The sequence below is a fragment of the Sorex araneus genome, chromosome 1 (assembly GCF_027595985.1).
Source record: "Sorex araneus isolate mSorAra2 chromosome 1, mSorAra2.pri, whole genome shotgun sequence".
Classification (NCBI taxonomy): Eukaryota; Metazoa; Chordata; class Mammalia; order Eulipotyphla; family Soricidae; genus Sorex; species Sorex araneus.
In genome coordinates this window covers 144,505,465-144,991,964 of record NC_073302.1, presented here as the reverse complement: position 1 = coordinate 144,991,964, position 486,500 = coordinate 144,505,465, and the positions used below count along the sequence as shown (strand labels likewise).

General features: G+C 38.7%; 3 protein-coding genes and 1 pseudogene across 5 annotated transcripts; 1 reads left to right on the top strand and 3 right to left on the bottom strand.

Annotated features, from left to right (window-relative positions):
• Window positions 1-126,347: 126,347 nt before the first annotated feature.
• On the bottom strand, window positions 126,348-361,764 carry CWC27 (CWC27 spliceosome associated cyclophilin). Its single transcript, XM_055144032.1, has 14 exons — window positions 361,460-361,764; window positions 348,652-348,748; window positions 339,994-340,106; window positions 337,234-337,377; window positions 335,002-335,100; window positions 333,425-333,528; window positions 330,808-330,877; window positions 317,818-317,897; window positions 316,648-316,681; window positions 312,244-312,401; window positions 236,995-237,098; window positions 165,737-165,846; window positions 161,901-162,004; window positions 126,348-126,778 (listed from the first exon to the last, which is right to left on the bottom strand). The coding sequence occupies exons 1-14, from the start codon at window positions 361,499-361,501 to the stop codon at window positions 126,616-126,618; spliced, it is 1,422 nt and encodes a 473-aa protein (XP_055000007.1). The 5' UTR covers window positions 361,502-361,764; the 3' UTR covers window positions 126,348-126,615.
• On the bottom strand, window positions 335,305-335,457 carry LOC129401072 (U1 spliceosomal RNA; annotated as a pseudogene).
• Window positions 361,765-361,856: 92 nt separating the features above from the next.
• On the top strand, window positions 361,857-382,547 carry SREK1IP1 (SREK1 interacting protein 1). Of its 2 annotated transcripts, none has more exons than XM_055144043.1 (5): window positions 361,857-362,032; window positions 367,175-367,222; window positions 374,483-374,626; window positions 377,311-377,383; window positions 379,998-382,547. In XM_055144043.1, the coding sequence occupies exons 1-5, from the start codon at window positions 361,858-361,860 to the stop codon at window positions 380,185-380,187; spliced, it is 630 nt and encodes a 209-aa protein (XP_055000018.1). In that variant the 5' UTR covers window position 361,857; the 3' UTR covers window positions 380,188-382,547. The 2 variants fall into 2 exon arrangements, with proteins under 2 accessions (XP_055000018.1, XP_004608533.1); XM_004608476.2 differs by having other exon boundaries at window positions 361,929-362,147.
• Window positions 382,548-385,512: 2,965 nt separating this feature from the next.
• On the bottom strand, window positions 385,513-412,218 carry SHISAL2B (shisa like 2B). 2 transcript variants are annotated; one of them, XM_055119297.1, is made up of 4 exons: window positions 411,927-412,218; window positions 405,593-405,750; window positions 397,472-397,567; window positions 385,516-385,773 (listed from the first exon to the last, which is right to left on the bottom strand). In XM_055119297.1, exons 1-3 carry the CDS (start codon window positions 412,115-412,117, stop codon window positions 397,482-397,484), a joined length of 435 nt encoding a protein of 144 aa, XP_054975272.1. In that variant the 5' UTR covers window positions 412,118-412,218; the 3' UTR covers window positions 385,516-385,773; window positions 397,472-397,481. The 2 variants fall into 2 exon arrangements, with proteins under 2 accessions (XP_054975280.1, XP_054975272.1); XM_055119305.1 differs by lacking the exon at window positions 397,472-397,567 and having other exon boundaries at window positions 385,513-385,773.
• Between the last annotated feature and the right edge of the window lie 74,282 nt (window positions 412,219-486,500).

Sequence of the window (486,500 nt, the reverse complement as noted above, 5' to 3'; positions counted from 1 at the left end):
AATGCCTTCTCATAGCCCATCCTACTGATGAGCTTGTAGGGAAACACAGATATAACCACCACAAATATAGCTTTGCCAAAAGGTTAAATTTGTGGGTAGGACTTCAGGAACAGTAAGTGCACAAAGACAGCTTGAGGTTACCTTTGAAATAAGATGTTTACATAATAAATATCTCCCTGAAGGCCCTTTCTGAGAAAGCCTTAATCTATTTATCTCTCTTTAAAAGAAGTGGGAAACTAAATCTATGTTTGTTTGCTTTAAGAGCTTTCTTTCACAACCTCCCTAACTTGCTATTCCCTTCTTCACAATATCCTCTGCTCTAGCTAAGCTTATTTAAAAATGCCTTTTGGGGAAAAGTGGGTGAGTCATTAAGTTTTTCTGGGTTTCTCCAATGTATATAGGTGCATGTTTATTAATAAATACTTTTTTTTTAACTTTTTGGGTCACACCTGGCAACGCACAGGGGTTATTCCTGGCTCATGCACTCAGGAATTACTCCTGGCGGTGCTCGGGGAACCATAATGGGATGCTGGGAATAGAACCCGGCTTGGCCTGAAAATAAAACAGCTGGAGCTTAGCTGTTTAGGTCTTTTCTTTTCTGATCAAACACCAAGAATATACAGTGTACAAGGTCCTCAGGATATCCAAAAAATTAAGAGGATTTTTTTGTTCTTTTTGGGTCACACCTGGAAATGCACAGGGGTTACTCCTGGCTCTGCACTCAGGAATTACCCCTGGTGGTGCTCAGGGGACCATATGAGATGCTGGGAATCAAACCCGGTTTGGCCGTGTGCAAGGCAAACACTCTACCTGCTGTGCTATCGCTCCAGCCCCTCTTTTTTTTTTTCTTATCACTATGTCAGACACTTGTTTATTTGTCCAGCTTCTGATAAAGCCAGAGGGGTACAGATGACTTCCTTTACCAACATGTTTGAGGCCAACTTTCTTTCTCATGAACTGATATTAAATCATGCCATCTCTCTCTTGCACTTACTTTTAATATAACTTCTATCCTTACTCACCCTCAATTTCTACTTGATGCTTCCAGTTCTGGCTATTTCCTGATTCTGATATTTTTTGTATTTTTTATATTTTGTATTTTTTATCCTACTTAATTTTAGGTTATTTTCAAATGTGAGAAATATGTCTTATATTTTATCAATATCATTCATAATAATATTGGGTAAGATTTGGACAATGAAAGAGATTTGTGGCATGCATTTCGTCCATCCTTCAGACAGAAACTAATTGACACAATGAACTTACTGGACCCTCTCCCTATCCATTTTCTTCAGTGACTAATTTGCCTTTTGTTTGTTTTTGGTTTGGAGGACACACCCTTCTGTCCTTAGGCTCTCTGCTCAGAGACTACTCATGGCAAGGTTCAGGGTACATCGATGGGGTGCCAGGGATTTAACTTGGAAAGGCCATGTGCAAGGCAAGCCTCTTCCTGCCATACTGTCTCTCCAGCACTGATTATTTTGTTTTTTTGCTATTAAATGCTTTAAGGGAACTAATAAGAGCTTTATGTTGCACTTTTGTTGTACCCTTGCAAACCAACATGTAATTCAGACCCAACAACAGAATTGACCAGAGAAGTCTAAAAATAAAATATGCTGTTTGAGTGTGTGAGTCTGATACAGTCAACATTTATACTCTTAGTTTTTCTGTGAAAGAGTCTAGTGTGTATAGCCATGTTTCTCCCATAGTCTAAATCTTAAACTGTTCCGATCTACAGTCTGAGATGGAATTTATCATGCAGCACAGTTATTTGAAAAAGCCTTTATAATAAATACCTGTAAAGGAAGTAGGGGTGTGGAAAAAGCAGCAGAAATGGGAAGAGCAAGAAGTTGGGCTGCAAATCCGGTCATTTGTATCCTAACACTCCACTCCACTAATCCCACAGGACGTTCTGGAGTTAAAATGGCCTGTTAGAGTTCTCAACATTAGGCAGAAATGACCAAATTCTTATGATAGTCTTCTGTCAATAACTGAATGTGGGCTTTACCCCACCTTTTAACCTCACACCATTCCTCAGCTTGGTGGAAGTATTGAAGACAAAAGCCCACATTCCTGGTATAGATGCCCAAGGCCAAAGGAAATAAAACTGGACATATTCACAAAGATTTGTGGTTATTTGTTTTTACTTATCTGGGGGTTCCCTGAAGGACTAGTTCAAAGGGCTCCTTTATTTCATCTAACCTGTACCTCTCCCTACATAGGAGGCATTAGTTACAAACATCAAAAGGCAAATCTATTAACCATGATCACTCAGGACAAGAGAGAACAGTTGGGGAAACTGATAAACAAACCAAAAAGCTTGGGAAAGAAAGCTAATAAAGAGGTGCTAGAGGGAAGAAGAATTTTTTTAAAAAAAAAAACTCTTATTTTCTTGGATATCCCTAGGACCTTATACATTGTATATTCTTGGTGAATGATCAGAAAAGAAAAGGCCTAAACAGCTGAACTCCAACTGTTTGATTTTCAGGCTTTGCTTAAGCAGGTGGTGAAGACTAAAGCAGACTTGTTTAAAAAAAAAAGAAAATACTAGTGGGTTGAAGAGATGGTACCGCAGGTAGAGTGCTTGCCTTGGAGGAGGTTGACCAGGATTTGATACCCCTAGGGCCCCATCTGGTCACCTGAGCCCCAGGAGGATACCTGAGCACAGAGCTAGTGGTAAGCTCTGAGCACTGCCTGTGGCCACAAAACAAGAAATAAAATTGATAGGAGTATTTTTTTTCTGTTCCAAATATTTAAGGAAATCTCTGTCAAATCACTGGTACTAGTAAGCTCAAGAACAAAATTTTAGTGAACACTAATAATAATGAATGTTGACATTTTAAATTGCTTTAAAAATAAATAACAAAAATCAATAGCAAACCCTAGGGATGAGGGAGAACCAGTTTCCAAAGTTCCCATATTAGAAGCCTTAAGAGGTCCAGTTTTCAACAGAAAATGTTGGAAATAAAGAGAAAAAAAGGATAAAAACTTTACTTGAGCAAACCATGTGTAGTTCTTATAGACAAAACTGTAATCAACTCTTTTCAGTATGGTCAACGAGACTTAGAGAAAAGCGTTATAAAAGTTAAGGTAAAGAATAAGAAAAATGCTTGCTCAAGTAGAAAATATCAATTAAAAACTAGAAACTAGAGACTGGAGAGACAGAGGTTAACAGAGGGTAAAGGGCATGCTTTACATTTAGCTGAATTCAGTTCAATCTCTGGCACCACATCGTCCCCCAAGCATCAACAGGTATAATCCTAGAAGTCCTGAAACATTGTCGGATATAGATCTGACGGCCTGTGAGCACAGCAGGGCTGACCTGTAATCCTCACACCACAAAATCAGAGAGCCTATGTAGTTAGACTATTGAATTGCCAGCCTGATCAGGCCAAGAATTGCTGACCATTTAGCATCTAAGCACCATTTAGAAGGCCCATTCCAAAAAAGAGCTGGAAATAACAAAAAGGAAGCAGAAATCTTGACATCCGAATGCAAAAGAACTAGGGCTGGAGAGGAAGTACAGCAGGTAGAATGTTTGCCTTGAATGTGGCCAGCTCAGGTTCCATCCCTGGCACCAAACACGATCCCTGAAGCACTGCCAGCAGTGATCCATGAGTACAGAGCCAAGAATAAGTTCTGAGCAACATTTGGTGTGGCCCCCAAACCAAAAAATCTAAAAAGTATAAGAGCTAAAACAAAATTGTCTAGGGAAGTTTTACTTCAGAATTTAGCAGGAAGCAGAATGAGCCAGTGAACTTGAAAAGAGATCATTTGAGATCACCTTCCTGAGGAGCAGAAAAAAAAGAGAAGATGGAAAATGAAGAGACTGAAAGATCCTTGGGACACCACCAAGAATTCCATCACAAAAAAGCAAAATAAAATAAGACAAAAGAATAAATATTTGAAAATAAAGTGACTAAAAATGCCATGAAAAATACAAACCCATGCACTAATAAGGTTTATGAAAGACAAAAGAATGAAGTTAAAGAATCTAGGCACAATGTAATTAAACTTTTGAAGGACAAAAGAGCTAGAAAGAAATGATTTATCATGTAGCCTGGACTCCATAAGTTGAACAATTTAATTCTTTCTTCTAGAAACAATGGGGGAGCAAAGGGGTATCTGGAAAACATACTCAAAATACTGAAAGGTAAAAGATTTCTAATTAAGAATTCTATAGCTAGCAATAGAAATGAGGGTCAGGAGGACTGACCCATGGTTGGAAGCTTGTCACAGTGAGTAAAGAGGGAAAGGGCAGTTAAGAAAGAAGGGATCTACAACAATGATAGAAATGATCACTCTTACAAGAATTGAGTGCTAAAAGTAGGTAAAGGGATATACATGTTAACCTTATAGTACCCGTACTGCAAACCGTAATGACTAAAAGGAGAGAGAGAAAGAGAGAAAGAGAGAGAGAGAGATGAGAGAGAGATGAGGGGTGGGGGGTGGAAGGAGAGAAACTGGAGACATTGGCAGTGGGAAATGTACACTAGTGAAGGGATGGATATTGGAACATTGTATGACTGAAACCTAATCATGGACAATTTTGCACCTGTTTATCTTATGGCAATTTAATTAAAATAATTCTGGAGTATCAAAACTCTTTCAAAATTAAGAAGAGAGACCACAGAGATAACTCAATAGAGTATGTTCTTTGCATGCAGGAAGCCTGGGTTTGATCCACAGCACTGTATGGTCCTCCAAGCACCAATCCAGGAGTAGCTCCAGATAACTGCCAGGTGTGGCAACCTTCCCTCCACCCCACCCCTCCCAACTTTAGGAGAAAGTAATACTTCTCCAGATAAATAAATATTAAGGTAATTCATTTTACTATGGGCATACCAATTTTATATGACATGTAAAAGGGAATCCTTAAGTTGAAATAAAAAGACACCAGAGAGTAACTTAAGTCTACATAAGAAAATCAAGAATTCTAGTAAAGCTATTACATTGTAATAAAACCAAAAATTACTGTTCTTTTGGTTTATCTTTTATTTCCTATATGATCTAATAGGTAGCACAATTCTCCAATTTCTTTTTTAAAAATCAAGAATTCTAGTAAAGCTATTACATTGTAATAAAACCAAAAATTACTGTTCTTTTGGTTTATCTTTTATTTCCTATATGATCTAATAGGTAGCACAATTCTCCAATTTCTTTTTTAAAAATTTTTATGAAGTTGTACACAATAATTTATTACATTCAATATTTCAACACCAATCCCACCACCATTACACCTTCCCATGACCATTATTTCTAATTTTCCCAAGCACCACCTAAGCCTGCCCCAATTAGCAGGCCCTAAATAATTTATTTTATATTGCTTTTTATGAATAACCCACTAAAAATGATAAAAAAATTTTCTTAGAAGAAAGTGTGTGAAGATTGTTGTAACTCACCCTGGAGCCATCAAGCCCTCCTATAAGAGATTATTAACATGTTGTTACAGGTTGAGCCTTGTGTGCTAATGTATATATATATATATATGTACTTATACATATGTACACACACACATATATATGTGTGTATATATATATATATATATATATATATCAAGATCAATTACCTTATACTTTACCCCATCCAATGTGGTGTGCTACTCCTGGTACATTAGTGATGTAGAGTATGAGATGTTGCCCCAGGAAATCTAAAATTTTAAATAGGGTGATACAGCTGGACTTAAATTTTTAACTAGATGGTAACTTTGAGGTCCAGAGGCATCTCTGCAACTTGTTTATCTCTTTTGAAATTTATTTGTGAATCTCTTTATCATGGCCATTAATGAGCTTACATGGCACCAGAGGGAGTTTGTGGGATTTGAACCCGGGTTGGCTGCGTGCAAGGCAAACGCCTTACCCACTGTACTATTGCTCCAGCTCCCCTTCTTCCCACTTTCTTAATGTCAAAAATTATATTCCTATACTTTATTATCCACCAACATATATTTTTAATTATCCTAGGTTCATAAGATATTCACGTCATATTCAGTATATAAAAATAAGTCAATGTGGGACTGGAGCAATAGCACAGCGGGTAGGGCGTTTGCCTTGCACGCGACCGACCCGGGTTCTAATCCCAGCATCCCATATGGTCCCCTGAGCACCGCCAGGAGTAATTCCTGAGTGAAGAGCCAGGAGTAACCCCTGTGCATCGCCGGGTGTGACCCAAAAACAAAACAAAAAAAATAAAAATAAAAATAAAATCCCACTACCAGAGCTCAAGGGATCTCTTAAAAAAAAAAAAGTCAATGTAATATGCCTTATCAATAGAATAAAGAAGTCAGAAGATCATCTCAATTGATTCAGAAAAATGATATAAGAAAACCCCGCACCCTTTTACAATAAAGGCGAAAATTAAAAAAAATTAAATGGTACTTCCTAAACAGATAAAGATCTCATATGAAAAACCATCAGTCAACATAATTTTCCCATAAGATTGGGAAACATAAATCATAAAATATTATAAAATATTACTGAATGAAGGTCTTCTTTTTTTTTCTTAGTTTATTTTTTTTACTAGTGGATCACCATGAGGGTAGTTACAGATTTACACATTTTTGTGTTTGTGTTTCCATCATACAATGTTCGAGAACCCATCCCTCCACCGGTGCCCATTCTCTACCACCAATGAACCCAGTATCCCTCCTACCCCCCAATCCCATCCCCCCAACCCCGCCTCTGTGGCAGGGCATTCCCTTTTGTTTTCTCTCTCCTTTTGTGTGTTTTGGTTTGCAATAGGGTTATTGAGTGGCCATCGTGTTCAATCTATAGTCTGCTTTCAGCACACATCTCCCTTGCCGAGAGGGTCCTCCCACCACATTTTACTTGGTGTTTCCTTCTCTCTTTGAGCTGTCTTTCTCCCCAGTATGTGAATCCAGCTTCCACACCATGGAGCAATCCTCCTGGTACTTATTTCTACTATTCTTGGGTGTTAGTCTCCTATTCTGTTATTTTATATTCCACAGATGAGCGCAATGTTTCTATGTCTGTCTCTCTCTTTCTGACTCATTTCACTTAGTATGATACTTTCCATGTTGATCAATTACATGCAAAGTTCATGACTTCATCTTTTCTAACAGCTGCATAGTATTCCATTATATAGATATACCAAAGTTTCTTTATGTCATCTGTTCTTGGGCACTTGTTTTTTTCCATATTGTGGCTATTGTAAACAGTGCTGCGATGAACATATAAGTGCAGATGTCATTTCGACTATACTTTTTTGCTTCTCCAGGATATATTCCCAGAAGTGGTATTGCTGGGTCAAATGGGAGCTCAATTTCTAATTTTTTGAGAATCGTCCATATTGTTTTCCAAAAGGGCTGAACCAGTTGGCATTCCACCAGCAGTGTAGAAGGGTCCCTTTCTCCCCACATCCACGCCAACATTGGTTGCTTTTGTTCTTTTGGATGTGTGCTAGTCTCTGTGGTGTGAGGTGATATCTCATAGTTGTTTTGATCTGCATCTCCCTGATGATTAGTGATGAAGAGCATTTTTTTCATGTGCCTTTTGGTCATTCGTATCTCTTCCTTGAGAAAGTTTCTGTTCATTACTTCGCCCCATTTTCTGATGGGGTTGACCAGATGTCTTCTTTAGTAACTTATATTTAACATTGTACTGGAAGATGTAGTCACTCCAATTTTGAAGAAAAAGTTAAAATAAAAATGAAAAATACCCAAATTAGAAAGGAAATAGTAAAACTATCTCTACTCACAGGTAAATTCATGAGGTATATTCAAATGTTAAAGGATACACACACATCAAACAAAAACTATTAGAGCTAATATATTCAGAAAAGATCATGATAAAAGATGATAATACAAAAAAATAAGCTATTTACATTTTTTCATTTCTGTTGCTGGAGACATAGTACAGCAGATAAGGTGCTTGCCTTACATGCAAGCCAACTTGGGTTCCATCCCCAGCATTCCATATGGTTCCCTGAGCACTTCCAGGAGTAATTCCTGATTGCAGAGCTAGGAGTGAGTCCTGAGCACAGCCTTGTTTGCTCCTGCCCCCCAAAAGAGAAAAACAGAAAAGAGACTCTTTGCATTTTATATAATATCAATTATTTAAGAATTTTAAAACTCTTTGAAAAAAATCTCACAAAAAGTAAAATATTTATTAATAAGTAAATTTTAGTAAAAGGTATCATGCTCACTGAAAACTGAAAAAAAAATCTTGAGACATTAAAGCTATAAATAAATAAGGGCTGGAGAGATGGAGAGTACAGGAGGTACTAGCACACTGCTACCTGGATTGAATCCTGGCACCTAATATGTACCCCCAGACCTGACCATGAGTGATCTCTGACAGCCAACTGTAAGGCCTGAGCACTGCCAGGTGTGATCCAAAAACAAAACCTCCCCCCGCCCCCTGCCACACAAAACCCCACAAAAAAACTAAAATCAAGGGGTTAAAGAAAGGACATCCCACACTGGTAAATTGGAAAATTTGACATTGTTAAGATGCTGGTACTTTTTTTTCTTTTTTTTTTTTTAGCTATTTTTGAAGTGAGGGGGGTCATAGCCGGCAATGCTCAGGGGTTATTCCTGGCTCTGCTCTCAGGAATCACTCCTGGCGCTGCTTAGGGGACCATCCGGGATGCCAGGGTTTGATCCCAGGTTGGCCGTGTGCAAAGCAAACCCCCTCCCTGCTGTACTATCACTTCCACCCTGCCAGTACTTTCTAAATCAATCCACATATTTAATGTAACAACCTACCAACATTCCTATTGCTTTTTTAGCAGAGTTGGGTGAGCTGATCCTAAAATTCATACAGAATTTCAAGGAATCCTAAATATCTAAAACAATTCGGGGGGAGGGGGGTATGCAAAGTTGAAGAAATCAGTTTCTAATTCCAAACTGTGGTAGAAAGCTACAGTGAGCAAAGCAGTGTAGCCTGGAATTAGTATAGATGATGCACAAATCAATTCAATCGCACAGCAGAGCCTGGCAAGCTACCTGTGGCGTATTCGATATGCCCAAAACAGTAACAAGTCTCACAATGGAGATGTTACTGGTGCCCGCTAGCGCCAATCGATGAACAATGGGACAACAGTGCTATGGACAGTGCACAAATCAATGCAACAGAAATGGTAGCTAAGCAATGAATCCAAGTTCCTACAGTCAATTTGAGATAAGTACAAATAGAAATTTAACGGGGGCAAGATAAGTTCATTACCAAACTGTTAGGAGACAACTGAATAGATAATATCCATTATGTAGTTGATATTAGTTTACACTACATGCAAAATTAACTGAAAAATGTTCTAAAATATTAAAACTGTAAAACTTGTTTGTTTTGAGGGCTACACTCAGTGGTACTTTTCTTTGGAATTTTTCTCAGAGAAGCTTTGCAAACATTCCATCTGTTGAACTAGCTCTCTCCACCCACTAATCCCCACTTATTTCTATAAAAACGTTAGGAATAACATCTATGGATGTCTTCTTGGTTTTGGATTTGGCCGTTCAATTATAGATATCAAACTCAAAACATAAGTAACAAAGGAAAACAGAAATTTAACTTCATCAAAATGAAAATATATTGAATACCAATGGCTTTATAAAAATTGCAAAAAGACAGCATATGGAATGAGAGACATTTTACAAATAATATAATTGATAAGAGCCTAGTATCCAGGCTATTAAAAAAGATCCTACAACTCAACAACAAAAAACGAATAATCAATTAGAAGAAATATAAATAATACCATTTCTGTAGAAAACAGTTTAATATTTCCAAAGAACAAAAGAATTTAAACATAAAATTACTAAAGGGCTCAGTCTTACTCCTACTTATACATATCACTGTGTTACTGTATCACTGTCATCTCGTTGATCATCGACTTGCTCGAGCGGGTGCCAGTAACTTCTACATTCTTTCTAGCCCTGAGATTTTAGCAGCCTCTCTTTACTCATCCTTCCCAACCGTGCTGCATTGGAGGCTCTTTCAGGGTCAGGGGAATAAGACCCATCATTGTTACTGTATTTGGCATATCAGATACACCATGAAGAGCTTGCCAGGTTCTGCCGTGTGGGCAGGATGCTCTTGATACCTTGCTGCTGGGTTCTCTGAGCGGGAGAACTAGGTTATAATAGCGTTGTTCCAGGAGCATTGTTTTATAGTTTCTGGATCTTGGCCATTGATGGGATTACTGAGACACATCAATATTTGGCTTTAAGAATTTGAAAGCATATCAGAGCCTCAGCAGCCGAAAACCTCCGGAATCCAGCCACAGCCATACTTATACATAAGTAAAAATAATTTAAGAACAAATATTCAAGGAAAAACTTGTGTGTGCATATTCACGTAGCATTATTCATAACATACAACAGGTAGAACTAACTCAAATCTATCAGCAAATAGGCAATTGAACAAAATGTAGTACATACATACAACGCAATAGAATTCAGCTATAAAGAAGAATAAAGTGCTGATATATACTACATCTATAGAACCTGAAAAATGTTGGGCTAAAATATAAAAGCTAGACACAAATTTCACAGCGGTTGGGCGTTCACCTTTCACGCGGCCGACCTGAGTTCGATTCCTCCACCCCTCTTGGAGAGCCCGGCAAGCTACCGAGAGTATTGAGCCCGAGCAGCAGAGCCTGGCAAGCTACCCGTGCGTATTGGATATGACAAAAACAGTAACAATAAGTCTCTCAATGAGAGACGTTACTGGTGCCCGCTCGAGCAAATCGATGAGCAGCGGGATGACAGTGACAGTGACTATTATTCTTTACTGGGGATAGGAAGCATGCCCAGTGGTGCTCAGGGCTTACTCGTAGCTCTGAGTTCAGGGATCACTCCTGGCAGTGCTCAGAGAACCATATACAGTATTGAGATTCAGGTATTGATCTAGTGCCAAGCATCTTGAGCCCTGTACTACCTCTCCATTCACAGTGATTACTGCTCTATCTCTTCATTCTTTTATTATTCCATTTATATTTTATTTTATTATTCTATTTATTCCATTTATGTCGGAGCCTGGCAAGCTACCCATGGTAATCGATATGCAAAAAAATAGTAAAAATAATGGGTCTCATTCCCCTGCCCCTAAAAGAGCCTCCAACACATTGGGAAAGGCAAGTAAGGAGAGGTTGCTAAAATCTCAGCTGGGATAAGGGAGTCATTACTGGCACCTGCTCAAGTAAATCAGTGAACAACGGGATGACACTGATACAGTGATATATATGAAAAGTCTTGAGGTGACAGATACTTAGCAACAGAAATCAGATGCATGATTCTTAGAGTTAAGGGGAGGTAAAAGAAAAGGTGAATTCTTAATACATACAGAGTTCATTTTGGGAATGATGAAAATGTTCTGGAATTAGATAGTGGTGAACCTTACATAGTATTGTGGGTATTCTAAAAATCACTGAATATATTGCTTGCAATTATTTAAATGACAACATGGGGAGCGGGGATAGGGAACAACAACAAAAACCCAAAGGCCAAATTTGAAAGGAAAGTGAAAAGCAAAGAATAAAAGACTGGATGACAATTTTATCCTCAACATAAGTCATGATGTATTACTAAAGTGGCTTCGTAAAATTAAAGCAAATACTGCTGCAAAATGAAATGAGATTTGGCTACACAGATATGGAAAGTATATATTCTCAAATTTCCTTCTTTTTTTTTTTGGCTTTTTGGGTCAAACCTGGTGAGGCTCTGGGGCTACTCCTGGCTCTGCACTCAGGAATTACTCCTGTTGGTTATGGGATGCCAAGGAGCAAATCTGGGTCAGCTATGTGCAAGGCAAGTGCCCTACCTACTGTACTATAGCTCTGGCCTCTGTATTCTCAAATTTCTCGAAACTATTTAATTTTATTTAATTGTGCTAGTTTCAGTAAGAAACATTTGTTATATATCAAACACTAATTAAATTCAATTTAAATAATAGATGATTCCAGCTGCCTAAAGTTTTATCTCCTCACGTTGCTACATAAAAATATAGTATTTTTCACATAAGTGACAATATAAGAATATAAATCATTTGTATTATTGGGGTTCAAATAAAGACACAGTAATGCACTTGAGCTCTGAAGAGCCTGTTATGGGGCCAGAGTGATGGTATAGAGGGTAGGGAGCTTGCCTTGCATGTGGCCAACTGGGGTTCAGTCCCCACTGTTCCCATACACTCAATCCCCAGCACTCTGTGTGGTCTTCCAAACCTGCCAGGAGTGAGGCCTGAGTGCTCCTGGGTGTAGCCCCCAAACAAAAACCTATTGGTTGACTTTTGGTCCTCCTGAGAAAAGGTCAAAAAAGTATTTTGATTTTGTGGAATGTCCATACTACATATTGATCTAGGAAACTAAGCCCCATGCAATTTGTTTCTCAGTAGTCTTCTTCTTCTTACTCTTTTTTTCTTTTTAAAAAAAGAGCCACCATGAGATACACAGTTACAAAGCTGTCTGTGATCAGGTTTCATACAGTGTTTCAACATCTATCCTTCCACCAATGTACAATGCCCACCACCAGTGCCCCTAGACCCCATTTCCAACCACCTTCCCAGCCGGCCTGTATATATAGCTGGAACATTTTTTCTTTCTTTCTCTCTCTGACAGGAATTCTCTCTCTCCCTCTCTCTCTTCCCTCTTCCCTCTCTCTCTCTCTTTCTCCCCCCCCCCCGCCATTTTTTGGTGGCTGGACTAGTATAGCCAGTAGGGCATTTGCCTTGCACGAGGCTGACCCAGGTTAGATTACTCCACCCCTCTCGAAGAGCCCGGCAAGCTACCAAGAATATCTCCCCTGCATGGCAGAGTCTGGCAAACTACCCGTGGCGTAATCAATATGCCAAAAACCGAAACAACAAGTCTCACAATGGAGATGTTACTGATGCCCGATCGAGCAAATCGATGAGCAATGGGATGACAGTGATACAGTAATAGTTTTGCAATACAGATACTGAGAGGTTATCATGCTTGTTCCTTTACCTAATTTCAATATTCAGTTCTTATCCAGAGTGATCAATTCCAACTCTCATTGCCATAGTGGTTCCTTCTCTATCCCAACTGCCTTCTCCCCTAGCACCTGGCCAGGTCCTAACCATGGACCAACCCTCCTGACCCATGTTTCTACTGTCCTTGGATATTAATCTCATACTATGTTTTTTATGGCCCACAAATGTCGATTCTTCTTCTTTTATAATCTCGGGTTTCACACCATTCCTAAGAGGAAAGCAGTAACAACAACAACAACAACAAACGAAGAGAAAGTTTGCTTCTGTCACAGGTTTGGCCATATGCAGAGATCAAAGAACTACAAAGCAGCTCAAATAATGAAAAGCCTTGGACGCTGCTTTTAATTTAAGCTTTCATAGTATAGATAGAAAGACCACTAAATAATGATAATAGTGATGAAGAAAGTAAAACATGCAGATGCAATAAATAGAGGTTCAAAAAGGCACCTGATGTAATGAATTTGAGCACAGAACTCTGAGCCATGTTACCTAGGTTTGAATGCTGATACTGGAAATATACTCACTATGATGATCTGAGCAAGTCACTTAACATCTCTTTGCCTCAATTCCTAATTATTTTCTTAGGAATAATAATCCATATTGAATAATCATTAGTAGCAGAGATATTAGTTTATAGTATATATGGATATATTATTATCATTGTCATTATCATGACACAGATTGGCCCCTCTGGGAAGACAATGGAAGAATTCTCTAAGCAAGTAAAGAGGTTCTGATCAACTTCCCGGATCTTGACTGTCTTAAGTTGACTTTGGTAACATGGGAAAAAGAATGCAGTTCCCAATAAACAGAGGGACTTACATATGCAAAAGATACAGAGACATGAAATATAATAACAAGTATCACAACCACCACTTGAGTAATCAGAGTGATACAAGTCCAGAGAGACAGAAGTTGATGGAAGGAGAGTCAACTAAAGTTAGACCATTAATGAAACTCCATCCTAAGCACATGATTAAAGGACATTAAGGTGCAACACTTCGTCTTTTTTTATGAAGATACCCCTGGCTGCAATTTGAAGATAAGTTCAAATAAATGATGCTATTAATCAAAACAAACCAACACAACCAGCCATGAAGCTACTACTTTTTTAGAGAACAGTTGGCCTAGAGGTAGAGAATAATAAAGATAATTGGTGAGTTTCTAGATAATACTACTTTCTGGAGGTGGTTTGATGTGGACTTTCTCTCAGGGTCTTACACACTCGTGGGGAAAGACGAGGTATTTAACAAGTAATTATTAAAAATTGTGATGAAAGGGACCGGAGAGATAGTACAGCAAACAGGGCTTGCATTCAAGTGACCTAACTTCAATCCCCTGCCCCACAAGCCCACCAGAAGTATCCCTGAGTGCGGAGACAGGGGTAAACCCTGAGCAGAGCCAAGTGTTGTCAGAAAACAACCAACCAAGAGAAAAAGCAACAACAACAAAACCATGATGAGAGTGTTTTGATCAAGGATAGAAAATACTAATCCAGTTTCAGTTCAGAAAAAGTCTTCTTGACAAAGTAATTTTTACACTTTATCTTTTCAGAATGAGCTGCACTTTGTTGGCTAAGAGTAGTCAGGTCTTTTGTATATAGAATACTCCTCTATACAAAGAGTCAGAGGTAAGAGGAAAAGAGAGAGAGAGAGAGCACTGCATATAGGGTGCACTGATTGCAAGAGACAAGACAAGGGAAGTAAGCAGGAGCAAGGGAATGCAGGACTTGGTAAGCTTTGGTGAGAAATTCATACTTTTAAGTGAGGAGTGTCTTGATAAAGCTTGAGTTTTAGAAAAAGTCTTGCTGCATGGGGTAATGGTGTAGAAGGGAGTGAGGTTATTTCCAAATATCAGAAGGCTTTCAGGGGCCTGGATGAGACTGATGGTGATATGTACAGAATGAGGAGAGAGATGACGGGTTTGATTTATTATACTAATCAGAGCTCTTTCAAAGATACAGAAATGACCTCAAAGAAGCTATGTTAATAGTAGGATGATTTTGGGCTCAATAACGAAATCATGGAGGGGGGGGGAGCAAGAGAGTTGCTTTCTCTGCAACAGCTAGACGGGGGGATATTTCATCTGCCATCTCCTTCCATATTTGATCTCAGTTCTACTTTGAGTTAGTTGTCCTTAAGCTTAGTAGGGTACATGACTTGTGGGTGTCTCTGAAATCATGTTTTTCTAGATCCTGACTAAAGAAGGATACCTGTCTCCAATTAAAGATGTATTTGGAACGTAAGGCCTCAGGAAAAGCTATAACAGGTCAAGTTTGGATTATATATTTACACCTAAACTCATCTCTTTGTTCAAAGGAAAAGGTCTTTGATCCCTAAAGAATATTTTCATGCCAGTAGTCAAGGAAGTAAGGTTAATTACCCTATAAGCAAAAGGGAGGTGTGGGTAGAGACAAAAGCACTATAGAATTAGTGGAATTTGGTGATTGGTTTATTCATTAGCTGATTATGGAGGAACACCAGGACTGAATTAAGGATAACCTTTAGATTTTTAGGTGAAGTTTTTAGAAGTATGTTGGGTTATTGTCTTATGATACAGGAGTAAAAGGAGGTGTGAAGGAGAATACAAATAGTTCAGATTTAGAAATCCAATTTGAGATTGTGTCTGATGCTCATTAGAAACAATTAAACTGGGCAGAGATTTGGGAATCTTTAACACTGGTCCCATCCTTGCAGTCTCTAAACTGGATGGCATATTCCAGAAAGAATGTAGCATTGTAGCACTGTAGTCCCGTTGTTCATCGATTTGCTGGAGCAAGCACCAGTAACATCTCCATTGTGAGACTTGTTGTTACTGTTTTTGGCATATTGAGTACGCCACGGGTAGCTTGCCAGGCTCTTCCATGTGGGCGGGATGCTCTCGGTAGCTTGCCAGGGTCTCCGAGAGGGAAGGAGGAATTGAACTCAGGTCTGCTACATGCAAGGCAAACGCCCTACCCGCTGTGCTATTGCTCCAGCTGTGTTCACAATTAGACTGTGAACTACATGAAGACTGGGGAGTTTATCTTTTCTCTTACACTTTGCCACCTTTTTAATCCTTCCATTACCAGTTATTCTAACCATAATTCACACATGAATAGAATTCTCTTCTGGTTTGCTCTCCCTATAGATTCTTCTTTAAGTTCCTCCTCCAGCATGTCTAAGGCATGCTTAAAGAAGGATCTGTAGGGAGAGCAAACCAGAAGAGAATCCTATTCATGTGCAAATTATGGTTAGAAGAACTGGTAATGGAAGGATCAAAAAGGTGGCAAAGTGGAAGAGAAAAGATAAACTCCCCAGTCTTCATGTTGTTCACAGTTGAATATAATAACACAGCAACAAAGCAGCTAGCATGTGACTAGTGCCAAAATGAGTTCTTTGTAGAGATAGGATTAAACTAGTCAGAGGAAACAAGATTTAAGTAGATCATTACAAAACAACAACAACAAAAAAAATGGAAGGGGTGAGGGTTGAAGATTTGAATAGTTGGACAATGAGGGAATTCTAAGTTGGAGAATTTCATGATATTCATGAAGGATCATTTAGGAGACATGCGTGTATTGAAGATTGTTGTGAGATCACTTTATGAGCATGAGTGTGGGCCAGATGGAGAGGAGTTTGAATGCCAAACTAAGACATCTGATAATCAACTTTGGTTGGAGAGAGCCTTTCAAGGTCTTAAACTCTCCCTTAAAGAAACTGACCTCCGTTATTACTTTGCCCCCTTTTATAGCATCCCTGTTGGGTCAGTCCCATTCTAAAAACTTGTTTCGCTCCTTTCTTGTGTCTCTCTTTGTTGACCATGTTTTAAAGAACATTAAGTCTGACTCTGACACTTCTTGAGTATCAGCATTGATCTGGGACTATTCAGAAGCTTTTTCCAACAGGTAGTTAAGTTTTCTTTTCTTCCATCCTATTACTTCCAGTTACATCCCACAGGGACCATGTGAAACAATTCCGTGTTCTCCCTGTGTTTATGTTCTGAAGATGCTTATAGAGTTTCCACATTCCCTCTGCTTTGAGCCCAGCCAAGGTATACATGTTTAATTCTTTTAATCTCTCCCCGTAAGTCACTCCCTCTGGCCCCTTAATCATCCTAATTGCTCTCCTCTGAATGGCGGCCAACTCGGTATGCACATCTTCCTTGTGAGGCCTTCAGGAACATTGTCTTCCACGTGTGGTCTCTCTAGGCCCATATATTACCTCCCAGTTTCATCATCTGATGGCTGGACATGTGGGGCTGGCCCTCTCCTGCTCTCCCCACCTCCCCACAGTGTACCCTGGCCTTACTAAATTCCTTATCTCACCAGGTTATCTCCCATTTCCAGGTGGCCCCACTGCAAAGCCGGGAACCTGTGCTCACCATATGTTCTCCCTCTCCCAAATCCCATCCCAGGAGGTCTCTGACTGGGGAAGGTGGACTGGGAGCAGGCCGAGTATCTGTGGAAAATTGCAGCTAAGCTTGCATAAGTAAACCTTGGAAGAGGCGAGGCTGAGGAGTGCCCAGAATTAAAGGATGCTGCGGCCTCCATGAGCTGCTCGCTGGCCCGCTGGCCGGCAGAGCTGTGAGCGCTGAGAAGGCGCAACTTGGAGGCTGCTTCTCTGTTTCCAATTATCCTTTTTATCTCTGCTCTGGCCTTTTTCCTTACCTAAGTGTTTTCATAGCTCTCAGCCATGATTGTTTAGCTTTGTGAGGATAAACGTGAAACCAAACAAATTATAAATATCCTGTTTCAAGATGTGTTATCAGTCTGTGAATAGAAACCCCCAGAAGCTTGGGTCTTTTGAAAGCACGTCTCTTTTTTCCCCCCCTTTTCTTTTCTTTTTTGAAGCTTTTTGGGAGGAGGTTGGGGGTGGGGAGGAACTCTCCTCTGCCACTCCAAGGAGTGGTGGCAGAGGTTAAACTGCCTTTGAGAAAGCCAAATGTTTGGATTTCAGCGAAGGTTGACTTGGAAACCCACCTGAGGCTTCCGCAGGCGTCTCGGGAGGAAATAAAACCCGAGATGGATGTTCTCGCTGCGGGAGAAGACGGGAACGCACGTCTGTGTCGGGGGTCCGAGGGTCCGGACATTGTCCCAGAGCTTTCTAGCGTTCGGGGATGGGCGGGGGGGGGGGGCCTGCAAGTGTGTGCTTTTATTATCAGCAGGCTTTTGTTTTTTTTGGGGGGGATCCCACACCCCGCTGTGCTCAGAGCTGACCCCAGGCCCTGAGCTCAGAGATCACTCCTGGACAGGCTCTGGGGACCTTAGATCAAGCGAGTCCAGGCCCCACAGTGAGCACCCTCATCCCTCGGGCCACCACACACCCGCACGCACGGGTCCGCTGCAAATCCGAATTCGGTTTTGTCCACTGCTGCATACCTCTGGGTGAATCGCTCCCGGACCGACCCATCTACGCAGGAGCACCACCACTACAGTGGAGTTTTTTGTTATTGGGGTGGAGGGCTGGGGAAGAGAGAATCAGGGGGCAGAGGAAGGCAGTGGGGGGCCCTAGGAGAGAGGCCAACACTCATGCCTCCTCCTCCCGCCGGCTCCATCCCACCTGAATCCTTCCCAATGTGGGTCTGTGCTCTGGGTCCCCGCCTCCTCCAGAGTCCTCTAGGATGCTCTAGAAAAGGTGTCCTGACAGCCACATTTTCAATGTTTCGCCTCCATTCTTTCGGGTGGGCTAGCCTCCAAGTCTGGGTTATTCACTCAGCAGAGAGGCTGCAGATAAAACCTAGGCAGTTCAGTTCCATTTGAATATCAGGATAAACAGGGAATAATTTTTAGTTAAGTTTGTTCCCACACAAGAGTTCCCCTTTACGTTTATTTTGCTAAACCTGGCAATCCTAATTCAGACTGTAGTTAAGAGTCTTCTAATTGGATTCCTTGTGCAGAGGGCGGCTCTGGAAGGCAGGAAGGGGCTCCTGTCTCTGGGAAGGCCAGCCTCTCCTTTTGTCTGTGGAATTTCAGCATTAGGCCAAACCCTCAGGTATTTTGCTAAGGAGCAGTGCAGGGGACGGTGGAAATAAAGGGGGCATTTAGGTCACCTAAACCAGCCTTTTGAATTTCCAGCCTGAGAAAATGTGACTGTTAAGTGTCAGGTTCTCATTTATTGGAGGCAATTTGCAAGATGTGCTGTGAGCATAGGAGTTAAATAGTAATCGCCTTCTGTAAGCAGCAACTCGGACGGGGTTTACATTTGGGATTAATAGTAAACTCCACAGGCCTTACGGACAGAGGAATGTAGTTGCCCAAATAAACAATATTTTCAGTCAGGACTCAGGACCCATCGTCAGAGCTTGCAGCCTCTTCCGAGCAAGGAGCATTTCCCAACTCTGAAGTAATTTGTAATGTGCTGGGGAAACATCTCAAAAAAAATGGATATCTTAGATACCATAAAAGGGAAAACAATTCTCTCTTTTGAAGTAATAAATACCATTTGTAGCAGAATTCCTTCAGTTTGCATTTCTCAATTATTTCCTGGTCATGCAAGGCATAAATGGCTAAGTGTTGCCCACTGCCTAGTTAGGAAGCATCTCCAGGAACCATGTGGGTCGGGGTTGACTGTTCTCTAAATGTTACACATTCTTCTTGGGATATAAAATGAAGAAGACTCACTTAGTGGTTAAGTATGCCTGGTGGGCTGTCTATTCAGGCACAGAGTGGAAGACCTTCACAATCCTGTTACATGTTCTCACTGTGGCCACTTGTTCCTTCCCCACCACAATATGTAGAATGAAGAAATGTCAACATTTCCTGAGCAATACCAATTTTCCAGTTAACTTCTTTCCTCTTCTTCCCACCTAAACTTCCACATCACAAGTTGGATTTCTGTGAGAGACAAAGCCTCACAAAACCAAAGAGTGTGTTTGGACTAGAGACACGAATAAGCTGAGAAGCACAGAAAACATGTTGCACTGGGAGGTCTCAGACAGTTCCAGGAGAAGTCTCTGGAAAAGGTACTGACTCTTGTGAACTCCCAAAGTGCTGCCCACTCTGCCCACTGGTCTCTGGGTGTCTGGAGCTGTGATGGGTCCTGCCAGGAATTTGTTCCGAACCCCCCCCCCACCCCTACACACATACTTCCAGGTAAAATGTGTGCAACTCCTGCAAAAGATACAGTGACCAGAATACAAAGACAATCTATGGAATGGGAAAGGATATTTACACAATACCCATCAGATAAGGGGTTGATATCAAGGGTATATAAAGCACTGGTTGAACTTTACAAGAAGAAAACATCCAACCCCATCAAAAAATGGGGCGAAGAAATGAACAGAAACTTTACCAAGGAAGAGATACGAATGGCCAAAAGACACATGAAAAAGTGCTCTACATCACTAATCATCAGGGAGATGCAGATCAAAACAACCATGAGATACCACCTCACACCACAAAGACTGGCACACATCCAAAAGAACAAAAGCAACCGCTGTTGAAGAGGATGTGGGGAGAAAGGGACCCTTCTACACTGCTGGTGGGAATGCTGAATGGTTCAGCCCTTTTGGAAAACAATATGGACGATTCTCAAAAAATTAGAAATTGAGCTCCCATTTACCCATCAATCCCACTGCTGGGAATATATCCTGGAGAAGCAAAAAAGTATAGTCGAAATGACATCTGCACTTATATGTTCATCGCAGCACTATTTACAATAACCAGAATCTGGAAAAAAACTGAGTGCCCTAGAACAGATGACTGGTTGAAGAAACTTTGGTACATCTATACAATGTAATACTATGCAGCTGTTAGAAAAAATGAGGTCATGAACTTTGCATATAAGTGGATGAACATGGAAAGCATCATGCTAAGTGAAATGAGTCAGAAAGAGAGAGACAGACATAGAAAGATTGCACTCATCTGTGGAATATAGAATAACAGAGTAGGAGACTAACACCCAAGAATAGTAGAAATAAGTACCAGGAGGTTGACTCCATGGCTTGGAAGCTGGCCTCACGTTCTGGGGAGAGGGCAACTCAGAGAGAGAAGGGAACACCAAGTACAATGTGGTTGGAGGTCACGTGGGGGAAGGGTGATATGTGCTGAATGTAGACTAAAGACTAAACACAATGGCCACTCAACACCTTTATTGCAAACCACAACACCTAATTAGAGAGAGAGAACAAAAGGGAATACCCTGCCACAGTGGCAGGGTGGGGTGGGGGGAGATGGGATTGGGGTGGTGGGAGGGAAGCTGGGTTTATTTGTGGTGAGGAATGGGCACTGGTGAAGGGATGGGTTCTCAAACTTTGTATGAGGGAAACATGAGCACGAAAATGTATAAATCTGTAACTGTAGCCTCACTGTGACTCACTAATTAAAAAAATAAATAAATATAAAAAATAAAATTAAATTAAATGTGTACAACTCTGGAGGAACCTGCTTCCCAGGGCCACTGAATGCAAATGTCTCACACTCTTGTGTGTCTTGTGTGCTAAGGCTTGAGAAAACCAAAAACTTGGATTCCTTTTCACTTCATTCCTTCAACAAATATTTGTTTATTTCCTCTTGTGTCCACCTCACTCTTCAGCAAGCTGTTAAGGCTAGCAAGCTGTGGATAAAATGTGGGGCTTTGAATATGCTGGGGAGTGATGAGTGGTCAGGCATGGCAAGAACGAACAGACATGCAGGAGTTTAGCAACAGTGAAGCTGCTGTTTTCTCAGCCGCTTGCCCAGTGCTTGGTACAAAGCAGATGCTAGAAAATATTTGTTGAATCTTATTTGCAGATGGGCTGGAGCGATAGCACAGCCAGTAGGGCATTTGCCTTGCATGCAGCCCACTTGGGTTCGATTCCTCCGCCCCTCTCAGAGAGTCCGGCAAGCTACCAAGAGTATCCCACCCACGAGGCAGAGCCTGGCAAGCTACCTGTAGTGTATTTGATATGCCAAAAACAGTAACAACATGTTTCACAGTGGAGATGTTACTGGTGCCCACTCAAGCAAATCAATGACAGTGATTTGCAATGGGATGACAGTGATACAGTGACAGTGATATTTGTAGATGAAATAATTAGGATGTGTGTGTTTTTAATCATCCCTAACCTAGTTTCATCTTTTTATCTTACTATATACATTTTATGAATACTAGTTTAGCAGTGTTTCATACTGAACAATGCTTTCTTTCCCCCTTTGTTAAGAAACCTGGTAGTATGTCACATTCATTGTTAGGATCTTGGATTTTGCTACGTCCTTGGACAGGGACATTGTAGGAGATTGCAAGTATGTCCTGCACCAGGGACAGGTCTGGCTTTACTTAAGAAATTAATCATGTGAGTCTCTTTGTTAAGATGCTCTATGTCACTGAAATCCAGCATGTCCTGTTTGGTGTCGTTATGAAAAGTAGAGTAAAGCAGTTACCTGGAAAATTGGTCTTTCTCTGAAACCATGCTAATTAACACAATGGCACTCTAGATTATTTGGGTTTGCTGAAAGAATAAAGGGGGGATGAATCACTTCAGTCTTTCTCTTGTTATCTGTTATTTTGAGTCACACCTGGGTCACATACTAAGGGGTTGCTCACAGCACCCACAGGTGCTCTGGCTCCCTCTTGATGGTGCTCAGTAAACCACATGTTGTCAGGAATCAAAGCCAGAACTCCTTCACAAAGCATGTGCTCCAGTCCATTGAGCTATTTGACAAGCAAGAATGTATCCAAGGGACACGTTATCAGGTTCCCATGATTGGCTGCCCACCCTACATGAAGTTCTATGAGAAAATTTGCTCAGGTGTTTCCATAAGAGACAGTGCTGACTAATTAATTAATTTAAATCTCTCTCTCTTCTCTCTCTCTCTCTCTCTCTCTCTCTCTCTCTCTCTCTCTCTACCTATCTCAGATATTTATTGACTTTAGAACATCAGAACATTCCACAATGCTAGTTGTGATGGTTGATGGAAAGGAAAATGAAGGGTCCATGTGCCTATCGGGAGCTTATAATATAGTGGATGTTTCATGGCTAACACATGCAAAACCATCAAGTATCATTTTAAGACAAGGAGTGGAGAGAAGGCATAGGCCTTAGTAGTTGGAGGCCATTGAAAAGGGGAAGAGGGACTTAAGCTGATAAGGATAATAATAATACACCAGACTTTGTGATCAATGGACCAAATAGTTTCCCAACCCGTGAAGCAGCTTTGTGATTGTATTGTTGTTTCCACTACTTTTTACAAGAAGCAACAGCCTGATTAATGTTACATAACTTGCCCCAGGTCATTCAGCAAGTGAATGGCAGACTGAGATGAAAACCTTTGTGCAGAGGGGAAGAAGGGTGAGTGAAAATGGGAGTTAGATGGGAAAAAACATTTCCTCTCCACCCCACCCCCTCAGCCCCTTTTATTTAAAGTGTGTATAATAATTCCTACATTTCAGGTTGTTAGGCGGAATAAATGACTTTCCAGCACTGCCTGGTGCTCAGTGGGAAATCAGACGACATTAGGGAAAAGGGGAGGCCAGAACAGATATTGCATAGAGGGGACTATGACATGACTAATGGGAGCAGTGGGAAATAAATTTGGAAAGGAAAGGTGATTCAGTTAATAGAGGACCTTTACATCTAAAAGGGAGGGTAGGTTTGATGCAGCATTGGATACTTGAACAAAAGCGATTGTTCTTTTTTGATTTTAAAAGTAGCACCTACTTTCAAATATTTGGGGGAGGGAATATAAGTATTATGACATATATAAAATAGTTTTAGCACCTAAAGTTAATTTTTTAGTTTCTTTGTATTACCTAACATTGATCGAAATTTTAGAAAATGTTATTAAACAGAAAGTTATGATCTCAACTTTGTGAAATGGTATTTATATATACATTATGTTTACTTAGTTTTTGTTATTGTATAATAAGCTCGAGGTTTTTTACTATTTGAACATTTCTCTTATCATTGAATGATATTAGAAAAATGATATAAAAATTAGTAGTCTTTTACTACTAGTAAAGTAAAAGTAAAATATTTAAGATTTTATTATTAACTACTTTGCTTCTAGTCTTTTGCTATTAGAGCTTGTGCTGTGGTGAATCTCCTGATCTAAAACTTGAATTTCATTAAAAAATAATTTAGAATTCTTAGCATTAGAAATAGTAAATAAAAGAATGTAAGTGTTTTTAATGTTCTTTATTTGTATTGCCAAGTGGCTTTCCAAAAAGTTTAAATTTAAACTCCTATCAAAGTGAGCTTTTTAAAATCAAACCCTGTCCCATAATAAGTTGGTTTCTTCTCTCTCTCTTTCTCTTCTTCTTCTTCTCTCTGTCTGTTTCTCTCTCTCTCTTCTTCTCTCTGTCTCTGTTTCTCTCTCTCTCTTCTGGGTTGATTTTGGTCAATACCTAGTAGTGCTCAGGGCTTACTCCTGGTGCTTCATTCAGGGATCACTCCTAGCAAGGTTTGGGGAATGATTTGGTGTGCTCTGGATTGAACCTTGGTCAGCTACATGCAAGGCAAGCACCCTACCCACTTGTACTCCGGCCCAAGTTGGTTTCTTTCAACTTTGCTAATTTCACATAAAAGTAGTATCTTGTCTTGCTTTTATTTCTTATTAATTATAAGGAACTTTCCCCACCTAGTTTATTATTACTTTGTATTGTATATAAGTTTTCTTTGCTTTCTTGACCATTATCTAGAATAAGACTTTTCAAGAGAGACCTAATATAAACCATGCATGTACTTTTATTTATTTATTTTTGGGTTTTGGAGTCATACATGGTGGTGCTAAGGGATTTTCCCGACTCTCTGCTTAGATTTTACTCTGGTCATGCTTGGGGAACCATATGTGGTGCCAGGGATTGAATCCAGGATCACTACATATAAGGCAAGTGCCCTTCCTACTCTACTCTCTCCAGCCCATGCATGTCACTTAAAATTTTACTAGTAAGAACATTAAACAAGTAAAACAATACTAGTAAAATAGGTCACTTGTATCACTTGTCATCCTGTTGTTCATTGACTTGTTCTATCTTCACTCCCATTCCTTCCTATTCCAGTCATCACATGATGTTCTTGAGGTTGTCACTGAAGAGTTTCGGTGAAATGGTATTGCCCTGCCGAACCCCTCTCATTACATCGATGATCACTTCTTTGTAGAATGGTGATATCCTGGTGGTGAATCTGTAATACAGCTCACAGAGGATCCTGATGTACTGAGTTTGAACTCCCTGTTTGGCTAAGGTTTCGATGAGCACTTCAGTCTCAATAGAATTGAAGGTTTTTAAATTGATGAATGTTAGAGCAGTATCTTGTACTCTTGTGAAACCTCAATGAGCTTGGTTACCATGTGGATGTGGTTAATTGTGCTGAATCCTTTTCGGAATCTAGCTTGCTTGCATGGTTGTCCTCCATCTAGTGTTCTGCCTATTCTATTCAGGATGACTCGAGTGAACAACTTGTAGATGACAGACAACAGGCAGATTGGGTAATAGTTGCCGATGTCGTGGATGTCTCCCTTCTTGTACAACAGAACGGTCCTGCTGGTTTTCCATTGGGACAGAACCTTGCATATGGACAGGTAGAGTGTGAAGAGCCGAGCCAGTGCATTGATGAGTACTGGCGGCAGATTCTTCAGGTGTTCAGGTCTGACCTTCTCTGACTGGATGCTGTACGCTTCTTTATCAATGAAATGGCGTGTCAGATTTCAGAAGGGAGAATGCTGGGAATGACATATCCATCCTGCGGAATTTGGTATGTGGGCAGGTAGATGTGGTTATCAAAGAGATCCGAGTAGAAGTCATGGATAACCATTTCCATTGCCCTTCTGGAAAATGTGATAAATCCATCAGGACGTCGGAGAGCAGTCATCTTGGTCTTATAGCTGGTGAAGGACAGGCGGGTGTTGCCAATACTTTTCCCAGCTTCTGCCACATTGGCCAACACTGCTGCTCTTCTATCTTTGAGGTCTTCCTTTATTGCTTCTTTGCACAACTTTTTGAGCTCAGACGTTAGCTTTTGATTGCCTGAGGCTCGCACCAGACCACGTTGGTGAATGAGCTTGAGAATTTCCAGACTGGCGACGTTTTATGTCTTTCTTTCAGCATTCCTCACACAATCATGGAGGTGCTGAACCAGTTGATCATATTCCTCGTTGATGTTGTCAATGATAGCATCTTCCCATATTGCTGCAATCGTGCCAAAAAGCTCCCAGTTGGTGGTCGTTCTGGGAGTTCTCTTCTTAAACTTTGCAGCCCTTTCTCCCCGCTCTGTGATGTAGAATTCCACATGAAGGAGACGGTGGTCTGATCCCATTTGGAATTTTGGGACAACAGCGACGTCAGTCAGGCAAAACTGTTGATTGAATATGATGTGGTCAATTTCATTGTGGAACTGTCCACAGGAGACTCCCATGTCCAACATTTAGATTTGGCCTTCTGGAACTGCGAGTTACCATGGGTGGTCTTGGTCTACATGATGAACTCAGACAGTGTCTAACCCTGTTCATTCCATTGTAGGCCATGGGTCCCAATGTGGAGTTCTTCAGGTGACCTTCTAGGGACTACCTTGGCATTAAAATCACCAACAATGACCTTGTAGAAGGTATGGCCTTCTTTATAGAACTTCTCCAGCTCTGTGTAGAACTTTTCAATTTCTTTGTCCTAGTTGGATTTTGGTGCGTAGATGACGAAAATAGACTGCTCGCAATGAACCACGTCTATTCAAACTTAATTTTCTGATTTGGGTTGTTAGGCATTTGAACAAATCAATGCTCATGGCCAAGTTCGTGTTGACAAGGACACCAACACCACTGATGCCTCCATTTTCACATGTTATGAGGAGCAGTTCTTCTCCAGTGTCAAAAACGGCATGATGTGTTCAATGTCTTTTTGTCTCAGTCAATCCAATGACGTCATACTTGATCTTCCATGCTTGCACCATCAGGTCCTCTATGCCAGCCTAAGTGCAATAAAAGTACAAATAGTCATTTTAGTCCTTCTTCGTTTGGCAGCCTAGTTCGGCCCTGAGATTTTATCAGCCTCTCCCTGTTTGTCCTTCTTAACTCTGCCATATTGGGGGCTCTTCCAGTCAGAGGAATGAGGCCCATTGTTATTACTGTTTTTTGGCATATTGAGTATGTTACGGGTAGCTTGCCAGGCTCTGCTGTGTGGGTGGAATACTTTCTGTAGCTTGCCGGGCTCTCCGAGAGGGATGGAGCCTTTAAGGGAGGCCTCTAATCATCATTATATGTGTTCCAATGGTTTACACCATATTTGAACCCCATCAAATATGGTGCAGTAATGATAGAAAATTGGTAGGAAGTGTTTATGATGTGTTGCATGGCCACTTTGTGGCCTCGCAGTCTAAAAAGTGGCCTGAAGCATGGCAGCAGTTGGGTAGTGGAGGTAGTCCAATGAGGAATTTATCTGGCGCCGGCAGGGTGGGTCTTATGGGTGTGACCTTTGGGTCTCTGGAGATTGGTGGAAGCAGGCAGAGGATCTCTGTTCCTGGGTCCCGTTGAGTCTAGAGTCCAGTCCAAGGTCACAAAGTTCCATATTACCTGGTTCTATGGGACTTCACTCATATGTGAGGCTTGGCTTGAGCATCTGGAAAGTCACAATTAATAAAATTATTTAAAATAAAACTTAATAATGGGGCTGGAGAGATAGCACAGCGGGTAGGGCGTTTGCCTTGCACGCGGCCGACCCAGGTTCAAATCCCAGCATCCCATATGGTGGGATGAGCACAGCCAGGGGTAATTCCTGAGTGAAAAGCCAGGAGTAACCCCTATGCATCGCCAGGTGTGACCCAAAAAGCAAAAAAAAAATAAAAATAAAAAATAAAACTTAATAATATACTTTATTTAACCTAATATGACAAAAACATGATCATTTTACCACTGGAACTAGTCACAGTTTAGGTGCTCTTGTGGCTACTAGCAACCACTGAAGATTTAGAACATTTCCACCACTACAGAAAGTGCAATTGGATAGCAATTCCATAGAATGATAGTATCTGATATTTATTTATATCATATATAAAATATGAAAATATAAAATATGCCTCTATAGAAAATAGGGATGTTAGCCTTTTGCTTTTCATATATGTCATAACATTTTTCTAGTGTAAGATTTGCTTTTTAATTTTGTTCTTTTGAGTAACATATTTTAAAACTATAGAGACAAATCCATCAGTACTTACCTTTTGGGGGGTGGGGATAGGGCTACATCCAGCAATGCTCAGAGGTTATTCCCTGCTCTGGACTCAGGAACTACTTCTGGAGGTTCTTAGGGAACCATATGGGATGCCAGGGATCAAACCTGGATCATCCACATGCAAGGCAAACACCTTACCCACTGTACTCTCGCTCCGGCACCCATTCTTTACCTTTTAAAAATACATATATATTTTTATTTAGACACCAAGATTTACCCAGTTATTCAGAGTTGAATTTTAGGCATACAGTTTTCAAACACCCATCCCATCACCAGTGGTTCTGATATTTTTAATTATTTGTTTATTGGGTTTGGGTGATACCCAGCAGTGTTTAGGATTTACCCCTGGCTCTGTATTCAGGATCAGTCCTGGGAGTGCTCAGGGGATTATGCAGATGTAGTATGGGGGATTGAATTTAGGTCAGCTGCATATGAGTCAAATGCCCTAACTGCTATGCTATTGCTGGCCCTTCTGCTCTTAGTTTTAGATTTATCTATTCCCATATTAATTAAATTTTCACTTATCTTTTCCCCTAGATTTTTAAAAAAGGTTTAGTTCTAAGACACTTAGTTTATTGATTGCGTGATTTGGAGTCACATTCAGTGGTGTTTAGGGACAACTCCAACTGTGGCAGTTGGAGATCACTCCTGGTAGTTCCTGGGAACTGTGGAGTTCCAGGAATGGAACCTGAGGCCCCTGCATGCTTAACATGTGCCCCAACTCTGTGAGCACTGGCCCTTGTTGCACTTATTTTTAAAGTCGACTTGAACTATAAGTAAGATGATTTTAGTTGTATGTCTCTTGATTGATCTTGTAGTGTTTAGTATCCTCTTATGTATTTTGATACTGATTTTCATGCTTAATCGTTTATGATTGCTGATATTTGTAAAGAACTGCTGAGGTTTCTCCTTGCTTCAAATGTTTGAAATGTTGTTTGAAACTAATATTGTTGCCCCTAACTTGAATGTCTGTATTTGTCTGAGAAATCCTTGCCTGATCTTCAATTTCTTGCCTTTTTTGTTGTTGTTGTTGGTTTGGAGGCAATGTTCAGTGGCTGTTCTTGGCACTGTGCTCAGGAATTGCTCTTGGCAATGTTTGGGGGATCATGTCATAGAGGAATGGAACCTGGCCCTTCTGTATGCAAAGCATGTACTCAGCCCACTAAGTCATTTCACTGGCCCTGCCCTGCGATTTTTGTTTTGCATGTGGCCATTTTTACAGCTCATTTAATATCTATTAAATTGGTTTGCTTATTATTATTGATCCTTTAAATAAGTTTCTTCAATTATTAGTTTTTATTTTTGTTTCATCACTCAGACTGCTAAATTATTCCTTCAAGAAATTATTTTTGAACATACACACGAATCTCGGAACAGAGCAGATCGCTGCAGAGATGCATCAGGACTTTGCAATAGGCCACTTTCGCCAGGCCACTCCAGATGGGAGCAAGTGCTGTCCCTCCGCCTGCCCCTTAGGAATCCCGGTGGCCTCCATCTTCTAGAACCCAAAAAGTCCAGATAGGCGGGAGCAGAAGCAGCAAATGCCAGGCCTCCTGAGGCAGGGGAGGAGCCAGTCCTTCTCCTTGCCCCCACCCTGATGGGACCCTGAGATTGACGGCCACAAATGACTCCTGCTTGGCTACTTATTAAGCTCCTACACAGCCATGATCCAGAGACACAGACACAAATCTTGGAACCGAGCAGTTCACTGCAGAGATTTCTGCAAACCCTAATTATTAAAATTTTAGAATTTCTAGAGCACATGGCCACAAGAGTGGCCATGTAACATTATATGCTATTCATAACAAGCAATATAAAACAAATTGTCTAGCTTTGCCTTTTCGGCAGATTTGAGGGATGGTGGGACTGGTGTCGAAATATTGAATGTAATCATAGTAGAGAGAGAGTCTTGTAGAAATTGTCAACCACACAGGTAGAGGAAGGGTTGGAATAAGGGGGATACTGGGGATTTTGGTAGTGGAAAATGTGCACTGGTGAAGGGATGGGTGACTGATCATTGTATGATCGAAATTCAAACATGAAAGCTTTGTAACTGTATCTCACAGTGAATCAATAAAAAAGAAAAAAAGAAATTATTTTCAAGTAGTTTTTTAAATTGTGAGCTCAATAAATATTTCATGAATTAGGGACCAGAGTGACATTACAGTGAGTAGAACACTTTACTTGCACACGGCTGACCCAGGTGTGATCCCTGACATCCCACATGGTCTCCCAAGTACCACAAGGAGTAATTCCTGAGTGCAGAGCCAGGAGTAACCCCTGAATATCTCCTGAGATGTCCACAAAACCAAAATCAGAACAAAATTCTGAATTAAAGGAATAGAAGAACTAATGGTATTAAGCATAGATCATTTTGTATTACTGACATTCCTGAATCAAAATTTAATGGGAAATTTTAGGAGAAATGAAAGTTCACGTCAAAATACTATTAACATGACTGAATTATCTTTTAGTAGATAGCAGCACAGTATTAGATACAGCTCTCTCTGTATCTTGCTGTGGCACTTTGAGTTATTGGGGGTATGGTGTTCACAGCCATTTTTCTCATTTTTCTAAATTTCCCATCTGTTATAATCTAGGAGTGACATCCTAAAAAATATATAAAAGCAAAATCACTTTTAATAAATGATGGGGGCTCTATGTACTACTCAAAAAAGCGGTACCCTCCCATTGTTCCATGATAATACCCAATTTTCTAAAGTATAGACCTGAATTTCTGACAGGAAACAGGAAGTGGGAAAGAAATAACCATCTCTTTCCCTTGTTTCAGAATTTGGCTTGCTCTATTTTAGGTAGCAAAAACATATCATCATTTACAGTATTTCTCAAATCAGTTCCAAAAATTTTGTAATTACCAGAATTTCCTCATATTTAGAAATAGATTGATGGTCAATGGTGCTTTTTAACTTTTCTGTTTATGGATATATTAGCTCATGTAAGAGGTTATATTTATATTTGTTAATCAAACAACACATGTTTTCCTCTATGCTAATAATTCTTGACCTGGAGTTGAGATCATGAAAGCTATGTTTTAGGAGGATGCCTGTCTTTACAGAAGACATTTTGGAAGAGTCTGAGCTTGGAGCTATGTAGACGAGTTAGGAGGCTATAGAAAGCATGAGGCAATACAATTTTTGATAAGTTTGGGACACTAGGAATGGAAAGGAAAGGGTATGTCCACACACTAATCTTCTCAAAAGAAACATTGGATCTGAGCAGAAAAAAACAAACAAACAAAACCCAGACACAGCAGATGACAAGAGAGAAAATGGTTGGCTTTATGTTTTTGTTGTTGTTCTGGTGGATTGAAAGAATAATACTGCCTCTATAAATAAATGAGGGCTGGAAATCTGACTTACAAGAAAGCATTATTTTACTTTGGGATAGTCTGACTTTGAGGGGAAAAACAATCTAATTTGGGAGACACGAATACTAGTTTATTTATTATCCATTCAATCTCCCTTCCACATTGTCTTCTATCATAACAGCTAAAAAACTAATTCAAACCTATTTCTTTCAGTCTGCTTGAGAGATAGATTGTGTGTGACTTATATCCCACCATTCATAGTACCTTGTATGATTTGATTGCAAAATTGAGAAACAGGTTTGTAAAATAGACAAGATTTAAACTAGGATTAGTAATAATGTGTTGAGAGAGATGGAGTAGTAGAATATTGTTATCTAAAGAGAAGGAAAAACCTGTTAAATGTGTGGAGAGTGTGTTGTGTTAAAGAGATACTTTGAAAAGCATGATAAGAGGCAATTATAAATTACACAGAGCAGGATAGCAAGAAATTTAAGGACCATATTGCTTTGATTTTTAAATCTTTATACACTGGAACCTGAAGATAAACTAGGTTAAACCAGAGACAAAAATGATTAAACAGAGAAGGATATATGTTCAATGGGTTGAGCACATGATTTGGAAGGAGATTGAGTAGATCCCAGGCCCCACATGGTGCACAAAGCACCACTGGAGTAACATTTGAGCACAGAATCAGGAGTAGCCCCTACCAGTTCCAAACACCCTCTCCACTCCACTGCCTCCTTTACTCACCTTCCTCTCCCCCAACAACACAGTTAGACAACAAAAAACAATCTGCTATATAAAAGATGATGAAGAACTGACTTAGATGGTTCCAAACAGTACTGGTATATTGAATAAAATGGAAGCGATTAAGTAATTTAAAGTATTTGGGAAAGATAGCAGGTTCAGAACCAAGTGCAGAGTTGGAAGATTGGGGAAGATGGCAGACCAGGTGGCTGGCTGGAGGACAGGTGTTAGGATGCTGTTTGATAGGGAATCTTGCATATACACACTATCTGTGTGACTGAGATGTTTGGATTGGGTGTGGAGAGTCTGAATAGCTGGCAACAAAGATTGGAGAGATGCAAAAATCTCCCAGGGCTTTGGAATTCAAATCTGGATTCTATTTGCCAGCTTTGTGATCTGGAGAAAGTTAGTTAGCCTCTTCTTTCACATATGAACGATAGGTAGTAAAAAACAGATGCTGACACCATTGGGTAAGGTAAATTTTGGAAATAACAGTCTAGGCAGAGGTGAATGAAGAGTTGGGTTTCAGGTGGCATTCAACAGAATATAAAAGAAAGGATATCAAAGGTCTAACAGGAACACAAAAGACTGAAGAGAAATCTGAGTCCCACACTTTATCTGATAATAGTCAACTTGCACAAGAGGGAGAGAATCCATGAGATCTCTGGGGATATGTTATTTTTTTCTCAGAGATCTCGAGATATCTATGATTCTTAGGAAGCATATATTCTTAGAGTCATCTCTAGATCCTATTTCTTGCCTTGACTGCACTAGTGATTTTGTGACTTGACTCTCTCCCTACTATCTTCTTTGCTCTGATGCTCACATTAATATATCCTTTCTCTAGAGTTAAGAATGAAGGCAGTAAGATAATGGTAGAGTTGTTTATTATAGCCAATAGCAAAGCAGACACTATAAAAAAAGAATGTGGAATAACACCTAAGGATAGAAGAGATAAAGGCCAGGAGGATTGCCCCACTTCTTGGAAGCTGATCTCATGTGCTGGGGGAAAAGGGCAGGTGGGATGGAGAAGAGACTACTAAGTAAATGATAGTTGGCTGGATTGATCAGGATGGTAGAGGCATGCTGAAAGTAGACTATGGACCAAACATGATGGCTGATTAGTGCTTATATTGCAAAGTATAACACCCAAAAGGAGAGAGAGAGTAAGAGGGAATGTGTCTGCCACAGACACAGAGGGTGGGAAGGGGTGGGGATGGTGGGAAGGATACTAGAAACATTGGTGGTGGAGAATGGGCACTAGTAGAGGGATGGGTACTAGAACATTGTTTGATTGAAATGTAATCACTAAAGTTTGTAAGTCTGTAACAGTATCCCATGGTGATTCATTAAAATAAAAAAATTTTAAAAAAAAAGAATGTGAAGATCCTTCACTGCAGCCAATCATGCTGCCATGATTGGGGGATTCTCACTAGCCACTTAGTGTTCAAGATCAGTCTAGCTATTTTCAGAGGATTGGCATAATGAAACAAATCCATTAACCAGTGTTTATTTATTCTTTGCTGTTCTATAAGAAAAGATGAAATCTTGACTTCTGCTACAATTTGGAATAGAGCTAGAGCACATCACATTAAATAATATAAATTAGAGGGAGGACAGATGCTGCATAAGCTCATTCCTATTTGGAACATAAAGAAACAAAGCAAGAAAAGAGACATTGCTCAGTGAAAAAAGCCCTTGCACTCTGACAACAGGGCTGAGGTTTCCAAGTGTGTGATGAAGTGGTGTGGGGAGGCAAGAACGAGTGAACTAGGAGGGACCTAGGGACAGTTGTGGAGAGTCATGGGCACTTTGGTAGTGGTAGAGAAGTAACTTTGTACTATAAAAGCATAAATATTAACACCACTGTAGATACGTGATCCCAATAATAACAAATAAAGTTAGATTTTACAAATAATTTACTAATAGTTATAAATTCATAAAAGTGGCACAATTACAAAGCAAAAAGAGAAAAAGAAAAGTGTATTCAAATTACTAGTGAGCTATATAGAATTTTTTTTCTTTATTGAATCATAGTGAGATACACAGTTCAAAGTTGTCCATTATTGGGTTTCAATCATATAATGTTCCACCCTGCCCCTTCACCAGTGTACATTTCCCACCACCAATGTCCCTAGTTTCTGTCCTACTAACTCCCAACCACCTGCTATAAAAGATACTTTAAACTCTTGAAAATATTTCCAGGATCATGTGGTCATTTCCTCACATTCTCCCTCTTCCTCTTTCTTTGTCTCTGTATATAATTATTATTTTTCCTGCTTTATGTTTGGGCCACACATGGCAGTACTCAGGGCTTACTTATGGATATGTGCTTAGGCATCACTTAGAGAATACTCAGGGAATCATATGTAGTGCTGGGGACTGAACCAGGATTGGCTGCATCCAAGACAAGTATATTACATCTCTAGTCTCATAGTATTTTACTTTTAAAGATCTTGGGCCACCTCTGGTGGTGCTCAGGGAATTATATACTGCTACAGATTGAATCAAGGTCAGCTTCAGGCAAAACACATACCTTAAACCTGTACTTTCTCTTTAGCTCCATCTTGACCTTCTCACCCACCCTACATTACCCATACAAGCAGTTCGTATTCTTCCTGTTGTCACTCTTCACTTTCCCAGGAGTGCCCTTCCTTTTCTTTTCCAGGAACACTCCCTCTTTATCCTTCAAGACCTGAAAAAAATATCTGGAGGAAATGTTTCTGATACCTCTTGGCATTAGTTGCTCTCTCATGCAACTCATAATACTTCATCATCTGTAAGGATCATTTTAGGTTGGGATGGTTCTTCCATCTGTCTTCCACACTAGATTCTATTTGCCAAGGTGGCAAAGTCTAGTGAAGATGGGAAAGTCTAGACAATGTGGCAAAATCTAGTCTTATCTATCTTAGGATCCTGGACTACTCAAATAGTGCCCAGTGCCTGGCAGTCACTTAGAACTGACATTTTATTTGGGAGTCTCTCTCTCTCTAGTCTGACAGGCTGAAAGAAAGTTTAGCCCCTGATCCCCATCAGGATTAGAGTCGGAGTTGGGCTGGCCTCACTCCGTGAAGAAATCTTGCAGAGAAATTCATGTGCCTGTGACAAAAAGAGATTAACTGCATGTCCTCTGCTTTGTAGACCACAAGGCAGTGACAGGACGATCATACACGGAGAACCAGAGTCCCCAAACAGGAACTTTATAAGTGGAATGAGGACAAAGTTGAACTAGCCTGATGTTTTGCCTCTCGGCCATTTGACTTATCAAATCCTATCATCAACAAAAAATCCCCCAGCAAACCCAGAAATTCTGTTAGAACTTATTGTAGCGTTTTTCATCACTCTAGACTGTGACGTAAGGTTAGCTATTCCCTTTCTTTATGAAAATATATAATCTCAAACTTGTAACTGGTGGAACAGCTCTCTCAGAATAGAATCTGCCAGGCAGTTCCTGGGTTTGAAATCTCATTTTCATTATCTAATAAACTCTTGTCTAACTTTCATTGAGCCCTTTTTGTTCAGTCAACCAGGATTACCCTGGAGAGGCTGGTGCCCTCATGGTGACGAATAGGATAACTTCAGAAATTTTAGAAAGAGCAATTTACTGGCTAAAGAAGAAAATCAAACTGCTTTGCCCTTTGTGCCCGTTTCTTTGAATAATCACTCCATGTCCCCCACACTATAATAATTCTCTTACATTTAGTTGTAAAATTATAGAAAGTTTCAATCGGTTGGAAACCCAGATGCCGTCTAATACAATTCACTGGTCAGACAGATCTGGAAACAGTCCACGCCAAACCTTCCCTTTTCCAGACTCAGCAATACAGTTTTTCAACTTTCTCCATATTCTGGTTCTTGATTCATTTTCTTTGGATCCCAACTTGTCTGCATTCCTCCTAGGTTGTTGGAGTAAGTTGCTCATTTACGAAGGTGTAAAATGTGTTTTAGTCCCTAACATGAATGCCTGCAATCCATAGATAATTTATGTTTTGAAATGGCTTAGACATTCAAATCTTCTTCTTGGCCAAGTCTTTTCCCAGGCACTATATGAGGAAGAACAAAATGGGCAGATTTAAATCCTAACTTCATTCATTTGCCCAGACTCTGGTGGAAGTATGATGGGGCAGCCAACTGCCAAAGGCAAGAGGTCAGAGGAAGAGCAGTAACCAGGACACTCAAGTTCTGAGTAAACAAAACTGGAGTGGCCTCTGGGTCCATTCTTATTCCAGATTGGAACCTGCCTGGTTTCTATAACTTCTTAGTGCTGTGCCACCAATGACAGGTGTCAAAGAAGAGATAGGTATTTTTGTGGCAACCCCAAACTCGATGAATTTGTAGGAGAGAATGATTTGTGTGGAGCTGTGAAGTAAGTAGCTTGGGGGAGAATATGGAGAAAATTTGTCTTTGGCAAAATGCTGAGCCACTGAAGTATCTTCAGGGCACTGCGTGCAACATGGAAAAAATTAAACTTTCTCCTGTTGCATCCAGCTGACTGCATGGTCACTTTGAGAACAACAAAGTGGTTGTTTTTCTTGAAGAAGTGTGTAGAAGAAAATTTAGTGAAAGGAAGTTACCACCTAGGCTCCTGAAGAGCCTGCCCAAGATCTAAGATAGATTATTGCCTCTCTTGAGGGAAAGTCTGGACCTCTCTCTGAATTTAAATGTTTACTGCCAGTGAAAGATGGGGGTGGGAGATGGAATGGAAAATCTTCCTACATCCAGTAGCCTAGGGATGGGCAGACATACCTATCTATGTTCCATCTTTTGGCAAGTAAATGCAACCTCAACTCATCTGTCTATTTATACTTTATACAAAATTCCTAACTCCAAGGGATGAAAATTGTCAGACTCCAAAATTCAAATCTAGAGAAGTTAGTTTCCTGATTGTTTACAAAGCCTGTCCATCAAATGGAGCTGTTGTTAACTAGCTCTGGCATCCCTAATTCATTTTGCATATTCAAATGGTTGCTATGAAAAGCTAGGTTTGAAATAACAAATGCACAGACAGCACCATTAAGCAGAGTGCAGGCATCACGTATTTTTCCTTGGGTTGCTTCTGTTACCAATCAAACTTGCAGATGTGAGACTAGAGCGTTTCTGACAGTAAGTCCCACAAAAAGATGCTGTTCATTTATTTTGGCAGTGGGCTGTACTATTCTAAGAAGCAGCTGTGCGTGGCAGAGCCCAGCATTATAACTCAAAATCTGTCCTTTCTTAACACTTGCAGGACATTGGGTTATGGCATTTAAGGAGGAGATGGAACAGATAGGCTGCTTTGAGAAATAGCAGTTACCACGCTATGACTTGTAAAATCCCTTATGTTTAGCACAATGTTTTCAGTTATTAAATGAACATAATTTAAAGGGCAATTTACTTTTCATCATTTGTATTGTTGTATATTCCTACCATCTTGGTCAGTTTTATTTCTTTGTTGACAATTTTCAACTTGCGGAGTTCAGTAGTAGTTTGCGGGTATATTTAAATCTCAAGTCAAGAGGTTTACACTGCTATTTTGGAAGTTAGGGTGGGAATTTATCAAGTTATTTGAAGTTCTACAAAGGCCTTGTTTAAATAGAATGTTCTGAACATGAAGCCAGTTAGCAGTACGATAACTTAGAAATGAGCCTTTGCTTCTCACTCTGTACTTTTTAAGATACTACAATTGCAGTTCACACTGTGAGGACTCTGAAATATTCAGGTCAGTACTTCTGCTTACGGTCTGGGAGTTCATGGCTTGTTCTGCTGAGGATGACTTTGTCTGGACTCACATGACAAAAAAAAATCATACACTTCAATGATAGACATAGTTTTTTCCTTTCGGCTGTTAGCAGGGTGCCCACAAGAAACTGGCAGCTGACTGGGTGATAAGCTGAACTGGTGGGAGCTGAGAAAGGAAGAAGATAACAAGTTATTGCATGAAGTAGGTTTTTCTCTTTCTCTGCAGCATGAAAAATACATGGTGTGGAGCCTAAGTGATAATACAGGGGGTAAGGCGCTTTGCCTTCTACACAGACAACTCTGGCACCCTATATAGTCCCCCAAGCCCAGTACGAGTGATCCCTGAGCACAGAACAGGAGTAAGCCCTGAGCACTGCAAAGTGTGGTTCCCATACAAAGAAATGTATGCTCTCTGTGTGTGTGTGTGTTTGTGTATGTTTCTTCCAGAAGTCATCAAGGAAATATCCAACTATCTTTATGTCAACCTTTTTTTTCAGTCAGTGTCTCTGAAAGAAAATACTGCCTGCATCCAGGGCTATATATACTAACATTTATTACTGTCTCTACCTATGCTAGTGTCTTTTAAATCTAATTCCTTCCATGTAAGTACATAGTTGTGTCTGCATCTTGTGATGTTGAAATAGCAATTTGGGTTTGACATTGAGATCCATCCAGGTTTTCTTTTCTTTTTTATTTTTCCTTCTAATCTTAGTATCCTTCCCTCCCTTCCTCCCTCCCTCCCTCCCTCCCTTCCTCCCTCCCTCCCTCTCTCTCTCCCTCAATCCCTCCCTCCTTCCCGTCTTCCCTCCCTCCCTCCCTCCTTCCCGTCTTCCCTCCCTCCCTCCCTCCCTCTCTCTCTCTCTCTCTCTTTTTCTCTCTCTTTCCCCCCTCCCACCCCCAAACCTCCCCCCTCCCACTCTGGTTTAGACCAGACACTCAAAAAAAAAGAATCTGTACCTTGAACAGACTGGGCATTGTTCCATGCAAGCCATGCTCATGAGTCAGAAAGCAAACACCAGACCCTTGTATTGATCCTATGATGTGTGTTATTAATGTAACACCTGACGTGTGTGAACTGGCCAAAAGTTGTTCCCTCAAGAGTTGCTATGCAGGGCGCTGTTAGGTTTGGATGTTGGGGAAGCCAAAGCTGTGCCATCCCAGAGGCAGGCCCTTCCTTTCTGTATCTCCATGGGGATCCTGTTCCTTTACTAGTGCTCATGACTTTATTGCAGTCAGTGGGAGACAAGAGGCCATTTGCTTCCTGCACATCGATCACTATAAACCTGAAAGCTCAGGGTGTTCATCAGGAGACAGGCCACACAAGCTTCACTCCTGAATTCTTGGAGAAAATTCAAGTCAGAGAGCTGCAAAAGTCCAATTAACCAGACTCTCTAGCAGAAAAAGTTGTGAAGGAAAGCCTAATGTTTTCAAATGACTAGGAAAGATAGATTGCCTATCTGCTCTCACCTATGACAGCATTTCTAAACCTGGAAGCCATATCACAAGGGTATTCCTAGGACCCACAGGTAAAAATTGTATAAATGGGGTCCAGAGCACCAGACTCAGGGACCAACCAGGAGAGGGAATGGGACACAGGAAAGAAACAGGTCAGAAACGGTGTGCAGTTGGAAAAAGTCTGAGAAAAACTATTCTGTGGCATACTGGGCTTGTTTTAAGTCAGAACTTGGTAAATTATGACCTTTGAATCTCATCTTGCCTCATCCAATAATTTTAAGTTTGTCCATCTGAACATTTAACATAATGGTGATTTTTACTATTGGAAAGCATTGTTTAAAATAACAAAAACTAAGAGTATTGCTTGCTGGCTTAGGACCCACAATATATTTGCTACCTGGCTTTTTGCAGAAAAAAATTTGTCTAAGCTGTAAGGTTACACTGATGGGGATTTTAGCATTTTAATCTTTTGGATAACTTTTCTTTCTCTCTCTAAGTCCAACTACACATCCACTCATCTCAGGAGAAAACTTTGCTCTGACTCAAGGGACACTAGGAGAGCCATGTGTTTTTACATCACATTTCAGCAGGCCTACCACAGTTCAGGGCTGTATTCAGTACCTAACTGAATAGAGAATCAAGGATTTATAAAAAGTCAGCTTGAACACAGATTAGAACATGGATTCTAACTTACAACCCTATTACAGGGTTTCCAGAGCAGACCGACCTCTCAATGAACACAGAACTTTATCAGATCCTTTGAGCCATTTGATACTTAGGTATTTTTCTTCCAATACCCTTCTTTAAGAGCTGGCCCATTTCCAAGGCTTAGGGAAGATAAGAGTTTAAATTAATTCCTACAGTTTCTGGTTAGATAGAGATTGCCTTTCAGTTCAGGTTCTTCCTCTTTGTTCTTTGATGTGAATCCCGGGAGAGTCATGAGTGTTTCTCCTGCTGCTTTGTCTGAATGTTAAATGAGTTTTGTTGCTCTGCTTTCATATCCTACGTTTATGTCTGGGATTGGAGATTGAGAAGGGGGCATCCGTATTCTTTCTCTTTGGTAATTTTTTTCATTATGACTGAACATATATCCCAAGATTAATGTGTTCTCTTTGAGGCTAGGTATCCCCAACAGAAGAATACTGAGGGCTTAGGGACAGATAATTGGTTCGATGGTAGAAGCACGTGCTTTGTATGCAGGAAGCCCATGATCTTGGAAACCATATGATCTTCTGAATTTCCAGTGGTTAAGTTGGAGCAACCCAGCATAGAACCAGAAGTTGCCCAGAGCCAAAATAAACAAAACCCAAATGAAATTCCAGGGTTCAATAAGCTCCAGGGTTGGTATACCAGACTCTCCTTTCCCCAATTCTTCTTCATATTTACTGATACCATAGCTCATGCCCTTTTCATCTTCCATTAAAATCAGTATGGTAGCTTCTTTGTCTAAAGGTCTAAGCCCAAAGACCAACTCAGGTTGTTCTACTCTTCCAGGGAGCTCAAAATATGACCATGATTGGAACCCTTCTGGTTTCTTAGAGTAAAAATTCAACTGTGCTGCAGCATTTTGAGAGCTGCTCACCTTTTCAACGATCTACCTACTTCCTTACTGCACTTTCCATTTGCACCTGTACTTCAGCTGTGGTTGGAAGATATGTAGCTCCAGAAGCAAATATTCCACACACTATCCTTTATTGAGGTTGGTTCAGCTGCCTGAAATACCCCATTTTTCTCTTTTCTCAGTTAACTCAACTAATACCTAATTATCTTTTTAATTATTTTAAAGGGTCATGTTAAGGATTGACTTAGAGCAGTGTTCTACAAAAAAAATGTTGAAGTTCCAAATCCTTTTACCTGTGACTATGACCTCATTTGGAAATAAAGTTTTTATAAATTATCAAGGTAAGGTGAGATTATTAGGGTAGGTACTAAACAAAAAAGACTGAGCCCCTTATAACAAGAAAAATCTAGACACAGAGAGACATGTACAGAGACGAAAGAAGACCATGTAAAGACATAGGAAGATTTTCTCTTCAAACCAAGGGATGAAACCAATTCTCCTTTACACACAGGCCACCTCAGGAAACAACTCTGCTGATGCCTTGATCTTGCACATCTAGACTTCATAACTGTGAGAAAGAATTTCTACTCTTTAAGTCATGCAGTTGGTAATTTGTTATGACAACACTAGACAACTAATACATGTCACCTGGAATGTAGAGCCTTTCTTTTTATTTACTTAAATTTTAATGTTTCCATTGAATCACGATGAGATACATAGTGACAAAGCTGTTCACGATCAGGTTTCAGTCATTTAATGATCCAACACCCATCCCTCCACCAGTGGCCTTTTCCCACCATCAATGACTAGTTTCCCTCCTACCACCCCCTCCCTCATTCTGCCTTTATGACTCTGTGGCCTCTCTCTCTCTCTCCCTCTCCCTCTTCTTCTCTCTCTCTCTCTCTCTCTCTCTCTCTCCCACCCGCCCCTTGGTTTCTGGACACTATGGTCTGCAACACAGATACTAAGAGGTTATGGTGTTTGTTCCTTTACCTAATTTCAGCACACAATTCCTATCCAGGGTGTTCATTTCCAACTATCTCTGTCATGATGGTCCTTTCTCTATTCCAGTTGCCTTCTTGAGACACAATACAGCAACTAACGAGGCTTGCTTGTACCCCAGTTTATTTCAGGTATAGTTCATAGTCCCATTGGCTATTACTCAATAAAGTGATGTTTCCAAAATAAGAATATACATCTAAATAACTTGATGATTCTTTTAAAGTGCAGATTTTGGTTCAGAGGGCCTGTGTTGAATTTCTAACCAAGTCCAGATGAGGATGATGCTACCAGTCCACAGGCTAAATTGAGTGCCAAGAATTACAGGCACTTTGTTTACTACCTGTCCATTGAGCTCCAATGTGACAGTGGCTGCATTTTGAATACTCAGTGTTTTGATATAGCATTGGAAACATGACATGAACATAATAAATGTTGATTGAATACGGGTGGGTAAATAGATGGATACATGCTATTAGTATCATACTTTGTATTGAGGTGTTTATGAACATTACCAACATATGGTGGGCAAACAATAATTGCACTGCTAATTGTCGACTAGCTTTCTCACCTTTCCATATTTTAAATCATTTCAATCTCCTTTTGCAGAAGGAAAAAAGCTGCAGTTATTCAGTTGAGATAAAACATTCTGTAATGCCACACCGATGATTGGGAGATGTATTGCTAATTTCTCAACTTCACTTAACTTTTTAATAGCAGCTGGAAAAATTTTTCTTGATCTTTCCTCCACTTTATCTTTATATAAGTAATTTCCTGGAAGTTGGCCACTGAGAACAAGTAGACAAGGATAGGACTGTACATGATCAGAGCAGGAATCTGCTTCTATATACCTTAAAGAGCTCACTATATACTTTAAAGGGCTCACTATATACTTTAAAGGTAGTCCTATCCCTAGTTACACATAAAAATTGAGGTATAAAGTAGTATGAAGTAGAATACTTCAAGGTATAAAGTAGTTTTCCTACAGTTATTAAACTAATGAGTGGCTGAACCAGATGTCAAAGAGATTTTACTTCAAAGTCTCTGCCTTCTTCATTTCAAAAGAGAGAGCTCATTGTCTAATTGGTCATTCTAAATTGCATATCTAAATTGCCTTTTCTGATTTAAGAAGAAAACTGAAAGCTGTAGTAGATATTATTACCCAAAACTCTAGTTAATTACTGAGCTCTTCTCCTAGGAAATTCTGATTTGGTTAATCATAGAGAGCCTCAGTTGTTTTTTTTTTTTCTGGCACGTTTAAGAAACATAATTTTTAATATAAGCACAGCTCCCAGACAACAATAATGTTTTTCTTTCATTTTTAGAGCTATCCTTTGATAGTTTTGTTTTGTTTCAGCCAGACCCAGCAGCTCTCAGGGTTGTCTCCTGGCTCTGCACTCAGGAATCACTCCTGAAGGTACTTGGGGGACCATATGGAAAGCCAAGGACTGAACATGGATTGACAGTGTGAAAGGAAACCTTTCCCACTGTATGATCACCCCAGCAACTATCTTTTAATAATTTTGTATATAATAATCCTGACATAGAATATATTTTTGTCTCATTAGATAAGTTATAAATTTTTCCTTGATGCCTTATAACCACTGTTAAATATTGTCAGCCTGGTATTATGCTAAAATTCACTGATGTGGTCAGCTCTTAATGCAAAATAATGATCTGTGTATCCCTACATGAAAGGTGTCATGCACTAACTTTTGAAAAAATATGTCTGCTTTTTAGAATCTTTCCTATTTCTTGCTTAACCTAAAGATTATTGGTTATTCTTCTTCACTGTTGTCAATGAATCTGCTTTTATTGAACGCCACTTTATTTCCAATTTTTTGTTTTGTTTTTTTTGGGGGGTCACACCTGGTGATGCTCAGGGCTTATTTCTGACTCTACTCAGGAATTACTCCTGGCTGGACTGTGATGGGGATGGGTGGGAAGTCGGGGAGTTGGAGCAGGTGGGAAAAGTGGTGCTAGTGATCAAACCTAGGTGGTTACATGCAAGGAAAGCAACCTGCTCTAGCCCCCCTTGTTTCTAATTTTAAATTCACCTTATTCAACTTTCAAAGGTAGGAAAAACTGATATAGGCCAGGGAGATAGCTCCATGGTTGGGAGCTCATGCTTTGCATGTAGGCCTGACTCCACGGGGAACAATCCCAGCCCTCAGTCAACTGTGTTGCCAAAGCTCATCTCCCCACCCCCCAAAAAAACAAAAACAAAAACAGAAAAAAGAAAACATGAAAGAAAAAACTTTTACATGCTTCTGGAAAGTGCAAAGTGCAAGTGAGAAAAAGTTGAGTTAAACACCTAGGAGGTCTCCTTTTGAGTTAACATGTAAGATTCACCATGCTTAAATAATTATTTTTGGTTACCCAAAGGTTTCTTCATTTCTATATTTCATGATTTTGAATTTTATATTTTGAATTTAAGATCCCATGGAAAATGATATAGAAATAATTTTTTGTTATGACGTTCTTAAACAAATTGACTTCAGATTCTATGGTCTACAAACAACTAATTATAGTAAAACCTCAACTGACCTGGAATAACCCAAAAAGAGAAGATACTCTGGATTAAGTTTTGTTCTAATCTTACATTAATTATTTTTTAAAAGTTATGTGGGGTTTTGCTTTTAAGATTAAAAAGTGACTCAACCAGACTGCTATGAAAATAGTCCCCAAACTTCCTGGAAGATGTTTTCTACAGGATGAGTATCAATTTGCTTTCAAACATATGACTGAACACTATTGTATTAAACAATTTAATACTATAATCTAATATAATCTTCAAACATTTTTTCAACTTCCTTTTCTGTTTTCCATGCTATAGTTTTCTTTTTCAATTTTTTATTAGTGAATCACTATGAGGTACAGTTACAAACTTATGAACTTTTGTGTCTGCATTTCAGTCATACAGTGATAGTTCACCCAACCCTCCACCAGTGCTCATTCTCCACCAATGTTCCCAGTATCCCTCCTACCACCCCCACCTCATCCCCCACCACCCCACCCTGCCTCTGCAGCAGGGCATTCCCTTTTGTTCTCTCTCCTTTTGGGTTTTGTAGTTTGCAAGAGGTATGGAGTGGCCATCATGTTCGGTCCATAGTCTAACTTCAGTTTGAATCTTCCAACACAAACAGGTCCTCCCGACATCTTCTACTTGGTGTTCCCTTCTCTATCTCAGCTGCCTTTCCTCCCAGCATGTGAGGCCAGTTTCCAAGCTGTGGGGTAGACCTCCTGATCCTTATCTCTACTACTTTTGGGTGTTAGTCTCTCACTCTGTTACTTTATATTCCACAGATGAGTGCGATCTTTCTATGTCTCTCTTTCTGACTCATTTCACTTAACATACTTTCCATGTTGATCCACTTATATGCAAATTTCATGACTTCATCTTTTCTAACAGCTGCATAGTATTCCATTGTGTAGATGCACCAAAATTTCTTTAACCAATCATCTGTTTTTGGACACTCCAGTTTTTTCCAGATTGTGGCTATTGTGAACAGCGCAGCAATGAACATACAAATGCAGATGGCATTTCTACTATACCTTTTTGCCTCTCTGGGATATATTCCTAGGAGTGGTATTGCTGCGTCAAATTGGAGCTCAATTTCTAATATCTTGAGAATAGTCCATATTGTTTTCCAAAAGGGTTAAACTAGTCGGCATTCCCACCAGCAGTGAAGGAGAGTCCCTTTTTCCCCACATCCGCGCCAACACCAGTTGCTTTTTTTCTTTTGGATGTGGGCCAGTCTCTGTGGTGTGAAATGATATCTCATTGCTGTTTTAATCTGCATTTCCCTGATGATTAGTGATGTGTAGCATTTTCTCATGTGTCTTTTAGCCATTCGTATTTCTTCTTTGAGAACATTTCTATTGATTTTCACCCTCATTTTCTGATGGGGTTGGATGTTTTCTTCTTGTAGAGTTCAACCAGTGCTTTGTATATCCTTGATATCAGCCCCTTATCGGATAGTATTGGGTGAATATTCTTTCCCATTCTGTAGACTGTCTTTGTATTTTGGTCACTGTTTCTTTTGAGGTGCAGAAGCTTCTTAGTTTAAGGTAGTCCCATTTGTTTAACTCTGTTTTCACTTGCTTGGCCAGTGGCGTGTCATCTTTGAAAACACCCTGAGCTTCAATGTCGTGGAGGGTTTTGCTAACTTTGTCTTCTATGTATCTTATGGATTCTGGTCTGTGTTGAGATCTTTAATCCACTTTGAACTGACTTCTGTGCGTGGTATTAGGTAGAGAACTGAGCCCATTGTTTTGCATGTAGCTGTCCAGTTTTGCCAGCACCATTGGTTGAAGAGGCTTTCCTTGCTCCAATTCACATTTCTTGCTCCTTTATCAAAGATTAGATGATCATATATTTGATGGTGTGTATCAGGATATTCCACTCTGTTCCATTGGTCTGTGGCTCTGCCTTTGTTCCAGTACCATGCTGTTTTAATTATTACCACTTTGTAGAAGAGATTGAGGTTGCGGAGGGTGATTCTTCCCATCTTCTTTTTCCCAGAAATTGCTTTAGCTATTCGTGGGGGCTTATTGTTCCATATGAATTTCAGAAGTGTTTGGTCCATTTCTTTGAAGAATTTCATGGGTATCCCTATAGGGATCGCACTGAATGTGTACAATGCTTTGGGGAGTATTGCCATTTTGACAATGTTAATTCTCCCAATCCATGAGCAGGAAATATCTTTCCATTTCTTCGTGTCCTCTTTAATTTATTAAAGTAGCATTTTGTAGTTTTCTTTGTACAAGTCCTTTACATCCTTAGTTAAGCTGATTCCCAGGTACTTGATTTTCTGAGGTACGATTGTGAACAGGATTCCTTTTTTTCATGTCACTTTCTTCTCTCTCATTATTTGTGTATAAAAAAGCCATGGACTTTCGGGTATTGATTTTATAGCCTGCAACTTTACTATACAAGTCTATTGTTTCTGGAGTTTCTTGGAAGAGGTTTTAGTGTTCTCTAAGTATAGTATCATATCATCTGTGAATAGTGAGAGCTTGATTTCTTCCTTTCCTACCTGAATGCCCTTAATATCTTTTTCTTGCCAAACCAGTACTGCAAGTACTTCCAGTACTATATTGAACAGAAGTGGTGAGAGTGGGCATCCTTGTCTCATCCCTGATCTTAGAGGGAAGGCTTTTAGTTTTTCCCCATTGAGGATGATGCTTGCTGTAGGCTTGTAGTAGATGGCTTTGACTATATTGAGGAAAGTCCTTTCTATACCCATTTTGGTAAGAGTTTTCATCATAAACAGGTGCTGGATCTTGTCAAATGCTTTCTCTGCATCTATTGATATGATCATATGATTTTTATCTTTTTTTTATTGATATGACGGATTATGTTGATTGATTTCTGAATGTTAAACCATCCTTGCATCCCTGGGATGAATTCCACTTGGTTGTGTATGATCTTTTTGATGAGTTGTTGGATTTTATTTGCTAATATTTTGTTGAGAATCTTCGCATCCATGTTCATCAGGGATATTGGCCTGTAGTTTTCTTTTTTTTGTGGTGTCTATGTTTGCTTTTGGTATTAGAGAGATATGAGCCACATAGAAACTATTTGGGAGAGTTTCTGTTTCTTCAATTTCCTTGAAAATCCTGAGGAGAACTGGCAATAGATCCTCTTTTAATGTTTGGAAGAATTCACTAGTGAATCCATCTTGACCTGGGCTTTTGTTTTTAGGAAGACTTTTGATTACAGTTTCAAATTCCTTGATATTAATAGGACTGCTCAGGTATTCCAGGTCTTCTTGATTCAGCCTTGAAAGATTATAGGAATCCAAGAATTTATCCATTTCTTGTAGGTTCTCTTGTTTCGTAGCATACAGACTTTTAAAGTAGTGTCTGATGGTCTTTTGTATTTCCATGGTTTCTGTTGTGATATCCCCCTTTTCATTTCTGATTCAGTTTATTAGGGTTTTCTCTCTCTTTATTCGTGAGTCTTGCTAGTGGTTAATCAATCTTGTTTATTTTCTTGAAAAATCAACCCTTGGTTTCATTGATCTTTTAGATTGTCTTTTGGGTTTCCATGTCGGTGATTTCTGTTCTAAGTTTTATTATCTCTTTCTTTCTGCCTGCTTTGGGCTCCTTTTGTTGGTCCTTTTCTAAAATCTTGAGCTGTGAAGTCAAGTTATTTATGTGGGGCCTTTCTTCCTTCCTGAGAAAGGCTTGCAAGACTATAAATTTTCCCCTTAACACAGCTTTAGCTGCATCCCACAGGTTCTGGTAGCTCATGTCTTCATTCTCATTTGTTTCCAGGTACCTTTTGATTTCTTCCTTGATTTTCTTCCTGAGCCACTCATTGTTCAACATTGAGTTGTTTAATTTCCAGGCGTTTGATTTGGTTTTCTGCATCTGTTTTTTTTTTTATCTTTTTAAATTTTTTATTGAATTACCATGTGGAAAGTTACAAAGCTTTCAGGCTCAAGTCTCAGTTACACAATGCTCAAACACCTATCCCTTCACCAGTACACATATTCCACCACCAAGAACCACAGTAAACCTCCCCCCCACCCCCAGCCCCTCACCCCGCCTGTGTAGCTGATAAATTTCACTTTACTTTCTCTTTACTTTGATTACATTCAATATTTCAACAAAAAACTCACTATTGTTGTTTGGAGTTTACCCCCACAATGTCAGACCTGCTGGAAAGGAAGCATTTGATAATTTGTTTTCCATTGCTGAGAATGAAGATATATGAGGTCATGTGGCCACAATAGCAGCCACGAGGATTTGGATTTCTGTATTTTAGTATTTTAGAAACTGAGTCCAGAGAAATTTCTGCCAGAAGTTGCATCATTGCTAGCTCATACCTCTCTGCTACATTATATTCCACATATGAGTGCAATCTTTCTATGGCTGTCTCTTTCTTTCTGACTCATTTCACTCAACATGATACTTTCCATGTTGATCCACTTATATGCAAATTTTATGCCTTCATGCTTTCTAACAGCTGCATAGTATTCCATTGTGTAGATGTACCAAAGTTTCTTTAACCAGTCATCTGTTTTGGGGCACTCCGTTTTTTTCCAGATTGTGGCTATTGTAAACAGTGCTGCAATGAACATAGAAATGCAAATGTCATTTCTACTGTACCTTTTTGCCTCTCCGGGATATATTCCCAGGAGTGGTATTGCTGGGTCAAATGGGAACTCAATTTCTAATATTTTGAGAATAGTCCATATTATTTTTCAAAAGGGCTGAACAAGTCGGCATTCCCACCAGCAGTGAAGAAGAGTCTCTTTCTCCTCACATCTGTGCTAACATCGGTTGCTTTTGTTTTTTTGGATTGGGCCAGTCTCTGTGGTGTGAGATGGTATCTCATAGTTGTTTTGATCTGCATCTCCCTGATGATTAGTGATGAGGAGCATTTTCTCATGTGCCTCTCAGCCATTCAAATTTCTTCTTTGGGGAAGTTTCTGTTCATTTCATCACCCCATTTTTTGATCAGGTTGGCAGTTTTCTTCTTCTGGATCCCTATAAAGACACCCTTGACATTCTTCAAAGAAATGGAGCAAGCACTCCTGAAATTCATATGGAACAGTTAGCACCCATGAATAGCTAAATCAATTCTTGGGAAAAAGAAAATGGGAGGAATCAACCTCCCCAACTTCAAACTCTACTGCAAAGCAGTAGTAATGAAAACAGCATGGTACTGGAACAAAGGCAGAGCTGCAGACCAATGGAACAGGGTTGAATATTCTGACACACCACCCCAAATATATGATCATCTAATCTTTGATAAGGGAGCAAGAAATGTGAAGTGGAGCAAGGAAAGCGTGTTTAACAAATTGTGGTAGTTTTCTGCATCTGTACATGATTAACTTCTATTTTCAGTGCATCATGGTCAGGAAAGATAGCTGATACAATGTCTATCTTCCTCATTCTGTTGAGGTATGTGTTGTGTTCCAGCACATGGCCTATTCTAGAAAATGCTCCATGTGCACTGGAAAAGAATGCATATTCTTGTGGGGGGGGATATAAAGTCCTGTATAGATCTATTAGCTCTCTCTTCTATTTCTTCCTTCAACGTAAGTATTTCCTTGCTGAGCTTTAATCTTCTTAATATATCCAGCAGTGATAGGGTGGTGGGTAGGGTGGTGTTGAAGTCTTCAACTACTATTGTGTTGCTCACAATGTCTTTCTTATGGTCTGTTAGCAGTTGTTGTAGGTATTTAGCTGATCCCTCATAGGTGCGTATACATTTAGGAGTGTGATTTCTTCCTGCTGTACATATCCCTTGATTAATAAAAAATGGCCTTGACTGTCCCTTCTAATCTTTTTCAACCTGAAATCTATGTTGTCCAATACAAGTAAGGCTACCCTAGCTTTTTTAAAAAATTTATTTATTTGTTAATTAGTGAGTCACAGTGAGGGTACAGTTCCAGATTTACACATTTTCGTGCTTGTTTTTCCCTCATGCAATGTCTAAGAGCCCATCCCTCCACCAGTGTCCATTCTCCACCACCAATGAACCCAGTATCCCTCCCACCCCACCAGTTCCATCCTCCACAACCCACCCTGCCTCTGTGTCGGGGCATTCCAATTTGATATCTCTCTTTCCTTTTGGGTGTTGTGGTTTGAAATAGGGGTATTGAGTGGTCATCCTGTTCAGTCTCTAGTCTACTTTCAGCACGCATCTCCCTTCCCGCGCAGGATCTCCAATCACATATTACTTGGTGTTCCCCTATCTGGGATGACTTTCCCCCAGTGTGTGAGGCCAGCTTCCAAGCTATGGAGCCAACCTCCTGGTATTATATACTACTATTCTTGGGTATTAGTCTCCTACTCTGTTGTTCTATACCCTAGCTTTATTGAGGGAGTTGTTTGCTTGCAGGATTGTTTTCCATTCTTTGACTTTGAGTCTGTGTTTGTTCTGACTGTTCAGATATGTTTCTTGTATGCAGCAGAATGTAGGGTTCAGTCTCTGAATCCATTTTGCCACTCTGTGTCTCTTAATTGGTGAATTTAGACCATTGACATTGAGAGAGATTATTGTTATGGGGTTTTGTGCCATCTTTCTGTAAGGGTTTGTTGTGCTTATAGGGGTTTTTCTTGTCTTACAATAGCCCCTTTAGTCCTTCTTTTAGGTTTGGTTTTAAGTGTATGAAGTTCCTGAGTTGTTGTCTTTCCATAAAATAGTGTACTGTTCCTTCAAGTTTGAGTGAAAGTTTAGCTGGATAGAGTATTCTTGGTGAAGCATTCATTTCATTGAGTTTTTTCTCTATATCCCCCCCCCCTACATTGCCTTCAGGCTTGGAGGGTTTCCTCTGATAGGTCTGCTGTGAATCTAAGGGGCACTCCTTTGTGTGTGATTTCCTTCTTTGACCTTGCTGCTTGCAGTATTGTGTCTCTATCCATGATGTCCATCATTCTAACTATGATATGTCTTAACTATGATATGTCTTGGAGTTTTTTTTTAGGGTCTCTTTTAGCTGGCACCCTTTGGGCTCCTTGAATCTGGATGCCTGCATTCTCCAGTTGTGGGAACTTTTCAGCAATAATTTCTTTGACTGTGGCTTTTTCATTGGTGTTGCTTCCCTGTCCTTCTGGTACTCCGATGATTCTAATGTTGTTCCTCTCAAAATCATCCCCTAGGACTCTAGAGCTATTTTGAGGTCTCTTCCCATTGTTTGTTGTTGCCTGTAGGCTTCCTGCAGCTCATCTTCCAGCTCACTAATTCTGTCTTCCACTGTAGCCATTCTATTGTTGAGGGTACCCATTGAGTTTTTTAATTTCATCTACCGAAATCCTTTATTCATGACACTTTGTAGCTTTTTTATTTCTGCTCTCATTTTTTCCTGCTTCCTGTATTTTCTCGGCTGTCCGTTCCATTGTTTCTTTCATGTCCCCCTTTAACTTAATGGATACCTGTTCCATTGTTTCTTTGAGTTCATCGAACATCTTCAGCATTTCATCTCTGAATTCTTTATCAGAGAGCTCAAGTTTGTGGAAAATGGTTATTGAGGCTTCTGGACTCCTTTCATCTTCCTCTCCTTGTGGTGGGGATTTGCGCTATTTCTTCATGTTGTTGTGGTGATATGGAAGAGTGACCTTCCAGTTCACTATCCCTGTTCCCTGCTGTTGCAAGAGAGGATTCTGGACGGGGTCAGTTGATGATGGTCATCTTTTAATTTTCCCCTTCTAGAACATGTCCTTCCTCTCAGATGTTCCTCTCTTCCTTACGTGAGGCCTCCAGTGATGCTTTTGGAGAATGTGTTATTTTATATTGGGCTTGTACTGCTGCTTGTATTCATTGGTATTTTGGTGAAATTAGAATAGACTAGTGGCCTATTGGCCTACTGTGTTTGGGATAGCTAGGAAGTTACTCATGGACTTAGGTAATGAAGACTGAGATGTAACAACAGATTTCCATGTTTGAGGAAAATAATTGTGGCTGTGTGAGCAGCCTCTGGCTCCAAAAGAGGCCATGCCCACTTCAGCTCAGGCCACGCTCCTGCAACACGTCCCTGCTGTGCTGTATCTGGGTCCAAGATGCTGGCTGGGACATGGGAAGGGTGGGCGGGGGGAGGTCACACACCTGGGCCAGAAGAGAAAATGGCTGTGGTGCTGGGGAATGGTATGCCAATGGCCAGGGTGGCAGTTATTCTCCTGAAAGGTAACTTTTAAATATCACTTGTCACTTGTAGCACTTGTCATCCAATGGGTGACAACTTTGATTTGCTTGAGTGGGCGCCAGCAATGTCTCCGTTTGTCCCTGTCGCCTGCTAGTGTAGCCCAATGATATCTGCTTGCTATAGGAACAGCAAGAGCCTCAAATTGTTCATTCAGGGTTTTGACAAAGAAGTCTGACCATCTCGTTGGTGGGCGGTCATGTGTTCCATTTGCTCTCAATGGAACAAACATCTCCGAATGCAACAGCTATGTGTACCTGGGTTGAGAACTCAACATGAGGAACAACTTGGTACCAGAACTAACTATGCAGGAGGAAGAGAGCAGCGTGGAACACCTTCAAGAGTGTCGAAGAAGTGGTTAAGAGGATGAAGAAACTCCAGTTCCAGGCACATCTTTTCGACTCCACCGTTCTTCTGCACTAACATATGCCTCAGAGACCTGGGCCCTATGCAAACAGGATGAGAACAATATTCGGGTATCCCCAAGAGGAATCGAAAGAGCCATGCTAGGAATATCACATTTCACTCAAGTAAGAGAATGAATCTGGAGTTCTGACCTCCATCGACGATCAAGAATCAGGGACTCTGTCTTGTTTGCCAAGGCGTCAAAAATCAGATGGGCCGGACATGTAATGCGATTCAGAGACAACTGCTGGACTATGTTACCGACTGGACTCCACGGGAACTTTTAAATAGAAAAAGATAAACTCTAATCCCTACCAGGTTGAATTCTCTCAAAATCCTAACTAGTAGGTCGAGCCTTTCTGTCTACTTTTGAAGAGTCATGTCATTTGATGTTCTTACAATTTGTTTCCCCTGTACTTTTGGGAAGTACTCAGCACTTATTTTATTTAAATTTCCTTATCAAATTATACATTGCAGCTACCCATTTTGAAAAATGGTGAAAACAAAGGGGAAACAAGCAAAGATGACAGCTAATTGGGGAAAAAAGAAATGCGCTGTGTGTGAGGCAGTTGGGAGGCCTGAGGATAGGCCCAGCCCTAATGGATTGGAATGCCTGGCTGAGGAAGGAATGAAGCTCCAAGCCTGCAGGCAGCTGTCTCCTAGTTACTTACAGACAAATGAACTTCACGTTCATCTGAAAAAGCGGCATTTGAAAAGTCAGTATGATTTATCTAAGAAGAAATCAGTACCAGAAAATTAGTTCTTTTAAATACACAAATGGAAGGGTTATTTTCTAGACCAGGCCTTTCTTTTTAAATAGCTTTGAGTAAAGAGATTCCCTAGAAACTTGAAGTCCACTCACCTCAGAAAATACAAATGTGAGTTCTAACAGGATTTCCTGGTTGAACAGACGATTGCTATAATAATATAATTGTAGTCTAGCAAGGAAACCAGGCTTTAAATGTCTTCTTTCCTTACCTTTTGTTTCTTTGCATTTATTGAACAGGTATTTCTTGTCTGGTTTCAAAAGTTTTTATGATAAATGAATCGCATATATATTGGCATTGAAGAAGCAAAATTTTCAGTTTAAATAAATTTACAGCTTACCAATCACAACCATGTAAAATAATTTTGAATATAAAAGCCTTGGTTTCTATTGTTTAGCTGGAGAGAGTAAGGGCCATTCTGGGGCAGTAATAGAACTATAAAAAAAAATAAAGTAAGGACATTTTTATAAAATGTTTGTTCATAAAATTTAAATGAATTTTTATAGAAGTACAATAAATTAGGCACAAATTAAATACTTAAATTTCAGTTGTTTTTAAACACAATTTTACCAACATTCTTTTTTCTTTTTCTTTTTCCTTTTTTTTTTAAACGTAGGAAAAGTGCTATTTCCACACTGTACATCAAAGAACTGGAAAGTCTCTATCAATAATCATCTTTAAGGTTATGCTCATATATATCAAAAGACTTTAACTATCTGTCCCATAATCAGTCTTCTTTTCAAGCTCAAAAAGATCTCATCTGTCCCCTAAGTGAGGGAAAGAAAACAGATGGTAGAAAGTGTTCTATCAAAAATCCAAATTTTATTTTCATTCCCCTAAAATCTCTTCACTTTTTCTTTCTAAATTGGAAAATCTGGGGAGAGGGCAGGGAAAGAGAAAGATGATGCAGATGAGTTTCCCCACAGCTTTTCACAAGTCAGTGAAGGTTTTTTCCCAATTAGAAAGGATTTTTGAGGAAAAAATGCTTTTGGATAGAAGGGAAGTTGGGTCACAGGTTCTCTTTCAGGCTCTGTGCTCAGAAATGACCACTGGAGATACTCAGGGGAATATATGTGATGTTGGGATTTGAATGAGGGTTGCAAATCACATGTAAGGCAAGTAAGTAGCTTTCTTAGTGTACTACCTTTCTGGCTGCAAAATTCTTCCTTTAGGGAAGAAGAGGCACATTCAGTGGTGCTCAGGACTTACTCCTGGCTCTGTACTCAGGAATCACTCCTGTTGGGTTCGAGGGACCATGTAGGATATTAGGGGTTCCGAACCAGGTCAGCCATGTGCAAGGTAAATACCTTGAACACTGTCCTGTTGATACGGCCCCAAGACGCTCATGTTCTAAACAATTATCTTTTGACCTATATCCTGTATGAAGCTCATTTTGGTAATTTGCATCAGATTACCAAGATCTTAGTTGTGTTCTAAACTCTCAAAAACAGCCAGACATTTTCCAAATCTATAGATTTGAGCACACATTTTCATTAAGAAAAGATATAGAAAAAAATCTAGCATAAACACAAAGTCCATTTGCAAATTAACAGTGAAGATAGTAAGTATGTCAGAGATCAGAATTGCTTTGCTTCTAAAACCCAATTCTGGGGCTGGAGCAAGAACACAGTGGGTAGGGCATTTGCCTTGCACGAGGCCGACCCGGGTTTGATTCCTTCGTTTCTCTTGGAGAGCCCGGCAAGCTACTAAAAGTATCCCGCCCTCACGGCAGAGTCTGGCAAGCTACACATGGTATATTCGATATGCCAAAAACAGTAACAACATGTCTCACAATGGAGACGTTACTGGTGCCCGCTTGAGCAAATCGATGAACAACAGGGACAACATTGCTACAGCATAATTACCACACCCTGTATTTTAAGTAATGCTGGCACATCATGAAAAGAGCTTCATATAATGATTGTGCTCCACTTTTTTTGCCAAAAATCCCCAAAACTTTGGTGTAAATTTTCAGTGATTACGCAGCAAAATATGATAAATTCATTGAAGTTACCAATTATTTTCCAACCATTTCAAGAATAAAACAGTCTAGATATTCTAAACAATCCCTCAGTCTTGTGTTAATTATAAGAAATAAACTTTAAGTGTTTTTTTTTTTTTAGTTAGATATTAGGATACCCTGATTTTCATAGTTATTTAGCTTGGTTTAGGCATACAGTGTTTCAGCACCAATCCCATCACCAGGGGTATTTCCCTCCACCAACGTTCCCAGGTATCTTACCACCCAACTTTAAGTGGTTTTTTTAACCTATATAAGGTGTTTGACTTCAAGACATAACAGACACTTTTTTCTTAACTTTGTAAGACTTGAAATTCAGGATCCTGTTTGTGTGTTGGGAGGTGTGTGTGTGTGTGTGTGTGGAGGGGGGTAGGGCACACATTACTTTTAAGTAAATGCTGTGGTATTTAAGCAATTTTGTTTTCTAAGTAATTTGGGCAGAAGAGATAGTACACAGGTATGATGCTTGCCTTGTAAGCCGTTGACTATGATTGATCCTTATGTCCCTAAGCACCTCTAGGGGTCACTCCTGAGCGCAGAGCCAGGAATAAACCCCAAGTACTGCTGGGTATGGTCCAAAGCCCTAAAACAAAACAAAGCAAAATAACAAAAATAGATGTTATTCTTTATCTTAATCTTAATTTACTTCTCAAAATTGTGGCCATAGGTGAGAAACTCATAGTCTCCATGTTTAAAAGATCATCTTCCTAATTGTTCAGGTGACACCTTCGGAAGACCCAGAGATATCATCTTACACCACAGAGACTGGCACACACACAAAACAACCAGTGATAGCATGGATGCAGAAAGAAGGACTCTCATTCATTGTTCATGGGAATGCTGGCTGGTCCAGGATTTTTTGGAAAACAATATAAAAATTTCTCACAAAACTAGAAATTGAACTTCCATATGACCCAGCAATACCACTTCTGGGAATATAGCCTGGGGGTGCAAAAAAACACAGTAGAAATAACATCTGCCCTTGTATGTTCATTGCAACACTGTTCATAATAGCCAGGATCTGGAAACAACCCATGTGCCAGAGAACAGACTATTGGTTAAAGAAACTATGGCACATCTACACAATGGAATACTATACAATTGTTAGAAAAAAGATTAAGTCATGAAATTTGCTTATAAATGGATGGACGTGGAGAGTATCATGCTAAGTTAAAAGAGTCAGAAAGAGAGGGGCAGGTATAGAATGACTGTACTCATTGTGGAATATAAAATAACATAGCATAAGACTAACACTCAAGGACAGTAGAGACAAAGGCCAGGAGAATTCTCCCTGGTTGGAAGCCTGACTCATATGCTGGGAGAGAAAGCAGTTGGGATAAAGAAGGAACTACTAAGTCAATGATGGTTGGAAGGATCGCTCAGGATGGGAGATGTGTGCAGAAGTAAATAAAGGACCAAACATGATGGCCTCTCAATATCTGTATATCATAATGCCCCAAAGTAGAGAGAGAATAAGAAGGAAAGTGTCTGTCATAGAGGCATGGGGTGGGGTGGGGGTGGTGGGAGGAACATTTGGGACATTGGTGGTGGAAAATGTATACTGGTGGAGGATGGGTGTTTGATTCTTGTATGGCTGAAATTCAATCATGAAAACTTTGTAACTGTATCTCACGGTGAAAGAAAGAAAGAAAGAAAGAAAGAAAGAAAGAAAGAAAGAAAGAAAGAAAGAAAGAAAGAAAGAAAGAAAGAAAGAAAGAAAGAAAGAAAGAAAGAAAGAAAGAAAGAAAGAAAGAAAGAAAGAAAGAAAGAAAGAAAGAAAGAGAGAAAGAAAGAAAGAGGGAGAGAGAAAGAGAAGAAAAGAAAGAAAGAGAGAAGGAAAGAAAGAAAGAGAGAAAGAAAGAAAGAAAGAAAGAAAGAAAGAAAGAAAGAAAGAAAGAAAGAAAGAAAGAAAGAAAGAAAGAGAGAGAAAGAAAGAAAGAGGGAGAGAGAAAGAGAAGAAAAGAAAGAAAGAGAGAAGGAAAGAAAGAAAGAGAGAAAGAAAGAAAGAAAGAAAGAAAGAAAGAAAGAAAGAAAGAAAGAAAGAAAGAAAGAAAGAAAGAAAGAAAGAAAGAAAGAAAGAAAGAAAGAAAGAAAGAAAGAAAGAAAGAGGGAGAGAGAGAAAGAAAGAAAGTGGAGAGTGGTTAAGGCACTTGCCTTGCACATAATCCCTGGCACCAGTATGGTCCCCTAAGCACTGTCAAGAGAGATCCCTGAGCACAAAGAAGTAAACCCTGAGTATAGCCAGATATGGCCCAAATCAAACCCCCACCCTTATCCCCACCCCGAATACCCTCCAGCGGAAAAAAAAAAGAAAACCCTAAGGGTTTTTCCTCAAGAAAAGCTGCCTCACTCAGAGAAGGGAACACCAAGTAAAATGTGGTCGGAGGTCATGCGGGGGAAGGGTGATGCGTGCCGAATATAGACTAGAGATGAACACAATGGCCACTCAACACCTTTATTGCAAACCACAACACCTAATCAGAGAGAAAGATCAAAAGGGAATACCCTGCCATAGTGGCAGTGTGGGGTGGGGGGAGACAGGACTGGGGAGGGCGGGAGAGATGCTCGGTTTACTGGTGGTAGAGAATGGGCACTGGTTAAGGGATGGGTTCTTGAACTTTGTATGGGGGAAACATGAGCACAAAAATGTATAAATCTGTAACTGTACCCTCACGGTGATTTACTAATTAAAAATAAATAATTTATTAAAAAAAAAAAAAGAAAAGCTGCTTCAGTGCATCCTAACGGCCTCAGTGCTTGCCTCATCAGTAGATCAAGAAAGACTTCATTTGCTGCTGAAGAGGACAGACTCTTTTTCTTCCGTACTCAAGTAATACACTCATGTGAACCGATTGATTTTGTCCATCTGAATAAGGTATTGTATTAGCGTTTGGGGGTAAGGAAAAGCATCCAAAAATTCCCTGCCCTTCTGGAAAACACATCTCAACTGGGTCTGTTATCTTCTCTTTATGCAGAGGGAGGTAAAGAGATTATTTGTCCTTTCAACTGCATCTCTATGTTGTTGAGCTGACTTCCCTTCCAGTCTTTTTCATGGAAAGTGAGAATTTATATTTCCTTGCTTTTGTTTCCTGACTGTTTAAAAGATTTTTATCTTCTTGCTCCAAGTTAAATCTCAGAAGCTAGGATTTCCTTTCTTTATTAACACATTCCCCTAAGCATTTTTTTTAGCTTTTCCTTGAGTTTTGTTCACACTCCATTTCACTCTCACTTCTCTTCTCACTCTCTTCTCACATATACAGTAAAAAAGCATCACTTTTCAGCTCTGTTTTTGTCTTTGTCTACTTCCTTAAAATGGCAAACTATCTCTTTCTTCTGTTTTTCTTTCACTATTATTTAATTGACCTAAAGTGTTCAATATCTACCAAAGTGTTCCTATCTTTCTTGTATATGTTTCTCAAAGCACCACTTATCAGAACTTTCACCCATCTCAAATTAGTAGTACCTATTGCTGTTCACTTAGTGTCATTTGTCCTTTGTGGTATACACTTAACTCTGCTTAGAGGAAATAGAATATATACCAGAGAAGACAAAAGAGTGAACATCATAATTTTCTGGGCTCCCACCCACCTAGTCATTAGTATACAAGCACCCAATTCAGCAAACATTTAAGTTTATAACTTTAGTTCACCAGTTTATGTGTGTGTAATATATATTAATTTTTATACTAGCAAAAAGAGTTGGCAAATTTTATAGAAGACAGAAATACCATTACAAGTTAAATTTAATTTGAATGAAGCATTATGATGGAAACTAGATTTATATTTTCCAAGTTGCAGTTGTTAGCTTATGTATTTTATTAATCAATATTTAATATAAATTATAAGCCAATGAAACTGAAATAGTATTTTAGAATTTGCTATATGCAAATTTGGTTTGTATTGAGTTGATTCCATTGCTATTTAAAAAGTTTTCTGTTAAATAGTACTTTTTTGCCTTTAAAATTTAAAAATATGATTTATTTTTATTTGTCATTATTGTATCACTAGTTTACAATACTGAACAATGTGGGGGTGGGGGTCATAATTTAACACTTCTATATTATAGCATCATTGCATGCAGCCATCAAAATTCAAATATCAACACACTGTCATTAAGTGATAGTCTAAAAAAGACATTTATAAAGATAACATTGATTTGACTTAGACTTATCACAAGATAAAAAGGGGAGGGCACAAATAAAGAAAAAAAAGGGGGAGGGAGGGACCCTGGGGACATTGGTGGTGGGAAATGTACATTAGTGAAGGGACAAGTGTTGGAACATGATATCACTGAAACCAAATCATGAACAACTTTGGAACTCTGTATTTCAATATGATTCAATTAAAAGTAATAAAATAAAATAAAAATTAATCTTAAAATATATAAAGATATCATGAAGATACTAGATATCATCTAGCCCTACTAGATGATACAATTTTAGTTGGTAATGAAAAAGATGATCTCTAACAATTTCTTATAAGAAAGAAATCAAACTAAATTATCAGCACTTTTCACACTGTACCTTCTTAGAGAATCAGCACCAGCAAGAGAAAGATACGTTGCTCTAATATGGGTAGAATACTACCTGTGACTCCTGATACACACCAAAAAGAGAAGTTAAAAATAGCTGACTAAGAGGACAGAATTTTAATTTTGTGTGTGTGTGCTAGGATGGGGCAATTAGGGCCAGAACTAGTGGTGCTCAGGGTTTACTCCTGGTTCTGTGCTCAGGGAACGTATCTGTCAGTGCGCCAGGAACCATACGTAATGCCAGGGATCACATGCAAGGCAAGAGCCTTAACCACTCTACTATCTCTCTGGTCCCTGAGAGGCTGAGATTTTAAAAGTGTTGCGAGGGTTTATCTGTCTTCCTTTGTCCCATATAATGTCCAGCTTGTTATCGTAAGCTATATATTCCTTTACAAAAGAGTATAAAAGAGGATTTTTAGAGCAGTGAAACTACTCTGTGGGAAACAATAATAAATAGATACGTGTGATTGCATAGTTATACATACCCATAGCATGCATAATCTCGAGTAAACCCTAGAATAATTATGCACTTGGAGTAGACTTTGCTAATGTGGATTCATCAGTTATAACAGATGATTTCTTCTAATGGGGGATGTGGGTGATAGAGGAAGCTATGCATGACTGAGAACAGATGGTAGATAGGAAATGTGTACATTTCCTTAATTTTGCTGTGAACCAAAATAAGGAGGAAGGGAGGGAGGGAGGAAGGGAGGGAGGGAGGGAGGAGGGAGGGAGGGAGGGAGGAAGGAAGGAAGGAAGGAAGGAAGGAAGGAAGGAAGGAAGGAAGGAAGGAAGGAAGGAAGGAAGGAAGGAAGGAAGGAAGGAAGGAAGGAAGGAAGGAAGGAAGGAAGTGAGGAAGGGAGGGAAGGAGGAAGGGAGGGAGGGAGAGAGAGAGGGAGGGAGGAAGGAAGGGAGGGAAGAAGGGAGGGAGGAAGGAAGGAAGGGAGGAAAAAAGGAGGGAAAGAAAGAGGGAAGGAAGGAAGAAGGAAGGAAGGAAGGAAGGAAGGAAGGAAGGAAGGAAGGAAGGAAGGAAGGAAGGAAGGAAGGAAGGAAGGAAGGAAGGAAGGAAGAGTGCAGAGACCTCGCCTGTTTCCTCTTTCCAGGCATTTCAGCCTGGTTTTTCAAATGCTTTGGAGTAACAGACACAAGTTCATAAGTGGCATCATAGAAGTGTCCATTAATGGGGCTGGAGTGATAGCACAGCGGGTAGGGCGTTTGCCTTGCACTCGGCCGACCCGGGTTCGATTCCCAGCATCCCATATGGTCCCCTGAGCACCACCAGGGGTAATTCCTGAGTGCAAAAGCCAGAAGTAACCCCTGTGCATCGCCAGGTGTGACCCAAAAAGCAAAAAAAAAAAAAAAAAAAAAAGAAGTGTCCATTAATGTGACTATAGAATTTATCAACTATAAGGCGTCTTTTACAGTTTGAGGGACATAAAATCTGCTTGTGTATATGGAATTAATCCTGCAAAACAGACGGTGTGGTTATCTAATATTTTACTATTTATTGGCATTTTTAGTCTATGCAAGTAATGTAACAATTCTCCTGCAATGTACTCCATATTTCTTTTCTACAGTTGCAGTCCTAAATGTAAGCAATTTTGTGTCATGTGATTTGTTCTTAATGCCTTATGTCATAAACATCTTTTTACAATGCAAATTTTCAAAATAATTTATTATTTATCTCAGTATTCCAAAGGTGGGTTGTTCCCACTGGAAGATGACACTTCTGGGTACCACCTTTGTACAATTATTTGTCCACATCAGTTTTAATTTTTCAGTATCACACTTGGAAGAACAAGTAAACACTTGTTCTTCCAAGTGTGGTCTGCAGACCACTAGAGCACGGATGTCACCTGGGAGCTTGTAAGAAGCGTAAGCCCCACCCCAAACCCACTGAATGTGTCTTTTAATTAGATATTCAACATTAAAATGTAAGAAGTACTGAGTTAGTCTGCTCACAAATAACATGACTGTGAACATCTTTATGCACATATATTGCCCTTGTTTATGACTTGTTTCATTGTCTTCTGTTCCCAGAAGTGAAACTATTAATCTAAAAGTCTTGCAGCTGCTTGTCAGATTGCAGGATGATCCTTTAAGAGCCAGAATGATGGGTATAACTGGTGTATGCCCTCTGTCCGCTGATAGATTATGAGTGACCTACTGAGGCACCTAGTGTTAAAAATTCTACAACTTAAAGAGGAAGCCTCATGTTCCCATCTGTAGGCTGAGCCCCAGAGGAAAATAACTTTCTGTTCCATCTCCCTGCCCCATAGACTCACAGAGCTTCTCGGAATGCCCATCAGATTGCAAGGCTGACAACTCCTAAATATTCCAGATACAGGCCAGAAACCTCCTTACATTTCATGTCTAGGGAATTCATTCCTGACTTTCTCTGAGTCATGAAGAAAAGAAATGCTTCTTTCGGGGCCTTTGGGTTCACCTTCCAAGCCACAGTAATTCTAGCTTTGTTCTGGCATCCCCAATGGCTCCCTGAGTCTCCTTTCCTCCCCAGGAGTTGCAGACAGTTTCCTTCAAAGATAATCTCAGCCCCTTGGGGGCCTGCAGTCCCATGCCTATGCCCTTCTTTTTGGGTTCCAACATGTAATCCAGACGGTTCTGTGCTCAGTGCTCACTTCCTGTGTGTTTGCTCTTCTATTCTCGCATCTCCAGGTGACCTCTGGGTTGCTGTTTTCCTTGGGACAATGTCACAGTCTGAGGCCTATGATATGCTTTCCTGATAGTGATATTGTCCAGATCCTCAGTTTGTTTCTTAGCGTTCTTAAGCCTGCCCGTCAAAACTGCCACACATCAGGACTGCTTATCTACGTGGCTGTCTGGGACTGAGTCTGGCAACTTCATCCTGCTGGTTTCATCTTCATTTAAGGATGATCATAAAGGGGTTTCTGGATTTGTCTTAAGATTACTGGGATAGCGATATCCATACCGAAAGTCTTGACGGGATCAGTAACATGCCTTTGCTATTTCTTCTGAAGAAAATTCTCTCAATTAAATTGCTCTCCCTTTTCCATCCATGACAGAGCTTCTAATCTCACAGAGAAATGAAAACATACGTCCCTTGCTCTACTCTTCTTTCAGAGATTCAACCTGTGAGTTCCACTTTATGTTTCTGTAGTCATCTTTTAGTTCAAGCATGGAACCATAATAGCCATTTTTTTAATGAAGTGTGGTGTTGGAATACCGATGCCCTCCTCCGTGTGTGTGTGTGTGTGTGTGTGTGTGTGTGTGAGAGAGAGAGAGAGAGAGAGAGAGAGAGAAAGAGAGAGAGAGGAGAGAGAATCTAATGGACCTTAACTACAGTTTCACCTATAGTTCATTTTGCTTTGAGATAGACCAAGTGGAGCTTGTTCCCAGACGATATCCATCACTGCCTTCCCATATGCACAAGTCATTCTCTCACTGGGCTGCAGAATTTGTGCTTCACTTTTCTGAGTCTCCAGTGATATGTGGATGCTTTGAGGGAGATTACAAAAGTGAGGGTAGGTCAGAATAATGCTCAGAGCTTCTGTGTGACTCACTGGGGAAAATCCAACTATGATAAGAGCTCTGATTATTCCCAGACTACCTTTTGTGAGGAAGCCCAATGCCGTCTCCTGGGGAAGCCGCAATGACAGAGAGAAGCAATAAAGCCACAGTCATGCCAGCCCACAAGCCAGTCATGTGAGTCAAGAAATCTTCCCAAAACTCCATTCTCTGCCACCATACAGCTAAAACACTATGATGTATTCTAAAAGGAAAGCATCTAGCTAAGCCCTAAACACTCTTCTTCCCTCAAAACCATAAAAAGCAATATTAAGTTGTAAATCAGTAAATTTGGGGAGCAGCTTATTATGCAGCAATAGATAATTGCAACACCAAGCTTCTATTTTTTGGTCAGTAAACTTCTTATATCTAAGAGAGTGAAACAATTGCATCTGTAATTATGCCACAGGTTCTGAAGTTTGCTTCAATTGTAATTAAAAGCTATGGTGCTATGATATCTTGTGTGTGTGTGGGGGGGGGGGGTGATGTGGTTCAGTGATAGAACTTAAGCTTTATAACTCCAGGGCCCTGGGTTGGATCCTGGGCAGACACACACACAATACACACACACATATGCATCATAAATCACCCTGGAAAGAGCAAAGTGTTATGGCTACTTTAATTTGCTATCCAACTGTGGCTTGGATGTGTTATTCTCCAGAGCTGAGTGATGAAGGACATCAATTCAGTGCCAATGGACTTTGTACTAGGGCTTTATTCTTGGAAGTCTGACATATTGTTAATATTAACTACAGTATGAAAAAAGGCAATAGCCATAGAAAATGAGAGGAAGTGGCCTAATATAGAAACCACCTAATCTAGCCACCTATATATTTTTTTCAGATTAGATAAACAGAGGTAAGGTGTCTTGCCCAGATCATGGAGCTGGTTGGTATCAATGCCAGAACAAAAATTCCAGTCTACTGACCCAGGAGTAGCTCCTTCCACCCGACCACTCCGCTCTGGGAGGATAAAGAAACACAGAGGAAATCAGCATGCAATCTGGTTTTCTCTTTCTTGTGTAGGGCCTATCTGCTATTGATCTGTACAATAATCCTACATGATTATTGTGAGGGTTCAAGGAGATGGCTTATGTAAATGCTCTGGCACTTACTGTGCACTCAGTAAATGCTAAGTATCATCTTCAAGAGCCTACTAAAGCAAATTCTTTGGATAACCATCTCCAGGGCCTTTAAATCAAAAGAATTTTCCCCACAAACAATGCCCTAGGTATGAGACATTCATCACGGGGGAGGACTGGAGCAGGGAATCCAGCATCTATTCGAGTTCTAACCAGACAAGTAGACATTTAAATGACCTGTGAGAAAAGAAAGGAGCGGGATGTGGCTAATTAGCAGGGGTGCATGGAATAACTCAGCATGCTGCAAAGGGAAACAGCAGGCTGAGTCAGCTCTGCACACCAGAAAGAGCGGGGAGCAGGCCTGGGTGTCTGGAGTTCTTTCCGTCAACTTTTTATAAAAATAAGTACCTCTAGCTGTCTGTCTGTCTGCTGAGGAGACGATCCATCACCCGGTCTGTGAAAGTCGCTTTCCTTGGGCCCGTCTTCCCAGACTTGTGTTGTGGTTATTTGTCTCACTGTGGTTATCCCCATGTCTGCGTCTCTGTCTCCCTTGTAGATGTGGGCCGTGTGTGTAAAAGTCTTTATGTGGAGTCTGGGAATGGTTTTTAATACATTCAGAGCAATAAGCCAGAACCTCCACCTTTAATACCTGCTTCTGCCATTTCTCATCAATGGGACTGCGAGCACATGTGGGGAGCAGCCGCCCGTGACGGTCTGGGGCCTCACCGCTCGAGGAGAAGCAGATGGGAAGAAAAGGAGCTATTGTGTGCACACCTGTCCAACCGACGGGGCTGCAGGAAAGGTGTTTTAGTGCCCCTGAGGAATGTGCACCGGGCCCAGGTTGTAGACACAGGAACAAGGGATGTCCCAGCGTAACTGTCAGGAGAGGTTTGAGAGCGGCAGGGACGATCCTATCACCAGTGTTCTGTTCGCTGCGTGATAAGGTAAAGTTATTGTTTCGCAGCTGTTGGCAGATGCCTTTGGAGTTAGGTGGAAGGGTTCAAATTCCAATTCGGCTGCTGCTTGGCTTTATGATTTGTGGTAAGCTCTTTAACTTCTCTGAGTTACAATTTCCTCACCCCCCCAAAATGGGAATAATCATAATGCCTGCCTTACAGGCAGGTTGTAAAGAAGATTACACGGCAAGAATGAAAGAGCAGTCTACTGCTGCCCCGGAGTAGGGCAGAGGCTCCATCCCTAGCAGCTATTATGTTGATAGTGATGTTCAAAATAATGGTCAAAGGTCCTAAAGAATGAATAAAGCTAGCTTACTGATTCAGACTAAATCTCTAGTGCAATATGTCATTGAGTCTCTCTGCACCTACTACCATGAGGATCATTTTGTCTTATCCATTCTGTCCACATTTGGTGACCCTTAAGTCTTACGTCTAGCTGGACTCTCTCTTCTCAGCAATATTGAGCTGTCTAGCTCTAGAAGATGTGAGGAACCACAGCATTTTTGTCTGGGGGTTAGGTTTGGTCTGAATCTGTTTATAACACATATTCAGGGTAAAAAAAAATTATTTTTGATGGGAAATTGTTTGAGCTCCTGTTCAAAAGGACACATCTGCTACTATTATTTGCACTTTAAAAATGTTGTGTGACAGCTAATTAGAGAGAGAAAACAGAAGGGAATGCCTTGCCACAGTGGCAGGGTGGGGTGGGGGGGAGATGGGATTGGGGAGGGTGGGAGGGACACTGGGTTTACGGGTGGTGGAGAATGGGCACTGGTGAAGGGATGGGTTCCCAAACTTTGTATGAGGGAAGTATAAGCACAAAAGTGTATAAATCTGTAACTGTACCCTCACGGTGATTCTCTAATTAAAAATAAATAAATTAAAAAAAATGTTGTGTGCATAAAAAGTAAAAAGAAACCTCTAACCCTGTATGTTTTGCTCATATTTTTATAACAATAGTGAATCACGTTTCTAGACTCATCTAACAATGAGAGAAGAGAAACAAGCATGCATCCAGGACTTGTTATATCCCAGACACATTGTGGCCCTCCCTGCTTGAGAATCACTTGCCCCTCTACAGAGAAGTCCAGGACTCTGACTGAGAGGTTAACTTTTTGATCAAAACTCTGCTGGCCATAAATGGAGGTCAGTGTTCAAATATGAATATAACTGATTCCCAAACTCTTGCTCCATCGAGTTCTCTTTCTTACTGGACTTAGCTTTGTTGCTGTGACTTTAGTGAGAGTAAACCCTCTTCCTCAGAGTTCTCCAAAGCTATTGAGATCTTTTGCTCTTATCCCTGCTGTCATCTTTGGAGTGGCTCTGCTACTTCCACTCTGGGACCAGATGATAGAAACTCTCATGCTTATGTCAGTTATTTCAAGATGCTAAGTGTGAAACTTTTAATCTGGCCACATCTGGAAACAGTTATCCAGATGTTATAAACCACTTTGGCCAGCAATTGCCAGACTGCCGTCCAGGTGATGAGTCTGGTACCCTCTTCTCCCTCCATATGTGGAAGACGTTCAGAAGAGAACTGGGAAATGTATAACTACTATGAGACAGTCTTCCCTGGAAGGAGAAAGGGTGGGGGGCATGTTACATACCTCTAAAACTGGGAGTGTCCTGACAACTCTGAAGAATCTGTGCGCTGAAAAATAAGTAGCTCCATTTTTCTCATGACCCCTCATGCTTTAAAATATGGACTGAGGAGTGGTTTGAGCAGCTGCAGCGTAAAAGCTATAAGTGAAAGGCTAAAGGTCCCTAACAGATTGAGTTTAGGCCTTTGTTTATCAGGTTTTTTCCCTCCCCAAACTTTCTCGGAGAAATCTTTTGACTCCCAGAGCTGCCCCAGGAAAAAACTGGAATCACAGAGTTAACTGCTACGCAGAGTCTCTGCTATGTGGCCATATGTTGATGCACTAGAGTCACCATCCTCAAATGAAAAGGCTAATAGCTTGTTACAAGACAAAAATGACATAGTAACCAAGTTCTAATAAAACTCTCTGATTTGTTCCATAACTCAGGGCCTTTTGGTTTTCATTCTGAGTTCTTTGCTATTATTGTTAAATTAAGCCTGTCTACTAATAAGGAAGCAATATGACACTAGGAAAATAAGCTAAAAAGCATAGTCATGCGAGTTTTAGGTAAACGCTACTCTATTGGTTTGTACCTACAGGACCTGGGATGGGTTAGCTTAATCCTTCAAAACTTTAGTTTTCTCCCCTTAAAAATGGGAACACGTGGACAACACAGTAATTGACATGGTTTTTGTGGAGTTCTGAGGAGATGCCTGTTGAACACTGTGCTCACTGTCAATGCCCTTACTGTGGTGATGACCGCTGATGACCATTTGTTCTAAGAAAATTTCATGTGTTTCTTTTTGCTGAAAGGCAAAGGACAGGTGTTGGGAGTTTTACTCCTGTTGAAACTCAAACAATTGGTTAGTGGCTAGGGCCAGAGAAGGAAAAGGCTGCTGGAGGAAGGGCTGAGATCCAGCTGATGAGATTTACACTTACAAACTCAACTTGTCATCTGGCCCAAACAGCTTGATTCAAAATGAGCCTCTCCACAGGAATTTCGCACATGCAAATGAGGATTTTGGTGGTGCTTGTAAAATAATCTCTAGTTTAGTCTGAACAGCTCCAATACTGCAGAGCCAAAATCCTTAAGATTTTGGGTCAAATTGACTGCACAGTTTGAGCCCCAGGAGCCACTGTGGCTACAGACTTCAACCTTCTAGCCCTGGAGCCTTGCTGTAGAGAGAGGAATCCTGTGGTCCTTTCAGAGCGGAGGGGCCAGGCAACACTTGGCCTTAGGAAGTAAAAGCGAGTTTGCATTAGTTCCCACTATTTAATAACACATTGAAACAAAAATGTTAATTAAGCCTTTATAAATAAGAATTCTATACAAATATCAGATCATTATGTTGTATACACAAAGCTAATGTAACATTATTTGCCGAGTCACTGTCACTGTCACTGTCCTCCCGTTGTTCATCGATTTGCTCGAGCGGGCACCAGTAATGTCTCCATTATGAGACTTGATATTACTGTTTTTGGCATATCGAATACGCTATGGGTAGCTTGCCAGACTCTGCCATGGGAACAAGGTACTCTCAGTAGCTTGCCGGCCTCTCCGAGAGGGATGAAGCAATCAAACCCAAGTCGGCCGCGTGCAAGGCAAATGCCCTACCCTCTGTGCTATCGCTCCAGCCAAGTATGCATCAATAATTGGTTTTAACAAATTAAAAAAAAATTAAAGAGAGAAAATCCTCAGCTCATAAAACCAGTAGAACTCCTTTAAAGTATAACCACCTATCTTTTAAAAAGTTTTTTGATTCTTTTTTCAAGAGACTGAAATAGCTAAGCTCTTAGAGGTATTCAAGTATAGCTATGATTTGTTTTATCCAGTATAAAGTAAATATATCCAGTATCCATTTAATAATCCACATCTGGATTATTTTAGGCCTAGGTAAAGATCCGTTAGCATCAAACAAAATAGAACTATATCCTTAAATTTTATTTTTGACAAAATTTCCACCTCAAAGCAAATGATGTTTATAGAGTATGAAACTGAGAAAACTCATTCAAATTCTGACTTTCTAAGTGATTCTTTTGTATTTACTTCTTTCTTTCTACCCCAAATGTGAGCCCATTCTAAGGTTCTGTTCTTGCTCCTCCTTGATAATTCTCCCAACCACAAAGATCTTAGTCACCCTGATTGCTTTACATCTACCTCTGCTCAAGTACCATCTGATTAGTAAAGCTAAGAAAAGGAGGTTGAGGATGAATGATCCCTGCTTCAAATGACTTGAGCTTGAGGAACCCACAGAATGTTCAAATAGGAAGGTCCAGCCATTGCACGCGGAGACACATAATCAAAAAATTTTATTTCACTTTTCCTTGCCTATACTCATACATTGAAAAAACTCCCATTTTAATAAATCATCGGCCATATATATTTTCCAGAGAGGCTGATGAAGCAGGACTATTTTTCTAATTTCTTTTTTCTTTAGCCTGCAGGCTCTCCCCATTTCATGCTTCTGTTTATCCAAGTTTTATTTACAATATTCTAATAAATCTCTATGCTGTAGAACCATGTGGACATGAAGGTGCAGGAGTTACCCATGAGTGCTATAATGTTAGGAGCCATATGGCAATGCTTTACTGTCAAGGACATGGGATCTCACTTTGAGACTGAAGCCAGGCTTCTCCCTCTTCCTCATAGAGGTGATTGTTCTGGAGGACCAGATAGAATCTTGACCAGTACTGTTCAATTCACTAAGTGACATTTTACCCCTATTTTCGCTTGGATGGTGACAGGTGGGAAGAAAATTTTTTCTACAATAAAATAAAGACTATTTGCTTTCCAAATGTCCTAACGTGGTATCTACCTATAATACAAATGAAGTCCTACCAGTATTACTTCGACTCTTTTCAAAGTCTACCCAGACCACGTGTGGGAGTTTTCAGGACTGACTTACCTGGCTTAATACTTTTATATTCTTCTGGACAAATTTTCGGTATATGGCATTTGATTACCTCCCATTTTCTTAGTGTACTGTGAACGTTCTCCTCTGAAGAAATTTGGGTAACTTTCTTTTTTTTCATTTTCTTTTTTTAAATTGTATTTTTGGTAATTAATAATGCTTGAAATTGAATCATAGTGAGTTACACAGTTACAAAGTTGTTCATGATTTGGTTTCAGTAATATAATGTTCCAACATCTGGGGTTGGGGGTGGAAGGGAAACTGGGGACATTTGTGGTTGGAAAAGTACACTGGTGAAGGGACAAGTGTTGAACTGTCTTTACGAACCAAGGTTTACAAAGTTGTTTATAATACAGTTGTTATTTGCAGTCAATGTTCCAGTTTCAAACCTGTTACCAAAGTGACCTGCCCTCCACCATTGTCCCCATTTCCCCAACCACCTACCTAGCTATCCCCCTTAGTAGGCACAAAATAATTTATTTTATATTGCATGTTACAACTAAACGTTTAATACAACTATCAAAAAGTAGTTCAGTAAAAGAAAATTTGTGAAGATTGTTCTATCCCACCATGATGTTTCTAAGTCCTTGACTGAGGGTTTTGAGCCTTCTGTGTCATTGCTTTTGTTGATTGAGATTAGTTGGCTGCTATGTTACTTTCCAATAGAATTTGGTGTGCTCCTACTGGGATGTATTGTGGAATTTGGAGGTGCTGCACGCTCCAGAAACTCCGGAATCTGTCAAACTGGGCCAGAGATGAATGAGTTTATATGGCGGAGGATGTGGCATGTGCGTGTGGCTGCTTGGAATTCTGAAATTACAGGGAGTGGTAAGGAGAGGTTGCCCACTCAGAAGACCCCAGAGTTCTCAGCCTGAAAATCAAAGTACTTGCAATTTTCCTTGGTTTGGTGTCTCTGCAGAGATTAGTCATGAAGCAGTGGAGTTTGTTCCGCTGGCATGACAACAACTCTGTGTGGTGTGGGTGCAGATGCCAGGGCTTCAGCAAGGTGGGGACTCTGCCTGTGCCCCTCCAGAGGGCACCTCAGAATTTTAAGCCAGAAGACTGATGTACCCATGATTTTTAGCAACTTGGTTTGTCTCTCTATTGAGATTTAGTCATGAATCTGTTGAACTGGGCTGATGGACGAATTCACATGGTGGCAAATTTGTGTAATTTTCTCTATCACAATTTTGTTCGCTGTTTTGGTGCCACACCTGGCAGTGCTCAAGGCTTATTCCTGGCTCTCTGCTCAGGGATCACTCATTGGTGGTGCATAAGAGACCATTCATTGTACTAAGATAGAACCAGGGACTACTGAATGCAAGACAAGTATCTTACTTCTAAGCTATCATTTGGTCTCTACAATTTTTGTTTGCTTTTTTTGAGGACCACACTCAGCAGTGCTCAGGGCTTAGTTCTAGCCCTGCACTCAATGATAAATTCTGGAGAGCCTAATGGGGCTATGTGGGACACAGATGATCAAATACATGTTGGTTGTATGCAAGACAAGAGCCTTACTTTCTATACTATCTCTTTGGTCCCCAACCGATTTATCTAATTTTTTTATTTATAACATAACATGGGATTTTATTTATTTATTTATTTAACCAGTGCTATATATATGTATATACATATATATGTACACATATATATGTATATATATATACATTCTCTGCATTTAGAAATCATTCTTGATAGGTTTGGGGGACCATATGGGGTGCTGGGGATTGAACTCAGGTCAACTGCTTGCAAGGCAAATGCCTTACCCGATGTACTATTGCTCTAGCCCTAACCAATCCTCTATTGCTGTGTTGCTGTGTGTTTATTACCAATCATAAATAATTCTGTGCTCAATGTATTGCATATACATCTTTACACACATCTCTATTGTCACAAAATAATTACTGAGCATGAAACAAATAGTTAGGTATTTATTTAGTATATAATACTAAATATTTGTCCAGTGGAGGCAGTGGAAATTCTTTCTTCTTCTAGCGAGAGCTCTTAAAAACAAAAATAACACCAACAGCCTTAAAAAAATACTTCAAGAGACAAGAACCCATATAAATATATCAGTTCAAAGGAACAATTTTGAGTGTTGAAGACACATCATAATCTAACATTTTGATATCCTAATATTTAAATCCAATATTATATTTTTATGTAGGAGTGTTATAGTTTAAAAAACAAAAATTTATCAATTATTTACAAGTGACATTTATCAAAAGTAAGTCATGCAAATCTGGATAGATATTTTATACTTTATTAGAAGCCTAGGCATCTGAAGTTTGTTTATTGTCCACTAGAAACATTTTATAATTTAAATGGTCCACAAGGGATTAAGTAGAATGTATGACTTTTATTCTTTACTAGATTTTAAGAGAAAAGAGTTGTCACCACTATATTTTTGACCAAATGTCTTATTAAGGACACCACCAAGAATGGGACTTGGAAGCAAGGGTAACCCAGACACCCCTGGCAGCTCCATCATTCTAAACTTTAATAACTCATTGGCAACAGGATGAAGTCGTTTCTGTTCCAGACTTTGCCTCCTGGTATCTAGACTTTTATAGGTGTTTTGACTGAGGTGTAGAGGAGGCATTTTTTTGGCCGCTGATTTCTATTCCAGATTGTGGGATGTGAATAATTTGGTAAATTAACATCAACAGGGTTAGACTGTTCTTTGTTACCAAAGGCCCCCAGGCTGCCTGTTCCACTGGATGGGCACATTAATTTGCAACCACATGAGGATGGCTGCTGGGCAAATATACCCAAGTTAAATTTCCTTTTGCAGGTTTTCCCCTTATTTTGGATATTCAGGTAGCTACTGGAGTCTGAGACAGCTCTCTCTGTGCATTCATAATTCTGCCTAAGCCAAGGGTTTCCAAAACTAATATCAGGGAGGAAAGATCCAAACCTTAGTGCTTATGTGGCTTTTTTTTCCGCAGGACCAGTTTTTGGCTATGTTTCCAGTGATCAGTCTGTACCCTTAGTTATATACTAAATACATAAACTGTGTGTGCTACAAACGATGTTTTTCTAGCCTGTCCATATAGCCTATTAAACCAGAGTTGGCAGTTTTCCATCCCCTAGGAGAAGCATTTGGCATAAATAATATTGTCATTTGGGAAGGCTAGACAAGGTTTGAAGAAGTGACCTTGTATAAATATTGTCTGAGGTATGACTGAGGCTAAATTATATGACAGGGAGCTAGTATAGTCTGAGCTCTGGGTTCTCCTGCTAATGAAGTTGCTTCTTGTAGTAATGGAACTATTTGAATTAAAAATGTAATCAAATACATCAGAAGCTATTAAAAACATAGAAACGGGGCTATTTATTAGTCCTCACAGTCCAAATGATGGCAAAATGATGCAGAAATTTCTTTGTCATTCAAATGGCTTTGTCTCCTTAAGATGCAAGAAGTGCTAGAAAAGATCTTGTTTTGGTCTTTGCCACATAACTGCTCTGTCACCCTTCAACTTTACCCCACCCTATGGTTGAATATTCCAGGCATCTATTAATCTATCCCCTTTTCGTATTTTGGCTGACCACTCAGCACTGAGTACTGTGTTGTTGAGCTGTAGGGGTAACTTGGTGTCTCCCATGCACAATATCATCTTCCCCATAAACTGTTACTTTCCATTCTCTCAACACTCATTTTAACATTTCATTTTCTCTTTCTTGTCCTTTGTTACTCTTCGGGCATCCTCATCATTTAAACCTTATTCCTTTCCCATTTACTTCCTTCTGTAAATTGATTCACTAACTTTGCCTTTCAAAAGCATAACTTTCACTGGAGTGATTGTATAGCAGGTAAGGTATTCCATATGGTCTCCCTAGCACCACCAGGAGCAATCCCTGGGTACAGAGCTAGAAGTAACCCCTGAGCACCATTGGGTGTGGCCCCAAAACAAAACAGACTAAAAAAAGCATGAGTTTCTGCTCATAAATTTATCCATTCAATCCACAAATATTTATATGTGCTAGCTGTGTATCAAATATTTGCTCCTTGTTCTAATAAAATTCACAGTGTAATGGAGGAGACAAATATTTGACAAATAATCCCATAATTATACATTAATATCCACCTTCAGTAGGAAAAAAGCAAGATGCTTTATGATGCAAAAAATGATCTCATCTGTCCGGATGAACCAGGGAGGACTTTTTTAGGCAATGATGATTAAGTTGTAGCATACGTATTGGTCTAGAGTAGGCTAAGGTGGGGGCGGGGGAGTGGAAACAGAATGCGTTGGGTGGAGTGGGTGGAGTGTTTTCTCAAAAAAGAGTGAGTCGCAGGCCACAAGAGTGGAAAGTACAGTGTCCTCTGAGGAGTGGAGATGAGACACAGAAAGGGACTGAGCATGAAAAGGGAGGGCCACACTAGGAATGTTATGTTATAGGCTATTTTAAGAATTGTGGTTTAGGGGTTGGGTATGTGGCTCAGTGGTAGGGCACTAGGCTTTCATGTGTGAGGCCTTGGATTTGATTCCTGCTACCACATGGTACTCCAAGCACTATTGGGAGCAACCCCTGAGCACTGAGCTATAAGTAGACACTGAATACAACCCCAAAAAACCCAAAAATAAAAAATGACTTAGGTCCAAAAGTGGAAATAAACAAGGCAAAAAAGGGCCAAAGCATATATGGTATTTGCCTTCTACAGGTTCAAGCCCTGACACTCCGTATGATCCCTTGAGTCCCACCAGGAGTGATTCCTGAGCAGAGCCAGAAGTAATTCCTGACCATGACCAGATGTTCCCTCTCCCCCGAAGAAAAGCAAATAAACAAAGCAGAGCAGGACAAAAACAAACAAAAAAACCCCTCCGAGTCAGAGAACATGTTGTTAGCAGAGGAAAGGGTTGGAAAGGGTTGAGGGGTGGGTAAAACCGACCAATGGTGGTGAATGCACAAAGAATTTTTAGTGGTGGTCACAATGTATATAGATGTTGAAGTTGATATATTATACAAAGTTGAAGTTCATATAATATATGAAGATGTTGAATGGACAGCTGAAACATAAAATGCTACAGACACATTAATATAAAAATTTTAATCATGGTTTTTATCTTCCAGCAGTGGACTGACATTAAAGGACTGCTGACATTTAAAAAAAAATTTTAGTATGTCTTTAATAAGGCACAATAATTTGCAATGTTATTCATAACACAACTTCAGACCTCCAATACTTCAATGCCAGTACACCTCTGTAAACTTCCCTCCACCAGTGTCCCCAGCTTTACCGCATCCTTAGCCTGCTTCCTTCCTACGCACATTCTGAAGTTTAGGTTTGTGGTTTGGGCTTGCAGGGCTGTGGGCTCTGTGTTTGTTTGTTTATTTATTTATTTAATTTTAAAAATTAATTTTTTAAATAGGGAATCACCTGAGGTACACTTACATACTTACACACTTTCATGTTTGCGTTTCAGTCATACAATGATTGAGTACCCATCCCTCCACCAGTGCCCATTCTCCACCACCAATGATCCCAGTTTCCCTCCCACCACCCCATCCCATCTCCCCCAGCACGCCTCTGTGGCAGGGCATTCCCTTGTGTTCTCTCTTTCCTTTGGGGTGTTGTGGTTCGCAATAGAGGTGTTGAGTGGCCATTGTGTTCGGCCTATAGTCTACTTTTGGCACGTATCATCCAACCCCAGCGGGTCCTCCAAACACCCTTTACTTGGTGTTCCCTTCTTTATCTGAGCTTTTCCCCCAGCATGTGAAGCTGGCTTCGAAGTGATAGGGCAAATCTCCTGGTCCTTATCTCTACTATTCTTGGGTGTTAGTCTCCTATTCTGTTACTTTATATTCCAAAGATGAGTGCAATCTTTCTATGTCTATCCCTCTCTGACTCATTTCACTGAGCATGATACTCTACATGTTAATCCACTTACATGCAAATGTCATGACTTCATCTTTTCTAACAGCTGCATAGTATTTCATTGTATAGATGTACCAAAGTTTCTTTAGCCAGTTGTCTATTCTTGGCACTTAAGACTTTTCCAGATTCCGGCTATTATAAACAGTGCAGCAATGAACATACGGGTTCAGATGTCATTTCTACTATACTTTTTTGCCTTTCCAGAATATATTCCCAGAAGTGGTATTGCTGGGTCAAATGAGAGCTCAATTTCTAGTTTGAAAAATACTCGTTTTTGAGAATTGCCCATACTGTTTTTAAAAAGGACTGAACTAGTTAACATTCCCACCAGCAGTGAAGGAGAGTCCCTTTCTCCCGACATCCGAGCCAACACCAGTTGCTTTTGTTCTTTTGGATGTGGACCAGTCTCTGTGGTGTGAAATGATATCTCATTGTTGTTTTGATCTGCATCTCCCTGATAATTAGTGATGAAGAGCATTTTTTCATGTGCCTTTTGGCCATTCGGATGACCAAAACTTTCTTCTCTACGTAAGTTTCTGCTCATTTTATTGCCCCATTTTCTGGTGGGGTTGGATGTTTTCTTCTTGTAGAGTTCAACCAGTGCTTGTATAACCTTGACATCAACCCCTTATCAGATAGGTATTGGGTGAGTATACTTCCCCATTCTGTAGACTATCTTTGTATTTTGGTCACTGTTTCTTTTGAGGTGCAGAAGCTTCTTAGTTTAAGATAGTCCTATTTGTTTATCTGTGTTTCCACTTGCTTGGCCAGTGGTGTGTCATCTTTGAAGATACCTTTAGCTTTAATGTCATGGAGGGTTTTGCCAACTTTATTTTCAATGTACCTTATGGATTCTGGTCTGATGCTGAGGTCTTTAATCCATTTTGATCTGACTTTTGTGCATGGTGTTACGTAGAGGTCTAAGCGCATTTTTTGCATGTAGCCATCCAGTTTTGCCAGCACCATTTGTAAAAGAGGTTTTCCTTGCCTCCCATCTTCTCCCCAAGAATTGTTTTAGCTATTCATGGGGGTTTGTTGTTCCATATGAATTTCAGGAGTGTTTGATCCACTTTAAAGAGCATTTTTTGCAGACTATAATTTCATTGGATTTTCTTTAAAAAAAATACTGCTGAGAGATATAGTACAGTAGGTAAGGCACTTGCATCACATGCTACTGTCCTCCGGCATCCCATAAGATCGATCCCCTGTATACTGCCAGGAATGATTCTTGAGTGCAAAACCAGAAGTAACCCCTTAACATTGCAGGGTGTGAAATCAAACAAACACACAAAAAATAAACAAACAAAACAGCTGTTGAGAGCAAAGAGTGCTGGGAATATAAATCTGCAGGACACGCATGCCCCATATGTCTGAGGCCCTGGGCTTGCTCTCTGGTAAACAGCCCTAGTCCTGAACAAAGTAAGGAGAATCAAGTGGGAGTTAACTAAAGTGATAAGGAAGTAGATATGGTGAGCCCAGATGTTAATGGTAGAGATGAGAAATAGACTTGTTTGAGCATTTAAATGGTGGTGGTATGGATAGAAACCACAGCATTTGATGATGGACATGAGAGAAAGGGAATGTCCTGGATGAGTGTTAGCTTCCAATTTGAGCAACTGCATTGGTTTAGATGACATTTGCTGAGTGGGATATTACTGAAAAAAAGAGGACTGAGAGTATGAGCAATAGCTTGAAGCAGGAACAGACTTGATGGTTTTCAAAGAACAGTAAGCATGGAAAGCAACTGAAGATAAATCCGCAGAGGTGTTATTAGGGCAGGTGGCAGACTAGAATATTCCAAGGTGTTATAAGACACTAGAAATGGATTTTAAGTGAGTGAAATGGGAAACTATTAGAGGGTTTTGAGCAGAATAATTATATGATATGACTTACATTTTTGAAGATTTCTATGACTGGTCTTTAAAGAAAAGACTCCAGGGATACAAGAGCCATGCCACTAACATCAGTAGCAATTATAATAATCCAGGTAAAATGTAATGATGGTGACTTTGGTCAGGTAACTGAGAAGGTGGTATAAGATGATTCAGCCCTAAATAGATTCTAAACAGAAAACTAGCAGTGTTTTCTAATGAATTTGATCTAGTGAGAAGGAGGAGACATAATGGATAAACCAAAAATTTTCACTTCAACTTTTAGAAATACTGGCTGCTAGTCATTAAGCTGTAGAAGAAATAAATTTGAGAGTTTGGTTTGAATATTTTCGTTAAGATTCTTTTTGTATATCCAATGGAAAGATGAAATAGGCTCTTGAACATGTAGGCTTAAGTTCCCAGGACAGATGCAGAATAAAAATATCAATTTTGGTATATTTGAGGTCTTAGAAGATGATACTCAAACACATGAGAATGGATACACTTACTAAAGTAATAAGGATAATTAGAGAAGTTTCTTTAGTATATAAACTAAATGTAAAGAAGATAATTCTAATCAGTAATTAAAAGTTGACCTCATAAGAAAAAAATTTTAACATCATACTCCACTGATATGTGCTGAAAGAAGCATAGTATTTTTGCATAGCCTCAGTCTAATCATGAAGCCTCAGTCTAATCATGAGAAAATTTTGGGCAAAATCATATGCAGACACATTCTACAAAATAGTTGACCAGTTCTCTTCACAAGTGTCAAAATTGTGAAAGACAAGGAATGACAAAGCTAGGGAATTGAAACAAAAAAGTCAGGTAAATACAGTGTGGATGGGGCTGGAGAGATAGCACAGCGGGTAGGGCTTTTGCCTTGCATGCGGCCGACCCGGGTTCAAATCCCAGCATCCCACATGGTCCCCTGAGCACGGCCAGGGGTAATTCCTGAGTGCAGAGCCAGGACTAACCCCTATGCATCGCCAGGTGTGACCCAAAAAGCAAAAAAAAAAAAAAAATACAGTGTGGATGACCAAAAAGGAAATATCAGTGGGAAAATAGTTGCAATGCAAATAAATACTGCTGCTTAGTTAACAGTACTGTACCAATGTGGCTTTCCTGGATTTGATCATTGTGCTTAGGTTTTATATTAGATGTTCATGATTTCCCCTAAGCACCATCAGAAGAGATCTCTGAGCACAGAGCCAGCACTAAGCTCTCAACACAACCAAGTGCGGCCTAATCCCCGCCCCCAGAAAAGAATTTGCTCATGGTAGCTAGTTTAAGAAAATGGAGGATATTTGTTTTATTTTGCAACTCATGTGTATTTCAAAATTATTCCAAACCAAAAAAGTTAAAGAAAAATTGATTTAACTTTTAGGTATGTACCATTCAAAGATGGGCTGGAGTGATAGCACAGTGGGTTGGGCATTTGCCTTGCACACCGCTGACCTAGGTTCTATTCCCCCATCCCTCTTGGAGAGCCTGGCAAGCTACCGAGAATATCTCGCCCGCACAGCAGAGCCTGGCAAGCTACCCATGGCGTATTCGATATGCCAAAAACAGTAACAACAAGTCTCACAATGGAGACGTTACTGGTGCCCACTTGAGCAAATTGATGGGCAACAGGATGACAGTGATACAGTGATACCATTCAAAGACAACTCATCTATTATCTTTCTACTTCAATATACGAATGTAAGCAGAACCACCTGATGGGGTCTTTAGACTGTAAGAGAATTACTTTGAACTTCCTTCGAAGAGCTAGTAAAGAATTAGTCAAGGATCTTGGAGGAAGAAAGGAAACCAGATGTGTTTTAGAGAAAAAGAGACAAGAAAATAGAATAAATACTGGGTTTAGCCCCACTTCAGGCAAACACCCAGTTACTCTCAATAATTCATCTTGTTCTCCAAACAGAATTGACCATGAGTTAGTCCATGACTCAGAAGGGTGTTAGCACATTGTAACGTCTGGCTGGGAAGATTGCTTAAATCCCAAAAGATTATCCTTGAGGAGCCCTGCAGCGTCCTGCTTTCTCCTGACACTCAGACAGAGCAGGCAGAACCAGAGAGGGATTTTAAACTTGTAAGTCTGAAAGGTAAATTGTGTGTGAACCTTATAGCTGATGCTCCCTGTCCACGATGAGTTCAAAACAAAGAGTACAGCTGGCTAACCCAGCAGTGTGCAGGGAAATGAGCCACCAGCAAAGAGAGGACAGACTCCTCCTATACTCTCCTTCTCATCTGGCTCTGCAGGGGGAGTGGATGTGGTGGTGATTCGGGGGAGGGGCATGTGAGTACTTCACATCAAAGGTCGCCAGGGTGTTGTAGGCCAGTGGAAGATGGTGACTGGAAAGGGCTAATTATAGCATGATATAATAAATAATAGGCTGGGGGAAAGGGAAGAGTGCCTGGAAACTAGGCATTAAAAAAAGAAGCTATGCCCTTTATTGTCCTTGCTGATCTCTGGGAAATGGCTTCATCATTAAAAGATTCCCTGGAGGCTAGAGAATGATCATTTCCTGCCCTCTCAGTGCCTCACCAACCTACCTCAGTGACAAGCCTGTGCCAGAGGTTAGCTATTTTCTCAGCAACTCTGAAATATGCAATCCAATACCTACCACTCAACACTTACAAAATACCATTATTAATGGTAGTTGTCAATTTCTGAGTGCTCCCAACCTGCTTGGCTCTTTACATAATTGCTTGTAATCTTTTTAACAAGACTACATAGTAGTTATTATTTTATAGGGGATCTTCCAGTTGAGGAAAGAAAAGCTTCACTTATCTGAGGTCACACAAAAGGTGAGGGACAGGGGTTGGGTTTGAATCCAGATGGTCTGGCATCTCTCAAAGTTCTACAAAACCTGAAGCCTCTCTAGCATAAAATGAGCTCATGGTTTCGATAGTTAGTCATTTTCCTGGGAGAATATCCACAAAGTGGATAGCACTGACCATCACCTCTGGTGGTCCACTTGACAGACACATGGCAATATGCAGGATTTTAGGAAATTTCACTGGGTATGTGAAATCATTAGTTCATGACTCATTGGGGTGAATTCATGGAAGGATCCCTGTGGCACAGCTATAGACTGTTTATAGTAACACAGATGTCTATGAAGAGTGAATAGAAAGGACACAAGGATTCATGACCAGCACGCCTGAGTTCCTGTTGCTAAAAACTCAAGACTGTTGGGCTGCAGTTACATTTCTTAGTTTTATCAAATCGCAAAGGCAGAAAGAATTAATCATACTGAATACATGACTACTACAAGCGAAGTCCAGGGTGCTACTGGTATTTTGCCATTTTTTTTTATTTTTGCTTTCTGGATCACACCTGGAGATGCACAGGGGTTACTCCTGGCTCTGCACTCAGGATTTACTCCTGGTGGTGCATGGAAACCATGTGGGATGCTGGGAATCAAACCTGGAACAGCCGCCTGCAAGGCAAACACCCTATCTGCTGTGCTATTGCTCCAGCCCCCCCCCCCCACTTTGCCATTTTTCTAGTATAAACTAGAAGAAAATTCTTCCACACAGAAAGAACAGGATGACTTGCCTATATCGACTTGGTTATGGGGTGAAAGATAAAATATCTCCCACTTAGGTTATGTCATTGTAACTGAGCACTCAAAGGAATTATCATGCTACAGCTATGTGGTAAAAAACTTCTGCATGAAGGATTCAGTTTAAAGTCATTACAAAGAGAATGTGCTTGAGCACCATAAACTAAAGAGTAAGACCATTGGCAATCAAGTGTCCACTAGTAAAGAAGGGTCATACTGGGTAAGCACCATGGCTGACTGTGCCAACAACACGACCTGTTGTGAGACACCACATCCCTACCAGTGAGCACCACTGTTAAAATGTGCAAGCACCACAACCATGTATGTGCATGACCCTGATTATTGCAACATCATCAGAGGGAATGGTCCAGGGGATAGCAGTAAAAAATGAATAGATGTTTGGGAAATACATTATCAAAGGAATATGGTGCATATGTAAGAAAAGATGCAATATCACAGTTCACTATAATGTGGAGGGAACTGGGGCATCGTGTTAAGTAATATAGTGAGGAGAAAGACAGATGCCAAACGATCTCAGTCATCTGTGGAATAGAGAGAGATAAAACAAGAAAACAGACAATATCAAATGATGACAAATCCTTGGTTTCGGATTTCAAAACTGATTAATGAAACAGGGGGACAAGTGGAGGAAAGAAAATAGGATCAAAGGTGACATAGAACAGTGGTCACAGGCCCTTAGATGGTGGGGAGGTACAGATCCTGTAGATCAGTACTACCAACTTAACACTACTACAACTATATTACAAAAGTATAATAAATGTTTGAGTAATTAAAAAATACCACTCTTTGAAAATTGAAACTCAATGGATGAACTAAATAAGACATTAGAGGATAAAATTAGTGAACTGGAAGACAGAACTGAAGAAATTACCCATAAAACAGCCAGAAAGAGAGTTGGAAAATACAAGAAATCACAGTGAAGAGTTGACCTGACTTACCCCTCAGCTACCTCTCTACATCCTGTGGGGACACGGCATTTTGGATTCACATAACAGCATAATTTTAAAAACTGAATTTTCTGGTATATCAATTACATCTTAATATAAATGTTATAAAACAATCAGAAAGAACAGATTACTTTCCCAGGGCCAACAGTTACAAAGTCAGTACCTTACATGTATGAGACTCTGGGTTTGAGCCCCAACACACAGTACACACACACACACACACACAAACACACACACACAACAGATAAATGGAAAAGAAAAGGGGTAAAAACTGAAAAGAAAGGGAAAACATTTATTTAGCCGGAAAATGGTACCTACAAATTTTTCTACAGAAAGCATCCTGATTTATAAAGACACACAAAAATATATTTAAGACTCAGAAAAGTAAAAAGAGGCTCATTCAGCATTTATTACTTTACTGAAAATCCCAGTTAATGCAGTGGTACAAGATTAGAAAGGATTAGGGGCTGGAGTGATAGCACAGCGGGTAGGGCGTTTGCCTTGCACGCGGCCGACCCGGGTTCAAATCCCAGCATCCCATATGGTCCCCTGAGCACCGCCAGGGGTAATTCCTGAGTGCATGAGCCAGGAATGACCCCTGTGCATTGCTGGGTGTGACCCAAAAAGCAAAAAAAAAAGATTAGAAAGGATTAGAAAGAAAGGTAAGTAACATTATTTGCATACCCAGTGCTTGAAATTTTAGTTAAAAGAAATGCTTTGAAAATGCAAAAGAATCTATGGATTGAGGATTAGTAAGTGAGCTTTGAAGAAGAATTGAATACACCACCAATAGATGACCTATCAATCATCTTCAATATAACATCAACATTCAGTCCAAAAAATGCATTTAAAAGTCATTTGTGGAATCACCAGCACAGAAGTAGGAACACATATTAGTGCAGTTTGAAGAAAATGATAGAACTTCTTGAAAAAGACTAAAGAAGATTCAAATGAATGAAGCCATCTGACAGATTTTTCAACAGGAAACTGGTAGTTTAAGTATAATTTTAAAAATTCAGATGTTCTTTCTGTCACAAGAGAAGAGGAAGCAATGTAATTGGAGAGAGGTCCACAGAAGCTTCTGAGACACTTGATTGTGGTGTTTCTTATTCTGGACAGTGGCTACATATTTTATTCTCATCATTTAAATTCTACAGATAATGTTTACTCATTTTTATATGTGAGGTGTTTGCCAGGGAAATGAAAACACTGCTTTATGATTATGACAAAGATTGAGTGACTTAAGATATATAAAGTGCCAGGCAGTTAAGAAGCGTTCAGTATTATTATGTATTTCTATGTTTGAAAAATAGAATACATTATCTTCCTTGAAGCCTATACAGAGATAGAACAGCAAAAGAGAGAGGGTTGTGGACAGCAAGACAGTGTCCTGTGGGCCCCAAGTAAGGATACAGAGACTCCAACATCAGCTGGAGCTCATCCAGTCCTGGAGGAATCCGCCAAGCGAAGCAGGCAGACACATTCCAGAGAATGGCATGTTTACAACCTCTTGGCCCGACACCACTACCATAAAAGCAGCCAGCCCAAACCCCTTTCTTCTTATCTGCAAATGAGCCCCAGGACGTTATACCCTTCCTGGGAGAAAACATGGTGTGCTTTCTAAGGGAAAATGACCAGCATTTATCAGGACTGCTCTCTGCCACCAGTCCTACAGAGGTTTAGCAGGGAATGGGTGTGATCCCCAGACAATGGTTGTCCACTTCACTCCTGCCCTTGCATGAACGGTCTCCAGCACACTGGCCAGAGGTCAGGTCTCACTGAGGACCCTCAAGGTCTTCTAACTGACCTTAACTGAATATCTGTTAACTGCTAGATGCTTCGCTAGACATAAGGTCTTCTGGGTTAATAGGTTAAAGCAGGTCCTCTTTCAAAGGAGATCAAAGTCCTAATCCCCAGAGCCTGGGAATATGACCCTATTTAGAAGTAGGTTCTTGGCAGATGATCACGTTGAGATGATTAGGGTGATCCTCATCCAAAGTGACTCTCTCCTTATAAAGGATAATTTGGACAGAGACCAACTGAGAACATCATGTGAGGATTAGGGTTCTCAGTTACAAGCTGAGGAAGGAGCTGCAGCTAGAAGAGAAACCTGCAACCAATCCTCTCTCAGTGGCCCCCAAGGGCTCACAGGTCTGCTCAAATCTGCAGTGCAGACTTTCCACCTCCAGAACCATGAGACCATATTTCAGCCCTATTAAGTCACCAAGAGACTAGGACAAACGGGAAGGCTTAGGAGGGGCTCTCAAGGAGATGTCATCTCCAAGGGAGAAAACGGTTGTGCAGAATGAACTACACAAAAGAATATAAAATTGAAGAAAGTGTGTGGCTCTAAAGACTAGAGGGTAATTCTTTCTGTAGCACACAATGCACTGCTTCGCACTTCACTTTTAATACCACATACTCTTTTAATTGTTCACATAGGCCTGTAGGGTCAATTGATTAAAGTATCAGCTTTGTAATAAAATAAATACAAGTTCAAAAGATGACACTGTGCTGTTCACAATAACAGGGATGGTCCTAGAGAGTATCAGGCTTAGTGAAATAAACCAGATGGAGAAAGACAAACACCATATGATTTCACTCATATGTGGTATACAGAGAAAACAAACAGATGAACTGCATAAAATAAAAATAAACGTTTGGACTATAAGACCATTTCGTGGTTACCAGAATGGGAAGGGGGGAGTGGTAAAAGACCGAGTTTAATTCCCGTTACTAAATAATTCCCTAGTTTCTCTGATCTCAGAGAGATCCCAAGCATCAAGCCATGAGTAACCCCTGAGTTACTTATTCACCTGCCCTACACTTTATCTCAAGCTCTTAGCAAACACAGGGATTATTTTTTAGAATGAAAAGTAATAACAAGGATTATTTTTTAGAATGAAAAGTAATCAGTCTTGAAGTTTTTTAATCCTAAATTATCCCTGCCCTCCAATGTAGTATGTAGCATGTTTGTTCATTTTGGCTTTAGTATTCCTAGGTGCAGCTCCCATTGGGCCTCAGCTCCTACAGGATCCAGAATCCTGATAGCCAAAGGTTAGTGAGGACTTCATCACAGGCATCATTCTGGGGCTTTGTGTTCCTACAGTCATAACAACCAGAAACAACAAGCTGAAAATGTTATTTCTGTTACAACCCACCTTTGACATGTTTTACCAATTAGGATACTGAAGTGCAGGGAGATTTCATAATTAACTAAGATTACACATTTCTATTTTGATGTTAAAAGCTGGGATTCCTAGGGCAGTGATATTAACCACTTCTCAACAGCCTCCTAAGAAGACACAAAATAGGACAATTCTTGCCCTACAGTAGTTTAAGTCCTAAATCATGTAATGCTCATAAAATATATGGTCAACCTACAAACTTAAGATTTATAATGCAAGATGTCTTCATTTTCTGCTTTTCCTATTTTCTACATTTTACTTATGGTGGGCTCATCACAGATCACCTGGGAAAATACTGGTGCCAGAGAGGAAAGCTCAAGATTCTTTCCATAACTTACCTGTGACAGGAAGCTTCCCCCAGGCTGTAGGGGGGATTTGAGAAGAGATTAGTGGGGAATTAGAGGGTAATGACTAAATACTGACTTTGCGATGGTGACTTCCAAATTAATAAGTATTGCTCTAACCTTTAAATTTTGATGCTAAGTAGGAGTTTTCAGCTTATGTCCAAAGCAAAATACTTGGTTTCCACCACTGCCCAAAACAGTTCTCACCCGCTTTATTAAATCTTACCTGTGGTCATCTAGTTCATTCACCCAAAGCACTTGCGTCATTCTAGATATCTCTTTTCCTGAAATGCAGGACAACTCTGTGACACTTTATACTGGTTGTATCTTCTAATGAGACCTGCATAGAGTCACTCCTCAACACCCTGCACTTTAGATGGTGCTTCCTCAACATCACCTTTAGTCTAAACCAGTGGTTCTCAACATCACCCCACTGTTTACTTTTCGCTACCACTTCTCTGTCTTCTAAACTTCTCATTTCTCTCTGTGGTCTCTAGTTTCATACCCTTTCCTCCCTGAATATCCTGAGGATCCACAAAGGACCATCTGACACTGGCTGAGAAGTTTTAGGTTAAAATCATCATCATATCCTGCCTGGATGACTGCATTATTTCCCTCTACTCCAGTTTCTTCTACACTAGCCACTCCCAAAGACTCCACTCCATAAGGGAGCTGGGACCTTTAAAGGCATAAGTGACATCATTTTTCTCCCCTCAGACCCGCCAATGGCTTCTCATCTAATTTAGACTGAAAAATTTTAAAGGATTTCATCACAGTAAACAGAGCAAATATTGTCACTGAGTCCCTGACCACCTCTCTAATTTTGTCTCCTTTTGCTTATTCACTTGGGTCACGTTGGACTTCTTGCTCTTCCTTTAACACCCTAAGCTTATTTTCCCTTTGCAATTGCTATTTCTTCTGCTAAGATGGTCTCTAGACTATTGTAGATCTCACTCTACTCAAATGTCATTTCAAGAAAAGACATGGCTATCTTCCTTTTCAAAATAAATCTTCTAAAAACACTCACTGTTGGCATGGATGCAGGGAAAACAGGAACCTCATTCACTGCTGGTGGGAATGTTGACTAGTCCAGCCTTTTTGGAAAACAATATAGACATGATTAGGAATTGAGCTTCCATATAGCCACATGATCCACAATTTCACTCTTTAAAATATGCCCCAAGCTAGGGGTGTGGGGGGGTTTGGGGTGTGAGGGGGCGGGGTGGAGCTATACTGGGATTCTTGGTGGTGGAATATGAGCACTGGTGAAGGGATGGGTATTCGAGCATTGTATAACTGAGATTTAAACCTGAAAACTTTGTAACTTTGTAACTTTCCACAATAAAAAATTAAAAAAAAATAAAGCAAAGCCAATGCTGACTCACAGTTAATGAGAAAAAATAAATAAATAAATAAATAAAATAAAATATGCCCCAAGGCTCCCAAAACACAACCCAGAAAAAACCATTTGTACCCCTTTGTTGATTACAGCACTATTCACAATAGTCAAAACCCGGAAATAACCCAAGTGCCCAAGAACAGACTACTGGACAAAGAAAGTATAGTATATATGCACAACAGAATACTACTCAGCTATAAAAAAATACAAAGTCATGAAATTTGCTGCTACAAGTGGGTGATCTCGAGACTCTGTGCTGAGAGTGAAGTTAGTCATAAGGAGAGGGACAGAAACTTGCCAGGGGTTCTGGAAGAGGAGGAGAGTGCTAATGAGTGGTAGTGATATGTGCAATACTTTATGAATAACAGTATTATTAACCACGATGCCTAAAGGAAAAACAAAGTTATTGCCACAGAGGCAGGAAGGGGATAGGTAGGGAATTGGGTACATTGGTGGAGGGAAGTGAACACTGGTATAGTGTTGGAACATTGTATACCTGAAACAAAATTATGAATAACCTTGTAATTCAAGGTGACTCAATAAAAAAAAAGATAAAAAACAACCAGAAACCAATAAATAACTGTTCTAATACCATCTGTCCTTTTCACTGTCTTTATTCTGCTGTTTTTTGGTGTAGCTTCTATCACTCAAGAAATCATATTTTATATTTACTTGTTTACTTATTTCTGGTTTATTACATTTGTATAAATATTTGGGAGCAGGGATCCTGTTTTTTTACACTTGTTTCCCCAGTGCCCAGGCATTGAAGGTACTTAATTAATCTCTGAATGCATATATTCTAGCAAATTCAAAATCCTTACTTAAACTTCCTTGTTGATGTTGAGGATCATATTTCTCATTGGCTGTGGCCCACTGTTGCCACAGCTGCCACAGCTTCACCAACATTAGCCAACACTAGCTTCTATGTTCTAAGTCTTTCCACCTCACTGGCTCAGTTCTAGTCTTCCTATTTTGTGGTCTTAACAAATGTGGTCATCTCCAATATAACCCCCCTGCCTTTTTCCTCACTGTCACACAATATTAGAGAGCTCTGAATCTAAAAGATAATCTTACCATGTCATGCCCTCACTTACTGTAGCACTATAGCACTGTCATCCCGTTGTTCATCGATTTGCTTGAGTAGGCACCAGTAACATCTCCATTGTGAGATTTGTTGTTACTGTTTTTGGCATGTTAAATATGCCACGGGTAGCTTGTCAGGCTCTGCCATGTGGGTAGGATACTCGCAGTAGCTTTCCAGGCTCTCCTAGACGGATGGAGGAATCGAACCCAGGTTGGCCACTTGTGAGGCAAATGCCCTACCTGCTGTGCTAGTGCTCCAGTCCCCCTTACTAGCACTGATTTAAAAAAAAAATTAAGGACAAGTCCCTCAAAAGTGCTTCTCGCTAATGAAGTCCAAACTTCTTATACTGGCATAGAGACTGTTTAAGAGTGTTTTTAGCCCTTGCCCATTCTTCATTTGTTTTTGTTTGGGGGTCCTATCCAGCTATGCTTGGGGCTATCCTGGTTTCATGCTTGGTGGTCATACCAAAGGTGTTCAGGGGACTTCTCAATGTTAAGGATTTTACGCAGGCCATCTTCCCATTCTCCTGACCTGTCTTCCCACAGTCCATTCCTTGCTCTAGATCCTGTGCTTCAGCTGCACCAAAATATGTCCTTTCCTAAACATTGATCTCTCTAACTTCTATTTCTTTGTTCCTACCCAATCTGTGAAGTGGCCCTTCCCACCCATTCCAGCACTGACAATCTGCTGGAACTCATCTTTCCAAATTCTTGGTAAGCATCATCACGTCGCTGCCTCAGTCCCAATCCCTCATTCAGGTCAAAACACTTCCAACTTTTTTTTCTCCTGACACCTACCTGTACTATTAATCTTTATTATGTTATAGTTGTTGGCTTCCACCATGGTCTCCAGGACAAGAAGAGCTTGACTGTCTGCTTCTTGAATGCAAGGGCCATTGCCTTACCTATTTAAAAAAATACTCTAATACATTGTGTACCTTTTAACACACAAAATAAACTTCGGTTAGATGAGCAAGATTTCTGCTGTCACTGCTACTGATTATGATCTCCATCAATAGGCCCTTCACTAGGGGTGAGGCACTGTACAAAAAATATATATACATATGTATATATGTTATTAAAACATAATAAGTGTTATTGGGTGAAGAGGAATGATTATGTCATTTCACAAATGATAAAAATGAGCCTTAGTAGGGATATGTCGCTTTCCTAGGACCACGTATCTAAAAGCCATCTAGAAATCTACACTTATATCAATTATTTTTTTATTGATGTAACATTGCAGTAATGACCTTATAATTTCAGGTATGCATAATTGGAAATCATCCAGTACTATGCTACATTTGTTCATCCACTAATAGTCCCAATCTCATATTTGTCTTCTATGTCCAAGTTTAGTCACTTGTTATTAATAATCCTTGTTATTACTTTTCGTTCTAAAAAATAATCCCTGTGTTTGCTAAGAGCTTGAGATAAAGTGTAGGGCAGGTGAATAAGTAACTCAGGGGTTACTCATGGCTTGATGCTTGGGATCTCTCTGAGATCAGAGGCACTAGGGAATTATTTAGTAATGGGAATTAAACTTGGTCTTTTGCATGCAATGTGTGTGCTCCTTTGCACTGTCTTCAGCCCCCTAGACTTCTTTTGATCCCACATTCTTCCCTGAGATGCCTACACTTATCCCAGGTGGCAGATGATATGCTTGCTTTGTGTGCATCTGGGATCCTTCTACCTGTCCATGTCTCCTATCCAGAGATGTCTCTGATTTAAAAAATCTATTGACTTGAAAAATAGCCTATCCTATTTCCTGATTTTTTGTTTTAATAAAAGCCACACTCAGAAGACCATAAGGATGAATCCATCATCTTTCCTTTTAGGCAAAATTTGATTTGAGCAGAAGCCACTATTAAGGGGCATCAGAGGTAGGTGATGGGCATTTAGAGAGCAAATGGCAGAGACACGCTCAACAGCGAAGTCAGATATAGATAGTCCATTTTCCTTGAACCCTCGGTGAAATTGTTCTAGAAGTTGGTCGGTTTCTTGTTATTTTCTTTTTTTTTTTCTAGAGGAGTTTACTCTAAACTCTGGAAAGTAAGAGATGAAGTTTATGCACCCAGTGGCTGTTATTGTTCTTGCATGTGGCATTGGACGTTAGTGTCTTGAGAGAATTGTTTTGATGTTTAGATATAGAGACAAGTACACTAAAGCTGCCTGGCAGTGGTCTTTGAATATAGTTCTGTTGTTCTGAGGTAGGCACTACATCCCTGCACTTGCTTCAGAAACTCCAGATCAGTGGATTCAGTTTATGTAATGAAAACAAAATAGAACCTTACCAGGTGCTGAGTGGACAGGACATCAGTCTATTCTCTACCACTTCCTTGAGGGATGGTGAGGAAATGGAGCTTTTCTCAAGAATTTAATGGAGGGGGATGGCGCAGTTCTCACAGGAAGAAATTTGGATATTTCCTCTAGTTCTTTGTAGATAAGAAAGCAGCAACAAGCAGCTCATGTCGAGGAGCAGGAGATAGTGGTGAAGCACAAACCTCTCGTATGTGAGACATCAAATTTGATACCCAGCACACATAGCCCCCAAAGTCCTGCCAAGGGTATAGCACCAAACCTCAGGCCCATGCTTCCTGGTCTAAGGATGATCCTTATATTATAAAAGGCCCATGTCCTCAGTCTAATGATGAGTCTACAAGAGTGTTAAATAAATGCATAATTCCTGGTTGGATCCTTAATTGATAGAAAGTTAAAACTGTCAGCGATACTCATTCTGGGAAACTCAGAGAAGGGAACACCAAGTAAAATGGGGTCGGAGGTCATGCGAGGGAGGGGTGACGCGTGCCGAACGTAGACTAGAGACTGAACGCAATGGCCTCTCAACACCTTTAATGCAAACCACAACACCTAATCAGAGAGAGAGAACGAAAGGGAATACCCTGCCATAGTGACAGTTTGGGTGGGGGGAGACGGGACTGGGGAGGGTGGGAGGGACGCTGGGTTTACTGGTGGTGGAGAATGGGCACTGGTGAAGGGATGGGTTCTCGAATTTTGTATGGGGGAAACATGAGCACAAAAATGTATAAATCTGTAACTGTACCTTCACGGTGATTCACTAATTAAAAATTAAAAATAAAAAAATGAAAAAAATACTGTCAGTGATATTTCCAGACAATTCTGGAAAGTTGTGAAGCATTGTACTTTAATTATATCTGTGAACCAGCAGCAGTATCAAGTGGAACTATGTTGGAAATGCAGTTGGTGTCCACCCAAAATGGTTAATATGCACACAAAAGGTCAATTGTAGACTATCTTATTGTACCAGTGTTACATTAATTCTGTGTGTGATAGAATTGTGGGAGAATGTGGAGTGTGTGTTCATGAGGGTGAGTGCATAATTGAGGGAGAATGTGTAGTGTATTCATGAGCATGAGTGCATACATGAGTCTATGCCGGTGCATACACATGTGTGCATTCACATGTGTGCACATACCTTCCAAATGGAGGAATTCAGGATATGTCAATACTGAAGGTGTCTCGAAGCTGAGGTGTTCTTCAGCCCGTGTGTGACTCTTCAAAGAAACTGACCCCAACCTCTTGTGTAGAGCTATGAGTTGTTCTACTGGAGCCATGAGGGTCTTCTAGGTGAGTTGGGTCAGGCATGCAGATGCATACTTCTCCAAGAAGAGAAATACCACCTGGGTCAGAACAACTCCCAAGGGAAGAAGCTTTAGAGTCCCAACATACCATAATGGGTTTTAATTCCATTATGAGACAGAAAGTCAATAATGTCCCCTAACTCAATGGTGGTTTTCTTTCCATTTGTTGAAAGACACAGTTTAAAAACTCTTTCTTCAAATGTTATAATTCTTTTTAGTCTTCCCTAGACCTTTAATGAGGCCAACACCCCCCTACAACTTTGTGCGTTGGTGACAGCAGAGAAGTGGGGCATTCCCTGTATTCCCAGCCTGGAGGTCTTTCCAGAGGTAACAGCATTGCTCCAAGCTGGCGGAGGTTCCAGGCTGAATTTTCCAGAAATAAAATTGAGTAGATGCCAGGTTCTGGGTCTCATTTAAGTGCCTCTGTCTCCTCAGAAGATCTGAGTTCTGTATTCAGGATTACTAACTCTAAGGTTTTGTTTCTAATTGCCAAATCATAAGATAAACATAAGAGGAAGCGTTAGGAATGAAACTCCCCCAAGTCCCATATTTCTGTAGCTAAAATGGATATTGGTTCATGCCGGAGAGTTCATCTCAAATCAAGACCGGCACAAACCAAAAGGCTTGAGAAATTACCCCTTCTCCTCCCACTCTTGTTTCCAAATTCCATTCAGGTTTGGAACTTATTTGAACAATTATCATTTTGAAGCACGAAAAGGTGGAAGAATCCAGCCTCTTTCTGTTAACAGTAGACAAAGATAAGCATCTCTCTACAAAGGTACAAGATTATGTTACCCTTCTGGAATCCTGGTAGCCAATTCAAGTTGTTTTTGAAGCACAATGCTACCCATGAGGCCTAAACCAAAAGAACCAGACATTCCAGATTGACTCAAATAATTCCATTTTTTAAATGTAATGTTCTGGCACCTCTGTGATTTCCATATTTGTTCCAGTTTTCATCACACCCTGTGATATTGAATGGCAAGATCAAGAACAAAAATGATTCTTTGAGTAACTCAACTTGTCTTCCTATCTTGTGGCCAGCAGGTATAGGACAAAGTTTATCAGGAACAAATTTTTCATTAAAAAGTTTACTTTTTCTCTTTCAACAAATATAAAGAGGGAAAATTATTTTGTGTTTTATTGTGGGGAAGGAGTCTCAGAAAAAAGGAAAGAAATTCTCAATGAAAAATATGGATCTTTTATGAAGTTCTTTTTGTTTGTAAGATTTAAGATTTACTAAAAGTCAAACTAAAATCATTCCCCTTCTCACTGTCTTATCCACGCATTCAATAGGGGGAAAGATATTAGCAATCGTTGAACCATGTGATTCTCAAGTACACAATAACTTGGCTTTGAAGACAGTGTTTCTAGAAACCTTAAAGTAGGTACATTAAAATCTTTTCATTTGGGGAGGGGAGACAATTTTAAAACACTCACAGCTTGGAGCTGGGATATGCAATCTATAGTGCATGTAGCATAGCTGTGTTCTCTCTCACACCGAAGAACAAGAGTTTACAATCAAACTGCATGCAGCTTTCCTGTGCTCACAGCTAGCCTCATCTGTGTAGGCCAGACTTGATCCGTTTTTGGTACTCTGTGTGATAATTACTGCTTGCCAAACATGCTTGTCTGAATTATTCCATAAAACACACTTGATAAATGGACTTATCAAGACCACTAGGTCTTGAAGAACTTAAATTAGTCCCAGATGACTCTTTTCGGTTAAAAAATAAATTTAAATAAAATGTGAATGTAAATATATTTTTGGTTCTGAGCTCTGTTTCAACTTCTGAAACACATTCTGGCATTAAGTGCTACATCTATTTTTGACATTTAGGACTGTTGTGTATGTTGGAAACAAACAAGATCTCAGGTGGCAGTATCTATTTTTATATTTATTACTTTTTTGTGTTTGCTGGAAACAAGTTCTTGTTTTTCTATCAGCAAAATAAAATAATAACAGCTGCTTCATAAGGAACTTAGAATGATTAAATAAGTTCCTAGACATAAAATAAGTTTGTAGACTTATTACAGTACCAGAAACATAACAAAGGCTCACTAATATTATAGCTTAGTTCCTTTAATTTTGAAAAGTGGTTTAAATATATTAATTGCATTCGATTTTTAATTAACATAACAAATTAGTTAATTTTAGTGGCGATTCAAAGTTAAATTTTTGTGCTTTGGTTAAGTTTTAAAACTTAAGGCTCTTCCTGTTATACATTTTGTGGGATGGTCAGACTCTTTGGTGCTCAAGAGCTACCCTAATTTGGTGCTCAAGGGATTGTGTAGTGTGGGATTGAACCTGGGGCTCCAGCATGCAAAGCATTTGTTCCAGCCCTTCAAGCCATCTTCCTGGATCTGATCTGCTTTCAGTACTTCTTGCTTCTCCATTCCCACTACACACACCACTGTGTTGATAACACTGGTTTGTCTTTGTTCTTCCCACAGAGAACTTAGGTTTATTGAGTTACTCCCACAGCAGTGCCCCTGATGCATACCCAATTCCATCAGGCACTAATAATCCTATATTGCTTTTCTCTTTCCTTTATGTCCTTTGCATGGTTTAGTAATGGCCTTTTTGTATTGACACAGGAAGACAGTTGATGCTATGCTTTTGTAGCATGGGAGTTAATTGACTCTGAAATAATCTTTACTCCTGGGCATCTTTCATATACCTGACTTAAGCTTCAGTTGTCTTTACTTCCTAACACTCCCAGAGCATCCCAGAGAGGGACAAGGATGGACCCAGGGTAATCTGTAAGATATACTGGCATTGAAAATGGACAAGTTAAGTGACATAAGAAGCATAATAAATTAAGAGCTCAGTCATGGAACACACTCTGTCATGACCCAAAGATGAAGTAACTGAATAAGGACCCTGTTGGGTTTAGGAAAGCCTAACCTGGCTTGAAGACTATAGTCTGGGATATATATAAGATGTCCCCAGGAAGAGCCAACCTTTAAGCTTAATATATTTCTGACTGTGTTTATACAAAATGACTAGAAATATTAGTAAGAGGTAAATTTACTGTGATTGTTTAAATGGATTACTAGCTGAGGAAAGGGGAAAGCAGTATGTCTTAGATGGGATTCCACCTTTGAGCCAATCTCCTAGTAATCTAAAGTAATCCTAGTAACCTCCGATGAGATTTTTTTCCTTGAGTTAATCTCCTAGAAGAGCTTTTCCCTGAGGGAGGGGCTCTACACCTGTTTGTTGTTATGACAATGTTTGACCCCACCTATGTGTACACCCATTCTTCATGATTTCTATATAACTATGCTGTAAGGAGGGAGAGAGGAAGAGAAATACGATGCTGTAATAGGGAAGAAAATAATGACACTGTAAAGGGGGGGAGATCTAATTATGCTAGAGAAGAAATAACTATGCTGTAAGAGAGAAGTAAGGAGAATAAAGAAGGATAAGGATGAGAATTAAATAAACGGTCACTGACTACTAACCAACCCAGGGCCCAGTTTCCCTATTTCCCTGTCCTTGGTCCTTTTCAGTGGACTGGCCAGGGGAAAGATTCTTGGCCACCAAACTCTTGCATCCTGCACACCCACATTTTTTTGACTCACACCACTGCTCATGCTCCTAATTCTCCAGTCTGACAAAACAATGACCATTTTGCTAGTCTTTGCATTTGTTGTGTGGGACAGTGCCAGGGATTGAACTCATGGCCTCAGACTTGCAGGGCAGGTGCTCCACCACTGAACCATATCCCTGACCCATAATGAACATCTTTAACATACTGTAGCTGACTTGTAACTATAAACTCCATGAAGCTATACTCCCAATTTACTCATTCTGTAATATGTAGAAAGTCTTGTCAATTATTTCTTTATGTACATACTTACAAGTGAACCCTTAAACAGTCTTTTTTCCTAGTCTTTTCAAATTGGTTTTAACTGAGGTATCATAGTTTACAATAGTATTGAAATTATTTTATGTTTTCATTGCTGCTGCACTAATTCCTCCACCAGTGTCAAGATCCATTTGCCAGAGTCCCTTGATTCCTTTCCCCATTTCCCTCCAGTAGCCTCCAGAGTTTCCAGTTCTATTGGTGGAGTTTCCAGTTCTATCAGTATTTGCTTCCATTGGGAATTGTCTAGTTCCTTGCTTAGTTTCTCTGCATGTCAGTGAAGTCATCCTGTATTTTTCATTTGCTTTCTGACTCACTTCACTTAGATGACACCCTCCAACAAATCCAAGTTGCAGCAAACTGCAAAGTTTCATCTTGTCTCATAACTGAGTAATATTTCATTGTGTGTGTGTATGATGTTTTTCTTATCCACTCACTGTTGGGAGGTACATAGATTGTTTATAGATTTTGATTATTTTAAATAAAACCATGTTCTTTCAAATTAGTTTTTTTGTGTGTTCTTAGAATTAATATCCAGGAATGGGTTTGCTGGGCCACATGGAAGTTCTAGTCACAGATTTCGAGAAGTCTCCAAATCATTTCCCCAAATAGGCTGTTTCTAGAGAACAGTCTCACCAACAGGTGAATGAGAGTTCTTTTTTCTCCATATCCTTCACTTGTATCACTTGTCACTTGTCATCCTGTTCATCTTCAATTTGCTCAAGCGGGCGCCAGTAACATCTCCATTCATACCTCTCACGTGCTAGTGTAGCCCAATGGCATCTACTCGCTTCAGGAACACGAAGAGCCTCAAACCATTTGTTCAGGGTTTTGATGAAGAAGTCTGACAATCTCATAGGTGGGTGGCCACACAGTCTTTTGACATCCCGTGGAATCCAGTCGGTAATAGCTCTAGTCCAGCAGTTGTCTCTAAATCACATTATGTGTCCAGCCATCTGATTTTTGACACCTTGGCAAATGAGACAGTGCCCCTGATTCTTGATCATCAATGGAGGTCGGAACTCCAGATTCCTTCTCTCACTTGAGTGAAACGTAACACTACAAGCATAGCTCTTTCTAGTCCTCTTTGGGATACCCAAATAGCATTCTCATCCTGTTTTTGTAGGGCCAGGTCTCTGAGGCCTATGTTAGTGCAGGAAGAATGTTGGAGTCAAAAAGATGTGTATGGATCCAGAGGTTCTTTGACACCCTTGAAGGCGTTTCATGATGCTCTCTTCCTCCTGCATAGTTCAGGTGCCAGGTCGTTTGTCATGTTGAGTTCTCGACCTAGGTACACATAACTGCTGCATTTGGAGATGTTCGTTCTGTTGAGAGCAAATGGAATATCAGGAACTAGTCTGTATATCATGAACACTGTCTTGGTGAGATTCAGCTGCAGTCTGACATTTCCGCACTCACAATCAAAGTCGGCCAGCATTCATGCCACTTGGCAGATATTTGGTGTTATGAGAATGATGTCATCAGCGAAGCGGAGGTGGTGTAGTTGCCGACTGTCTATCTTCACTCCCATTCCTTCCCATTCTAGTCATCGCATGATGTTCTCAAGAGTGGAACTGAAGTTTTTCAGTGAAATGGAATCACCCTGCTGAACCCCTCTCTTTACGTCGATGATCACTTCCTTGTAGAATGGTGAGATCCTGGTAGTGAATCTACCCGGTAGTGTTAATACATCTAGCAGAGGATTCTGATGTACTGTTTGAATGTCCTGTTTGACTAAGGTTTCAATGACCACTTCAGTCTCAACAGAACCAAAGCAAAGGCCTTCTTTCAATCGATGAACGTTAGACAGAGCGGCATCTTGAACTCTTGCAAAACCTTAATGAGTTTGGTCACCGTGTGGATATGGTCAATTGTCCTGAATCCTTTTCAGAACCCAGACTGCTTGCATGGTTGTCATTCATCTAATGTTCTGCCAATCCTATTCAGAATGACTCGAGTGAATAACTTGTAGATGATGGACAACAGGCAAATTGGGCAAAAGTTGCCGATGTAGTGAATGTCTCCCTTCTTGTACAACAGGACGGTCCTGCTGGTTTTCCACTGGGATGGAACCTTACATTCAGAAAGGTAGCATATGAAGAGCCAAGCCAGTGTATTGAGAGTACTGGCGGCAGATTCTTCAGATGTTCAGGTCTGACCTTGTCTGGACCGGGTGCTGTACGCATCTTTACCGATGAAATGGCATATCAAATTTCAGAAGGGAGAATGCTGGGAATGACATATCCATCTGCGGAATTTGGTATGTGGTCAGGTGGATGTGGTTATTGAAGAGATACGATTAGAAGTTGTGGATAACCTTTTCCATTGCCCTCTGGAAGATGTGCTAGATCCATCAATATGTCGGAGGGCAGTCATCTTGGTCTTATAACTGGCGAAGCACAGGCGAGCGTTGTGAATATTTATCCCGGCTCTGCCGCATCGGCCAACACTGCTGCTCTTCTCTCTTTGAGGTCTTCCTTTATTGCTTCTCTGAACAGCTTTGTGAGCTCTGATGTTACCTTGTGATTGCCTGAGGCTTGCGCCAGACCACGTTGGCGAATGAGCTTGAGAGTTTCTGAAGACAGGTGACTTTTTGTGGCTTTCTCTCTCTCTGCATTCTTCGTACAATCATGGAGGTGCTGAACTAGTCAATCGTATTCCTCGTTGATGTTGTCAATGATGGCATCTTCCCATATTGCTGCAGTAGTGCCACTGAGTTCCCAGTTGGTGGTCGTTCTAGGAGTTCTCTTCTTCAACTTTAAAGCCCTTTCTCCCCGCTTCATGAAGTAGAATTTCGCACAAAGGAGACATTGGTCTGATCCCATTTGGAATTTTGGGACAACAGTGACATCAGTCAGGCATATGTCACAGCTTGTCTAGACATATCCAGACATATCCCTATCAGCACTTTTTATTCTCAGATATTTTGACACAAACCATTCTCACTGGTATCAACTAACATTCATTGTCACTTGTTTTGGATTTTCTTGAAAATAAATAATGAAAATCACCTTCCATATGTGTGTGGCCATCTTTTTATTTATTTGTTTATTTATTTATTTATTTATTTGCTTTTTGGGTCACACCTGGCTCTGTACAGGGGTTAGTCCTGGCTCTGCACTCAGGAATTACCCCTGGCCGTGCTCAGGGGACCATATGGGATGCTGGGATTCGAACCCGGGTCAGCCGCGTGCAAGGCAAACGCCCTACCCGCTGTGCTATCGCTCCAGCCCCCCATCTTTTTATTTTCTTTGAGGAAATGTCTATTCCTGTATCTGTAGGATATTATTGGTTTGTACTTTCTCCCTGGCTGCAGGGAGCTTAGGTTTATTGGGTTATACCCATCGCAGTGCTCCTGAGGCACTCCTATCCCTCTGTGTTTATTTTTAACCTCTTCTCTGTACTCTGCTTCTCCAACTGATTAATCACCTATTTCCCCTAAGCAGTACCTGTGACTTGTAAAGTCAAATTCCCCAGAAATCTCTGGATTTGTATATGTAAGTAAAATATTGCTTTTCTCTTTCCCTTATGTCCTTTGCATAGTTTACTTCAGAGCAATGTCCTTTTTGTGTAGATAAAGGAAGACTGTCACTGTCACTGTCATCCTGTTGCTCATCGATTTGCTCAAGCGGGCACCAGTAACGTCTCCATTGCAAGACTTGTTGTTATTGTTTTTAGCATATCAAATACGCCACAGGTAGCTTGCCAGGCTCTGCCGTGCAGGCGAGATACTCTCAGTAGCTTGCAGGGCTCTCTGAGAGGGGCCGAGGAATCAAACCCGGGTTTGCCACATGCAAGGCAAACACCTTACCCGCTGTGCTATTGCTCCAGCGGTAGCTTCCTTTATTCATAGATAAAGGAAGACAGTTAATGCTATGCTTTGTAACTTGGGAGTTAATTGACTTTGAATAATATTCAATCCTGGCCATCTGTTTACCTGACTTAAGCCTCAGTTGCCCTTAATTCCTAGCACCCCAAACCCGACAAAACTCAGCAGAAGTTGTGAGCTACCCTGATATCAAAAAGGGCCAGGTCAAGCACCATCATACTAAACTATAAGTTAAGAGCACAGTCATGGACAAATTCTGTCATGATCCAAAGAGAAACAACTGGACAAGGACACTGCTTAGGATTAGGAAGGGCTCATCTGGCCTGAGCACTACAGTCTGGGATCTATAGTGAGATGTTCCCGGGAGAGTCACCCTATAAAGATTAATATATCTTTTACTGTGTGCATACAAAATGACTAGAAAGATTATTAAGTAAGTCTAAGATGATTGTTTATGGACTAAGGAAAGGAGAAGTATGTCCTCAGATAAAAACATGCCCTTGAGCCCATCTCCTAGCAAGAGATCTTTGTCTTAGAAGAGCTCCCTTTCATCACCACCCCCAGCACCCCCCCATCCCCACCCCGACAAGGAAGGGCTTTACATATGTTGATTATGCTACCTCACCTAGATATAGTTGCTACCCCCAATGCTTGGAGGTTGAGCACTAGAGTAAAGCAGTGGGATGGAGCATGGAGAAATGAGCACGGGGGGCGGCAGGAGGACATGGGAATGAGGCGCAGTATGAGACTGGAACAGGTGTGTAGGGAGAATGGAATAAAGGGCAACTGATCACCAACCAGCCTGGTGGCCCTCTTCCCTCCTTCATGTGTCTGTTGGCGGTGGCTGCAGGCCGGGGTTGGGGAAATGGCTAATGGCCACAGAATGCAAGTGGTGGGAGAGAGACCACACCACCTTCATTTATTTATTTTGTGATTACACATACTTCCTTCCTGTTTCTTGAAAAAGTTACTTGAATCCGGGGTGGGGGGGGGAGGGTTGTTTTTTAGTGTTTTTTTGTTTTTTAGCCACTGTGAAATTGCTTATGAACATTCATGTTTGCATTTCAGTCGTACAGTGATCATTTACATCCCTCCACCAGTACCCATTCCCCTGCACCAATGTTCCCAGTATCCCTCCCACCGCCCCCACCCCAATCCCCCCCACCCCACCCCTGCCCCTGTGACAGGCATTACCTTTTGTTCTCTCTCCTTTTGGGTGTTGTAGTTTGCAATAGAGGTATTGAGTGGCCATCATGTTCATCTATAGTCTACTTTCGGCACGCATTTTTCAACCTGAATGGGTCGTCCCAACATCTTCTACTTGGTGTTCCCTTCTCTATCTGAGCTGCCTTTTCCTCCAGCATGTGAGGCCAGTTTCCAAGCTATATTGTTTGAACACAATCCCTTCATCAGTATCCACTTTCCTCCACCAATAACCCCCATTTGCCTCCCACCCGCCAGTCTGCTTTTATGAGAGGTGCTTTACAGTGTGTGTGTATATCACTGTCACTTTCATCCCGTTGCTCATCGATTTGTTCGAGTGGGCATCAGTAACGTCTCTCATTGACAAACTTATTGCTACTGTTTTTGGCATATCCAATACGCATGGGTAGTTTGCCAGGCTCTGCCGTGCGGGCTTGATACTCTTGGTAGCTTGCCAGGCTCCCCGAGAGGGGCGGAGGAATCGAACTCGGGTCCGCTGCGTGTAAGGCAAATGCCCACCCTCTGTGCTATCGCTCCAGCCATGTTAAATAATAATAATAATAAAATAAAATGATAGTTATAAACAAAAAGTAAACCTAATCTACCTAAAAGGTAATTGTGAAAAATTACACAGGCACTCGGGAGGGTGCGATTATGTGTGTGTGTTGTGTTCTGTTGTTCGAGGGCTCTCGGGGCGGTTCTCTCTCACTTGTAGCTCGAGTTCGGTGCTCTAGAGCTGCTGTGTATGGACCAAATCAGGATAGCTCCTCCTTGTGCTCTGCTCCTGTGTGTGCCGCTGTACTCTCTTCTGTCTGTCTCTCTGTCTCTGCCTCTGTAGTCTCTCCTCTGCTCTCTTCCGACCTCTCTCTGTCTCTGCTTCTGTTTCTTCTCTCTTGCTTCTGTGTCTTCTCTGCTGCTTCTGTCTTGCCTCTGTCTTTCTCCTTCACCTCTGTGTCTTCTCCTTGCTGTGTCTTCTTCTTTCTGTGTCCTGCTGCCTCTGTCTCTATCCTGCTGCCTCTTCTGTCTGTGTGTATATATATATGTATATATATATATATGTATGTGTTTACGTGTATATACATACATATATTTTTCATTGTGGTTTACAGTTGTAAACTCTTGCAAATAGAGTTTAATAAGTAATACTTTACATCTTTCAGCTCAACCTCCTCCTCCTGGTTGAACACTACCCTCCATCATAGGTGTTGCCCCCTCCTTATCTAATCCCCCTTCCACTCCCCTGTCAAGTGATGTGTTTCTTACTGAATATGTTCTCGTGTTCTGTGTTTTCATTGTCTTTGGGTATTTTAAAATTTTTTTATTCCACCATTATGTTTCTTTATGTTCCACATATGAGAAAGATCAAGTTTTTGTTGTTGTTGTGGCTGTGTTTTGTGAGTGCTTTAGATACCTTTGTTATTAGCCCTTTGATGTGTAATATGCAGGAACTTTCTCCCAATCAGTGCTGTGTCTTCTTACTTTAGGTAGCATTTCATTTGCAGCATAGAAGCTGGCTGGAGCAATAGCACAGCAGGTAGGACATTTGCCTCGCACATGGCCAACCTGGGTTCAATTCCTCCATCTCTCTCAGAGAGCCCGGCAAGCTACTGAGAGTATCCTGCCTGCACAGCAGAGCCTGGCAAGCTACCCATGGTGTATTTGATAGGCCAAAACCAGTAACAACAAGTCTCACAATGGAGACGTTACTGGTGCCCTCTCGAGCAAATTGATGAACAACAGGACAACAGTGCTACGACAGTAGTCCCATTTGCTTACCTATGCTTTTGTTTTCTTTGCCAGCAAGTTCAAGTCATTGAAGACTTTTCTGAAGCTAAGATCTACCTATGTTTTCCTCAATTTATTTTATAGATCCAGGTCTGATATTGAGTCTTTAATTCATTTTGATTAGCCATTATATATGGTGTGAGATAGCGTCTAATTTCAAATTACTTTTAAATTGAGGCTCTCCAGTTTTCTTAGCACCATTTGTAAAACAGTATTTTTGAATGTACAATCAATTGCCTCCATAGTTTTAACTGCTTATATCAACAGAAACTCTCAGTTTATTGTATAAGTAAACTTTTTTGTTGCAGTAGGAGATATAAACAGAAAAATATGTGATCATGAACAAAAAGTTCACTGAATCTTTACAAAGTTGAACTCACACATGTACCACTCAGATCTTTCAAAAGAATATTTTCTGTCCTTAGAAGTCTTCCTGTCACATTCCTTCCAGTAATCAGTGCTTTCCATTTTTAACTTATTATTTTCATTTTCACTGTAACAATGAGACACTATGTCATGGTTTATGATCATGATGTGATCTACATTTATACTGTTATCATATCTGTGCAAAGTGACTTGAATATATCCATTAAAAATTTAGTACTTGATTAAAGGAAGTTCAATGAAGTAATTTTTCCAATAGTCAAAGAATGTCCATTGTTTTTATAGTTTATATAGTTTCTGCATAAAAGTCTAGCTTATGGCTGGGTATACCCTGAGCTGAAGGATAATTCTAGTCTGACATCAGTCAAGTCAGTATAGGAAGTATGATAAACCATTTTGGTCTATTTCCTTAGGAACATGTGGAACGAAATTAAATGTGCCAAATGGAAATACATAAAAACCACTGGGGCAATAAATGTTATTTTTAAAGCTTCTAAGAAGCTATCACAAATAACTGGGAGGAGAGTGGAAAGAATTCAAAGCACAGGTGACCTTTTAACAGGCAGAACACAGAGGGTCAGCAGGTGCCTGGGCAATGTCATGACTTGGAGAACGCCTTTCAGTCAGGCTGGAAGGACTGACCTCACAATTCATGATGAGAACGAGCTGCTTCCCCATAATCCTAGGTGAGCTGAAGAGCAAAAGGGAGAACATCGTCTAGGCCTGGGAGGAGTAAGACTTCCTAGGAACTGAAAAAGAGATGGCGTGGAGATATGGGAGCTGGTGGTATACTGGTGGCCAGACCTCAGTCTCCTCATTTTTAAAGCAAACATTCCCTGTGAGACACCATGGTGTCCAATCTTCTAGGTGGATAACATCGAGGCAAGGCAAGTAGTTGACAACTCAGAGGATTTTATGTAGAAGACTAAGGCAGGCAGATAGAAAGGCCCCTTCTGGATTCAGAGGGAACAGAAATCCCCAAGGCCTGTCTCTTCCCTTCTGAAATTATACCCCAGCTTCACTAGAGTTCTCAGATGGGTCAAAAAAATTGACAGCTACTTGGGCTGGAGTGATAGCACAGTGGGTAGGGCGTTTGCCTTGCATGCAGCTGACCTGGGTTCGATTCCCAGCATCTCATATGGTCCCCTGAGCACCGCCAGGAGTAATTCCTGAGTCCATGAGCCAGGAGTAACCCCTGTGCATTGGCGGGTGTGACCCAAAAGCAAACAAAAAAAATTGACAGTTACTTTGCAAGTATGTGGCAGTGACACACATTGGTTGCTTTTGTGGTATCCTTCAAACTGAGAGAATGTTACCCGTTGATCAGTCAAGCTTTCCTCACAGATAACCGTGAGGCTGCCTGGCTAGAACAAGAGTGTGAGCTGCACTTTATCTCATAAAGGGGAGGCTAGGCTGCCCCAAACCAAATCTCCAGGCAGATGCCAAGATCTGGTGGCTGTTCCTACTTACCCCTCAGCCACTACCCCCAAGCCCTGTGGGACCTACAGTATCTTGCATTCACTCAATCAGTAGGGAAGTATGTCCTTTGCTAACCAGACAAGGAACCAAACTAACAAACAACCAAGTGACAAAGATATCCCAGATATCAGGGTTTTTGTTTTGTTTTGTTTTGTGCTATTTTGGTCACATCCAACTCTCTTCAGGACTTACTCCTAGCTCTGTGCTCAGGGATCACTCCTAGAGGTAAAGTGTGGAAACCATATGTGGTGCCAGGATTGGCTGCATGTAAAGCAAACACATTACTCTTTTCCTCTCTCTGGTGCTCCCAGATACCAAAGTTTTCACACACACATCACACAGTCTCACGGCTGGAGTAGGAGCTTTCCAGAGCACCAATATTGCAAGGCAGAAGATGCACTAAGTGGATCACACTGCCCTAGTCTTCCTTCTCTTGGGTTTCTCTGAGTTGTTGGGTATTTTTTTAAAAAAAAAAGTATTTGTGAAAAAAATACTAAATCATTTTTTTCTCTATATGATATATTGGAGCTTGTGACCAACAGTAGTGAAACAGAATGTCTGACACCAGTGTTCTAGAACTCATCTTCCACAATCTTCCCAGAAAGATTTTTCCTTTGGTTACCAACTTCCTCTCCTCCCTCGTGGCCCCTTTGCACCTAAGTGGCAGGCACAGTCTCTGTTACCACCTGCCTGCTTCTCCATGCCCCACCCCTCACAGACACACAGGCTCATTAGTCAATGCAGAAAGGATCCCCCCAGTTTCAGGTCTCTCTCTCCCTCTCACTCTGAACATCTGCGGGGAGAAAATCTTCACTGGGGCTTGTGTGCTCCACTAACCACCACCCCAGCTCACACGTGGCCGAGGGAGCAGAGAGAACATACTGGTCAACGGAGTGAATGCTGAAAAAAGTCTAGATGCCACACATATAAAGAATAGTCAACTGTTTGGTTCATTCACTAAGGAAATGATGAACTTGAAGGCGATGTTTGCCCAAAGCGCATAAAATGTACCTTGTACAAATTAAGTTAAAAGAAGTATCACTGTCATCCCATTGTCATCGATTTGCTTGAGTGGACACCAGCAACATCTCCATTCATCCCTGTTGTGTGCTAGTGTAGCCCAATGGCATATTGGGAGCTCTTTCAGGATGAGGGGAATGAGGACCATTGTTGTTACTGTTTTTGGCATATCGAGTACGCCACAGGTAGCTTTCCAGGCTTTGCCGAAGTTAAAGAGGTACAACACAGAATTATACATATATTGATGAAATGCCTCTGAGCCATACTGAAAAAAGTCTAATGGTCCTTTTTGTAAAAGAATAGTACAGTGATTGGAGCGAAATATGACAGCTAGGTTCAATCCCCTGTATCCCACATGGTCGCCTAAGACTATCAGGAGTTCTTTCTTTTCTTTTCTTTCTTTCTTTCTTTCTTTCTTTCTTTCTTTCTTTCTTTCTTTCTTTCTTTCTTTCTTTCTTTCTTTCTTTCTTTCTTTCTTTCTTTCTTTCTTTCTTTCCTTCTTTTGTTAATGTTTTTTAATTGAGACACCATGAGAACAGTTACAGGGCTTTCAGGATCAAGTCTCAGTCATACATGACCCATCCCTTCATCAGTGCACATGATCCACCACCAAGAACCCCAGACACCCTCCCTCCCTCTCCTCCTCTGCCTGTGTGGCAGATAATTTTCAATTAACTCTCTCATTGCTATGATAACATTCAATTTTTGACCGAAAACTCACTATCATTATTTGGAGTTTTTCCCCCCCACAGTCAGACCTGTCAGAATGGCATCATTAGGTCGTATGTTTTCTATTGTTGATAACAATGAGCATATGATATTGCATGGCTGTGAAATTGGCCGCCCAGTTTTGGGAATCTGGTATTAAGATCAGAGGTATTTCTCTCAGTGGCCGCTGCATTCCGAGATTGGTTTGTGTGCCTCTGGGATCATGGCTGTTCAGGAGCAGGGGAACTGTGCGTGGGAAGCCACTGGGGTCTCATTAGGGCAGGAAGCAGGGCCAGTTCTGCCCCCCCTCCCATTGCGAGATTCCCCATGCATCCCATCATTGCAAGCTCCTACCTTTCTGTCCAGTTGGCACTAAATGGTGGTGGTAGCCATGCTGCCGAGAGGGGAAAAGGATGAGGACAAAACCCCTTTCCCTCCCGGGGCTGCACGGGACTGTAGTTAAGTTCAAAGTCCATGAGTGTAGCTGCCGGCAGCCTCTGGGTTTCTGTGCCTCTGGTATAAGGGCTGCTCAGCGGTGGCGGAGCCATTCCTGAGTGTTTTCTTTGGACGTCAGGAAAGGTCTTACACGGCCCCCCGGTTTGGAGCGATATCCCAGTCCCACAAACTGGAGCCGTGTTAGTAGAAGTTCAGTGTCGCCGGGACTCCATCTGGAGAAGGCGGGGACTCTGCACCTTCTCTGTCTGGTGCCCCAGTATTGTTGGCCCGGTCTGAGGTCCGGAGCATTCTCCGGCTTGTGGTGCCACCACCTGGGTTCTTGCTGCTGAGTACTGCGGCAAAATGGCGCCTAGGACGGGTTGAGGGCGTGACTTCCGGCAACAGGGGCGGGCTGAAGACTAGGCTGGAGCCACTCCGTTATCAGGAGTGATTTCTAAGTGTAGATCCAGAAGTAATTCTAGAGCACCAGTGGGTGTGGCCTCCAAACAGAGCAAACAAAAGGACAAAAAGGCAAGGCATCAAGAAGTAGGAGACTGAGTCCCAGGGCAAAGTTTGAGTGATTACTTTCTTCTTTTTTTCCCACCTTTTAAATGAGCATGTTTTGTCACTGTGAAAAAATGGGAAAGAAAACGTTGAGACTTTGCATTTAACCAGTGAGCAAAAGCAATGAAGGACTGAGGTTCTACAGCCTGGTGACCAGAGCTGTGGAGCCCTTGAGCAGTGGAAGCCTGGTGGGTGGTGGGTTGACTGAGGCTGTATGACAGCCACAGATTCCACGGGCGGTCAGGGGTGGGGCTTGGGGTGTCCAGGGCCCATGACCCCTCACTTATGCTGACGCTTTCAGAGAGAAGCCTGTTTTGTCTCTCTCTGAGCAGGAGTACATCACTGTCACTGTCACTGTCATCCTGTTGTTCATCAATTTGCTCAAGTGGGCGCCAATAATGTCTTCATACATCCCTGTCATGTACTACTGTAGCCTGATGGCAAATTGGGGGCTCTTTCAGGATCAGGAGAATGAGGACTGTTGTTACTGTTTTTGGCATATCGAGTATGCCACGGGTAGCTTGCCAGGCTCTGCCATGTGGGCGGGATACTCTTGGTAGATTGCTGGGCTCATCAAGAGGGACAGAGGATTTGGGGGCGGCCTCTAATCACCCTTACAGGTGTTCCCAGTCTACCAAATGTAACCTTTTGGTCGACTCACATGTTGTAACGATCTGCACACTGACAAACACGCACCTGCCTGCATCTCTCGGCAGCACCTGGGACATTTGCAGCCTCAGGTTGATCTCCTTGAGGTTGATGGAGTGTGCCCAGAGGTTGTTGAGCAGCTGGTAGAGCAGGACACTATTGCCTTGGGTCTGTGCCAGGTTGAACACCTGCACCGAGTCCCAGGACACCCAGTGGTTGGCTGACAGCACCCCTCAGTGGACGAGCCACTGCTGCCACAGCTCTATATCCTACCGCACAGCAACTCGGCCCAGCCGGGGCAGGCAGCGACGCTGCAGCCGCCACTGCGATTTCTCCATATCCCACCAATGCCATTATGTCTGAATCTTGCAAAACAGCTGGGATGTCCATCAGGAATCACACGTAGAGTTCCTGCAGGGATCACGCATAGAGGGGGGCAGGTGAGAGCCCTCCCCATCCCAAGGGACCCAGCCCTGGCAGCTGACCTTTACAACCCAACCACCACCACACTCCAGGCCGCTTTCCACACACTCGGGCAGAGCCTCACTCATGAGTGAAGTCCCACGGAACCCAGTTAATGCAGAACTTTGTGACCTTGGACTCTGGGCTCAATGCGACTGGGAGCAGAGATCCTCTGCCTGATTTCCCCAGTCTCCGGCAGCCCAGGGGTCACACCCAAAGCCACCTCCTACTGGTACCAGATAATCTCCTCATTGACCACCATACAGAATTCACGGCTGCTTCTCCCGGAGGGGAGCATAAACTGAGGCCCCCATAACTATACCACCGGACTCTGTGCCATGCTGTTTTCACTCTGGGTGCCGCAGAGGGGGCAGGTGAGAGCCTCCTATACCCAGCTCACCATCTCACCTTAGATAGCGCGTGGCTCCCGCAGGCCAGGCATGGAACTCTACGGTGATCCTTGCAGGAGTGACATCACTCCCAAGAAACCCAGAAAGTTCTTATTGGTCATGTCAGGACAAATCCCTGAAATGAACACCCTACAGGTGAGTGTAGGGTGGCCCAGAGAGGTCTCCACAGTCACCCCTCCACGTCCCGCAGATATACCGTAGGTCCCCTGCATGGTCTCCGGGAAGCCCAGGCGGTGCATGCACAGGAGCCTGCGGGCTGCTCCCGGGCACCCAGCCATCGCTCCCTATCGCCTGTTGGCTCCGCAGTGTCCCACAGTGTCCGCTCCCGGGGTACCCAGCTCCTCAACATGCCCATCACTGTAGTGGCTGGAAAACAGCTTGGCTGAGATCCAGTACCAGAATCAAAAAGGGTCCATTAGAACCTGGCCCTTACCTGGAAGACACTGGAGAGAAGGGCCAAGAAGCTTCTTGGATTTTTAAAGCAAACATTTTAATAACTTTCGGTTTTAATGAGATCTATATTTCAGTCTCTTGATTTAGTCCCTTGATTCATTTTATTTAATTTGTTTATTTTATTTATTAATTTTTTTATCATTTCACCCCTTCGTGAGCACAGTGCAATCTGTTGCTCTGGGGATTTGTCGGGAGGCTGTCAGCTGCTGGAGGTAAGTGCTCCCAGAGTCTCTGCAAGAACCACATCAGGAGAGACAGAAAGGCCACCCAGCTGTGGCACCCAGGGGGCTGCCAGTCCTGAGGAGGCCTTCTGCGAGTTGAGGAACCTTGCGTGTGGCCAATGTTTCTCTGAGAAATCCTCCCCCTGGAACCACCAGCAAGGAACTCTGGAGTGAACAGGTGGAGATTTTGGAGGGAGGCTAGAGGGTAGGAAAGGTTACCTGGCAGTGTCTCCCCAAATAGGTCCATTTTCTGAATGACTTTGCCAAGTCTCCAAGGAATATGGGTAAGGGTAAGACATTGGGTTTAAGCTAGTCAAGCAGGAGGAAAACTTGAGCCTGTTAAGAGAGAAGTTATGGACTGTGCTCAGAGAAATTGCCAGATAGAATGACCAGGAACACAGAGGCCCAGGGTCCTGCTGCAGGAGAGGGTGTAGGCTAGGACAGAGAATGGGGAGAGCTATGAAGTCGGAGGCAAATCTCGGGCCAGGTAAGCAGAGCTGGCACCCCACAAAGAGCCCTACAGATATGAATTGTCCCGCTGATCTGTTTTAATCACATTAAGGCTTGTCAGTCCTTACTCCTTTCTTCCTTTTTTATTCCCTCTTACAAAACAAAGGACTCGCTGGGGTTGCTTTATGAACTTCACCAGCACACTCAGGCCTGCATCGCGTTAGGGTGCCTTGGCAGGGAAAGGGGCCTTTTATCTGCTTTTGATCACGGTTGGAGTCTCAGGCCTTTAAATCTTTTGAACTCACATCCATTGTTCCACAGTCGCTGCTACTGATTCTACAACCCCCGTGCTCTCTTGATTATATTTCTTTGGCTCAAATATGGCCTTTTCTGTCTTTAGGGCCCAAGGGAGTAGGGAGGAGGGTTCCTAAGCTATAATCAGCAGCTTGAGTCCCTATGACCTCTTTGGAGCTTGTGGTAACTAGGAATCAACAACTCCAGTATAAGGAAAAATAGTAGCAGGTTTATATAGCTCAGGAAAAAGTGACCTAGTTCCAAGACAAAAAGTGACAGATGGTACCTGCTAAAATCAGAGCTTCTTAAGTTGGGGTTGTCATCAGAATTACCCAGGAAATGGGAAAATAGACATTTCCAGGGTGGGGAGCAGGACAAACATCTGAGTTTCTCAAAGCTCTTGGGTGATTTTTTTTTTTTTTTTTTTTTTGCTTTTTGGGTCACACCTGGCGATGCACAGGGGTTACTCCTGGCTCTGCACTCAGGAATCACCCCTGGCCGTGCTCAGGGGACCATATGGGATGCTGGGATTCGAACCCGGGTCGGCCACGTGCAAGGCAAACGCCCTACCCGCTGTGCTATCGCTCCAGCCCCTCTTGGGTGATTTTGACATCAGCCAAGGCAGGTATCCCTGAGTTATGCCTTGGATTAAAGCAATCAGGGCAGTCCTCAGCCTTGGCATCACAGAATATCTAGGGGTGGCACGGATAATTTGATCTTAGGGGGTTTTGGATATACATTGGGCTCAGTTCTCCAAATCTAGAATTCTCCAAACCTATTACTGGGTATGACCCAGAACCTTGTCATTGAGAACTGCAGCATCGACTCACCTGGCTAGATTAAAGTTGACAAGAGCCTGGAACTCAGTGTCAGAAAAGGGTTCTAAATTAGGTAAGCTTTGGCTGAACAAAGCAATAATAATATCAGTGATAAGTATTATTAAAACCATCATAGGGGCTGGAGCAATAGCACAATGGGTAGGGCGTTTGCCTTGCACGCAGCCAACCCGGGTTCGAATCCCAGCATCCCATATGGTCCCTCGAGCACCGCCAGGAGTAATTCCTGAGTGCATGAGCCAGGAGTGACCCCTGTGCATCACTGGCTGTGACCCAAAAACCAAAAAAAAAAACAAACAACCCATGATAATGTGGTTAGTGTTTTCTTTAGCACAGTATTAGACACTTTACTGGTGTAAGTCAATTTAATCTTTATGAGAATTATTTGAGATAAACTCTGTCCAGTTTACAGATGAGGACAGCAAAACTGAGAACGTTTAGGTGAATCATCTAAGGATTTCTAGTTAGTTGGTAGCAGAGACTGAACTTGAAGTGTTTGACTCCAGAGTGCAAGAAGCACATTGATGTCAAAATCCCCATGTCATAGGCCATTCAGTTCTAGACCTTGAACGGAATTGAAGACAAGTTGGAGTGGGGCTGAGAGAAAAAATAACTGTGAATGCTAAAAAACGCAAAGAGCATTTTTTGAAAACTCATTTGACCTATTAGAGTGGTGGCTTCAGTTTGGTGATTTGTAGTTTGAGGACTTAGTAGATTCATAACATTGTAATATTGGCTTGAGGAGAAGAAAGAGGCATATTAAACTAAGTCAGCAGACCTGGGGGATGATTAGGTTCTAAATCTTATTTTAATAAATAATTATTCATACTTTCCCAGAAATATTTCAAAGGAAACCAGTGCAATTTTGTTAGTATAGCCATTACTTTTTTTTTAGCAGTCTCCAAAGCACTCACCCATTTGGTTTACAAATGATATTGATGATGACTTGGAAATCAAGTCATCCTTGTACCAGGGACATGAGTGTCCAGTGAGGGAAGAGTGAAGAAAATGACAAAGTACTCTTTGGAGGTTGATGATAGAAATTTACATATGAAAATAATCACACCTTGGGGATCTTGTAGGGTCTGTAAGCACTACTTATTACTCACCAGTTGTAAGATGTCCCAGCATTAATCCATCTTGGCAGTGGGTAGGACATTACCAAACGACTCCACTGCCTGCTGGCTTCTTCCAAACTGTTGGCTGGAAAAGTAAACAAGTGAATGTTCACTCAGCAAGATGACATGGTGGCCTCTGTAAAATCTGTCTTAGAGAGGTCCTGCAGGTAAGTAAACCAGGATATGAAAATTTGGTTTTCTGTTGATCGCATTCCAACAATTTCTGAAACATCTAAGTGATACCTTGGATGTGGTTTCCCTTAAGGTTTAAGCAGACTTATGCCAGTCCAATGAAGTTATCTTCTAGCCTTACAGTACTTTGAGGTGGCTATGAGAGGTCAAACTTGGCCCCTGTCATGTTGACTTTGAGAAAGGGAAGAATGTTTGGCTCTTGTAGGTGCTTTAATATTTTTAGGTCAATGTTTACTTCAAATTCCAACTTGTTAAAATGATTAGAAAAATGGGTACTTGTAGGAAAATAAAGAAAAAAAGAAAAACAAAGGAAAAATGGCATTCAGATGCTAGATAACCTCTGTGTACCACAATTTTGAAATAACTGCTTCATGCACACGTGTGTGTGTGTGTATGTGTTTGAGTGTGTGTATTAGAGAGACAGAGAGAGAGACAGAGAGAGACACACAGAGGGAGAGGTACTATTCTAGCAGATTATTGAAACTTGTTAGTACAGAGGGAGAGCTTTATTTCAGTAATCAGAAGCTGGACAAGAACTATATCAGAATGTCATTCAGAATCATGGCCATCCCCTAGTCTAGAAGGTCACGAAGACTTCATTCTTAAATCTAGGACTACTGCCAGTCTATGGAGAGACTAATGACTCACATAGCTCATAGGGCTGGGAAAAATGTTGTTGTTGTTGTTTTTAAATTTTGCTGAGTGATCACTGACTTGTAGGCTTGGTAAAGAACCATCTGCTCTTGGGGCTGGAGTGATAGTACAGTGGGTAGGGTGTTTGCCTTGCATGTGGCCAACCCGGGTTGATTCCCAGCATCCCATATGGTCCCCTGAGCACCACCAGGAATAATTCCTTAGTGCAGAGCCAGGAGTAACCACTGTACATTGCTGGGTGTGACCCCCCCCAAAAAAAGAACCATTGGCTCTGGAATGTTGTAGAGGGCAGGAACCAGAGACAGAGGGCTCTAGATGTAGTAGCAAAAGCTCTCTGGTTAGAATCTGAATTTCCAGTACTTTTCCACAAATAAGCCATGGTCTCTGTAGGTGAGATAGAGCATTTTTTTTTAAATCAAGTAACAGGTTTTTATCACTAAATCTGTAGGTCCATGCTGCAAGTTTTACAGGAAGATGTGAATCTGATGGACTGTTTGCTGGGGAAAACCGTGATGTGGCACAGGCTAAGTGGCATGGAAAAGTCAACTCTAAATGCTTCGGCCCCTATATTGGTTTGATCTCTGGGAGATCTCACTGAATTTTTCATAAGCAGTTTAAGGACTGATCCCACAACAGGAGAAAAGGGAGAACTGTTAAAGCAAAAGCAGAAAGAGAATCTGGCTTGAGAGCAGGAGAAGAGAATTCTAAGAAGGTAGATTTGGGTTTGGTAGAAAGAATATCTTGAATGATCTTTGAGAGTCCAGTTCTATAGAGTTTTAAAAGGATTCTAAGAAATGTTTTGGCTGGCTAGCAAATAAAGGAGGTTGACAGCACAGGGGATAAAGGAAGTTGTCATGTCCAGCTGTGCCATTTACTGAGCATTCCACAAGGCACCATAATCTAAGAGGACGTGATTAACATCAAAGCACGTCCATTTGATTGTTGTGACAAAAACATTTCAAGTTTTTTATGAAGATGCTTTAAAAATGCCTTGTTTAAACAAAATAGCATACATACAATTTTCTGACAAAAGTGTGTTGGGGAATGGGTACCATTTTTTAATGGACATAGAGGTACTACATATATTAGCAAGAACACTGAGTGCGTGTGTAGTTACAGTACTCAAAAGCCATTCCAAGTTGTAGATGATAACAAAACAGTAGAATCAATGCAATACTCTAAAGAAGAACCTGGTTTTTCACCCTTATCCTTGTCAATATTATGGTTAAAATGGAAGCATTAAAGATTAGTATTTTTATGTGGGGGAATAAGAAAGAAAGGATTGGGAATGAATAGTTCTGTGTTATAACTTGTATCTTGAAAGCTAGTAATTTGAATGTTCTGAAAATAACTAAATTGGTTTATTTTTTCATTCCTATCTTGTCCTAATTCCCTCGCACTAGGGTGTGAAACCATTTCTAGTAGTTTCGAATATTTGAAAATGGCAAGAGACTACTTACTTAGGAAATGATACTGCTAAAGTCAAACCAACTTGATTCACATGAAATCCTGATGTGTTTCAAAAGCAAGTTGAAAGCACAATAAGAGTAAATTTGAGGTGGTGGAAAACATAAACTGGTGAAGGAATGGTTATTAGAATATTGTATAACTTAAATCCAATCATGAACAACTTTGTAATTGTGTATCTCACGGTGATCTAATAAAAAAAGAGTAAATTTGTTAACACCTTTATTGCAAACCACAACACCTAATCAGAAAGAGAGAACAAAAGGGAATACCCTGCCATAGTGGCAGTGTGGGGTGGGGGGAGACAGGACTGGGGAGCGGGGGGAGGGATGTTGGGTTTACTGGTGGTGGAGAATGGGCACTGGTGAAGGGAAGGGTTATCAAACTTTGCAAGGGAGAAACATGAGCACAAAAATGTATAAATCTGTAACTGTACCCTCACATTGACTCACTAATTAAAAATAAACTATTAAATTTTAAAAAAAGAGTAAATTTGAATTTCTATTATGACACCTTAAATAAGGAAGGGCAGCTAATAAAATTATTCAGTTTCTTGTCTATATATTTGGGAAAGTTTAAGAGAATGAGTTAAAAAAAATTCAGTCATCTTTCTTGTAGATATTATTGCTGCTCCCCTCCCCCCAAAATAGGAGGTGCCTGAGACTATATAAAAAACAAACACTCTAATCTTGATGGTGTGATAGGGACAGACATTTCTCTGATAATTTTTTGAATAACTAGTTTGCTATCAACTATCTTTGGGGTATTTCTTAGAAAATGATGGCTGTGGGAAGGTTATGTTTAAACACCTGGATAAATCACCCACTGTTCCTTTGAAACCAACTGTTTTTTAAAATTTTTTTCCCCTATTCGATAGGTAGGTGACTCACTTAGCCTTGGAGCACCAGAAGGCTCACGAAGATCATTAATTATATTTCTCAATCATGTAAACACTGTTCAGGAAGGACAGTGGTGGGAGGTCTGTGAATTGAGGACCTGTCTTAATTTTCTTTGGGGCTTCCCAGTTTGATTGCCAGAGTGTACTTCATGCAACATCTGTGAAAAATTCTGCATAACAAAGAACACAGTAAATTCACCTAAGCAACTTCTTCATAAGAATTAATGAAGAATATGATCCTTAGGTAAGAAAACAGTCAAATCAGTCTTACCATTTTACATTCATGTATCCAATACGTATTTTTTATTCTCTAATCTTTTTACTTCAGGACAACATCTAAATGTGATTCTCAGAAAGCAGTAGTCAGAATTAGAAGCACTTGATTAAAAATAAAACCACAGATTCTTGGAGTCCCATTGCAGGTCAGTGTACTTGTCTGCAGTCACGTCATGTCTTTCTGCTTGGGAAACATATATTTTTTTAACTGTTAAAATCAAGGTTTTCCTCAATATTTTTTAAAAATCAAGGGATAAAGATTTAAAATATTTAAAATAGTATTAGCACTGTCATTGCGCTGTCACTGTCATCCCGTTGTTCATCGATTTGCTTGAGCGGGCATCAGTAACATCTCCATTGTGAGACTTGTTACTGTTTTTGCATGTCAAATACGCCATGTGGTAGCTCGCCTGGCTCTGCCATACTCTCAGTAGCTTGCCAGGTTCTCCAAGAGGGACAGAGGAATCAAACCCAGGTCGGCCTCATGCAAGTCAAACACCCTACCTGCTGTGCTATGGCTCCAAAATAGTATTAACTTTATTCATTTTTAACTTAATTTGTTACAGTTAAGGTAATGGTGTTGATGTTTATGATCTTGGAATACACAATTACCTCACCTCACCACCACCAACAGGGTGCCCAAGTTGCCTCTCAACCCCCAGACTGCTTTTGTGTGTCTTATCCGCCCACTTCCCCAACCAATTCTGATGATCTCAGTTTGTACTCCAGTACCCAAAGTTTGTTATCAATTGATATTTATCTGTTCCCTTGTTTTGTTTGGGAAACTGATTTCAATATTTTCTTATCCCCACTATCAGGGTAATTTTGAAACACATGAAAACATTTATGGTCTCACATTAATACATTTATAACCTCACAGGTGTTGGTGGGGAGACCAAAAGGGAAGAAAGAATTTTGCCTTGGAAAATTAAGGTGCTTTCTCTGTTGAACAAGAAAGTTGTTTGAGAAAACTGGGGTGCATTTATAAAGGTCATGCAACTAATTGTGTGGGTTGATAAGCCTGGGGTGGAAAATATTTGGCACTGTGTATTTGCAAAACCATGAATTGCATGGATATTGAAAATATTTATCCATAAACAGGAGCACATTATCATACAACAATCATAGTTTAAATCCTAATAAATTGGAATTTGTAACTATAAAAATAAACTTGATCCTTATCAAATAATATGGTTGGAATTCAAAGAGTCCTGCAAAGTACCTACACCAGAAATTGAATATTTTTGTTAGATTTAAGAATTTAAATATATATAAATTTTTGGATTTGGCAATTGTTTTGCCTGTTGACAGATTTTATAATGTAGATTTATGAAGTAATACACGTACAATGTAATCATTTTAAATCTAATTTTATCTGACTTATTCATACTGATGTCCCATTGAATTTCTAGTCTATGCCACAGAAAATCAAATATCATTAAAATATTGTCTTAGATAGGACAGCCTGAATCTAGGGTTCTCGATCCTTTCTTGAAATTAGACTTGAAGGGAAGTCAATTGGTGTGGCTCTAAAATGATAGGGGAACCTCGTAGGAAAGCCATGTTTGTGGTCTCCAACTTCCCTCTGCCTGTGGCCTCTGGATGGGAGGTTGAGGGAGGGGTCTCCAGGGGATTCCCTGTTGGTTTACTACTGTGGGGAGGCTGACGGCAGCTGTTTTCCCAGGCCTCCCTCCACACTTCCAGCCTTGGGGTGATGTGTGGCTCCCCTCCCTATCTGGTCCATCATGACTTCCTGTTCTTTCACTGTAATGTCTTTCAGATCCGCTCCTTCCTGCTGTTTTCCCAAGCCTGTTTCTGGTCTGGGCTCTGATTACCTCACACACACCTGCACTCTCCAGCATCCTCTTTCCTGTCTACAACTTTTCCTCTCTCCATCTTCCCCACTTAATACAGTTGTTAGCATTCTCTTCTAGCATTGTTCTTCTCCTCCAGCAGCTCCCAATAGCATCAAATCCGGCTCAGGTTCTCTGCTCCAAAGCCGCCTCTCATTGCCCAGGCCATTATCTCCTTTACAGCTGGACGTCACTCTAGCCAAGCAAATGTCCTGACACCATGTCTATACAATGCTACAACATCTGGTTAATCCAGTCAACTCTGTCAAATCTTCAGTTAATCATCGGGATGTTTTGTCTACAAGACGCCAAACATCTGGATTGACTGAAGAAATTCACTGCATTGATGGAGGATGCTTTTTTAAAAAAAATTGCTTTGACCAGATGTTTTGGCACCATGTAGACATATTGCTGTCCCTGACATTTGTCTTAAGAGCTTGTGCAGACAACGTTTTTCCCCACCTGGAACATGATCTGTATCCTTGATGCCATGTTCTCCCTTCATTCCAAATTATGACCAAAATTTCCTCTGCCAGGAAGCAGTTCTGGATTAATCTGACTAAACTTAATCTCTTGCTTCAGTTCTAATATTCATTTAGTTGATATATGAATGTATTTATCTATATCTATATGTATATAATTTTATTCAACTGAAATCACATCATTATATTTCTATTTGGGGGTGTTGTCATCATTCTGCACTTCACTATATATTAAACTACCTAGGAAAATGTACAGTGTATCATAAAACAATCTGGCTTGTATAGTGGAATTAAGGATAGAAATTCAGGAAATCAGTCTGTGTTGAATCCTAGCTCCTCTATCACCTGGACAACTTAGTTAACTTTCCTAAGCTTCAAACTTTTTCTTCTCATTTGTAAAATGCAGAAAATGGAGTCTACTTTAGGGAGTTATTTGTAAGAGATAATACAGATAAAATGCTTGGGGTGTCTGGCATAAAGTAAATATCAATTAAATGTCAGTCCTGATCCATTCTTTCTTTTTACTCTGATAGCTGCACAAGGCGGCTATTGATCCCATATGCGTGAATATAAAACAGATAAAAAGAGGTTCTATGATTTTTCTGTTAAATCAGTTACAGGTATTAAGCTTTTAGTTCTACTTTCTCCACATTTCACGTTGACACTCAGTTCCTTCAAGTCCCAGAAATTAGAATACTGCTTTCTGAAAAGAGGAGCTACTCAAGGAAGCAATCTAGTTAGAAATGTGTTTTCTTCCAGACTGATGGTTCTCCCAGTCATTCCCAGACGTCTGTGGACCTATGCCCAAAGGGTCTTTTGTAGAAATAAGAAAAAAAGAACCATATAGTAATGTCTTCCAAAAGCTAAACTTATTTTACCATTAGAGTTGCCTTTGGTGGTAGTATCCTTCCTCATTTTATTATTATTATTTTTTTTTGAGTGGAGGCATACCCTCAGGACTCTAGGCTTATTCTTGCCTCTGCACTCATGGATCATTCATGGCAGAGCTTGTGGGGCCATGTGGGTTTCAGGGATCCAATCCAGGTTGGCCATGTGCAAGGCAAGCACCCTGCCTGCTGTTCTTTAGCTGCAGCTCTGGGCCCTTCCTTCATTTTTAGTGTGCAAATACCCTAAGTTTAAGAAATAATGGAACAGGGAGGAAAATGAGACAGGCAGTTAGAGACTGGGGGCGGGGGGAGGAGGTGGAGATTGGTGATTATCTAGAGCTTTCTAGGCCACTGTAAGGAGCTGGGTTTACTTGAAATGAAATGGGAAGCCATTGAAGAGGTTTGAGCAGAGAAATGCAACAATGTGACTAAGGTTTTAAAAAGTTCCTCTGGGCTGTTATGCTAATAATAATAGTTTATAGAAAAACAAGGGTGGAAGAAGGGAAACTAGTTATGGCATTATTTAATAATCCATATGAAAGCCAATGATACTCTTGGCCAGGATGGTAGCAATCGGAGAGGGTAAATAATGGTCAAATCCTCAATATACTCAAAAGGTAGAGCCAATAGAATATAATGACAGACTGCATGGAGAGTATGACATAAAGACAGGAATCTAAACTATCTGGCCTGAGCAATGGAAAGATGGCATCATAAGTAACAGAGATGAGGAACAGGAAGACAAAGGCCCACTGGAGGCAGAGCTCGGAAATGCAGGTGAGAGCCGAATTTTGGACCTGTCATGGTCAATGGGATATGAAATCCACATGAGGGACACTATGAAACTTCATTCTGCAAGGAAGCATGGACTAACAAAATATGTAGAACTTTTCTAAATTAAAAATAACTTTTGAATTCTTTTGTTGTTTGGGAGATTATACCCATTTTTAATCAGTTCATTCACTCACACCAACAATGTAGCATAGTGTAACTTTGAAACAAAAATATCATCACATTTGTCTTGCACTAAATTCCAAAAAATTGCAAATAACAGCTTATAAACATTACTTTCCAAAAGGAAAATTGCAAATTCTAAATTTACTCATAACTCTTGAGAACCACAGACTAGGTACCTTATACACTTATGTCCTTCACCTTAAATATAGTTTTTAAATCATTTTAGTATTATAACAATCCTAAACCATAACACTGTAGCACTGTTGTCTTGTTCATTGATTTGCTCGAGCGGGCACCAGCAATGTCTCCATTGTGAGACTTGTTAACTGTTTTTTGGCATATTGACTATGCCCTGGGTAGCTTGCCGGGCTCTGCCGTCTGGGTGGGCCATTGGTAGCTTGCCGGGCTCTCTGAGAGGGATGGAGGAATCAAACCTGGGTTGGCCACGTGCAAGGTAAACACCCTACCCACTGTGCTATAGATCCAGTCCATCCTAAACCATATTGAAGTTTAAAAAAAAAAAGTTTTTTGCTCTAAAAATATCCTAATTATTTTTTTAAAGTGTGAGAATTTGAGCAGCAATATTATATTTTCCATCATGGGAATGAGGAATTACTTTTTTTTCTATGTGGGGCGCATCCTGCGATGCACAGAGGTTACTCCTGGCTCTGAACTCAGGAATTACTCCTGGCAGTGCTCAGGGGAACATATGGGATACTTGGAATTGAACATGGGTTGACCGCACACAAGGCCCTACCTTCTGTCCCATCGCTTCAGCCCCCGAAAATTTCTTTTCTTACAGACCAAGAACATCATTTTTTTTAAAAAACAGTGCCAAGAAGCCTTCAGGTATCTTTGCTTATTAAGAAACTTGAGTTGATATCATGATCTAACCTTAAAGGTGTATTTTATAGCATACATGGAAGAGAAAGACCAGAACCCCATTGGTATTTCATCTAGAAGGTTAGTCTTCTCTTTTCTCCAGGTAGGATTCTCTACCCCTACCTCCATATACTACTTTTTAAAAGAAACATCAAATAATATACTTGTACATTTGTACATTGTCACTTTTAGGGGATAATTTAAAGAACTGGGATTTTATTTCCTTTCCTTTCCTTTTTTTTTTTTTTAACCAGTGAGATTTGGTTGCTTCTTGAATTGGACATTTGACTGACTGAGGCAAAAAAAAAAATAGATAAGCTGTTAAAAACAAGATTGCTGGTGCCATGGTAAAATTGAAAAATAAGTAGTAAGTTGAAGCAAACAAACAATACACAAGAGGGAAAAGTATATGTAAGCCAAATGGCTTTGCAAAACTCCATCCACAGAAAGTTTAAAGATCAAACTAGTCATAAAAACATAAGGTTGCTAGAACATAGACTGCAATCCAACCATGTGGAATAGCACATAAAATTGTGCATGACTGTGATCTTTGCAGGTTAAAAACATTGGTGAGTTTTCTCTTGAAACCTCTGCTCCCCCTTGGATGTGCATCTTGCTGGCTTGTCTGTGTCTCTCATTTTTTTCCCACTTTGGAGAAGCCCATGTTCTCTCTTGAACATGCATTTCTTCTCCCCTCAGGTCTAAGTAAATTTTTTTCAAGAAACACTATCTTGCGTCGCTTAAAAGCTTTTGCGAGTTCTCTTCTAGTTAGCTAGTGAAAGAGCATTTAAGATTTTAGCTAGCAGTGAAACAGAATGGGAGAAATAACCAATCTGCAAATGCTCCCTCCCTCCCTTCCCTTTCCCCCTCCCTCCCTCCCTCCCTCCTTCCTTCTTTCCTCCTTACCTCTCCCTTCTTCCCTTCCTTCCTCATTTTATGAAGCTTGAGATCTTTGACAAAAATACTAGTATATGGCTTGACCAAAGGATACTCTGGGGAATTAATGAGTATTATTTCTATAAGCCTGGGCTTTCTAATGCCCATCCAAGGAAGATTTGGTGTTTTATTATTTATCTTGAATTAAAATTACATCACACCATTATTTAAAAGGGTTCCCCCTAAACTATGGTTCCTGTTTTACTTCTCTTCATAAAGAGCTAAAAGAAGAAAGGTGATAAAGCATCCATGGGGCAGGGAACCTCCTGCTTTCTAGTAAGCAGAAGTGGTAGCACCTGATAAACTCTATATTCACTGGGACAGAGTCAATACCATATGGAAACAGACTCCCACCCTCACTTTTTTTTTTTTTGTGAATGACAGTGTTAAAGAATTAACCCTCTTAACTTCTCTACACCACGTACATACAAATTGCTTATACTGATACAACCCTCAATGGTAACTCACTTCACACCTCCATTTTCTTTCTTGTTATCACCAAGATTAAACAGCATGTTTGGGTAATATTCTGCATTTATCTAACCTTGTCCATACAGGCCACTCTGATACAACAGAACAGGTTTATGTACCTCACACGTCAGATCCTATCAAGAAACTTGGTAGTGACAGTTTGATAAGGACACCACAGTTTATTGACCTCGTTCTAAAAACAACAGCAGCAAACCACTCATCTCCTCACACTTTTTAAGGACCTTGTTCTATGGTGTCTCCATTTTTAGATGCATTATTGTGTGGCCCAAGCACAGAGAGCTGGGGATCTAGACATTTTTCATTTTCACATTACACAATTAGAGAAGATCTAAAAGAAAAGAGGGTTGACTTGTCAGAAAATTTAAAAATTGAGCTGCTCTTCTCTTTGCTGCCTCTAAAGAAAAGGCTTCTGTGTCAGATAATGAACAAAAATACTAACAGACTTAACCGTGCCAGGATAACACCCCCGGCACAGCATAGAAATAGAGACCCAAATAAATAAAATCATAATGATCTATAAAGGCAAATTTCCTGGTCTTTTCATTCTTTGTTTTTGAACTGATTTTTTTTGAAATTCATATAGCCCAAATAGTTCTGTGTGACACTTCCAAAGACTTTACTATAAGCAAATTTAATACATCTAATACATAATTCAGCTCTGTTCTTAAGCTCTTAAAACTGTTATTGCTATTAAGTTCAAAGTGAATTTTATTGCTATGGCAAATAATATTCTGATAAGATTCTAATCTCTGTGGAATTTCAGATCTTTCACTTCTTGTTATTAAAGTAGAATCAGGAGTATTCAACCAACTGGAAGTTTCAACTTAGTAATTTTGTTGTCTTTTAAAGCCTACACATATTATTCTTCTGGACTGTATCCTGGAGGTAAGTGAATCCCTCTGTTCTTGAGATAATATTACAATGATAAAGATGGGCACATTTGAGGAATAGTGGTAGAGAAAGACAGGGTACTAGAGACACAGACTGACCCGGTGGTAATACATTTTGTAATAAAAAACTGTGAGTATGGAAAAAAATTTTCATTTTGTGGGTTTCTGTTATATATCCAATATTATAACTTTGTAGGAAGGGGAAGAGAGGCCATACTTCCAACGCTGTTTCATTTTTTTTGTTGGCTTTCTGTCTGATCACTCTGCTCTTGAGGGGCTGACACTTCTCTCAGACACCTCTATCATATCCCTTACCTCCTTGAAATTTTCTCCTATTTCCTGAAGCAAAAAGGGTTTGGGTTGGTATTGAATGCCTTCATGTTTTCTCATCTCAGGGTTTAGATATGATCATAAGGAAAAAATGATGAAATATATCAAGCATGCCAAAATGTGTAGAGAATAGTAAGAACTGCAAACCCACCATTCACGTTATGAAATAAAACACTGTAAGCACAAATGAATTCATGTGTTTACATATATTTTCTCTCCTCAGAAGTAATCATTATTTTTGTATTTTATTCTTTTCACATTATTATCAAGATCTGCACTGCACTGCTCTGTCGTCCTGTTGTTCATCAACTTGCTCAAGCGGGTACCAGTAACGTCTCCATTGTGAGACTTGTTACTGTTTTTGGCACATCAAATACACCACGGGTAGCTTGCCAGGCTCTGCCGTGAGGGCACGATACTCTTGATAGCTTGCCGGGCACTATGCACTACTTGTTTTAAAAAATTTTTACCACTATATTTTAGGTTATGCCAACAATTTATTCTTTTGTGTCACATCTGGTGATTATTAGGACTTACTCCTGCCTCTGCACTTAGGAGCCACTTTTTGTGGTACTCACAGAACCATATGTGATGCCAGCGATGGAACCTGGGTTGGCGCATGCAAAACAAGTGACTTACCTGGTATACAACCTCTCCGGCCCCTACTCTGTCTTGTTGAATGATTCAATGCTCTTTAGTACGGATCTTGTTAATCAATCTGTGAAAAAATTTCTAGGGTACTGCCACAGAATTAACATTTTTTGAACATCTTGAACCTCACAAAATACTGCCAGTCTCTAAATACTGAATCACTAACAATGGAGATCTTTTGAACAAGTTCCTTGGGTCCAAAGTTTCAGATTCAGTAGCCTGAAATTAGGTTGATGGTAGTTGATAGTAGGACAAAGTCTGTATTTCCAATGTGTTCCCAGAAATTCTGCTTCCCCTGTAACGCAGTATCTGGGACTACATTTTGTGACCAGTGTTCCAGAGTCTAGCTTTTTAGACTGTGGTTCACTACTGCATATGGGCGGTGTAACTGAATTTGGGGGTCATAAAAATTTGCAACAATAAAGTTTCTGAATGTGCAACAATCAAAAATTAATTCAAAATCAAGTGCATAATGCAGTAGAGGTGTTTTTGACAGCATTTGCCCTTGCTTCTTGGATTCTTACACAGAAAGGGGTCGGGAGTGGAAAAACTTTAAGAAGCTGCTTCTTAAGCAGTGGCTTTCAACCTTTTTCCATCTGCAACCCTGAACGGATCCAAGAGCTGTCAGCTAAAAAATTACAGTGTTAAGTGGTGATAACTTTTTTACAGATTGGCAGGAAATTTCTGCAGACCTGCCCACGGACCAGTGATTGAAAACTATCACTCTAGAGAAAGTATTGGATTATACTTCAGAAGTGAGTAATGTACTGAAAAGTTGTAGCTGGTAAAGTTTTATTAGGAAACTGAATATTAGGCTGGGGATATAATTTTAACTTTCAGAATCTATAAAAAAACATATAGTAAACAATCAGTATGAGTGAATGTCATCGGAACTATCTTAATGAATTCTACTGCTGGAATAGAACATGGAAGGTACTTACTCCTGCCACTGGTATGCTGAGAAGGGCAGAGGGTGGCAGGTGGCATGGGGCAGGTCAGGTTGTGTACAATGTGCGTGGCAGGGGCTGCTGCCCATGTCCATCAAACCCAGAAGGTTTTTTTTTTTTTTTGCTTTTTGGGTCACACCCGGCAATGCACAGGGGTTACTCCTGGCTCTGCACTCAGGAATCACCCCTGGCGGTGCTCAGGGGACCATATGGGATGCTGGGAATCGAACCCGGGTCGGCCGCGTGCAAGGCAAACGCCCTACCCGCTGTGCTATCACTCCAGTCCAAACCCAGAAGTTGTTTAAGGGATGAGGTTATTCATTGTAACTTATATGGCTACTTTTAGACATTCATATGTAAAACAAAAACCAATCTTTGTACTATGTAACCGAAAAATATACTCCAAAGTTAGTACAACGGTAGGTAAGAGAATGACAAGAAGTTTTTCTCAAATATTCTGTGAGAATTCCCAACTATGTTACATCTACACAATGAAATACTATAAATGGATGGACATGGAGAGTATCATGCTGAGTGAAATGAGTCAGGAGAGGGACAGACAAAGAATGACTGCACTCATCTGTGGGATAAGAAACAAAAACAACCATAGTATGAGACTAATACCCAAGGGCAAGAGCCAGGAAGAATTGTCCACGGTTGGATGCTTGCCACAGTGCTGGTGGGGCAGGGCACTTGGAATAGATAAGGGACCATGATGACAAAGACAGTTGGAACTGCATGCTGAAAATAGGTAAAGGAACAACTACAATAATCTCTCAGTATCAGTATCTGTATTGAAAACCATAATGCCCCAAAGATTGGGGGGGGCAGAGAGAGAGAGACAGACAGAGATAAAGAGAGACAGAAGGAAAGTGCCTGCCAAAGAGACAGGCTAGAGGAGGGGTGGTAGGAGGGAAACTGAGGACATTGGTGGTGGGAAATGTACACTGGTGGAGGGATGGGAGTGGGAACACTGTATAACTGAAATCCAACCATGAACATCTCTGTAACTGTGTATCTCACTGTGATTCAGTTAAAAAAAAAATCCTGAAAATGAAGCCATCACATATTCAGGAATTAGCCAAATCACACCACAAAGAAGCTGACAGTCTATACATGGTTAACGTGTAAACTGGAAAGAAAGTTATTTTATTTCAGTTTAGCAATATAAAAGGTCAACAGGGGATAAAAGCATATATCAATAACCAAAAGTATCTGCTTATGTCTTTCCACAATTTACATAATAGTTTTTCAAAACCAGACAACAGGTTCAAAATACTTCTTTTCACACCCTTGAGTGATGTTATAGGGAACAATGGCTGTTATGGGGCCATTTAACACAGGAACATTACCAGCTAGATCTGGTTATCATTACTCTCATTTTTATTTTCTTTCCTTTTTCTCTCTCATCAGCTTTTTGCTTTCTTCCCTTCTTCTTTTGTTCACTGGATTCCGAGGATCATAGATTTCAAACGTGTCAGAGTCTTGCATGCTTGCATCTTTCACTTTTCTGCTTTTATCCTCAAACTGGAGCACATGTGACATCCTAAAGTGAGAGAGAGAAAGACTCAATGCTTTGGGCACAAGAACCAAAAGAAGAAATTCTACACCGCACTATCCTTGTCATGTAGAACCACCAAGGGGACAGACAGCAATGTTCATTGTTTCCTGGTGCACCACACAGAAAAAAACTTCTCAGAAAACAATTGGATTGAAAATTATGTCGAGCTTGTTCTGCTGGTTTGTGCTTCTTGCAATGAATCTCTACCTCAGTCTTCACTTGAGCTTCCTTCCTTTAGGGGAGGTTAGACGAGTTCTACTGAGAACGGTTCCTTGAACTACAGTAAGAGAACATTCTGCCAACATCCTCGACAGAGTATACTTACCCGCTTCTGACTATAAACCATTCCTAGTCTGATTTTTTGCCCTTAGTGATTAGATAGGTCAAGAGAGAGAATGTGTTAAGAAGATCTAAAACGATATTCATATGGTGTTATGACTTCCTTTTTTGGGGAAATGCTGTGTTTAAAGTAACCCCCCTCCCCCCCATTACAAAAGAAAAATGAGTCTGTGGCAGAGTGCCAAGGCCTAATTTCTTTCTTTTACCGTTGGTTATAACAAATCTAACTATCCTGCTTTCCTACTTTATCAAATGCTTACTGGTCTTAAGGTATCAGCATGTGCTTGAATCTTAAGTGGTCATAAGTTGGCTATCCTTAGTAGCAGGGAAATATGTAAGTGATTAGTTCTGCCCCCATTAGGAGGTGTCAGGAATAAAGAGGGAAGTCAGAAGACCATATTTCAGTGTAGCTGAATGAATTTGGAATGAGAGAAGTTCAGTTATTAGATATAAACAAACTAAGAAAAATTTTCCCACTAGTTACTTAAACAACTTTTAAAACAGGAGTACTTAGGGCTTTTCTTTTATCAAAGGAGATAGGGCTAAATTCCCTAAAGGATTAACACTCCACATATGCCAGCTGAGACTTTCAGATGAAAACCAAATATTACATTAATTTCTTTTCCCCTACATCAGCAGAGGTCCCCCACACACTTCCCTCCCCTTTTCTTCTGACAGTATAAATATTAAGTGAAGTTTACTCATTTGATAAACTTCTTTGGATATACTCAGATTTTAAAGAATCTTGAAAGGATTTGGGGAGAGGAATAAAATGTTACAGTATTAGTGATAGTACAATAAATATAAGCTACTATTGATTAGGGCTGTTGGTTGAGCCTTTTCAACTGAATAAGCCAAGTTACCTGTCAATTTATAAGTGTCAGAACCCAGAAAAGCTTATTGGAATATAATAATTATGATATTATTACACAGATAGCCTAGAATCTAATTTACTGAGATAAATCCCTCCCGCATTTTATACTTTATTATTGATAAGCTATTTGCATCATTTTATATCTGATTCCAATGGGCTTTTTATACTTTCACTGCTTTCCAAAATATCCTTATTCTGGGGCCAAAGAGCTAACAGAGTAAGAAGGGCATCTGGCTTGCATTCAGCAACCTGGGTTCAATTCCTGGCACCAAATATGGTCCCCCAAGCCATACCAGGAGTGATTCTTGCTCATAGAACAGGAATAAGCCCTGAGCACTACCAAGTGTGGCCCCTACCTCCCCCACACCCAAAATCCCCCCAAACACCCTTTTTTAGAGAATGTATCATAGACTCATTGCTTATTTAGATGGATTCCTGAGTGGTTTTCTTGTACTTTTCAATTTCCTATAGTTAGCATCTAAGAATAAAACAATCTCCAACTCCTAGAATAAGGTTAACTGTTATGCAGCCCATAAGAACAATTTGAAACACAATCAGATATAATCCATCAATAATGACTTCCCTAATCCTAAAACACCAGTGACAATTCACTTCAGTAACTGCACCTCTGAAAGCCAATTCATCAGTGACAGCCTCATGCATTTGAAAGTCAATCAGTGGAAGACACACTCCAGCGAACATGCTTCTGAAAATCAGCCAATCACTGAGTTTCGCCTGAATAATGGTGCTTCTCAGGATGCTATTAACCCCTAAACAATCCTTGACCCTAAACTATATAGGATTTGCAACCTGTTTTGCGCACTTAAGCACGCGTCAAGCCTTTTGCTTCAGCTACTGAGGGGTGGCCATTCTCTTGACAAATTCTATAAACTGTGCAATGTACCCCAGAAAAGCACACTCTTTTGAAAGTGTGTGGCACTTCCAATGTTTAGCAGAGTGGTTAGACTGCAAAGTTACTTTACTATACGTGATGGTTAAGCCCAGACCTTACTCAACATTTCAGATGTACTTAATATCATTCCAAATAAACTCTTGTGTTCATTCTTTAATCTAAACTAAGGAAATAGACCTTAAATTTTTCAGTTAAATATTCTTATGCTGTTATCAAAAATTAAAACCGTAATGTCTTATTTTATTAATACCCTACCATACACTTCTATTTAAAATAATGTCCTATTTTCTGGCTCCAAACAAAAATGGCTTATCTGTAATATCCATAGCTATCAGAAACTGTCCATGTTTAAAAAAAAATGCCTCTACCAGAAATTAAGAACATGAAACAATACCTTCCTCCTTTTTATGCCAAGAGAAAATTTTGCAACTATTGGATTTAGTTGGCTCTGATATAAGAACTGAAATCTAGACATGTGAAAAACAGCACAAAGTCCACAAAAAGAAACAGATTTTCCTACAAATTTGAAAAAACAGAAAGCCATAAATTAAAGTAGCTGCCTTTTTCAACTGTTTGTTTCATAGAGCACTGCACTAAACAAGTCCAACATTTTGATTAATAACAAACTTAAACCCAGAGGAAAGAAGGGGCTATCAGCTTACAAACTACTTCAGCCTTAATATCATAATACTTAGCATGGCTGGTTACTCAGCAATAATATTTAATCTTTAATAGAAATAAAAGCATAATCAAAATGCTTTACCCATTTATCTTTCAACATGCTTTGGTCACTTCATTTAAAAAAGCAAAACAAAACAGTTATTATGATTTTCAGCATAATAAACTCCTGACCTGTGTGCCTCCATAAATCACAGACTCAAGAACTGAAATCATGCCCAAATTTTATAGTCTCCTGTGAGAATACACATGCAGACGGTATAATACACACTTAATTCAAGTACACAGGGGCCTGGTAGATTACAATTGTGTATGTCCCAATAACTCAGAATTATCTGCTCTTGTGGCTGGTAATGAAACTGTCCCAACCAGAGCAGTGAATTTTTTGGAATTAGTTACACACTGATCATTTACATATGAAAACCTCTGAACTTGTTCATTTGAAGACAAATAAAAAAATTCAGTTGTGCCTAACAAGAAGTATTGCAGAAGCTCTGATTCTGAATTAAAAACTTTGATTTCTAATGTTACCAAAATATAAGGGTTTACCATTTTCACAGAGATTGTGTTTGACAAGCAAGTTTTTGTGTGTGCGGACTGTGTGGATATATCAACGAAAGCAAAAAAAATGGTTGTTTTCTTTGTTTTGTTTTGTTTTTAACGGCCTATATCTTGACTGACATCACTCATTTGATAACCAGGTTTTTCAGTATTCTGACATAGTAACTTTACAGATTGGGATAGGAAAGTAATTAATACTAGTGGGGAACACAAGAAACTCAGATTCAGACATATAGTAAGTTGCTACATTCCCAAAGAATTCCAAAATCAATTCATTTCTGACAAATGCTTTTGAATTATTTGTACTTACATAATGTAACAGTATCTTACATTATTTCCATTGGGAATTTTATAAATTTTTCTTTCCCACTTCCAAATTTCTCTAATAGATATTCATTACTCAACCCTTAGACTATTGTAGGTGTAAAAATCTTATCTATTACTATATGTAATAATCTTACATATTTTGTTCATTGCTGCCCTACTCTAAAATACTTCAGTCAGACCCTTAAAACCCTTTAACAACAGGAAGTTCCTGTCTTACCAATGTTATTTTGTTTCTTTCAGCAGCTCCCATCATTTTGTAATTATCTGTTTACTCCACTGTGAATAGCCTGTCAGTTATTGTGTTCACCATTCTCTACCCAGAGTCAAGCTGAGTGTGATTTGTACCAGCAATCAAAGCCTTGAGACCCCTTGTGCCTGTCTGGCTTGCTGATTGGTGGTAGTTGGTTTCTAACCTCACACTTTCGAGTGCAGGGACTGGTTTTAATTTTTATTGTTAACTTCTAAAGTGTCTAACCGCTTCTGCAGACAGTCATGCTCAGCACATCTACTGTGCTGAGGATGGCTCTTTTGTGCCCTGGTCTCTGTGACAGCTAGACAGCAGTAGTAGGGCTTGTGTTCTCTTCTGTTTCCTGTGGTACCTTATGTGGAACCAAACAGAATTCTTTTGGAGGGTGGGGAGTACTTCCCAGTGGTGCTCAGGACATAATCCTAGTTCTGTGCTCAGGGATCATTTCTGGTAGGGCTTGGGGGTCAGCCTAGTGCAAAGCAAGCAGCCTACTGCATTAGCTCTTAGTCCTTAGGTAGGATTTTAATTTTATTTAACAAGTTTTAAACTTTATTTTACAAACCAAGCTCCTGGAAGAGAGTGACACAGAGTCTCTTGCCCCCTCGCCTGGCTGTCTTCACCGAGGCCCCTTGGTGGGGGTGGATTGAGTTTCCCTCCCTGTCCCGAGCAGAGCCCTTGCAGCCGAAGACCTCCAGAACCCAGCCACAGCCATGCTCAAGGCCCCTCTCCACACATTCGGATGAGCCTCATGCATGAAGGAACTGGCAGAGGAACCCAGGTGTGTGGGACCTGGGGCTGAGATCTCCAAGCCTGCTCGGATCGGGACTGGGCCTCCTCCACCTAGATCCCCCATTTTCCAGGAGCTAGGCAGTCACACCCAGAAACTGCCCCCCATGCTGTGTAATCCCATCAATGGCCAACATCCAGAGACTATAAAACCAAGCTCCCAGGAGCTTGGGACATCTTATAGCCTAGTTCTCCCTCTTGGAGAACATGGCAAGCTACAGAGAGTTTCCTGCCCACATGGGAGAGCCTGGTAAACTCCCCATGGCGTATTCATATGCCAAAACCAGTAACAATGATGGGTCTCATTCCCTTGACCCTGAAAGAGCCTCCAATGAGGCACCATTGGGAAGGACGAGTAAAGAGAGACTTCTGAAGTCTCAGGGCCAGGACGAATGGAGATGTTACTGAGACCATCTGAGAAAATCAATGATCAATGGGATGCTGCTGCTGCTGCTAAGTTTACAAATTGGTTCATAATACAGTTTTTTCAAGGTTCCAATACCAATCCCACCACCAGTGTGACCTTTCTTCCACCAATGTCACCAGTTTCCCATCTACTCCCTCCCCTCCCCCCCAAGCTTGTTCCCTTAGCAGGCACAAAATGATTTACTTCCTGGGGTTGGGGAGATAGCCCAGCAGTCAGGGATAGCACACAGAAGGGGTTCTGGGATTCCTGAACACTGCTTGGGAGGAAATTACTGTCCAATAATTGCAAAGAAAGCATCATTTCTCCTAGCTTAACTCTAGAGCCCGGCATCAAACAGGCTGCAGGGATAATTAAATCATCTGGATAGTTAAAAAAGCAAGCAAGCAAGCAAACTCTCACTTCTCTAATAGCACAGATTTCATTGTATAGGATAGAACCTTAGCATCGATAATTTACATTTTTTTCTCTCAGTGGTTTTTAAATACAGCCAAAGTTAAGACAATAAGACGAAAGTTTAGGAACCTTTATACTTTCAGACTGATCTTGTATCAGTCTTTTGTTCTTGCTTCTTTGGAGATTAAGAACAGCTGGTTCTTAATGATGAACTACTGGCATATTTGAAGCATCAGCAGCCTCTAAGCCTATTATTTGAATTTAATAATTTCAAGTTTTTAACCCATGGGGTATGTGTGTGTGTGTGTGTGTGTGTGTGTGTGTGTGTGTGTGTGTATGCATGTGCACATGTGCATGTGTGCGTGTATGCACTTATGTATGTAGGAATGGTTTGGGCCACACCTGACTGTTCTTAGGACTTACTCCTGGCTCTATATTCAGAGATAATTCTTGGCAGTGTTCAGGGGATACCATATGGTCCGGGAATAGAAACAGAATGCGTACAAAGGAAAGGACCCGGGTCTGTCTCTTCCAGTTTACTCCTGGCTTTGTGTTCAGTAATCACTCGGTACTGGGGATAGATCCAGGGTCCATTTCTTAAATATTGAGGCCAGGGCAAGGAACTAGATTTAGTTATTGGTTGAACAAACATCTGAGGGCCTTTTATGTGCATGACCCACACCTCTGACACTGTGCACAAAGCTGCTCTTCTTTGGTGTATAGTCTGTTAAGGAAACAAAGACAGAGATGTGGGAATAAGTGGCTACTTTGGAACTTGCAAAACAACAGTAAGAAGAGCACTCACTGAGGCCTACAAAAAGCTTTCATGTGCTGTCTGGTATTATCTTCACAATAACTGTATGGGTAGGTAGGAGAGAGGTTATTTTCATTCCCATCTCACAGGCAATCCACAAAATTCATGGTCAAACTTGGGCTGTTAAGAGTTTGAACAGGTATTATCTTAAATTATGTCCACAGATAAAAACTTTCATCTTGTGAAATTCAACTTCAGGAATAAATCAAAAGTTAACTGAGGGCTAAGTCTATAAACATAATTAAAACAAATCAGATTGGATAGTGCACAGATTTGGAGCACACACTTAAAAAAAATAAACAAAGCCATTCTAAAAAGGTAAGAATGATTATTTGTGTGGCTTTCAGCCAAGCTGACCTTTATTGCACTTATGAAAGAGGAGTTTCATAAATGTCTTGAGCAATGTAGGACTCCTCGGGAAAGGCATCCCCTTTTTTAGGTAGACACTTGTTTGGAGGGGTGCGATGGTAGGGGAGGGAGTTTATTGTCATTATAACTTTGTGTGCCCTTATAAGCTCTAGTCATTGCTCCTTGCAATTAGTCTCAGTTTCCCTCTAACTCACTAAAGTGAGGGTGCTAGGTATGGATACTTCAGCTAGCGGAACAAGATGGGCAGAGGCAAGGGTCGCAGGCCTGACCCCGAAGGTGAGGCTTTCTGGTAATCTCTTGAACATCAGATCACTAAGGTCTGAGTTGTGGTTACTGATGATAGCTTGGTATTTTCCTCTACACATGTTTTTTAAAAATGCAAATACACCCACAAAAACTCTACTGTTGTAAATCCTTCTGAGGCTCCCTGTTGCAAACACAATGAAAACCCAAACCCACCGAGTGGGACTCTGTGGTCTGGCTTTTACTGAACCTTTCCAGGCTCCTGCTAGGTCACCTTCCCTGTCAAATTTCATACTTTACTCCCTCCCCAAAAGTCACATCTTATGCTTTAGATATCCTGAAGTGCGATTTTCTAAAGAAAACTTTGTGTTTCAAGCCTCTGTACTGCCTATCTACACACCAATTCCTTCTGCTGCTCCTGTTGGCGCAGAGTCAACCCCTCTGAGAACTAGTCCTGGATTATTTTCCCGGTCTGTGCACACTTGTCCAGTAGGATTAAGGCTCTCTTCTGGTCTCCCAGAGAATCCAATGCATCACTCTGATTTAATCTCCTACTGGACTGCAGATGCTCTTTAAAAGAGGTTTGCTGAGAATGGTGGCTTATTCTTATACCTGCACTGACCACCAATGTGAATAATTACTGAATAAATGCATTTTTCTGGGTAGTCAGTCACTTCTAAAATCTGATAGATTTTTGTTCACTGCTTCCCTTGATAAATTAAGTATATAATTCTAAATTACTAAGCAATTATGAACACTTGTTTTCCAAGTAAATAACTATCCTTTTAAACCTCACAATTCTGGAGAAGAGGCTAACACACAAAAATTAAAACAAGCATTTCACAACTACTTTTATGCCATCAAACTCCAAGACACTTTTTCCAAATGGTCCAGTTAAGCTGGCCAATTAATTGATATTTATCTTTTGTATGCTAGATCTACTGAGATAGGAAGTGAGAAAATGCATATTATTGCCCTGTAAGCTCTACTAGCGGTCTTGCTTCAGAGACCCATAAATGAATCTCAAAAAAGATCAAAAGCCACAGTTAAGCTTGGACCCACACATTGCTGAACAGACCAGGGTAAACCGGAGGGCGGTGGATTGGCCTGTGCCTGCAAAAGCAGAGCCCTGGGCAGATACTTGCTTCCACTATTCAAAATCGCTGCCATACACTTGGCCTGACTCCACTGTTCAGGATGCACTTCACCAAGATACAATCGGCTGAAAATTTTGGTATGTGGGTTTTGTGACTGAAATCTCCAGGCTTTCTCGGGGTCAGGATGGGCTACCTACCCCAACCTTCCCGTACTTCCGGAAGCCTCAGCAGTCATATCACACTCCAAAGCTGCCACCCAATTGAAAAGCCACTCCAGCCTTACCATCCTGATAAAAATACCGAATGCCCTGAACAAACACCATGACTCTTAGCACCTGTACTGCAAATCATAATTTATAAAAGGAAAAGGAAAGAGAGAGAGTTGCAAGAAGGAAAGTGCCTCACAGTGGGAGACTGGGGGTAGGGGTGGAGGGTTGGTGGTGGGAGGTGTGCACTTGTGGAGGGATGCGTGCTGGATCATTGTATGACTGAAACCCAATTATGAACAGCTTTGTAATGGTCTATCTCACGGATATCCAATTTAAATTTTTTTTTAAAAAAGTAATGTGCAGTTCATGCCCAGGTCAATCAGCTTAATCAATGACTGAATAAATAGCAGTATTCCTACACTAAAATAAAAAGAGAAAGAAAATGCATATATTGTCCTCAGAAGGCTTTCTATCTGGGTAAAATGAGGTTTGAACATTATCCTACAAAAGTGCTGTCCAAACATTTGGGTTAAAGGGTCTGGCGTTTTTTTGTTGTTGTTGTTTGTTTTTTGGTGAATCTGTCATTCACATAATTTGTCTTCATGTTGGCAGGGCTGATGACTTCTTATTTCTGTTAAGTTGAGATTCTTAGGAAACTCATTAAAAAAAACTCCTGGTTATTGTTTAAGCTTGTCATTTTACAGCACTATGGATCAGAAAATTAAATAATCTGACTTAATTTTCTTGTGTATGTGTGTGTGTGGGTGGGGTCTTGAAAGCCGACTTGTATTTGAGAAGCAAAATGGCCTTTTTGTTTGTCTGTAAAGAAAAATTTCAGCAAGACAAAATAATTTTCAAGTCTGCACACAATTGATTCTTTAAAAAGGCCACACCTTGTCACAAACTTTTGTTTATGTCATCTTTTGGGAATGTTATACCACCTTCTTGCTACTATTCTATATCTCTTGCTTTTCCAAAGTTCTGATTGGTTCTCATTTTCTTTGAAAATCTTCCTGGGCTTTTCCAGCCCTTAGAACTGCTATTACTTTAGAATTTATAAAACACTTTCTATAGAAACACTCGTGGAATAAAATGAGAAGAATTGGATTTTATAGCAATTTAACCATTAACTGCGACTATAGAAAGTCACACTATTTCTCATCTCTGGAGAGGATGATAATAATCTGCACCCCATTCACTACACATAAGTAGAATGAGGTTCGAACATCATTCTACAAAAAGGACTGTCCTAACATTATCATTTCAACTTCCTTTGCACTTGTGCATATATTGCACAAAAATTGTAGGGGTCTGATGGGTATGCACCACATGTGGTCCCGAAGCCTTGCCAGAAGTGATCCCTGAGTGTAGAGCCAGGAGTAAGCCCTGAGCACCACTGGGTATGGCACAAAAATAAAATAAAAATCAAACCAAATCAACTATGCCCTTTCTATAGTTGATCATAGTTCATTTAAAGGGCAGAAAATGTTCACAAAATCAAAGAATCATATACATTTTATTTTACTTTAAAACAATTTTGAGAAGCAAAAAGAAAAAAAAATAGAAAAATGACCTGTAATACCATGGATCATTCAAAACCACTGTAAACTAAAATGGACATCACTTTCTGTACTTTTCTTATGCAGGCATTCTTACACATACATGTATAGATGAGTATTAATGCTATATGCACATGTCTACAGGTATTTCTTGTTTTTGTTTTTGGACAATATCTGGCAGAGCTCAGGGTTTACTCCTGGTGGTGCTTGGGATATCACATGGGGTCCTGGGGATTGAATCTGGGTCAGCCCCATGCAAGGCAAGTACCCTACTTGCTAAACTACCACTTCAGTTCCTTATATGTACTTTTTAAAGAAACACAAAGCATATACTTTCCATACTCAACTATAGCATAATCATCTCACATAAATAACTGAAGTTTCATTATTATATTCACTGTCTAGTATTTGATCCTATATATCATTTATAATAGGTACTACACTGTAGGCATGCTGTAGGCATTCTTAAGCTTATTTAAATGTCCATTTTTAGAAACAATGTTGTAACTAATATCCATTTGAATATTTTGATTTTCTTACTTATAGGGAATACATACCTTCCCACCCTGTCCCACCTACTCAGCATTTTCCTTATTGTGGTATACTTTTTTCCTTTCAAAAACAACCTTTTATATATAATTTTCTTTTCAGAAATGACCTTTATACACTCTCTTTCTATATTGTGAGAGTGGGATGATATCCCGCTTGTCGCAGCAAGAGGACATATGGTACAGGACTTTTCAGGAAAAAGTCAGAATCGAACCACTGACCCATCAAGTAGTTGGATCAGTTCCCGGGCATTTGACTTGAGCAAGGCCTCACAGATTTGGCTCAAGAACTTCTATCAAGAACTACTAGTTATAATGGAATGCAAGGCTAGAGGTTTAAGAAGTCATGTTTGCCACCTTCTGGGGAAAATTTATATATGGTTAAGAGCAACTAAGAGGAAAATGGCACCAGCAGACACAAGAAAAGATTCTGGACAAAGGTTATTCTTTCTGATTCAGTTATTCACTAGCTCTAGTATTAAATCTTCCCATGATAATACAGTTCCCATTTGTTTATATAACCTTTCAGAAAGGATCTACCATTCACGCTCTAACCATTCTGCAAAAAAGATTATGTAAACATCTATTTACATTTTCTTCTACATCTTTTGTACTTTTCCCACTTATTAATCTTTTATCAATCTAGAAACTTCTCTTATAGTATACTTTGCTAAATTTCTAATTGAATTATTTCCTCCAAATGGTTTCCTAAGTTGTCCCAACTTGATTTCTTTTTCTTTCTTTTTTTTTTTTTTTTTGCTTTTTGGGTCACACCTGGCAACACACAGGGGTTACTCCTGGCTCTGCACTCAGGAATTACCCCTGGCCGTGCTCAGGGGACCATATGGGATGCTGGGATTTGAACCCGGGTCGGCCGCGTGCAAGGCAAACGCCCTACCCGCTGTGCTATCTCTCCAGCCCCCCAACTTGATTTCTTGAATAATCTATCTTCACGATAGATTATTATTTATAAAAAAACTTAAAATTTTACGAAAATTTAATTTTAGGACCTTTTTCTCCATCATCATGAACTAAACATTAAACTTAAAAAGTTTCCTTTTCAAAAATGTTCAATCCTTAGACTTAAGTGAAGAGGGAAAGGGTGTAAGTATGTTGGAGGAACAGCAGAGGGTCATTTTAGTGTAGGGACAGCACTGGAACTTTTGATGCTGGGTGCAGCAAGTCATACATACATACAGAGTTGTTAAACATATTCCTTAAATCCTATAATATTGTAAATCCTATAATATTGTAAAGTATGATCAATAAAAGAGGAAGTATGAAGTTAAAAAGGATTAAACAGTACATATGAAAAAAGAAGCATAAACATTTTTTTCAATATGAAGTAGATAGTAGAGAGCACAGTAATTCACAAGCCGGGAAAGATAGACAAAACACAAATGAGTTCAGAGATCAAAGTATGTTTGTGAGAAAAAGTCCAGGAAAAGAAGGTCACTCATTACTCATGTCAAGCAGAGCACGGTGGCAAAGGACAGAGATGACTGTGAGAAACAGAAGACCCTAAAGAAGAGAAAGATCTAGAGAAGGAAAAGTAAGACAAAAAATTCAGAATAGGAAACAGACCTAAGGAAAGAAGGAGGAAAAAAAAAAAAGACAGGAATAGCCAAAACTCAGAAAACTTAAAACCAAGTAGAAAAACAGGTACAAAATTTAAAAAACAGTTAAATAAAAAGGAACAAAACGGGGTTCCTAGAAAGACAGAAAAGCAGATAAACTAAGCAAAGAGGAAGATAGACACCAGCCCTCGCAAAAGAAAATGAAGATTAAAACCCAGTGGATTTCTTTTTACTGTTTATCATTAACATTAAAAAAACCTCTTCTTTTTCTGAACTTTGAATAAATGTTTATACTGTTCTCTTAGTTTGGAATTTTACAAAACCTACTCAAACATATCTTTCATTTCATTTAATTATAAAGGGAAAAAAGTCTTCACTGAATATTGTTGGAAGAAACTGCGAAAGATGTAATTTTTAGAATGCCTCTAGCTACATAAAAATGTAACTTCTCATTTTTCTTGCTCATTTAACATGCTTCACACTCAACAGATACAGGTGGAAAGGTTTAAGAGCTCTTCAGAATAAATCTATAGTATGTGTTCTTACACCTGCCCTGGGGTTTAACCAGTAGCTCAGCCAATTATATTTAATCAATGGCCAGCGAAGTAAGAAAACAAAATATAGAAGATAAAGTTCCCAATCAAAAATGCCTGGTAAGCAGTTGTATACGTTGGCTGTCTTTCTGAAAACTTAAACATGAACAAAATGACATATCCATAATAAAGCAAAAAGTTATTTAAGGCAGGACCAGAGGCATGACTCAAAAGGCTGAAACACCTGCTTTGCTTGTGGAGGTCTTGATTTGATCTGAGCATGGCACAGTCCTCTGAGTGATACCCAGCCCTCTGCAGGGTGTGGCCCCTGTGCAAGTGGGAAGCTTTAAACAAAAGCAAAGACAGCAAAAACATTATTATTATTTTGCTTTTTCTGGCCACACCCGGCAATGCTCAGGCTCTGCATTCAGGAGTTACTCCTGGCAGTGCTTGGGAGACCACATGGGATGCTGGGGATTGATGAACAGGGCTGAGAATGAAAAAAATTACTTCTCAAGACAGTGCTCAGACAAGGTCCCTTTTATAATGAAGCATGTTGGTGCTGAGTGAAGTTAGTCAGAGGGAGAGTGACCAACACTGAGTGATCTCTCACATGCGGGATATAAAGAAACATAATGGGGGGATAATGAATACCCAAAGACAACGGAAACAAAACATGAGAACTGGTATTCAGTAGGAAACATGCCACTTGAGGGGGCAACACCTATGGTGGAGGGAAGGGTTCAACTGGGAGGAGGACGTCATGCTGAAAGGTGGTAAAGTGTAATGTATAAAAGCCTATTGGCAACAGTACTGAAAACCACAGTGTAAAACTTACTAAAAAAAATAAAGTATCTCTCATAGGAGTAGACTTGTGAACAGGAGGCAAATAGGGGTAGGATGGCATTGGGTAGAGGGAAGTGGACCCTGGTAAAGGGATAGGTGTTGAAATGTATGCCTGAAACCCAGTCATGAATAACTTTGTAGTATCACAGTGAGTAAATTAAAAAAAAATGAAGAAAAAAATAATGAAGCACGTTGGTCTTCTGCAGCAACATTTATAGTCCTACATGAATGAACACTCACCAGGGAACCTATAACGATTCCTTTTTCATTTTAACTTTAAAACTGGCTAAAAGAGAGGAATAAAATAAAAACAATCATATTCGACTGAACTTACATTTTAGCCTCTCTAAAGTGATTAATATTCTTTTGCTTTATATTTAAATTGTATTTACAATGGATGCTTCTTCATATGTGGTGCCAACCCATTTTATTATTATTATATTTTTATGTATGATTTCTAGGGAAAGAAACCAATATTTCGTCAATGCTGCAAAACTGTTGCCCATCAATTAAATCTCAAATCTGTTTTATCTAAGAATGTTAAGAATCATGCTAAACCTGTATTACCACTATAATTTGTTACAGCTAAGATTATAAAATATTGTCAAACATTGGATAAATGACAGAAATGCCAGTCATCAACTTTAAAGATCTACTGACAGAAGTCAAATAGAGAAAATAATAAATAAAAATTTCAATGTCAACATCTAAATGAGTACAAAACATTCACTGCAAAATGTCTGTTTCGGACACCCCACTGCATCCTTTAAAAACAGCATCTCACTTAATCCACAGAAGCCTGATATCACACCTTCCTGATATCCAGTGATATCAGTGGATATCAGGAAGGTGTGATATCTTTCCCAGTTAATAAACCGGATATAAAAGGTTATAATTTGTCCACATAGCTAGCAAGTTTCTAAACTAGGATTTTTTTCTAGGTCTGACTCCCAGTGGATCGATAGCATAGCGAGTAGGGCGTTTGCCTTGCACATGGCCGACCTGGGTTTGATTTCTCTGTCCCTCTGGAAGAGCCTGGCAAGCCACCCAGTGTATCCTGCCCGAACAGCAGAGCCTGGCAAGCTACCTGTGGTGTATTCAATATGCCAAAAATAGTGACAACAAGTCTCACAATGGAGACCTTACTGGTGCCTGCTTGAACAAATCGATGAAAGAGAGGACAGTGCTACTACTGATATTTTTATTAAAAAATTACAGGTAAGGGGCTGGAGCGATAGCACAGCGGGTAGGGCGTTTGTCTTGCACGCGGCCAACCCGGGTTCGATTCCCAGCATCCCATATGGTCCCCTGAGCACAGCCAGGGGTAATTCCTGAGTGCAGAGCCAGGAATAACCCCTGTGCATCGCCGGGTGTGACCCAAAAAGAAAAAAAAATACAGGTAAATGTGGTACAATCTTCTTGAGTTAAATAAACTTTTAAATAATTTTTTGAATTTAAACTCTTCACATACTGTAGAATTAGAGAACTAGAAATGTGACATTAATATTTTCTTTCATTTTTTTTCGGAATAGAGAGTGTGTGTGGCGGGGCACCCAGCAGTGTTCAGGGTTTACTCCTGGCTCTGTGCTCAGGAATTGCTCCTAGCAGCCGGAGGGAACCAAATGGGGTGCCTGGGATCGAACCTAGGTCAGTGGGAAGAGATCTAACCACTGTAAAATCTCTCTGCCCCCAATATTTCGAATTATTTAAAGAGGATGGCTAACTTTTTTTTTTCTTTAAATAAAAAGGTTTACTGGAGAATACTGGAAATAGATGGTACTCAATTGGGGAAGGAACTTAGTATAGTCAAGTTTGGGGCTAGCCAACATTTCACTAAGAATTAATAAAGTCTAAAAGTCACATGTGTGTCTTTATTACTAGTCAAATAATAGCAACACTGCTTTATTAGAAAATATGGACAATATAAAGATTAGATGGTTAGAGAAATTACTGTAATACAAATCCACAAACAAGATATATTGTTTTACAAAAAAAAAGTAGACTCAAACCATGACTGGCTATTTTTCAGATCTAGTTCTTCACAGCTATGAGATCTTAATTAAGAAGCCTAGTAATTCTGTATATCAGGTTTACCATATAATTTGGGTGTTAAGAACACTCTCTAGATTGTAAGTTTAAAAAGGCTGGACTGAGGCTGGAGAGATGGTACAGCATGTAGGGTGCTTGCCTTGCAAACAGTTGGGTTCAATTCCCAGCATCCCTTAGGGTCCCCCAGCACCACCAGGAGTAATTCCTCAGTGCACAGCCAGGAGTAACCCTTATGTAGCTCCGGGTGTGCCCCCAAACGAAAACAAACAAAAAAGACTGGTACCTAAGAAATGTGTAGTAAAAGCCACTTGATAAATATTTAATAAAAGCTTGTTTTCTTAGTGTAACTTTGATTTCTACTAGAAAACAGCTCAAACCCAAAATTTTACTTATTATAATCAACTGAATTACCTGCACACAAAGAACAGAACGTTATTATTACATTTAACTAGATCTTAATACCAGAGAAGGAATATTAATAACTTAAAATGATAGAAAATACATTATTACTGTATGTCACTGGAGGATTCTATAGCTTGCATTTATATGTGGTCATCCTATAACATCAAACATTCATGTTCTGGGGATTCATATCATGTGAGATGAATGCTGTGACTTTGTTAGTAATCTTTTATATTTTTCTTTAGAACCGAGGAAAAGAAAAAAAAATCTAATCAAATTTCCCATAAAAACATTTATATACACTACACCAGAAAATGGCAATAAAACATCCTAGATTTTGTTCTTTTTTATTCCTCATGCCACTTATTTTCCACATGTGATCTTTTCCGTTACTTTGAAGGTGGGAGACTTGTCTAAAGACTGATTATTTCCTTTTTGGCACAAGTGCCTCAATTCAGGTAGTGGCCACCTGTTAAATAATGGGGCCTTTTTTGTTCATTCCATGGTCAATTGTCTGAGCCTTTTCCAGGTGTAGTTAGCTAAAAAAAAGTAAGAATGTAGCACATTATACAGTTGCTTAGACTTTTAAAGTAAAAAATATGTGTTAAACAATAAAGGCCTAACTTGCCTTACCTGATATCAAATAAGTATTATATTGCTACAATAGTTTAGCAATGAGCTTCTGGCAGAGGAATAGACAAAAAAAATCCATGTAAACTTCTAAAGCAGACCCCCAAATATACATAAGTCCTTGCTCTATGAGAAAGGACATGATTAATATCAGTGGAGGAAACAGGAATATTCAATTATGATGATTAGCAATAGAGAACAAAAAAGTTGCAACATTAACCTAAAGTAAGACATCAAATCAATTCCAGGTGTATTGGAGGTGTAAGTTGAAAATAAAAATGAGGGCCCAGGAGATGGGTCAGGGGCTTAAGGAGCCTGCCTTATGTGAGGCTGCTCTTTGCTGTCTGGGCCTCTATGCTGCAGTGTGCTCGCCAGTGCAGCACAACCAGAGGTGTGTGGGCACCACAACTAAGATGTTTGATGCCCCAGTGAGCACTGGAGTTAGGTGCGCAAGCAGCACAACCAGATGTGTGACTCTTGGCAAGCACTACCACCAAGTATGTGAGCATCACAGACAAACATATGTGGCCCCTGGTCAGAGCAACAACAGCAACAAAGAGAAGAGGAAAATAAATATAAAACTTAGAAATGAAAGAGATGGGGCCGGAGTAATAGTGCAGTGGGTAGGGATTTGCCTTGCACATAGCAATCAGGGTTCAATCCCCAGCACTCCTACATGGTACCCCGAGTCCTGTCAGAGTGATCCATAAGTGCAGAGCCAGAAGTAAGCCCAGAGCACAGCTGGATGTGGCCCGAAAACAAAACAAAAAAATAAAAAACAAACAGGAGAGAAAAGTCAAATGAAGTATTCAGTGACCTAAAGAATGACGTCAGTATAACACATGAAGGAAAAGATTTACAGATTTGGCATTGCAAATTCAATACTCCATATTAAAAACAAGCAAAAATCTCCACAAACCAAACCATAAGGCAAAAGCTGATAATGGAGATTTCCAAACAAAAACAAATATTTTAATAATATTTTAATATTTTAAAGTGTTCAAAAATTAACAAGAGATGGGAAATACATTAGACTATGCCTAACAAGTAAAACAATGATAAAATATAAATGGTCAGTTAAAAATTTAAAAAGTTCAATTTTATCAGTAAATAAGGAAATACTAATGAATAAAAGTAGAAACTGGAAAAGATGAATATCTGTATCTGTTACCTATGATGTACTACAAACCCCTAAATGTAACATCCATAGGCAGGCACAAATCAACAACTCTCCATATTTCTAATATAAGTATAAATGATTCAATTTTGGAATGGATCATCCTCCTTTGCTGAAAAAGGGGGGTGAGAGCACTTTAGGGGGGTAGTAAATGTTCTACAATCTTGCTTGCTCTGTGCTGTTCACAGTGCATATACTATTTCCAAACTCTTCAGCATGACCAAATATTCTCTTATATGTAAGTCATACCTCAGTTATTAAAATGGGAGAGGAGAGCATACTGAATCAGAGGCTTTACTTCTTTCAGTTGAAGAAATAACAATGGAGTGACAAGACACTGAACTACTGGATTATTCACCGATGAAAGATTTATTAAGGAAAACTAAAATAGAAATTAGAAATTTTTTTCCTATTCTTGGAAAAAAACACATTTATATTCATATCTGTATAAGAGACAAAAGCATTAATGAGTATCTGTGGAATATGAAATTACTACTTTTTCTTTCCTGTCCCTTTTCACATTGGGTATTATTAACACAAACTTGGCTATCTGAAAAATCAATATGGTGATATATATCAAATTTTATCTAATAACTCTGAAAGTGACACGGTGTTTAAAAATCTTTAAAGAAACCTAAGTTATGCACCAACCATGTGTCTTCTTTAACTATATTTCTCTTAAGATTTTGCTACTTGGGTTTTTCTATTTAGATTAAAACATTATTTAAAACTTTCAAATATGACTAAAGTATCAGAATGCTTCTTGATAATTCCTGATTGCCAAGTGCAAAATGGCAACTTTCATTTTGTTCATAGTTCGTAGATCTCTTGGATTGTGAAATAGCTTTTTAAAACTATTTATGCTAAGCCCAATGACCTTTGCCCCATAAATTTTCTTTTCTAAGAAATAAACTTATGCCTACATTGCATTTCTTTGTCCAAAATGCTGTCATCTTAAAACAAACAAACATACAAATGAAAAAAAAAAAGAAGGGGGGAGATTAAGGTTCTGGAAAGTCAAATTTAAGATGGTATATCACCAGTGCAGAAAGATTAAGTCATCTACTCCTCATTTCCCCACGAATGCAAAATTTGTATTAGATAAACTTTGCAAGCCTCAGCATTTTATAATCTGGATTCAACTAAAGAACCTGCTTTACAACACTTTTATCCTTTCCTCCACAGATTTAAAAATAGAACCATCAAGCATTACTAGCAATTTAAAGAACATAGCTACATTCCTTCTAGGTCACAGATAATATAACTGAAGTAAATCAACTTGTGCCTTTTTGTTTTATATTTTTTTGAGGTTGTAACATTAAGAGGGCTGTACACGTACCACTATACAAATTTAATATAAAATATTTAGCTTGTAATGTTCAGTTTGGGTACCAATGTTGTACCCCCTCCCTCTTATGTACCTAATACTTTGTGAGTATTTCCTGAGTTAGGCACTGTTGACTGTTTTACGTGAATTATATCATTTGACTCTAATGATAACTCACAGGTAGGTATTATTATCCCATGTTCAGAAATTGAGGCTTGCAAAGGTTACTCAGTGGTCACTATCAGAGCAGGGACTGAACCCAGGGCATCTGATTTAATAGCTTCCCATATAATTAGGTGGTAATTCAATATGCATGATTATAGAGTAGGCTTTGGTCTCAGAGCTCCTGGTGGAAAAAGAATGGATTTACAGGAAGCTTCCATGAACAGCCTTTGGTGGTACTTTGTAATACCAAAGAAATGGTTCATCTCTTTAAAGAAACATAAAAGTATTCCAAAGAAGTGGATAAGTGATACACACTGTAGGTAGATCCAGAAAATATGTATTATTTAGAATCAAAGATCTCAGAAAGTTAACTTGAATTTCCGGTCCTTTAACCTACTGATTCTTATTTCACATTGAAAACTATTAGTAGAGGCTGATATTTTGGGTGCAGCCTGGATTATGTGTGATTCACCAATTCTTACTCTGTGATCTTCGGCAAATAACTAACTTTCTTTGAGTTGCAGTTTCCTCATTTATAGGATGGGAAAAATACCAATTATCTGATGGAGCCAGGAGAAACAAATTCATTATAACTTGTCCCTACCCTACGAGTCAAAGGAAGATCTTATGAGGGTTTATATGAAGAAAGCTAAGGTAAAGATCTAATTAAGGTAGTAACCCCTGAGCACCACTGGGTGTAGCCCAAAAACAAGAACAAGAAAGAAAAGAAAGGAAAAGAAACATTGAAATTTTACGCTACTCTGCAGATAGACCAAAACAAAGAAGTCCATAAAAAATAGAAACGATCTACAAGCAAAAACGTAAATCTACATACAGACTTTTACATCTTTCACAAAAATTAACTCAATGTGGGCTATAGAACTAAATGTGAAATGCAAAAGTATACAACTCCTAGAAGAAGTAATAGGAGAAAACCTAGATAATGGATATAGTGATGATGTTCCAGACACAACACCATGAAAAAAATATGGATAAGCTAGATTTCATTAAAATGAAAAATTTCTACTCTGAAACACATCAAGAGAATGAGAAGACATGCCACAAACTGGGAGAAAACACTTGAAAGAGACTTATTCAAAAGTCTTGATTCACATAAAGAGACCCACATTTCACCACCATTGCCATGTAAACACATCTATAGGCAATGCCCCAGAGACTCATAATAGTATCTTGAAAGAGCTCAACCAACTGCTAAAATTTTTCACATAAACCCGTCCCCAGCTGCAACCTCCAGGACAACCTCGGTAGTGGGGGAGGGCCAAATCCCAGCACTGCCGAAGCCCCCCAGCTGCACTCACATCTCAACCACTGCTGCCATGCCAACGGCTGGACTCTACTGTCTCACCAATATGTGAGCTCCACAAAGATGCCAAAACTGCCAACAATTTCAGGTACACTGGATTTTACTTTTGACTAAAACTCCAAGCCTTCCCAGAGTGGGCGACCTCTCCCCATCCTCTCCCATCCACTATACCGCTGGAAGTCCTGGCAGCCACATCCACATTCCATCACCTTTGCCATATATGTACACAGCCCAGTTAAATATTCTGGAGTTTTTGAACACCTCCAAACTTTACAATACGAACAAGCCAGTAGGAGCACAACAGACAGATTGGATGGGAATGTAACGTAGAAGCCAACTAAGCTTGATTAACAAAAACATTAATAGAGAAGGTTCAACTAGCACCAATAGCTTAGCAAACCCTCAGACAGGATCCCATGGTGAGATATAAAAATTTTCACAGATTTTCTTTTACATACGTATTTTTTTTTTATAATTCCATTAGCCATTTGGTGGTAACAAGTAATATAAAATAAATTATTTGGAGCTTGCTTCAGGGCAGGCTTGAGGGGTGGTTGAGAAAATGGAGACAATGGTGGAGGAAAGGTTACAGTTGAGCAGGATTGGGGTTGGAATACTGAATGACTGTAACAAATGCAACACAAACAACTTTGTAAACCACAGTGTTTAAGTAAAGTGGAAAAAACATATAAAGAACTCTTAAACTTGATGGTAAAAAAGTGAACAATTTTGTCTGATTTTTAAAAATGAGCAAAACTCTAGCATACAAAATAGATGTATAGATGGAAAATAGCATGTGGAAAGATAATGAACAACATGGGTCATTAGAGAATTGCAAATTAAAACAAGATACCATTCCACACCAAGAGTGGTTCAAATTCCAAGGTCACAAAATCCCAATTCTACATCGAATGCTGGAAGGAATAGGGAGTATTAGGAACTGTCATTGATTGGAATGTGAAGTGATAGTTACTCTGGAAGACAGTCTGGCAATTTCTCATACAATTAAAAATACTATTACCATATTATCTACATATTCACAGAAAAACCTGCATGTTGATGTTTGTGGAGGCTTTATTCATAAATGCTAAACCTTGTAAGCATCCAAGATTTCCTGTAGTAGGTATATAAAGAAACTGGTACATCCAGACAAAGGTATATTAATAAGTTTTATAGAAATGAACTATTAAGATGACATGCGTGCATATTACTAAATGAAAGAAGGCAATGTGAAAAAGGCCATATACTGTATGCTTTAACTATATGACATTCTGGAAATGGCAAAATTACAGAATTAATAAAAACAGGCTGTCATTTTTTTTTGGGGAGAGGGAGGGTAGATGAAAAGCAGATAGTGGCCGTGTGACCTTATATCTCTTCACAACAAGTCTGATTCTAGTGGGGAACTCCTAACAATAATAGTGAGGTTTTTGTTGAAATATTCAATGTAACCAAAGTAAAGAGAAAGTAAAGTGAAATTTATCAGTTTTGGGGGGGGGGCGGGATGGGAGGTATACTGGGTTTTTGGTGTTTTAATTTTGTTTTGCTGGTGGAATATGGGCACTGGTGAAGGGATGGTTGTTTCAGCATTGTATAACTGAGACTTAAACCTGAAAGCATTGTAATTTTCCACATGGTGATTCAATAAAATAAAAAAATTATAAAAAGAAGAAAGAAAAGCAGAGTATAAAGATTCATGGGGGGGTGAAGTTACTCTTTGTGTTCTATGTTGGATATAAACATTGCACATTTGTTCAAATCCATAGACTGTGAACCTTAATGTAAACAAAAGTGAACCTAACTTCAACACTTCATGGCCCCTCCTAAGCACAGCTGAGTGATCCCTAAGCATCAGGATGTTGCTCCACAACCAACCAACCAACCAACCAACCAACCAACCAACCAACCAACCAACCAAACAACCCAAAACAGCACTAAGGCACTGAAAAAAAGCCTGAAATCAAGCCCCATAAATGTCCGATTGAAACTTGCAGTGAATGATCATTCTTCTTAGTATTTTAAAAAAAGATTTACAAATGCATAATGAAATAATCCAGTATACTAGGAATCAGGTAGCACTGTAGCACTGTCATCCCATTGTTCATCAATTTGCTCGAATGGGCACCAGTAACGTCTCCATTGTGAGACTTGTTGTCACTGTTTGGCATATTGAATATGCCACGGGTTGCTTGCCAGGCTCTGCTGTGTGGGCGGGATACCCTGCTAGTTTGCCGGGCTCTCTGAGAGGATGGAGGAATCAAACCCGGGTCGACTGCATGCAAGGCAAATGCTCTACTGCTGTGCTATCGCTCCAGTCCATGAATTAGGAAAAATAAAAAAATCTCAATTTATATAGAAAAGACAATCAATAGAGACTAATATTGAGATCACACAGGCAATGGGATTATCTGTCAAAGACTTCAAAAACAATTATTGTAAAACTGCTATGAGAAATAGGGGCTAATGCCCTTAAAGTAAAAGAGTAAAAGATAATTATGTACACAAATGAGTATGTTTTAGGAATAAAAAATATCAATACAAAAAAATACACTTGGGGAGATGACAGAGGAACAGAAATAGTGAACTTGAAGGAAGACCAAGTTAAGATAAAAACTGTGGTAGACAGAGTAACAGGACAAGGAATGGAAGGAGTCACTGTGGCAAACTCTTTGGCCCGGGATTACAGATATGAGAATGACAGGAAAGGAAGAGAATCAGGGTGGAAAGAAAGAGGAGGCAGACTGGTGGTAACACAGGGGCACTAATGAGAAGCCTTGGCATTTCTGAGGTACAGAGGTGAGGTAACTATATACATGAGAACTTTAAGAGCCAACGCTATTATAAACAAGTATCCCAAATTATAAGGATGAAAAATAAAAGAGCTTGCTAGGGCCTTTTTATTAAAAACAAAACAAAACAAAAAGAGGCTGCTAGTGGGTGGGAAGAAGCCTGGATCATGAGTGGTAGGACACTGACACAGACTTTAGATTAGGGGTTGGAACACTGTATATACCTAAATAAAAATATAAATGATGGGCTGGAGCAATATACAGTGGGTAGGAAGCTTGCCTTGAATGCGACCTATCTGGGTTGTATTCCCAGTATCCTATACAGTCCTCCTAGCCCCGCCCAGAGTGATGTCTGAGCCCAGAGCCAGGAATAAGATCTGAGCACTTCTGGGTTTGGACCCAAACCACTATAAGTATGTGTATATATATATATACAATTCAAGATTCAACATTGAATTTAATATTCAAATTCATGGCAAAAATTATAATACAATGTGAATAGAGAAGAGAGATTGAAAAAAATTAACGAAGCCTTTGGGTCTACAGTAGATATAAAAGGTCGAAAACTCATGTGACTAGCAACCTAAAAACCTAAAAAGAGTTGAAGGCAATATAACTGAAGAAATAATGACCAAAACTATTAAAACTTTGCTATAAAATACAAACCTTTATATTCAGGAAGCTCAATCACTCCAAACAAACCCAAATACTCCACAGTAATATATCAATATCATACTTCCAAAAACTTTAAGACTAAAAACTGAAGCAACTGGAGAAAAATCTAGTGGAAAACTGTTTTTTGGTTGTTTTTTTTTTGCATGCCAGGGATGATACGCAGCGGTCACACAACTTTTCAACTGCTGAGCTATACCTCAGCCCTGGAATAACACTTTTAAAGTGCTCTAAAGAGTGGAATAATTTAACAGATCTGACATGCTGTTAAAATGCCAATAAGGAATGCGGGTAAAATAATCATAATCCAGGGTTGAAGCGCTAGTGCAGCAGTAGGGTGTCTGCCTTGCACACAGATGACCAGGGTTCTATCCTTGGCATCCCATATAGTCTCCTGAGCTCTGCCAGGAGTGATCCCTGAGTGCAGAGCCAGAACTAAGCTCTGAGAACTGCTGTGTGTGGCTCCAAAACAAAAGAAAACAACAACAACAAAATAACATTCTTAGGTAAAGGAAAACTAATCATCTATTGCTAGCAGAGCTGCTCTAAAAGAGTTGCATATGAAATTTCTTAGAAATGATAGCAGGAGGAGAATGATTAGAAATGAAGAATGTAACAGAAATGACAATATTTATATAAATATTTTCCTGTTAAGATGTTTCAAATGATTTTCAGCTGTAAGCAAAATTATAACATTATCTGATGAGATCTTCAATGCATATACAGGTAATACATAAGACAGCTAGAACATAAAAAGAAGAGGTTAAAAAAATGACCTAAATGGTGTAACAATTTTATATTCCACTTGAACTCTAATTAAATGAATTAAAAAATTAACTCAAAATAAAAGGATTGTCATGGGAGGGTAAGAATTACACCATACATTCCTGCAATTCATAACTAAAGCAATCCTTGAAGAAAAAAAGATAGGAGGCATAACATTCCCCCAAATCAAACTGTACTACAAAACGATAGTAATTAAAACAGCATAGTATTAAAATAAAGACAGATCCTCAGATGAATGGACTAGAGTTGAATATTTTGAGACAGATACTCACGTATATGATCAGTAAATTGCTGACAAAGGAGCAAAAAGTACGAAGAAGGAATGCATCATCAACAAATGGTGCTGGGAAAACTGGTCAGCTCCATGCAAAAATGTAACTCAGAACTCTAATGACACACACAAGAGTCAAATCAAAATGAATTAAAGGCCTTGATATTTGACCTGAATTCATAAAATACATAGAGGAAAATATAGGCAGAACTCTCCATGACACTGAAGTAAGGGCATCTTCAAGGATAAAACACTACTGACCAAACAGGCGAAGCAAAGATAAACAAATGAAACTACACTAAACTAAGAAGCTTTTGCACCTCAAAGGCAACAATGACTAGCATACAAAGACAGCCCACAGAATGGAAGAAATTATTTACCCAATACTCATCTGATAAGGGGTTAATATCCAAGATATAAAAGGCATTGATAGAAAAAAATCCAACCCCATCAAAAAATAGGGAAGAAGAGATGAACAGAATATTCCTCAAAGAAGAAATACAAATGTCCAAAAGACACATGAAAAAATGCTCTACATCACTAATCATCAGGGAGATGCATATCAAAATAACAATGAGATATTATCTCATACTAGAGAGACTGGCACATATCTAAAAGAACAGGAACACCCAATGCTGGCCAGGATGCAGGAAGAAAGGGACTGTCATTCACTGCTGGCGGGACTACTGATCCAGCTTTTTGGAAAACAATATGGACAGTCCTCAAAAAACTAGAAATTGTGCTTCCATACAACCCAGCAATGCTGCTCTTGGGACTATACCCTGGAGGTCCAAAATCACAATGCAGAAAAGTCATCTGCACTCCTATGTTCACTGCAGTACAAATAACAATCATCAGAATCTGGAAACAACCCAAGTGCCTGAGAACATGGATGGATAAAGAAACTATGGTACATCTACACAATGAAATACTACGCAGTTGTTAAGAAAAACGAACTCATAAAATTTGTTTATATATGGATGGACACGGGTAGTATCATGCTGAGTGAAATATGTCTGAAAAAAAGGGACAGATACAGAATGATCACAGTCATTTTTGGAATATAAAAACAGTACAAGAAAAATAACCAAAAACAGTAGAAACGACAGCCAGAAAGTCTGGTCCATGGCAGGAAGCTTGCCCTAGGGGTGGGGTGGAATGCAGTTAGGACAGAAAAGGAACCACTATGACAATGATAGTTTATAATGATCACTCTGGACAAGAACTGAGTGCTGAAAGGAGGTAAAGTGATATATATGATAACCTTTCAGCAGCTGTATTGCAAACCACTGTACCTAAAAGGAGGGGAGGGAGGTGGAAAGATAGAAGAAAGGTATCTACCACAGAGGAAGGCTGTGGGAGGGAAACTGGGAACATTAGTGATGGGAGATGCACACTGGTGCAGAGATGAGTATTAGAACATTGTATGACTGAAACCCAATCACAAGCAACTTTGTAAATATGTATCTCACGGTGATTTAATAAAATTAAAAAAATGAATTGCATTATAGAAAGCCTTTATTAATTATGTTAGGTACATTTAATTCTGGAAACACTTCTTTGGCATTCCATGAGAACAAGGATACCTAGAATACAGCTTCCCAGAATTAGGTCATAATGTCTTAGAAATAAAGACAATGAAGACATAATGTCAGAGATGTTTTAGTCCAACAATTCTCGTAGTGTGGCATATAACTCTGTACATCTACAATGCCAAAGTAATTCTTGTATGATTATGTTGCATTTTTCATTTTTAATCCCTCATGTCTACACAGGAACTTTTCAGTGACTACTTGTGTGGAATCAGAGCACAGAGAAAGCAGATGCAGACATGAGTTCTAATTTTCCTTCCAAGAATATCCTGCCCGCACAGCAGAGCCTGGCAAGCCTCCCATGACGTATTGGATATGCCAAAAACAGTAACAAAAAGTCTCACAATGGAGATGTTACTGGTGCCTGCTCAAGCAAATTGATGAACAGTCGGACAACAGTGCTACAGATACCAGAAATGTGAAAGGTTGGGCTGAATTTCTATAACTTCCCCAGGCTGAACCAAAAAGATCTGGAATACCTGAATAAACTTATCACTTTCAAGGAAATTGAAAGGGTAATCAAAAGTCTTCCCCAAAACAAAAGCCCAGATCCAGATGGATTCACTAGTGAATTCTTCCAAATCTTTAGAGAACCTATTGTCTGTCCTTATCAAGGTTTTCCAGGAAATTGAAGAAATAGAAACACTCCCAAACAGTTTCTATGAGGTACCCATCCTGATACCAAAAGCAGAGACACTACAGAAAACAAAAATTACAGGTTGATGTCCCTAATGAACACAGATATAAAGATTATCACCAAAATATTAGCAAATAGAATCCAACAATTCATCCAAAATATCATACATACACCACAATCAAGTAGGATTTATCCCAGGGATGCAAGGATAGTTTAACATTTGCAAGTCAACCAACATAATTCATCATATGAATAAAAGAAAAGATAAAAACCATATGATCATATCAATAGATGCAGAGAAAGCATTTGACAAGATCAAGTACCCATTTATGATGAAAACTCTCAGCAAAATGGAAATTGAAGGAATTTTCCTCAATAGAGCCAAGGCCATTTATCACAAGCCCACGGCAAGCATTATTCTCAATGGGAAAAACTAAAAGCCTTTCCTCTAAGATCAGGGACAAGCAAGGAAGCTCACCTCGCCCCGTTTATTCAATATAGTACTGGAAATACTTGCCATAGCAGTTAGGGAAGAAAAAGATATTAAGGGCATTCAGACAGAAAAGTTGAAGAAGTCAAGCTCTCACTATTTGCAGATGATATGATACTATACATAGAGAACCCTAAAGCCTTTACTTTACCCCACTTCAAACTGTACTACAAAGTGGTAGTAATTAAATAAGCATGGTATTGGAATAAAGACAGACCTGCAGACCAATAGAATAGGTTGAATATCCTGACACACACTATCAAATATATGATCATTTAATTTTTGATAAGGGAACAAAAAATATGAAGTGGAGCAAGGAAAACTTCTTTAACAAGTGGTGCTGACAAAACTGGACAGCTACATGCAAAAAAAAAAGGGGGGTCTCAGACCTATATCTAACACCATTCACAAAAGTCAGATCAGAATGAATTAAAGACCTCAACACCAGACCAGAATTTCCTAAGATACGTGGAAGAAAAGATAGGCAAAACCCTCCATGATATTGAAGCTAAAGATATCTTTAAAGATGAAATGCCACTGACCAAGCAAGTGGAAGCAAAAATTTAAAAAAATGAGACTACAAACTGATCAAAATACAGAGAGAGCCCACGGAATGGGAAAAATTATTTACCCGATACCAATTAGATAATGGGTTAATATCCAGGATATATAAGACATTAGTATTACTGTACAAGAAAAAAACCCTCAAACCCCATCAAAAAATGGGGAGAAGAAATGAATAGAAACTTCCTCAAAAAAAGAAATACAAATGGCCAAACATGAAAAAATGCTCTACATCACTAGTCATCAGGGAGATACAAAAAATAAAAAAAGAGAGAGATCATCTCACACCACAGAGACTGACACAAATCAAAAAGAACAAGAACAACCAGTGCTGTCATGGATTCAGGAAGAAAGGGATTCTCCTTCATTGTTGGTAGGAATGCCGACTAATCTAGCCTTTCGGAAAAATGATATGGGCATTCCTTAAAAAAAAAAAAAAAAAAAACAGAAATTGAGTTTTCATATGATTCAGCAATACAACCTCTAGTATTATATTCTGGGGGTGCAAAAAAGCACAGTATAAAATACATCTGTATCTGTATGTTCATTGCAGCACTGTTCACAATAGCCAGAATCTGGAACAACCCAACTGTCCGAGAATGACTGGTTAAAGAAACCGCGGTACATCTACACAATGGAATACTATGCAGCTGTTAGAAAAGATGAAGTCAGAAAATTTGCTTATAAGTGGATGGGCATGGAGAGTATCATGCTAAGTGAAATGACTCATAAAGTGAGGGACAGACATAGAATGACTGCACTCATTTGTGGAATATAAAATAACAGTATGAGACAAACACCCAAGAACAGTAGAGCCAGGGGTAGGAAGATTGCTCCCTGGTTGGAAGCCTGCCTTGTGCTGGGAGAGAAGGCAGCTTGCATAAAGAAGGGATCAATGATGGTTGGAGGGATCGCTCAGGATGGAAGATGGGTGCTGAAAGTAGATAAGGACCAAACTTGATGGCCTCTCGGTATCTGTATTTCAAACCATAATGCTCAAGTCTCACAATGGAGATGTTACTGGTGCCCACTCAAGTAATTTGATGAGCAATGGGATGACAGTGATACAGTGAATGCCCAAAAGTAGAGAGAGAGTAAGAGGGAAATTGTCTTCCATAGAGGCAGAGGAAGGGGTGGGATGGGGGGAAGGGATACTGGGGACATTGGCGGTGGAAAATGTGCACTGGTGAAGGTATGGGTGTTCGATTATTGTACGACTGAAACACAAACATGAAAACTTAGTAACTGTATCTCACGGTGATTCAATAAAACAAACAAAAAAACAAAACAACAACAAATGGGACTACTTTAAACTAAGAAGCTTCTGCACCTCAAAAGAAACAGTGACCAAGATACAAAGACAGCATGGAATACTGAATGTGAAAGATTATTCATGATACCCTTCTGATAAAGCGTTAATATCAAAGATATACAAGGTACTGGTTAAACTCTAAAAGAAAATAACATCCAAACCAAGTTTATCAGAAAATGGGATGATGAAATGAGCACAAACTTTCTCAAAGGAGAAATTCGAGTGGCCAAAAAGCACAGGAAAAAATGCTCTATATCACTAATCATCAGGGAGATGCAGATCAAAACAACAATGAGATACCACCTCACACCACAGAGACAGTCACACACCCAAAAGAACAAAAGCAACCAGTGCTGGTACAGATGTGGGGAGAAAGGGATTCTCCTTCATTGTTAGTGGCAATGCTGTCTGATCCAGTCTTTCTGAAAAACAAAATGGATATTCATCAAAAAAATAGAAATTGAGCTTCCATTTGACCCAGCAATACCACTTATGGAAATATACCCCACGGGACCAAAAAACACACAGCAGAAACACCATCTGCAAGCACCCTTATGTTCACTGCAGCACTATCCACCATTGCCAGAATCTGGAAACAACCTGAGTGCCTGAGAACAGATGAATGGCTAAAGAAACTATGGCACATCTACACAATGGAATACTACACAGTTGTTAGGAAAAATGAAGCCATAAAATTTGCCTATAAGTGGATGGTCATGTAGAGTACCATGCTGAGTGAAATAAGTCAGAAGGACAGATATAGAATGACTGCATTCATTGGTGGAATATATATCTATATATGTATATATATATGTACATACATATATACATATATATGTATATGTATATACATGTACATACATACATATATATATATATATATGTATACTAATGTCCATGGCCAGGGAAAATAGGGGCCAGGAATCAACCACAAGTGTCTGTGGGATGGAGGGTAGTAAGATGAGAAGGAAACAGTCTGACAATAATTAGACATGATCATGTTGGACAAGAACTGAGTGCTAAAAGTAGGTAAAGGGGTATTTCTGATAACCTTTCAGTATCTGTATTGCAAACCATAATGCCCAAAAGGAAGAGAGAGAGACAGAGACAGAGAGACAAACAGAGAGACAGAGACAGACAGAGAAAGAAGAAAAATGCCTGCTGTAAAGGTGGGGTGGGGGATGGGAGTGGCAGGCTGATGGGAAACTGGGGACACTGGTGTGGGAAATGCACACTGGTGGAAGGATGGGTGTTGGAACACTGTATGACTGAAAGCTAATTAAGAATAGCTTTGTAAGGGTCTATCTCACAGTGATTCAATAAAAAAAATTGAAAAACAAACAAACAAAGAGCTACTCTAGTATCAACCACCCACTTCAAAATCATGTAAGCTCATCAGTGTTATGGTATGTGATATTAAATTTTCTTGTTGAAGCTTTAAAAAAATGCTATATGGATGAAATTAAAACTATAAAAAATTTCAACTATATATGACAAGGGAAGAGTGCGGATTACATTTTGCTGAGGGGAAAAAAGTTATAAAATTGTAATATATGATTTCAGTTTGCTTAAATATGCATAGAAATATTTGGGAGGGTATATACATACAGAAAAAAATGTTTACTGTTGAGTTTGGTGTCAAAGGTTATTTTTATCTACTTTTTTGAGAGGTCTCTACTTATTTTTCTATAGTGAAGCCTTTTCATATATAATAATTAAAATATTTAATTGGGACAGTCACACAGTTATTATTGTTTTTGCAATTTTTATAACACTGAATGTAAAGTGGTAGAGGGGAGGGAGAGGGAAAGAGAAGGAGGCAGGTAGACCTTTAAGAAATGTAATACTTTATCATGTATAATACAAAGCTTTAAATTAATCTTAGATTTTACAACCTGGGAAGAATTTTCAAGGGAACATATTAGTGAACAGTTACTGTTCACAAAGTCATAGTCTACTCTTTTAGATCTAACTTTTCTGCTGTCCTTGGAATGCTGATTGTGTTGTGTAAGAACAGGTGGTTTTCTTTCTTATAAGTCTTTCCACTGTTGTCAGACTCAGCTTTCAAGTTTTTTGGGAGCTAACCAAGATTTATCTAACCAAACTCAAAATGGCATATGGACTTCATCTACATGGTCGCATGAATCTTCTAGTTGACGACTCCTGTCTGCCATGTATCTAATTGACTTTATAAAATCCATGCCTGAAGTATTCTATAGCTATAAGAGTGTGATGTTGTGACACAAAGGAATGTGATGACAAAGAGCCTACTTTATCTGCTACACTGTAATATGGTGCCCATCACTGCCACCAAATATTGGCGGTATACATCTCAACAAAGGAAGAATCTTAATAATTTTGGGTGAAAGTTTTTTTTGTCATACATTTCAGCTTAGATCCACTAGTAACACTTCTTTAAATATCACGTTAGACAGTGAAATCTGGGAATAATTATCAAACACCATATACAGTGTTTACAATAGAATCATATTTCTTTCTCTCTGCCCCTACCACTTTTTTTTTTTTTGCATAAAAAGGAGAATGCTGCTGAATGGTACCCAAATGTCTGTTGTATACCATGCCAATACAGCAGCCCAGCCAAAAATGCAAATAGAACAGTTTGCCAAGTAAAAGAAAACATAACAAATTGGTAATGGTTTCTATCTTGACAGAAAATGAAAATGATCCCTCAATGTGTGGTCACTCATGCGGACACATAAAAATGTCTTAGACGCAATCATTTTACCTCAGATAACAGACCCTGACAGAGCAGTACAACACTGGCTGACTTTCACTTCTTAGAAAAGCAGCAACCATGACCTACAAAATAGTCTGGGAACCATGTAATTTATGCATAACACACATGCACATGCCATGCACTCATAATATTTGTTGTAAGTCATTCTGAATACAAGACTTCTTTTCTGGATGGGGTATACTTTATGAGAAAGGATCTCAATTACCAGTGACTTGATAAAGCTGGACCGGTTAATTTATGAACAAAAATGATATTGCTTATTAGATTATAAACTTTAACAGCTATATTGCAACCAAAAGAGAACATGTAAATACCCCACATATACTACATGATTCTGTATAGTACCTTGGTTTCTTAAGGTAGTTTATTAGGTATCAGGGAAGACAAAAAAAGGAAAAAAAAGAGTAGAATCCTAGTGCACAGCTCTGCCTTTCTGTTTAGGGAACTGCAATTAAAGTAGAAATCAAATCCCTGAAACCTGAAATGGTTCTTTTATTTCCCTTTCACTGAACTACTTATTTCTGTTCCCCAGATGGAGAACTGGTCAATATCACTGATCAGTCACTCTCCCTGCCACCACCCTCTACAATATTCTGGCACAGTTTTTTCATTTAATTGTTTTATTTTGGGGGGCTCATACCTGGCTAACTCTGGGCTCTGAGCTCAGGGATCACTCCTGAAGGGGCACAGGGAGACCATCTGGGGTGCCAGGTATTAAACCCAAGAAAGGCACACACCATCCCATTCTACTATCTCTCCAGTTCCCAGATTTGTTTAATTTTTTAAAATCATGGTGTTAGAACACTGTACTGCAAAGTCACATCAAAATGCAACACCACCATATAATTGATATCTGATGCTAATAAGGAATTCAGAATGAACGGCTAGTAAAACAAGGTGTTAGGAAGAACCCTGAAAACTTAAAAGGTTTTGCCAAGTTGAAAGTAAATTTGAATCCTATGGGTTATGAGATTCAAATGATACTTTTGGGTTTGAATTCATTGTGACTTTCCTGCTCAATAAAAAAGGAATTAAATGGCTTATAAAAAGCTAAAAAAAACCTTATTGGGCATCAATCTGCTCTTACAAAACACCATCTTGATGGGTTAAGTGTAAATGAATCAGAAACACATGGATCATATTTCCTTAAAAAATGTATATGAATTCAAAAATAAGGGGAAGAGGATTTGGCAAAAAAATTTTTTTTCTGTGGTGGCTGGACCCCAAACATTTGAAAGATATTTTGAGTTATTTAAGGAATCCAAAATAAAATGAAACCTGTCTGGTCATATAAAAACAGAAAGTTCTTCTGTACAATGTGCATTTACCTCTCTGTGCCAATCAACACTCACTGAGATTCTCACCTTTGGCATAGCATCAGGGGAGGAGCCTTCAAGAAATTTTGAATTTAGGTGTCAACAAACATCCCTAAATTACAGATATCTATTAAAAGAGACCTAAGGTTTAAATAAATGGCATTATAATGCAGATCATACAGAAAATCATGAGAAGCAAGCATGCTCTTCCAGAGTGTTAAGGTAGGCAAGGTTCATTCCATTCAAATCATTAACTTCTGAGGCTGCTGATTCAAGTTATATATGGTTGCAGAGTCTCACTTGCAACAAGTTATGTATGGTTGCAGAGTCTCACTTGCTTAAACAGTTCCCTAATAAGTGGTTTTATTTATTCATTTCTTTTTATGTCTTTTTTTTTTTTTTTTGCTTTTTGGGTCACACCCAGCAATGCTCAGGGGTTACTCCTGGCTTTGCACTCAGGAATTACTCTTGGCAGTGCTTGGGGGACCATATGGGATGCCGGGGATTGAACCCAGGTCGGCCGCGTGCAAGGCAAACACCCTACCCGCTGTGCTATCGCTTCAGCCCCTCTTTTTATTTCTTTTTAAAAACTATGTCCCGGTTATCTTTCCTCCACCCGCTAGATTTGTGAGGGCTCAACAAAATCTTGCTGACTGGTTTCCTGGAGGACAGGAGTGTTGAACAGTTTTGAAATAGGGAAGAGAGGCTGTTTGGCAGAAAGGAGTGAGGCTATGATTCTAGGCTGGGGTAATAGCACATGGGAGAGTTCAGAGGCTCCAGGGGTGAGTCATGTGTGGGGGGTGACCCTCCTGTTTGCTTGCATCTATGTGTCTGAGCCAGAGTGTGGTGGGAGGTGAAGGCAGTACGGGGAGGTGTAATATGCCGCATATGAAGTCAACTTTAGGACAGAAAAGTATGATAAGGAAATGCACACTTCTTCTTTCTCCCCCTTTACCATTATAGGATAAAACGCTAAGCACAGGGCATGCACAAGTTATTGCTTCCTTTATTTTTTATCAGTGTTCAAAAGTTGAAAAATATCCAAAGATAAAAATATGTTAACTATGAATGTATTAAAAGAAACCCAAGATCATAAATTTGAAGAGGTACTTAGTAGGAGTATGAAATGGATTACTCAATTCTAAAATGTTTGCAGGGAAGTGTTAAAAACTAATGATTTAGAATCTTTTATGGCAGTTTAGTGTGAATCTTATCTTTTCCACAATATTAGGAAGTTACTTAAGAGAGGGACAGTGTCATATTTCTTGTATGCTTTCCACTGGACAGCTCAATACTAGGAACACGCCACACACTGGACAAATGCCTACTGAACTGAAATGAATAAAAGGCTGCTGAGGTTCTAGAATGAACGAAGACAAATCTGGGAAAAATGTGGGATGAGGTATGGAAACATGATGAAGTTTGCATGATGTCAAGAAAGTGTCCGAATAGTATCTCCATGCTGAGCCTATTTATTCATTATTAAAATAAAGAAATCAAGCTTACCATCCTTCATCATCTTCTACTTCTGTTTCAGAAACGTCATTTTCAGGAGTTTCAGCAATTGCTTGCGTGAGTTTAGATTTAAACTGGTTCAGCAGTGCAAGGGTCTGAAATAACAATTACATGCTAAGTTTACTGATAAATAGAATTTTATAAGAGCCTCTTGCATTTGGTAGAAGAAAAGATACCCTTCTCCTATATAAAAAACTTAGGCAAAATGATAATTTTGCAGGAGAAAAACAAGTACTTTGCCTTGTTTCCATTTCTACTCTTTTTTTCTTGGAGATGTAGAATTGTTTTCTGATTTAGAGAACATAAATTTGTTAAAATAGAAGATGCTTAAAGTTTAAAAATGCATGCTTATATGCATGGTTAAGTTTTTAACATCCATATGACAGGTAGGCACTTTACTAAGATATATAAAATTAAGTATAACAGGTAGGGCAATAATATAGCAGGCCGTACACTTGTCTTGAATGCGGCCAACTTGGGTTTGATCCCTAGCACTCTATAGGGTTCCCCAAACCCGCCAGGAGTGATACCTCAGTGCAGAGGCAAGAGTGAGCCCGGAGCACTGCCAGGTCTGACTCAAAATCAAAAAACAAACAAAAAAAGAAATGGGGGCTGGAGCAGCAATAACACAGCAGGCAGGGTGCTTGCCTTGAACATGGTCAAGGTTCAAGACCCAGAGTCCCAGATGGTTTTCTGAGCACCATTAGAAATGAGCTCTGAGTACAAAAGAGATGTGAAACTGAAAAAAAAAAAGTATTTTTCATTAAATAAATTTCCAAGAATGCAAAGAGGGAAAATGGATACTTTGCTGCAATAAGAGCAAATTCTAGAAATATATGGAGCAAGCTATCTTTATATATTAGAACTTTAAGATTAATTATTAACTCCTTTGATTTACTAATTCCAATACTTAGAATACATGTAGAAAAAAAGTGAAATGTAGAATGACTTATCAAAAAGATGTTCACTAATATTCATAGAAGTGAAAAAAAAAACAGAAACATTAAATGTTTATCAGTAAGGGACAAGAAGAATTTGGCTTTAAAAAAAATGAAAATATGATTTCACTGAAAAGTACTGAAAAGCATATTTATACTTATAAAATTATATGTAATATAACTTTTGCATTGCCGGGCTCTCCAAGAGGGATAAGAAATCGAACCTGGGGGGCTGGAGCGATAGCACAGAGGTAGGGCGTTTGCCTTGCATGCGACCAACCTGGATTCGAATCCCAGCAACCCATATGGTCCCACAAGCACTGCCAGGGGTAAATCCTGAGTGCAGAGCCAGGAGTAACCCCTGTGCATCACTGGGTGTGACCAAAAAAGCAAAATAAAGAAAGAAAAGAAAAGAGAAGAAAAGAAAAGAAAAGAAAAGAAAAGAAAAGAAAAGAAAAGAAAAGAAAAGAAAAGAAAAGAAAAGAAAAGAAGAGAAGAGAAAAGAAAAGAAAGGAAAAGAAAAGAAAAGAAAAGAAATGGGACCTGGGTCGGCTGTGGCTGCCGACTGGAGCTATACCACAGCGGGTAAAAAGGTTGCACGAGGCCAACCCGGGTTCGATTCTTACATCCCTCTCGGAGAGCCCGGCAAGCTACCCAGAGTATCCTGCCCGCACGGCAGAGCCTGGTAAGCTACCCATGGCGTATTAGATATGCCAAAACCAGTAATAACAAGTCTTACAATGGAGACGTTACTGGTGCCGCTTGAGCAAATCTATGAACAATGGAATGACAGTGCTACCGTGTTTTTGCATACTTGGAAGTGACTTTTCTGAGGTCATAAAGTTGAAAGCAAAGACAACTTCTTAATGGATCAAAATTTTAAAATATCCTAAAAAGTTATGCTAGACTTGGGTCTTTCTCTTTAGGCTGAAAGTGGCAAGGCAGGCTGTTTGGAGCCAATTGATGTGCTCCTGGCACTTGCTCAAAGGAGAACTGTGACAAACAAAAAACATCCTCTTGGCCCTTCTCAGCTTCTCCTCTATTCAAGATGGGACTTTCTCTCGCTGTACTTTATAAGTAAGAATGGCAAAATTAGAGCAAGTATCACAAAAATAATGGAGCAAAATATAGGGTGAAATAGATAGGATTTGCATAGAGGCATTCTTGCTTGGCATCTGCAGGGAATTAATCTCCTTCCTGGCTTCTGCTGAAGGCAGGAATGGCCAAGCACTTACAGCATGGCGTTGCAGCATGGTGAGAGGCTGTTTTGAAGGAGCCCATCTTGGCAGACTGTGCATGCATCTACACATGAGAGTTTCTCAAATGGTCTCTATTTCTCGTCCAGCCCTGGGCTCTCTATTTTCTCCATACAACTGCCAGGTGGGAGGGATGTTCTCCAAGGTGCAAATGAGAACCTATCACTCGCCCTCTTTGATGGCTCTCCCGTCCACTGCCCTTAAAGTAAATCTGAACTCTCGCGTTATCTTGCATAAACTGAATCCTGCTCACCTTCTCAGCCTTATCTCTTCCTTTCTCTTAGTTTATGTTCAAGTCTACTTAATATCTTTTAGTTCTTTACAAAGAGATCAAAGACTTCTCTTCCCCCCTTTCCTCCCCCCCGCCCCCAATATAACTTCTATACGATTTTTAAAGCCTGGCTAACATATCAATTTCACAGGAAGGTCTTCTCAGAGTTTTACTCTTTGTTATGTCTCCCTGTTAGATATTTACATAATTCCCTCTACCCAACCTGTCCTCATTGGCATCACTTGTTTAATTGGTTCTTTCTCCTTTTAAGTCAGAGAGGTCTGTGATGTACCCAACTTGTTTACTATCAATACATGACAAGCTCTTAGTGATTATTTGCTGCTACAGAAAAAAAAGAGGAATGTATGAAAAACCTGATCTTTAGCATTATATTCTACACAGTTGTCATATTGAAGAACTTAAGACATGAAAACAAGTTAATTATGTATTTCTTTTAAATTTCATGTGATGTGCTGCTGCTTTTGAAAACTGACCATGATAGAAAACTATCTCTGTTAATCAGTTTTTAAATTTCGACTTCCTGATGAATGAAACTTCCTTAAAATAAGTTAGGTGTCATTTATAATACAATTCTTAATTGTATTAATTTAGCCAAATAAGCTTAAGTTTTATAGTTTACTTTTACTCTGTCCATTTGAAATACTAGGAGCTTAAAAATGCTTGTTCTCAAATATATGTGTTAATATTCCAAATAAATGATTTTGGACTGCCCCCTAGCTTTTTTACAGGAAGAAATACTAAAGAGATTCATTTGATTAAAACCAAGTGCTGCATAGCATACACAGTTCAGTCCCAAGGTTTTCCTATCTCTCTTTTCTTCCCTCATGATTTCTGACAGTCATCTCATATACCTACTTAGATGCAGGGATTATCTTCAATATTTGGCAATACTACTTATAGGAGAAGTTAACTAGCACTTTATTTACAGGCAGTGTATAATTTCAAATGGTTCTGGCTAGTCTGTATATGAGACACTGGGGCTGGACAACTTCCACTCATGATTTAAAATCTCTTCTCCATTTCACAATGTTCATATAGACCAAGGTTCTGAGTACCCAATAATAGATGAGATTAAAAGATTCCTGTGTTTAATATGTAAGTACTCCATAGAAACCTGAAAGTGTTAAGACTTTTTGACTAAATGTCTGAAAAGAACTCTGTATCCCTGAACCTTAGTACGAATGGTCAAAGTACTTGTCACCTCATCCTGCACAAGTATACCATTTTTGAATTAAGAGGTAGTACTTCCTAGGATGTACAATTAAATAAGGTTCTATTAGCAACCATTAGGGACATTTAATAGGGAATTAATAACATATGGATTTTCATCTGTGACTTCACCTGGTCTTCCCTGGAAGCTCCTTTCTTTGCTTGCTGCTTCCTCAAAGCTTCATACTTCTGCTTTTCTCTTCTGTATTCTGCAACAGCACCATCAGGAGCAGCCTCTTCCTCTGAAAAAGAATAGAACACTCTCAAATAAATAGTAAAATGGCTCTGCGATTTCCATTTAATGTCTACTACGCCCACACCACTGGAGAGGAGGTCAGAACCTGGGACGGGGTGTCCCCCACTTGATTTTATAACTAGATAGCGAACTCTACCAGTTCTCTTAACTATTTACTGGATTAAAAAGCCACCGTTGTGAAGTTATCAACTGAGTTTTATAAACATCTTTATTTATATATATCTCTCCCTATTTGTTAGCTGTATTTATTTGACTAGAAAATTACTCCATCTCACTTAATCATTAAAAAATGATTAAGATTTTCCTAAAATTCAGTAATATTATGATTATTTCTCTACCTTATAATTGCTTGATTTTTTTCAATGATGTTAGTTTTCCTTGTTAAAAGAACAATAACAACAACAAATAACCTCGGTTTGATTGAATACTAAATCAGAAGTTACCAGAAGTAAAATTTTGGGGGATTAAACTTGAAATTAAAATGCAAATTTATGGATTCAATTTTGCAATAATTTTATGTAAAGATTAGTTAACATCTAGTTCAATAAAAATAGTTTTACCTGCAAAAACCAGCATCAAAGGTATTTGATAATCATTTTTTAAAATTTTAAACTCATTTATTACATTATCATTACTCTGGATATTTGTTTCATAGCATTGCATCTTTTTGTTTTTATTTTAGGCCACATCCAGTGGTGCTCAGGGCTTATTCCATATTCTTCACTCAGGGATCACTACTGGTTGACTATGAAGACCACATATGGAGCTGGGGGGTGAAACCTGGTTCAGCTGCATGCAAGGCAAGAACCTTATCTGCTGTACTATTTCTCTGGCCCAAACAGAACCACCCCATCTTTTTTTTTTAAGTGCAGTAGTATGGTTAACACCAGTGTAAGTTTTTATTGTGTGTTTGGGGGGGGCGGAGGGGTTCACCCAGCAGTGTTCAGGGCTTACTCCTTGCTCTGAGCTAGAGATTACTCCAGGTGTAGCTTGAAAGACCATATGGGTTGCTAAGTCTTGAATAGGGTTGGCCACAAGGACAAGTGCCTTACCTGCTGTATTAGAGTTCCAGCTCTGTGAATACAAAAATGTATATACACATTAACATCAGAGAGCTGGAATTCTAATATATGTACATAAAATGTGCATATGTGCGCACATATACATACATTATACATTACATTACATGTTATATATACATACACATATGCATATATGACTGAAAACACATACACATATGAATAAAAAATTTGTCACTAAAAAAAATCTTCTATCACCTATCTGTATGGATGATAAATCAAGATGAGACAGATATCCTATATGAAAGCCAAGCACTGGTTTGCTCCTTGCCTTTTTGTTATGGAGTTGGGATGCTATTACTGTGTGATATATGAACAGTCTTTTTGTTCAAGAGATTTTCTAGCTTCAAAAAACAAAATAAAAACATGTGAACTAACATGTGAATTAAAAAATTCCTTTATAGTTACCTGGTACATGATTTTTTAATTTTTATTTTATCAACTGAGCTTCCGTGATTTACAATACTATTTATGATAGTTTCTCATATATAATTCCAACACTAAACACATCACCGGTGTACCTACATCCTTCCCCCAAGGACCTAATGCCCCTCTCTCACAACATCCCTCACTACCCCTGCAGCAACTCAACTGTGTGAATTACTTGTCCTGTTGTGTTGCCTTTGGTAGTATTATGATTTTGATGTAATGTGAAAGGAATAATAATTTTTAATTTACAAGAGCCAATTAAATTCTTTTACAGGTTTGCTTTCAAGACAGCTATAAGTACTACATACTTAGTATACAAGTCACAGTCACTGTCACCCTGTTGCTCATCGATTTGCTCAAGCAGGTACCAGTAACATCTCGATTGTGAGACTTGTTGTTACTGTTTTCAGCATATTGAATAGCCAGGGGTAGCTTGCCAGGTTCTGCCGTGCAGGTGAGATACTCTCGGTAGCTTGCTGGGCTCTCTAAGAGGGACAGAGGAATCAAACCCAGGTTGGCCACGTGCAAGGGGAACACCATACCTGCTGCACTATCGCTCCAGCCACAAGTGAGAAAATTTTTTTAAATATAGAAATTACATTTTAAGCATGCACACACTTATATAACTATTCACTTGTACCACTTTTCATTCCATTGCTCATCGATTTGCTTGAGCAGGTGCCAGTAATGTCTCCATTTGCCGCTGTCATGTGCTAGTAGCCCAATGGCATCTGCTGGCTACAGGAACACGAAGAGCCTCAAACCGTTCATTCAGGGTCTTGATGAAGAAGTCTGACCATCTTGTAGGTGGGTGGCCATTCGGTCTTTTGACATACTGTGGCATCCAGTCGGTAACAGCTCTAGTCCAGCAGTCGTCTCCAAATCGCATGATGTGTCCGGCATATTTGATTTTTGATGCCCTGGCAAATGAGGCAGCGTCCCTGATCCTTGATCTTTGAAGGAGGTCAGAACTCTCTTTGGAAGATCCGAATAGTGTTCTCATCCTGTTTTCGTAGGGCCCAGGTCTCTGAGGAATATGTTAGTGGAGGAAGAATGGTGGAGTAAAAACGATGTGCCTGGAGCCGGAGGTTCTTCATCCTCTTAACTTCTTCAACACTCTTGAAAGTGTTCCACGCTGCTCTCTTCCTCCTGCAGAGTTCTGGTGCCAAGTCATTCCTCATGTTGAGTTCTCAACCCACTTACACATAACTGCTGCATTTGGAGATGTTCATTCTGTTGAGAGCAAATGGAATGTCAGGAACTAGTTTGTTTCTCATGAACATTTTCTTTGCTCATGATTCAGCTGCAGTCCAACTTTTCCACACTCAAGGTCGAAGTGAGCCAGCATTTATAGCCTGGCGAATGTTAGAACGATGTCATCAGCGAAGTGGAGGTGGTGAAATTGCCGACCGTCTATCTTCACTCCTATTCCTTCCCATTCCAGTCGTTGCATGACGTTCTCGAAGGTGGCACTGAAGTTTCGATGAAATGTTGTCACCCTACTGAACCCCTCTCTTTACGTCGATGATCACTTCCTTGTAGAATGGTGAGATCCTGGTAGTGAATCCGTAATACAGCTAGCGGAGGATCCTGATGTACTGAGTTTGAACGCCCTGTTTGGCTTCGATGACCACTTCAGTCTCAACAGAATCAAAGGCCTTCTTTAAATTGATGAGCATTAGACAGAGTGCCATCTTGAACTCTCGCGAAACCTCAATGAGCTTGGTCACCATGTGGATATGGTCTATCATGCTGAATCCTTTTTGGAACCCAGCTTGCTTTCTTTCCAAACAAAGGACACGTTTGTCCTTTATCTAGTGTTCTGCCTATTCAGGATGACTCGAATGAACAACTTGTAGATGACGGACAACAGGCAGATTGGGCGATAGTTGCCAATGTCGTGGAAGTTTCCCTCCTTGTACAACAGGACAATCTTGCTGGTTTTCCATTAGGATAGAACCATACATTCATACAGGTAGCGTGTGAAGAGCCGAGCCAGTGTACTGATGAGTACTGGTGGCAGATTCTTCAGGTGTTCAGGTTTGACCTTGTCTGGACTAGGTGCTGTATACTTTACCGACAAAATGGAGTGTCAGATTTTGGAAGGGAGAATGCTGGGAACAACATGTTCATCCTGCGGAATTTGGTATGTAGGCAGGTAGATGTGACTATCGAAGAGATACATGTAGAAGTCGTGGATAACCTTTTCATTGCCCTTCTGGAAGATGTGATAGATCCTTCAGGAAGACAGAGGGCAGTCATCTTGGTCTTATAGTTGGCGAAGGACAGGCGAGCGTTGTGAATACTTTTCCCGGCCTCTGCTGCATTGGCCAACACTGCTGCTCTTTTCTCTTTGATGTCTTCCTTTATCACTTCTCTGCACAGCTTTGTGAGCTTGGACGTTAGCTTGTGATTGCCTGAGGCTCATGCCAAACCACATTGGTGAATGAGCTTGAGAGTTTCCAAAAACAGGTGTCTTTTGGTGACTTTCTCACTCTTGGCATTTCTTGTACAGTCATGGAGGTGCTGAACCAGTTGATTGTATTCCTCATTAATGTTGTCAACAATGGCATCTTCCTATATTGCCACAATAGTGCCAAAGAGCTCCCAGTTGGTGGTCATTTTGGGAATTCTATTCTTTTTTTTTTTATAATTTATTTATTTTTAATTAGAGAATCACCGTGAGGGTACAGTTACAGATTTATACACTTTTGTGCTTATACTTCCTTCATACAAAGTTCGGGAACCCATCCCTTCACCAGTGCCCATTCTCCACCACCCGTAAACCCGGCGTCCCTCCCACCCTCCCCACTCCCATCTCCCCCCCACCCCACCCTGCCACTGTGGCAGGGCATTCCCTTCTGTTCTCTCTCTCTAATTAGCTGTTGTGGTTTACAATAAAGGTGTTGAGTGGCCGCTGTGCTCAGTCTCTAGCCCTCATTCAGCCCGCAACTCCCTTCCCCCACATGGCCTTCAACTACAATGTAGTTGGTGATCGCTTCTCTGAGTTGCCCTTTCCCCGGAACGTGAGGCCAGCCTCGAAGCCATGGGGTCAACCTCCTGGTACTTATTTCTACGGTTCTTGGGTATTAGTCTCCCACTCTGATATTCTATATACCATAGATGAGTGCAGTCTTTCTATGTCTGTCTCTCTCTTTCTGACTCATTTCACTCAGCATGAAACTTTTCATGCCCATCCACTTAACTACAAAATTCTTGACTTCCTTTTTTCTAACAGCTGCATAGTAGGGAATTCTATTCTTGAACCTCCTCCCTTTCTCCCTACTCCGTGAAGTAGAATTTCGCACGAAGGAGATGGTGGTCTGATCCTGTTTGGAATTTTGTGACAATGGTTACATCGGTCAGGCAAAACTGTCAATTGAATATGATGTGGTCAATTTTGTTGTGGAACTGTCCAGGAGACTCCCATGTCCAACGTTTAGATTCAGCCTTCTGGAACTGTGAGTTACCATGGATAGTCTTGGTCAACATGATGGACTCACACAGTCTCTCACCCTGTTCGTTCCTTTCTAGGCTGTGGTCCCAATGTGGAGTTCTTTGGGTGACCTTCTCAGTCCTATCTTGGTGCTAAAATCACTGACAATGATCTTGTAGAAGATGTGGTCTTCTTTATAGAACTTTTCCAACTCCATGTAGAACTTCTCGGTTTCTTCTTCGTCATAGTTGGATATTGGTGCACAGACGACGAAGATAGAAACTGCCAGCAATGAGCCACATCTATTCAAATTATAAGTGCCCAATTTGGGTTGTTAGGCATTCAAATGAATTGATGCTCATGGCCAAGTTCGTGTTGATGATACCAACACCGCCGATGCCTCTACTGTAGCATGTTCTAAAGAACTGTTCTTCTCCAGTGTAAAAAACGGTGTGATGTGATTGATGCCTTCTCGTCTCAGTCAGTCCAATGACGTATTACCTGATTTTCTGCACTTGCACCATCAGGTCCTCAATGGATGCTTCCGATGCCAGCATTCGTGTGTTGACAGTACAGACAGTCATTTAAGTCCTTTGTTTTGGCAGCCTAGTTTGGCCCTAAAATTTTACCAGCCTCTCCTTGCCCATCCTTCCCAACGCTGCTGTATCAGGGGTTCTTTCAGGGTCAGGGGAATGAAGCCCATTATTGTTACTGTTTTTGGCATATCAAATACGCCAGGGGTAGCTTGCCAGGCTCTGCCTGTGCAAGGTGGGATACCTTTGGTAGCCAGGCTCTCCGAGAGAAGAAAATTTTAATAATTGGTATATACAAAATTATTTCTAGTTTGTTTAAATTTTTTCATGTTCTGCTTACTTTTGCTTACTTCTGTTCTTTTCATTCTGTAGTAGTTGCCTACTTATTACAAACATTGACTAAAAATAAAAACTAAGCACCTCACCATAACTTGATAATTCCTATATGAACATTAACTATGCTTTTCTTTCCAGGGTCATTTCTCACAACTCTTGGCCAGTAATCACCATCAGGTGCTTTCATTTGCTTTTCTTTTCCATTCTTGACTCATTCAACTCTAATGACCCCAGCTTTTGCACATGCTGTTCCTTCTTTAGGATACACTGAAACCCTCTGTTTCTCAACTCTCACCAAATTTTCCTTGCTTCATTATTGCTTATCCTTCAGTTTCAGCTTAGCTAAAACTTCATTCAGGGATCTTTCTCATTCTTTTTTTTTTTTTTTTTTTTTTTGCTTGTTTGGTTTTGGGCCCCACCTGCTGTGCTGAGGTTTTATTCCTGGCTCTATGTCAAGGGATCACTCTTGGCAGTGCCTGGGGGAACATATGTGGTTCTGAGTTTTTGTATTAAGTACTGGCCCCTATTTGCCATTAAAACTTTGATCCTTATCTATGTCACTGTTTAGCAACAAACTAAAGTTAACCAAAATAAAGAATGATAACTGTATCCATTCTTACTCTAAAACCTTTTTGAGAGAAGCAAAATATTCATTATCCCCATCCCCTCACTCCCACCCTCTTATTTGTTTCTGGTTTTGGAGCCACATCCAGTGGTACTCTCTCAAAGCTTCTACTAGGTCTCTGCTCAGGGGTTACTCCTGGCAGGACTTGGTCCTCTGCTGTGAGTAAATAAGTCTAAGGCCTTACCCACTGTTCTAGCTCTCCACCTCTACCTCCCAAATCTACTACTGAAGACTTTCCATTTGAAAGTCCCTTCTTTGAACTCCCAGAATACTCTCTAATTTTTGTTTTTTCTTTACTCCTAATTACACATAAAAGCTCCGGGGGACAAGTAGCATTTCCTAGGGCCTTAGAACACTAGTCAAATGAATGCAGTTTATGTAAATAAAGGAGACAGTATTTGCCATGCAGCTAATGTTTCCAGCTTCATCACATCTAAGCAGTCAACAATATTTCTTTTCTGCCATTTCCCCATGGCAAAATTTCATGAAACTTCCCAAGAAAATTCTGCTGAGTATCCTCAGAACTGTTTAATATTTGAATGCTTAAAATGAAAGAACACTTGGGACAGACACAGGGTCACAAGGACAGTGGTCTTAAGCATTTTGGGCTGATGGAGGTATAGTAACTTGCTATGTCAAAAGCATGGTAGAGTGGAACAGTTGTGGTTGCAGGAGAGAAGAGGTGAGTAGCTATTCATTCTCATCTTTTTAACTGTCCCAGGCTACTATGCTGAGCATAGAAGTGTTTTAAAACAAGGGCAGCTAATTATAAAGTGACTGGCTGTTGTTCATCTAGAAGAAATGATATGAAATATCAAAAAGGAGCAGCTTTTATAGATTGGAATTCTAAAGCAGTAGAACCTCTCTTCTATCAAAATATCATGGGCAGAGCTTGGAGATAAGTCAAATCTAGAGTGCATGTTTTGTGTGGGGGAGGCGCAAATTGATCCTTGGCAATCATGGTTCCTCAGCACTGCTGGAGATGTCTCCAAGCAAGATGCTGGGAGTAGCTCCAGAGCTCTTCAGGGTGTGCCCCCACCCCCAAATAAACAATAATCTCAATGAAACATAGGTACTGATATTTGCTCCTCCATGTTTACTGCAGCTTTATTCATAGTGAATTAAGATTATGTAAGAAATTTATGTGTACACTGGTAAACGTATAAAGGAAACATGGGGTCCGGAGCAATAGCACATCTGGTTGGGTACTTGCCTTGCATGCGGACATTCCAGATTCAACCCCTGGCATCCCATATGGTCTAAGCACTGCAAGGTGTAATTCCTGAGTGCACAGCCAAAAGTAACTGCTGAGCATCACTGGGAGGTCCAACTCTCCAACATGCTCCCTTTCCCCCCCAAAAAAAGTGAAAAAAAAAAAGGATAAAAAAGGTTAAAAAAAACCCCAAACATGGTACATACAGTTACATACATACAATGGAATATTATTCAGTCTCATAAATAAAAATTCTACCATCTGCAAGAACATGGATGAATCTAGATAACAGTGTGCTAAGTGAAATAAACCAGGCACAGACAGATAAATATTCACATAAACTCAGTTTTGTGGGATGAGACCTACTGTATATCCTGGTGCAGTTAATGAGACCGTATACTTAAAATTTGCTAAGAAAGTTGATCATAAATGTTATTACCAATACACATCTTGCACAAATTGTAACTATGAAGAAATGTATAAATGGATATACCAATAATAGCTTGATTATGGTAATCATTTTATAATGCTTTATTAAGTTCTAGGTATTCTGACATTTTTAATGACTGGTTTAAGAATAACTTTTCCCTACCCATTCTTCTTTCTATCCCAAATTAGCAGGCAAACAACTTTAATAGTTATGAGATCTGCTAGCATATATGTTTTATATATATATAAATATTTAAAACAAGGAATAAATCTATTGAATTTCTATCTGGTCTGCATGAAAACTTTCATTAAACATTTTTACATTGTATCCACACACATAAGACATCCATTACGCAAACTATAAAATATTCAATCAGTTCTTCTATTTTCTATTTGGATATATCATATTGGTATAAAGTCTTATTTGTAGTATGAGCAACCATGAATGATCAATACACTGATTTTTCATGTTTTCATTTTTCAGTAGTATATTTGAGTTATTTCCTTAGGTCTATATTTCTGTTTATTAAATCTGTTTATTAAATCTCTGTGTCAAATAATATTTTAAGGCATAAATGGAATCACTGATTTTAGAAATTACTTTACCTTAGATATTCATTTTTACTTTCAAAATTATCACTTTACTTTGATAATCAGTCTTTTATAATGATGTAAATTCATTGAAAATTTTCTTCGTTTTAAACATAGGTGTTATATTTGGTCTTCAGATTGTTCTAGAATGCCTTTTTGACTATTTTTTTTTATCTCAAGTGGACATTTTCTTTGCATTCTAAATTGTGATTGTGAGTTAAGCTTTATCTGGAGCTGCATCTCCATTATATTATACAATAAAGCTTGACACCAAGATTGTGTGAAGTTTCCTAGAGAGGGCCTCTGCATTTTTTTCCATCAGACAATTATGGGAGTTCATTAACCCAGGTGTTTTCCTCCTCCAAGTTATTTTCTCTATTTAGGATTCTTGTATCATATAGGTAGCACACATTCTGATGCTATAGACATAACTGGTAGAAGTCTAGGGGGTTTTTGCTTATTTTTTAAGATCATTCTTTTCTACATATGGTTTAAAAAAATGACAAGTTTCTCTGTGTCATTTCTGACTAGATGGGCAATTTTTCTAGATCTCACTTCTCAAGATCACATTTTTAAGTGTGAGATTAAAACCTTAGTTTCTAGCTCTTAGACCTACATCTGGTTCCAATATCCCCCTGGGTATCTATAGTATCAGCTTTCCTGCTTAATGCTCTGGTTCTGCCTTCCCTTTACTTCTGGTACCTAGATTTTTTTCTTTTCTTTATTTTTTACCTTCTTTTCTTTCTCTTGAGCTTAGCTAAGTATTTAAATTGGACTGGATCATATTTTACCAAATATTTCTATGCATTGATAGGAGAATGGAGCTAGCTCTATGTTAAATCAATCCATGTTGCTAAAATAAGAAGTAGCACATTCACTGCTCATGTGACTGACTGCTCCTGAATAGACAAAACTTAAGTAAGCAACTGAAAGATTAGTGGCATAAAACTAATAAAATACACAAGGAATTCAAACAATTTAGTTTCTCTAAGTAGAGAGTGCATTATTTTTACTTTGTAAAAAAATATATCAATAAATACTAGATAATAATAAATAGCAGTTAAAGAGAACAATAAATTTTCACTAACTAAAATTTTGATTAAACAAATGATAAATAGGAATGAAGAATGGGGAAAAAGGTGGCCAGAGTGATAGTACAACTGGCAGGGCATCTGCCTTTCATGTGGCTGACCTAGGTTCTATCCACAGCATCCCCCAGGTACCACCAGTAGTAATTCCTGAGTGCAGAACAGGAGTAACCCCTAAGCATCGCCAGGTATGAACCCCAAACCACCACCAACAACAAGAAAGAAGGAGGGAAAAAGAACATTTACTTAGAAACTACTATATTTTAGTTGCCAAATTAAAGTGCATTGATTATCTATGTGATAGATATCCATAAACCTATTTTCTAAACAAGTAAACAGGATAGACTACCATCATAATGTAGTGAAGCTGGGATCTGAATGCAAATCTGGATGATGCTAACGGTCTACACTGTGGCTATTACCTTCAATTAAAACTTCAAGAGAAAAAAAATAAAGCTTCAAGAGAAGTGGAAAAATATGTAATGTGGTACCCAAATCAATAACATTTTTTGCCAAAATTAAAGTCACTGAGAAAAAATGGTATATAAACTTATGGTGATAATCATTTCACACTAAGTATAAGTGTTGAATCATGATGTTTTATATGTAAAACTTCTGCTAGTGTCATTTATACTTCAATAAAACAAACAATAATCTTTGTTTCAGGAAATAATTTTACTAATAGTTCTGTGAGGAAATATTAATATAAAATATGACTTAAGTTTTCACTCTAGAAAATAATATTAAGTGTAACTTATATGAAAGTAGTTAAAAATGTACTCACTGATTAGAAGTATTAAATTGCAGATCCTTAAGCAGAATACTAACCTACTAAAAGTTTTAAAGGTTACTTATGTTATAATGTGAGAATAAAAAAATTAATATCTTAGTTATATCTAAAATTAGACTATATGAGAGAGCTAGATGAATACGGTGTTTCAATATTATACCCATCAGCTTAGCAGAAACTAAAACTAGAAGTCACCTTGAGGACCATCTAATCTAGCTTCTCAATTTTTAAATGTTAGCAAGGTCTAGGGATGTCTAATTATTTAGCTAGTGCCCCATATAGATCAGCAGAAAAGAATGTCTAAAATTTGCTCTCTGGGCGTCAGAGAAACAGTGGAAGGTTTTTTTTTTTTCCTTTTGGGGGGCCACACCCTTTGGTGCTCAGGAATTACTTCTGGCTCTATGCTCGGGGATCTCTCCTGGTAGGCTCAGGATCATATGGAATGCTGGGGACTGAACCGGGGTGGCTGTATGCAAACCATACACCCTACTCACTCAACTATCACTCTGGCTCCCAGTCGAAGAGTTAAGCACATGCCTTGCATATAGCTGAACCTAGTTTGATTTCTGGCATCACCTGAGTCCCCTAACATCACAAGGTGCAGTCCTGGAGGCCCTCAAACATACAGGTATGTATAGTTCTGGAATCTGGTCCTGAAATAGTGAGGATTCTAAGTGCCTGTGTATACAAAATGAGAATTATGGATGTATGTCACTGTCTCATTGCTAACTAACTACTGGGCAGCCCAGGTGATGCATCTGTGGGTCCTCATACTGAACCTCCAATATTGTTGGCTAAGAATTACCCGGAGGCAACCCCAGGTCTTCTGAGCACTGCTTGGGAGCATTCCCCCAAAAAACCTTGTTTTGTGATTTTTGATATAGGTGACAATTGACAGTAAGATTGAAGGTTTAGTATTACACTTTTGTTGCTGTATACTATAAATACTGCCTCTAATATTTTCCGAAGGAACTAGTCAGAAACTTGGTTTTTTCTCCACTTAAATATTGTATTTATTGTTGGAATTTTAAAAAAATTTCCATGAATTAGTGAATCCTGATCAATTAAAAATAATTTATAAGTAGCCTTTCTCATAACTTCTGATAGGCAATAATCACTCCATAAACAAATACATAAAAATAAGTGCAGGTACTCATACAGGTATATATAGTTCTTGAATCTGGTCCTGAAACGTGACAAACATAAGCCCCTGTGTGTACAAAATGAGAATTATGGATGTATGTCACTGTCTCATTGCTAACCAAGAATTAAGTAGTAATCACCTCTTTATGCTTGAAACAAAATGGTTTCATAAAGAGATTCAGCGGGTGTAGTATGGTAACACTGTATCTTTAAAGCATATAGAAACATGTGCAGTCTGGGAAAACTAGTTACCTCAATACAAAAACAACAACAAAAGAAAATATCTTGTAGCTCCTAACCACACTATAGTTGTCCCTCAACATCAGCAGGGAGATAAAGTTCCAAGATACCCAGGGGAACCACAGAAAGCTCTACACATATTTTGTTTCTTGTATTCACACACATCTATGATGAAAATTCATTTATAATTCATGTGTAGCAAGAGACTGACAATAATAACTAATAATGTAATATAACAATATACTATAGTTGAAACCAGAGAAAATGAATGAATCTCAGGATAGAGGGGGCAGGGAGAAATAGTCTATGCTACACCTGAATGCTTGTCTGCATCTCCCTACGAAGGGCAGGGACTGTGGTGCCTGTGGCCTACCCTATGCTTCATCTGTGTATGAACTTAGTAAAACAGTAACCAAAAGACCAAATGAACAGATCGATAATTCTGGAACTGTAAATTAGAAGAGTGTCCAGGGGCTGAGGATGTGGTTCAGTGGCGGAGGCCATGCTCCTCAAATATAAAGCCCAGGACTTGACTGCCAGTATTTTACTGTATCACTGTCATCCCGTTGCTCATCGATTTGCTCGAGCGGCACCAGTAACATCTCTATCGTAAGACTTATTGTTACTGTTTTTGGCATATCGAATATGCCATGGGAAGCTTGCTGGGCTCTGCTGTGGGGGCAGGATATTCTTGGTAGCTTGCCAGGCTCTCCGAGAGGGGCAGATCGAACCCAAGTCAGCGGCATGCAAGGCAAACACCCTACCCGCTGGACTATCACTTCAGCCCGACTGCCAGTATGTCAGTATTTAAAAAAAAAAGAATTGCAAGTGTGCATACTTGCCTTCATATTCTTGCTTCACAGAATATCTCTTCAAGTGACTTTACCATCTCCCTGAGGAGCATTTGGCAATAAATACACGTCTTCCTATGACCCTCCAATCAAAGCATTTTAAAGACGAAAGTCATTATGGAATTGTTAACAACTGGGTTTTCCTCTGACATTAAAATGAAAGCCTACATGTTGCATATTCTTTATTATTATTTTCCTTAATTACAGTTCCCATACGTCAAGACCAGTCATTGAATCTGCATTTGTTTAATTTTAAAGTGAGTTGGAAGTTACTCAGATAATACCTCTGAAAAATGAATATGGAGAAAATGTCTATATCTAATAGTGCAAAGCGGGTAGGACATTTGCCTTGCATGTGGCCAACCTGGGTTCTATTTTTCCGTCCCTCTCGGAAAGCCCGGCAAGCTACCAAGAGTATCCCGCCTGCACGGCAGAGCCTGGCAAGCTACCTGTGGCATATTCGATATGCCAAAAACAGTAACAACAAGTCTCACAACGGAGACGTTACTGTTGCCCACTCAAGCAAATCAATGAGTAACGGGATGACAGTGATACAGTGACAGCGATCTAATAGTGCAGCTGCCTGAATTAAAACATGCACAATGAATTCTTTAATGGCAGTGTCTATATGCACATTGGCAGAGACTAGAAAAAAATCTAGGCAAACATCAGGGGAAAAGTATCTCTTCTGTATTATGAGCCAATAAAAGAAATTGACTATTCATTTTATTTAATCAATTTTAATTTTCTATGCATTTAAAAATGCTACAACTTGAACAATACTGGCTCCATCTGGTGGCCAAAATGAGTTTCATGAAAAGTAAAGAGTGGATACTTAATTTGGGGACTACCTGTAGCATGCTTAAACCTTGAATGCTGAACCTTGAAGCATCTTTCAACATTAAACTCTGATTAAGTAAAACTGAATCTATACTTACATGGAGTTTTAATTTTTCCTTCTCAGTTTTTCATTCTAGCTTTATCATTTTATGCTATTTTGAGGCTTAAAATAATTCTAAATATACAATATTTCTTCAGCAGTTCCATTAGTTGAATTGAGAATTATGACAATAACAAGTGATATAGTTAAAATTTATATACACTTTCATATTTTATTCATTTTGAATCATGAAGTATAAAGATACTCAGAATTTCAATTGTATTTTTTTTCCATTAGGCATATCTGGAATGTTGTTAAATGATTATAGTAGAAGTTAAATAATTGGGCAATGCTGAGAATATCAGAAACCTGATTTTTTTCCCTTTTTTATGGTGAAGCAAGATAGTTTTTATTGAACGAAAATTACTTAGAAAGATATGAGGGGTGAGAAAGAGGAAATTATGCGTGCAAGGGAAAAGAGCAAGCCAGAAACCTGATTTTCTGACATTTCAATGCTATTTCCTTTACAAATACTCTGTGCACTTTTTCGTAGTACAAAATCACTATAGGTATATTTCATTATAATCATAATTCTGAAATTATTTACATTAACTGCAATGTTATTATTTATAAAATATCATAAACCCGGTATATAATTCTCTATGGTTGATGGACAGGAGTCAAGCCACTGACAACAGGTTTGATCTCCAGCACTGCCTGTGGTCTCTGAGCACCACCAGGGGTCACTCCTGAGTAAAGAGCCTTTTTAGAGTTCCTGAGCAGCTACCCCATCCCCACACCCCATCCCATATGTCCCCCAAAGAGCTTCCTTCATTTTTGCTTTTATTATTTTCCTTAAGACACAAGAAATTTTCACGATTGGAAAACTAGTTCTGGTGTAATTTGCCTGACTTGCATGGGGCCAGGAAGACGGCCCTATTTCTATCTCTGCACCGCATGTCATTCCCCAAGCTCTATACAGGTCACCCCAGAGCAGAGAACAAAAAGAGCCTCACTCATGGGTGTGGCTTCAAACCCAAATATTCCCTAATTAAAAAAAGAATCTCAAAGTCCCAACCTTATACAAATACAAAATTTTATTATTTTTCAGAGCACACTGCTTTGCTATGGTTGTAATTCAAATTAAAGTCGTGTTTATAATAATTTATGGAAATAATAGCATATAATTTAGTTACCATAATAGTATTAGACAAAACATCAATTCAAGTAAATTCAAATACTCTTATCTAAGTTAAGGGATGAAGAGAAATATGAACAGTAGACTAATTCTGAACACTAAATATTTAATTGGCCTAAATAAATTTAGGTTTAGTTGTCTTGTGCTTTAATCATAAATAATTTTTTGTAACATGTCTTCTCAATAATAGCTTTTTGTCAGACATATCTCTATTAACAATGTTTGCAGAAATAATGAAAATAGATAAAACTTTGCTGTAAAAGAAATACTAATTTATCATTGAAAAAGTATAAAACCCTAGGCAAGCTATGAATAAACTAACTTTTCTTAATCTAGTGTAGGACAACCCTAAACAGCATAAGCTTGCTAAGGGTTTTATACATTTTCTAGTTAGGTAATTTTTTTTTTCTTTTTGGGTCATACCCAGTGATGCACAGGGGTTACTCCTGGCTTTGCACTCAGGAATTACTCCTGGTGGTGCTCAGGGGACCATATGGGATGCTGAAGATTGAACCTGGGTCAGCCGTGTGCAAGGCAAACACCCTAGCCACTGTACTACTGCTCCAGCCCTGAGGTGATTTATTTTTATATATTGTACTTTGTTTTAAAAAATTAACATTTTTGAGGGGCTGGAGAGACAGTACAGAGGGTAGGCCGCTTTCCATGCATGTGGCTTATCTGGGTTCGATGGTCAGTATCCCGTATAGTTTCCTAAGCCCACCAGGAGTGATTCCTGAGTGCAGTCATGAGTAAGCCCTGAGCATAACCAGGTGTGGTGCCAAAACAAACCAAACACCCCCCCTCCCACACAGAAAAAAATTAACATCCTTTACATAATGCAGATACTTAAACAGTATCTATAATATTTTCAAACATACAGCTAACATTCCTATTTTAGGATTAAATCATACACTTTGATACATCTATACATATTTTCTTTTTAGTTTTTAAGAATTTTCTTCTTCTCACTCTTACTAAATTGCATATTTACAGGAATTAATTATTTCATGTAAACTTTAAAATGTATCAGTATAGAATTATTCATACTGAGATAAACCCGGAGCCGCTGAGCGCGAATCGGACCCTCTGCGGCGCTTAAAGACTTTGACTCCAAAGATGTAACACATTCGGGCATCCAGCGCAGCACCCGAGAGCAATGCATTGGGACACCAAACTGGGCTACAACTCGGTGCTGCTGGGGGTGGATTTTTTTTTTCCCCCCCACCCTGTCTTCCTGCATGGAAAGCGGCGGGCTGGCGGCACCATGTGGCAGGCGCCATCTTCTGATTCCAGACCCACAGGTATTCGGATTTTACTTTGGGGGCTCCCAGGAACTCATGGGAAGGGGGCGTAACCGGCACGCCCTCGGCCCAGATAAACCCGGAGCCGCTGAGCACGAATCGGACCCTCTGCGCCTAAAGACTTTGAATTCAGAGACTTCTTACAGCAATGCACTGGGACTGTGAGCTGGGCTATGTAATTTCTGGCAGAATTCTCCCTGGACTTTATACAGAAATCCAAAACCGCGCGGACGCTGCTGCGTCCGCGCGACTTAACATTTATAATTGTTCAGCAATGTGAATTGGTTCCATTTGAACAGGTCTGACTTGGGGGGGAAACTCCAAATAATAACAGTAAGTTTTTGTTGAAAATATTGAAGGTTTTTAATGTAGCAGCCACCTCTGGACTGTGAACTAAGCAAAAGCCCCACGCTGGCCGATGTGGCGTGGCGTACACCATACTATGAGGCGCAGGAAGGGGGATGAGGGGGAAAAAGAAAAAAAAAAAAGGGAAAAGGAAAAAGAGAAAAAAAAAAGAGAGAGAGAGAGAGAGAGTTATGTCAACTATAGTGAGTTTTGTGTTGAATTATGGAATGTAATCAAGGTAAAGAAAAAATGAAGTGAAATTCATTAGTTATACAGTAGGGGGTAGGGGGTGGGGGCGGGGGGTATACTGGGGTTTCTGGTGGTGGAATATGGGCACTGGTGAAGGGATGGGTGTTTGAATATTGTATAACTGACATATAAACCTGAGAACTTTGTAACTTTCCACATGGTGATTTAATAAAAAAAAAAAAGAATTATTCATACTACTGATGAGTTAAAATTTTTATAATTATGAAAAATAGTTTTTTTAAAAAAAGTTTTTATCATTGATATACTGATCAATGAAATTACAGGAGTCTAGCTTTAATCAACTATGTATGTGAAGGTGTCACCACTTACACACACATACACACATACACACACACAGATCTCTCTTATACATATTCTATATATGGGATATAAAGAAGCACAGTAAGAAAAATAGTCAAAGGGACCAGAAAGGGAGATTACAATCAGAATGGGAGATTTTTGTCTACAGATCTTATTTTCACTTGGGAGGAGCCCTTGAGATACTAGTAGAGGAAGCGGGCATTCTGGTCATGGATGTGGTGTTGGAACAATATATACAAGAAAAGTATAATTAATAGTATAATCACGGAACCTAAATAAAAAGCATATAATTAATTATATAATAGTATAATCAGGGAAGCTCAATAAAAATGGTAAAGAAAGTAAAATTTGATTATGAAAGTCCCCATGTGCCATATTAAGGAATGTGAATATTTACCAACCACTAATGCACACATATATGCATATATATGTGTGTGTGTGTATATATATATACATATATATATTGCAGGTCTCTAGAGCAAGGAAATTATTCAATTTTATAAAATGAAGTGAAATGTACTAAACACCCTAGATTGTAATCAAAGTCATTTCAAAGACTCTTTGGAAAGGCATTTTCTGATTATATTCTAAGTCTCAGTTGATAAAATGGGGTGAATTTCCAAGTTTCTGGATACAAAACTTCTATTTAATCAACAAAAATAAAGTAGTCCTCAGAAATTCAGTGAGCAGAAGAGCAAAAGTAAGCTAAGAGAACAAGAAACCGATTTCCAAAATACTTTTAGGATATTTTTCCCTTAATAACTTAGGAAGGGGTTTTGAAAACTATCCTGTATTCTTACACATCTACCAGAAAATTCTAATTTGTTATGAAAATGCATGTAATTACTTGGGAGCCCAGTGGCTTTTGGTTCTGTTGCCTCACTATACTTTTACTTGCCTAAGCTGTGTACTCTGTTACACACTCACAGAAATTCTAATTTGGATTTCATCCCTCTTTTCAATTCTTATCTTTAATGATCTCTTTAACAAATTACTTTTTGAGATGAGGGGTGGGTAGGAAAAGATTATTGAATTATGCTTCTTCTTAAGTTGAACTGTGTCCAACAGGCTTTTTGGTATCTAGGGCTGGGGTGGGGGTGAATTCGATGAGGGTCACCATGTCAATTAGTGGTAATGCTACGAACTACTGGACAAGCCCCCAGAATGCTGTTGTTATTGTGACTAACTTTATTTTTTAAGAAAATAATACTTTCCTTTATAGTGGAAAGAAAATTGCACAGGAGTTCTGACTTCTCAAATCTACTGTTTGAGTTAGGGTAAATAGTAAATATGTTTAGTGCTTGGTTTCTTCATTTGCAAAATGGAAACTAAAACTTGTTTAATTTACTTCTCAGAACTGTTATAGAACTACATGTAATGAGGCAAATGACAGGACTTTGTAAACTGTCCATTTTATATAAACATGAGGTATTATTATTTGGCAGTGAATACTAGATACTATATTTTATGTCTCTAACTTACTTTATTGTTATGGCTCCTTTCAAATGATTAGCTGTGATTGGAAGAATGAAGATGTAGATACAATATTTTATTAACATATTTGTTTGAATAAAATCCCAAGTTGTTGAATTTTAACTGCAATTGAAACATACTTGTTGAATTTGCTTAAAAATATTTTGGTATATTAAATCATATCTTCAAAGAACTAATACATTTGTATCACCTGTATCACTTGTCATCCCGCAGATCTTCAATTTGCTTGAGCGGGTGCCAATAATGTCTCCATTTGTCAGTGTCGCATGCTAGTGTAACCCAATGGTAGCTGATGGCTCCAGGAACAGGAAGAGCCTCAAAACCATTCATTCAGGGTTTTGATGAAGAAGTCTGACCATCTCGTAGGTGGGCGGCCACTCGGTCTTTGATGTCCTATGGAATCCAGTCGGTAACAACTCCAATCCAGGGGTCGTCTCTACACTGCATTACATGTCCAGCCTATATGATTTTCGACGCCTTGTCAAACGAGATAGCGTCCCTGATTCTTGATCATCAACAGAGGTCGGAATTCAGGATTCCTTATCTCAATTGAATGAAACGTGATACTCCAAGCATAGCTCTTTCAATTTCTCTTTGGGATACCCAAATAGTGTTCTCTTCCTGTTTTCATAAGGCTCAGGTATCTAATGCATATGTTAGTGCAGGAAGAATGGTGGAGTCAAAAAGATGTGCCCAGAGCCTGAGGTTTTTCGTCCTCTTAACCACTTCTTCAACGCTCTTGAAGGCGTTCCATGCTGCTCTCTTCTTCCTGTGCAGTTCTGGTGCCAAGTCATTCCTCATGTTGAGGTCTCGACCCAGATACATATAGCTGCTGCATTCAGAGATGTTTGTTCCGTTGAGAGCAAATGGAACGTCAGGGACTAGTTCGATTTTCATGAACACTGTCTTGGTGAGATTCAGCTGTAGTCTGACCTCTCCACACTCTCGGTCAAAATTGGCCAGCATTTGTGCCGCTTGGCTAATGTTTGGTGTTATTAGAACGATGTCATCAGCAAAGTGGAGGTGGTGAAGTTGCTGACCGTCTATCTTCACTCCCATTCCTTCCCATTCTAGTCGTTGCATGACATTCTCAAGGGTGGCACTGAAGAGTTTCGGTGAAATGATATGATCCTGCCGAACCCCTCTCTTTATGTCAATTACCACTTCCTTATAGAATGGCGAGATCCTGGTGGTGAATCCACAATACAGCTCGTGGAAGATCTTGATGTACTGAGTTTGAACAATCTGTTTGGCTAGGGCTTCGATAACTGCTTCAGTCTCAACAGAATCAAAGGCCTTCTTTAAATCGATGAACGTTAGACAGAGCAGCATCTTGAACTCTCACGAAACTTCAATGAGCTTGGTCACCGTGTGGATATGGTCGGTCATGCTGAATCCTTTTCGGAACCCGGCTTGCTCACATAGTTGTTCTTCATCTAGTGTTCTGCCTATTCTATTCAGGATGACTAGAGTGAACAACTTGTAGACGACGGACAACAGGCAGATTGGGTGATAGTTGCCAATGTCGTGGATGTCTCCCTTCTTGTACAACAGAATGGTCCTGCTGGTTTTCCACTGAGACAGAACCTTGCCTTCGGACAGGTAGCATATGAAGAGCTGAGCCAGTGTACTGAATACTGGCAGCAGATTCTTCATCAGATTGAAGTACATTTATAACAAGAAATATGAGAAATCCTTTTCTGAAGTTATTGAAAAAATGGATGGATATTTCTTTAAATTTGGATGCTCATGATGTTACATTCTTATCATGAGGGTCACCTGTAATTCTGAATTTGTTTCAGAATAAGCAGCAGCATAGACCAGTATACTAATGGAATGGAAATGCTGTTACGCCTATCTCCTTTCTCCAGTGCTTGCTAGAACAGATATACTGTACCCACTCCTTCCTTCCTTCCAAACCAGGGTGCTGATAAGGTCCAGGAAGGCAATAATAGGCTGCATGAAACTGAGGGATACTTTGTTTGTTTGCTTTGAAAAAAGTATTTTGGGGGTTAAGTATTTGTTCTCATTATTTTTCTGATCTCCAAGGCTACTCGGATCGGGACTGGGCCTATTCCTCCCAGATCCCCCATTCCTCCCAGATCCCCCATTCAGTGCCATGCAATCCCATCAATGGCTAACATCAGAGACTATATGACCAAGCTTCTGGAAGAGAGCAACGCAGTCTCTTGCCCCTGCACCTGGCTATCTTCACTAGGGCCCCTCAGAGGGGTCGGGTTGCGTTTCCCTCCCCCAACCCCCCCCCCCCCCCCCCGAGCAGAGCCTCGACAGGTGAGGACCTTTAGAACCCAGCCATGACCATGCTCAGGGCCACTCTCCACATGTTCGGAGAAGCCTCATGTGAGGACTGGCCCAGGAATTCCAGGACAGGCCATAGGAATCTATTTAACTGTCTTAAGATTCTTTTTACAGGAACCTGCATTGTGAAATAACTTGTCTATCTGTCCCTGAGCAAGGAATTTGGAACCAGGCGCCCTGGGTCACAAAAAGAGTGGTGGTCAGACCAGATAACCGGATGCATGTCATAAGACCCAGGTCACAAGACCCAGGACTGCCCCAGAACCGGAACATTCCTGAGTACTGGCGCGAATACTGTTCTCTAAAACCATAGGCTAAGGGGTGATGTCATTTTAAATAGATTGGTTAAGAAAGTTTGCAATATTACAAATCTATTGGCTATGAAATGCGCGGGCTCTGATGTAACGGTCGGGGAAGGCCTATATAAGACCTCCTTTGGAGAAGCTCGGGGTCTTGCCCAACCTGCTGGACCTGCGTGTCCGTGTAGGCGGCTGGACCCTGGCTAGCCAGTCTCACAATAAACCCTGCTTGCTGTTTGCAGTCTCTGGACTCTTTGTCGGTAAGGGAGATTTCGATCCGCGCCCTAACACCTCACACATCAGGGAGCTGGCGGAGGAACCCAGGTGTGCGGGACCTGGGGCCGAGATCTCCAAGGCTGCTCAGATCAGGACTGGGCCTCTTCCTCCCAGAGCCCCCATTTTCTAGTAGCTAGGCAGTCACACCCAGAGACTGCCCCCAGCGCCCGTGTAACCCCATCAATGGTCAACATCCAGAGACTATAAGACCAAGCTCCCAGAAATGCATGGCCTAAATGCAGCAGCTTGACATCTAATAGCCTAGTTCTCCCTCTTGGAGAACTGATCAAGCTACCGAGGGTCTACTGCCCACTTGGGAGAGCCTAGCAAGCTCCCTGTGGCATATTCATATCCAAAATACAGTAACAGATATATACATACTTCTTGGAGAGCCTGGCAAGCTACTGAGAATATCCCGCCTGCGTGGCAGAACCTGGCAAGCTACCCGTGGTATATTCGATATGCCAAAAAACAGTAACAATAGGTCTCATTCCCCTCACCCTGAAAGAGCCTCTAATTGTTGGGAAAGACAAGTAAGGAGAGGCTGCTAAAATGTCAGGGCTGAGTGTAATAGAGATGTTACTGGTGCCTGCTCAAGTAAATCGACGAACAATGGGATGACAGTGATACAGTGTGACAGTGATTATTCTGAAAAGGGGACAGAAAGAAAAATATGTCTGGGAACCTCTGATTTAGAGATGGCAATTTCCATGTGCCAGTCTGGATTTGTAAGGCTCTATATCTAGTACTGTAAATAAATATAAAGGAAAGTATTCGCCACTAGAAAAAAACATTTGCATTATACTTGCAAAGCTATTCTTTTGGAAAAAGCAGAAAATTGGGATGAGTGTCAGTATGTAATGGGTGTCAGTTTCTTCTTGTAACTCCTACCAAGAAGTATTGTAGCACCGTAGCACTGTTGTCCATTGCTCATTGATTTGCTGGAGTGGGCACCAGTAATGTCTCCATTGTGAGACTTGTCACTGCTTTTGGGATATTGAATATGCCACGGTATCTTGCCAGACTTTGCCATGTGGGCGGGATACTCTCGGTAGCTTGCTGGGCTCTCCGAGAGGGAGGGAAGAATCGAACCTGGGTCAGCCGTGTGCAAGGCAAATGCCATACCCACTGTGCTACTGTTCCAGTCCACTTACGAAGAAAGGCAACAAAATTGGACCCAAGAATGTGAGTTCCTTGAATGCAGGGAATTTCTGTCTTTTTACTATTTAGAGGCATTTAAAATATATTGTTTGGCTGAATTAAGAAGTTCTTACAGGGGAGAGGGTGGGATATTTTCCCAGATGAAAACAGACTGCTAGAGAAAGTAACTCATAGAGGGAGGTCGGGGGCCAGTGGTAAAGATCAAAGTTGATTAAACAGAACAATTTGCATTCCTGCTTCCAAATCTTGATGTTCTACGATTGTCAGGTAGCAGTGAATTTAATGTCTCTGAGCAACTTACCCCTGAGTCTGTGCTCAATTGTCACTCCTGGCCATGATTGGGGGATCAAATGCAGCATTTAGGAATGAACTGTGGTAAGCAGCATGCTAGAACTCTGGTTGACAGCACGCAAGGGTAGCAACCTAGCCCCTGTACTATTCCTCTGACTACCTTGAACACTTTTTAATTGGTTTCTATAGGCAAAATAAGATATAATCGAGACATAATATTCATCAGGGTGATCTATCAGCTAAAACTTTTTAAATGTGTCTCAGTTTGTTAAAATTCCCAGTTCTGATGGGATGAACTTCACCCAAGAGCAGACCAGCTCTTGGAAAACCAGATACGCGGGAACCCATGACTGAGATCTCCAAGCCCGCTTTGATTGGGACTGGGCGTCTCCCTCTAGGTTCCCAGTTTTCCAGTAGCTTGGCAGTCACACCCACAAACTGCCCCAGTGCCATATAATTCCATCAACGGCCAAAACCCAGAGACTATAAACTAAAGCTCCCGGAAGAGAGTGCTGCAGAATTTCCTGGACATTATATTCTACCCATAACAACCAATACAAAACAAATCGTCTAGCATTGCTTTTTTGGCAGGTTTGAATAGTGGTGGGACTGGCATCAAAATATCAAATGTAGCCAAAGTAGAGAGAGAGGATGGGAGAAATTGTCTGCAATATAGGCAGGGGAAGGGTTGGAAGGGTGTGTGTGGGGGGCAGAATACTGGGGATTTTGGTGGTGGAAAATGTACACTGGTGAAGGGATGGGTGTTTGATGATTGTATGACCAAAGCTCAAACATGAAAGCTTTGTAACTATCCCATGGTGAATCAATAAAAAGGGGGGAAATAATAAATTAATAAAATAAAATTAACATTCTGAATTAAAAAAGTAACGTGGAATTCACGCCCAATTTAATCAGCTTAATCAATGGCTGAATAAATAGCTGTTCTCCTACATAAAAAAAAAGTTCTGAAGTGACATTAATCTTTTTCAGATTTGTTTTAGAATTTCTTAATTTCATAATATAAAATAGTGTTAATAAAGTGATCTTTTTAAAAAATTGGTGATATGAAGAATTTCTCACCCTTTTATTTTGGACTAGAACATAATTACAGGCACATTCTCACTGATTACATTAGAAAAACTTTTGAGCTAATCATAAAACAAAGTCAATACACTGAATGCACTGGACTAGATATTCTGTGTTTAGCAACTTCTTATTCTGCTCCTAGCTCTGTCATCCAATGGAACAGAAGCTTAATTCAGCCTCACAAATATTTTTGTCTCTATTAAATAGTAAACTCAGTCTTTAATTAGTATTGCCGGAAAGGTATGTTATATCCCAATAGTCTATCTAACATCTTCACAAAGTACCACAAACTATAAATCTTTTAATGTAACAGAGTAAATGCTGCAACTATTTTCTCTTCAAATACAATTTAATTGGTGTTCATAAACAGTCATCAAATAATAATACATGTAATTTCGCACTGTAAAGAATATAGTTGAAGACTTCTTTGGTTGTGTAGAAGGGAAAGTGCAAAGAACTTATTTTTGATATTTGAAATATTTGAAAATTGAAATTGAATTTTAAAAATATTGAAATTCAAAAATTTAAAATTTTGAAATTAAAAATAATTTGAAAACTTATTCTGATGTTTTTTTTTCTCTGTAGAAAACTGTCTCTCTTTTTTTTTTTTGTAAGTGTAGCCGATGGTGACTCAATAAAAAAAAAAAGAAAGAAAGAAAATAGGTTGGGACTAAGCTCAGTGGGAGAGCACAGCCTTCCCATGGATGAAGCCCTGGGTTTGAACCCCAACATCAAGAAAAAGAAAGAGAGAAAGAAAGAAAACAGAGAAAGAAAGGATCTTTTCTTGTAGCTTAGTAGCATTACATTTTGTGCATGTGTGTGTGTGTGTGCGTGCACACGCATGCACACATTACAATTTATTTCTTTTTATAGTAAGGTTTTTTTTTATAGCAGCGTGATTTACAAAGTTGTTCATAATACAATTGTTTCAGCTATATAATGTTCCAAAAACAACCCCAGCACCAGTATGACCTTCCCTCCACTAATGTTCCCAGTTTCCTTCTCACCCACCCTTAAGGCAGCCCCTTAGCATGTCTATAACAATTTTACTTCATATTACATGGTACAACAAAATGACAAATGAACTTCTCAGAAAATGGATCAGCAAGAGTCCATTTATGGTCTTGATTGCTATATCTCACAATGGTTCCTAAAATCATTGTCTAAGGATTTACTGAGTTGGTTGAGCCTTTTGTGTTATTATTTTTGCTCCTTTTGCTCGTCTTTCCCATCAAATTTGCTGTGCTTCTACAAGACTGTAAGTATGGTGAGGAAAACTGTCTCTTTAAGTCACAGATAATACTAAGATGATAAGAAATAAACCAGAAAAGTTAGGGAATAAAAAAAATTAATGAAAATTACTGGTTGGCATTACCTGAAAGAGCTCAAATTAAAAAAGCTGATTTATATCACTTAATTATAAAAATCAAATTACCTGATACATACTAAAACATAGATGAAACTTTGAGATATGTAAAATAAGCTAATCACAAAAGACCAAAAATTTATTGTGTGTTTGCATACATAGGAATTGTTTGGAGTAGAGAAATATAAGGCAAAAGAAAATAGAATATTGTGACTAACAAATGCTGGGGTCAGTAGAGACTGAGGTTACAGTAAGAAATAAAGAATGGAAGGTTTCTTTATGAAGTGTAAATATTATAAAATTGTGGTGATACTTGAAAATATCTATGAATACATTAAAAATCATTGTCTCATATACTACAAATGAATGGATTGTATGATATGTATACTGTATCTCAACAAAACTGTTAATATTTCACTGTATCACTGTCATCCCATTGATCAACGATTTTCTTGAATGAGCACCAGTTAATATTTAAAAATATTTTTTCTACATGTGTAATAAAATGTTTTTGGCAATCCATTTTCTGAATCTATAACTAATGATTCCTCTTGGGTGAAATAATCTAAGAATGCTGATGGACCTAGAGTGATAGTACTATGGATAGGGTGATTGCCTTGCAAATGGCCAACTTCCTTGTGATCCTTCAGCACAGCAAAAGAAGTAAGCCTTGAGCACCACTGTGTGTGGCCCCAAAACAAAGAGAAAAAAAAGAAAGCTATATTATTGTCTAGACTTTAATGCTTTTCCTTTGCTCCCTCAACCCTTCATGAGAATAAAGCCACTCTGAACAAAAATCTGCTAAGTTTAACCCTTTCATATGCTAAATTGCCAATTTTATATCCTCAATCCTTATCATTTGCAGATGGTTTAAGCCATGAAAAGTATGAGAGACATCTCTTTCCCAACTTTAAATTATACTATTAAAGTATGGTAATCAAAGTACTGGAATTAGCACTCTCAAACCAATGGAACAAAACTGAGAGCCCAGAGGCAGATCCTTAGGTATATGGACACCTAATATTTGACAACAGCTAAGAGAATGAAGAAGGGCAAGGAAAGCCTCTTAAACAAAAAATGTCGGAAAAAAATGATCACTCACACATGAAAAATAAACAACAAAAAAAATTCAGACTGCTATCTCACACCATATACAAAGCTCAATTCAAAATGGACTGTATAACTATACCACTGTCACTGTCATCCCGTTGTTCATTGATTTGCTCAAGTGGGCACCAGTAACATCTCCATTGTGAGACTTACTGTTACTGTTTTTGGCATATCAAATACACCATGGGTAAACTGCCAGGCTCTGCCATGCGGGCGATATACTCTCGGTAGCTTGCCAGGCTTTTCAAGAGGGAAGGAGGAATCGAACATGGGTCGGCCACGTGCAAGGCAAACACCCTACCCACTGTGCTATCACTCCAGCCATAATGAGCATAAACTATATTGAGGAAAAAAGGCAAAATCATGACCCTGAATATAGAGACATCTTCAATGACTCCGTATCACTGGCCAAGCAAAGGGAAGCAAAGGTTAAAAAAATGGGATTACATCAAATTAAGAAGCTTCTGCCTTTGTTCCAGTACCATGCTGTTTTAATTGTTACTGCTTTGTAGTAAAGTTTAAGGTTGGGGAGGGTGATGCCTCCCATCGTCTTTTCCCCAAGAATTGTTTTAGCTATCCGTGGGCGTTTGTTGTTCCATATGAATTTTAGGATTGCTTGATCCGTTTCTTTGAAGAATGTCATGGGTATCCTTATAGGGATCGCGTTGAATCTGTATAATGCTTTGGGGAGTATTGCCATTTTAACAATATTGATTCACGAGCAGGGTATATGTTACCATTTCCTCATGTCTTCTTTTATTTCATGTAGTAGCATTTTATAGTTTTCTTTGTAGAGGTCTTTTACTTCCTTGGTTAAGTTGATTCCGAAGTACTTGATTTTCTGGGGCACGATTGTGAATGGGATTGCTTTTTTCATGTCCCTTTCCTCTGCCTCATTGTTTGTGTATAAGAAGGCCATGGATTTTTGGGTATTGATCTTGTAGCCTGCAACTTTACTGTATAAGTCTATTGTTTCTAAGAGTTTCTTAGTAGAGGCTTTAGGATTCTCTAGATATAGTATCATATTGTCTGCAAATAGTGAGAGTTTGATTTCTTCTTTTCCTATCTGGATGCCCTTAATCTCTTTTTCTTGTCTAATAGCTATCGCAAGTACTTCTAGTACTATATTGAAGAGAAGTGGTGAGAGTGGGCATCCTTGTTTTGTCCCTGACCTTAGAGGAAAGGCCCTTAGTTTTTCCCAGTTGAGGGTAATGCTTGCCGTAGGCTTGTGATAGATGGCTTCGACTATCTTGAGGAAAGTTCCTCCAAACCCCATTTTGGTGAGGGTTTTCATCATGAACGGATGTTGGATTTTGTCAAATGCTTTCTCTGCATCTATTGAAGTGATCATATGGTTTTTATCCTTACTTTTGTTGATATGATGGATTATGTTGATGTGGAACAGGATGGAGTATCACTACACACAACCCCAAATGTATGATCATCTAATCTTTGATAAGGGAGCAAGAGATGTGAAGTGGAGCAAGGAAAGCCTCTTTAACAAATGGTGCTGGCACAACTGGACAACCACATGCAAAAGAATGGGCTTAGACCTCGAACTGACACCATGCACAAAAGTCAGATCAAAATGGATTAAAGACCTCAACATCAGACCACAAACCATACGGTACATCGAAGACAAGGTAGGCAAAACCCCCGATGATATTGAAGATAAAGGTATCTTCAAAGATGACATGCAACTGGCCAACCAAGTGGAAACAGAGATCAACAAATGGGACTACATTAAACTAAAAAGCTTCTGCACCGCAAAAGATACAGTGACTAGAATACAAAGACTATCTACAGAATGGGAAAGGATATTTACACAATACCCATCAGATAAGGGGTTGATATCAATGGTATATAAAGCACTGGTTGAACTCTACGAGAAGAAAGCATCCAACCCCATCAGAAAATGGGGCGAAGAAATGAACAGAAACTTTACCAAGGAAGAGATACTAATGGCCACAAGGCACATGAAAAAGTGCTCTACATCACTAATCATCAGGGAGATGCAGATCAAAACAACCATGAGATACCACCTCACACCACAGAGACTAGCACACATCCAAAAGAACAAAAGCAACCACTGCTGGAGAGGATGTGGGGAGAAAGGGACCTTCTACACTGCTGGTGGGAATGCCGACTGGTTTGGCCCTTTTGGAAAACAATATGGACGATTCTTAAGAAATTAGAAGTTGAGCTCCCATTTGACCCAGCAATACCACTTCTGGGAATATATCCCAGAGAAGCAAAAAAGTATAGTCGAAATGACATCTGCACTTATATGTTCATCGCAGCACTGTTTACAATAGCCAGAATCTGGAAAAAACCCGAGTGCCCTAGAACAGATGACTGGTTGAAGAAACTTTGGTACATCTATACAATGGAATACTATGCAGCTGTTAGGAAAATTGAGGTCATGAATTTTGCATATAAGTGGATCAGCATGGAAAGTATCATGCTAAGTTAAATGAGTCAGAAAGAGACAGACATAGAAAGATTGCACTCATCTGTGGAATATAGAATAATAGAGTAGGAGACTAACACTCAAGAATGGTAGAAATAAGTACCAGGAGGCTGACTCCGTGGCTTGGAGGCTGGCCTCACATTCTGGGAAGAGGGCAACTCAGAGAAGGGAACACCAAATAAAATGTGGTCGGAGGCCATGCGGGGGAAGGGTGATGCGTGCTGTATGTAGACTAGAGACCGAACACAATGGCCACTCAACACCTTTATTGCAATCCACAGCACCTAATTAGAGAGAGAGAACAAAAGGGAATACCCTGCCACAGTGGCAGGGTGGGGTAGGGGGAGATGGGACTGGGGAGGTTGGAGGGATCTGGGTTTACTGGTGGTGGAGAATGGGCACTGGTGAAGGGATGGGTTCTCGAACACTGTATGAGGGAAACATGAGCACAAAAATGTATAAATCTGTAACTGTACCCTCACGGTGATTCACTAATTAAAAATAAATAAATTTAAAACAATAGAAGCTTCTGCTACTGAAAAATAAAAATGATGATTAGAATAATATAATTAGGATAATTCTACATACTGGGAAAATGCTCCCCAACACTCATCATCAGGGAAATGCAATTCAAAATACCACCTCACACCAATGGTGTGAAATACCACTTCATATAAGTGAGACTGGTACACATCAAAAAGAACAAAAACAACCAGTGTTAGCATGGATGTGGAGAAAGGAATCTTTATCCACTACTGGTAGAAATATCATGTTGTTCAACTTCTTTGCAAGACAAAAGGACAACTCAAAAAACTAAGAATTGAGTTTCCATATGACTCACCAATTCCACTTCTTGACAACTACCCCAAGACGCTAAAATGTCCAAAAATTGATTTGCACTCCTATGTAGCACTATTCACAATAGTCAAAATCTGGAAAGAGCTTACTTTAAAGAAACTTACACATAATTAGCAATTAGTGGTAACATCATCATCATCATCATCATTATCCCATTGACCGTTGAATTTCTCAAGTGGTCTCAGTAACGTCTCCATTCGTCCTAGCCCTGAGATTTTATTTTTATTTATTTATTTATTTTTTTTATTTTTATTTTTTATAATTTATTTATTTTTAATTAGAGAATCACCGTGAGGGTACAGTTACAGATTTATACACTTTTGTGCTTATACTTCCCTCATACAAAGTTCGGGAACCCATCCCTTCACCAGTGCCCATTCTCCACCACCCGTAAACCCGGCGTCCCTCCCACCCTCCCCACTCCCACCTCCCCCCCACCCCACCCTGCCACTGTGGCAGGGCATTCCCTTCTGTTCTCTCTCTCTAATTAGCTGTTGTGGTTTGCAATAAAGGTGTTGAGTGGCCGCTGTGCTCAGTCTCTAGCCCTCATTCAGCCCGCAACTCCCTTCCCCCACATGGCCTTCAACTACAATGTAGTTGGTGATCGCTTCTCTGAGTTGCCCTTTCCCCGGAACGTGAGGCCAGCCGCGAAGCCATGGGGTCAACCTCCTGGTACTTATTTCTACGGTTCTTGGGTATTAGTCTCCCACTCTGATATTCTATATACCATAGATGAGTGCAGTCTTTCTATGTCTGTCTCTCTCTTTCTGACTCATTTCACTCAGCATGAAACTTTTCATGCCCATCCACTTAACTACAAAATTCTTGACCTCCTTTTTTCTAACAGCTGCATAGTATTCCATTGTATAGATGTACCAAAGTTTCCTCAACCAGTCATCCGTTTTGGGGCATTCGGGTTTTTTCCAGATTCTGGCTATTGTAAACAGTGCTGCGATGAACATACATGTGCAGATGTTGTTTCGATTGTACTTTTTTGCCTCTCTGGGATATATTCCCAGCAGTGGTATTGCTGAGTCAAATGGGAGCTCAACCTCTAGTTTTCTGAGAATCGTCCATACTGTTTTCCAAAAGGCTAGCCCTGAGATTTTAAAAGCCTCTCTTTACTCGTCCTTCCCAACGATGCTGCACTGGAGGCTCTTTCAGGGTCAGAAGAATGAGACCCAGCTTGTTACTGGTTTTGGCATATGAATACACCATGGGGACCTTGCGAGGCTCTCCCATGTGGGCAGGAAACTCCCAGCAGTTTGCCAGGTTCTCCCAGAGGAGAAGTAGGCTATAAGATATCTTGAGATCCAGTAGCTTGCTTTTAAGTCTCTGGATGCTGGCCGTGGATGGGATTACACAGCGCTAGTGGCAGTGGTAACAAGCAATATAAAATAAATTACTGTGGGTCTGCTACAGTGGAAGGCTTGAGGATGGATATAGACATTGTGAGGGAAGATGACAGTGGTGGTAGGATTGGTGTTGGAATGCAGAATGCCTGTAACAAACTGTAATAAACAACTTTGTAAACCACTCTGTTTAAAGTAGAAAAAAAGAAGAACGATGGTATCTGTACATGAAATATTGCTTGGCTGTAAGAAAAGATAAAAATCATGCACTTTGCTGCTAGTGGATGGATCTAGAGAATATCATGCTTAGTAAAGTTAGTCAGAAGAGGACAGATACAGAATTTTTTTCTGACATATGTGACAAGGAGAGATAGCACAGTAGTAGGGCATTTGCCTTGCACATTACTGACCCAGGTTCGGTTCCTCCGCCACTCTCAGAGAGCCCAGCAAGCTACTGAGAGCATCTCGCCTGCAGAGCAGAGCCTGGCAAGCTACCCATGGCGTATTCGATATGCCCAAAACAGTAACAGCAAGTCTCCCGATGGAGACATTACTGGTGTCCGCTTGAGCAAATCGATAAGGAAGTGGATTTCCTGTTGTCCTATTGTCCTATGACATAAAGAAACACAGCAGGGGAATGGTCAAAGGTAACAGAAAATGAGAACTGTTGGGGAGCTTCAGAAAGAACTGACTTCAAGATCTTACTTCCTGAGCTTTGACATTTCCAGATGAATTTGATATGTAGAAAACTATAGGCTATTGGTCTAGTGGTAGAGATCATAAGAGAAACAGCATTAAATAATGACTTGAGACATTATTCCTTTACATGTCTAAGACTCTGCAGGAAGGGAGAGCTGTGACAGTGAAGACTCACAGAGGAAATCAGTTGTTCTGGAGCACTATTTAGCCTTCACCGAGATTAGGAAGAGATGAGACTAAAGTGATAGATAAAGTTTAGGGTAGGGAGGCCTGGCATGGCATACCAAAGATTTTATCCTTTGGAAATGAGATATCACTAAAAATTTTAAGAAGGTGACTGACAGATGATCAAGTATTTGTTTTAAAAGTCAAATAGAATGTACTGGGAGGATCTGAGATTGGTAACAGAGATTTGCTGGTAGCAGAAAGTCAGCTGGTTTATAAAATAGCCCAGCAGAAAAATTGTGTTTAAAATGGTCACAGTAGGACAGTAGGCACAGTCTAGAAGCCTGTATGAAAAGGGGGAAAGTTTGCAAAAGAAATGTACAAAGATGTGTTAAGACTATTTTATTTATTTTATTATATATTTTAATTATATTCACTTGGAAAATATGCACACAATCTCCCACTGACACATGATAAATGATGTTTCTTTAAAAAGTACCTCTAGGCATCAGATAATAAAACATATTCTAAAATAATTATCTTTGGAGCTTGGATTTCATATTTATTTTAAGAAATCTTAAGAAAATTTTTATTTCCTAAATAAAATAAAAAAATTTCCTCAAGGTTGCAATTTTCTTAAAAGAAAAATTAAATCTTTTTAAAAAAGCCCAATAAAATAAAATTAAAGCTATACAGCATGTAATTTACCATAAGTTTAAAGTGAGATTTCAAATGTTTCAAATGGTAGGTCCTGACCATATTAATGCCAGCGGTTTTCAAAGTTAAAACTCTTTTCTGATGCAATTTCCTCAAAATTATGTACTATTCATGATTTTTGTCTTACATGTTATTTTTCTACAAAATTAGAATCTATAAATGACTGAAACTTTCTTCTAGAAGTGATCATGTTACAGAAATGTTCATCTGATGCCTATACATGTATAACTAATACATAAAATTGCATATTTAAGGTCAACCATATAAAATTACTGATATAGTACTGTTTTATTTGCTTATAAAAAGAACAATTTCACATTAATAATATGAAAATAATATAAAATCTTATGAAGCAATATTTACCCTTTCCACAAGTGATATGATCTAATATTTTCTGGTCCATATGATTCTGGTAAATAAAAGTTTAAGTACACTACTGATTTTATAATCTGCTAATAGTTCCTGGTTATCATTGTAATATTTCCTCTCATTTCTAACTCAGAGTTCATACATTAGCCTTTAGTTCAAGCATTAAAGTAACAGGATTAAGGAACTCTTTAAAGATTCAGTGGCCCAGAGCAGCAGGATAAAGATGGTACAACAGCCTGATAACTGCAATCCTGAGCACTTTTGTAAAAATGGCAAGGGACATACTAAATAGAGCAAATTCAAGGACTGGAGATTCATTTTTTTTTCCTGGCCCCTGTCTCTACTGTCCTGGGGTGTTACTCTCATTATTATACTTTATATTCCACAAATGAGTTCAGTCGTTCTATGTCTGTCACTCTCCTTCTGACTCATTTTACTTAGCATGATACTCTCCATGTCCATCCACTCATAAGCAAATTTCATGACTTCAAAGATCGGAGATTCTAACTAAATCTTTTTTTATTTGACACCACACAGAATAGCATGGCTAACTGGTAATGGTTAAAGTGATAATTCTCCCTTCAGATATGGTGGTGTGCTTTATAAGGCTGTTTCCAAAGTTCCTGCCTGAATCCAAAAAAATTTACATGAATAACAATAGATTTCTTTTCACAAATATGGGAAGCCTACAGAAATATTTCTGTCAAGCAATTCTTTTTCTTGTTTTCTATAAGATTATCATTATTCTAGATGAACCAAAACTTTCCATACTGTATCACATTTTCTAAATGTGAAACTTATCCAGTCCTGTTAATAATTAGTGAAACAGCACAGACAAGAGATTACATAGACACAGTTCTTATATTCTAGTTATTAGATGTTTAGCTCATTAAAATTTGTACTTATATAAAGATCTTGTACAATGCTTAATTTTTTACCATTTTGAAACAAAAACCAGGAAATGAGGTCCTATGCAAATGCCTTAACTATTACCACACAGATGCTAATAGATGCAAAAACAAATGCCATCATCAGCAGTCAGGTACAGCAAAATCAATTAGAATTCAAGCAAGAGAAAAAGGCACGCAGGCTAACAGGGGAGCAATAAGAACGCTGTTAGCCAGCTCTTTGGTGCTTGAATCCTGGGCATGCATACCCCTCCTCCCAGCCCCTCATCCTTTAAGTTTCCAACAACTTAATCTGATGGGACAGTGTTGACAGTACTTGAACTGGTGCCAGTCCTACTGAAGAGGAACAAGGTAGAATAGCTGCTGGCTAGAGGGAACGTTCCCTTTTAAGGAAGTAGCAGTAAGACGATACATAGAAACATGGATGCAATGGACTATCACAGGTTGCTGATATAAAAAATGTTTTTAGTTTTCAGAAAACAAAGATTCAAAGAAAGTAAAATAAATAGTCGAAGGATACAAGAAAGCTTGAAAACTGAGAAGAAAAATATAAATCTGAAGGAAATAGTAATCAACCACATAGACATGCATACTAGCATGTGAACTGAATTCTATTTGAAGCAAGATTATACTTGGTACTTTTTCATCAGTCGATTAGGCATGAGAAAAATAAAGACAAGAATGTTAAATTCCAGTTATCTGAGAGGCCTGGCTACCCACCATGCCAACCAAAACCCACAGACAACCTATGATGCCAATATAAAAATCAGATGGAAAAGAAATAGCTTGTCTAATTGCAGGAAAGAAGTAAAACTTGAGACAGGAAACTTTTTATAACTTATAAAAACTAATAAGGAAGTGGAAACAGTATTTTCATTAATAAACATTTTAAATTCACATAGATGTTTTCATCCTCAAGTCGCAGACCAATGTAACACAACTGTTTTTATCTGCTTCGTTCTCTGCTTCGTTCTCTAGTCTCATGTTAGGATATAAGAGCATGTCTTTGTGACTAAATGGCAAACCTAAATGCCCACTATGTTATTCTATACAATGAATCTGAATATTTGTTCATCCAGTGTTAATGATTAGTGATGCTACTATTATCCATCAAAATGAGTCAGAATATCCAGAAATGCAATTTGAAATGTCAAAAAGGGAATAAATAACACTCAAGATAATTTTGTCATCAGAATTTTTCTATAAGCATGATAAGACACATACATGTTTATGATATATGCTTTTACTACTATACTTAGTTAATGTTCTAGTATCTCAGCTACTTGAATCTTTTTAAAAATTCTTCAAAGATAAAAGGATTTGCACTTTTTTGCTACCACAAAACAAAAAAGGTAACAATCATGTCTGTTTAGCCTTTCCTGAATGATTAAAAATAACAATTTTATTTAGCATTTGGAATATGTTGAATGTGGTTCGGAATTTAATAGCTGCTGGAAGAGATAATTTCTGGTTGGGGAGAGAAAGGAATGATGTGGGTAAAACATGGAGGAATCTGATAGCAAAACAACGTATTTTGCTTTCCACTGTGTGAAAAGCACATGCTGGTAGCAAATGAGACATCAGTAAGTAATCTGTCAATTATTACAAAAGAATTTTAATTCTAGACATAAAAAAAATGGAATTGTATTACATGTTTTGTTTCCTTCCCCTCCACCCCACCCATTTTGATATGACAGACAAGGGGACAAGGGGGAATTCATAATTTCCTTCCTGAAAGTAAAATTTCTTTTTATTTCCATGCAGGACTATGTACATAAACTATGTACAACTATATGCTAGGCATTGACTACTACTGTCACAAAAAGGATTATGAAGCTGCAATATAGGGCAATATAGGGCCTACCACATATGTTGGTGCTTTTGGGAGAAAAAGAAAATCAGTTAACTCATCTAAACCACAACTTTCCTGTGCAAAATACCACACATTCTGCCTTCCACATGGATTCTTGTAAGAGAAAAATGAGATGTAGGAGGAAAGGAAAAAGGCATAAGGTTATTCACAAGTATGGGCTTGTGTTAGACACAGCTGATTGCTCAAGTAATAATTTTTCTACCTTCTGCTTTGCTAACAAGATCCAGATTTGGTTTAGGCAACAAAATGTTCAGTATCATAGGACAAATCATGGCTATGTTAAGACATTTAGTTCATCTTTCATTTTATTTATTCATTGTTCAAATATTTTTTGAATTCCCATCACATGCTAAACTTCAGTGTTAGAGAAAAATAAGAAAGCAGACAAAAACAATAAGAAAAACATACAGTATACCGGAGGAAATGAAGGAAATGAAGGAAAAAAATGAAGTATGGAAGAACTTTTGTGTGTGTGTGTGCCACATGTGGTGGTGCTCAGGGCTTACTCCTGGCTCGGTGCTCAAGATTCACTCCTGGTGGGCATGGGGAAAAATATGGAGTACCATGGATTGATTGTGAGTTGGCAAGGTGCAAGGCAAGTGTCTTACCCACTGTACTCTCTCTCTGATCCCTGGAAGAAATGTTTTAGATGTCAAGCAAAGATAAACAAATGGCACAGATGCAGGCGAGTTGATAGCAATGGTAATAGTTTTGTTTTGTTTAGCTTGTTGTGGTAAGAAATTCAACTCCTTGATGTCAATTGGTCTAGGTCATTCTCAGTAAATCCAGTTTTGATCATAGGTAAATGCAAGTCTGAAAACAGGTTGTGGGGAAGACTTTCTTTTTCCTCTAGAGAAAAGTCCAAAAGAGAAGGGTATTTTACTTTAACTATCCTTTTTGTTTCAGATGCTATTCTCTGCACATGTGATCTGAGCTGCTGCAGACGTCTGATGAACATGAGAAGATATTTAGAGTATGCTATAACGCTGCAAATACAGGGTCAATATACAATTCATTTGGGCAAAGGCTCTCTTCCCCCAGCTTTACTGAGGTACAAGATATTTACTGTGCACATTGTGATGATCTTATATTTGTATAACTGTAATAACTGTAACAGGATTTCAGAGGTCTTCATTTTGTTTGTAGAACAAAACAAAACAAAACAAAACAAAACACTGAGGGCTGGAGTGATAGCACAGCGGGTAGGGCATTTGCCTTGCACGCGGCCGACCAGGGTTCAAATCCCAGCATCCCATATGGTCCCCTGAGCACCGCCAGGGGTGATTCCTGAGTGCAGAGCCAGGAGTAACCCTTGTGCATCGCTGGGTGTGACCCAAAAAAAAAGAAAAAAAAAAAGAAAAAAAAAAAACACTGAGTGACTCCTGCAAGTATACTTTCTTTAAATGAACACACATCGCTCCCCAACAGCACCTGCAGCTACTACTACCCTGCTCCCCGGCTTATCCCAGCACTACCAAGGGCAGTATCACCCACTCAGAGAAACAATGTAAGTGATAAAATAGTAATACTGGGTGCCCAGGTGATTTAGCTAACCATGACTATGAAATGCAAATAATTTATGCATAGGTTGTGGAAATCAGTTAGATGCTGTTTGAATATTAATTATAAAGTGTTACCCCTTATCAATAAGTTCTGATATTTTCAATTCCTTTAGAAAAAGAAACAGAAAATAAATACATTTTATGATTCTTAAATTTTTCTTGAGTAAGACATGAAAAGGGCCATGATTTAGGATAACATTTGTTTTATTCATTAGCTTCATTTCCCCCCTTGTGTCCATCTCTTTTTGACCTAGGAGTACAATCATACTGATGAAACATTTTACCACAGCTATCACCAGTTCTTATTGAAAAGTGAACAGGATGCCCTGTTTTTAACATTTAAGAGTTTCAATGTCTGTTTTTTTCTTTAAAAGAATTATATTTCTATACTCCATGCCAGCATGAATTTTTCCCCTTTCCTTTTAGCAGATACCATTATCTTCTGGAATCATTCTAGTATACCTGAGTAGAAAAATCTCCTTCACCATATAACAGAAGATACTGTATTTGTAATTTTACTATAGGAACAAACACTCATGTGCTATTATGTGTACAAGAATAAAATGGAAGTTGAAGTATCCAAAACCTGGACTAACACCGTATTTATGCTGCTGAAAGCAAGAAAAATTATTTAGTCTACAGTAAAAAGTAAGTAGCGCAAAACAAACATTTGGTTGACTGTGGAAAACCAATGTTTTCATTACTTGTTAAAGCATAAAAGCTAAAAACAGGCTGACCAAGCACATTCTGAAGGCATATTAACACATGTATTCATCAACCTTTCAGTGTATACAAAACTTGATTTCTAATTCACGGAGTCATATGGAGTAAATGTATAGCCAATTTTAATAATAAGCTATTTACTATCCATAGATATAAGTATGTTCATATTCATTTATTTTTTAAAATGTCTACTGTAAAATTTTCTTTTTTCATAAATTTTTCTTTACTACTTTAAGATAACACTTCTTGCTCTAAAAAGTATTTTCTTTTTATTTTCTAATTGCATGGTTTTGGGGTCAACTTGGCTTACACCTAATTCTGCACTCAGCAGTCACTCCTAGCAGGGCTTGGGGGACCATATGGGGTGCAGGGGATCAAACACCGTTAGGCAGTGTGCAAAGCAAGTGATCAACCTGCTGTACTATCTCTCCAGACTCCTAAAAAAGTGTTTTAATTGAACATAACATACTCAGCATATTAGCAGCTTTGTTAATGAGCTATATTTACACATGAAAATAAGCATCTTGGGGGCTGGAGTGATAGCACAGCAGGTAGGGCGTTTGCCTTGCACGCGGCCGACCCGGGTTCGATCCCCGGCATCCCATATGGTCCCCCAAGCACCGCCAGGAGTAATTCCTGAGTGCAAAGCCAGGAATAACCCCTGAGCATCGCTGGGTGTGACCCAAAAAGCAAAAAAAGAAAAAAAAGAAAATAAGCATCTTGATAGCTTCAAATCTTGCTATGCTACGGAGTCTAACTGGTGATTCTTATTATATATTACTTAGTATCTTTAAAAAATTCACTGTTACAGAATTGCATCTTACAGAACAGGAAACTAAAGTTCGGGAATGACTTGTCCAAGAATATCCAGCTCTCAAATCAAAGTAAGTAATGAAGCCTACCTTTGTGTGAGATAGAATTCTGTAAAATTTATACCCTGATATTGTAATGGAAGGGACCAAATATCTTACACACAAAAGATTTTACATTTAGGAATTTTGTTCTAGTCCTATTTAAAAAATTAAATTACAAATAGGCAGGATTTCTATGTTTATACACATATTTATAAAAGAAGTATGTATTGCAGTGACGTGTTAAGAATATAATTCTATTTTCTGCTTGGAGGGGGTGCACAAGGAAAAAGGAATGTTGGACCACACCTGATGATGTGCAGGGCTGATTCTGTGTTCAGGGATTACTCTTAGCAGTGCTTGAAACACCATATGTGGCACCAGGGGTCTAACTAGGGTAGGCTACATGAAAGTGCCTTAGCCCTTTCTTCTATCTCCAACCCCAATTTTCTATTTGTTTTGTGATTAATTTTTTTTTATAACAAATGTTAGTCTTGTTTTGTTTTGTATTTGGGCCACACCCAGTGATGTTCAGGGGTTTATTCTGGCTCTGCACTCAAGAATCACTCCTGATGCTCCTCCAGGAACCATATGGGATGCCAGGGATTGAACCCTGGTTGGTCACATGTGAGCAAACGCTTTATCTCTCTGACCCCTCAATGTCTTTAAATAATACATTTTCCTGAACAAAATAAGGATCAAATGAGGAAATATTTGTGCTGCTGGAGAACTCAACTATGCATATAGCAGGAGAGGAAGACTAGAATACACCCTGTGCAGTGGGATGTTAGATTATTGGTGTATTTCCTATATCTATCAGTTGAGTCTAGAGACAATAGAAATCAGCATATCTAGCACACAGATATTGACTTATACATCCTATTCTCTAATCATATTATTTACAATTTTTATTATTTATTTTTTATTATCGAATCACTGTGGGATACAGTTACAAAGCTTTCATAATTGTTTTAGTCATACCATGATCGAACACTCATCCCTCCACCAGTGTATTTCCTACCACCAATGTCCCCAGTATCCCTCCTGCTGCCTCAATGGCAGACAATTTCCTTCTCACTCTCTCTCTACTTTTGGGCATTATGGTTTGCAATACAGATACAGAGAGGCCATCATGTTCGTTCCTTTATCTACTTTCAGCCCACATCTCCCATCCTAAGCGATCTCTCCAAGCATCACTCAAGTGATCCCTTTTCTATCCCTACTGCCTTCTCCCCCAGCTCATGAGGCAGGTAAGCATTTTTTCATGTACTTATTGGACATCTACCTGTCTTCCTCTAAGAAGTGTCTGTTCAATTCCTCTCTTCATTTTTTTTTTTTTTTGGTTTTTGGGTCACACCTGGCGATGCACAGGGGTTATTCCTGGCTCTGCACTCAGGAATTACTCCTGGCGGTGCTCAGGGGACCATATGGGATGCTGGGATTTGAACCCGGGTTGGCCACATGCAAGGCAAACACCCTACCCGCTATGCTATCACTCCAGCCCTTCTCTCTTCATTTTTTGAAAGGGTCTTTGAATTTCTTTTTATTGATCCTTGTGAGTACTTTATACACCCTGAATACCATACAAGATTTTGAAAAGTAGAGAGTAGCTGTATTCCTCATAAACCATTTTGAGTTTATCGGAGCCTTCCTTTGGTTAGATACAGGTCAGGCATCCCTAGCTAAGACACCTAAACACCATGTAAATGATTTTGTGTTCTTCCTGGGAAATTATGAGAATCTATGTACTATCTCTCACTGTTGCTATTAATATGATCAGTTTGGATGGTAACTGGTTTCTCTATTATGGACAAAACTAATGTACATATTTCACATAACTGATAAACATCAGTGGGAGACACTTTAAGATTATATGAATATAGAGTTCTTCAGTATGTATAATCCCTAATTTTAGCACCCACTGATTTTTTTGCCAATAAATCTCTACTATAAATATTACTTATTCAATCCTACCATCTTTCAATGTTTACTGGTTGGCATTTTATTGTAGGGAAAAACTTACCTTCTAAGCATTCACTTACTTATATAATAATCAGCTCAAGAAAGTCTAATTTTCACCCAGTGGCTTAAATTTCAAGCTGAATGAAGTAAGTTGGAAGAAGAGGGGCAGATACAGAATGACCTCTCACTAGAATGACCTCTCACTAGAGGTCATTCTGTATCTGCTGCTCTCTGATATGTGGGATATAAAGAAACATAGAAATAGAACAACAAATGGCCAAAGGCAACAAAGCCTAAAAACTGCTCTATAAAACTGAACCAGCCATGATGAGGTATGGGGGTAAGAGGGTACACTGAGGGGCAGAAAGTGGTGGAGGGGTGGTATTGGAACTGGTGTGCATAAAACCCTATCATTAACAGTATTGGAAAGCAAGGTGCCCAATTTTTTTTTTTTAAAAAGAACTTATACAACATGCAGTACAACAGCAAAAAATCTATTAGATGTGGCAGAAGACCTGTACAGACACCTCCAAACAAGACATGCAGATGCCAGAAAGTATTTGAAAAAGTGTTCATCAACACTTATTATCAGGAAATTAAAATCAAAATGACAATGAGGTACTCCCTCAGCCAGTGAGAATGATATAGAGGTGGGGTGGGGTTTCTCTCACACACATACCTGGTGGTGTTCATGCCTTACTTCTGTGCTCAGGGATCACCCATGGGAAGGATTGGAGGGGGCAAGGGGCAGACTCTATGGGGTGCCAGGGATCCAGCCAAGATTGGCTGCACGCAAAAAAACAAAAAAAAAACACCAAAAAAAAAAATCCCAGCCTGAGTACTGTACTTGTTCTCGAGTCCCAATTTCTAATATCTTCCTTCCTTCCTTCCTTCCTTCCTTCCTTCCTTCCTTCCTTCCTTCCTTCCTTCCTTCCTTCCTTCCTTCCTTCCTTCCTTCCTTTCTTTCTTTCTTTCTTTCTTTCTTTCTTTCTTTCTTTCCTTTCTCTCTTTTTCTTGCATCTTTGCTTTTTGGGTCAAACCCAACGATGCACAGGGGTTACTCCTGGCTCTTCACTCAGGAATTACTCCTGGAAGTGCTGGGGGAACCATATGGGATGCTGGGATCGAACCTGGGTTGGCCACTTGCAAGGCAAATGCCCTACCCGCTGTGCTATGGCTCTGGCCCGTAACTTCTAATATCTTAATCTAGAGTAAACCAATGGCAAACAATATATAACTCAGTGTTACTTAGTACAAAAGTGTTGTACAATCAACATTATATAATTCTAGAAAATTTTTATTAACTGTCAGATAAATAAGTGTACCTTATCATCTGTCACAATTCTCTACCCTCTGCAGTCCTTGGCAACTATTGACCCTTAATGTCTTGTCTTTATAGATTTGCCTATGGTGACTCGAAAAAGAAAAGAAGTTAATAGTTAATTATAACTTATTTAAAAAATAAATTCAGAAATAGCTATTCGGACATTTTGTGAATGGAGGTGAGGGTTTGCAGCCAAACCCAGAGGTGCTTAGGGTTTACTACTGGCTAGGACCACCTTCCCTTACCAGTGATGACATACACTATTAATACACAATTTCCTCCTCATTTCCAAAGCCTCATCAACTGATCCTTCAAAGTGCATTTCAAGCAACTCTTAGAAAGCAAACATTCATTTAAAGTACACATTTGAATTTTTTCTTGTTAAGGAAGCTATGGTTACAATTTTAGATCTTTAGATCTTTGTTTTTTTAAGTATTAATAAACCTTAATTAACTAATTAAACCTTAATTAAGAGAGTCTCTTGCCCACATGCCTGGCTGTCTTCTCCAGGGCCCCTCGGAGGGGATGGGCTCCAGCTTCCCTCCCCACCCCGAGCAGCGCTCCCAGCAGCCGAAGACCACGGGAACCTGGCTACAGCCATGCTTGAGGCCCCTCTCCACACGCTCGGACAGGCCTCATGCATGAAGGTACCAGCAGAGGAACCCAGGTGTGTGTAATCCCATCAACAGCCAACATCCAGAGACTTAAAGGTAAGCTCCCAGAAGCGCGCAGCCGCAAAGTGGCCACATGATATCTTTAGCCTACTTCTCCCTCTGGAAGAAACTCGCAAGCTTCTGAGAGTTTCCTGCCCACATGGGACAGCCTTGCAAGCTACCCATGGTGTATTCATATGCTAAATCCAGTAACAAGCTGGATCTCATTCCCCTGACCTTGAAAGAGCCTCCAGTGTGACATCCTTGGGAGGGCCGAGTCGAGAGAGACTTCTAAGATCTCAGGGAAAGGACGAATAGAGAGGTTACTGAGCCCGCTCGAGAAATCAACGATTAACAGGATTTTGTGATCGTGATCAATAAACCATCCCCTCTCAGAGAGGCTGGCAACTAACCGAGAGTATCCTGCCTGCATGGCAGAGCCTGGCAAGCTACCCATGGCGTATTGGATATGCCAAAAACAGTAACAAGTCTTACAATGGAGACGTTACTGGTGCTCGCGCAAGCAAATCGGTGAGTAAAGGGATGACAGTGATACAGTGCTCAGGAAACCACTCCTAGTGGTGCTTGGGTGATGGGGCAGGAGCATGCAATGCAAGTGCTACTCAAGGTAAGCACCTTAACCCCTGCACTATTTCTCTGGTTCTATTTAAGCAGTAAAAAATTCTTTTAGGTTTATATTTAGTAAGAGATGTGGGGTCATATAGTTATTAAACATTTATTTTTTTGAAAAATGGTTAAAATTTTTTTTAAATAGAATGTACTATCAGCAGTGTATGAAGGTTCCAATTTCTCTATATCCTTGCCAAGTCTTCTCTCTCCCTTCCCCAAACCCCTTCCTAAAATTATAGCTATCCAAATGGGTGTCAAATATCTTGTTGTGGTCATGATTTCCATTTCCCTGATAGCTAATAACATTTAATAATTTTTATGTTTCTATAAGCCATCTTAATAACTTCTTTGAATAAATATCTTTAAATGCTTTGCCAACTTTAAAATTCAATTATCTTTGTTGAATTTTATGTCCTTATTAGTTTGAAACTCCGATTGTCCCAGAAATGACTTAGTTGTATGGTGAGATACTTCAAGATGTCGCCTAGACCTCTTAACATGCCACTACCACTTTTTAAGCAGCACTTTGTACATCTCACTTTCTTGCATAACAAGTGTTGTGCGTTTTCTCAGTCACTCACTTTCCCAAAGACCTGGTTCTTTCCAGTAAGAATGGGACCAGAGACTGGAATATGGGGCCAAAGAGACAGAACAAAGGTTTAGGTACTTGTCTTACACATGGTCAACTCCACTTTGATCCCTAGCACTGCATTGGGTCTTGAGCATTTCCAGGAGTAAGCTCTGAGCACTGCCTGTGTGACCCAAAAACAAAATGCAAAACAAAAAAGAAGCCAAAATCTGGGTGCCAAGCATGCTCACTGCTACTAACCTTTTGCTTTAAACCCTTACAGCAATCAGATACAGTGAAGATATACATATGCATGTGTTTAAGAACATAAATCCATGCAAATCCATCTTCTAAAGATTAAGCTGCTTTCCCTCTTTCCATATTTTTATCTCCTTTGACCTATGAGAACCCTGGCTCTCTGCAGCATCAGCAAACATGTTTATTAACTAAATCTTATTATATACATAAAATGCTTCTGTATATTTAGAGTAGTACAAAAATGTTCAAGATTTGTTTGTTCACTATTATTTCCTATCTAAGAGCAAAGATAATATCTGCAAAATATTATCTTTGCTAAAAGTTTGAATTATTCCTCAACGGTATGTTACTCTTTTGAGATATAGTTGTGTTTGTTTCTGTTTACATAGTTTCCCCCTTCCCGTGCTTATTCATTTAATTTTTAAAATACATAAAGAATGAAAACATTTCTGAAAGTTAAGAGTATCCCAAAAGATAAGGCTGGAGAGGTGTCCTTGGTCGGCTGCTCTACTCCTCTATTTATTCTCACTATCCCTCCTCCTTACAAGCAACTCCAACGCCATTGTATGCCATTGTTTTATGACTGTTTCTTCTTGTAAACACAAGGTGTGTGTGTGTGTGTGTGTGTGTTTGTGTGTGAGTGTGTGTATACACATTTTCTTATTTCTTCATTTTTCCCATATCAAATGTCATATATTGTGTAGCTCTTCTATTTTCAAACTCATTTTCAAAGAATGAAAAATGTTAGATATTGAAAAAAGCATTTTCTAGGATATCCTTAGGAAGAAAAAAATATAAATTCGGATTTTTCCTGCCTTTATTTCAAGTTTTCCACTAACAATACCTTTCCTGCAATAGTCTGGCCACATAGAAACTGCTGAAAGAAGAGAAAAACCTTTCTGAACACTGAAAACAAGTACTAGTGCTTGCTCTTCTGTGACAAAAGTAAATGTTTACAGAGCCAGAGGTAGTATAGGGGTTAAGGTACTTGTCTTGCATATGCCTGCATATGGCTCCCTGAGCACCACCAGGAGTGATCCCTACACAGACAGTCAGGAGTAAACCCTAGCACCACTATGTATAACTCAACTGCCCTCTCCCAATTTCCAATACCTAATATAGTGTTACACTTTAAGATGTTTTAGGATTTAAAAAAATATATTTCAGGGGCTGTAGTGATCACACAATGGGCAGGGATCCACCTGGATTGATCCCTGGCACCCAATCGGGGTTGCCTGAATCCCTCCCAGTAGTGATCCCTGAGCGAGGAGTCAGGAGTTAGTTAAGTCTTGAACACCACCAGGGATGGCCCCCCAAAGCAACTAGGTCCTATTGTTCTATTTATTTTATTTATTTATTTTTGCTTTTTGGGTCACACCCGGCGGTGCTCAGGGGTTATTCCTGGCTCTGCACTCAGGAATTACTCCTGGCGGTGCTCAGGGGACCATATGGGATGCTGGGAATAGAACCTGGGTCGGCTGCATGCAAGGCAAATGCCCTACCTGCTGTGCTATCACTCCAGCCCCTGGTCCTATTGTTCTAAATGAGAGGAAACAGTGATAAGAAAATATATTTTGCTCGTCTCCCCTGTTTTCCTGGGCCTGGCGGTCACACCCACGAACTGCCCTTGGGCGCTCTACAAGCTCATGCAGTGTCCATGATCCAGAGATTCACAAATAAATCTCAGAAGAGAGTAACAAGTTGCAGAGATGCCTCCAGACCCCAAAGTCACCATCCAGTTTAAAACTTAAGTTCAGTTTTATAACATTATTTAAAATTTTAGAATTCCTGCAGGCTGGAGTGGCAGCACAGTGATAGGGCATTTGCCTTGCACTCAGCCAACCTGGGTTCGTATCCTCAGCCCCTCTTGGAGAGCCCAGCAAGCTACCGAGAATATCTCACCCGCACGCACGACAGAACCTGGCAAGCTACCTGTGGCGTATTCGATATGCCAAAAACAGTAACAACAAGTCTTAAAATGGAGATGTCACTGGTGCCTGCTCAAGCAAATCGATGAGCAATGGGATGACAGTGACAGTGACAGAATTCCTGCAGCAAAATCCGATCTCTCTGCCACTGATGTACCAAGAGAAACACAGTAGCACACCACATTTGATGGGGTATAAGTAGAAGGCAACCAATCTCAATCAAATATAAATACACACACACACACACACATACACACACACTACACACACAGCACACAAGGCTCAACCTGTAAGAGCATGTTAGTAATCTCTTATACAAGTGCTAATGGCTCCAAGGTGAGATACAACAATCTCCAAATACAAAATAAATTATTTAGCATCTGCCTTTGGGGCAGGCTTGGGTGGTGGTGGGAAAATTTTGAAAAAAAGGTGGTAATAAGGTTGTAATGGTGGGTTTAGTGTTAGAATACTGAATGTAATGAATTATTGTGAACAACCTTATAAAAATAAAAATTAAAAAATATATTATGTTTTTCAGGGGAAAATGAAGCTTTTTAAGAGAAGAATTCTATAATAGTTGTGATGTTAAGAATCTATATCCCAAGAAATAATTAGGAAAGTGAGAGACAGGGATCTAAAAGCATTTTTTTCAGAAATAGTTCAATAAAGGAAAGCTTTGGAATAAAGTACATGTAAGAAATAAGGCTTAACCATTATCAAGGGAGAAATGAACGCCCTTGAGACAAAGGAGAAAAAATTCCTGGAGATAGCAAAACTTTGTCGAAAGAAGAGACTATTCCTGAGGAATGTGAGACAGTGTGGTGGAACAGTTAGTCTAGAAGACAACTTACAGTGTCACCTTATACTGAGACAAAAGAGAAGCTGAAGAAACATATGGAAAAACAAATTCTATGATGGAGAGAAGTAAAATTGAGAAAGTTCAGCTAGCCTTTTCAAAGAAGCAAAGATGAGGTAATCTGTGAGAAGTGGGGCAGAAAGAAAGTTTAGCATTAAAGATGTAAGAACTGTGCAAAATGGTCAGCACAGAGAGGTTATGTAGCAAAAACAGTAGAGAATAAACAATACAAATACGACAGTTTGTTCTGGAATTTCTTCAGCTTTGAGAGCCTAATAACGTAAAGTACATTCACCTACATTTAAATTAGTGACGTCAATGGGAAGTAAACTTTTTAAAATTTTAATGGAAGTCTCCAAATGATGTGTTCTGAAACTGTTGCCACCTTTCTATTATTTGAACTAAAAACTTAAAGCAATCTCATAAAACATGATATACCAACTCAACTAAATGTTGAATTATATAAAGTTCTTCCTAAATTTGAACTATAAATATGCTTATTTCAATAAGACATGCACATGTGTTATTTCAGGCTACTAATAATACTAACACCCTAAAGAATTTTATCATTTTAGAGCATAACATGATGCTCACCATAAACATACTGCCGGACCCCCTACTAGTCTGTTTCACTCAAGGAGCCCCAGAGTGGGGCAGGTGAGACTCCTCCCCGCCCCAAGGGACTCAGCTCTGGCAGCTGAAAACCTCCAGAACTCATCTGCTGCCATGCTCACAGCTGCTCTCCACAGGCTCAGGCTGAGTCTCACCCACAAGTGAACCTATTCCTGGACTGTGCAGCTGCATCTGGGGCCGCATGACAGTTCATACCACACACCCTACCCATACTCCAAGAGTACCACCACATTTGATAGAGTTCAAAGTAGGAGGCAACCAATCTTAGAGGGAAATATTTTTTTCAGACATACATACATATATACATACACATATAAAACACATGAGGCTCAACCTTTAACAACATGTTAGTGATCTCTTATAGAAGGCTTAATAGCCCGTGGTGAAATACAACAATCTTCACCTTGTTTCCTCTGAGGATACCATTTTGTAGCATTTTCAGCATTTTTTCATAACAATACAAAATATATTACTTCGTTTCTGCTTTGGGACAGAGATTGGGGTTCAGGATAGATACATCTGAAATATGGTGATGGGAAGGTGTAATGGTGGTGGGATTGGTATTTGAATATTAAAATGTAATGAACTATTTGAATTACTTTATAAAATAAAAAATTATAAAAAAGGCAAAGTACTCAGTAAAAAAAAAATTATCATTCTAAGTACTTAACAATGAACTAACCTAAAATCCAACAGACTACTATTTCATGATAAGACACATCATTCTTTGATATCATTTTTGTGAATTTCTCTTTATTTAAGAGCAAATCAAAGAAAATTTACAGTTCATAATACAAAAAACAAAAACAAACAAAAAAACCTCCTTACAGTACATAATCCCAGGTGAGAGATTTAAAAAGTAATAAAGTTAAAGATGAAAAGCCAGTCTATGGGATAACTCTGATAAGTATGGGTATACTTTTCCTTCCCTTTTGCTGAAATCTAATTACTAATAATTTCCTTTCTAGTATTTACCTTAAAATACTGAGGATTCTAACAACAAACTTTTTGGCCACTTAAAACTAGTAGATTGTTATTGTCTAACATTACATTGTGTCATACCTCTTTAATGACTGTCTCTACCTACCCCATGTAAGCGGGAATGTAAAACTCATGAGAACAGAACCTTTACTTGTTCTGTTTTTATCCTCGAGGCTTGAATTATCCTTATAATATAATGGGAAGCAATCTAGAATTCTAATGCATAAAATGAAAAAGATAAATCTAGGAAAAATAGGTATTTATGATATACACAATCTTACAATTGTAGATTACTAGGAATTACCCAAATATTTGGTTTACTAGATCACTTTTAAATATTTAAGCTATACTAAGTAAAGTTTATAAAATTCCTTATTAAAGTAATATTAAAATTGTCTTGAGTAAAATGAATGGCTTATAGCTTCATAAATTATGTACTTAGTTGAAATTATGTTTAATTCAAGGAAACACTTATCTTGTGCCCCTAGCTTATATAATATAGATAGATAAATTGATAAAAGTAGAATACTATAAATAGCATAAGAATTCATTGAGTTATGTAGGTAAATATATTTTGATATATGTCTGAAGCTGGCTTAAACTAGAAATGAAGATTGATGATTCACCTGGCAAAGGCATCAATAATCATATCTTATGCAGGTTTTCTAGAAAGAGTATAAGGGAGTTTGGGAAAGATTCAGAGTGGACTACTGGAGAGGAGAGAAAGAACCAAAAATTCATAAATTTAAATGGTGGCAGCTCTTAGGCCAAAGAACTAAGTAAGCAACATGAAAGCATCAATAAAGAGAGAGGCAGCCAAGGATTCCTGAGGATACTCTGGAAAAAAAAAAATGGCTTTTTTCAGTGGAAGTAATGGGTAAAAGGAACTGAAATCCGCATTATAGTAGCTCTTGAGGAACTGCATACAGTTTATTAGGATAGGCATAAAGAAAGGGCTATTGATTCCTTTATCTGATATAATTATCGAGACAATCATGTGGAAATGGAATCACTAGGGTGATGAACACACCTCTACATCCCTGAGTATACCTCTAGTTTGTGAAATGGCATGCAACTCAAGGAGAACCAACTAGAAGCTAAAATCCTACAGTTATTAGTAATAGATTTAGAGATGGATACATGACACAATTAGAAACAAGAACATAGCCAGAGATTTGAATTTAGATTTTTGAGATGAAGGGAAGTATCTTTGCCACTGGATTAGAATATGGGAAGGCATGCGATGCTATTCAAACCCAAGGTAGGAGAGCCCAAATACACAAACAATGCATGTATGTGAGGTTGGATTTGGAGTACAAAAGCAGAGTCAGTGACGGAGGTAGGAAGAAAAATCTAGGTTAATTTGATGTCAGTTTAATTTCTGATAAAGCTTTTCTCCAAAATTAGTTCTACTAAAACTATAATGCAAGGTTTTAGTATATCAACTACCTGAAATCATAACAGTTCTAACTGACAGTTACAATTGTACAATTAAAGAAAATGAAAGAAAAGGAAAGTAGGCAATTTATGCAAGTGCATGTAAGTTTTAATGGCAAATTTATAATCCTAGCTCCTATATGATGTCTCTAGGCCCTTGTTGCCAACAACAATGTGTGTATGTGTGTGTTTTCATATGCATGTGTACATGTTTCTAAGAAAGAAAGGGAAAGGGAGAGAAAAATCAGAGCTTAACTTTGTTTAGTTTATTATGTTGCATAAAAATACTAAGAACTGGGATGGTAGATAGTATTGTGGTTAGGGTACTTGCCTTACATACAGACAACCAGAGTTTAATCCCTGGAATCACATACAGTATTCTGAGCCTGCAAGAACTGATACCAGACTGCAGAGCCAGGAGTAAGCCCTGAGCATAGCCTGCTGTTGCTCCTATGACCCGCCCCACCAAAAGTAATAAACACCACACATCTAACACTATGCAAAGGACTTTACCCAAAAAAAAAGTTCTGTAAGGGGCTGGAGAGATATTACAGCAGGTAGGGCACTTGCCTTGCACATGGTCAGCTAGGTTTGAGTCCCAGCTTCCTATATGGTCTCCTAAGCTCCCTAGAAATGATCCTGTGTGCAGAGCCAGGAGTAACCTCTGAGCACCCTTGGGAATTGACTCCCACAAACAAAAATTCTACAGCTACTCACCATTGCCATCATGTCCATACCCAACTCTAATGGAACTTTTCTGGTCCATTAGTGCTACTTCCTGTATTAGCATCAGATGCTTATGCCACATGGCATAGAAACCATTTGCTGTTGAGAAGCTATAATGAATAGCTTCAGTGATGAAGCTTCAGTGATGAATAGCACTGTAGCACTGTCATCCCGTTGTTCATCAATTTGCTCAAGCGGGCACCAGTAACGTCTCCAGTGTGAGACTTGCTGTTACTGTTTTTGGTATATCGAATAGCCAAGAAAAATATAAAATCAGTCAGATTTCATTCTTGAAAATATAGTGAGACTAAGTGAGTTGTAGAAAGAAAAAAAGACATGCACATTTAGAATTGAGTTGCTCACTAATTCTAAGCACAATAAAAAAAAGAAGACTGTATAAAAAGAAGTGTATAAGGCAGATGGAGAGAGAGAAGCAGAGATAAAAAGAAAAAAGCACTACATAGCTTTGGAAGGAGAACAGCACTGCTTTCTGATCACATTTTACATCTCTGCTTTATCGTTTTTGTTTTTGGGTACTCATGAGATTCTACTGCATGCTCTGAAGAATTTACTCTCTCCTAGCTTTCAAGGTTTTAAGGCCATGAAACAAATAAATTGCAGACTATAATGATAAAAGAACTTAGTGAATTATCACAGTGAATTAACCCATGAGACAGTTATTTCTAAGATCAAGAAAAGGAGGTTCAGAATTTCAGTAATTTTCCAAAGGAAAATGAGATAAAGATAGGATGAAAATCCAGGTTTTGTGTCCTAACTCCACAAGTTTAGGAATACTAGAAAAATGAAAGTACCAGATAAAGAAAAAAGAGGTAGTAATTAAGAAGAGGCAGTAAGATAATACACCTAGACCAACGGATGAGGTAATAGAAATGAAAGTACTGATAAAAATGGTTGGCTGTGGGGGAAGGAATGGTGAAGGATGAGTAAAGAAGTTTGAGAAGCTGAAGGTGATACTGAATTTTTTTTAACTTGGCTTAGTAAAAGAACAATCATGCCAATTACAATTATAGTAGGGAAATTGGGTCAGGGGTTGTTTTGATGGTGAAGAAAACACACCAGTTTCGGTCACTATAAGTGTTAAGTAAATATTTTTAAAAACATACTTAGAAATATGGACTTGAGGCTGAGAGAAAAAGAAATCAGTAATTATTCTAAATAACTGACTTCATTGATGTCACTGTAAAACTCAATAAATCATTATAGATATGGGGGGGCAGAGTTCAGTACTGCACAAGTATAAAGCTTTAAGAGAAAACACTCTATTTAATCTTAAAAAGAGCTTCATATTTCTAAATGGCCAATATTTATGGTGACAAATTTACTGGGCCCAAAGGAGAAAATGAAACAACAAAATCTAATTATTCAATTTTATATAGTTAGCAGATGCACATACTCATTCAAACTAAAGAAAACTTACATATTTAGAGGATCAAATGTTTAAAATTGTATAGCAAAAATATATGGATTATACCATAATAAAAATGACTTGTTTTTTTATGCTCTGCATTTCTCCATGGAACTTAAAATCCTTTAACAGACATTATCTCATTGTTTTAAAAACTGTTATGAAACCATCTGACATTTATATAACACCATTTATTCTCAGTAATCCCAAAGGGCTCTGCAAACTCTGGAAGACTTTGCTCATGTTCAACATGCAACCAGTGAGGGATGGAGGGAGACAAGTAGATACTTATGGACTAAGCTGTGGTAGATATTTTGTGCAACATAGCAGTAACGTTATACAACCATTTAAGAAAAGAAGTGAAAGACATTATTAAACTGAAACCATAAAGAAACAAGCATAAAAGATGCGAGGATGATTGTGTTACACTTGTTAAATTCAAGAAAAATATAAATACCACTAGTCTTATTTCCATTTTTTATGTTTGGGGAGAAGGAGGTACCGCCTGGTGGCTCTTGGGAGCTACTCCTAGCTCTGTGCTCCAGTGTTGCTCCAGGTCCTCCCATTGGTGCCCACAGAGGACCAAGGATGGAACCCAGACCTTCCACCAGCAAAGCACTTGGACTTTGAGCTATCTCTCTGATTCTAATTTTAAGTCTTATCAGACTATATAGATATCTTATCAGACTACACAGATACCTTTGGTGTAAAAAAAATTATGAGTTTGATCTGCTAAGTCAAGGACTGCCCCCTCCTCCTTGTGGTTCCAGCGGCGCAATCGGTTAGTGCGTGATACTTATAAATCAAGGGCTCCCATTTTCTTTTTATGTGGGTGAATAGTTTGTTTTCAAACTGTCACTCTCCACAGGATATAAAATTTTTTATTGATTTAATATAATTTATGAATGCCCCACCAAGAATACTTTACCCGGCTAAAGTAATTTTTACTCTACTTTATTCTCACTCAAACTCGAAGGACCGATACACTATTTTATGGATAAACAACAGCTCAGGAACTTCGCAGACTCAAAACCAAACTTAAAAGAAGGCCTAAAGGGGCTACTGTCAGATAAAAAAAAGAAAAAAAACCCTATAAGCATAACAAACCCCTACAGAAAGATGGCACAAAATCCCATGACAATAATCTCTCTCAATGTCAATGGTCTAAATGCACCAATTAAGAGACACAGAGTGGCAAAATGGATTCAGAAACTGAACCCAATATTCTTCTGCCTACAAGCAACACATCTAAAACATCAGAGTAAACACAGACTCAAAGTCAAAGGATGGAAAACAATAATGCAAGCAAACAACTCCCTCAAAAAAGCCGGGGTAGCTTACTAATATCCAAAAACATAGATTTCAGGTTGAAGAGTAGATTATCCCTGTACAAGGGATATGTACAGCAGAAAGAAATCACATTCCTAAATGTATACACACCCAATGAGGGACCAGCTAAATACTTAAACAACTGCTAACAGATTTTAAGGAGGACATTGCTAGGAACACAGCCTCATCACCTCTGGATAGATCAACAAGATTAAAACTCAGCAAGGAAATACTGGCTTTGAAGGAAGAAATAGAAGAGAAAGGGCTAATAGATTTATACAGGGCTTTACCCCCCCCCCCAAAAAAAAAAAAAGAATACACATTCTTTTCCAGTGTACATGGAACATTTTATAAAATAGACCACGTGCTGGGTCACAAAGCATACCTCAACAGAATCAGGAAGATAGAGAAATTGTATCAACTATCTTTTCAGACCATGATGCACTGAAGATAGAAGTTAATCACACACAGATACAGAGACCCGAATCAAACACCTGGAAATTAAACAACTCAATGTTGAACAACAAGTGGGTCAGGAAGGAAGTCAAGAAGAAATCAAAAGATACCTAGAAACAAATGAGAATGAAGACACAAGCTACCAGAACCTATGGGAGGCAAATTTAATATCATTTAGGGAAGAGGGATTTTTCTTTTTCTTTTTTCTGTTCATTTCTTCCTTCTCTTTCTTTTCTTTTTGGCTTTCCCCCAGTTTTCTTGGACACACCTGGTAGTGTTCAGAACTTACTCCTGGCTCTGTGTACAAGGATCATGCTTAGGGGACCCCATATCGTACCAGGGGCTGAACTTGGGTTGGCTATGTGCAGGGCAACACCTTGCTTGCTGTATCCTTAATTTTATTTAACATTTAATATTATACAATTCACAAGTCACAATATCCCGTTAATCGCTGATTTCTCAGGCGGGCTCAGTAACATCTCATTTCGTCCTTTCCCTGAGATCTTAGAAGTCTATCATGACTTGGCCCTCCTAATGATGTTGCACTGGGGGCTCTTCAGGGTCAGAGGAATGAGATCTAGCTTGTTACTGGATTTTGCATATGAATACACCATGGGAAGCTTGCAAGGCTGTCCCATGTGGGCAGGAAACTCAGAAGTTTGCCAGTTTCTCCTAGAGGGAGAAGTAGGCTAAAGATATTGCGCGGGGCCGCGCGCTTTTGAGAGCTTGCTTTTAAGTCTCTCTCTGGATGTTTGCCGTTGATGGGATGACACACACCTGGGTTCCTCTGCCAGTACCTTCATGCATGAGGCCTGTCCGAACGTGTAGAGAGGAGCCTCTAGCATGGCTGTAGCTAGGTTCTGGCGGTCTTTGGCCACCAGGGCTCTGCTCGGGGTGGGGAGGGAAGCTGGAGCCCATCACCTCTGAGGGGGCCCGGGGAAGACAGCCAGGTGTGTGAGCAAGAGACTCTGCATCACTCTCTTCTGAGAGCTTGCTTTTAAAATTGAATTATACAATTCAATTTTATTAATAATTTTAGGACAGAAAGCTATTTCTGTAGTTCTTTCATTAAGTACACAGTCAAATGCCGGAGCTGAGGGTTGTTCTTTTTATAATGGAGAAAACAAAGGAGACTTCTAGGGCCAACCCTCTGAAAAAATTTGAAAAAATTCTACCCAGAGAATGGGGAAGGTTAGTGACTACAGTAGAGAGAGTTTTTAAATTGTTACTCCTCCCATTCCATGCCTCAATCCCAGAAACCTGTGAAATGCTCCTATGCTGATGTTATGCTTCATGCCACACTATTTAATAGCTAAAATCTTCAGGAAATCTTTATGAATGCAAAAATGTTTAATAAGAAATTGTACTGGTGGGTCTTTTGTCGAAATACTGAATGGGATCAAAGTGGAGAGAGTAAAGTGGAAATCATCTGCCACATAGGCAGGGGGAGGGGTAGGACGGGGGGTTACTGGGGTTCACAGTGGTGGAAAATGTGCACTGGTGAAGGGATGGGTCATTGTATGACTGAGATTTAAACTGGAAAGCTTTGTAACTGTTCTTACAGTGATTCAATAAAAAAATAAAAAAAAAGAAATTGTACATCTTTATATAGTTCAGATATTACAATAACATTCTCTGTGTGTGTGCTATAGTATTTTAGTTATTATTTAATTACAACTGCCTTACTTCTTGTATGAAAGCATGTTTCATGCAAATCATGAATCTATGTTAAATTTTATTAAATGCTCTCCTATCTAAACAATAACGTAATTTTTCTCTGATTCTATTAATGTGGTAAATTATATGGGTTGGCTTTATGTACTCAGACAAACTTGTATTCCTAAGATAAAAAATTTTAGGATGTATATACATTCAAAATATTGCCTCACTTGGTAAAGTAGTCTTTAGTTCAAAATTTTAAGAAATTGGTCTATAAGAAGTCTACTCACACTGATTTACTATTTAAACATTTCATAACTAAACTGTACACCTCAGTTAATGTCACACTGAATATACCAATAATCCAAGATCACCTTAAATTTAAATACTGAGATGTGTTGAAGCTGTATATTGTGTTGATTTTCTCCCCTAATTCTTTTGTTCTATTATCTAGAAAGTTTTTTTGTTCTATTATCTATTTTTGTTCTATTTCTATTTTGTTCTATTATCTATTTTGTTCTATTATCCATTTTGTTCTATTATCTATTTTGTTCTTTTGTTCTATTATCTAGAAATTCTTTTGTTCTATTATCCAGAAAGTTTTGAGCTTTCTAGATAATAGAAAAACTTTCTTTTAAAAGTTTTTCTAAAGCCATTAACAGGGTTATTAAATGTATTAAAGTCTACAGTTAATTTGTATCTACTTTCCCACACAAGTACCATAGAATACTTTCTGCTCTGGGGATTAAGGTCTCAGGATCTCAAGTTTTCCCTGTGTACTGCCTCAACCACAAAACCATCTTCAACCATCTTACTAGCTAGGGGTCACAAACTGCAGACTGCCTTGTTCAACTCAGTATATGCAGCAGCACTGGGAATTAAACTCCGAAACCTATGCTGAAATTGTACCTTCATTTTACCACAAGAGATTATTGTTTAGTTCATTTTATGTTTATTTAGATTCACTCATATTTAACCTGTTTTATTGTCTTTTTTTTTTAAATCTGTTTCATTTTTACCCTTCACACTGCAGGTCTTCTATCTGGGTTCATTCACTTATTCTTTGCCTAAAAAATGTCCTTTGGAATTCTTTAGTAAAGGTTTTACAGGTAGCGAAATCTTCCCCCCCCCCCCCCCGAACAGTTTCTCTCACTACACTGAATATAATGTTCTGTCTCATGTTCTTGCTTGTTGAGATATCAGCTAAACTTTATTTTAAGGGCAGTGTGTTTTTTCCTCTCTGGCTGCTTTTTAAGACTGTTAAATACATTGAAGTATCATTATAATGTGTTTTGATCTAGATTTATTTTTATTTATCCTTTCAGACTTATATTGAACTTCTAAGTGAACTGAAGTCTTTCACGAATGATAGATCATTTCCAATATCACCTCCTCAAATTGAGTTTGCTAATATTTGGACTTTTTCCCCTCTCCTCCTGGAATTTGATCTTCTCTCTCTTCTTCCAGTTCTTCTCTTCTTCTCTTTCTTTTTTAAATTAAAAAAAAATTTTGCTTTGTTTTTGTCTTTTGGGGCACAGTTGGAGATGACTGGGTTTTGCCTGGCTCTGCACTCAGAAATCAGGGCACTAAGTGCTGTGCTTATTTCCTCTCTTAATTTACACTTCCATTTACTCCCTAAGTTGAGTATTTTTTGCTTTTCTGTAAGTTCATAGGGGCACACAAGAAGACATTCTGTGTTTAAATTAATAATGTTTTTAGCCGTTTTTATTGGCAGGACTAGTTTGGTCTCCTGCTCTCTACAATGCCAAAACTGATATTAGCTAAAACATTAAATTTTTGTCATTCCTCACCAAATTATACACTTAGTTTTTGAAAAGACACAAGTAATGATGAAAATGTGTTTTTAGAAGGACTTGAGGTTTGTTGGGAAGGAGGGTGGTGGTGGTGGTGGTGGTCCTTGGCATAGAAACAACGATGCTCACCAAAACATTAGTGAATTTTAATAAATACCAATGTAAAATTAATACAGACTCTATCTACTTAAGGTTGGAGTAAGATGAAAAACACAGTAAAAGGAAAAACACTTGACCACAGTGTCAGGGTGTTCTTAGTCCTATTATGTTACTCTGCAGCTTGAAGTTGAGGAGTCTTTTTTTTTGGCTGTCTTTGTTTTTCCATGTATATGATGGAGGGGTAGATCTGAATGTGCCTTTCAGGATGGTCACTCTGTGATGGCTGTGCAGACACTTCCAATGGAAATAGAGGACACGCAGATTGGAGTTTCTGGTGCTCGTGACATATCTTTAGACTTGTCTACTTTGCTTTTTAAACACATCAGCAGTGTTTTTGTTATTGTGTTTTTTTTTTTTTTGGACGGGGAAATACACTTGGCTGTGCTCAGGGCTTACTTCTGGCTCCCTGCTCAGAATTCACTTTTGACAGTGCTCAGGGGACCATATGTGGTGCTGGGGATCAAACTAGAGACAGCCACATTCAAGGTAAGTATCTTAGTCCTGTACTAGCTCTTCAGCGCCTTCAGCAGAATATTTTAAATATGTCTATACTCTGGTGTGGTCATTAAATAAATAAAATAAAATAAAATAAAACTACTTTTGTGCTTCAAAATAGCTTCTTAATATTCTGACATCTTTTAATTCTGAGAACTTCATTATTCTCTTTGTTCTGTTTGACATTTAAAATTCTTTAATGTAGCCATTAATATAATTTAGGGATTATCTGTTTTTTGAAAAATTACTGATACTTAAAAATTGTAACAGTACCATCTGTCAGAAGTTTTATGAGAAAAATTTTGAAAAAAAACCACTTAAACCTTAGAATGTTGAACAATTGTTAAAGAAATTAACCTAATACCACATAGATTAAGCTGTCCAAAATAGGTTTTAACACAAAATATTCACAGGTTTACACAACACAGTTGGGAAAAGAATATTTTTCAAATTTGATTAAATGCTGCAAAATGTTAAAGAAACTCAGCACTCAAATGAATTATATGTTTGATGTCATTTTTGGCAAAGCCTCAAAAAGTGTCACATAAAAGAAAAACATCTTACTTAAAATAAGGTCTTGACAGCAGTCTGGAATAGTTAACAATTCTATTCTGAAATGAGAATGCTGTTTATGATCAAACCTTAATGATGATATTAGTTTTCCCCCTTGATATAATGTAAATACCAAACCAAACCAAATACAACATGTGTACTGACATCCCTCACATCTTTTACTTCCCCAAAGGGGAAAATTCAGAATTATTTCAATTCAGGATCCAAAGGCTAATCTGATTCTTTATGAAACTAACAGTGGTTGCTTGAGAAATTAGTAGAGGCAGGCTATCAAGCAATGTTAGCTCAGGATCTTGATTTTGTTGGTTTTAATTTAGAAGAGATCAAACAATTCCCACTCAAAGTGGAGTGGAATCCCTAAGTATTAGTGCCCTTATGTTTTCTAAATCCTAGGACTGAAAATGGAGGGAGTTTTTCATCTTTCGATTACATCCATACAGTCTTTACACTCAGTGTATATATCTTACTATAAGATATATATCTATATCTTACTCTGTGTAGTATGAATCAAAAAGAGAAAATTTTCTCTAAAAGCAAGCTATTGGTTAATTTCATTTGAAAAGTGCCTCTCTTTTTAATAAGTGTTATAATCAAATGACATTACTGGAAATAAAGCACACGTATGTTTCTGACATGAGGATAAAAACTAGTATACGAATTTAACCAAGCTTACACTGACAAAATATGGGATGATCTTTATTTTTATCAACACTTTTGCACATTTCTTATATATTTGGCAAAATATGGGATAATCTTTCTTTTTATCAACACCTTTACACATATTCTGATATATTTGCAAAGGGCCTAACACTTAATTTCATAATTGGAAAAAAGGACTTGTTTTTTTTTTTTAAAAAAAAGGAGAACAGTATGGCTAAAGGTAAATCTTTACCTGTATCAGTCAAAACACCTATCTTTTTTTAACTGGGTTGTGAATGGCACAGATATTAATAACAGAAAGAATAATTGAACTACCATTACTAAAACTTTCAATAAAAAAGGGTCTTGTTATATTTCCTTCATCAGATTATAACAATTAATAGGCATTGACTTCCCCCTACTACACTGGCTCTTAACAGTAGCAATGGGTAAGTTCCAAGTAACCTCCAAAAGATCTGCAAAATAATGTAGAATCGAAGACATATAAAATTATGTGGATTAGTCTGCCACTACATATAAAAATAAAATATGCCCATAATGTATGGATTTAAAACAAAGGCCAACAAGATTTTCTTCTGATAGCTAGTAAGAAAATTTGATAGGTTGTCAGAAAACAACACAAAAATTATCAACTCTCAAAATAAAGATAATCATTCTATTCATATTACTGAAAGATTAATTTTTTGGTTTTGATTAAACTATCCTATTCCCTGGTGCTCAGAGTTTGTTTCTGGTTCTGTGCTCAGAGTCACTCCTTGTGATCTTCAGGGGACTCATGAGTAGTACTGAGTATAGAGGTGGGATCGGCTGTGTGCAAGGGAAGTGCTTTATCCCTGCACTCTCTCTCTCTCTCTCTCTGGCCCCCAAAGATTTAAATTCTTGATCTAAGTGTGAGGGCATGTACTTTACACCTACTACACATCTTTGAAAAGTATTTGCTTTATTTATTTATTTGTTTGTTTGTTTGTTTGTTTTGGGGGGTCACACCCAGCGGTGCACAGTGCATCCTGGCTCATGCACTCAAGAACTATTCCCGGCAGTGCTCGGGGAACCATAAGGGATGCTGGGAACCGAACTCGGGTCGACCGCGTGCAAGGCAAATATCCTACCTGCTGTGCTATCGCTCCAGCCCCTTTATTTTTTTTTTTTAATATTACACTACTAAAGTTTTTTTAAGATTTTGGGGCCATGCTTTGCAGTGTTCAGGAAGCATACCCTGGCTCTATGCTTAGAAATGACCCCTGGCAATGCTGGGATCTAAACCAGGGCTGGCTGCATGCAAGGCAAGCATCTTATCACCCCTCTCTTTGGTTAAAAATAATATGGGGCAGAAGAGACAGCCCAGAGGTATAGAGTACAGGCCTTGCATAGATGAGGCTTTAAGATTGATTCCCAGCACATGTGGGCACCCAGTCTCAGAACCGCTGGAGAGAACACTAACTTCAGAACATGAGCCTGAGCAATCCCCCTAAAGCACCACAATGCTGGGCCCAAGAGACAAAAAGGCAGGCCCACACTGCTAGAATGACTATCACTGGGAATGACCTCAGACTCCCAAGCACTGCTGAGGGGCATCATCATCATCATCATCATCATCATCATCATCATCATCATCATCATCATCATCATCATCATCATCATCATCATCATACCGTTGATCGTCAAATTTCTCGAGCAGTCTCAGTAACATCTCCATTCGTCCTAGCCCTGAGATTTTAGAAGCCTCTTTTTACTCGTCCTTCCCAAAGATGCTGCATTGGAGGCTCTTTCAGGGTCAGGGGAATGAGACCCAGCATTGTTACTGGTTTTGGCATATGAATACACCATGGGGAGTTTGCAAGGCTCTCCCACGTGGGCAGGAAATTCTCAGTAGCTTGCCAGGTTCTCCCAGAGGGAGAACTAGGCTATAAGACATCGCTTCTGAGAGCTTGGTTTTAAGTCTCTGGGTGGGGGCCGTTGGTGGGATTACATGGCACTGGGGGCAGTCCCTGGGTGTGGCCGCCTAGCTACTAGAAAATGGGAAATCTGGGTGGAAGAGGCCCAGTCCCGATCTGAGCAGGCTTGGAGGTCTCAGTCCCGGGTCCCACACACCTGGGTTCCTCTGCCAGTACCTTCATGCTTGAGGCTTGTCCGAACATGTAGAGAGGGGCCTTGAGCATGGCTGTGGCTAGGCTCTGGAAGTCTTTGGCTGCCGGGAGCTCTGCTTGGGGTGGGAGGGAAGCTGGAGCTCATCCCCACTGAGAGGCCCCAGGGAAGACAGCCAGGCGTGTGGGAAAGAGACTCTGCTGAGGGGCATACTCCTCCAAATAACATGCGTTCTGGTACATGAAAGTTAGTTACATTCAATAAAATTTAACTTGTTTGACTAATTGTCCTGCTTATAGAGAAAAACTTTATTCTTCCAGTACTTTCAGAAAATGTGGTGTTCCACACAATAAAAATTTCAGATTAAAGGACTCTTAGTATTCATTAAAAAGATTAAAACTTTTTTTAACCAAATGTTAGAATCATTGCCCATTTGCTTTCGTATTAAACAATAATAAATAACTACCTAATGTTCTCTTAAGGAGTAAGATTATTAAATGAGATTATTAACTCTAATACTGATAAGCTCTTGGAGAGTAATAAAGCATTTTCTATAGCAAATTCATCTGTAATACTCCAGTATTATTTTCTTGTGTTTTCTTAGCTAGCATCAATTGATTCATTGTCATTTCTTGCTGCTGCCAGAAAGAATTTTTTTAGCTCTGCCTTTCATTTGTACTTTTTGTATTTATTTTTAGCCTAATATTGATCAAGAAAGATATACAGTCTGGGCCGTGTTCTTTTTTTTTTTATTGAGTTATATTTTCATGCCGCAAAAACTGCTCCTTTAATGGGTCCTCGACATCCCTTTTATTAATAGTAAGCCTGCTTTGAACTTAAACCAGATCATCAGTTTGTTAGCACCACAGCAAAGAGTACTGGTTAGCATGAGAGACTTTCAAGGAGTTAAATGAAGACATACTTTTACCTTTCCATGTAAACAGTATTAAAAACTACCACATAAGGTAAATGGGAAAAGTAGGTCTAACACTTCTTGTCTCCAAGGGGAAAAAAAGGGGAGGGAATGACTCAAGAGTACCTGAAGAAAGCTAGTTCCTTTGGGAAAAAGGCCCAAGTTGGCTCAATGTGAAAATTAATTCTAGTTGATATCAGGCACATCACAGAGTGACTATTTCATAGTGGTTTCTGTTTTGGATAAAAACCCAGATTAAAGTAGTTTAACACTAAAAGATAGATGAAAAGTAATCAAAAGCTCTATACCTTCATAACCTATTAAGCCAGAGGGCCCTTGTATGACTTAATCCAGTATTTAGAAAAAAGTTTGAAGAAACTCGAAATGGCCCAGGGCAATCTGAGAGGTATGAAGCTTTTCAGAGATGAGTTTCAAGAAAGGCTTTAAAATTCTTTCTTGATTTACAAGCTCAGATAGCCCTTCCCCCTCTAACTTCTGGCACAAATCATAGAGCAGTTATTGTTTGCTTAGGAGTTTGAAAAGAGGATCTGACACCTTATCTGCCTAAAGCTGATCAGAATAGGTTCCAACCTGTATCTCTATGTGATGGTGTTTGATTTGATACTAGTTTTGATATGCTGACACTTAAAGAAACCTGGAAAGAATTTAGAAACATAATTTAACAAAGGGATTATAGAGTTTATTAAAGAACCTGACAGAGCCAACACAGGAAACCAACTCTATTGCCAATTAACTATCAATCTTATTCAAAATTTATTACCCCAAACAAAAATCCTATACACAGGTCTAGCTGATTTACAGTGAGACTAAAGAGACTCACTGGTTGTAAACAGGATTGTCCTGCAGTACATCTCTTTTGACACTGCTGGTATTTAAAATAAAACACGATATTTCTTATTTACCTAAATTTTGGTGTTAAACCCCAATGCATGCCAATTCTGTATTTAACTAAGAAATAAAACTGCTTTCCAATTTTAGATTAGAATATCATGTTATTTTTTAAAATTCTAGTTATATCATTATGTTTTATTCTCTTGATAATATTTTCCCATTTACTGATTCACTCTTTTTATACTATCTGGATCCTTTACCAATGGCAGTAAGTCTCAGGTTATAGTATCACTGTATCACTGTTATCCTGTCGTTCATCGATTTGCTTGAGGAGGTACCTGTAATGTCTCTCCATTGTGAGACTTGTTACTGTTTTTGGCATATCGAATACGCCATGGGTAGCTTGCCAGGCTCTCCGAGAGGGGCAAAGAATCGAACCCAGATGAGCCGAATGCAAGGCAAACACCTTACCAGCTGTGCTCCAGCCCAGGTTATAGTAATATGATGTTTTTATTCTTATGCAGAAGTATTATGGTATCTATTTTTCTGACAATATCCTCCTTATATAAGGAATAATAGCTCTTGAACTTTACTGGTTTGATTCAAGAGAAAATGGATGGTTCCATAAATATTTTCATTACATAGATAAGCAATGTAGAACACTCTATATAGGTGTTTAAAAGCAATAAGTGGTAATTTCAATTTCAGGAATGTATTTATTTTCTTACTAGAGCAGAGATATCAAAAGTTGTTAACTTTGAGATAAAAAAGTAGTATTTGGTGGGAAATAGCATTATTGAGGCATAAATGGTATATAAAAAGGCCAAAGCTTCTTTAGAATGCAAAATTTGAAGGATTTACACTAGCACATATATGGTATATATGCTATATACTTATACATATACATGACCACAATCTGTTAATATCAAATGGTAATGTATTTAGCATTGATAAATTGTATGGGGTTCAAAGTATTACTGATAGAAAAGCAATAGATTATACGACAATACTAGTTGGAAATGATCACATTGGACAAGAACTAAATATCGAAAGCAGGTAAAAGGATACACATGATAACCTTTCAGCATCTATATCACAAACCATAATGCCTAAAATGAGAGAGAGAAAGAAAAAGCGCAAGAGAAGAGAAGTGCCTACTGTAGAGGTAGGGTAGGGTGGGGAGGGTGGCTTGAAGGGGTGGGAGGGAAACTGGGGACACCGCTGCTGGGAAATTACACTGGTGGAGGGTTGGGTGTTAGAACATTGTATGACTGAAACACAATTATGAACAATTTTGTAATGCACCGTTTTACAGTGATTCAATGCAAAAATAATAATAAAAAACAACAGAGCTTTCTTTAAATTGACTTTTTTGTTGTCAATTAAAGGTTAATTAAAAGTAAATACAGCAAAATATTAAATATCATAATTAGCATATTTTATTTATGTTTATATCCATATTTGAAGAAATAAAAGGGCCCTGATTTAAAGTAATCTTCCTAAGGTGACAAAAGAGTAGCAGGAATATGGTTAGACTATAAATTACTTATTGTCTCTACAAATCTGGCAAAGACCTAACCCAGAAAACTGAGTAAAGATTATAAAATGAGGGGCTGGTGAACTCGCAATTTCCTTGCATGAGGTCAACCCGGGTCCAATTCTCAGCACATGCTTCCCAGAACACTGACTGGAAGTGGCCTTGGAATACTACTAATCTGGCCCCAAACTTTCCTCCACCAAAAGAATGTTTTAAAAAATGAAAAGACTATTACTACCCAGCAAAGATGGTTTCCTAGAAGATTTTTTCCTAGAAGGTTTTCCAGGTGCTTTTAATTCAAGATATATATTTAATCTAAGATAAAATAATAATAGTTGACAAACATTATACTTGTCCAATGAATATAATATAGGGAATTCTTATCACTTAAGAATAAATGCAAATGTATACACAACTTTCAGTAAACAGAATTATAATAATGCAACAAAAAAGAAAGGAATAATTATTTTATATTTTAATTTATGTCATTTAAATATATAACATATTGGTTATAGACTCTAACTACAGCAATAGAATTAAGGTATTTTAAGTTGTAGAATCTGGACAGGAAATGGAGACAAAAAGTTATATTTATCACCTTAGCACTGTAGCACTGTTGTCCCGTTCTTTACCGATTTGCTTGAACGGGCACCAGCAACGTCTCCATTGTGAGACTTGTTACTGTTTTTGGCATATCGAACACATGACAGGTAGCTTGCCAGGCTCTGCCATGAGGGCGGAATACTCTCGGTAGCTTGCCGGGCTCTCTGAGAGGGACGGAGAAATTGAGCCTGGGTCAGATTCATGCAAGGTAAACGCCCTACCCTTTGTGCTGTCGCCCCCAGTCCATTTATCACTTTATAAATTAAAATTTATCATTTTTATAGCAGTATAAGTTTATAAAAGGCATTCTCATGATCTAATTTATTCACTAAGAGAAAACTGAGAGACACACAAAATATTTAATCCCTAGATTTGTAAAAGAAAACTGAACCACAAAGACTTAACTAGTATTAGGATGAAAATTACTCTCAAAATGACAAAAATTAATATATTTTTAGTGTCTATATTAGCTGTCCACATGCATTTAGTCTTCTGAATTCAGTATCTAAATTCACAATGAACACAGATCTACACTACACACAATGTATCCAACACTCACATATCCAAAAGGGTCTTGTTTCCTTTTGCATGGGGAGGGGCTCCCATGTGGTGCTCTAGAGGGCCCTAGACCCACTTTTGGTGGCACTTGGTCGATCTGGCTGGAGTTTAGTGGTATAATCAGGAGGTGAGGGACTGCACAGTCTCAGGAGTGCTAAGGGCCAGCAGACCCATCCTAAGTATGCTCCGAAATCACAAGGGCTATCGCTGGCAGAGCTTGGGCAACACTCAGGCCTCTGACCCCTGAGCTTCCTCTCTGGGCCTCCACAAGGTTCTTTTTAATACTGAATATACGCTTTCAAGTTTACTGGCAAATTAAATAGCTAGATTTGCTCGAGTGGGCATGAGTAGCATCTCCAATGTGAGACTTGTTGTTACTGTTTTTGGCATATCAAATACGACGCGGAGAGCTTGCCAAGCTCTGTTGTGGGGGCGTGATACTCTCGGTAGCTTGCTGGGCTCTCCGAGAGGGATGGAGGAATCGAACCCCGGTTGGCCACATGCAAGACAAACACCCTATCTGCTGTGCTATTGCTCCAGTCCAAATAGCTAGATTTAACATACAATGTTCAAAAGGTTAAATCATTCAGATTTTCCTACACTACATAAATAATTTAGTTTTGGAATGGGATAAAAATGCTTTATATGAGCCAGATATGTAGTCAGATAGTCTAATGAAGAAATCCTTCCTAAATTGGTTCAGGAAGGGATTCAGCTCAACTGATGCATGAACTTAATAGAGTCAAGGTCCAATAAAACTTTCCGATTTCTTTTCATTTGATGGTCTTACTATGTGATTGCATACTAGGAACCTCTGGATCTATTCCAAGGGCTTATGTAATTCTAACCTTGGAATATCAGCTGGGAAGTAAGATTAAGTTTTGACATACACCTAAGGATGCCTAAAATTCTGCTTTGCTTCCATCATGCTATGCATGGAGATGACTAATGTCATTTTCATTCCTGAGGTAGCAGACTTAAAAACTTTTGGGGAACATGTGGATTTCAGATATCATGCAACATTTCCTGACATTCACACACCTTTCACAATAAATCATTATTTCTTTCTATCTTTTGAGGAGCTGGTATGCTCGGAGGCTAGTTTCTGCTATTTGCTCAGGGGTCACGCCTGAAGGTGCTCGGTAGACCTGTGCTCTCAGAAATCAAGCCAGGGCTTCCTGCGTGAGGAGGCTGTGCTCCGGCATACTGAGCTAGTTTTCTGTCCCCACAATCTTTCTGTCACCCTTACCAGCAAGACTTTTCAACTTACAAAGACCAAAGTAAGTTCAGAGAAAAGGTAACTTTTTTGTTTTGTTTCTTGGGGGACCACATCTGGCACTGCTCACGACTCACCCCTGGCTCTGCACTGAGGGATGGTGGGCTGGGGGATTAAACCCAAGTAGGCCACATGAAAGGTAAACACCCTACCCGCTATACTAGCACTCCAGCCCCAAGAGGAAACAATTTTAAGAAAAAATAGTATCCATAATGTGTTACAATTAGGGACAAAATGTGAATGTTGCTAAGCATTCTTTAAGATAGCAATAATTGCTCATAACAGCAATCTAAAAATACTAAAATAAAATTAAATTGGTAAGTTAATAACCAGATTTTGGTTTCTTCTAAAATTAATTAACAAGCTACTCTTATTGAAGTAACACTGATTATATTACAGAAGTTTCAGGCAGGCATCTTAAATGCTGGTTTTAAATACTCTGGCTGGATACAGGGTTCCCTGGGAAAATGGTTAATTCCAGTTGTAGAGGAGAGAAAACATAGATCAACTTCAGCATCTTATGTCAGAAAGCAATAAGTGTTTAAAGTTTATAGGTATACAGAAAAAACACAGGCACCAAACTGAAATAGACCATGGTCAAAGCTGGTTATTATTTGAATACCTAAATAATGATAGTTTGAAATTATGCATGTAAAATAACATTAACAAGCTCATATCAAGCAAAAAAATAATTAAAATAAAAAAATATGATCTTTCTTACAGAAGAAGTCCAAGTTCAGAAAGTCGCCATTAGAATATCACAGTAAATATTTTCTACTAGTACAGTCTGCCAATGGATGTTAAAATTAGTAAGGGAAAGTTTGAAGATAAACAGGATACCTGTATCACCTCAGAGTATTTTTACCAAAATATGTATATTCTTAAGGGAACATAAGAATATTTATATACTTATAGCACAGCAACTTAGCAAATATCACTTTAACCAAAAGTTTAAGGTACAACACTGGTAAAAAGATAATAGACATCTTATTAACTTCTGAATTGATCATGTCAAAATAAACCATAACCTCAATCTAATAGTGAGAAAGTATCAGTCAAAAGTATTCCACAAAATTTTTAACCAGCCTTAAGTGTCAAGGTCACTAATGTCTATAAAGGACTAAGAAATTGTCATGGATCAGAACCAAAGGAAACATGATGACAATGCAGTAACGACATCACAGAGAAGAAAAAAAGGCATTAATGGGGAAACAGGAAATTCAAATGAGGACTGTAGGTAGTTGCCAGTTTTATAACAACACTTATTATTGATTTTTATCATTATACCACTCTTAGTTATCTAACAACATTAAGAGTATACAGAATTTTAATGATATTTCAGTACATACAGAATTATTTCAAAAATAATACAATTAAAAATAAATAGTAAGGCCTACTCTCAGACAAGAAAAATGACAGCAACCATCTACATTATTTAAATGATCTACATTTTAGGGAAAGCTAATTTTTGTTGTTTTGAAGGGACCACCCAGCAGTGCTCAGGACTTACTCCTGACTCTGTGCTTAGGGAATCACTCTTGGTGAGACGTGGGGGACCACATGAAGTGCTGAGGGTTAAACCTGGTTTACCTTGTGGAAGACAATCACCTTACCCACTATACTACCTGTCTAGAATGGAAAGCTAATTTTTAACTGCCACTGAGATTTACGCAAAATCAGGAAGTTTGGGTGACATGAAACTTAAATTTAGAAAAATGAGTACTAAAATAATGACCTAATTATGGTATAAAATGTTTATTCCATATCATGACCACCTTTCCTATTGTTAGGCTGACATTAAGAATATTATCTTTCATGTTATAAAATAATTCTTTTAAGACTCAAACCTTTAATTCTATTTAGTATTTCAAAGACATATGAAAACAGCATTGTTATACATAGTATGGATCTACATCATACAGTACATTATAGTAATTATTTGCATTTATCTCACTCCTACAAATTATTAATATTAAGGGCAAGAATCTATTTTCAAGTTCACCCTGTTGTCCTATATGGTTTTTGACACATGGGAATACAAACTAATTTTTATAATTGAATTAAAATTTCAATATTAGGATTGATTTATTAACTTAAGGAAAAAATTGGTTTCACACCTTTGTTTCTGGGGACACACTGACCTGTGCTCAGGGCTTACTCCTGTCTATGTGCTCAGGAGTCATTTCTGGCAGGGCTCAGAGGATCAAATGTAGTGCTGGGGATTGAATCCAGGTCAGACCCTTGTAATGAAAGTACTTTACAAACTGTACTATCTCCCTAGTGCTACTTATACATATTTAAAATACTGCTAATTTTAAAGGGAAATCATGTGAGAAAAAGTATACATAAACTTATCGATAAAGTATTTTTCACTATAATTCCAAATCTCTGTATTGCTAATACTGTTTTTTCCTATTACACATTATATTTTACATAAATGATTTAGTTACACGTAAGTTTTTCCTTTTTTTTGTTTTTCTTTAAGTTTTTCTTTTAAAATTATAATAACTAAAATATGGAAGCAACCAAAGTGTCTTTTCATAGATGACTGGATAAATTAAATATGGTATAGTTCTACAATGGAATACTCAGCTATAAAAAAATGAAAATTTGTCATTTGCACAAAATGGAAGCTTAAGGGAATTAGGTGAAGCAAAATAAAACAGAAGAAAAAAGTAGGTAATGAATGACTTGACGGACATATGCAATAGAAGAAAATAATTTTGATGAACAAACAAAACAAAATTAAATAAAGACACTGTTACGAAAGGGCAAGGAGTTGAGGGGGGGTGACCTATAAATGCTAATAATAATGAAGATGATGCCTAAGGCCAAGTTTTACAGCACTATCCCAATTTAGAAACTTTACTTTGGATTACACCCAGCAGTACTCAAAGCTTATTCATATTTTGTGCTCAGTGATCACTCCTGGCAGTACTTCAGGATACTGGGAATTGAACCCAGAATGGCCATGTGATCATTTTTAAAAGGTTGAACACACAACATGCTTTCAAAAATCATAAACACTGATGATATGCACAAAGAAATTTGTTAAGCCCAATTTAGTGTATGTGACTAAAGTAACTGAATCAAACTTCTGATCAGATTCATTCAATCTACAGTGTAACTTATTACCATAAATTAAAAACAAATTTGTTACTTTAGAAAAGAAACACTGCATGTTTTATAGGTTTAAGGACCTTACACTACATAAAGATATTCCATGAACTAGCTTGTCTAAAGACATGTAGCTTTATAAAATTCATAATAAAATAATGACCATATTTAACCTGCATTAATAGGTTATCATTTTGATCAACTCTATCAAAACTTTGTATTTGTTTTAATATTAAAAAAGACAAGAGTTTGTACTTAATACAATTCAAATCAATGCATAAATGTTTATACAACTCCCAATTAGGATCTAAAACATTTCTCAAACGTTTCAGAGCATTTACAGAATTAAGAAAATGAATAGTTTTGTGCATATCTATATATGTTATGATAGTAAGTTTTGCCTGATGTCAAGTATTCTGTTCTGGTTGAGCTTATTTATGTATAATAGTTATAATGAAGTTTACACAGATATACTTTTCAGACAACTGGTTTAAGTGAAAATTCACTCACTGCTCAAAGAAAGTATTTGAAAACAAATAACAAAACTCAAGACAGAAAGAAGCTGAGAGAGAGGAGAGAAGTAAAAGAGGTAAGGAGGAGCCATAGCAAGTGAAAACATAAGATTGATAAAGAGCCTTACCTTCACTTTTTTTTTCAGCTTGTTTTGATGCATTTTCTATTTTTTTTTGTTTGGCTGCTAAGAGTTCTCTCTTTAATTGTCTTGCTTCTTTTCTGAGTTCTTCACTATAAAACAAAAAAGTTTTGTAAGTACATAATATAATATTGAAAGAAAGCTGTCAAGCAAACCCAGGATAGTTGGTTCCAGATATATAATATCTTTTTTAAAATGCAATTAATTTTTGTTTATCCAATGTATTAATGTATATTTATATTATCTATTAAGTGTACAGAAATATACTTAACAGGATATTTTTAAAGTTATGCTTTTTTGGGGCTTGAGCAATAGGACAGTGGATTGGGTCCTTGCCTTGCAGGCCCATGTTTAATCCCCAAAATCCCATATAGTTCCTAGAACCCAAAAAGAGTGACTCCTAAATGCAGAGTCATGAATAAATCCTGAGCACAAGCGAATGTGACCCCTAAATAAACAAAAAAACAAACACACATGTGTGTGTCTGTTTGTCCCCATCCTTGCTACCAAAAAACCCCAAAATACTATGTACATGTTTATACATATGAAAATGATAAGAAATAGTTCCAAAATATTAATAACAGGTATTAAGGGTGAAGGGATTATAGATCATTTTTAGAAATGAGATATTTTTATAGTAACTAATGTTTTAATACTATTATGAAAAAGTATATATTTATTTATTTGGGATCTTTTTGTTTATTCGGGTCTCTTTGCTGGTACTCTTTGGGCTCCTTGGATCTGGATGCCTGCCTTCTCCAGCTCCAGGAATTTCTTAACAATGATGTCTTTAACTATGTTTTTTTCATTGGGGTTATTTTCCTGTGCTTCTGGTACTCCAATGATTCTTATCTTGCTCCTCTTGAAGTCATCCCCAAAGACTCTGATTCGCTCTATAGCCATTTTGAGGTCTTTTGCCATTATTTGTTGTTGTCTGTAAGCTTTGTGCAGCTCATCTTCAAGCTCACTGATTCTGTCTTCGGTTGTAGCCATTCTACTGTTGAGGGCACCTACTGAGACTTCTAATTCATCTACAGATTCCTTTATTTGTGTGACTTCTGTTTGTAGCTTTGAAATTTCTGCTCTCATTTCCTCCTGCATTTTTTTGGTGGACCGTTCTAATGCTTCAGTCATATCCTCCCTTAATTTATTGCATGTCTGTTCCATGGTTGCTTTGAGTACGTAGAACCTCTTCAAGATTTCCTCTCAGAATTCTTTGTTTGAGAGGTTGTATATGTGGATAACCCCTGTTGAGGCTTCCGGAATCTTTTCTTCATCCTCTCTTCATGGAGGGGATTTTTGCTGTTTCTTCATTTTGTTATGGAAGTACAGAGTTAGAACCTTGTAGTTGTCTATCCCTATTTCCTTTCCCTGCAAAAGGGATTCTGGAAGAGCTTAACTGATGATGATAGCCTTGTTCCTATTCTAGGATACTTCCTTACTCTCAGGAGCTCCTCCTGTTTTATGTGGGGCCTCTCATGAAGGCTTAAGGCTATGTTCAGTATCTCCTCAATCTTAAAACTTCCAGACACTCCTACTTCACTGATCCTTTCATTCAGCCAACAGATAAGCTCAAATTTCCCTACTGAAATACTATTATCTTTACAAGTGAGCTCCTTGCTGGAAAGAATATACATACAGTATTACTTCCTTAACCTTAAATTTATTCAACTACGCTTTTATACTCTTCTTAATGTGCCATCAAATCAGTTCTATTCAGTGGTCTTTTCTCAATCATCCTCTTCTCTGATTTTTCTATCATTCAACAATATTAACCACATTCCATCCCTTTCAAAATTCAATTCTCATCTATGTGACTATAAAGTCTCAACTCTCTAGTTTCTCGCTGGCATTTTTCTCATTTCTATATTCTGCTCAATGATATTTGTATCTAGTAATATAACATTAACTATCAGTTTTATATAGGCATTGCCTTGATTTTTGTTCTGAATTTCTAACTATCTGCTACAAATCTCTAAGTAAATTAGTACTGTTCAGCAGAAATGTAAATACGGTAAGATACATAAACAATTTTATGTTTGTCAACAACCATATCTTAAAACAATGGTGAAAAGAAATGGGTAAAATAATTCTACATTATCTACTTTCTAATCTGCTAAATTTCTAATATGTTCAGTTACAATGAAAACATAATTCTTTTACGATTATATTCAATAAGAGAAATAGTAGAGTGGGTAAGACAGTTGCCTTGCATGCAGCCAACCTGGGTTCAATACCCAGCATCCCTTATGGTCCCAGGAGTCTGCCAGGAGTGATTCCTGAGTTCAGAGCCAGGAGTAACCCCTGAGCACCACCAGGCTTGACCCCAAAACCAACCCTCCCCCCGGCAATCTTTTTTTAATAAAATACTAGAAGTTCATATTTATTTTTTAGGTAGGACTCCTTTAGGATAGGAAAATTTCCTCCTATACCTTAACCAGTCATGATCTATACCTTAAAATTTCCTTCTATATTGATATACTGATAATTTCCTTCTATATATCACACATTTTACTTCCTTCTATATAATACATATTATATTATATTTCTGTCTATATTATATTTCCTATAAGTTTTCTTCTATATTTTGATCAGTCATGATCAGTCATGATCTATACTTTAGATCAGTCATCTAAGTAGCACTAGCCGTTGAAAAAACAACAGGTAGATGAGAAGGGATTTAATTAGAGAGCTGTTGGCAGTTTGATGATAGGTGTGGTACAGTAAACATTGTACTCTTAAAGCGTAAACATTAACAATATTACCATCATGTTATCTCAATAACAATAATAAAAAACTCAAATTTCCCCAAGGATGTACAAGTGTAAGAGATTTTTTTGTGTTCAATATTGCCAAATATATAGTGAAATTATACACATAACACAAATCCCCAAATTCCATATTTAGTATTCTACTTAATATGCTGACTACCCATTAAAAGAAAAGTATACTTCCAATACTTTAAGTAATGAATATCTTATTTAAAGTTAAACATTTTTATATACTAGTAGACACCATGAATAAGTAACTATATAAGAAACTTTTTTTTTTTTTTTTGGGGTCACACCCGGCGATGCACAGGGGTTACTCCTGGCTCTTTCACTCAGGAATTACCCCTGGCGGTGCTCAGGGGACCATATGGGATGCTGGGATTAGAACCTGGGTCGGCTGCGTGCAAGGCAAACGCCCTACCCGCTGTGCTATCACTCCAGCCCCTATAAGAAACTTTTAAACTACAGTATGCTTACATTTTTATCAAACTATTTTACAAGTAGTTTTTCTTAAAGTTTGCAGTTAAGAAATCATACAGCTTTTAAATTTGACACTAAGAATTTTAAATGGCAATGTCAATTGTCTTGCATAATTTTCAGCCAATTTCCACTCCCCCCTTCCACACACACCCCCCAGATGCTTTTCTCATTTTCTTCTGTTTCTTGAAATGTGCCGTAGGAAAATTTTGAGTTACATATGTTTCCTTTTCTTATAGCCTGAGAAATATTATCATAATATAAGGATGATAAACTCATGCACTCTGACCTTCTAACATTCACCAAAAAAGTGTAGTTAACGATTACTGAATGTTTGACTTGCTTTCGAAGAGAACTTCATTGTGCAAAAATAGAATGTAATATGCATACATTTCTTATGAAAGTAAATGAATTTGCTTGGAGACCTTGTTAAGCAAGCTGACAGCTAAACATATGTCCTTTATACATCATTGTTTTTTGGACCATGGATTATAAGTACTTGCAGTTAGCTTAAAGACTATTTCCCAACATCTGATAAGAATTCATAACACATGGAAATGATTACAAACCAAATGGTACACCCTTCATGATTTTTAAGTCTTCTGTTTTAATCAGAAAGATACAGAATCTGTTTGTAATAAAACAACAGCCTGACTGTTGGCAAAATCATAATAAAGCCATAATAAAAGTCCATCACAGATTTATAAAATTATAAATGTATTGCAGAATTTTTAGGCTGATAGTATTATTAGCAGGAGTAGAGGTCTAGGTTTACCATATATCTGAAATGACACAATGTACATTAGTTTATAACTAAATTATGAAAATATGGGGCCAGAGAGTACTCAATGGACTGGGTGCATACTTTGCACACGCAGGCCCACATTAAATCACCAGAAGTGTTTATGATCCCCTGGAAACTGCCCGACTCGACTCCTGAGCACAGAGTGAGAGTAATCCCTGAGCACTGCTGGGTGTAGTCTAAAAAATGAAACACAATTTTTTATTTGGAAAATGTTTACATATATACCACAAACACCTAATCAAATTAAATTAGAAAAACTGAATCTATGTCCAAAGCTTCATTCTACTTTGCCCTGGGTAAATGAGTCAACTAATCTCTGCTAATAACAATAAGTTTATAAGAAAGAAATATGATCTCATCAAAAGTACTTAGAATATTTAACAAACAAGATTACCTGGACCAGAATAAATATTTAATCAGCATTAGTTTGGTTTCTTCAAAATTATTGTTCTCACCTCTACCACCAACACTACTGCACTTAGTCTATATATATATGCATACATATACATATATATACACACACACACACATATAAATAAATTAAATCAATTAATGACAAAATGAGATCTCAGTTTAGCTACAGAGACTAAAAATCACTTCTTTACCTTGTATAAATTTCACACACTTAATGATAAGTCTTTATGACTGGTGCACAACTTGTATTAAACACCATATGCTACAAAAATGAGAATTACGACAATTTTTTAAAACAAAAAAAAAAAATCCCCAAATTCCCAGATCCTACTTTCTGGTTACTATACACTAGAACTAACTTACTTATTTTTTTAATTACAATTTATTTGGCAAGTTCAGGAATAAGCAAGCCAACAAAAAATGTACAATAGTCAACAAAAAATGTACAATTACAAATTCTATAAGGGGGAAACAAAAAACAGATTATTTTAATCTAAGTGAGAATAAAAGACATCTATCAAAAAATAAAATTTAGGCCCACCCCCCACAGTTGCCACTGTCAACTCACCCACTGGTCCTGCTCTTCAAATTCACAAACTAAATCTCCAAGGAGATGCATGCCAAACAGCTGAAATTCATGGAAACATCAGTACCCCCATCTGAAAACGCTGGAATGCCCTTGGGAGAGGGGTGGGCTGAGTCTCGGCTCTGCCGAAGCCCCAGCAGCCGCACACCACGGCTGATGCCATGCTGCCTATGACCTAACTCTACAGCTTAACTAAAAGTTTCTGCAGACTCATCCTTGCTTTACAGATTGTGAAGTTTCTGGACTGCATAGCAGGGAATGTGACTGCACAACTCTTCCAAATTTCACAGTCCTGAAATTTCAGGAGCACACCAAATTAGATGAGAAAGTAACATAGAAGCCAACTAAATTCAACAAACAAAAACAATAACACGGAAAGCTCAACAGAAGTGATGAACAGCTTAGTAAATCCTCAAAGACTTACCCTTGAAATGAGATAGAACAATTTTCACAAATTTTCTTTTACTTAACTATTTTTGTAATTCCTTTTGCCATTTCTTTGTAACAAGCGATGTGAAACAAATTACTGTGTGCCTATTAAGCAGGCAGGCTTGGGGATGGCTGGGAAAATGTGGGGACAATGGTGAAGGGAAGGTCACTCAGATGATGGGATTGGTGTTGAAACATCAAACAACTGTATTATGAACAGCTATGTAAACCATTGTAGTTAAATAAAGTAAAAACTAATAAAAATAAAATAAATAAAGTAAAATTTAATATGAGCAATAATACTTTTCAAGTCATATAAATCTGGCCCACAAATATACAGGAATATAAAGACTACTTTTATATTCCTAGCCATAAGTTTGCTATAATTTGTAAAAAAAAGAAAAATCTAAATGCAACTGCATAGTCTTTTTTTTTTTCCTTTGTTTTTGGGGTTATACCCGGAGATGCTCAGGGGTTAAGTCCTGGCTCTTGCACTCAGGACTTAACCTGGCAGTGTTCAGGGAACCATATGGGATGCTGGGGATCGAACCAAGTTTGGCCACACGCAAAGCAAATGCCCTCCCTGCTGTATTGTCACTCCGGCCCTGCATACAGTCTTTATGTTGCATGAGTCCATAACTATTTTCAACTCACAGTATATCCATCTATTTTCTCTGTCAGTGAAAAATAACTTGAATTTTAAATGCTTTACTCTTATAAATTGGAATTTATTAATTTATGCTGTTGTTTTTGATCATTTTGTCTTTGATACAATGCATTTTTCCTATGTTAGAACTATGTATTTTGCATTACTTGTCCTACTTTAATTTCATTGAATCTGAATGGTTCAGATTGAAAAAATAAAAAATGTTTTAATTAATTTCAGAAAATTCTCAGACATTATTTCTTAAAATTTTGTGTCAATCTGAGTTGAAAATAGTTATGGACTCATGCAACATAAAGTAAGTCTTTAAATACGTTCATTAAAGAAAATAAGTAATGGATAGATATATCAATAAGTGGATATGTATTAACTAGCCTAATGAGTCCCAAAATACTAAACAACAAATTAAAGTCTGTGATTTTTTATTTTGGAGGGGTAGGGAGTTGGCACACCCAGCAGTGCTCAGGACTTACTCTGAACTCAATGCTCAGGAATCACTCCTGGTGGGTTCAGGGTGCCAGGGATTAAACCAGGGTTAGCCACGTGCAAATCAAACACCCTACCCACTACACTATCACTCTGGCTTCTAAACCTGGAATGCTTTTTTATTAAGTTAATGTAGACTCCGTCCTTACCAAAATTCCGGCATTCTTATGAATGACGACAGATGATCATAAATGTTGTTAATTGTAAAAAGAAAACACACTACTTTCTTGGTTTTGGATGGTGTTCAATAGCTACTCCCAGATCACTGCTTGTAGCAATGCTGAAATGTGACCATGTAGGGTTCAAATCCTGGCCCCAGAAAGAAAGCCAAGTGTGTTAGCTCTTTAAACTATCTCCGGGCTTGAGAAATTCATGCATATAAAAACTGAAAGAAACAGCAAATTTTTTTTAAAGGATCCTAAGAGCACTTCAAAGATGTGTGAAATTCCACAGTAACCAGAAAATGCTACACTGGGTATAATGTACAAGACAACTTAATTACCTGTGCAGAGGGTACAAAGAATCCAGGAGTAAAGAGGAATACTGGCAACGGCAAGGCAAGGAAAAAAAAAGACTGAAACACTGAGCAACCATGCGTGGAAGATGGTTTTGCCCATTGCTCAGAAGGCAGTGCTGTGGTTTCAAGAAAAGGTCACCAAATGTGGGTCTCAGTGCTGTGCACCCTGAGCCTCCAATCTACCTTGCCATCACAAGAAATGCCTGCCAAAGACCGAGCAGCCACGCCTGGGAAACGGGCTCCATCCAAAGGCCAGAGGATGTGCCATAGTAGGCCAGAAATGACAGAACTTTGGGATGAATTCAAGAGGAACAACATAAGAATCATCAGGGTCCCAGAGGGCCAAAAAGGCAACCCTGATGAAGAAGCAACAAAGCCATCACTTCTGATAAGTTCCCAGAGGTGGAGAGTGCATGTATCCAGATCCAGGAGGCATAAAAGTAAGATCAAAGAAGGAAATTACATACAATGGAGTGTCTTTAAGACTTACAGCAGATCTATCAAACAAAACCCTTTGGACCCAAGGAAAATGGTGAGATATAGTGAAAAAACTCAACGATATGAATGCTTCACCAAGAGTACTTCACCTAGTCAGATTCTCATTCAGATTTGAAGGAATCAAATGCAACTTCACAGATCAAAATTAACCCTGGAACTTCATAGACTCAAAATTATTTTTACCAGAAAAACAAGACGTCTTCAAAATAAGTCCCACAAACACACCAAACTTCTCTAAGATGGCACAAAATTCCAAGATAATAATCTCTCCCGGGGCTGGAGCAATAGCACAGCGGGTAGGGCATTTGCCTTGCATGGGCGGCCGACCCGGGTTTGATTCCCAGCATCCCATATGGTCCCCTGAGTACTGCCAGGAGTAATTCCTGAGTGTATGAGCCAGGAGTAACCCCTGTGCAACACCGGGTGTGACCCAAAAAGCAAAAATAAATAAATAAATAAATAAATAAATAAATAAATAAATAAATAAATAATCTCTCCCAATGTCAATGGTAAATACACCAATTAAGAGACACAGTGGCAAGATGGATTAGAAAATTGAACCCAACATTTTGCTTCCTGCAAAAAATACATTTGAATAGTCAGAGCAAAATTAGCTTCAAAAAGGTTCCAAGACTGGGGCTGATACCGGCTCGCACTCCACCGAGATTCGACCCAGGTGGCCATGCTTTTGCAAGGCCGCTTTGCTGCTGAACGACCAAGATCCAGAGGCCAGCTACACTACTTGTGGTCCCAGTAAGTGCTTGCAGCCATGTCTCTAGACTGTGAACTAAGCCTCAGCCCCATGCTGCCCCAGGAAGGGAAATGATGCAATTTCCAACATAAATCTCCCTGGACTTAATTACTAAAATACAGAAATCCTAAACCACGCGACTTCATAGCTCTTCATTCTCATCAATGGAAAACTAATTGTCAAATGCTTCCTTGTCAGTAGGGCCATATTTTTGGGGGGTAAACTCCAACAATAGTGAGTTGTGTGTTGAAACTCCAACAACAATAGTGAGTTCTGCATTGAAATATAGAATGTAATCAAGGTAAAGAGAAAATGAAGTGAAATTTATCAAGTTATGCAGGCGAGGGTGAGGGGGTGGGGGTGGGAGGTATACTGGAGTTTTTTGGTGGTGGAATATGGGCACTGGTGAAAGGACAGGTGTTTGAGCATTGTATAACTGAGACATAAGCCTGAGAACTTTGTAACTTTCCACATGATGATTCAATAAAATTAATTTACAAAAAAAAAAAAAAAGGTTCCAAGAGACAGCGAAGGTCATTTCTTAATCAAGGGATTTATACAGAAGGAAGAACTCAAACTCTTAAGTATATATACACCCGAGAGACCAGCAAAATAATTAAAACATCTGCTAAAAGACTTGAAAAAATACAGGATGTTAACATAATGTGGTTACAGACCTAACACTACTGTCACCTCTCAACAGATCAACCTAACACTGAGTAAAAAAATACTTGCTTTGAAGGAAGAAATGGAAGTGAATTGTGTGTTGTGTGTGTGTATGTGTGTCTTTTCACACCCCAAAGTTGAATACACATTCTCCACATCCTCCAATGCATAAGGGACATTATATAACACCATATACTATGACACAAAACATACCTCTACAAAGTGAAGAGGAGAGAAATTGTATTAACAATGTTCTTAGCCCATAATGCACTGAAAACAGAAGTGAATTACAAACAGTATTGGAGAAATAACTTTAACACCTGGAAACTAAACAGGTTACTATTTAACAATCATTGGGCCAGAAAAGAAATCTGTGAGGAAATCAAAAGATTCCTGGAAACAAATGACCTACCAGAACTTATGGAATACAGCAAAAGCAGAGTTATGAGGACAATTCATAGCTCTGCAAGCCTTCATCAGAAAGGAAGAAAAGGTCCACATAAATAACTTGACTGCACAAATTAGGAAACTAGAAAATAACCAACAAATGTAGGACCAAGCAGGCAGGAGGAAAAAAGAATAATGAAACTTAGAGCAGAAATTAATGAAGTGGAATCCATAGACCAATTAAACCAAAAGCTGAAAAAAATATTATTATTGAAAAAATAAACAAGATCAATAAACCACAAGTAAGACTCACAAAGAAAGAGAATCCTAAAAATCAAAACAGAAAGAAAGTGGGGCATCACAACAGATACGACAGAAATTCAAAGGATCATCAGATTACTTTGAAAATCTTTATGCCACAAAATGAGAAAACCAGGGCCAGAGCTATAGTACAGTGTAGGGTAGGGCGCTTGCCTTGCACATGGCTGACCTGCTTTTGATTCCCAGTATCCTATATGGTCCCCTGAGCACCATTAGGAATAATTCCTGAGTGCAGAGTCAGGAGTAATTCCTGAGCATCACCAGGTATGGTCTAAAAACAAACAAACAAAAAAATCCTCAAAAAACCAAGAATGAAAAAGGCTGAAAGGTATTTGGCTGACAGCACAATCGGATTCACAATGTGACATGGCCGCTAATAAAAGATATACATGCTTATCCACCATATTTAGAGAAACACAGTATCTAAAACATAGAATGTGACAGTTCACTTTTACTGCATGGTGATCAACATAAATATGATAATTTCAACTAATTTCATACTTGATGGATTTAAGTGAACAAGGAATGTTTTACAGAGGATGAAGGATGTTTTTACATGGAATAATCACACAAGCCAGAATTAAACTCACAATGAAAAGAAATTAGGTTCACTTTAAATGGATTAAAAGAGGCAGAAGGAGAACTAAAGAATGGAATTAACAGAGGGACAGATTAGCTCAATAAGTAAATAAGTAAATCATTACCATCTGGTATAGTAATGGAATTCTTGTAGTTTCAAATGTTTAGGCATTAGTTGATGGACTATTTCAGAGATGATTAAAGGATGAGTGGATGAACTGTGTAACACTAATAACCCTTGCAAATTGAGATGCTATGATTCTATGAAAAACAGAAATCACTAATATTTAGTTACAAAAGAAATTAGATGTTCACAAAAAATATGTATCTTTTGTACCTATAACCATAGAGTAGAACAGAAAACAAAAATCCATGTACCAACAAATACCAAATTACTACTATCATGATTTACATGATACCTCAATTAAAGAAACTAAAATAAAATTTGTCCTAGCTTACTGTTCTAGTAGAAAGCTGAGTCTCCGTACAAATGCTGGCCAGATCAAGGTCCAAGTACTGTAGACCTTGCAACTCTGTGATTCAATTGCATTTATGAAACTCTATAAAACTTCAGATAGGGTAACACTTTAGGCTTAAATGTGATATCATTTCTTTCTTGTTACTGTACTCCTTAAGTTCCAAATCCATATTCCATAACTATTCTGAGTTTCCTCATGACTTAGCTCAGCTTTTTCACCAGCTGTACTCTCAGTGCCTCACTCCTTGCATACATGGCACACATTCCAAAATTCTTTAAAATGTATCCATGATCTTTGACACCTATTCCACACGTTCTGAACACGTCTACTTCCCTTCTCCTCATAACTTGTATTTATCCTTCTGATCTCAGCTTTCATAAAATTTCTTCTACAAAGACTTCTGCAGTCACTACGCTGGTATGCAAGAACCCTACATTTATCCTTCCTATCACGCTTAAATAGTTTAACTTCCCATTATTTCTTTGTAATTTTTTTAAATTTATTTATTTTTAATTAGTGAATCACCGTGAGGGTACAGTTACAGATTTATACACTTTTGTGCTTATGCTTCCCTCATACAAAGTTTGGGAACCCATCCCTTCACCAGTACCATTCTCCACCACCAGTAAACCCAGCATCCCTCCCACCCTCCCCAATCCCATCTCCCCCCACCCCACCCTGCCACTATGGCAGGGCATCCCCTTCTGTCCTCTCTCTCAATTAGCTGTTGAGGTTTGCAATAAAGGTGTTGAGTGGCCACAGTGCTCAGTCTCTAGCCCTCATTCATCCCGAAACTCCCTTCCCCCACATGGCCTTCAACTACATTATAGTTGGTGATCCCTTCTCTGAGTTGCCCTTTCCCCAGAATGTGAGCTCAGTTTCCAAGCCATGGAGTCAACCTCCTGGTACTTATTTCTATGATTCTTGGGTGTTAGTCTCCCACTCTGTTATTCTATATGCCATAGATAAGTGCAATGTTTCTATGTCTGTCTCTCTCTTTCTGACTCATTTCACTTAGCATGAAACTTTTCATGCCGATCCACTTGAATACAAAATTCATGACCTCCTTTTTTCGAACAGCTGCGTAATATTCCATTGTATAGATGTACCAAAGTTTCCTCAACCAGTCATCCGTTCTAGGGCATTCAGGTTTTTTCCAGATTCTGGCTATTGTAAACAGTGCTGCAATGAACATACATGTGCAGATGTCGTTTCAATTATACTTTTTTGCATCTCTGGGATATATTCCCAGCAGTGGTACTGCTGGGTCAAATGGGAGCTCAACCTCTAGTTTTTTGAGAATCATCCATATTGTTTTCCAGAAGGGCTGAACCAGTCGGCATTCCCACCAGCAGTGTAGAAGGGTCCCTTTCTCCACACATCCTCTCCAAAAGCGGTTGCTTTTGTTCTTTTGGCTGTGTGCTAGTCTCTGTGGTGTGAGGTGGTATCTCGTGGTTGTTTTGATCTGCATCTCTCTGATGATTAGTGATGTAGAGCACTTTTTCATGTGCCTTTTGGCCATTCGTCTTTCTTCCTTGGTAAAGTTTCTGTTCATTTCTTCACCCCTTTTTTTAATGGGGTTGGATGTTTTCTTCTTGTAGAGTTCAACCAGTGATTTATATACCATTGATATCAAGCCCTTATCTGATGGGTATTGTGTAAATATCCTTTCCCATTCTGTGGATAGTCTTTGGATTCTGGTCACTGTATCTTTTGCGGTGCAGAAGCTTTTTAGTTTAATGTATTCCCATTTGTTGATCTCTGTTTTTACTAGATTGCTTAGTTCCGTGTCACCTTTGAAGATACCTTTATCTTCAATATCGTGGAGGGTTTTGCCTACCTTGTCTTCAATGTACCTTATGGTTTGTGGTCGAATGTTGAGGTCGTTAATCCATTTTGATCTGACTTTTGTGCATGGTGTCAGTTCGAGGTCTAAGCCCATTTTTTTGCATGTGGTTGTCCAGTTGTGCCAGCACCATTTGTTGAAGAGACTTTCCTTGCTCCACTTCACATCTCTTGCTCCCTTATCAAAGATTAGATGATCATACATTTGGGGTTGTGTGTAGGGATATTCCACCCTGTTCCATTGATCTACGGCTCTGCTTTTGTTCCAGTACCATGCTGTTTTAATTGTTACTGCTTTGTAGTAAAGTTTGAGGTTGGGGAGGGTGATGCCTCCCATCGTCTTTTTCCCAAGAATTGTTTTAGCTATCCGTGGGCGTTTGTTGTTCCATATGAATTTTAGGATTGCTTGATCCATTTCTTTGAAGAATGTCATGGGTATACTTATAGGGATCGCGTTGAATCTGTATAATGCTTTGGGGAATATTGCCATTTTGACAACACTGATTCTCCCTATCCACGAGCAGGGTATATGTTTCCATTTCCTCATGTCCGCTTTTATTTCATGGAGTAGTGTTTTATAGTTTTCTTTGAAAAGGTCTTTTACTTCCTTGGTTAAGCTGATTCCGAGGTACTTGATTTTCTGGGGTACGATTGTGAATGGGATTGCTTTTTTCATGTCCCTTTCCTCTGCCTCATTGTTTGTGTATAGGAAGGCCATGGATTTTTGGGTATTGATTTTGTAGCCTGCAACGTTACTGTATAAGTCTATTGTTTCTAAGAGTTTCTTAGTAGAGGCCTTAGGCTTCTCTAGATATAGTATCATATCGTCTGCAAATAGTGAGAGTTTGATTTCTTCTTTTCCTATCTGGATGCCCTTAATCTCTTTTTCTTGTCTAATGGCTATCGCAAGTACTTCCAGTACTATATTGAAGAGAAGTGGTGAGAGCAGGCATTCTTGTCTTGTACCTGATCTTAGAGGAAAGGCCCTTAGTTTTTCCCCTTTGAAGATAATGCTTGCTGTAGGCTTGTGGTAGATGGCTTCGACTATCTTGAGGAAAGTTCCTCCAAACCCCATTTTGGTGAGGGTTTTCATCATAAAAGGATGTTGGATCTTGTCAAATGCTTTCTCTGCATCTACTGATACGATCATATGGTTTTTATCTTTACTTTTGTTGATATGATGGATTATGTTGATTGATTTCCGAATGTTAAACCATCCTTGCATCCCCGGAATGAATCCCACTTGGTCATGATGTATGATCTTTTTGATGAGTTGTTGCATCCTATTTGCTAATATTTTGTTGAGAATGTTCGCATCGGTGTTCATCAGGGATATTGGTCTGTAATTTTCTTTCTTAGTGGTGTCTTTGTTTGCTTTTGGTATTAGGGAGATGTATGCTTCATAGAAACTGTTTGGGAGAGTTCCTTTTTTTTCAATTTCCTGGAAAAGTTTGAGGAGAACTGGCAATAGGTCTTCCTGAAATGTTTGGAAGAATTCACCGGTGAAACCGTCTGGGCCTGGGCTTTTGTTTTTGGTGAGATGTTTGATTACAGTTTCAATTTCCTTAACATTGTTGGGTCTATTCAGGTATTCCAAGTCTTCTTTGTTCAATCTTGGGAGTTTGTAGGAGTCCAGGAATTCATCCATTTCTTTTAGGTTATCCTGTTTTGTGGCGTATAGGCCTTCAAAGTAGTCTCTAATGATCTTTTGTATCTCACTGGTTTCTTTCATGATTTCCCCCTTTTCATTTCTGATTCGATTTATTAGGGCTCTCTCTCTTTCTTTCTTTGTGAGTCTTGTTAGCGGTTTATCAATCTTATTTATTTTCTCAAAGAACCAGCTCTTTGTTTCATTGATCTTTCGGATTGTTTTTTTGGTTTCGATGTCATTAATTTCTGCTCTAATTTTTATTATTTCTTTCCTTCGGTTTGGTTTGGGTTCCTTTTTCTGGTCCTTTTCTAAGGTCTTGAGTCGTGAAGTCAAGCTATCTATGTGGGCCCTTTCTTCCTTCCTGAGGAATGCTTGGAGAGCTATAAATTTTCCCCTTAACACGGCCTTAGCTGCGTCCCATAGGATTTGGTAGCTCGTGTCTTCATTCTCATTTGTTTCTAAGTATCTTTTGATTTCTTCCTTGATTTCCTTCCTGACCCACTCATTGTTCAACATTGAACTGTTTAGTTTCCAGGTGTTTGATTTGGTTCTCCGTGTTGGTGAGTGGTTAGCTTCTATCTTTAGCGCATCGTGGTCTGAAAAGATGGGTGATACAATTTCTATTTTTCCTATTCTATTGAGGTATGTTCTGGGGCCCAGTACATGGTCTATTTTAGAAAATGTTCCATGTGCACTGGAAAAGAATGTGTATTCTTTCTTTTTGGGGTGTAAGGCCCTGTATAGGTCTGTTAGGCCTCTCTCTTCAATTTCTTCTTTCAGAGTCAGTGTTTCCTTGTTGAGTTTTGTTCTTGTCGATCTATCTAGAGGCGATAAGGCCGTATTGAAGTCTCCGACTACAATTGTGCTGTTATTGATATCCTCTTTGAAGTCTGTTAGGAGTTGTTTTAAATATTTAGCTGGTCGTTCATTAGGAGTGTATACGTTTAAGAGTGTGATTTCTTCCTGTTCTACATATCCCTTGATAAATAGAAAATGACCTTCGCTGTCCCTTTTAATCTTTTTCAACCTGAAGTCTGTGTTGTCGGATACCAGGATGGCCACTCCAGCTTTTTTAAGGGAGTTGTTTGCTTGCAGGATTGTTTTCCATCCTTTGACTTTGAGTCTATGTTATTTCTTTGTAATTTTTATTCATCCAATAAAAATTAAATCATTTCACTATCAGTACTCTCATAACTAGCACGGAATATGACACATAGTAGCATTCAGTACACAATAACTACACCCTAATATTAATTACTCTTTACCTTGTGCCATAATATTTCATCATTTTAGTACGTAAAAAAAATTTAACGTACTAAAAAATCCATTTCTCTTAAGCACTGGCAAAATGGAACAATACTAAATTACTCAGCTGTTCTACTCAGGAATCCCAAGCACTCATCCTAATAACCCCAAAGTGTCCTAGAACTAGAATATGTACAGAGAAGATGTGCCAACTGTTCATTAAAACACTGTTTATAATAGGAAGTGTGTATTTAAAGTAATCAGACTACAGATTATAAATTACATAATAAAGACAAGTCTAGGTTCAACTTGTCTAGAGGATATAAAGAGGATATAAAGTTACTCAGGCTCTGCGGATCCAGGGATAACCAGGGCTAACACCCACCAGTGCTTGGGGTCTCCAGAGCTAACTACACAGGAGCTTGGGAGCCATATGGTGCCAGGGTTGAAACTCACATCCTTGCACATACAAAGCACATGCTCCTGACCACCAAGCTATCTCTCCCTGGCCTGAAAAACATTTATATTTTTAAAAGATCTTTCCTATACTAGCCATTGTGACAAGATATGGGCAAAAGTATGAAGATAAAATAGGAGAAAAGAGGGAAATTTTAGTTTTTTTCAACAATGAACAATAAAGCTCCTTTTTCTTTTAAACCACAGACTACAGTGAAAAAACATTGTGGCTGTGGGGGCTGGAGCGAGACTATAGTGGGTAGAAACTTGCCTCACACATGGCGAATCCGGGTTCAATCCCTGACTCCCCAGGGAGTCTTCTGAGTCACCACCATGTAGAGCTCAAAGACCAAAATAAAAATAATGTGGCTGTAATAATGTGACCATAATAGACACTCAGACAAAGGATGAGTCATCAATGTGTGTTTCTTAACTTTAATTAAAAAGTCTCTCTATACTGTGACTTAAACGACTTGGTCTAAATGAATATGGAGATTCTCTACCTAGCACTTTGGCTGGCATTTATCTGAAAACAAAATACGTCCTGAGAAGCACTAGGGATTCAAGAACTGACTCATTCCCAGGTTCTTACTGCAGAAAAACCTGCTTTTTCATTTTCACAATTCTACTCTGGGTTTCTTACTCAGTTACCTAAGTTGGCAAAGAAACAGGACCAAAAGACTTGCTTGAACTATGCTAAACCAACCTTTCAAGAAAATAAGGACATGATGTGAGCCAGGAAAACCATTTTGGAAACCACCTGCACCTTATAAAAAACATATTTTTAATTTAGTTAATGTGAAATCCAAAGTAGTTCAGTCCAAATGGAAAAGACGCTTTATTTATATTTAGGTGAATTCTTAAATATAGACTTGATTAATGTTTTGCAAATAAAAGCTACCATTTCAGGGGCTGGAGCGATAGCACAGCGGGTAGGGCGTTTGCCTTGCACGCGGCCGACCCGGGTTCAATTCCCAGCATCCCATATAGTCCCCTGAGCACCACCAGGAGTAACTCCTGAGTGCAAAGCCAGGAGTAACCCCTGTGCATCGCCAGGTGAGACCCAAAAAGCAATAAATACATAAATAAAAGCTACCATTTCATATGTAAAGGTGGCTACCTGGCCTTCATGTACCGCCATTGCTCCTTGTTAATCTAGATGAGATAAAGAGCAAAAATGTATTGTTTTGTGTCATTGATGTTTTGAATAAAGTAATATTTTCTTAATGGAGTAAATTCACTTAAATTTTATAATTCATAGGGTGATATGACTGGAGTTTCATATGGCTACTTTAATCTTTTTCTCTGTTAAAAATGTTATACCAGAACATAGTTTAGTACTTCTACAGCTTTAGCATGTATCGGAATCACCTGAGGACATGCTAAAACAACAGAGACGACAAGGTACTACTCTGTACTCCATGGATTTGTGGTAGGGTTACAAACTTCTGTTCCCTGAGCACGTTCTGTGGAGAGCTGATGATGTTTGTCTGGTTACCATATTTTGAGATTCACTGTTTCAAAGCAAAGTCACATACGCAAATCTCTAATACTTTTCTTACCTTTAAAAATGAACCTAGGCTAGCAGCTGAACAGAGTTACTTTATTTCTGGTCAAACTTCTACTTTTATAGCTGAAAAACACTAAAAATGTAAGACAAAGGGAAACAGTAATGTAAATGAGGTTTTGCTCTCATGGGAAATCATCAATAAACTTAGGTTCAAACAAAGTATACCTTCTCAATTTTGCCACTCTTTCATTGTATAGTTAGTGTATGGAGTTTTCAGATTGACTTCTCTAATGTGTAGTTTAGAAAAGTGCAAAAAGTTTTGGGTATGAAGTGTAGTTTCCAAGCCTATGTAATTTTTTTTAAAATGACTTTTTAACATCTTAACATGACTAAATTCAGTGAATGTTACTGTGCTCTGATTTTATGATGTGCATTCAGAACCAACACCATAATTTTACTACCAGTTCAAGAGGATAAAACATAAAAAGATATGACAATGTAACATATCAATTGCCAAACCTAATGTAGAAAACAGAACAATGAACCACAATGTGGACTGCGAAAGTATCTCCTATAGCAGGGCTTCTTAAACTTTCCCCACTTGCAATCTTATGTGACCAGAAAAAGTTTTACACAAACATAGATATATAAAATAGGTATACTCACCAAAAATTTAATGATAATAGATCATAGCAAATATTTGAAAACAAAATTTAAGAGTTTTTCATGACTCCTACATTCAATTATATGGCCCCACGGGCCACATAAGAAGCTAAGTTGGGGGCTGGAGCCATAGTACAGTGGGTAGGGTGCTTGCCTTGCAAGCGGCCGACCTGGGTTTGATTCCCAGCATCCCATATGGTCCTCCGAGCACCACCAGGAGTTATTCCTGAGTGCATGAGCCAGGAGTAACCCCTGTGCATCGCTGTGTGTGACCCAAAAAGAAAAAAAAATTAAAAAAAATTTTTTTAAGGCTAAATTGGAGCTGGAAAGATGGTACAGGGTTTAAGGCATGTCTTGCATGCGGCTAGCTCACTCCTATCTCTGGCACTGCATACCCTTGAGGACTGCCAAAGTGATCTCTGATTAGAGAGTCAGGAATAAGCCTTGAGCTCAGCCACGTTTGATCCCCACACACACAAAAAAGGTAAGTCTTAAAATACTTTCCTCCCCTTTTAAAAATCTTCTCTTTCACAGGGTGAGAGAGAAAGAGGGTAAGGTTAAAAATAAATGTTAATGTTCTGCATTACAAATAATCTCCTACTACCAGTATGCCAGATAAATCTTTTTTTTTAATTTATTATTTTTTAAGTTAATGAATCACCGTGAGGGTACAGTTACAGATTTACATATTTTCATGCTTGTGTTTCAGTCATACAATACTTGAGTACCCATCCCTCCACCAGTGCCCATTCTCCTCCACCGATGACCCCAGTATCCTTCTCACCCTCCCATCCCATCCCCCCACCCCGCCTCTGTGGCAGGGCATTCTCTTTTGTTCTCTCTCTTTTTGGGTGTTGTGATTTGCAGTAGAAGTATTGTGTGGCCATTGTGTTTAATCTATAGTCTTTCAGCACGCATCTCCCATCCCGAGCGGGTCCTCCAACCACACTTTACTTGGTGATCCCTTCGCTAGATAAGTCTTGAAGTGGGGTGTCTGCTATGTCATTCGAGCAAAATTCTGACTTTACACAGGAGGTCAAGTCTACTTTAAAAGTGCAGGAAAATTGTGGCTGAGATTACTTTCCCATGGCCTACTTATTTGTAAGGTATTTCCTTATAATTTACACTAGAAGTTTGTCCTCAGGCCTAGCAAGGCTTTCAGAATCTTTGGATTACAAACGTAGACTTGCTGCAATCTTACCATATGGTTTAAATTGATAAGCTCTTCTCTCCCAGCTGTTAAAAATGTTGCTGATAAAGCACTGCTTGATTATATCTCTTCTCCTCTCAACATCCACATGAAAAGCGTATCAACAAAACTGAAATATTTATAAAACTTCCTGAGGTAGCTAGTGAAAGAGCAAATGCTTTGAGTGAGTATGGCCCTGTGTTCAATCTCCTACTCTATAAATCTGTACAAAACAAAACAAAACCTAACACCACTTTCTGAGGCTGCTTCTACATATATAAAACAAAATAATATCCACATATTGCTGGAAATTTCAATAACTATTGATTTTCTTCCATTCTTAAGATTTTCCTTTTTTGGCAGAAGTTGCAAAATTCTAATCATCCAAAATCCTCAGGTTTGTGAAATGTTTATGAAGCCCTTCTGTGGAAATGCCAAAGCAAAAGTTTCATACATTTTCCCTACATTTCTCTTGTATCTTGGAAGAGTGGTCAAAAGTGGGTGCTCCAAATTATAGAATACTCCACTTAATAAGCACAGATACACATCCTTCTCAAGTGAATTAAATGGACTGAAATCATATCATGTGTGTTCTCAACCTGCATATAATGAAATTATAATTTAATTCTAGATAGAAATCTAGATAGAGTCAAAACAATGCTGACAGGGAAATGCATTTAAAAGAAATATTTTTCTTAATTAGAAGTAAAGGCTTCTAAATGACAAGTGCTTATTAAGGCAAACTAATCAAGTATATAGATGCTTGAAAGGAAATGCAAACTATGGTTGACCCTTGAATAACACAGGTTTAAACTTATACACAGATTTCCTTATCAATGATGTAAGCCTATGCTATCAATAATCCTTATAGTATTGAAAATAAATTTTCTTTTGAGCCCTGGGGACAGCCCACTGTTTAGAGTGCCTGCCTTGAAAGAGTTCAAACCCCCGTGCTATCACCCACACAGTGGGAAGTGCCACTAGATCCATGATATCCAGTGCCACAAGTAATTTCCAGTCACAGTGAAGTCAGGTGTGTGCAACCACCACAACTAAAAATATGGGACCTGAGCAAGCCCCCAAATTATACTAGGATGTGCAAGCACCACAGCCCAGAAAGTGAGTCTGGTGAGCATGGGTGGGAGCACTGCAGCAAGCCCTGGTGAGCACTACAGTCACAGTATATGAAGCACTACGGCCTGTGACCTCCAGTGAGTACCATGGTTGAGTGTGAGAGCAGCACAATCTAATAAGTAGTGCACCCCTGGAAAGCACAGCTGAATGCATGAGTTCCACACACAGGGCATGGATGTGGTAGGGTAAGCAGGACATAGCAAATGCCAGGTTGGATTCTTTGTTTTGAAATTTCAGCTCTGACATATTTTACTTTATTTTATTATTTTTTTTACAGCATCAGACTGATGAGATTAATTTTTTTCTTTTTTTGGACAGCAATTTGAATATTTGTAGACTTAGCTAAAAGTCTGAAGACAAAGCTGGTATCAAAAATTTTTTTTTAAAAAATTTTTTATTAGTGAATAACCATAAGGTACTGTTAATATACTTACAAACGTTCGTGTTTGCGTTTCAGTCATACAATGACCGGTTACCTATCCCTCCACCAGTGCCCATTCTCCACCATCAATGATCTCAACCCCCACACCCTCACTCTCCCCACCCTGCTCTGTGGCAGGGCATTCCCTTTGGTTCTCTCTCCTTTTGGGCATTGTGGTTTGCAATAGAGGTATTGAATGGCCATCATGTTCAGTCTATAGTGTATTTCAGCAGCTTCCAACCCAAGTGGGTCCTCCCAGCACCCTCTACTTGGTGTTCCCTTCTCTGCTCTGACACATTCTAGCTTTTGATCATGATGCTTCAAAGAAAAAAATGAGACTAGCCCGGCAAGCTACCGAGAGTATCCCGCTCACATGGCAGAGCCTAGCAAGTTATCCATGGTGTATTCGATATGCCAAAAACAGTAGCAACAAGTCTCACAATGGAGACATTACTGGTGCCCACTCGAGCAAATTGATGAACATCAGGACGACAGTGCTATATTGTAGGGTAGGCTGTTAAAGGAGCTAATGAGCACAGCAGAGTGTGCACATATGATCTGTTAAATACTTATTATTATTATTATTATTATTATATTTTAACTTTATAAACAAATGTAAAGACTAGATTCAAAAGTCAAAATTAAACAAGCAACCACATTTTAATCTCTGATTCTCTAGGGGCCAGTGCAGTATAGTGCAGCAGACAGGGCACTTGCCCTAAACATTGTTGACCCAGATTTGATCCTCAGCACACCATATGGTCCCCAGAATCCTGTCAGGAGTGATCCCTGTGCATAAGTCAGGAATAAGCCCTGAACACTGCTGGGTGTGGCTCTTTCAAAGTACATAAAAACCATTCTCCTTCTCTGGAAAAGATCTAAGAATGAGAAAGTCAACTGAAAGGACTCAATACTGTCCCCGAGACTCAATAAATAATAGAATCCTAAAAGTATTTTAAGGAATTATCTGATGTTACTTCTAGACTGTTGTCATCTTATTGCTTGTGCACATAACACACCTTTATATGAATAGTATGTTTTCTTTTGAAAGATTCGCTCAAGTATAGTAACTGCTATTACTGGGAGATAAAATTCCTATTACTTGAGTGATATTTGGCAATGTACTCTGAACTCCAATCAAGTCTTGCTATTTTTTAAAAAAATTCTTTTCTTTCATACACTTTGATGTAATATAATAAATTGTACTTAAGCGTATAGAGTTCAACGAGTCTTCACAGAGTTATACACCTGTGTGACCTAAACTCTTAGAATGTCCATTATCTCATCAAGTTCCTTTTTACTCCTTTATATAATAGATCTGCCATATCTCTCTGTCAACTTCACACCACTATCCTATAGTCACTTTCTGTTTTCTATCACTGGACATTTGGTTTATAAGTTTTAACAAGTCATATAAATGGAATTAGACAAAATGTTCTCTTTTAGGGTCCAGGCTTTGTCACTCATTTTGAAGTATTTTTGACATTCATAAAACTTCTACAATACATAGCAATAGTTTTTTTTCTTATTGCTGACTAGCATTCCATCATAATGAATATGCATAATTATTTTACTCATACCCTGCTAATATAAATTTGGGTTACTTACTCCTAGCTTGGAACTATTATGATTGCAACTGTTAAGACCATGCATATCCATGTCTTTGAGGATAAATGTCTTCCTTTCCCTATCTCTCTCTCTTCTTAACCTTTCATTGTGGACAAATGTTTTCCTTTTTCTAGGTGTGATACTAACCTAGAAAAACAAACACATAATTAAATAAGGTACATCTGTGCATAACTTAAAAAAAACTAAAATTATTGGTCACATTTTATATTCCTATAAGTAACTGAGTGTTGAAAAATTCTAATTCACAATATACTTGCTAAAATTCATTGGTCTTTTTAAAAATTCCATAAATCTAGTGGGTGTTTTCTTACAGTGATTTAATGTATTTTCTTAAATGGTATTTTTTCATGAACTTATTTGCCACATATTTGTCTTCTTATGAAACATGTATTTAAATCTTATCCTCATTTTAATAATTTCTTAATTTTGAATGGGAAGATCCTAGCTACAAGTCTTTTTCAAATATATATGTTACAGATATTTTCTCCCAGTCTGTGGTCACTTACTCACGTTTTAATGATTTCTTTTAATAAGCTGACATTTAAAAACTTATAAAAATCCTTTGTAGGCCCTTAAAGTACAATCATAACTCTAAAATTATTTAATAATTCTGAAAGAGAACACAAAAAGTGAGATTCTCAATTCCTACATTGAGAAACCTAGATCATCGCTGACTTCAGCCTCAAGGTTTATGTACAACGGGTCTACAGTAGGAATAGTTTATGCGTCTACTGCTGTGCCTGACCAGATTAAATATGTTTTCCATCTGAGTGTTTTATTTAAGACGTTTTGAATCATTCCCTGATTTACTGTATTTTAGAAATGCCACATAAATCATGCAAATGTATTGAGTATTACAGAGACTCCTTTTTAAATGGCTACATGGGAAGTAGGCACTCTATATACAGTCGAAATTAACAATAGCTGTTAACAGGTATTATGTGATATGACTTTTAAATTATTCCACAGTAAGTTCCTGTCAAGCTTTTGTTTTTATAGGCTTTTTTACTACTGGGTTTCTAAAACTTGGTAGCCATCAGGAAATACTGAGAAATCCTATCCACACATAGACATTTGCTTTTGTCTATTTTTTTTTCCCCAATACCATACCCTCCACAAGAGTATCCACTTCTGTCCACCAGCGTCCCAGTGTCCCCCCATTCCACAACTTTCCCTCCCAGGGTAAGTTTCCTAGTGAAGTCCAGTTCTTAAGTTTCTGTTTCCTCTGGATATTTCTTATTCCCTAACTACATTTCCTTATGCCCACATATGAGAGATCATTCCATGCCTATCCCTCTCCTGACTGACTTCACTCAGCATGATGCTCTCCAGACCCATTCAGGAAGCAGCAAATTGCAAAATTTCATCTTTTCTTAGAGCTGAGTAGTACTCCATTGTACATATCTACAATAGTTCCTTCAGCCAGTCATCTTTTCTAGACACGTGGGTTATTTCCAGATTCTGGCTGCTGTGACAAGTGCTGCAATAAACACAGGAGTACAAATGTGTTTTCTGAATAGAGATGTTGTGCCCTTGGAACAGATGCCAAGAAGTGGAATTTCTGGGTCATATGGAAGCTTAATTAAAGTTTTCGAGGCGTGTCCATATTGTTTTCTCAAAAGTCTGGACCAGTTAACATTCCCACCAAAAGTGCATAAAGGTTCCTTTTCCCTCCACATGCTCACTAACACTGGTTGTTATTGTTCTTTGTGATGTGTGCCAGTCTCACTAGTGTGAGGTGATATCCCGTTGTTGTTTTGATTTGTATTTCCCTGATGAGAAAGGATGCAGAGCATATTTTTCATATACCTTTAAGCCACCTTTATGTTCTTTGAGAAGTTTCTGTTCACCTCACCCCCAACACCCACCATTTTTGATAGGATTAGTTGTTTTTTTCCTAAAAAGTCTTCTACCAGTATTTTCTATATCTTGGATACCAACCCTTTATCAGATGAGTGGCGGGAAAATAATCTTTCCCAGCCTGTGGAGTGTCTTTTTTATTCTGATTATCATCCTTTGGGATGCACAAACTTCTTAGTTTAACGTAGTCCCACTTGCTTATCTTTACTTTCATTTGTTTAGTCAATAGCTTTGAATCATTAATGATACCTCTAGATTCAATGTCATGATGACTTTTGCCTATGCTCTCCTTAGTATCATCTATACACTCAGGTCTGATATCAAGGGCTTTAATCCACTTCAACTGGATTTTTGTGCATGGTGTTAGAAAAGGACCTGTTTTTTTTTTTTTTTTTTAATGAGACAGTTTTCCCAGTTCACTTTGTCTTTGGTTGTTTTGGTTTTTCTCCCCCTGCCCCCCTCTTTTTTTTGGGTGAAAAAGGAGTGCAGTCTCTATTAAGATGTGATAAATGAACCAAAAACTGAAATTTAAACAGGTAATAAATAGTACTGCCTAGAGTTTGTTCTTTAACACAATGTATAGTGCAGCTGTTAACTTACTTAAACCTTAAATCATGCAAGAGCTTACAATGTGTCTAATTTGGTACCTTCTCAAAGAAAATGGACTGGAAAACACATTGTCAACTAACATGCTTTTCTTTGCTACTAAAATATTATGGTTCTTTATAGGCTTTTACACATTTATAGATTTTCATCAACATTCTTACATTTTCAAGCTGGGCTAATTAAGTTAGCAAGCAACATCTGGCCCATCACAAAGTGTTTTTGTATGAAGATAATTTACAGAAATAATAAAAGTTAATGCAAATTTATTTTCAGAATTATTAAAATTGAGATTTATTATACAGAAAGGCTGTGAAAAAACTAAGAACAAGTGAGTTTCTATTGTTTCCCAATACTTTTAAAAATGATTTTCTGTATTCAAAATAATTTTACTGCTATGACTCTCACTAACTTTGTATGTTCTGTTTCTCAAAGTGAAAATAATATGCTTGAGTACTTTTCTGCAAGGAGAGAAATCAGGGAACCCCACAAATTTTTACTTCAGACGTCACCACTAAGATAATGTTTTATATATAATTATATACATACACATACATACATGTATATTACATATATGAATTTTACTATCTCAGTGCACACACACTAAATTTCTTTATAAGGTAAATATAAAAGTGATGAGTTCCCAAAATATGAATATAAAAAATGGTTTTAAGAAAACTTTAAAAAGTCAATATATCGGTTTATTGTAATTACTTTATAACTTGTTAGGAAAGCTTGGTTTTGAAAATATATTCTACAAGAAATGTAATTAAGGCACAACCATATGAATATTAACATTTTTTAAAATGGACTATTCAATTGTGTCTATATGTTAGGTGTTAATGATAAGTAATGCCTCCTGGAAACTTGTTTTTTTTTTTAAATAGCAGTGTAAAATATCTGCTAAAATACATTATTAATGGTGAAGACTGCACTCATCTAAAATAAACAAAAAAATCCTGCAAATAAAAATAGTGATGTACAAGTCTTTGGTCTAAAAATTGTAACATTAATAGTAACTGTCCATGAGCCAATTTTTTTCCTGATTCCTGAATTTACCTTTTATCTACACATAATGGATTCTTATGTCAATAGCTTTCTCTGCTTATCCTATGGAAACCTAAAAGCAGGCTGCATTAAGTCAATAATTTTCTCTGTAAAAGTAAGTGTGAAGAAAATAAATGTACTCCCGTGTTCAATCCGATAGCTCAGCACAGTCCAAACCTTCATAGACCTTCTCCTTTCAAATCAGAAGGACAACCCCAAAAAACTTTCTGACTAATCTTTTGAATGCCAACAAATATTACTGATAAAATTGTTATTATGGGATATTAAGAAACTACAGTGTTACTAGAATTTGCCCATCTTTTCATAATGTCAACTTGTTCTGGTTATTATTCAAAAATTATTCTCTCTGTAAGGATGTAAAGATGTTCCACTTGTTTCAGTTATTATTCTTGGTTTTAATTCTTCTTTTTTAAAAAAAATACCACTATGCCTCACAAATGTCTTGTACTGCTCTAAATGACACAAAAACTTAATTGAAATTTTCCAAGTTTATTTTCTGGGAGAGTTCTGAGCCATGGGTGGTGCCTGGGAGCTGCTCCTGGCTCTGTGCTCAGGAGTAGCTCTAAGCAGTACTCAGGGACTCCGTGGTGCCAGTGATCAAACCTGGGCTTCTGGCCCCAAAACCTACTCATTTTAAACATAAAACTGACTACCACTGCTCTTTCTACACTTTCCATACATTATAGAAATTACAAAGTATTTACTCATTATGCCAAAATTTTTCAATAACAATACATAGGGGTGCAGTGATAGGATTGGAGTGATAAAAGGTAGGGTGCCTGCCTTACATGCAGCTGACCAAGGCTCAACCCCCAGCATCCCAAGTAGTTCCTCTGAGCTCGCCAGTAGAGATCCCTTAGAGTAGAGTCAGGAATAAATCCTGAGCACTGCCGGGTATGGACCCCCACAACAAAACAAAACAAGACAAAACAAAATAAAACAAAAATGCACACACACATTTTCCTAGTTGCAAATACAAGAATTGTTGACCATACTACTTGAAACACTTTGCTGGAATAATTATTCAGCAATGAAAATACGCTGCTCATACATTACTTATTTCTAAATAAAGTTTTATATATGACAACAATAAATCTCTCTTTCAGAAAGCCAAGAATTTCTAATTTTTGGACCATTAATATTGAGGTTACCAAGTATTTGTTCAAGATAGCAAGACTTTAAACATAACAACACTAACTATAAACTTGGCTCAGAGCACTAGTGATCTCATATCAGCCTGTAGACACTGCAAGGGAGGAAAAGAGAGAGAAACTAAAAACTAAATAACATTATAATTCTAATAAATGTAACAGGTTATTTTTTCCTGATTAGATTCTTAAAAAAAAGAACTAAACACCTCCCGGCCCCCCCAGTTCCTAAGTGATTATGTAGTTTTCTTGTAAAGGAATCAGCGTGCTTCATGTTTCACAAGTTTTATTATAAAAATTGCTGAAATCAAAGACAAAAATAGATTATTGAAGTACTGGATAGTTTATGGGCCTATTGATGAGTATTTATGAGAGTAACACAAAAATGTCAATATGAGTGCTAAAAAAGTACAGTACTAACAGACCAGTAGACATGTAAATAGACATTTTTAAAATGTCTTAATTTTATTGTATAGAATAGTGACCTATTAACAATCTCTTTCCAATATCAATGCTTTTAAAGGAAATCCCTTATGAAAATATTAAAGTACATCCTTCATAAAAGTAGCTTATATAAAGCAGCAACTATGTGCAGGATATTTCACAAGGCACTGAAATAAAAATCATGCCAGTACTCTTCACATAAGGTTGAGTATTTTCAAAAAAATCCAAAGAGAAAGCTAAGTATTAGCAGGGATGCTGAAAAATAAGAACCATTGTTACTATGAGAGGAAGTATAAAATAATGGAGCACAATGAAAAACAGTGCGGAAATTACTTTAAGAAGTGACGGTAAAATTAACTTATAACTCAGTAATTTTACTTAAGGGAGTATTCAACAGCACTGAAAGCAGAATACAAAATATATCTGCCCATTCATATTAACAGCAGCATTACTACATATTAGCACTGTAGCACTATTGTCCCATTGTTCATCGATTTGCATCGAGCGGGCACCAGTAATGTCTCCACTGTGAGACTTGTTGTTACTGTTTTTGGAATATCAAATATGCCACGGGTAGCTTGCCAGGCTCTGCCATGCGGGCGGGATACTCTCGGTAGCTTGCCAGAATCTACGAGAGGGAAGAAGGAATAGAACCCGGGTTGGCTGTGTGCAAGGCAAACGCCCTACCGGCGGCTGTGCTATCGCTCCAACTACACATTATACTATTAAATACTCATGAAAATGTGGAAACAATGCAAGAGTTCACTGGTACATGAATAAACAAAATGTGACAACTATATGCTATGAAATACTATTCTATCTTGAAAAAAGAAACTATGAAACATTCTATAACCTGGACAAACCTTGAGGGCACTAGCCAAGTGAAACGAAAGTAACAAAAAAGAGAAATACTGTGTGGTTCTACCTATATAAAAACTAGAATAGTAACTAGTAACTAGAATAGTCCAGTCCACAGAAATAGAAGAATGGTAATTTCCAGAAGCTCGGAAGAAAGGGAAAACAGGGAACTTTTGATGAACACTGGGTCTCAATTTTGCAAGATTAAAAACTTCTAGAGAGGACTAGAGAGATAGTAAAGCAGGCAGATCATTGCCTTGCACTCAGCAGACCCAGGTTCAATCCCTGGCACCCTCCAAGTCCTGTCAACAGTGATCCCTGAGCAGAGAACCAGGTAAGCCCTGAGGACCATTCTGAGTTCTATGCTCAAAAATAAACAAAATTTCTCGAGATTGGTTGGTCAACATAAACATACACATCATTCTGAACTATATACCGAAAATATCTAGCATGGTATATTTTCTCTATATTTTACCATAATCTATGTATATTAGAATTTTACATGTATTTCTGGGGTATATGAAAATTATTTAAATTTACATATGATAGAAGTCAATTAAAATCAAATAAATTCTTAATAATACGTTGAGGCAAGATCCAGATTTTGCACTATTCTCTTCAAAGGAAGAGCTTATCATTTTAGTAAAATGGAGTCTTAAAATCAATTTTTTATACCCACAGAATCAAAACCCTATTCCTCCCTCATCAACTCACCAGGCAACGGGGCTGTAAGTTCCATGTTTCCATTGCTTTGAGCTATGATGGCCCCATTTCATTTGTGCCTGGTTTACCCACCAAAACCTATGTCCTGATTGCTGAACTCAAATCTGCCTCCTAGTAATTTCACTATTAGATTATGGCTCTAACCTTTGGAGTTCTTGAAAGAACAGAAATAGCCTGCTTCTTCTTTCAATTGAATACCTTTCAATAGAAAGCACTAGGAGGCAGTGTCATAATAATAGAATTTTTACCAGCATGTCCATTAAACCACTGTCCTGAAGGATGGGCAACAGTATTCATATAGCTCAAAGTCATTTTCTCTGAAAATAGAGTTGAAAATGCTCTAATACAAAGTTTTCAAAGGAGAGGCCTAGGGGAGCAGCAGGGGACAGCAGAGGCCCAGAGGGACCCCACTTGAACCTCTAGTACCATACGCAAATCCCCAATCCCTGCCCTGCCCTGCCAATACTACCTGAGTGTAGCCCTGGAGGCCCCTAAGTGCTGCTATAGGGTCCTGGTGTCCCTAGCACTCCCTAGGGCTGCTCAGCATCCTCAGACCCTAGCTTTGAAGCAGTTGATCTGGGCTACCTGAGCACTGTTTGTCCATCTCCCCAAGGTGCTGACAAAAATAAAAATATATCTGTGGATTATCATGCTGAGTGAAATGAGTCAGAGGGACAGACACAGAATGATTGCACTACAGGATACAAAATGCATAGTAGGAGAACAGATAATGCCCAAGTCAATAAAAAAGAAGGGCAGGAGAATGGGTCCCCAGTAAAGAGCTTGCCACTGTGGGGCAAGGGATAGACCACTACAACAATGACATGGGGAAGTGGTCACTTTGGACACAGGCTGGGTGCTGCAAGGAGGCAAAGTGACATGCATGAAACCCTATCAGTGCCTCGCAGGGAAAGAGTGCCTGCCAGAGAGGCAGACAGGGAAACTGGGGGCTTTGGTGGAGGAAAGCAGACACTGGTGAGGAAACTGGAGCTCAATCCCTGTACGCCGGAAACTCAATCATGAATAACTCTGGAACTTTGTAATTCACAGTGATTCAATAAATAAAAAGATATTTGCAACTGTTATTTGAAATCATTCATAATTTCTGGTCTTCAAGTTCAAAATCCAAATTTAAAATGAATAACTGAAAAGGTTTTACCTCCTGAATCACCTGAGGTCAGATCCTGAAACACCATTTGGCTCTTCTAGAAGTCTGCTCCAAGTACTCAGACATCAACAATGTAAGCAAAGTGGCTTTGGGATAAATTATATGACATAAACATACTTTCTTATTAGTAGCCACTTACTGTTTTTCTATTTGTTTAAAAGATTTTAGCAGTTCCACACTTATACAATCTAAAGTGATTAAAACATTTTACTGAAACACGGGTGATTAATAACACACTGTGATCACTGGTTTACTTATGCCATGTAAGCATGAATCAACACTAGTTAAGCAGCCAGTATAAAATTACTGAAACACTATAACCAATTGCTTATGTTTTCACATCTAAAAAAATCTTTTTCAGGGGCCGGAGCGACAGCACAGCGGGTAGGGCGTTTGCCTTGCATGCGGCCGACCCGGGGTCGATCCCCGGCATCCCATATGGTCCCCCAAGCACCGCCAGGAGTAATTCCTGACTGCAGAGCCAGGAGTAATCCCTGAGCATCGCTGGGTATGACCCAAAAAGCAAAAAAAAAAAAAAAATCTTTTTCACTCCCTGTAGGATAACACGGGGTTTGTCCTTTTAGCCTTGCTGCAGGAAACTTACTTTATCTTAAAGCAATGTCCTTTCTGTATGGACATAGGAAGACAGTTAATAATATGCTTTGTAACTTGGGAGTCAATTGACTATTATTTACTCCCGGGTATCTGCTTTCTCCCCTCAGTGACCCCAATCTTAGTTTATATAGCAAATTACATAGGGTGGTGACACAAAGGTGGGTTGAACATTAACAAATCAACAAAGAAGGATAAGAACATTTCTTGAGGAGATTAACAAAATCTCATCTAAGGATTGTGATGAGATTACAAGGAGATCCACTCAAGGGCGGGGTCCAAACAAGGATGTGTCAGGGTGTGTCCCTTTCTTCCTTCCTCAACTAGTAATCTGCTTAAATAGTTACAGTAAATTTACTTCTAATATTTATAGCAATGTCATTCTGTATGAGCACAGTAAGAGGTATATCAGACTTAAGTTTGGTTCTTCCTAAGGACATCTCACTATATATTCAGACCACAGTCCTCAGGCCAGGTTAGTCTTCCTAACCCCAGCAGGGTCCTAGTCTCATCATTACTTTTGGATCATGACAGCATTTGTCTATGACCACGCTCTCAACTTATAGTCAAGTAATATGGCACTTTGGTCTGACCCATTTCAATGCCAGGGTAGCTCACAGCTTGTCCTGGGTCCATTCTGTCCCTCCTTGGGACCCTGCTTTGGCGACACTAGGAACTAAGGGCAACTGAGTTGAGAAAGCAGATGCCCAGGAGTAAATATTATTGGAGTCAATTGACTCCCAAGTTACAAAGCATATTATTAACTGTCTTCCTGTGTCCATACAGAAAGGACATTGCTTTAAGGTAAACTAAGTTCCCTATAGTAAGGCTCAAAGGACAAATCCCATGTTATTCTACAACTCCCGACCCCCCCAGGAAATAAGGAAAGCAATTTAGGTGACAACACTATGTTCTCTTAATTACAGAAATAAGCTACATCTGTTATGTCTTGTACTGAAATAATTGTTTATAAACTATTTTTCAAAGTCTTTCAAGCACTTAATTAAAATTTTCTTACTTAAAATTTAGGAATTTTTGTTTGTCTGTTTGGGGACAATGGTCAGGAGACCAGATAAAATCCGGGGCTCAAACCAAGGTTAGCACATACAAGGCAAGTGCTCTACTCACTGTACTCTCTCCAACCCCAAAATTTTTCTAGCTTTGAAAAAAGGCTAGACATCATCTGAAAAAAGAAAAGAAACGACGATGTGATTAAGCTTTTAGCAAAGCTAAATGAATAAAAAAGCATCTAACTGCCTTATGCTTAGAAAGTGTTCAGTACATTTTGAACTGAGCAAAGACTTTTTTAAACTATTTAAATCAAATAATAAATTTAATACTTATCAATTTTTCTATATATTCTGAATTTAAAAAAGTAACCGTGGTGGGAGGGATAATACATGGCTGAGGTGCTTGAGCTGCACACAGCTGTCATGGGTTCGATCCTGGGCATGTCTAGTTCCCTAAGCACTGCCACAAGAGATCACTGAGTGCAGAGCCAGGAATAATCCCTGAGCATTATTGGGTGTGGCCAAAAGAGCAAATAAATAAATAAAATCTATAATTTTGCTATAACCACAATTGCATTTTGATTTTATAGTACTATTAAAAATTTTGCTGGTGCTCAGAAACAGACAAATTTATAACTTCTTTTCTGAAGCATCTATAATCTTTTCCAGACTAAAATATATTAGATTTTACAGACTTCATTTGCATCCCAGAAAACAATGTTCGTTTTGTTATTAGAAATCTTTCTACCATCTGGAGATATACCAAAACATTTTATGGCATTCAATTTTATTGGGATGAGGATTTTAAAAAGCACTGATTTTGGACAATGCCAATCTTTTCCAGGAACTCTGTCATTATTGGAGTCTGAGAGTAAACTTGCAAATGAAGTGCCTTAATATTTATAAAATATGAATTAATTAGAATTAAGATGCTAAAATAAATATTTACACATATATGTAGCAAAAGCTTGATTCTATTCTCTCTCACAGAAAAATATATATAACTTTTCCATTGTGGTAATAACTATGAAAGGCTCTTAGTTTCCTGATATTACAGTACTTGTCATTTCAAAACCACAAAAATAAATGAAAATAGCAGAGGTCATTAAAATTCTAGCAACTTTCAGAGTTGTAGCTGAACAGTAGAACTAACTAAAATTTGGCAGAAATAGTTTCTTCCTGTTTACTGAAATATACTACTGACAAACAATGGGTTGATGTTTCCCAAGAAATATCAAACACAGATTCATTAAAGAATCCCCAGGAAGTTGAAAGACTGAATTCTGTAACATTACTATAATGGGGATTGACCATCTATGTACATGGTCCTTTGAAAATGAACCACTATAAAGGACTTGATGACTTATAGCTCAGGTAAACTGGCAAAGGCATGTTTAGATGGAACTGGAATTTGAAAAACTATTAATAGAACTGATAATATGCTATATTAATAACTTGTAAAACTGATTCTATTAGCTTGTAGCAACCATTAAATTATGAGCATGGGAGTTGACATAAATAGAACAGTATTTTCAGAAAACCACTACATTAACACAATAAAGCTCAGACTGAAAGCAGGGAAGCCAGGTATATTTTCAAGTCAGGAGTCATGGATATTTTTGTAGAGGATTACTGTCACTGTCACTGTCATCTTGTTGCTCATCAATTTACTCAAGCGGGCACCAGTAACGTCTCCATTGTGAGACTTTGTTGTTACTGTTTTTGGCATATCAAATAAGCCACGGGTAGCTTGCCAGGCTTTGCTATGCGGGCGGGATTTTCTTGGTAGCTTTCCAGGCTCTCCAAGAGGGGCGAAGGAATTGAACCTGGATCAGCCGAACGCAAGGCAAACGCCCTACCTGCTGTGCTATCGTTCCAGCCCTTTGTAGAGAATAATAATAAATATTTTAAGCTTTGTAGACAGCACATCATAATCACAACTACTCAATTCTGCCCATTATAGCATTAAAAACAACAAGATGCCAAAAGTATATTGCTATATGTTCTTACAAAATGCTCAAAAACAGGTATTTCAAAACACTAGAGTGGAACAATGAATTTAATTTGTAAGCTTTAGGTTGCCTCCTATGTTCTAAGTAAAAAATAAAAATTAGAACTTGACAAATACAGTAGCAACAATAAATTCTATCTTAAAGACCTACAGGGAACCTGAGAAATTTTGGTCACTGACTAAACGTAAGTATAGATATTACAGAAATGTCTCTAAATTTCTAGCCTGGGCAATTAGGTGAATGAGGTCAGTTACTGAGAGGATTTTGCAGACAAAGGTAAAATATTGCATGGAATGGCAATAACTTCTGATTTGGACGCAATAAATCTGAAATTCCTTGGAAAGTTTATTGAGATAGTTTTAATGTAGGATATATATGAAGTACAAGGGCCATGAAGATAGTCTAGCAAGTAAAGCGCATGCCTTGCATGCAGGTGGCCATGGTTCAATCCCTAGCACCAAAAGCGACCTGCCTCAAGCACCAACAGGAGCACCCCTTGAGCACAGGGCCAGTGGTAAGCCCTGCACAAAGCCAGGTGTGGCCCCCCAAATTAAAATGATAAAAAATCAGAAATAATGTATGGTTTTTCATCTAAAATATCAATCATCAAATCCTGTCAGTTCTTCCTCTAAAAACTCTCAAAGGCCTTTACAACTCATTCCCAATGTTCTAGTTTGCTCTTCTAGTCTGGGTTCTTGGAATAACCTCAGAATCAGTTTCCAGGAGTGCATCATCAGCTCCTATAATACATAATCTACAGCGTAGCCAAAGGAGCCCTACTCAACTATAAATCTGATCTTGGCTCTCCCTTGCTTAAAACTCTTTTAAAAAAGTCCGCAAGCCATGCATATGCCCTTTTATAATCTGGCTCCTATCTCACTGCCATTGACAAACTGTAACAGATAATTAGAATCACTTGTGTATTTGTGCCTTTATTTTGTACATACTGTAAACTTTAGCTAAAAGAGTGGGCGTGGTGGAGAGAACTTTTTCATTGAAAGACTTGTTGGAAGTATGCCAAAATATTTACATCTCTAGATAGATGTGAAATTTTATTTTTACCTAAAAAATAAAATTTCACATCTATGTAGAGATGTAAATATATAGATGTTTTCCAAAATGTCTTCAATGAGTATATGTAACTTTTTTTAGCAAAAAGATAAAGTTGTAAACACATACACATCACCACAACCACCAACAACTCCTTTCCCAACCACTCTTTCTGATTAGTCCCTTGGGCAGCTTCATTTTCACATTTTCCATTGAGGACACTGCCTAGGTGCAGCTGCATTTCTCTCCTGTCTGGTTCCTGCAGCTGGTCCTAAGCATTCTTGACAACTGATTCTTAGTCACTTGTTCCCCACACCAAAGTCACTGACACAGACTTGGAGAACTGGCTCTGAAAAGAGCAGGCCTGAAAGCTAGCTCACTGGGACGGAGCACATCCACAGTAGTTCTTGCCCAGCAGGAGCCTTAGAGTAGGTGTATGGGAGTTACAGAATTTGCAGTCTTCAGGCTGCAGATGTCCTTGCTTAGGGAGTTTCCATACCCTGTAGAAGTGTCTGAAGTCCTATTTGAACACTTAAACGGTTGTCATGTCTGCTTGCCCTATTTCCCCTTACTCTTCCTTCTCCCAACTATTCTTTTCTATGTCCTCTCCAAATGCTTTCATTTCTTCTTTGTATAAATGTCCCAGATTCATAACTGATCTTTTTGCATCCAGTATTCTACCACTGCAATCCATCTTATTAACGTAGTACTTAGAAGCTTTAAACAGACCTGTGAGGAAAGCTGAAACCAGTCTCTACACTCCAGCTAATTGCGTCTCTTCCCAGTGTTTGCATATGGAAATAGCTGGACCCTGGTCTTACGCTTTTTGGCTCTCAGATATTTTCTCAAATTACCTCAAAATATGAGTAACCTCCTTCTACCTTTATACTCAGGTTTTAAAGTCTAGCTTAAAATACTCCACTGCTGTTAAACATTCCCCATCCAACACTTCCCCAAAGAGGACATTTGGATGGTCAATAGACATTTTAAAAGGTGCTCATTATTTCTTACAGAGGGAAATGCAAATCAAAGTGAAAAACAGGGATCATCTTACACTGGAAGGAATGGCATATAACAGACCAGAAACAACCAGTGTTGGAGGTGAAAAAGGAACCCTCATTCGCTGTTGGTGGGAATGCTCTCTGGCTCAGTTTCTGTGGAAAGCAGTATGTATAGTTATTTCTCAGAAAAATAAAGAACAGAGTTTTTATATGAGCCATATTCCACTTCTTGACACCTATCCCCCAAACACAAAAACAGTATTTAAAAAGATATATGCACACTTATGTTCACTGCCATGGTTCAATAATCAGGACATGACAACACTCAAATGTCAAAAGATAGATGAATGAGTAAAGTAGCTGTGGTATATACATGTATATATATTCTACTGTATATACATTCCATATATACATGCAGCTAATGATGAAATATTGTAATTTAATGTAACTTGGATAGAATTGAAGGATTATCGTGTTAAATAAGTCAGAAGGAAAAGGACAAATGCCCATGATGTCTGTGACATCTGTGACACATAGAGAAACCAAACAAAGGAATACACAGTACTGGTCAAACCCTTAGCCTTGGATTATGAAACTGACATTATGAAGCACTTGGGGAATGGTTGGGGAAGAAGCAGACTAGAAGTAACATAAGGGCAATGGTGGAAGGTCTTGGACATTCTTGTGGTGGTAAAGCTGTATTAACTTATATGTCAAAGCCATTAAAGTTAACACTACTATTATCATGTTAACTAAACATACCAAAACACTTTTTCTAGTCACAAAAGTCAACCTTAATTTTACAGTAAACCATTTTGAATACTGCCTCTATAATATACATTTCATCTCCAACTCTGTCCCTTTCACCAACTCATACTTTCTTATACTTATAGTCTTTTTCACTGTCATCATCATTCTTGCAATCTCCCCATGCATCATAATTTAATCACAGATGAACAGTGAGTGTTTCTTCTCAACAAAGATGTCCTCATATCTCTAACTTCTGTACATCTCATACATTTAAGGGACTAATGAAATTATTTAAAAAATATAATTACTTCATTTAATCACTCTTAATAAACAGACTTTTAGCCAAGTCAGACAAAAATGTGGGTAGTTTGCCAACCTACTGCTTGTGACTGGCTTTTGACAGGGTGGGGCAGTCCTGTGAGAATGAGCCTAATAACTGTGTTGCCTCATTAACTCTGAGCAGATAAGTGCCAGAACAAAATTAAAATTGTACAGCAGCAAGTTGGAGAATTTCTTGGTATGGAAAATATATATTAGTGTCAGAAGTATTGGGAGTAGAAAGTATTTTTTTATGTTCCAACCTTGCAATGTTTTAAAAGATTATTTTCCTAGGAAAGGGACCACATAAATTTTTACTCATCGAGTTTTTAAAATTATTGTTATAGGTATTTCAAACCCTAAGCTGATATGAACATATTCAAATCCAAGTTCAAAAATAATTCTAAATACAGAGACAAGATATTTTACATTTGGTCAATATACAGTACCATACGTCTGTTTCTTTTCTTCCATTAAAGAAAATCAAGGACGTACCCAAGTTATTCTAACTCTTAAAGTCTAGAATTTAAACTTTAATATTATGGTGAAATAGTATCTCCAGAAGTTGAGGCAAAGGACACCTGGATATTAATTCTGCTTTCATGCCCTTTGGAAGAGAGAGTGTCCTTGCTGATGCTGAATTTGGTTCAAGAAACAGCCAAGTCTGGTGATTATAAACATTCCCTTAAAAGGCAACCCATGAATTGTTAGTTCAGCTTCTTCCGGAATAATGATGAAAATGAAATACCCCACGGATTGGCTTTAAGAACAGTGAATGTAAAAGGGTATTTGACATAGAAAGAAATCAACTTCCCCATACAGGAACCCTATCTTTTTAAGTAAATTATTATTAACTACTGATCCATATTAGAGGTCATGGCGGTGAAGAGAAACTCTGCTAGATAAGTTGTATCTGCTCTGCCCTGGCTTTACTTCTGAAAAAAGTAAAACTTTCAGAAGCAAAGAAGTTTCATAAGAAAATTTCATTGTTCTTAATGAAATTAGAAACAGAAGGTTTTTTTTAAATCATACACGTGTAAGTATGAAAGTTTGTAGTTTTCTGATATAAACCAACAAGCCATCCTAAACATTCCGACTTACAGAAAAAACAGCAAAGACAATATAATCATTTTAATTGAAGAAGTAAATGAGGATAAATCAATTATATAACCAATACTCTTGGGAAACATGTTAATTTGATTAACTGAAGAAGTTAGAAAAACAGTATTCAGGAAACAAAATGTAGATAATTCAAGACTCCAGGATCAATATAGCATTAGTAAAGTTATTCTAAGAACCTTACTAACTTTTTACAATTTTTACTTCAAGAGACAAAGGTTAAAAATGTCTTTCGAGGAGGCTGGAGTGACAGCACAGCGGGTAGGGTGTTTGCCTTGCACACGGCCAACCCAGGTTCAATTCCCAGCATCCCATAAGGTCGCCTGAGCATTGCCAGGAGTAATTCCTGAGTGCAGAGCCAGGAGTAACCCCTGTGAATTGCCAGATGTGACCCAAAAAGCAAAAAAATAACAAAAAAAAAGTCTTTCAAATGAACTACCAAAAAAAGTTGTTGATTTTAAAAGTTTCTTGAGAAGAATCTGGGAATGGCTCAGTGGCTAAGGTAGGTACTGCCTTGCAAGCATGAGGCCATGAGCAACGCCCTTGATGGCACCCACATGAAGTGGGATTCTCCGGTAGGCACTTGTATGAGCAACAGTGAGCCCTGGAGAATACTGCAAGCAGAATGTATGATAACATTACAGCAAATCAATGTGACCTCCAATAAACACATAGACAGGCACTGACATTGGTGTGTAACCCCTGATGAGCACAGAGCCAAGTGTGCAAGCACCCCAACCCAATGTGCATGACTTGCTCATGAAAACAACAGCAACAAAGGGATGGGGGAAAATACTCTGAATGTGATGGGATTTCTAGAACTAGCAAAAATGACTCCAGATTACATATTCTGGAACATTTATCAAAATTACACACCAATATAAAACTCAAGTAAGGAAGATCCCTTGTGGAGCCAGAAGAGAACCCAAAGCACAGGAGTGCATGCTTTGCATGTTTAGGCTACAGGTTCAAGCCTGGAACCCCCGTTCCTCAGAGTATTGAGATCCCTCTGATTGGCTTTTGTTTTGTTTGTTTGCCTATTTATTGTCTCTAATGTTCAAAATGGGAAAAAATTTAATGTATTTTGTTTAGAGTTTTTTCTTGCTGGACTAATCATTTATTATAAAACGTTAAGACTGTAGCACTGCACTGTCATCCTGTTGTTCGTCCATTTGCTTGAATGGGACCAGTAACGTCTCCATTGTGAGACTTGTTACTGTTTTTAGCATATTGAATACACCACAGTAGCTTGCCAGGCTCTGCCGTGCGGGTGGGATACTCTTGGTAGCTTGCCGGGCTCTCTGAGAAGGACGGAGGAATCGAACACGGGTCGGCCACGTGCGAGGCAAATGCCTACCTGCTGTGCTACTGCTCCAGTCCAAAGCTAAGACTATGAACCACTAATTAAATATAATTTCACTGAAATTGTTTCTGATTTCCTTGGAAAGAAAGAGTTTGATTAAACTTTCTTCATAAATTTTGAAAACAAATTTGTCACTTATTAGCCAAAGTAAGCAACAAAGTATATAAAAAACATCAGTATATGGAGCCAAGGTTTTAGTTTACTGGTCAAACTTGCCTTACATGGGTAGGTCCCGGGGATCAATTCCTGGCACCCAAACAACAGCAAAAAAAAAAAAAAAAAAGAAGAAGAAGAAGAAGAAACAAACAAAAAACTCTCCTGGGGACTAGAGCGATGGTACAGGGAGTATAGTGGGTAGGGCACTTGCCCTGCACGTGGTCAATCCAGGCTGGATCTCCAGCCCCCCATATGCTCCTCTGAGCACCACCAGGAGTGAGTCCTAAGTGCTGAGTCAGGAGTAACCCCTTGACCACCACAGAGTGTGGCCCCCAAACAAACAGAAATGACAGCAACAAAAAGGCACTGACCAATGTGAGAAGTTCATTTTAAAAGTGAGCTTTAAAAAGCAACTAAAGATTTTAATAACTTTTAATTCCAGTTCTACCAACCATAACAAAGGTAGTAGAACTCCTTCCTGAAATAAATTAAGCCTTTAATACATATTTTTTCAGGAGGGAGTATTAGGGAGGGGGTGGCAGCATGCACAGCCAGCTGTGCTCAGGGCTTACTCCTAGCTCTGTGCTCTGGGGCTATAGCTGGCAGTACTCGAGGACAGGCAAGACAAACATCTGAACCCTACATTATCTCTCAGGACCTTCTAATAATCTTTTTTAAAACAACAACAAAAATCTGTAAACTTCAAACACACAATCTCATTCCAGAAATGCAGAGGGAGGACTAAATTTCTAAGGGTTTCTCATTTGTACCTGGAGAAGTCTTGGTATTGAATGACTTGTGAGCCACAATTACACAAATCCACAAATGGCCTAGTGCAGACGCGAGTATTTGTTTGTAACATTCGGTAGGTATGAAGTGGCAAGCACAAAAGCTATCCTTTTGAAATTTTTCCTGGCATATGGAAAATCTTAGTTTCTCACTTATGTAAACGAGTTCTGTAGCTCAGATAAATACAACTCTTTCAGAATAGAAACATTACAGAAGCCTTGCTTTTTCCTCAGCTAAACTTAGAGCATTCAATGATGGGCACATTTTCTGGGCTCCACCTTCTGCAAACAAATTTAAAAGCACTGAAAAGTAACCAAGGCTTTACATCACAAAATAACAGATTTAGGACCAAAGTCTGGAGTAATGTAACAAACAGTACTATTACCCAGTTGGGTGATTTAAACACTAAGATTTATTGTCTCCGTCTAGTCTACATTTTAAACCATGGATTTTGTAAAAGGTTAGTACTAACTCACATCAAATTAGACTTGATGTGAATGGGCCAACTGACTTCCAACCACATACTAAATGTAGGAAAGTGGTTTGCCTTCTTTTTTCCTTAACAAAAAAAAAAAAAAAAGGTTACATGCCTGGGACCTCAGTAAACAGTAGTATTATTAAAGGGAAAACTCCATGTGGTTCCAAGAATGACAAAAACATCTTCATAGAGGAAACTCTCGATCAGTAATTGAATGAAAGTTAACAACATAATAGTTAAGTCAAATATAAAAATAGAGCATATCACGTAGTGCTCTGCTAAGCAATAGCAAATAAACAGGACTATTTGTGACTGCCCTCATTAGATATTTTTCTCTCATATTTATTTTATAGCCACTAATGAACATCATGCTACCTCAAAATTACAAGTGTAATTTTACAAGTGTAGCACTTGTAAACACCTTGAAAAAAAGTGGAGTGTCAGAAATATTCAAACTCAACTGCAAATAATTTGCTTAAGGTTCACTAATTGTTATTAATACATATAATAAAAATTTATGCCTCAGAGCCATAAATTTAGTTATTAAATACTTATTTGAATACTTTATAATTTATAAGCCAGTTTACTGGTTTATTAAACTAAGCAATTAATGTATAGTTTATCATCAACATTAAACTACCAAATTTCAATTCAACTTAGGTATGATTGCCCCATTTTGTCAGAATCAAGAATTTGAACAGGATGGGGGATGGTGAAGAAGAAATACAGAAGGACATAAATAATGCAACTTTTTCCTTTAAAAGAATGCTGTGGTCTCTCTTATTAAAATATGTACATAGAATATAAAGTTATCCTATAAAACAAAGTTGTCAGGAAAATCTTACTTATTTGACAAAAGACTATTTTTTCATAGAAATTAGGAAGACAAAATAAATCAATGAGAAACTGGATCATATATCTGATTAGAGAATAATATTAAAGTTCTACAAAATTTTTAATCATTCATTTTGTGAGAATCTCCTTCTTCTAATAGGAACAAGTCCACATTACCTATATTTAGCAAGATAACATCACAGAAAAACGTATAGATATCTCTATTATTGATTTACATAGTAAAAAACTGGAAAAATTTGCTGTTTTCAAATCTCAAGCTAAAATGCATAATTATATTTCTAAACATTCAGAAATATACAGTTTGAATGCATAAGATAGCAATAGCCAGGATTACATGCTTAATAGACATACATATAATGGGAAGGAGGACATTTTCATCCTTTTTTTTTCTTTTTTTTCTTTTTTGGGTAACACCCAGCAATGCACTGGCGCATGCACTCAGGAATCACTCCTGGTGGTGCTCGGGGGACCATATGGGATGGTGGGAATCGAACCCGGGTCAGCTGCATCCAAGGCAAATGCCCTACCTGCTGTGCTATTACTTCAGCCGTAGGAGGACATTTTAAACCATTAATCCCTTACGTATGTTATATAGACTTCTGCTTTACATTTATTTATCTATAAACTTCTAGAAAAGTAATTTTCCAATTATAATGCTGGAAGATCTTACTATTCTAAAACACTACATTGATGCACACTAAAAAAGTAGTCTGGAAATAGCCTGTGAGAAAAGTTTCTTCAGTCTACTATTATGTGCCTGAAAGGGCTTAGTTTTATATTTAGCAAAATATTATACTTATAAATTTAAAAACCATAAGAAATTACACATTTAAAACAATGTTTTTATTTTTGCTAACTCAGATTTTAAAAGCTGTGTCTCTGTTCTATTAAGAAGCGGACCTATGCAGGTTCCAGAAACCTTCAGTTGTTTGTTGGTGGGAGCCAAGGGGAACTCCCAGAATTGCAAACTTTCTTCCTGTTCTACAACTGAATCCAAGGACAATCTTCAGAAACAATTCTTGCTTCACCAAATATGAAGTTTGCTTTTGGAGATGGCTCAAGGGAAAGGATTAAGAGCTTAGGTGTACACAAGTCTTTAGAAATAGCATAATATAAGCACATGGATGGGAAACTCTTGGGCTCTAGGTACAGAATACATATGTGTCCTTGGACTTAACAAAGAAACACTTTACTCGCAATGAAAACAAACAGGGGAAAAAAGGGCATCCATCATAAAAATACAGTTAAGATAAATGCTTGGAAAATTCTCCACTTTCCTTTTGAATGTGTCACTGCACCGAGTATTACCTTTTGGCGAGGCAGAGAAGAGTGATTATCATCCAGTCTAACTTAGAGTGAAAGGCATTTCATACAACTCCAAAAACCAAATTATAAACATGAGGTTAAAGAAAATATGAAATTATTCCAGATCTTTTGTAGGGTCTTAGCAAATTACATCAAAGTTCTCTTGGTTAAAAAAAAAAAAATTCCTTCAAGTGTTTATGATATGTTGAAGATAGTGAGACAAATGAAAAAATGTAAAATTGGTGCTGTATAAAAGTTCATTCTAAGTTCAAATCAGAAATGAATCTAATTTTGTTGTTTGTTATAAAGATGACAGATAAACATTGCACTTATTATCCTTTTATGCAAATATGCATAAATTTTTAAAGATTTTGGATTTATTTTCTTTAGACTACAAAATGAAAGTTTATGAAACAGAATTTCTTTGACAGTAGGTAAAGTTTTAAGTTGGCTTCCATAAAAATAAAATTCAAAGTTGATGCCCTCTGTCTCTTATTTAGTAATACAATAAAAAAGTTCAGGTAAATGTTAATCATACAAAGCACTAATATTTAACCCAGTGTGTTAATCCACAGCATAAAGGCACTGTGGTCTTCCAAGGCATGATTACGCTACTTTTTTTGAGGACACAGAGAGAGCACAGGGGTTAATGTGTTTGGATGTGCTCAACTTGGTTCAAACCCTGGCACCTTTTATGGTGCCCTGAGCAGAGTCAGAAATGACTTTTTTGAGTACAGAGCCATATACTCCAAGCACAGCTGGATATGGCCCAACCCCTCCCCCCATGTACGCCCCAAGCTATTTTCAATCAGAATTTCTGACAAATAAGTTTAAAAATCTAGAAGCAATCAATGTCCTGCATGGTCTGCAAAAATTATTGATTTAATTTAAGGAAAGAATTCTTTTTTGTTTGGAGGCCACACCTAGAGATGTTTAAGGCACTGTATATGGTGCTAGAATGGGTTCAAACTAGGGATAGAATTGGCGTTGGCCTTGTGCATGCAAGTGCCTTAACCCTGTACTACTATTCTTATCCTGGGAAGAATAATTCTGACTAAACTCAGAGACTCAATATTTCCTCAAGTTATGAGGCAAAGATGATAACTGGCCTCTTCTCATAAAGCTCTGGGTAAATATCATAGAACAAGGAGAAGCAAAACTATTTAAACATGTCAAAAAGCTAAGAACTTTCAAATAAAATTTTATTGCAAAAATACATATGAAGACGAAACAAAGCCTTTGAATAAATATAAATGGCTGCTAAACTTTAGAACTAGTCAAGTGTGCATTGCTTAACACCAAAGACCATGAAAAACCTAACAACCCCTTTGTAACAGATGGAAAACACCGCTCAAAGCCATTAAAGGTACAGAAGAAATTTTCTTAAAGGCAGACATTGATTAGTGGGACAAACCATTATAGAATAAAGACAGGAACATATACTTCTCCAACAGTTCTACCAAAGCAATTAATAGTTTATTCTGCAACCTAAAATGGTACAAGATATCGAAGAAACATTTCTTTCTTTAGACAGGAAACTATTTGGTCTGGTTTAAGTATAAGCTGATTTGTAAGTTCTAAGATGAACTTGAGTGGAATTTCAAATACCCAGAATTAATGAATTGATATACAGGTTCGTGTATATATAGAATACCAAAAAAGTGCAAATTTATAAGCTTATTCTATGACAAGAACTCTTCTAAGAGTTCTTCATACACTAACACATATCCTCATGCAAACTGTATTATATAGTACCACCATAAACTCACTTTACAAATAAAGCCGATGTACTAAATGATTTGTTCCAGATATTACTTCTAGGTATAACCAGTTTTGTTTGATTCTAGCATCTGTCCTCTAATGTTCTTAGATTATTACACAAGTAGTTCTCAGGTTACGTTTTAAGGGATACAGAAAATCCTGAAACCACTTCAAAAGATTTTAGAAAGTAAAAACTATTCTAAAACTAATGTTTAAAATGTGATCTGCCCTTTTTACTGTTTTGAAAAGTGCAGCCATTGCTTGGAACATCAGTACTGAGTAGAACTATTGGAACCATGGCATGATTCAAGCTAAAGGCAACAAAATGTGCTTAAAGTCATATTTGTCAATGGTCAGCACTCACAGTAAAGAAAAAAGAATTAAGGAATTTTTCTTAAGAATGTCTTTTTTTAAATGTAGGAGTACTGCTCTTTATTAGGCCATTGATTAAGAATGTCTTTGAGGGAGAGATGCCTCCAGACCCCGCACCAGGCTGAGTCTCATCAGGAGCACTTGGAGTGGGGTGGGTAAACCCACCATGAGCCCAAATGAAGCCCCAGCAGCTAAAAACCTCCAGAATCAAATTGCTACCATGCTCACGGTCAATCTCCACAGTCCCAGGATGAGCCTCATCCATGATAATAATCTGCTAAAAAACTTGGGTAGTGGGTTTTGTGACCAAAATCTCCAGAGTCTTAAGAGTCTTAAGCAATCATGAATGGGTGACCTCCCCGCTCTCCCTGTTCTTCCAGGAGCCTGGCAGTCACTCCCAGGAACTGCTTCTGGCACCATATAAGCTCATTAACCATCACAATCCAGAGATTTAAATAAATCTCGAAACAGAGCAACAATCTGTAGAGATGTTTCTGGATCTCAAAGTCATCATCCAGTTAAAAATTTAGTTTCAACTGTATCAACTAATTTAAATTTTTAGTATTTCTGGAGCAACATCTCATACTCTATACTACTGATATACCAGGAGTAGCACACCACATTGGATGGGGTATAAAGTGGAAGGCAACTAATCTTGATCAAATAAAAAATATTAGCGCATAAGGCTCAACCTGTAACAAAACAAAACAAAAGAATGTCTTTGACCAGCTTGAGAATATTAAGTAAGTAGTGCACTTGCCTTGCATGCAGCTGACCTAGGTTCGATTCTCAGCACCACATATATTCCCCATGTACCATGAAAAGTAATCCTTCATTTCAGAGATAGAAATATAAAAATTTTGAGATTTCAATCATCTTGCACAATATTTTGTATGACAAAACAGAAGAATGCTAAAGAACTTTTACCATATACACATGTATGACAGTTGTTTGAAGGAAAAGTAGGTAGAATTATTTGAAGTGTGGGCTCTAAAACATTTTGCTTTGTTGGTGAGTTTTCTTTTCTTTGAACTTTCTGGGATTTTTAAATTTTCTGGGATTTTTAAATTTTTTGGTTGAAAGACAAATACTCTCTGGTCATTGGGGATAGCTCAGCAGTAGAATGCCTGCCTTCTTTGTGAGGCCTGTGATGCCATGATGCCAACAGTTCAATCCCCAACAGTGGTCCAAATGCCTAGCTGCAATCCCAGCAGCTCCATTGCTTGGAGACCCGAGAGCCACAACAAAACTGTGTGATATCTAAAGAATGGCAAGTATATATGTGTGAGTACTGCAACTAAAAATGGTTAATTACTATAACCACATGTGTGAGTACAGCAACCAATTATGTGTGATTCCAAGTCATCACAGAAATAACACAGGGAAGAAGAGTATGATAAAGGAGGTAAAAGACTGATTATTCTGATCTAGAAACAAATTATTTAATTTTTCAAGGAATGTGGCAGAAAACATTTGTTAGTGATGGCAATATTTGAGTTGGCAAGCAAACACATCAGAATTTTAGAAAACATAGAATCAGCATCATAAGAATAACTGAACATTAGAAAACCATGAAGATAGTGAATTCTTTAAAATATTGTAGAGTAGAAAAGTATATCAATGTGTGGAAGCTCTACAAGAAAGAAATTGACCAATATTTTCCAAATAACCAATGTAAAATGTTATAAATTATATGTTGTTGAAAGAGTCACTCGAAGCATAAAATGCATAAAATAAAGCAATGTTTTTAACATAAAACTCTTTATGAAGAGTTTATTGATTTAGATTTTACATTTATTTTAATCCATAGAAATTACTACTTGATGAGTTTGGGTATAGCATTAAAGGAGAATAACCATATGAGAGACTATTAAATATCATCCTCTCTTTGTTACATTATCTATGCAAGGCGATATTTCCCTCCTATAATTAAATCAATATAATAAAGTAGGGGCCTGAGATATAGTACAGAGGAAAAGATTTTGCCTTCCATGTAACCAACTGGGATTTGAATTCTGGTACCACGTATGGTCCCCTGAGCCCTGTTAAGAATTATCTCTGAGAACAGAGGCTGAGGTGGTGCAAAAATTGACCAAATAAACAGGAAAGAAAATACAGTATATACAATAGATTGAACATTGACACAGGAATCCAGTTGCCTTGTAATAAGGCAGTTATTAAAGAGATTGGCAAAAAATATAAAACAATACCTCTCTTTTAAGCAAACATTCTTGTTTTAGGGAAAATAATTTTTCTAACATATCTGTTATCTGTGTAGAAATAATAGACATTATAGCTATTCTGGTGTAGAGGGGGGAGGGAATAAGGGGAAGGAGCTTTCGAAGTGGTGCTCATTGGGCAGGCCACTCAGTGCAAGGACCTAAAGAATGCAGTGCTGCCCAATTCCTCTGGTGTCACAATACCACATCCACCCCTTCGGTGTTCTGGACTAATGGGAAAGTACCTGGCAATGCTCCAGGGACCATTTGGTGCTGGGACTCAAACTCTGGTCAGGTTTGATAACTAGCATTCTCCCTAGCCACTATACTATCTTCTTAGGTCTTTCATAGCTATTTAAAAATATATCAATAAATAAAATTGACCCCCCAACATATACTCACACTGTTCTGAAGGTTATTAAGTAGGACATGTGCAAGAAAATTTAGTAAACAAAAATTTATTCTTGGATAATCACAAAGAGACTGAGTAAGATTTGAAAGTTTTATACAGAATAAAGCTAAAAGCAAAAGCCATAAAACTTAAGCTTTTTATATTATGACCTATTGCAAATAATCAAATAGCATAGGGGAAAAATAGCCCTTGACTAGTAAATTGAAGTGATTGATGAAGAATAAAGTCGGAACTTATTACCTAGTCACATTTTTTTAGGAATAGATCATATTAAAGAATGTGATAAGTTAAGGAAGACTGTTAACTACCAGGTATACATTAAACACTAAAATGCAAATTTAGGGCCAGAGAGATAGTAGTGGAGGTAAGGTGTTTATCTTGGATGCCAATGACCCAGTTTCATTCCTCACTACTGCATATGGCTCCCCAAGCAATTCATGGGTCATGCCTAAGCAGAAAATCAGGAATAGACTTTGAGTACTGCTGGGTATCACCTAACCCTCCCAGCACCCCCAAAACAAAGGAGAGATATCACAAGAGTTTGGAGCACATGCTTTGCATGTAGGATCTCCAAGCTCAATCTCTGGTACCATATGGTATCCTGAGCACCTCTGGGAGTAGCCCCTGACCACTGATCTGGGAGTAGGTTCCAAGCACTGCCTCGTCAGGGCACAGATCTAAAACAAACAACAAATATTAGGGGCACATACAGACCATTCCAAACAACAGAATACTCATTCTTTTCCAGTACACATGGAACATGCACCAAGATAAGTCATATCCTGAGTCAACAAACAATATCCTAAGTGTAAAATATATGATACGGGGGACCGGAATGATAGGACAGCAGGTAGGGTATTTGTCTTGCATGAGGCTAACCCAGGATTGGTACCCAGCATCCCATAAGGTCCTCCAACCCTTCAAGAAGTAATTGCTGAATGTAGAGTCAGCAGTAAGACCTGAGCCTTACCAGATGTGGTCAAAACACACACAAGAAATTGTGCAGAATGTGACCCCCAACTACAGTAAAATTAACTCATATATCAATCGGTACAGAAAAATATCAGAAAACCACAAATATCTGAATAAATATCACCCTTTAATCTGACCCCTAGGTCACAAGAAATATCCTTAACTACCTGAAAATGCAGGTACAATTTCATTTATCCAGAAAGTATCAATGTAAGAGGTTGCATTTCTAGATAAATGCAAAAGGTTCAACCAGAAAATGTAAAGAATTGTTGAAAGTTGCCAGGCAAGTCTGAAATCCAAGAAGCAAGGATGGAGAACTTAAGGACAGTAGTTCAAAAGAAGGGCAAACTGGAATTGTTACTGAAACACAAAGTGTATCACTATCCAGAGGTAGACTTTCTTCTTTAGAGAAGACTCAGCTCTGTTTTTTAGCCTTTCAACTGACTGAATCAGATCCTACATTGTCTTGGATTATCTTATTAAAATCACTATTCTATTTGATCAAATAACTGACTCCACAGACTAGCCAAGTTATACAAAAATAGACCATCATAAACAATATAAAATACTTGGTGGGGTACAGAAAAAGTAGTGCTAAGAAGGAAATTCAGAGCTTTATATGCTTACATTATAAAAGAATAAAGTTCAAAAGCAACTACCTAAGCCTCCAGCAAAGGAAGCTAAAAATATATAAAACACAATAAAAACAAACAAAGACAAGAAGAAAAAAAAAGAAAATAAGCATACCAAACAGAAAACAAATAAGAAATAAGTTGAAGAACTTTATTTTAAAGCTTACTGTTACAGATTACATATGTAGATATCTCAAAGACTTTAGTGACATATAAGATGTGCTAATTTGGAAAGTTCCTAGCTCCAAATTTCTCCTGCTAACCATACTTCAGAAATAACTTTCAAACAAGAACAAGATGTACTTTTAAGAGAAGGATCTCAACTCTCTTCACCACCTAAGATTAAACAGCTGGAGAAAAGACCATGCAAAGACTAGAATTTGGTTTTGAATGTCCTTTCCCATAGTTTTTCCAGTTACAATATACCCCCTCAAAGTTGCTGGGTCATCGAATCTCTGCCACACCTAGGTCACTGAGCTGTAGTACTGTGCTGAAAAACCACAGTACATAATCTTTCTGCTCATTTTTTTTTTTTACTTCTATACATGAAGTACCTTTATTAGACAAGAGCAACCTCCCTGGGGGGAAACCATCTCGGAAACAAGTATCTCTGCACTGAAAGATCAGACAAAGATAACACCAGTGGGACTAATGTGGCTCACCAGCAAACCAAGTTTGATGAGAGGAGCACTAAATTATCACAACCCAATTCACACTCCTCAGCTGCACAGTTGTTTTCAAGTATCATACGCCATCTTTTGTTTGTTTGAGGGGCCACACACACTCAAGGCTTATTCCTGGCTCTGAGCTCAGGGATCACTCCTGGTGGTGTACAGGCAACCATAGTGGGTAGGAAGCAAGTGACTTCCCACTTGTACTGTCTCTCAGCCTCTTCATATACCAACTTGACAAATAAAAAAAATCAGACAGTATCATTCTATAAAAATACTCCATTGATAAATGAGTCAAATATGGGGGAAAAACACTTTAAAAACTGTATCTTAGAATCTGTGGCATACCAAAGTTCTAGCATGATAAATGCTGAAACAGAACCACAATGTTAAGAGTAGATAGGAAAACTGAAATACTAATGCGAGCACGTGCATGTGTGTGTGTGTGTGTGTGTGTGTGTGTGTGTGTGTGTGTGTGTGTGTGTGTGTAACTGAACCCAGGGCCTCGCATATGCAAAGCAGATGCTTTGCTATATCCTTAGCCCCTAATATTCAGTTTTAAAAGTGAAATGCTACGTTTGCTTTATATAATAAGATTTGAAGTGTTTTGTTAAGTGCTATAGTTTTTAAAAAGGCATAGAAGGAGAAAGTAAAGCAACATATTTCCTAAGCAATAAATGTCATGACTGGATTTTCAGCAAGGATATTTATCTTTCTAAAATAAAACAATTGCATATACTAGCTACGATTAGAATTTTACTTTTCAAATCTGTTTCCTGAAGTGAGTATGTCCATAATCATTCATAGACACTTACTATTTTTGTTTTATGAAGTTGTCATAAAGTTTTATTATAACAAGATGTTCTCAAAAATAATGCTTTCATTTTGCAATAAATTCAAGATAAAACAAATGAAATAAAAATAGCAATTAACAAAGAAATAAGTAACAAGTTACTGCTAACTTAAGATAACCTATTATCTTGGAGGAAACCATCTCTTTCACTAGTAAAATTATACATACAAACTGCTCACTCTGGCTACTGGAAGAATAAATATACCGTAAAACACAGCTGTAGGATAACACTCCTTTATCCTTTCCACCTTGCCACAGGAAGCTTAAGTTTATTGGGTTACTCCCATCACAGTACTCCCATTCTTTTTTATTTGTAACTTCTTTCCTTGTGCTCTGTTGACTTGTAAATATTGTTTTTCTCTTCTCCTTAAATCCTTTGCATAGTTAATTCAGAGCAATGTCCTTTTTGTATGGACAGGAGAAAACAGTTAATGCTATGCTTTTGTAATGTGGGAGTAAATGGACTCTCAATGATATTTATCCCCTGGGCATCTGATCTCTTGACTTAAGACTCAGTTGCCCTAACCTCCTAGCATCCCCCAAATTGGGGTCCTGACGAGGTATTGGATGGATCCAGGGCAAGCAGTGAGCTATGTGCTACCCTGGCATTGAGATGGGCCTGGCCAAAGTGCCATAATGCTTAACTAAAAGTTAAGAACATGGTCATAGACAGATTCTTTCATGATCCAAAAAGTAATAACTAGAGTCAGACCTCCTAGGGTTAGGAAAGATTAAGATGCTCCCAGGAGAGCTGCCCTACAAGCCTCAATGTATCTCTTACTATGTCCAGACAAAATAACTAATATTAAGATGTTAATTAAGTTATTGAACTAAGCAGAAGAGAAACACCCCTAGGTGGTGTTTCTGCAGCCCTTGAGCCTGATGGGCAGTCAGGAAGGGCTTTCTTATGTTGATTTTGCTACTGGTCTGGGTGTAGCATCAGCCCAGAGTGCATGGAGAGTTGAGAAGTTGGGAGAGAGAGCAGGGAGCAAGATGGAGCATGAAGAGATGAGAGGGAGTGGGAGAGACACGAGAAGACAGGAATGAGGGGCAGTGTGAGATCAGAATGGGGGGCTCAGAGAGACTGGAACAGGCATGTGGGGAGAACGGAATAAACAGCAACTGATCAATCAACCGACTTGGCCTTCGTTTCCTTCTCCGTCTTCCCCATGGCATGGGCCACCCCAGCTGGGAGAGCAGCGTGAGACCCCACCCAACCTGGGCGGTGAGGGGGAAGAGTCCTTGGGGCCTCCCCTGGCCACCTGGAGATTATACACACCGTTTTAGGAAAACTGTTTAAAACCCTTTTAAATTGCAATATTTAAATTGGGATCTCATATGTATTCACACTTGGTCTATGTCTTTTGGTACTCTTTTAATGAATTATATTAAAGAATTCCACATGTTTATGTTTCACAGAGCATGATTTAGGCAATAAATGCATTTGCCATAGAATTCATTCTATGTAGGTAAGAAAGGAACAAGAGGGAGGAAAGCCAAAATGCTCATGAAAGACAGCAGCAACCATTTTTTCACTTTCAAACTAGACAAGGCTTATCTCCCCTAATTACTCAGATAGACCAGGTCCTTTTCTTCTACTTCACTAGTATCATATGGCTTAAAAACAAACATTAAATATTACACTAAAATATTTATTACCCTAAAATATTACATTGCTCACGATATTGTTTAGCAGCCATTACCAATTACCCAGCAAACCAGTATCTCACTATATTTTAAAACATGCTATGCTAAAAAGAGGTACTAGGATATGAGCTGTTTCATGGATATTAAAAGAAAAAGGTTGGGCTGTGGGACATCAAAGGGACCTTAAGTTATATAATCATAGGTGATCAAAGACTTACATATATAATTTTACTGTCATTTTGGTTTTGGAGTAGAGTTGAACCTGATGCTACTCAGGAGACCACATAGTGATAGAGATCTAACCCTGGACTCCTGCATGGAAAGCTGGACCAGCCCACAAAATTTCATTAGATCATATCACAATCCAACAATAGAGATACAAGGTAGTAATCACATGGAAAAGGAAAAGGAAACAAATGAAATGCTGATTTGTTCAGATATTATTTAGACTTAAAAAGCTTATCAGAATCTTTTTCATAAATCACAATTAATGTTTAGTAACTTTCATTAAACAGAATTTTTTATGCAGCAACAAACAGTATTTTTATAATAGTGACAGAAATAAAATTTGTTTTCGTCTTAGCATTAAGAAGATCTTACCCCAAATTACCACCTAATCAACTACAGTGATTTGGTATTCACTTTCAAATTAGAAAAAGTAAAATAACCTAACATAATAACTTCACTAAGTCTTTCCCATTCATATTCCTCCTCTCAAAAAACAAACAACAACAAAAAAACATAGACAACCAATATTCACCTAGCCTTAAATATTTCAAACTGATTTTGTCCAGCTGAAAAAAGGTTTATCAATATTTATCTGCATACTTGAATTTACATGTAAATTAAGTAAAAAAGAGCTTTATCTGTACTTTACTACCCTGGAAGATGCTGCATGACCCAGTGCTAATCCATCTTCGAAGCTTTATGGCCCATGATATCCTCTCCTCTAGTCACAACAGATGTTCTTCAAATATACTCTGTACTTTTCTTAGTTTCCTCTGCTGGAAATTCCTTTCTCCACCCATTTCCTCTTATTCAAACTCTATCTTTCTTTCAAGGCTAATAGTAATGCTATCTACTTTGCATACAAGCAGACTTCCTGATCTCTAAAATCAAAATTAATCTCTCCTTTAAGAAGCTACAGTACTTTCTCTGAACCTGTCTCATATAGAGTATATTGTATACAGATGGCTATCTATCTGGCTCAGTTGAGTTTTCTTGTGGGTAAAAGTAGTGTCTTTTATCTTCATATTTACCACATATATACTGTAGATGTTTGAGAAACAAGTTTGCTAAATATAAATTACCTAGCAAACAGAACTAAACTAGGATTTTCAAAGCAGTATATTCGGACACTTCAACTGTCTCTTTTAGCTCCCTCTAGCTTATTTTCTATATTACCACTACCGTGACTTCTCAAAGACAAAACCCTACGCATGCCACTTTTCAATTTTATATCATTTAAATCATTATCTTATTTTTCTAGAAAGTAGGGCAGTGTAGTTTCTAAATATGCGATCTAAGGCCTACTTTGATCTGGATCAGTGTCCAGATCAATAGTCAGATACATCTCCAGTGGTTTTTTCCATAATTTCTGCAGACGTGCACCCATGTGTACACAGTTCCCACGGTGATCAGGTCAGCAAACTCACTGTCTCCCTTGACTGTGCCATCCGCACCCTAGTATCTCATTCTTTGCACGTTATCTCAGGGAATAAATCAACGTGGTGTTTAAATGCTAGATAGTCCATTAAATAGTAATCCTGAGTAAGTTAAATTTTAGAAAAGAGCAGTTAGGGAAGACTTGGAAAACTATTCAACTTTGCCACTCTCCCCCTATTCTAACATTCTACTCCTTTTCTTGGATGGAAACTTCAGCATTTTCTGTAAAATATAAAACAAAGACCAGAAATAGAATCAAAGTTCTTCAACTTAGTATGTAGAAGAAATTAAGATCCTGATTTAAAAACAAATACATGTTAACCCTTTTCTTCCAACCCCTCATTTATTGCATACTAAAATGTAAAGTAATAAATAGCACTTAGAAAATTGTACTTTTCTTGTTTACAACAGTGCTCCTCTTGGGCTGGAGTGATAATACAGTGGGAAGGCACTTGCCTTGATTTAAAAGGGAAAATCACGCACACAATAGTATTCCTCTTAGCAGGAATGTACACGTAACGTGTGTGTGTATGTGTGTATGTGTCCCTCATGTGTCTGTAAAAAAATGTGTTTACATCTGTTGTTCATTTTTTATATTGGGTTTTTTATTTTCTTATCATTAAGGTTTAAGACTTCTTTATACATTCTGGATACAATATTTTATTAAAACTGATTTAAAATATTATTCCTAGTCTGTGACCTGTCTTTTATGTTCATAACAGCACCTTTCATAGCCAGATTTAAAAAAAAATTGAACAAGTGCTATTCATCAGTAGAAGTCATGTTTCCTGTGACTAAAAATTCATTACTAGAAGTTTAATCACTTCACAGAGCTGTGACCTACTTGAGCTTTTTGGTTTTGTTTTTTTTTAATAAAGTGTGAGATATGCCCCTAGTTTCCTTTTTTAAATTCAGACTTCCCATGTTTAGCACCATTTTTTGATAAGACTCGGCAGTCAATCAAATTATCTTAATGCTTTTAGCAAGTCAGCTGACTATCAATGCTGATTTATATTTCTGGACTCTATTTTGTTCCATTAATTGATATATTAACCTATACTTGTCATTACTTTAAATAGAAGTTTTGCCTGATGGCACTTGTGGGTCATCAGGGACACACCTTGTATTTGGGGGCTATGTGATGCCAGATACGGGATTCAGAGTCTCAAACATGCCAAGAATGTGCTCCAGCCCTTTGAGTTCTATCCCCCACCCCTTTGAGCAATATCACCTACCCCTACGGCCATATCCCACACCTGATCCCACCCAAACTTAGTCTTCATTTTTTCCCTTCCCTTTTTGTAAGTTAACAAGATTATTATGCTTTGGATTTGGATAAACAACATATACTTTAACCTCAAGATATCATAGTTCTATATTAGGATTTCTCTCAATGATTCAGAAAAGAAAATAGAACAACAATAAACATTAAGTAGAACCTGACCTTGACTGATATAAAGCAAAATGATTGCTATATGTAATATCCTAACACTAGACCACTGCTCTGTCTTTAAACTGGGAGTTTTTCAACTTAAAGAGCACAGGTGAAGTGAATCTCTTCTACTTCCATGTCAGATTTATAGCTTTGTAGAGATTTTATTTGTTTGCATTTTGCATTTTGGTTAATCTGGGTTGAGAGGCCAGGTGTTCATCTATATTAATTAATATTAAACTTCAGCAGCTAAAACATGTTTTCAAAAAGAACAATTAAAAAATACAGACTTCTAAATTACATTCTTAAAATGTTTCTTTAACCATATTTTAAAATAAAATAATTCATATGAAACTGCCTTTATGCTTTTTGTGTAAAAATATTTTCTCAGTGTTTTAAAAATATGTACTCTGGTAGGAGAATACTTTATACTAATCATAAATGACTCTCTATGATCTTAAATCCCTGAAATAAGGTAATTCAAATATTACTCGATATTATGGACATGGCATGAAAGACGCAAACAATAATGCTATAATTCAACCAACCTTCATTGTAATCCCTCTCTGAAAGCAAAGACTTAATCCAAGGATCTGAATGTTTGCTGCAGTTTGCACATAAGTACTCTAATAGGTGTTATATTCCATTCTACCTACTGAAAATCTTTGTTTTTCACAGGTACGTTTAGAAACACAGTTTAGTTAGGAGAAGGTATCCCTTCATTTTATCTCCTTAGAGTAATATAATAAATATAAAGGCAAATAACATAAGTTTCATCCTTCACTGACCAATTAAAAAAACTATGATCAAGAATCTATAGATATATATCTTCTAAAACAAAAATGTTTTCAACTTTTTTTCATGCCAAACATCATTGGCTAAAACAATAATAGGAACAAAATACAAATTAAAAAACTTCTCCGGAATATTCATAAATATTACCTGAGAGTTTGATAATGAGCAGAAAGCAATTAAGGTTGAGAAATGAATAGCATTCATTTATAAAAATAACCTTCTTTATCCCAGGCAAAGTACGTTCAAACTTTGCCTAGTCCCTAACACTTTGACCAAGTAGCAGCAGGATATGAAATGTAAGGACTGTAACACTTCAGTCTTTGTCTGAGGCCTAAACACAGATATCTTTTTAAACTCTTTGAAGCCAAGCCAAAGTTTTACTTCTGAGCTCTTTTAAACAAAGCCTGTCTTTAAGATATTTCAAGTTATTGTCAATATATCAAACAAATAAGCACATCCGGAAATCTCCTATTAATTTGTAATGATTAATAAAACTTTAAAAAGTGCTTATCTAAAAGGAAGAAAAAAATGGCAGGAAGTCATTATATAACTTTCAAAGTTAAGAAAACATTCTTTTTCATAGAATCAAGAAAATCAAATATACAGTAAAGAACAAATCTAACTTCCTATCTGTTGAGTACATACATATATACCTTTGATCTAATGACTTTCTAGAATAAATTGAAAATAAAAATTTTTCAAGCTGGTAACAAAGTGACAAGCTGGAGTAACATAAAATTCAGAGACCTAAGAGAATGAGTTTGGTGAAGAGCAAGAAGGACAATATGCCTGTTATGAGTGACCAAAAATAAGAGAGATTAGAGCTCGGCCAAAGTGCCAAGTGAAAGGGTGAAAGGACCACAACACAGAGGGACTCAGATGCAGATGGGTAGATTTGATGGTAACAAAATGAGAATGCTCTCTTACTACTGTTTTAGTAATGAAATAAGAAACATAGTCACATAGTCATCATTCAAAAGTGAACCAATGATTTCTTTACTTGAACTAGCTTAAGAAGATTTCTACTTCCTGAAGCCAAAGGTCCTTAAGATACCTAAGAAGAAAGCTCAAATTTAATATTCTGTGCATATGGAGTGTTTTCATATTTTCTGTGAAACTTGTGGAAGATACTCACTGCATTCTACTCTACTCCTGGCATAAATACTGATAGATGTTTTCCTTTAGAATTTTGTATTTATTAAAAGCCTTAAAAAGTTAGGAATTGTTAAAAATTGTTAAAAAGTTAGGTGATTTTACAATTTCGAATAATGGCAATTACATAATTTTTAAAAAGAAGATAGTTTTCATTGAACAAACTTTACTTATACAAATGTGAGGGGAGAGAAAGAGAAGAATATGTGTTCATGAGAGAACACAGGCTTTTTCAAAATAGAAAAAGCAGAGAGATACATCTTCTAGGGAAAACATGGACTAGAAAGAGTCAAACAAGATAATGTGTTCAAGGGAGAACACAGGCTTGAATGAACAAAGAACAATTTGCTATTATTATTATAATAATAACAATTACAATAATAATTATTTTTATTTTTATTATTGGTTTGAGGGCCACACCTAGGGATGATAAGGATTTCCTGCTAGCTTTATACTCAGAAATTGTTCCTGGTGGTGCCCAAGGGGAAACATGTGGTGCCAGGGATCAAACCCCTGTCAGCCATGTGCAAAGCAGGTGCCTATCCACTATACTATCTTTCTGACCCCCTCATTACATAATACTTATTATCTCTTATTCTGTCTATCAGGAAGATGCAAGTAGTTATCTACAGTAATACCTAGTTAAACCACAGAGACTGAGGTATATCACACTGCTATTTCTAACCAAACTCTTCCTCCCTATGAAAATTTTTATTTCAACAGATGAAATTTTTTATTTCATCTATATATGAACAACAGGTGTGGTTCTATCATTTCCTCTAGCCAATGATATGGGGAAATGACTGATGCCACTAGTCTGAAAACTAGAATAGATTTCCACCATCTGGTACTCTGTCATACTTCTACAAAATAGGGTTTCTTTTCCATCTTGACTGCTTGAATTAAGATGAGAAGACTAAGTTCCTGCCAGGATACAGCCAGAACTGTATGGCACAAGTTAACTGTTGTGAGCCACTGAGATTTGGTGATTGTTAGTTACCATCATCTAACCTAACCCAAACTGAGCAATAAGGGAAGCAGTTGAGTAAGAAACAATTCAGAGTATTTGCATAGGGATATTGAGCAGAATCAGAAATACTATGATAAGGGTAGCTGGAAATTATCACTCTGGTCAAGAACTGAGTGCTAAAAGTAGGTAAAAGGATACACATGGTAACCTTTCTGTATTGCAAACAATAATATCCAAAAGCAAAAGGAGAGAGGGAGGGAGAGTGAGAGAGAGAGAGAGAGAGATAGAGAGAGAGAGAGAGAGAGAGAGAGAGAGAGAGAGAGAGAGAGAGAGAGAGAGAGAAAGTACCTGCCATAAAGGCAAGCTGGGAGAAGCGGGAGTGGGGTGGTGGTTTATGGCAGGAGGGAAACTGGGGACATTGGTGGTGGGAAATATATATTGGTGAAGGGATGGGTATTGGAACATTGTATGACTGAAACCCAACATTAACAACTTTGTAACTCTGTATCTCACGGTAATTCAATTAAAAAAATTAAATTATAAAAAAAAGAAAGAAAATACCTGCCTAACAGATACAAGGATCAAGACTGTCCCAATAGAACAACAATGAAAATGTCTGAGAGGCACACTAGGTATACCCAGGGCTCCTATCTGCATGATCACCACCACCTTACCACCTTAGTTGCCTAAATTGGAAACCTAGAAATTATCTGGAATATGGCTTTTCCTTTCAGATCTCCTATATCCAATGTTATCTCCATAATCTCACCCAAATTCATTCTCATAGATAATACATCAATTAGTTAAATCCTCTTTACCCATTCCTTAGTGTAATAAATCATACCAATTTAAGGAAGTTAAATTAAATTGTCGAATGCCTAAATTGTCTACATGACTTTGTGTTCTCCCTCTAATCCAGCACTACACTAATGTAAAGTAATAGTTCTAAAATGATGTTACACCTTTGCTAGAAACATTCCATGTGAGGCACACACTAGCTGGATACACACAACTTGGTCCTGCTCAATCCCTCCCAGGGGCTTGTGTTTGGATATTTCAAATACAAGCTTTGCCACTTCCGAGCCCAAGTCACTTAAACTCCTCAAGTACTTTTTCTAAAAATATGTAAAACTAGTATACTAATATAAACAAAAGGCCTAAGTTTTGCTTCACTGTGGAGTTTAAATTAGATAAACTTATTTGGTAAAGTTCTTGGTACTCTGAAGCAAAACAATAAATGTTTGTGAAATAATAGCAATTCTCTGGCTAGAGCAAGTATGGACATGTCAAAGTCTTATTTGCTTACACAGCTATCTTTAATAGATAAGAGTAACTTTAAGAAGAACATAAAACTTACTAATCTGAGCATTTGACCAAATATAATGCCTGATACAAAGGAAAAACTCAAAATGCAAAAGCAAAGTGATAACTAAAAGATGGTAAAACAACTAAATCATTAGAAAAGAGGCAGAAAAAATGGCTAGAGACAAAATTTAAAAATAATAACAATCCACCTTCTCCCCAGCTTTTATGTACCTTCCAGGTTGATTCTGTTCAAACAAAGTATTTTGCCTCTTAGTGATCCCTTACAATATAATTTTACTAAAACTATAGCTAAAACCTTTGACAACCTAATTTACAGGTAAACTCACTAGGAAGACTAAGAATATAGGAAAGCAACAAGCATGTCAAAACTTTATGACCTGACTGTACTTGTACTGGGGTAGAGAACACTTCATCAATGCAGGAAGAACACTCCACATATAACCTCAATATAATTCAAAGGCACAACTGCAGTCTCCAAAACAACTGATACTGTTATATCAACAGAATGCTAGCTCTCAAAGGTAGTGCAAATCAAAACATACTAAAGAGATTCAAATTCTCCATTTCCTGTCTGTCATGCAAAATCTAATTGTAAAAGCAGTAGAGTTGTCATATTTCTAAAATATGTAAATGTAGTTTAACAATGTTTTCCTTTATTTTTAAGATGATTCTCCTTGGATATAGATTAAGGTGCTCCATGAACTAACTGAACATTTTTAAAGTGGTATTTGTTTGAAAAAGATCAAGAAACAGCTCTGCCAGAATGTCCGAGTTCTTGCTATAAAGATCCAAGCTATAAAAACAGTAGTTCGCCAGAAATGCCAAATGATTACATGGTTTGTAACTGTTGCTATTCCAAACTTTAAACATAACAGGCAAAGGTAATGAAATTGCTTCAGCTGCACTGAGAGACAATGCAACATTAATTTAAATGACTGGACAATGCTAAAAATCATTATTAATTTTAAGTGATGAATTTTAAAAAGTATTTATTAGGATGAGGGTGAAACTTAAGAAATGGCTGATATTTGAGGGCCAGTGAATATGGCTCAGTGGTAAGAGTACCCGTCTTACCAAATCCAGGTTATATGTGAGGCCCTGTGTTTCAATCTCTCTTTCTCTCTTTCTTCTCTCTCTCTCTCTCTGTCTCTCACATACACACACTTTTATCACTTGTCACTTGTCATCTCATTGATCTTCGATTTGCTCGAGCGGGCACCAGTAACATGTCCATTCGTCCCTGTTACATGCTAGTGTAGCCCAATGGTATCTGCTCACTCCAGGAATAGGAAGAGCCTCAAACCATTTGTTCTTGACGAAGAAGTCTGACTATCTCGTAGGTGGGTGGCCACGAGCTCTTTTGACATCCTGTGGAATCCAGTTGGTAACAAATCTAGTCCAGTGGTCGTCTCTAAATCTTATTACGTGTTCGGCCCATCTGATTTTCAATGCCTTGGCAAATGAGACAGCATCTGTGATTGTTGATCATCAACGGAGGTCAGAACTCTGTATTCCTTCTCTCACTTGAGTGAAATGTGATATTACAAGCAGAGCTCTTTCAATTTCTCTTTGGGATACCCGAATAGTGTTCTCGTCCTGTTTTCATAGAGCCCAGGTCTCTGAGGCGTATGACAGTGCAGGAAGAATGATGGAGTAGAAAAAGATGTGCCCAGAGCCAGAGGTTCTTCGTCCTCTTAATCACTTCTGCGACATTCTTAAGGTGTTCCACATTGCTCTCTTCCCCTGCGCAGTTCTGGCACCAAGTCGTTCCTCATGTTGAGTTCTAGAGCCAGGTACACATAGCTGCTGCATTCGGAGATGTTCGTTCTGTTGAGAGCAAATGGAACATCAGGGACTAGTTTGTTTTTCATGAACACTGTCTTGGTGAATTCAGCTGTACTCTGACCTTTCCACACTCATGGACAAAGTCGGCCAGCATTTGTGCTGCTTGGCTAATGTTTGGTGATATTAGAACGATGTCATCAGCGAAGAAGAGGTGGTGCAGTTTCCGACTGTTTATCTTCACTCCCATTCCTTTCTATTCCAGTCCTCGAATGGTGTTCTCAAGGGTGGCTCAAGTGATGATCACTTCCTTGTAGAAGGTGAGAAACTGGTAGTGAATCCGGAATACAGCTTGTGGAGATCTTGATGTACTGAGTTTGAATTCCCTGTTTGGCTAAAGCTTCGATGGATGACTGCTTCAGTCTCAACAGAATTAAAAGCCTTCTTTACTTTACTTTGATTACATTCAATATTTCAACAAAAAATTCACTATTATTGATTTGGAGTTTCTCCCCCCTAAAGTCGACCTGCTGAAAAGAAAGCATTTGATAATTTGTTTTCCATTGCTGAGAATGAAGAGATATGAGGTCAGGAGGCCGCACTAGCAGCCGCACGGTTTTGGATTTCTATATTTTAGTATTTTAGTAACTAAGTCCAGAGAAATATCTGCCAGAAATCACAACATTGTAAGCTTGTACCTCTCAGCAACTTCATATTCCACATATGAATGCAATCTTTCTATGTCTGTAAAGTGAAATTTACCAGTTACACATGCGGGGTGGGGGGCTGGGGAGGTGGGGGGGAGAGAGGGAGGTATACCACGATTCTTGGTGGTGGAATGTGTGCACTGGTGAAGGGATGGGTGTTTTGAGCATTGTATAACTGAGACTTAAACCTGAAAGCTTTGTAACTTTCCACATGGTGATTCAATAAAAGAATAAAATAAAATAAATAAATTGAAAAAAAAAGCCTTCTTTAAATCAATGAACATTAGACAGAGCAGCATCTTGAACTCTCACAAAACCTCAATGAGTTTAGTCACTGTGTGGATATGGTCAATCATGCTGAATCCTTTTCAGAAGCCGGCCTTCATCTAGTGTTCTGCCTATTCTATTCAGGATGACAAGAGTGAACAACTTGTAGATGACAGAGAGCAGGCAGATTGGGTGACAGTTGCCAATATAGTGGATGTCTCCCTTCTTGTACAACAGAACGGTACTGCTGGTTTTCCACTGAAATGGAACCTTGCATTTGGAGAGTAGCGTGTGAAGAGCCAAGCCAGTGTATTGTACTGTACTGGAGGAAGATTCTTCAGGTGTTCAGGTCTGACCTTGTCTGGACTGGGTGCTGTACGTGTCTTTACTGATGAAATGGCGTGTTAGATTTCGGAAGGGAGGATGTTGGAAGGACATATCCATCCTGCAGAATTTGGTATGTGGGCAGGTGGACGTGGCTGTCAAAAAGATCCGAGTAGAAGTCATGAATAATCCTCTCCATTGCCCTACTGGAAAATGTGATAGATACATCAGGACATCAGAGGGCAGTCATCTTGGTCTTGTAGTTGGTGAAGGACAGGCAAGCATTGCTAATACTTTTCCCGGCTTCTACTGCATTGGCCAACACTGCTGGTCTTTTCTCTTTGAGGTCTTCCTTTATCGTTTCTCTGCACAGCTTTATGAGCTTAGATGTTAGCTTGTGACTGCCTGAGGTTCACGCCAAGCCATGTTGGCAAATGAGCTTGAGTTACCCAGCCAGCCCCACGCTCCAGGCCGCTTTTTAGACATTCGGGCCAGCCCTCATGCATGAGTGAAACCCCACAGAACCAGGTAAAGCAAACCTTTGTGACGTTGGATTCCAGGCTCAACAGGACTCAGAAACAAAGATCCTCTGCCTGCTTCCACCACTCTGGCGCCCCACGGATCATACCCAGATGACCCCACCATACTGGTGCAAGATAAATATCTCATCGGCTGACCTCCACTACCTCCACTACCCAGCCACCTCCACAGTCCAGGCCACTTTCCAGTTACATCATAAGACACTTAATACCTATTTTCCATAATTACTGCACCATATTAGATGAGGTTCAAATATGGTGTGAACCATGGGAACACCTGTAAGGGTGATTGAAGGCCACCCTAAAGGCCTCCATCCCTCTCACAGAGCCCAGCAAGCTACCAAGAGTATCCCAATTGCACGGCAGAGCCTGGCAAGCTACCCGTGGTGTATTCGATATGCCAAAACCAGTAACAAAAATGGGCCTCATTCCCCTGATACTGAAAGAGCCCCCAGTATGGCAGCGTTAATAAGGATGAGCAAGGAGAGGCTGATAAAATCTCAGGGATGAACTAGACTGCCAAAACGAAGAACTAAAATGATTGTCTGTACTTTCAATGCACATACGCTGGCATCGGAAGCATCGAGGACCTGATGGTGCAAGCGCAGAAGATCAAGTACGACATCATTGGTCTGACCGAGATGAGAAGGCATCAATCACATCATGCCATTTTCAACACTGGAGAAGAACTGTTCCTCAAAACATGCCACAATAGAGGCATTGGTGGTGTCGGTGTCCTTGTCAACATGAACTTGGCCATGAACCTTGATTCATTCAATGCCTAACAACCCGAATCGGACGATTATGCTTGAATAGATGTGACTCACTGCTGGCAGTTTCTATCTTCGTTGTCTACACACCAATATCCAACTACGAAGAAGATGAAATCGAGAAATTCTACATGGATCTGGAGAAGTTCTATAAAGAGACCACACCTTCTACAAGATCATTGTTGGTGATTTTAATGCCAAGACAGGACCGAGAAGGTCGCCCGAAGAACTATTGGGACTCATGCCCTAGAATGGAACGAAAAGCTGAGATACTGAGTTCATCATGTCAACCAAGACCATCCATGGTAACTCACAATTCCAGAAGGCTGAATCTAAACATTGGACATGAGAGTCTCTCCGTGGACAGTTCCACAACAAAACTGACCACATCATATTCAATCGAAGGTTGTGCCTGACTGATGTCGCTGTTAAAATTCCAAACAGGATTGGACCACTGTCTCCTTAGTGCAAAATTCTACTTCACAGGGCAGGGAGAAAGAAGTGCAAAGTTGAAGTTTAAGAAGAGAAATCCCAGAATGATCACCAACTGGGAGCTCTTTGGCACTGTTGTGTAACGTGGGAAGATGCCGTTGTCGACAACATGGACAAGGAATAAGATTGACTGGTTCAGCACCTCCATGACTTCACGAGGAATGCAGAGTAGGAAAGCCAGAAACAGATGCCTGTCTTCAGAAACACACACACATACACACACACACACACACACACACACACACACACACACTATTCAAAAATTGCTGATATTTAAAATTTTATTTACTAAGCTGATATATTGCCTCTGTAATATAATACTCTGAACTTCTAGTAAGGCACTCACCCTACAGAATTAATTGTATATGATGCTTACTCTTACACCATACTGTAAATGTCTACAAACAAAAATCTTTTTTTAATTTTTTTTTAAGTTTTCAAGTTCTAGAAGACTAGTACTGCTTGGCATCTGACACACAGTGATAGGCATCAATAACAGAGTTATATGATGACTGATTAGGAAAGAACATATAAAAAATATAAATCAAGCTTTAGTAAATGCGAACATTACTAAAGTTAGAACTCCAAAGCTTAATGTCTGCTACGGAACTTAAATATTTCTTGAAAACACAGTATTTGGTTCACTATCACTCTATACCAAATAAATAATAATTAAATTTTTCTATTTTTCAGTGACTAATTACCAATGTATGCATCATGTGTTTTTCTTCCTCTCTTTTACTATTTGATTGAGTGCATTTGGGGGCAAAGAAAGTAAAAGAAAGCAGAAATGATTACCTTCTGCTTTCTGAAAGAAGATAATTAGTTATCTTCACTGCTTGATTGCAAACATTCTAAAGAAAGAGAGAGGACTTTTTTTTTAAGAGATGGGTATTCTATTGGCTGAAAAGGCTTTTATGATAGTGTGAATCTCATACCACTGTATTATCTTAAAGTCTGTACAATTTGATTTAAAAATGTGTGCTATCAGGGTCGAAGTGATAGCCTAGGAGGTAAGGCACTTGTCCTGCAGGCAGCTGACTGAGGTTTGATTCCTAGCATCACATATGGTCCTCTGAACACCACAGGAGTGATCCCTGAGCACAAAGCCAGGCAAAAGCCCTGGACATAGCTAGGTATGACCTCAAAACAAAACAAAACTGCTACCTATAAATTCTTTGAAATTTAAATCCTGTACTATTTTTGAAATTTGCTAAAGCGTATCAAATGTATCTACCAGTCCCATTTCTCCGCGCCCGCACCCCCAGAATGACTGACGAAGAGGATGGAGCTGCTTGGGACACCGGCAGCCCACCAGCAACCTGCAGTATGTGACTTGAGAGTTTCCGCCAGGTTCCCCGTGCGGAAATCTCTCTCTCTCTCCTTCAACTTTTTCCCTGGACTTTAGACAGAAACCCAGAACCGCGCGGCCGCTGCCGCGGCCCCGCGACCTAATGTCATCTTAGTATCAGCAGTATGTAATGGTTCCTTCTTAATGGGTCGGACTTTTGTGGGTGATCCTAACAAGAATAGTAAGTATTTTGTTGAAATATTGAAGGCAATCAAAATGGTAGCCATCTCTCTAGACTGAACTAAGCTATATCCCCACGCCGGCTGAGAAGAAATATCCTTCTTTCTCGGGAAGAAACGTGGCGTGGTGTCAAACATAGTGTGATGTCCATTAAGCAAACAGACCTGGTGGCATGGGAATGGGAAATAAGGGGAAAAATTAGGTACATGGACCAGCGGGACGCTGGTGGTATCTCGAGCCGGAGCCGATATCAGTGCAAGAGCTTTGGTTCCAGAAACTGCTTGCAGACACTCTACTAGACTATCAACTAAGCCAGAGCCCCACGCCGGCTGATGACGGGAAATAACCATCCTTTTCGGTTTTTTTCCCTTTGTCAGACAGCGTGGCGATTACTAAACAGGCGTGAACTTGGTGGCGCGGGGCAAGGGGGAAAAAGAAAAGTTATGTAACAAACAGCAGGACTTAATATCTCTATATGCTTAGTAATGGAGAATTATCAAATGCCTCATTGGCAATAGGACTGTCTTTTTCTTTTTGGGGGGAAACCCCAGCAACGGTAGTGAGTTGTGTGTTGAAACATGGAATGTAATCGAGATAAGCGCAAATGAAGTGAAACTTATCACGTACAAGGGTGGGGACTAGGGAGGTGGGAGGGGGCGGCAGATATACTGGGGGGGTTGGGGATGGAAGATGGGCACTGGTGAAGGGAGGGGTGTTTGAATATTGTATAACTGACATAATCCTGAGAACTTTGTAACCCTCCACTTGGTGATTCAATAAAAAAAATAAATAAATAAATAAATAAAATGTATCTACCAGAGATAATTCTGTACTACTACTACCCAAGTCTGATCAGATTCAGATTCAGAATTTTCCTAAGGCTGAGAGAAAGCTTTAAAATGTTGAAAAGACAACTACCAAGGGAAAAATTACTTGCAGTTCCATAAGAAACCTCAGACAAATATTATAAGTCAACAAAGGAAGATGAAATTAACAATAAGTTATTTGGTTATTTATTCATTCAATATTCTGGAGGGATACTCAACAGGTATCTATCACTGTTTGGTCTCTCATTTCTTACACTGAAGTTCAATCTAACTCATTAGATCTTCAAGTTCAACTTCAATGTTCATATCTAAACTTCTACTGTCATTAACATAAGATATCTGATGCTCTGTCAACCCAACATTGCTTATGAGAGGAAAAAAAGTTCTATTTACCTTGACCGAATAACTTGTTTCATGAAAAAGAAATGTCGCTGCCGTGTGTTCAAGCATTGTATAACTGAGACTTAAACCTGAAAGCTTTGTAACTTTCTTTCCACATGGTGATTCAATAAAAGAATAAATTTTTTAAAAAATGAAGACATTAAAAAAAAGAAATGTCACTGCCAACTAAACAAAACAGGTAAACAGAAACTACCTTGATAAAATCAGATGGAATTCAAACACAAAAAGTAATGCCACTATCTTAAATGACTACTATCAAAACATTAACTATTGTGACTTTGAGGATATATGCATTTCAATTTTATGAAAATAATTTAGAAGAATAGAATTCTTCACTTTCATCCCGTTGCTCATTGGTTTGTTCGAGCAGGCACCAGTAACATCTCTCATTGAGAGACTTATTGTTACTGTTTTTGGAATAATCACAATAAATTACTAATAGTAGTAATTATACAATAAAAGATTTCCATAATGATTGTAAAGATCACAAAACTGACTCTGGGGGCAGGGGTGAGGAGCACCCAGCTATGCGCAGTGGCTATATACCTCGCTCTGTGCACAGGGGGTCACAACTGGTAGTTTTCAGGGAATCATACTATGGTACCAAGGATAAAACATCAGTCAGCCGATGCATGGCAAGAGTCTTACGCCCTATACTATCTCTCCAGCTCCAAATGATTTGTTTTTGACTACCTGATCTGCTTGTTACAACTGAGTTTATTTATTTAGCCACTTACTATGAATCAACACACAGATGCTAAAAATGAGTAAGACAGACTACTCAACTGGTACATTATTATTCTGCAGCAGCTGAGCTCCACCTACAGGCTATAAGAACTCAGTGCAATAAGTTCTAAAATACGTCCTAAAAAACAAAACAAAAACTTGACTACCTGCAAACTTTCAATTTACTATGAATCGACATTAGAATAAGCTAGAGTTGCTTTTTTAAAACTTCTGATGATTCACATAAAAATCTTAATAATTTGGTGAGAGGTAAGATCTAGTCTCAGGTGATATAATTGTTTAGAATATGGGGAAAGATACTGGCTAAAATCTTTTCTAGTAAAATGTCTTTTAAAAACATTAGGAACACTTAGATATTACATGTCCTTCTGATAAAATTAACTGATTTCCCCTGTTAACTTTTTCAAAAATTAACTCACTTGATAAGTCCCTTCTATTAAACACACACAAAAAGATGTGATGTTATATCTGTTTTACAACTTTTACACTGTTCTACAGCTAAAATAATAAAGGGAGGGGCTTGAAAGATAACACAACAGGTAGGGTGCTTGCCTTTGCATATGGCTGACCTAGGTTTGATACCTCATACCCCATGTGGTTCCCTGAGCACAATCAGGAATAATTTCTGAGTGCAGAGCCAGGAGTTAACCCTGAGTGCATAGCCAGGAGCAATGCCTGAGTATCACTGGATGTTGTCCCCTTCCCCTCAAAAAAAAAAAAAATACCCTAAGCAAACAAACCTAATCACAGAAATGTGTTTGGGGTAGTAGAATTCTCAAAATTGGTGCATAGTAATATATTTAGAGGACTTTAACAAACTACTGTTCTAAATTAATATATATTTTTTTCAGAAAATAGAAAAGTAGCTACTTTTATGAAAAGAGGAGGAAAGAAATCAGAATGAGGAAAAGGGAGAATTCAAGGTAATGGAAAATTTCAGTTTCTTAATCTGAATGATGGGTGAGTGTTTAAGTTTGTAAAAATACAGCAAAATGCAAACTTAAGATACATATGTACTATATAATATAGCTCACAGATCTGTATATATATATTTAGATAAATTTATCTTTATTACTATTACAAAACTAGAATTCATCTATACAGCTTCATCAGACTATATTAATATTATATAGGCATTATATATATATCAAACTTCAATTAAAAGTTATAGGGTATAAAGGGTGAATATGTGCCCAGGGTTCACTTGAGGCCACATAAATCAGAATCCGTAGGAGTGTGATTAGAAGGACATTAGTATGTTTTTAAGGTTCCCCTGGTGAATTTAATGTGCAGCTAGGATTGAAAAAACATTCCTCTCATGAATCACAAATCACAAATGCACTCATTCATGTGTTCATTCACTCATTACACAAACTTAGATGACCATATGCTTACTAAACTTCACCGAAAGGCTATAAAGATAAATAAAAGAAGTCCCTGAAGGAGCTTACTTTAAGCCTCTTCAGGACAGAGGCACAAAATAAGCAAACCCATAAATCTCCTATGATAAATACAAGATCTAAAGGAGAAAGTGGTTTGTCAAAGACTCATCCATTAGTTTCAACTCTTTTTTCTTTTGGGGCCACACCCAGCAGTGCTCACAGGTTATTCCTGGCTCTGCATCAAGAATCTCTCCCATTGATGCACAAGGGATATGGATTGAAACCAGGAAGACCACATGCAAGGCAAGCCCTCTACCCACTCTAGTATCACTCTGGCCCTACTTTACCTCATTTATAAAAATATGTGAGTATGTGCTCCTTGATCATAGAGCAATCAATGTAAGTACAAAGCAGAGCCTTTCTGAAGTAGGCCAAAGAAGTCTGGCTCAAAGTGCAGGAGGTCTGGGTTAATCCCTAGCACCTCAGGGTCCCAAAAGCACTGCCAGGAGCAACCCCAAAGCCCCATGCTGGAAGTAGCCTTGCGCACGACTGGATGTGGTCTCAAGAAAAAGAATTTATTGTACAAAGGTACACAAAGAAGAAAAGGAAGTATAAACTAATGTCATACTATCACAGAGGTGTGTGAAAGGTACAAGAGCTATGCGCTGAGAGTCAGAGATATACCAAGATGCAGGCCAAGGGGCTAAACTGACAGAAGCAGAACTTGTCTAGAGTGGTGAGGACAGAAATTGACATTTTAAAGTATTGGTTCTCACATTAAATTCCTTGGGGATCTTATTAAAATGTCGATTAATTCAGGAACTGTGAGGAAGGGCCTGAAACTCATCATCTCTAAAAAAAAGTTTGCAAGTGATACTAATGCTACTAGTCCTTAGATCAAAACTGAAGTAGGAAGGTTCTTGAGAAAAATGGATTTTAAGAATGAAGAAATTTTTGAAATACCAAGTGCCACCAGAGACTGCAAGAAAAACAAAAACATGGGCCAACGAGGTAGTGCAGTGGTAGGGAACTTGCTTCCACTTGGCAAACACAAGCTCACTTCCCAGCCCCACAAACATTCCCCTGAGCCCCATTGGAGGTGATTCCTGAGTGCAGAGTCAGGAGTAAATGGTGAGCACTGCTGAATATGCTCCCCCAAAAACAAACAGAAAAAAATATATACAATAACTTGTAAATAGTACAAGAGTTGTCTCAATTATACAACTTTATGAGAATAATTTTAAATGAGAGATGAGGAAAAACTCAATGACATGTATTGAGAGATAAATGAAAACTAAGAAATGGAAATTAGAAATAAAATGGAATAATTTTGTTCATTTTTATTTTTGAGGGTAAGGAAAAATTTAAGCCAATTCAAAAGCTGGAAGAAAAAAGGAAGAAAAAGAGAAAGAGACTTAAAAAAAAGACAAAGCAAGAAAAAACAGGTACAGGAATTTCTTTCCTTTTAAGGCAGAGTTTTGAGGAATAATTGATCTGACAGGGTAAAAAAAAAAAGAAAAAGAAAAGAAGAGTTACTGTATTTCACAAAACAGGAAATCATGTTATCTGCTTAGAGAGAGTTTGATATTTAGTCTAAGTACTCTGGGAAGTGGTAACAAAAAAGCACTGAAGGACAGTATGGTTGTGTGATTCAGTGAACACCCTATAATCAAGATATGGCTTACAGGAAGCTGGCTGGATAAGAAAAAAAGTAAAACTGACATTTAGAACAAGAATGATCAAGGGAATATTCTGAAGAAGTCAGAATAAAGACAAGAGAAAAGAAAGAAGGCAGGAACAATTTTTGGATTCCTTGAACTCCAAAGAATTTTTTTCAACATTGCTAAAGAAAACTTATTAGGGAAAGATTCTATTCTATGTACATTTGGATTTCGGGTTCTTTTTTCTCCTAGCTTTGGGGCGTTACCTGGCACTACTCAGAGGTTACTTCTGGCTCTGAGCTCAGGAGTCACTTGTGGCGGTGATTGGAGGACGACATGAGATGCTGGAGACTGAACTGAGAACTACGCAAATTTGCTAAATTTTTTAATAACATTCCAAGTTGAAATATAAGAAATCAACAAAGCTACTCATTAAACATCTAAAGTGTTTTTAATATTTAAACATCCAAACAGCTTTAATAAATTCTAAATTTTTTTCATCAACAAAAGTAATACTAATGGTACTTCACAGAATTATACTTTTAATGGCCTCTTGTCTAACACACTGGTAAACAAAATGCAATTCATGATTCTACTGCTAAAATTGGAGATGACTAAAGAATAATGGAATATTTCAAGAAAATCTAGATGAAGACTCTTTATGTATTGAGAGCAGGAATTTTTAATAGATAATGCCTTTGAACCGACATCCTAACTGGCTGGCAAATATACCTGTTAATAACTCAGACTGTGCAGTACTTTTCTACTGAGAATAATCATCCTTTAACACATTAACAAGAAAAAAAAAGTTAAACTCCTGGAGATTCTTCTGGCCATTTAACCATAAAATTGACTTGAGAATTAAACTACAGTCAACACCAAATAACTGACCAAAAGCATGAATGATTTTGAAACTTTTTTACATTCAAAAGAAATTATCATGGGTTAATAGTGAACATTTTCAGACAAGAGAGAAAATTTACATTTTCCCTTTGAAATTCTGAAATTCTCCTCTATTCATGTCACCTTATTTTTCTTTCATTTATCTTTGCAGGAAGAGAGACCAAATGAGAGAGGGGACGGAGAGAGGAAGTTATAATTTAGAAAATTTAGGGGAAAGAGATAGTACAGAAGGTAAAGTTCTTGCTTGCACCCTGCCAACCCAGTTTTGATCCCGGGTACAACATATCATCCCAGAATTACAGCCAGGAGTGATTCCTAAGTGCAAATCCAGGAGTAAAACTGAACATTGACAGGCATGGCCCAAAAAACAAACAAAAATTATGGGGGAAAAAAAAAAGAATCATTAAAAGATGCCTGATGTTTTCACCATTTGTGAAGGCAAATTTTGCTAAAAAAATTTTATTCAGTGCTTATAGAAAATTTGGCTTTGCAAAATTACGTTATACTATTCACAAGGCATGTATTTTTAAGTATAGAAGTCAATAAGACAAAACAGAATTGAAAGCTTGAAAAGTAACTTAACAAGCAATAATTTAGTTCATGTATGAAACTTTCAAAATTTATTATTTGCACCATATGCACTCAGGCTTAAAAGAATTTATAGTTATTGTGGTCTGTAGCACTGTCGTGCCCTTTTTCATCGATTTGCTCAAGCAGGCACCAATAACTTCTCCATTGTGAGACTTGTTGTTACTGTTTTTGGCATATCAAATACGCATAGCTTGCCAGGCTCTGCCATGTGGGCGGGATATTCTTGGTAGCTTGCCGGGCTCTCCGAGAGGGATGGAAAAATCAAACCCAGGTCGGTCCCGTGCAAGGCAAATGCCCTACCCACTGTGCTATTGCTCCAGTTATAGTTATTACAAATCAGAAAAGGTAAATTTAAAAGAAAGAGTATTCTCATGTTTTGACTAAAATTTATATAGCTGATGACTCATCAACTCCACATATATATATGTGTATATATATACATACATATATATATATACATATATATATATAACATGTTAGACTACTAAAAGTTCCAGTTAAAGGCTGGAGTGATAGCACAGCGGGTAGGGCATTTGCCTTGCACAGGGCTGATCCGGGTTCGATTCCCAGCATCCCACATGGTCCCCTGAGCACCGCCAGGAGTGACCCCTGTGCATCGCCAGGTGTGACCCAAAAAAAAAAGTTCCAGTTAACAGTGGTCTAAAACAATCTATTATATTAAATTACTCAAAGGTGACTATTTGAGCACTAGGTATTACTTGAAAAAGAGGGCATTTAAGGTGTCACTATAAAAGGAAAGGATTATAGCATCAGTAGAAATTTCTAAGAACCATTTTTCTAGTTACATAAAGAGAACAAAATGAGGAAACTAAGTAATAATATGAAAATACTTTCATTTTTAATTTTTCTATATAAGTTTGTGAAATGGAACAGAAAAGATATCTGAAAATAGAGGTCATTCAAAAAAAACCAATAAGTTTTTTTTTTTCAAAGAAATGCTATTTAAGATGTACCTTAAACTTGTAGTAACAGAATCAAAGCAGTTTCAGAACTAAGCTTATTTTCAGCACAATAAAATGCTGAGTCACAAAACTCATCAAATCTTTAATGTTAGACATTTGCTGAAATTTCTTTTAATTATCAGTGAAATTCACTGAAGGTGTTATCCCATTGCTCATCAATTTGCTCAAGCGGGCACCGTAACGTCTCCATTGTGAGACTTGTTTGTTACTGTTTTCGGCATATTGAATACGCCATGGGTAGCTTGCCAGGCCCTGCCATGTGGGCAAGATACTCTCAGTAGCTTGCCGGGCTCTCCGAGAGGGGTGGAAGAATCGAACCCGGGTAGGCTGTGTGCAAGGCGAACGCCCTACTGCTGTGCTATCATTCCAGCCCACCAGTGAAATTAGGAGGGATATATATATATATATACATATATATATACACACACACACATATATATATACATATATCTATGTAATATATCTATGTATGTATGTATGTTTGTCAAGTCAACTTGAAAAGATATTTAACAATGTTTTCAGGCCCATATACCCATTTTGACAAATTTTACTTACCTAAATCTGAGGACATTTACTTTTATTCAACACAATTACTCCACTGCTCTCACATGTATTAAACACATACAACCTTTCACTTCTAGTTAATAACTGCTTACCGAATATATAGCAAATTATATTATACAAATAGTATATATATATCATGAAGATAGAATTTAAAAATAATTTGGATAGAGATTCATTCTCTCAATTTAAGATAAAGAAAAAAAAAGACAGAAGCTGAAGCTAGGGAGATGGCTAAGAGGTAGAGAATGTACATTGCATATAGGAGCCCCTAGGTTGAAATCTTAAGGAAGAAAGGAAGAAAGAAATGATGGTAAAGTTAGGAAGGGAAGGAAAGGAGGGAGAGCAAGAGGGAAAGAGGAGGAAGAATGGATGAAAGAAGGAAAAAAAAAAGAGGAAAACCAGAGCCCAAGCAGTAACATATTTGGTAGGGTGCTCACCCTGCACACAGCCAACCTGTGTTTGATCCCCAGCACTACATAAGGGTCGCTGAGCTCTGCCAGGAGTGACCCCAGAGAAGAGAGCCTGGGAGGGAGGGAGGGAGGGAGGGAGGGAGGGAGGGAGGGAGGGAGGGCCATCAAAAGAGAGAGAAGTACAGATACCTAGAAACAGAATTATCAACTTACCTGCGACTAAGTGATTTTTTCTCCGCTTCTCCAGCTCCAGCTGATTTAACATTTGTACTTGTATCCTTTTTTAACTTTTTTGCAATTCTTTCTCTCATCAGGTTCTTGTCATCACCATCAATGCTTTCGTCATGCTCTCCACTTTCATATTCTCCATTCTGAAGGAATTGAAATTAAGTATTTCTCAGGCATTCCATTTTCTCTTTCCCTTCAGAAGAGTTAGCTAAGACTCTTCACAGCATTCTAGGCCTGCTTTGTATTTGGTTTGATACTACTGTAAATTGTGAAAAATTTGATGAATCTGCTCCAAGTAGGAAGACCTCTAGAGTCTACTCTAGACCAACGATATCTCAAGGTCACCCTGGTAAGGATTGTTTGTGCAATTCACATTCCAATGCACACACACTGATCCCTATCACCAGAACATCATGTCTGACTACATTCCTGTTATTTCCCAGTGAGAAAAGGCTTCCGGAGGCAGTTGACCAATATTATATTGATCAATATTATATTTGACCTCAACTTGAATTGGGATCAATTCAAGAAGAAGAGGTAAAGAAACTAACACTTCTCTCTCTATTTTAAAGTCAGAGCAATTGCTCCTCTTCCATAATCCAAGTCATAACATTAACCCTCTAATATATCCCCAACTCAGAAAAGGACCTATACAATCTGTACCTCCCTGACCAAATCTCTTACAACTCAGGGTCAATAACCATTACCAACTTCGGAGCTGCTGTTCTTGCCTGCCTGAAACATTCTTACTCCAAATACCTGCACAGCTTGTTCTTTTATCTCCCACAGGACATTGAGCAAATGCTACCCTCTTGGCGATGCTTTTCTTGATCCTCCTATTAAAACCAACTTCAGTAACTCTATTCCTCTCTCCTGTTTTCCTTAAAGCATTATCGCCCGTCTAATATAACCCATACTTTCCTATATATATTATTTCTGATCTATAATTAGAGACTTGTTAGAGAACACTCTCCACATGTTCAGACGAGCCTCACGCATGGGGGAGCTGGCGGAGGAACCCAGGTGTGTGGGACCAGGGCCAAGATCTCCAAGGCTGCTTGGATTGGGACTGGGCTTCTTCCACCCAGATCCCCCATTTTCCAGTAGCTAGGCAGTCACACCCAGAGACTGCCCCCCAGCACCGTATAACCCCATCAACGGCCAACATCCAGAGACTATAAAGCCAAGCGCCCAGAAGCATGGACATCTTGCATGGACATCCCGAAAGCAAGCTCCCAGACATCTAATAGCCTAGTTCTCCCTCTTGGAGAACCTGACAAGCTACCAAGAGTCTATTGCCTACTTGAGAGAGCCTGGCACGTTCCCCGTGGTGTATTCATATTCAAAATGCAGTAACAGATATATACATACCTCTCGGAGAGCCAGGCAAGCTACCAAGAGTATCCCACCACACAACAGAGCCTGGCGAGCTATCCGTGGTGTATTCAATATGCCAAAAAGAGTAACAATAGGTCTCATTCCCCTGACCCTGAAAGAACCTCCAATTATTGGGAAAGACGAGTAAGGAGAGGCTGCTAAAATCTCAGGGCTTAGTGTAATGGAGACGTTACTGGTACCCATTTGAATAAATCGACGAACAATGGGATGACAGTGATACAGTGATAATTAGAGACAATCAATATGCCCTGTTATGCTTACTACTGTATCTTCAACTTATAGAACAGCAGTCAACATTAATAAAGATAGAGCTAGATGGAGAAAGGAAGAGCAGAAGCAGAAAAAAAAATTAGAAAAACAAACAAACACTAGCCCAGGGCAACCTTTTTGATTAGGTGAGTCATGCTGAAGAACAATGTTTTAAATTGAATCACCATGAATTATAGTTACAAAGGTGTTTATGATTGAGTTTCAGATGTATATTGTTCCAACACCAATCCCTTCACCAGTACCCATTACTCTCCATCAATGTCCACCAATTTCCCTCATGCCCCGTCACCAGCATGCCCCTGTGACAGGCACATTTCCCCTCCTTCATTGTCCTAGTAGACTCTTTCCTAACTAATTCCCAGAGAAACCATTCTTAATTGAGGTTTATGGACCTCTAAAGCAAGTGTTCCTCCAAGTCCGCAGACTATATAACATGGATTGTTTGTAAAAATATATAATCCTAGTCCTTAACCCAATTTACTTAACTAACTCTCCATGAAAATAAATTCTGAACATTTTCAGTAAGGTATTTAAAAAATTCTTTAACCCTAAAAGTTGGAAGTCACTGCCTTAACCTCTGATTTTAGGATATCTAAAATAAATAAATAAATCCCTTGAAAATTTATAAAATTTTGTTTGTGGAAGCAACTTTTTTTTTTTTTTTTGAGATAAAGGCCCATAACTTTTTCCAGGAGAGACAGATCAATGAGTGGAACAAGTTTTACCTATGGAAAAACTTGGGTTTCATCACCAGCACCACATGATCCCCTAAATACCAGCATAAGTGACCCTCAGTATGACCTGATGTGGCACAAAAAATAAAGCAAAACAGAGAAAGGTCTGCAGGTTTCATTATCATAAAGGACACAAAATAGATCTAAAGTATATTCTTTGATCGCCTCATCTCAGGGAAGAATTAAAAAGAAACAAATGAATATTTCTACAACAGACCCTTGATCCAATCTTTTAGATCCAACTATTATTACACATATGTCAAAGTATTTCAAATCTTAAAGTGTTCAAAACTAGCTACATTACTGTTCATTTTTCTCCCTAACTCACTCAACAAAGTTATTCAACTCTTGGGTCTCTTTCTAATACTATCTCTTTTCTATCTCACTACTCTGGCCTTCCTGAGAGATCTCACTGATTCCAATCTGCCTTTTTCTATTTGTCCTCTAGAATACTGCCAACAGTGTCCTCTCTAAAATGCAAAGTTGTCTACAGCACTGTTCTCCTTCAGTAATATCCTTCAACTGTTTTTCCTCATTTGTTGAGTGAAATTCACACTCTTCACCATTCCTATGAAGGTCTGTAGTAAGTATGTAGTAAGTTTTTTATGTAGTAAGTATTTTATGTAGTAAGTATCTGGCATCTTCCTACCTCCCCAACATTATTCCAATTTCCTTCCTGTTGCTCTTTCTGGTTACAATGGTCTACTTTCAGCTACTAGAAGGCGACAAACTCCTACTTTACAAGCCCTATCTTTTTAAAAAATCTTATTTATTTATTTAGTTTTTGGGTCACACATAGAGATGCTCAGGGTTACTCCTGTCTCTGCACTCAGGAATTACTCCTGGCAGTGCTCTGATGGACCATGTGGGATGTCAGGGATCAGACCTGGGTTAGCCGTGTGCAAGGCATATGCCCTCCCCACTGTAAATCACTCCGGCCCCACAGCCCTATCTTTAGCTCAGTGGCAAGCTTCTTTGCACACTTTAATCTCAGTTTATATTTGCTTTGTTACCATGCTTCAACATACGCTGTTCTCTTTTCTCGAGAATGTCCACCTTTCACCATTTTTTTTACCTAGTTAACTCCTAATTCTCCTATTAGACACAAACTCTAAATTCTTTTATAAGAAACAACACAGTATCACCTCCTGCAAAGATAACCATCTTTCTCCACTACAGTGAGAATTTATTTTTTCAATGTAGTAATAGATGAAACTATATTCAAAGGACAGAAAATTATGTACTTCCTATTGTACATAATACAACTCTGCAATACAAAGATCAATGTTTCTTCTCATATAGAGTGATAAAATAGATGACTTGAAAATTTTAATCCCACATATTAAGACAATCTGCCTCCTCTTTTTATCAGCTTTAATAGCCCATACACCTAATAAAGTATAAGAGCACTACAATCTTGAAAGAGAATCTCATGAAATGTGCACATGATAAAAATAACATTACAAATAATGACTGATCAAAGTACATCCCATATTAAATAAGATGTCTAAATATCAACATAATGACATCTGAATTTTGAGCATTAAAATAATAAAATAATGTAGGCAAAAAATTCACATGAAAGATTTCCATTTTGCATGGAAACACAGATAACTGGAAGCAAATAAATGAAAGTTAAAGTTAATACTTTACTACATTAAACACTTTTATTTTTCAAACCTTTACACTGAAGTACTTTAATGTACATTAAATACATTAAACGTGCATTTAATACATTAAAGTTAGTACTTCATTTTTTTAAACATTTACATTGAAGTGGGAAGAGATGTTAAGGATTGACACCAGGGTCTCATGCTTGCAAGGTAAGTGCTCTACCACTGAGCTATAATTCCAGCTACTCAATTTTTAAAACTGTATAATTACAAAAGCACCTCTTAAGAGAAAAAAAATTACTTTTTTAAAAATTTCTGAATTTTTGAATTTTCTACACATTTTTAAATATATTTATAGTAAAGTTAATACTCACATCATCTGAATCTTCTGCTGCATCACCCTTTTCACTATAAAACATACATAAAAATAAATTTTTGCTTCAAAATAAAACTAAAAAACTAATAACTCCCCAATTTAGATTAACTTCAAAATTATTTTAACATGGCTTTAAGGAATTTCTTTAAGGACTAAATAAAGAGAATATTCTAAAAATACAGCCTCTGAATAAATAGAATAGGACATATGTTCCATAGCACATATACAAACTAACTAAAATTCTTTTTAAAAGCAAACAATAGTCCTGTAGGAAACAATTTCTTCTATGGGCTTGAAGTACTCATGCTTAAGAAACTAACTCCTTCAAATACATAACAGTAAGAAGATTATTTTGAATCAGATTTTTTAAAATGAGCTCAACACAGTACAATAGTAATCACCTTTTAAGAACTCATTCAATATATCATGTGCAATTATACTGAACAGCATGAAATTTTCCCTCCCCCAAAAGAAGCAGCAAAGATAGTTAAGTGGTAATCAGTAAGCTAGTGATTTTCTGTTATTTCCAGAAATATGTGAGAAATTTTCTGTTATTTCCAGAAATATGAGAAATAATACTCAATGGTTTAACCCAAAATGTGGCGATTTCACAAAATCGTTCAACTTGACTTTCTCATAATACTAATACAGACAAAATGCTTCCAAGAAAAGGTTAGCAAAGCTAACTTTTAAAGTTATTAAAAGCTAATTATTAAACTTTTAAAGTAAATAATTTCATAGTATTTAAACTATCCCAAAATGGTAAAGTTTAGCAATTTTAAATATAATTACTTTAACAGAGGAAGATGGGAGGAAGAGTTAATAGCTTGTGTTCCATGAGGTCCACAAAATAATGAGACTAAATGCTTTGTAGTGAAAGTAGTAACATATATTAACAAAGTATAAATTTGTAATGGTAAATGGAAAGTTATATGAAATCAAGGTTTTCAGTATAGGACTGAATGAACTAACCAAAACAAATAAATTTTTGACATTTAAACTATAAAAAGAAAAAAATGTGTTTCCTTATACTACATTAGAAGCTCTACTACTATACATTACTGAAATAAGAAAATTTATTTGTGTGGCGTACATACTCACAAATTAAGCAAGAAAATGATCTGAGCTAGAAGATAAGAAATTAGTATCATGCTCGCACCAAACTAACCTTTCAACAACTGGAACAGAACTGAGATGCGGATCATCCTTAAGCAAATCATGACTACTTTTGCTTTTCCCCTTCATACTCTAGGAAGAAAGACAGTACATAATCATGAGAGGAGGGAACACTTTATTTCTAAAAGGACAAATAAGCAAATTTTTATAAAATCTAGTTCTGATATAATACGCTAAGAAAGGGTATATAAATGAGAATTTTCAGTATATGCCAAAGTTTTGAAATAGGAATTTTGCTCATTCATTGACTGAAAATATTAGTTTTACAAAGTTTAGGTGCTGAACAAATAGCAAATATACTGAGTAAATTCAGTATAAGATGCTGCATAGTAAATGCAAAAACTGAGTAACTGCAAAAGCAAATATCAAAGGAGATGTGGGTAAACTATGCTATCATCTGGCACTTCACATTCAAGAACAAAGAAACAGTGAAACAGTGCGGACTAAATAGAATACAAACAAATGAAAGAAACAAAGTAGCAGAGGCAAGAAGAGTAGCACTGGTCAAGAAGTGGAAGCTTTCTGTTATCTGTGTCATGGTAATGTCTCAAATGTTTGGTTAAATACCTGTCTAGATTTTGCAAGAAAAGTATTAATTAGATGCAATACAATTTAATACAATAGTAGACTTTTAGTAAAGCAGATCATCCTTTAAAATGTTGGGAGGCACCATTTAATCATTTGAAGGCAAACACTGACATTTCACAAAAGAAAAAGCAATTCTGCCACTGTCACTGTCACTGTCATCCCGTTGCTCATCGATTTGCTCAAGCGGGTATCAGTAACATCTTCATTGTGAGCCTTGTTTTTACTGTTTTTAGCATATTGTACACACCATTGGTAGCTTGCCAGGCTCTGCCATATGAGCGAGATACTCTTGGTAGCTTGCCCGGCTCTCTGAGAGGGGCAGAGGAATCGAACCTGGGTTGGCTGCGTGCAAGACAAACGTCCTACCTGCTGTGCTATCACTCCAGCCCAATTCTGCCATACAACTGCAATATAGAAACTGTGCCAAAATCTGTCTGAAATTTCAAACCCAAAACTGTAACTTCTTACTATCTGCAACATATGCTTAATATCTTTGAACTAAGTTTCCACATCCATGATAGAAATAATCACCAACAATTTTTTAAATAAAAATTTTATTTTATTAAATCACCGTGTGGAAGATTACAATGCTTTCAGGATGGAGGCTAACATGAACTAGTCTGAGTTCCCAGAACAATATAAGCCAATTCTTTTACTGTTGTTTTGTTGTTGTGCATGATAATTTGGGGGCTGCGGCTAGTGGTGTTTAGAGGGTACTTCTCGAGTGGTGTTCCAGAGTTACTCCCCCTGACACTGTGGCAGTGTGAGTCATACCTAATCCTACTACATGCAAAGCATATGCTCCAGTCCAATGTTATCTCCCTACCCCATAAATGATTTCTTAAAACTCAACTCTTAAAAAGAAATCAATATACAGAGATATTACATAAATACAATTAGAAAAAGAAAGTTAATGCTTCTTTTCCTAAAATTCCTTCCTCCCACATCTCCAGCCATTCATATCCATTTTTATATATTTGCCATCAATGCTTTATTTCTACCAATTTCTCTGAAAAAGCTTGATAATGTGGTTTTCTTTAAAACTAAATCAGACTGGTTCAGCCCTTTTGGAAAACAATATGGTCGCTTCTCAAAAAATTAGAAATTGAGCTCCCCTTTGACCCAGCAATACCACTTCTGGGAATATACCCCGGAGAGGCAAAAAAAGTATAGTCAAAATGACATCTGCACTTGTATGCTCATCGCAGCACTATTTACAATAGTCAGAATTTGGATAAAAACAGGTGCCTGAGAACAGATAACTGGTTAAAGAAACTCTGGTACATCTACACAATGGAATACTATGCAGATGTCAGAAAAGATGAGGTCGTGAACTTTGCATATAAGTGGATCAACATGGAAAGTATCATGCTAAGTGAAATGAGTCAGAAAGAGAGAGACAGACATAGAAGAATTGGCGCTCATCTGAGATATATAAAACAACAGAATAGGAAACTAACACCTAAGAATTGTAGAAATAAGTACCAGGAGGTTTGTTCCATGGCTTGGAAGCCAGCCTCACATGCTGGGGGAAAAGGCAGGTCAGACAGAGAAGGGAACACCAACTAAAGCGTGGTTGGAGGACCCACTCGGGATGGGAGAGGCATGCTGAAAGCAGACTATAGATTGAACATGATGGTAAATTCCTCCACTGCAAACCACAACACCCAAAAGGAGAGAAAGAACAAAAGGGAATGCCCTGGCAAAGAGGCGGAGTCAGGGGAGCATAAAATGGGGGCGGTGGGACAGATGCTGGGGTCATCGGTGGAGGAAAATGGGCACTAATGGAGGGATGGGTACTTGAGCATTGTATGATTGAAACACAAGCACGGAAATATGTAAATCTGTAACTGTACCCGCACTGTGATTCATTAATAAAAAATTTTTTAAGAATTTTAAAAAAAACTAAATCAGAAAAAAATTAAGTTAAAAATATACATCTTAGAAGTCACTTAGTTTCTTCAAGGACTTTATGTAGTTTTTTGTCTGTTGCTGGTTTGCAATTGGTTCTAGAAAAAGTTCAGACTCCCTAGGACATGTGTTAGCACGCATTACAGTGCACCCCCAGAAATTAAAGCTTTGTTTGGATAAATTACTTTAAATGATTTTCATAAAAAAAAAAGTCACTTAGTTTCCCACCCAAGGTAGGAATCTCTTTCACATAACTGCTGACTAGTCAACAATGTCTCCACACCTGGAGGGAGTTTATAAACATAAACACACACACACACACACACACACACACACACACACACATTTCTTTTTAAAAGACTTCCATTACTGGTCAGTTCTAACTGTAGTGAGAAAAAGGCTTTATGTGTAATTTCCAACCATCCAATAAATCGTAGTTCCATATTCTAGAATGACAAGTGAACTAGAAACAATAATAGGTACATAGCAGAGTTTAGTTTAGATAGAAATAGATCAATAGACCAAATAATAGTTTCGTAAAGAAACCCACATCCTAATCCTTAAGATTTGTGGATGTAGTCTTTTACATGGCAAAAGGGATTTGGTGGCTAAATCAGGGGTACTGAAATAGATACCCTGGATGATTACCTAGGCAATATCTTAAGTCCTACAAGTGAATGAGAAAATCAGAAGACTCTTAAGACTGTTTTAGTGTGATAAACAATGAGAAAGACAGGATTAGCTATTTCTGGCTTTAAAGACAAAAAGGATGGGCTAGAAGTCAGGAACCAAGGCAGTCTAGAGGCTGAAAAAACTAAGGGCAAAGGTTCCCCCCCATCGGGGGCCAGAGCAATATAGTACAGTGGATAGGGTATTTACCTTGCTCTTGGCCAACCCAGATTTTGATCCCCAGCACCCCATGTGGTCCCCCAGCCCACCAAAAATGCAGCTACCAGGTGTTGCCCAAAAGCAAACAACAACAACAAGATCTCCCCACCCACACTCAATCTCCACAAGGAGGGCAGCTGTACTAACCCATTGATACTCTAGCTCAGTTAAACGTATTTTAGACTTCTGATCTCAAGAACTGTAAGATACTAAATATTTGCTTAAAACTACTACAACTGGATATAGCAGTAATATGAAACAAAAACAAATATATAGGTATCTTTTGAAAATTACTTAAATTCAAATAATTAGAAAGATACATAAAGTTCAATCCCATTAGTGGGGAAAAAACCATTTTATTAATTGGGCATTATTAATAATGCTTCTGAAAACCTCTGTACAAGTGGTCTGGAAGCACTCTCTACGTCCTTCTCTACCTCCCAACTCTTCTGAAAACTTCAATTTCATAGGATATAAGAATATATGATGAAACACTAAATTTTATTATCAAAGGTCGTATGTTTGCTTGTAATATAACTACTTCTTAGTGAAGGGCTGTACCAATGTCTTAAGGAAAAATATTTACATTCAATAGAGATAATAATGTGCATCATTGGGGGAAAAAGGGCCTGATTTAAGAACTGTCCTAAAAACTAGCGATTGTGACAGGGCCACAGAAATAGTACAGTAGGTTGGGCAATCCCTGACTTCTTATATGGTCCCCAAGTACCACCAGGAGTGATTTCGGAATGCAGAGGCAGAAATAACCCTTGAACATCACCAGTTGTGCCCCTGAATTTAACAACAACAAAAAGAAAAGAAAAAAATCAAAACTAGCTTCATGCTTTTATAATGGACCTGCCCTTAAAAATGCCTCATAAAAATTTCTGACTGTAATCTTTCACTTGGAAAGTATTTCCTAACACCAGAGATTGAGGAATTTTAAAAGAACTTAGACATTTGCATAAAACTATTACTTAAGAATAAAACTACTAGTTGGGGCTGGAGTGATAGCACAGCGGGTAGGGCATTTGCCTTGCATGTGGCCGACCCAGGTTCGGAGTGCAGAGCCAGGAGTGACCACTGAGCATCTCTAGGTGTGACCCCCCCCAAAAAAATTAAAAATAAAACTACTAGAGAAGCAATATAAAAAGAGGAACTGTCTAGATTTTTAAAAACTGTTCAAATATTTAAAGCTTAGATCACACTTTCACTTTACTTTTACTTCTCCAAGATACCCAGCTTTTCAGAAGCTGCCTTTGTGACATGGCTTTTCAATCACCCCCTTCTCATAGCCCTTCCTCTGGATGCATCCAGTTTGCCAGTAGCCCACTTATATGTCAGAGTTTAAGAAAATGCTGCAAATCTGATAAGAAAAATTTATATTTTATTCCTTTTTAAACTAGGGTTTACCGACATTATATCATATCTATTCAGCTGATTTTAAACAAGTACAGAATTATCATGTGTCCCTACAACTATATCTCAAGTTACTAGTTCAAATTATCACACAAGTTGACAAGGAAGCATTCTTTGAGTAAAAGTATTCAATCCTCTAAAAACATACCTGATTGCACTACCTTCCATATCACAGTCCCTCATATCTTCCATAATACAGTGAAATTTTGATAATGAGCTTTTCTGAAGTTAAATTGTTATTATGACATCTCCCTATCAAGTAATCCCATAGAAAAGGAAATGAAGTTAGTCTGGCAAGTCACTTAACCAGAGTCTCAGTTTCATCACCCTATAGATAAAAAGGAAATTGAACTAGATCCCTTTGAGCTTAAAAGAACAAAAACAAAAACTTTAAACTCTATTTATTTTAAAAGATATTTTGTCAGTAGAAAGATACTGAAATAAATAACGAAAGAAAGTGAATCCACGTGGGAGAGGCTACTTGTCATGAATAAATGAGTAGGGGGAAGTGGTGTCTGTAATCCCACACTGATAATCCATAAACCAGAGAGGACTCTCATATTTCTCCTTTAACATAAAATAAAGCCTCAATTCAGACTTTATCAATTATTAACCTGTGATTAGTAAAACAGGTTTTGGAATAAAGCTTAACAATATTGAGTCAATGAAAAAAAGAAACTTGATAAGCAAGCCTCTAATGAAAGTTATTTTCAAGACCTTTAGAAATATTTAATTTCATTCAACCTTTGAAAGTGCAGACTGTTCTTTGTCACTGTAAAAATTACCTTCTTGACTTGTGCTTAGTTAATATGTATTCTTAAATAAATAAAGCTAAATTTTTTAAAACATGTTTTGTTACTTTTATAATATTTCAATTACACTTCCCTTTTCTTACTAAGGTTTCCTTTACCCAAAAGTAAAATGTATTTTCAGGATGTGCAAAGTCTTAAAATGAGTATGCAAGCAAAATAAACAAATCAATTCTTTTTTGCTTCTCTCTCGAATTTATTTTATTCCTTTTAAGAAGTGTTTTTTCCTCTAAGCCTGTACATGTCAATGACTCTTTGTTGTTCTTTTCTCCAACTAAACTTGCCCTCCTCTAAGGTTCACCGCCTCATCATGGCGAGGGGGTGGCAACGGTGCCAAACATCGACGAGTGAACCAACAGGTGCTGCCCAGAGATGTAGGAAGGTGCAGGGCTGGACTCCTTGCATCAACTGTGTCAATCTGGTCAGTACTTTCTGTTAGTGAGCAACACGTCCATGCACAAGGTGTGTGGCGTGTTTGTCAGTGTGCAGATCATTATCACATGCCAGTTGACCAAAAGCTTGCATTCGGTAGACTGGGAGCATCTATAAGGGCGATTAGAGGCTGCCCGAAAAGCCTCTATCCCTCTCGGAGAACCCAGCAAGCTACCGAGGGTATCCCAATTGCACAGCAGAGCCTGGCAAGCTACCCATGGCATACTCCATATGCCAAAAAAAAAAAATGGGCCTCATTCCCCTGACCCTGAAAGAGCCCCCAATACGGCAGCATTGGGAAGGATGAGCAAGGAGAGGCTAATAAAATTTCAGGGCTGACCTAGGCTGCCAAAATGAAGAAGGATTAAAATGACTGTCTGCAATTCTAATGCACATATGCTGCCATCAGAAGCATCCATTGAGGACCTGATGGTGTAAGCGCAGAAGATCACATATGATGTCATTGGACTGACAAACACAAGAAGGCATCGATCACATCATGCCATTTTCGACACTGGAGAAGAACTGTACCTCGGAACATGCAACAGAAGAGGTGTTGGTGGTGTCAGTGACCTCGTCAACACAAACTTGGCCATTTATTCGAATGCCTAACAACCCGAATCGGACACTTATGTTTGAATAGATGTGTTTCATTGCTGGAAGTTTCTATCTTTGTCATCTACGCACCAACATCCAACTACGGCGAAGAAGAAATTAAGAAGTTCTACATGAAGCTGAAGAAGTTCTATGAAGAAGACCACACCTTCTACAAGGTCATTGTCAGTGATTTTAATGCCAAGATAGAACCTAGAAGGTCACCGAAGAAATCCATATCGGGACACACAGCCTAAAATGGAACGAACAGGGTGAGAGACTGTCTACTGTCTGAGTTCATCATGTCGACCAAGACCATCCATGGTAACTCCAGTTTCAGGAGGCCGATCTAAACATTGGACATGGGAGTCTCCCGGTGAACAGCTTCACAACAAAATTGACCACAACATATTCAATCAACAGTTTTGCCTAACCGATGTCGCTGTTGTCCCAAAATTCCAAACGGGATCAGACTACCGTCTCTTTCATGCAAAATTCTACTTCACGGAGTAGGAAGAAAGGGATGCAAAGTTTAAGAGAACTCCCAGAATGACCACCAACTGGGAGCTCTTTGGCACTATTGCGGCAATATGGGAAGATGCCGTCATTGACAACATTGACGAGCAATATGATTGACTGGTTTGGCCCCTCCATGACTGTAAGAGGAACGCCAAGAGTAAGAAAGCCACAAAAAAGACACCTGTCTTCGGAAACACTCAAGCTCATTCGCCAACGTGGTTTGGCGCAAGCCTTAGGTAAACACAAGCTAATGTCCAAGTTCGGAAACCTGTGCAGAGAAGCGATAAAAGAAGACCTCAGAGAGAGAAAAGCAGCAGTGTTGGCTGATGCAGAAGAAGCCAGGAAAAATATTCACAACGCCCACCTGTCCTTCACCAACTATAAGACCAAGATGACTGCCCTCCAACATTCTGATGGATCTATCACATCTTCCAGAAAGGCAATGGAATAAATTATCCATGACTTCTACTCAAATCTCTTTGATAGCCACATCCACCTGCCCACATACCAAATTTGTAGGATAGATATGTTGTTCCCAGCGTTCTCCCTTCCGAAATCCAACACACCATTTTGTCGGTTAAGAAGCATACAGCACCCGGTCCAGACAAAGTCAGACCCGAACATCTTAAGAATCTGCCACCAGTACTCATCAATACACTGGCTTGGCTCTTCACATGCTGTCTGAATGCAAGTTTCCATCCCAAAGGAAAACCCGCAAGACAATTCTGTTGTACAATAAGGGAGACATCCACGACATCAACAACTATCACCCAATTTGCCTGTTGTCCGTCGTTTATAAGTTGTTCACTCGAGTCATCCTGAATAGATTGGCAGAACACTAGACTAAGGACAAGCATGTGAGCAAGCCAGGTTCCGAAAAGCATTCAGCATGACTGACCATATCCACATGGTGACCAAGCTCATTGAAGTTTCGAGACAGTTCAAGATGCTGCTCTGTCTAATGTTCATCGATTTAAAGAAGGCCTTTGATTCTGTTGAGACTGAAGTGGTCATTGAAGCCATAGACAAACAGGGAATTCAAACTCAGTACATCAGGATCCTCCGTGAGCTATATTACAGATTCACCACCAGGATCTCCCCATTCTACAAGGAAGCGATCATCGATGGAAAGAGAGAGGTTCGGCAGGGTGATAACATTTCACCGAAACTCTTCAGTGCCACCCTCGAGAATGTCATGCGACCAGAAATGGGAGTGAAGATAGACGGTCACAACTACACCACCTCCACTTCGCTGATGACATCATTCTAATAACACCAAACATTAGCCAAGCGGCATGAATGCTGGCCAACTTCTACTGTGAATGTGGAAAGGTCAGACTGCAGCTGAATCTCACAAACACAATGTTCACCAGAAACGGACTAGTTCCTGACATTCCATTTGCTCTCAAGAAATAAACATTTCTGAATGCAGCAGTTATATGTACCCAGGTCAAGATCTCAACATGACGAACGACTTGGCACCAGAGCTGTGCAGGAGAAAGAGAGCAGCGTGGAACACCTTCAAGAGTACCAAAGAAGTAGTTAAAAGGACGAAGAACCTCCAGCTCCTGGCACATCTTTTCAACTCCACCATTCTTCCTGCATTAACATACACCTCAGAGACCTGTGCCCTATAGAAACTGGATGAGAATGCTATTCGGGTCTCCCAAAGAGGAACTGAAAGAGCTATGCTTGGAGTATCACATCTTACTCAAGTGCAAAAAGGAATCAGGAGTTTAGACTTTTGTTGATGATTGAGAATCAAGAACGCTGCCTCATTTGCCAAGGCATCAAAAACCAGATGGGCCAGACACATAATGTGATTTAGAGATGACCACTGGTCTAGAGATGTTACTAACTGGATTCCACGGGACTTGTCAAAAGAACGGCTGGTTGCCCACCTACGAGATGGTCAGACTTCTGCAGCAAGACCCTGAACAAACGGTTTGATGCTCTTTGTGTTCCTAGAATGAGCAGACGCCATTGGGCTACACTAGCCTGTGAAAAGGACGAATTGAGACATTACTGGCACTGGCTCAAGCAAATTGATGAGCAATGGGATGACAAGTGATAGGAGTGAAATTTGCCCTTGACTCCAGTATACAAACACAACAGCTAAATCCTTCTTTTCTTTCTTATTTTTTAATGGTTGTTTGTTTGTTTGTTTGTTTTGGAGCTATGTCCAGTGTTACTCAATTGCTTACTCCTGGCTCTGCACTCAGGCATTTTTCTTGGTGGGGCTCTGAGACTATATGGGATACCAGGGTTTGAAAATAGATCAGCTACATGCAAGAAAAACACCTACCTGTTGTACTATTGCTCTAGACAACAGCTAAATTCTGAAGACCTAAAATTCCCAAGACACATTCACTATGAAAAATCGGCTGTTGGTGGGCCATGATGTATATGCTTTCCCCAAGAATGCTCGAGATATTAACCAGGACCTTAGGAAGTGCTTACAAAGGATACTGGGGTGGTATTAATTCACCCTTCATCCTTTTTGCAAACACAATTTGCTTATACTCAATTTAAATTAAACATAACTTGGGAGGAAGGGGGTAAAAAGAGCTAGTACAGTGGGTGGGGCTCTTGCCTATCACACAGTCCCCTGTCTGATCCCCAGAACCACATACAGTCCCTTAAGCACAGTTAAGAGTGATTTTATAGCAGATAACTAGAAGTAAGTTCTTCACAGAGAATTGCTGGGTACCGGTACAGGGGATCGAGGGGGAACCAAGGAAACCCGTAACTTTTTTCTTACTTTGTACAATAGCAAGTTCCAGCAGATAAGGTTTAAACATATGCTACTATTACAAAGAGAAAAAAGATTTTTCCGAGAAGTCATCCTCAAAGCAATTTTAACTGTAGCATCATGATTTACAATACTATTATGAAACTTACTTTGGACCTAAAATTTTGAGAAAAATTTCCTTTGTGACAATCTGTACTCTTCAAGACTACTCAATCTACTATCTAGGATCCCACCAAATTTAAGGATGGAAAGGATGGGCAGTAGATCAACTGCACTGAGCTGCCTTTCACCTGAGAATGCAAGAAAATCCGTGAAATTTCTGATTAGTATCTATTTTCTTTTAGCAGGGAGGGCTCTCCAGCTATACCCAGAAGCCTGGGATCTATACCTAATGATGTGGGCCTGATGGTTCAGTGCTGGGACCCTGTGATAAGATGTGGCTCAGGCCTGTTGTGCTTAGGGGTCACCAAGACTACACTGTGCCTGTTGGGGGAGAGGGGGTATCATGCAGTTACAGAGATCAAATGCAAGGTCACAACATGTGAAGCATGTGCCCATCCTTTTATTGTCCCTCACAAGTTTTTCATCCCCTTTGATTTTGAAACAGAAGTCTCTATGGCATTCACAATAATGTTTGAGACTTAATTAAAGTCGAAATTCAAAACGTCTGGTTCTACCACCTTCTAATAGCATGATCTTAGACAAGTGACTTAACCGGAATATTAATTTTTCCACTTATAAAACACAAATAGTAAGAAAGCAGATAAAAACATCACTACAATAGAGTAGGGTTAAAGCTCTGATGGCCACAGACAGATTACAGAGGCCCTAGCTCAGCCCAGATGGGAGTTTGCTCATGGAAAGAGAGAGAGACAATCAGGAAGTGATAATAGAGCTCACTCCTAAATAAATGTTGTGCATGTAAAGGAGAAAACACACAACAAGCAAAGGGGAAAATTAAGGTAGAGCAAAGGGCTATAAAAGAGGAGGCCTAACATCTTTAGAAAATATCAATGAAAGTGAATTTTGGCAATTCCCAGATCTAGCCATTCATAGTCTTGTCCACTTATAAACAGACTACAGGTACCCATATAAAATATAGTATTTCATTCTGATGAAGCCCAAATTTGAATCAAATGATTAATACAAGACCTCTGTACTGATTTCTAAAGAGGACTTCTGAGAGCGTGGGACAACAGAGTGACTGATAATGTTGATGAATGTTAAGGAATATGGAAGAAGATTTTCATGCAAAATTAAGTTTAATTTTGACATCAAGTACAGCAAAGACTCCAATGGTAACCCAGAATAAGGGATGAGGACCCAGATGATTATTTATTCAGTCTTCTAAAGTTTAGAAAAGTTTAGAGGCAGTAATTGAATCTATGATATCAAATAGATCACTCAAGGATACTAGAAGCAGCAAAAACAAAAAATTTACCAACTATTTTTCAAACATGCCTACTTAATCCACTTTGAATGCAGGAGGTTTAAGTACAGTGTTTACTATTTGCCCAGCATTGCCTGCCAAAACTATGTTCAATGATGATGTATAAGGGGAAGCACCAAGATAAAGACAAAAGACAAGGATAACAACACGGGGCAATGTTATTGTTAGTGTCAGTTACAAACAGGTGGCCATTGAAGCTAGGAAGGCAGTTCTAGGTTACAGGCTTTACTTACTGTGATAAAGATGTTGAACCTAATCTTTCAGGTTTTTGTGTCTGTTACTTTTCTAAAACAGTATCATATAGAGTTTAGGGAAGTAAAAGTCCTTGAAGATTATTTTCATGGAGTATACTTAATCAGAACCTCTGTTCTAAAGTGTCAGGACACTGTAGGTATGTCTGCAAGGAGCGTTGTAATGAAATAATATTGAAGAAAACCACATTAAAAGCAATAGTGATGGAGTAAAAGGAAAACACAAGCAAACCAGGAAGCACAACATAAGCTTTAAATTAATTTTTTATTGCTTTATTTTTTGGTTTTGGAACCACACTTTAGAGTGCTCACGGGCAGTTCTTGACTCTATGCTTAGGATTATTCCTAGCAGTGCTCAGGGAACCATATGTAGTGATAGGATTGAGCCAGGTTTGGCCCCATGCAAGATAAGCGCCTTTACCCCTGTACTATCTTTCTAGCCTAGAATAAGGTTTTTTCTATATAGAGATTTTTATAGTGAAACCGACTTAGATTCAAATCCCAGCTCAGGCTACTTATAAGTTTCATAACTCAAGGTAAATTGTAATCTATAAATTTATTTATGGGTAAAATGTGCATAATAGTAAATATATTGCAAAAGGCATTAATAAAATTTTTAAATAATAAAAATCAATGAATTTTTAAAATGTATGTAAGTTTTGGTATGTCCCCATTTATTAAAGTAAAAATCTTATTTTACTTAACAAACCAATTTAGCAAAAATCAATTGAAATTCAATTTATAAAGTTAAACAGTCCTTAATACTATTTCTACCTGACAAAAAACAAATCACTAAGTAAAAAATACCTGGCAAGGGACTGGAGAGATAGCACAGTGGGTAGAGCATTTGCCTTGCATGTGGCTGACCCGGGTTAGAATCCCCACATCCCATATGGCCCCTCGAGCACTGCCAGGAGTAATTCCTGAGTGCAGACCCAGGAGTAACCCCTGTGCATTGCTGGGTGTGACCCAAAAAGAAAAAAAAAAACTTAAAAAATACCTGACAAATGATCTGAGAAAAGCAAATATTATTGATCGCAAATCATTTTACAAATCAGTTAAATAAATACCTGCCGGAGACTGGAGTAATAGTACAGTAGGTAGGGATCTTGCCTTGCATGAGGCCTACCCTGGTTTGATCCCAGCATCACATATGGTCCCCTGAGCCCCACCAAATGTGATCTCTGAGCACAGAGCCAGAAATAAGCCCCACACCAGTTATGTCAAAAAAACAATAATAATAATGATAAATACCTATTGAATGTGTACCAAGTAAAACATGCTGAACCAGGCAGAGTACGATTTTCAAAACTAAGTAATGAGCCTCATCTCTTATATAAATCAGAACAAAGGCAAAATATAGTTTTACCTGACTAACTCGGTTTACTTCCTCTTCTTCTTCCTCTGCTTCTTCTCCAAATGAAAGCAAACTAAAATTTCTAATGAAAAATGGAAAATTAGGAAGAAAAAGTTTACTAAAACTCCTAAAGCAACAGAATAGAATTTTTAAAAAGGAAGTTTAGTTATCTATTTGAAAATAGAACATTGAATATTGCTTAATATTTGGCAGAAACATCAAGGATGTGTATTTACCATAATGTCAAAATTCTAGCATTAAACCACAGATGTCACACATAACTAATAGCCAAAAGTCTTCCTGAGCTCTACTATCATTCTTTTTGATTTGTTTTATTTTTGTTTTTAGGTCACACCCAATGGTGCTCATGGGTTTCTCCTGGCTCTGCACTCAGAAAATACTTCTGGAAATATTCGGAGCCCATATAAGTGCTGGGAATTTAACTTGGGTCAGCCACATGCAAGGCCCCAGCACTATTATTATTCTTCAAATAAAGACATTGAAGGAAGATAAATAAGAAACTTTCTCAAATATTGAAGGAAAAAGAGAACTAGCACCAAAAAAAAAAAACTTTCAATATTAACAAAGACATCATCCATAACCTATTTGCTATAAATATTTTAAAAATACACCCAACTTTACAGCTACTGTCAAGATAAATTATAATATAAAATACTGGCATCTGAATATAGTGACAGTGACTTTTCACCTACAGGTGAACTGGTCAAATAAATGACTCCGGGCCAGAGCAATAATACAGTAGGTATGGCACTGGTCTTGCAAGCAGTTTTCCTGGGTTCGATGCTGGGACCCCTGAGCCCCGCCAGAAGTGAGGCCTGAGTGCAGAGCCAGGAGTAATCCTTGAGCACAACACCAGTCTGATCAAAACAATAAACTGAATACAATGAATCAAAGAAAAGAGAAAATCAAACTCAGAGTTATATAAGAACCTATTTTGCCACAAGGCATCAACTGCTTATTAAAGCAAATTTGACAGTTTATAAAACAGCAAATATGGTTTATGAATTCAAGGGAAAAAATAAATGTATAGTGAACATCTACATTATTAAGTGTTTGCATATCTCTTTTATTTAATTTTCACGAAAGTCAAGTGTCATACTCACCATAATCTTTATTTTACAAGATGGGAAACTGAAGTTCAGAATGAACAATAAATTTTATAAATTAACTAGGCTCGGCAGGGCTATACTTAAAACTGATTCTAACACTTCTAAATACAGTGAAATCCCTAATATGAATTCAATGAAAGAATAAGTTAAAATTTAACTATCTTAATCCATAGTAAGTCTAATATAAATCAAAATGCATGTTTATTTTAATAAAACAAAAATTATGTGAAGAATGTTGTTCACAAAATACCAAAACTTATGTTAAAAAGAAATTTCTACTTTATGTTGATTGATTTCCGAATGTTAAACCATCCTTGCATAGAAATTTCTACTTTAGAAAAAGCTATCAGTAAAGAATACAGAATTCACAAAAAGTTTTATGTTAAAAGCATTATAAGTTCTGATAGCCAAAAAAAGTAAAAATAAATAAATTAGTTATGCAACTATATAATTTTTGTTTTATTTTAGACCACACCAGCAGTGCTTAGGGCTTACTCCCGGCTCTGTGCTCAGGGATCACGCCTCGAAATAAATGCTCAGGGAACCACATGTGGTGCTGGGGATTGAAGTGGGTCAGCCAGTGACAAAACAAGCACTACACCCACAAGATATCTCTCCAGGCCTGACTATATGTAAGTGTAACCAGTTATTATATCATACTCAACTATCTACAATCTTTAAACATTTATTAATTCAGAGATCCCAAACTTATTTGACCTAAGCTCCCTTTTCAGATATAAAATCAGAGCCAAGACAGTACAGGAGGTGAGGCACTTGCCTTCAATGTGGCTGGTTACATTATCTGGTACCGAATATATTGTTCCTTGAGAACTTCTAAGCACAAAGCTAGAAATTGTCTCTGAGCACCACTGGATGTGGGGCAACTCATCCCTCAAATTACCCCATGCCTCCTGAATCCTAACTAGCATAAATTACCCCCAATTGCACCTGAGGCACTACTTGGATCATGAGGCAGCCCTGGGAGTCAATATTGCCACCTTTAGAAAAAAATCACATTAATTGGAAAGTGAGTAAAAAATAAATTCTTAACATCTCAGTCATATTAATAACTGCAATAGTGATCACAAAGCACTTTCTATTTTAAACAGTGATTTCACAGTAAATCTAAGACAGTAAGTTTTTAGGTTACGTTATACACTTATACATATTAAAAATGCACATTAAAAAGAATACACCTTCATAATTCAGTTATTCCCCTACTTCAAAATGGCCTCATTAATTAAAAAAACAAATATATAAAGAAGAAAATCAAGTGAGGGGCCAAAGCACCAAAGCAATATTATAGCGAGAAGGACATGTGCCTTGCACTTGGTCAATCCGGGTTCGATCTACAGTATCGCAGAGTAATTTCTGAGCTCAGAGCCAGAAGAAACCCCTGAGCATTGCTGGGTATGGCCGGGGGAAAAAAAAAAAAGGAAATCAAGTGAACTAAATATACCAGTGTTGCTTTTTAAAGTGAAGAAAATGTACTTGATTACTTTGTGCCTTTGGGCTTCAATTTCTTTACTTCCTCCTCTGGCTTCTCTTTTTTATTCTTTTTTATTTCTCTTGGAATGATGTCATCAAAAGGGTTAAACAAAACCTATGAAAAGACATATTTTTAAAACATTTTATTTTTTGATTTTACAAAAAGTTAGAAGCAGTATTTAACTTAATTGACATTAGCCTCTATATTTTTTTCACATAACCATTGTACCATTCCCATTATATATGCTAATATAAAATACTTCTGCAAGGCTTCTGAATTCTCCCCATAATCTATGTGCATATCCTATGAAATACTTTATCCCTACTTTATAAAAGGGAAAAATAGTAAAGAAAACTTAAATGATAAATGAGAAAATAATACTAAAATGATAACAATAAAATATAAGAAAAATAAGAAAGCAATATTCCGGCTTTGTAAGTCCAAATCAATTGTTCTTAAGACTCTTACTTCCTGAATCAAGTCACCACAGAAGTCACTTCATTGGACTAAGTAACCCTAATTTTCTAACTTTCCCTTTAATTGGAGTATTTTGTTCATAGGATTATCATTAGTTTTATCTTTTAGGGGCTGGAGTGATAGCACAGCGGGTAGGGCATTTGCCTTGCACTCAGCCGACCCGGGTTCGAATCCCAGCATCCCATATGGTCCCCTGAGCACCGCCAGGAGTAATTCCTGAGTGCAGAGCCAGGAGTAACCCCTGTGCATCGCCGGGTGTGACCCCCCCAAAAAAAAAGTTTTATCTTTTAATTCACTGTCACTGTCACTGTCATCCCGTTGCTCACTGATTTGCTCGAGCAAGCACCAGTAAAGTCTCCATTGTGAGGGGCTGGAGTGATAGCACAGGGCGTTTGCCTTGCATGCAGCCGACCCGGGTTCAAATCCCAGCATCCCATATGATCCCGTGAGCATTGCCAGGAGTAATTCCTGAGTGCAGAACCAGGAGTAACCCCTGCGCATCGCCAGCTGTGACCCAAAAAGCAAAAAAAAAAAAAAAAAAAAATTCTCCACTGTGAGACTTATTGTTACTGTTTTTGGCATATCGAATACGTCACAGGTAGCTTGCCAGGCTCTGCCATATGGGCGGGATACTCTCAGTAGCTTGCCGGACTCTCCAAGAGGGATGGAGGAATCGATCCCCGGTCAGCCGCATGTAAGGCAATAGCCCTACCCGCTGTGCTACCGCTCCAGCCCATCTTTTAATTAAAACACTTTAATTAGAAAATTTCTTAAACATAAATTGTTCCTAAATAAATTAGAGAAAAAAACCTGAGTTGTGATGTTAACTTAGCACAAAGATCTCATCTGATAGTTTAAAAATATTACTCATCAGGGGCCAGAGTGATAGTCCAGTGGGCAGGACGCTTGTCTTACACACAGCCAACCAGGATTTGATCCCCAGAACCACATAAAGTCTCCCAGTTCCTGCCAGGAGTGATCAGCACAGAGCCAGAAGCCCAGAGCACAGTCAGGTGTGACCCAAAATCCAAAACAAACAAAAAATACTAATGCTCAATTTCTCTTAAATAGCAATTTTGGAGTTGCATCTCATAAGTAACATGTTCCCACCTCACAACTTTTTATTTTGTGTGGGTTCCTTGGTCTCTCATCATCATCAATGTCAACTTCCGTCAATCGTAGCATGTTATATATTGTATCCCCTGTAACCTATTAAATTAAAAAAAAAATCAGTGGTAAATCATTGCAAGAATTCTTTAAAGTAATGATTTTAAATGAGTTTTTAAATATGGCATTTGAAAATACTTTCTAATGATTAATAAATAATTTCTAATAATTTCACACTTAAAAGAAAAATATTTGCAGTATAGACTGTAAAAAAGTAACTTCATTTCCCCTACCCCAGCCCCTGCCCAGGGGAAAGCATGAAAGTATTTTCCCCACTACTTCAAATTAAGCAGTCTATTTTCCCACATTATGGGAAACAGCAGGAGTCAGATCATCTGCAGTACAATGGGTAAGCCTCACTCAAAACGACCTTCATGATCTTCCCTGCCAGGTAAGTATTAGTAACTTCATATTAAGGGGGAAAAGCACAATGGAACTCAATTCATAGATGATCTTTTTGGAAATTTAAAAATATATTTAACAGAAATTTTTATTAAAATTTAAATATAAAACTAAATTTAAATATAATACTAGTATAATACCTCTTACTGAATAACAAATTTTTATTCAAACATTTTAAACAAATTTAGATTTTAGGACAGGGTAGATAAAATAGGTAAGAAATAGTAATAATGTGGTAAAAATGCTTTCCACGCATTATCTCATCCAACCTTCTAAAACCTAAAAGCAGATACTATAATTATCCTCTTTATCCAAATAAGAAAACTTGAGGTTCAGAGAAATTACACAACCAATAATACTCTTCTTTATGATGGCTACTCATCAGGCTATATTTTGTTTCTAATACATGTCATATAATTGTTATAAGTATCAATAACACTTGCAACCTAAATCTCAATGTATTATATACTTTTAAAATAATAGGGGAAAAATCTATAAATTCTTTTCACTTAACACTTCAGAGTTTAAAAATAATACCAAATTTTCAGTTGTGCAAAATTTGAAATTTTCCCTTTCATCATCATAAAATCCAGTTTTGCTTAGAAAATGGGAAACCATTCTGACTGAACCAGCAGAGGGAGCTGATATACTCATTATGTCCTGGTATAGCTAAGACTTAAAGACATGTGGGAATGTATTTCTAAGAGAAGAATGGGGAATAGGAGAAAGAGAAGTACAGTGGGTAGGGCCTTGCATACACCTGACCTAGGTTCAATCCCCAATGCCCTCTACAGTCCCTAAAGCCCCACCAGGAGTGATCCCTGAGCACAGAGCATACCGAGTGTAGGTGACCCCTCCCCCCAAAAAAAGGAAAGGAATGAGAAAAGAAAATCTCACATTTCCTTCTCAGAGATATTGAAAGTTTTATGGAAATAACATTCTTTAATATGACATTAATATGATTAGTATTAAATTGGTATTGGGCTGGAGCAATAACATACCAGGTAGGGCATTTGTCTTGCACTTGGCCAACCTGGGTTCGATTCCTCTTTTCCTCTCAGAGAGCCCGGTAAGCTACCAAGAGTATCTCACCCGCACAACAGAGCATGACAAGCTACCCATGGCGTATTCAATATGCCAAAAACAGCAACAAGTCTCACAATGGAGATGTTACTGGTGCCCGTTTGAGCAAATGGATGACAGTGATAAAGTGAAATTGGTATTATTCAAAGTAACATTTCAGATAAGTTTTATGTTAATACAACTTGTGTCTAAACTTATAGGAATTTATCATTAATAAAATATTTAACTATTAAATATTAATGCTTAGGTATCGTGGTAAAAACATAACATTAGTATCTGAGAGACATAGAAATTAATGTCACTAGTATGATTTTTTTTTTTTTGCTTTTTGGGTTACACCCTGATTATGCACAGGGGTCACTCCTGGCTCTGCACTCAGGAATTACCCCTGGTGGTACTCAGGGGACCATATGGGATGCTGGGAATCGAACCCGGGTCGGCCGCATGCAAGGCAAACGCCCTACCTGCTGTGCTATCGCTCCAGCCCCAAAAAATAAAAACTTTTAAAGCCATAACCAACAGCTTATTTGAAATACACAGAAGATAATTTGGATGGTACTCACAGTGTACTCTAATAGAAATATATTCTGTCAATTTAGTAATGACACATAAATGTCCTAGGGAAATATTTTTTAAAGATAGCTCTCAGATAAGTGGATACAAATTAAGCTATAATAACTGGATACAAACCTTCCCAAAGATTGTATGCTTGTTATTAAGTTCATCTGCTCGGCCCAGTGTAAAGAAAAACTGGCTGCCATTATCATGAGGACCTGCATTTGCCATGGCAACCAGTCCTCTCCGATTAAAACGTAATCGAGAGTGAAATTCATCCTGAAACACAAAAAGATTCAGTGAATAACCTCAGGCCACTCATTCATTATCAACTAATTAGAAAAGTGTCATGCAACTCCCAGTATATATATATATATATATATATATACATATATATGTATATATATATACATACATATATATATATAAAAAGCCTTGTTTCCAAACTTAAATCACATTGTTTTCTATTCCTATTCCTATTAAAATTGGTTTCACCAACCTATTAGCATAGTTAAAGTATACTAAACCTCAAACTCACTCTAATTTGTGGAAAGCTCCCTTGCTTACACATGAAGAAAAGGTACTATCAGGGAAATAAATTTTTTAAGCGTGACCTCCCTTATTCTTCCTATCCCTCAAAATCATCTGAGATTGTAGAATTTATTATTAGTCCAAGAAAACATTTGAATCACTGCAGTCTTCATCTACCATCCCTTCTTTCTATTCTAAACATAATGAAACAACTGCTTTTCTCTCATTTTTTTAATGCAATAAATCTCTACTGTGATTGTTATGTGCCTTTGCATTGTTTTGTAAAATTTGAACCTTTCAAAAGCAAGCCTTTTTAAGGTAATTTTTTTGCTCTGAAAGCAAACATCACAAACACATTAGTCTCATAGTTAACAAAATTTTAATCCAGACCCAATAATGGATTAATTTATATTATAGATATCTTATGTAATCAGTCCTTTTCAGAAAGTTCTATTTTCATTAATAAATAAAAACTTCTTGAGAAATTTAAAATCAGAGAACCATAACTCTCTCCTCTCTCATAAAAAAATGAACTAATTGAAAAACTTAACAGAAAAACTGTATTATTTGAACATAATGCCAAAATCTCAAGTTAAAAAAATTGTCAAAAGAAGCTTTTCTTTTATATCAAATAATAGAATACAGGAATACTTCTAAGTAGACAAAGGTTTCAAAAATCAAGAGAGACCTTAATTTGGTAAAATATGAAATAGTGTAACGGTGATATTTGAAGCCTTTTTATAACCATCCCACATTTTCTAAGAACTGTATCACATAGAAATTTAAGCAAATAGTTGAAAGAATTTTCTCAAGAATCACTCAGCAACCCCAGTAAAAGATTAAAGAAAACTTTGGAACTCTATCTCATTAGTACAAGAAAAATCTTTTTTAAAAAAATCTAATAGTTGATGTTTACTCAAAAAATATGAGATTGGCATCATCAGATTAATGACAAGCACAACTTTTAGCTTTATCTTGGACCCACTGATGTTATTCTAATGTCATGATTAATACTTTCCTGTTTTTATGGATATGTTAGCAGTGCAAAAACCACAGACCTATTCCTGACTCATATACACTCATTTTTCTAGTATTTTTTTTTAATGAAGCATCTTCCTTTTGTTCCCCTTTTGATTTGTTACTAGTTCAAGCATTTTGTACTCTACAGGATTACTATAGGATTACTACAGGATTACTATATACAATTTCAAAAGAATTCTGCTATGGACTGGACTGTGTAGGCTTAAAATTTATATTAAAGCTCTAACCCTAATGGGAACTGTGAAGAGATATTGGTTAGACAGAGACTCTAGAAAGTACTAATCAGACTGAACTAGTACTTTTATTAAAAGGGAAAACAAAAATAAACAAACAACAAAAAACACCAGAAGGCCCTCTTTTCTCTGAACTGGTCATCTGTAGTCAGGAAGAGTCTTCACCAGGAACTGAAATGACAGCACCTTGATCTTCGGCTACCTAGCCTCCAGAGATGTGAAAAATAAATTTCAGTTGTTTAAGTCACCTAACTGGTATTAATTTTAAATAGCAGTTCAAGCAGATTAATACGAATTCCATAAAATGATAGGGACTGGAGTCATAGTACAGTCCACAGGGTGCTTGCCCTGCACACAGTTGACTGGGATTTGATCCCCAGCACCCCATATGGTCCCCAAAGACCACCATGAGCCATCCCAGATCACAGAGCCAGGAGCAAGCCCGGAGCACCGCTAGGTGTGGCTTCAAAACCAAAACCAAAAATAAACCAAATCCCATATAATGTTCAATAATTTTTTAAAAATAAGGTGGCAAATGCAATATTCTCAAAATGTTTTACATTTATATAGTTGCAGAGATAAGATATAACCACACCCATGAAGTATATTATGTTATCTCTAGATTTTTTTTAGCTTACGTTTTCCTCACTACCACCATTTGCTCCTCTTCAATTCAATCAAGCCTAATTTGTGATTAGAAAAACCTACAATGAATGCTTAATAGAGTAAGAGCTGCTCTTTTACCTTTTTTATCTGAAATATAAATATAATTCATATTTATATTAATCATATGAAATATTATAGAAATTTGGTATAAATTATGAATTTGGCATAAATTTGATATGTTGGTATAACTTTATTAACATGAAGTTAATAATTTCTATTGCTTATATAATATAAATTATTAACAAATATTAGTGATGTTATCTAAAGATATTCAGATATCTTAAATATAAATATAATTTCAGATAAAACAGACTACTTTTATAGACTAATATGAAATGCATTTTGCATTTGTGTGACGCAATCATTTCTGATTAACAAATACAAGATGACTTATAAAAGAGTAATAATACAAAATCTGCCTCACCTTGAATGGGGCTCCATAGATGGACTCTCCGCCAGCCCCCGTGCCAGTAGGATCCCCACCTTGGACTATAAAACCAGGTACAACTCTATGGAAAATGGTGTTGTCATAATAGGCTGAAAAAGTTAAAATAATTTAAATTTATTTTTATCTATGTAGAGTTAATATAAGAACTACACAGATATTTTTCCAAGAAAGTTAAGCATTTTCCAACTTCTGAAGCAACCATGATTATTATTGTTATTTTAATATATTCTCAGTATTCTTCCAAACTCAGTATTATAGTTTCTAAAATAAAAAGTTAAGAAAATTTTTTGTATAAATTAGTTGTTCTTTGCAGGGGAAGAAATAAGTAGCAATTTCTTCCTGGGGAGTGATTTGTCAATGTCTGAAAATGCCTGTTTGGCACAACTAGGAGATGCAACTTGCATCTGATGTATAAAGGCCAGAGACGCTGATAGGCCTACAAGACTCAGGACAGGCCTCGCAACAAAAGTAATTTACCTACACTGTCAGTAGTGGCAAGGTTAAAAAGCAATGGTAGACATAAACACCTATGTCCTGATTCTTCCTATTCTCCCCACAGGAAATTAATCCACACAATATGTAAACCAAAACTTAAACTACTCAGCGTTTCCCCGTCATCCCCCCGTCATCCCCCCGTCGTCCCCCCCCCGTTCCCCCCATCCCTCCATCCCTCCACGAATAAGTAAACAAACCAATCCATGAATAAAACAAAAATCAAATAAAAAAAAACTTAAACTACTCAGTTTATAAATCTAGTACCAACAATTCACCATCCTCAAAAAACTTTTAATAAATAACACAATATAAACCCAGATAAATAGATACTTTATCCTGTTAGACTCTCAATGTTAGCTAAATAAAAGAAATTACATTCCTACACAGTATTTAGAAATTGTAAATACATGAGCAATCAGTATGATCCACCAGTAGTAGTTACCTGGAATTTAGCATCACTATAGTCATTAGGGAAACTTTACAGAGGATAAAAAAAAAAGTTGGAAAACTTGACAAAACATCTCAGCAAGGCAAAACACAAACACTGTGGTGATAGGCATAAAGAACAAGAATTTGGAATCAAATCAGGTAGTTCATATAAAGAAGCATCAAGAGCGTTCAAACCCACAACAAAAGATTCTCAACACCCTTAGTCATTTGAAAACTGCAAATCAAAAACAATAAAATAATCACTTCACAGTCATTATAAAAACTATTATAAAAAGAAAATGCCAATTATTTACAAGGATGCGAGAAACTGGAATTCTCATACCACACTGTTAAATTGTATAGTCCCTCTAGAAAACAGCTTGGTGGTTTTACAAAGATGTGAAGAGAATTGTCCATAAAGGCCTTATCCTCCCAAACTGAAAAGAAATAATATATTACACTTATATATCAATGTTCACAAGAGCACTCTTTACAGTAGCCAAAATCTAAAAACAACCCAAGTACATAAATAAATGAATAACAAACAAAATGTGTTATACTCACACAATGGTCTATCACTCAGGCAAAAACAAAAGAAATGAAACTCCAATACTAAACACTACAACATAAATAAATCTCAACACCTTGCTAAGTAAAAGAAGTCAAATATTTTCTAAAAGTAATATTCTACTTATACTAAATACCTAAACTATGCAAATACATAGGGATGGAAAGTAAATTTATGGTTGCCAGGGACTGAGGAGTAGGAGAGAAACTGGGATTAATAATTTAATGGATAATTTTCTTTTCGGTAACAAAAATGTTTTATAAACTAGACAGCGGTGTTAGTTGCATACTATGGTGAAAATCCATGAAATGTAACTTTTATTTTTATTTTTGGTCATACCCATTGATGCTCAAGGGTTATTCAAGAATTACTCCTGGTAGCACTCAAGGAACCATTAGAGATGTCAGGGATCAAACGCTGGTTGGCCACCTCCAAGATAAATGCTCTACCCACTATACTAAATCTCCAGACCTGAATTGTAAACTTTTAAATGGTTGGTTTTGCATTGTGTGAATTTCAATCACCTCTATTTTTTATCTCACCCGCACGGCAGAGCCTGGCAAGCTACCCATGGCGTATTCGATATGCCAAAAAAAGTAACAAAAGTCTCATAATGGAGGCATTACTGGTGCCCGCTCGAGCAAATCAATGAGCAATGGGATGACAGTGATACAGTGATATCTTTTGTTTTTAAGGTCATACCTGATGATAAGGGTCACTCCTGGCAGTGCTCAGGAGACCATAAGCATTGTATAAACTAGGGTCAATAGCAAGGTAAGTGCCTTGTACTATCTCTACAGCCCCTTCATATACATTTTAGAGCCCCTTAGGGGAAAAAAAATTACCTTATATCACTGAAGTTAGTTTTGCACTTAATTAGTAAGGTTAGTATAAGATGAAAAACTATTAATTACAAAACACACAACTAATTAGTATTCGTGTAGAAGTGGGAGAAAAGGGGACCCTCATTCATTGCTGGTGGGAATACTGACTGGTCTCACATTTTTAGAAGATAAAATGAACACTTCTCAACAAACGAGGAATTCAGTTTCCATATGATCCAAAGGTTTCACTTCTTGGCATTTACCCCAAGGAACCAAAAACTACCTGCACATTTATGCTGAATGCAGCATTATTCACAATATCTAAAACCTAAAACAATCCAAGAAAGTATCCAAGAACAGATTACTGGATTAAAAAAAAAACAAAAAAACTATGCAATACAGACACAATGAAAAATTCCTGGACTATAAGAAAAGACAAAACCATGCAATATGCTACAACATGGATGGTCTGGAGAGTATCATGCTGAGTGAAGTTAGACACAGAGGGACAGACACAGAATAATCTCCATATGTGGAATAAAGAAACACAGAGCGGGAACAACTAATACCCAAAGGCAACAGAAGGCTTCCGGAGGGGGCCCTAAGACAACAGTGAAGAGAAGTGGACACTTGGCTGAATGACGGGAGGTTGGAATATTTTATGTATAAAAATATACCAATAACAATTTTTGTAAACTGAAATCATTTACAAAAAAACATTTTATGCTCCCTAAATATAAATTAAAAAATAAAATACCAATGAAACCAAGGGTATTTTTCTGGATATAGAAAACATACAAACAAAATTTGCTAAGGGACTGAGGGATAGCTCAGTGGCAACAGCATGTGCCCTACAAGAGTGAGGCTGTAAGTCCGGTCCTGAGGCAGCCTGCACATCCCAAGCACTGTATTTGCTGTTCATGACTGTCAGTGCCACAAGTGTTTTCTAGCAGCACTACAGCCAGGCATGTGCAAGCTCTGCAACTAAAAGATATGGCCCCTAAACCACAAGCAAATGTGCAAGAACCATAATGAAATTTGTATGCGATCCCCAGTCATCACAACGGACAGAAGTGATGGGGGAAGCAAAAACTAAAACTAAAAAACATGCCTAAACCATAGAGCTAAGTAATGAATAAACCAAGGTTATTACTTGTTTTAAAAACAAAGTAGCAAACAGTTATACAATAAGGTGAGGTAGAGTCAATTATTGAATGTAATAATTAAGTTGCAAGTCAAAAACTGCGAAGCAGAAAGATGGAAAGAACACAGCCCTCTAAAGACTTCACTAAACTATAGAGCTGCTTAATATCAGATTTTTTTAGTATACAGACTGATTTCTTTATTATTTAACTCATTTTGTCTTCCATTACTTGCAAGTGAACACAATCTACCTCATTCAATGGCTAATATTTATCAAGTGCCTGTTGGAGACCAAGCATATGGATGCACAAGTCATACAGTAATGATTACAATGTAGACACTGATAAATATTTTTATATCTATAAAGTATAATGATATAAAAGTCTTGTTTTAAAAATACAACCTGCAATCTAACAACTATATGCAGTACATAGAAAGGATTGCAAGAAAAGGATGACCATCTGGTTTTCCCCCAATATCTTCTTTCAGTAAAGAACTTTTACGCTATATTTACAAGAGCTCCCCAGTAAACACAAAATCTCCTTATTCATGAATAGGAATAATAAATACCACGAGGTCTAAAAGAAACTCTCCTGTTTTCATAGAGACTAAAACTGTATGAATCAGATAAGAATTTCACCTTGCTTCTTCTTAGCTGTGCAATCTTTAATTTTATTTTCTCATGAAAAAACTAAATATAAATTAGCAGTACTGCTCTGATAATCAAATATGATAATATAACCCCTAAATTATCAAATTAACAACAAATATGAGGTCAGAAAATACTATCTTCATTTGAATTCTAAATATTTGCATTTGAATTTGAATATAAAACATTCCCCAAGATAGGATCAGATCTGTTTTCTTCAAAACATCAAACCTGGAAATGACAAGAGTAAAGGTAAAACGGCTGTGAAGGAAAGAAGAAGGAAAGAAGAGGAGGAATAGGTGAAGAGGAAAAAGAGACAGAGATAAAGAGAAATCTTACCATTATACTTTCAAAGCTAAAAATCAAGCTTGGAGCCTCCATGTACTAGCGTTTTAATTGATTTTATTCATTTAGAAGAATTTTACTTAGAATTATCATTCATTATGTTCATTTAGTAATCCTCTTAGACTTCTTGTTAAACTTTGCAATACTAATTTTATCTCTTACCTGTTGAATTAAGAAAACTGCTCTTACTATTTTCCTACACTTTGTTCTTTCTCCTATATTCTTACAAACAGGAAACAATTTGTTGTAGCAATTAAGTTTCATCATCTAGCTCTAGAGAAGTATTTCTTTTTCACTGTCAAAATACATCCAGATGTTTTCCATTTCTCCCATTCACCTGGTCATGGATTATAATTTACCATTCATTCTTTCAATGTTTTTGTACTTTCATCTCTCTCCTATAAAATTTAAGCTTTTGAATCAAAACTTCTTTCCAGAAACAACTCTGACTTTTCCATGTCTACTAGTGTTTCTTGGTACTGTTGACAGTCACTTGAGGCTTCTCTGACTGAACTACCTGTCTGATTCAATTTCCTTCCTGCCTGCCATAACAATTATTAATAATAGTCTTTACAGATGTCTTTTTTGGCAGTTTTATTTATTTGATAGGGGGTAGGGTAACTTTATTTCTTAAATCTTCTGCTGGGATTACTCTTTTATTTGATTATCTATTTGGAGAGCTCTTGCTATTCCTATAATTGGTTATTTTGATTCTCTTTCACATCTTGTATCTGACCAAAAGCACTATTTTCTGATATTCTGATTGAAGGACAAAGACTTGCCCACTGGAGATAAATGAAAGTGGAGATTATTGAATAAATATGCAATGTTTTAATACAGAATTTTAAAATATAATTTAATAATTAAATTATAATTATAATTATTATCTTGCCCACACGCCTGGCTGTCTTCTCCGGGGCCCCTCGGAGGGGATGGGCTCCAGCTTCCCTCCCCACCCCGAGCAGAGCTCCCAGAGGCTGAAGACCACCGGAACCTAGCTACAGCCATGCTCGAGGCCCCTCTCCACACATTCGGACGGGCCTCATGCATGAAGGTACCGGCAGAGGAACCCAGGTGTGTGTAATCCCATCAACGGCCAACATCCAGAGACTTAAAAGCGAGCTCCCAGAAGATATCTTGCAGCCTACTTCTCCCTCTGGGAGAAACTGGCAAGCTTCTGAGAGTTTCCTGCCCACATGGGACAGCCTTGCAAGCTTGCCATGGTATATTCATATGCTAAATCCAGTAACAAGCTGGATCTCATTCCCCTGACCCTGAAAGAGCCTCCACTGCGACATCCTTGAGAGGGCCAAGTCAAGAGAGACTTCTAAGATCTCAGGGAAAGAACGAATGAGAGGTTACTGAGCCTGCTTGAGAAATCAGTGATTAATGGGATTTCGTGATCGTGAATTTAATAATAAATAATAAACAATAAGTTTAAAAAAATGTTTGCAATGTTTCATGAAAGAACATTCTGAAGAATGAACTCAAATGAATGTGCAATTTTGTAAAATTTGTTAAAAAATTAAAAATAATGACTTAGGTCAAAATATACAATACTGAAGACAATAATAACAGCACTGAATGTTAGATGAAAGATTGTTAAAAAGCAGAATTTTAGACAGACATTAAAAATGAATGAACCTGATGAGGAAAGAACATGTACTCAAAGAAGGAGTGTAAGAAAACAATGAGACTGAGGCACTGAAGAAGACCTAAGTAGACGTGAAAGTGAAACTGGGAAGAAACTACTACGAAATTAAAAGTAATGGCCAACTGGGGTTGGCGTGACAGTGTAGTGGGTAGGACATCTGTCTTGCACATAGCTGACCCAGGTTCAATCCCTGGCTTCCCATATGGTCCCCTGAGCACCACCAAGAGTAATCCCTGAGCACTGAGTCAGTAGTAAGCCCTGAACACCAGCAGGTGTAACAAAAAAAATAAAGTAATGGCCATCTGAAACCATGCAGTTATTTAGTACAATGAGGAAGTTGCAAGGGTAGAAAGTGAAGCTGCCTGAAGTTTCAACTACGAGAACAAGTGGAATTTAATAACGAGAAAAAAGAAAAAAGAAAGCAGGTAAAGAGATTAAAGATGAGAGCAAGTTCAAATACGTAAGAACTATGATGTGGAGTAAGGAAAGCCTCTTCAACAAGTATGCTGAGAAAACTGGGCAGCTACATGCAAAAAAATGACTCAGACCTCTTTCTAACTTAGAACCAAGGATAAAAATCAGATCAAAATGGATAAAGACCTCAAAATAAGACCTGAATCCATAAGATACAAAGGGGAAGATGTGGACAGAACCCTCCATGACATTGAAGCTAAAGACATTAACAAAGATGAAATACCACTGACCAAACAAGTGGAAGTAAATATAAAAACAAAGGGACTATACTAAACTAAAAAGCTTCTACACACCAAAAGAAACAGTGACCAAGATATAAAAGCAGCCCACGGATCGGTAAAAATTATTTACCCAATGCCCAACTGATATGGGGTTAATATCCAAGATACACAACGCACTGGTGGAACTTTACAGAAAAAAAAAAAATCCAACCCCATCAAAAATGGGAAGAAGAAATGAGCAGAAACTTTCTCAAAGAAGAAATACAAATGGCCGAAGGACACATGAAAAAATGCTCTACATCACTAATCATCAGGGAGACACAAATCAAAACAATGAGATATCATCTCAGACCACAAAGACAGGCACACATCCAAAAGAACAAGAACCACCAATGCTGGCATGGATGCAGAGAGAAAGGGACTCTTCATTGTTGGTGGGAATACTGATTGGTTCAGCCTTTTAGGAAAACAATATGTGCATTCCTCAAAAAGCTAGAAATTAAGCTTCCATACAACCCAGCACTACCACTTCTGGGAATATACCCCAAGGGTCCAAAACGCAGGGCAGAAATGAACATATCTGCACTTCTATGTTCATTGCAGCACTGTTCACAATAGCCAGAATCTGAAAACAACCCAAGAACAAATTACTGGTTAAAGAAACCATGGTACATCTACACAATGGAATACTATGCAGCTCGTAAGAAAAATGAAGTTATGAAATCTGCTTATAAATGGATGGACATGGAATACCATGGGGAGTTAAATAAGTCAGAAGGAAAAGAATAGACATAGACTGATTGGACTCATTTGTGGGATATAAAACACACACACACTCACACACACACACAACTTAATATGAGACCAATAACCAAAGACAGTTGAAACAAGGGCCAAGAGGACTGATCCATGGTTGGACGCATACCTCAAATGCTCGGAGAGAAGGCAGTTGGGATAAAGAAGGGACTACCATCACAAAGATAGATAGAAATCATCACTCTGGATAAGAACTATGTGCTGAAACCAGGTAAAGTAAGAAATACGGATAACCTCTCAGTACCTGTATTGCAAACCATAATGCCCCAAATGGAGGGGGGTGGGGAGAGAGAGAGAGAGAGACAGAAAGACAGAGAGACAGAAAGAGACAGAGAGAGAGAGAGAAGTAAAGTGCCTGCCATAGTGACAAGCTGTAGGAGGGTAGCCACGGGGAAAGTAGGGACACTGGTAGAGGTGGAGGGGTGGGTATTGGAACACTGTAGGACTGAAATTCGACCATGATCAGTTTTGTAGCTCTGTATTTCACAATGACTAAAAAAAACTAAAATTAAAATTAAAAGAGATTAATTATAACCATGTAGTAAAAGTGAAGACAACCAGGGAAGACACTGATAAATTTTTGTTTACTGCTTTAGTCATAGCTTATAGTGGAAGACTTGAGAGGAAGGCAGATGTGTAGATTGCAGCTAAAGGGAGAAGAAATATAAATGTGAAAATCATTTGGCTGGGAGTAACAACTGAAGAATAAAGAAACAGAAGCAATCTTAGCAAAATCCCACACTTAGAGGAAGAAAGAAAAGAGATAGAAATTGGCAAAGGTCAGGACTTGGGCACAGCTCAGGGGTCAGCAATACATGCCTTGACTACACAAGGACAAGAGTTGTATCTTCTCCAATTCTTGGCATATAGCTCAACACTGATATACTCATATTAACACCTATTACTCATCATCACTTTTAACACAACTTTAATGTTCTGAAAAAAAATACATTGCAGTTTACTTTTGAATTAACAGAATTTCTTCTATAGAATAAAAATCAAAAATTATGATTTACCTTCCATACATAGCTGAATGAAATTTCTGCTAGCTTTAGGAGCTTCTTTGGACCACAATTCTATGTCAATATCTCCAGCTGTAGTCTTCAATAAAACCTGGTGAAAAGAATATTACACCATCATCTTAAATCATCTCTTGGCTTAATAATCAACTGAAAGGCTGCTAAACTGGAAGCATTCACTAATGAGTCTATAGATTAGAAATGCTGCTTTGCTTCTGTTGTTATACAAAACCTTTTCAAATATTCACTACAGGTCACAACACATTTTTATTTCAAGTACCACTTTCAGAAATAACTTAGAACTGAAGGAAAACATGCCCTTTCATAATAGAAAATTTTTTCATTGAAAAAAATAAAAATATGTGGAGGGGAGGAGATTCAGCAGCTACAGTAGCTGCCTTACAGTGTAAAGCACTGAATTAATGCCTGCATGGCTGAGCAGGATTCTGGCAGCTCTGCAGTCTGAGATCGCTGGCACTGATGGCAATTTCCAGCCACACCACAGCTATGAATGTGAGAATATTGCAAGTCACTAAAGTGCAACCCCTGGTGAGAAACATGTGAGCAGCACAGCCACGAGTGCAACCCAGGTGTATGTGTGCAGGTGTGTGAGCAAGTTACAGAAACCTTCCAATCAGCATTACAGCCCAAAAGTGCCCAGAACAACAGATGAATGTGATATTGTTCGTTTATTTCTTGTTTGTTTTTTGAGTTTGGGGGACGGGGTCACACCTGGCAGTGCTCAGGGATAACTTCTGGCTCTGCACCTAGGGATTCTTCTGGGAAGATTTGGGGAACCATATATGGTACTGGGGATTAACCTGGTCAGTCACGTGCAAGGCAAGCAGCCTATGCACTGGATGATTGCTCTGACCCTATTCTTTTATTTCTTAACTTGCTGTACCAATTACATTGGAAGAAATATAGTGGGAAACTGAATTGAAACAAATTTACGTTCTTTTTATTTCAATAAGTCCCCCTTCCCTTCCATCTGCTACTGTTGTCTGATGACCAGAGGTTGCACATATCTGGCTGTGGTGCTCGCCTAGGGCCAGACTTCAGTTGCAGTGCACACACACACACAAACACAAACAAACACATACACACACACACACACACACACACACACACACCTGGCTGTCATCAAAAGATATCATACACACTCCTAACACTGATGAATTTATTGTATCTTTGGGGGCTTTAACTGATCATAACCATAGCTATTAAATACTTATAACTACTTTCCAATGGTCATAAAAATTAATGGGTGAAACAATATCTGTTCTATAATAGCTTTTAAAATTCCTCCCTCAATCCCTGAAGCAATATAAAATAACTGAGAGGAACAACAGCTCAGTGGCTTAGAAGGCCAACATTGTAAGTGTATGGTCAAGAGTTCAAATTACCATAAGCTGAGCAGAATCCTGGTAGCTCTGCTGTTTGTGATCGCTGGTACAAGCAATTTCTGGCCACTTGACAGCCAGGGGTGCAATTTCCCAGATAAGCACAACGACTGGATTGTGCATACCTCAACTAAAGAGTGCACCCCCCTAAAAGCACATGTGCAAGCTCCACAACTAAATGAGTGCAAACCTCAGTAAGCACTAGAGCTGTGTGTGCAGGACTCTAACCTGGTCAGTGAACTCGACAAGCACCACATCTAAGCCACACAACAACAGCAGCCAGGTGAATGTGTGAACCTCAACAATGAAGGGAAGGGAAGGGGTGGTGGGAAGGAATTAAAATGAAGCTATTCAATGTTTTAAAGCAATGTTAAAGAACTAGTAAAAGCAAACACATACTCCATTAAATTGCTATTACAAACGGAAGGAACATCTGTTGAATGTCTTCCAGTCTCTTATTTTTGACTTGGGGCCACGCCCAGGGACGCTGAGAGGTTGATTATTCCTGCCTCAGTGCTCAGGAATTACTCCTGACGGTGCTCCGGGGACCCAAAGGAAGTTTGGGATCAACTCTGGGTTGACTGTAAGCAAGGTAAATTGCCCTACCCATTATACTATCACTCCAGCCTCAATATCAGTTTCTATGCCAGATACTTAACACATCTTATCTCACTGAATCTTCACATAAAAGAGAGTTATCATTGCTCCCATTTTACTAATGAATCAAGAGACCCAGATAAAGTAACTTTATCCAAAGAATCACAGCAAACTTGAGGCTATAACCCATCTTTTCTCTATACCAGAAATTTCTCTATATAATTCATACAATACAGAAAAACCAGTCTGTCTGCTTTAGGTCCTTGCCACATGCTTAGGTAATATGGTCACAACCAATCTGAATAGAGCAATAAGGCTAAGTTACAGGCAATCACATTGCGGTCTGATCACACAGGAAATAACACAAAGAATAATTTAATTATACAAGGAATAATATCATCTGATGTGGATTGGCATGAAACATTACCCAAAAGATATGCCTTGTATATGATAAACCAACCCAATTAGACTCTGCAAGGAAGTATATGTTTAGTTTTCAAACTGAGTCTAACTTCTTCCACCTCACCCTGTACCTAGAACAACAATATACAACATCTGATTTCTCATAAAGCTTAATGTATAACACAATCTTGAAAATACCATATACCCAAAAAGGCAATGTCTTAAACTACTTTATTACTTCTATTAGCAAAGAAGAAAAATTTGGGAATGGGAAGGGATATATAGGCTTGGAAGACATATACCTGGATATATAACAGCCAACATCCAAAGACTATAAAACCAAGCTCCTGGAAGCGCATGGCCACAATGTGGCCACACGACATCTGATAGCCTAGTTCTCTCTCTTGGAGAACCTGGCAAGCCACTGAGAGTTTACTGCCCGCATGGGAGAGCCTGGCAAGTTCCCATGGCATATTCATATGCCAAATACAGTAACAATGATGGGTCTCATTCCCCTGACCCTGAAGAGCCTCTAAGGCGGGAAGGACAAGTAAAGAGAGGCTGCTAAAATCTCAGGGCTACGATGAATGGAGACGTTACTTGGCCCCCTCGAGCAAATTGTTGATCAACGGGATGACAGTATATACATACCTTTCAGAGAGCCCGACAAGCTACTGAGAGTATCCTGCCCACACAGGCAGAGCATGGCAAGCTACCCATGGCGTATTCTAAGTAGTAATGCTGACATATTTGAGAGATCATGGTTGAAGCTCCCAAAAAGGTACTGGTTGGTTGGAGAAGGCTGAAGTGATGAGTCTGCTGGTTGTGGTGCACCTGTGCCCCAATCCCTTTTTTGCCTGGCACCTTCGGGCCCCTGAGAACTCATAGACCCCGGGATTCAAGCCCCTAGGCATGCCTACACTTCTTAAATTACATTTTATGGGCAATGGAAATAGAGTAACAGAGGCATAAGCAGTAACCAGTAAGCCAATGAATCAGGACACTACTCAGATAACCAGGAATCAAAAACTCCACTGTCAGCACTGACAAAAACTAAAGGGAAACAAAGGAATTCAGGTACACTGGTAGACAGAGACAGAAGTCCAGGCAAATCCTCAACTTTCATCAAAATTCTGAAAAGTGGTTGAGGAGGACCTCAAATCAATACTCTATGCAATGGCAGAGGAAATTAAACAATCATTGGAAAAGAAATTCAATCAACTCAAAGAACAGATTCAGAGTATGAAAGAATCCTTTAAAATGCAATTGCTGGAGCTCAAGAACACAATAACAAGCTACAGTAACAGAATTCTGAATGCAAAGAGCCATATCAGCAAACTTGAAGATAAGTGACAAGTCAAGAACAATAATGAAGTGGTCAAAGAGAAGTTAAAAAAAAATATTGAAAAGAATGAAAGATATTTAATGGATAACAGCAAAGGGAATAATCTCCAAATTACAGGAGCATCAGATCAAGAGGAAAAAGAGAAATCACAATCACGAATCACGAAATCCCGTTGATGGTCGAATTTCTCGAGCGATCTCAGTAACCTCTCCATTCGTCCTAGCCCTGAGATTTTAGAAGCCTCTCTCTACTCGGCCTTCCCAATGATGCTGCATTGGAAGCTCTTTTGGGGTTAGGGAAATGAGATCCAGCTTGTTACTGGCTTTGGCATATGGATACACCATGGGAAGCTTGCAAGGCTCTCCCATGTGGGCAGGAAACTCCCAGTAGCTTGCTAGTTTCTCCCAGAGGGAGAAAAAGGTTGTAAAATATGGCTCGGCACGATTCTGGGAGCTTGCTTTTAAGTCTTTGGATGTTGGCCAGTGACGGGATTACACACACCTGGGTTCTTCTGCCGGTACCCTCATGCATGAGGCTTGTCCAAACGTGTGGAGAGGGGCCTTGAACATGGCTGTGGCTAGGTTCTGGTGGTCTTTGGCTGATGGGAGCTCTGCTCGGGGCAGGGAGGGAAGCTGGAGCCCATCCCCTTTGAGGGTTCGCAGGGAAGACAGTCAGGCTTTCGGGCAAGAGACTCGAGGGCAAGGGAAGAATATTTCACCAAAATATTCTCTTGGTGAAAGAGAATACCTCAAAAACTTCTTCACTCTTATAAGGAGATTTTTACACAGATTTAAGAGGCCCAAAGAGCACCAAAATAGATTCAAACAAAATAACATCAAAGCATACTCTAATAAAAATGGAGAAAACCAAACAGAGACACAAACTACCTAAAGCATCAAAAACAAAAACGTCAAATACAAGGGAAATAACACAGAACTACAACAGATCTCTCATATAATACCACATAAGCAAAGTGGAATGACATATTCAAAGTACTGAATGAGAAAAACTTTCAACCAAGAGTCTATTATTCTGCAAAGCTGTCATTTAGATTTGAGGGACATTCTCCAACAAGAGCCCACAACATTTGCTATAACTAAACCAACCCTGCAAAAACTACTGAAAGGCAGCCTATAAAAAGGAAATGGCACCTTGCAAAGGGGAAAAAAAAAACTAAACCCCACACAGAAAAATGGCAATGTAGCCTGTTGTATGAATAATCTCTCTGAATGTCAATAGACTAAATTTTCCTATCAAAAAGCAAAAAGTAGCTAGATGGATCGGAAACAAAATCCATTATTTGCTGCTAACAGAAAATAACCGAAATTCACAGAGTAAATACAGGTGCAGAGTGAAGGTATGGAAAACAATCACACAAGCCAACGGCAGACAAGAGAAGCTGGAACAACCATATTTATATGAGACCAAAAAGCAATCTAAAGAAAGTAATAAGAGGTTGGGGTGTACACTACTTATTGGTTAAAGGAATAACACATAAAGAATCACTCTCATCAATACATGGACTCCAAATGAGCAAAGTTTATAAAGCTTCTGCTCATAGACCTTAAAAAAAAAAATCCACAATAGTAGTGGGAGAACTCAACACTCTATTTCTGCCAATAGTCAACAGACAAATCAACCAGAAGAATACCAGGAAAGATACAAGAGACCTAAATGGAGTCAGCAGAGCTGGGATTAATGGGCATATACAGGGCACACAATCCTCAAAAAACTGAATGCACCTTCTTCTCTAGTGCTCAAGGAAATTCTCCAGGACATATCACACACAAAAGCATAAATCAAGCACATAAATTTACAAATTCAGAAATCATACCAAGCACCTGCTGAGATCATAACACTATGAAAGCAGGAATAACCATTAAAAAGATATGGAGAAACTCCAACACCAGAAAACTAAATAAAACACTGTTAAATAACAACTGGGTCAAAAAGAAAATCAGGGAAGATTTTGAAACATTCCCTTGAAACATTCCTAAGAAGTTTCTAAGGAATATATGTTAGTATATAATTTATATTAAGTGATCATTACAATGAAAATAAAGAAACAAACTCAGAACCTATGAGACACGTCAAAAGCTGTACACAGAGAGAAACTCGGAGCAACACAGGCCTATGGTAAGAAAGAACAAAGTAACAGCCTATACACACATCTTAAATCCTGGTGAAAGAACAACAAATAAATCCCAAATTTGGCATAAAAGAAATAATAAAAATTAAAATAGAAATCAATTATAAAAATCAAGGAAGTAACACAAAAAGTCAATGAAACCAGAAGCTGATTCTTCAAAAGAATAAATAAATCTTTGTCTAGACTCAAAAGGAAAAAAAAATACCAGAATAAACTGGATCAGAAACAAAAGGGGTGAAATTACAACAGAAGCCTCATAAATTTAATATATTTCTTTGGCCATACCTTTGAAACACTTATAGCAGTTAAGCTGAAGAACCCAGAAGAAATAGAAGGTTCTTAGAATCATGTTATATCCCTGAACTGAGTGAGGGGAAAAGAGAAAACCAGAACAGGGCATTCACAAGCAAAGAAATTGAAAGAGTAATTAAGAATCTCCCCAAGAACAGCATATACAACAAATATATAACAACCATATATATTTGTATATTTTATATATATTATATATTTATTGATGCATTCAAATTGCAAACAGTCATTTTAGTCCTTCTTTGTTTTGGCAGCCTTGTTCGGCCCTGAGATTTTATCAGCCTCTCCTTGCTTGTCCTCCTTAATGCTGCCGTATTGGGGGGCGCTTTCAGGGTCAGGGGAATGAAGCCCACTGTTATTACTGTTTTTGGCATGTGGAACACACCACGGTAGCTTGCCAGGCTCTGCCGTGAGGGCGGATATGCTCGGTAGCTTGCCGGGCTCTCTGAGAGGGATGGAGACTTTTAGGGCAGTCTTTAGTTGCCATTACAGGTGTTCCTATGGGTTGCACCATATTTGAACCCCATTAAATATGGTGTGGCAATTATGGAAAATGGGTAGGAAGTGTTTATGACGTCCAGAAAGTGGCCTGGCACGTGGCGTTGGTTGGGTAGTGGAGGTTGGCCGATGAGGAATTTATCTGGGACCGGCAGGGTGTGTCTTATGGGTGTGACCCCTGGGTCACCAGAGATTGGGGGAAGCAGGCAGAGGATCTCTGTTCCCGGGTCCCATTGAGCCTACAGTCCAAGGTCACAAAGTTCCACATTACCTGGTTCTATGGGGTTCTATGGGAATTCACTCATGTGTGAGGCTTGGCCCAAGCATCCGGAAAGCAGCCTGGAGCGTGGTGGTGGTTGTCGCTGTTGTCCCAAAATTCCAAAGAGGATCAGATCACCGCCTCCTTCATGTGAAATTCTACTTCACGGAATGAGGAGAAGGGGCTCCAAAGCTTAAAAGGAGAACTCCCAGAATGAGACCTCCAACTGGTAGCTCTCTGGCACTATTTCGGCAATATGGGAAGATGCCGTTGTTGACAACATCGATGTGGAATATGATGGACTGGCTCAGCATCTCCATGATTATGCGAGGAATGCAGAGAGAGAGAAAGCCACAAAAAGTCACCTGTCTTCAGAAATTCTGGAGCTCATTCTCCAACGTGGTCTGGCGCAAGCCTCAGGCAATAACAAGCTAATGTCCGAGCTCAGAAAGCTGTGCAGAGAAGGGATAAAAGACCTCAAAGAGAGAAGAGCAGCAGTGTTGGCTGATTCGGCAGAAGCCGGGAAAAGTATTCACAACTTCTGCCTGTCCTTCACCAACAAGATGACTGCCCTCCTGATGGATCTATCACATCTTCCAGAAGGGCAATGGAAAAGGTTATCCACGACTTCTACTCAGATCTCTTTAATAGTCACAACCACCTGCCCACATGCCAAATTCTGCAGGATGAAAATCGTTCCCTATATTTTCTCTTCCGAAACCTGACACACCATTTCATCGGTAAAGAAATGTACAGCACCTGGTCCAGACAAGGTCAGACCCAAACACCTGAAGAATTTGCCGCCATTACTCATCAATATACTGGCTCAGCTCTTCACACGCTACCTGTCTGAATGTACGGTTCCATCCTAATGGAAAACCAGCAGGACCGTCCTGTTGTACAAGAAGAGAGACATCCACGACATTGGCAACTATCACCCAATCTGCCTGTTGTCCGTTGTCTACAAGTTATTCACTCGAGTCATCCTGAATAGAATAGGCAGAACACTAGATGAAGGACAACCATGCGAGCAAGCTGGGTTCTGGAAAGGATTCACCATGACCGACCATATCCACATGGTAACCAAGCTCACTGAGGTTTTGCGAGAGTTCAAGATGCTGCTCTGTCTAACGTTCACTGATTTAAAGGCCTTTGATTCTGTTGAGACTGAAGCAGTCAACGAAGCCCTAGCCAAACAGGGTAATCAAACTCAGGACATCAGAATCTTCTGTGAGCTGTATTACAGATTCACCACCAGGATCTCACCATTCTATAAGGAAGTGATCATCGACGTAAAGAGAGGGGTTCGGCAGGGTGATAACATTTCACTGAAACTCTTCAGTGACACCCTCGAGAACATCATGCAATGACTGGAATAGGAAGGAATGGGAGTGAAGATAGACGGTTGGCAACTACACCACCTCCGCTTCGCTGATGACATCATTCTCATACACCAAATATCAGCCAAGTGGCACGAATACTGGCTGACTTCTACTGTGAGTGTGGAAAGGTCGAACTGCAGCTGAATCTCACCAAGACAATGTTCATGAAAAACGGACTAGTTCCTGATGTTTCATTTGCCTTCAATGGAACGAACATCTCCAAATGCAGGAGTTATGTGTACCTAGGTCAAGAACTCAACATGACGAATGACCTGGCACCTGAACTGAGCAGGAGGAAGAGAGCAGTGTGGAATGCCTTCAAGAGCGTCGAAGAAGTGGTTAAGAGGACAAAGAACCTCCAGCTCCAGGCACATCTTTTTGACTCCACCATTCTTCCTGCACTAACATACGCCTCAGTGACCTGGGCCCTACGAAAACAGGATGAGAACGCTATTCGAGTATCCCAAAGAGGAATAGAAAGAGCTATGCTTAGAGTATCACATTTCACTCAAGTGAGAGAAGGAATCCGGAGTTCCGACCTCCATCGATGATCAAGAATCAGGGACGCTGTCTCATTTGCCAAGGCATCGAAAATCAGATGGGCCGGACACATAATGCGATTTAGAGATGACCACTGGACTAAAGCTTTTACTGGCTGAATTCCATGGGACGTCAAAAGAACTCGTGCCCGCACACCTATGAGATGGTCATATATCTTCGTCAAGACCCTGAATGAACAGTTTGAGTCTCTCGTGTTCCTGGAGTGAGCAAACACCATTGGGCTACATTAGCACAGGACAGAGACGAATGGTCTCTAGCGCCTGCTGGAGCAAATCGATGAACAATGGGATGACAAGTGATACAAGTGATATTTATATAGACATAGATTATACCTTATATATAAGATATATAATAATATATAATATATAATAAGATATATAATATATATTATATATCTGGAGCAACAAGTCTCACAATAGAGACGTAATTGGTGCGCGCTCAAGCAAATTGATGAACAATGGGAAGACAGTGCTACAGTGCTATAAATATATCTCATTTAAACAAAAAATAAGACATGCAGAATATTTTACTAGATGGGAAAAAAGTGGTTTGCATACTTCTCTATGTATATACTTACTAGTTTAGAAACCACCGCACTTAAACAAATAAACTTTCCCTCCTCAACAAGTTCTGGAGTCAAGATGCCCATAATAGACTATAACCCTCTAATTTATTAGCTTCGTTGTTGTGGCTGTAATATAAAGCATTTCTGTGACTCATGTTTCCTTATCAAAAACAAGAATAACAATATCCTTATTTGTTATCAGAACAAAATGAGTTATTATGGATAGCATGCTTAGAACCATACCTGAAAAATAGTAAATGTTCAAAAAGTGCTAGCTATCATTGTCATAATTATTATTCTTATACATTTTTCTTTGGCCATATGCAACAAATAATGTATGCAAGGCTTGGTCACCATGCTTACCAAGATATCTCAAAATCTTTTCACTAATAGATAAACTACTTTTTTTTTTTTTAAGCACACAGGCTGGAGAGATAGTACAGGATTTAAGATGTTTTACCTATCCTGGTTTGGCCCCTTGGCACCACATATGGTTCCCCCAAGTACTACCATAAATGGTCCAGGAGCACAAAGTCAGGAGTAAGCCTCAAGCACAACTGGGCATGTCCCAATCCTCCAATCCAGTCCCCAATCCCCATCCCAAAAAACCACATGGTTCGTTTCTTCTTTGGTCATACAAGCCATCACTATATATATATTTTTTGATGAAGCAAGAAAGCTTCTATTAAAATTTACTTAGAAAGATGCAAAAGGAGAGACAAAGGGAAAAATGTGTATTCAAGAGAGAATTTCTTAGGAATACATATGTATTTCTTAGGAAATATGTATTTCTTAGGAATATATATTAATATATTACTTATAGTAAGATCATATTTCTCTCAACTTGTATTTTTCTGTACTTTACTAGCAGACACAAGAGTCAAAGCATAACATGGCAAAACACAGCATATTTATGCACTGGGATAAGGGATGCTCTGGATGCTCTATTACTTCCCAAATTGATAACGGGACTCATCTTTGAAAGGATGAATTTTTTGTTCCATTTACTCTGGAGATCTCCAATCCTCTCAATACCTGAGGGAGCACTAGATAGTACAAACATTAAACATTCATTGAGCAAACTTGTATTACACCTGCTTTAAAGACTTCACAACACAAAATTGTTGCTGCACATACTTTCCAAGGTATAGAGCTCTGAAGCTTCAGTCTTCAATCAGCCTTGTGCTAAAAAAAAAAATCTCCAAGTAATTCACTGTATCACTGTCATCCGTTGTTTGTTGATTTACTCGAGTGGGCACTAGTAATGTCTCTATTACACTCAGCCCTGAGATTTTTTTAGCCTTTCCTTACTTGTCTTTCCCAAGGATTGGAGGCTCTTTCAGAGTCAGGGGAATAAGACTTATAGTTACTATTTTTGGCATATGAAGACGCTACGGATAACTTGCCAGGTAATTACTGAAAGAAAAATTAGACCCTGCCGGATATTCTCCTTCAGCCTATTTAGATTAAGGACAGTATTTGAGGGATAGAGTAATAGTACAGCTGATAAGGCGTTTGCCTTGCACGCAGCCGACCTGTGTTCAATCCCTAGCATCCCATATGGTCCCCCAAGCACCACCAGGAGTAATTCCTGAGCACAAAGCCAGGAGTGACCCCTGAGCATCACTGGGTGTGACCCAAAAATTTTTAAAAAAAAGAGAGTATTTGAGTTCGCAAGTGATTATGATTACTTGCTCATATTTGTCTTTAACAAAATGACTCTATGAGAATGAGACCAATGTGACTTTTTCTTTACATTGTATCCTTAAAACCTAGCATAAAAGTTGACATTTGCTAGCTGCTCAATAAATATCTGAAACTTCTGTTCAGACACATAATTTTGTTAGAGCTTCACATTTTTATGACCATTTCAGGTTTTCCTCTAGAGTAACATAACTAAGTTAACCTTACCAGTCAATAGTATCAACTCAAATGCACTGATGCTTACATACTCCCTCAGAAGTTAAGAGAAATAAAGTGCCAATTTAGAACATATTTTTACACTTCCTACCCTTTGTCAAGCACTGTTCTGGATGCTTACCTTTGTTACTACAGTGCTTGAATTTTATGTGAGGGATAAGTGGGGAGAGAAATAATAAACAAAAATACTGTAGGGAAAAAATGAAAGTGGTTAAGGTGGACAACAAAAGTGGGGATGCTGAACATGAATGAGATTTGTTGTTTTATGAAAAACCAAATTTAATAAAGGACTCTACCAAGGTGGCATCTGAGTAGGCAAAAGGGTATTCCAAAAAGAGAAAAGTAGCAAGTACCAAGGCCCTGCCAGGGAAACTGGGCAATCTCTATCTGTGTTCTCCACTAGACACGGTATCATCCTCCATTTCCAACACTTGCACTACACTTGAACTCTTCTAGATTTTCACTATGAGAGGAGGTAGTGGTGAAAAGTTCAAAAAAACAAAGAAATAAAATAATTTATCTTCCCCAGATACACACTAAACACTTTACTACCAAGTGCCAATCAATAAAAGACTGCATAAATTATGGCAGCCATACAACAGAATAGTATCTGATATAAACCTGGTTCATCGTAACTCAATTGTATACTTTCAATCCCACTATTTTCTCCATTCTGGTGAAATCATGTTTTATGAGTTCAAGAATTCGAGAGATACAAACTCTACTATGAAACTCCTCCATCTCATGTTATATATAGTTTGGACAATAATTTACATAACTCAACTACCAAATCAATCAGAAAACCATTCTCCCATTCTAATAAGGAGACATTTCCCATTCCCCACTTTCTCCGACAACTATCTCAGGTTTTAAAGTCAGCTCAAAAGCAGTCTCCCTATTAAGGTTTTTCTCCTACTTTCCGGGTTGCTACCTTTTAATAAATAACATACATCTCGCTCAAAAAGGGCGCCTATGCCACGCAAAACTGTTCTTTCCCTAACTAAACCATAAGCTCTCCTAGAGCGGTTCCAAGTAGAGCTCATCCATCCCTCTTCGTAGTCCCTGCGCTCCTAGTACAGTGTCTTTTGGGATAATTTTTTTTTTTAATGGACGGGGAACGACCTCTCAGTTAAGTAAGTGGCATGTCAAAATTTTTAACTTCTCAGACTTTTGCCCAGAAAAGCACCTGCCTAAGTCAGCCGGGAGGTAGGGCCGTGGCTGGTAGATAGATGGGAGAATCCGGACTGGAGAGGACTGCATCATGTGCACACGGGTCAAGTCTAGGGGCGCAATCCTGTTGTGAGGCAGGGCTAAGAATGACCAACCTTATGATTAAAAAAGAAAAAAAAAAAAAAAAAAACCACGAGTGGTTCTCCCCGGCGGGGGACTTGAACCGGCCGAGAGGCGGCTCTCACCTTCCCGTTGGTGGGAGGTTCCTGGATGTAGATGTTGCTCATGCCGGTGAGTTACTCGCGACTCTGCCGCTAGCCGATGGGAGTGGGCGGCCAATCACTGGCGCTGCCCACCTCTCAGGACTCGCTTCCTGACGTCGGGGTCGCAGAGAGCTCGGGCGTGTCAGCGTCCCGCCGGGCAGCGACAGCAAACCCCCTTTCCCCTAAGGCTGCACGGACGCCGCCATGCTGCTCCGGGGCCCCCTCACCGCTAGGTCCGAGGAGGGGGAATCCCCCTGGCCTCCGTGGTGGGGGGGACGAGGAATGACCAGCATGCTCCCACACCGTGACGTGAATCGACAGAGGAAACGTGTTTAAGAGAACCGCTCGCGAGTCTTGACGGTGTTCGCTTCGCGGCACGAATGTGCGGGACGCCCCTGCTCTCCCGCCCACCCCCGCGGAGCTGGCGGGAATGGTTGGGCCCACGGGTGCGGCGGCGAGCTGCCTCCCCGCCGGAAACTGCATCCGCGGACACCGGGGTTCCCGCGCGTCGCTCCCAGGGCCTGCCCCGGCTGTCACCGAGGTACCCCGGCGCAGGTGGGCAGGAAGAGCGGAGCATTGTCCTCGCGGCGGGCGGGAAACGAGCGCGCTCCGAAAGCCTGGGCTCCTGCGACCCCCCACCCCCTTTACCCACGCGCCATGGCAGTCCCAGGTGAAGACCAACGGCAGGGTCGCTGGGTCCGGGCGAGGAAGGGAGGGTTCACAGTGCTCGGGGGTAGGGAGTCGCGCCCATGCGGATCTAGGCGTTTTGGAGTCTTGGGTTTCTGGGGTTTACATGAAAAAAGTTGACACTCCAAACAATAAGCGGAAGGGAAGGAAGACACAACTCTTCCCCCGCCACCACCCCTCCTGCCCCCCCACCCCCACCCCCGCGCCCAGCCAATTGATCTGGAGGGATTGCTGGGAAAGTGGATCTAGACGTCGGAGGAGGAGAGAGGGGCGGTTTATAGTAGGCCGAGGGGGGAAATGCAAAAGCAAACAGATACAAAATAAAACCCTGACTTGTACTTTGTTACGGCTTAAGAATGAAATGTGAATCGGGGCCCTTTGGCGGGGGGCCCAGGAGCTCTAGAGACGTTGTGGCTATGGAGAACGTCACAGGGACAAAGTCGCAGTGGGCATCTCCACTTCCACTCTTCAGCCCCCTCTGTTGTATGGTACTTGGCCGTGTGGCCTTGGACCAGTTTCTCTCGCGTTGCCCTTCCTGGACCTCAGTTTCCGCATCTATTTATAAAGAATCAGCTTTGTTGATTTCTTTGACTCCTTCCTGTTCTCAGATTCTGTGCTCAGACAGTTCTGCCTACTACATAGAGACTCTTGGGAAGTAAGTGCTTTGAAGATTTCCAGCCATCAATTGCCTGGGAGGGATGGGGCTAGGGACGGGTGCCAGGGGAGTGGGAGAGGGGGAACCGGGAGGTTGGGGGGCGCTGTTTAAAACCAGTTTTGCCAGATGTGGCAGGAATAGTTTGGGAAATAGATAGATACACCTGCAACTTAGAAAGTTCCGATGCACTTAATAGAGACATGACTCAAAGCAGTGGCGTTACTCTTCAAATACCCCAACTTGATTGTTACCACACTGGTTCTGCAGGGGCTGTTTCTGAACCCTACTTCACAGAGAACCATTACAGAAAGATTGTCCTTGCGCTTGGGGTAGGAACACAATAGACTCTTAAACCGTGAAAGATACACTTACTCATACAAAGAATCCTTTCAAGTGCTACTGTAGACCAGGCATTGGGAATACAATGGTGTGTATGACCGTAGCTCTTCACACAGGACTTAGACTTTATCAGTGAAATTACCAGAAAGCAGACAAGTGTAATTCAGGGGGAAAAAACAAGCCTTTAGGGAGACATCTAAGGGAAAAGGAAGAGATTTCCAGTGAATGTGTAGTTTAGAAAGAAATCTGAAGAATTGCAGAAGGGTGGAATGATAGAAAGAGGAGTTACTGCCAGAGGAATGGGTTATGTAAAGGAAGAGGAAATGTGTGTAGGAATTACTGTATGTAACTGAATTGGGTACGTAAAGAAAAAAGTATGAGAAGAAATGAAAGATGTTTGGCCTAGATGAAACTCAGAATCCAGGTGCAGGAAAGTGAGAAATAACTAGAGAGACAGAAGCAGCCAATTCTCATTAAGAATTTATTATATATCTGATGTACCTGACCCTGTTTCAGGCATTGTTGTTTGTATCTCATTTAATAGCCATGCCCACACTGTGAGCTAGAAGTTAACACTTTCACAGTTGAGAACACTGAGGGCCAGAGAAATTAAGTTAACTTTTCTGTTATAAGAACTAGTGACAGCTCTGTCTAACTCCTCTAGACCTATGTGCTCATCCATTTTGTTATCTTAAGGTAGAATTTACAAGGTAATCTCCAGCTCTTAAAGGGCCTGTAAGCCATGGCAAAGAGTTGGGATGTTTCCCTAAAATCATAGGAAGCTCACTCCTTGGGGGCCTTTATGAGTCACAGTATGAAAAAATACGTGTCACTTTATGATTATAAATTATGTATCACTTTATGACTGCACAGTAGGTTAAAAGGAAACTGGTTTTGAGAAAAGTCAGTAGTTAGGAGGAGTTTTGATGAATTTTGATGCCTCAGTATGGCCACATTAGTACAGGAATGAAACATACTTTGGAGATATATTTGTATGGGTTAATACCAATACCACTAGGGAATCCATAATTCAGTGTAGATGGGTACGAATGCAAATGAGGCGTACCTGGGTTTACCTTTCAGAAATTGGGTGGGTGTTTACTAATACGGGCCACTTATACGAAGGAGCAGGTTTTAGGAGGAGAGTGATTTCAGTCTGCAACTGTGCTGAGCTATATAGTCAGACACAATAGGAAATACCTAATAGAGTGAGATAAGCCAGAGTCAGAAACATTTGGTTTGTTAGCCACCCGTGTAATAGGAATTGCATCCTAGTGTTAGATTATTTTGCTTGTGAGGAAATTGTACAATGTGAAGGAAAAGTTTAATTGGTTGAATATCAGTATGTAAGAAACCAGCAGAGAAAGACCAGTGACCTTTCAGCCCTGTTCTTGGAAGTACAGCTGCTTCCAAAGTTGACCTGTTGCCTCTGCTGATTTCATGCAAAACGTTTTGGGCACCTATTGCCGTGGGCACTCTAGAGCAACCTTTCTTGTCAGAGACCATATGACCCTCTGTATACCCCCAGGATATTCATAAAGGGCCACAAGTGGAAATTGTGTAATGGAGGCCAGACCTTGAGACTAGGGAGCCCGCCAGTAAGATAGGGGGCCACAGAAGGAAACATGTTGAGAAACACTGCTCCAGGGGACCCTGTCACTGTGCTGCATGAAACTAGGTTTAGTTATGAAAATGTGCTACTTATGGACAAGGACAAAGTGATTTTTTTGAAGCCCTCTTTGAAACTCCTTTAACTTAGACCAGATACACTAACCTTCTTTCCATTCAAAATAAGGCTTCAGCACATAATAATCTTAAATTGTACCATTAAACTGAATGGAAAGCTATAGATAATCTCTCAATAAAAACCGAGATAATAGGCATGAGCCACTGTAAAAGTACAATGCAGGTGCTATTAGAAAATACAAATGCCAAAAATACTAAAATAACTTTTTGTTGATTGATCCAAAGAGTATTAAAAGAAAATAGGGCTGCATCAGGAGCCTTTGAGATAACCATCAGGAAGGACAAGTATTCTATGCTCTTTTCCTTTTAGGTATTTTGGTTGTATAGATCCATCAAAGGATTTTTTTGTATGGCCCTGCTAACAGTTATTACCAGGTATGACTGTAAAGTGATGAGGCCGATTTCTTTAAGTGAAAATGTTGCCTCTTTTTTTTTAATCGACTTTAGCTGCTTTTCTACATGTGGTATTTAAGCTTTTATCATTACATAATTGACACAAGGAAACATGTATTCTTGTTAGGAACATTATGACTCTTAGTTTTTATTTAAGAATTGACATTGAAACACAAGTTTCAATGGAGTTAGCTTTCTTTTGAGAACTGATTTTCCCCTCAGAGTTGTTGAAATCAGTTGTTGGCACAAAAACTGTTTTGTTCCTCTCCAGCAAAATTTTTAATGCCAAGCTAGGGAATTATCTATAGCCAAATTAACATTCCATCTGGCATACCAAAGTGAATCAGATTCTTAAAGCACATTACATAGCATCTGAGTAATAGAATAGTTCTAAATTGCAGTATACCAATTTTTTTCTTTTTACTCCTAAACTGTTCTGAAGATAGTTTGTCTCTAGTCTGTGCAAACATTGTGCTGAAATAGCTTTCTTTAATTATGTCCCTGATCTTGGCATTCCTGGGAGGGGAGAATTTATTTCTTAACTCATGTCTATAAATTGTGAATTCTCTTAAAGATACTGAATAATTCCAAGGCTCAGTTTTATTTATTTGTGTATTTATTTATTTGGTCTCTTTAAGAAGGAGTGGATGACTGTGCTTTCTCTTCCTTGTGTTATAAGGGGAAAGCTCCTCATCTCTGAAAGAATGCAGTGCATAATTCTTGGCATGATCAAATCACTCTTGCTACCCTCGCTTCCAAGGCATTGTGCAATCTCTGACTTGACCTAGAATTCCCATAATCTCTTAAATTGTTTCCAGCACCACCAGAAGTGATTACCTGAGCACGGGGCCCAAGAGTAAGCCCTGGGCACTACCAGATGTGACCCCCAAACAAAAATAAAAAGAAATTAAATGTTTTTGCCTCACTTAACTCTGGGCTTACCTAGACTCTTTCATCATTTCTTCTTTCCTATTTTCATTTTGAAGTGAGAATGCAATGTTCCACCATTACTGTATTTTGCAAGCACATAACTATTACTACTTCTTTTTTTCTTTTAAGTGTAAGAGTACTGCTGTTTATTCAGCCCCTGATTAAGCTGACTGAAGCAGGCATGAGCTCCACACACAGAACTTCTTGAATTCATAGCTGGAAAGGAGTTTGCCCCAGTGTAAACCCTATCCTAGGTCAGATCTCACCCATATTTTAGCAGATGAGATTAAGATGTGGTTTTGGAGCTACGATCATGAGTTGAGGTCCTTTAGTCTCTGGAGCTATTAAATTGGAATGAATGAACTTTGCATGTGTAAAGTATATTAATTTGGGGATCCTGGAGGAATGCTATAGACTCTCCCCCAAACTATGCTGAAACCAAATTTACAGTGTGATCATATTGGGAGACGGGGTATTAAAAGTGACGTAGGTCTTGAGAATAGAGCCCTCTGTAAATGAAGTTAATGTTCTCAGCACTTGGGATCCTACGATGCTCCTTCAACCCTTCTCCCATGTGAGGACTGAATGAGAAGATTTCGATAGCTGTGAACCAGGAAATGAGTTGTTACAGATACTGAATCTGCTGGTGCCTTGATCATTGACTTCAGACCTCCAGAACTGTGGAAAATAAGTGTTAATTGAAAAAAAATATATTCCATCATTGGCTCATATGTAGGAACTCATTCCTTCAGGGGGTGGCTTTAGTGACCCTTTTCCTAGCACTGGTCCATGTAACCCCCGACCCCCACACATAACAGTTTAAAACAGAAGAATTTTTTTAAAATATTTTGAAACAAATGGCTTTCTTAGCCTTTTCATATGATAAAATTTTATTTTGTTTTTACTTGTTTATATGTCTACTAAAATGTTATTCAATTCTATTTCAGGTTGCAACAAAGACAGTGTTCGAGCAGGCTGTAAAAAGTGTGGCTACCGTAAGTACACTGAAAGATAATATTTTGTTCAGTGAATCATCGCCTTTTGGGCAATATAATTTTCGGGTCCTTTTCCTGTAGTTCCCTTATTTATTTAGCTCAGGCTTCCAGGTGACTCTGAAATTTCTCTGTGGCACTAATTATGTGCTTCTCTTTCTTGCTGTATGCTCAGTGACAGGCTATGTGTCTACTGACTAACATAGGTCATGAAATACATGTGGGCTAATTGACTTAGGAGTTAAATGAGTTAAAGAATTTTTATCTATTTTGTTTTTGGGGGCTACATTCAGCAGTGCTCAGAGCTTACTCCTGGCCCTGTGCTCAGGGTTCACTCCTGAAAGTGCCCAAGAGACTGGTACTGGGGATTGAGCTAAGGTCAGCTACATGTAAGGCAAGAGCCTTAGCCTCTGTACTGTATATATAATTTCCTTTACTCCTTATTTGAGATGTTGGATAAAGAGAGAACACAATGCAAACTATGAAAGTGTTCTCGTTTGTTGAATTTACTCTTTATATAGGAATTGTTGGTCTCAGAATTTCTGCTTATTAGTAAAAACTTGATTTTAGAATCATTAATTACAGACTGGAGTGATAGCACAGCAGGTAGGGCATTTGCCTTGCATGCAGCCAACCCAGGTTAATTCCCAGCATCCTATAAGGTCCCCTGAGCACCCCAGGAGTAATTCCTGAGTGCAGAGCCAGAAATAACCCCTGTGCATTGCTGGATGTGACCCAAAAAGAAAAAAATGATTAATATCTTGTATGATTAATGGACTCAAATGGAAAGTAAGCTTAATCATGTATAATTATGCACTCTAAATTTTTAATTGGGCTCTTAAAACTATCATTCTCTAGATAAAGCCCATGACATGTGCCTGAATTGTTTTTAATACTTTAATTTGTAAAAGATTTTGTTTAGTTTTGTTTTTAACAAACTAAAGATAAACTTAAAAACTTTTTTTCTTCATGGGGCCAGAGAGAGAGAGTGGTAAAGTGCTTGTCTGCATATGTTCTATCCCTGGCATCACATAGAGTCTTCAAAGGACCATCAGAAGCAATCCCTGATCACAGAGCCAAGAATATACCCTGAGAACTTCTAGGAATGCCTGCTTGCCAAAAATAAAAAATAAAACAAACAAAGATAAGAACACATGATAGCAGACTACACTGGGCATAAGTCTCTACTGAAAAGTTTTAGAATAAAAGTATGCTGGAGAGATGGTACAGCAATTAGGGTGCTTGCCTTACACATACCCACATGCCCAACCAGCTTTGATCCCCAACACCCCATATGGTCCCTGAGCCCTGCCAGGAGTATCCCAGAGTGCAGGGCGAGCAATAAACCCTGGGCACTGCTGAGTGTGCCTTCATCCCCACAGCCCTCCCTGCCATAATAAGAATTTTAATTTTGATGAAGTCCCATTATTAATTATTTCTTTTGTTTGTTGGCTACACTCGCCAGTGCTCAGAGCTTACTCCTGTCTTTGTGCTTGGGGATCACTCCTAGAAGTGCTCGAGAGACAGTATTGTGGTTCTAGAGATTGAACTGACATCCGTTGCATGCAAGGGAGGAGTTTTAGTTTCTGTGCTATCTCCCTGGCTCCAATTTTTAATTTTTTTTCTTTTGTGTTATTTCACATCTAAGAATTAACACTTATGAAGGCTTTGCCTCATGATTTCTTCTAAGAGTCTCATGGGTTTTGATTCATTAGAGTCCTTCTTTGTATAAGATACAAGGTGAAAGACCTCACTTTATTCCTTTGTATATGAAAATCTAGTTGGCCCAGCAGTATCTGTTGAAGAGGCTATTCTTTCCCCATGGAGTGGACTTGACACTTATCCAAAATCAGTTAGTCATGGTGTCAGTGAGGTGTTTAGCTGGTAAGGTGCTTTCCTTGTAAGTGGCCGACCTGAGTTAAATTCCTGGCAAGCCCGCCAGGAGTGGTTCCTGAGCACAGAACCAGGAGTAATCCCTGAGCCCTGCCAACACCTCACCCCAAATCAATTAATTGGACATGTGTGAATTTCCTGCTGAATTTTTAATTCTATAAGGCTATACATCTGTCCTAAACACTACCCTGTTCTGATTGTTATAGCTCTGTTAGAAATTTATAATAAAGTGTGAGACTTCAGCCTTGGTTCATCTTCAATACTTTTTTTTTTTATCTATTTGGCACAACTTTTATGAATCTGAGCATTCATGAAAAAACAAAAAGCTACAGTACTTTTGGGGATGTGGTGTTGGTGAGGGGTGACCAGGGCACTGGTGGGTTCCAAGCAGTACTTTGGAGCCTGGTGGGCCTCCTCTCCCAGTAACACTTGGCCAGATGGACCAGAAAAGTCAATGCCTGGACTGGATATAGTGATACTGTTCAGGCCAGTGATGCTCAGATCCATTGCAGAGACCTCCAGAGCTACAACTGGTAGTGCTCAGAGTCCATGTGGTACCAGGGTTTGAGCCTAGTTCTCCCCTGACTGCTGAGCTATCTCCTGCATTGGAAGTGCATCACTTTTACTTTATTTTCCTCTTTAAGTATGTCACTTTTGATAAACAGTCTCTAAAATGTTGTAGGTTACAGTGTCTCTGTATATCTATGTCAGATCTCTACATTCTGATTACCTAAGAATTTTGTGCTTGTTGTGTCCTTAGAGTCTATATTTAAAAAAAAAATAGCCACAAGAACTATAATGTTGAATACAATTTTCTTCACTTATTCCCTATTAGGAAATAAAAGAAAACTATTTGTTGCCCACCAGTAACTTGTCTTGTTGTCAGTTTAATGTCAGCTTCATTGAAGTAAAGTTAAAGTGGATATGGGATAGAGCCTGCAGCTAATAACCTCGTTACTTCTCCTAAATAATTCATTGTGATGTGAGATGTTGGGTGCAAAACAAATTTAAGCATGGTAAAATATATCATGAGTAATTCTGATCAAAGTGGCAAACTGCACATAAATAGAAAACCCTCCCTTCTGATCTAAACACAAAGATGCTGGAGAAAAATAGAGTAATTGCATCAAAAATAGCCCAGATCAAAAGAATGAAAAGAAAAACCCCAGATATTGGGAGGGAAAGAAGCTCAAAGCCAGATGGACAGTGGTAGCTAAAGACAGTGAGACCTTCTGGTTATTTTCATGGACTATTGAATGCCTGGTCCCTGTGGAATGGCAGCCTGACTGGATGGGAGCCTCTTGCTTAAATTCAGACTCCTGAAAAAAGTACATAAAATAGGAATTTGAAAAATTACATTGATTATGTGGGGAAAGTGGCAAGAAAACTTAACATGTATTTTAGTCCTTATAAAATAATAATTTGGAGGGACTGGAGCAATAGCACAGCGGGTAGGGCGTTTGCCTTGCTCGTGACCAACCCAGGTTCGATTCCCAGCATCCCATATGGTTCCCTAAGCACCACCAGGAGTAATTCCTGAGTGCATGAGCCAGGAGTAGCCCCTGTGCATCACCGGGTGTGACCCAAAAAAGCAAAAATAAATAATAAATAAATAAATAATATATAGCAGAGCCTGGCAAGATATCTGTGGCATGTTTGACATACCAAAAATAGTAACAAGTCTAACAATGGAGACGTTACTGGTGCCCGCTCAAGCAAATCGATGAGCAACGAGATGACAGTTATGACAGTGATACAGTGAATAATAATTTGAAAAAAAGGAATAAACAAGCATTGGCAACCCAATTAAAACATACTAAGAGATGAATTTACATTGCTTCCAGTGAAACAGAAAAAGTTTTCCCAAACTGAAAAATTAGCATTAAGAATTTGATTGCTATCAAATTAGACCAAGAAACTTAAGTTCACTGTCATGTCATTATTAAACTACAGAGAAAACTAAAAACTACAGAAATTTTCTAAATAAATGGTGGAGTAAAAGAACAGAGATGTTAAGTCAAGTATTACTATCCAACTTTTACCCACAAGAATGGCAATTAGAGCAATTTTATTGTCAGACTTGTAAGGCAAAGAACAGTACATGAGATAAAGTGAGACTCAAGGAAAATCAACCAAGAAGATAAAATGATATTCTTTTTTTTTAATTTATTTTTTTACTGAATCATGGTGGGATACAGCTATAAAACTTTTGTGTTTGGGTTTCAGTCATACACTGTTTCAAACATTCCCCACCACCAGTATCCCCCTATCCCTCCTGCCACCCCTCCCCCAGCCTGCCTCTATGACAGACTTCTCTCTCTCTCCCTCTCCCTCTCTCTCTCCCTCTCCCTCTCTCTCTCTCTCTCTCTCTCTCTCTCTCTCTCTCTCTCTTTCTCTCTCTCCTTCCCTCTTCCCTCCCCCCTTCCTCCCCCCTTTTAGGCATTATGGTTTGCAGTACAGGTACTGAAAGTCCATCATGTTTGGCACTAATGAAGAGATATAGAGTGGCAGGATAGATCAGGAAATTGTGCCCAACATTCTGCTGCCTGCAAGAAACACATCTGAACAGTCAGAGCAAACACAGACTCAAAGTCAAAAGATGGAAAATAATTCTACAAGCAAACAACTCCCTCAATAAAGTTGGGGTGGCCATACTAGAATCAGACCACATAGACGTCATACTGAAGATTGTTATAAGAGACAGTGAAGGTCATTTCTTCAGTGATCAAAGGATCTGTACATCAGAAAGAACTCATACTCCTAAATATATATGCACCGAATGAGGGACCAGCTAAATACTTAAATCATAGACTTGAAAAAGACATTGATAGCAACACAATAATAGTTGGAGATTTCAACGCTGCTTTATCATCTGTCAATAGATCAACCAGACTAAAGCTCAGCAAGGACATACTTTATTTGAGAGAAGAAATGGAAGAGAAAGGTTAAATAGGTATATTTAGGACATTTAATTCCCCCAAAAGCTGAATACACATTCTTCTCCAGTTCACATGTGACATTCTCCAAGATGAATACATGCTGGGCCACAGAACATACCTCCATAAAATTAAGAGGATAGAAATTGTATCAACGATCTTTTCAGACCATACAGATAATCAGATCAAACACCTGGATTAAACAGCTCGCTACTGAACAACCAGTGGCTTAAAGAGGAAATCAGAAGATTCCTGGAAACAAATGAGAATGAAGATATGAGTTACCAAAACTTATAGGACATGGCAAAAGCAGTCTTAAGAAAAAAGTTTATTAAACTTTTATTGTAAAAGTTTATTAAGCTCTACAAGCATCCTCAGGAAGGAAAACTGAGCCCACATAAGTAATTCAGTCTCACAGCTTAAGATGTTGGAAAATGACCAACAAAAGGAACTCAAACTAGGCAGATGGAAGGAAATAATAAAACAGCAAAAAATTAGTGCTCTGGGGTAGGAGCAATAGCACAGCGGGTAGGACATTTGCCTTGCACACGGCCGACCCGGGTTCGATTACCAGCATCCCATATGGTCCTCTAAGCACCGCCAGGGGTAATTCCTGAGTGCAGAGCCAGGAGTAACCCCTATGCATCGCCAGGTGTGACCCAAAAAGAAAAAAAAAAAAGATCAATTGAAACCAAGGGCTGGTTGTTGGAGAAAATAAACAAGACTGATAAACCACTAGCAAGACTGACAAAGAAAAAAGAGAGAACCCATTAAACAGAGTCAGAATTGAAAAAGGAGACATCACAACAGAAACCACAGGAATTCAAAGAATCATCAGAGATTATTTTGAGATTATTTATGCCACAAAACACGAGAATCTTGAAGAAATGGATAAATTCCCGGACTCCTATAATCTCTCAAGGCTGACCCAAGAAGATTTGGAATACCTGAACAGAAATATCACTATCAAGGAAATTGAAATAGTAGTCAGAAATCTCCCCAAAAACAAAAGCCCTGGCCCACATTAAATGATCATCTTTATGTACTTACTTTTATAATCTCAAAATATATATAACAATAGCTGTATTGCAAAGAAAAAAATGTCAAATCTATAATAATAAAGCTATTTAAAAATGACACCATCAGAAGTTATCAGATAACAAAATAATATGGAAAGACAAACTGCAATAGAGTTCTTTTCAGCAAATAACTATATATATATTTATGTGTGTGTGTGTACTTAAATATATATATCAAAATTTATTTTGGTTTTTGTCCTGGGTTTTTTGGTTTTGGTCTTTTGTTATGGGGTGTTCTTGTTTGTTTGTTTATGTTTGTTTGATTTGGTTTTGTTTGGGGCCATACCCAAAGATGCTCAGGGCTTACTCCTGGCTCTGTACTCAGGTATCTCTCCAGGCTGTGCCTGGGATAAAATCAGGTTGGCTGTATGCAAAGCAAGCAATTTACATGTTAGGCTATCTCTCTGACCCTTGGTTTTTAAAGGGAAAAAAATAAGATTTAGTAGTAGAAAGAATGAATGTTTATATGTAACAGAACATACTGATCAGAAAAACGAGATAATTTAATCCTTTTACATTCGTTAGCATAGATAAATCGCAAAAACATAACAATTAGTGGCAAAACAAGTTGCTGAATAATAGTTAAGTATTTAAGTATAATTAATTTTTTGTTAAAAAGCAGTAATACAACAGTCTGCATAGGAAAGATAGATACCAATTTCAATCTATTTGACATGCAAAGATGGATGGAGTTGGGCAGGAATCTGAAGGATAGTACAATGTGTGTGTGTGTGTGTGTGTGTGTGTGTGTGTGTGTGTGTGTGTAAGAGAGAGAGAGAGAGAGAGAGACTATGTACATGTACCATCATGCAAGCATTTCCCCTTAAAGAGGGCAAAATGTGAACACAGGATAATATAAACTTGGGTATTGGTTTTGATATTTCCTGTATTCTTTGGATGTTTTGTATTCATTGATGTCATTTTTAATTGAATTCTGAAGTAAGACATTCTTGTGGTTTTCTGATAGAGAAAATAGGAGATGGATGATGTCAACAGTAAAATTTTAGGTGTTCTTTAGCAAAGTATATTTAGCTAAATTATTCTGGCACTTTTATTAAGATAAAGGCTACCTAACTGCATGAGTTTATTAGTCACACTTCACAGGAAAGAATATGGGAAAGGTATAAAATCCAAATTTTAAGTATGTGGATATTGTCTTTAGAACATAGAAAGGGAAAATATAGCGGTGCAGTACCTTAAAATCTATAAGAAGCAACCAAAATTTTCTTATTTAATTAGAACTTCTGATAAAGAAAAAATTCTCTCTGAATGTGTACTCAGGGAAAATAAACAAAATGAAAAATACATAATGTAACTATATAGTCATTTACATATCTGGTTTTCTTCTTTGTCAGCTGGTCACCTGACTTTTGAATGCCGTAATTTTCTCCGAGTAGACCCTAAAAGAGACATTGTTTTGGATGTTAGTAGCACCAGCAGTGAAGAAAGTGATGAAGAAAATGAAGAACTTAATAAATTGCAAGCATTACAAGAAAAAAGTAAGACATTTTCCTTCCATCCTTTAAAAAAGGATGTTCTAGAGGTTCTGTATTTTTGTCACGCTTATCTATTATTCTATTGTATTTATAAGTAGGATGGGTTTTGTATTTTTGTGGAAAAGATACTGGGCAGACAGAGATAAAGAAATAGACTTAGACGTTTTTTTGTTTTTGTTTTTTGTTTTTTTGTTTTTTTCCAAAATCGAGCAGTTGATCAATGATAGAACCCAAAGGAGAGTTCATGTCTGCTTCTACAATCCACCTTCAGTTTGGTTTCATTTCCTAGGATACAGTTACATGATCTAAGACTAATTCTATAGTTAGCTATTAGCTGTATTTTGCTGTTTTTCAACTTATCGCCTAACCATCTGAACCTCAATTTCTTTGTGGGATTCCGTTGTCAGTCACTGCCCCTCTGGTCAGAGAGCAGGATAATTTTGAGTATACATGCAATTGTGAGGCCTGGGGCGAGCAGCAATAGTGAGGCGACCATCACTTCAGCGCCTCAGCTGTTTTCACTCCACTTCAGAACTTATTCAGACCCAGATTAATATATGAAGTTTCCAATGTTAGCAAAAAAAAAAAATTGTTTTCATCATGAAACATCTGGTGCTGGGTTGGGTGTGGGAACAGTGTATCTATGAAAAGTATAACTAACGTTAGTTAAAGTATAATGAAATGAGAAGTATCGAAAGTCCTGGCACCTCAATAAAAAATGATTTAAAAATAATAAAAATGCATTTGCATTTTAAACCAATGCACTAGGTGATGCCTAGGCATAGTAACAATGAATAACTGCTATTTTAAAAGTCTAAGCAACAGAGACAAAAATAGAGTGTATGATTATGTGATAATCACTAATCCACTACTTTTCTTGCCTGTGGAAAAACCAGGTTTGAGCAACAGTATTAAATCCAGCTCACAGCTTATCAGTTTGATGCTGCAATCTCAAAGAGTGCTTTAGAAGTTCTCCAAAGGGATGTGACCCTGGGCACCCTCTGAGAGAGCTCTCTTCTACACAGGATACTGGAGCTAACGCCATCGTGCACTGGCTGTATGTTTGATCAGGTTGCAGAACATATGCTCCAGAAATGTATCTCAGATTCAACTAAAGTAGAGCATATGGGCAGAGAATTTTCTCAATTCTTTCCCAAAAAACAAAAGTCTTCATATTCTTTCTGAAGTTAATGAGGGCTGGAAAGAGCTGAGAGGGCGAGTGCACGTGTTTTAGATGTGGGGGACAGAGGTTTAGTTCCTCCCACTCCAGAGACTGTCAGAGAATGACCTCTGAGCATCTCACTAGGAGACAAAAAGTAGCCCACAAACACCACTGGATATGGTCACACTGCATCCCCAGCATAAGAAGTAAATAAAATAAAATAGTAAGTGGAGAAGCTGGGAAGATAAGGCACTTGCCCTGCACTTTCTGACCCAGATTTCAGCCCTGGCATGGCACATGGTCCCAGAGCTCTGCCAGGAGTGATCTCTGATCACAGAGCCAGAGTGAGCCCTGAGCACTGTGAGTATGGCCCAAAAAGCATAAATAAATAAATAAATAAATAGTAGTGAGCACGTTGCTATGCTACTCCCTTAGTTTCAAGTTAATTTTTGAGAAATGTGACAGGTCAGTTATTGTTTTAAAATGAGTTTTTTTTTCAACAAGTGGTGTCAGAATGATTGAGTATCCAAATAAAGTGCTAAGTGAAAGAAAGAAATAGCAAAAAAAGATTAAAAAGTGTTTGTGTGTGTGTGTGTGTGTGTGTATGAGAGAGAGAGAGAGAGAGAGAGAGAGCCTTTTTTTTATAGGGTAAAAAATACTTGAAAATTATATTCTACTATGTTCGTGTTGGCAAATGTATATGTGATTTTAGGTGTATTTTTAAAAGTCTAGAAAGTGTATTTAAAAAGCAAGTTAGATGAACTGAAGAGATAAGGCTTTTGCCTTTCACACAGCTGTTCAATGTGCTTAGTTTCCCAAGCACTACTATCAATGGTCTCAGCACAGAATCAAGAATAAGGCCTGAGGACTGCCAGGTACCTGCTCCCCCAAGAAATACTTGCAGAATAATTTGTACTCTCTCCAGGATACATTGAGAAAAATATTAGATCTGTTGTTATTGTTCCATGCTTCTAGGAGCCTAAGATATTTTTCATTCATTTTGTTTTAAGTAGAAAATATGTCTGGGGCTAGAAAGATAGTAAAGGAGGTATTTTAAACTATATGAGATCAGGAAGTATCCTCCAAAGCATTGGCATTGAGTTATGACAAAAATTAGAAGTATAGGGCCAGAAAGATAGTACAGCAGATAAGGTATTTAAGTGCATCAGATAAGGCGCTTACCTTGCTTGCTGCGAGCCTGAGTTCGATCCCTGACATCCCACATTGTCCCCCAAACCCGACCAGGAATGATCCTTGAGCATAGAGCTAAGCATAATCCCTGAGCACCACTATATATGGTCCAAACCCTCTCTTCCCCAAATTCAGAAGTATAATAATATTTGCAATTTTTATAAGAAGCATATGATATTTTAGAAAGTTTAATGAGTAAAATAGTCAAGAAAGGGAAGATGGTTGTAAGAAATGTACAATATCCTAACCAAAGAAATTCACCACTAACAAAAAATTTTAAATGCATGCCTGTTAATAAATAGGTCACAGTGACCTGATTCTTCTCAACCCACAGGAATAAATGAAGAAGAAGAGAAGAAAAGAGTAAAAAGCAAAGAAAAAATCAAGTTGAAAAAGAAAAGGAAAAGGTATTTTTAATATCATTTTTTTTAGAAAAAGCAATACAGAATCTAGAATGTATTATACATTTGTAGTTTTTATTTATGTTTAATATTGTTTAGTTTATTTACTATTTCTGAACTAGAATTAAATGTTTAGTCAGTTTGGTAAAATAACAAAGTTCTTATGTTAGGAATCAAAATTAAAGTTAATATTCAAGTCACTAAATTTTATTTTTGGAGCAAAACTTCACATAAATAAAAGTCCTCCTCTTTTCTATTTTCTAATTGTCACTGTATCACTGTCATCCCATTGTTCGTCGATTTACTCGAGCAGGCAATTGTATTCTACAATTTTGTTTCAGAACATCAGCTAAGCTTATAATTGGGCATGTCTAAATTCTTCATATAAATATATTTTGACCTTATATATATGTTTGGAGCTACAATATTTCTTCAAAATACAATTTTGAACCTAAGAAATTAATTTAATTGGTTTAATGTACTCTGTTTTTAGGGAAAAAAATTCTTTTGGTGTTTCAGAACCCTCATCAACCACCTATAAGTCTAACTAGTATAATATTGAATCATTTGTACTGGCACAATGAGGTTGAATGTTTATAAGAGAAGGGAGTTTATTTATTTTCTTTAAAATTCTAATACATTTGTTTTGCACTTGTTTCATAGTAAGATCAGCCTTTAGGCCTTTCCAGCTTGGCACTCACAGACCTTAGCTAAAGCATGAAATAAAATGACCTTTTCTAGGCACGTTAAACAGAAAAGAGAATGATCCCTATTAGAGGTACTATCCCAGAGTTGAACATTGTGCCTTAAAAGTGAAAATCCAGGATCAAAAAGATAGTTCTATGGACCAAGCACATGCCTTGCATGTGAGTGGTCTGGGCTCAATCCCAGCACCATAGGGTCCCCTGAACACTTCAGGAGTGACGCCTGAGCACAAAGCCAAGAGTAGAATACCTGAGCATTGCCAGGTATAGCCCAGAAAACAAAATAAATAAATGTGAAAATCCAGGGAGTTGGAGATTAGCCCAATGCGCTGGAGTGCTTGCTTTGCATGGAGGCGTCCTGGTTCCGTCACTGAGCTTTGAGCTGGGAGGCATCCCTGAGCACTGCCATAGGTGACTCCAAAATAAGACCAAACAAACAAACAAAAAAAAGTGAAAGCCAACACCAAAAATCCAAGGAAAAAATGGGCAGCAGAGAAGCTCTCTCAAAATCCAGAGGTAGGGGCTGGAGCGGTTAGGGCATTTGCCTTGCACGCAGCTGACCTGGGTTCGATTCCCAGCATCCCATATGGTCCCCCAGCACTGCCAGGAGTAATTCCTGAGTGCAAAGCCAGTAGTAACCCCTGTGCATTGCTGGATGTGACCCAAAAAGAAAAAAAAAATTAAAATCCAGAGGTAAAGCAGAGTTTTTAAAATTGGAATGCAGAATTGAAAAAAAAGTTGAAGAAGGGGGGAAAAAAAGTGAAAAAAATTAGTTCAGCAGGGGAACAGGAGATAGTATAGGAGATACAGCCCATGTCTCAAAGGTAACTACCCTAGCAGTGACTCTGGTTTGATCACTGGCACTGCATATGTTCCCCTGACCACCGCCAGACATGCCCCCAATGCCCCCCATGTCCCCTCCAGGGGGAAAAAAAAAACATTAAATAAGCTCCTCAAGTGGCTAGAAATCTAAATTCCCAAGGAACAAGAAAGAATGAAGTATTACCAGGGGTACTCGGAGTCCTGTGTACAGTGACACCTGAGTGACTCACGCGCTGCTTTTCTCCTGTATGTCTGCTACATTTTCTTAGTTCAGGTTTTAACTCCTAATGTTTAAATCACTGTCTCTTGAGATACCGTTTTGAAAGTCCCATTAGCTCTGTCCTGGTCACACATACTTAGGGTTTGCACTATATGTAGGCTATATATAACCTTCATGAAGAGCTCTTCTGAAGTTTTTGTTTCCTTTTTTAATATTAGAAGGTTTTCTGTAATGTTTTCCAAATTTAATATTAGAAAATTAAAATATAATAAATCATCTCCATTCATTTGTATGGAATATTCATTTTAAAGCACCCTTTCTATAACTAGTGAAAATTATCCTGGAATGTTAAGTGCTCATCAGTACCACTTTGCATCTAGAGAAATCAAGTATTTCATTTGGAAAATCAAAAGAATTAATGAAGAGCATTTCTTTTGCTAATTTTATGACTTTATCTTTTTATATGTAACAATTATAACTTGATTCAATTGTATCCTTTTGTGACTCTTAAAAGAATATGCTAACAAGTTTTTTTGTACAAAAGTGTCCAGTAAATAATGAGGGTTGGCAAGTGCCACTTGGTTTGCCTTGTGAGCCTGCAAACTGAAAATCATAGAGAATAATTTCATCCTTACTGAATTTATAACTCATAAGTAGAATTGAACAGAATTGTTTATCAGTTTCTATGAAAAAGTAGCAAAAATCCTGGATTTAGCATCTTAAGAGAATACAAATACAAAAAGCACATCATCACTTTCTTTGTGTTTGGACCTCCAGCTTGCTCCAAGAATGATTTAAAGCAATTCAGATCCATTTCAGATCCACTTATCAATTGTAAACATAAATAACAATCAGCATATCTTTTTGCTCTCAGGTCTTATTCATCCAGTTCCATTGAAGAGGAAACTTCAAAACAAAAGAAACAAAAATATCAGAAGAAAGAAAAGAAGAAAGAAAAAAAGAATAAGTCCAAAAAGGGAAAACATCACAAAAAGGACAAAAAGAAAAGAAAAAGGGAAAGGCATTCTCCCAACCCTAATAGTTCTGAAATTTCAAAAAAGTAACTAAGACTTTGGCCTGTGCCATTCAACTTAAAATTTTGGTTTTGAAAATTTTTGACCTTCCTTGGAATTTGCTATACAATTATGCTTTGCATAAATCAGTCTTTCCATATAGATATTTTTTCATAAGTGGGACCTTTACCTTCAACAATATATTTTTAATGTGCTATGATTATAAGCATTTAATCAGTCTTAGTAAAATTTAGCCACATCCTAAGTTTGGATATTTTACATACAAAACACATTAATTTTGTGTATTCATGTCTGTGTTTTGACTAGTGCTATTACTTCATAAGTTGATTAGCTTTACTATAGTCAGTGTAGGTACTCTCCCTAAAATATTGACGAGTCAAGTGTCCACCTCTCTGTGAAAAAGCCAGATAAGAGATAATGCTTTGCTCGACACTGAAAAATTCAGTAGCTTTATATCCTATGATAATGCATAAAAATAGTGAAGTTCTTCACTGTTGTTTTTAAATCACTAAGCTGTTTTTGAATGTCGTAGGAGATTAAGCTGATTTACTGGTGCCAGCAGGAAGAAGATAAAATATTTATAGCAAAGTTGCACTGTTTAATGAAATGCATTTTGTGTTCCTGCCTCCTTTGTTTTTGTGACAACTAAAATGTTCCTCCTTGTTTCAAAATAATTAATGATAATAAGTTTAGCTTAGCCTATTAGTGAGTCTCACAGAGATGATGCTGTGTTGGGCATGATTTTTAAGATAGACTCCTGGGTTTTACAAATATGCCACATTGGCATTTCTTAAAGTGATACCTCAGACAAAACTTACTATTTTAGGGGAATAACAGCGACACCTTCATTAGAAGTAATTTTTATTGTATTGAGTATGTAAATTTTATGAAGCTTGTTTGTATGAGTAATTGGGAAATTTTTATAAATGTGAAGATATATATTTATTTGACCTAAATAATTTGTAGTTTTGAAGCTGGTTTCACAATGAGTTTAAAGTTTCATAAATGACCAGTTTGGAATGTTCCTTTTACTTCAGGCATAAACCTTAGGAGCAATGACAAAATTTAGGATAAGGAATTTTATTCTCTACTTTTAGAAAATTAAAAGCTAGGAGGGAGTTGCATCATGAAAGCCTTTGTATAATGTATAATAATGGAAATTTTATATGAGTAAGCATTTTCAAACATATATTAGTGGGTACCAATATTTCAGTGTTTCTTACATTTTTAATTTCATAGTTATCAATGTTAACTTACTTTGCTTAGTACTTGAATATCCCTTATACCCAGCACATTAGATACTTAATGGTAGCAGCCTGAGACTTCAACCGGTTATCATGGCTCAGCACCAAAGATTACAAGTACCTCACTATGGTGCAGTTATAAATTTTCAAACTGTTAACTAACCTTGACGTGACTACAGGTAACTTCATTATGATGAAATCAGGTAGTTTATATACACTCAGCAGCAGGAGAGGTGTGCTGATTTTTCCTTCACCTATACCCCAACCTAGTGTGTTCTCAGTAAGACTGGGAGAGTCTTATCGCTCCTCTTAAGATATACTTACCACTCTCAAATTCTAGGGAAACTACCAAAAAAAATAAAATAAAATAAAACATCCCTGTTTAAGCCTAGGAAGCTCTTACACATCTAGCATTTCCTTATCCTAATTTAGTCAGTGCCCTCAAAATAAAATTTTTTTTCTCTGATTCTCCTGTTTTACTCCAGTTGTTTGGAGAGAAACATGCAGAGCTACTAGGTTTTTATGAATTTTATCTGCCTTTGTCATATTTTGTGTATTTTATAAAAATATGTTTTTTATCAAGATGAAAAAATAAGTGAAAAAAATAACCTTTGAAGCTACTTGCAAAAGAATGGCCTCATCCCATTGACTACGTAATGTGGTTCAAAATGGTAACAATTATAATGAAACATAAATTATTCAGTTACCTCTTTGGTTTCTGTTGTCAAGATTATAAACTGGCTTATTAAAATTTGTTTTCTGGATAGCAACATGATAAATTTGAATAGTGATTCAAATTTATAGAATTCAGTATATTAACTAGTATATTGAATGCAAATTAAAGTGTTTTTTACCCCAAAAGCAGTCTTGGACTTATTCTTAAATAATTTTTCCATAAATAACAGTGTGAAATATCTCATGAGTAAAATTGATGTTTTTACTAAAGTAATTTTTTTCTAAAGTGATCGTGATAAAAATTATATTGCAGTTGGGTTAAATCTAATGTAGGGAAAAAAATGGATGTAAAAGGTAGAAAATTTTCTCTCTGACAATTTGGAGCAGAAACAAAACTATTGAATATTAAAAATTCAAAAGTCCTAATTAGCTATTCTACTCATGTGACCTTTAATAAAACCATTTAGCTTCCCTGGGCCTCACTGTCTTTCATCCATAAAGTATAGACCAAATTGTCTGTGAGAGACCTTCTAATCCTTAATCTATAACCTTTATTCATATTTTAGTAAAATACAAATAGTGGTATTCATTTTAGAAATTATTAAAGATAACCATCATTCTATCATGGTAGAGATTAAATTTATTAATACATCTGTTAATCTTCTTTAGGCAGATATCATATATTTGGCTTACATCCTTAAGTTCCAATGTAAATTCTCACTTGATGCATATGGAATTTACATTTAGATTTGTATCTGCATCCAGATTGTCTGAATACTTTGAGACTAGTACTCTAATGGACTTATTTCCCAAATAGTTCATTTTGTGTATACTATTTGTTGCCTAAAAACTCTCAGAAGTATGTCCAGTTCTTTACATTTGATATCTGTTTCAATCTTTGATTCTTTGAGGCCAAAACAACAATCAATGAAAATCATATGACTGTATATGTCTATATTTACTATTCACTGCCTAAAGCTCTATAATCCTGGGTCACCCTCTATTATAGTAGGTTGAAGATTTATTATTTTCATGAAAAGGGCAGTTTGGAAAAATAGAGATAAACAGCCTATTCTGGAGAAGTTAGAAAAAGCTACCTAGAGAAAGTGATGACTGAATTTTGTGTGTGTGTGTGTGTGTGTGTGTGTGTTTGGGGGGGGGTTCACATGAGGGCGCACACACACATGCGTGCCCTCAGATCAAACCCAGGTCTTCAGAAATGCAGAGCGTACATTTTACCGTTAATCTATGTCCCGGGCCCTGAATTGCATTTTAATTGAAGATGAAGTTAGGAGTTATAGCAGTCCATGACAGAAGGGAATACTATAGACACATACATTACCCCCCACAGAAGAGGAAAAGTGGTAGTAGAGTGAGGGTGTTGTCAAGGATTACTAACTGTGTAAGGTAAAAAATGATAAGAATTGAGACTCCATGTAAGGTTGTCAGGAAACAAAGGTCTTATAATGGGCTCAGTAGTTTGGACTGTAAGCAATGTGAGAGTACAAAGGAAATATGTGCCTTTTATTGAGTTTGGTTTGATCCAAATTCCACGCCTTTCCCCCCCCCCCATTTTTGCATGTGTGAAAGAAAAAGAGAGAGTGTTACCAGGAACAAAATGATACTTTGTAAAAAATGCAATTAATCATAATTAAAGACCATATATAAAATGATTTTCATTTGCAGTCCCTCCAGACCCACTTTTCTAAGATAAATCATTTTGGCCACAATGCTATGAAAGTAAAAACCATAAAAAGGAAGATGGAGGGGCTGGAGTGATAGCACAGCGGGTAGGGCATTTGCCTTGCATGTGACTGACGCAGGTTTGATTCCCAGCATCACATATGTCCCCCAAGCGCCACCAGAAGTAATTTCTGAGTGCAGAGCCGAGTAACCCCTGTGCATGACTGGGTGTGAACCAAAAAGCAAGGAAAAAGGAAGATAGGTAAATAACTGAATCAGAGAGGAAATCAGATCAGTCTTTTATAATATTATTGTGAGAATCACAGTGGTGCTTCTCTCTCTCTCTCTCTCTCTCTCTCTCTCTCTCTCTCTCTCTCTGTCTGTCTCTCTCTGTCTCTCTCTCTCATCCAATCCTCAACACATTTAAAAATGCTTATTTCCCAACAACAAAAGTTTTGTACAACACAATTGATGTGTTCATCAGAGCCAGCTTAAAATTACTGCTTTCCTCCCCTGTTGAATTCCATAATAAACTCAGGCAGGTCTGAAGCTGGAGTGATAGCACAACGAGTAGGGTGTTTGCCTTGCACGCAGCAGACCCGGGTTCGATTCCCAGCATCCCATATGGTCCCCCAGCACCGCCAGGAGTAATTCAGGAGTGTAGAGCCAGGAGTAACCCCTGTGCATTGCTGGTGTGACCCGAAAAGAAAAAAAAAAAATACAGGCAGGTCTGTATTCTTAAACTAAAAAATCATAAATAAAACCTTTTAAAACAGTTATACCTTATAGAAATTCTAATCTTAATTTTTTTAGGGGGGTTCACACTTGGCAATGCTCAGGGGTTACTCCTGGCTTTGCACTCAGGAATTACTCCTGGCGGTGCCCAGGGGACCATATGGGATGCTGGGAAACGAACCCGGGTCAGCCGCATGCAAGGCAAACGCCCTACCTGCTGTGCTATCTCTCCAGCCCCTAGAAATTCTAATTTTATTTCTAGACATCTCAGTGTTATTATTCCATAGCCTTAGGTGGGACCAGAGAGACATCCTGTTCATCTTAATAACTTTCAATATAGAGCCAAGGGAGAAAACTCAAAAGGCTGAAGCAATTACTAGTGCCAATTATTAATTCCAGGCTCCACTGGAGCCATGGGTGTGGCCAAAACCAAAAACAATTTTCAAGAATGAAGCCAGAGCCAAAGAAGAAATACAATGAGTAGGGTTCTTCCTTGTGTGTGCCAACCCAGGTTGAATGTGCCAACCCCAGGCCCCTGTATGATCCCCCAAACCGTCCCAGGAGTAAGCCCTGAGCACCATCAACTGTGATTCAAAAGCAAATTTTTCTAGGAGCTCAGTGGTAGATTTTTGTTATTGTTTTCTCATAGCAAACATAATATTGTATATTTTGTTACTGAATGTTAACTTATTTTTTGTGTGCACAGTAAATCCTCTACAAAACATCACTTGATTTTTAAGAGATATAATAAGTATTTCTAGTTGATAATAGCATTTCCTAAAATTTTCCTTTCTTGTCAAAAATACTTCCTCTGATTACTAAAAAATAATGAAATGCTGGTGATGTGTGAGAAACTTTCATTATTCCGTACTGAGAGGTTTGTGCTGTTGATAAATTCTTTAATTTCTCCTGAAGTATTAGTATAATTTTATGCAATGCAAAAAAAATCTTAATTACCAAATACAGACATAGACATGAAATCTATCAGAAACCATTATGAGTGTTTAATAAATTAATTGAGCAATCAAATGTTTTTCTGAGTGATAAATTTTTCCAAAATAATGATGACAAATGGTATTTGAGATGCATTCTTTATTTGTACTACATCATCTTCCAGTGAGCTTTTACAACACAGAATTTTCACTTAGCAAGTAATGCTGATTTGTGTTGTGTTATCCATTGTTTTTTCTTGAATTTTATGAACAGCATTATAAAATACTTCCTTTGTTGAATTTGATGCTGCATTTGAATTAGGGACTTTGATTTTTTTCTGAGTCGCCTGCAAATACACCAAACAAAATGAACTAGTTAGAATGTAAGTCAGAAAGAAAGGTAAATTCAAAAGATAATTTATAATTTTTATATGTCTCATTTCGGCACAGAGAAAAATAATCTTGCTGGCCATGATGGGAATATAAATTGGTACAGTATTTTTCTCATTAATCTGAAGTGTTCCTATCTTACAATGCAATTTAATATGAGGCTTCAAAGGAAATAATCAGAAATGAAATCTAAAACTTATATATAAAGATGTTTATAAGTTATTTTCAATACCAAAAACTCTATACACTTTACATTTCCAGTTAAAGAGAACTGCTAAATTATCATGCATGAAGTATCATGCAGTAATTTCATTTGAAAAAGTTATTTCCAAGAACAATGTGATTAAATTGCAAAAGCTCAAACTATGTTAAGTCAAAAAAGTATGCAAAACTATATCCACAAAAAAATAATACTTACCCAGAACTCAACTTATCATTACTGTTAGGCTGAGGATTGGACTTAACATTCCTCTCCTAGCTCATTACCCCATTCTCCTTTTATTTCTAATATTTAACACACTGAAATATGGACAGTTTTACTAACCTTACCTTGGATCCTCTCTCTCTCTCTCTTTCTCTCTCTCTTTCTCTCTCTTTCTCTGTCCCATTCCTCTCCACTTTTCTCTCTTCTCTCTCCCTCTCTTCTCTCATCCTGTATAATCTGTGTCTCTGTCTGTCTCTGTCACTGCTCCTCTCTCTCTGCACCTTCCCTTCACCCAGAGGCAATAATATTTGCAAGTTTTGAAGAATAATATATTATTACAATTCTTGGGTCTAGATTACTATAAACCAGCTACCTCATTGTTGTCACAAGGTTACAAGTTTTGAAGGATAATATATTACTACAACTCTTGCACTTTGGAATAATACTAAAATACTAGAAACTTAAAATGTAGGACCTAGAGTAGTACAATATATATATATATATATATAACTTTATTTCATTAGTTTTCTGAACTTTTTATGGTAAAATATATTATTTAATGTTTGGCTTCTAAACTTCTAATAATAACACTTTGAACATAGAATTCAATTTTAAAGTTAATTCATTGTAGGCATAACATTTTTTAATCTGGCATATAGCCATCTGCCCAATTATTGTGTAAAACTGTTTAAATAAATGTAGGGACCAGAAAATAAGAGAGTAATTAGGACACATGACCCAAGTTCGATTCCTGGCACCACCTGTTCCCCTCCCCACCCCCCCCACCCCCCGCATAGGCTGAATGCAGTCCTAGAGAGGTGTTCTGGGTATTCCTGGTGCCATAGGGCTTGAGCAGCAGCTCATCCTTGGTCCTTGCATCCACCACTGGCCCAACTGGCCAAAAATCACCAGTGATGCTCCCAGGCCTCCTGAGTGCTGCTGAAGATCCCACCCCAATACCAATGAATAAAGTCAAGCCAGCATAAAATCCTACTGAGTAACTGAAAAATTATTGGATGTTACTTGCAGGATAAGCTTTAAAATATGTTAGATTCATTTTGCACATTACACACTTAAATGGGCTGGAGCGATAGTACAGCATTTGGGCTTTCGCCTTTTATGCGGCCAACCCGTGTTCGATTCCTCCGCCCCTCTCGGAGAACTAGGCTAGCTACCGAGAGTATTGAGCCCGTGCAGCAGAGCCTGGCAAGCTACCCGTGTGTATTGGATATGCCAAAATCAGTAACAATAAGTCTCTCAATGAGAGATGTTACTGGTGCCCGCTCAAACAAATCGATGAGCAACAGGATGACAGTGACAGTGGTACACTTAAATAATGGAAATATTCTATATGGAAGCCCTTAAAATTATTTATCCTAATATTTGAAAAGTAAATTAAAATATTTGTAGGTTTATCTTTTCATGTTTAGCAATTTGTACTCCAGTATCACAACAGTTAAAGGTAAAGGATCACAATATAAGATGTAAATTAATTTCATTATCAGAACAGTATTTGTATCTTAATCATTTCCTTAAATACATAAAATGACCGTGATGTTTTAATGAAATTTCTGGAAGTCATGAAATTATAATTTTGGTAAAAGTTTTCGTGTTTCCTAAGCCTTTTAAATATTAAAATTCATAATGTCTTAATCAGACATTCAATGCATTTGTTTTTACTTTGTAACATATAATTTTTGCTTTTGTCTTTGTATGCAAGATTACTCAGAAAGTTACTTTCTCTCTCAGTTATTTTGAGGTTCTCTGATAGTCATTACCAGCCTGACAGCTCTGGTTTCCTTTATGATTATTGTAGCAACAACTGAAAGAGCTTATCAAATGTGTCTGCTGCTCACAGATTCAGAGTTGCAATGCTCATTCCAGTCTGATTAAAAAAAACACTTTGGCCTTGACTTGGCCTACGACTATACTACTATACTATACTATTTTTACCTAGGACTTGTGAAGACCCTGTTCTCCAGGCCTGTCTAGTAACTTGACTTCTAGATCCTACTAACCAATGCAAGGAGGGCCAAAGACTGTATCTTAGATTGGTTTCTTAAGACAGCAATTCTCCCAACAAAGCCAATTTGCTAAAGAACAAGAAAAGGTTTGTTCTACACATCGTACTGGGGTTATGATGCCACCAACAGGTCAACCAATACCTGCAGGGGGAGTGCATCCGCAGCCTGATGATGCCTCCAGGCTTTCTGGCAGCCCCAGATTGCCACTGTGCCTTTGGCCGGACCCCAACAACTTGGGACCAAGTTTACCAAGAAAACAGCCAAAAGTTAGGTATGTGGGAGCCATGCCCACAAACCACCTCCGGCTCAGCTATACAAGCTCATTTATCAGCCTTATCTCAGAGAACCAGAGATAAATCTCAAAAGAGACCAAAAGCCACAATTAACCTCAGACCCGCACATGGCTTAACAGATGGGTAGATCAGAGGGGAGCAGGTTGGCCCGAGCCTGCCCAAGCAGAGCCCCCAGCAGTCGCTTTCTTCCACAGTCCAAAATCGCTGCCATACCCCTGGCCTGTCTCCACCATCTCACCAAATATATCTTGCTAAAAATTAGGGTATGCGGGTTCTGTGACTGAAATCTCCAGGCTTTCACAGAGTTAGGCTGGACCCCCATTTCCCAATACACATGGAAGCACTGGCAGTCACCCCCACAAATTAACTACAGTATCACCCTGTAAACTCTATTACTGGCCTTGCTTCAGAGACCCATAAATAAATCTTGAAAGAGATCAAAAGCCAGAGACCCAACAGCAAGTCCTGGAAGACACCACAGAACCGGAGATCTCTCCAGACCCCATACTGAGCCAATTTCACTGGGCCACCCCAGATGGAGCAGGTGCAGTCTCCTCACCTACTCCAGATGGAATCCCAGTGACCAAGAGCTTCCACAACCAAGGTCTAGGTATGCGGGTTCCAGGACTAAGTCTCCATGCCGCATGTGGCAGAGGTACCGGGCTATCACTCCCCAGCTCTCCGCCCAGTCATCAGCCTGGCTGTCACCCCCACAATGTGCCTCCAGGTGCCATCTTAGTGCACCAACAGCCCTGGCCCAGAGATGCCCAATTGAATCCCAAAATGGATCAATGTCCTACAGAAATGTCTCTGGAAACCAGCCATTTACAATCTAGGATTCCAGAAATGTGTGGCTGCGGCACCCAACATATTCAAAATGAGCAATGGACAATAAATGATCTAGCATCTGCCCCGGCAAGCAGGCTTGAATGGTGGTGGGAAAATTTGACCAAAACATAATGCCCAAAAGGAGAGAGAGAGTATTGGGAAAATTGCCTGCATGGAGGCAGGGTGAGGACTGGGATGGGGGGAGGGGCGAAGATATACTGGACACTGGTGGTGGAAAGTGCACACTGGTGGAGGGATGGCTATTCAATCATTGTACAGCTGAATCTCGAACATGAAAGCTTTGTAACTGTACTAAGTTACAAACTGTGTACACAAAGTACACTTTGTGTACAAAGCTTTGTAAGATTTGTAATCATCTCACAGTGATTCAATTAAAAAAAAAAGTAATGTGGAGTTCATGCCCAATTCAATCTGCTTAATCAGTGGCTGAATAAATAGCTATACTCCTACATTAGAAAACAAACAAACAAAAAGACACCATTTGAAGCAGGAACTCTGATTAGCAAGTCAACAGGCCAAGTGTTCACTCTGCCTATAACATAAAAATCCAGAAGTAATTTCCATATATCTATATCTATCTATCTATCTATCTATCTATCTATCTATCTATCTATCTATCTATCTATGTCCGTGGTAAGTCAGAATAATTGAAATGTGTAAAAGCTAGCAGTGTGGGGGTCAACTACATAGTCAGCCCTGTGGAATTATTTTAAAAGAAAAATAAGGAAAATTCTCAGCAACCTTTCCTACTATTCCTTTAATAACGAGAAATGATATTTTTAACTAAAAAAGGTAGGAATAAAACCGGCTGCCTCATTGTTGTCACAAGTTACAAAGTGCATTATTTTAAATTAAAAATCTATAATACCACTGAGCTCCCAGGGGATTTGTCACACATAAAGTGTTTTTTGTTCCTTATTAAATTCTTCCTCTTTCTTTACTTGAGTGCAGATTACAAAGATCCAGCATCACACTTTTTCTGTGTTTACATCAGTTGCTCTTTCTGCTTTTGGCTTTCCATCTTCATTCTGGTCTGTGGGCTGGTCCTCATATGTAAATCTCTATCATCCTTTAATCCTGTGCCTCTGAGCACACTGGTACTTTAATGACACTTTTGGTCTTTGCCAAAATTTAAATTCAATTCATCAAACATATCAAATGTATCATTCAAAGCAAGTCATCAGACAAAATCTAGCTATCACCATCACAAACTAACCAACCAATCTACTTTTTAAAAATTTTTTGTTAGTGTATCACCAGAGGTACAGTTACAAACTTAGGAACTTTCATGTTTGTATTTTGTTTACATCCCTCCACTAGTGCCCATTTTCCCCCACCAATGTTCCCAGTAGCCCTTCCACCACCCCCACCCCAACACCCAACACCCCACCCTGCCTCTGCAGCAGGGCATTCCCTTTTTTTCTCTCTCCTGTTGCTAACAGTTCAGTTTTGCACTCATTTTCAGAGTCATTTCTCAAGGGTTCATTTATCTACACCTCTCCTGTGAACTCTGCTCTTCTCTGCCATTTCAAAATATCACAGTAATGATGGGACCTCGGCAGGGCTTCATTTCCTGCTTAGTTGGCAGCACTGTAAGCTCTTCTGTCATTGTCTCCCTTATCTTAGCTTCTGTATCACCGTTCTGCAGCTTATAATTACTAATCAACTGGCTGACTATATCATCCAGTGGGGAAAAAAAAATCTACATTTTGCAATCAATTTTAAATTTGCCCCTAAAAGGTTTTGTTTTGTTTTTATGTTGGGTTTTTTTTTGTTTTGCTTTATTTTTTAGGTGTTTTTCAATTTTTTATTATTTTTTTTAATGAAAGAACGTTTCCCTTCAATACACAGGACTGTTCCAGCTCAGTGGTGAAGTGAGCAAAATTTGGTCAATAACCTAATGATTGATCTATTGATTTCTCTTTTCTTCAGTGAAAGACCTTCCCTTTAGGGAAAGAGAAATAATAAACTACGTGAGTATTTTATGTAAATAGTCAAAAATTTGTTGTGAAAGTTAGAATCTTAGACTTGTTCTGTTTTTTTTTTCATCCTTCAATGAGTGAAAACAGTCTGTTCATAAATGTTTCTCCCATTCTATTTTTTTTTCACAATTTATCTCCCTCCTTGTTTGCATTGTTAAATTCTTACCACCACCAACAACAGGGTTCCCAAAGAAATGTAGTCAGTATTTTAAATTCTTTAAATGAATTTTCACAGTTGGCACCTGTTTTATTTATTGGCTAAGCATGAGCAGGGATTGCCCAACCTTGCACCTGAGGACTCACAAATGCCCACTGAAATAGTATCTCTGATTTTTATACATTCTAAAACAAAAAAAAAAGTCAAAGGAAATTCCAGTCTCATTATTTTAGGTAGAAAGTTCTCTGTAGGAGACAAAAAGTGACCTTTTTTCTGCCATTGAATTCAAATTACCCCATCATCTACTAAGATCTTAATAGTGACTAAAGCCTTTCTAAAACAACAAATACCATTAAAAAATAAAAAATCGAACATTTTAATTAACAAGAACATTGAGCAGCTTCGTTGTAGGGCTGCTAAGCCTCCCATTAAGAAAATAGCTCCTAAAGTTTAGCTATAAATTTAGCACAAAACCCATCAAAATACCACTTGATCTTTAAATGTTTGACAGTGTGACTTTAGTTTATTTGAAAACCTGAACATAGCAGCTGAGTAGCCAAGAAACTGTGAACAGAAAAATAGGGAGGAAAGAGAGTCTGATCAGTTATTTAAAGAAACTATATAGCTTCTTCAAATTTTTCAGGTATATTAGTGGCTTAGGAATTACTGACTGATAATGGGGAAGGAAATGAATGCTCTTCATCAGGGAAACAACTAATCTTTACAGTTGAAGACTGTATAGAATAATGCTTATATTCCATAAATGTATTATGCATTTTAAAAGTCACAAGTACACAATGTATTACTGAAAGTAACAATCTATTGTATCAAACATAAATACCAATATAGATTTTAAAAATGAATTATTGACAGAAAGAAAAGAAGAGACATAGAATAATTGCACTCATTTGTGGGAAAAAAGAAAACATAGTATGAGACTAATGCCCCAGGACAGTAGAAATGAGGGCCAAAAGAACTGGTCCATGGTTGGAAAGTTGCAAAATTTGGGGGAGGGAGGGCAGTTAGGACAGAGAAGGAACCACTATGACAATGATAGTTTGAAATGATCACTCTGGAGAAGAACTGAGTGCTGAAAGAATGTAAAGGGATATATGTGATAACCTTTCAGTATCTGTATTGCAAACCATAGTGCCCAAAAGGAGAGATAGGGAGAGAGAGAGAGAGAGAGAGAGAGAGAGAGAGAGAATTATTGACTGATGGGCATGAATGTAGCTCCTTGGTAGAACACTGCTATGTTTGTGTGAGATCCTGGGTTCCAGAGACAGCACATGCACAATAAAATTCTCACTTCAAAACAAATTGATTTAAAATAAAGTACCAGGTTAATTCTCATTGCCAAGTGAAATTAACCAGACTTATTGGCAAATGGCAGTTTCAACGGCTGGAAAAGGCAAGATTCTCTGGAATATCTTGTGGCAGAAAGCAAAAAATGCTTTATAAACACATGTATATTTCAAAGTAATGCAAATATCTGATTTAATGAATATCTCATGGGTCAAATCTGACCCACAGTAAGGGTCAGAATTAATATTAACAGACTATTTTAAAATAAGTAACCTCTGGAGAAACAGTACAGTAAGCAAGGTGCTTGCTTGCCCTGACCAATCTGGGTTTGATCCCTACACATTGTTTTCCCAAATGCCACCAGGGATGATGCCTAAATACAGAGTAAGAAGAAAATCCTGAACACAATATGGTGTGGCTCCAAAACAAACAAAATTTTGCTTTTAATTCACTTTTATTGTAGAAAAATTTTAAGCTATAAAGAAACAAACACTGTTCCCCATGATCTCACTAATATTTGCAATGTAACAAATGTTAGCACATACTCCCCCTATGGTAAGCATCCTACAGAAGACCAGTTCTAAGTTTCTATTGCCTTTGGGCATTGATTAGTCCCCTATTATGTTTCTTTACATTCTACATATAAGAAACTGTGTCTGTCCTTCTCCTGACTTCACTAAGCATGAAGCTCCCTTGATCTCTCCATATAGAAGAAGACTGCATTGATTTCATCTTTCCTTATGGCCAAGAAGTATTCCATTGTGTATATGTACCATAATTTCTTTCTCCAGTCGTCTGTTCCTGTACACTTGGGTTGTTACCAGATTTTAGCTATTGTGAATTGTGCTACAATGATGGATTGATGGGTAGATGTGGAAAACATCATGCTAAGTGAAGTTAGGGGGAAAAAAGAGATAGATACAGAATGACTCTCTTATATGTAGAATATAAATAAACATAGTAAGGAAATAATAAGTGCCAAAAGGCAACAGAAACTGAGAACTGAAATTCTGTAGGAAGCTTACCAGAGGGGGAGAATATGCTATTTTTTATATTTCAAAGATTAGTGGTATCATGTGCTACAACTGCTTATTTATAGTTTCTAATGTTCCTGCAATAAAGATGAATTGAGAACAAAGTTATCATATATGTTTCTTTTGTTTGGAGGTCACACCTATCTGTGCTCAAGGTTTTCTACTGACTCTACTCAGGCATCACCTCTGGTTGGGCTTCAGAAGACTATATGTGGTCCTAGGGCCAAACCCAAGGAAACAAATGCCTTCACCCACTATACTAGCTCTCTGGCCCAAGAAAACTTTTTTTTTCCAGGAGAGGGAGGGGGTCTTTGGGAGGGGGTCTTTGGGGAAGATGTCAGACCCAGCCTAGCTTGTCCAAGTCCCAATTTGTTCAAAAGCAAAAGAAACAATCATATGATCTTCATATTTTTCACCTCCCTTTAACAAACATACCACTAAATAGCGGGTGCGGCCAGATGGTTGTTTCCCCCAGAAGTCTCCTGCAGCCTGAGTCCTGGTAAGCACAGGTGCCCTCAAAGCCCCCTCCCCAAGACTCAAGACCCTCCAGCCCATCACCTCTGATCCTGAGGTCCGAGGAGGGAAGGAGAGCTAGCTGGACAAAGGACCCCCTAGTCACCCCTTCCAGAGCATAGAGGAGTGGACTTTCCCCTCCCTCAGCTCTGTCCGTGGGTTGGGGCTTGGTGCTTGCTCACTGACATCTGTTCAAGAGCTACTACCTCCTAACCACCCCCTTGGATGTAGAGCAATGACAGCAGTGCGCGCAGTGACTCATCCACTCCAGGGTGCTGTCAGCCAACCATTGGGTGACCTGGGACTTGGCACAGGTTTTCAACCTGGCACAGACCCTCTGAGATAGGGTCCTGCTCTGCCAACTGCTCAACAACCTCCGGGCACACTCCATCAACCTCAAGGAGACCAACCTGAGGTGCTGCCCAGAGACACAGGCAGATGCATGTTTTTCAGTGTGTAGATCGTTACAACATGTGAGTTGACCAAAAGCTTACATTCAGTAGACTGGGAACACCTGTAAATGCAATTAGAGGCCACCCCAAAAGCCAACATCCCTCTCAGAGAGCCCTACAAACTACCAAGAATATCCTGCCTGCATGACAGAGCCTGGCAAGCTACCCGTGGCGTACTCGATATGTTAAAAACAGTAACAATGGTGGTCCTCATTCCCCTGACCCTGAAAGATACCTCAAAATGCCATCAGGCTACACTAGCATGTGACAGGGACAAATGGAGACATTACTGGTGCCCGCTTGAGCAAATTGATGAACAAATGGGATGACAGTGATACAGTGATACCACTGAACACAGCCCTGGGTTGTCTAGTATTTGTGCACAACTGTCTTATCTTATTTGTACCAAGAAACTTTACTATGACCTGTTCTAACTGTAATTACGTCTACAGCTTCTATGACAAAACTCTGATCCCAGATCTTGCACCCTATCTAGCACACTAGATTGTCAATGAATCATCAGCTATACTCAGATGTGAGAATATTTTATTGGTAAGGAAAACAAATCATTATAACATGTATATTGAAAGTCACACAAATGTTTAAAAATAATATTGAAATTTCAAAATGTTTAAATGTTTGTAAGACTTAGGAAGACCTTTCCATTCAAGCCCTTAGAATTCTAAAGACATACTCCTTTCTTTCATTGGGCGAAGGGGGACAGCAAGAGAGTAGCTTATGGAGGAAAAGGGAGAGCTGGGTCCTGTGCATGCAAAGCTCGCCCCCGACTCCTGTTCTCACCCCTGAACCATGTTCCTTTCTTGCCTCTTTTTAAGGATTCTCTATAGCAGAGGTTAACTTAAACCTTCCACCCCCTTTTCAGGAAAATAATAAAAGGAAAAAGAACATCACTCAATGCCTCTCTGGAAGTCTATCAACAAATGTAGTTAAGCCAACAAATACAAACGGTTCCAACTGTACCAGAAGATTACTGTTACCCCCCAATGCTCTCATCCCCAACCACCACCAACACCACCCTAGGAGACAGTAAAACTCATCTGGAGAAACTACTCTAAAGGAAGGTTTAAGAAGCAGGCTTCTAGGACTTTCACCCTTTTAATTGCTTCCCTATCAGCCTTTATTTCTGCAGCTTGCTGAAAGAGCCCTCATCCTCAGAAATGTCTACTCAGAAAGCTGTTCTTCACAGACATTTTTTGCTCAGAAATGTACATCCTGTACAGTACGATTTATAAGCACTGGTAATCTTCTAAATATTGGCTTTTGAAACACACAAAATGCGTGACACACAAGTTAAAGGGAAGAAAATTACTATGGACACAATTTAAGGTCAATCAATTGTCTAGCAATAGGGCCTCTATACCAAGTGAACCTGGAGAGAGCCCAGTTAAAAACCGGGGCTACAGTAACTACCCAGAACCTGCTATTGTCAGATTCTATTGAAAAGTATATAAAATCTTACATGGTATACATTAAGAAGAATGAAATAATAGAATAAAGACACACAAAACAAAATTCTTGGAAAATAGTCAAGCTATTTTAGATTAAAATTACTATCATTCATAGAAACGACAACAAAGCCCAATGCCCTAACTTAGCATGTGAACAAAAACCAATTTCACTGGAGGTCTATTCAAGATGCTTGTAACAAAAGTGGCATCTATTATAAAAATTAATTCAAAATAACGGGAGGTTCATTCTTAAGAATGGATAGTTTCGAAAGAAAGGAACTGTTGGAATCAATTTTCCTGCTGATGTCATGTTTACTTGTGATTATACAAACATTTTCTTATGTTTCTTTCTTAAAAGGCATTCCTTAAAGGAAACAAAACGCCCGTTTTCTCACTAACTAGAACATCCATTCCTGGTAGGGGAGTTATTGGGAGAGAGTATGCACATTTAACAATGCCTACAATGACCTTTTAAAATGGTCACTTCTATGTCAGAAAACTGTACAGGGACTAAGACATTTGCTTTTTATTTGCTTTATAGCCCCAACTCAATCCCCAGCACTACATTTGGTATACCTAGCACTGCCTGGAGTGATTCCTGAGCACAGCCAGGTATGGCCCTCCCAAACAAATAAAGTTGCACTTCTTAGGTTTATTTGAAAATATAAACCCTTTTCTCTTCCTGTTCTAGTCCATTTATATTGGTTTTGTTGTTGTTGTTTTGTTTTTGTTTCTGTGCTCTCCACTTTGTCTTACTCACCTTCCTGGTTGAAATCAACACAAAAGAACCAAAATCATTTGGAAAGAGCAAGAAGTCAATGATCCTATAAAACCCTTGCTAAGCTATAATAAGTACTCAGAAAAGGTATATGGACTGAATTGTATGAGTTGATAAATAGTTGTTGAGAATTGCAGAGTGGAAATGCTTTTAGAAATTCACTTAACTAACCACATAGAAAGTTCAGAAATGGATCTCCTTAGCTAAGCACCACTAAAACGACAAAACTTGAATTAATAAGCCAACTAATACTGTTTCTAAGTCCTCAGAACCAATGTGAAATAAAACTTTGGATCTGTTTCTATGAAAAAAAATTAGGAAAAAATAGAAAAATATCAGTTTCTATGCAATTTTGTTTGTTTGGGAGGGCCATACCTGGTTGTGCTCAGAGCTTGCTCCTGGATCTCTGCTCAGGAATCACTCCAGGCAGTGCTGGGGGTACCAAATGCAGTGCAGGGGACTGAATTGGGGCTGTAAAGCAAATGTAAAGCAAATATGTTAGCCTCTATGCAGCGTTCTGGCATACAAGTGATCATTTTTTAAGATCGTTGTAGGCATTGTTAAATGTACATACTCTTATTTTGTATCCTCACCTTAACAACAAATATCTGTTGAGGTTTTTGGTTTTTGTTTGTTTTGTGTCACATCCAGCAGTCTCAGGATTTGTTCCTGGTGATGCTAAGAGGACCGTATGTGGTTCCAGGAACTGACCTTGGATCTCAGTGCCTTAACCCCTATACTGTCTCTCGGCCTCCCCCACTCCTTTTAATTTTTTTTTTTTGTATCTTTGCCTTATAGTTTATATTAACACTGTGATTTACAAAGTTGCTCATGATGATTTGTCACAGACATTCAATATTCCAACACCAAATCCCACCACCATTACACCCTCCCACCACCATTATTTCCAATTTTCCCATCTACCCCTTAAGCCTGCCCCATAGCAGGCCCTCAACAATTTATTTTATATAGTTTGTTATAAAAAAAATTGCTAAAAGAATTATCACAAAATGTTTCCTTAAAAGAAAGTTAGTTAAGATTGTTGTATCTCACTGTGGAGTCATTAAGTCCTTCTATAAGATATTATTAAGATATTGTTACAGGTTAGGACTGGAGCAATTTCACACTGGGTAGGGCGTTTGCCTTGCACACAGCCAACCCGGGTTTGATTCCTCCGTCCCTCTCAGAGAGTATCCTGCCTGCACGGCAGAGCCTGGCAAGCTACCCGTAGCATATTCGATATGCCAAAAACAGTAACAACAAATCTCACAATGGAGATGTTACTAGTGCCTGCTCGAACAAATCAATGAACAACAGAGATGACAGTGCTACAGTGACAGTGTTACAGGTTAAGCCTCTGTGTTTTCATTTTGTTAATGGAAATTGGTTGCCTTCTACATTACATCCCATGCAATTTGGTGTGCTACTACTCCTGGTTTATCAGTGTTGTAGACTTTGAGATGTTACTTCAGGAAGTCAAAAATTTTTAACTGGATGATATAGCTGGAGTTAAATTTTTAACTGAGTGGTGGCTTTGAGGCATGTGCATGACTGCCGAGGGTTCCAGAAGTACAGGGAGATGGAAAGAGGTAGCTCGTCCTCTGGAGAGTTCAGTCACAAAATTTGCATACCTGAGTTTTTCAACATATTAATTTCTGAGCAGTGGACTCTGAAGTTGGGTGGTGACTGTGCAGTGGGGAGGCTTTGGGCTGTCATCTCTGCCCCTTTCTATGTATTTTTGGCACTGAGCACACACTGTTAACAAGACAAAAATGCCTCCTTTCCTGGAACTCATTTTTCTAGTTAGAGAGGAGGAAAAGTAAACAAAAATAAGAGAAGTATATAATATGTTAAAAGCAAATACTTAGGAGGAAGTAAAAGCAACATGGATTATAAAATATTGAGGGAAGTTAAAAGCATACAGAGACTAGGGAAAAAGACTTTTAGTAAATATTCAAGGAATGGGCTGGTTGTTTCGGCCCCAAGACCTCTAATCATTTGCTTTATGGGATAAAACTGTGTGGGTGGTGGTGCGAGAGCGCCAGCTATCCTGAGGGAAACTTCGGAGGAAACAAGCTACTAGATGGTTTGATTAATCTTTCACCTCTATACCGGGTCAGACGATGGATTTGGACGTCAGGACCCCTACGGACCTCCACGAGAGTTTCTTCTGGCTTCACCATGCCCAGGCATAGTTCACCATCTTTCGAGTTATTGCTGGAGCGATAGCACAGCGGTAGGGCATTTGCCCTGCATGCAGCCAACCAGGGTTCGATTCCTCTGCCCCTCTTGGAGAGCCCGGCAAGCTGCCGAGAATATCTTGCCCGCACGGCAGAGCCTGGCAAGCTACTCCTGGCATATTCGATATGCCAAAAACAGTAACAAGAAGTCTCACAATCTTACAATGGAGACATTACTGGTGCCTGCTTGAATAAATTGATGAGAAACGGGCTGGTTGTTAAGTCAAGAAGCAGAGCTTATGCCTGCCATGGATAAGACCCCAAGTTTCATTCCTGGCATTGCGTGTCCCCTGCCCCACTTCCAGCACTCCTCTTGTTGACCTGGTAGCCCTCCAAAGCAATGAAATAAGCCTATTCCTCTTTACTCTCCTTCTGCACTGCTGAGGATGGCTTCCAATAAAAAATTAAACACTGAATGATAGTGAAAGTCTTGCAAAAATGTAAGGGGAAAGCATTCTAAACATTGAAGATAAGGTGTGCAAAAGCTCTGAGGCAGTAATCTCAGAGAACATCAAAGATCTCAGCATGGCTGAGAATGCTAAGTCTCTGTTCAGACTGTCATGTCTTTTCAATGAAAAGAAATGGACAGCAATCACGGCTTTGAGTAGAAAAGTGACATGACTTGACTAAGGGTTTTTAAAATTGAAGTAACATTAGTTTACAAGAATATAAATGCTTGTAAAGGGTACAATGTTATCATACCACACCTACCATCAAAATGTCCCTTTTTCTTCAGCACAGTCCACAGGACCCTTTCAGCCCATGCCTGTCCCATGAGCATGCACCTACCCAACCTCCCACTCGGTGACCTCAGTTCTATAACAGAGACATTATCTCTTCTCTTGCTTGCTTTCTTTATATACCACCTATAAGTGAGATTATCTGGTATTTGTCTTGGGCCTTAGGTTTTAACAGACTCCCTCTGGCTTTTCTATGGAATGTATCTAGCTGGGAACAAGGAGAGAAGGAAGAAAGGCCTTTTGTTTAAAAATGCAGAATCTCTCATCTTCTATATCCAAAGACTCTAAAGCTTGTGACCACATACATGGCCACGTGACAGCGCCTCATCAAATTTCACACTGCTCATAGTTTTGCTTCCTATGACTAAGTAAATATGGGCAAGGAAGAGTAAGAACAATTTCAGCTTAATTTTGCAGAGACTCCCAGTGGTGGCTACTTACAAAGTTACCCTCAGCCTAGCAAGAGCAAACACATCAGGAAAGAGAAGTAAAAGCCCACCGAGCTCAACGAGTAAGAACAATAACCTGGAAGGACCAACCAGTACCAACCAGCTCAGTAAATCCTCAGATACTGACTTTAAGAGAGTCCACGGTGAGGATGTTAATTGAGTCGAGATAACAATGACATAGGTTGTCAGCGAAACTTCTATCATACAGGAAGTATGATAGATAAAATGAAAAAGCTACTGGCAGAAATAAAGAGAATGGTAGGTTTTATTTTTTAAAAACCTCAATAGAGACACTGAGTAGTAGAGTAACAGCATCTGAGAAAAAGATTGAAACACCCAAGATGAGATGGAGAAAACCATTTGAAAACAGTATAAAGTGGGGGGGAAAGTCTAAAAAGAATGAACAGTACATCAGAAAAATGTAGGATGAGTTCAAGAGGGGACGATATAAAAATCTGGAGTCTCTGAGGAACAGGAAGGAGAATTCTGTGAGGAAACAACGGTTAAAGAAATTATAGATAAGAACTTCCCAGAATTGACGATTATAGACACTGAGATCAAAGAGACCCAAAGGGTCCCAGCAAAAATAGACTCAAATAGGAAGACACCAAGACATGCTGTGTCCAGAATGACAAAGACCCAAAGATAAACAGAGAATATTGAATGCAGCAAGATCAAAAAAAGAAACTTACATGCAAAGGAAAACCTGTAAGATTCACAGCAGATCTATCAAATGAGAGGCTCTGAGTCAGAAGAGAATAGAGGGATATAGTATTTTTAAAACTCAGTGAAATGATTACCCTATTCAGATAGATTATTGTTCAGAATTGAAAACACATCTTCAGATTAGGACTTTAGGGACAGGTCAACATCTTAGGGAATTCATAACCTTGAAACCAGTCTTGCAAAAAGCATTAACAAAAATTCTTTAAAGGCAGGGGCTGGAGCGATAGCACAGCGGGTAGGGCGTTTGCCTTGCATGCGGCCGACCCAGGTTCTAATCCCAGCATCCCATATGGTCCCCTGAGCACCGCCAGGGGTAATTCCTGAGTGAAGAGCCAGGAGTAACCCCTGTGCATCGCCAGGTGTGACCCAAAAACCAAAAAAAAAAAAAATTCTTTAAAGGCAAAGCACGCTTCTCAATACTTGACACTGAGTATGGCACTCACTAATGGAGCTTATGGTTGTCCTTATATAGACTCAGATAGGTTTATTTACTCCTATCTTGCTAAGGGATTGCATATATTCACAACCAATTAACATTTCATTTATATTAAATGTCATATATCTGATAAGGTGCTTTTTAAATTATTTTTCTTTTTGGGTCACACCCAGCGATGCACAGGGGTTACTCCTGGCTCTGCACTAAGGAATTACCCCTGGAGGTGCTCAGGGGACTATATGGGATGCTGGGAATCAAACCCGGGTCGGCCGCATGCAAGGCAAACGCCCTATCCGCTGTGCTATCGCTCTAGCCCCTGAGGTGCTTTTTTGACATCGAGAATTTTATTCTAATCTTTACTAATTAATGCAGACATTCAAGCAGTATCTATAATGTTTCTAACATAAAGTTAATATTCCCATTATTAGGATAAAACACAGTTCTTTACTCCTACAGGCCTATTCAGATTCTATTCCTATATTTTTGTTAACTCTCTTCACTAAATTTTACATTTGTAAGATTTATCTATTTTATTGTAAATATTAATATGTATTAGTTCATAATTATTCATAGTATTAATTTTAATTAATATAAGGGTAAAAATATAGTTTTTGAAAAGGTTACTTTATCAATTTATTCTTAATTTATAATTTTGTGTAATTCCAGGCAATTAGCCTAGTCACATATTTGTGTAGGTATCACTGCCTCCACAATAAAGAAAAAGGAGAGAGATTTATTCCAAATATGAGATTAAAAAGGAAAAAGAAACATAGCACAGAAACAACAAATGGTGCAAATCAACACAGCTGAAGTTTATGTTGTTAGATCTGAATTTACATGAGGATGGAGAGGTTGGAGAGGTCCTTAGGACGTTGGTGGAAGGGCTCCTTGGTGACAAGTATAGTGTAATGATGTGTGCATGAAAGTATCATAACCAGTATTATAAACCATAGTACCTCAGTAAAAGTAGTTTAAATATTAAAAAATAAGAAATTAATAAAAATGCAGAGTCCGGCATTTGCATTTTAAACCAGACCACTAGGTGATTCTTACGCACAGTAACAATGGACAACTGCTATGTTAAAATAAAAACACAAGCAGATGAGACAAAAATGAAATTTATCATTAGTTGATAATCATTAATCTACTGCTCCTCTATGACTGTGGAGAAACTGGGTTTAAGCCATGGTAGTAAATTCAGCTCGTGGCTTATCAGTTTGACTCTAAAATATCTGAGGAGTACTTCAACAGTTCTCCAAAGGGATGTAGCTCTGTGACCCTGGGCACCCTCTGAGAGAGCTCTCTTCTACACAGGAAACTGGAGCTAACGCCATCATGCACTGGCTGTATGTTTGATCAGGTGGCAGAACATATGCCCCAGAAATGTATCTCAGATTCAACTAAGGTAGAGCATATGGACAGAGAATTTTCTCAATTTCTTCCAAAAAAAAACAAAAGTCTTCATATTCTTTCTGAAGTTAATGAATATTGGAAAAAGAGTACATGTTTTAGATTGAGGGACAGAGGTTCACTTCCTTCCCACCCCCCACTCCTAAATTACCAGAGAATGACTCCTGAGTACTCTACTAAGAGAAAAAAAATAGCCTGCAAGCACCACTGGATGTTGTCACACACCTCAGAAAAAGAAACAAACAATAAGTGAAAGGGCTGAAAAGGTAAGGTGCTTGGCCATGCATATGCCCAACCATGGTCTGGTTCCCTGGCATGTCATATGGTCCCTGAGCACAGAGCCAGGAGTAAACCCTGACCATCATGGGTATGGCTCCCAAAACAACAAACAAATAAATAGTAGTAAGCACTTGTGTCTTATTTTATGCTTTATATATTTTATATGTAAAGTATATGTCCTAATATATGTCCTACATGTACATGTATTTATATAATCTACACATTTTACAGGCTGGAGTGATAGCACAGAGGATAGGGCATTTGCCTTGCAGGCGGCCGACCCGGGTTCAATTCCTCCACCCCTCTCAGAGAACCCAGCAAACTATCTTGCCTATATGGCAGAGCCTGGCAAGCTACCTGTGGCATATTTGATATGCCAAAAACAGTAACAACAAGTTTCACAATGGAGATGTTACTGGTGCCTGCTCGAGCAAATTGATGTGCAATGGGATGACAGTGATACACATTTTACATCTATCCCTATTTTAATTAAAATTTATATTTCAAATATGTTTCAAAATTTAGGAGCTGGAGTGATAGCACAGCGGGTAGGGCGTTTGCCTTGCACTCGGCCAACCCGGGTTCGATTCCCAGCATCGCATATGGTCCCCTGAGCACAGCCAGGAGTAATTCCTGAGTGCATGAGCCAGGAGTAACCCCTGTGCATTGCCAGGTATGACCCAAAAACCAAAAGAAACAAACAAAAACCAAAACATAATTTAACTCGTTGTTATAATATTTTAAATACACTAATAGAATTTATATTAACAAACATTTTGATTTTTTTTTTTTTTTTTGCTTTTTGGGTCACACCTGGCGATGCACAGGGGTTACTCCTGGCTCTGCACTCAGGAATTACTCCTGGCGGTGCTGGGGGACCATATGGGATGCTGGGAATCGAACTTGGGTCGGCCGCGTGCAAGGCAAACGCCCTACCCGCCGTGCTGTTGCTCCAGCCCCTTAACAAACATTTTGAAAATTATTTCTGATTGAGTTACATAATGACAACAGAATTTGTATAACACTATATAATAAAAAATGTAAAACCAAATTCCATAAGTCAAACATAATTTATTTTACTTAATTGTTATACTACACACAGAGACAGACACATACCTATATCAGTTTGTCATCTATTCAAGAACAAAGACTATCTTCTATTTGATGTTCTGTTATGTGACTATGAATTATTTTATATGCCTGCTCTGAATTCAGCATTCCATAGCTTCATAAATAAATGCTACTTTGACCTTAGACTAATATTATATAGTAACACAAAACTTAGAATTATTAGATATCTTGTTTCTCTGCTTATTTTATTCTTTTTATCTCCTTCAAAAACATTCTAATTTTTAAGAATAAAACTGGAGAGATAATACAGTGGGTAGGGTACTTGTATTGCATGCAACCAACCTTGGTTCAATCTCTGACATCAAATATGATTTCCCAAGCTCAAGATTTATCCCTGAGCACAGAGCCAGGAGCATGCTCTGACTACCACTGGCAGTGGCCCCAAACCCGAGTAAATAAATTGAATTAAATTCCAAGAATAGGGGCTGGAGAGATAGCACAGCGGGTAGGGCGTTTGCCTTGCACGCGGCCGACCCGGGTTCAAATCCCAGCATCCCATATGGTCCCCTGAGCACGGCCAGGGGTAATTCCTGAGTGCAAAGCCAGGAGTAACCCCTGTGCATCGCCAGGTGTGACCCAAAAAGCAAAAAAAAAAAAATTCCAAGAATATAAAAGCTTTATTACTGAAAGAAACATAAATATTTAGAAAGTGAAATTAAAGGACTAGTTTTATTTTTCCACAAAAGGTTTTTTCTTTTTTTTCTTTTTTCTTTTTTTTGGCTTTTTGGGTCACACCTGGCAATGCACAGAGGTCACTCCTGGCTTTGCACTCAGAAATTACTCCTGGCGGTGCTCAGAGGACCATATGGTATGCTGGGAATTGAACCTGGGTCGGCTATGTGCAAGGCAAATGCCCTAGCCGCTGTGCTATTGCTCCAGCCCCTCCACAAGAGTTTTTTATAGACTACTGTTTTTCTTTGAGTACTATTTCATCTTGGAGGCCAAATTTTGAATATATGTTTTTAAAGACACAATGAATTGAATTTGTAGAAAGCATTCACTGTTAATAGTATGATCTGTTACCTAGATACAGTTTATTCTTCTGAAAAGATACAGGTAATTTGCAAATAATAAATACTAATTACCTTCTAGAGTAGAAGAAGCTGCTAGATGCTGAAGTTTAAGGCCATTGTCTAGTCTTTGAGGCTTTGTGTACAGAAATAAATAGCAAAGAACACAGACGCTGATGACAAATGCAAGTAAAACAAGGGCAGCAATTCCCAGTCCAATTAGGGCACCGATGCTGTGGAAAACAAGGGAGCATGTGAGTGTCACATGAACTGGTTTGCACGTCAACAAAAGAACATGTTCACATTTCATTATTGAATTTTTGTTATGTCATTCATGTTTTGTCATTCATCTTATTCCATCATTCTGTCAAATCAAATTTTAATATATAATGCTATTGAAATCTATGTGTCACTTTTTTCAGATTAATTTTTTCTATTTTCTGTATTTATGTGTTAATAATAATGCAGAATCCATAAGTATTCATCTATAGGAAACACATCACTTGATTCTCTAAACATAATTCAAACATCTCAATCAAATAATCTGTTTAGATACTTTAGAAGGAAATATCAGATATACCACCACAGATGAATTTATTTCTGTGAAAATAGTGAAGCAAGTGTTTGCCAGAAACAGAAATTCTTTGGGTGACATTTATGCCAGATATCATTTAACTGATCTATAAGACCTAAACAACTATTTCAAAAAAGAAAAGAAAAGTTTGAATTAAAGGAACACAATATTTGTGACAGTAATATAAATTTTATGTTTGGCATGAGTTTTTCTTTAAACAGCATGACTTTTAGCAGTAAGGAAAAAACCCTTGTGTTTTTCTCTAAAATTTAAGGGTATATCTGATTTTTTTATTTGCTCCAAATCCATCTTGGTAGGGGTTAATTTTTGTGTCGTTTTAAATTTTTAATTAATTTTTGAACTAAAATAGCAGTAGTTTACAAGACCATATATCTTAGCAGTACAATATCTTCAAAGTATGTGTTACCACAACAAAAAGAACACCAAAGCACCAATATACTGTTAGTACAGCCTTCAGCTCTTTCAACCATAGCTCTGAAAGCTGAGTTCATAGGTTTGTTTCTGTTACTTTTGTCTATTTTTACCTGCACTAAATTGTAGGTCCCTATAACACAGTTACATACAAGGATAATTATTTGAAAAATAACATTAAAATGCCATAAATATTTAAACTTAAACCTTTAAATGGAAAGCGTGCTTGGAAAAAGTGACTGATCTCAAAGACTGATTTACAGACATGTACTTCCTTAAATTATATGTATGTATGTATGTATGTATATGTATACACATACATTATACACACATATATACATATATACACACATATACTACATGTATCTTATATATGTATATATAAAACACTATAGTTTAGTCATCTAAGGATCCGATACTTCTGATGACTTTCCTATAGTTTTGTGCACACTTTATTGAAACTGTTTAATATGGATCCAGAGAGAAAATGCAGATGTTAAGACACTTGCCTTGTACTCAGCCAATGCAGTTTGATACCAGCACCACATATGATCACCTGGGCAATTCCAGGAGATTCTCTAAGCACAGAGCCACAAGTAAGCCCTGCGTACTGCTGGGTGTGGACTTAATTCCACTCTCCACCCCAAAAAGTATAATGCAGGAATGTATATTAGTGTAACTATTTTAGAAAATACTATGGAGATTCCTCAAGAAAACAGAATTAGAGCTACCATAGGATCCAACAATCCACCGTAGGGTATCTATTAAAAATATAAATACATTAACACAAAAGTCATATCTGCCATAATATATACTGCACTATTATTACAATAGCTATAATATGGGAGGCATTTAGATGACTGGATAAAGATGTGATACATTTATGCATTGGATTATTGTTAAGCAATAAAAATAAGATGAAAGGTTGTTATTAGGGAATTTTGTGAAATGATGTATGTCAGAAGTAAAAAAAAATACCATAATATGGACCTATTGAAGAGAGAAAACAAAATAAAATTAAAAAGCAATGGATATTGATAGTGTAAGTTGGATTACTTGGGGAGAGGAGATAGGAGTGGAGGAAGCAAAGGGAGGCAGTTGAGAACCATGTTTAATAGGCCTATAACTATACCAAATATTTCATAAACTGAAGCAAATATAATTGAATAGTTATTGATAACCTATAGTTATGAAAAGTAGCCAATATTTACAATAATAATCATCAAAGTGATTATTGAGATTCCATGATCTTCATGGGCTGGAGCAATAGCACAGCGGGTAGGGCGTTCACCTTGCACTCAGTGGACTCGGGTTTGATACCTCCGCTCCTCTCAGAGATCCTGGCAAGCTACCAAGAGTATCTTGCCCCCATGGCAGAGCCTGGCAAGCTACCCATGGCATATTCGATATGCCAAAAACAGTAACAACAGGTCTCAAAATGGAGACGTTGCTGCTGCCCACTTGAGCAAATCTATGAGCAATGGGATGACAGTGACAGTGATATCATCTTTATTATCTTTTTGGCTTGCCTTTAGGTTTTTGCCATTTCCCAAAGATTAAGACCCTGAAGAATCAGATGTATTATCAAAAGGAAGAGAGGGAAGAATTTGACCATTGATTTGAGGCATGTTAATGCTTTAGGAAAAAGAAGAAAATGAAAATTTTCTTCTCACTCCACTTGTCCTTTATTCGAACAGACAAAGCACCCCTGCATCCTTAATCCAGAGATGTGGGATCAGACTTCCAAAAATTCTCCTTTTCATTACACATGTGCAATGATAAGGTAATTTTATGACAATAATCATTATTGATTGTTTAATAGTCATTTTCTCTCAGTGCACATTTTCCCTGAGAGATAGATGATCTGCACCTGTCAATTTCTCTGTCATGATTGTTTGCACTAAAACTTACTTTTTTGGATCACAGATGTCAAGGATGTTTAGAACTATACAATAGCACATGAAGACAAAACACGTCTTAATAATATTAGCTGGTACACAATATTGATAGGAGGCCAGACCCTGGGAAAGATTCCTGAAATGATTACCCAAAAAGAAACCCTCAAAGCTTCAAACCTTCAAATCTTCAAAGTTTGGGAGATAACTCAAAGAGAGTGCATGCCTGGGATATGCATCAACCTAAGTTTGATCCCCAGCATCGCATGTCCCCCCAAAGCACTGGAGGGTAGAGCCCTCATAGATGTCCAATAGAGCACCCTCCAGCACCACCAGACCTGAGAAGCACCTCACCGTGGGACCCAGCATCAAATGTAAAACTACAGGTTTAAATTCAGCATAAATACTGCGGGGGATTGATATACAAAAACAAGGAGTGCAATCTGAAGGAAAAGTTAGAACAAGGCATGCTGCTTCAGCTTTTAAAAAAGGACAATCTTCATAAGCTTAACGTCTGTTTCAATGTTAGCATTCTACATATATGTTATATATTCACTCTGAGTAAGCCCTGACATTTTGCTTTTCAAACCTGGAGAAAGGGGTGAGCTGCTACCACATTAATGTCACAATTTTTCTGCTTAGCAACTCGGATACCCCAAAAAAGTTACAACCTGACTTTCACCAGAAGCTTCAGAATCTCAGAATAAATACTGTAAATACTGGTGACTTCTGGAATACATACATACATATATACATATATATATGTGTGTGTGTGTGTGTACATGTGTGTATATATACATATATAGAGAGAGTTTAACATTTTAAATTGGAGATACATACATGTGTGTGTATATATACATATATATAGAGAGAAAGAGAGAGACAGTTTAACATTTTGAATTGGTGATAAAGAGCAAAGACCATGAGGGAAATGAAGCTCTGAAATTTTTACCTCTCTGCTGAGCTCTCAGAGCTTAGGAACTAGTAAGAGCCCCAGGTTTAATCTGGCCGACTGATACCAGTGGTTGAAATGATTTTATATTTCTCAAGGGGCTGAGTCCGTTTTGTCAGTGCTGAATTTTAGACTCTATCAAGCTGTTTGCTCCTTTGGGCCCTTTATTATCTGGGGAAGGTTGTATATCTGTGTCATTTTGAAACAATTCAAGGATCTGAGGATCCCAGACTTTGCCCCACTGAGTTTGACCAAAATGTTGCCGGGCTGTGCCGGAGGTGCTGCCTCTACTAACAATTCCAAAGACTCTAAGCTGAGTTATTAAGTTTTCTTTTTTTCCAAAAGACCAGATACAATGCCAGTTCTATACCGATTGCTTTCCTAAATAATAAGAATAAATTGCCATTATTTCCTGCAATTTTGTAGCATTCAGGTCTATCATAATATTGTGAGTTGAAGTAGATACATGGACACACCTTCTGAGGTACTTTGGAAGCTAACAATACATGAAACTGCTTTTATTGCTTTAAGAAATAGCACGTAAAGTCCTCTGTGGTAGATTTGGTGTGTGTAGCAAATGCTGGGTCATGCTATTGGTATTGGAAAAAATAATAACTTCTCTTATCTGTAGTTTCTCTTTTCTGCAGAAAAGAACCAATTGATTTACTTATTAATAACAATGTTGGAAACCACAGTGCCTAAAATTTATCTTAAAAGTACCTCTCCTAGCAGCAGGCTGGGGAGTAAGAAGGAAGTTAAGGACTTTGGTGGAGTGAAGGGAAAACTGGTGAAGGGATTGGTATTGAAACATTGTATACCTGAAACCCAATCGTGAACAACCTTGCAATTCACTCTGACTAAAAATTTTTTTCAAAAGAACTAGTTGTTTTATAAGACATTGTTGAAGGTGAGATGGGAGTTCTTTTTGGAACGTCCCTGTCCCATTCATTATCCAAATTAATAGATTCAGGTACAAATTTTCAATCCTTTGGAGTGAAGAAAGTTAAAATGCTTGCATCTGCAAAATAGTAGTTGGAGCAAAATAAAATTCCCGTCATGATGGTGGGGGGTGGGGGGCTTAAAAGGTAAGATCCACCTTAAAAAATCTCTTTACTTTTCAGCAATGGCCAAAAGGCTCAGGTGTTAAGAACTGGGTGACGTGGAAAGGTTGTAGGGGCTGTGTAACCAAACTCTGCCTCGTCGTGTGCCTCCAATTTCGTGAGGGTTCAGTGTCAGATCAGAAAGCAGAAAAAAGTGCAGCATCTCACAGGGCGCGTGTGCGCGCACTGCGCGCGCACACACACACACACACACACACACACACACTTCTGTTGGGGGTAGAGGACGTGGGACCACAGTGTATGGTATTCAGCTTGCTACCGGCTAAGTATTCAGGGAGTCACTCCTCGGGGTGCTGGTGGAACATGTGCAGTGCCCAGGCTAGACCAGTGTAAGCTTTCATGCAAGGCAAGCGGCTAAACCTCTGCCCCCTTGAGATGTAAAGAACACAGCCAAGCCCGTATCTCCCCTAAAGAGATCAGGAAGAGAATACTCCGGTCCTTGTAAAGTCCTAAACTGGGTCTCAAGGGAACTCCTTCCTATTCAATACAGCCAATACTTTTGAAAAGAGAGATGGGGCCCTGGACATAGATCACGCTCTACACGCCGGAGACCAGTTTGATCCTAAGTACCTCTGTCAGGTACTCTGGATCAGCCTCCCCTTCTTCCCCAACACCACTGGGTGTGGAGAGAGAGGGGAAGACAGAGACAGAGATAGAGACAGAGACAGAGACAGAGACAAAGAGGCGAACACACACACACACACAGAAGAGAGTGACAGAGTGCGAGCAAGAGAGAGAGAAAGAGGGAGAGAGAGGGAGAGAGAGGGGGGAGAAAGAGGGAGAGAGAGAGGGAGAGAGAGAAAGAGAGAGAGAAGGAGAGAGAGAGAGAAAGAGAGAGAGAGGGAGAGAGAGGGGGAGAGAGACAAAGAGAGAGACAAAGAGAGAGACAAAGAGAGAGAGAGGGAGAGAGAGAAAGAGAGAGAGAGAAAGAGAGAGAGAGAGAGAGAGAGAGAGAGAGAGAGAGAGAGAGAGGAGAAGGAGCAAGAGCGAGCGCGTGAGCACTGTTTCTTTACTGTTTCTTTAGGTTATCAGGTGTGCCAGAGCCTCGTGCCTAAGGGCAGCAGCGGTGCTGGCAGCAGAGGTGCACCCGGAGCAGGGGGAGCAGGAACATGCCCGGGCCAGGGGTGCGCTATGAGCAGGGATATGCCCTGGGCAGGGGTGCGCTCTGAGCAGGGATGTGCCCTGGGCAGGGGTGAGCGCGGAGCAAGGATATGCCCGGGGCAGGGGTATGCCGGGAGCAGGGACATGCCCGGGGCAGGGGTGCGCCCGGAGCAGGGCAGGGGTCTCGGCGCCGGATTTCAGCCCCGAGGGCACCCCCAGCCCGCACCTCGCCTGCCAGGGGGCGGGTCCCGGCTCCCCGCCCAGGCTCCTCCACCCAGGGCCGCTCCCGTGCCGCGGGGGCTCGGGGGTCCCCCGCTCCCCTCCACGCGCCCACCTGAGGCTCCACATGTAGCTGTGCTTGTAGGGGAAGTAGCTGCCCGGCTCGCTGCAGCAGTACTTGAGGTCGGCGAAGCCGCAGCAGTAGACTAGCGAGGCGCCGTCGCCGAGCCGCGGGCACGCGAAGGGCTCCACGAAGCTGTGGTTGAGGCTGTAGTAGCCCGAGCACACGCGGCCGCCCTCGCCCATGGCGCTCCTGCCGGGTGACCCGCGTCTCTGGCCCTGCGCGCCGCCCGCCGCCCGCGCCCGCCCGCGCCCCAGCCCCCGGCCCGCGCTGGCCGCACGCTCCGACTCCCCTCCTGCCCCGCTCGCCCGCTCTCCCCGCCGCGTGCCACGCAGGGACTGCAGCGAAGCCGAGGGGAGGTGCCGGGCGCACTGGCAATCTGGGCAGAGGCAGCGGGAGGTCGGGGTTCCACGGCCGTGCACGCCAGCGGGCGGCGAGGAGGGTACCGAGATGCCTTCTGGAGGAATACGAGCCAAACTGATGTGTACAGGGGGAAAAAAAAAAAAAAGAATCAAAACCCAGAAACTAAAGTTTTCCCCAAACAAAACCTGTTTCTGGTTCGGCTTAAAACCCTGGAAAGGCAAAGCAGAAATACAGGTAGAGAGGGAACTTTGTGGAGAAACAAGCAAAGGAAAAGGAGGGTGGGGGCGGGCCAACGAAATAAAGAACTTTAAGGGCTGCAGAAACTTTCTCTCTCTCTCTCTCTCTCTCTCTCCTCTCTCTCTCTCTCTCTCTCTCTCTCTCTCTCTCTCTCTCTCTCTCTCTCTCTGTCATACACACTCTCTCTCTCTGTCATACACACACACTCTCTCTTCTTTCTTTCTTTCTTTCTTTCTTTCTTTCTTTCTTTCTTTCTTTCTTTCTTTCTTTCTTTCTTTCTTTCTTTCTTTCTTTCTTTCTTTCTTTCTTTCTTTCTTTCTTTCTTTCTTTCTTTCTTTCTTTCTTTTTACTTTTTGGGTCACACCTGGCGATGCACAGGGGTTATTCCTGGTTCTGCACTCAGGAATTACTCCTGGCGGTGCTCAGGGGACCGTATGGGATGCTGGGAATCGAACCCAGGTCAGCCACACGCCAAGCAAACCCCCTACCTGGTGTGCTATAGCTCCAGCTCTCCACATACTTTAAAATAATAGAATAATGATGTTCATTGTAATACTTCAAAAACAGGGTTTAAAGAAATTAGTAAAGGTTTAAGGTGGAAGAGGAGAGACTAGAACATGAATAGATTTTTTTGAGACAGTGCTTGGTTCCTGTTCATTTTTTTCTGCTTCCTCACTTTGCCTACAGGGTTAACTGGATTGCAAAATCATGAATTTTAACATCTTGCTTGCTGGATACTTTTGTCTTCCTATAAACATTCTCTCTGGAGCTTGGTTTCAGGATGCAGTCAAGTTACTTGGAAACAGATGGGCTCTTTAATATTTACTTTTAAACCCTGGTACGGAAGACTAGAGTCAACCTCAGGGCCAGATGGGTTCCCAAAACTGGGGTGATTGCCATGCCCTTTCAAGCATTTGACTGCTCCAAGCCTTCAGCAAGAGTTCCTTCCAATTCCCAAAAACCTCTGTTTTCTTTCTCCAGCTCTCCTATGGTTCTCTTCAGCCCCATGGCTTCCATGACCTACCAGTTCTGCCAGTTCTGTCTCTGCAACGCAGGGAGACTGTTACACTTCCCCTAGTCTCCCCTCTGCATGCTGCAGCCTAGGAAGTGATCTGTGGCTGTGAATAATAAGATTCATCTGTTTCAAGGATCCCCACCCTAAATATCTTGATACTCACGGTCAAAACCCAAGTGAGTCTATATATTTTTTTCAGTTATTTTAGCTAGGAGGCAAATCTAGTCCCCACTAAGCCATTTCAGACAAACTTGGCCATTGGGTATTATCCAAGCTACATTAGTTTGGTTATCTCTGGAACTGGGATTCTGCCATATGAATAGTGGCCCCAGAAGCTAGGAAAGAGCAAAAAGTAAGGTTGGAAAGACTTAACAATTCTTTCCTGAGATTGATGGCATTCTCCCCATCGTTCCTTAAGGCATCCCTGATTCTTTAAAATAAAATCTTCTTTTCTGGTCAAAATGCATTTACATTTTCTATGGAACATAAGAACAGGTGGAATTTGAGCACTTGAAAAACACAGAACAGATTAAGAATCAGTACCTTGGGGAAGAGGTGCAGTAGAAGCAAAGAGCTCTTGCTTCATTGAAGGCCCACGCATGGTTTCAAATTAAAGCTCTTGGGTGGGACCAACTTGCTTCGTGTAATTTTTGTTTTGTTTGGGGCTTCACTGTGCACTCTCATTAGTGTTTCGGGGCCATGTGGTACCAGGGAGCAAACTTCCTGCATACAAAGAGTGTGCTCAGCCTGTTATACTATCATTTTGGCCCAGTTGGCCATGCAATTTCCCCTAAAAATGAATATTCATTAGTTCAAGAATAGACTAGAGGATGGGGCTGGAGCAATAGTACATCGAGTAGGTCATTTGCCTTGCATGCGGCTGACCCGGGTTCGATTCCCAGCATCCCATATGGTCCTCTGAGCACCACGAGGGGTGATTCCTGAGTGCAGAGCCAGGAGTATTGGCTGAGCATTGCCAGGTGTGACCCATAAAGAAAAAAAAAAGAATATACTAGAGGAGAGAAATGAGTAGTTAGATTTCTCAGAATGATTCTCTTGGGCTGTGTTCTGGGCCACAACTGCCTCTGCAGTGAATATCACCTTAGCTCTTTCCAACACCCATATACACCTGCATTTACACAAAAACATGCAGAAATAAAGACATGCCTACAGCTGCTCATCTCTCTCCAGCTTAGAGCATATCCTGATACCTAGGAAGTGCAAGAAAACAAAGGAAACTTTCTTTTTTTTAATTACAAAATGGTATTCAGTTACAAAACAGTTATTTTTTGAATAAACAGCCTAAAGTCTTTTTTTTCTTTAGAAGAAGTGAGTTGTATATACAAAAGTGGGTGGGGAGGTTAAAGCTTTGCAGGATCATGAAATAAACTAACTTTATTATCATCATCAACTTCATCTTCTCTTTCCCCTTTTTTTTTGTTTTTCTCTCCCAGCTTTCACAACTCCCTTCTTTCAGTTCAGTATGCAGTTATCACTTTCATATTTTTAAAAACTTTTTTTTCTTTGTTAGGGGGCACACCTGGCAATGCTCAGTGATCACTTCCGGCAGGGTTCTGATATGGGGTGCCAGGGATCAAGCTTTGGTCAGCTGTGTGCAAGGCAAGTGCCATACCCACTGTATTTTTTCTCCAGTTCTCATTTTTGTATTTTAAAAGGAACTTTTTAATACATAATACTTCTGTGCAATGTTTGTGTTGTATGACTGTGACTGAGAACTATCCCAGTTGTGTGTTTTTTGGTGGGAGTACATACCGAGCAGTACATGCAATCAGGACCTATCCTTGAAGTGCTTGGGGGACCATATGTGGTGCCTGGGATTGAACCTAGACATACTTCATGAAAAGCAGGAACTCAACCAGTTGCTACCTTTCTGGCCCCTAATAGTACTAGTTGGGAAGATTGCATATGATTTGCTTGACTTTGTCTTTTGTGTGATCCCACATGACCCAGTTCCTGGCTCTCTGAATCCAGGCAGAAAGAGTTCACTCAGGGAATGAGGATGGGCTGGCTTGACAGCAAAAGATACCCATAAGTTACTCCCTTTCTTTCTTCTAGTTTACTGGTCTTCAACAGTATGATACTCCTCTTTAAGGAATGTTTTGGGAACGAGTGTCTATTTTTGGTTGTCATAATGACTGAGTGATGCATTAGCAATAAAGAATGTAGGTCAGGGATTTTGGTAACCTATGGCATTCACAGAAAAATAAAGAACTCTTTGTGACTTTCAAATGTTCCTCTCAAATTCATGTAGATAAAAAGCATATTTGTGATCATCTGTGTCTAGCACTTGTACCTGTACTCCAAAAAATACAAATTTTCAATTATTCAGGAATGAATGTACCATGTAAATGATGGATGATTGGCTTTTTTGTGTCTGTTTGGAAGCTTACCAAGAGTTTTTCAACTGTTTCAGAAAATGATGTGGCAATTATAATGCTGCTTCAAATTTTGTATTTGAGCTGCCAGTATCAAAAGACATCAGGGTCAGCCTGCAACGTGCTGTCCCTCCTTGCTTCTTGTTGATATAAACATTATTCATATAAATTAAGATATTAAAGAAGCAAAGGAACTTAATAATTTATAGGCAGCAAAATGCATTTTGATGCAAACAAGAAACTTAATAGGCAAACATGAAGCCATGATGAGGAGGGTGTTGGGGGAATTTTTGCTGCTGAATAGATTCATTGCAAACCCAGTCCCTAGACCTGCGCTTTATCATCTCTCAGGCACCAGTCTTCATGAACCTTGGATATTCCTGGAATCCTGTGAATGTTCCATAAGGAGATTGAAGTCCTTAATATATATCCCATGTTACAGCTGTCATTTACTCTTGGGGAAGTCACAGAACCTCAGAATGCACATTTCTTCATAATGCCCACATAATGCTTGAAGTGCCTACAGTGTACACCAGAACCTTTCCTCTCCCTTCTTCTTTCTTCTGTTATTAATGTCACAACTTCCCTATTCTAAGATCAGAATTTCAGAACAGCACTGTTTACAATAGCCAGGCTCTGGAAGCAACCCAAATATCCAACAATAGATGAGTGAGTAAAGAAACTGTGGTATATATACACAAACGATTCAACTGAGAGAATAGATGAAATCTTGCAGTTTATCAAAATGGGGATTGGAGGGGGAATTGGGAGATGTCAATGTTGAGTGAAGGGAGTCAAGAAGTCAAAGATAAATACTGGAAGATCTCAGTCATAGGCAGAGAATAAAGAAACTAAAAAGGGGATTAGACAATACCCAATGGATACAAATCCTGAAACACGATCAGTGGGACGTGGAACTGAGCCAGGGATATGGAAGGGATTATGGGATAATGATGGGGATTTGGAATCAGTGATAGAGGGAGATTGATATAGTGCTCTGCAATTTTAAGACAACCCCACCATAATATAAGCTATGATACCTCAATAAATAACGTTTTTTTAAAGGACATTTTATTTACTTTTTATATTTGCTCTTTTTTTTATTCTTTGTATTATTTTATGAGCTCATACTGCACTGCTGTTTTAAAATTTTTCCTAGTTATTAATAAAATTAATTTGTAATTTTAAGCCATAGTGTTTTTTCTTTTTAATACTAATTTTTTATTTTATTGAATTACCATGAGATAGAGCATTAAAAATCTGTTCACGATTGGGTTTCAGTCATATAATGTTCCAACAACTTGCAAGTGTCCCAAGTTTCCCTTCCAACCCCCCAAACCACCCCCAACCTCACCCTGTCTCTATGCAAGCACCTCTCTTCCCTCTCTCTCTCTTTCTCTCTCTCTCTTCCCTCTCTCTCTCTTTCTTCTTCTCTCTCTCATTTTAGGCATGTTGGTTTGCAATACAGACACTGAAAGGTTATCGTATATATATCCCTTTACCTACTTTTTGTTTTTTTTAATTTATTTTATTGAATCACCATGTGGAAAGTAACAAAGTTCTCAGGCTTATGTCTCAGTTATACAATGTTCAAACACCCATCCCTTCACCAGTGCCCATATTCCACCACCAAAAAAAAAAATAGTACACCTCCCACCCCTCATCCTCCAACTGCATAACTGATAAAATTCACTTCATTTTCTCTTTACCTTGATTACATTCCATATTTCAACCCCAAACTCACTATTGTTGGGGTTTCAACACAGAACTCACTATTCTTCTTGGAGTTTATCCCCCCAAAATACAGCCTTATTGACAAGGAAACATTTGATAATTAGTTCTCCACTAATGAGAATGAAGAGGTATAAGGTCGCGGGGTTTAGGATTTCTGTGTTTTAGTAATTAAGTGCATGGAGATTTAAGTGGGAAATTACATCATTTCCCTTCCTGGGGCAGCATAAAGCAAAAGCTTAGTTCACAGACTGGGGACATGGCTGCGAGCACTTGCTGCCTTTACCTACTTTGAACATTCAGCTCTTGTCCAGAGTGATCATTTCAACTAATGTTGTCATAATGGACCCTCCTCTATCTCAACTACCCTCTACCCTGCACACCCTTGTGGTAATTTCCAACCATTGACCAGTCCTCCTGGCCTGTTTTCCCTGGCCTTGAATATTAGTTTCATACTATTTTTTTATTCCACAAATGAATGCAGTCATTCTAACATTTTATACCTGATCCTATCCTTCGAACTCATTTCATTCAGCATGATACACTCCAAGCCCAAAATGACGTCATGAAATTTGCCTATACTTGCTCTTTTAAAAGTTACTTTTCACTTCATCACTTGCCTCAACTCCTCCACACCCCAGAATCAACTACTGATGAAGGACAAAGACCTGCCCACACGTTCGGACAAGCCTCAGGCATGAGGGTACCAGCAGAAGAACCCGGGTGTGTGTAATCCCAATCAATGGCCAACATCCAGAGACTTAAAAGCAAGCTCCCAGAAGCAATATCTTATAACCTACTTCTCACTTCTCCCTCTGGGAGAAACTAGCAAGTTACTGAGAGTTTCCTGCCCACATGGGACAGCCTTGCAAGCTTCCCATGGTGTATTCATATGCTAAAGCTGGATCTCATTTCCCTGATCCTGAAAGAGCCTCCAATATGGCATTGTTGGAAAGGCTGAGTGGAGAGAGGCTTCTAAAATCTCAGGGATAGGACGAATGGAGAGGTTACTGAGCCCGCTCGAGATTTGAGAATCGACGATCAATGGGATTTCATGATTTCGTGATTCATGTGATTTGTGCTTAACCACCCTCTTTCTTCCAAGACAAGAAGTAAAAGCTCCCATTTGTTTAGCATTTACTATAAAGCGGATAGGATCATAAAAAGTAACTCATCTTTGAGGTCAGGTTAGTGTCTGACATGTCTGAGGTCCTGGGTTCAACACCCCTCATCTACCAAAAGAGAAACTCCCTTTTCCCAAATCAAAGTGGCACCTGCTATTTGTGTTCTTGAGGTCTGAGAAAGGATGAGAGCCATTTTCCAAATTGAGGCTATTAAATATGAAGAGCTGTTGGCTCCCAGAAGGTGTCAGACATGGGATATCAAACACACATCTTTTTTTGGTTTTGTTCTGGTGTGTGTGTGTGTGTGTGTGTGTGTGTGTGTGTGTGTGTGTTTTGGGGGGGATGGGGAACACCTGGTAGTGCTCAGCTGTCACTCCTGACTGAACTTGGAATCACTCTGGGATTGCACAGGAATGTGCTCGGGAGACCATACAGGAGACCAGGGATCAAACCTGGGTCTATTGTGGGCAAGGCAAGGGCCCTTTCCAATGTACTATCTTTCTGGCCCCAAAACACACACATCCTTAGCTTTGGATCATAAAGTGAGTAGTTCTTGTAGACAAAAAAGCTGGTCTATCAAGGTTCTGTTAGTTCTACATGGCTGGAGAAACCGCTGGGAAGCAATCTCTCCTCAAGAGTTCTGCCCAACTGCTTTATCTGCTGTACTATCACTTTGATCCCAATGGTAGAGTTATTTGATTCCAAGATCTAACCCAGACTCCAAAGCTACCTTCAGAATATGACAATTTCAATAAACATAGAAGTGCAAAAAAAGAAAAAAAGAGTTCTGCTCATCTGCTAGGACTCAGGGGCCTGGGAGTAAGGGACAGGGGATGGGTTCTGTGGCCTCCAGGTCTGTGATCAGCAGAGCAAAACTCCTGCAAGGACCAATGGTCCTGTTTTCTGTACACTGGGGCAGAGATGATCTTTTGGTATTTCCGACTCTTCACGGTTCCCGGGAACATTTTATTTTCTATCCTGGAATCCCCCAGCTCTTCCTGTTGTTATTTCGAATGGTGACACTGATATTCTAACGTCTGTGGGCAGCTCACAGGTCAACCCTAAACAAAGTCACTCTACCCAGCGCTGGCTATGACAGCAGCAGTAGCAGCAACAGCTTTGTTGTTGCCATTTTGAGAAGACATTGATGTCCTCCGAGGAAGCGAAGGGTCAGGGTGACAGCATAGGTGTCCTTAATTGGCCCAAGACTTTGGGCAGCAGTAGAAATCTCAGAGCTGATGGAGGCGAGGGAGCTGATTTGTTTGCTGCCCTTCAAATTCACCTATAATTGGACTGATTAAAAGTGACTCGATGTGCTGAAATCATGGGTAGGGCTGAAGCAAAGAAACGTCTTTAATTACTATTTACACACATCATTTTACCCTGAGAATGGTGCAAACCAGGAAAATACAGGCTGAGTAATTTTCAAACCTGAAATTCTCCACTAATGACAAGGTTGGAGATGGAAAAAACATCTTTACTATAGCTATATAAAATTTTCCGATAGAAAAATTCTCTAGAATAAAGAGCTGCTACTCTAAGACAGACTTAGTTGATACGTTTTGAGCATTTGATCTTTCTCCCCCCTGTTCTGTCTGTTGGGCCTATTAAAAATACTTGGATTTCTTTATTTAGAGAAAGAAATGTTTCCGTTTATAACACCATTTTCCTGGTGATCTTATGGCAATATATATTGTGTTAAATAATGGATACTTTGTACTTAAAATAAAATTAACTCTGAATGCCAAACACCATTCTAACTAATAGGAAATTCTGTCAGTCATATTTTGGGGAAAATGTTTCTTGTTCACTGGTGGAGTAAATGCTCCACAGAGGTTATGCAATTCAGAATAACGTGTGGGTGCCAAGAGTGGTAGGAAGGGTCTCTTTGGTTCAGGCGCTATGGCAGACTAGTTTTTAATTAAGAACAATAATAACTCTGATGAAAAAGTTGCTCTGTATTTATTATCACCAAGAACTGGCAATCTTGAGCAATGTCTATGATAAAATCCTGAAAGACCCATTTCTATGATGCTAAATTCTAAACCATTTCTGTGAAGACTACTGGGTTTTAATAATGTATGTTAACTAGAAATCAGTTCTTTTATTATTATTAATTAATAAATGATTGATTGTACATGAACTTTAATTACAAGAACCTTCAGTGTTTCTCTGTGGCTTCTTGCTCTTTCTGCACTTGTCCCACGGGTTGATTAGTCAAGCACATTTGTTTAGTGATAAATTTCCAAAACTTAGAAATCTTCTGAGTGGACCTCTGCAGAATTACATTTTTGTGTTTTAGCACAACGGATTGAAAAGGAACAAAGATAACATTTTGTTTTCATGTATGAATGAAATAAAACCAGTGACTTCAACTCTTCCATTCTATATGTCATCATGAAATTTATATTTCTGCTTAAAATTTTATTCGTATTATTTTTTCTCAGTATTTATGTTTATTTTTTTGAATTGAATCACTGTGCAATAGACCTTTAAAAAGCATATATGTACATATATGTGTGTATGTGTATGCATTATACCACAAATAAATGCAGTCATTTTATATCTGTCCCTCTCCTTCTGACTTATTTCACTCAGCATGATACTCTCCATGTCCATCCATTTATAGGCAAATTCCATGCCTTCATTTTTCCTAACTGCTGAGTAGTATTCCATTCTGTAGTTGTGTCATATTTCTTTATCCATTCATCTGTTCTTGGGCAATCAGGTTGTTTCCAGATTCTGGCTAATGTGAATAGTGCTGCAATGAACACTATTTTTTTCCTCAAAAAACTATAAATTGAACTCCCATTTGACCCAGAAATATCACTTCTGGTAATATACCCTGGAGGCCCCAGAACACACAGCAGATATACCATCCGCTTAACACTTTATTTACTATTGTTATTTTTTAATGTAGAAGTGGGATAGAGCGATAGCACAGTGGGTAGGGCATTTGCTTTGCAAGCAGCCAACCCAGGTTTGATTCCTCTGTCCTTCTCGGAGAGCCCAGCGAGCTACTGAGAGTATCCGGCCCGCATAGCAGAGCCTGGTAAGCTACCAATGGTGTATTCGATATGCCAAACACAGTAACAACAAGTCTCAGAGTGGAGATGTTACTGGTGCCCACTCGAGCAAATCAATGAACAATGGGATGACAGTGCTACAACACTGCTACAGACAGTGCTACTATAGGAGTACTGCTATTTAATCAGCCACATCTGCTTAAAACTTTAAACAGTGACCAGAGTACAAACTGTGATGCACAGTATTTTCTTTTCTCTTTCTTTCCATCATTGTTGTTGTGATGACCAGGGAGAGGGGGTTGTCACACTGAAGCCTGGGAGAGGTACTCACACAGTGTTTTGCAAAGATCATACTTCTTTAGTTTTGGTCCATCCACAAGTGCTTGCCAGAGGATCACTTGTATCACTTGTTATCCCGTTCCTCATCGATTTGCTCCAGTGGACATCAATAATGTCTCCATTTTTCCTGTCACATGATAGTGTAGTTCAATGTCGTCTGCTTGCTCCAGGAACACGAAGAGCATCAAGCTATTCGTTCAGGGTCTTGATGAAGAAGCCTGATAATTTTGTAGGTGGGCAGCCAGCAGTTCTTTTGACATCCCATGGAATCCAGTCGGTAAAGGCTCTAGTGCAGCGATCATCTCCAAATCAGATTATGTGTCTGACCCATCTGATTTTTGACGCCTTGGCAAACAAGGCAGCGTCCCTGATCCTCGATCATCAACGGAGGTCAGAACTCCGGATTCCTTCTCTCGCTTACACGTGATACTCTAAACATAGCTCTTTCAATTCCTCTTTGGGAGACCCAAATAACGTTCTCATCCTGTTTTCGTTGGGCCCAGATCTCTGAGGCATATGTCAGGGCAGGAAGAATGGTGGAGTAAAAAAGATGTGCCTGGGGTAGGAGGTTCTTTGTCCTCTTAACAACTTCTTTGATGCTCTTAAAGGCGTTCCACACTGCTCCCTTCCTCCTGTGCAGTTCTGGCACCAAGTCATTTGTCATGTTGAGTTTTCAACCCAGGTACACATAACTGCTGCATTTAGAGATGTTCATTCTGTTGAGAGTAAATGGAACATTAAGAACTAGTTTGTTTCTCATAAACGTTGTCTTCATGAGATTCAGCTGCAGTCCAATCTTTCCACACTCACAGTAGAAGTTGGCCAGCATTTGTGCCACTTGGCTAATGTTTGGTGTTATTAGACCGATGTCATCAGCAAAGCGGAGGTGGTGACCCATTGTCTTCACTCTGATTCCTTCCCATTCCAGTCATTGCATGACATTCTCAATAGTGGCACTGAAGAGTTTCAGTGAAATGGTATCACCCTGCCAAACCCCTCTCTTTACCTCAATGATCACTTCTTTGTAGAATGGTGAGATCCTGGTGGTGAATCTGTAATACAGCTCACAGAGGATCCTGATGTACTGAGTTTGAATGCCCTGTTTGGCTAGGGCTTCAATGACCACTTGGGTCTTAACAGAATCAAAGGCCTTCTTTAAATTGATGAACATTAGACAGAGTGACATCTTGAATTCTCGCAAAACCTCAATTAGCTTGGTCACCATGTGGATATGATCTATCATGCTGAATCCTTTCGAAATCCGGCTTGCTCTCATGGTAGTCCTTTGTCTAGTGTTCTGCCAATCCTATTTACGATGACTCAAGTGAACAACTTGTAGACAATGAACAGCAGGCAGATCAGGCGATAGTTGCTGGTGTCACGGATGTCTCCCTTCTTGTACAACAGGATGGTCCTGAGGGTTTTCCATTGGAATGGAACCTTGTATTCAGATAAGTAGCATGTGAAGAGCCAAGCCAGTGTATTGATGAATATTGGTAGTGATTTTTTAGGTGTTTGGGTCTGATCTTATCTGGACTGGGTGTTGTACACTTCTTTACAGACAAAATGACATGTCAGATTTCGAAAGGGAGAATGCTGGGAAGGACATATCCATCCTGCAGAATTTGGTATGTATGCAGGTGGATGTGGCTATCAAAGAGATTCAAGTAGGAAATAATCTTCTCCATTGCCCTTCTGGTAGATGTAATAGGTCCATCAGGATGTCGGAAGGCAGTCATCTTGGTCTTGTAGTTGGTGAAGGACAGGTGGGTGTTGCGGATACTTTTCCTGGCTTCTGCCACATCGGTCAACACTGCTGCTCTTCTCTCTTTGAGGTCTTCCTTTATTACTTCTCTGCATAACTTTGCAAGCTCAGGCATTAGCTTGTGATTCCCTGAGGCTCGTGCCAAACCATGTTGGCAAAGGAGCTCAAGAGTTTCCAAAGACAGGCATCTTTTTGTGGTTTTCTCACTCTTGGCATTCGTCGCACAGTCATGGAGGTTTTGAACCAGTCAATCATATTCCTCATAAATGTTGTCAATGATGGCATCTTCCCATATTGCTGCAATAGGGCCAAAGAGCACCCAGTTGGTGGTTGTTCTGGGATTTCTTTTCTTAAACTTTGTAGCCATTTCTCCTGGCTCCGTGAAGTAGAATTTTGCACAAAGGAGTTGGTGGTCTGAATTTGTTTGGAATTTTGGGACAACAGCAATATCAGTCAGGCAAAACCGTTGATTAAATGTGATGTGGTCAATTTCATTGTGGAACTGTCCACTGGAAGACTCCCATGTCCAACGTTTAGATTCGGTCTTCTGGAACTGTGAGTTACCATGGGTGGTCTTGGTCATCATGATGAACTCAGACAGTCTCTCACCCTGTTCCTTCCATTCTAGGCCATAGGTCCTGATATAGATTTCTTCAGGTGACCTTCTCTATCCTATCTTGTCATTAACGTCACCGACAATGACCTTGTAGAAACTGTGGTTTTTTTATAGAACTTCTCCAGCTCCATGTAGAATTTCTCAATTTCTTCTTAGTCATAGTTGGATGTTGGCATGTAAATGACGAAGATAAAAACTGCCAGTAATGAGCCACATCTATTCAAATGTAAGCGTCCTATTTGGGTTGTTAGGTATTCAAACGAATTGATTTTCATGGCCAAGTTTGTGTTCACGAGGACACCGACATCACCAATGCCTCTACTGTCGCATGATCCGAGGAACAGTTCTTCTCCAGTGTCGAAAATGGCATGCTGATGGATGCCTTCTCGTCTCAGTCAGTACAATGACATTGTACTTGATCTTCTGTGCTTGCACCATCAGGTCCTCAATGGATGCTTTCAATGCCAGCATATGTGTGCCGAAAGTACAGACAGTCAATTTAGTCCTTCTTCATTTTGGCAGCCTAGTTCAGCCCTGAGATTTTATCAGCCTCTCCTTTCTTGTCCTTCCCAACACTGCCATATTGGGATCTCTTTCAGAGTCAGGGGAATGTGTCCCATTGTTTTTAGTGTTTTTGGCATATCGAATATGCCACAGGTAGCTTGCCAGGCTCTGCCGTGCGATGGGAATACTCTCGGTAGCTTGCTGGGTTCTCTGAGAGGAACAGAGGCTTTTACGGTGGCTTCTAATCACCCTTATGGGTGCTCCCAGTCTAGCAAATGCAAGCTTTTTGTTGGCTGGCATGTCTGCATGCTGATAAACATGCACCTGTCTGAGTTTCTGGGCAGCACCTGTTGGTTCATTCTTTGCCAGTTGTCACCATTGCTACTGCCTTGCCACAATGAGGTGTTGAACCATTGAGAGGTGCCAGGAGATCACACTCTTTAATTGAGAGACACCACACTATAGTTGTGCTTGCCAGGGTTACTGGGGTCCGTGCCTATGTGGTCACAAAGGGTCAAACTTCCTGTCTTCTAGTCTTTCTTTTATTTTCAGTGCTTGGTGGGGTCACACTCCTTTCTAATTGCAGTTCCAACACATATCTCGTTGTGGTGTGGCTGGAAATTATTTGTTTCACCAGGATCATAGCAGAGTTGTCTGGGGCAGGCTCAGACATCTGGTGACAACAGTGACTGAGCTCTTGGCCTTGGACTTGCAATGGCTCTAAGCCACTGAGTTGTTTACCTGTATGATATTCTTGTTTGGTTAATGTATTTTAGTTTCTTTTTACATTTTTTTGTTCAAGGTTTAGTGGAACACTTTATAATATGCAAAGAGTGATGCAGGGGTTTTAAAAAAGTCCCTCCTGCACTCATTTGTGGAGTATAGAATAACATCACATGAGGATGACACCCAAGGACAGTAGATACAAGGGCCAGGGGGATTGCCCCATAGCTGGAAGACTGCTTCATGAGCGGAGGGGAGAAGGCAGATGGAATAGAGAAGGGATCACCAAGAAAATGATGGCTGGAGGAACCAGTCGGGATGGGAGATGCATGCCAAAAGTAGATAATGGACCAAACATGATGATCTCTCAGTGTCTGTATTGCAAGCCACAATACCCAAAAGTAGAGAGAGAGTATGGGGAATATTGTCTGCCATAGAAGAATGGGGAGGGTGGGAAAGGAGGATATACCCAGGATATTGGTGGTGAGGAATGCGCACTGGTGGAGGTATGGGTGTTTGATCATTGTGAGAGTTTAACCCAAACATGAAAGCTTGTAACTATCTCACGGTAATTCAATAAAATCAAATTTTTTTAAAGTCCCTCAAGGAGCTCACAGTCTAATGGCAAACTACTGTGTAAACTGAGGCATTGGGTAGTAAACATCTCATGCAATGAGCAAGGAATAGCTAGGCACTTGGAAAATGGAAACTTGATCTGGAATGAGGACGCAGTGCAATGAATTCATCATAAGTAAACCTCTTTGATTGAAGAGCAAGGCTGCATACATAATATATAGCAAAATCTGCTCACTGAAAGGTTAAAATAGTCTCCAATTTTTACCATGATTGAATTCTTGTTTTGCAATGAATGAAGGCATTACCTGGTAGCATTTCTATGCCCATCTCTTAATCCACAGAGTGAAGCAGGCCACCAGCCAATGCATTGTAGTTTCCACATGAAGCAGCCTACTGAATCTTCATTCTTACCTCTATGTCTTTCAAATGGAAACTTTATAAGCTTATATTTTAAAACTAAGGAAGAAATTAAAATAAACTATAGGATTAATTATAATAGTCATTTTGTTTTGTAGAGGTAAGGATGTCAAAATAAACAAAACCAGAACCAAAAAGATTGTACAGTGGTTAGGATGCTTGCCTTACCTGTGGCCTAATGAGGTTTGATTCCTATCATCACACATGGTCCTCTAAGCACAGCCACAAGAGTAAGCCCTGAGCACTGCTCGGTATAGCACCAAATCCAAACAAAAAATTAAAGAACCAAAAAACTATTAGCTCTTGGTGTCAAGCGTTACAGCTATGGTTTTAGCACTGCTTTTCTGTCCTTTGAAGACATCTCTTGGCATTAAAGTCTGTTTTAAAGGGGCTGGTCTGCCTCATACAGTCACTGGACAGTTTCTGTGGGGTTTGGGCACTTATAGACTGACTTACAGAACAGCCACACTCTTCCTTGTTGTAGGTAACATAGGGCATCCTTGGTAACTGCCTGACATAAACCTTGGATCTGAACACACCGATTCCTCTTAACCCCTACCACTCTTCATGAACATTTTAGCTTCTATTGACTAAGTACTTAAAAAAAATTGTAGCATCCTTAAAGCAAAAAAATATCAACCTTCTTTGTTTCTTTTGTTTATATACTAAGGAGATGTGTCAGAATCAGGACAGGAAATTTAGAGTAATAAATATCTTTGTGTTGTCTTGAGATAGTAGAAACAGAAAATAGTTAATTTGACTCCAGTTTTTTTGCTAAATTTGTCAAGAATATTATGGAATTAAATTTAAGCAACAACTGTGAACACTATCAATTTGGAGAAATAGAAGTGATTACATTTGTAGCACTCGACTCATACAGATTAGGAATATTATAGTCCTCTTGAGTCACTGACCTTGTTAATTTCAATTTAGCTTTATTTTTGTTGAATGTATAACTGTTTAACACTGATTATATTATTGTTCTGTGTTATTGTTAGCATAACATATTATTGTGGATCATGTGGGTGATGGTATCCCAGAACATAAGAGCCCTCCAATTTGTGAGATAGAATTTACCAAGTAGACCATGATGTATCAATAACTGGACAGCCAATTGAGAATTGTATACAAGATACATAACTGACCCTGAAATTTTCGGGGGAGTCTCTTCTCAATACAACCTTCTGTGTTTTTTTTTTTTAAGGAAATTGTGGTTATTCAAACTAAAAGAGTAAATGCTCTTATATATTTAATTAGAAGTAAGTTACTAATAAAATAAAAAATTATTCATGCAGGTTCTCTAAGATCTGCTACACTCAGCAAAAGAAAATATTTTATTGTAGAAGTGGAAGCATTGGGTGGATATTTCAAGCAGTTGAAGTACATCCTTAATCTCGGAATCCAGGTTGTTTCAAATTAATTATCAAAAGTATTACTCACTGTATTGACTATACCACCAGTTCCTAGCTCTGCAGTATCTATGCAATCTTTCCAGCATATAATGCTCTCTCATAAAATATTAGTTCCCTTCCTCTGCCTTTCCTTATCCCCCTTACTAAATGAATGAGTGAGCAAATTTTCTTTGCTTGTAAAACTCCATTTTCTCCCTTCTAAGACCATGTGGAAAAGATGCCACACACAGTCCCTGAATTCCATTTTATCTTTAGATACTCTTAGAGTAACTCTGTTTTGATGATTGAAATAAAATTCCTGACAAAGTGAAAGGTCTATTCTTTCTCTAATGTCTTTAGTTCAGCAGAGTGTGAAATACCTCAGTGGTCACAAAGGACCATGACTGGATTACGAACAGGAGGGGGTAACAGGGAACAAAGTCCCGTACAGAATCTGGGGACAAAATTTCCACAGGTTATTTTTTTAACCACTTTTTACATCTTCTGCTTAATGTTGTTTCTGATCCAGATTTTTCCTGTCCCAGATGCAATACAGTCCCTGTGACCTTCCTAGATATGAATTTGACTTCTTTTTACCAATAATTTCCATGCACAGGCACATGGCTTCTCAATAGACTCTTTCGTCATTCCCTGCCCTTCACCCTCTGGGTTCCCCAGTCCTCAAAGCTAGTAGCAATAAGTGAGATCCATTTCCTTCCAGCCTCTCTCAAGCTTTAGTTAACTCATTTGTATTCTAACAATGCCTTTCAGATTCTACCTACTCTTGGGGCTGGAGCAATAGCATAGCGAGTAGGGCGTTTGCCTTGCATGTGGGCTGACTCGAGTTTGATTCCTAGCATCCCATATGGTCCAGCCAGGTGTAATTCCTGAGTGCAGAGCCTGGAATAACCCCTGAACATTGCCGGGTGTGACCCAAAAAGAAAAAAAAAAAACAAAACCAACAGATTCTACCAACCCTTGTTAGGTACTAGCAAAACTCCCTTTGAACTGATAAAACTCAGGCTCTTGGTCCTGAAACTGCTAGGCAAAAACCCAAGGTCCATTTTTTTTTTACAGTTTTATTCATAGTTGAAAATAATGCTCTAGTAGAGAACCTCTGGGACATTCTGTACTGGATAAGGTTTTTTAGAGACCGACATGAGAGGCCCAATTGCAATTTATAGTGTTAAATGTTTCTTCCTGTGGAGTCAGTTATTTTCTTAGGAAAAGACTTTCTTGGAGGAATAGAGCCCATTGGTAAATTAGAAATCCTGTGATGTTTCCTGTGTGGTCTAAACTCGTTGCTCTAGCCTGTGTCCAAGCAGCTGTGTGAGACTCCAGGCTCAGAACAAAGGTCTGAATAAGGACATCAAAACCATGTCTAGAGTAACATTTTATCTCAGGGTTTCTCGGTGAGGCCAGGATGCCAGAACTTGGGTTACATGTCAGAAAAGGATCACATAGGGCAGTGGCCTAGCATTAGACCCTTCTTTTTGGGAAAGAAAAAAAATGGGATGGGGTACGGGAAAGAATAACTGTCAGTCCTGTGAAAGGAGAATAGAAGAATCCTATTCTCCAGCCTACAAGGAAAGTTAGGGCAGGTGATGTGGAGCCAGCCCACTATTGGCTAGTAAGAACGTCATGGTAGGTCCCAGGCTGAGATTGCGAAGTCTTCCTTCTCTACAAAGAATAGGATATCTAGCTGACATCAGGGAGAAATCTGGCCCTTGGAATTAAACTGTCTGGGGTGAGGGCTGGGGAGGGCGGTGAGGCCACATTACAAGGAAAAGATGCTTGTTTAAGCAAAGAACCTCATTCTCAGAATGAGTCATATGTGTCTGTCGAAGGGTTGGTGTGGAGGGTAGCACTGTAGCATTGTTATCCCCTTGTTCATCGATTTGCTCGAATGGGCACCAGTAACGTCTCCATTATGAGACTTGTTGTTACTGTTATTTGGCATATCGAGTATGCCACAGAGCTTGCCAGGCTCTGCCGCACAGGCGGAATACTCTCGGTAGCTTGCCGGGCTCTCTGAGAGAGACGGAGGAATCGAACCCGGGTTGACGCCTGCAAGGCAAATGCCTTACCGACTTGTTATGCTCCAGTCCAGGGAGTGGGGGTGGGGGCTGCAAATGAAGGAAAGCCCATATGTTTCTGCTAAATCTCCACATTCTAGACTCCCCACCCACCTGCAGTTAAGTTGGTTTCCTATCTGAAGGACAAAGAGTGATTGGCAGGTCTTTATTTCCACTAAGCTGTCAAGACCCAAGCACAAGCTTCGCTAGCCTTTCCATTGCCTAGCAACAGCCACCTCCTTGATTACAGGAGTTGTCATCGTTTTTTTTTTTTTTCCTGTATCCGTTTACTCTAAATTGGGTACATGAGCCCACAAGGAAGAAGGAAAAGGTCTGGTTCTTCAACCAGAAATGTACTTTCACTTGCAAGTAAGAGGCAAAGACACTCTTAGTGCAAGCTCAGAGGAGGAGGAACAGCAAAACTGATTTGAAGCTGAAACCAATTATGGAGCACGAGAGGGAAGGGTGCAAGGTTGGGGAGGGAGGGGGGACTGGGGGGACAAAAATCTAATGGTTCTGTAAATCCCATAATGATCAGAAATAGAGAGGAAGAAAAATGAAATTAAATGTCAGTTAAAGTTACTTTGGGTATTAAAATATATGACTTAAATGAATATTAAAATAACATTCCTTCATCAATCATTCTCTTTTTTAGTTTGAAAATTATTTTATTCTGTCAAAGATAAGCATGTAGCATGCAGTTCAAAAAGTCTGAAATTTCTCAGACTAAAATAGCACAGAAGATCCTTTAAAAGTTCACTAAGTTTGAGGCCTGAAAGATAATACAGTGGGTAGGGCATTTACCTTGTATATGGCCAATCCAGGTTCAATCCTAGAGGAGGGGAGGGGAGAGAGGGAAGGAGAAAGGAGAGAGGTGGGAAGAGGTGAGAAGAGGAGGGGGAAGAAAGGACCACAGCAATTAAATGCTAACATTTAAAGCTGTGGGGAAATTCTGTTCTCTGCAAGGCAGAACAAAGACTGAGTCATAAATCAGATCAAATGATGTCTTCGTTTTGGAAAGGATAGAGATTTTGAAAGTTCCTTTTCTACCTGAAGATTATTAGATGGAAAATATTCTCTCTCCAGTAATTAAGTTCCGATCTGAAAGCTAAGGAGACAAACAGTGAGTTGAAAGAATGTATGTGTCTATGCATTAAAGTCCTTAAATTATGTATTCACCAGCTATGGTCTGTTGAAAACTGTATCTGTCAATGTATTTTTTTAAAATCATAGAGGTAAAAATTTTACATTATTATCACCCACACTTCTACTAAAATTGCCCTCCTCATACACCGTAAAATGTACATTATTCCTTTCATTTTTATAGATTTTTTTTAAAAAATAAATTTTGCTTAAACAGATACTTAAAAAAAAACATTTCAGTCATCGGGGGCTGGAGCAATAGCACAGCAGGTAGGACATTAGCCTTGCACGAGGCCGACCCGGGTTCAATTTCCAGCATCCCATATGGTCCCTTGAGCACCGTCCGGAGTAATTCCTGAGTGCATGAGCCAGGAGTAACTCTGTGCCTGGGTGTGACCCAAAAAAGAAGAAAAAAATTACCAACAAACATTTCAGTCATGACCTATTTATCCAGTGAGGTACATCTATACAGAGAAAATCTTCAAGTCCTATGATGGCTGCTGTCAGTTAAGTTGCTTGAGAAAAGAAGCGGGAGTGCAGGAGAGTAGGAAGGGAGTTCAGGAAGCTGGAGGGCCCAAGATCACCACAGGTATGTGTCTGCAAAAACCATTGTTAAAATCCCTTGAAGTTTTTCTTCCCTTCTGCCCTACAAATTATTGCCTGGTTTCTTTTTTAAACTTCAAAGTTTATTTTCCTCAATCATTATGGTTTCCCCCCTCCTCCCCCTCTAAGTATCATCAAAGGATATAACCCCTTTACTTAGGTGGGTAAATTTACATGATTATCAGCATGAAAATCCTCACTTTCTCCTTTTGAAACTCCAGTTCAGAAAACAAACCAAGCAATGCCAACTAAAATACTGCTCCTGGAGTTTTTTCTTAATTGGTTTTTATTCTTCATCTAAATGCAATTCAAATAGTGCTGAGAGACTTAAAATGAAAAATCCGAGCCCTTTAGCCAGCTTCCTTGAGATCTTTCTTGATATGTCTTAATTCGGCCCCATTTCCTAGAGGCAGCTACTTTGAATTGATTTTGTTTTTAATTTGGATACTTTCAGATATTTTATTCACACTTAAAAATATAACTGATATTTATTGATTTATCCATTTTAGATATTCTCTTGATTTACTTCCAGATGGGGGATTTGACTCTTCAAAAATTTACTCCTTCATTCATTCCCTTCCAATATGGTGATTTCACCTTACTTAGTCTGCCTTTCTATTGCAATAATTTGGACGGGAGGCGGAAGGGTGCTAGCCGCACTCAGCAATGCTCAAGATTTGCTATTGGTTCTGCATTCGGGGATCATTCCTCTTGGGGGTTCAGGAGATTCTGTGAGGTGTTAGGACTTAAACACAGTTGTGTGCAAGGCAAGTACCGTACATGCTGTACTATCTCTCTGGCTTCATACATTGCAATAATGCAATAATCTGATATAGTTATGTTATAGTTGATAATTACAATAGTTATTACTATTTTTAAAAATTATTTTATTTTTTAAACTGAATCACCATGAGATACACATGGTCTCTCTCTCTCTCTCTCTCTCTCTCTCTTTCTCCCTTTTGGGCATTATGGTTTGCAATTCAGGTACTGAAAGGTTATCATGTATATTCCTTTACCTCCTTTCAGCACTCAGTTCTTGTCCAGCGATACTGTCATAGTGGACTTCTCTATCCTAACTGCCATTCCTACTCCACTACTTGTGTAGCATCTTGATTCTTGTTTCCACTCTCCTTGGATATTAGTTTCCTATTATGTTTTTATTGAGGCAAATTATGTATGTTTATCCAATTTTGTACAATGTATTATTCTTCTTGAAGGTTTTTTTTGTCTGTATTGAATTTATCTTTAGTCTCTTCCAATTGTGTGTGTGTCTTTCATATTTGAGCTTTCTTTTAAAAATTTGGCGGTCTTAACAACACCCAATTGGAGAGAGAAAACAATACCTGCCACAGAAGCAGGGTGGGACAGGGGGGAGATGGGATTGGGGGTGGGAGGCATACTGGGTTTATTGGTGGTGGAGAATGGGCACTGGTGAAGGGATGGGTTCTCGAACATTGTGTAAGGGAAACATGAGCACAAAAATGTGTAAATCTGCAACTGTACCCTCACAGTGATTGACTAATTAAAAAATAAATAAATTTTAAAAAATAAAATAAATAAAAATAAAAGTGACTGTGGTAAAAAAAAAAATTCGGTGATCTTACGGTGTTTGGAGGACCCTCTCAGGTTGGGAGATACGTGCGAAATGTAGACTATAGATCAAATACAAGGGCCACTCAATGCCTCTTTTGCAAACCACAACACCCCAAAGGAGAGAGAGAACAAAAGGGAATGCCCTTCCACAAGGGATGGGATGGGGGTGGTGGGAGGGATACTGGGATCATTGGTGGTGGAGAACAGGCACTGGTGGAGAGATGGGTACTTGATCATTGTATGACTGAAATGCAAACACGAAAGTTTGTAAGTATGTAACTGTACCTCATGGTGATTCACTATTAAAAAATAATAATAATATAAAAAAATTGGTGGTCTTTGACTATTCATTTGAAATCTTCAAAGTCTGAATCAAAGCTTTTGTAAGTCACATGCACTTACCAGATTTATACTGGGAAACCACTACATGTCAATTTGTGGAGTTTATTTTTCTTTTTTTTTTGTTTCATTGTGGTCCAAGGGCACTATGTTTCCCTCTTGTTGGTGGATTCTCTGCAGATCCTAGCTTATAGGCTCTGTAGCTCTGCTTGATCACTCCCCACCAAATAACAACGTTTCACAGAAAGTTCTATGTAAAGAATTCACCAAAAGAAGAGAGAGAGTAAAAAGGAATGTGCTCACCACTGAGGAGGGGGAGAAGTGAGGGGATGGGGTGTGGGTGGCAGGAGGGATACTGGGAACATTGGTGGTGAAGAATGGGCACTGATGAAGGGATGGGTACTTGATCATTGTATGACAAATGTAATCACGAAAGTTTGTAAGTTTGTAACTGTATCTCATGGTGATTCATTAAAAATATATTAAATAAATAAATAAATAATAAAAATAAGAATAGGAATTCATTAAGATGAAAAGCCCAGTTCAAAAGTCATTAAAATATCACCCTCGGCCCAGATGAGATCCAGAGCAGCCACGCACGACACGGCCGGCCCCTCTGCTCCTTAAAGACTATGATCCAGGAGGTCTACTAACCCATTTTGGCACCCAGAGACATCTAGACTGTGAGCTGAGCTAAAACAACAGAAATCCAAAACTGCATGAGCTCCTATAATCTTCATTTTCAGCAATGGAAAACAAACTATCAAATGAATCCTTTTCAGCAGGTTTGATTGTTGGGGGAAAATTCCAAATAATAATAATCAGTTCTCTGTTGAAATATTGAATGTATTCAAAGTATAGAGAGAATAAAGTGAAGATCATTGGCCACTCAGGTGGGAGGGGGGTATATTGGGGTTCTTGGTGGGGGAACAGATGCACTGGTGAAGAGATGGGGGTTTGATTGTTATATGACTGAGACTTAAACCTGAAAGCTTTGTAACTTTTGTCACGATGATTCAATAAAATAAAATGTAAAAAAAAGTCATTAAAATATACACTTGAAATTGCCAAAAACACATTTGTTGAAGAAAAACAAAAACTTAAACTAAAGTGTGAAGCATGCACTTTTCTAAAAAGATTAATTGGGAAGGCTTCATGTCTATGTAAAATAATATGTTCTTCCCTTTCAGATTGAAGATAAAATAGCAAAAAGGTAGCAGACAATAATAAGCTTGATAGTAATTAATAATTCGAGGCTGGAGTGATAGTACTGCGGGGAGGGAGTTTGCCCTGCACATGGCAGACCTAGGATCAATCCCTGGCATCCCATATGGTCCCCCAAGCACCACCAGGAGTAACTCCTGAGTGCAGAGCCAGAATTAACTCCTAAACATTGCTGGGTGTGACCCCAAAAGCAAAAAATAAATTAATAATGAGTAAATAGATAAATTAATTAAAATACTGGAAACTGTCAAATTGAATTTCATAACTGATAGGTAAAATATGTGAAAATTTGAGAAATAATAAATCCAGTAATGAAAATCATTTTCTGTAGAAATGGCTCATTTCTACAGAAGTTACTTTTAGAAGAGAAGTCTCTCGAAGACATTAAAGATCAAAACAAAAAATAACACTGAACAGGTAGAAAAAAATGTAAGAAGGCAACTTTAGAATAAATAGTGTAGGTGGCATATGTTTATACTGGAAATAAAAGATTCAACCACATTTAAATTTCTGATGTAATAAAATGTGACTTTAAATAGCTAGAGAAAACACACTGTAATAAGAAACCATGCATATAAAAATGTAATAATATATAAAATATTGGATACAATAACATTGCAAACTGCAAAAACATGGGTTGAAAACAGATCATCTCATAAATATACAATTCAAATTTAGTATAGGAAAGTCTTCAGGCTCATCCTACAAATAAAACCAGAAACTCAATAACAGGGACTGTTTTTATTTTTTTGTATCTGCAAAAAATTAATTTGGAGACTAGGAGAATCAAAATCAGAAATAACCAAAGGATATTGATATCCATCTAATAGAGAGAAAACCACAAAATTTCACATATAATGACCTCATTGAGTATATTTTATGTTAGGGATCACTTAAGCAAAGGCTAATTGTAGGCAATGACTAGGTAATGAAGATAGAAATTATTGATCTTTTTTGTTTGATTTTGGACTTACTGACTATGTATACTCCTGGTTCTGTGCTCAGGAATAAATCCTTGTAGGGTTTGGGCCCCATATGATGGTGCCAGGGATATATATATATATATATATATATATATATATATATATGGTCCCTGGCACCCAGAAGCTGAATGCCAGGCAAATGCCCTACCCACTGTACTATCGTTCTGGTCCAGAAATGGTTGATCTTGGGATTTTTTTAGAGTAAGCAGGTGAAAACCTTTGGTTTCCTTTCTTCTTTAAGAAAGAATGGCTCTTCATCCTTGCACAATATCTTAAGAAGTCATCTCGATGAATGGCAGACCTGGACTCTCAACTCAACTACTCAGAGCTATTACTATTTGGGAGAAATGATGGAGAGTCATATCCGTTCCTGTGACTACTGTAATAAATAACCACAATTTGAGGGGCTTAACGTACAGAATGTTCTTCTCTCACTGTAAGCTAGAAATCTGAATTCAACATGTCAGCATATCAAAACTTACAGAAAAAAACATTCCTCAGAGCTTTTTTTTTAATTGAATGACTGTGAGATACAGATACAAAGTTGTTCATGATTGAATTTCAGTCAAACAATGTTCCAACATTCATTCTTTCACCAGTGTACATTTCCCACAACCAGTATCCCCATTTTTCCCTCCGCCTATCACCTTCCACTATTGTCCCCCTCCTCCCTCCCATACACCCAGTTGGTCTCTGTGGCAGATACTTCTTGTTATTGTTTTGATTTTGTGCTCATACCTCTGGCAGTGTGCAAGGGGGTCATGTGTGGTGCTCTGTGAAGAGAGAAAGGAAAAATAAGACAGCAAAGATGGCAACACTGCTGACCGGGCTTCGATCACCAGTATCCCATATGATCCCTTGAGCCATCAGAAGTGATTCCTGACCATTTCTGGGTGTGACTCCCCTTACCTCGCCCCCCCTCACACACACACCAAAAAAAAAAGCCTTTGTAATAAATTTTCCCTCCTTATTTTGTAATTTGTATTGTAAGTATTCTATTATGCCCTCAATAAGAATACGTGGTAGAATAGTTTGAACTCCTAAAATGCTGTTAGATTATTCACTTAATATCCTTATATTGAACACCACATTCGAAGTTGAGGATATAAGATCAAAACCCCTGAGGATGTTCGTATTGTGAATTGAAACTCATGTCAGCAGGGAAAGTATTCTCTACGTTGGATCTGGGCAAAGTATCCACTTGGGTCCAAGGTAGGCAAGGTCAATGAAGATTGAGGAAAAGTCTATAAGGCCACATTCTATTTTTCTCTGGCACAGACTGACAGATATTGACATCAACAGGAAGTGGATAGCAATATTGTAAAAACAATTATGAAATAAGGTGCCTCACAAAGCACCTTGACTGCTGCTTCTTTTCTTTTTTTCAGAAATGAGCTGAAGATTATGCTATATAAGATCTAAGGGACTTCTGTTCCAGATTTAACTTTACAGACCTTGTGCAAAATAACATCTTCCATTTCTCTCGCTGGTCCTTTGTCACTGAGAACATTAACATTTTTTTAAAGGAAACTATTTAAAGAATGGCTTCAACATTAGGCAATTCTAACAAGAAATTGTCAATAGGTAAAAGAATAATAGCATGAACCAGGAAGAACGGGGGAGACTGTTATCAGAGGAGGTTAATTCAATGAAATTCATATTGTAGACATGATCTTCAGAACAGAATGGGACTCAGGTATAGAGTGGAATGCTTAGTGTTACTCAGAAAAAGTTAAATGTTTGTAGTTCATTTTTTGTAATTTGGGTGAGTCAAGGAGCTTGAAGAATGTTTCTAAAGGGAAAAATGTTATTATTGTCAAGCATGCCAGGTCAATTTATTCTGCCAGTCTGTGAACTTAAACTCCCTTATTCTTTATTTTATTTGTTCTTTCAACAAGCATTTCTCAAATACTAACAATCACTGTCAGAAGAGGAAGGGGAGATAAAGGAATGAATAACACACAGAGGTATTCATATTTTAGTTATGCAATCAACTAAACAAGAAGCAATGTAGAGATCCGCCCAGAATCTGATCTTTTGTGTTTGTTTCTTTGTTTATTTTTGGGTTTGAAGGCCACACCTAGAAATAATCAGGGTTTATTCCTGGCTCTGCACTGTGGGATTACTTTTGGTGAGGCATAGTGGACTCACCCACTCTATTATCTTTTGGGACCCTAAAATCCTATCCTTTGTAATGATTAGTCCATTTTTTTTCTTTGCTTGGCTCTCCTTTACACAGAGCTAAATCAGTTTCTAGGGTCAGTGACTGAACCATAGATGAGACTAAGTACTGATTTAGCACTGTCATCCCATTGTTCATTGATTTGCTCCAGTGAGCACCAGTAACATCTCTATTGTGAGACTTGTTACTGTTTATGGCGTATCGAATATGCCACGAGTAGTTTGCCAGGCTCTGCCATGTGGGCGAAATACTCTCAGTAGCTTGGGGGCTCTCTGAAAGAGACGGAGGAATACTATAAAAATTTCTTGTATGAGTTAATATTGATTAGAGTTGCATTCAGTATCTTTCCTGCATCCTTTGCTATATAATTGGAGCCATCTCCCTGAAAACATTTTAAATTCAACCATGTGTGTGTCTGTGTATGTTTACAGTGCTTCATACTGAAAATTTAGGGGAAAAGTCAAATTTTATAGGATAGTTTATTACTGTTGTTCCTGTTAATATATTGTTTTGCCTTCAGTCATTGTTTTCTAAGAGAGAAATTCTATGACTTCTAAAAGTGGAGTGCTCTTAGTAAATTCTGATGAAGTGTTGGGTTGTTATGCAGGGATGTGCAACCTTAAAATAGATCAACGTAATAGATTTCAAATGGGAAAAATGATGGCTAAATATTTGGAATCCTGGAACAGAGACATAGTATAGGGATAAAGGCACTTGTCTTGAATGTGATCAACCCTCGATTGATCCCTGCCACTTGATACCTGTATGGTCCCCCAAACACTGAGCACAGAGTCAGAAGTAAACTCTGATCTATGGCCCAAATATCCCCCTCCAAAATATACAGTTTGGAATCCTTGTTACCCAAATTCAGGAAAACTTACATGAATGAGACAATGGGAAGAAGAGGAAAGAGGAAGAGGGAGAGGTGGGGGAGGAAGAAGAGGAGGAGAAATAGTAAGCTTCAGACAAAACATTCAAAGTCAAGGCTTTGTTTTATGAAGTCATTATCTCATCATTTGAAACTCCTCTTCTCTCTAATGCTCCTGGCTCCTTAGCACAGGTTGTTGTGCCCAAATTTCAGATCTTCGGTTACGGAGAGACCAGTTCCACATATGATAATGCAAAAGCAAAGAATCTTTATTGCTAGCTCCAGCTAAGGTCCAAGTCTCATCCAACACAGTGGAGTCTTGACAAGGACGCTGACTCCAAATCACAAGTGGTTTATACAGGTTTCAAAGTTTCAAGGTTAAGCAAGCACTAAAGTAGCAATGGTCAGGCAACAGTTAAACAATAGTTTCCAGTAACAGTTTATGCTTACATTCTCTATGGTTTCTGGCACATTGTGATTGATTGAGCCCATTTTTTGGGTCAGGAACTTTCCCAGCGGGTTCAGGTTGGCTAGTTACACATTATTTGATTTCTGGGAAATTAAAACTGGTTCAGTTCCAAGAACTGAACCTGAGGCTTACCTGATTTTTCTCATTTCTGCCGCCTGTCATGGTGTCAGTTTTGCCCTTACAAGTTTTAACACCCTTGGTTTGATCCCTTTACTTTAGGATTTATGTATGTACGTTATATATTTGGGCTTCTTCCCCTACTTAATTTTCTGATGTTGATTTGTTTGTTCATTCAGCCCCAATAGAATCCAGGCAGTGGACTAGTCAACTGCCTCATATTATCATTGCAAAAATATCTTTAAATTCAGTTTTGTGTTTGAATAATGCTCATAATCATGTCTTCTAACTCTAGCCTTGTGGACATGGGAAATTTTCTTTAGAGAATAGAATGGTGGATCCTATTGTTTTTTACTATTTGTCATTTTCCCACCCACTTAGCCAAAAGACTTGCTCTGACCAATGGGAAATGGGGTTTGAATGGGGGAAGGCACAATTCAGCTCTGAGCTGAACCCCTGAGCAGCATAGAGTGTTCCCATGCCTCATTCCAGAATGAAAAACACAGACCAAGAGATCCAGAACACACCTTATCCAGAGCCAGTCCTGAGCCAGCTGATGCACAGCCAACCTGCCAACAGCAAAGTGAGAAGTGCATAGTTTATGTTTTGAGAATTTTGTGGTGTTTTAATGCTGTAGCAAAAGCTCACCGATGAAAAAATGGGGACAGCATGGATAAAGTAAACATCCCAGAAAAAGTCTGCTTCTTTCTATATTCTATATCTGCATCCACTGAGACTGAAGCCTAGTCCCCATAGACCATTGCATGAGAAAAAACTGTGTTGTAAGAGCAGTTAGTCCTCCAGGATTGACTATAAATCCTCAGGGTCCTCAGTTAGGTAATGAGTGCAAGAAATTATACATACATGTGTGTGTGTGTGTGTGTGTGTGTAGCCATTGGCTTAAAGTTGTGCCACATCTAAGTTTTCTAAAATTTGCATATTGTATTTCATCTATCAAAGTGGTTCCAAGTTTTATTTTGTAGTTGACATGCTTGCCCTTGAATCCAAATGGTGTAAAGAAATGCAGTAATAAATGCGCTGGCTCCTTTGAACTCAGTAGGGTAACTGTTTACATAGTTATGCAATTGCACTATATCCTTGAATATAAACGAAGAAACAGAAGGAGATTTGGTAAACAACACATTGCCCTTAAATATCTCTGAAAACACTGATGTAAATCCAATAATTATATTCCTTACCTGAAAAATAAACATGCAAAGTGTATGAAATATTTATTTTAGAGGCTAATTTAAAAATATATTTCATTCGTTACTTTTTTTAACTCTTGGCTCCACACTCAAAGAAAAGCCAAAGGTTGAAAAATTACCTAATACTACCAGGATAAGAAATCACCTTGAATACAGCTTTTGGTTATTATTTAAATATATTATATATGTGTGTATATGTAGTCAAAACCTGAATTTATTGAATAGTTGCAAATATTTCCAGAATTCCATATTGACAACTTAGCCTTATGTTCAATTAGATGTAGTGGTCTCATTGCTATAAAATATGTACTTCAGGACATAAAAGGATGAAATATGTATATTCAACATTTTGGGAGTGAAGGGTCATATATCTGTCTATTAATGCCAGTTCTTCTAATTTGTCATTGAAGACTCATGTTTTCCTTATTGATCTTGTTTCCTTGGTTGCCCTAGTGATGAAAGTGGGTTGATAAAATAATGCACTACTGTTGCCTTTGGTATATCTCCTCAGGTCTATTAGCAGCTGCTTTATAAGTGCTGTCCCTTCATTTAATGAAAGTTAAGTCCTCTTGGGGCCAGAGAGATAGCACAGTGGATAGGGCATTTGTCTTGATTGTAGCAGACCCAGGTTTAATCCCTGGCATCTCATATGGTTGCTCAAAGCACATCAGAACTGATCCCTGAATGTAGAGCCAGGAGGAGTAATCCCTGTGCACATCTATATGTGGTCCCAAACATAAAAACACAAACAACAAAAAAAGAATTCTCTTGATCCCTCAGCCAGTATGCAATGTCCATACCTATTTTTTATTATCTACTTTAAAGTTAAATGTTATTTAGTCTGATAGAAGAATAATCCACCCTACCTTTTTAAGCCAATACTATTCTGCCTCTCCGCCCAAATCTTTCATACTGAGTCTCTGTTTATTTTGAGAGTTTAGTTGTGCTTACTGCAAAGAGCACGAAGTTGACTTTTGTTTCCTGAAACATCCACCGTCCTGTGTCTTTTGATTGGAAAGTCCACTGATATTTAGAGATATATTGAAATAAAAGAATTTACTGCTGTTTTTTTGTATGAGGAATTTTGTTGTTTTCACTATTTACTTTTATAGGAAGCCATTCAGTGTTTCTTGCAGAGCTTATTTGGATGAAGCAAATGCCTTCAACTTATTTATCTGAGCAAAATATTTTTAATCGTGTCCTCAAATCTAAGTGATAACCTTGAAGGTAGAAGTTGGAACTTGGCTGGAAATTCTTTTAATTCAGTACTTTGAATATTAATATATCATTCTATTCTCTTATTGCTTATAGAGTTTCATTTGAGAAATCTGATGGGAATTTTGTGTTGCTTCCCTTGAGAGTTTGCTTCTCTCTTTCTGCTTTAAGGAGTCCACCTTTCTCCTTGGTTCTGGTGGTTTTGATTATGATGTGTTTGGTGTTGGGATAGCTGGGTTTATTTTTTTTTTGGCATTCTTTGGACTTAGATCAGTGCACAAGTCTCTCTCTCAGCTTGGAAAAGTTCTCAACTATTAATTTTTTACCAGCTGTTCTTTTCTGCCTTCCCCCCCTTCTTCTGGAATCCTATGATACAGAGTTTCCTTTTAATATTGTAGAATATGTCAGTCAAGTGTATCTCTTAATTATTCTTCATTTAAAATTTTTTCTTTTGGGCCCAGAGAGCTAGCACAGGGGTTAAGGTTCTTGCCTTGCAAAGCAGTAAATACGAGGGCCAGGTGGATTGCCCCATAGCTGGAAGACTGCTTCATGAGTGGAGGGGAGAAGGCAAATTAAATAGAGAAGGGATCACTACGAAAATGATGGCTGGAGGAATCAATCGGGATGGGAGATGCATGCCAAAAGTAGATAATGGACCAAACATGATGACCTCTCAGTGTCTGTGTTGCAAGCCATAATGCCCAAAAGTAGAGAGAGAGTATGGGGAATATTGTCTGCCATGGAGACAGAGGGAGGGTGGGGAAGGGGGGGTATACCCAGGATATTGGTGGTGGGGAATGTGCACTGGTAGAGAGATGGGTGTTTAACATTTTGTGATTGTAACCCAAGCATGAAAGCTTGTAACTATCTTACGGTGATTCAATAAAATTTAAAAAAATTAAAAGGTCCTTGCCTTGCATGCAGTAGATCCAGGTCTGATCTCTGATACCTACCCCATAAGGTACCCCAAGAACTGCCAGGAAAGACTCCTGAGCACAAAGCCAGAAATAAGCCCTGGGTACTGTCAGTGTGCCCCCAAACCAAGGCAATCCATAAAATAAAAAACTCTTTTCTATTATTTTCTTTTTAGTGATGATGTCTTATGATTTGATTTCTTCCATTCTGCTGCCTGTCACTAAATTCTTTAGTTCATTCATTTCTCTTCTCCTCTCTCTTTTTTTTTCTATTTTCTGGTCCACACCAGCATTACTCAATGCTTACTCATAGTTGCATGCAAATGCTTAACCACTGTACTATAGCTCTGGCCTCTTTAGTTTCTTCATTTCTATTTGTATGAGGGATTTTACTTTTCCATCAATTTTTCTTGGTTTTATGAATTATCTTTTCCAGTGATTTCCTTAATCTAGTAAACATGAGACTTGTTGCTCTGGTTATACCAGACAGTGTAGCAAGTTCTGATGTGGATAGGGCTTTTGAGTTTCTGTCCTCATCAGTTGAGGCAGCTGAATTTCTTCTTCTTGAATTGTTTCTTTTAAAAGATTATTTATTTATAATTAACTTATCTTTTAAAATTGTTCATGATTTGTTACATTGAATATTCCAGCACCAACCCTGCCACCATTGCAACTTCCCATTTCTGCATTATTTCTGGTACAATTTTTTTTATTATTACTTCTAGGAATTAAGAATAGAGTTTGATTTACAGCTGTTCTGAGCAGTAATCTCTTGCTTCTGTTGACAAATTCAGAGGTTTCTTGTGATTTACAGATTCCTGGCAACCGTGATGCCTTGTGAGAATTTCTTAAAACTAATTTGTAAGACAACCTAGTGCCTGTGGCTCTGAGCTGTGCGCACAGGGATAACAAGGGGTGATTTGTGACACCAGCGCCTGGAGCTGCTAGAGCTTCATCCATGTCTAACACACCCTTCTGGCTCTGACCCAGCATTCCTGCTCCTGGTGTCTGACGGCTGATGTCTAGTTAGACAGGGGAGGTGACTGGAATTTGTGATTATGTGTACCCCAAATCAACTGTTCAGCAAGCTGGTCACATGGGGTTCTTGTGCTTTTGCTTTCCATTACCAGTTTACGGATTGCTGCTCTGAAACATGGTTTGATGCTTGGGACTCAGCCTTGGGGGAAGAAGTGGTGTCTGCTACCTACTGTGATTTCTGGGTTGGCAGCTTCCAGGTGAAGCCCCGGGGGAATAGCTGCAACTTGTTGTGGTTTGTGGGCAAATGCGCAATGTTGGATGCTGCCAGTTCCCAGTCTCATACTGACACAACTGGTGCAGAAATAAAATAAGGTCCGATAGAGCTAACATTCAAACCACACCAGAGTTGCGAGACCCACACTTTAATAATCAAATTTAAAAGCTGGGGCTGGAGGTGCGGGTAAGACAGGGAACCTGGGAATACTGGTGGAGGGAAATTGACACACTGGTGGGGGGATCGGTGATGGAATGTTGTTTGTCAAAAACCCAGCTATGAGTAACAGTGTGATGCGCAGTGCTTTATTAAACTAAAAGTTGGAAGGAAAAACACAGCAAGATAAGCCTCTGTGGAGCCTTTGTGCTTAGTGTGTGATGCAAGTGTGGTGTGCCCATGCTGGTGAAACCTCCTTTAGTTTTAAGCCGGCTGTGACTACCAACAAGGCAAATCCAAAGGCAGCTGAGAACCTGTAGGGTGGGGGCCTGACTGTGTCCCTGTTAGCCTAGTACAGAATTTGTGACTTACTTAGGGGCAAATCAAATGCTTCAACCCTACTTAGGGGTTGAGGCTGAGTCCACTGGGGCTGGGGGATTCACCTTCACAATAACTACTTCTAGCCTAAGCCGTCGGTGGCTGTACCTGTTGCTGGATTTCGTAAGGTTTGAAGATTCTTAGACTCAGCAAATTCAGGCACGAGAAACTGATCACTGTAAAACCAACCAACAAACCAAACAAAAAAAATCCTTTGCACTCAACACCCCAGCATGAACCTTCCAGGTAGAACAGAGCCCCCCCCCCACCACCACCAGGCAGTAAGTCTGGATGGAACAGAGACTGCCAGAGGGACTCACCCAAGAATGGCTGTTTCCCGCTGGCCCAGGAGGGCCAGCCCATTGCTTCAGGCTCCACGAATGCAGAATCTGTTTGTTTTTTTTTTAAAGTTTCGGGTGCTTTTTTGTTTTGTTTTGTTTTTCATATCTATCCACAATTTGATTTTAATACATAGCATGATAAAGGCTCTTCTACTTTTATGCGAGGGGTGGAGGAGTGGGGCATACCTGGCAATGCACTGTAATTATTCCTGACTTTGCTTGGGGCAATTTATGGGATTCTGGGATACTTGGGGGACCTTATGGGATTCTGGGAATCCAACCCAACTTGGCTTCATACAAGGCAAGCACCCTACCTACTGTATTATTGCTCTAAGCCTATCCTGTTTGACTTTATAGCTGACTAACTTTCTCAATTGCACATATTGGTGCAGAACTGAATTTCTGGAAATCCATTTGCATTCAGAAAATTCCTTCTTTTGCTCAGCATTTGATATCTGGTATCAGCTTTCTGTCTCTGCTTCTTGCCCTCTCCAATCAAGGGGAAAGCACTCCTTAGCTTTGAAGTTGTCTGCAGTTTCATAGCCTCGTCTCTTTGAGGCAAGGCTGAGGTCTTCAGGGTATTTTCTCCGAGATACCCCAGCAAAATAAGTATGTCCTTTCAAATTGTGCCTCTCTCTGACAGAATATTTAGATTTTTTCCATTTTCTCTTCTATTAAATTCTTTGTATATGCACCATAATTAACAATGCTGTTAATAGTAATGCATCAGGAATACATCACTATACCACACCCGCCCCCAAGGTTGATACCATCACTGCCACTAATCCTGTTGATGATTTTGAGTGAAAAAAATACATAGTATAAGGACACTGACTTTTGCAAGAAATATTTTTTTGCAAGAAATATTTCTTTTTGCAAGAAATAAATTTCCCCTCATTAAAGGTATCTTTCCTACAAGTGAGGGTAGAAAGCATCCTTATCCTCAGAAGTTGGGAATTTGGGGCTAAAAAGACTATATAAAACAAATTTCAGGGGCCGGAGCGATAGCACAGTGGGTAAGGCGTTTGCCTTGAAGTCGGCCCACCCGGGTTCGATCCCCGGCATCCCATATGGTCCCCCAAGCACCGCCTTTCCTGAGTGCAAAGCCAGGAGTAACCCCTGAGCATCGCTGGGTGTGACCCAAAAAGCAAAAAAACAAAACAAAACAAATTTCATTGCTTCTTCACTATACTCCAAGCCTCTTTCATTTATTAATTCTTGAGAAATGTATTGTTTCCTTGTCAAAAAAAGTATGAAAGCTGTTTGCTTTGGTTACTTTGTTAGTCTCATCTCTGGGGATCCTGCAGGCACAATTTTTTATGTTAATTTATTTTATGTCTATGCAATTATTAATCCAGCCCAAGAATCTGAAGAGGAACAGAGAAAAACTTATTACTACACAATGCAATTGAGGGTGTTGCCTGAGGCTTGAAAGGTATGATTTGGCAGGCTTTCTCACAGACTCTGATGTTCATTTTTTCCTATACTTTTTTCTATACCTGTAGCTAAATTAAAGTTTGCCTTTTTTTGTTTGTTTTATGTTTTTGGCAGTACTCAGGGAATACTATGGGATTTTGCAGATAGAACCTGAGTCAGCTGTGTGCAAGGCAAGGACCCAAGCCACTGTGCTCTAGGTCCAGCCCAATTAAAGTTTTATAGGGTGAGTTCATGATTATATTCAGTTCTGCTTAGTAATTTTTCCTATTGCCTTCTCCCAACCTACCTTGCTTCTCTCAATGTTTTTTAAAATCTAATTCTATACTTCAGGCAAACTCAATCCTGTAAACTTAACACTTTCATGACTCTTAATTTTTTGTTTTGTTGGTTTGGGGTAACATCTGGTAGTAAGGGGTTTAGGTGACTCTCTGTGGTGCTGAAGATTGAAGCTGGGTCATCCGAGAATAAGGAAAAGATCTTATCTGCTATACTGTTGCTCCGACTTCTCATGCCTCTTAATTTTAAGCTTCAACTGGACCTTTTGACTGGCACTCTCACCTTCAGCTGCTCATCACTCTGTACCAATTTACCTGGTTAATTCAATTTGGTTTTTAAAATGTGATCTCAACCATGTGGGCTCCTTCCTAGTCATTGTCAACTAAAATATAACTGCTCTATGGAGGAAAGGAAGAAAACATCTTTTTTTCCCTGAGTTTAGGTTGAAGTCAACAGCAACAACAACAACAAATAAAGATTTTTGATTAGCTACTTGCCCAAGAGAGCTCCAACTTACTTGCAGTTGAGTCAGGCAGATGATTCTTTAATGTAAAGATTTACATTAAAATTAAGTCTTTTTTCTTTGAAGGGCATATGACAATTCCTAATGCATTGAAGGAACAAGAAAATACTTATTTTGAATTTGAGAGCATTAGTACCTTCTAGGTGTGAGAAAATGCAAAATAAGAGCAAAAGTCTCATCAAAAGATTTTCAGTTAGATGAAGAATGTCAGGCCCTGTCCTTCGAGCTGCTGTGGCCTGCCTGCATCCTTCAGGGAGTTGCAGCTGGATTGCTCACGGTGGCTGGAATGGACATAGGATGCAGAGATAGCACTTTCACAGCCAGATAGATCTAGAGTTTTCTCTTTATAACTGACTCAAAACTCCTCTGCAAATTTACCTCCTCTGTGCCCAGTTTTTTCTTTGAACCATAAATAAGCTCATCCTTCTGCATGTGACTTGTTCTTTCCACCAACCAGCTAAAGCCTACTCATCCAAACATGAACTTGAATCTTTTCCTTATGGCGGTATTTACTGACTCCTGAGCCTCTCTGTGAGATTCCTACTTTATGTTCCTGTAGCTCTCTACTCCTCTGTTGGGGCACGTTGTTACTGTTTGTGTGGAATCGATGGTCTCTGCTGGTCTTGTGTGTTCCATGAACTTAAGAAGTTTACCTTACTTACTGCTTAGCTACAGCATGGCCTCACACAGAGGAATGCTAAATATATGAGCCAATTGTCTATTGAACAAACTCAATTTCAAGTAAAAAAAATTGTGGTTTTTTTTGGGCCACACCCAGTGGTGCTCAAGACTTGCCTTCTGGCTCTGTACTTGGGGATCACCCCTGGCAGGTTTGTGGGGACCATATATGGTGCTGAGAATTGAACCTAAGTTGTCTGCATGCAAGGCAAATGCCCCACCTGTTTTACACCTGCTCTGGTTCTCAAGTATAATATTGTATTCAGCATATACATGCCAATTTCAGTCACTTGAAATAAACCAGTGAATAAAAAGGACTAAATTCCCTTCCTTTGTGATCTCAGATTCTAGTAAGAAGAGCTGGATAGAAATAAACACAATGAATAAGTAATATGTATGTATTCATAAAAATGTGTGTTAGATGATGATGACAAGTGCTATAGAAAAATAAAAAGTAAAATGAGGGGCCCTCTTGGAGAGCTCGGCAAGCTACTGAGAGTATCTCACCCACACGGCAGAACCTGGCAAGCTACCTGTGGAGTATTCAGTATGCCAAAAACAGTAAAAAGAAGTCTCATAATGGAGATGTTACTGGTGCCTGCTCGAGTAAATCGATGAACAACGGGACAACAGTGCTACGACAGTACAACAAACAGTGCTAAAATGAGGAGCTAAATATAGTCCAGCAGGTAAGGCATTTGGCTCACACATGGCCAACCTGGATTTGATCCCTCTTACCCCATATGGTCCCCCAATCCCTGTCAAGAGTGACCCCTGAGGGCTGGAGCAATAGTACAGCAGGTAGGGCATTTGCCTTGCATGCAGCTGACCTGGGTTCGATTTTCAGTATCCCATATGGTCCCCTGAGCTCTGCCAGGAGTAATTCCTGATTACAAAGCCAGGAATAATCCCTGTACATAGCTGGGTGTGGTCCAAAAAGCAAAAAATCGAGTGACCCCTGAGCACAGAGGCAGGAGTGAGCCCTGTGTACGACTGGGCATGAACCAAACCAGACCCTTCCCATTAAAAAAAGTAAAATGAAAGAGGGCAAGTGAAATGAACTTGGAATATGGCTCATATGATCAAGCCATGCAAGGATTGTTAATGTGCAAGGCACTGAATCCTTGAAACTACAATGATCCGTCAAGCACCACTGAATGTAGCATAGACGTGTGTGTGTGTGTGTGTGTGTGTATTTTTGAATATATGTATGTGAATGTATACACACAGTCATATATAAAGGTGGAGGAGAGAAAATGTGAGTCCATAATTTACAGAATTAAACAAGGAGAACAGGTTGGTTCCATTGCAAGAGTAACATTTGGGGGATGAATATTTCAGGTTAGAAAGCCAGTGCGAACGCCCTGGGAATTCCTACTGGATTGGGAAAACTGCAAGAGATGGATTCTTTAGAACAGAGAAAACAGGGGAAGAAAAAGTAGGAGAGAATAACTGCTGGTTAATCTCAACTGGAATGCTTTGGGCTATTTTTCAGATTTTGGTTTTTATGCTGAGTCAAAAAATAAGCCATTGCAAAAGTTTGAACATGTTCTCAGAGGTTTTTAAAAAATTATTGTGGCAACCAGGTCTATAATAAACTAGAGAGGGCAAAGGAAGAAGTAGAAAGAGCAGTTCAACAGAAAGACGTTCTGGAAAACACAGGTTGCTTTGCCCAGTTTGATAGCATTGGATAGTAAGAAGTGATCAATATCAGAGTTTTAAATAGTAGAGTCAGGAGGATATTTTTTTTACAAAAGCATATGGAATGTGAGTCAAAGAAAGAAACTCCAGATAATTCTAAAAGTTTTAGCTTAAGCAAATAGAAGGATAGAGTTTCCATAAAGTAAAAGGGGAGAAATCTCAATAAACTAATCTTTGGGGGAAGTTCAGTTTTAGTACATAAATATGTTGAATAATTTATCATGCTTGGTTCATTACATGTAAATATGGGTTTTTTGTGCTCACTTTGGTGGCACATATACTACATTTGGACTTGTGCAGAGATGAGCATGTTCCTTTGTAAGAATAACATGTAAATCTGAGGATTTTCCACAATCTTTAAAGGGGCAATTGTATGGTGAAGAATGGAGTTAGACTTGTAGTGGTGAACATATGTAGCATGTAGAAATGTGTTGTATAATGATGTATACCTAAAACTCATTTTGTAAATCAATGTTACTTAAATAATTTTTTGTGTTTTGGGAGGTACACACCCTGTGATGTTTAGGGGTTTCTCCTGACTCTGTATTCAGGATTTATTCCTAGAAGTTATCAAGGGAATTATGGGATGCTGGGGATTGAACCCAGGTTGTCCACGTGCAAGGAAAGTGCCCTACCTACTGCACTGTCTCTCCAGCCCCTCAGTAAATATTTTCAAACAAAATGTTTAATGTAAAGTATATGGAGAAAAAAAACAATGTTCATTAGACATTTAATGGAGATGGAAAAAACTCAGTTGACTATATAAAGCTCAAGTTGAGAAAAGTGGTTTACTATGGAGATATAAATTTGGGAGTCATTCGCAAGAAGGTGATATTTGGTTACAATCCTAGATAAGCTCATCAAGGAGGAAATCATAGAAGTGGGGAGAAGACCAATAATCAAGTTCCAGGCTATTCCAATTACAGCAAAAAGAGCGGAGGCCAGAGAGATAGTATAGGCAGTAAGGCATTTGCTTTCCATGTGGTCATCGCTGGCTTGATCTCTGGCACCATGTATGATCCCCTAAGCGCTACCAGGAGTGATCCCTGAGCATAAATCCAGGAGGACTAGACTGAGTATGAACCCCAAATAAAACAGCAATAACAAAAACTGAAGAGAAATTGATGAAGCTGTAGAGTACATAGAGATCAAAGCGATTATAAAAAGAAAGGAAAGAAAGAAAGAAAGAAAGAAAGAAAGAAAGAAAGAAAGAAAGAAAGAAAGAAAGAAAGAAGGAAGGAAGGAAGGAAGGAAGGAAGGAAGGAAGAAAGAAAGAAAGAAAGAAAGAAAGAAAGAAAGAAAGAAAGAAAGAAAGAAAGAAAGAAAGAAAGAAAGAAAGAAAGAAAGAAGGAAGGAAAGAAGGAAGGAAGGAAGGAAAGGAAGGAAGGAAGGAAGGAAGGAAGAAAGAAAGAAAGAAAGAAAGAAAGAAAGAAAGAAAGAAAGAAAGAAAGAAAGAGGAAGGGAAGAAAGAAAGAAAGAAAGAAAGAAAGAAAGAAAGAAAGAAAGAAAGAAAGAAAGAAAGAAAGAAAGAAAGAAAGAAAGAAAGAAAGAAAGAAAGAAAGAACTTAAAGAGAGAAACGAGAGAAAGAGGGAGAAAGACAAACCCCAAGATTGTGTTGCCCTGCAAGCTAAGGGAAGATAGCATTTCAGGAAAAATGATAGACATTTTTTTTGCTTTTTGGGTCACACCCGGCGATGCACAGGGGTTATTCCTGGCTCATGCACTCAGGAATTACTCCTGACAGTGCTCGGGGGATCATATGAGATGCTGGGAATCATACCTGGGTCAGCCGCATGCAAGGCAAATGCCCTACCCGCTGTGCTATTGCTCCAGCCCCCGAAAAATGACAGACTTTGATAATTGTTGTTAATAAATCTTGTAAGGACTAAAAACTGGTCATTAAATTTATCAGTTGGTCCTTGACGACCGTTATGAAGCAGTTTGGAGGAGTGATTCTTTCAGGAGAGACAAGAGAAAATTGGAGGAGCATATGAGTATATGCATGATCATGATCTTTATTTCATTTCACCATCTGTTGTCATTATTATGTTAGCATTGTGTCTCTTCTGACTGTAAATTATTAATATAGAAAGAGGCTGTGTGGTTCAGGGGGTAGTACAGTGGGTAGGGCACTTGCCTTGCACATAGCTGCCTGGGTTCGTTCCCTGGCACCTGTATGGATCCCTGGACTCCAACAGGAGTGGTTTCTGAGTGCAGAGCCAAAAATAAGCCCTGAGCACCCCTGGATGTGGCGCCCAAACAAAAACAAAACAGCAACAAAAAGTAGCTGTGTCATTGACAACTACATAGCTGCCATGGTACCTGTCACAATGCCAGCACACAGCACATGCTCAATAACTGCTGGTTTTCTGATTGGCTGAAGAAATGTGAAGGAATAAATTTAAGTTCTTTTTGATCTTTTTTGTATTTTCTATTTTCTTTGTGATTTTCTTTTCCCCATGCAAACCTCACATATCTAAATGCTTAGTGTCTTCCTCCTGCCTTTTTACTGCCTCAGATTTCCATTATCCTTCTACACCTTGCCTGCCTGACACTTACCTTAAACCTGTGTTCTCAGTATAATGATCCTTATGAACAGGAAAGCTAATGCAATAAGGGAACTCCCATTTTGGAATCTAGTATTTCCTGGTTGCTACTAAGGAGTAAAATCCACACCCCAAAGGTATCCTAGTGATCGGTAGTAAAAGCCAATTTGAGTTACATCTGACACTCAATCTAAAGAATTTGAAATATCGGGGCTGGAGAAATAGCACAGTGGGTAGGGCCTTTGCCTTGCACATGGCCAACCCAGGTTTGATTCCCAGAATCCCAGGTGATCCCCTGAACACTGCTAGGGGTAAATCCTGAGTGCAGAGCCAGAAGTAACCCCTGAGCATCACTGGGTCTGACCCACAAAGCTAAATAAAAAAAAATTTTTTTAAGAATTTGAAATATGAATCCTATTACATCTAACCCTATTACCTGTGTCCTACAAGAATGCTAATCAAGTTGTTTTTAATAAAATAATAATCAGTTAAATACCACACAGCTACTCTAATTACCTCTCACAATATTAGGTTTTAAAGTTGTAGTGTCAAACATGTTGCGTGGACTTAATGATTTAAATGTACTTAATTTAAATTATCCACCAAAAGAACCAAAGAAAGTACAGGTGTTAAGGCTCTGGTTCCATTCCTGGCACCACATATGGTCCCCTGAAGCTACCAGGAGTCATCCCTGAGCACAGAGCCAGAGTATAGCTGAGTATAGCCCCCAAACAAACAAATAAAAATGCACCAAAATGTGCTGATTTTAAGTTGCCATATAGTATTTAATTTTGAAGTACATATATTGAATCACCACTGGCTTTTATTCTTCCAGTTAAGGAACACTTACATATACTTAAGACCACAGTATTCACAACAACAGCAAGTAACAATTAAAAAATACATAAAAAGCAAAGGAATGAACAGAGGGGTGTTTTTTGTTGGTAGGATGACACTGAAAATTTGGTGGCAGGAATGGTGACAATTACACATGGAGTGAAAGATGAGGCCAACTCCCTGAAATTATTAGCATTGTAAACAAAGAAAAAGCTAAGGAGAAAGTCAAAGTTATCAGAAAAGGAGACAGTATTTTGATTAGTAAAAAAGTTACTTGCAGCCTCTGTCACAGGCTAAACCAAATGACAAATTTCCTTTTATTTTTTCCTAAAATTCCCCTTTACACTTATGAAATATTCAACTAAAATCCTCAAAAATTTAAACAAATATATTTTGAATAACTGAATGCTCAGATAGGTGCTGTATACTTCCGATTACAAATGAAAAAATAAAACATGAAGGAACAAAGAAGGAAGCCAATTTAAGTTCAGGTTATTTGACAATTGTGCAAAAGAACTTGAGCAGCAGAATTATCCAGGCGTGAAGCCTGCATCTTGCCAAATACCTTCCACCAGGTTGAAAACAAGCAGTGTATAAATTCAATAAAGCAAATGATTTTCACAGGGAGAAAGCACACAGGAAGCATTTGAGAACATTTCTGTCATCTGAGTGTCTTATTTTTCCAGACAATTAGCAAAATGTGACCACAAGAATTGTCTTTGGTTTACGAAGACTGCCTAGCAGCCAAGAACAAGCACTCAGGATGACTCCATGGGCCTCAAAAAGGTGACTAGAGATGAGTGTAATCTGTAAGCAATATAATTATCAAAGAATATAAATGCACATATTATAATTTCATTTATATTTGAATAAGAGGAGGCTGATATGAAGAAGTAAATCATAGATAATAAATTTATTCAGGAAATAAAATAACTATCAGGTCAGTAAATATAACAATCACTGTCTGCTTCTCTCAGAGGCTGGCTGTGATCCAGGCTAAGCTGAATGGCTAGAGCAATCCCAGCTTCTTATGATTTATGAGTAAATTTTGCAATAAGCTAAATAGTTAAAATAACTGACTCTTTTCCATTTCCCTTTGCAGGCCTTCCTCCCAACAATAAAGCCATCAGAACAATTATTTTTTAAAAAAACACACCAAGACAGTCTTTTACTAAGAACATTTTATGAATTTCCTTTCTGTCGTTATTCTCTCTTGGCTGAACAATCTTTTTTTGACAACAGGGTATTTATCTTCTTTGCAATGCCTGGATTTGTGGTCTTATGACAACCATTACAATAATAATTTAGCTGAATAAATGGTATAAAGTCTATTTTAAAATTCAGTTTATAAATTTTCCATTCCAAACTATTTTTCCATTCCTCAAATAAGTTTTAAATGGATTTGGACATTACTTATACATGATTAAAGTTTGGAAATTGGAGTAAAATATAATTTAACAGCTATGATTATTATAAATCAGTTTTATAATTACATGCTTAGAAATAACAGTAAACAAATAAGAGAAAATATTAACAGATTTGAATGCATATACTAACATTCACACATAAGAAGCAAACAGGAGTTATCATCTTTATTTCATGGAGTTATTTTTAATTTTTTGTGTGTGAGGGGGTCAATCTCTTTGGTACCCAGATTGGTATATGCAAGGCCAATGGCTTCCCTGCTGTACTATCTATCGCTCATGGAGAGGTCTTACAGGAGATTACCATCTCTAACATCACCAAATTTTCTGTTATGGCTCCTATAAGAATATAAAGACCATGTAGCATAAATCCCCTTCCTTATCTGGTGGTGATGTTGTGATGACTTCGTGGAGCGGGTCATACACTTGGTGACAGTACTTCCTGGAGAGTGTGTAATTTCACTGTGGTGTGGTGCGCTATCAAGTTCTGTGCATGGGCGGTGAGGAGAGGGATCAAACTCTCAGGCTCAGGCTTGCAAGGCCAGCACTTTGCCACTGAGCTTTTCTGGGCTCCCAATAGTATACTTGAAAAAATTATCAATGTTAATCAAAATAAATAATAAAAAATTTAAAAAATTATAAACTGAAATATAAACTATTAGCTTAAAATAATTAGCAAATGAGAAAGGCCATGAACAGACTATTAAAGAAGAAAAAATCCAGGGAGCCATTAAGTATATTAAAATATATGCTTATTAGTGAATGAAGAAATGCAAATCAGTGAGATGTAGTTTTAGTCTGTTGGATTGGAAAATGTGGAGTCAAAGCCATAGTATAATGGGTCGGGTACTTGCCTTGCACATGGCTGACCTGGGTTCAATCCTTAGCTCCCCAAATTGTGCCTCAAGCCCTGCAAGGTGTGATCCCTGAGCACAGAGCAATAAGTAAGCCCTGAGCACTGCCAGGTGTAATCCCCAAATTAAACGTAAATAAGATGTGGTCTGAATGGGTGCTATAAAGTACTTGCTTTGTATCTTTTGCATCCTTTTGTATCAAAAATTTGTCTAAATTGTGTTTTGTTTTGGGGTAATTCCCTGACATGGTCCAATAAATTTTTGAGTACATTGGTTTGTGAAATAATTTGATATCCCAGACTCAAGTTGTACTTTCTCTGCCTCAGACCTGGAATTAAGACAGTTTCTAAGATGTACTATTCCCTTTAGGGGATGATGATGGTATTTAGAATTTCATCTGGCCATAGATAAACCTTTATTAATAAAATTACAGGCATTGTAGATTTTTGTAAAAGAACTTTCTGACTGGCCATTCTTCTGATAACTTCTTTTGTCACACCATGTCTAACACTGCATAGCACATCATTCCTCAAGAGTACAAATCTAGCCCGTGGGCCAGAAGTCTTTCTGGAGCACACAGGACTGAGAAGGAATGATCAGAGCATAATCTATCACCTTAGTTTCAACCTCTGTATGCTGAATTGGGAAAAATTAGGATGTTTTTCCTTCCTGACTTTACACCATCTGGGTTATTGGAAAGACACGATCTTAAACTGAAATTAAACATTTTTTAAACATCCTTTTCATTTCCTGATTTGCAACATCAACAAAATCCTATCCTAAGAATAATTGATCAACAGTCTTACTTGTTCAAGAGCCTCAGGACATGTCAGAATATCTCTTTCTTAACAGGAGAGTATGAAACCCCTTAGATACTATGTGTGAATGTGTGTGATTTGTATAAACTCTGTGTGACATAAATGTCAATATATCTATCATACCAATTTAAGTATCCTAGTTAAAACTTTCTTGCTTCATCATGCCAAGTGGACAGCAAGTAACAGGAGTCCTTTTTTTGGGTGAAGGAAGTGTTGGGGCACACCCAGTGGTGCTCAAGGTTCATTCCTGGTAATGCTTTATCATGCTTCCTCACCTAGTTAGCACCATGCCAACTAGAATGTATGATAGAAAGAATCAGGGATAAGCAGAAGAAGTAGCGAGATTTTGATATTCCAGCTTTTTATGTCACTGCTTATTCTTAGAGTTTGTGAAGTTGTCATTAAAATGATTTCCTAACAATAGAATTTGGCTGTATTTTTTGCAACTCACAATTTTACCTTTAATAATATAGAATAAAATGGTGTACATACTTTTTTATTCTCTATATTTTTTTGGTTGGAGGGAATTGCTGTATTGGAGATTGTATTATCAGTAGTTATCAATGAATAGGATATTCATTGCCAAACAATTGAGTTTGAAAAGATCCTATACAAATATTAAAATGATGAAACAATTATAGTTTCTTTTTTATCATATAATACAATGTTTATTATAATTATATTAATATTATCAAAATTTTCCAATTTTCACTTAACATTTCCCAGAATTTAGTACAAAATTAATAAAAATAATTATGGAATGTCACAATTATTGACTTTCACCTTGCAAGATCATCTAATATCAGGTGAAATTGATATATCTTCTTTAATGTCACATTTTAAAATTTTATTAATTTATTTATTTTCATAATTTATTTATTTTTAATTAGTGAATCACCGTGAGGGTACAGTTACAGATTTATACATTTTTGTGCTCATGTTTTCCCCATACAAAGTTCGAGAACCCGGGGCCGGAGCGATAGCATAGCGGGTAGGGCGTTTGCCTTGCACGCGGCCAACCCGGGTTCGATCCCCGGCATCCCATATGGTCCCCCAAGCTCTGCCAGGAGTAATTCCTGAGTGCAAAGCCAGGAGTAACCCCTGAGCATCGCTGGGTGTGACCCAAAAAGAAAAAAAAAAAGTTCGAGAACCCATCCCTTCACCAGTGCCCATTCTCTACCACCAGTAAACCCAGCATCCCTCCCATTCTCCCCAGTCCCATCTCCCCCCACCCCACACTGCCATTATGGCAGGGTATTCCCTTTTGTTCTCTCTCTCTGATTAGGTGTTGTGGTTTGCAATAAAGGTGTTGCGTGGCCATTGCGTTCAGTCTCTAGTCTACATTCGGTACGCATCACCCTTCCCCTGCATGACCTCCAACCACATTTTACTTGGTGTTCCCTTCTCTGAGTTGCCCAGAATGAGAGACCAGCCTCCAAGCCATGGAGTCAACCTCCTGGTACTTATTTATACTATTCTTGGGTGTTAGTCTCCTAGTCTATTATTCTATATTCCACAGAAAAGTGCAATCTTTTTATGTCTGTCTCTCTCTTTCTGACTCATTTCACTTAGCATGATACTTTCCATGCTGATCCACTTATATGCAAACTTCATGACCTCATTTTTTCTAACAGCTGCATAGTATTCCATTGTATAGATGTACCAAAGTTTCTTCAACCAGTCATCTGTTCTAGGGCACTCGGGTTTTTTCCAGATTCTGGCTAAACAATTATAGTTTCTTAAAAACTTATATTTTGTGAATCTTTAGCTGAAAATTTAATTAATCAATCTATGAACAATTCAACCAACCAAAATCTATTAATATGTTCATTGTTATGTGTCCAGTTATGTCATATATTGGACTTTAGTAGCTCAACTGTAGTATTAGCTTTAAGGAATGCTTATTAGTTGACAATGGCAAATGCTTATACTCAATGAGTTATAATGAAATAAAAATATGAAATACATTGACAATGTAAAAGAAGAGATTTCGTTTTGCTTTTTGAGGGGCCCATAACTAGCAGTGCTTAGGAGTTTCTTGTGGGTCTACTTAGGAATCACTCCTCGTGGTGCTTGAGGAATGATGTTTGGTGTCAGGCTTTGAACCTGGGTTGTTTGCATGCAAGAGAAGCACCGTATTACTGTCCTATCTCTCTGGTTCTGAAAGTGTAGATGTTTAATTGAATTAGAGAAGAAAATTAAAATGTACACACAGAGCTGTAGAGATTACTCCAAGGGTTGAACTAAGCTTTATATGCAGGCGTTCCAGTTTCAACCTTCAGCACTGAATGGGCCCCAAAACTTGCCCAGAGAAACCTGTAAACACAGACCCAGGAGTAGTCCCCTGCACTTATGTGTGACCATTAAACCAAACCAACCAAATAAAAATGCACATGCTAAAAAGTGACTGGTAGAATACAGTTTGGTTTCTATTTGGTTATTTCTCATGCCTGGTCAACTAGATGGCTGCCTCTTTGTTGACTCCTGCTATAGGTGTCTCTTCTTTCCTTTCCTTTCCTTTCCTTTCCTTTCCTTTCCTTTCCTTCCCTTCCCTTCCCTTCCCTTCCCTTCCCTTCCCTTCCCTTCCCTTCCCTTCCTTCCCTTCCCTTCCCTTCCCTTCCCTTCCCTTCCCTTCCCTTCCCTTCCCTTCCCTTCCCTTCCCTTCCCTTCCCTTCCCTTCTTCCCTTCCCTTCCCTTCCCTTCTCTTCCCTTCCCTTCCCTTCCTTTCCCTTCCCTTCTCTTCTCTTCTCTTTTCCTTTCCTTTTCTTCCCTTTTCTTTTCTTTTCTTCCTTTTTCTTTTCTTTTCTTTTCTTTTCTTTTCTTTTCTTTTCTTTTCTTTTCTTTCCTTTTCTTCCCTTTTCTTTTCTTTTCTTTTCTTTTCTTTTTTCTTTTCTTTTCTTTTCTTTTCTTTTCTTTTCTTTTCTTTTCTTTTCTTTTCTTTTCTTTTTTTCCTTTCCTTTCCTTTTCTTTTCTTTCCTTTTCTCCCCTTTTCTTTTCTTTTCTTTTCTTTTCTTTTCTTTTCTTTTCTTTTCTTTCCTTTTCTTTTCTTTCCTTTTCTTTTCTTTCTTGGGAAAGGAATTTCCAGTGACAATTGAGTCTATACCTGACTTGGTACTCCAAGTACCATGTGATGCCAAGAATCAAACTGGGGCATCAGCATGCCAAGTATATGCTTCATTTCTTTGAGTTATTTCCTAGCCCTGGAAGTAACACCTTTTCAAGCAGCCCATTAGCCAAATGTCTTGGCAATAATAAGCAGTAAACTGAATGATTACTTAAGGAGATAAAGGCAGAAGCCACTATGGCATGAAATTGACTGAGGGCATGAGGAGACAAGTCCTCCTTTCTCTGAAGAATAAAATGACTTAGAAGCAGGAATATAAGGACTGCCACTTGGATTGTATATATGCACACACATACACACACCATGCATCTATAGCTATTGTGAACTCACACAGTCTTTAAAAAAGCAGAACACAAAGCATTTACATTTGTAGCATGGTTATATAACCATGGGTTTTCCTCCTTTTATACCCACCTTTTTATTTCTGGAATTGACAACATCAGAACCTATTAGTGATGTCCTTGGGAAGATTAAGTGCTTTTAGACAGTGTACCCTAGAATAAACAAAAGGAAAGTACAGTCTGGTAACTAAAAATGGTTTTCTAAGAGGAAAGACATGTAACTTTCCTTTTCTCTTCCTTTAAGTCTTATTGATTTTTTTTTGTCTCATCTCTAATACCCATCATCATAAAATGTCTCCTGCTCTGTTTGTAACCAGTGACAATTATTCTTCCATTATATCCTCTGCAACCAATGACTGGAAAATTTTAAGTTAATGTTAAATCTTTCTATGTTTTATAGTTTTCTGTACTATCAATATTCATTAATTATTATTTGGGGACATTTCAATATTCATTTGGAGACATAAATTTAAGAGAGAAACATTTAAAAGGATTTCAAGAGTTTAGCTAGACACATGAAATGCTTTGTATCAAGAAAGTCAACTAATATGCCAGAATAAGCATAAATCAGACAAAGATAAGGATTTTGTAAATTCTGAGAATACAAGAACAACCATTAATACTTGTGGTATCATATACTGCTTTCAAATTATTTGCTCACATTACTCATTTAATTTTTTGTGATATTTTGAGGTAAATACTATTCCTAGTCCCACTTTTCAGATAACACAGCTGAAGCACAGAGAAGTTTAATAGCTTCTTTAAGGCAGCAGCACAGCTAATTCCAACTCAAGCAATCTGCCTAGCTGGAAAATGAAACAGTTTATTGTACAATTTTTAAAACCCTGGTCTATAAATAACATTCTTCCCAAGAAAACAACATAACCACTCATCTAACAAAGAGAGGGGTAGACAAAGGGAAAGATGACTGGAAAAATGCATTTTATTTCCCTTTGCTCTTGAAGATTTATGACTATGTAAATCTTATACCTTTTGGTATTTTCTGCCTTTGAACATAAAATTTTATGCATACTAAAGGTTCTGAGCCTTTGCTATGTATCTTGATGTCGCACATCAGCCTCTACAAGTATTAAATGTAAATCAGGTAGATGCTGGCATAAGCCCCAGACCTAGAAACATGTTTATTTAGGTAATGATTCTCAGGTAGATATGACTGAGGGTAAGTGGATTCCAACACCTTCTCGATGAAAAGCTACTAATAGCAACAAATGAAGAAAGTAGCATATCTGAAAGTTGTTGGTTCTTTCTGAGTTTATCATTTAAATACATCACTTAGTATTTCATATCCATTAATGATGAATAAAATCAATTTGTATATTAAATATATAATTCTTACATATCTTTTCATTTTCCTTACTTGAATGAACAGCTAAAGTGCAAGACAAACACACCCTCTGCCCAGATAAGATCCAAAACGGACCCTCTGCTCCTAAAGACTATTATCCGAGAGGTCTTCTAACCCATTTTGGCACCCAGAGCGGCTTCTTACAGAAATGCATCTAGACTGTGAGCTGTGCTACAACTCCGTGCCGCCTGGGGAGGGATTTTCCTGGTCGACCCTGTTTTTCTGAGTGGAAAATGGCGGTGGCGGCAACATTCACATGGTGAGAGCTACCTCATAAGGCTCCCAACCCAAAGGTATGACTTTTGCAGTGATGTGGCTCGTAGGCAATCATGGGGAGGGGGCATTACTAGCATGCCCTCTGCCCAGATAAGAACCGGAGCTGCCGAGCTTGAAACGGACCCTCTGCTCCTAAAGACTATGATCTGAGAGGTCTTCTAACCCATTTTGGCACCCAGAGCGGCTTCTTACAGAAATGCATCTAGAGCTAAAATATCAGAAATCCAAAACCACGTGGCTGCTGTTGCGGCTGTGCAAGCTCATAGAGTCTTCATTCTCAGCAATGAAAGGAAATTATTAAATGATGCCTTTTCAGTAGGCCTGATTGTTGGGGGGAAATTCCAAATAATAATAGTGAGTTCTGTACTGAAATATTGAATATGTTCAAAGTATAGAGAGAATAAAGTGAAGATTATTAGCTACTTAGGTGGGGGCTGGGTGGGAGGGGGGTATATTGGGGTTCTTGGTGGTGGAACATGTGCACTGGTGAAGGGATGGGGGTTTAATCATTATATGACTGAGACTTAAGCCTGAAAGCTTTGTATTTTTTTCACGGTGATTAAATAAAATAAAAACTTAAAAAAATAAGTGCAAGACCAAACTTTTAATCTCTTGCATCGTCTTGTACCCTAAAGGTTTATTGAATTAGATTTCTTAAGAACATCGGGTACATACTGAATCTTTCAAGCTTGATCAGGAAACAGGAGTAAAATCAAGAAGATTGAAAAAAAGGCTGGTGACACTTCAGTGATGAATGTACTGCCTTGCAAAAGTGAGGTAATGAGTTTAATCCCCAGTATTGCCACATGTGCTGAGCATGATCCTGAAAACTTTGTTGTTTGCAGAGATTTCGGTGTCATAATAAATTTCTGGCTATACTTCAACTGAAAATATGTATGATCACTGAAGATGGTGAGCACAGATTAAGCATCACTGTGACTTCTGGTGAGCACTACAATCAGAATGTACAAGTACATCACAACTGAGTACAACCACCAGCAACCACTCTAGCAAAGTGTGCATACTTTGCAACCACATGTCTGACATCATATCAAAGTACATGTTGTTGCAGCAACATTAATGGAGAGAAAGGGATTGATGATAAAAATCAAAATAGAAATGGAAGAAATCTCAGGAAAAACTATTACCCAAGGGAATGGTTAAAGGAAGGTGATGACAGGATTTGTAAGAGTAAGAAATTGTTATTAGGGTCTGGAGCAATAGTACAGTGATACAGTGTGCCTCACACATGGCTGACCTGGGTTCAATCTCCAGCATCCCATATGGTCCCCCGAGCACTGCCAGGAGTAATTCCTAACTGCAGAGCCAGGAGTAACCCCTGAGCATTGCTGGTGTGACCCAAAATTCCCTGTCCCCAAAGAAACTGTTAACAGAACTGAGCTTACCTAGTTGTAGGGGTGGATGGATGAAAGGGGCCATTGGGATGGGTAAAAGGAGCCATTGGGAGGGAAGTGGAAACTCTAGCCCTAGGAATGCTGTTGGAATGAAGTATGCATGAAGTTATCATTAACAGAACCATAAATCATGGGACCTCAATGAGAAGGGGGAAGGGAATTTTAAAGAAGAGAAACAAAGAAGCTGTTATCTCTCCTGAGTCTTACTGAGCAGGAGAGGTGTGCTTTTCTAACCAGGCGAGAGCTGTAAGGATAGGGGAAAGGCTAACAGGAAGCTGTGGATTTGGGGAAGGGGTGGTGGTGACAGTGGTCAGAAAATAAGCATCATCAAACTAGGACCTAGCACAGATAAGCACAGAAAAGTTTGATGGAATAAATTCCTGGCTTTTTTTCCTTTCCCATCACTAGATATCTTAGATGGCCGAGTCAACTGGAAACCAACAGAGTAGATAAAGCCGGAGAGTAATCCAGAAGGGCCTTGCAGAGAATGCAGTAAGATATAAGGTTTCATCCATAATACATTAGTAACTGTGGCCATTAGTAATTCATAATAAATTAGTAACTAATGTGCAAAGTAACATAGCAATGTGAGAAAAACACTGATGGAAATGGTAGAATTGGGAAGTGGTTATTTACATTTTGAAAATAACCTATTGTAGCAAAAGAGCTTTTACTGTTATTGTTGTGCTGTTGTTGTTGAAAGAATAGTGGCAAATCTATTTGAGAGCATTGTGTATCAGTTGTATGCTACAAATGCCAGAGATTTCATTTTCAAAGAATCTTTAACTATGAACTCAATAACTTTTCTTCTTTTGTTTTGGAGCTATACCTGTTGTGCTTGGGGACTATTTCTGCCGCAGTGCTTAGGGATCACTCTTGGTGGTACTTGAAGAACTATAACAGTGCTAGACATTGAATAGAACCTGACAAAATTACTCAGAGACTGGTGTCTCTGTAGAGAATATTGGAAAGGCGGTGGGGTTGAGCCTTTGGCATAGCTGTAGTGGTGGGGCTGGTTGATGCTCCCAAACCTTTTTTGGCTGGTATTTGGCCAGTCTGCCTCCCATGGGTGTTCTGGGGTTTTCAGCAGTGGGTGCCCTTATTTCCAAAAGATTTAGCTGTGTGGGGGCTGGGCCACAGTGGGTAAGGTGTTTATCATGCACTTGGCCAGCCCAGGTTCGATTCCCAGCATCCCGTATGGTCCCCTGAGCACTGCCAGGGGTAATTCCTGAGTGCAGAGCCAGGAGTAACCTCTGTACATCATCGGGTGTGATGCCCCCCCCCCCAAAAAAAAAAAGATTTAGCTGTGTGGTGTGCATCTCCTGGGAGGTTTAATCAGGATTTGGTGAAGCAGGGCCGGTGAATGAATCGATATGATGGCAGACAGGACAAACCTTTAGTTTTTGAAGTGTTTCTAATAGTAAGACCCCATTGTTCAAGTGGACTTGAATGGAAAATGAAAGCTTCCTCACTTCTACCTTCCTCACTCCTTCCTAGAGGAAATGTCTGTTGAATTCTCTTGACAATCACCAACTACCTAAAAATATTCTGATACTAAAAATTTGACAGATCAGTAAAGGAAAAGTAAACACAACTTACTTTAGGAAAATAGCCCCAGAGAAGCGACTCCATTATTCTCTGAGTTATTCAAAGTCCCAGAATACCAACATTGCCTTGCCTTTCCATTCTATTTCCAAGGCCAGCTCTCTGCCCCTCTATCCGGAGTGAAGGTCACCAGCTGAAAAGCTCCATTTTAGACTGAAGAGTCCTCATTCCGCACAATTTTATTAAGGTTTAATTTTAACTCTTCAAACTAATTCATGGCTTTTGAAAAAAATATCCATCAGTATTATAAAGCTTATGAAGGTTTTTTTAAAAAAAAAAAAAACCCACATTCCTCTTCCTTCCATCACATTTTCCCTCTGCACAGAAGTACTAGTTTCAGCTCTATTAGAGTTTCCTCTGGTATTTACCTCTATTTTTCTAAATATACAATGTTAATATTTTCACTCTATATGCACAAAAATATTGAGTAATTACCTGAGTAAATTATATTTACAAGACTTTAAATTCTGTTTTTTTTTAACTTTCATTTCATTTAATTTTTAACTCCAATTTTTCCACACTCTGGATAGGGCACCCAAATAAAAAATCAGTATCTTAAAGACTAGTCAACTATCAAAAGATATTAAGAAAATTTCTTAATTCCCATTAATATTCTATAGCAATATTCCTGAGATATGCAAAAACCACATTAACAAGTTGATTTTCAGTTAATTTAAGAAAGCACTACTTAAAGATGTATGTTTGAACCCTTTACTAAATATTAATTTGTTTTCAGAACTCTGTTCATTAGTTCATATGCTTATTCATTCTACTCTAATATTATATTCACCTTTAAAACACCCTCATTCAACCTGCAGCCAATTGTAATATGAAGAGAATTTTATTCTCTATTTTTTTGTCTTGAAGTTTTGTCAGGTTTTCCCTTCTTAAGTGAATGATTTAGTCTCTGTCTTTATTATCTCATTTGGCTCCTAAGTTAATTTCCCTTAAAACATCTATACACAATAGATCTGTGTGCTTTGTTCAACACATTTGTAAGAAGAATATTCTAAAGTTAGTTTTCAAAAAACTAATTCAGTTCCATTTCTGAATATCATTTTCCCCCGTCATACAAAAATCTTTCTGAAATCCTTTTTTCTACTAAGTGGTTTGGTATGAGGTCTATTTTGAGCATATGAGCAAGCAGAATTATTCTACTTCAGAGCAAAATGTTTAAGTTACAGTTGAAAATTCCATTAAATTCTGTAAGCTTTTATTAGAGTTTATGTGATGGTCCTCATCATGGAATGAATTGCTAAATACTAGGCACATCACAATTTAATAAGCTTTTAGTGTTTGGACTGACACATATGAAATCAGTAAAATATGAAATGTACAGATGAGAAATGTAAACAATACAGGTTCTGAAAAAACAAAGACATCATTTGTATTGAGGTAGCTGGCATAAGGTTCTATGTGGTTATTGACATCAGAGATCCTTGGTTCAAGCATATCTACATGCATTGATTTTAAAATGTGTTCAATTAGTGCATAAAATTTGAGTTGCTGAGATAATATAGAGTCAAAATAAACATTATAAGAATTGATACTTTCTATATATATTTTAAGATTTTATTATTGAATCACTATTTTCTAACTAGCAGACTGAAACAGATTTATTCTCTGAACAATAATTTACCAAAAGATAAATTTGCTGAAAAACTAATTTTCTGAGTACCAGTTTGCCAAATAGTGACTAGCAATTAGTTGATTGAGTAATTCATCAAGACCAATTTGCCTGAATCATCAATACACTAAAAACTTCATCCTATCAACTACTATAGCAAAATGGCATATTTGCTCATTATCCTATTCACAGAAGGGCAAACATGTGGCAAATTTGCTTATTCATTCTACCCTAATATTATATTCACCTTTAAAACACCCTCATTCCATCTGCAGCCAATTGTGATATGAAGAGAATTTTATTCTCTATTTTCTTGTTTTTGTCAAGTTTTCCGTTCTTAAGTGAATGATTCAGTCTCTATCTTTATTATCTCATTTGGCTTCTAAGTTAATTTTGCAACTATTAATCCAATTTTCCTAATGAACATTTTTTAGTTTCACTACTATCCTCCTGGACTAAAGCAATATCACAGCAGGTAGGGCGTTTGCCTTGCTTGCAGCCGACCCACATTTGATTCCTCCATTCCTCTCTGAGAGCCTGGCAAGCTACTGAGAGTATCCCACCCACATGGCAGAGCCTGGCAAGCTACCCGTGGTGTATTTGATATGCGAAAAACAGTAACAACAAGTCTCACAATGGAGATATCATTGGTGCCTGCACGAGTAAATCGATGAAAACCGGGAGGACAGTGCAACAGTGCTACAACCCTCCTGAGTAATGTGAGCCAGGAAAACGTAAACTAATGGTTTATCATTATATTCTGACTTCAGCTGTTAACTTTAAGTCTCTGGCTTTTTAGCAAGTGTTTATTGATTCTATCTTAACTCCATTTTGTCATTGACAAAGAGGGCTTCTGGAGTCAATGTTTACTGTACACCTGTGGCCATACAAGAGGGAACTTTGTTCATCTGGTACTTTGAATATATCATTCCATCCTCTTCTTGCTTGTGGAATTTCATTTGAGAAAATAAACTTGAATTTTATGTTGTTTCCCATGTACTTTAAGAACTATCCATCTACTTTCTTTGAATCTTGTCATTTTAAGTTTATCTTGATAATGTTCTATCATCACTCTTTAGGGCCTAGATCATATTTTGGCCTAGATGAGTATACAAGTTTCCCTTTCAGACTGGGGAAATTCTCAGCAATTACTTCTTCCATTTTTCCTTTTTCCTTTCTGGAATCTTTTTTTTTAGTTACATATTATTTTTTATTTGAAACACTATGGTATTTGCAAAAGGTCCGTTTGCATTTCATAATTATTTAGGTTTAACATTTGTTGATCTTTTTTAATTTAAATTTTTTGTTTTTTATTAATGAATCACCGTGGGGGTACAGATACAGGTTTACATATTCTCGTGCTTGTGTTTCAGTCATATACAGCTTGAGTATCTATCCCTCCACCAGTGCCCATCCTCTGCTGATGGCATCATCCCTCCCACCCACTCCCAGCCTCGCCTCTTTGGCAGGCCATTCCCCTCTGTTCCATCTCTCCCTTTGGGTGTTGCAGTTAGCAATGGAGGTCTTGGGTGGCCAATGTGTTCGGTCTATAGTCTGCTCTGAGCACACCTCTCCCATCCGGAGCAGGTCCTCCCACCACATTTTTGCTTGGTGTTCCCTTCTATATCTGAGCTGCCCTTTCCCCCAGCATGTGAGGCCAGCTTCCAAGCCATGAAGCAAATCTGGTGCTTATTTCTGCTATTCTTGGATGTTAGTCTTCAATTCTGTTGTTTTATATTCCGCAGATGAGTGCAATTCTTCTATGTCTGTCTCTCTCTCTCTTTCTGACTTATTTCACATAGCATGATACTTTCCATGTTGATCCATTTGTATGCAAAGTTCATGACTTCATCTTTTCTGACAGCTGCATAGTATTCCATTTTGTAGATGTACCAAAGTTTCTTTAGGCAGTCATCTGTTCTCGGGCATTTGGTTCTTTCTGGAATCTTATAAGCAGAGGCTGATCATCTTGCTGTTTCCCATTACATATTTTGAATTTTTCATCAAATTCTCTTTTCTATATATCTTTATTGATAACATGTAGAGAGATATATAGAGATGTGTGATGAAGATGATATGGAGAGAGAGAGAGAAGAGAGAAAGAAGTTATGTAGAGATACGAGAGAGAGTAGAGAGAGAGAAGTTTAATGATGATATGGAAAGAAGAGAGAGAGAGTAAGACAGAGAGAGAAGTGTCTGCCATAGAGGGAGGCTTTGGGTAGGGGACAGTGGCAGGAGAGAAACTGGGGACACTGGTAGTGAGAAATGTACATTGGTGAAGGGACTGGTGTTGGAACATTCTATGACTGAAAATCATAAATAATTTTGTAACTATTTCATGATGTCACTTGTCATCCCGTTGATCTTCGATTTACTCGAGCAGGTGCCATGATGATTCAACAAAAAAAGGGGCAGTGGGATATTGGAAAAAAATCACCAAAAAAATGCAAACAAACAAAAGTTCTTAGATAATTGAATACTTTGCTGAGATCTGTGCTCATTTGCTGATATGCCTGAATTCCTTCATTTTTTCCTTATTCCTGGTGTGTGTGGAAGCTAAGGTGAAAGTCCAAATTCCAAGTGGCCTAAACATTAATGTGGTGCTCCTGTTTGAAATATTCAGCAGGTTACTGCAACTCTCTGAATTTCTGGAGGCCACAAATTTCTTTTTTTTTTTTGGTTTTTGGGTCACACCTGGCGATGCACAGGGGTTACTCCTGGCTCTGCACTCAGGAATTACTCCTGGCGGTGCTCAGGGGACCATATGGGATGCTGAGATTTGAACCCGGGTCAGCCGCATGCAAGGCAAACGCCCTCCCCACTATGCTATCACTCCAGCCCCAGAGGCCACAGATTTCTTGTGAGGATTTCTTAAATTCTTTTAGAATTAAACTGGTTCATGTGATTCTGAGCTAAATGAACTTGGATGACAACAGAGAATTTGAAACCATCAAATAGCAGTCTTATAGCTGCTATTTTACCAAGATCTAGCATACCTGGACTCTGGCCCGGGGTTCACAGTTGTTGGTTTGTGGAGCTGCAATGCAGTGTCACAGAACAGACCAATGCACACCAGTTGACAGTGGCAATGACTGGAGATTGTGGTCATATTTACCCAATAAGAATAGTTCAGAAAAATTATCTTTTTAGCTAGGCAGCAGTTGGGGGAGATTTTTTTTTAGCATATCCCAGTACTGGTTTTGAAATGGTTGCTCCAAACCATGTCATCCAACCCTCCAGGCTATCATCTTTGGGATAGTAGCTTCGAGTTGCAGTTTCAGGTATGGCAGCTCTGAACTGGGCCCGAAGACAAGAACACATGGTCTGTACTTGGAATTATCACTTCCCAGTCACTCTCTGATGCAGCTGGTACAAGCACGATGCTTCACCTCTGTGAATCCTGTGTGCTTAGTGTTGTCTGCCTTAGGCTGGAGATTGAGCCTCCTTTAGTTCTAAATTGTTCAGTACGGCAGCTGTGAACCTATAGGGTGGAGCTGATGAGCGGGGCTCACCTCAGGAATAACTGCACTCTGTCTGGGCTAGTGCAGTCATACCCTTTGTTGGGTTTAACACATCTTGAGCCTCTGTAAGACTTAGGGTACTTAGATATATAGCTTGTGAGTTCTGTCACAAACATTCACACTCAGCACCCCCGCATGAACCTATTGGGAGAGCTGTAGTCTGCTGCAGTGGGGCAGAAACTGCACAGATTCTACAATTTTACTGGCCAGGGATCACCACAAGAATGGCGGCTCCCAGATTATCCCAGGAGAGCTCAATAAAACCGCAGTCTGCTTTCTATTCACAGAGTATAAATATGAAGTTAAAATTCTTGTAAGATCTTTGTGTTCAGCAACCCCCTTTCTTAGATTGACATTTTATATCTGTACTAACGTGCAAGATCTATTTTCATTTTCCTTTCATTTCCTGCTTATCCTCTCTCATAAGTGCTCCTTAACTCTCAACTTGTCTGCAATTCTATATCCTGCAGAGTTGTCTCCCTGAATCAATGTTTATTTTCTCCGTGAATTTTCTCAGCAAGGCCCCACATGAGATACTTCATTCAGTTCTTGGTGTTGTTTTTTTAAAAAAATTTTTGGACCAGTGGGGGTGGTGGTGGTTGAAAAGCACACCTAGCTTTGTGCACAAAAATGACCCCTGGTAGCACTTAGGGTACCAACTGTGGTATCAGGGATTTGAACCAGAGTCCTGACAGAAAGAGTCATATGCAAGACAAGTACCCTCTCTACCTCCTATGCTACTTCTCCAGTCCTCAGTTCTATTTTTATATGTGTGTGTTGATGCTACAGGAACACTCATAGAACTATTCTTTTTTTGGCCATCTTGGCTCTTTTCCGAATGAATTCTCAAGTTGTTTTTATTGACGGAGACCCTCCTCAGCTGCTGGTGATGCTGCCTGTTCCACCTACAGCTATGAGTTCCAATTTTGTTCTCACCATATGTTACAGACATGGAGAGATTGGGTTTAAACATAACCTTTGAACTTATAGCATCATAAATTCCCTTGCATTGTATAGTAAGTTATGTGGGGGCTATGAATACTTTTCCATAGCTCCTCAGAAGCTGAGGAAGACCTGGCAGCAAACAAGACCATGTAATCCTACGCCCTTGCATTGATCCTTTAAAGCAGTAGCCTCCGATTGCTATAGGGTTATTCAGATATTTGCACCCCCTCTCTGGTATCATGGGCCCTTACATATTATCCTGAAGTGTGTAGCTTCTTGAATTATCATCCCAGAATTCAGAAGTTGCAATTCTGTCCTTTTCTCTGTAACCTCTCAGAAGAGCCCTTATTGCTTTCCCCCGGCTTTTTAGAACTTCTCTTTTATCATACTCTTTTTTTATTTTGAAGAGGTTTTCTCACTTTCTTGCTCTCTTCTTTAGTGCTTTAATGATGGAGGTCTCCATGCCTGAGAACTTTATTTGCTGGGGAGAAAATAATAACTTCAATTCCTGAGAGATACGATGGGTATTTTTTATTTTTTTGTTTTTGTTTTTTGTTACCAGGGTCATGCTTAAATCCATAAATTAAAGGAGAGTCAAAGGAGTCATTTGTATGCAGCCACCTTAGGTTTGACCCTCATCACCACACATGGTCCCCCAAGCACCGTCAGGAATGACTTCTGGGTACAAAGCCAAGAGTAAGCCCTGAGCACCACCAAGTGTGTCTCCAAAATAAACAAAAATAAATTTTAAAATAAAGCATAGTGAAAGTCTGACAATCTGTGTATTATACACTCAACATAGACAAAATGCTCAAGCATTTTGCATATATGAAAGTGTTTCATTTTGCTTTATGTTACATAGAGCAGAAGTAGGTAGAGAAATATTCTTTTCCCACTCCTAATCTCTTTCAACTTTGCTGCCTCTTCTGAAAAAGTTGCTATCGGATAGGATTTTAAATCTCAGGGACTTATGAACAAAGTTGAGATTAGAGAGTGAAACAATAAGAAAAAGGCCAAATAAACGGAATGAATGAGTCTGGAATCAACAAGAGTGATGCCAAGGGACTAGAGCGATAGCGCAGCAGGTAGGGCGTTTGCCTTGCACGCGGCCGACCCGGGTTCGATTCCCAGCATCCCATATGGTCCCCTGAGCACTGCCAGGAGTAATTCCTGAGTTCAGAGCCAGGAATAACCCATGTGCATCGCCAGGTGTGACCCAAAAAGAAAAAAAAGAGTGATGCCAAACCCTGTCTTATCTAGGAATAGAAGAAACTAAATACAAGGGTGGACTATAATTTTATAGATACTATTGAATAGTATTAAATATCTGATTATGTGCCAGGCACTTTTGCAGAAGTGTTGGGCAAGGTGAGTGGGTTGCTTATTACCAATTTTTCTAGTTTTCAGGGATTGAGGAAGAGCATAAGACATGGGAAACTATAAAAAGTACCTACTTATCCTCTCTCCCACCCAGGAGAAGTGCTCCTGGGATTTCATATTAGACCTGGTTTCACAGTTTCACACTGGAGAGACCAGTGTGAAAACTGGTTCCCAGGCAAAGACAAGTCGGTTATCCAATTTAGCCGATAACATTAGCTCTAATTTCTAGAATTATTCTACCCTCACATTACTGCTGGAGAACAATAAACTCTGATCTTTGAGATAAATTATAGAGCTGTCAATATTTGTTCTTTGTTAAGTAGAAGTATGAAAGAAACTTGAGTGTTGGTTTTTTAAAACTGACTCTTCTGTCTTATTTTCTGGGTGACCTAAAATTAGTCATAATTAATCTTCAAACATTCTGATATAAAATGAAAACAACCATCATTACCGGTTTGCTGTGAGACTTAAGTGAAATCAGGTGTGTGATAGTGTTATTTTAAACTATATTTTAAAGTTTTTAGCAGATGTGGGATGTGTATTTGCTGACATGTTTCTGTAGCAATAATAGAACAATAGAAGACAAGAATTTGATGTTTTATCCCAGTCTCTCATAATAAAATTTCTCCTGCAACTGTTTTATAATTTAAGTGGAAAATATTTGCGGTTGCAGTGGAGCACAATGTATTATTTTACTGCCATCTTTGGGAGATTTTTTGAACTACACTCTAGTATAATTGATTTTCAAATCCATGTTTTAAATCTATTAGTAATAGAGAATATGATGATTGGTATAGATCTGAAAGTTTAGTACCTAAGGGTACTAGATCATCATAATACAATGAATCAACAATGACTAACACTTGTCATAAATTTGAGTAGGGATTAGGCTGGTGTTCTGGATTGATGAGCTGTGAAAGCTGGAAGGGACATTAGACTCATTCCTTGCGGATGGCTTCCTGTCTGCTGCCCCCATGCTCATCTGGGGATTTAGTAACAGGAAGTCATCATCATGGATTTCAGCTCTGGGAAGAGCATAGGAAGAGGAGATAGAAAATCTCTGGCTCAAAGGAGAGACAATAGACACTCTGGCTCCACATGTAGAGAATCATCGGTGTAACTATGAGCAAGTGAATGAATAAGTGAATGAAACAAGTCCCTCTGTAACAGCCTCTTTTCTGACTTTGGGTTCTGGGTTGAGAAGGAAAACCAGTGAATTGGCCTTAAGCTATTAGCACTAGAGTGGATTTTCCTGTGCTGGTAGATTCTTGAGAATCCTATGAAAGATTGCATACAAAACTCATAAGACAAAAAGTTCAAGTTTATTGTAGAGTTTAAGTAGATGGGTCCAGGTCCCTCCTCAGATGTCCATGCTTCTTGTTTACCCGTGAATGACCTCCCTGTCCTCTTCCACACAGTCTCCATGAAGGATGGCCAGGTCCTGTCCTACGTCGCTGTATATCCCACGTATGCTTTCCTCAGTCTCTGGCCACTGCCATGTGTGCATGGGTGAGACTCCTGTGCTCAGCAGCTTGTCACTACCTGGGCATCTGAGCCCTGTCTGAATCTGAGCTTTCCTGCACATCTGAGCCCTGCCTGGCTTCTGCCCCTGTCTGGGCCTATATCCAGGCAGGGAGGTCTACCTGACCTTGTAGTGTGCTGGTGAGCATATGCAGAGAGAGTATCCTGGAGAGAGTGCAAGAGACGGGATTAGAGCCTCCTTTTATCTGCTGCCATATCCCACTCCTAGCCATCCCATTAGCTATTCTGATTGGCTACCTGTTTTCTTGATGAGATTTAAAGTGACCAACTAAGGCAGAATCTCCTGCCCCCATACCAGGCTGTTTACAACAGGGAACCTCGGAGGGGGGCAGGTTGAGTTTCCCTCCGTGCCCCAACAGAGCCCCGGTAGCTAAAAGCCTCCAGAACCCAACCACTGCCATGTGCAAGGCCACTCTCCACACCCTTGGACGAGCCTCACCCACGAGGGAACCGACAGAGAAACTCAGGTATGCAAGACTTGTGGCTGAGATCTCCAAGCCTACTCAGATCAGGACTGGGCCTCCTCCATCCAAGGTCCCCAGTTTTCCAGTAGCTTGGCAGCCACACCCACAAACCATCCCCAGTGCGATGTAATCTCATCAATGGCCAAGATCCAGAGACTATAAAATAAAGTGCTGGAAGAGAGCAATGCAGAATCTCCTGGAGCATGTGACCGCATTCACAGTCGTCCGACCTCTTATACTCTAGCCCACTTATGTACCTAAAGTAGCACACGTGTGTTTGGTTTTAACATACTTGCTTGTATTCTTGTATATATGGGCTTAAATGGCCCCAGAATGAAATACAAAATCCTTCACACACTCACTTCCTTCTTATTGTGGTGGAAAGATGCTTGCTGGTTGGGTGGGTGCTTATATATTATCTGTAATGAACTACTGTGAACTACCATATGAAAATAAAATGTATAAAAAGATCGTAAAATTAAAAAAAGGAAAAAACCCAGAAAAAAATAAAGTGACAAACTAAATTCTCCTGGAACTCCATTCTCCCACTCCCACTGTGTCAGTCACTCATTACAGAAATGTAAACCCAATGGAATGTTAGTGGAGATGTTGGCAATATTTACACAGAAGGTATCAAAATCTCCTCTTACTTTTCCTCAGTATATCCACTAATTAGTATTTTTTTTTTGTGCACCAGAGAGTCTTGGGGTTAAGGCATTAGCCTTGAATGCAGCTGACCTTGGTTTGATGCCTGGCTTCACATAGTGTCCTCTGAGCAGTTATAGGAGTGACCCTTGTGCATCACTGGGTGTGATTCAAACACCACACCTCCCCCCAAACTAACAAAAAAAGGTTTCTATTTATGTAGAGCAGCTCCTCTTGGCCCCTCTCTGCCTCCCCCCGGCACCCCCCACCCACCACCTCATGCCTGTTCTGGCAGGGTGATGAGAACACTTAAGTCAGACTGGAGTATCTTAATTTCAGAAAGCAGGAGGGAGAAAGAAAATTTTCAAAGACCACTGGGTTTCACTTTGTAACTTAGGAGTCAAGTATGCTCCAAAATGTCACAAAAGAACATCTCTCCTCCTCCTTGTCTAGATTAGGATAGGCCTAGCTGGAGAAGCAGCAGCTGGGATAGTTTAGTCTCACATCCCAGAAGGCTTCTACAAATCCTTGCAGCTTAATTGTTTTTTATGAGTGAATTTGCTTTCCTACTCCCTAAAATCAAACCTAGTATACTCAATCAACTCTTTTTAAGAGAGACCACTTTCCAGCATAGTACTTGTTCAGTCATTCACTGGAAAATATAGAAACAATCTGAGGAGAACTGCCTTGGAATTTTGCTACACTGTCAATGAATCTTTGACTACAAACAGAATTTATATAGAGAATTTTTAGAATGATGAAGCCCAGATATTCTGAATTAATTTATCAGAGAAGACACATCTTTATTATTTATTTATTTTAGTTTTTGGGCCACACTCAGTGATGCTCAGAGATTACTTCTGACTCTGTACTCAGGAATTACTCCTGGAAGTTCCAGAACATATGCAGTCCAGGGAATTGAACCCAGGCTGGCCTTGTGCAGTGCCCTACCCACTGTACTGTCCTTCAGCCCTTTCTTAGTCTACTTCTGACTTATCCAGTGTTGAAATCAACAACAACCTTCATTAGTAAATCTAGTAATTTAAATTTCAACAATGTCTTATTTCACTTTTCAGCAGTAGTTAGCATTAATTGATTTTTCTTGAACTCTCCTGTTCTAGGAGATGCAGCTCAATCTTACAGAAGTCATTGAACACCCATCACTATTGTCTTCTTTCTTTCATTCTGGTGAACCCCCTCCCGCACCCCCAACATTTTTGATCATTCTTGTCCTTTTCTGCAAACTTTAAACTCAGTAGCAGTCCCCAATCTTCTCCAATCACACTCCAATCACACCTCATCCAGTACCAGATGTGGGTGGCTCACACATATGTTTCTTTTCTTTCCTACACATGAGGCTCCTACTCAAGTTGTCTCCTCAGCATCTCAGTTTGGCTATGAAACAGGGACATGTCATCCCAATGTACAAAAACTTAATCATCTATAACGTGGTAAATAGCATCTGAGCTAGAGACTACAATTTTTAGCATCGTTCTCTATGCCTCACTTCATTTTGAATTGTAAGCAAAGTTAGATACTTTTTTTTTTTAAGATTCTTTTTTATTTTATTTTATTAGTGAATCACCCTGAGACAAAGTTACAGACTTACAGGTTTTCATTCTTACATTTCAGTCATACAATGATCGAGTGCCCATCCCTCCACCAGTAACCATTTTCCACCACCAATGGTCCCAGCATCCCTCCCCTCACCCCCACCCAGTCCCCTTCACTCCACCCTTCCTTTGTGGCAGGGCATTCCCATTTGCTCACTCTCTCTTTTTGGGTGTTGTGGCTTGCTACAGAGGTATTAAGTAGGCATCTTGTTCAGTCTATAGTCTATTTTCAACCTGTATCTCCCATCCTTAGTGGGCCCGCCTAGCACCCTTTACTTGGTGATCCCTTTTATATCAGAGCTGCTTCTTGGTCACCTCATATGACCACCTAGCATACGAGGTCAGCTTCCAAGCTGTGGAATACTCCTCTTGATACTTATCTCTACTATTCTTGGGTGTTAGTCTCTCATTCTGTTACTTTATATTCCACAAATGAGTGCAATTTTTCTATGTCTGTCCCTCTCTTTCTGACTCATTTCAAAGTTAGATACTTTTTAATAAATACTTTTCATTGTTATTGTTTGATCTGTGTCACTATTTTTATTTGTTTTTATTTTAGGCATGGTATCTTACAAAACTGTTAATGCACACAAACATTTATGCACAAAACATTCCAACATCACGCCCTCCACTAGAGTGACTGCTTCCCTCCATCACTGTTCCAGTGTCTCTTCGCCATGGTATGCTTCCTACTGAAGACTGGTTCTTAGTTTCTGTTGGGCATTCTATTCTATTCTATTCTATTCTATTCTATTCTATTCTATTCTATTCTATTCTATTCTATTCTATTCCTATTCCGTTCTATTCTGGAGTCTATTACTATCTTTTATATAGTCTATTATTATCTTTCCTTATATACTACACATATGAGAGATCATATTGTCTGTATCTCTCCTTCTGATTAACCATTTAACATGATATTCTCCAGATCTATCCACACTGCAGCAAATTGCATAATTTTATTTTTTCTTAAAGTCAAGAAGCATTCCGCCTTTGTATGTGTGCCATAGTATCTTTATCCAATCATCTATTCTTGGACCTTTGAGTTGTTTCATATTTTGGCTACTGTGAATAGTACTGCATTGAACATAGGGAGTTCAAATCTTTTTATTTTTTTCATGCTATGCTAACTCATCTCCTGTGACCATTTTATTGTACAATCTAATCTCACACAGCAGCCAAGGAATCTTTAAAATGTCAATCGGATTATGTTGCTTTCTAACTCACCCCTTACATACACACACACACACACACACATACACACACACACACTTTCTTCAACACTTGTAATCAAATTCACATTCAAAATCAAATCGACACCCACCCACAAAGCCTTACATTTGCTCCTGATCCCAACACTTTTCCTTTGCACTTACTCTGCTCTCACCATTCTAACCATAAGGAGTTACAATCATTCCTCAAAGGTCACTTTTGCTTCTACCAGAGAATCCCTAACTTCTACTTGTTCCTCTGCCTGAAATTTACTTCCTTAAGAGCTTCTGCTGGCTTTTTCACATTGTCATGACCACATCAATGTCATTCCTCAAGGAAGTAGTTTCTCAAGGAAGTAGTCCCTACTCTGAGAATAAAAGGAAAAGGACATAACTGTGTTCACTGTTAAGGCCCCTTAAGGCTGACACAAAGGAGCCTCTCAACAGAGGTTTGTGAAAGGACACGAGGTTCTGGACCACTTTTCACATGAGTACCTCCATATTTTCGTATCAACTCTGGGACGTAAGATGCCAGGTAACTATGCCTAGAGGAAACAGGTGGTTGATTTGAAGAGTTGAATAAAAGGACTTGTGAAGGGTGTATGGGATATAGGGAAACCTCAGAGGTATTTTAACAATGGGACGCAGACTGCAGACAGTATCTGTCTGACTGGAGTTGAGACATGCAGCTGAGGATTAGCACATCTACTGGCATCCACCAATTTCTATGTTGTTCCCATATTTTTGGCTTCCCTAGAACATTATATAAATAGAATCACTCAGTCCATAACATTTGAGTCTGGTTCTTTCACTCAGTAATGCACTTGAGATTCATATGCATTGTTGCTTATATGAGCCATTTTCCTTTTTATTAAAAGTATTCCATTATATGGTTATGTCCTAATTTATTTTATAGGTGAAGACATTTGAGTCATTTTTAATTTGGGGTTATTATAGAATGAAGTCACTGTAAACACTCATATGAAAACTTTTCAGTGAATATGTTTTCACTGGTCTTGGATAAATAACTTCAAAATGGAATTGATATGGTGATAAAAATATGGTTTAACTTGATAAGAAAACACTAAACACAAAACTCTGATGGGATTTTGATTGAAATTGCACTTAATCAAAAATTGGTTCGGGCCTCACGTTCCAGGGAAAGGTCAACTCAGAGAAGCGATCACCAACTACATTGCAGTCGAAGGCCATGTGGGGGAAGGGAGTTGCGGGCTGAATGAGGGCTAGAGACTGAGCACAGCGGCCACTCAACACCTTTATTGCAAACCACAACAGCTAATTAGAGAGAGAAAACAGAAAGGAATGCCTTGCCACAGTGGCAGGGTGGGGTGGGGGGGAGATGGGATTGGGGAGGGTGGGAGGGACACTGGGTTTACGGGTGGTGGAGAATGGGCACTGGTGAAGGGATGGGTTCCCAAACTTTGTATGAGGGAAGTATAAGCACAAAAGTGTATAAATCTGTAACTGTACACTTACGGTGATTCTCTAATTAAAAATAAATAAATTTAAAAAAAAAATGGTGCTGGCACAACTGGACGACCATATGCAAAAGAATGGGCTTAGACTTCGACCTGACACCATGTACAAAAGTCAGATCAAAATGGATTAAAGACCTCAACATCAGACCACAAGCCATAAGGTACATCGAAGACAAGGTCGGCAAAACCCTCCATGATATTGAAGCTAAAGGTATCTTCAAAGATGACATGCAACTGATCAACCAAGAGGAAACAGAGATAAACAAATAGGGCTACATTAAACTAAGAGGCTTCTGCACTGCAAAAAATACAGTGACCAGAATACAAAGACAATCTACAGAATAGGAAAGGATATTCACCCAATACCCATCCGATAAGGGGTTGATGTCAAGGGTATATAAGGCACTGGTTGAACTCTACAAGAAGAAAACATCCAACCCCACCAGAAAATGGGGCGAAAAAATGAACAGAAACTTTCCCAAGGAAGAGATATGAATGACCAAAAGGCACATGAAAAAGTGCTCTACATCACTAATCATCAGAGAGATGCAGATCAAAACAACCATGAGATACCACCTCATACCACAGAGACTAGCACACATTCAAAAGAACAAAAGCAACCACTGTTGGAGAGGATGTGGGGAGAAATTGACCCTTATACACTGCTGGTGGGAATGCCGACTGGTTCAGCCCTTTTGGAAAATAATATGGACGCTTCCCAAAAAATTAGAAATTGAGCTCCCATTTGACCCAGCAATACCACTCCTGGGAATATACCCCGGAGAAGCAAAAAAGCATAGTAGAAATGACATCTGCACTTATATGTTCATCGCAGCACTGTTTACAATAGCCAAAATCTGGAAAAATCCCGAGTGCCCAAGACCAGATGACTGGTTAATGAAACTCTGGTATATATATACAATGGAATACTATGCAGCTGTTAGAAAAAATGAAGTCATGAACTTTGCATATAAGTGGATCAACATGGAAAGTATCATGCTAAGTGATATGAGTCAGAAAGAGACAGACATAGAAAGATTGCACTCATCTGTAGAATATAAAATAACAGAGTAGCAGACTAACACCCAAGAATAGTAGAAATAAGTACCAGGAGGTTGGCTCCATGGCTTGGAAGCCAGTCCCACATGCTGGAGAAAAAGGCAGCTCAGATATAGAAGGGAACACCAAGTAAAATGTGGTTGGAGATCCCGAGCGGAAAGGAAGATGCATGCTGAAAGTAGACTAGAATCTGAACACAATGGCCACTCAATATCCCTATTGCTAACCACAACACCCAATTGGAGAGAGAAATCAAAAGTGAATACCCTGCCACAGAGGCAGGGTGGGGTGGGGAGGAGATGGGATTGGGCGGTGGGAGGGATACTGGGTTTATTGGTGGTGGAGAATTGGCACTGGTGGAGGGATGGGTTCTCGAACATTGTATGAGGGAAACACAAGCATGAAAATGTGTAAAACTGTAACTGTACCCTCACGGTGATTCACTAATTAAAGAATAAATTAATTTAAAAATAATAAAATAATAAAACAAAACAAAATAAAATAAAACATATTCATTATGAAAAAAAAAAATTGGTTCGGAAAGAATTGATTTGTCTATAAATGTGGTAAGTTGACTCATTTATTTATGTCACCTTTCTTTAGATATGAAATCTATATATTTTAGGGGCTGGAACGATAGCACAGCAGGTACGGCATTTGCCTTGCACACAGCCAACCCGGGTTCAATTCCCAGCATCCCATATGGTCCCCTGAGCACCACCAGGGGTAATTTCTGAGTTCGTGAGTCAGCAGTAACCCATGTGTATCGCTGGGTGTGTCCCAAAAAGCAATATATATATCATATTTTCAATATGTATTTTATCCATATGGTATATGAAATATGAAATATATAATATGTACAATGTTATATATTATGTGATATACAATATATAATACTATAATATTATACACAATATAATATATAATGATATATAAATACGTGTATGAAATATGTATTTCATATTTTATAGTGCTTTTTCCACATGAAAATCTCAATTTTAACTGTTGTAAGATGTCGACTTTGAATCCTTTGATATTTTAAAGATCACTTAATAGGTTTAGTTACTTTTTGCATATTTTCATTTTCTTCTGCATCAACAACCATATTACTTGCAAATGAAGAAGCTTGTTTTCTTTCCCCTCCATAAGCCTTTAATTTACTTTCTTGCATTGTTTCAATGGCTACAACAACCAGTCTGTTTATAAAATGCAATAGCTTTGTTGACCTATAATTCACATAGCATACGATATATCCATTTAAAGTATGCAGGTCCTTGAGTAACAATAATTACTCAATAGATATTATTAAACTCTAAGGGTATAAAGATCATTAAACTTTGGAGATCTGCTACCTTTGAGCCTCATTAGATTATCAGACCTACTAGGAGCTAGTGTTAGGCTTAGAATTGAGGCTTGGGTTAGGGTTGGGATGTAGAGGGTTTAGGTGGAACGTAATGTGATTTTCCAACATAGAATTGGGAGTGAATCATTTTGCAAGTGTTATGTTGGGACTGGTTGGTAGAATTCTGCCTCTTCTAAGGTCCAGTTTTTTGAAATATGGAATAGCCTTGGGCAAGATTTGCCATTAGGTTCCCGGAGATTTGGGGTGTTAACTTTTTTGTTGTAATTTCAGAAAAGTGGACATTGAGTGTATATAGACTATTAAACTTTGGAGATTTGCTACTTTTGGTCCTCACTAGATATCAGATGTCCCGGGAACTTTGGTTAGGTTTAGAATTGGGACTTTGGTTAGGATTAGGGATATGGGGAAAACGTTTATGATTGGTACTGGTTATATTCCTAGGAGAGCTTCCCCTGACATGGTCTCTTCCTTCATGTTTTATGGGCATGCCCAAATACCTCCAATTTTATCTTTTCTGAGTAGTTCTTCTTTTATTTAAAGGTGGTTTCCAGTGCTACATCAAATTATGCAGACTTCTCAGATGAGTGCTGCCTCATTTATATTCACATTTCCTGGTACTCAACCCAGTTTTTGCTGCATTAATCCTTGAGTTTGAGCAACTGCGCTCACCAGAATCAGCCTTCCTGTTTCTTGAATTATATCTGCTCTGAGTCTTAGTGAATGGCTGCACTCATTCAGATACACTGTGCAGGGACATGCTTTGTTGCCAATGCCACAAGTGTCTTGTTTGCCTCCCACCTCAGCCTGGAATGCTGGCGCATTGACTCCTTGCCTGGGGTTTCAGATACACATACTCCCCTCCAAATGCTGGTTTGGGACCATGCCAGACTGCATGCAGTCCTGCCTTATGTTTAGGTCTTGTGTATGTAGAGAGACTGTGGGTGAATATTCAACCTGCTGCTCTTTCCCTGAACACCTGTCCACCATCCACTATCTGTTCCACTTCTTCCAAACCTAGGGCACAGTGCTCAACCTACTTCTCAGAGATTTCTTATGTGAAAATTCTCCCAGCGCAGTCTGCTGATCACTGTTGTATACTTTTCCTTCATTAGTCCACTCATGGACTACTTTGGTAAATTTATCACTTTGGTAAATTCAATGTTTTATTGTATTTGGACTCAGTATGATTTACAGGTTACCCTCTCCACCATCTTGCTGTACCCTCTAACCTATGGTCTATCTGACCTTTTGGAACCAGATTTCCATATTATTAGTAGATTTTATATGTATCACTGTATCACTGTCATCCCGTTGTTCATCGATTTACTCGAGCTGGCACCAGTAATGTCTCTATTACACTCAGCTCTGAGATTTTAGCAGCCTCTCCTTACTCATCTTTCCCAACGATTGGAGGCTCTTTCAGGGTCAGGGGAATGAGACCTATTGTTACTGTTTTTGGCATATTGAATACGCCATGGGTAGCTTGCCAGGCTCTGCTGTGCGGGTGGGATACTCTCGATAGATTGCCGGGCTCTCCAAGAGAATTTTATATGTAAGTGTCTTTATGTTTTCATTGTATAAAATTAATTTTAACCAACAAGTATGTGGTTGCCTGAGTATAGCACAACTCTATATTCTAAGGTGACCTTTTGAAATGAGACTTCTCTCTCCCTCACTGTGCCTCAGGACATCATGGTCTGAACCTGCTGATTTTAGCTTTCTTTCTGATTTTAGCTCACATTTTAGAGAATGTGAGCACATTAAATCAACAATAATGTTCTTGGACTTTGTAATTATGAAATGATATTCTGAATGCATTGGTAAGAAACATGAACTCCAGAGAAAGGGCAATAAACTTGAAAAAGATTAAGGAAATGCTCCAGGATTTCATGTTGAGATGCTGGGCTATTTTTTTTCTAAGTAAAATCAATACTACTTCCTTGACTCTCCTATGACTAAGAAAGAAATATGAGACCTGGTTGACTTCTATGTGTTGTGGGGCAACATTTCAAACATGAAGATAAAATTTTTAACCATCTACTGGGTACTTATTTATTTATTATTTATTATTTTGATTTTGGGGTCACACCTGGCAATGTACAGGGGTTATTCCTGGCTCTGCGCTCAGGAATTACTTCTGGCGGTGTTTGGGGGACCATATGGGATGTGGGGAATCGAACCTGGCTCGGCCTCATGCAAGGCAAATGCCCTACTTGCTGTGCTATTGCTCCAGCCCAGAGTAATATTTAGAGTACTAGTTTTAAGTGCATTGCAGACCAAGGAGAGGCCTTGCAGCAGAATTAGGTTTTAGCCCTGTCACTTAGGACAGAGACCATGATCTGTGATACCTGGGTAGAAAAGAATAGCCAGAGTTTGGCAAACTCTGATAAAAATTATTATTCCAGAGAAAGGGAATTAGAGCAAGCTGTGTTTTCTGTAGATGAGAATAAGATGCAATTTAAAAAACAGCTCCTGCCAGGTGGAGACTGTGAATGGTGCCAGCAGCATTATGTTAGCATAATGGCCACCCAAATGTTCATGGCTAATTGTTGGAACCTGTGTCTATATATTACTTTGCTTAGCAAATGAGAATTTTCAGGCATGATTCACCAAGGATTTTTAGATGGGAAAATTATAGTGAATTATTGGCCCAAGCCTTGATGTGACTCCATGGATCTCAGTGAAAGGGGCATTGAAGAGTCAACAAAGGAAATATATGTGATGATGGAAGAATGGGTCCTTCCAGAGAGGAAGGGAGAGCATGCACATGTATGTATGCGGGTGGAAGGGGCAATCTCGTGATACCACATAATTGGTTTAAAGATGGTAAAAAGGGGCACATGTGAAGGAATACAGGAAACTCTAGAATCTGAAAAAGCAAAGGAAATATATGCATCCCTTGAGCTCCAGAAAGAATGACTTTTTGATATTAAACCAGTGAAACTGATTTCTGACTTCCAGAACTATAAACGGTGAATTTGTGTTTTAAAACTAAGCTTGTGGTAATGTTTTACAGAAGATAAATATGGAGCAATATAGGTTCTGTTTCTTTACAAAGTAGCTTCTTTAATGTCACTGCTTAATGTCCCGGGTATAGACATGGAAATAGTACCCTTGATGACAAGGTGACAAGTTGGTGATGACTATATCCAACTTGTCAAAAGTTAAACTCTTCTGGATATGAGTTTGCATTAGTGTCTGCAAGGGAAATGGAAACTACTTTAGGTGAACAATGTGTGGCTGAAGTTTGAGGTATCTGTTATGAAAGGAGAAAACTGCTAGTCACAGTTGTGCATTTTTTATAGTGTGTCTGCTACTCAAAGGACTGTGTAATTCCACACTATATTGCATGGCCTTAGACAACTACCTGGATCTCAATAGTTCTCTTTTTGAAAAATTTCTTGGTATTTTTCATCAGTCTAGGCAATTTAAATCTTAGATTATATATATCACTGTATCACTGTCATCCTGTTGATTAACAATTTTCTCAAGCGGGCACCAGTAATGTCTCCATTTGTCCAAGACCTGAGATTTTAGCAGCCTCCCTTTACTCATTCTTCCCAACGGTGTCAAATTGGAGGCTCTTTCAGGATCAGGGGAATGAGCCCCATCATTGTTACTGTATTGGGTTTATTGAATACGCCATGGGGAGCTTGCCAGGCTCTGCCGTGCGGGCAGGATGCTCTCGGTACTTTACCAGGTTCACATATACATACATACTTACCTTTTTGCTAGAAACAAAATGATTAAGTAATGCACTTTTTGTTAATATATTTATAAGGAAAGCTAAACTAATTTAGTAAGAAGTGTTTGACATTATTAATAAAATGCTTTCAAAGTCTGTTCAAATCCTCTGCCAGTGATTTTACTTAGTCTTTCCTATCTTTTTTTATTCTCCCTTTTTTCTTACTTTCTTTCATCTTTCCTCTCCTCCTCTGTTTCCTCCCCACCTCCCCTTGTCTTTCTCTTTCCATGTATCTCTTTCTTTCCTCAATATTCACAAGTTAAAGTGCCTACTGTCTCCTCTCCAAAACCCCATCAGCCATATTTTGACAGCTTGCATCAGTTAAGGGCATGGGATAATAAGAAGAATGAGGACAAGAGGTGAGTTATACTGTTTCTTTCAGTTTTTCATTCTTTTTTAAAACTTTTATTATTAGCTTTTATTACACAAGTAATACATATTTATTGTAGAAAAATTAGAAAACACAGAAAAGCAAAAGGAAAAAATAATCACCCATAATCCCACTACCCATAGATAACTACTATTAACATTTTAGTGTATGTCCTTCTAGTGCTGTTATGCATATATATATACATAGGTATATTTATATATAATTTTCTGTTTTTACAAATATTGTGTCATACTATACATATGGTTTAATAATGCTTTTTCATTTAGTATATATTGTGAATGTTGTTATTTGTTCCCTGAAAAAAATATATAGGTACTACATGCTCATTGTGGAAAAACAGAAAATTACAGTTATGTAAAAAGAAATTTTAATTGTTCCAAATCTCACCTCCAGAGTTAGATACTGTTAACATTTTAGCAAATATCCTTTCATATTCTTTAATGCACACATGTATATGCATATTTTTGAAATGGCATCATGCTTTAGATATTCTTCATAACTCCCTTTTTATATAACAATATAACTTGATTTTTCAGCAAATATATATATCTTTCAATAAATATACATATTCTTAATTAGTGTGCAATATCCCATTGAAGGACTGTATCACATTTAATCAATCCTATATTTCAGACTTTACAATTTTCTACACCTCCAAATGATGTAGCTATAAACATCTTTCTTCATATTTTTTTGAATAATGAATAAGTGCATCTTAGCTCATTTTATTTCTGAACTTTTAAGGGAGAATTTTTCTAAAGTGAGGTTATTTGGCATGCATGAAAATATATTGTCAAAATATTTTCCAGAAATCAAACCAATTTATATTATTAATTCTATAAGAGAAAATTCATTCCATATTATTTCACATATAAATTTAAAGTTTAAAGAAAACTTTGATTGTTTATATGATTTACCTGTTGAATATAAAAAATGAGTATAATAATTTGCATTTTTGATTACTAGTACACTCAATATTTCCATATTTATTAGCAGTAAATTATACCAACTTATGGTGCATTGTCAGTGTGTGCCCTTGGCTCAATTTTCTACTG

What these genes read in the sequence shown, in the direction of transcription:
- CWC27 (XM_055144032.1), bottom strand. Translation starts at nt 361,501, where the DNA reads ATGAGCAACATCTACATCCAGGAACCTCCCACCAACGGGAAG. An exon ending in AAAAAATCACTTAGTCGCAG is followed by an intron (nt 237,099 to 312,243) that starts GTAAGTTGATAA and finishes TTTGTTTTATAG; the next exon opens with TGAAGAACTCAGAAAAGAAG. An exon ending in GAGCTTCCAGGGAAGACCAG is followed by an intron (nt 162,005 to 165,736) that starts GTGAAGTCACAG and finishes TTGTTATTTCAG; the next exon opens with ACCCTTGCACTGCTGAACCA.
- SREK1IP1 (XM_055144043.1), top strand. Translation starts at nt 361,858, where the DNA reads ATGTGCGGGACGCCCCTGCTCTCCCGCCCACCCCCGCGGAGCTGGCGG. An exon ending in ACCGAGGTACCCCGGCGCAG is followed by an intron (nt 362,033 to 367,174) that starts GTGGGCAGGAAG and finishes ATTCTATTTCAG; the next exon opens with GTTGCAACAAAGACAGTGTT. An exon ending in TTGAAAAAGAAAAGGAAAAG is followed by an intron (nt 377,384 to 379,997) that starts GTATTTTTAATA and finishes TTTTGCTCTCAG; the next exon opens with GTCTTATTCATCCAGTTCCA.
- SHISAL2B (XM_055119297.1), bottom strand. Translation starts at nt 412,117, where the DNA reads ATGGGCGAGGGCGGCCGCGTGTGCTCGGGCTACTACAGCCTCAACCAC. An exon ending in AGCTACATGTGGAGCCTCAG is followed by an intron (nt 405,751 to 411,926) that starts GTGGGCGCGTGG and finishes TGTTTTCCACAG; the next exon opens with CATCGGTGCCCTAATTGGAC. An exon ending in AGCTTCTTCTACTCTAGAAG is followed by an intron (nt 397,568 to 405,592) that starts GTAATTAGTATT and finishes TTTGCTTTACAG; the next exon opens with CCCCAATTCAGTCCCCTGCA.